Below are 443,551 nucleotides of genomic sequence, written 5' to 3'. Positions count from 1 at the left end.
ACTGGTGGGAGCAGGAAGTGGGGTTTATCTCTCAGTCGAAATCTATAAAGACATCCTAAGGGAATGCAGCTTCACTTAATGAAACAACCCAATTTCGCCAAGGTTAGCAAGGTGGTAAAGGAAGGCAGCTCTTTCTAGGAAATCTCATTGTTTTAGTGAATTTTTTCTTCTCCCTGTTGAAATTCCCATTTCAGCATTTTGCTGTCCTTTTCAGGCTGTGCTTCATGTACCCCAAATCCTTAGTTATAAGCATAGATGGCTGAGTCGGACATTTCCAAATATTTTATGAAATTTTTTTTTTTTTTTGGAGACACGGTCTTACTCTGTTGCCTTGACCTACCAAGCTCAGGTGATCCTCCCACCTCAGCCTCCCAAGTAGCTGGGACCACAGGCAGGTGCCACCACGCATGGATAATTTCCATACTCTTTGGAGAGGTGGCATTTCACCATGTTGCCCAGGCTGGTCTCCAACTCCTGGGCTCAAGCCATCCGCCTCTGTCGGCCTCTCAAAGTGCTGGGATTACAGACTTTATGAAATACTAATGAAGAAAAACAGGCGCGGTGATTCTCGTCTGTAATCCCAGCACTTTGGGAGGCCGAGGAGGGTGGATCACGAGGTCAGGAGATCGAGACCATCCTGGCTAACTATAAGGTGTGAAACCCCATCTCTACTAAAAATATAAAAGTTAGCTGGGCGTGATGGTCCAGCCTCCAGCTACTCGGGAGGCTGAGGCAGGAGAATGGCCTGAACCTGGGAGGCAGAGCTTGCAGTGAGCGGAGATCGCACCACTGCACTGCAGCCTAGGTGACAGAGCAAGACTCCATCTCAAAAAAAAAACCAAAAAAAAAAAAAAAGAAAAACAGGAATATAAGCACAGAGAACACAAAAAGCATTAACTAAGCCTGGCATTTCAAGGATAGGGTTTTCTTAATCTGTTGTAGCTTAATTTACAAAGCCCACTCTAGACTACCTGTTGTCTTTTGTTACGTTCACCGTACTTTAGAGGTACCTTCTTGCCTGAGTACCTTACCCTGGTTTTTAGTTCTGACCTGCTTTAACATGCAAGTACCATTCTTAAGGTCCATCCCTCTAGAAGCTGTTTCTTAAACTTTGCTCATTCTTGATCAACACTAATACGTTCTAATTTACAAGTCTCCTAAGCCCTCTTCTCCTGTTCTGATTTCAGGTCTAGGAAATAACATCTTCACCAAGTAAATGACCTCATCACTGAGCCCACTCTAACTGAAATACCTGCCTCCTGAGAGGACTTTGTGCCCATCTCTGTAGTAGTAGAGATAGCTGACATTTTCTTTAGTTTTTACTAAGAAGGTGCTGACATTATGCTGAGCACTTTAATAATTTGTTAACACTTTGGATTACTTACTGTGTGCTCGGTATTAAAAGTTTTCTTTTCTTTTTTTTTTTTTTTCTGAGATGGAGCTTCACTCTTTTTGTCCAGGCTGGAGTGCAGTGGTGCCATCTCAGCTCACTACAACCTCCGCCTCCCCAGTTCAAGTGATTCTCCTTCCTTAGCCTCCTGAGTAACCGGAATTACAGGCATGCACCACCACGTCCAGCTAATTTTTTGTATTTTTGTAGAGACGGGGTTTCACCATGTTGGTCAGGCTGGTCTCGAACTCCTGACCTCAGGTGATCCACCTGCCTTGGCCTCCCAAAGTGCTGAGATTACAGGGGTGAGCCACCGTGCCCAGCCAATATTGTAAGTTTTCTACATATATTGAGTCATAATTCTCAGAACAAGCCTATGAAGTAGGTGTGATTATTCCTATTTTGTAGATGAGAAAGAGACACAGAGCATAAGTAACTTATGTTCCACAGCTAGTGACAGGCTGCCTGACTCCAGACTGCTGTTCTGGTTCTATGCTGTAAAGTGTTCAAACTTTACAAATATTTTTTCATTTAATCCTGACCACAAAGCTGGAAGATAGGTTTTCTTTAGAGATCTTAAATAATGTATCTAAGGCCCCACAGCTGGTTAGTGGCAATGTTAAGTTTTGCTTTTTGGTTTTTTATGAGACTTGGTCTCAGTCTCACCCAGGCTGGAGTGCAGTGGTGTGATCATAGCTCATGCAACTTTGAACTCCTGAGTTCAAGTGATCCTCCTGCCTCAGCCTCTCAAGTAACTATTACTACAGGCATGTGCCACCGTGCCTGGCTAATTTTAAAAAAATTTTTGTAGAAATGGGATCTTGCCATGTTGCCCACACTGGTCTTGAACCGCTAGCCTCAAGCAGTCCTCTCAAAGTGCTGGGATTACAGGCATGAGCTACCGTGCGCAACCAGTGCTGTTTTTAACTAGATCTGCCCAACTCCAGAACCTGAGTTCTTTTAACCACTCTGTTATCCTAGACCTTCTCCAGGTGTTCTCACTGATGTTCTAGCAACTGAACTTTGGTGTGTGGCTACTCAAATGGTATAACAACATTTCTGTTCAATTTCAAAGATTGTTAATAGATTTTTCTCAGTTGTAAACATTTCTTACAGTTTATCTGTATCACTGACATCCAATATAGCAGTACTAACAAATGATGGAATGAGAAGGAACAGATGGTGTATATTACCAGAAAAACTCCAATAGCTGAGCTAGCCTATGGGTGTCACTTAACAAAAAAAAAAAGCATCTGTCTAATAATCTTTTTATGCCAATAAAATTGTAATAAAATTAAATACATCATTTCATAGTACCACGGAAAAGCAATAGGACTTTTTGGATCTAAGAAGTTTAGAAGCTACAGATGATAATATCTTAATGTATATGAGGTAAAACAAATATAATTAAAACCCCACAAATACAAGAATGCCTTCATTGTAGGGAAACTTGGGTGGGACCCTGAGTTTCTGGAGAGGAATCCTCCCACAGCCTGGAGGGGGAATTGAGGTAAAGTTGCCCCTTTTCTCTGCCCAGGCCTGGTTCTTCTGGAAGTGGGGAAGCTGGAGCCTGTGAAACCCAGGTGTGAGCAACAAGGCATTATCCTTCACAGGGCCAAGCCTATTGCAAATACCATAAATACAGGTTGACGGGGTCTACCTTTCACATAGTCCTCAGCTCAAGCAGTCTCACTTCATAGACCTGGACATGCTTGGTTAGGACTAGGGTCAGGAAAAGAACTATTTTCTTCATTAGTTCCAGGTACAGAGTAGATGGCTATTTTTTTTATTTTTGTGGGTACATAAATAGGTATATATATTTATGGGTTACTTGAGTTATTTTGATACAGGTATGGAATGCACAAATCACATCAGGGTAAGTGGGATATCCATCACCTCAAACATTTATCTGATTCTTAGGTTGAGAAATTACAAACCCCTGGAGTTTAACCTTCTGTTTCCCTCCTCCTGGTAATTTTCCATCAGGCAGGGTGTGACCATGACTCAGTTTGTGGTGAGGATGTGGCCATCCATTGGGGAGGAGCCTGCTCGATTCTGCCTTTCATTCTGGCTGGTGGGCAGAGGGGAGAAGAGTCTGGTGCTGAGTCATTACTGGGTTTCTTAACCGGCTTCTCACAGAATGGATTCTGAGATGGAGGTTTGAGGGATGCCACAACTTCTGGGACCAATTCAGGAGTAGTATAGAGGAAGCTCTGTGGGTCATGTAATTCCTCTTAGAGCCCTCCTCCCCCAGGAGAAGTGGGAATAAGGTAGGCTGCAGTTCATTTGAAGATTCATTGGCTCCTTTGAACACAGGACTTGCCACAAATGCATCAGACCTCTCCTCCTCTCACAGTGAGCCAGAGATGCCACTATAAGTTAAAAATTATTTTGCTGGCCAGGCACGGTGGCTCATGCCTGTAATCCCAGCACTTTGAGAGGCCAAGGTGGGTGGATCACGAGGTCAGGAGATCGAGACCATCCTGGCTAACACAGTGAAACCCTGTCTCTACTAAAAACACAAAAAAAATTTAGCCGGGTGTGGTGGTGGGTGCCTGTAGTCCCAGCTACTCGGGAAGCTGAGGTAGGAGAATGGCGTGAACCCGGGAGACAGAGCTTGCAGTGAGCCAACATGGCGCCACTGCACTCCAGCCTTGGCAACAGAGGGAGACTCCGTCTCAAAAAAAAAAAAAAAAAAAAAAAAAAATTATTTTGTTTAGGAGAAGACCCAAAGTTTTCTCAGTCCTAGCTGTCCTTCCTGGGATAAGTGGGTCAGATTAGCTGGCAGCCAATGAGCAAGGGCAGACACAGGTGAAGAGTGGAATTGTGTCAGGGAAAAAGCAGACTGGTGGAACTGAAGCCAGAGGACCCCTGGGGAGGGAGCCACTTGTTCAGGGCTTCACTGATGCCTTCTTATTCTAAGTGCCAGAGTACACCTAGGCAGATTACTTTTGGGGGATAGGGTCTGTTTATAGTGCCACTTGCATCTTTGGGGGCCTGAGCTCTGGCTACATTTACAGGGAAAAAAAAAGAGCACAGGGCCTCCAAGGGAGTTGCTTGGTGGATAGGATTAGATCACTCTAAGGAGGCTTTGTCCAGTGAACCCAGCATTTCTGGGCTGGAGAAAGATTGCTGGAGGTCACATTGGCTTCCAGGGTCACCTTGGCTAAGATTATACTTCCATCAGAGTGACCAAGGACTCCTTAAGCTTCAACCCTTCCATTCTAAGCACTGATGAGGTTGCAGGAGCCTGGGGAAACCTAGATACACAGTTGCATTCAGAAAACATTCAGTATTTGTTTACTGTCCCTCCCACAGCCTCCCCCCACAACATGGCCTTCCCATACCCATCTCTATTCTAATCAATTTTCCATGCTTAGCTTGAATGTCTCCTCCATGAAGCATGCCCTTTCCACACAGACAGCCTGTTCTCTCTTTATCCCTAACTCCGAAGGCTAACTTTATCTTCCAGGATTTGTCTGGGGAAACTGATATGCCACCCTCATAGGCCTGGAGAAATTGGAGGAGTTTGAGGGAAGAGGTAGAATAGAAGTTGAGGCCAGGCGCAGCGGTTCATGCTTGTAATCCCAGCACTTTGGGAGGCCGAGACAGATGGATCACCTGAGAACAGAAGTTCAAGACCAGCCTGACCAACATGGTGAAACCCCGTCTGTACCAAAAATAGAAAAATTAGCTGGGCATGGTGGTGGGTGCATGTAATCCCAGTTACTCAGGAGGCTGAGGCAGGAGAATCACTTGAACCCGGGGGGTGGAAGTTGCAGTGAGCTGAGATCACACCATTGCACTCCAGCTTGGGCAACAGAGCAAGACTCTGTCTAAAAAAAAAAAAAAAAAGTTCACCTGGGCTTGGTGCAGTGACCCACACCTGTAATCCCAGCACTTTGGGAGGCTGAGGCAAGCAGATCACTTGAGCCTAGGAGTTTGAGACCAGTCTGGGCAACAGTGAGACCCCATCTCTACATTTTATTTATTTAGAGACGGAGTCTCCCTCTTGTCGCCCTGCCTGGAGTGCAGTGGCACAATCTCAGCTCACTGCAACCTCCGCCTTCTGGGTTCAAGCGATTCTTCTGCCTTAGCCTCCTGAGTAGCTGGGATTACAGGTGGCCGCCACCACGCCTGGCTAATTTTTTCTATTTCTAGTAGAGACGGGGTTTCGCCATGTTGTCCAGGTTGGTCTCGAACTCCTGACCTCAGTTGATCTGCCCTCCTCGGCCTCCCAAAGTGCTGGGTTTACAGGCGTGAGCCACCAAGCCTGGCCCTGGCTAATTTTTAAATTTCACGTAGAGGCTGGGCGTGGTAGGCTGCCCTGGAAATTGAATTGTCCTGAGAGAACACTGCCATTTCAGAGAGAGGCTAAGATGTCACATAATTGATGTAAGGCTTGTAATCTCACCCTCTTCATCAGGGCCAAAGCTTGTCTTTAGGCTCCAGGATTAGGTTCATTATGGTTTGTTGACACACCTACCACCCCTTCTCCAGGGACTCCAAATGATTTTAGAGAGTTAAACCATTAAACTGTAGATTCTGTGGTCAAGAATCCAAACAGAAAACATACCAATTTCCACCTATACTCACACCAAAATCCAGTGAACCTAGCAGTTTCCCCTCCCATCCTGGTCAAGTCCAGGAACACAGTGGAAGAGCTGGCTCTAGGGGGAGAACCCTGTGTCCTCCTTCAGCAACCCCAGTTTCCTGTAGTCCTGACCTGTTACTGGGTCAAAGAAGTGATGGCCCAGAGAAGGGCAAGCTTATATTCAGGAAGACATTCTGGCTCTGGTCAGAAGGTGTTTGGAAAAAACCAACTCAGACTGTAGTTTTCCTCTGTTCTCATACCACCACTACAACAATCAACACAGACTTCTGTGACCAAATATGTGGGGGGTTTTCCCTCACACCAAGCAGGCAATCAGTTCTGCTGCAGGCATCATCTGGGTGTCCTCCAGTTCAATTCTGGCACTGTACCTGGCGATAATGTCAGATTCCACAGGTTGAGGTCCCAGTCCCCAAGACTGCCCCTGGTTTGGACATCAGTAGTTAGTATGGGTCTCCAGAACTTCTGTCTGACCAACTTCAATTTGGGATTCCCATGATCCCCTTTTTGGGTTCAATTAATTTGCCACAGAGGCTCACAGAACTCAGGGAAACACATTTACTGGTTTATTACAAGGGATATTATAATGAATACAGATGAAGAGATGCACAGGGCCAGGTATGGGGGAAGGGGCATGGAAGCTCCATGCCCTCCCTGGGAGTGATACCCTCCAGGAACCTCCTATCTGAAAGCCCTCCAAATCCTGTCCTCCTAGGCCTTTTATGGAGACTTCCCCTTTTATGGAGACTTCCTTGGATAGGCATGATTGATAATCATGTAGAAATGTGCTTGGACCAAAAGATATGATCTCATACTGATAGTCTAGACTGAGTGAGGGAACCCAGCAAGGCCTGTCGAGATTTGTCTTGGCCTCTGTGCAGCATTCCGTCCTCCAAGGTACAGGGCAGGACCCCTTCTGAAATGGGGGTCTTACAACCTACCATCAGAAAAGGTATGACAAATAACTTATTTATAGCCAGATCCAAGACACCAAGTTGGGGGAAGATTTCTGCCTTGGGGGAAAAGGAACAGGTCAAAGGAAGGCAGAAGAAGGTCAGAGAGGGAGAGAGAGAATTCTGTTCCCTGAGGCCTGCTTCTGAGCCTAAAGTGCCCCCAACATTATAAACAAAAGACTAACAAGAGCTGTGGGAGTTTAAGCAAGGAACTTTGGATGAAAACGTGTGTATGTGTGTGTGTATCACACAAGGACAGCCCCCAGGACTAGTCAATTCCCAAAGAAAGAGGATGCCTATTGGGCAGTGTTGGACTCATTCACATACATCATCAAACCCCACCATAAAAGTAAATTGTCCTCAATTTACTTTTGAGGAACTGGACTTCTACACATTAAAAATTACAATATTTGGTCATAGGGCTAGTGGGTGGAACTGGAACTAAGCTATGATGGAACCGAAGCTTGATTTTTTTTTTTTGAGACAGAGTCTTACTGTTAGCCAAGCTGGAGTGCAGTGGCGCAATCTTGGCTCACTGCAACCTCCGCCTCTTGGGTTCAAGCGATTCTCTTGCCTCAGCCTCCCGAGTAGCTGGGACTATAGGTGCGTGCCACCACGCCTGGCTAATTTTTTGTATTTTTAGTAGAGATGGGGTTTCACTGTGTTAGCCAGGATGGTCTCGATCTCCTGACCTTGTGATCCGCCCACCTCGGCCTCCCAAAGTGCTGGGATTACAGGTGTGAGCCATGGCACCTGGCCTCCAAGTTTGATCTTCTATACTTATCAGCAAAAGGAAAATTGCCTTAAATTCAGTGTGACAAATTTTTACTATGCACTTATTTATTTATTTTTTGAGATGGAGTCTCGCTCTGTTGCCAAGGCTGGAGTGCAGTGGCGCCATCTCAGCTCACTGCAACCTCTGCCTCCTGGGTTCAAGTGATTCTCCTGCCTCAGCCTCATGAGTAGCTGGGACTACAGGCGCCCGCTACCACGCCAGGCTAATTTTTGTATTTTTAGTAGAGACGGGGTTTCACCATGTTGGCCAGGATGGTCTCAATCTCCTGACCTCGTGATCTGCCCGCCTCGGCCTCCAAGTGCTGGGATTACAGGCGTGAGCCACCGCACCTGGCCTATTATGCATCTAATGTGAGCAAGGATTCGTTGGATTTGTCTCTGCCAGAGGCTTATGGACAGCATTTCTAGAACTGTCAGATCAAAATCTGCAACTGAGGAGTAACAGTTTGCCATCAATTCTACATGTGCATTTCAGTCTTGGGAACATATCTAGATTTAGAACTTTTTTGTTGTTTTTGAGACAGGGTCTGTCTCTGTCACCGAGGCTGGAGTGCAGTGGAGCGATCTCTGCTCACTGCAACCTCCACCTCTCGGATTCAAGCCATTCTGCCTCAGTTTCCCGAGTAGCTGGGATTACAGACGTGCACCACCACGCCCAGCTAGTTTTTGTATTTTTAGTAAAGATGGGATTTCGCCACGTTGGCCAGGATGGTCTCAACTCCTGGCCTCATGTGATTCGCCCGCCTCGGCTTCCCAAGGTGTTGGGATTACAGGCGTGAGCCACCGCACCCAATTTAGAACTTTAAAATACAACATGGTCCAGCATCGGCCAGATCCTTGCCATCCCAGTGCTGTCCATCACTGTTCTTAGTCCTCAGCTTAGGGGCCAAAGAGGGCCTTTTATGCCATCCCTCTTTCTCTGACAGGGAGCAATCTAACTCTCCCTAGGGGGGGTATGTCTTTTTTTCTTCTCAACAACTTCATGTTCTTTCACCACCTTAATAATCAAGCATTTCCTTCTCAACAACAGCTAAAGTGACCAGGAAAGGCTTACAGAAGAAAGTGAAAAATTTTTATCTCACTTCAAACAGAAATTTACTTTTAGGCTGTCACTGTCTCATCCCAGCTTATCTGAGCTAACAGGAAGCGAATGAAGGCTTGTGATTCAGCTGCAGGCAGCGGGTAAGCCTGAGCAGGTCACACTCATTTGGTCTCTTTTGCCAGGAAAAGAAAAAAAGAACCTGAGAGAACTGTCTTCACATTTTGAATGCGCAACATTGTATCTGTGAATGAAGGCAAGAGTTAACAGCTGTTTAATTGATAACTGCTCGCATCATTGGTTGCTGGCTAACAATTGGGAAATCGGAAAATGTCTTGTAGAAAAATGTAAGAAAAGTTCCAACAATATTGACTTAAATTCATGACAAGGTGAAAACAGAAATGCTGACTCCTGCATAGGTTATCGGCTCTAATGTTCTGACTTGATATTTCCAGATGCCCAGCTCTGCGCTAATATCAACGCCGTCTATTTGCTTTTTACTCTCAGGCATTCGCTCTGCAGGATTCCAGACCCTACTAAATTATTCACATGGCCCCAACCTGTCCTTCCTTGTTCCGCGGTTCTAAGACAACAAATGGTCCTAAGAGGAAAAGGGCCTCGCGCTCCCGCTCCAGGCCCACTTCGCAGTCCCTAGTTCTCCCTACTGCCGCTCCAGTGCCAGAGCCCCTCCGAAGGCGGTCGAGACCTCCAACCACGCACAAGTCTGCAGCTCTCCCCAACTTCCCGTTCAGCTCAGTCTCCGAGGGTGCGCCAGGGCAGACACCCGGAGGAGTGGGGAGTGGCAGGGCGGGGCCGGGAGAATGCTGCCCCGGAACCCATAAATCTGGGCCCTGCCCAGGTAGGCCGGGACAGTTGGGGTGGCCTGGGCCGAGAGCCAAGAAGAGACCTCATCTGGCAGCCCAACTTGGCGGCAACAGGTGGCCCGGCGCCCGGGGGTCTAGGAGGGAAGTCGCTCTAGGGGCGGGATCCGCTGCCCCGCCGCGTTCCCATTGGCCGTCAGGTTCTTTAAACTGTGGCTCTGAATCTGTGTCCTTCCGCCGCAGAATTTAGTCCCCCCGAAAGGGCAACCTGCCCGCGCTTTCTGCCGCCGCCACCGCGCTTCCTCCTGAAGGTGACTGCGCCCGCAAAGACGCAGGGGGCGGGGCCCGGGTCGCCGGGAGCCGAGATTGGACAGAGGGCGGGGCGGCGGAGGGATTGCGGCGGCCCGCAGCGGGATAACCTTGAGGCTGAGGTCCCTGCTACTCGCACAGCAGCTGCACGTCCCTGGGATCCACATCTCTTCCAATTTGCAGCGTAGCCCGAGTCGGTCAGCGCCAGAGGTGAGCGGTGCAAGAGGCTGCGCCATCTGTTCCCACCAAGGGCCTGTGCACCCGGCTAGTGCGGAATCCCGGCGCGCCGGCCGGCCCCGGGCACGCAGGCGGGGCAGCGCAGGATCCGGGGCATGTGGGACGCGGTGGAGCTCAGAGACTGGAGAACGGCTCCTCAGAAGTCCCCAGCGCCGTTCCTTCCAGATCAGGCGGGTCCGCCGGCTCCTTTCCCGTCCCAGCCCTACCCCCTCATTCTGGTCCCATCCTCCTGCCCCAATCCTCAATGCGCCTCCATCCTTGCCTGCCTTCTCTCGGTCCCTCGTGATTGATTCCACCCTTGCCTCCCCTTTCTCCGCGCCCTCTGTTCCGTGCTCGTTTGTTCCACTTCGTCCTCAAGTCCGGTCCTTCCACCCACTCCTCTTAAACCTGTGCTTGCCGCTTCGTTCTAATGGCTTCCGTGTAACTTACTGAAACTCGGTTCTGGTTGCCCTCCCGGGTCCATGCTCCATTCATGCGCGACCGCCCTTCCTGCGCCCCAGTTCCCTCTTGCCGCCCCTCCCCCTGCTCGCTGGTCACGTCCGCTCTCCCGCATCCCCCTCCTCGCCTGGCATGTCGCCTCCCTCCCTCTCTGCTCGGGTCGCGCCCGCCCACTTGCTCCGGTCTCCGAGCGCGGTCCCGCGCCCCTTTTCCATCACCGCCTCCCAGCTCCCAGCAGGCTCGGGCGGTGCTGGGGCCCCGTGTCCGGGGCGGGCGGGCGGAGGGCTGGGCTGGGTCGCCCGCGCGGCGGGCGGGATGCGGCGGCCCGGGAGCAGCTGGAGGCTTACGTAACGTTGGCCTGCCCCGCTGCCTGGAGGCAGGGCGGCTGCCCCTGCGGCGCGGTGCTGTCCCATGCGACCGGGATTAGATGGGTGGCCTGCGAGGGTCTGGGAATGGCTCGGGACCCGCGAGCTCTCCCGGCCCTTGCCGGGTGGCCACCAGGGACCACGCTCCATCTCGGCGCGGCCGGGCTGCACGTAGCGGCCGCGCCCAGGGTCCACGCCGCTTCACCGGGCGGTGGCCTTGGGCCGCGTAACGGGCCGTAGAAACGTCTGCAGGCTTCGCTGGGGCCTGCCGGCCCTCGCCCGCTCCGCGCCTCTCCTGCACGTTTTTTTTTTTTCTTTTCGTTTTTTCTTTTTTCTTTCTTTCTTTTTTTTTTTTTTTTATTATCCAGCAGGTTTTTTTAACACATGCGCCCTGATTGTGGAACGCGGAGGCCGCGGGGTGGGGTGGGGGTGGGCTCTGGTTACGGAGGGGGCAGGAAATCTGTGGCGTTCACTCAACGCAAACGGTGTGGGTCAAGGGCTCTTTGGGGGTCGGAGTTAGAGACCAGAATGACTGGACGAGTCATAGCCCACCGAGCTCACAATCTTAAAATGTATACCCGGTAATGCTGGGAGTGGGGCACGAGCTTCCTGCTGTGGGAGGGAGGGGGACAGGAAGCCTCGTAAGGTCTCACCAGGTGGCAAGCACACTGGATTAGAAGATGCAGGAAAGCACCTTCCAGTCTGAAGGTCATTTAAAGACTAGTCATGGAAAGGCATCCCTGGGCTTCTTAATCTGCATACTCCAGACCCAGGGCTTGGACCTTTGCTGGTACGGGTTAAAGTGAGGCCGACAGTGAAGGTCCACGTGGAGAGAGACATCGGGAAGTTGTCAGAAAGGCTTTTAGAATCAGGTTTGACTCATTAATTTCCTGAGACTGATTGAAGGAGTTCAGCCGCTACACCTCAGTTTCCCCTGGGAAAACTGGGAGTAACATTTTCCTCATGATGGTTGAAAGGATTCATGCCTACGTGGATGTTGCACACTCAGTTAAGTGTCTAATCTCTGGCGAAATACCCAGAAGAAAAGCCTGTGAATGAATATATTATTTTCGAGCACAATTACTTAGTCCAGAATTGAGCATAAGGGCCTTGATTCATTATCTTACTGTTGTCCGCAAACGCCTGCAGCTCATCGTGGGGAATCAGGCTCTCTAACCACGTGTCTCCTGGAAACCAGTCCCCCCAGGGATCTGGTTTAATATTGACAAAGTCACTGATAATGTAACTTTCCAACTCTCTGCTTGGAGCAGATGCTCTTTGATCATCTGAGATTGGGACCTCTAGACAAAGGCAGGCAAGGAGGGGCTGAGTTAAGCCTTCGGTGTTCCCCTGTAAGTGGAATACCTCTTAACAGGGGAACATTCCAGCCCTTGACTTGCTCTGCCTGCGGTGAGATTAGGATTGGAGCCAGGATCAGTAACCCCCAGTTGGCCATCTTGAGGGCGTGGCTACTCCCGAGGCCACAGAGGAGATAGAGGTCAGGACTCCCCGGCTGCAGCATTGTTAGCAAATAATTTGCCCTTTGGTGGCCTGAGGTGCTGTGGGGGCAGGAGTGGGCTGTCTTGTGGGGAAGGGAAATGTAACGCATCACCAAATCTGTGGGGGAGTGGGGCTCTGTGGGGAAGATGACTCAACCTGTCAATTATTCTGCTTTTGAGAGAATTATCTTCGCTGGGTGAGTGGGGAAACTACGTAGTGGTTCTTGCAGGCTTAAAAAGTCCCTTCTCTTTCAGTGAGTCAAATAATGAAGCATGCATTTCCCCTAATTAAAAATGCCTCAACTTCGGAGCTTGTGGTGAGCCGAGATCGCGCCACTGCACTCCAGCCTGGGCGACAGAGCTAGATTCCGTCTCAAAAAAAAAAAAAAAAAAAAAAAGTGCCTCAACTAAGTGAAAAATGATTGGTCCGGGTCACCTGGTTCTCTGTACTGCCTTAAGAACTTAGGTGCAGAGTGGCAGAGCCCGGTGCCCAGCTAATGCAGTCTGTGCAGCTTCATTCCTGGCCCTTTTGTAGCGGGCACAGCAGCCTCTCCTGGGACATGATTAATGATGACTTAAAGAAGGTTCTTGAACTCATTTCTCAGTTACTGACTTGAACCAAAATGTATGGATGTTGGTCTCCTGTCTAGCACAGCTGCTTTCATTGTAAGCATTGCGTTAGAAATAATGTATTCATATTTTAGCAAAGAGCATCATTAGCTCTTTAAGAACTGTACCCCCAGTGACTTAGCAAATTTGGTGGCTGTGACTCTAAACAGCTAGCACTTTATGGGAGTTGCTTCTGTGCCTTGAATGTTGTGACACTGATGTGGGGTCACAGGAAAAACCATTTTATTTCTTAAAGCTGTTTGTTTCTTAATATTGAAGCAATGGAAGAAATGAGGAAATGGCCATGGGCAGGAAGATAGAAAAAAATGCAGCAGTTACATTACAAACTCACTTTACTTGGGTTTTAGTTCATTTTAAAGCTTCAGGGTTTTTTTTTTTTTTTTTTTTTTTTTGAGACAGTTTTGCTCTTGTTGCTCAGTCTGGAGTGCAATGGTGCGATCTTGGCTCACTGCAACCTCCGCCTCCTGGGTTCAAGCGATTCTCCTGCCTCAGCCTCCTGAAGTAGCTGGAATTACAGGCACCTGCCACCACACCCAGCTAATATTTTTGTATTTTTAGTAGAGATGGGGTTTCACCATGTTAGCCAGGCTGGTCTTGAACTCCTGACTTAGGTGATCCACTGGCCTGAGCCTCCCAAAGTGCTGGGATTACGGGCATGAGCCACCACGCCTGGCCTGCTTCAGCTTTTATGAAGGCAAATCCGGATGTGTTATCTTGGCCAAGAGCTAAGACTGAGACCAGAGTACAGGAAAATGACTCATTTGACATTACTCTTCTTTCTGAATCACTCCAAAAGCCCACAGTCAAATCCCAATTTAACTGATATACCACAAGAATGCATTGCCCCTGTGAGCAGAGTTTTATTGCAACTTCGAGGGTCTTTGTGAGATTGGTTTATTTGGTATGAGGTCTTAAGGATTTTAAGTTGTCCCTTTAAGCATCAGTTCTGATACAGATGGGAATAGAGCTAGACAACCAGATATATGAAGACCATTTGTGATACCACCTTACTTTTGGGGAGCTTGCATTTTTTTACCAAGGGGCAGACTGAATAATTGAGTAATTTGAATACTTGGGGCATTGTTAAAGAAGCTGTTGGGGGAAGGTGAGCCTGGGTGAGTGGTGGAGGGTGGCGTGCAGCATCTGCTGGGCTTTCCGGCCTCTTGGTATGACTGCTCAGCTCAGGAGTTGGGGGCTTTAGGGCCCCCACCACCCAGTGAGGCGAAGCCCCGCCCCTGCAGTGGTTTGTGCTTGTCTGCACGTAGGAGGGAGCAAGCCGGCTGCAGTACCTTTGGTGGCCTCTGAGACTCACCTCCCCCACTTCTGTCCGTAGACAAAGCTCCTGGGGAGCTCTAAGCCTCTTTCCTCATGCCAGCAAGCAGTCTTGGAAGCAGGCTGGGGCTGCGGTGGGAGAGATGCCAAGACCAGTTATTCAAGGGCAGTGAGGTTGCCAGTCCTAGCATTTCAGACTGTGGACCAGCACAGCTGCCGGCTGAACACTGCAGTCAAGATTCTCTGAAGGGAGTCCTATCCCTTCCAAACATCTTCAGTTTACTTACAGATAATGTTTCTTCATATTTTATTTTATTTTTTTGAGATAGAGTCTTGCACTGTAACCCAGGGTAGAGTGCAGTGGCACGATCTCAGCTCACTGCAAGCTCCGCCTCCCAGGTTCACGCCATTCTCCTGCCTCAGCCTCCTGAGTAGCTGGGACTATAGGCGCCCACCACCACACCAGGCTAATTTTTTTGTATTTTTTAGTAGAGATGGGGTTTCACCATGTTAGCCAGGATGGTCTCGGTCTGCTGACCTCGTGATCCGCCTGTCTTGGCCTCCCAAAGTGCTGGGATTACAGGCATGAGCCACCGCGCCCAGCCATGTTTCTTCAGTTTTAAACAACTGATGTCTCCCTTGGCAATGAATAAAAAAGAACTACTCATCAATGGAATCAGTCAGGGCACATAAGACCCACTGTGTCCACCATGCCATTTCAGAGGAGATTCGATTAAGTTAAGCAGGGAAATAGAGATGTCGTAAACATTGAAACTATCTCGGTATCCCTCTTTGGTTATTAACATTAGATGAGCAGAAAAACAAATGTCACCCATCAGATGGGCAAACATTTAAAAAGTCTGGCAGTACCAAGGGAAAAAGGTGTGGAATGCAGCAACTCAACGTTGATTGATACAGCCACTTTGGAGAGCAAATCAGCCATATTTAGTAAAAATAGAAATAAACATACCCCATGACCTAAGACTTCAATTTCTGGATATATAGAAACTCATACAGTACAGGGAGACATGTACTACAAGAGTAAAGTATTGATTAATAGAGGAAAACTAGTTTAATGGGGAGGGGGAGTGGCCACCAGTAAGGGAGTCCATAAATAAAATTGTCTGTTGTACAGTGGACTAGTGTAACAGTTCAAATGAATTAGCTAGATCCATATACCCACTGGATGGATCTTGAATGTGCTGCTGAGTGAAAAACAAGTTACTCAGTGATATATACAGTGTACCACTTAGGGCACTAAGAAAACCACAATATTATAGGGTTTCAGTATAGATATAGATACACTGTACATAGACTTCAGTGAACTGGAAGGATACAGAGTTCATGACAGTGATTGGGTGTCAAAATGCATGATGTGGCTGGGTGCAGTGGCTCACGCCTGTAATCCCAGCACTTTGGGAGGCTGATGCAGGAGGATCACTTGAGGCCAGGAGATTGAGACCAGCCTGGGCAACATCACAAGATTCCCATCTCTATTTAAATAAATAAAATAGAAAAAAGTTCATGATGGAGGTGGAAAGGGTTGGAGGAGCTTGGGGATGGGGAAAAAATGAACTGTATAAAATTATAATTTTTTTTTTTTTTTTTTAGAAAGTAAAGAGGGCCAGGCGCAGTGGCTGACGCCTGTAATCCCAGCACTTTGGGAGGCTGAGGCGGGCGGATCACGAGGTCAGGAGATTGAGACCATCCTGGCTAACATGGTGAAACCCCGTCTGTGCTAAAAATACATACACACACACAAATTAGCCAGGCGTGGTGGCAGGCGCCTGTAGTTCCAGCTACTCGGGAGGCTGAGGCAGGAGAATGGCATGAACCTGGGAGGTGGAGCTTGCAGTGAGCTGAGGTCATGCCACTGCACTCCAGCCTGGGCAACAGAGTGAGACTCCATCTCAACAAAAAAAAAAAAAAAAAGAAGAAGAAGAAGAAAGTAAAGAAAATACAGCTCAGCCTTTATTTGTGTTTTGTTTTTTTTTCCTTTTTTTTCTGAGACAGAGTTTTTCACTCTGTTGCACAGGCTGGAGTGCGGTGGTGTGATCTCTGTTCACTGCAATCTGCACTTCTTGAATTCAAGCAACTCTGTGCCTCAGCCACCCAAGTAGCTGGGATTACAGGTGCGCGCCAGGCTAATTTTTGTATGTTTAGTAGTGACCGTGTTTCGCCATATTAGCCAGGCTGGTCTCGAACGCCTAGTCCCAAGTGATCTGCCCACCTCAGCCTTTCAAACTGTTGGGATTACAGGCGTGAGCCACCACAGCCGGCCATGGCTCAGTGTTAATGGTCAGTTCTGGGTGGTAGAGATGCAGATGTTAAAACTTTTTTTTTCTTTAATTCATAACAAAATAGAAGCAAACCTATAAAGGCTATTGTAGGAAGACCAGTCATACTAACTAGTTCAGTGCTCTTGGAGAGTTGGCACTGCCTTTCCTCCTTTATTGCCCCAACTAGAATGCAGGGCAGCCCTTCCATTAAATGCTGAGCCAGTGCCTCACTTTGCTGAGGCCATAACCCACCTTAGTTGCACTTAAGAGGACCCTAAATCAGGATTCCTGGTTCTAGAGTGTGGATATCATACCCAGAAACACCACCCTACTTTTAATCCTAGTAAGGAGGCACCATGTCCCAAGGCAGCTAATGCTTCCCCCAAACCACCTCCTTCAGGCTGAAACCAGTTGTCTGCACCGAGCAGCTGGGATAGAGCCAGGAAATACTCGGCATCTGAGGATACTGAGGGTTCTCTGACTTAGGACTTCTTCACCCGAAGTTGAGTGGTCTTTTGGGGAAGTAGGCCTGTTTAGCATCAGCTGCTCTTCCCTATTCCACATTGTAGCTGGAAATAGGACCTTAGGTTCCTGTTGACAAGTCATTTACTTTTAGCCCTGAAGAAATAAAAGAGCCAAGTGTTTTTTAATTTTTTTTTTATTTTTTCTTTAAAGCAAGGGAATTTTACTAGAACCTGTAAGTGGGCTCATTTTGTTCTGTGTAGCTTGGTAACACCATACTGCTTTCTGCTGTGGGGCCTGCTGGGGTTAAAGTGTGGGCTTCAGACCCAGGTCTCTTAGCTAGAAGATATCTCATCCTCTGTGTCCTGCACCCATATGCAAATACGCTATTGTCATTATCCTTAACTGTATATGAAGACGGACAGTGCCTACTCCAGACCTTACTAGGTTCTGCTGGCCCATCACCCATTTTGATCATGTTGCTGGCCTAGTTTGATTAGGGCAAATCTTAGAAATTCCATTTCCATTGTTGAGGAAGAGAGCTAGAGAGCAGGCTGACCCGAATGCCAGAATATCATGATGCAAATTTTCTAATGGATGTTGGTGTTCTGAAGAGTTGAGGGTTGAAAGGCCTTCATGATGGCTTGAAGATGTAGGTAGCAAACTGACGTCACAGCAAGGAACGCAATCTTGTGTACGTACTGGCAACGTTGGAGAGAGAAAGTGAGCATCAGGTGCCACCATTTTACAGTTGATCTGTGTGAGGTTGGTATCGGAGCATAATTGGTACAAAGTAAAAATGACTTAGGCAGATGCAGACTCACGGGCCAGGCTGGTTTATTAGGGCAGAATGATTTGGTCCTTTGTGAAAGAATTGGTGGAGTGAAGCGTGAATCTTTCCCAGCGCAACCCAACAACAGTCCTGGCCCTAAGAAGTGGAGCATGGGAGCTGGGTGTGGTTCGTGCCAGTAGTCCCAGCTACTTGGGGTGCTGAGGCTGGAGGATCGTTTTGAGGGTGCAGTGAGCTATAATATATAATGTAATATAATATAATCATACCACTGCACTCCAGCCTGAGTGACAGAGTGAAAGCCTGTCTCAAAAAAAAAAAGGTTGGAGTGGGGAGTGTTGGGTATTTTTTATGATTTTTGTCTCCTGGTTTCTGACGAATGGCCGAAAAATTGTGTCTGACACAAAGGAAACTAATACAAAGAGCCAGGAACTGTCTGAGATGAGAAAGGAAAGGGAGAATAGGGCACCTGGAGCTGAGCTGTGATTGTGCCTGTTCCAACCTGTAACTCCAGACTAAGGCCTCTTAGAGGAGGTGTCTCCTTTCTCACAGAGGAGACATGGCTCTGAGGAAGATCTTACTGCAGGGGCTCGGGCTCAAGAATAAGGCTCCTGGACCTGGGCACGGTGTGTGCTGCTATCAGTGGATACGCCAGGCTTCCACTGCTGGCTGGAGGTTGGCTCTGCATGTCTGTGCCTTCCTAGGAGGAGGATGCAGTAGTGAGTCAGACTGGCATGGGTGGGGCCACATGTCCTGGCAGGCACTGTCCGGGCAACTGGCATGAGGGAGAGGAGTCTTTCCCAGAAGCCTGCCCTGAGAAACCAAGACTGGGCTGCTTTCCTGGCGCCAAGGGAGAGTCCAGTGAGTGTTGTACATACAACTCTAGGTAGGTGGTTGGTGGTGTGGGCAGCTTGTGCTGGGAAGAGGATTTTGGAGAAAGCAGGAGAGCTCTGGCCCTCCCTGCAAGGGAGGCTTCCGGTCAGAGCCTGAGGAAAGACCTGAGCTTGAGGTATGGGGTCTCTGGCTCGAAGAGAGCATTAAGGATGCATGAGATCTGAAGTCTGGATGAACTTGCTGACAGGCAAGCTTTTTTTTTTGACTGCTAGTGTGTAAATCCACTATAGAAATTTTCATTTGTCATTCTTGTACTTATTGGCCAAAAATTAGAGCTTATAGGCATCAGATTTAATTTGAGATAGTTGAAATAGGGTTTGTGTTTGAGGCCAATATAATTTTATCTGCTAATGGCATCTTCTGGACTTGGAGGCAGCCCTTCTGTACCAGAACATTGTCACAAAGCTTTTACTGTAAAGCTTGAGAACAGACTAGTTTGCTGGATTTGGGCATGTAACTAACAGATTTGAGGCATGGGATTATCCTATGGACTTTTTTTTTTTTTGCTTTGAGGTTCTGACTATATTAAGGTTGACCACTTTAAGCCACTGAAACTCTCCTATAATACATTTGTGATGTAGGGCCTAAGACATGTTTGTTTGGTTTTTTTTTTTTTGAGACATGTATCTTTGCTGTCTTTTAAAAGCAGATTATTCTTGAAGTGCATAGAGCAGCAACCGATTAATGGAATTGGTATCTTCACATTTCATTTACTTCCTCCCAACAATTTTATAGGATGCATATAAATATTTCCAAAAAAGGTGTACATAATTTCTTACTATAAAAGTATTTTTATTTTATATCAGTAAATTTGTTAATAAAGAGGAATTTTTGTTGTTGTTGTTGTAATCCTACCACCCCAATGACATCCTATTAAAATATCAGTATATATCCTCCCAGGTCTTTTAGGTATGTTTAATTTGGTGTCCCTTCCCCACTCCCAAAAGGGGAGGGACCAGGTTCTTGTATAGAATAGTGGAATGTTAGTAAATCACGTGTTTAAAGAGACGTAACAGCTGAATCTGTAGAGCAGCTGCCACCTGGATACCTGGTTATTAAGGTAATTTTTCCATTACCCCAAAGAGCTTTAGTTACACTCAGCTTTTACCTTAATCCTTGTACAGCTCTCCAGGGCACACTTTATTCAGCTCTGAGCGGTCTTTGCAAGTGAGGCCAAGGAGCCAACCTGAGCCAAAAGGAGAGCATTATGTCACCGGAAGCCCAAGCCCAGAGAACCAAAGGTATGACCTGATATTCAGTGGCCCCAGCCAGGTCTTTACAATAAGACCCTGATATCTCAGGTCTAAGAAGAGCCAGCTGATGGTTTTTAAAAAGAGTGGAATTAGTTACTCTGACCCACTTATTCAGATCTTATTTTGTTCACAATGTAGTCCCCAGATTGTAGGCCCATTGGAGGCCACAGCAAGGCCTTTGTGTTCCAACTGGCCTGCTGTGCCATCTCTCAGTAATGTTCCCTTAACAGCCAGACTTCCCTAAGCCCAGCTGGGAGCTCTGAAGGTATGCCAGCCCCCCCTTAACCATGAGTGTAGGGAGAGGGACCAGGGCGCCCCAGGCTTTCCTGTCAGTAATGTAGAAGTTTCTCAGATTTAGGGACGGGGGAGCAGAGGCATAACTTTGATTCTGACAAAGAGGCATTCAGAGAGACTGAAAGGTCATTTAACAAACACTAGAATGCTTCCACTTACTAGGTGCTAGGAAATACAAAACCATATAGGTCCTGGAAGAGAGGATACATAGTAGATATTAGAGGCTTAGGAAATACAGTTGAAATGAAGAATGGATTTGCCACGTTGAATAGTTAGTTGGTATCTTATTTCCCCATTTTAAAAGTTTTAGAATCTGTGGTTGAGGACTTGTGGCCATCAGTTTTCCATAGCCGACAGACTGTTCACTATTGCCTTCAGACCTCTTTGGACCTTAATAGGCCTTCTTTGGAGATGGCAGAGATGGGTTTAGATGCATACTCTGCTGGAGCCACCCAGAGAGCCCACAAAGTCAGGGATGGAACAGGGTAAAGGAGTAAGGGTCATATGTGTGAGATGCCTTGATTTGGAACTTTGAGATTTAGGAAGAGATGGGGAAGGGCTAAAGAGGGACTTGTTTCTGAGCCTTGCTTGGCTGAAGCATTTAGGCTAAAGCGTTTTAGAAAGAGTAGCCCTTGGTGTGAGAACTCAAGGAAACAACTTTCTGATGAGAAATGTAGCAAGCTTCTGGTTCACATCCTTACCTGATAGTTCTTCAAACACTGCCTGGAAGCTTCTCCTGAGCCTTTGTCTCTAATCAGCTAACTAAGAGGCTGAGCGAGTTTAGTTGTAAGTCATTAATGAAGAAAGCAAAGGTCGGGGCCATTGTCAGGATTGTGACCTGGGCTAGTTAATTACCTGGAACTGATGGTCTGTGTTACAGAGTGGTGGTATACTTGTCAGGCTTAGAAAAGAAAACAGGATGTGTATCAAAAATCTTTTGGGGAAAAGATTTGACCAGCAACTTTAATTTCTCTATGTTGCAGCTATCCTGTTAATGTAGTTGTGATAATTTTAGAATTATACCAGTGCCCTTATGTTATCCTTGCTTTGCAAATTGCAAATTGCTTTACGTGTCCTAACGTCCTTCTGGCCAACAGTAGATGTGGTTTTAGGTTTAGCCTCCTAGGATGGAATCTTTTGCATTCAGCGGAATGACTTTGGGTTGGGTGAGGATTGTAAAGAGGCAATGTGGGTGCCCCACGACAAAGCAGCTATTTGTAGCTTTGTGACAACTTGACATACAGATATCTAGGCTTATCTAGGCACTAAGCTAGGAGTTAGTTGTTTGTATCACTGGAAGATTGGTTATAACTTCCTTCGTTGGAAGCTCCTTCATTGTATGTTAAATGATGTTATTTATAGATAGGGTGGTGGGAAAGCTGTCTAAGTAGATGTCAGCCTAGTGTAAGAGAGACCTGCTTACTGTGGGTGCTTGGGACTGTCAGCAGTAGGTGGGAGGTTTTAACTTGTTCAGTAAGGTCCATTTCCATTGTTCACCATCTTGTGAACCCTTTGTCTAACATGAGGAGCAACCACATAACCACAGCATGTCTGGCTTCCCTGTGGCTTGTGTACAAAGCGTGCTTATTGAGTTAATGTATAAGCAGGAGACACCCTCCTGTGATAAATGGTATATTAACCACTTCTCAGTCTTACCACTCTCTTTCAATTTGTCTGGACCCAGGACCTCAGCAGCCATGTCGAAGCCCCATAGTGAAGCCGGGACTGCCTTCATTCAGACCCAGCAGCTGCATGCAGCCATGGCTGACACATTCCTGGAGCACATGTGCCGCCTGGACATTGACTCACCACCCATCACAGCCCGGAACACTGGCATCATCTGTACCATTGGTGAGTGGGTGTGCCCCTTCCCCAAAAAAAGGGCTTCATGGAAAGTGACCCTTTCTCTCCTGAAAAGACTTAACTAAATGTCCTAACAAACCTAGGTGCTACATGGGATGCTACACAGATTCTTAAGGACTCAGGTCATAGGAAGTTGCAGTAACGAATTAGTATGTGCACAGGATGGCAAATACAGTTAATAAGAGAGTATTAGACATTTCAAAATTGCTAAGATGGCCAGGTATGGTGGCTCCCAGCACTTTGGGAGGCCAAGGTGGGAGGATTGTCTGAGGCTAGAAATTTGAGACCAGCCTGTGCAACTTAGACCCTATCTCTCCAAAAAGTAAAAACAAAAGAAAAAAAAAATTAGCTGGGCATGGTGGCATGCACCTGTAGTTCTGACTACATGGGAGGCTGAGAAAAAGATCACCTGAGTCCAGGAGATTGAAGTTGCAGTGAGTCATGATCACACCACTGCACTCCATTCTGGGAAACAGAGCGAGATCCTGTCTTAGGAAAAAAAAAATTGTCTGGGTGTGGTGGCACATGCCTGTAATCCCAGCACTTTGGGAGGCTGAGGTGGGCGGATCACCTGAGGTCAGGAGAACCAGCCTGGCCAACATAGTGAAATCCCATCTCTACTAAAAATAAAAAAAAATAGCCGGGCATGGTGGCAGGTGTCTATAATCCCAGCTACTTGGGAGGCTGAGGCAGGAGAATCGCTTGAACCTGGGAGGTAGAGGTTGCAGTGAACCGAGACCTGACCATTGCACTCCAGCCTTGGCAACAAGAATGAAACTCTGTCTCAAAAAAAAAAGAAAGAAAGAAAAAGAAAAAAACATTGCTAAGAGTAAATTTCTTTTTTTTTTTTTTTTTTTGAGACGGAGTCTCGCTCTGTCGCCGGGGCTGGAGCGCAGTGGCCGGATCTCAGCTCACTGCAAGCTCCGCCTCCCGGGTTTACGCCATTCTCCTGCCTCAGCCTCCCGAGTAGCTGGGACTACAGGCGCCCGCCACCTCGCCCGGCTAGTTTTTTGTATTTTTTTAGTAGAGACGGGGTTTCACCGTGTTCGCCAGGATGGTCTCGATCTCCTGACCTCGTGATCCGCCCGTCTCGGCCTCCCAAAGTGCTGGGATTACAGGCTTGAGCCACCGCGCCTGGCCACTAAGAGTAAATTTCAAATGTTCTCACCACAAAAATGTTAAGTACTTGAAGTCATGGATATGTTAACTAACCTGATTTAATTATTCCACATTGTATCCAAACTGTATGTATTGGATTACATAACTTTGTAACCCAAATTATAAATTACCAGTTTATAATAAAAAACAATTTGTTGCAAAAAGAATCCATATGCTTTAGGTTTTATGCTATAGGCAAAATTTAGAGGGTGTTTTCCTTAGCAGGTCTTTGTAGGAGCAACTTACAGACCTAGGAAAGATCTTTTTAATATGTTCTGTGCAACCAAGATTCTGTGGTTGGACATCTGGCTGGGTTTCAGTGAGGGCGGAGAAGGCTGGCCAAGTCTTAACCTAGGCTTTTCTGATACAGTGGGAGCCTGCAGAATTTGAAGGAAATGGTCGAAGTGTCCCAGTAAATCAAAAAAGTAAGCTGGCACGGTGGTAGCCTTCCATACACTTTTTAAAGACTTTTGAGCTATTTGGGAGAGGAAAAGTTTTCAGGGAAAAAAATTCTTTAAACTTAAGCAAACTTAAATGTTTTTCCTTCTTTGAATAATTAATACTTGTGGCTTTAAAACTTTTCCTAATAGGCCCAGCTTCCCGATCAGTGGAGACGTTGAAGGAGATGATTAAGTCTGGAATGAATGTGGCTCGTCTGAACTTCTCTCATGGAACTCATGAGGTGAGCTGTAGCTGGACCCTGTGGCCATTGTGATGGCCTGTAGGAAACAGGGAGGAGGGGGTGCAGTGTTCATTTAGCCACAACGGATTAGGCAGGGATGAGTCTGAGTTTCACAGCCAGTGTGAAGTTTGTCTTTACTAGCCCATCCCTACTCTCCTTCCCTCTTGTCCTGGCGAAGAAACTGGCTAAGTCTCTTTTAGCAAAGAAGACCCCTTTTGTCGCTGGCCATGTTTCTCTCACACACCTCTCCTACCGTTAGCTTTCACAAAGGAAGATATGGAAAGGTTCTCCTGGAAAACCCTCTAAGCCTTAGATGTCCTGGCCACAGCACTTGACTCTCCTGTCCCCAGGTTTCTGCTACAGCCTGTATTGCCATGGTAAACCATCTAGCAGATCGATTCTGGCCTATCTTAGAACCAAAATAACTGGGCAGGTCCATGAGAAGAGTTTCCATTATTCTAAGTTTTGAATGACTGAGCCTAATGCACAAGCACTCGCTGGCGTATAATACCCCTCTTCCTCAGCACTATATTCCCAGCCTGTACCTTCCCAGGAGTTCTGTACATTAAAATAACACCAGTTAGCACTCTTCCTCAGGAGCCTAGTAGGACTGTATTTGTGATGGGCTCTTTATTACCTGGCTTTACCTATGGACAGAGGCCTTGCCCAGGAGCCAGGTAGCAGCTGTCAGGATGGCTCCATTCCTGCTTCTGTTGCCAGATTTAGAATAAACCCATTCTGAGGAGTTTGGGGTTCCCTGAGGTACCATGACTTATTTATTTTTTTATTTTATAAGACAAAATTTTGCTCTGTCATCCAGGCTGGACTACAGTGGTATGATCATGGCTCACTGGATCCTTGATCTCCCAGGTTCATGTGATCCTCTTGCCTCAGCCTCCCAAGTAACTGGTAATACAGGCATCCACCACCGTACCTGGCTAATTTAAAAAAAAATTTTTGTGTAAATGAGGTCTCACTATATTGCCTAGGCTGGTCTCAAACTCCTGGGCTCAAGTGATTCTCTCAAATGTTGGAATTAGAGGAATGAGCTACTACCCCCAGCCTGGGATTGTGCCTTTTTAAAACCTTCAGACTTAACCATAGATTTCCCATAGATCATGGGATTTCGTAATGGCATTGATAAGAGGAATCACAGAAGAGGCAGACTTTGTCCCTGTCTTGGCTTCTGTATTTCCTGTTGAGAGTAAAGAAAATGCTACCCTGTAAGGCCAAGTGCCTTATAGAGGTTGCCCTCTGGCATTTGGAAGTTGGTATTAAGTTTGGACTAAAAATAAAGCCTCAGGAAATGCAGTCCAAGAGTGAATTCCTCCTTTTGGGAAACTTGAGACTCTTCATCATAGATTCCCTAACCTGTGTTCATAAACAGCCTATGGCCTGGCTAGTGGCTGGCCCCTAAATGTCATGGGGACCTGACCAAGTCCAGCAGACATACCACGCAGGTTAAGACATGTCCCTGTACCTTTTGGAAAATTCTGTAGTTTTCCAAAAGCAAGGGGTCCTTAGCAGGAGTCACCGAGAATTACTACAAGTGTTAGCTTAGCTTAAAGAGAGAGAGCTGAAGACAATGGTGGAGGTCTGTTCACTGTTGATCCCTGCTGCTGTAGTCTGCCGTGGGCTCCTGCGTTCAGGGAAAGGAGCAGAAATAGATTTTTAAGAAGTTGACCTTTAAGTAGGCTTTGTGGTTCCTTCATCCAGTAAAATAACACCACATAGCTCTTACATGGCAAGGGGGAGTGATATCTGCTGCACCTGCTGGATGAGAGCTGGCTCCGATTTTGGTTTTTTAAACTTTAAGAGGCTTTTTGGAGATTATCTCTGCTTTCACTCCTACTCCCAGATTATAATTAAGATTTTTTTTAAATTTTTTAATTTATTTTTTAAAGATGTCCCTCTTGTGGGTTTATTTTGAAGTTTTAGACCAAGATGAGGTTGTCTCTGGGCTCAATTTGGAAACTGATTTGAAGTTATTCTAATTTGTATAATGTAACATAAACAGTTTCAACCTTACCGTTTGTCAGGGCTGTTGTTTCATATGCACCTTTGACTAGGGGCTGGGATGTACTTTTCTAGTTCCTGACTATTTTAAAGGCTCTTCTGAGCAGAACATTGAGATTACTGTCTTCCCTCTCACTCTGACAGAGGAACATCAAATGTCTGCATCTGATCTTTTAACAGCTTTCTTTTTTTGAGACAGAGTCTTGCTCTGTTGCCCAGGCTGGAGTGCACTGGCACGATCTCGGCTCACCACAACCTCTGCCTCCCAGGTTCAAGCAATTCTCATGCTTCAGCCTCCTGCATAGCTGGGATTACAGACCTGTGCCACCATGCCCAGCTAATTTTTAAATATTTTTAGTAGAGACAGGGTTTCGCCATGTTGGCCAGGCTGGTCTTGAACTCGTGACCTCGGGTGATCCAACTGCCTCGGCCTCCCGAAGTGTTGGGATTACAGGCGTGAGCCACACGCCCAGCTCTCTTTGACAGCTTTGGCAGCTAGTCTTCAGCCCTCACTTTTGGCAGTTCACATGGGCAAGGTGCATTCTTGCTGAACATGTGGTTCCATATGCCGTGTTTTCCAGATTTATTTATTTATTTAGAGAGAGAGTCTTGCTGTGTCACCCAGGCTGGAGTGCAATGGCACGATCTTGGCTCATCTTGGCTCACTGCAACCTCCACCTCCTGGGTTCAAGAGATTCTTCTGTCTCAGCCTCCTAAGTAGCTGAGATTACAGGCATCTGCTACCATGCCCGGCTAATTTTTGTATTTTAGTAGAGATGGGGTTTCACCTTTTTGGCCAGGCTGATCTCGAATTCCTGACCTCAAGTGATATGTCTGCCTTGGCCTTCCAAAGTGCTGGGATTACAGGTGTGAGCCACTGTGCCTGGCCTAGAAAAAATGACTTTCAAACAACCTAAATGTAGAGCCTTCCACAGGACAGCATTGATGGATGAAACTCTTTACCATGTAACATCCCAACAAAGCCACAGCTATAGTAGAAGACTCAGTACACCTCCCAGAAATGCTCTAAGAGATTATAATATATAACATAGATTTGAATAATACACCTAATAATTGGTATGTTTATAATACATAGTTTTACATCCCCAAGACCAAAAATGCATGTTTGTGTGAAACACTCATGGTTACAAATACATATTAGGCCACCAAAAAAAACCCCAAGTTTCATAAAGTAGAAATTATACAGACACATTCTCTGCTAAACATTTTTTAATGGAAATTAAGAACAAAGTCAAGAAAACTGAAGTGTGCTTACTTTAGAAAGCAAAGATCTCAAGGTAGATGGAATAAATATTTAACTCAGAACACTAGGGGAGGAAAACCCTAAAAAGGGTGAAGAAAAATAATTTTGTAAGATTATAGCTCAATGAAATGAAAATAAATTTGACAAATTAAGCTAAGAGCTGATTATTTGTGGGTAAAAAATAGTAAAATAGAAAGTTCTGGGAAGCCAGGTGAAGAATGCAAGGATGTACAAATAAGAGTATGAATAGAAAAGGGAATATTTCCTACACATTGGAGATTTTAAAAGTCAAGAAAGACTTATAACTTAATTCCTATAGAGAGAGATGACACTGGCTATTTTCCAAGAAAAGATTAAATGCCAAAAAGATAGAAAATATGAATAGACCAGTGGCCATAAGAAGTTGAAAAAGTGGGCTGGGCTCAACCTGCAATCCCAGCACTTTGGGAAGCCAAGGAAGAGGGATCACTTGAGGTCAGGAGTTCGAGACCAGCCTGGCCAACATGGTGAAACCCTGTCTCTACTAAAAATACAAAACTGGCGGGGCATGGTGGCACATGCCTGCAGTCCCAGCTACTCAGGAGCCTGAGGCAGGAGAATTGCTAGAACCTGGGGAGGTGGAGGCTGCAGTGAACTGAGATTGCACCACTGCACTCCAGCCAAAAAGTTGAAAAAGTGGCTAAGATCTGGTTCATCTCAGAACATTTAAGTCCAAACGATTTTAGTGGCTGAATTGTCTCCCCTTCAAAATTCAGTTACATTGTTAAACTGTTCCAGAGCCTAGAGAAATACAGAAATCTTCCCACTGTGTTCTTTGAAACCAACATACTCTGATACTGAGATCAGACAAGGACAGTACCAAAACCAGGCAGGTACTAACAGCGTGCTAGACCAGTCTCACTTAGATGCAGAAAACAAATAAAATTTAATAATCCAAATCCAGTAGTGATTGAAAGGAATGTCTTGATCCATGACCAAGTAGATTTTATTCTAGGAGCACAAAATTCTACATTAAGATTAAGTAGAGTTAAGGTTGACTTTTTTTTTTTTTTTTTTTTTTTGAGACGGAGTCTTACTCTGTCACCCAGGCTGGAGTGCAGTGGCCGGATCTCAGCTCACTGCAAGCTCCGCCTCCCGGGTTTACGCCATTCTCCTGCCTCAGCCTCCCGAGTAGCTGGGACTACAGGCGCCCGCCACCTCGCCCGGCTATTTTTTTTGTATTTTTTAGTAGAGACGGGGTTTCACCGTGTTAGCCGGGATCGTCTCTCAATCTCCTGACCTCGTGATCCGCCCGTCTCGGCCTCCCAAAGTGCTGGGATTACAGGCTTGAGCCACCGCGCCCGGCCGACTTTTTTTTTTTTTTAAGACGGAGTCTCACTCTGTCAACCAGGCTGGAATGCAGTGGCACGATCTCGGCTCACTGCAAGCTGTGCCTCCCGGGTTCACACCATTCTCTGCCTCAGGCTCCCGAGTAGCTGGGACTACAGGCGCCTGCCACCAACGCCTAGCTAATTTTGTTTTTGTATTTTTAGTAGAGATTGGGTTTCACCGTGTTAGCCAGGATGGTCTCGATCTTCTGACCTTGTGATCCCCCCTACCTCGGCCTCCCAAAGTGCTGGGATTACAGGCGTGAGCCACTGCGCCCGGCCTGAGTTAAGGATGACTTTTAAACAACCTAAATGTAGCTAAATATAGAGCCTTCTGCAGGACAGCATTGATGGGTGGAACTCTTTACCACATGATAACATCCCAACAAAGCCACAGTTATGGTGGAACTCAGTCCACCTGAGTCTTACCATTATAAGATGATAATAATAGGTAACATTTGTTAAATAATTACCATGTACTTTGTCCTAATACTTAATGTATTCTTTTACTGCTCACATCAACTCTGAAGGAAAGGTACCACATCCCCTTAAAAGAAAACAACTATTTCTATTCTATTCTTTTATTTTTTTTAGAGACAGAATCTCACTCTGTCGCCCAGGCTGGAGTGCAGTGGCACGATCTCGGCTCACCGCAACTTCTGCCTCCTAGGTTCAAGTGGTTCTCTTGCCTCAGCCTCCCGAGTAGCTGGGTCTACAGGTGCGCGCCACCATTCCCAGCTAATTTTTGTATTTTAAGTCAAGATGGGGTTTCACCATATTGGCCTGGATGGTCTTGATCTCTTGATGTCATGATCCACCCGCCTTGGCCTCCCGAAGTGTTGGGATTACAGGCGTGAGCCACCGCACCCAGCCTCTATTCAATTCTATTTTGTTCTATTTCTATTACAAGCCAGTAAGCAAGAAAATATAATAATTTATAAGGAACCCTATAAAAAACGAACAAGCCAACGGTCCCTCATTAGGGAGTATGCCTGAATAAGAAGCTGAAGATTTTCAGATACAGGCTTCAGGCAACATTGTCTTTAGAGGCTAAGCTCTGGCTCCAGCTCCCTCCAGCATCCTGTGAATAACAGGCAGGCTTACTTGCAGGTGCCGCTTTCCTGGACAGTGGTGGTTAAAGGACAAGGCCCAGAAAGTGCTGAATTAGGTGCCCTTGTTATCAGCAATGTCATATTGATCACGCTGTCTTAGAGCTCTTTCGACATCTTGGCTCTGCAGCTTTTTTTTTTTTTTTTTTTTTTTTAAATCTTTTTTCTTGAGATAGGGTGTTGCTTTGGATAGTAGGGTATCCAGGCCAGAGTGCAGTGGTATGATCATGGCTCACTGTAGCCTTGACCTCCTAGACATAAGTGATCCTCCCACCTCAGCCTCACAAGTAGCTGGGACCCCATGCACCCACCATCATGCACAGTTAATTTTTGTGTTTTTTGTAGAGATGGGGTTTCGCCGTGTTGCCCAGGCTCATCTCAAACTCCTGGGCCCAAGCTGTCCTCCCACCTTAGCCTCCCAAAGTGTTTGGTTTACAGGCATGAGCCACTGTGCTTAGCCTGAGTCCCTCTTTTAAACAAACAAAATGGTAAATGGAAAGGAGGAAAGGCTTAAGAAAAAAGATTGAAGCACAGATTTGTTGCAAGCAAGGAATAATAAAGGGCAGTTCATTTAGAGAAAGGCATATGACCACCTTTCCCCGTCTCCAGTCAGAATCTAGAAAGTGATTGAGGCTGGGCGCAGTGGCTCACCCCTGTAATCCCAGCACTTTTGGGAGGCCAAGGTGGGCGGATCACAAGGTCAGGAGATCGAGACCATCCTGGATAACATGGTGAAACCCAGTCCCTACTAAAAATCCAAAAAATTAGCCAGGCCTGCTGGTGGGCGCCTGCAGTCCCAGACTGAGGCAGGAGAATGGTGTGAACCTGGGAGGCGGAGCTTGCAGTGAGCTGAGATTGTGCCATTGCACTCCAGCCTGGACGGCACAGTGAGACTGTATTCCCCCAAAAAAAAAGTGATTGAGAAAATCAGGTCTGTGTGACCTTAGCAATGAGTTGTTTAGCTTGGGCCACTGTTAGCTTAAGTCAATAACTTCAAGTTTGCGTTGTAGTTGGAATCAATAGAGGAAAAGCTCTCAGCATTACCACATATATCAGAATGTGACATTGATTGCCAGATCAGCCTTATCCAAACACAAGTTCTAGGCTTTTTGCCCTGTTTATCAGCTTTATTTGCTGAGGGTATTTGATGAGTCTTAGGGAAAAAAGAACAGCCCTGGGAACACAGCTGCTTTTATGATGAGACATGTTTGCACCCATACCTTAATGGGTTTTGGTGGCAATATTCTGAAATTTGCCACCAGCGTTTCAAAGATTTGCCCTTAGGGTGAATTACTGCTGTAGTAGAAGTGGGTGGAGGCTGAGGAGATTGGATTAAGCAGGTAGAGGAGTTCTCAGTGCATGGATCGTTCTGAGGATGGAGATAGAGCTCTAAGACATCCACAGGCCTTTCCTGAGTGATCAGCTTTGGCTCCTGGGCAGGGAAATTGAGCTGGATCCTAGTGTGGGAGCACGCTTGTCATCTTCCTTCTTTTTCCCCAGTACCACGCGGAGACCATCAAGAATGTGCGCACAGCCACGGAAAGCTTTGCTTCTGACCCCATCCTCTACCGGCCCGTTGCTGTGGCTCTGGACACTAAAGGACCTGAGATCCGAACTGGGCTCATCAAGGGCGTGAGTATTCTGTGGAGAGCGAGGGAAAGACTCAGTAGGCAATATGCCCCAGAGACATGTCCTCCAAAGCGTTGAGATGCCGTGTTTCATCCCAGCACTATGAAGGACTGTAGAGGAGTTGAGGTCTACAAATGAGGATTTATTCATCACTGTAAACAATGTTGATTTGATTTACTTTGCTAGGAAATGGTACCACAGAGGAACCCTTTTTTTACCCTAAAAACCTAAACTTTAGGCTTTCTAACTTGGGGAACCATCTCTTTGTATCTTTTTCCCCATCATTAAGTAGCATAACTGAAACATTATATTCTATTTTCTTAGATTATTTCTGTGAAGTGTACTGAGTTAGAGAATAAGAGCAAAAAACTGTATTATTTTTAGCGGTGACTTGAGCATTGTTCCCTGGAGGAAAGAGCTTTTCCATTGCTTCTGCGGTGATGCTGCTACTGGTGTCTCCAGTTTGGACTCTGGCTTACTCTCTTGCTTACTCCCTAGAGCGGCACTGCAGAGGTGGAGCTGAAGAAGGGAGCCACTCTCAAAATCACGCTGGATAACGCCTACATGGAAAAGTGTGACGAGAACATCCTATGGCTGGACTACAAGAACATCTGCAAGGTGGTGGAAGTGGGCAGCAAGATCTACGTGGATGATGGGCTTATTTCTCTCCAGGTGAAGCAGAAAGGTACGTATGGGAGCTGGAATCCAATTGTCTAAAACCCATCTTTTGTCTCTAAAGTTCCTTGACACAAGGAAGATGGGAAGGTTGGTTGCCTGGCAGTGACATTGAGTCTGTGTGTTCTCAGGAATCCCTTTTATAACTCATTTATCCTCAAAGACAGGCTTTAATCCAGCATAGTTACATTCTTCTGGTTCCGGAGAACATAGGAACATATATATATACACACATATATTTCTTTTTTGAGACAGAGTCTCGCTCTGTTGCCCAGGCTGGAGTGCAGTGGCACAATCTTGGCTCACTGCAACCTCTGCCCCCAGGGTTCTAGCGATTCTCCTACCTCAGCCTCCCGAGTAGCTGGGTTTACAGGCACCCGCCACCACGCCTGGCTAGTTTTTTTGTATTTTTAGTAGAGACGGGGTTTCACCATGTTGGCCAGGCTGGTCTCAAACTCCTGACCTCAAGTGATCTGCCTGCCTTGGCCTCCCAAAGTCAAAACAATCTTAATTCTCCTTTTTTATGGGTGTGGAAAGTGAGGTACAGAGAGGTTAAATGGCTTGCCTAGGATTACACAGTTAGTTGTAGTAGGGTTTCAACTCTGGTAAAACAGCTCCAGCACCCATAATGCACCACTTCCCAGCTCACTGTGCTTGGGGGAAAGGTGCCTGCTTCCTGTTGAGCTGTGCCCTCGGTACTCTGCCTCCCCTGCTTACCCCTTTTCAAAACACAGGTGCTGACTTCCTGGTGACGGAGGTGGAAAATGGTGGCTCCTTGGGCAGCAAGAAGGGTGTGAACCTTCCTGGGGCTGCTGTGGACTTGCCTGCTGTGTCGGAAAAGGACATCCAGGATCTGAAGTTTGGGGTCGAGCAGGATGTCGATATGGTGTTTGCGTCGTTCATCCGCAAGGCAGCTGATGTCCATGAAGTTAGGAAGGTCCTGGGAGAGAAGGGAAAGAACATCAAGATAATCAGCAAAATCGAGAATCATGAGGGGGTTCGGAGGCAAGTCCCCATTGTCCCTGCTCCAGTCCCAGCGCAGCTCTCTAAAGGGCATGGTGCATCCTGTGAATATCTGATTCCCATCAGAATGTAGACTCCCAAACCTGTTCCAAACCTGCTGAATCACAATATCTTAGTAGAGTAGAAGGCATTGTGTGTGTGTGGGTTTTGTTTTTTTGTTTTGTTTTGTTTTGTTTTTAAAAAGCTTCCTAGGTAATTGAGATGCTGGCAGCTTGACATTGTTCCCTGGGCCTGGGGACCAACATTTGAGAGAACAGGGTCACTGCTCATAGTACCAGGGGCCATGATGCTCTGTTCCTGATCAGAAACACTACCAGTGTTTGCTGGAATGTGGGGACCAGGGGGAAAGATGACAGCAGACACTTAAGAAGGGGCTCGTTTTGGCCCTTCCTGGGGAGCCATGTGGAATTTCAGGGGCTGGTGTCCATGCTAAAACATATGGCCTCCTGGTCTTCACTTAGAACGCAGCTGGCTCAGTGATCATGCTAACTCTGGTATGGTCCATTCCACTCTCAGAGTAAGATGTGTGGTTCTTCTCCGGGGTCAGATTGCCTCAACTTAGCTTACCCCCTCCACAGTGCTCATGAGGTAGAGCCCAGTGGGCATGGCCACCATTTTTGGCATCCTGCTAGGAATACAACTTAGCACTACTAAGATGCTAGACCTACGCTTGTGGATTAGGAGTGTGTTTGGGGAGGGTGGGGGAACAACCCTCTGCACACACTGTAGTGGCCTTACTGTCTTAGCTTTGTGTAGATATCCTCTGTACCAGGCAATTTGGGGCCCTCCCCTTTGCCATCCTGATAAGCTGAACTTGGCGCTAGGCCAGGCAAAGCCACATTCCCTCTTGCCTTCAGCAGGTTGGAGTGGGCCACCTCACAGGGCAGTCTTCAAGTGTCCTTGACTAGATAAGGCCATGGGGCTTTGTGGTGGAAGCAGTCAGCAGGCCTTGGGTTCCCTGTCTTGAAGTGCTGATTGGAGAATGGAGGCCCTAGAGAGACACCTAACATGCATGGGATTTGGAGAGGAGACCTTGGGAATGAGCCCATTTGGATTTGCCCTCTCCCCTTTCTTCTGTCAATGAAGCATCCATATTGGTGTTGAAGCCCAGCAGGCAGAATTGTTGGCCCGCTCTGGGGGACTAAGGTAGCTGGACTGCCTTGCCATCTGTGTGCATCCATGATGATGTCATGGATGTCTGTCCTGGTATGAGGACATCTAAGTTAGGGAATCCCAGGGAAACTTCTTGTCTACCGGCATACTTGTGGCCCCTGTCTGTATAACCTCTCTCCCCCCAACTTTGTCCATCAGGTTTGATGAAATCCTGGAGGCCAGTGATGGGATCATGGTGGCTCGTGGTGATCTAGGCATTGAGATTCCTGCGGAGAAGGTCTTCCTTGCTCAGAAGATGATGATTGGGCGGTGCAACCGAGCTGGGAAGCCTGTCATCTGTGCTACTCAGGCATGTGACCACCCCTCCCCACATTCTCCTGGGCACACTCACATGTGTGTATGGGAAAGCTCTGGAGGCTGTCTGATCTTTTCCCATGGAATTGTCCCATGTAACACACAGATAATCCCCTTCCCCCATGCACCTACACAAAGCCATGCTCTGTGCACCTACTCACTATCCAGAGGATCAGCGTGCTGTCATTTGTCTCTGAAAACAGCCCAAGCCACATCTCACTAATACTCTGTTCCTCCCAGATGCTGGAGAGCATGATCAAGAAGCCCCGCCCCACCCGGGCTGAAGGCAGTGATGTGGCCAATGCAGTTCTGGATGGAGCCGACTGCATCATGCTGTCTGGAGAAACAGCCAAAGGGGACTATCCTCTGGAGGCTGTGCGCATGCAGCACCTGGTGAGTTCTGGGGCCTGCCCCATCCCCTGGGCTGTGGACTGGGCCTGGGTTGGATGCAAGCTGTGGTGCAGAGCTTTTTAGGTTTCCATATCCTCTTAGGCACAGCCGTTCATTATCCTCCAAGTTACAGCAGCAAGAGGGTGGGGGTGGAGGTGGAGGTGGCTTTTTTTTTTTTTTTTTTTTTAATTCTGTTTTTCATTCCTGCCGACACCCCCACCCCTCCATTTCCTTCTGCTCTGGAGGCATCCTCCTTCACTGGACACCATACAGTTCATTTCACTTCTGACTTCAAGGTGGTGAATCCTTCCCATGGCTTAAGTCCTGGGATACTTCTGCAGTGAAGGGAGGTCTTGTACCTCTTCCTCAGAGTCAGAAGTTTTGAGTACCTTTGCCCTATTCTGAAAAGGGCTCGGGGCTCCTGCTCCCAACTGCCCTCTTCCTTTGGCTTCCAATTCAGTCCCCCGACCCCCACATCCTGCAGACAGGCGCTCCCCCAGGGAGCCCCTGTGGACCTGCACTGGAGTCTGTTGCCTGCACTGAGCTGCCTGTGCTGGCCTTGCATGGTGCCTATAGGAGGATTTGCTTTGCTGTGCCATTGGGGTACAGCTGCTGCTCTTACAACAGACCAAAAAGTCAGGTTGAGTGACTGGTGGCAGGGCCACAGATAGAGACAGCAGGGAGGGGGGCTGACCCTGGTGGCCCTGGACTGAGCGTCTGGAGGAGTCGTGGAGGCTCTTTCCCTTCTTTCTCCTCTGAGAGCTCATTCTTCAGGCTCTTCCAGCTTGTCATGTTGAGTGCCTGGCCACTGCTCAGGGTTGGAGACTCAGTCCCTTTGCCCTGTCTGTTCCAGCTCTGGAGCTAACTTGGGGATCCCTGATCAGGGTTACATAGGTTTGGTAAAATGAGTGCTGGAAATTAACTTTCTCCCAGTAGTCTTAGGTCAGGCTCAGTGAACTTCAACTTTATCCAGATATGGTTTTTCTTCAGCCATTCTATTCCCTTTCTAGCCAGTGAAAGACCCGCTGCCCTTTGACCTCAGCCCCTCCAAGCCCCCAAGTTTAAAACGCCACCCCCCGCCACCAAAAAAAAAAAACAACTAAAACACCCACCTCGTCTGGGCATCTTCCTTTCCTTTTTCACTATGTGTCCTGTTACTGGGCTTAAACAGCTTTCAGAGAAGAGATGTCATTTCTATTAAATGCTCTTTCAGTAGCGAACTGAGTTCAGACTTGACTAAGGATATTTTCTGGGCTGTCATCAGCATCCTTAGTGGGTTTCCCCATATTGGAATTGGTAGAGGCCGGGGACGGTGGCTCACACCTGTAATCTCAGTACTTTGGGGGGCCAAGGTAGGCGGATCGCTTGAGCTCAGAAGACCAGCCTAGGCAACATGGCAAAACCCTATCTCTACTAAAAATTCAAAAGTTAGCTAGCTGGGCGTGGTGATACACTTCTGTAGTCCCAGCTACTTGGAGAGGGGGTGGTGCTGGGGCAGCAGGATCACTGAACCCAGGAGGTTGAGGTTACAGTGAGCCAAGATGGTACCAGCCTAGGTGACAAAGTGACACCCTCTCTCAAAAAAGAAACCAAACAATCATAAAAAAAGGAAACACAAAAAAATCAGTAGAGAGTGATTTCTCTCCCAGGCCCACTTAACGTAGCCTGGGCCTGGCTGACACTTCACCGTTTGTGCGATGTGATTGCTGTTCTGATGCTGAGATGCTCTTGGCGCAGTCTCACAATTGCCCCATGGTAGGAAGGTGTCCCAGAGACAGTGCACCTTCAACCAGTCACCACTAAAGTGACTGCCTTTCTGGGTCTCTCCACACGTCCCCTCTCTCTAATTCCCTTACTTAATTGTGTAACTTCATGGCCTCAAAGGTGGGACAGAGGCTGATCTTGACTTAGATTTACTGAACCATGAAATCACTGCATAGAATGTGGAGACTTGAATGTGTCTTTTGGCAAGTCATTTAACTTCTCAAGACCTTATCTGTAAAATGGATTAGATATGTTTAATTATAGCCTTAGCATTAAATATTCATTGCTCTTATTATTAAGTGTCTGATAAGTCTCTGTGTATATGGATGTAATCTTCCTAACTCCCATTACCTCCATTTATAGCCGAGGGTTATATGGCCAATAAAGCCTGGGTTTGAATCTAGGTCTGCTGACTCCAAAGCCAGTCTTCTCTCCTGCAACATCATTCTGTTAGGTCTAGCAGGAGATGAGAACAGGTCTCCATTTGGAGCCTGTCAGTGGGGTCAGAGACTAAGAATCAGGCTCAGCTTCTAAATTTCATGTCCTTTCCTCCATACCCTAGTGTTTCCTATGAACAGACAGATACCTTAGAGCTGCAAGGCTTGGATTGCATGGCAGTGCTCAGAAGATAAGTTACAGGTCTGGGCCAGGCTGTAGCTGCCCCTCCAGGTGGCTAGACCTTTCCTTTCTGTGTCACCACTTAACACTGGCCAACAGTTCCTTCCCTTCACTGTTGATTGCTTTCTCTGTGTCTAACTGATGCAGTTAATGATGCATAACTAAGAGCAGTAGCAGGTATGGCTCTGTTTCGTGTTCCTGTTCCCTGTCCTCTGGGTTGCATGCATTCCATTCTGATAAAAAGAATACCTTTAACCTAGTACATCCTGCCACACATCTGCTTCTACTGTGAAATTCATAAGGGGCTATTACCGATTCCTCCCTCACCCATCATTTACTTAGATGCTGGTGATTGCATTATAATCCTCTAAAGCTTACATTGTCTTTCTGATTCTTGGTCTTATCTGAGCAAGTGATCTGTAAATAACTCAGTGGCTTTCTCATGACTGTTTTAATCATTAGATTTTAATCAAGTGTCTTATTAAACATATCTGCATGCTTCCACAGACATCTGTCTCTTCACATGGCTGTTCAGTGTGTCTCTCACAAGTTAGCCCAAGTTTTCTGTTCTCCTGCTTCAAACTCAGTTGAGCTGCCTTGCTTTGGCTTGGATCCCAGCTTTCCAGCGCTGCTCAATCTGTTTCCATGGCAGGCCATTGGAAAGGCTCAGTGCATCCCTGTGCCTGAAGCCAAGTGAGCGCTCACTGCGTGCATGCATGGAGGCTGGGCAGGAGTCTGCCTAACCAGACAGCCATGTGAGGAGGGAGGGCCTGTTCCTTTCTGTAAGCTATGTCGTGAGGCAGCGTGATCAAGTCCTCTGCCAGGGAGTGGTGTGGGCCCAGCCTGGGCATGTTTTCATGCCAGAGTGCTAGAGCCTACTGCCAGATTGTCTCCCTCCATCCCCAATCAAATCCTTCCAGAACGGAAGAGCCAATTTCCCCTGTGTTGGAGGGGAAGTGGCAGCACCTCCTGAAGCAGTTGGACTTTCATCACCCTACCTCCGCATCTGCCTGAAGGACAGATTTAGCCAATTAACCTAAGGTTACCTTCCTCTCTGATTAATTCCCCATTCTGTCTTCCCATGTGTTGTGTCTTGTTTTTTTCCTCCTCCTTCCCTCTTCCTTTTCCCCTCTTCCCCTAAACCTTACAGATAGCTCGTGAGGCTGAGGCAGCCATGTTCCACCGCAAGCTGTTTGAAGAACTTGTGCGAGCCTCAAGTCACTCCACAGACCTCATGGAAGCCATGGCCATGGGCAGCGTGGAGGCTTCTTATAAGTGTTTAGCAGCAGCTTTGATAGTTCTGACGGAGTCTGGCAGGTAGGGCCCTAAGGGCAGGTAACACTGCTAGGATAACCAGCCTCTTGCTTCAGCTGTTCCAGGAGAAGACAGCCAGGCCCAACCTGGCACCTGGGCACAGAGCCTCTTCTTGTCTATAGGAATACCGCCAGGGAGGTCATGGCAGGGCAGGACCAAAGGGTCCTGTGGCTCAGTAGGCACAGCAGATGTCACAGGCACTTGGTGAAGGACTGGTTTCTGTGGAGTCTTGAAATTGGCTCAGCTCAGCATCTCCAGTGACTGGGCTACTCTTGGCCTTTGTCCCTAGGAACATGTTCCTCACCAGCTGTCCGGGTGACTCTTCCCCTCCCTCTCCTTCTGTGACAAAGCTCTGACAAAGCTCTGTCCCCCTCTCGTCCCTCTGGACGGATGTTGCTCCCCTAGATTGCCCGTGAGGCAGAGGCCGCCATCTACCACTTGCAATTATTTGAGGAACTCCGCCGCCTGGCGCCCATTACCAGCGACCCCACAGAAGCCACCGCCGTGGGTGCCGTGGAGGCCTCCTTCAAGTGCTGCAGTGGGGCCATAATCGTCCTCACCAAGTCTGGCAGGTAGGAGGTGGCAGCGGCTCCCTGGGATGCCCCGCTCAGTGGCACCTCTCCTTGGGGGTCCTGGGAGCAGTGCATTGAACAATGCTCAGGTGGCACTGAGCCAAGGTAAGACCCCTCTGCCTGCCACCTTGGGCCTGCAGAGAAGGATTGAGCAGAGCCCCTTCCCTGGGCCCAGAGGACTCTAGGCAGCACACATAAGGAATGTCAGAACATTTGGATCAAAAGCAAGTTTATGCTGGAGATTTATTACATAATAGTGCACAGGCTGACTACAAATGGTTATTTGATATTGAAAATTTAGTAGCCAGGCGCTGTGGCTCACTCCTGTAGGCCGGGCGCGGTGACTTGTGCCTGTAATCCCAGCATTTTGGGAGGCCGAGGTGGGCGGATCACGAGGTCAGGAGATTGAGACCATCCTGGCTAACACGGTGAAACCCCGTCTCTACTAACAATACAAAAAATTAGCTGGGCGTGGCGGCGGGCGCCTGTAGTCCCAGCTACTCTGGAGGCTGAGGTAGGAGAATGGCGTGAACCCAGGAGGTGGAGCTTGCAGTGAGCCGAGATCGCACCACTGCACTCCAGCCTGGGCGACAGAGTGAGATTCCGTCTCAAAAAAAAAAAAAAAAAAATTTAGTCCTCTAAAATAGTAAAAGATAACCACTTTTGCTTATTCCAGTTACTATGTGCTCTTTAAAAATTTCAGTTGGGAAAATGAATTTATTTAAATGCTGTTTACTGTGCCTCCATTTGGCGCACTAGTCCCTGCTGTTTTCGAGCCCTAAAGACAAATTGGTTTCCAGCTCAGGAGAGGTTGCTGTGCTATCTTGGCTGACATTCTGTGGGGCCAGGCAGCCAGGCTGAGGACTGTGTGGCCTATGCTGAGCCTCCAACTTGGGATCCCTTCCTTAGCCCAGGACATTGAGTTAATGTCCTTCACTCTCCTAGTTAGGGATTATGCTCCTTGTCCCTGCCCACAGGGCAGCGAGGGTTTCCTGGAGAAGAGCAAACAGGCAGTGCCCATGCACTGAGGAGTAGCAGGTGGGCATGGGCAGCCCAGAGAACCAGGACACAAGCTCTGTGCAGATGCCCTCAGCAGAGGGCTGCAGCCTCCCACTCTTGGCTGAACAGCTTCAACCAGTAGGGTTGACCTTTCTTAAAAGGTCCAGTTCTTGCTGTTTGGCTATTTTAAGCTCTAGTCTTCTGGGGTTTCACTCAGCTGGTCCTAGCTTCAGCAGTTGCTTCCCTCTGATGGCCTTGCATATAGGCCAAGCGTGAAGTGCAGGGACTTCTCTGCTATGATATGGCTTAAGTTTCCCTGACACCTGTTGAGTGTCCTCATAACTTCCCTTCTGGTGCCCCTCCCCAGCTCCTGAGACACAGCTGCACCTACAAGTGTGCAGTGTCAGTGTTCAAGAAAGCGCCTGGCACAGGGGCTTCAGAAGGGTCCCCTGCCTTCCAAAGGAGCTTTGGCAGGCAGAGCTGCTCCTGCACCAACACTCCCATTTCCTGTTCTTGCCTGCTGAGTAGCACTTAGATTTCTAAGCCTCACCTAGATACTCAGATTTGACTCTGGGCCTTTATAGCTCAGTTGCTGGACTGTTTCAGGAGCCAGGGGCCATGTGGGACAGGGAAGAGGGCACAAAAGTAGAGAAGCCTGATGTTGATTCCCATGGGGCTGGTCAGCTCTGCTACTGCTCTACATGCTACTTGGCTTGTAGGTGTCACCGGCAGCGAGAGGAATGGGTGCTGGTGACACTGGGCCAGGGCTGCCTGTCTGTGTCAGAGTGTAGGAGGGGTTCTGCCAACCATGGGCTGTGTGAGATAAGTGGGTGAGGCTGACCTTGGGTCAAGATAATCCTGGGTCAGGATAATCCTGGGCCCTTGGCCTGTGGAGTGGGGGTAGAGGGCAGATGGTAGCCTAGCCTGCTATGGAGGATATAGGATGAGGGGCTGCCCTAGCCTTGGGAGGGGTCCTAGGGAGCAGATGTTGAAGAGGCCAGAGCCATCAGTGAGCTGGGTGAGAGGATGAGCTGTTTGAATACCCTGAGGTACTTCCTGGGGCCTTGTGTAATGGTCTCTTCTGTATGTCCCCCATCCCATCTCAGGTCTGCTCATCAGGTGGCCAGATACCGCCCACGTGCCCCCATCATTGCTGTGACCCGGAATCCCCAGACAGCTCGTCAGGCCCACCTGTACCGTGGCATCTTCCCTGTGCTGTGCAAGGACCCAGTCCAGGAGGCCTGGGCTGAGGACGTGGATCTCCGGGTGAACTTTGCCATGAATGTTGGTACGTGGCTGGAGCAGGGGCTAGAGCCTAGAGGGGTTTGGGGATGCTTGAGCATTGGCTTCTGTGGGACCCTGAAAGTTTGGGGAATAGAAAGGGAAACATAGAGGGGCAAAAGGCCCAGCTGACTGTTCTCTCCCTCATTGGGAATGTTCTTTCTGAATCTGTCATTCCTGGAAGTCCTAAGCTGAGCCCAGGAGAGAAAAGGGTCCTTTGAGTTGTAGGGTTGAGCAGTTCCTTTCCTCTTCTCTTCTAGTCTGGGACTCAAAGCAAAATTGTCCATTCTTTGGCATCTGCTCATTACTGAGGGTTTTGTTTTTGTTTTTGTTTTTTAAATAAAATTGGCTACAGCTCCTGTGCTGTGGGGTGGCATACACAGATTATGTACTGATGTGGCCATTGTCCCTGTATAAGGTAGGGTATCACCGGATGACAGGAAGCAGCTAGCTCTTGACCCTGGGCAAAGCTTTGCACCCTCTGGAGGATGAAGTGAAAGATGTCCAAAGGTCCCTGCCAACCCTGCCAACCCTGCCATCTGAGTGATAAGGACATTTCAGGGCCTCCCTCCTGTTTGCCTGGGCTGTAAGTTTGGTGCCACCTTGTGGTGTGAGGAAGTAGTGTAGTGGTCAGCCAGCCTAGTTCAGTGCTCAGGCTATGGGGCAGCTGCCCAGGTGCACACCTGCCTGGCTTGGCTTTTACTTACCAATCTCCCTTCTCTTCCCCCAGGCAAGGCCCGAGGCTTCTTCAAGAAGGGAGATGTGGTCATTGTGCTGACCGGATGGCGCCCTGGCTCCGGCTTCACCAACACCATGCGTGTTGTTCCTGTGCCGTGATGAACCTGAGAGCCCTTCCTCCAGCCCCTGTCCCACCCCCTTCCCCCAACCCATCCATTAGGCCAGCAACGCTTGTAGAACTCACTCTGGGCTGTAATGTGGCACTGGTGGGCTGGGACACCAGGGAAGAAGATTAGTGCCTCGCTGAAACATGGCTGTGTTTGCAGCCTGCTCTAGTGGGACAGCCCAGAGCCTGGCTGCCCATCATGCGGCCCCACCCAATCAAGGGAAGAAGGAGGAATGCTGGACTGGAGGCCCCTGGAGCCAGATGGCAAGAGGGTGACAGCTTTCTTTCCTGTGTATACTCCGTCCAGTTCCTTGAGAAAAAATGGATGCCCAGAGGACTCCCAACCCTGGCCTGGGGTCAGGAAACAGCTAGAGAGTTAGGGGCCTTAGGGCAAGGGGCTGTTGTTCCCTTGAAGCTGACTCTGGCCCTGGCCCTTACTTGCTTCCCCAGCCCCCTGGGCCTCCCCAGTTCGCACCTGTCCCCGCCCTCCACTCAGTTGTCCTGCAGCAAACACTCCACCCTCCACCCTCCACCTTCCATTTTCCCCCACTACTGCAGCGACTACTGCAGCGCCTCCAGGCCTGTTGCTATAGAGCCTACCTGTATGTCAATAAACAACAGCTGAAGCACCTGTTTCTTCTCTTTTCTGCTGGGGAGGGGGAGGTGGTTGAACCCTGGCCTCTGAGCAGGCTGGGAATGGCTGCAGCCTCATGCCCTGCAGTGGAGCTATGGTGGTGTCACCTGCCATCCTGCCCACCTCCTGGTGCAGAGGCGCTGGGAAAGCAGTAGCTGATTATCTTAGGGTTACAGGTTGCCCCCTTCAGTGCTGCGGGGAGACCTTAATGGCTTATGTGAACCAAAGATGGGAAAGAGCAGGGACAAGGCCGCCTCCCTCCCACCCTGGTAGGTAAATTTAAATAGCAAAGTGGCCCTGGCGGTGGTTCTTCCACTTTGGTCTCCCTGCAATAGCATATCCCTTATGGGGGCTGTAGGACAAGTCAGCTCTGGGTGCCTGAGACTGGGTTCTGCTCCCAGGTCCTCAGTTGTGGACCTAGGCTCCCCTTGTGACCCCTCCTGTTTGCTGGTGCTCTCCCACCGTGATGCCGTAGTGCCAAGGGGTTGGGGGAGAGAGTCGGAAATGGGACCAAATCTGGCCTGCGCCTTTTCCCTCTCCTGATCACACTCCCAAGGACCAAGTGACCTGGTGGGGATGGAAGAGGAAAGGGCCTGCAGGCCAGGCAAGTTGGGGAATAGGACCTGTGGGCCCATTATCACTGCTCAATTCAGCCCAGCTCATTGTCACACACTGAGCTGTGCCTCTGCTTCCCTGCCTTTGATTTGTGTCCACCTTCATCCCCTTCGCAGCCTCCTCCAAAAGTGCATTTCCTTAGAGACTGCAATGTTAACTCCAGCAAGAGTGCGTGGGAGCATCCTGGCTCCCGGGCTCGTGGTGGTGACTTGGCTGTCAGACCGTGGTGTTCAATATCCCCTTTGGTGTTCCCCACTCATGGTAAAATTGAAACTTACCCTGGAGCTCGATGTTGGGAAGGGTTAGGTTGGAGAGGGGCCGGAATCGGTTCCTGCAGAGGGACCCAAACTCCAAGACTAGGAGGACAGAAGCGTCCAGAGGGGACACAATACCCTCGACGTGAGGGACAGGAGGTACCGCGCCAGGCCCTGGCCTCCGGGACCTTCCAGTCCCGGACCTTCCAGTCTCGGGGACCGAGCGCTAGGATCTGCTCAGAGCTTGGGGCCCCACCTGAGGAAGGTGGGGAAGGAGGGAAGCTGGGGAAGCTGGGGAAGGAGAGGGAGGAACGACCAATGGGCTGGGCCCGGCCCGCGCGACCCGCCAATGGGCGGGCGGGGCGGGCTCTCGACGGGGCGGGCGGGGTCCGGCGGGCGCTGGGTCAGGGCGCGCGGTCAGGGCCGCTGGGTGCAGGCGTCGCGATGACTGCTCTGAGCCGGAGCGAGGCCGCCGAGGCGGGCAGGTAAGGGGTTGCGGCCCAGGGGCCGGTCTCGGGGTTCCGGGGGCCGGTCTCGGGGTTCTGGAGGCCGCCGCGAGGGGCTGCTGCCGCGCGGGGCAGGACGGCTCCTGGGGCTGCGGCAACTCGGCGCGTTCTGCCCACGGGGCAGGCACTTCCCGGCCGCCGGAATGCGGGCTCCGGGCCAGAGCTGCGCCGCGCGCCCAGGCACCTCCAGGGGCCCGCGAGGTGTTCGCGCCAGGACCGGGTGTCCTGCTGCGACCTGGGGGATAAGGGACGGTCCCGGCGGCATCCGGGCAGGGAAAGGCACCCTCCTCGCGACGCCCCGCATGGCCCTTCTCTGCCTCACCACTCTTCATCCTTTCATTTATTCATTCATCATTCGTTCCCCGCGATATCGACTTCCAGTCCTGATTGTCTCCGACCCAAAGGTTGACTTTCCCTGCGGCCCCTGGAGGGCCAGACTCTTTCCTCTCGCCGCCGAATCCGCACTTGTAGCGGCCCGCGGCTGCGGGGAGGCAGCTCGGAGCTGTCTCAGCACGACGCAGCCTCCCCCGGGCGCCAGGCCCATCCCGGTCGGGCGGGCTGGGGCCGGTCTCCTGGCCTCGAGACCTGGTCCAAAGTCGCCTTGGGAGGAAGGGATAAAGAGGCAGGGCAGACAGGAGATGGCGCTGCACACATAACATCCAGAATTGTGGTTTCTGCTCCTTGAGGTCTTGGGGTTCTAGGGGTGACACTATTTGGGGGAACCTGTTAGTTCCTGCCCCGGTCCAGGTTCCAAGCCGCACAGCCTGAGGTCAGGTAGAGCCTGGCATCCTCAGCCAGCTAGCACTGGAGCAGGTAGGGTGAATGTGTGAGCCTTGTGTCCAAATCAGCCCGAGACACACAGGGGTGTGGACCCCAGCGGGGGTCCCTCTGCCGTATCCTCAGAGGGACTGGTGGGGCTCCACCGCGCTGTCATTTGTGTCTCTGCTCTGCTTGCCGCCCCACTCACTAGGCTTGATTGTTTCAAGGTGCCCCTCCTTGCAGGGGGCCAGGCTCCTAGGGAACGAGAGAGGGTGCCCTGGCAACGTGATGTCTTCACCCCATGTCCACCTGTAGCCGGCTCTAAAGTCTGGCTCCTTTCAGAGCAAAGACTTATGGCCTTGCTGGGAGAGGTAGAATAAAGGGTGTCCATCCCATTCTTCAGTGAGGAGTCAGTGTGCCCCTCCTTCTTTTTTCTTTTTCTTTTCTTTTCTTTTTTTTTTTTTTTGAGACAGAGTCTCACTCTGTCACCCAGGCTGGAGTGCTGTGGTGCAATCTTGGCTCACTGCAACCTCTGCCTCCCAGGTTCAAGTGATCCTCCTGCCTCAGCCTCCCAAGTAGCTGGGATTACAGGCATCCACCACCATGCCCAGCTAATTTTTGTATTTTTAGTAGAGATGGGGTTTCACCATGTTGGCCAGGCTGGTCTTGAACTCCTGACCTCATGTGATCCACCCACCTCAGCCTCCCAAAGTGCTAGGATTATAGGGAATACGGTGTGAGCCACCGTGCCTGGCCCCCTCCATAGTCTTCTGATCAGGCTGGCTGGAGACCATGCTGCAGACACTTAGGTTTAAGTTTTAGTTTGGCAGGCATTGAGTGGGCACCTCTGGGGCAAATGGGCAGGTCCAGAGGGGAAAGCTGACAGAGGCCCCACCGAGCTTCCAGGAGAGTTTAGGCTGGGGCCAAATAGAAGTTCTCCTTCCCAACTTCCCCTTGGGAGAATTTTCTGAATAGCCTGGAGAGGGTAGCTCAAATTCCATCTGTGCCTTGATGTTGCTGGCTGCTTTCAAATTTCTTTCTTTTGTTTTGAGATGGAGTTTTGCTCTTGTTACCCAGGCTGGAGTGCAATGGCGTGATCTCGGCTCACTACAAACTCCGCCTCCCAGGTTCAAGTGATTCTCCTGCGTCAGCCTCCCGAGTAGCTGGGATTACAGGCATGCACCACCACCCCTGGCTAATTTTGTATTTTTTAGTAGAGACAGGGTTTTTCCATGTTGCTCAGGCTGGTCTCCAACCCTCGACCTCAGGTGATCTGCCTGCCTTGGCCTCTCAAAGTGCTGGGATTACAGGTGTGAGCCACCGCACCTGGCCTCAAATTTCTAAATTTAGCAAGTCCCCAAAGCTTCGGCACCGACCAGAGAGACTTGCATTGCTAATTCATCCACCTAGGGTGCTCCTGTGATCCCCTGAGGTTGAGGTCAGCAGTACCCAAGGTAGGTTGCTGCCAACTGGCCTCTTGGAAGCTCTCCCATGAGCTGCTGAGCTGTTAGTGCCTCCTGGGGGGCTCCACCCTGCCCCTAACCTGCTTAGGGTCGCTCTGGTCCTTGCCTGCCACGCACCATGTTTATCAGCTGGAGGGAAGAGCCTTACTCAGAATCAGAAGTGAGTTCTAAGCCTCAGGCTGTTCCTGTTTTGCTGCGACTTGGGACAAATCACTTCTGCTTTCTGGGCCTGCTTTATACCATAAGGTAAGGAGATTGGACTGTACGTTCCCTAAAGGTCTTCTGCATGCAGTCATCCAGTGATTATGCTAACTAGAGACTTCTAGCAACTTCCGGGGAAGTTTGTCTACACTCAGGCTACAGTATTTTCAGCAAACGTGATTGGACAAGTGGGCCTGTGCCTTATATTTTGGTGGAGTGAAAAAATTTGAGCCAGTGAAGCCAAATCCTTATAGCAAGCAGCATGCAGCATACCTGGCTCTTTGCTGATTGCAAATAGGCATTTAAAATATGAATTTGAGCCAGGCACATTGGCTCACACCTCTAATCCCAACGCTTTGGGAGGCCGAGGAGGGTGGATCATCTGAGGTTAGGAGTTCAAGACCAGCCTGAACATGGTGAAACCTCATCTCTACTAAAAATACAAAAATTAGCCAGCTGTGGTGGTGCATGCCTGTAATCCCAGCTACCTGGGAGGTTGACGCTGGAGAATCTCTGGAACCTGGGAGGCAGAGGCTGTAGTGAGCTGAGATCACACCACTGCATTCCAGCCTGGCTGGAAGACAGAGAAGACTCTGTCTCCAAAAAAAAAAAAAATATATATATATATATATATGATAAAGAAAAATAAAATATGAATTTGGAATCAGAAGTCCCCATTACTTCCAACTAAAGTGGCATCATAGGTATTTCCTAAGTTTTAAGTTCTGGATAAAAACTCCACCAGTGTCTATGATCTCCACCATGAACTCTGTTAAGGAACCTTCACTTTTGTGTATTCCCGCTCTTTTCTCTCCATTTCTCTGTCTTCTGCATAAGCATGCCCTCTTGCTAAGTAATTCAAGCATAAGGACTTGGAATACTAAAATCACAAGCTTAGGAGAAAGAATAAAATAAAACTGTTATTTTCCCAAAACAAAAATTTCCCTCCAACTTCCTTCCCAGTTTCGGAAGATGTTTCATTTCCTTTCATAATTTCTCCTTTGCTGTGGCTACCCATGGAAAGCCCTTGAAGTCAAGAACGGTATAGCGTTCCACTCTGATATCTGGTGTGAGCCTGAACACCAGAAAATAATTTTTCTCCCTTCCAGGAAAGTGAAAATCATTTCCCGCAATTCTGCAGCCATCTCTGATGCAAGTATGAGTTTCAAATGAGGTTGGCCTTGGCCACTGTGCTGCTATTCACCTGGACTTCAGGATATCAGTCTGTCACCACCTGTCATCACCAACCTTTGAAGCTTTAATTCCCCAGCTATTTGCTGATGTAGGAAAGGAAGGAGAAGGGGGAGGGCAGAAACCCCTGGGAATGGAGCTTCCTGTGTAATTAAGAAGTAACAAGCTCCCCAAGGTGCACCTGCCTGCTCCGGGACAGATTCCGAAAGGCAGGCATTGTCCTCAGGGATATAAGCCACTGTAGGAGAAAGTGATTCCTCACCCCTCCTTCCCATGACTATACATTTTTATTAGTTTAGAAATGCACAAGCCGGGCGTGGTGGCTCACGCTTGTAATCTCAGTACTTTGGGGGGCTGAGGCGAGTGGATCACCTGAGGTCAGGAGTTTGAGACCAGCCTGGCCAACATAGTGAAACCCCTCTCTACTAAAAATACAAAAAATTAGCTGGGCGTGGTGGCGGGTACCTGTAATTCCAGCTACTAGGGAGGCTGAGGCAGGAGAATCACTTGAACCCGGAGGCAGAGGTTGCAGTGAGCCAAGATCATGCCATTGCACTCCAGCCTGGGCAACAAGAGTGAAAAAAAAAAAAAAAGAAAAAGAAATGCTCCTTCATCGTTTAGGACTGGAGGCGTGTTTTAATAACCTGTGGCGACTGAACCAATCTTTAAAGCCTTGTCCTAAATTAGTGTTTCTTCAGTGATGTTTGAAATTACATTGTTAATTTTTTAAGCAGTTTTTGGCTGGCTGTATTTCTTTTTTTTTTTTTTTTTTTTTTTTTTGAGACGGAGTCTCGCTCTGTGGCCCAGGCTGGAGTGCAGTGGCGCGATCTCGGCTCACTGCAAGCTCCGCCTCCCGGGTTCACGCCATTCTCCTGCCTCAGCCTCCCGAGTAGCTGGGACTACAGGCGCCCACAACCGCGCCCGGCTAATTTTTTGTATTTTTAGTAGAGACGGGGTTTCACCGTGGTCTCGATCTCCTGACCTTGTGATCCGCCCGCCTCGGCCTCCCAAAGTGCTGGGATTACAGGCGTGAGCCACCGCGCCCGGCCTGTATTTCTTTTTAACCTGAAGTAAAGATCACATGAAGAATTAGTTTAAATCAAACATGAATCGCTTTTCCTCCTAACATCTATACATGGCACATCAATGGTATAGTAGTTAATTGTAGAGATCCTATTGGTATTTCATTTCATTGGCTCACCGAGCGCACAGCAGCCTGGGCGGTATGCCTGACCAAACAACTGTGATTGATTATTAGAACTTTTTTTTTCTCTCTTCTGTAGAAAAAAAGTTTAGATATTTCTAATTTGTGTTGGAATTAACCGGATTACTCAAAACCTGCCAGTAATCACTCGGGCCACACAAAATGCTATTTTAAAATAAATTTTGAATTTTTGAAGGATTACTTAGAAATTTTTTTTTAAAATAACCCAGTGACAATACTTAGAATTGGCATTCCTACTGCGCTTCCTTCATTATTAAACAAGTTGAAACATGTTTATATTCTGAATTGCTAACTTTTTATTGTGGAAAATTTCAAACATATACAAAAGGAGAGAGAATAGTGTAATAAGTGGCATGTACCCATCTCCCAGTTTTAGCAATAATTAAGTCATGGGTAAAGTTTGTTTCATATATATCTCCCTGTCTCCTGGATTATTCTGAAACAAATTGTAGCTATTATTTTATCCAAAAACATTTCGGTATATATCTATAAAAGAGCCTTTTTTTTTTTTTTTTTTTTTTTTTTTTTTTTGAGACGGAGTCTCGCTCTGTGGCCCAGGCTGGAGTGCAGTGGCGCGATCTCGGCTCACTGCAAGCTCCGCCTCCCGGGTTCACGCCATTCTCCTGCCTCAGCCTCCCGAGTAGCTGGGACTACAGGCGCCCACAACCGCGCCCGGCTAATTTTTTTTTGTATTTTTAGTAGAGACGGGGTTTCACCATGGTCTCGATCTCCTGACCTTGTGATCCGCCCGCCTCGGCCTCCCAAAGTGCTGGGATTACAGGCGTGAGCCACCGCGCCCGGCTAAAAGAGCCTTTAAAAAATATTTCTACAATATCATTATTACATCTAAAAGATGACAGTAACTCCTTAATCTGATAGCTGGTCAGCATTTACATTCCCTCCATTGTCTCATAAATGTCTTTGTACCATTTATTTTAATAAGGATTCAGATGAAGTTTATACTTTAAAGTCAAAGAGTTGACTTTTTTTTTTTTTTTTTTTTTTTTTTTGAGACGGAGTCTCTGTCACCCAGGCTGGAGTGCAGTGGCCAGATCTCAGCTCACTGCAAGCTCCGCCTCCCGGGTTCACGCCATTCTCCTGCCTCAGCCTCCCGAGTATCTGGGACTACAGGCACCCGCCACCTCGCCCGGCTAGTTTTTTGTAATTTTTAGTAGAGACGGGGTTTCACCGTGTTAGCCAGGATGGTCTTGATCTCCTGACCTCATGATCCGCCCGTCTCGGCCTCCCAAAGTGCTGGGATTACAGGCTTGAGCAACTGCGCCCGGCCAAGAGTTGACATTTTGAATCTATATATCTTTATCTCTGTAATCTCTTTACATCTGTGGTTTCCTCTTTTCTTCCCTTTCTTTTTCCCTTGCAAATTATTTGCTGAAAAAACCAGGCTATGTTTTCTATAACTTCTTCTGATTTGTTGATGTTGTTTAAACCATTCCTTTGATTTATGTATTTCCTATACATTGGGAGTTGAACCTAGAGTCTTGGTCAGATTCTGATGGTATTGTGTGCTTCAAGAAGCGTATAGTATCAGTTATTTCTCTTTGAAGAATGTCAGCAGCCATTGATGATTATTTCATTCTGACCCATTATTTCATTAGGGACTGGAAAATGGTTATTAGTCTAATCCTACCAGTTTTTCATCATTTATTAGGAGACTCTTTCTATAAAAAGATGTGGGCCGGGCGCGGTGGCTCAAGCCTGTAATCCCAGCACTTTGGGAGGCCGAGACGGGCGGATCACGAGGTCAGGAGATCGAGACTATCCTGGCTAACACGGTGAAACCCCGTCTCTACTAAAAAATACAAAAAACTAGCCGGGCGCAGTGGCGGGCGCCTGTAGTCCCAGGTACTCGGGAGGCTGAGGCAGGAGAATGGCGTGAACCCGGGAGGCGGAGCTTGCAGTGAGCCGAGATCGCGGCCACTGCACTCCAGCCTGGGCCACAGAGCGAGACTCCGTCTCAAAAAAAAAAAAAAAAAAAAAAAAGATGTGTTCCTGGCCAGGTGTAGTGGCTCCTGCTGTAATCCCAGAACATTGGGAGGCCGAGGTGGGCGGGTCACCTGAGGTTAGGAGTTCAAGACCAGCCTGGCCAACATGGCGAAACTCCGTCTCTACTAAAAAAAAAAATACAAAAATTAGCTGGGCGTGGTGGCGGGCACCTGTAATCCCAGCTGCTAGGGAGGCTGAGGCAGGAGAATGGCGTGAACCCGGGGGGCGGAGCTTGCAGTGAGCCGAGATCACGCCACTGCACTCCAGTCTGGGTGACAGAGCGATACTCCATCTGGAAAAAAAAAAAAGGTGTGTTCCCTTTTCAACTATTTGCTTATCCTGAGTTATAGCCAGTACTAGAAAGGCAGAACAAATACTTGACTCTTATTTCTTAGTTTTCAAAATTGTGGTATGGGCTCTAGTATCCACCAAGGTGGCCAGTGAGTCATTTCGGTGTTATTATAATCTCATGGATTTGAACATATTTGATGCGTTTTAATCCATTCTTATTGATGCTCAAATGGTCCCATCTTTAAGTTGGTTCCTGAGTTCTTGAGCCATGACTCCAGGCTTCGATGACTTCCTTAGTTTCTGGTATGATTAGACGTTTTAGGCTCCTTTTTGCATTTCCTCAGATCTGGAATCAGCCATTTCCCCAAGGAGCTGCCTAATTAGAGGAGTATCTGCTATCATTTGGGGGTCATAGGCTACACTGGGAATCTAATAAAAGCGAAATGCTCTCTTCCCAGAAACATACCCCTTTGCTCAGCCCCAGCAATTTTGCCCAAAGTTCTAGGAGTTCACAGATCCGCTCTCCAACTCTTGCCTGGACCTCAGAGGCATGTAATTTACATTAGATTGTCAATCTGCATCCATAATGATGGAAGACTTGGGAGAATGGGAAATAACCAATTGTCCCCGTGTGAAAACAGAAACTGGAAAAGTTAATGAATCTTGCAATACAAGACGATGCAAGAGAAGAGAGAGTTGTGGTGCAGACTTTGCCCTGGTCACACCAGCAGTGGAGATCCAGTTCTATCAAGGAAGGAACATGAGGACAAAGGTTTGTTCCTTGGTGAAGGATTATTAGCTAGAAGGAGGTCCATTCAGGTACTGGGAAGAACTTTAAAAAAAATTTTTTTTGAGACAGAGTCTCACTGTGTTGCCCAGGCTGGAGTGCAGTGGCGCGATCTCGGCTCACTGCAAGCTCCACCTCCCGGGTTCACGCCATTCTCCTGCCTCAGCCTCCCAAGTAGCTGGGACTACAGGCACCCGCCACCACGCCCAGCTAATTTTTTGTATTTTTTTAGTAGAGACGGGGTTTCACCGTGTTAGCCAGGATGATCTCGATCTCCTGACCTCGTGATCCACCCGCCTTGGCCTCCCAAAGTGCTGGGATTACAGGCATGAGCCACAGCGCCGAGCCAGGAAGAACTTTCTAATAGTCAGGGCTGCAGTGACAGATCTAATAGATGGTATTCATGTATAGGCACACATTTTGAAATTCCTGTTGCTTAGTTATAATGTGCCTTTTTTCCCCCACCCACTCGAATATTTATTTCTTTACATGGAGTTTCTTGATATGGAGAACACTGAATAAGGGTTTGGTTTGGTTTTTGTCTTTTAAGCCATTCCCAGCCCTGTAGTCAGTGTGATGTGATAGGGCAGCCTAAGCTTTCAGACAGACCTGGGTTCACACTCTTGCTCCACAAGTTACTGCTGAGTTACTACTGGCTCTGAGCCTCCCATTATCCGTCTATAAAACAGACTCACAGCTAACCTGCTTCAGAGGTACTCTGGCTGTGTAATGGCCTGGTACCCAGTAGGTGCTCACTAAAACGTACTTTCCTTTCAGTGCCTCTAACTTTGAGAACCTGAAATGGGGCTTCTTAGTGATAATTCAGCTACAACTCTAAGAAAAGCTACCTCTGTTTTACTTTTCCAGGCACAAAGTTCACTTTTTAAAATAAACTTTTTGTTTCGAGAGAATTGTAAATTCACGTTCAATATTATAAAGTACTACAGAGAGATCTCATGTATTCTTCACCCTGTTTCCCCCAATGGTAACATCCTGAATAGCAATAGAACAGTATCACAACCAGAAAATTGACACTGATATAATCCATCTACCTTAGTCAGAGTTCACTAGTTTTACATGCACTCGTTTGTGTCTGTGCATGTGTGTGGAACTATATTTAGTCTTGTGTAATTTTTATCACATGTCGATTTGGTAAAGTTCATTTTTATTTTTATTTATTTATTTATTTATTTATTTTGAGACGGAGTCTCGCTCTGTCGCCCAGGCTGGAGTGCAGTGGCCGGATCTCAGCTCACTGCAAGCTCCGCCTCCTGGGTTTACACCATTCTCCTGCCTCAGCCTCCCGAGTAGCTGGGACTACAGGCACCCGCCACCTCGCCCAGCTGGTTTTTTGTATTTTTTAGTAGAGACGGGGTTTCACCGTGTTAGCCAGGATAGTCTCGATCTCCTGACCTCGTGATCCGCCCGTCTCGGCCTCCCAAAGTGCTGGGATTACAGGCTTGAGCCACCGCGCCCGGCCCAAAGTTCATTTTTAAAACCAAGCTTTATTTTTCTGTTGGTTCTGAACGTTTCCATGTAGTGAAGAATGAGATTTTAGGAATTTTGAATTTCAGAGGTGTCTATTCATTAATAATATCGCAGTGCCTTTGGAACAATTCTTTTTCCTGCCTTCTCCTTCTCCTCCTTTTTAAAAATTCTTTTACTAAATGAAAATAGTTTGTTTATTCTAATTATAAAAATCAGGCAAAGTGGCCTGAATACTTTGTTTTGTTTGAACTTATTCTAACAGGTGTGTAATACTTTTAACATCAAAACCAATAAAGCACTTAAAGGCTGGGCATGGTGGCTCACACCTGTAATCCTAGCACTTCAGGAGGCCAAGGTGGGCAGATCACCTGAGGTCAGGAGTTCGAGACCAGCCTGGCCAACATGGCGAAACCCTGTCTCTACTAAAAATACAAAAATTTACCTCGCTGAGGTAGCAGGCACCTGTAATCCCAGCTACTGGGGAGGCTGAGGCAGGAGAATCGCTTGAACCTGGGGATCGGAGGTTGCAGTGAGCCAAGATCATGCCACTGCACTCCACCCTGGGCAACAGAGCAAGACTCCGTCTCAAAAAAAAATTTAGGCAAAGTATACCAAAAATACAGAAAAGTATAAAGACGAAAACAAAAAACATGTAAAATCCCAATTCGTGGAGGAAAATGTTGGAATTTTAGTGAGCATCTTTCTACATGTATTTTATTAGGCACACTGTTCTACAGAACGCTTTTCCAATGTTATATAATCCTATCTTTCATGTTCATATAAACTTTTTAATAAGTTTTAATAAATATGATAAATATTTTTAATGGTTACATAGCCTTCTAGTCTACAAATAAAACACAATTTGTGCCTTATTGATGGACATTTATAGTACCTCCTTTTTTCTCCTCTAACTACACTTTAATGAGCTTTTTTTTTTTTTTTTGAGATAGAGTCTAGCTCTGTTGCCCAGGCTGGGGTGCAGTGGGAGGATCTCAGCTCACTGCAGCCTCCGCCTCCTGGGTTCAAGTGATTCTCCTGCCTTAGCCTCCTGAGTAGCTGGGATTACAGGCACACACCACCATACCCAGCTAATTTTTGTATTTTTAGTAAAGACAGGGTTTCACCACATTGGTCAGTCTGGTCTGGAACTCCTGACCTCATGATCTGCCTGCCTCGGCCTCCCAAAGTGCTGGGATTACAGGCGTGAGCCACCATGCCTGGCCAGTGAACATTCTTACTATACATTGTAATTTGTGCTCAATTATTTCCTAGCAATAAATTGTTAGAAATGGAATTTATGGGTGTGACAGGTGTCTACATATAAAATTTATGTACCTTTTTCATACTGTCCTACCATACAGATATGTGAGATTGTTCATTCACCAATATGTTGATCAACATTAGATAGTATTAACTTTAAAGCTTTAAAATCTAAAAAGTTAAAAAAAACAAAAAAAAAGGCACAGTGCCTCACTCACACCCTGTAATCCCAGCACTTTCAGAGGCTAGCTGAGGCTGGCAGATCACTTGAGCCCAGGAGTTTGAGACTAGCCTGGCCAACATGGCGAGACCCTGTTTCTATAAAAAATACAAAAATTAGCCAGGCTTGATGGCACATGCCTGTAGTCCCAGCGACTTTGGAGGCTGAGGTGGGAGAATTGCTTGAGCCCAGCAAGCAGAGGTTGCAGTGAGTTTTTATTGCACCACTGCACTCAAGCCTGGGTAACAGAGTAAGACCCTGTCTTAAAATGTATATATCACTTATATCTTTACTTTACTTTTTTTTTTTTTTTTTTTAGTTTTTCTCTCCTTTTTTTCTCTTTTGAGACAGGGTCTTGCTCTGTTGCCCAGGCTGGAGTGCAGTGACATGATCGCAGCTCACTGCAGCCTCAACATTCCAGGCTCAAGTGATCCTCCCACCTCAGCCTCCCAAGTAGCAGATGGGACTACAGACACATGCTACCACACCTGGCTGATTTTCATTTTTTTTGTAGAGATGGGGTCTCACTGTGTTTCCCAGGTTGGTCTCAAACTCCTGGGCTCAAGCAATCCTCCTGCCTCAGCCTCCCAGTGTTGGAATTACAGGCATGAGCCACTATGCCCAGCCTTTAATTTACTTTAAGAGCTTTACTGGTTTTGATTTTAAAAGTATTACAAACCTGTTAGTATAAGTTCAAACAAAACAAAGTATATAAAGAGTGAACATCATTCCTTTATTCTCCTGGATGTAGTCATGATTGTTTGATGTATACCCTTCAGTATAGTTTTTTTATGTTATAGATTATATCATACTGATCTGTATCTACTTTTCTTTTCTTTTCTTTTCTTTTTTTTTTTTTTTGAGATGGAGTTTTGCTCTTGTTGCCCAGACTGGAGTATAGTGGCACCATCTCAGCTCACTCTACCTCTACCTCTGGGGTTCAAGCAATTTTCCTGCCTCAGCCTTCCGAGTAGCTGGGATTACAGGAGCCTACCACAGCCAGCTAGTTTTTTTTTTTTTTTGTATTTTTAGTAGAGAGGGGTTTCACTATGTTGGCCAGGCTGGTCTCGAACTCCTGAGCTCACGTGATCCATCTGCCTTGGCTTCTCAAAAGTTCTGGGATTACAGGCATGAGCCACTGCATTCACTCTGTACCTACTTATCACTTACAATACATGTTGGACTTTTTTTTTCCATCTTAGCACATATAGGAGCTCTAACTTACTCTTTTTTTTTTTTTTTTTGAGAAGGAGTCCTGCTCTGTCGCCCAGGCTGGAGTGCAGTGGCGCCCTCTCGGCTCACTGCAAGCTCCGCCTCCCGGGTTCAGGTCATTCTCCTGCCTCAGCCTCCCCAGTAGCTGGGACTAAAGGTGCCTGCCACCACGCCCAGCTAATTTTTTGTGTGTGTTTTTAGTAGAGACGGGGTTTCACCATGTTAGCCAGGATGGTCTCGATCTCCTGACCTCGTGATCCACCCTTCTTGGCCTCCCAAAGTGCTGGGATTACAGGCGTGAGCCACCGCGCCCGGCCTAACTTACTCTTTTTTATCAATTGCTTAGGAATCTATTATATTGATAAAATACCATTTTGGTATTTCTACATTTTTCCCCATAATTGTTAATCATATGAATATACATTTTTGTCCATTTATTTCCTTACATCAAGTGTCTTAAAAGGAATTGTTGGGTTAAACAATTTGTATTTCTTGGCTGGGCACGGTAGCTCACGCCTGTAATCCCAGCACTTTGGGAGGCTGAGGTGGGCAGATCATGAGGTCAGGAGATTGAGACCATCCTGGCTAACACAGTGAAACCCCGTTCTCTACTAAAAATACAATAATTAGCCGGGTGTGGTGGCATGCTTCTGTAGTCCCAGCCACTCAGAAGGCTGAGGCAGGACAATCGCTTGAACCCAGGAGGCGGAGGTTGCAGTGAGCAGAGATTGTGCCACTGCACTCCAGCCTGGGTGATAGAGCGAGACTGTCTCCAAAAAAAAAAGATTTTGTATTTCTTAAGGCATTTGATGTATATTAGAAAGGTTAACTCAGTCTTTAGTCTTATAATGGGGAATAATAAATGACTATTTTCACATCCTTGGTAACATTGAGCACTATAATTTTAGGATTTACCGATAAGATAGGTAAGATAGTTTTGTAAATTGCTTGTTCATATTCTTTGCTCACTTTTCTATTAGTTTGTTTACCTTTTTTTATTGACTTGGATGAGCTCCCTACATATGAAGAATACCCATCCTTTGTCCACTTAAATTTTGATATACAGAAATTTTAAATGTTTATGCAATTAAATCTTTTATGTGTTCTGGGTTTTATATCTTGCTTAGAAAAACTTTTCCTGATATTTAAAAATATTCTCTTTTATTCTAGCTATTTACAGATTTAGAAAATATTTAGGTGGGCCGGGCGCGGTGGCTCAAGCCTGTAATCCCAGCACTTTGGGAGGCCGAGATGGGCAGATCACGAGGTCAGGAGATCGAGAGACGATCCCGGCTAACACGGTGAAACCCCGTCTCTACTAAAAAATACAAAAAAATAGCCGGGCGAGGTGGCGGGCGCCTGTAGTCCCAGCTACTCGGGAGGCTGAGGCAGGAGAATGGCGTAAACCTGGGAGGCGGAGCTTGCAGTGAGCTGAGATCCGGCCACTGCACTCCAGCCTGGGTGACAGAGCAAGACTCCGTCTCAAAAAAAAAAAAAAAAAAAAAGAAAATATTTAGGTGTTTTATCTCCCTGGATTATCTTTTTGTGAATGGTGGGAGGTAGCCCCAATACCATTTATTGGACAACTCATTCTTTCCTTACTTGTATGAAACACGTTCTTCGTGATGTGCTAAATTCTCATATACTCATAGGTCATTTTCTGAACTGTCTTATGTTCCATTGATCTAGTAGTCTTTCCTAGGCCAGTTAATACCTCACTACTTAATTAATCTACCTTTGTAATTTGTTCTACATCTGGTAAGGCAAAGCCTTTGCATCATTTTCTTTTTCAAAATTTTCTTACTCTCTTTCACATGTGTGCACACGCACGTGCACCCTGTTGGAACATTTACAAATTAATTTGGGGTAAATTTGCTCCTTTAAAACTTTGACTCAGGCCAGGAGTAGTGGCTCACGCCCATAATCCCAGCACTTTGGGAGGCTGAGGCAGGTGGATCACCTGAGGTTGGGAGTTGAAGACCTGCCTGGCCAACATGGTGAAACCCCGTCTCTACTAAAAATACAAAAATTAGCCAGGTGTGGTGGCATGTGCCTGTAGTCCTAGCTACTCAGGAGGCTGAGGCAGGAGAATTGCTTGAACCTGGGAGGTGGAGGTTGCAGTAAGCCAAGATTGTGCTATTGCACTCTAGCCTGGGTGACAGAGCAAGACTCCGTCTCAAAAAAAAAACAAAAACAAAACCCGGAACAAAATATACTTTTTGTTGTCATATGAATATATATTATTTTCCCACATATACTTTATAACTGTATTGTAGGTCTACAGGAAAACGATTGATTTTGACAAGTTAAAGAATCAGTCATTTGGGAGGTAGCCAATTGCCCCAATACCATTTACTGGACAAGATCTATTGATCTTGTAACCGTTAAAGTAGTAATTAATTCCATGAGTTAATTATGTGTCTACCCCATCACAGTTCTGCCTACTTCAGTGCCCAAATATAAAAATATCTGCGCCACTTTTTTATGATTTGTCGGTTGATTACGTATTGTACAGGTAGTTTATCTGACCATCTTCAAACAATAATTGTCTCTTTTTAACATGTAAGTGAACCTTTTATTTATTTTTCTCGCCTGCGTGCGGTGGCTGGAAGCTCCAGGACAAGGCTGAATAACAGTGGCGAGAGAAGGCATTCCTAGGAGCGCTCCCGCAGTTAGACAATCTGGGGTTCTCCCTGGAGGAGGAGGTCCCAGGACCCAGCAAGCTCCTCAAGACGGGGTCATTGTTCAGGAATCTGGGCCCTTGGCCAGAGCCCAGCCTGGGGGAGCCGAGTTGGCAGGAGCCTGGGCAGGGCTCGCGGCCAGTCCCCGTGCGGGCATCCTCAGTCGGGCCAGTTACCATGCGTGGTGCAGGCACCGCACCAGGAAGGCGCTCGGAGGGGGCGCGCGCTCCTTTTCCCGGGGGCCCAGCAGGTGGGGGCACGGCTGCGGCATTCCCGACAGCTCCCCGGCCTGCGCAAGCTTTGGCTGTGACCACCAGCCTCCTGCAAATGGTCAGCTGGGGCCAGCCGGGCGGGATCAGTGCCGCCGCGGGCGCCGCTTTGGAGCCACTAAGTGTGGCGCTGGAATGCTGGGTGCGGCTGCCTTACCAGCTTCCCAGCCCTTTCCAAGGCAGGCGCAGAAAATACACTTGTGGTTCGTGCCTGTGCTAGCCGAGGGGTGGAGGTGCTGCGGGTGAAGGTGGCTTGGGGAACTGGGGAACCGGGCAGTGAGGCCGTGGCAAGGGCTGTCCCTCTCCCTCCCTGACGGCAAACAACCCCCTCAGGGAACCAGGAGAGAAAGATGCAATCCTATCTACCTGTTCCCAGTATCTCCGTGGTCTTTTCCTGCAAGGGAGGGCGGAGGGCAGTTTCCGAGGGGATGTGGACTGAGCTGGGCTGGGACCAGGTTTCCAGCTGTGCTCAGCAGCATCCTTGCTGGTGGACAGAGACCTGTGCTCACCGGACCATCCCTGGGATGCAGTCACCGGCCTAGGAGAAAAGGAGGAGGAGCAGACCCCACTACTACACCAAAGTTGTCCTGACCAAAGTTACTCATCTGCAGTGGTAAATTCAGGGGCTGCCTTTGCGTCCTGCTCTTACTTGGCCTCTCAGCAGACTTCAGCTCTGCGTTCCCCTCCATCTTTTGAAACACTCCTTTGGCTTCCATAACAGCCTTACACCTGGTTTTCTACTTTCTGTTATTTTGTATTTATTTATTTGTTTGTTTATTTTAATAGAGACAGGATTTCACCATGTTGGCCAGGCTGGTCTCAAACTGTCGATCTCAGGTGATCCCCAAACTGCTGGGATTACAGGCGTGAGCCAACACACCCGGGTTTTTTTTGTTTTTTTCTTAAATGGAGGCATGGTCTCGCTCTGTCACCTGGGCTGGAGTGCAGGGCACAATCATAGCTCACTGCAGCCTTGAACTCCCCTGACTCAGGTGATCCTCCCACCTCAGTCTCCTGAGTAGCTGGGACTACAGGTGTTCGCCACCACAGCCAGCTATTTATTTTTTTGTATTTTTTTGTAGAGACAAGGTCTTCCCCTGTTGCTCAGGCTGGTCTCAAACTCCTGGGTTCAAGAGATCCACCAGCCTAGGCCTCTCGAAGTGCTGAGGTTACAGGCATGAACCATTGCGCCCAGCCTCTCTTTCTTGGGCCACTCTCTCAGAATCTCTTTGGAGGACTTCCCCTCTTCCTTCTCCACACAATCTTTAAGATTGTAGTTCCACAGATCCCAGACTTCTCCCTTTCTTCTCTCCTTTTCCCTCTCCACCTCTTTGTCTTCATTGAAATATCATTCACACACCATAAAATTCACTTTTTTACATGTACAAATTAGTAGTGTTTAGTATATTCACAAAGTTGTGCAACCATCATCCCCAAAAGACACTCTGTCTATACCATTAGAAGTCACCCCTCATTTCCTCCTTCCACTAACCCTAGGCAACTACTAATCTACTTTCCGTCTGTATGGATTTCCTATTTTAGACATTTCCTATACATGGAATTGTACAATATGTGGTCTTTTGTGACTGGCTTCTTTCACTTAGCTTTTTTTTGGGGGGGGGGGGGGATGGTGTCTCACTCTGTCGCCCAGGCTGGAGTGCAGTGGCACGATCTCAGCTCATTACATGCTCCGCCTCCTGGGTTCATGCCATTCTCCTGCCTCAGCCTCCTTAGTAGCTGGGACTACAGGCGCATACCACCATGCCTGGCTAATTTTTGCATTTTTAGTAGAGATGGGATTTCACCCTATTGGCCAGGCTTGTCTCAATCTCCTGACCTTGTGATCTTCCCGCCTCGGCCTCCTAAAGTGCTGGGATTACAGGCGTGAGCCATCGCGCCTGGCCAAGAGTTCTTTTAGAACAATTTTAAATTGTAGTTAAGAAAAAGGAAAAAAAAACAACCTACCATCTGGGCATAGTGGCTCACACCTGTAATCCCAACACTTTGGGAGGCTGAGGCAGAAGGATCCCTTGAGGCCAGAAGTTTGAGACCAGCCTGGGCAACATAGAGAGACCCTGTCTCTACAAAAAATACAAAAAATAGCTGGGCGTGGTAGCATGTACTTGTAGTCCCAGCTACTCAGGAGGCTGAGGTGGGAGGATCACCTAAGCCCAGGGAGGTTGAGGCTGCAGTGAGCCATGCTTGCGCCACTGTACTCCAGCCTGAGCAACAGAGTGCACGTTTCAGTAGTGTTCAGTATATTCACATTGTTGTGCAATCTTCAGAACTTTTCTTCTTGCAAAACTGAAACTCTATACCCAAAGAACAACAACTCATTATCCCCTCTGCCCCCAGGCCCTGGCAACCACCATTCTACTTTGTTTCTATGAATTCAACTACTCTAGATACCTAATTTAAATGGATTCATATGTTTTTTTGTGACTGTCTTATTTCACTTAACATAATGTCCTCAAGGTTATAAGGGTTCTCTATATATTTGGGATACTAATCCCTTATCAGACAGATGATTTGCAAATATTCTTTCCCATTCTGTGGATTGTCTTTTCACTTTCTTGACGATATTAACAGCATAAACATTTCTATTTTTGATGCGATCTAATTTATCTGTTTTTTCCTTCTGTTTCTTGTGCTTTCGGTGTCATATCTAAGAGATCATTGCCTGATAGGTCATAAAGATTTACGCCTATGTTTTTTTTAAGAGTTTCCTAGTTTTAGCAGATTTTGGCTTTTTTTTTTTTTTTTTTTTTTTTTGAGACTGTCTCACTCTGTCACCCAGGCTGGAGTGCAGTGGCGTGATCTCAGCTCACTGCAACCTCCGCCTCCCAGGCTCAAACAATTCTCTTGCCTCAGCCTCCTGAGTAGCTGGGATTACAGACATGCTTCCCCACGCCTGGCGGATTTTTGTATTTTTTGTAGAGACAGGGTTTCACTGTGTTGGCCAGGCTGGTCTCAAACTCCTGACCTCAAGTGATCCACCCTCCCCGGCCTCCCAAAGTGCTGGGATTACAGGCATGAGCCACCGCGCCCAGCTGAATTTTGACTAATTTTTGTATACAGTGTGAGCTAAAGGTCATGTTATTCTTTTCCATGTGGATATTCAGTTGTCCCAGCATGATTTGTTGAAAAGACTTTTATTTCCCCCTAAGTCTTGGCATTCTTGTTGATAGCTTCTGTTCTTTGTGTACCCACTTTCTCTGGTGCAGTCTTACTAGCTCGTCTTCTCACTTATAGGCCAGTAACTCAGAAATTTATCCCTCCTGCATAACCCTTTCTTCTGAGCTTCTTAGTCATATATAGTTTGACATCTCCACTTCAATGTCTCTCACACATGTTCAAGGCTGAACTCGTGACTGTTTCTTCCAACTAGGCTTTTCTTCTAGTCCATTTTTACCTCGTTTAGTCTCAGCATAACAGCCCACTATCCTACTCACTTAAGCCAGAAATCTAGAGTCATACTTGACACCTTCTTCTTTTTACCTCTCATCCAATTCATCACCACGTCAGATCGATTCTACTTGGAAATACATATTCCGAGTCCATCCCTGCCCCTCCATCACTACTGCCACCCAGTCCAAGATATCATCTGTCTGCTGAGTTACAGCCTTTCACCTGATCTCTCTCCATAGAAAATTGTAAACACAACAAAGGACGAGAGAGATGTCCAGTGGATCCCCATGTATCCATCGCCCAGCTACAATAACCAACAACACGAGTCATTCCTGTTTCATCAATATTCACCCTCCACTCCCTTGCCCCACTTCCTTGGGATTACTTTGAAGCAATTAACACACAAAGTTGATAATATACTTTCCTGTTTAAATCTCCACATTGGTTTCTCATTGCTTTTAAGATAATGACCAAAACCATTATAGAGGCCCATGGGCCCTGCATAATCTGGCCCTGCCAACCCCTCCAGCCTTGTTGCTTACTACTTCACTGCTCACCTCTGCCCTCCAGACCCAAGGCTCTATTTAGCTTCCTCACACATGCTGTGCACTTCTGGCCTTGGGGCCTTTGTATATGGCAACCCCTGTACAGTGACCCTCTCCACCCAGCATCCCCCTTCTCCATTTTGCTAGCATCCCTTGGAGCTCCAATGCTGTGCATCTTCAGAAAAGTATTCCTTGCCCTCCAAGGTTGAGTCAGGACGCCCTGATGGAGGTCCCTCCTGGGATGGGGGTTCATCTGACCACAGAGGGCCAGTGGCCATCTGCAGTTTATACAGTTCCTGGCCTCTGCTTTTTTCCCTCAGACAACATTTGTTGTCCCTCCTGGGCTGTGACTTTCTCACCCCTTTGCAGAGGAGTCACTGAGGCCCAGAAAGGAAGAGTGGCTTACTCAAGGCCCCTCAGCAATGAGAAGCAGTTTCAGGCCTGCATCCCTGTCTTCCTGTCCCCAGCCCCAGGCTCTTTCAGGACCCCAAGACCCTTCACACTTGCCTATGGTCCTGAGAAGAGCCTGATGGATCCACAAAGCCACAGTGATTCTGAGGTGGGTGTCCCAGGGTGGTTGGGGTGGGCTATCTGTACAGTATCCACGTTGGACAGAACTGACTTGTCTCCAGAGTAGCCACAGCCCCTGGCAGCCCTGAGTGGGGGCGTCTGAGCGGCTCAGCCTGTCTGTGGCCCCCCCACTCAGCAGGCCTGGCCGGAGGGTGGCCAGCAAGAGCACAGGGGCACTCTGTTCCTTAATGAATGCAAGTCTGTTTTTAGACCTGAATGACCAGCTTTTTGTCTGGAAACGGCCAAGCCCCAAGTGGCCTGCCAAGAAAAAGTGGTCTATGAACAGACCCGGGGGTGCCAGCTCAAATAGATGCCGCTGCAGCAGCGGGCATGATGGGACGGAGCCAGCAGCCAGCAGGGCACTCTTTGCAGGGCTGGCTCTGTGATCTGGCTTGTGCTTTGTAGGAAATCCTGGATATCCCCAAGAGGAAAGCTTCCCGGTTTCAGCTGTTTGTCCCTGTCTGTCTCCCGTGGCGACTATCCTCACTGCACAGGCCTTTGAGCTCTGGGCAGGAGCGGGCAGTGATTGCTGGCCTCTAACCTCTGGTGGAGGGAGGAGAGGAAAGGGAGGGACCCTGAGCGTGGCTGGGCCAGAGTGCGATCAGGTCGTGCCCCCCAGCCCATGGCGGTGGGAGGCAGTCACTGGGTGTGGCCCAGGTGTAGAGAGGGCCTTGCCGCAGCTGGTGCCTTGGACTGTAGTCCCAGTGGAAAGATTCAGGCATGGAGGACACATATGGAGCTTTCTGGGTGCCTCTGAGGCCCAGTGGTACCCCCATCTTCACTTGCGTGGGTAGAGGCCCCTCTAGGTATCCTCCAAGGATGTGATGGGACAGAGGCTAACACAGCGCTCAGTGGCGCTAGTGGGGGATGTGCTGCTCAGTTGGCAGGGCTGTGAGTGTCCCCAGCCCCACCCCAGACTGAGTCAAGACCTCTTGCAGATCCTTACAGTAGCCCTGATGATCTGCAGGTCACAGAGGGGATTATTTTTTTCTCTGCGTGCCATTTTGTAGAGACACAAACACAGAAGGAGTTAATGGGCATCCTAGGGGAGCAGATCCTCTTCGTGCTTTCCTAGACTGGAGGCCTGGCCCGTGGCCCCCTGCTTCTCTTTCTCCGCCTCCTGCCCCCTCTTCCCTCACTCTAGAGCCAGTCTCCATGGCCACCCAGAGGTTCTGCTCTAGTGTAGCTGCAGCGTGCACCTGCCTGCTCTCTCTCGCCTGTTTCCTCCTGGCTGCACACCCCCACATCACGGATTTCCCAGTTAGGATTGCTTAGGAAGGGAATCTGACAGGCTGGCTCATCTTTTCACTCTAAAGAGGCTGCTGGTCAGCTTGCGATGGCTTTTCCTGGGCCTGGAGCACACCATGGTTCCACTGCCTGTGGCCAGAGTCACTTGGTAGGTCTTGGGAAGATAGGCCTTTGGCCCTCCACATCCTGCCTTCGTCTCAAAGCTGCTACAGGCAGTGATGGGAGAGCAAGCCTGTTCCTGTCCTGGGTGTTCTCAGAACCCTTCCTGGAAGAAGGGATCGTGACGAGGTTGAGTTCCTGCCCCTCTGGAGCGCGCTGCCAGGAGAGCTGAGTGGAACCCCAACTCACTAAGCCTCACCCCCTTACAGTCAGTATGAGACTCAATTATGGGATTTTTCTCCCCTCCTCCAGTCAGTGGAAAGGACAAAGCAGTCGTCCTAGATATGGAATGTCACCTGAGAAAACAAAAAGGGAGGTGCAGCTTCTATGAAAGTGCAAGACAGCAATAATAACATTATTTTTGCAAAAGAGGGAAATTACCTTTTATCTTCAAGTTTCAGCACGTTGACGATGAGCCTACCTCTCTCCACAGAATCCTAGTTTGCTATCAGGAAAGGTCTTGTCACCCAGTTTCTGACTGTGTGTGGGGACTGTGGCCCTGAGAGCACATAGGGAGTCTCTTGGGAAGGACACAGTGTGGTTCAGAGCTGGCCTCTGCCACCTGGAAAAGCTGGTCTTGTGACTTCCATGGTATAACCTAGGAAATGGGCCCTCAGGCCTTAAACAGATGAAGGGAATCTTATTGACAGAAGGGAATCTTATTGACAGTGGGGTCCCCTGCCTTGCCAAGGAAGTTCCTAAAACTCAAGAGGGCCAGGGTGAAGAAGGCTCAGGAGGGTCAGGACCCCAGTTTCAGAGCCCAGGCAGGCAGATTGGCCTCGGAGAGAAGCCACAAAGAAAGGAGGGGTGGGGGCAGGGTTCTTCCTGTGCTTTCTTAGTTGGCTGGGGGTTTACAATCACTTGGGAACCCTTAAAAGCTAAAGCCGGCCAGGTGCGGTGACTCACGCCTATAATCCCAGCACTTTGGGAGGCTGAGGCGGGTGGATCACCTGAGGTCAGGAGTTCGAGACCAGCCTGGCCAACATGGTGAAACCTCGTCTTTGCTAAAAATACAATAATTAGCTGGGCATGCTGGCACATGCCTGTAATCCCAGCTACTCACGGGGTTGAGACATGAGAATCTCTTGAACCTGGGAGGTTGAGGCTGCAGTGACCCAAGATTATGCCACTGCCCTCCAACCTGGGTGACAGAATGAGACTCTGTCTCAAAAAGAAAAAAAAGAAGCTGAACATACACCTGCCTTATGACCTAGCACTTCTAATCCTAAGTGTTTACCTACAGAAGTGAATATTTGCGTGCACAAGACTGGTAATAGAATTTTCATAGCACTTTCATAAGAGGCAAAAACTGGAAACTGCCCAAATGTCCATCAATAGTAAAATGAATAAATAAATTGTGGTATATCCATATTTCAAATGCATTGCTGAGTAAAAGCAGACAAGTATGTATGGTATGATTCCATTCATGTAAAGTCCCAAAATAAGCAAAAGCACTCTGGTGCTGGAAGTCAGGATGACGGTTATCCATGGCCAGGAGGGTGTGGCCAATGAAAGTAGAAGCAGCAGCGGGTGGTTCTGGGGGCCTTGTTCCCAGGTGTGTACTCATTTGTGAAATGCATTGAATTGTACATTTACTTAACATGTGCTTTTCTGTATGTAAATAATACTTCAACAACAATTTAATAAATCTATAATTATTTAAATGCGATTCCCAGATATTCTGATTTAACTGGTTTGAGACAGAGCTCAGACATCATTTTTTTTTTTTTAAAAAGGACTGCAGGCTGAGCACAGTGGCTCATGCCTGTAATCTCAGCACTTTGGAAGGCTGAGGTGGGAGAATTGCTTGAGGCCAGGAGTTCCAGACCAGCCTGGGCAACATAGCAACACCTTATCTCTATAAAAATAAAAAATAAAATAAAAATAGCTGGGCATGGTGGCATACACCTGTAGTTTCAGCTACTTTGGGAGGCTTAGGCAGGAGGATCACTTGAGCCCCAGGAAGTTGAGGCTGTGGTGAGCTATGATTGCACCACTGTGTTCCAGCCTGGGCAACAGAGCAAGACTCCATCTCTTTTTAAAAAAAAAAAAAAAAAAAAAGCACTGCAGGTGATTCTAATATGCACCCAGCCGGCTACACTTTAGAGCTAAAAGGAGAGTGTCCTTTCGCCCTAAAGTAGGAGGTGAGCTGAGTGAGAGGTGAGGGTGGCGTGAGGAGACCTTGTCGGGGAGATCTGGAGCAGCCAGTCGGGGGAAGAGTCCCAGGTCCAGCCTACTGAGCTCCAGTTTGCAAAGTTCTATCCAGGACAGATGTCCACAAAGCTTCCTGTCCTTGGATGGCTATTTCCCTGGTTTCTGGGTTTGTACTGTCGGGGCCTGTTGCCATGATGTGTTTTTGTTTGGAAGAGAACAGTGTTGTTTTCAGGTCTCTGCTTGGAGCTCGCTGGGGCCGAGCGTCCTGGCTGGCTGCACAAGAGGGTGGAGCTGTCTTTGGCCTGGCCTTGAGAAGAGTTGGCAGGACCCACAGGGTCCACAAGAAGTCAGCTTGGGAGAGTGCGGTTACCTCCTTGGAGGAGTAGATGCCCAAGGGGACCACCCCACCCCAGCTGTGGGGAAGGCCCTGCCTGTAACCACGTAGGCCCGGCTGAGGTTTGTGCTTCAGCATCAGCCACAGGCTTGGCCACTGCGAGAGGCTTGGATGAGTACTGGAGGGAGGTTTGCCCTGTGGTTAGGAAGGGCTGGGAAGTCTGGGGAAGTGTTGCCAGGGCATGGCCCGCCCAGGGGCGTGCAGCCCACTGGAGACAGGAGGGACCCAGCCTGTGCTTTCACCCAAATACCCCATCCTGCCCAGGCCCTTTATTCTTTCCTTGCGCCTCATACCTCCCACCTGAGTTCCTCTTTGATCAGTCAACCACCCAGGGCTGAGTGCCTTGAGGTACCGGACCAGAGCTCCTGGAGGGAAGGGCCCTGCTGTGGGGGACCCCGTCAGCTCCTGTCCAGCCTCTCCCCTCCTTTCCTGCTGGGTGTGTCATTCTCTGTGCTCCCTCAGTCTTACTGCCTTGCTTTTTCCTCTCCTTTTCCCTTTTGGGGTGTTCTCTCTCTTTCCCTGTCTCTCCTTCATTCAGCAAACACTGGGTGCTGGCTGTATGCTGGGGATACAGAGATGTACGGGACATGCCCTTGCTGGAGCTCAGAGTCAACTGGGGGACACAGATGTGTAAACAGACAGGCACACTCTGGTGTGGTAAGTGCTGGGGCAGCAGCCTGCAAGAAGCGACAGTGGACCACAGAAGAGGGAGTGAGCCCCTCTGCTGGGGCAAACCAGGGAAGGCTTCACAGAGGTGGTGACATTTCACCTGGGGCTTGAAAGATGACCGGGAACTCCCCAGGTATATAAGCATGAGAAGGGTAAGCAGGTAAGCAGGCAAAGCACATAGGTGTGAAGGGCTGCTGTGGCATGGAAGTGAAGGTGCTGGGCTGCACTGCAGGTGAGGGGATGACCGGGGTGAGGTTGGAAAGCAGGAAGGTCTGGGAGGCCAGCTGAAGAAGTGACGGGAAGTGAAGAAGGAGCATCAGCAGGAGAGTGGCAGGATCAGACCCGGGCCCTAGCTGGCCCTCTGGGCAGTGTGCATGTGGGAGAGAGGCAGGCAGTGTGTACCCGCACAGCTGGAGGCAGGTTCGGTCAGGGAGCTGTTGCCAGCATCTGGGAAAAGGATCGTGGACTGGCTTGCGTGGTGTAGCAGGAATGAGAAAAGAGATGGTTTCATGGGTTATCTCGGGGGTCGGTGGGGAGGACCCGAGGGCTTGATTGGCTGTGGAGGTGGGGAGAAGAATGAGTGGAGTATTCTGGCCTGGGTAACTGTAGGGAGGATAGAGCCTTTCACAGACATTGGATGCCAAGGAGGAAGCAGGCTTGGGGAGCTGCTGCTGAGCTTACATGCATGGATGCATCTAGATGGCAGGGTGTGAAGCTTGGGAGGGTGTGGGTGTCAAGGTTACAGAGTTAGACTTGGGAGTGACTGCCTGGTGTGGGTATTTGGAGCCCGGGGGAGGTGTGCAGAGCAGAGTGCCTGTATCAGGTGCACCACGAGGCCCCTAGACTCCTGTGTATCTGGGCTCCCACTCGTTGCCCTCTCCTCTCCTGCCCTGTCTCCCCATTCTTGACATCTCCCTGTGCTGGTGCCATTCTTGCCCTCTGGCAGGTTCTCAGGCTGAGGAGCTCCCTACCTGCCTCATGATGCGAAAAGGGAGTATTTTTGCTGCCTGGGGCTGGAGAGCACGCAGACACCTGCTGTGCCCCCTAGGGAGGGGCCTTCCTGCCTTCAGACCAGGCTTAGCTGGGGGAAGGGGCCTCATCAGAGGATTTCCAATCTTTTGTACCCCCTTTAATGTCAAAATACTGCTACTCCCCTGCTCCACACCTCTCCTGACAGAAATTAGAGTTTTTTGTGGCTTCTAGGACTCCTGACATGAACTCCACAGCTGGGGCGTGGGGACGGGACGGGACGGGACAGGATGGGACGGGATGGGACAGAGCGGGAGGAGATGTGGTTCACGACCCACAGGGCATGAACACCTAGCGTGAGAAAAAGTCTATGACTAGAGTCTACAGTGGCTGCCCGCAGGGTGGGCGACCAGGCTGAGCCCTGTGCTCTTAAAGCCTCCTCCTTTGCCCTCTGGGTTGGGGCCCAGCTGGTCACTGGCTGTCCCCTGCCTGACTGGTTCTGCTGGTGCGTGCTCAGTGACCACTCTGCCCTGTACTTCTTCAAGTGGCACTGCTCCCATTTCTTTTCTTTTCTTTTTTTTTTTTTTGAGGCGGAGTTTCACTCTTGTTGTCCAGGCTGGAGTGCAATGGCACGATCTCAGCTCACCGCAACCTCCGCCTCCCAGGTTCAAGCAATTGTCCTGCCTCAGCCTCCCTAGTAGCTGGGATTATAGGCATGTGCCACCAGGCCCAGCTAATTTTGTATTTTTAGTAAAGACGGGGTTTCTCCATGTTGGTCAGGCTGGTCTCGAACTCCCAACCTCAGGTGATCCACCCACCTCGGCCTCCCAAAGTGCTGGGATTACAGGCGTGAGCCACTGCGCCCGGCCTCTTTATTTTCATTTGTCAAAATAAACACTACAGAGGAGAAGATACAACTATTTAGTGGAAAGTGAATGAAGATTGTTTTGCGAGCACTGCAGGTTTCCTCATTTTGGCCATAGGAAGGGTCTCTGAGCCAAGAGCATTATCAGCAGAGAGACAGGAGGAACTGGCTTCAATGGATAAACGTAAAGGAGTGGCTTGTAACCATCCCCTTGATCACGTGTAAAGGAGTTGGCTTTTTTTTTTTTTTTTTAAAGACAGAATTTCACTCTGGTTGCCTAGGCTGGACTGGAGTGCAATGGTGCGATCTCGGCTCACTGCAAGCTCCGCCTCCTGGGTTCAAGTGATTTTCCTGCCTCAGCCCCTTGAGTAGCTGAGATTACAGGTGCCCGCCACCATGCCCAGCTAATCGTTGTATTTTTAGTAGAGATGGGTTTTCACCATGTTGGCCAGACTGGTCTTGAACTCCTGACCTCGGGTGATCCACCTGCCTCAGCCTCTCAAAGTGCTGGGAGCCTGCCTTCAGATCAGGCTCAGCCACCACGCCCAGCCAGGAGTTGGCTTTTAATTTAAAGAGACTTGAGAGTTGGCCGGGCTTGGTGGCTGAGCCTGGTCTGAAGGCAGGAAAGCCCCTCCCCAGAGTTGTTGTGAGCGCCTGCTGCATGCTCAGCACTGGACTCAGGGGATTCAGTGAAGGACTAGGCGGAGTCTGTGCACCTCCAGGGGCTCACAGACTCTGAAACAGTGTGACAGATGCTGAGAGGAGACTTCCCATCAGGGTGCTGTGAGTGTCTGAAGCAGAGACTCCTCACCTAGGCTGGGGGAGGGCTGAGGGAAAGCTTCTCTCCCTGAGGAAGTCACATTTGAACCTAAGGATGTGTTTGGTTTGGAATCCATGCAAAGACATGATTATCTATGCAAGATTAGATAATCCATACAAGATTATAATTATGCCAGTTTCTAAGGCTCAGCTTCCTTTTCTCTAGGAACCCCACTGTGAATATTTCAGATCTGTGCATCCTCTGAGCTCCTGCTGTCCTGAGAACTTGAGTCACACTCTCAAGCAACAGGCTCCCTGCCTCTGAAAGTACTGTCTAAGCTCCTTCCCATTGTCATCCCATTCTATCCCTCGTCCATCCTTTAGGCTAGAGTGCAGGTTCTTTAGAGCTGAGCCTACAGGATTTTTCCCTGGCGGCCCCATGGGTTGACTGCCAGGCTCACGCTGTAACGGCTCAGTGGTCTGATTTGTGTATGCTGCTCCTCCAAGGACTGTCCTGTGAGAGGACTTAGACCAAGCGAGAAACATACATGGAAATAGATGGAATCTACCACATAGTAATTACACACAGACACAGCAGAAATAGCACAGACAAAAGAGAAATGACAAATTGGGGGAAAATATCACAAAAATGATAAACTAAGGATTAACATTCTCAATAAAGAATTTACAGGTCGGACATGGTGGCTCATGCCTGTAATCCCAGCACTTTGGGAGGCCAAGGCAGGTGAATCACCTGAGATCAGGAGTTCAAGACCAGACTGCCCAACATGGTGAAACCCCATCTCTACTAAAAAAACAAAAACAAAAACAAAAAAAATATACACACACACACACACATATACATATATGTACACACACACACACACATATAAATTAGCCAGATGTGGTGGCAGGCTTCTGTAATCCCAGCTACTCAGGAGACTGAGGCATGAGAATCACTTGAACCTGGGAGGTGGAGGTTGCAGTGAGCTGAGATCACGCCATTGCACTCCAGCTTGGGTGTCAGAGTGAGACTCTGTCTCAAAAAAAAAAAAAAAGAAAGCTAGACATGGTGGCTCACACCTGTAATCCCAGCACTTTGGGAAGCTGAGGTGGGATGACCGAGCTTAGGAGTTTAGGACCAGCCTGGACAACACAGTGAGACCACCCCCTACAAAAAAATGAAAAACAGCCCGGCGTGGTGGCGGAGGCCTATAGTCCCAGCTACTTGGGACGCTGAGGTGGGAGGATCACTTGAGGTCTGGAGGTTGAGGCTGCAGTGAGCCAAGATTGTGCCACTGTACTCTAGCCTGGGCGACAGAGTGAAACCCTGTCTCAAAAAAAAAAAAAAAGGCTGGACACGGTGGCTCATGCCTGTAATCCCAGCACTTTGGGAGGCCAAGGCAGGGGGATTACAAGGTCAGGAGTTCAAGACTAGCCTGGTCAATATGGTGAAACCCTGTCTCTACTAAAAAATACAAAATTAGTCGGGTGCAGTGACACACGCCTGTAGTCCCAGCTACTTGGGAGGCTGAGGCAGGAGAATCACTGGAACCCAGGAGGCAGAGGTTGCAGTGAGCCGAGATCCCGACACTGGACTCCAGCCTAGGCAACAGCAAGACACCATCTCAAAAAAAAAAAAAAAAGGCCAGTAACAATTTATACAAATGAAGAAAGAACTTCAATACAAACGAAGAAAGAATTTCACCTGTGAATTGTCTATAAGACAATGAAATTCTAGTGGTTAATAATTATTTGGAAAAAAAGTGTTCAACCTACCAGTAAGCAGAAATACAAATGAAGACAACATATTTTCACCTATCAGATTTGCAAAGGTGAGTGAGAGACAATATCCAGAGAAGGGCCTGAATATCGGGAAACAGGCACGCTCATATCGTGCTGATGCCTGGGTTAACTGGAATAGTATCTGTTCATTCTTTTTTTTTTTTTTTTTTTTTTTTTGAGATGGAGTCTCGCTCTATAGCCCAGGCTGGAGTGCAGTAGTGCCATCTTGGCTCACTGCAACCTCCACCTCTTGGGTTCAAGCAGTTCTCTGTCTCAGCCTCCTGAGTAGCTGGGACCACAGACGTCTGCCACCACAACTGGCTACTTTTTTTGTATTTTTAGTAGAGACAGGGTTTCACTATCTTGGCCAGGCTGGTCTTGAACTCCTGACCTTGTGATCCGCCTGCCTCAGCTTCCCAAAGTGCTGGGATTACAGGCGTGAGCCACCGCGCCTGGCCTGCATCTGTTCATTCTCAATCCACTAATTTCACTTCTGAGAATCTATCCTAGGAATGGACAGTGAGTGACATGGGAAATTTCTCATGAAATCAGGTTAAGCCACAGAAGTAGGGTACACAAATTATAGATTATATAACCATTTGTATAGGTTATATATTTATCATACATTTTTTCTTTGGGTGATTTTTGGGGAATCTTTCTTATAGGTGATTTTGATCTTATATTTTTCATATTTTCTATAATGAGCTTTAAAAATCAAGGGGAAAAAAAACCTCTGTGAAATGTGACGTGATGGAACCAAATAAATCCAGAAATCAACTTTGAGAGTCAAGTCTCTAACAAAATCTGTCACTTCACAAGATTGTTGTAGGTATATGTTGATATGTGTGGCAAAATCCTCTCCAAGGTGGAGGACAGAGGTAACCAGGCCACATGGCCATGGCTGGACTGATTTTGTGGGTGAGGTCACTGGCTGTTCACTGTAGTACCGGACACAGCCTGTCCCTCGGCAGGACTCAGTTTCATAATCTGTACAATGGTATGGTGGGAGGGGGTGAGGCTAAATCAGTCTCTGAGGGTCCTGGCAGATCTTAGGCTGATGCAATAACTCTGTTCTTGAAGAAGAGAACTTTGGCTGGCCTCAGACACAGAGCGGAGTGTGACTGAGCACTGAGATTTGTAGGTTCCAGGCTCCAGCTCCTAATATGCTGTGGGACCACTGCACATGACCTTGTTACCTGTTCCTGACCACCATACTGCCCCAGTGTGGCCGTGTTTCTTGGCCATCCTCTCTCTCGGTCAGCCCCTGCGCCCACTCGGTTGGAGCTGGTTTGATGGCTCAGGCTTTATTGATGTGAAGCCTGGAGGAGCGTTTCTTTGGAGGAAGCCAGGGTAATGATTCTTTGGAGCATTTAGTGGAGGCAGGAACTCAAAGGCCATTGGAGAGCCCTACCTGCCCAGGGAGAAAGGATCTGTTCCCTCCCATGCTGTCCCTCAGGGACATTTTTGAGATGGTTTGGCTCTCATCACCAAGCTGTCCTGACTGTTGGAGGTGACTGAGGCCACTTCCTGGTATAAGACGGCTCCTCTCCTCCTGGCCACACTCACCTGCAGGCGGACAGGCGTCCACCTCCCACACCTTCAGCGCATTAGCTCCTGGGCTTCGTTTGATAAGGCCTCCTATGCTCAGCCTCCTTTCCTGGAACCTGATGGTTTACAGTCATGCTGCGCGGGTACTTTGGACACTTTTGTTCTCGGCATAAGCAAGTCTCAGGGTCCTCCCTCTCAGTGTGCCTCCTCAAGGGTGGGGCTAGAGGCCTCACTCAGCCTGGCCTACGAGCTGCCTGGCACTGGAGATGAGGTAGACAGGTTGATTTTCCTCCCAGCCCAGGCATAAGCAGAACTTCTGGCTTTTGGGAAACATGCTGTGTGAGACCCCCAATTCCATCAGCCATCCCAGAACCTCTGCCTGCGCCGCTGCCTCTGAACTGTGACATCTTCAGTGTCACCCTCAATACCAGGGCCAGTCTTGGGTGGGGGACAGAGGCAGCGGCCCTGGGCATGGTGGGGCTGGTGGGGAAAGGTGTCCTCATGAAGCCCCCTTACTGATGTGGGCCTGTTTTTCCCTAGCAACCAACAAATGCACGGAAAACCAGCTTCTCTGAAGAGTGCTGTGCCCTGCAAAGAGAAACCAGACAGAGTTGAGGAGCCCCCGGACTACAGGTGAGGACCCCTTTCCCAGTCGGAGATACACACAGACTTAGGGGTGGGAAGCCCTCAGGAGGTGACCTGTTTGTAAGAAGACCTCAAGGCTGAGCCGGGCCCCTTTGTAGGTCTGTGAGGTCAGGCACAGGCTGCCCCAGGCTTCTTCCTCCCGCCCCTCAGGCCTGTCCCAGTGCACTGGGACCTAGCAGAGTCCATGCTTCTCGGGTTTCCAGCCTCCTCCCTGCTTACCTGTGCCCTGGGCCAACCCAGACAAGGCAAAGGTTTACCTTTTTTCTCAGCGTCATCCCCCTTTCCCAATGTGGTAGCCTCAGTCAGGTCAGGTGAGTGTGTGCCAAGCTTCCCGCAGCAGAGCTCAGGCCACAGGGAGGAGGCGGCAGGGAGGGCAGTCCTGCTGGCATCATGGCCTGCGGCCAGGCCCCGGAGCTGTGAGTCTGACACCTTCACCTTACCCACACCCCAAACTGGTCCCTATTCCGGCACTGCCTGCTCCCCTGCTTACCCCTTGACCAGAGAAATGGGAAAGGGTCTTTGACAGCCAGGTGGGCAGCTCCTCAGCATCTCTGGGAGACTGGGCGCACCTCCTGGAGATGCTGCTCACTCGCATCGGGGAAGGTGGGCCCTTGGCGACCCCTCCCTGCCTCCCGCAGTGCCCTCCCCCAGGGATGAGCTGTATAGCTGTGTTCTTTCTGTACTTGTCATTTTGCTGTGTCCCCTAGAGAAGGGCCCTAGTCTCCGATCTCTGCCCCAAGCTTCTGGCTCAAGGCCAGGGCAGAATTGGCACTGAGTACGCATGGGCAGGACTGGGGTTCCTTGTCCCCAAAATGGAATGTCTCCTTTGCAGTCCGCACTGGCCAGAAGGCTTGAAGGGTGAAGAGATAAAGAAGTGTGGCCGAGAAGGGGTAAGTCTGGAGGCTGACTTCTCACTATTCACCCAGGAAGGGGTCCTGGGCTGCCAGAATTCAGTGACTTTTGGCGCCTTGGCCACCAGGCCGGTCATCAGGAAATCAGGAAGCCTCAATGGGTGTCCCTTCCTGGGTGGGAGTAGGGTGTCCCCTTCTGCTAATACAAGCTGCCTGTCAGGACCAGCAGCACCAGGAGACAAGCTGTGCTTGGCACACAGCCCTCCATACTCACTGGCTGCTTACTAGCTGCCTCATGCTAAGTCCCCAGCATGGGCCGGGGGGCTGTGGCATTTCCTGTTGGCTGGAGCAGGGCCCCTTTGGCGGTCTCACCTCCCAGGGCTTCTCAGACGCAGCCTGTGTGTTTGCAGATAACACTGAATAAATACAACCAGCAATACCACAAGCTGTTTAAGGATGTTCCCTTGGAGGAAGTGGTTCTCAAAGGTGAGCTGTCTCCCTGGTATAGCTGGTTAGGCACCCAGAGTGCCTGGGGCCAGGGACCTCTGCTCTGGAGCCTCCAAAGCATGACTTAGAAATGGGAACTGGCTGTCCTTTAGATGTGGACCACTCCCCCAGAATGTGAGAAGACAGGGCTGGTTTGGGACATAGCATTGCATTTTTGAAGGTTTTCTTGGGGAAACGTCAGGGCTTCGGAATCTTGTGTCTGTTCTGCTCTTACCGGTGACTTCTTCCCTGCTCTGGCCTCTCACTGAGCATGTGGGGGCATTTGCACAATCAAGGCCCTCAGGGCAGAGCAGAGCAGGGAAAGGTCAGGGATTCTGCCTGAGGTTGTGAGATTGCAGGCTCGGAGATCAGGGCAGGAACTTGCCTGGACCCTCTGGAGCATGGGTGGAGAAGGAAGAAACATCCAGCAGGCTGGTGGAGTGGAGGGGCAGTCAGGAGAAGGACCCTTCAATGCTGGGGAATGGACTGTTTGGGGTTTGGGGTCTGTGGTGGGGAAGGGGGAGTCTGAGGAAGATGGGTCCTGAGGCTGGACTCTGGACTCCAGAGTGTGAGGACCCACGTCCTGGGGCTTCCTGGGCTGACCTTGCTTATGGCCATTTTCTCTCCTGTGACATCCTAGTGTGCTCCTGTGCCCTCCAGAGGGACCTCCTTCTCCAGGGCCGGCTCTACATCTCCCCCAACTGGCTCTGCTTCCATGCCAGCCTCTTTGGCAGGGATATCAAGGTAGTAATGAGTGGTAAGGGCTGCCATGATCCTGTGAGGGGAGAGCCAGCCTCATGCCTCAAAGTCATGCCTATCTCTCTGCATGCTGGGCCCCGGGTGGAGCCCCTTGCTGGTTGGATGAGCAGCTTTGAGGCATCCCATCCAGTGTCCAGTAAAGTCCTGCCCCTTCTGAAACAGGGGCCCCAATGTGGACCCCACATCTGGCCTGAGCTGGCCTGAACAGTTCACAGCCAAATCATTCTGCCTCTGGGCATTTCAGAAATGCTTTGAGAATTAGAGCGGGATGTCACATTTAGGGGGAGCCATAGTTGTGGCCAAGAAGTAGCCTATGGAGCTCCATTACTAGGGTATGAGATTTGCCAGAGCCACCATCCTTGGCCTCCTGGATAACAGGGATCATACCTATGTGACAGCCAAGAGTGACACGTCCTGCCAAGGCTGGGGCAGGGTGGCAGGCACAACCGGAAGGGGAGCCTGGCTGAGAAGGTAGAAGGCTCAGACACTTCCCCACATGGGGCCAGGCTCCTCCATGTGGCCATGCTGGGCTCACAGCTGGGTCCCTATACAGGGAGCAAAGGGACCATGTCCTTGGGGGTTAGTCCTGAGAGAAGCATCCCTCTCCCTCTCAGGTGGTCATTCCTGTGGTGTCTGTGCAAATGATCAAAAAACACAAGATGGCACGGCTCCTTCCCAATGGACTGGCCATCACCACCAACACCAGCCAGAAGGTCAGTGCACTGGGCCGGCGCTTCCTTGTCAGTCTCCTGCTCCCAGCCCCAGCAGCCCATAGTCTGACTTGGGCACATTCCCAGGTCTTTATTTCACCCCACCCTGCAGCTCTCCAGTACGTATTTCAGGCCATACAACAAGTTGGAAGAGAAGCTCCTAGGCAGAGCTCCTATTGGCTCTCACGGCCTGATACTTCTGTGGGCCTGTGCCCAATCCAGGAGCGGGCTGGCTGGCACAGCAAGGGGTCTCATCTCACCCTATCGCTGTCTGTTTTCTTTCCATATCCCAGTATATCTTTGTGTCACTGCTCTCCCGGGACAGTGTATATGACCTGCTGAGGAGAGTCTGCACCCACCTACAGGTATGGAGCTTGGGAGCAGGAAGGCCAGGGAGGTCTCTCAGGCCTGGATGCAGGTGGACAAGGGTGTTGGGGGAGGTTGCCCATCTCTCCAGCATAGGGAACAGGGCAGGGAGAGGGGAGTTAAAGGCTCAGGCTCAATGTACAAGAGACAGTACTTGGATTGTATGTCTATGCTTGCAAGCATGTCTTTGAGGCCAGTGGGCCCCCGTGTGTCCCCATATACAGATGCTCCTTGTACATGGGCTTATGTCCCATAAACCCATCAAAAGTTGAAAATATCATAAGTCAAAAATGCACTTAATAGAGGTACACATTACCTACGGAACATCATAGCTTAGCCTCACCTCAAACATCTCAGAATGTTTTCATTAGCCTAGAGCTGGGCAAAATCATCTCAGACAAGGCCGGGCGCGGTGGCTCAAGCCTGTAATCCCAGCACTTTGGGAGGCCGAGACGGGCGGATCACGAGGTCAGGAGATCGAGACCATCCTGGATAACACGGTGAAACCCCGTCTCTACTAAAAAATACAAAAAAAACTAGCCAGGCGAGGTGGTGGGCGCCTGTAGTCCCAGCTACTCGGGAGGCTGAGGCAGGAGAATGGTGGAAACCCGGGAGGCGGAGCTTGCAGTGAGCTGAGATCCGGCCACTGCAATCCAGCCTAGGCGACAGAGCCAGACTCCATCTCAAAAAAAAAAAAAAAAAAAAAAAATCATCTCAGACAAAGCCTGTTTTATAATATAACTTATTGAATCCTGTACTGAATGTGAAAAACGGCTGTATGGTCCCAGCACTTTGGGAGGCCGAGGCAGGTGGATTACCTGAGGTCAAGAGTTCGAGACCAGCCTGGCCAACATAGTGAAACGCTGTCTTTACTAAAAATACAAAAATTAGCCGGGTGTGGTGGCAGGCACCTGTAATCCCAGCTACTTGGGAGGCTGAGGCAGGAGAATCACTCAAACCCGGGAGGAGGAGGTTGCAGTGAGCCGAGATTACGCCATTGCACTCCAGTCTGGGTGACAAGAGCAAGACTCCATCTCAAAAAAAAAAAAAAAAAAAAAAAACCAACCAGAATGGCTATATAGGTACTTGAAGTACGGTTTCTACAGAAAGCGTATCATTTTTGTACCATCATGAAGTTGAAAAATCCTAAGTGGAACCATCGTAAGTCAGGGACCATCTGTATGTCCAGGGCCTCACTTGTGCTTCCTTAATGCACAGATAGAAATGTGTAGCTGCTTCCCAACATGCCCTGTGACTCTCTCTGGCCTATGGTGAGGAAGAGGGGAGGGGTGGGGCAGCAGGTGGGAGAGTAAGTTGCCTGGGGTTTGCCTTCTGCTCCAGCATTAAATAGGGGGCCCCCTATAGCCCCTGGGAGCTCGGCTTCACCTGACACAAAGTGGCTTATCTGGAGGTAAAGCTCTCTTGGAGAGAGCTGATGCTTCCTCATGCCTGACCTTGCCTGTTCCAGATGGACAAGTGACTGCTTTCCCTTTCCTCCTCAGCCTTCCAGCAAGAAGAGTCTGAGTGTAAGAGAATTTCCAGGGAAACCTGAGACTCTGGTGAGAGCTGAAACTGGGAGCAAAGACTGCTGGACTGACAGTGCCTGGAGCTCTGAGGCTTCTGGGCCTCCCAGGGGGGGCCCACAATGCAAATGCAGAACTGGGGCACCAGGCTCAAGAGCCAGTGGCTATATTATGCCAGGGCATCTCCTAAACTTGCTGCACCATAATGCAGACCCACCAGGGCCTCAGCAGATAGGCTTTCTTTTTTCTTCCTTTTTTTTTTTTTTTTTTTTTTTTGCGACAGAGTCTTGCTATGTCACCCATGCTACAGTGCAGTGGCAACATCTCAGCTCACTGCAACCTTCACCTCCTGGGTTCAAGTGATTCTCCTGCCTCACCCTCCCAAGTAGCTGGGATTACAGGCACTTGCCATCACACCCAGCTAATTTTTATATTTTTAGTAGAGATAAGGTTTCACCATGTTGGCCAGGCTGATCTTGAACTCCTGGCCTCAAGTGATATACTGGCCTCCACCTCCCAAAGTGCTGGGATTATAGGCGTGAGTCACCGTGCCTGGCCGATAGGCTGATTTTCTGAGTAGAACAGAAGTTCAAGCCCCAAAACACTGGCCAGGTTGGGTTGCACACCTGTACAGATGCAGGGCCAGTGGCCCATCCTCTTTTCTTCAGCTGAGTCAAGATGGCCTTCAAGGGGATAAAGATGTCCCTGGGAGCTGGGTGCAGTGGCTCATGCCTGTAATCCTAGCAATCTGGGAGGCCAAAGCAGGAGGATGGCTTGAGCCCAGAAGTTTAAGACCAGCCTGGGCAGCATAGTAAGACTCTGTCTCAATAAAAATACAACAAATAGCAGAGCATGGTGGCACACACCTGTAGTCCCAGCTTCCCAGGAGGCTGAGATAGGAGGATCACTTGAGCATGGGAGGTTGAGGCTGCAGTGAGCCAAGATCACAACACTGTATTTCAGCCTGGGCAACAGAGAGAGACCCTGTCAAAAAAAATAAAAGATGTCCCTAGGGCAGAACTCCAAAGACTATCCTTATAGAACCCAGACAGACTTATTTTAGATTTGCCAAAGATCCAGAAGTTTCCTTTGGCAGCTGGGGCCCTGGGTAGGCAGAGCTGAGTTTCTAGGGCAGGGATGGGGTAGAAATGACCCTAGGGTGTTTGAAGACTCCTTCAGTAACTATTAGTGGTTAACCAAGCATGTGATATGCATAATACCATGTGCCGGATAGAAGGTGAAGTTCCCATTTTTGTGGATGGGGACCCTAAGTTCTTCCTGCTGAGGTTAGGGCTTGGGATAGAAGGAGCCAGAACTTATCCTACCTAAGACATGTTGTGCTGAGCTTTCTTGGCTCAGATCTGAGCATGTATCTGGGTTGCCTCACATCTAAGATCCCACTGTGGTTCTACACTAGCAGTGTTCAAGGACATCATTTCCTGGCAGAATAGCTAGTCACAGCAAGGGAGCAGAGAGGAGAGGCATATGGTTGCTGTAGCAACTGCCCTCCCCACTTGTACCTGCTTCCATCCCTGGCTAGACATCTATATTTGGTAATATCTGGAGAAAACTCTGATAAACCTGGTGTGGGCTCCTTAGGGCAAGTGAGTTCCCAAGGGCCATGGTAAGATAGCTTCTCCTGTCTTACTGCAGGAAGTCCTCATCCCTGAGATGAAGTGGAGAAAGGTATGCCCTTCCTCCAGGTCCCTGTCTCTACCAGACAACATCCCTTGTATCCCTCCAGCATCCGTGGACTCCACAGACAGTTTCTTCCCCTCCAGGAAGCCTTCAAGGTCTGGTAAGTTTGGGGGGCTTGTCCATGGCAACTACTTGCAAAGGCCAGACTTTCTGTCTTCCCAGTTCCATATAAAGGGCTCACCACAGCCAGCAGGGCTTCTGGGAGCTGATTTTTTTTTTCTCCAAATCCATATAGAAAAATCAAGAACCCAAGTAGCTTCAGAAAACGGTGGGAAGTGGGCATGGCCCATGCCGGGCTGGGGTCCTGCCTGCCCTAAGAAGATGCCAAACTGCTCTCCCACTGCAAAGAATGCTGTCTATGAGGAGGATGAGCTGGAGGAGGAGCCCAGGAGCACTGGGGAGCTGACACTGTGGGATTACCGGCTCCTCAAGGTCTTCTTTGTGCTGTAGGTGACTATACTGGGGAGGGGGACAGACCCACCTGCATGTCTAGGTGTTTGCAACAAGGGCCTTGGAGTGTGGGGAGTTCACTATTCAGAACCGGGAGGAAGGTTCTGAGTCAAATTCAAGTTCTTGGGTGGTATTTGAAGGCCATGTGGCATGCCCTTCTGTAGCAAGAGAAAGGATCTCCAGTTTTTATTCTTGAAACCTTGTAATTTAGGGTTAAGACTATTTGGTGGAGAGGGGCAGGATATGGACATGTTGAAAAGAGGAAAAGCTGCATAGGATTTGGGAGAAGGAGGGCCAGGAAAATTGGAGAGAGAGAGGAAAAGCATGGCCTCTCCACTGCCCACCACTAGGGTAGCTTCTGGAACCCCTGACTTGTCTCTACCTCTGTCTAAGGACCAGTAGAGCAGTGAGCATCGTGGGAAGTGACATGAACAGCCAGCCCCTGCTTTCCCTCACCTTAGCTCATCAGCCTCCTCTGGCTCTGCTAGCCGAGTTTTGACCATCAACATCAGCACCTGCTGGGGGGAATGGGCCCAACGCCTAGGGGGTCATCATCATGGCCTCCCAGAGGAGGCACAGGAAGGACCACGGTGGCTAGTGAGAGGGAGGGTAGGATGACTGTTCTGGCTGTCTGGCCAGAGCTCCCTCCGGGGCTCAGCTGAAGGGCCCAGAGCTCTAGCTGGGCTGTGAGGACGACACTTCCATGGGGAAGTCTCAAGACCCTTACATGGCCTCTGGGAGGAAAGATGCTGAGGCCTGAACTGGCTGCAGGACAAAGGGCTCTTTAATTCTTCCAGCTGCAGGGGTAGCTTGGTTCCCACTGTTTGTGGTGAACTTCCAGAAATGCTCTTTCTGTGGAAGAAATATTCAATTCCGTATTGTCCCTTTCTCCAGGATCTGCTTCCTGGTCATGTCCTCATCCTATCTGGCGTTCCGTATTTCTCGGCTAGAGCAGCAGTTATGCACCTTGAGTTGGAACGGCCCAGTCCCTGGGCACAGGTGAGGCCTTTTCTCTTCCTAATACTTCTGATATTGAGGGTTGAGGACAGGGGCCAAGAACCTCAGGCCAGGCTGCCTGGCTGGACTTGGTCCTGTTTTGAGCTGACTTCTGACCCTAAGCAAGGTTGGGCAGCATGCAGGGTACATCGGTCCCACCCAGGCCCACTCTTGGGGGAAATAAAGTTATCACTGGCCCTCTGCCCATGTCTGTCTGCCTTCTGGGCCCTTTCCTTGATGTGGACGTCTTTCCTGTGTGCAGGTAACAGCCACTTGGCCTTTGTCCCCATTCCTTCTTCAAGAAGAATGTTCTGGGTGCTAAGTCTCCACCAATGTGGTTTACAGTGCTGCTGCGCTAAGACTGCCTATGAAGGAAAACATTCCAGATCCCTCCTCCTCCCCGCAGCTCTTCTCCTCCCTCTATGAGAGATCTGAAGTACCTATTTACAAAGTAACTGGCTTCTACGATTTTTGGACTCAAACAAAAAGCCAGAGTTTTTGGAACCAACTGAGGAATTCTGTACACAAAGCTTCAGCAACCACTTAAATGAGAAAAAAAAAAAAACCCACAACAAACTGGGTCCTTGGAAACAGTTCTGGCACACAGGCAGCACACTGGAGGCCACCTCAAGGGACAGAGGCCATGCTTTCATATTTGGAATGTGGCTCTGCCACACAGCTCACCCCCATGGTGAGGTCAGAGGTCAGAACACAAATCACCCATGTGGGCTCTGCTCTCTCCCAACACTCATGTGTTCCCACAGGGCTTCTCTGCGGGCAGCCAGGCACCTGTCAGGCTTGGGCAGGGGCCTGCTGAGAAGCCGTGAATGCAGAGGGGAGGGCTCACGGCCAGGATTCCAGCCAGAGATGAATTTCCATGCTCTGGGCCAGGGCTCTGTGCCGGCCCCTCATGAGGTGGCTGGCTGCATTACGGGGAGATGTTGCCTATGGCAGGGATGGTGGCAGGGGCTGTGAAGAACAGAGGTACCCAAATGCTGTGTCCTCAGCTGTCACTTTCTGGTGAGACAGGTGGAGCAGGGCCTTTGATCACTGTGGTCACAAACCTGGTACTGGGTTTTGCCCTTGTGTGTTCAAACATGTCTAAGGTGTCCCAAGCCCTGGAAATAGGGAAGGGTAGGGTGGAGGCTTGCATCTGAGGTCTTGCTGTCTACTCCCTGCCTACCTGCCCAGATCTCAGGCATGGCCAACAGCAGCCCATTCGGGGGGCCTGTCTGGGCAGCTGCGTGTGATGGTGTTGAGCCATCACAGGGCAGAGGTCACTGTGTCACCCCTGTAGTCACTGGGTTGCAGGCCATGGAGGAGGGACCTCCAGTCCATGGGGCCTATTCTCCATTAAGGTGGAAGTATCCACTGTGGGCCTGGAACAGTGCAGGAACCAGGCCAGGGGGTCTATCTCATACCTCTGGGGACAGGAAAGGTAGAGGATGAGGAGCTTGGACATAGTGGCGGTTTTGCCTTGGATATTCCTCTTCCTCTATCAAGGCCTTCTCTTCTTCTCTGTGCCCCACAACTCTGGCCTCATCACCCTGGGACTCCCATCTGCTAAGATAGTGGCTTTGGAGGTTCTGGAAGGGCCTTAGTGAGGAGCCCAGAAGTATCAGGGAAAGTTGCTGGAGATGGGGTGGGCAGTGTCAGAAACAGCCACTGTTTTCCCCTCTTCAGACACTGAGAGATTAATCAGGGAATGAAATCCAGGTGGAAATTATTTATTGTGGAGCAGACGACTGTCTGTCCTGTTTATGACAAACCCAAATGAGGACCGGAGGGACTACCAGTAAGTGGTCTCTTCATGCTTTCTCCATCCCAGTTTATAGGATGAAACAGCCTGCCTTTTGTGTTGCTTGCACCAAATCTGTATGTCTCAGGTGAAACTCACTCTTCCATGAACGGCCATCCTTTTTTTTTTGTTTTTGGAAACAGCCCCTTTCACCCTTTCATCAGTCTTTTTTAGGAAAATAACCCTTCTTGCTTCAGCACTTCTCCCTGGTCCTTGCTGGAAGACAGAGATAAAAATCCATTCTCTGAGCCTTGCTAGGTTGTCAGAGGCCATGAGAGGTGCCAGTTATAGGTGGATATGCCAAGATGCTGGCGAACTTGGTCTTCAGGTATACTCAGGCTCAGAAAGGGCAAGAGCCATGCTGCAGGGCAGGTGACTTTGGAGGTGCACTTGGGGCCCAGGGCTTTGAGTGGTGTGGGTGTGCCTGTCCTTCCAGATGGTGCTGTTTCTCCCTGTTGTCCCCCTACCTGGTCCTCTGGGGCCACCGTGCCTTCTGCTGTGTGCATTTATAAACGATGTGTATTTTATATAGACCTGTTTGCGATGGCTGATGCTCCTCTAATTCCCTGAATTTGGTTCAACCACCCTTGGGTTGTTTTGCTATGGCCTTTGCCTTTGAAAATATTTTAAAATAAAAAACTTGATTTTTCTAGTGTACGATGGTATGGAAAGTTCATTTTTATCCTCTCACTACTCACTACAGGTACTCTTACTGACATACTCAGCCCTCAGGAGACTGATGGAGCCCAAGTCATTCCTATAGTCCCAAGTACTCTGCAAATCTCAAAGGACTTTAGCTGAGCTGACTTATACCTCAGGTGTATGGTGAAGAGTGAGGGTGGCCACAGCAAACCCCCACAGCCCTCTGCCTCTGTCGGGTGGACACTGGGAATAGTTACCCATTTTCTCTGAGCAACTCCAAAGCAATGTCCCTGGCTCAAACAGGACTATGCTTCTGATGCAGGAATTAACGTATGGAGTTCAGAGCCAGAAGGCTCGTGCGGCCTTTTCTATGACCCAGAGTCTAGGTAAGGAGGTAAAATTCCAATTTGGGCCATATCACCTGTCTTCTTTCTCCCTGTGATGCCCCCTCTAGTAGTGATTCATTCATTCAATAAATATTATTGAGCCAAGACTACATGCCAGGTACTAAGCTGGGCACTGGAGCCATGAACATGGCAGGCATGTCTGTGTCCCATGGAACTTAACTTACATTCCATGTACAGGTAGATTCCAAGTAAATATGTAAACAAACAAGATAATTGCAGATAGTGATTTTCAAGAAGAAACAGCGACATGATGAAGTGTGATGAACAGTGGTACAGAGGGAGATGGCTTTAGATGACATGGTTAAGAAAGTTCTCCAAAGTGATAAGCTGGTGCTTAAAGCATCAGCAGTCAGTCATGAGAGGAGCTGGGAACAACACATTCCTGGAAGAAGGATCAGCAACTGCAAAAGTTAGGAAAGGACATGTTTGTCTCTGAGGAGCAGAGAGACTATCTGCATGTTAGAATCCTAGGATACTAAGTGGGAGAGTGACATGAAAAGAGGTTACAGAGGTCAACGCAAGAAAAAACCCAATGGAAAAATGAGCACAAGGCTGGACCCAGTGGCTCATGCCTAATCCCAACACTTTGGGAGGCTGAGGCAGGTGGATCACTTTGAACCCAGAAGTTCGAGACCAAAGTAGAGATGGGGAAACCCCGTCTCTACTAAAAATACAAAAATCAGGCCAGGCGTGGTGGTCATGCCTGTAATCCCAGCAGTCTGGGAGGCCGAGGTGGGTTGATCACGAGGTCAGGAGTTCAAGACCAGCCTGACCAACATGGTGAAACCCCGTCTCTACTAAAAATATAAAAATTAGCCAGGTGTGGTGGCGGGCGCCTGTAATCCCAGCTACTCAGGAAGCTGAGGCAGGAGAATTGCTTGAACACGGGAGGCAGAGGTTGCAGTGAGCTGAGATTGCGCCACTGCACTCCAGCCTGGGTGACAGAGCAAGACTCCATCTCAAAAAAAAAAAAGTTAGCCAGGCATGGTGGTACGCACCTATAGTTCCAGCTACTCAAGGGTTGAGGTAGGAGGATAGCTTGAACCCAGGAGGTGGAGGTTGCAGTGAGCAGAGATCACGCCACTGCACTCCAACCTGGGTAACAGAGCAAGACCGTCTTAAAAAAAAAAAAAAAAAAAAAAGGCAAAGGATTTGAATAGATATTTCTCTAAAGAAGATACACAGATGGCCAATAACCAATGAAAAGATGTTCAACATCACTAATCGTTAGGGAAATGCCAGTCAAAACCACAATGAAGTACCACTTCACACTCATTAGAATGGCTACTCTCAAAGAACAGAAAAGAAACAGAAAATAACAACTGTTGGTGAAGATGTGGAGAATTAGTAACTCTGGGAATGACTTGGGCTAGGTTGGTGAAGATATGGAGAACTGTACTGTTGGTGAGAATGTAAAGTGGCTTAACTACTGTGTGAAACAGGACAGTGGCTACTCAAAAAATTAAAAATAGAATTACCATACGATCCAGCAATTCTACTTCTGAGTATATAGCCAAAAGAACTGGGAGAATAATCTTGAAGAAATTTTTCTTTTTCTTTAAAGACAGGGTCTCACTTTGTCACCCAGACTGAAGTACAGTGGTGTGATCACAGCTTACTGCAGCCTCGACCTCCAGGGCCCAACTTGAATAAATACTTGAACACACATGTTCATAGCAGCATTATATACAATAATCGAAAATTAGAAACAACTCAAGTGTCCATCCATGGATGAATAAACACACACATATATATATATTATCTATATATACACACAATGAAACATATATGGATATTCATCTATCCATGGATATGTAAATATATATATACAAAAATATTCAGCCTTGAGAAGGAAAAAAAGTCTGACACATGCTCTAACATTGATGAACCTTGTGGACATTAAGCTAAGTGAAATAAGTCAGTCCAAAAAAAAAAAAAAAAAAAAAGATTCTGGAATCCAGGCTTGTAAAAAGAAAAAAATAAAAACAAAACCCCTCACAAATACTGGGCAGGGTGCAGTGGCTGATGCCTGTAATTCCAGCTACACAGGAGGGAGGATCACCTGAGGCCAGGAGTTTGACACCAGCCTCAGCAACACAGCGAGACCCCATCTCTTAAAAAACAAAGACAAATACTGTATGGTTTAGCTTATAGGTGGTATGTGGAGTAGTCAAATTCATAGAGACAGAAAGTAGAATGGTGGCTGCCAGGGGCTGAGGGAAGGGGGAAATGGAGAACTGTTGTTTAATGGGTACAGAGTTGCAGTTTTGCAAGATGAAGAGTTCTGGAGATCGGTTGCACAATAGGGTAATGTACTTAACACTACTGAACTATATGCTAAACATGGTTAAGATGGTAAATTTTATGTCACTTTACCACAGTTTTTTTAAAAGTTAAAAGAGTTTGGTGGGGTAGGCAGAAGAGTTTGGATTTTATATATTCCCTGGGTATTAGCTCAGATCGGAAAGTTTGGCAGGGCAGATCAGTGGTTGTTGAAACCAAGTGCTTTCCTTTGCTAGAGGAAATAAACACCTAGATATAATACACAGAAAAATATGGCTAATAATCTATAGGCTTTTCAGGGACTTAGAGAAACCAATCCAATAAAATTCTTTAAAGTATGCCCACTCCTCACTATTCCCAGGGACTGATTCATAGCAGCAGCATCACAGAGAAGGCATATAATCATATATTTATCATGGCAAGGAGCTAACTGTATCAGGGAGAAATAACTGCCTTAAATTTGGGGAAACAGAAGGGAAATATACATTATGCCAGAGCCTCAGTTTTGCAACATGGGCCTTAACAGAAAGGAAGGGTCATGGGAGGGGCAGGATTATTAGCGAAAAAGGCATTCAGGAATGAGGGGGACTCAGGGACAACTTCATCCCACTGAGATGTCCTGGGAATAAGAAACTACCCCCAGTCCCTCTCTCAGGTGCCCAGCCAGCCAGCCATGGCCCCTCTACCTGACTGCCAGACTGAATGAGGCCTGGAAGCCCATGGTGCTCCTCTCTCCTAGCTGCTAGGCCACAGAACCAGGGAGTCCTAGAGCAGAGAAACTTCTCAGAGAAGGATCTCCAGGTTGCCTCAGGACTAGACTGAGAGGCCAGATCCTCAAACTCAATCCAGGGCTGGCTGTCTCTCTGAGAAGTGATGACAACTGAGCCACCAGGCGGCAGCAAAGTCCAGCAAAGAGACCCAGAGGTATTGGGGTAAGACTTCATTCTCCCCGCTCAGAGAAAGCTACCCCTGGCCCCTTGCTGCGGAAAACGGGCCCAGAGCCCTTCCTGTCCAGGTCACCTACCTATCCAACAGAAGAAGGGAATCTTCAGGAAGGCTTGTGTGGCCATTTCCCCCGAAAAGAATGGCTCTATCCGCTTCCGCTTTGGTCCTCCTCTCCCTCTTCTCTCATCACCTGGGGAAGGGCCAGCGCCGATTGTGAAAGGACGTTTCAAGGGCTCTCCAGGCTTCCCCCAGCTCTGGCCACTAGGAAGGCAGGCGTGGAGAACAAGTGTGTTTGTTTGTGTTTCTGGGCTGCAACGGTGGAGAGCGCAGCTTCTAGGGCATAGAAATCCCAGGCTCTTCTCCAACCTGCCCTTGTTTGGAGTAGCATTTTCTCTTAGACACAGAATTACCGAAATCTGGCTCCTGTGAAGTGTGATTTCATGATGGCAACAACACTCTTTCCGCTCCTGCCTTTATTTAGAGAGCATGGGCTGGACCCCAGAGCAGAGCGTTTTAATGTTTAACAGTTCCACATGCTCTGTCTGCTGACAGGGAGAGGGTGGGAGGCACTTAAGCCTCTCAAATGATATTCTAGAGAAACCTGAGTTCATCCCCCTGCATGCCTGACCTCCACAGAGCCAAGGAACACCTGGCACCCAGCAGGGCCCTGCTTTTGCTGCTGCCTTCGTGCTGGCAGGGCTCCTTGCCTTCCCGGAATGTGTTCCTTCTTGTTTGCCACTCAGTGCTTGGCCCAAAGCCAAACCTGGGCTGCTCGGAATGCCATGCCCCCACTCACTTTTCTCTCAGGATCTGAGACAAGGCTCTCTTCCGCCTGGGGAAAGGCCAGGCCCTCGCTGCAGCCTCATCCCACTGTGCAACTTCTCTAGGCACATCAGACTCTCCACCGACTGAAAGCAGAAGCACTTAGGGAGAGGACAGCAGGGTCTCTAGGAAAGCAGACAGTGTGGCATATTTATATCCTGTTGGTGGCCTTCTAAATTGAGCCAGAGTGGGCAAAGAGTTATTCACAAGCTGTTCATTAACTTGCTAAATGCAGAAAGGTTGGGTTGGGCACCACTCTGGGAAAACATGACACCCCTGCTCCTGGATTCAGTCTAGCATGAAGGCGTGTTAATTGGTGTAGGATTTCTATGGCAGTTTTTCTTTGCTGTTAGTTCCAAATACCAGACTAGTCTGTGTGGCATGCTCTCTCCAATATATAACTACATTTAAACAATTTATTAAGCACCTTCTATGGGGTCCCGAATTCATGCTTCTATAGATACTATGACACTATAATTTTCTGAGCACTTAATTGTGTACCAGGCACTATATAGGGTGCTTTTTATACTCATTATCTCATTGAAGAGAATCTCAATACACCAATACACTTTTCACACTTTACACTGTGTAAACTGAGATCAATAGGCCAGAAATACAATACGGACCCCTTCAGGGAGTAACTGAGGAGGCGAGGTAGACAGAATAGCAATGTAACAGTGTAAGACGGGTGAGCCCGTGTAACTACAAAAGGCAGTGGTACGGGCAGACTCAGTGGTACAGGGGCATGCAGCATGCGTGGGCCTCAAAGAATGAGTAAGATTTGGATCTGAGGAGAGAGGTGGGGTAATCTTCCCAAAATGTGTGTTTGCGGGGTAACATGAGTTAAAAGTATGGTAGTGCCGAGGGCGGTGCAGATAAAAACTTGAAAGAAGCAGAGTCTGAATATGTATGTGGGCAAAATCCCCAGATCTAAATGCCAGGATGACAAGGACAGACTTAGTCTCTCCGGGGGATGAGGAGCTACTGGAGTTTAGGAGTGAAGGAGAAAAGTGATGGTTTAGCGATACTGGTTTCTCAGTAGAGTACGAGGTGGATTAAAAGTTCAGTAGAAGAGTCTAAATCATGGTTTCTCAACCTCAGCACTACTGATATTTTGGACTGGCTAATTCTTTGTTACAGGGGGTTATCTTGTGTATTGAAAGATTCTGGGTCACATCTTTGGCCTCTGCTTACCTGATGCCAGTAGCACCCCCCTACTCCTGGTTACAACAACCGAGTGTCTCCAGAGCAAGCAAACTACCCCTAATTGAGTATTACTGCTTTAGATGGCAGGAAATTAGGGCCTGGACCTTATAATATTGGCAGTTATTTTAATAACTGTGTCAGTCTGTTGACTTTCAGAATAGCAGATAAAAGTAAAAAATGCCACAGGAAATTCATCGTCAGTGCCAAAGAACTTAATGGCATAGAGAAAAGAGGCTTCAGAAGTAGATCATTCTGCCTATTAGAAACCTCTAGAGGATACTCCAAAGCTACAGATAATGTGCTCAAGACTCATTAGCAAGACAGTGCCGGAGAGCAGGATTTCTCTCTCTACCTCACCCGTGCAAATCACAACTTACTCAAGGGCCACATTGAGTAAGGAATGCCCCCAATGTACATGCAGGCAGAGAAGCTAATGATCTATAATTTTGCTAGGTTTGCATTCACTCTTCTAGAATTTTGTTTTTGGCAATTGGGAGAGGGGATGAATAGAGACTGGCCTATCAATGAAGAGAGCTGATTTACCAAGATGTGTCTTTGTCTAAAGCAGGAATCAGCTAAGTACAGACTGCTGTACAGCCTGGCCGGCTTTTCGTAAATACACAGTTTTACTGGAACTCAGCCATGCCCCTTTGTTTATGTATTGTCTCTGGCTGCTCTAGAGCTCCAATGGCAGGGGTGAGTAGTTATGACAAATATCATCTGACCATATCTGGCCCTTTAAGGAAAAGTTTGCTGATTCCTGGCCTAAAGGAAAATGCTTTTAGACTCCTAGCGGTGATGGCTTTTTTTTTTTTTTTTTTTTTTTTTTTTAATGGAGTCTTGCTCTATCACCTAGGCTAGAGTGCAGTGGCGTGATCTCAGCTTACTGCAACCTCTGCCTCCCGGGTTCAAGTGATTCTCTTGCCTCAGCCTCCAAGTAGCTGGGATTACAGGCGCCCACCACCACACCCAGCTAATTTTTGTATTTCTTTCTTTCTTTTTTTTGAGATGGAGTCTCACTCTGTCGCCCAGGCTGGAGTGCAGTGGTGTGATCTCAGCTCACTGCAACCTCTGGCCCCTGGGTTCAAGCAATTCTCCTGCCTCAGCTTCCCGAGTAGCTGGGATTACAGGCACCTGCCACCGTGCCCAGCTAATTTTTGTATTTTTAGAAGCGATGGGGTTTCACCATCTTGGCCAGGCTAGTCTTGACTCCCGCCTCGGCCTCCCAAAGAGATGGGATTACAGGCGTGAGCTACCACACTCGGTCTAATTTTTGTATTTTTTTTAGTAGAGATGGGGTTTCACCATGTTGGCCAGGCTAGTCTCGAACTCCTGACCTCAAGTGATCCTCCCACCTTGGCCTCCCAAAGTGCTGGGATTACAGGTGTGAGCCACCACACCCGGCTTTTTTTTTTTTTTTTTTTGGATGGAGACTTGCTCTGTCGCCCAGGGTGGAGTGCAGTGGTGTGATTTCGGCTCACTGCAACCTCTGCCTCCTGGGTTCAAGTGATTCTCCTGTGTTAGCCTCCCGAGTAGCTGGGATTCCAGATGCTCACACCATGCCTAGCTAATTTTTGTATTTTTAGTAGAGATGGGGTTTTACCATGTTGGCCAGACTGGTTTCAGACTCCTGACCTCAAGTGATCCGACTATCTTGGCCTCCCAAAGTGCTGGGATTACAGGTGTGAGCTACTATGTCTGGCCCAGATTTTAATTTTTTTTTCATCAAAATAATTATCATTGGGTGCCTACAATGGGTTAGGCACTGTGGTCAGAGCTTGGGATATATTAGTGAACAAAGCAAATACAGGTCTTTGCCTTTGTGAAGTCTATATATTCTAGTGATGAGGGGAGACAGACAATAAGCAACTAAGATAATAAAATATAGGCCGGGAGTGGTGGTTCATGCCTATAATCCCAGCACTTTGGGAGGCCAAGGCGGGTGGATCACCTGAGGTCAGGAGTTCGAGACCAACCTGACCAACATGGTGAAACCCTGTCTCTATTAAAAATACAAAAATTAGCTGGGCGTGGTGGAGGGCACCTGTAATCCCAGCTACTTGGGAGGCTGAAGCAGAAGAATCGCTTGAACCCGGGTGGTGGAGGTTGCAGTGAGCTGAGATGGCACCACTGCACTACAGCCTAGGTGACAGAGCAAGACTCTGTCTCAAAATAAATAAACGACATAAATAAAATGATATAGTATGTTAGAAGGTGATAAATGATAAAGAAAAAAGAACAAATGTAGAACAAGAAAAGGGAGATTGGAAATGCTTATAGGGCATCACAATTAGATGATTATCAGGGAAGGTCCAATAGAGAAGTTGATATTTAAGTAGACTTATAAGAAATGAGACAGTAGGGCTGGGCATGGTGGCACATGTCTGTAATCCCAGCACTTTGGGAGGTCGAGGCGGGTGGATCGTTTGAAGTCAGGAGTTCCAGACCAGCCTGGCCAACATGGTGAAACCTCGTCTCCACTAAACATAAAAAAGTTAGCTGGGCGGTAGTGGCACACTCCTATAATCCCAGCTACTCAGGAGGCTGAGGCAGGAGAATTGCTTGAGCCTGGGAGGTGGAGGTTGCGGTGAGTGGAGACTGCACCACTGCACTCCAGTCTGGGTGACAGAGTGAGATCCTGTCTCAAAAAAAAAAAAAGAAAGAAAAAGAAAAAGAAAAAAGAAAAAAGAAAAAAAGAGAAATGGGAGAATAAGCTTTGTGGAACATGCAACAAGTCTAAAGTGGAAGGGAGGGTGCCTGGCTGGCTTGTTCAGGAACAGCAAAGATGCAGATGTAGCTGGAAGAGAGAGAACAAGAAGGCAGAAGTAGATGAAGTCAAAGGGGAAGGGCTGGGAGATCCTCTAAGACCATTATAAGAACTTTGGCTTTGACTCCCAATGAAATGAGGAGCAGATGAGTGAATAATAATCTTTTGTTATTCAGATTTCAAAAGGATCAAACTTGACTGCTAGGGAGGGAAAGGTGGAAGCAGGGAGATCAGTTAGGAGACAGCCTCCCTTACAAGTTAGGGAGAACGATGACTCTGACTAGGGCAGTAGTAGAGATGGTGGAAACATGCAGATTCTGGATCTATTCTGAATGTACAGATGACAGGACTTCCTGTTAAACTGGATATGGGGTATAATAGAAAAGGAGTCATAAGGATGACTTCATGTTTTTTGGCTTGAAAGAATGGAGGTAGAGAAAACCATGAGTAAAGCTTTTGGAAGGAGACTCAAATGCAGTACTGGACATATTCAGTCTGAGATGAATTTTGGACATCCAAGTGGTGGGGATGTCAAGTGGGTAATAGGCTATATGAGTCTGGGGATCAGTAGACAAGTCTGAAGTCTGGGAGATATAAATTTGGGAGCCGTTGGCCAGATGTGGTGGCTCACGCCTGTAATGCCAGCACTTTGGGAGGCCGAGGCAGGCAGATCACAAGGTCAGGAGATCAAGACAATCCTGGCTAACACAGCAAAACCCCGTTTCTACTAAAAATACAAAAAATTAGCTGGGCATAGTGGCATGCCTGTAGTCCCAGCTACTCGGGAGGCTGAGGCAGGAGAATTGCTTGAACCCGAGAGGCGGAGATTGCAGTGAACCGAGATCGCACTACTGCACTCCAGCCTGGGTGACAGAGCAAGACTCCGTCTCCAAAAAAAAAAAAAAAAAAAAAAAAAAAAAAAAAAAAAAAAAAATTTGGGAGCTGTTGGCCAGGCATGGTGGCTCACATCTGTAATCCCAGCACTTTGGGAGGCTGAAGCAGGCAGTTCACGAGGTCAAGAGATTGAGGCCATCCTGGCCAACACGGTGAAACCCCGTCTCTACGAAAAATACAAAAATTAGCTGGGTGTGGTTACATGCGCCTATAGTACCAGCTACTCAGGAGGCTGAGGCAGGAGAATCACTCAAACCCAGGAGGCAGTGGTTGCAGTGAGCTGAGATTGTGCCACTGCACTCCAGCCTGGTGACAGAGCAAGACTGTGTCTCAAAAATAAATAAGTAAATAAATAAATAAAAATAAAAAGAATTAAAAAAAATAAATTTGGGAGCTGTCAACATATGGATGGTATTTAAAAGCATCAAAGATCTTCAAGGGACTGAGTCTGTAGACAGAAGAAAGAGTGGACAAGTGAAGCCTGTCACACACTGTTAATAAAGATCAGGAAGAAAAGCAAGAACTAGGAAAAGGAAACTAAGGATGCCTGATGAGGAAGGAGGAAAACCAGAAGAGTTTGGTGTCCTGGAAGTTAATTATTTCTTTTCTTTTTTTTTTTTTTTTTTTGAGACGGAGTCTCACTCTGTCGCCTAGACTGGAGTGGCATGATCTTGGCTCACTGCAAGCTCCGCCTCCCGGGTTCACGTAATTCTCCTGCCTCAGCCTCCCCAGAAGCTGGAACTACAGGAGCCTGCCACCACGCCAGGCTAATTTTTTTTTTTTTGTATTTTTAGTAGAGATGGGGTTTCACCGTGTTAGCCAGGATGGTCTTGATCTCCTGACCTCGTGATCTGCCTGCCTCGGCCTCCCAAAGTGCTGGGATTACAGGCGTAAGCCACTGCGCCCAGCCAAAGCTAATTATTTCATACCCTACATCAAGGCAAAGGCTGTGACAAATGCTGCTCATACATCAAATTTATTTTGCTGTGGTTCAAGAAAAGCTCTTTCTCACTTCCGTGTAACCCAGACATTTCCAACTTGGACAACCCCAAATAATTTAGTGTTTAGGGTCATTCTTTCAATATGAAATGGCCTGAGACCCATTTCTAACCACTGTGAGAAGTCCTGAGACCTCAGTTTCTCCAAGAGTTTTTAAGTTTGCTTCTGGGTCTCCTGCAGATGTGATGCAGCCTGCTTGTCCCCTGTCCCCTGTTCCTTTGGCTATTTCCTTTTTGCCTTATGTGCCACTCCTCATCCTTCATTCCTCCAAATGATCCACCACCAACATGGTTGAGTGTATCCAAGTTGCATGAAAGGTTTAGTTAATGGGAAGGCTGTATCACAAAGCAGAAAACTTCAAATTCAGTACACAGATGATTGCTTAAAGAAATTTAGCAGCCATTCTCTACTACAGTAGGGAGCTTCTCCATGGCCATGTCTTCTAGTAGGCCCCTGTCTCCTGCAATGTTTCTGGAATGCTTCTCGTCTCAGTTCTCTTCATTAACCTTTCCCTACTTCTTTCTTTCCCAGGCCTCATTCTCTTTCGCTAGGGCATCCAATGAAAATCCAAATTTATTTGATTTTATTATTTGGAGTAACTGATCTCTCTTGTATTGTCCTGGCCTACACATGGTTAAACCCTGGGAGTTGACTTTTCTTAATCAAAAAGCTCCATCTGGATGTTTACCTCAATGAAACAAGCTCTCTAGCAATAAATTATACCACATTCCTGGAAATCAGAAAGGTTACAGATTTTATTAATAATTTTTCCTGTCTGTTAAGTAAAAGAGAAAAAACACTGCCATTAACAACCAGGAGAGACAGTACAGCACAGTAGCTAAGAATACAGGTTCTGGAAACAGTACATGTACATTTAAACTCCTCCAATTTACTTGGACAACTCTAAGCCTTAGTTTCCTCATCTCTAAAAGAGGCATACTAATAGTACTTACAAGTTTATGGTGATTTATTAAATGGGAAACTTCATGTCAAATCCTTAAACTTTCTGACACACAGAAATAGCTCAATAGATATTAGTTTTCTGTTAAGTTTCAAGAAATAAATGTAGCAAATGCAAAATCTAATGTTGGCCAGGTGTGGTGGCTCATGCCTGCAATCCCAGCACTCTGGGAAGCAGGAGGATCACTTGAGCCAGGAGCTCAAGACCAGCCTGGGCAACATGACAAGACCCTGTCTCTAAAAAAAAAAAATAAAAAAATAAAAAAAAATTAGCCGGGTGTGGTGGTGTGTCCCTGTAGTCCAAGCTACTTGGGAAGCCGAGGCAGGAGGACTGCTTAAGCCCAGGAGTTCGAGGCTGCAGTGAGCTATGATTGTACTACTATACTCCAGCCTGGGTGACAGAGCAAGACCCTGTCTCTAAAAAAACTAAACAACCCACCCTCAGTGTTGGTAGGGCTATACAGAACTAGAGATAGGTTTGTATTACAGAATTTTAATGGTACTATATATTGATTCTTTCTTTTTAGACAAATCTCTGGCTATGTATATGATAGGATATAAACTGTTCATATGCTTTGAAATCTTAATCCCACTTGGTATTCAAGGAGAAGATGTGAAATAAGTTACTTACGAAGAATGTTTGTAGCACTGCTATTCATAACAATCTCAAATCAGAACTAACCAAAAAGCCCGGCAGTGGGGAAATGGCTAAGAAAATCACCATCTGTAAATGTAATGTAACCCAATGTTACCTTTAAGCACAAGTAAACAGTGATTAGGGTGGGAATTTGTAAAAAGCAGAATTAAGATCGTGCTTAGACATGGCTTACAACTATGGAAAATGTGAAAACCTCTAAGAAGTCAGCAGATAAACTGAAGAGATGTCCACAGTTAGATGTACAAGTTTAGGGAGTTCCCTATTTTCTGCCAGGTTGCTTAAGTTCATCAACCTCTGAGCTTGGTCTTAAGCAAGCATGAACAGTTCTACTGATTAATGTTGCATTTTGACTTCTGCTGCTATGCCAGGGAGGATGATGGGCTGTTTTTTCTTTAATAAACAGCTTCTATGTTCTCATTTATCCATTCAACAAATAACAATGTTTATGTGCCAGGCACTATATGAAACTGCATGGATTCAATAGTGAACGAGTCAGACATGGTCCCTGGCCTCTATGGCTCTTGTGATTTAGTGAGAAGGAAGGACACAACACCAAAAATCATATGTGATTTGGGCACACTGAAAGGATTCATGATTCTGAGGAATTAACAAGGAAAGCAAACTAGTCAGGTGAACTTCCTCTTTGAGGAAGAGATGACATAGAAGATTCTCTGTTGAGGACTGTGGGAAAGAGCACAGGAGGGAACAGCAAATGGGAAGGCTGGAAAGGGAGAAAAGAATGTGTGTGTTTGAGGAACTAAAAGAAGGCCTGCAGGGCTGGAACACAGAAAGCTAAGGCAAGAGTGGTATAGACTGCAAAGAGGCAGGGAAAGTGGGAAGGGACCAGGTTATACAGAGCTTTCCTAAAGACACTGGCAGAATATAAAATGGAGTGGGGGTGAAGAGTATAAGTGAACTCTGAAGAGTCCTTTAGAAGCTAGTCTAGCAACCCAGATGAGAGGGCATGATTGTCTCAACTAGAGTGGTAGCATTGGCAATAGAAATACATGGATTTAAAGGATACTTAAGATGTAGAGCAACAGGACTAAGAGGCTGATAAATGTGAAGTGAGAGGAAAGTCAAGGATGACTCCTAGATTTCTGGCTGGAGCTGGGTTGCACAGTGGGGCCATTTTCCGAGGTGGGGAACACTGATGGAGCAAGTTTGATAAGGCAAGAGCAGTTTGGGGGTTTGTTGGGTTTGAGGAGCCTAAGAAGTATCTAAGTGAAGATGTCTAGCAGGCAGGTAAATGGATTACAAGTTGAAGTTCAGGAGAGAAGTGTACATGTGAAGTGCGTCAATCAGTCATTGACCTTGGTAGTGAATGGGAGAGCCTAGCAAGTATGTACAGGCTGAAGAGAAGAGGGCTTATGAGACAAAACCCTGAGAAGCTACAGCAAGTAAAGGAGAAACTGGCAAATAAGAGAGAGATCAAGCTGGGTGTGGTGGCATGTACCTACAGTCTCAGCTTCTCAGGAGGCTGAGGTGGGAGGATTGTTTACGCCTAGGAATTCAAGGCCGCAGTGAGCTATGATGGTGTCAGCCTGGGTGACAGATCCTGTCAAAAAAAAAAAAAAGTGATTTCAGAGAAAATTAGAAAGAGTGGTTTGAGAAGGAGGGTTTCATGTTGCTAAGAGGCCTAATAAAATAGAAACTACTAGTGATCTTAATGAGAATGTTTTGTGAAGTAGTTGGGGCAGAATCTAGATTAAATTGGGTAGAAAAGTAGGAGGGAAGTGAGGAACTGTGATTAACCACAGATACTTCAGAGCTGGCTGTGAAGCAAAAGGCCAATATCTAGAGGAAGACATGGGGTCATGTTTCTATTTATTTTTAAAGATGGGGGAGGCCAGGTGCCGTGGCTCACGTCTGTGATCCTAGCACTTTGGGTGGCCGAGGCAGGTGGATTGCCTGAGCTCAGGAGTTTGAGGTCAGCCTGGGCAGCATGGTGAAACCTTGCCTCTACTAAATACAAAAAATTAGCTGGGCATGGCGGTGTGCGCCTGTAGTCCCTGGTACTTGGGAGGCTGACGCAGGAGAATTGCTTGAACTTGGGAGGTGGAGATTGCAGTGAGTGGAAACTGCAGTGAGCCGAGATTGTGCCACTGCACTCCAGCCTGGGTGACACAGTGAGACTCCATTCCCTTCCACCAAAAAAAAAAAAAAAAAAAAAAAAATTGGCTGGGCATGGTGGCTCATGTCTGTAATCCCAGAGCTTTGGGAGGCTGAGTCAGGCAGATCACGTGAGGTCACGAGTTTGAGACCAGCCTGGTCAACATGGCAAAACTCCGCCTCTACTAAAAATACAAAAATTAGCTGGGTGTGGTGGCGCCTGCCTGTAATACCAGCTACTCGGGAGGCTGAGGTAGAAGAATCACTTGAACCTGGGAGGCAGAGGTTACAGTGAGCCGAGATAGTGCCATTGCACTCCCACCTGGGAGACAGAGCGAGACTCCATCTCAAAAAATAAAAATAAAATAAACTAAAATAAACTAAAATAAAATAAAATAAAATAAAAAACAGTAAAGGTGGGGGAGATTTTACACACTTAAATGCTGATGGAAAGGAGGCAGTAGAGAGAAGCTGACGGTGATGATGTGTGTAAAGAAATTGTTTGCAGGATATCCCTGTGCACAGATGGAGGGATTAGCCTTAGTCTGAGGTCCCTCTGTAACAGAAGAAGGCACCAAGATGGGCACAGATATAGGTAGGCTTGTAGACCTGGCGTCAGGGAAGTTGAAGGAGTTCATGTCTGACAGCTTCTATTTTCTCTCTAAAGTAGGAGTGAGGGTGGAGGTGAGCGTTGTCCAGGTTTGAGGAATGAAGACTGAGATAGCAGCTGTGGGGAGCTGGAGCAGGAGCTGGCTAGGGAAGCAAAACCTAGTATAGAAAACCTTGCCTGAGCCTGCATCATGGAGAAAGGGTTTTCTTCTAAATACAAGTTGCTTGGTTTTGGTACATGGAGGACAAAGATCCAGGAAACAGCCTTTGTCTTTTAATGCAAACTGCAGGTTCTAAGATTTTTTCCAGAGTAATGATAACTCTTCCCTATTACTGACACTGAAGATGACTATCACTTCGTTTGACACTCTGAGATGTTAATTTTTCCCTACATAAGAAAATTTAAGTGTATTCAGAACTTGATTTTTCCACCGAGCGTGGTGGTTCACACCTCTAATCCCAGCACTTTGGGAGGCCGAGGCGGGCAGATCACTTGAGGCCTGGAGTTCAAGACCAGCCTGGCCAACATGGAGAAACCCCACCTCTACTGAAAATACAAAAATTAGCTGGGCGTGGTGGCAGGCACCTGTAGTCCCAGCTACTTGGGAGGCTGAGGCAGGAGAATTGGTTGAGCCCTGGAGGTGGATGTTGCAGTGAGCTGAGATCACACCACTACACTCCAGCCTGGGTGATAGAGTGAGACTCCATCTCAAAGTGGAATTTCAGCCTCATAGTGGAACTTAGTGACCAATTTTCCCAGTATTGTGCAGAGCATCTTTGCTTAGTCCCATTTACTTGATGCAATTCCTTTAAGCCCTCTTTTTTGGAGATTCCCCAGGCTGCTGCTCTTGTTCAACTTCCCATCTTTCATATACATGGAATATGAAAGGTGATTTAACACAGGACGTACAATATAGGGTTTTTCTTTTTTTTTTTTTTTTTTTTGAGATGGAGTCTTGCTGCGTCGCCCAGGCTGGAGTGCAGTGGCAGGATCTCAGCTCACTGCAAGCTCCACCTCCCGGGTTCACGCCATTTTCCTGCCTCGGCCTCCTGAGTAGCTGGGACTAGAAGGCGCCCACCACCATGCCCGGCTAATTTCCTTTTGTATTTTTAGTAGAGACAGGGTTTCACCGTGTTAGCCAGGCTGGTCTCAATCTCCTGACCTCGTGATCTGCCCACTTCGCCTCCCAAAGTGCTGGGATTACAGGCGTGAGCCACCGTGCCCGGCCAATGTAGGGCTTTTAAGGTGCCCTACACCAGCAGAGCAGTATAAGGAGCTGATCCAAATATGACAATATATAAAACGAAGCCAGTTATTATATAGGTCCTGCTGCCTAGCAGTTAATTCAGATGACAATTTCTCACTATTAGTTTCTGTAACATACCAGCTGAATATATGAAGTTTAGAAACTGAGGCTAGACTACATTTAACATGTTCAAACGTGGAGTTCTTGCCATTTTCTAGGACAGGGAGAAAGGAATGGGTGGAAAAAGTGTGAGACGAGATGGAGGCCATGTGACTGAGCTTCTGAGTTTATTTATAAAATAACAGTACCTGTTGAAACATAAGAACATAATAATTAATGAGATTATATATTTCTATAGAACCTCAAAAATGTACAAGGTACTTTATATATATGGTGATATATATAATGATGCATATATAATATGCAAGGTACTTGCATAGTATGTGTGCATAAAGTACCCTGAACAGTATAGAGTGATAAAAAGGTTAGTTGTTGCTATTCACTGTCCTGGAATAAGTTTCTCTTTTGTATATAACAGTAATTATCAGCCATTTTTTACATAGCTGTTTAGCTGCATAGCAATATAGAACTAAGTTTTCAAATTTGTTGTTAGTCTTAAAATGGAACTGAGCAGGACAGAAGGAAGATAAGGTTTATTTTGCAGATGAGAGTACTGAATCTCACTGACAGAGCCTGGATTTGACATTCATGCTCTAACACCATAGCATGTACATTTTTGTAAATAATTTTTTTTTTTTTTTTGAGATAGAGTCTTGCTGTGTTGCCTAGGCTGGAGTGCAGTGGCGCAATCTCAACTCACTGCAACCTCTGCCTCCCACGTTCAAGCGATTCTCCTGCCTCAGTCTGCCAAGTAGCTGGGATTAGAGGTGCCCGCCACCATGCCCGGCTAATTTTTGTATTTTTAGTAGAGACGGGGTTTCGCCATGTTAGCCAGGCTGGTCTTGAACTCCTGACCTCAGGTGACCTGCCCACGTTGGCCTCCCAAAGTCCTGGGATTACAGGCATGAACCATTGCGCCCGGCCTGCCCCATGTAACTGAGAAATTCTACTTTGTCATTTCAATGGAGTGTGTTATTAAAACATATGGTCGATAGGGATATAGTAAAATTATAATATAGTCAAAATAATAAGGTACATATCAGAAACATAATCCACTTCATGTGATCTAGTTAGGACCAGTGCTTGTGAACTTCAACATATACCTGGCCAAATGGTTGAAATATTTGTGTTTTAAATACTATTACATAGGAAACCCACTGATACTTACATTTTCTACAACCATTTATAGCTGGGTTTACATATGGTAACCTTTCTTAATTCCATATTGATTCACGGGTTGGACAAGTGTGAGTAGACTTACCGGGCAATACAACAGGATATCTGAAAACAGGTTAGTTCAGTTTGATAATTGCTTAGCCCAGTTTTGAAAAACCTGCTTTCCTTTTGAATATTTTGACTAATTTTGCAGAATAGATCCTTTTGACTCTAAGAGAGAAGGGAATGCAATACCAGCAAAAGATTTTTTCCTATTTTGTGTCATGTAACATGAATGGTATGTGGTCAAGCAGGTGTGTAACCTACCGGGTACTATAGTATCCAGTGAAATACAAGTCAATTCTTAAATTCTCCTGTCATTTATAATGCTAACATTTACAAATGACATACTCAAAATTTCATGAGAAGACACTAATCTGTGGCACAGTCCAATCAGGCTAATGCATTTGGAAAAGGTAATTATACCTTTTTTATAATTATACATATATATATATACACATGTCTATACATGTGTGTATATATATTTTTCTATATATATTTAAAAGACAACCTTAGTTAAAAAAAATTACTTATAAGATGAATCTTAGGGAGTTAGGAAAGATTGTTCTCATATGCTTTAACTCTCAGACTGAAGATACTCTGATATTTAAATAAACATACTTTGCATTGTCAGAAAGATAACTTTTCCCAGAGAGGATTTGACTTCAATAGTCCAGATTAGCTGCCTAAGTCAACAGTCACTGTAATAACATTGTTTTCTTATCTTTATCTACACTTGTGGCCTATCAGCGACCTTTGTCACTTCTCTTGCTGTCCCTCCCTCTGTATTTGACCTCTATGGATGACTGCCAGTTCCTAATCTTTTTCCTAGCTCCATCTTCCATTAGGACTGGTTTTTATCCAAAATGTACTGACTTGAAATGGAAACTTTTTTTGATAGCTTTCTCTTTGACTTTTAGTTTCAACTCCTGCTCACTCAGGCCTGCTATGTAACCTGTACTTATTTACCCTTACTGTGTTTTCCCTTCTTGGCTAAAAGGAACCAAGTTACTTTCTCTGTGGTCACTGAGTGGTGAGGTTATTTTGGGCCATGCGGGCTGGGGGCAGGGTTAGGCTGGAGAGGTAGCTGAAATAAGTTTCATGGCTGAAGCTAATCTTTGGTTTTCAAGTCTTATATGCCTTGCAATCTAATTCTCATTAGGAATAGAATTAATGTGTGTACCCAACATGTCATCTGGTTGTTTACTATTTGAAACAACTGAAACACATCAGTATTTCTGGAGGCATAGCATTTTGTTTTACTCTTCGTTCCACATTTTAAAAATTACATTCCTTGCATTTTTAATTAAGTAAAAGGGCTGAGAAAGGTAACTTTTCTTCCTTTATGTTTAAAAAACAAACCAACTCTAAGTCTGTGAAGTTTCAGATACAAAATCATCCTGAAATTACCATGACATAACTAAAAACAATTCTGCCAGAATTAAGGATAGAGAGGAAAACCTGTAACTATCAGGAAGCACAACTATTTATCTGAAACAACAGGTAGCCTTGGGAAGGTATCAACTATGAATTTTAGAAGCAAATAACTTTGGATATAAGGAGGAAGTGTGTGCATGGCTAATAGAAAAGGCAGAGAAAAGCAGTTATTAATCGAGAGTAGCAAGTCTACCCAATCAGTGAGCAAACTGAGAGGTCCACCAGACATTAATTTTAATGAGGTTACTCGAGATTTCCCCTTTCTTCAAGCATTCCAGGAATCAGATGGAGGAAGATAGGGTAACATCATCTTTATCAAATATTTGCAAACGTTATGCAGATAGCTGGAAAAGCCCGTGCATGGTGAATGGAAGAGATATCACATAAAACCGAGTAACTGTCTCATAATATTTAGGTCTTAAATGAAGTTAGGCCTTGATCTGCTTCCAGCCAGTTGATCTCTTAATTATGTAGGCTGTGCAACAAGTTTTTGGTTCTGTTTTATAGTTTTCTTCCCTGCATTCCTCTAGATTTAATATATTCTTGATTTGTTTTACAGATCACTGCTTTTCCTCCAGAAAAAGCCAATGTGGATAAGGGAGACTAAAGGAAATTAATTATGTACCAATAAGAAAAGTCTTACTTGAACCTTGTGTGTAATAAATGTTCAAATAAGTTGGTTATAAGGTTTTGGTGTACAATTTCAAGGTATTTTCATAGAACATATTGCTCTCAAGTCAGGGTTAAAGTGAAACGTTCCATGGGGATAACACAGAGGATGATATTCTTTCAGGAAAAAGAGTATTAAGCTTTCCTCTACCAGGCATCTTCCCTCAGGCACTGAGATTGCAGCCATCCAACAAATGGGGAAGGGCAGAAAGAGGAGCCTTCAAAAGTCACAAATATACTTCAATAGTTACTTTTTAGCAAGTGTGGCAATGAGATCTTTCCATTCTCCCCTCTTCTTTGTGATGTATGTAGGGGTGAGTAGCTGTAGCAGTGATTCTGTCTGTTGCCTAAAGAAGTTCTGACACAAGGCCTCAGTGTTACATATCACGTACATCCCACAGTCATAGCTGTTTTGTTGGGCAGGGGCTTTCTCTTCCACAAAGGCCAGTTTGTCTCCTTTTCTGCCTAAGAAAGCTTCCAGTTTCTCTGCTACCTGCTTCGCGTGGACTGAGTTGCTCCTGCTATGGGAATCATAATGAAAAAAGCTATTTTTATCTCGGAGGTAGACCAATAAACTCCAGTGGGTTCCTCCGGCTGCCTGGTTGGAGTTATCATTGATGGCTAAAAATACAACTCTCTTGTGGGGGAGGTCCAGTGGTTCAAGGAACATGGAGATCTCTGCTGGGTTGCTAGTGCACTTGATGAACTGGGTGACTTCAGGGCTGATGAAACTGACATCATCAGAGCAGTCATGAAACTGACTGTTGGCAAAGTACTCAAAGGCAAACCCAATAATATGGTCATTGAGCCAGCTTGGCGGATCCAATAGTGAGACATCTGATTGCCGCAGCAGACTGTCCATGTAACTCAAGACTACGGGGTCCATCTTGTACTGACGAGGGCTGCTCAGAAATTCCAGAAGCTGAACAAGAGCCAGAAGACAATAATACTGTCAATAAATACCTGACTGTAAAATGGGGCTGGAAAATAGTAGTTACTTTTATAGGTTGTGGTAAAGAAATACACAGTTGACCCTTGGACAAGGTGGGTTTGATCTGTGCAGATCTACTTACACATGGATTTTCTTCCGCCTCTGCCACCCCTGAGACAGCAAGACAAATTGCTCCTCTTCCTCCTCCTCTTCAGCCTACTCAACATGAAGATGAGGAGGATGAAGACCTTTATGATGATCCATTTCCACTTAATGAATAGTAAATATATTTTCTTTTCTTCATGATTTTCTTAATATTTTCCCCTAGCTTACTTTATTGTAAGAATGCAGTATATAATACATTTACAAAACGTGTGTTAATTGGCTATGTTATTGATAAGGCTTCTGGTCAACAGTAGGCTACTAGTAGTTAGGTTTTTTTTTTTTTCTTTTTTGAGACAGAGTCTCACTCTATTGCCCAGGTTGGAGTGCAGTGGCACGGTCTCAGCTCCCTGCAACCTCTGCCTCCTGGGTTCAAGCAATTCTTCTGACTCAGCCTCCCGAATAGCTGGGATTACAGGCATGTGCCACCACGCCCGGCTAATTTTTTTTGTATTTTAAGTAGAGACAGGGTTTCATCATATCGGCCAGGCTGGTCTCGAACTCCTAACCTTATGGTCTGCCCGCCTCAGCCTCCCAAAGTGCTGGGATTACAGGTGTGAGCCACCACGCCCAGTGTATTTAAGTTTTTAGGGAGTCAAATCCTACACCTAGGCCGGGTGCAGTGGCTCATGCCTGAAATCCCAGCACTTTGGGAGGCCAAGGTGGGCAGATCACTTGAGGTCAGGAGTTTGAGACCAGCCTGGCCAGCACGGTGAAACCTCGTCTCTACTAAAAATACAAAAATTAGCCAGGTATGGTGGGACATGCCTGTAATCCCAGCTACTCGAGAGGCTGAGGTGGGAGAATTGCTTGAACCTGGAAGGCGGAGGTTGTAGTGAGCTGAGATCATGCCACTGCGCTCCAGCCTGGGCAACAGAGCAAGACTACATCTCAAAAAAAAAAAAAAAGTTATATCTAGAATTTTGACTGCATAGGGGGTTGGCACTCCTAGCCCCTGTGTTGTTCAAGGGTCAACTGTAACTATAAGAAATTCTAGCTTATGTGCTGCATGTAAACAATTAGAATGAAAACTGGAAAATTGCCATGTACACAGTAAGCATGAATTTTAAATATCCTCTTGAAGCACAGAAATTGGTTAAAATTATAGCTAATGTTTTACCAAACAACATACCATTAACTGTATTATTTGGCTCCTTAATGAATATGCATAATAACAAATTATATTAAAGATAAATTCAAAGAATCTAAAGAAAAAAGTTACTAATTATCAAGGGAAATAGTTTCCATTTCAACGTTAATTTTCTTCTCTCTCTTTTTTTTTTTTTTTTGAGAAGGAGTCTCGCACTGTCAACCAGACAGGAGTGCAGTGGCGCGATCCTGGCTCACTGCAAGCTCCACCTCCCGGGTTCACGCCATTCTCCTGCCTCAGTACCTCCCAAGCAGCTGGCACTACAGGGGCCCACCACAATGCCCAGCTAATTTTTTGTATTTTTAGTAGAGACAGGGTTTCACCATGTTAGCCAGGATGGTCTCGATCTCCTGACCTCGTGATCCACCCACTTCGGCCTCCCAGAGTGCTGGGATTACAGGCATGAGTCACTGTACCCGGCCTCAACATTAATTTTCAAAAGATAAGATAAAAATATTGCTTCTTCCTTCCATAATGGAACGTGACAGTGATTAGGACTGTAGTTAAAAGGAACTGTAACTTTAAAAACAGAAAATCATAAGACTAATATAAATGAAATTCATTCCCGATTCTGCCCTGCTATGAGCATGAGTGATATAACATGTGTTTGCCTGTTTCATAGCTTTAGCCTCAAGGGGTATGATAAAGATGACGTAATGTTTACAATATAAGTTAGAACTTCTTTTGACTTCTTTTAAAAGGTAGTATGGGATAAGATTCTGGAAACCTGGGTCTAGTCCTGGTTTTACCACTGATTTGCTGGTATCATCTTGAGCAGTCATTTAAATGACTTTGTCCTTGTTTTTCTAAAAAGGTATATGCCTTTTTTACAGATGGCATATAAAATCATTTAATCATTTTGTATGCCATCTGTAAAAAAGGCATATATCCACCTTACATACCCTAGAAAGTTGTAGAGAAGACCAAATAATTTTACCTGAAAGAAACTAAAAGAGTTTAAAAAGTTGTATAGTAGTATTTATCAATTAGATGACATTAGTAAGATAATCAGAAAATCTAGATAGAGCTCCAAACCAATCAAAGCAAATGAGGTTTGAAAACAAATATCCGTTAACATTACCTTGTTTAAATAAAAGAATGACTAACTTAGAGCAGAAGCAAGACAAGTTGTGTGATGAAATTAATATGCTTGTGACCCAAAGTGAGACAAGTCTGATGGGTGTGGGATATTTGAGCCTAACAGACTCAACAGAATTAACAGAGAGTTAGGTGTTATGCACTGACCTGGCAGCACAACAATATTTCTGAAAATCACACAGCAATAAACCGTCACATGCAGATTGAGAGTGCAAAACAAAGCCTATTATAAGAAAATAGTAATAATGCTGTAAAAGACAAGACTAGAATTATGACATCAATTTAATCAATTCTGACCATTAGACCAGTTATTTTACCACTTGACTACACTATTGAGCAATAATTTCATGATATAACCATTTTCGTGTAACAAAATGCTGCAAAAACCTGTATGAAAAATCAATACACCCCTCAAGAAAAAAACCCAAAGTAGATGAAGGGACATCCAACATGGTTGAATGTAGACGCAGTACATCATAATCTGACTACTTGAGAAACAACATAAGGCTGCTTATGAGAAAAAAGAAAAAATATATAATAAGATGGCATGAATTAGGATCTTCTTAAGAAAAAAAGACTAATGGAGAGACATAAACTGGAGCCAAGAATGAAGTTAATGAGCCACAGAGCACATTTGTTATGAGTGGGCCACAAATTTGGCTCTAAGCTTTTTGGCATCTAACCAGACAAAGTTAAACATTCACAAAGTCCATAAGATAAAAACAAAGCAATTGCTCAGGAGAGGTAAAATAATTCTTTGTATTATGGTCCGATAGTTTTTTCTCAAGAGATTTTCTTTTTTTTTTTTGAGACGGAGTCTTGCTCTGTCGCCCAGGCTGGAGTGCAGTGGCCGGATCTCAGCTCACTGCAAGCTCCGCCTCCCGGATTCATGCCATTCTCCTGCCTCAGCCTCCCAAGTAGCTGGGACTACAGGCGCCCGCCACCTCGCCCGGCTAGTTTTTTGTATTTTTTAGTAGAGACGGGGTTTCACTGTGTTAGCCAGGATGGTCTCGATCTCCTGACCTCGTGATCCACCCGTCTCAGCCTCCCAAAGTGCTGGGATTACAGGCTTGAGCCACCGCGCCCGGCCAAGAGATTTTCATAAAAGACATGGTGCATCATAACAAATAGTGCCTCACAATATCCTTACAACAGATGAAACAGTTAGATAGGATTGTTTCCTATAATAAGCTTTACTATCTAGCCTTATGGCAAATGGGCACAGATCAATCAAATGAAAGCAATTTGACAGAGGTTAGGTAATCAGCTTGTCGATGTGACTTGATGTAAGAGTTTATGAATATAAAGGCGGAATGACTGCTCCCTGGCTACAGCATCTGTCTCCCATGTCTTTAATAAACACTGCATAGTTGTGAGTGCCAGGTCATATAGCTTGGCAAAAACCCGGAGACTTACTCTCTACACTGCCTGCTGAAATCACACCCACTCTTCAACACCAACCCAACTAGGGAAAGGAGCCTACAAGAAGACTGCCTCAACAGTCAGTCATCTCTCACCTTGAAGGGAATGTCCACAGGCTGGGCTGAGATTTTCTTCAGAAATAGTTTTTGTGTTTTGTCTGTTTGATTTTTAAAATACCCAGCACATAGACAAAATGTTACTTAAGGCCCTAATTCTGTTCCATACAGCATGACAGCAACAGTTTAATTCCAAAAATTCTAATGCAAATATAACTCAACTAGCCTTTAGCCAAACCCATCCTTGGCCAAGAAAAATAACTCTAAACTTCATACTTGAAGACTTGAATTTTAGATTCAATTCTGTTACTCATTGGCTGTGTGATCATAAATAAATTAAATTTCCTTAACTCTCACTTTCCTTTTCTGTAAAGTGAAAATATTTTCTATTTTTATTTTTTATAGTCCATAGTTTTGTTTTGTTTTGTTTTGTTTTTAACACCTACTATGTCATGAATTCAGCAGCCCAGGCTTCTTTCTATTATTTCTCGCAAAGTGTGCTTCTCTGAGGCTGGGCACAGTGGGTCACGCCTGTAATCCCAGTACTTTGGGAGGCCGAGATGGATGGAGCACTTGAGGCCAGGAGTTCGAAACCAGCCTGACCAACATGGCGAAACCTCGTCTCTACTAAAAATACAAAAATTAGCCAGGCGTGGTGGTGGGTGCCTGTAATCCCAACTACTCGGGAGGCTGAGGCAGCAGAAATGCTTGAACGCGGGAGGGGGAGCTTGCAGTGAGTTGAGATCACGCCATTGCACTCCAGCCTGGGCAACAGAGCAAGACTCTTACTCAAAAACAAACAAAAAACAAAAAAGTGTGCTTCTCTGGGTGGAGCAGGCTAGTGCTTCAGGTGAACCCAGGCACCTTTCTCTTTGGCTTCCTTCTTTTTCCGATCATTTTCCTTCACGATTTCAGGAAGCTATCTCTGTTCTCAGAGTGCTTAATGCGCTCAATATGCACGTTAATTCTCTTGGCAAGAATCTTGCCCTTGTTTGTTTACAACAATGCCAACAGCATGCTGGGTATCACTGTAAGCTCTTCCAGTTTGCCATGGTAACACTTGTGGGGCATTCCTTTTTGAATAGTATCCATTCCCTTGATGTCTACAATATCATATTTCTTATAGATTCACATTATGTGGCCAAAGGAACAACTCCATGTTTCTTCCAAGGCCTAGAGAAGATATATTGGATGCCTCTCCTCTTTCCCTTTGTGTTAGTCATTTTGGCGAATTACTGGAAGATGGTGTTTTGGGCCAAAAGGCAGTATTTTTTATTTTTATATTAAAGACAGGGTTTCGCTCTGTTGCTCAGGCTGGAGCACAGTGGTGCAATCATAGCTCGGAGCAGGCTCAAACTCCTAGGTTCAAGCGAGTTTCCTGCTTCTGCCTCCAGAGTAGCTAGGACTGCAGGTGCGTACCACCATGCCTGGCTAATTTTTAAATTTTTGTAGATACAGAGTCTCACTTTGTTGCCCAGACTAGTTTCAAACTCCCGAGCTCAAGTGATCCTCCTGCCTGTGCCCCACAAAATGTTGGGAATACAGGTGTGAGCCACTGTGCCCAGCTTAAAGTGAGAATAAGAATACATGACCTTTATCACGTGGTATTTGTCAATATAAAATAAAGAAACATACATAACTAGGATTTTAAAATACAACATAAGGCCAAGGCAGGCAAATTGCCTGAGATTAGGAGTTCCAGAGCAGCCAGGGCAACATGGTGAAACCCCGTCTCTACTAAAATACAAAAAATAAGCCAGCATGGTGGTGGTGCCTGTAGTCCTAGCTACTAGGGAGACTAAGGCACAAGAACAGCTTGAACCCAGGAGGCAGAGGTTGTAGTGAGCCTAGACAGCGCCACTGCACTCCAGCCTGGGTGACCGAGTGAGACTCCATCCAAAAACAACAACAACACACAACAACAACAACAACAACAAAAAAACAGAAAAAAAACCCCAAGAACAAATAAACAAAAAAAAAAAAGACAAAAAGTGTTCCTAGGTATAAATTATGGCATCAGTAATTTATAACCTAATGACTGATAACTGTAATGTACTTCACTTAACAAATGTTTACTGAGTGTTCTCCTTTGTGCCAGGGGGTGGCAATACAGAATGAGAATGAAATAGTTTCTACCCTTACTGAGCTTAAACCTATTTTGTTATAATGAACATATACTGCATATGCAATTCTTTTAGTCAATAAATACCTACTGAGCACCTAATATTAGGTCCTATGGGAGATACAAAGATGTATGAGGTGGTTTGTAGTCAATGAGATAAGAAATCCATAAGAGGCACACACAGAATGTATCGGAATTCACAAAAAGAATAATCTGGCTAACAGGATGAAAAGGCATGAGTGCTCGGATCAGAAATGGCTTTGAGGAAAGGGGCATAAAAGTGGGCTCTTGAAGGGCAAGTGGAGTTGGATGCATGGGGAAGACAGAGAGGCAAAGAAAGTGCTTTCTTTTTTTTTTTTTTTTTTTTTTTGAGACGGAGTCTCACGCTGTTGCCCAGGCTGGAGTGCAGTGGCGCAATCTCGGCTCACTGCAAGCTCCGCCTCCCGGGTTCCCGCCATTCTCCTGCCTCAGCCTCCTGAGTAGCTGGGACTACAGGCGCCCGCCACCGCGCCCGGCTAATTTTTTGTATTTTTAGTAGAGACGGGGTTTCACTGTGGTCTCAATCTCCTGACCTTGTGATCCGCCCGCCTCGGCCTCCCAAAGTGCTGGGATTACAGGCTTGAGCCACCGCGCCCGGCCAAGAAAGTGCTTTCAAATGTGGAGAGAATCCTGAATAGTCTAGCATGGCTAGAATGAAGTGGGAGTAGTAGGGGTACAGGCAAATATTAGAGGATTCTTAGAAGCTAAGTGGTGACAGACTGAATTGCGGTGAAGGAGTTTGAAATTTATACTGGAGGAAATGGGAGCCATTAATGGCTGGGTCAATGCTTTGGGAAGGTAATAATTCAGCCATAATATATAGAACTAATTGGTAGGGGGAAAAATGGAAAGCAGAGCTCAATTAGATTTTTTCTTTTTTTTTTGAGGTGGAGTCTCACTCTGTCGCCCAGGCTGGAGTGCAGTGGCGCGATCTTGGCTCACTGCAACCTCTGCCTCCTGGGTTCAAGCGATTCTCCTGTCTCAACCTCCCGAGTAGCTGGGATTACAGGTGCCTGGCACCATGCCTGGCTAATTTTTGTATTTTTAGTAGAGATGGGGTTTCACCATGTTGGCCAGGCTGGTCTCGAATTCCTGACCTCAGATGATCCACCCGCCTCAGCCTCCCCAAGTGCTGGGATTACAGGCATGAGCCACTGTGCCCGGCCCAGTTAGATTTTTATTGCAAGTAAAGGTAGGAGGTAATGACCTAAAGCAGGAGAAATGATAGTAGGAATGTGGAGGAATAGATATTGTAGACAGAGCATCAATAAGACTCAATAAGTGATCAGAGGAGGGTAGATAAAAAAGAATTATGAGGCCAGGAGGCGGAGGTTGCAATGAGCCGAGACTGTGCCACTTGCTTCCAGCCTGGGGGATAGAGTGAGACTCCGTTTCCAAAAAAAAAAAAAAAAAAAAAAAAAAAAAGAATTACGAAATGGTCTGAAGGTTTCAGTTGGGGTGAGTGAGACGATGATAATAATATTATCAATGAGGTGGGAGAAAAGGAGACGGAAGGGGACCTTAGCAAAAAACCAGGAGCCATCTAGAATCATTTATGAATATTTCTTTTCTATGTAGTGAGTACTGTGCCTGGCATATCAGAAGTGCAATAAATGTTTGCCAGATGAATGAAATATTTTTAAAGGGAAGTCAGAAAATCTAGATTATGGGAAAAAAAGAAATAAGGCCACTTAAGATTTCTGTATTCTTTGTAATATCCTTATTCTCTGGTTTTGTGTTTTGCCTGTTATCCTTTATTGTTCTGTTGTTACTAGTAAATTTGTTCAGAGTTAAAAGATCTGTGTACTTGGTCTTGGTGGATGGTAAGCAAGACTAGGGGAAGGGCAAGAAAAGTGAGTGAACTGGGGAGCCAATGACCTCCTCATAGTTCTATTTGTAAAATCTTACCAAATATATTATAGCTCTATGTTTTGGGGCTAGGAAGTCTTGGGTCTAGGCTCTGACTTTGCCACTTACTATTTAAGTGATCGTGGGCAAGTTATTCATCCTCTTTCTGGGCCTCATTTTCCTCATCTGTAAGATTAGGTAGTAATAACATAATCACAGGTTGTTACACGAATTAAAAACATGAGTGAAAACACTCAGCACGTTGTCTGGTCTACAGTAGACTCTCAAAAAAAGTCAGTTTCCTTCCCTGTTCCCTATATTTGAGGTGGCAATAATGGACCCCAAAGATTTCTTGAAAATAAAGCACTTGTCTCTTTACATAAAGCCACAAAGTGATCAAAGATGAAACTAGCCATGGCATGACTCTGCTCTTGTGCTTTATCTTTGGCATAAGGAGAGCAAATGTGAAATCCAGGGAAAATTGTTCTCTCAATCTGAGTGAAGCAATGATGTTAATGTATTGTCAGTATACACAAATCCTGTGATTACAGGGGTTAGTTTATTGTATCTTCCGACTTCTTTTTTTTTTTTGTTTTTTTGTTTTTTGAGACGGAGTCTCGCTCTGTCGCCCAGGCTGGAGTGCAGTGGCGCGATCTCGGCTCACTGCAAGCTCCGCCTCCTGGGTTTACGCCATTCTCCTGCCTCAGCCTCCTGAGTAGCTGGGACTACAGGCGCCCGCCACATTTTTTGTATTTTTAGTAGAGACGGGGTTTCACCGTGGTCTCGATCTCCTGACCTTGTGATCCACCCGCCTCGGCCTCCCAAAGTGCTGGGATTACAGGCGTGAGCCACCGCGCCCGGCCGTATCTTCCGACTTCTGTAACTAAATGAAGCTAATATTGAATTCATTAACTTTTTTTTCTTTTGAGATGGAGTTTTGCTCTTTTTGCCTAGCCTGGAGTGCAGTGGCATGATCTCAGGTCACTGTAACCTCTGCCTCCCAGGTTCAAGCAATTCTCCTGCCTGAGCCTCCCGAGTAGCTGGGATTACAGGCGCCCACCACCATGCTTGGCTAATTTTTTATATATATTTTTTTAGTAGAGGCGGGGTTTCACCATGTTGGCCAGGCTGGTCTCGAACTCCTGATCTCGGGTGATCCACCACCTTGGCCTCCCAAAATGCTGGGGTTATAGGTGTGAGCTACGGCACCTGGCCAGATTAACTTTTAACTGGAGGTGTTACTGCTGTTTCAGTCTGGATTTTTTTTTTTTTTCTTTTTTTGAGACAGGGTCTCACACTCTGTCACCCAGGCTGGAGTGCAGTGGTGCAATCATGGTGCAGCCTCGACCTCCTGGGCTCAAGTGATCCTCCTGCCTTAGCCTCCTAAGTAGCGGGGACCACAGGTGCCTGTCACCACGCCTGGCTAATTAAAAAAAGGAAAAAATGTGGCCGGACGCAGAGGCTCATGCCTGTGATCCCAGCACTTTGGGAGGCCGAGGTGGGCAGATCACCTGAGGTCAGGAGGTCGACACCAGCCTGACCAACATGGAGAAAGCCGGTCTCTACTAAAGAAAAAAAAATACAAAATTAGCTGGGTGTGGTGGCGCATGCCTGTAATCCCAGCTACACTGGAGGCTGAGGCAGGAGAATTGTTTGAACCTGGAAGGCTGAGGCAGGAGAATCGCTTGAACCCGGGAGGTAGAGGCTGTGGTGAGCCGAGATCGCACCATTGCACTCCAGCCTGGGCATCAACAGCGAAACTGACTGAAAAAAAAAAAAAAAAAATTTGTAGAGATGAGGTCTCACTATGCTGCCCAGGCTGGTCTTGAACTCCTGGGCTCCAGTGATCCTCCTGTCTAGCCCTCCCAAAGTGCTGGGATGATAGGCGTGAGCTACCTCACCCGGACTCAATCTGGATTTTTAATGAATGGAAATGCTTAAAAATACTAATTTACAATGGCTATTAATGATAATTGTCTATTTTGTATAAGTATTTATTTTATGGGATTAAAATATATATTAGAGTCTTAAATTAACAAGCATTTTATATGGTATACAGCAATTCTCAAAACTTCAGGGAAAATAAGCCTGTTGGCTATTGAATTAAGTAGTGCTCCAGATAAATTTGTTTTACTGAAAACATACTTCTCCAGAATTGTGACCTTTACTCATTTTTTTCTAATTATTCAGTAAGCGTTCCTTAAAAAAAGAGAGAGAGAAACAGCCTCATTCAAGTATGTTTTTTAAAAACATTACAAAGTAAGTGCAGATTATAAAAGTCAGTTGTTTCTAAATGCAATTGCCTTCCTCACTCCCTTTGGCTACGATTTTAAGTTGTACCAAACTACAAATGCTCAGAGACGCATCTATGCTTCTCTAAATGGATACATGCCCATGTGCCAGCAGATAGCAACAAAGTCCAAGAAACAAACACAAGTTAATCACAGAGCATCTTCCTAGAGCTTTAATTTGACCAACTTTAGGGGAAAGAGCTAAACAACTTAATCATTGACTTAAAACATTTAAATCAGCAACTAAAAATATTTTAATTATTAACATAAACTTGGGCATAAAATGCAAAATCAGCATGAAATTTAAAAATAAAATATGAGAGTCTCATAGAACTTTTGCAACTGTGGCAGGCAATTTTTTCTGTTTCATTCAGTTTCCTCTGTTGGCTTGGATACTTCAGGGGAACAGTCTAATAACTACTTACAGCTGATGTGTTTGTGACATAAACCTCAAATTCTTAGGAACCAGATTCCCTAATAATAAAGGAATGAGCACAAGCTTATGCTTTAGCAGCTTAAATGTGTACAGGAGAGAAACATTTATTAAAGCAAATTTATTCATTTGGTTAAAATATATTTACTGATGTCTTATGTGTCCCAATTTTGCCTGCCATAATCAGACTGAAAACTGAACCTGGTTACTATATAATGGATTACAGACATCATTCAAGAGTTAGTTTTTTTCTTTCTCTCTCTCTCTCCTCTCTGTTTTTTCTTCCTACCTTCCCCTCCCCCTCTCCCCTCTCCCTCTTTCTTTCCTTCTTTGAAAACGTCTCACTCTGTTGCCCAGGATGGAGTGCAGTGGCACAGTCATAGCTCATTGCAGCCTTTAACTGATGGGCTCAAGTGATCCTCCCATCTTGACCTTCCAAGTAGCTATATGCACTATAGGTGCATACCACCATGTCTGGCTAAGTAAAAATTTTGTTTAAAATAGAGGCAGGGTCTCCCTGTGTTGTCCAGGCTCATCCCAGAGTTTTCTACTGTCTTCACACCTCACATCCAATTGACAACAAGTCCTGTTGATTCTATAGCCTAAATGTTCTAAATCTGTCCAGTGCTTTCCATCTTCACTATTATTACCTTAGTCAAATCTATCACCATTTCTTTCCTGACCTAGCCTAAGAGGTCTCCTATTTATACTACTGACCCTGCCAATAAATTTTCCATCAAAATAATTGCTTAAACATTTAAATTAGGTCAGGTCTGTTTCCTGCTTAGGACTCTCTAGTAGCTCACTATCATACTCGGAAAAAAATGAAAATTCCGTACCCTAGTTTACAAAACCCTACATGAAAATGTGGCTTCAGCTATTTCTCCAACCTTATCTCCTCCTATCTCCCTGCTTGTCCACTAAGCCCCAGCCACAAAGACTTTCTTTTTATTCCTCAAATACACCAAGCTTTTTCCCTCCTGAGGGTGGTACAAGTTGTGCCTGGACCTTCTAGGAGTTAGCTCCTTCTGTTGGACAGATCTTAGTTTAAATGCCACTAAGTCACAGAGGTCTCAGGGCAGCCAAAATAAAGAGGCCACCAGTTACTATCACTCTAATTTCAATTCCTTGAATAGCACTGATGACTATGTGATAGTTTTTAATTTATTTATCGGTTCATATTCTTTTTTCCTCCCCCTGCCTCTTCTCTTTCCCTTTCCAAAACAAGAATGTAAGCTCTATGAAAATAAGACGACAAGGGGCCCTGTCTGCCTTGTTTGCCATTTTAACCCCAGGGCCTAAAACAGTGCTTGTCAGGCAGGTACTCAATAAATAAATGTAGAGTAAATGAATACATGAGTATACAGCTCAACATAATATAAATCAAGTTCGGCAGAGAAATGTTTACATTTACAGAGTCTGGGAAGTGAAAGGGCCTTTACTATCACTTCTAATTTAATTTCCAACTCCATGCAAGAATTCATTTCTGCTCTCAGGGAGAAAGGTGCAGAACCTTGACTTAAAACTAGGGGTGTGGTATTGGAGCAGAAATAGATAAATCAATAGAATAAAAAAATTCATATGTAGATAAGAAATTTTAAATATGATGACGGAGTCTTTACAAATCAATGAGAGAGTCTGTTCTCGTAGTGTAGTAGAAATCATGTTTGCCTGACAAATCAACAGAGAAATTATGGATTATTCTAGCGTTTTCAGCGTGTTTGTGTGTTCCCCTGAACATTATGTTCCTATAGCAGTGCTGTCCAATAGGACTTCTTGTGACAGAAATTTTCTTTTTTTATTTTTTGAGATGGAGTCTCACTCTGTCGCTCAGGCTGGAGTGTAGTGGCGTGACCTTGGCTCACTGCAACCTCTGCCGCCCGGGTTCAAGTGATTCTCCTGCTTCAGCCTCCCGAGTAGCTGAGATTACAGGCGCCTGCCACTGCGCCTGGCTAATTTTTGTAGTTTTTTAGTAGACACAGGGTTTCACCAGCTTGAGCAGGCTGGTCTTGAATTCCTGACCTCGTGATCCACCTGCCTCGGCCTCTCAATGTGCTGGGATTATAGGCATGAGCCACGGTGCCTGGCCCAGAAATTTTCTTTGATCTGCAAAATGTTCAATACAGTAGCCACTAGCTCCTTGTGGCTATTGAGTTCTTGAAATATGGTCAGTGTGACTGAAGAATTGACTAATTTTAATTAACTAAAATTTAAATAGCCACACGTGGCTAGTGCTAGTATACTGGACAGCTCAGTTCCATAGGCTTTCATAGGTATTTGCTGAAATACCTATGAAGTGGGATTACATGGTTTAAAAAAATAGCTCACACCTATAATCCCAGCACTTTGGGAGGCCGAGGCAGGCAGATCACCTGAGGTCAGGAGCTCGAGACCAGTCTGGCCAATATGGCAAGACCCTGTCTCTACTGAAAAATACAAAAACAAATTGGGCATGATGGTGCGTGCTTGTAATTTCCGTTACTTGGGAGGTTGAGGCAGGAGAATTGCTTGAACCTGGGAGGCAGAGGTTGCAGTGAGCCGAGATCACCCCACTGCACTACAGCTTGGGTGACAGAGTGAGACTCCATCTCAAAATAAAGAAATAAAAAAGAAAAAAGATTACATGGTTAATTAAATTAGGGAATGCTAACTCCTAATGCACACACACACACACACTAGAAGCTAATGAGACTTTGACGATAAAAAATTTTAACTTTTTTTGGTATGATCTTTTCCCAAACTTATTTGACCATGAAATCCTCTTTCTTTTTTTGGAGGAATATCTAATAGTACTTTTATTATCTGTGTATTGAAGTATGGGATATGCTTGCTGGATTTTTTAATAAGTAGCGTTGGCACAACTTGTTAACTATTTGATTAAAAAAGTAAAGAGTTTTACCTCATACCTTATATCAAATTACATTTTAGATAGAATACAAATTTAAATATTAAAAAGTTAAAAAAATTGTTAGAAAATATTAGTTAATACACTTACATGGCTGGTCAATAAACACATGAAGAGACACTGGACTTCAGAGTAGTAATCAAATAAATGCAAGTTAAAATTTCATTTTTTTACCTGTCGAGTTAGCAAAGATGAAGAAAACTAATAAAAACTAGCATTGCTGAGAGATTATGGGAAATGAGTAAATGATGCCTCATTTTGATAGGAGTGTCATACATGCAAGCGTTTTCAAGGGTAATTTGCCATTATATTGGAATTCTTAAGAAATTTATATATGTAGGTATTATACTTTCATACATTTATCTTAAGGGAAACATTAACAATGTGTGCAAAAATTCAACAAGTCACATGGCAGTATTTATAACAGAAAAACTGGAAACAACCTGGAGTTCAAAAAAGGACTGGTAAATTAAATAACAGGGTTTCCACATGATGGAATAGTTTTCAGCCATTACATATAATATTATCAATACAAATTTATTAAGAGAAAAATGTTCATAATGTGCTTTGATATAAACATCTGTATATGATAAAAATACACACAAAAATAATCAAGAACGATATCCATCAAGTGTAAATATCATTTTAAGAAATAGGATTAATACTTTTTTGCCTTTTTCCTTCTACCTTTTGATACTGTGCTTTAATTTTTCCCCTTCTCTTAATAATGAACACATAATTAGTAAATACAGTGATTTCACTGAAGAGGAAGAAAAGATGTACCAGTTCCCACTCTTACAATGACATAAAGTATTTCCATTTTTTCAACTTCTGAGTCTTACTTCTGTCCTCTGGATAAAACAGGTCAATCTAATCTCTTTTCCATAAATGTTCAAACACAAATATTTAAAAATAATTTGATATTTACTAAAATTAGAAGATTATGTCCAACTTCTAATGTCTGATTCAACTTGCACTTTCACAAAAGGAATCACATCCAAGACCAAATATGCTTTTTATGGCAAAAATATTTTCAGGAAGGAAGTTCATGGCTTTTTTTTGGGGTTTCAATTTCCCCCCAATTAAACATTTCCTTTTAAAACTAAGCCTAAGTCATCTGGAGATCTGTATAACGTGGCATGTAAGAATGACCATCAAGATTTATTATATTACCCTCTTGAGTACACAGATTAGATTTTACTCATCCTTCTACCTTCAGTGCCTGACAAACTAGAGTTTTAATAAATAAATATTTTTCCTGAGGGAGCAAAATACGGAAGTGAAACGTATCTTGAAAAACTCAGGAAAACACAACACTGTTATAAATGTAAGAAATATTCTCAATTGTATAAATGAATTATGAATTTAAACAACATTCCTATAACATCAATATTTCACAGAGGAATTCAGCTCTCAAAGTACAAAATCCACTTGGTGTGACGATGATGCTTGGTAACTCTATTGCTATAAATTCCACTTTATTCCGCCTGGGGCCAAGGAGATAAAACAGGTGACTTTTTAGGATTTCATCTAACACTAAGGCTCTCCATTTATTGCTCTGGAACTAGGCACAGCGATCAATGGCTAAGATGTTATTGACCATGAAAATAATTTTATTCCTGGTCTACCATTTCTACCTCAAGAGTTCCATTTGTAGGCTGGGTGTGGTGGCTCATGCCTATAATCCCTGCACTTTGGGAGGCCAAGGTGGCTGGATCACCTGAGGTCGGGAGTTCTAGATCAGCCTGACCAACATGGAGAAACCCTGTCTCTACTAAAAATACAAAATTAGCCAAGCGTGGTAGTGCACAACTGTAAGCCTAGCTACTCGGGAGGCTGAGGCAGGAGAATCGCTTGAACCCGGGAGGTGGCGGTTGTGGTGAGCCGAGAGCACGCCATTGCACTCCAGCCTGGGGAAGAAGAGCAAAACTCTATTTCAAAAAAAAAAAAAAAAAAAGTTCCATTTGTAATTGTGTCACAGTTTTTGTCCTCAATATAAACCTGGTGGATACCAAGTTTTTCTTGTGGTGACTTAGTTTTGCTTCAAATTTTCTGAGAAATGACTTTACACAATTGCAAACTTTGAAATGACAGGAGTGAGGGCCAGGTGTGGAGAGGCCATTAGAATTAATAAGACATCTGTGTAAGATAATATTTTATAAAGGTGTAGATAGAACTTTATTTTAGTACATGTGGTAACAAAGTCTGATAAGGAGTGGTTAAGCTAAAGCCACGATTTACCTCATTTCACATATAATCACTGTGGTCAGCACATGGCAGCTCTATGCAAACACACTATTTGAAAGAACATAAAAAAATATGATCTTTTAATCTCATTTGTTCTGAGGATTTCAAATCCTGGCAAGTTACTTTTCTCATAGATAGTTAAAAGGTAAATTGTCATTACAAATTGCTCATTAGTGGGTTTCAAAAATGTGCCTGGCACATAGTAGAGGTTCAATAAATATCTAATGAATGAATGAGTAATGAATCACACCTCTTTGAGAGTTTTATTCACTGGCCGTCAGGGAAAGCAAGCCTAAGGTTTTCAAACAATAACACAGATGCTCAAAATGGTAACTACAGTTGGGACAAATTTTTTGGGATCAAGACAATGATCCAGTGCTTATATAAGTTGATTGTGGAGTAAGCCATTTAATTGGGAGCCAGAGAAAGGAACTCTCAGAAATTTTCTGTAAGTAATAAAAATCATTAAAAAGCCTCATAAAAGTATTATTTCTGATTTCAGATAGACCCACTCCTCCTCCTCCTGCAAAACGTATCAGATAGCTGAACCTCAAGTTCTGCATAAACTTGATTTTTCGTATCACCACCCAGATGGCCTCCAATTATTTGATGGACAGAAAGTCACTATAGGCTAGTCATGCTGAAGAAGGTGGTAATGGTGGCCTCTCTGAGAACCTAGTTCTGGAAATTAATTTTATAGGACTCATTTGGATCAGTAATACCTGAACCCCAAATTCAATTCTTTAGAATACGTTTAAAAAGTACATAATTTGGGTACTAGCTGGATTTGAGCAGTAAGTTTTTATAGTCTGGTATTGATCAGTTTCGAAGGAGATGGGCTGCCTGGGCCTTGAGGATTTTCCGTTCTTTGCTAATGTGTTTAAACTAAACTTCTTTCCCATCCAAGAAGTTTAAGGAATTGGCAGAGAGAGAGGAGTTCTGACTTTTAAAAGTCAGAAATGTAGGACTCACAGGTATAGATGGAATTTGACTGAGGAAGGCCTTGGCAAGATCTGTGAACTTATGGTAAGGCCATTGCTTTATTAGAAGTACTAACAATATCATTTATAATTCAAAAGACTGGGCTAGCCTCTTGACCACATAAAATGTTAACTGACTTCCACACTGGGGTATATATTCCTGTTGAAAGGTATGCAATTTATTCCAATGTATGTTACTCTAGCCTGGTCAGCACATTGTGGAAATAAAGGAATTTAGCAGACTCTCTAGAGATCACCTCAAGATTTTTTTTTTGAGACAGGCTCTTTCTCTGTCACTCAGGCTGGAGTGCAGTGGCATGAACACTTCAGCCTTGACCTCCTGGGCTCATGTAATCCTCCTGCTTCAGTCTCCCATGTAGATGGGACCACAGGCAGGCACCACTATGTCTGGCTAATTTTCTTCTTCTTTTTTATATATTTTTGGAGAGACAGGGTCTCACTTTGTTGCCCAGGCTGGTCGTGAACTCCTGGGCTCAAGTGATCCTCCTGCCTCAGCCTCCCCAAGTCCCGGGATTACAGGCCTGAGCCACTGCACCTGGCCCAAGATTCCGTTTTTTAAAAATTAACTTATTGGTCTAGTCTCTTCATTCCTATCTTCTCTTTAGATGATCTAACCTGCACATTATTCTAGATTTTCAAACAGAACTTTAATCACATTATTCTACTCCAAAAATTTTAACAACCCTCCATTGTCTACCAAATTAACTACAAATTATAGCCTGGCATTCAATGATTTCCACAAAAATAGCCCCAATCTACCTTTCCTGATTTATTTTCTGGTATTGCTCTCACAGATATATACATCCACAAGCTTAGTCCCTCTGCAGGCCCCGGTTATTAGGAAACAGTGGGATAGTACTGGTTGCTGCCCCAGAGGTAAAGGAGACACAGAAGAAAACAGCCAGCTTCTCATCCCAGCAGAGAGGCTGGGAAGTGAACACTGCTTCATCATTTTTCTGAAACATAGATTTGATGTCATGCTCTAGATTAAAACCATTACACTGAGATATTTTAAAACTTAGGATCCATAGACCAGGATGTGGCTAGAATATCAGGGTTCTGTGAACTTAGACTGGGAAAACAATTTGTTTTCAATAATCAGTAGCTGAAATTTAGCATTTCTTCAGTAAGTGTGGACCATAAACTACAGTATTAGCATTCTCTTTTTTTACCAATAGAAATCTGATATTTTCACATCACATTAAAGTTGCTGCAGGCATTTCAAAATATATAGTCATCATTACTTAGAAATTATATAATTAGACCTGCTGCCAGATTTTATTTGATGCATAAAGTGCATATATATCACATTTAATATTTTAAAAACTTAAAAAAATTAGTTTCTTTTATATTAGTATGTATTCTATTTTATACATTTAAGAACATTTTTCTGAGACTAAGTCTATAAGCTGGACTGCCAACGAGGTCCACTGGGTAAAAGAGGTTAAGAACCTTTTTTGTACTTATCAATTGTTTCTAGTATCATATATAATCTAAACTCTTCACCATGGAATTCAAGGCTCCTCATAATCTGTTCACACCCACTTTATCATCTTCATCTCTGTCCCACCTCTACTCTCCATGCTATGCTCTAGCTATACTAGACAACAATAACTCGTTCTTATCTGGGTCAGATAGACAGGTTTTTGGATTAACCCTAGTTAATACATAGCAGCCATACACTGTCTTGGTCTTTACCTCATACAGCTTCTCTGCCTGCTAATTCTTTGTTTAAAGGCCTAGTTGTCCCTAATACGGTAATTTTCGATCCTAATAGAGCTGTATTTTAAATATCTTTATATCTCATTACTAATTTAAATGATAAATAACAGAAAAAGATTCTAAATTGGCAAGGCACTGTATGTAGTAATCTCACGGGAGTGGATGTTGGTCTTTGCATCTCATAAATTGGCTTAGCTCTGATCATTTTTGGGGACAGATTTGGGGATGGCCTTTGAGCGGTAAGGCTGGAGACAACAGCTGACTAATTCTGGATGGAAGGGAAAGGGACAGCAAAGAGACGAGTAACTAAGTTGGACCTGATAAACACTGAGGAATGAACTGAAGGGAAAGGCAAGAGTGGCTCCTTCTCTCATTTCCCAGACCAGTTATTCAAAACATAACGCCACTCAAGTTTCTCATTCCATCTCCAAGCCTCTCCATAGTTAAATGACCTCCATCTTAATGTTACAGAGCCAACTCCCTCAACTTCTCTCTAGTTTAGTGGGTCTCAATCTTTAGCATTAGAGTCACCTGTGGAGCTTTAAAACAGTACTGACACCTGGCAAAACACAGAATTTAATTGGTCTAGAGTGGGGCAACAGTATTGGTTTTAACAGTTTCCCAGGTGATTCAAATGCACATACAAGGTTGTTTTCCACTAGTGCTCTCGATCTTGTAAATTAGCCTCCCTCACCCTCGAAGAGTCCACTTCTCGGTTTCGTGTACACTTTTGAGTCTTCTACCTAAACAGAAAACATTCCTGAGGGCCATATTCTCGTTCCTCATTTCCCTCACTTTATAATCATGCTTCTTTAAAGGGAAGTCTACAGTACGGTTTCCATCAGATTTTACTTTTCTTTTGACTCTTTCAAACCACCACTGTCACATGCTTTTGCACCCGTTATTCTCTCTTTTACCTCCTCTCTTATTTCTTTGACCAGGTACTGGATTACTAGTCTTTTAACACAGTCCTCTAAAAGTGACCCAAAAGTCACCTTGGAAAGGGCTTCCTCACGTTCTCCTCCTACACAACCTGGGACCCCTCTTCTGTGCGCAGACAGCATCCCGTGCATTTTTCTCAATTATCACTTTATTGTACTACTACTGCGGATTCTCTCACGGTCTCCTATATAAAAGCACTTCAAAAAGCTGAGACTATTTCATTCGCCTCTGACATTCTGGAACCCAAGACATGGAAACCACTCAGTGAAAAAGTCTGAGGAATGAATGGAAACGAAGACTTGGAAACGGAGGTCGGGGCGGGGACAATGAGGGTGGGTGGGAGGAGAGAGCGTGCGTGTTTGAAAGGGGGCGGGGGCTGTGACCGGCGGCGCTGAGAATCCAGGTCCAGAATCGGGAGGGAGCACGGATACGCCAGAATCTGAGTGAGTGGGGAAGCGATCCACTGCCGGGACAAACTGAGACAAACCAAAGTGGGGAGGAGGCTTCTTACCTGCCTCGGGCCTCACCACCCCAACCAGCCTTCAGACACCTCTGTATTGGCCGGAAATCGACAGCTACGGTCGCAAACCCAGAGGTTTCTTCCCCAACCTTGCGACATCCCTCTCCAGTACAGGGAGAATCTAAGGCAGAGTTCCCCACTCTGCCGTAAGGTGAGGAAGAAAAATTTGGGCGGGGCGGCCTGGGGCCTAGGAAATGGGGCGTGTCCGCGCAAGCGCACGCTGTACTCTCCGGTGGCGTCACGTGCGGGGGCGGGACCGGGCGGGACCGGGCGGGACCGGGCGGGGCCGACCCAGGCTGGCAGTAGGGGGCGTGGGAGGTAAGTGCGCGCGCGCCTGCTCGCCTGCAGCCGTGGAGTCGCGCGGGGCGGGGTTGCGTGCGCGGGGTCGGGGGCGCGCGGCCGAAGCGGACAAGGGACGCAGCGACGGTTGACTGTGGCTGTTGAGAGAGTACAGGACAGTCAGGACCGCGAGAGGCGGCGACGGAGGCAGTAGCTGCACCGGCAGAGGCGGCCGCTGGCAGCAGTTGAGGCGGCGGTCCAACGCGTGCTCTCTGGGCGGGGTGCAGCGGGGGATGTGCCTGCCCAGGCCGGGCGGAGTCTCTCTGACAGGGCGGGGGATGCGCAGCGGCCGCTCGCCCGGACCCTGAGGCTGCGGGGTCCACCCTCCCGGAACCGTCCGACCCTCGGTGGCCTCGGCCTCCTCTGCCATCTCCCGCCCGACCCTGGGGCGGAGGGTGGGAGGCAGCTTCCGCCGAAGAGGAGGGGGCTGCGGTGGCCACCGCGGCGGAGCCCGAGGTAAGACCCGCCCAAGCGCTCAGCGGCCCTGCAGCCCGTCCTGGCCCACGTCTCAGCCTTGCTATTTGGCTCCGGTCGGGCCGCCCCGCCCCGTCCCAGCGGAGACGCCCCGCGAGCGGGTCTGCGCCGAGCCTCCCAAACACCAGATCACGGCCCCGGATCCCCAGTAGACCCCACCCCCCGTATCTTCCATTGGCCGGACACCATTCCGGTCCTCCAGCCTCCCCGGAGATTCTGTCACGGTCCCCCCAATCCAGCAGACCCCATTAGAACCCCTCAGAGTCTCTCAGGACTCCTAATGGAGCTTCCAGACTCCGTTACATCCTCCCTTGGGCTGACCTCATTACAGTTCCTGAGACAAAGTCTCGACCGCCCCCTAACCCATTGCGTTCCCCAGCTGCCCCTCGCCCTACCCTTTTTAATAGACCCCCTCCCAGCTCGCTCATCACCAAGCCGACTAGCGCTAACCCTAGCCATCACGGCTTTGAGATAGCCGCTGTCATGGTGCTCTTACTCCCGGTAGATGTGGTGACAGCCGTCACAGACTTTGGCTTCTCTCCCACCACCGACTGTAGCCTCTCTCACAGACCTCTCCTCAAGCAAACCTTGTTATCTTTCTCCTCAGTCGCGATCCTTTCTTTGGTTGAAAGGGCTTTGCCATGAAATCCTGAGGGAATATTTGCTTAGCCTAGTGTATTCGCTCCATTGTGACTTAAGGGGACCGACCGAGACCCATGTTTGGAGGGGTTGGGCTGAAAAAAGCGGGAGGCAGAGTGAAGTTATGGAAGCATGGGGCCAGTTGTGTGTGTGCCATTATAAGGTCACAGAGCCTGCGCCTCATCTTGTCTGTTCTGTGTAGAACTGTGAGGTTGTTCATCTCTGGCGTTTTAGGGACCTCTGTAAGGATTAAATCATGTGGCACTAGTGGATATAACTATGTCGTCTTGTAGTATTACTTCACCTCCTTATCGATTGCTGCAGATACTAGAACTGTTTTTTATTTTTATTTTTAAAGGATGCCAGGGGACTTTTGGATTCACTGTTTTTGGATTTGCTAGAAAAATAAGACTTGTAGCTTTCCTTAATCCCTGAATACTTCGATGTCGGTTTAATAATAAACTTTTGCTGCCTGGTGCTGCTGTCTTGCTTCTCCAAGAAGCAAGTACAGAAATCATGCAGTGTTCACTGAGGTCATTACCAACAACAGCCTTCTCGATAGCAGTAAAATGTTGAATAAAATGTTTGTAGAAGTTGAGCTCCCGAGTTGTCAAGAAAGAAACGTAATGTTCCATCAAATGATCAGTACGTAATTTTAATATTGGTATAAAGATGAAATATAAAGAGGTCTTTGTAGTCATACACACACACAGTAAAAAATGTTAAAGTAACAGAAGGAGAAAATCACATTAAAATTATAGATAATAACAAGACGTAAAAGCCAAAAGTTTCAGAAGAGTAATGTAGTAAAAAGTTTCTGTTCCGCCTTCATTCTCCAGCCACCCATTTTTCCTCTTTAGAGGCAACCACTATTTCCAGCTTCGTGTGTATCCTTTCTGAGATATTTTCGATATATAAACCTATATACATTTATATTTTTAAGACACTATACACAAATGGTTGCCTACTTTACCCTCTATACATAGCCTGTTTTTTTCACTTAGTGCTACATCCTGGAGATCATTTATTAGCAATACATATGGAAGTGCCTCATTTACTGGCTGGATAGTATTCCATTTTTGTGGACTGGAGGTTATTTTTGGTTTTTTGCTTTTACCAACAATGCTACATGCTTTTCTTTTAAATGTATCTGCTGTTATATGTATATTTAAATAATTTTGTGATTTGAAAAAAATTCCTCATGATTCTTTTAGGTTGAACCTACAGAAAGGATGTAACTAAATGTCTCATTGAACCTCTGAGCTTCCACAGTGTGACTAGCTGTGGTAATTATATTTATTAAATTATTGAAGGATTTTAAAGCAGGGGACTGGAATGATCAGATTTGCATTAAAAAAAGTAATTCTGGCCGTAGTGAATTGAAGAGTAGAATAAGGCTAAAGGCAGGAATATTAGGGTTATCCAGGCAAATGGTGAGACTGGATCTGAACTTGGATATTGGGAGTTGAGTTGGTGATTTTATTGTATTTGGGGTTGCGGAGAAGTTGCATAGAGGATAAAATCTAGGATTCTGGCTTGTGCCTTTCACTGAGTTGGGGATTCCCATAAGGAGTGGGATTTTATTTTTATTTTGTCAAGGAAGAGGGATAGGGGGTTAATTTGTGACATGTTCAGTTTAGGTGACTATAGTTCTGTCAGATGTAGATGACCATTAAGCAGCTGGATTTGTGGCTGAAGCGCAGTGTCAGGTTCTGGGTTGATAGTAGTAGATTTTGGAGGCAAAATCATACAGAAGGAAGGAGAAAAGGTTTTAGGATGGAAACCCAACATTTAAATTACAGGTAGAGTTGAATATTTAAATTAGTAAATTACATGATTAAGTTCCTTAAAAAAATCTTATTCTAGTTTAAGCATTAACAGTGAGATTCACTATCTAATATATGAATTTTTAACAGTTATTTTCCCTTAGTTATTTTAGTACTATATAGTTCCTGAGGGAAATTGGGTAAACTTAGAGTTTTTTTTAAGAAAGTACCTCAATAGAAGTTAGCAATATAAACTCCATCTTTCCTAATCATTTGGATTATACTATGTGGAAGTTTGTTCAATCTTTAATAATTGCAGAGAAGTGTAGGAGGTTTGAAAATATGATTTCCCAAGAATATTAAGGTTTTTAGTTGGAGTGATTTTTGTTTATATTAACTCAGTTTGAAATAAATATTAGTCAAAGACTTTTCAGACATTTTAAAAACCACAGTATTGACTTAATGTATTGATTCCTAAGTCTAGAACTGCTGTCTACAGTGCTTGCCTTTGCTCTAGACCCCTGTAAAAGCACTGCCAAAGGACATCACCACTTTGATTCACATTTCACAAACACTTCAATCCAAACATTTAGGAAACAAAACTCTTCGTGCCTCTTTCCCCCCCAAAACGATGGGGAGAGATTCCTCATGAAACCTTCAGGAACCTGGGAATTGCCCTCGGCTTCACTCTGTAGTTCACTGCCAACATCCAGTTTGTTACTGTCTAGTACGTTTTCCCTCATGATATTTCAGGTCATTCCTTGTTACTTTTTGTTGCCTCTACCTTATTTTAACTAAAAATATCTGTTTATTTGGCTTCTGTAATGCTGAGTGGTCTTCTTACCTTCTGTCTTCTGCCTCTTGTTATGCCCTCCAGTTCATTCTCTTGACTGCTGTTGGATTAAGCGTTCTAAAATGCTCTTTTAGCCAAGCTCTTTCAATTGTGGGGAAGAGACTCAAGTTACCTTAAGTAATGAAGTGCTTATTGAAAGGAACCATACACAGGGGAACCCAGGAAAAGTTAAACAACTTGCTCTCAAGAACAAGAACCTAATAAAACTTACTCTCAAGAAGAATAAGAACCTAATAAAGCTGGAGACTTCACTCCAGTGCTGCATTGTTAACTTGTCCTAGATACCCTTTCTTTCTTCTCCAGTTTTTCCCACCATGTCATAGCTTCCATTTATTCCTAATTTCTGCTCCTTATAACTACTATGTGACCCCATGCCAGCATCTCACCTCTTGGCTGCAGTCATTTTAACTTCAGCTCCTGTTGCTAACCATTTCCTTTTCCCTAGGATTTTCTGATTTGAATTCCCAAGAAACAATTTCTTTGGCTCAGCTCTTTTTCTCATTGATTGCTAACAAGTGTGTGTACTTAGGTTATGTCACCATTCTTGGCCATTTATTGTTAGCTGTGTGCTTGTATGTATATATGGGTATGGGGAAGGATCTTAGTGGTAGAAGGTATGGGGCAGTGTGCAGGCTCATTTACCGCGAAATGGGGTTGTGAGCGTGGCCCACACCATAATTTTGACATGTATAGTAGAGATAAAAATCAAATCATGTTCTTCCCTATTGAAAAATCTTCAAAAAAGCTGTCTCATTGCTTTCAGGATAGAGTTTAAACTGTAGCATGGCATGTATATGAGATCATTTATAATCTAACTCTTAATTCTCTAGCCTTTCTTCACTTGCTGTCTTCCTTAAATTCTTTAATCCACTCTTACTGACTTTAGGCTTCCTCTAAGGTAATGTGCTTTCTGTCTTATCTTTTACATTTGATGTTCTATTTCCCTGATTTCTGCTTTCCCCTTCCTTTGCTTGGCTAATTTCTGTCTGACCTTTAGGATTCAGTTCAGATGTATATTCTTCAGGAAGCTTTCCTTTACCCCTTTCAGATTAAGTTAGGTACCATTTTTATGTGCTCCTGTAGCACATAGTAATTACTTCTATCATAGCTATCTAATGAAATTGCTTCGTTACTTATCTGTTTTCTTCACTAGGGTTTGACTACTTTGGTAAGAGGGATGATATCAGTGCTTTTTAGTAAGACAAGTTTTTAGATTGAGCATTTTAAAAAATATAAGTTAAAAAAATAAAAAAATAGGTCTCACTATGTTGCCCAGACTGGTCTTAAACTCCTGGACTAGAGCCATCCTCCCGCCTCAGCCTTTGAAAGTGATAGGATTACAGGCGTGAGCCACTGTGCCCAGCCTAAAAATATAAGACTTTATAAATTATAAAATATACAAAAGGTACATAGCTGGTGAATACATAGGTCAGTGAATTTTCACTAAGAACATACCAGTGTAACCAGCACCTACATCAAGATACAGAATATCACTAGAACTCTACAAGCTGCCTCATGCCTTCTAGTCACTAATCCAGCTCATAGAGGATTTAATTTACATGGGAAGTCCTTTAACATATAGGTTTCTGTACCTATTTTGTGTGTATCTTTAGATATACAAGGAATATAGGTATTGGAATTTTGATCCTGTAGAAAGAACATACATAATTTATGTTACAGAAACAATTATGTCATAGTTTCATACAATAGACAAGTTCAAAATAACATAATACTACTAAGGTTTATTTGTGAGATGTTATATTTAGGTAGGTGTTTTTGTTCATACATTTAATATGATTTTGGAGTGGCAGAAAATAATATGATAGAACAAAGTATATTTGCTGAAAATGGCCTGTGAATTATGAGTGGTAAATATGCTTGGGATAGGTATAGTAAACACGTAAAGCGCTTTCCAAGTAGTGTTAGGCCTCTGGGTTTTAATGTGAATTATGTTGCTGGCATATTTTGGCAGTGGGGTCATCCAGCGGGCAACTGAAGTGTAATTTTACATGTACAGTGAGGAACGGACTAGCTGTCCTGTTATAGACAGCTGGCTTGCTAAAAATTGTGGTTTTTTTTTTTTTTTAAACAATTAGCAATAATTTTAGAACATAGTAAACTCTAAGATTGTGTAGCTCTTTGAATATATAACTCTATTCTTTTAAATATTCTTTTTCCTTAGATAGGCTTTCATATCTGTGAATCTTAAATCCATTAAGTGGAGAGAATATGGATTTTCAAACCTAGATTTCTAACAGACCTAGATTCAAGTTCTAGCCTCATAACTTTTGAACTGTCATTTATGGGCAAACCATTTAACATTTGTGAGCTTGTCAGAATTTTCATCTCTCAAATGGGGATGATTGGGAGATGGAGGTGGAGGCAGGAGGATCACTTGAGCCTAGGAGTTTGAGACCAGCCTGGGCAACATAGGAGACCCTGTCTCTACAGAAATGACAAAATTATTATTAAATAGCTGAGTGTGGTGGCATTCACCTATGGTCCCAGCTACTTGGGAGGCTGAGGTGGGAGGATTGCTTGAGCCTGGGAGGTCGAGGCTGCAGTGATCTGTAATCATGCCATTGTCCTCCAGGCTGGGCAACAGAGTAAGACCCTGCCTCAAAAAAAAAAAAAAAAAAAAAAAAAAATGGGGATAATATTTGCCTCATAAGACTATCATTGGAGTTAAAAAAAAATTTTATGTGAAGCACCGAGCATATAGTAGGTACTCAATAAGTCTTCCTTTTCCCTCTTGAATACATCTATTTCTTGTTTTATTTATTTATTAATTTTTCTTCTTCTTCTTTTTTTTTTTTTTTATAAAGACAGTCTCGGCCTGGCGTGGTGGTTCACGCCTGTAATCCCAGCACTTTGGGAGGCCGAGGTGGGTGAATCATGAGGTCAGGAGATCGAGACCATCCTGGCTAACACAGTGAAACCCCGTCTCTACTAAAAATACAAAAAAATTAGCCAGGCCTGATGGCGGGTGCCCGTAGTCCCAACTACTCGGGAGGCTGAGGCAGGAGAATGGTGTGAACCCAGGAGGCGAAGCTTGCAGTGAGCTGAGATCGTGCCACTGCACTCCAGCCTGGGCAATAGAGCGAGACTCCGTCTCAAAAAATAAATAAATAAATAAAAATAAGACAGTCTCACTCTGTCACCCAGGCTGGAGTGCAGTGGTGCAATCTTGGCTCACTGCAACCTCTGCCTCCTGGGTTCAAGTGATTCTCGTGCCTCAGCCTCCCGAATAGGTGGGACTATAGGTACGTGCCACCATGCCTGGCTAATTTTTGTATTTTTAGTAGAGACAGGGTTTCACCATATTGACCAAGCTGCTCTTGAACTCCTGACCTCAAGTGAGCCTCCTGCCTTGGCCTCCCAAAGTGCTGAGATTATAGGTGTGAGCCATTGCGCCCAGCCTGTTTCTTGTTATGTTTAAATATGAAATCAGTAATTTTTTTTTTTTTTGAGACAGAGTCTCTCTCCGTTGCCCAGGCTGGAGTGCAGGGGCGCGATCTCTGCTCACTGCAAGCTCCGCCTCCTGGGTTCACGCCTTTTTCCTGCCTCAGCCTCCCGAGTAGCTGGGACTACGGGTGCCTGCCACCATGCCCGGCTAATTTTTTGTAGAGACGGGGTTTCACCGTGTTAGCCAGGATGGTCTCGATCTCCTGACCTTGTGATCCGCCCGCCTCAGCCTCCCAGAGTGCTGGGATTACCGGTGTGAGCCACCGTGCCCGGCCGAAATCAACAATTTTAAGAATTTCATTGTGTGACTTTTAGAAAAAATGGCTAATCAAAGTTTGTTGCTAAAAGAAGTAGATATTAGGACAGTCTGTCTGCTAGTTGTCTTTCAAGTGTGATATTTTTCAATTAAAATATTTCTTGTGGCATTGGGGCATTAAATTTTTTTGAAAAAATATTGCAAAGAAATGCTGCTCTTGATGTCTTAGCATATAGGATTAATGGATTTTAGATTGTATTTGATTCAGTGTGAGTTATCATAACAAAATGTGTTCTGTTTGTTAATGACAAACATTCCTTAAATAATTGACAGATTTTAGTACTATTGCTGTTTGTAGTGTGTAAGTATTTGTTTGAAATCTGTTTGCTTTTATTGATCAGATGATAGTGGACTGAGTAATCTCTGGAATTTTCTTTCTTTTTTTTTTTTTTTTTGAGATGGATTCTTGCTCTGTCTCCCAGGCTGGAGGGCAGTGGTGCAGTTTCGGCTCACTGCAACCTCTGGCTCGTGGGTTCAAGCGATTCTCCTGCCTCAGCCTCCCAGGTAGCTGGGATTACAGGTGCCTGCCACCATGCCCAGCTAATTTTTGTGTTTTTAGTGGAGACGGGGTTTTGCCATTTTGACCAGGCAGGTCTTGAACTGCTGACCTCAGGTAATCTACCTGCCTTGGCCTCCCAAAGTGCTGGGATTACAGGTGTGAGCCACCACATTCCGTCTGGAATTTCCTTTTTGTTTTTCTTCGTGAGACAGTGTCTCACTGTATTGCCCAGGCTGGACTCAAACTCCTGGGCTCAAGCAGTCCTCCCACTTCAACCTCCTGAGTAGCTGGTACTACAGCTGTGTGCCACTACGCTGCCTGGCTAGATTTTTTTTTTTTTTTGATGTAAGGGGAAAAGTTCTTAGGTGACTGTGTGGACATGTTTATAAATGATTTTTAGATTGTATTTTTTTGCCTTATTATTATTATTATTATTTTTGTGAGACAGAGTCTCTCTCTGTCGCCCAGGCTAGAGTGCAGTGGCGCGATTTTGGCTCACTGCAACCTCTGCTTTCTGGGTTCAAGTGATTCTTTTTTTTTTTTTTTTTTTTTTTTGAGACGGAGTCTCACGCTGTTGCCCAGGCTGGAGTGCAGTGGCGCGATCTTGGCTCACTGCAAGCTCCGCCTCCTGGGTTCCCGCCATTCTCCTGCCTCAGCCTCCTGAGTAGCTGGGACTACAGGCGCCCGCCACCGCGCCCGGCTAATTTTTTGTATTTTTAGTAGAGACGGGGTTTCACTGTGGTCTCGATCTCCTGACCTTGTGATCCGCCCGCCTCGGCCTCCCAAAGTGCTGGGATTACAGGCTTGAGCCACCGCACCCGGCCGTGATTCTTAATTCTTGTGCCTCAGCCTCCCAAGTAGCTGGGATTACAGGTGTGTGCCACCACACTCAGTTAATTTTTGTATTTTTAGTAGAGACAGGGTTTCACCATATTGGCCAGACTGATCGTGAACTCCTAACCTCAAGCGATCTGCCTGCCTTGGCCTCCCAAAATGCTGGGATTACAGGCGTGAGCCACTTCACCCGACCAATATTTTTGTCTTATTTTGCTTTTGCAACTCTATTTTCTTTTAGTTCTCTTTCTTTCCTCCGCCGTTTTATAAATAAGATCTTAAAGAAATAGAAAAGTTGGAAGGGAACACTAATATGTCTATCACTTGAACACTAATATGTCTAACTAGATTCAAAAGATAATGTTATGCCATCCTTATTTGCTTTATTGTTCCCTATGTGATTATGTGTGTGTGTGTGTGTGTGTATATATATGTGTGTGTATATATATATATATTTATTTATTTATTTTTAGACGGAGCCTCCCTCTGTCGCCCAGGCTGGAGTGCAATGGCATGATCTCGGCTTACTACAAGCTCCACCTCCTGGGTTCCTGTCATTCTCCTGCCTCAGCCTCCCGAGTAGCTGGGATTACAGGCGCCCGCCACCATGCCTGGCAAATTTTTTGTATTTTTAGTAGAGACGGGGTTTTCACTGTGTTAGCAAAGATGGTCTCAATCTCCTGACCTCGTGATCTGCCCGCTTCGGCCTTCCAAAATGCTGGGATTACAGGCGTGAGCAGTCACCGTGCCTGGTTGTGATTGTATATATTTTTGCAGAACCTTATGAAAGTAAGTTGTGCCTGCGTGCCGTGACTCACATCTGTAACGCCAGCACTTTGGGAAGCCGAGGCAGGTGGATCACCTGAGGTCAGGAGTTTGAGACCAGCCTGGCCAACATGGTGAAACCCCGTGTGTACTAAAAGTACAAAAAATGACTGGGCGTGGTGGTGGGCACCTGTAATCCCAGCTACTCAGGGAGGCTGAGGCAGGAGAATCACTTCAGCCTGGGAGGTGGGGGTTGCAGTGAGCCGAGATTGTGCCTTTGCACTCCAGCCTGGGTGACAAGAGCGAAACTCTGTCTCAAAAAAAAGTTACACGTATCGTAACAAGTTTACTGCAAAATACTTAGTATATATTTCCTAAGAAATACATATTTTTCATGTCACCAGTGTACTGTTACCCACACCTAAGAAAAATAATACCCTAATTTAATATTGAATTTATATTTGAATTTTCCCAACTGTCCTGAAAAATGTTTTTTTCAAAAGAGAGCTCAGTTAAATTTTTGCATTTCGTTTGATTATCTCTTTTTAGTCTCTCAATCTAGGAAGTTCCTTCCCACATTTCTCTTCCCTATGACATTGAAATGTCTTTGAAGAGACCAGTCATCTTGTAGAATGGCCTGTTTTCTGGAGTTTTCTGATTGTTTCTTGGATTGTTTAACTTGTTCTTCTGGTGCTTGTATATCCTGTAAACTGAAAGTTATATTGTAAAGGATTGAATAGATTCATGTTAAAAAGTTTTGGCAAGAACACTTCCTAGGTGATGTTGTATATCATGTCTTGTATTATGGGAGGCACATAATATCAGCTGTTCTACTATCAGTGACGTAAGTTTGAAAGGTTTAAGGTGGTGTTTGCTTATGTCTCCATTTTAAAAGTAAATTTTTTTTTTTTTTTTGAGACGGAGTCTCACGCTGTTGCCCAGGCTGGAGTGCAGTGGCGCGATCTCGGCTCACTGCAAGCTCCGCCTCCCGGGTTCCCGCCATTCTCCTGCCTCAGCCTCCTGAGTAGCTGGGACTACAGGCGCCCGCCACCGCGCCCGGCTAATTTTTTGTATTTTTAGTAGAGACGGGGTTTCACTGTGGTCTCGATCTCCTGACCTTGTGATCCGCCCGCCTCGGCCTCCCAAAGTGCTAGGATTACAGGCTTGAGCCACCGCGCCCGGCCAAAAGTAAATTTTTCCTCCTGTTATGTACAGTAATCTGTGGGACTGATACTTTGGTAATACACAAATATTCCATTTCTCAGTATTCTTTCTCTAATAATTTTAGCATCTTTTTTGATCCTTAGGTCTTTAAGGATTGCAAAATGGTGATTTTTCTAATTCTGTAATTCTTTTTCATTTAATAGTTATTCAGTTAATAAGAGCTTTGTAACCGTTATCAACTGGGAGTGAACAACAGTTCCTATTAAAAGAGAACAGTAAACGCTTAATTTTTTCCTTACTTTTTAGAGGGAGGATTTGTGCAGTAGTCATCTATGATCGTAGCAAATGAGGTTTTTAATGGTCTCATGACTTTTGTTGTATTATAGTCATTTGGAGACTTTTTTTTTTGATGCTCAAATTGTCTCAAATAAGGACAATGGGAGCTTCTTCAAACAGGTTCCTGAATTATTTTTTCCTGAACCCATTAGTCTTTGGATGATTCCTTACTTTTGGGTACATGATATCTTGGCTCACCATGGATTTTTCCTGCTTTAGACTTGGAATCAGCAATTTCTCCAAGAAGCTTGGTCTTCTTACAGTGGAGGATTTTATCTATTTATATATTTATTTAATTAAAATTTTTTTTTGCGGGGGAGGGGCAAAGTCTTGCTCTGTCACCCAGGCTGGAGTGCAGTGGCATGATCTTGGCTCACTGCAACCTCTGTCTCCAGGGTTCAAGCAATTTTCCTGCCTCAGCCTCTGGAGTAGCTGGGATTACAGGCACGCGCTACCATACTTCACTAATTTTTGTATTTTTAATAGAGACAGGGTTTCACTGTGTTGACCAGGCTGGTTTGGGACTCCTGACCTCAGGTGATCTGCCTGCCTCAGCCTCCCAAAGTGCTAGGATTACAGGCATGAGTCACTACACCCTGCCGAGATTGTATTTAGAAACCACTATTTAGATGCTAAGTATGCTCCTTGTTATTGGGCTGTCATTGAGACTCTGACAGGAGGGAGTAAAAAGCATGATATCGTCTTGATAATTCCGATTCCAATTTAACATTATAGGTTTCTTCCTTCTCTTCTCCCTACTCCTCTTCCTCCTCCTCCTTTTGGTTTGTTAAATTATTTTTGTTTTAATCTCCTTTTCGTTGAAAATCGTAGTTTTTATTAACATTGACTTATTTGTTTTTTGTAAGTGTTTATAAAATCGTTTCAAAAATAAACGAAAGTGCTCAGCGGGACTCAAAATTTCTTTGCATTTCTTTTTGTCCTTAGACTGTGTCCTGCTAAGAATGTACCTATTGTAAGTAGGACTATGTTTAAAAGTCACTTGAAATAATTATTTTCTCAGTTTGATTGTTACCAGTTTGATATGCAGTTAGGTCTACTTATTTCATTTTAGGATTTGCTTTTCCTGTTTTTAGACTTAATTTGGCTGTGTGCTATGGCGCACGCCTGTAATCCCAACACTTTGGGAGCCTAAGGTGGGAGGTTCGCTTGAGCCCAGGAGGTTGAGGCTGCAGTGACATGTGATTGTGCTGCTGCACTCCAACCTGGGTGACAGAGTGAAACAGTATTTCAAAAAAATAATTAAAAAAAACACCCTTGATTTTATTCTTTGAGTATGTAAAGCATTTACATAGTTCAGAAAGAGAAACCATTTAAAAGTTATACTTAGGAATCTCATTTTCTTTGTTTTTAGAGATGAGATCTTGCTCTGTCACCCAGGTTGGAGAGATAGAGCAAGTGCAGTGGCACAATCATTATATCACTACAGCCTTGAACTCTTGGGTTCAAGCCATCCTCTTGCCTTAGTCTTCTGAGTAGCTAATACTATAGGTGCGTGCCACTGTGCCTTGCTAATTATTTTTTTAAATTACGTTTTATTTTAGTAGGGATGGGGTCTTGCTCTGTTGCCCAGGCTAGTTTTGAACTCCAGACCTCAAACTGTCCTCCTGCCTCAGCCTCCCAAAGTGCTGAGATTACAGGCATGAGCCATTGTGCCTGGCCAGGAATCTCATTTTCATCCCCATCTTTTTCATCCTGTTTTCTCACTTCTCTATACGTAACCATTTTTTTAAGTCTTTGATTAATCATTCTAATATTTTTCTTTCAAAAATAAAATGTATGTATTCTCTTTTCATATACCAAAGGTAGTATACCATGTATTCTGTTCTGTACCTCTTCTTTTTTTCCACTTACTATATGCTGGAGAGGACTTCATATTGGTACATAAGATGTTTCTCATTCCTTTTTATGGAGACACAATATTCTATTATACGGATGTACCATAGTTTTATTCAGTGAGTTTGGTTCTGAAGGATATTTATGTTTAATCTTTTGAACTATGTATAAGTAATACATATTGAATAAATTGATTAAAAATTAAAGCTTTCCCAGCATTTCGGGAGGCTGAGGCAGTAAGATTGCTTGAGGCTAGAAGTTTGAAACCAGCTTGGGCAACATAATGAGACCCTGTCTTTACAAAAACAAACAAGAAAACTAGCCAAGCATTGTGGTGTGTGCCTGTGGTCCTATCTACTGAGAAGGCTGACATGGGAGGATCACTTGAGCCCAGGAGATCGAAGTTAAGGTGAGCCACGATGATCATGCCATGGTTGTAGTCCAGCAGCCTGGGCAATAGAGCAAGACCCTGTCTCTTAAAAGAGAAAAAAGGAAAAAGAAAAAAGTTTCTTTCCCAAGTAACTGAGAAGGAGCTGATTTTTTCCAGAAGTGTCTTGAAGCTTGCAGAGGTATCTTTGTTCTGTTTTGTTGTTGTTGAGATAATTTTCGGAAAAAAACAGTAGATATATTTTGGTATGGTGCCTAGGTCTGAAGGGACAGTAGATGATTTGCCTGCTTTGTTTCACTGTTTCCTGACTCCTTGAATCATTAGAACTAAAAAAAAGTCCATGTCTTGGATGTTTTCATGTAAGGATACATTCTGTCTTCACTGGTTTTTCCCCAAAATTCCCCTCTTATGTACATCTTACCTACCATTTCCCCTTAACTTTAACCTTTCTTCTGTCTCTTTTTTTGTCTTAAGTCTCAGATTATATATAGGATTCTAAGCATTTAATGTACAACTTCTTACAGTATAGTAGGGCAGAACAAATGTACCCTATGAATGAAAAGAGAAAGAGATCAGGAAAATGCTTAAGGCAGAGGGAAGAGTCTGTTGGGATATAAAGAATTCAATCTCTGGGCTTGTAGAATGAGAATTGGTTTAGGGAATCATTCAGATCTAAATTGTCTTTTACTCCATTTAATTAGAATGGAAGTTGTTTCATTTATTGATCAAAATATTTGAGCATCTACCGTGACCAACTTCCTGATGTGTAGGCACTGTGGAGGATACAAAACATTTTGTCATTATGGTAGCTTTTAAAAAATGCATGCTAGGTACCAGACTTATATAACCATATATTAAATTGCCATAGTAGTTATAGGCAGTTGTGATTTTTCCTTTTCATTCATATACTGATGCTCCCTGACTTACAATGGGGGTTACATCCTGATAAACTCATTATAAGTTGAAAATACTGTAAGTCGAAAATGCATTTATTATACCTAACCTACCGAATATAATAGCTTAGCTTAGCCTTCCTTAAATATGCTCAGAACACGTTAGCCTACAGTTGGACAGAATCATCTGGCAACACAGTATATACTCTTGAGGATCAGTTGTTTACCCTTGTGAGAGCTACTGCTTTCTGCTGCTGCCCAGCTTTATGAGAAAGTATCATACTGCATATTGCTAGCCTGGGAAAAGATAAAAATTCAAAATTTGAAGTATGATTTCTACTGAATGCATATTGATTTCGCACTGTGCTAAAGTTGAAAAATTATAAGTTAAACCATCATAAGTTGTGGACCATCTGTATGCAAGAGAAGGCATAAAATGTGCAGTTTAAGGGAAATAATAAAATGAATATTAGTGTTGTCATTGCCCAGGTCAACAAACCAGAAGTGCTTCCCTCCAGCCTCACCATCCTTGTCAACATATCCCCCTCAGTGGAGGTAGCTATTATCCTGACCTTTGTGACTGTTTTTTGCTTTGCTTCATAATTTTAAGTCCTAGCTATACATCCTTAAACAATATAGTTTTCCTTGTTTTTGAACTTCATGTGAATATAATAATACTATGTGTATATTATGTAATCTAAAAAATTAGTTCAGTATTTATGAAATTCTTCTGCTTCCACTGCTGCCGCTGCTGCTGCTTCTGTTTCTTATTCTGCTTCTTCTGTTTCTTCTGCTTCTTCTGTTTCTTCTTCTGCTTCCACTGCTTCTGCTTCTGCTGCTTCTGCTTGCTGTTTGCTGCTGCTTCTCCTTCTGCTTCTGCTGCTGCTTCTGCTCCTGCTTCTTCTTCTGCTGCTGCTGCTTTTTTTTTTTCTTGCAGTGCAGTGGCGCAATCTTGGCTCACTGCAACCTCCACCTGCCAGGCTCAAGTGATTGTCCTTCCTCAGCTGAGGAGAATCACTTGAACCTGGGAGGTGGAGGTTGCAGTGAACCGAGATCGCACCGATGCACTCCAGCCTGGGTGACAGAGTGAGATTCCATCCCCAAAAAAGCAACGAACAAACAAAAAATAATTTGAATTTATCTGTAGAGTTCTTGATTTTCTATATATACAATTATGTCATATGCAAATAATGACAACTTTGTCTCTTGTTTCTAATCCTTATACCTTTTATTTTTTTCCTGCTTTCCTTTACTGCCTGAGATCTCCAGCATAATGTTGATAGGATTTTATAGGGCCATCTTTGTTTCGTTCTTCCTCATCTCAAGGGAAAAATATTCAACCTTTCCTCATTAAGCATGGTGTAGGCTTTGTAGACACCTTTTATCAAATCAAGGAAGCTTCTGTTTTTCATTTGCCAAGACTCCATTAGAGACACGTATAACTACTGAATTGTCTTGGATTTTTTTGAGATGTGGTTGATTATATTGATTGGTTTTCTGATATATCTGTTATTTCTGGATTCAGAGTCTAGAGTGCTCACCATTACACCATGGAACAATCTAATCTGTTATTTCTGATGTTAGTTTTTATCCCTTTTTCCAATCCTGATCCTTTGCTTTTTTTTTTTTTTTTTTTTTTTTTTTGAGATGGAGTCTTGCTCTGTCTCCCAAGCTGGAGTGCAGTGGCTCAGTCTCAGCTCACTGCAGCCTCAGCCTCCTGGGTTCAAGCAATTCTCCTGTCTCAGCCTCCTGAGTAGCTGGGACTACAGGTGCCTGCCACCATGCCCGGCCAATTTTTATATTTTTAGTAGAGACAGGGTTCTACCATGTTGGTCAGGCTGGTCTCAAACTCCTGGCCTCAGGTGATCCACCCGCCTCGGCCTCCCAAAATTCTGGGATTACAGGCATGAGCCACCGTGCCCAGCCTTGTTTTTTTTCTTTTTTTGAGACGAGGTCTCGCTCTTGCCTAGGCTGGAGTGCAGTGGTGTGACCGCGGCTGGCTGCAGTCTTGATCTCCCAGGTTTGAGTGAGTCTACCACCTCAGGATCCTGAGTAGCTGGGTTTGTGTCACTAGACCTGGCTAATTTTTTTTTCTTTTTTTTTTTTTTTTGAGATAGGGTCTTGCTCTGTCGCCCAGCGTCTCAGCTTATTGCCAACCTCTGCCTCCCAGGTTCAAGCAATTCTCGTGACTCAGCCTCCGGAGTAGCTGAGACCACAGGTGTGCACCACCACACCCAGCTGACTTTTATATTTTTCAGTAGAGTTGAGGTTTCATCATGTTGGCCAGACCGATCTGGAACTTCCGGCCTCAATTGATCTGTCTGCCTCAGCCTCCCAAAGTGCTGGATTACAGGTGTGAGGTCCTGGCCCGGACCTGGCTACTTTTTGAAAGTTTTTGTAGAGATGAGGTTTTGGCTGTGTTGCCAGGGTTGATCTCAAACTTCAGGGCTCAAGTGATCTTTCTGCCTCGGCCTCCCGGTATTGGAATTACAGGTGTGAGCTACTGTGTCTGGTCTCTTTTTCTTTTTAATTTCTTAATTTTGCCGGAGGTTTGCCAATTTATAGTTTTTTTGTTTTAAAATACAACTTCTGGCTTTGATGGCCCTTACTATTTTGTTTTCTCTCTACTTATCACTTTCTCGTTTTTGTCATTTCTTTTCTAACCAGTATATGATCACAGCAGTTTGTTTTGTTTTGTTTTTGAGATAGGAGTCTCATTATATCGCCCAGGCTGGTCTCAAACTCCTGGGCTCAAGTAATCCTCCTGCCTCAGCCTCTTGGCTAGCTGGGCCTATAGGTGTGTGGCACCACACACACCTGATCACTTCTGTTATTTCCTTTCACTTTCTTCAGGTTTATTTTGCTATTCTTTTTTATCTTCTTGAATAGATAGCTCTCTAAGTTTTGGTTTTTTTTCCTATTATACTTATTTAGGGTTATGCATTTTCCCATGAAGTATTGCTTTAATTGCATCTCACAAGTTTTGAAATGTAGTTTTGTTATTTATTTCAAAATATTTTTCATTTACTGGTCACATATATTATTTAGGAGTATATTTTAAAATTTCCAAATACGTGACAATTTTTAATATGTTAGTTATCTATTGTTGCATAACCAGTTAAGCCCAAAACTTAGTGGCTTATTATCCTTTACAGTTTTTGTGGGTCAGGAGTGGTTACACTTGGCATTTCTGCCTTAGTTCCTTTCCATGTGGGTTTTTCCATGAAACTTTTTAACTGTTGTCAGGGCATGGTCAGTGGAATTCCTGAGAGAGAGAGCATACCAGATAGAAGCCATGTTGTCATTTATGACCTAGCCTTACTTCTGCATTCTGGTGATCCAGAGTTACAGAGCTCCATTCATGTTTGAGGAGGAGGAAGCATAGGGAAAAGTGTCAACTCACATTGTAAAATTATATATGGGATGGGATATACACTGGTGTGGCCATCTTTGAAAAATATATTTGTTATGCCCACTCATCTTTTTTATACTGATTTCTATTTAATTGTTTTCAGAGGAAATGATCTTATGGTTTCAGTGGTCTTTTTCTGTTTCTTCTTTTTTTAAAAAATATTTTTATTTTATTTATTTATTTTTGAGATGGAGTTTTGCTCCATCACCAGGCTGGAGTGCAGTGGCGTGATCTCGGCTCATGGCAACCTCCGTCTCCCTGGTTCAAGCGATTCTCCTGCCTCAGCCTCCTGAGTAGCTGGAATTACAGGCATGCGCCACCACGCCCAACTCATTTTTGTATTTTTAGCAGAGACACGGGGTTACACCATGTTGGCCAGGATGGTCTCGATCTCTTGACCTGATGATCCGCCTACCTAGGCCTCCCAGTTTTTAAATATTTTTGTTTCACCATCTTAGTCTTTCTTTTTCTGGATCTCCAGTTTATATACAGGCATACTTCTGATACCTTTAGGTTCAGTTTCAGACCACTGCAGTAAAGCAAATATTGTAATAAAGTGAATATTGCAATAGAGCAAGTTATATGAAACTTCTGTTTTCCCATTGCATATAAGACTTATGTTTATACTGTACTATAGTCTATTTAAAGTGTGTAATAGCACCATGTCTACAAAAATATACACACCGTGATTAAAAAATACTTTATTAAAAAATGCTAATGGTCACCCGAGCCTTCACTGAATTGTAATCTTTTTGCTGGTGGAGGTTCTTTACTTCATGGTGATGGCTGCTGACTAATCAGGATAGTGGATGCTGAAAGTTGGAGTGGCTGTGGCAATTTCTTGAAATAAGACAATGAAGTTTGCTGCATCAGTGGACTATTCCTATAATGAAAGATTTCTCTGTAGCATGCAGTGTTGTTTGATAGCATTTTACGCACAATAGAACTTTTTTCAAAATTGGAGTCAGTCCTCTCAAACCCTGCAGTTGCTTTATTAACTAAGTTTATGTAATATTATACATTCTTCGTTGTCATTTCAACAGTTTTCTCAGCATCTTTGCAAGGAGTAGATTCTATCTCAAGAAACCGCTTTCTTTGGTCATCAATAAGAAGCAACTCATCGTCTGTTCATGTTTTATCATGAGATTGCTGCAGTTCAGTCATATCTTTAGGCTCCATTTTAAATTCTAGTTATTTTTGTTTCTACCACACCTGCAATTCCTTCTTCCACTGAAGTCTTGAACCCCTCAAAGTCATCCATGAGGGTTGGGATCAGCCTCTCCCAAACTCCTGTTAATGTTATGTTGACCTCTTCCCATGAGTCATGAATGTTCTTAATGGCATCCAGAAAGGTGAATTCTTTACAGAAGGTTTTACGTTTACCTTGCGCAGATCCATCAGGGGAATCACTATCTATGGCAGCTAAAGCCTCATGAAATGTTTTAAATAATAAGACTTGAAAGTTGAAATTACTCCTTGATCCATGGGCTGCAGTGTGGATGTTGTGTTAGCAGGTGGGAAAACATTAATCGCCTTGTACATCTTCATCAGAGCCCTTGGGTAACTAGGTGCATTGTCAGTAAACAGTGGTATTTTGAAGGAATCTTATTTTTCTGAGCGGTAGGTCTCAACGGTGGGCTTAAAACATTCAGTAAACCTTACTGTCAACAGATGTGTTGTCATTTGGTCTTTGTTTTTCCATTCAGAGAGCACAGGCCAAGTAGATTTATTGTAATTTTTTTGTTGTTCCCTGAGACAGGGTCTCATGGTTGCATAGTCTGGAGTGCAGTGGTGTGATCTCAACTCACTGCAACCTCCGCCTCCCAGGTTCAGATGATTCTCCCACCTCAGCCTCCTGAGTATCTGGGACTACAGGCCTGCACCACCATGCCTAGCTAATTTTTTCTTTTTTTTTTTTTTGAGACAGAGTCTTGCTCTGTCACTCAGGCTGGAGAGTACAGTGGTGCAATCTCGGCTCACTGCAACCTCCGCCTCCTGGGTTCAAATGATTCTCCTGCCTCAGCCTCTCAAGTAGCTGGGATTACAGGTGCCCACCACCATGCCCAGCTAATTTTTGTATTTTTAGTAGAGACAGGATTTCTCCAAGTTGGCCAGGTTGGTCTCAAATGCTTGACCTCTGGTGTTCTACCCACCTTAATTTTTGTATTTTTTATAAAAACGGGATTTCACCATGTTGGCCAGGCTGGTCTTGTACTCCTGACCTCAGGTGATCGGCTTGTGAGAGACCTCAGCCTCCCACAGTGCTGGGATTACAGGCGTGAGCTACCATGTCTGGCCTCGATTTAGCGTTAATTCTCAAGAGCCCTAGGATTTTCAGAATGGTCAATGAGCTTTGGTTTCAGCTTAGTCGTTAGCTGCCTTAGTGCCTAACAGGAGAGGCAGCCTTTTCTTTGAGGCTTTGAAGCCAGGCATTCACTTCTTCTAATTATGAAAGTCCTAGATGGCATATTTTTCCAACACAAGGCCGTTTTGTCTACTTTAAAAATCTGTTGTTTAGTGTAGCCACCTTCATCAATTATCTTAGTTGGATCTTCTGCATAACTTGCTCCAGCTTCTGTGTCACCACATGCTGCTTTACCTTGCACTTTTATGTTATGGAGGTGGCTTCTTTCCTTAAACGTCATGAATCAACACTGCTAGTGTCCAACTTTTCTTCTATAACTTTCTCACCTCTCTCAGCTTTCATAGAAGTGAAGAGAGGCAGGGATTGCTCCATGTTAGCTTTGGCTTAAGGGAATGCTGTCGCTAATTTGATCTTCTTTCCAGACCACTAAAACTTTCTCCATATCAGCAATAAGGTGGTTTTGCTTTCTTATTTGTGTGTTCGCTGGAGTAGCACTTTTAATTTCCTTCAAGAAGTTTTCCTTTGCATTTACAACTTGGCAAACTTTTTGCACAAGAGGTCTAACTTTTGGCCTGTCTTGGTTTTCAGCATGCCTTTCTCACTAAGCCTGATCATTCTAGGTTTTGATTTAAAGTGAGAGACATTTGAGTCTTCCTTTCTTTTGAATACTTAGAGACCATTGTAGGGTTATTAATTGGCCTAATTTCAATATTGTGTGTTTCAGGCAATAGAGAGATGCCCCATGAGAAGAAAGAGTCAGGAACAGCTGGTCGATGGAGCAGTCAGAACACACATAACATTGATTGATTAAGTTCAGTGTCTTATATGGGCATAATTTTTGGTGCCTCAGAACAACTGAAGTAACATCAAAGATCACTGATCACAGATCACCATAACAGATATAATAATAATAAAGTTTGAAGCTAGGTGTGGTGGCTTAAACCTGTAATGCAGGTGCTTTAGAAGGCTGAGGCGAGAGGTTTGCTTTAAGGCCAGGAGTTTGAGACTAGACTCAGCAACATAACGAGACCTCCTCTGTACAAAAACTTAAAAAATAAGCTGGGCAGGGTGGCACACATTTGTAGTTCTAGCTACTCGGGAGGCTGAGACAGGAGGATTGCTTGAGCCCAGGAGTGTGAGGCTGCAGTGAGCTATGATGGTCATGTTACTGCACTCCAACCTGGGTGACAGAGCGAGATCCTGTCTCTAAAAATAAATTTAAAAAAAAGCTTGAAATATTGTAAGAATTACCAAAATTTGACACAGAGACAGGAAGTGAGCACGTGCTGTTAGGAGATGGCACCTGTTGACTTGCTTGACACAGTGTTGCCACAAACCTTTAATTTGTTAAAAAAAATTGCTATATCTGTGCAGTGCAAATAAAGCAAAGTGCAGTAAAATGAGGTATGTCTATATATATTAGATTTTCTTACTCTTACGTATTTTTTCTTTTATTCCTCCTCCTTCTCCTCCTCTTCTTCCTTCTTCCTCCTTCCTCTTTCTTCTTTTGACAGGCTCTTGCTCTATTTCCCAGCTGGAGTGCAGTGGTGTGATCATAGCTCACTGCAGCCTTGAATTCCTGGACTGAAGTGATCCTCCCACCTCAGCCTCCCAAGTTCCTGGGATTATAGCTACGAGCCACTGTGCCTGGCTTTCTTACATGTTTTCTTAACCTTTGTTTGTATTTTTGTATGTGTATTTTTCTTCTTTCACTGTGGATGATTTCTTCAGATATATGTTTTAAGTTCACTACTTTTGAATGATTTTATTTTATTTTTGTTTTAAATTTTTTTTTTTTTTTTTGAGATGGAGTCTCGCTCTGTTGCCCAGGCTAGAGTGCAGTGGCCGGATCTCGGCTCACTACAAGCTCTGCCTCCCGGGTTCAAGCCATTCTCCTGCCTCAGCCTCCCGAGTAGCTGGGACTACAGGCGCGCACCACCACTCCCGGCTAATTTTTTGTATTTTTAGTAGAGACGGGGTTTCACCATGTTAGCCAGGATGGTCTCGATCTCCTGACCTCGTGATCTGCCCACCTCTGCCTCCCAAAGTGCTGGGATTACAGGCATGAGCCACCGCGCTCGGCTGTTTTAATTTTTTTTTTTTTTTTTTATTATACTTTAAGTTCTAGGGTACATGTGCATAACGTGCAGGTTTGTTACATATGTATACTTGTGCCATGTAGGCATACTGCACCCATTAACTAATCATTTACATCAGGTATAACTCCCAATGCAATCCCTCCCCCCTACCCCCTCCCCATGATAGGCCCCGGTGTATGATGTTCCCCTTCCGGAGTCCAAGTGATCTCATTGTTCAGTTCCCACCTATGAGTGAGAACATGCGGTGTTTGGTTTTCTGTTCTTGTGATAGTTTGCTGAGAATGATGGTTTCCAGCTGCATCCATGTCCCTACAAAGGATACAAACTCATCCTTTTTTATGGCTGCATAGTATTCCATGGTGTATATGTGCCACATTTTCTTAATCCAGTCTTTTGAGATGGAGTCTCACTTTGTCATCCAGGCTGGAGTGCAGTGGCACGGTCTCAGCTCACTGCAACCTCCGCCTCCCTGGGTTCAAGTGGTTCTTGTGTCTTAGCGTCCCAAGTAGCTGGGATTAGAGGCGCCTGCCATCATTCCCGGCTAATTTTTTATTTTTAATAGAGACGGGGTTTCACCAAGTTGGCCAGGCTGGTCTTGAACCCCTGACCTCAAGTGATCCACCCACCTCAGCTTCCCAAAGTGTTGGGATTACAGGCGTGAGCCACTGCGCCTGGCCTGATTTGATTTTTAATTTCAATTCTTTGTGTTTTACAGTTTTAGAAATTATTTTTAGTTCTTTACATTTGCTAAGTCATTTTTTCTCTGTTGCCCGGGCTGGAGTGCAGTGGTGTGATCTCGGCCCACTGCAGGCTCTTTCCCTTGGGCTCAGGTGATCCTCTTGCCTCAGCCTCTTGAGTTGCTGGGACTATGGGTGCAAGCCAGCACACCCAGCTATTTTTTATTTTATTTTATTTTTTGTAGAGACAGGGTCTCACTGTGTTGCCCAGGCTGGTCTTGAACTCCTGGGCTCAAGTATCAGCCCACCTTGGCCTCCCAAAGTGCTGAAATTACAGACGTGAGCCACCACACCTAGCTTGCTAAGTCATTTTTTAATGATTCTTTCCCCCTCATGTATACGACCCTTTCAAGCTTGTTTGTTGCTTTAAACTTTAGAAAGCAGTTATTTTATATTCTCTATATGATCTTTTCTAATATCTGAAATTTTTGCATGTGTGTTTGTATGCTTGCTTGCTTTCATTTGTGGTGGTTTTTTTCTCGCTTGTTAATTTTTCTTGGGACATTATTTGTGGGTTTTGCACATGTATCTTCTAAATGTTTATGGCCTGATGTTTTTTGCTTCACCTAGGTGATAGGAATTAGAGCCTCAAATCTGTGAGCGTGCGTGTGTGTGTGTAAGTAAGGTGGTGGCTGAAGTGCTGTTGTGTGTTGTTGTTACAAGTAACTGGAAACTGTGGCTTGTGCCACCTAGTTTGTTGGGGCTGCAAGCTAGTAGTGTGTTTTTTTACATTTTTAAATGGTTGGAAAAAAAAATGTGATGTGAAAATCATATGAAATTCAAACTTAAGTGCCTATGAATCTTTATTGAATACATCCATGTTTCTTGGTTTATGTCTTGTTTGTGACTGTTTTCATGCTACAACAGCAGAGCTGATTGGTTGCAACAGAGATCATATTGCCTTCAAAGCCTTATTTATTTATTTATTTATTTATTTTTTGGAGACAGTCTCCCTCTGTTGCCCAGGATGGTGGGCAGTGGTCGTGCAGTGGTGAAATCATAGCTTACTGCAGTCTTAAACCCCTGGGCTCAAAGGATCCTCCTTCCTCAGCCTCCGGAGTAACTGGGACTACAGGCAGGCACCACACTCTGCTGAGGCCTAAAATATTTATACCTCTGGCCCTTTACAGAAAAAGTTTGCTGTTCCTTGTTAATAACTTGTCAGGAACTCTCCTTTCTCCCATCCTTCTTTTCTGCTCAGTGCCAAAGCAGCTTTCTTTGAAGTTCTTAGGGGATTAGGTTAGAATGGAACAGGTTTACTTTTGTTCATTTTACTGGTTCCAGCCAAATGATATAGGCGTCTCTTAACAGACTCACCACTAAGGCTGGGTCATGGGCTTGGCTTCTATCGTTATGAGACTATGAAAACCAAAGCCTGAGTTTGGCTTTGTCACTAGCTAACCTGGCTTCAGTGCTCTGCTTATCTCTCTGAATTCCTGCCCTATCTTATGTTTTGGGCTTATAGTTCTTTGACATTAGCTCTTTGCAAAGGCTTTTAAGAGTATATATTTTTGGCCGGGCATGGTGGCTAACGCCTGTAATCCCATCACTTTGGGAGGCTGAAGTGGGTGGATCATGAGGTCAGGAGATTGAGACCATCCTGGCTAACACAGTGAAACCCTGTCTCTACTAAAAAAATACAAAAAATTAGCCAGGTGTGGTGGTGGGCGCCTGTAGTCCCAGCTACTCTGGAGGCTGAGGCAGGGAGAATGGTGTGAACCTGGGAGGTGGAGCTTGCAGTGAGCTGAGATTGTGCCACTGCTCTCCATCCTGCCGACAGAGTGAAACTCCATCTCAAAAAAAAAAAAAAAAAAGAATATGTATTTTCTGATGTATTTAGTTTTAAAACTCTTAGTGGTAGTTGTGTTCTATGTAATTGGCCTTTTTTGAATGTGAAGAAATTAAGGTTCAGAGAGAGAGAGCAGTTCGGGTAAAGTTGTATTACTAGTAAATAGCAGACAAGAGTTTGACTTTCGGAAGCTTATTTATGATCTAGGAGTGTGAGGCTTGCATATTCTTTCCCATATATGACTGTAGTCTTAAGGATTTCTACTGTTTCAGCCATGTGGAAATGTCTCAGTTACGGAGGACAAGAAAAGAAAGAAAAGAAAAACAAGAAAAGAATAAAGTGTTTTAAAGCTGTTTGGTATAGAAAGCTAGCACCCCATATACTCAAAAAACAAAAATGAAAAAGAAATGGTGAATTTTGTTTGCAAAATTCAGTAAATTTGTCATGTTAACTATATGTATCAATGATTAAAATAGGTATGAAAGTTGCCTTTTTTTTTTTTTTGAGACAGATCTTACTCTGTTATGCAGGCTGTGGTGCAGTGGTGAAGTCATAGCTTACTGCAGCCTTGAACTCCTAGGGTCCAGTGATCCTCCTGCCTCAGCCTCCCAAGTAGCTAGGACTATAGGTACGAGCCACCACACGTGGGTAGATGTTTAGATTTTTTTTGTGGAGTTGAAGTGTTGCTTTTTTTTTTTTTTTTTTTTTTTTTTTTGCTGAAACTGTTCTTGAACTCATGGGCTCAAGTGATTTTCCCACCTCAGCCTCCCAAAGTGCTGGGATTATAGGGGTGAACCACTGTGCCCAGCACCCAATCATTGTTTATTTATATACAGTATCACACTTAATCTCACAGCAACAATGAGCTAAGTGATGGAGATTTTTTTGAAAAAGAATGTAAACATTTAGGGAAGGTCTTTCCAAGATTACACAGCTAGTAAGTATAATGGTAGGATCTGAACCCCTCACTGTGTGACTACAAAGCGCGTGTTTATTTTCAGATTACATTGCAAAAAACCCCAGAGTCTTTAAATGGTTAATGGAGATTATGAAAATATGTTTAACATTTCTATACTTATATGAGAGTCCCTCAGGCTTTTATTTAGGGGCTAGCTTTATTTCAGATAATTCAAGTAAGAATTTGGTTTCTAAGCTTACATAGTATAGAAGCAGTAAATGAGAACAGGGACATTTATAGGTTGTTAGGCTGATAGAATGAAACACTTGTCTGTAAAAGTAAAGCAATCGGGGAATATTGATAGGGACAGACAACCTTGTTTATATCAGTAGTTTCTAATAAATATTACTGTATCATATCAAAATTAACATTTGTTGTGCAATCTAAATTTTTAAGAAATGCATGGTATGTTTAATATACTCTGTTTAAAAAGATATAAAGTTAGTATGTTATAGAAATAATTAATCCAGAGTAAAACTTCTAAAGCTTAGTAGAGAAACTTAAAAAGAGCTGAAATTTCAGTTCATAGGAAAACTTGAATTTTTAGGATTTCTCTAAAACTTCAGAATAGCTGAAATTTTTACCAGTGGGCTAATTAGTAATTTGTGACTTGCTATCTATCTAATTCTAATGACCATGCAGTACATAATTATTAACTTGCACTTTTATTTTACATAAAAGTAATTTCAATTCATGTATACTTAGTCTTAATAAGTTATTAATATAGCATTGTTATCTCACAGCTTAACAAAATAGAGGTGAGACTGTTTAATATCTCACTTAAAGCCATTGGCACAATACAGTTTTTGATACAGAGTGAATATGACACCTCTTAAAAAGGACCAAAACCCAGGAAAACTTAAGTTTGAACTTTTTAGTAAGTGGTATGACAACATTGCTGTTGATAAGTTGGTGTTTTTTTGCTTTTGTGTTTGAGAGGGGTCTCACACTGTTGTCCAAGCTAGAGTGCAGTAGTGAGATCATGGCTCACTATAGCCTTTGCTTTTGGGGCTCAAGCTTTCCTCTCACCTCAGCCTCCTGAGTAGCTGGGACCATAGCAGTTATGTCACCACACCCAGCTAATTTTTAAAATTTTTTGTAGAGATGAAGTCTTACTATATTGCCCAGACTGGGCTTGTACTCCTGGCCTCAAGTGATCCTCCTCCCTTCCTTTCCCAGAGTGCTGGGATTACAAGTGTGAGCCACTGTGGCCCAGCTCATAAGGTTCTTGAAGGAATAAAAATGACCCATCATGCCAGGCACAGTGGCTCATGCCTGTAATCCTAGCACTTTGGGAGGCTGAGGTGGGAGGATCAGTTGAGCTCAGGAGTTCAAGACCAGCCTGGGCAACATAGTGAAACTCTGTCTCTACAAAAAATTTAAAAAATTAGCCAGGTGTGGTGCTGTGTGCCTGTAGTCTTAGCTACTAGGGTGGCTGAGGTGGAAGGATTGCTTGAGCCCAGGAGGTTGAGGCTGTGGTGAGCTGTGATCAAGACATTGCACTCTAGTCGTAACAGAGTGAGACCCTATGTCAAAACAAAAACCAAAACCATTATTTTTCTACATTTTTTTTAGTCTTGAGGTAATAAGACAACATTTGATGAGTATTTTGAAGTGTTAACTTAGTTGTCCAGTGTCCCATTCTAGTGAGAACAAGATTTCAGGATTTATTCTTGATTGAGTTCATAAGGGATACTCTGTTTTCTGATCATACTCTTGCCTTTGGAATGTTGTATTGTTGCAAAAGTGTACATCATTGACCAGAGAAGGGAGACTGGATGACTGTGGATAAATGAGCATAGACATACATGTAAGTAGAAAAATCAACCCTGGCATATATTTTGTTGATGGTGGGTTAGCTGGACTGTATTTAGATAGTATTTGAAGAGCAGTGTTTTTCAGTAGAGTAACATTTGAGTTTTCCAAACTCAGGGAACGTCTCCATTAGTTAGAACAAAATATTACTGGTAAGAGCAATAAGATAATCAGCAGAAACTAGCATTTTTTTTTTTTTTTTTTTTTTTTTTACTGACTATAGCACTCTTTTTGGTTGTTGGTTCTTAATGCCTAATGTCAATATTAGCAAGGCTGAGAAGTATACATGAAACAGCTGGTAAAGGAGTGAGTCGAGGGAGGTGAGGGTGCGTATGTCACAGTGGCAAGTGAGGGTGCGTATGTCACAGTGGCAAGATTATAAATTTGATAATGTGTTGGAAAGTAGACCTCTGACAACGGTAAGTACTAAGAGCAGAGATCAGAGATGATCACAGAGGAGGAGATGGAGATGGAAGAGAAAGAAACTCTAGTAGAATATTTGAAGCACTATTGGAAAAAGAAAGGCAAAATAGGCACAGAGGGCATTGACCTATGACAGTAGGCCTAGAGGCTATTGCACTTTTTGGGCAATGACAGAAAACCAGTTAGTATTCTATAGAGTTTATTATAAAACAGTGTCAAGTTGAACATATTAATAATCGTGTGCCAAAGATTTCTGTACCGTTGTATTAATTTGCTGGGGCTGCCATAACAAAATACCACAGATTGAGTGGCTTAAAAAACAGAAATTTATTTTCCTACACTTTTGGTGACTAGAAGTCCAACATGAAGGTGTTGTCAGGTTTGGTTTCTCCTGGAACCTCTTTTTTTTGGCTTGCAGGTAGCTGCTGTTTGCTGTATCCTTCCGTGACCTTTTTTTGTAGTGCACACATCCCTGGCATCTCTTGTTATAAGGACACCCATCCTATTGAAGTAGGACTTTTCCTTATGACCTCATTTAACTTCATTCCTTCTTTAAAGATCCTATCTCCAAATACACTCACATTGCAGATTAGGGCTTTAACATACAAATTTTGGGAGAAAGCACAGTTCAGTACATAACAACAATAGTGTAAACCCAAATAGCAGAAAAGAATAGAAGGTAAATTTTCTCTAGAGAAAGGCATAATGGAAAAAAATATAAGAAAGAAAGGAGGAAGGTGGGCAAGATGGCTGACTAGACACAGCCAGCTGGAATGGCTGCCACTGAGGGACTGGGACAACTGGCACACTCCTAACACATCTTCGGAGGGAAGGCACTGAGAGTAGACAGAGGGAAGACACAGATGTTGGGATGAAGTGGGAGGAACCTGGGAACCCTGCACAGGGCTACTATGCACCGGGACTTGTGACTCCAGGGAAACGGGTGAGTTGAACTGGCAAGGAACAATCTGCTCTTACCACAAACCTCGGAATCCTGGCAGGAGGAGATCCCTCAACCATCAGGGACACTTGAGTTGGCAGGGAGAGCTGCTTGATTCTCAAGCACACTTGAGAAGTGATAGAGGCAGCACTCCAGTCAGTGCAGAGCGCAGAGGGTTTGGTGCAGGAGTGTCTGTAGTGGAGCATGGCCAGGGATGCCCATCACCCTAGGCTCGACTTGCTCCCATAGGAGACTTTAGCCCTAGAGGAAGTCAGACCTGAACTCTGCAGGGCAGTCTTGTCCATCAACCTGAGCGTGCTTTGGTCCGCTGGCCTCTCCTGGGGACCCAGCCTGGTTGCGCCTGCTTGCTGTGAAGCCTTGGGTACCCTGAGGACCTGCATCATAGCTTCTGGGCTGGCTGACCTGACTACACTTTAATGCAGAGAGCTCCAGTAGAATAGCCCCTGTGGGCCGGGGCGGTGGCTCATGCCTGTAATCCCAACACTTTGGGAGGCCAAGGTGGGCGGATCACATGAGGTCGGGAGTTTGAGACCAACCTGGCAAACATGAAGAAACCCCGTCTCTACTAAAAATACAAAATTAGCCGGGCATGTGATGTATGCCTGTAACCCCAGCTACTTGGGAGGCTGAGGCATGAGTATCGCTTGAACCTGGGAGGCGGAGGTTGTGGTGAGCTGAGATTGCGCCATTGCACTCCAGCCTGGGCAACAAGTGCGAAACGCCATCTCAAAAAAAAAAAAAAAAAAAAGAATAGCCCCTGTGAATATGCACCAGCCTGCCTGCCCGCCCCCTTCTCCTATTGCAGCTTACCCCCCCACCCCTCCCTGACCACAGGCCCCCCACCACGCACATCACTTTGCTGGTGTGTGTGCACAGGCGGATCTTGCTTTCTCTTGCCTCACCAGCACATGTGCATGTGCACACTACCCTCTGCCACTGCTGCCAGTGTGAGTGCACTCTGCCTTGCTTCCCCTGGTTGTACTGTAATTGTAGTCAGTGTCTTGGTGGGCACAGGTCCTTTCAGCCCTGCGCTGCCAGTGCCCCACCCCCTTGCTCCTGGAGTGAAACTAGGCACAGAGAACAATGAACCCTTCCCTTGTGAGTGGCCACCCCTGCCTTTGTAAATGTGCACAGAGTGTGCACACAGACTTGCCCCTACGAGCACTACCCGTGCTAACACCACCACCACTGTGACCACATGCATAGTTGCCAGTGGGGCCTGCTTAAGCCATGCTGCCTCTACCACTGCTACAAACGCCCACACTGAGGCTGACACCCTGGCATCTGCTAGCACACTGCCACAGCTGACAAGTGTGCACCCCACTGTGCTGCCACTGGCACATGGAAACGAGGGCAGATCCCACTGCCACTGCCCTACAAAACTCTTTGGCACCACCCACCGGAGTCTAGTGACCAGTAGTCCAGGGGCACCTTGACACCCTTCTACCCCCAGTACAGTGGGTTCCTAACATTGAGAAGCCAGAGAACAAAATAGGATCCCAATACCAGTCCCCGAGATTTAGAGCATGTAATCCAGGAGTTAGGAGCTGAACCTTGGCCGCCTAAAATCTTCCAGAAACGAAGCCAGTTGACTGAACCCACCTTATATACCACAGTCAAACCCTCAAGATCATCAAATAGGATGAAAGAAAAAAAAAAAACCCATTCAAAGGACAGCATCTTCAAAGACTGAAGGAACATCTGCCCGCAAAGATGAGAAAGAACCAGCGTAAGAACCCTGATAACTTAAAAAGCCAGAGTGCCTTCTTTTCTCCAGACAACCACACTAGCTTTCCAGCAAGGGTTCTGAACTAGGCTGAGATGGGTGAAGTGACAGAAATAGAATTCAGATAATGGATAGGAACGAATATCTTAGAGATGCAGGAGTGCGTTGAAACCCAATCCAAGGAAGCTAAGAATCACAGCAAAATAATACAGGAGCTGACAGATGAAATAGCCGGTATAGAAAAGCATGTAACCAACCCGATTGAGCTGATAAACATGCTACAAGAATTTCATAATGCAGCTGCAGATTTTTATTTTTAATTTTTTATTTTATTTTATTTATTTATTTATTTATTTGAGACGGAGTCTCGCTCTGTCGCCCAGGCTGGAGTGCAGTGGCCGGATTTCAGCTCACTGCAAGCTCCGCCTCCCGGGTTTACGCTATTCTCCTGCCTCCGCCTCCCCAGTAGCTGGGACTACAGGCGCCCGCCACCTCGCCCGCCTAGTTTTTTGTATTTTTTAGTAGAGACGGGGTTTCACCGGGTTAGCCAGGATGGTCTCGATCTCCTGACCTAGTGATCCGCCCGTCTCGGTCTCGCAAGGTGCTGGGATTACAGGCTTGAGTCACCGCTCCCAGCCTATTTTTTAATTTTTTTAAAGATAGAATCTCACTCTGTCGCCAGGCTGGAGTGTAGTGGCTCAATCTTGGGTCACTGCAACATCCGCCTACTGGGTTGAAACGATTCTCCTGCCTCAGCCTCCTGAGAAGCTGGGGCTACAGGCCTGTGCCACCATGCCCAGCTAATGTTGGTATTTTTAGTAGAGACAGAGTTTTACCATGTTGGCCAGGCTGGTCTCGATCTCTTGACCTTATGATTCACCTGCCTTGGCCTCCCAAAGTGCTGGGATTACAGGCGTGAGCCACCGTGCCCGGCCAGCTGTAGGTATTAATAGCAGAATAGGTCAAGCTGAGGAAAGAATCTCAGAGCTTGAAGACTGGCTTTCTGAAATAAGACAGTCAGACAGGAATATGGAAAAAAGAATGAAAATGAACAAACAAAACCTCCAAGAAATACAGGATTATGTAGAGACCAAATCCGTGATACCTGACTCATTGGTGTCCCTGAAAGAGTTGGGGAGAATGGAAGCAACTTGGAAAACATTTTTCAGGATCTCATTCATGAGAACTACAAAGGGAAGCCCATCAGACTAACAGTGGACCTCTCAGCAGAAACCCTGCTAGCCGGAAGAGACTGGGAGTAAATATTCAAGATTCTTAAAGAAAAATTCCAACCAAGAATTTCTTATCCAGCCAAACTAAACTTCATAGCATAGGGGAAATAAAATCCTTTTCAAACATGCAGTTGCTGAGGGAATTTGATACCCTCAGACCTGTCTTACAAGAGCTCCTGAAGGAAGCACTAAATATGGAAAGACTGTTGTCAGTCACTACAAAAAAAAACAAAAACACACTTAAGTACTCAAACCAGTGACACTATAAAGCAGCCACACACGTCTGCATAACGACCAGGTAGGCCGGGCGCGGTGGCTCAAGCCTGTAATCCCAGCACTTTGGGAGGCCGAGACGGGCGAATCACGAGGTCAGGAGATCGAGACCATCCTGGTTAACACGGTGAAACCTCGTCTCTACTAAAAATACAAAAAACTAGCCGGGCGAGGTGGCGGGCGCCTGTAGTCCCAGCTACTCGGGAGACTGAGGCAGGAGAATGGCGTGAACCTGGGAGGCGGAGCTTGCAGTGAGCTGAGATCCGGCCACTGTACTCCAACCTGGGCGGCAGAGCGAGACTCCGTCTCAAAAAAAAAAAAAAAAAAAAACCAGGTAACATCATGATGTCAGTATCAAATCCACACTTACCAGTACTAACCTTAAACATAAACAGGCTAAATGCTCCAATTAATAGGCACAGAGGTGTGTAGTGCATCTCCTATGCAGTGACACCTATGGGCTCAAAATAGAGGGATGGAGAAAAATTACCAAGCAAATAAATGGAAAACAAAAAAGCAAGGGTTGCAATCCAAATTTCAAAAAAAACAATTTAAACCAACAAAGTTGAAGAAAGACAAAGAAGGGCATTACATGGTAGTAGAGGGTTCATTTCAACAAGAGAATTAACTATCCTAAATATATATGCACTCAACACGGGAGCACCCAGATTCATAAAGCAAGTTCTTAGAGACCTTCAAAGAGACGTAGACTCCTACACCATAATAGTGGGAGAGTTTAACACCCCACTGACAGTATTAGAAAGATCATCAAGGCAGAAAATTAACAGATATTCAGGACCTGAACTCAGCACTGGATCAGATGGACCTGATAGACATCTACAGAACTCTGCACCCCAAAACAACAGAATATACATTGTTCTCATCACCACATGGCACATACTCTAAAATTGACCACACAATTTGACATGTTTCTCTGCAAATGCAAAAGAACTGAAATCGTAGCAACCACTCTTTTGGGCCACAGCTCAATAAAATTAGAAATCACATCTAAGAAAATTGCTCAAAACCATACAATTACATGGAAATTAAACAACTTTCTTCTGACTTTTGGGTAAATCATGAAATTAAGGCAGAAACCAAGTTCTTTGAAACTAATGAGACCGAAGGTAGAATATACCAGAATCTCTGGAACACAGCTAATGCAGTGTAAAGAGGAAAATTTATAGCACTAAGTGTCCACATCAAAAAGTTAAAAAGATCTCAATTTAACAACTTAATATCACAACTAAAAGAACTAGAAAACCAAGAGCAAACCAACCCCCAAACTTGCAGAATACAAGAAATAACCAAAATCAAAGCTGAACAGAAGGAGACTGAGACACGAAAAACCATTCAAAACATCAGTGAATTTAGGATGTGGTTTTTTGAAAAAATTAATAAAATAGATTGCTTGCTAGACTAAAAAGAGAGAAGATCCAAATAAACACAATTAGAAACAACAGAGGGGCTATTACCACTGACCTCACAGAAATAGGAATAATCATCAGACTGTTATGAACACCTCTGCATACAGAAACTAGAAAATCTAGAAGAAATGTATAAATTCCTAGATATACCCTCCTAAGACTGAACCAGGAAGAAATTGGACCTCTGAACAGATCAATAATGAGTTCTGAAATTGAATCAGTAATAAATAGTCCTTCAAGCAAAAAAGCCCAAGACCAGATGGATTCAAAGCCGAATTCTACCAGATATACAAAGAAGAGCTGGTACTGTTCCTACTGAAACTATTCCTGAAAATTGAGGAGGAGGGACTCCTCCCTAACTCATTCTGTGAGGCCAGCATCATCCTGTTATCAAAACCTAGCAGAGAAACAACAACAAAAATTTCAGGCCAGCATGCTTGATGAATATCAGTGCAAAAATCCTTAACAGAATACTGGCAAACAAAATCCAGCAGCATGTCAAAAAACTTATCCACCATGATCAAGTAGGCTTTTATCCCTGGGATACAAGGTTGGTTCAACATATGCAAATCAGTAAATGTGATTCATCACATAAACAACTAAAAAACCACGTGATTATATCAATAGATGCAGAAAAGGCTTTTGATAAAATTCAACAGCCTTTCATGTTAAAAACTCTCAATAAACGAGGTATTGAAGGAATATACCTCAAAATAATAAGACAGACCCATAGCCAACATCATACTGAATAGGCCAAAACTGGAAGCATTTGTCTTAATCTGACACAAGACAAGGATGCCCTCCATCACCGCCTAATTCAACATAGTATTGGAAGTCCTGGCCGGAGGAATCAGGCAAGGGAAAGAAATAAAGGGCATTTAAAGAGGAAGAGAGGAAGTCAAAATATCCCTGTCCATGTGCCTGTCCGTGTCCTTGGCAGATGACATGACTATATTTAGAAAACCTCATAATCTTGGCCCAAAAGCTCCTTAAGCTGATAACATCAGCAAAGTCTCAGGATATAAAACCAACGTACAGAAATCACTAGCATTCCAATACACCAACAGTGAAGAAGCCAAGAACCAAATTAGGAACACAAATGCCATTCACAATCATCACAAAAGGAACAAAATACCTAGGAATACAGCTAACCAGGGAGGGGAAAGATACCTACAAGGAGAACTAGAAAACACTGCTCAAAGAAATCAGTGATGACACGAACTAATAGAAACATTCCACATTCATAGGAGAATCAGTTTTGTTAAAATGGCCCATACTACGCAAAGCAGTTTATAGATTCAGTGCTATTCCTATCGAACTACCAATGACATTCTTCATAGGTCTAGAAAAAAAAAATTTAAAAATTGATATGGAACCAAAAAAGAGCCCAAATAGTCAAGGCAATCCTAAGCAAAAACAAAGTTGGAGGCATCTACCAGACTTCAAACTATACTACAAGGGGCTACGGGAAACAAAACAGCATGGTACTGGGACAAAAACAGACACATAGACCAATGGAACAGAGGGCTCAGAAATAAGGCACACTCATAACCATCTGACCTTCAACAAAGCTGACAAAAACAAGCAATGGGCAAAGGATTCCCTACTCAATAAGTGGTGCTGGGATAACTGGCTAGCTGTATAAAGAAGATTGAAACTGGATACCTTCCTTTCACCGTGTACTAAAATTAACTCAAGATGGATTAAAGTCTCTAAAACCTGAAACTATAAAAACCATGGAAGACAACCTAGGCACTACCATTTTGGACTCAGGAATGGGCAAAGATTTTATGACGAAGACACCAAAAGCAATTGCAACAGAAGCAAAAATTGACAAATCAGAGAGCTTAGACAAATTGACTAAAAAGCTTCTGCACAGCAAAAGAAACTATTAAACAGTCTACAGAATGGAAGAAAAGTTTTGCAAGCTGTGCATCTGACAAAGATCAAATGTCTAGTACCTATAAAGAATTTAAATTTACAAGAGGAAGACTCACTAAAAAGTGGGTAAGGGACATGAACACATACTTTTCAAATGAAGACATACCTGTGGCCAACAAGCATATGGAAAAACACTCAACATCGCTGATAATTAGAGAAATGCAAATCAGACCACAATGAGATACCATCTCGCACCAGTCAGTATGACTACTATTAAAAAGTCAAAAATAACAGATGCTGACGGGGTTGCAGACAAAAAGGAACACATATACAGAATTGGTGGAAGTATAAATTAGTTCAACCATTGTAGAGAGCAGTGTGGTCATTCCTCAATGACCTAAAAAGAACTACCATTCAACCCAGCAATCTCATTACTGGGTGTATACCCAAAGGAATATAAATCATTCTATGCTAGTAAGACATGTAGCCGGGCGCGGTGGCTCACGCCTGTAATCCTAGCACTTTGGGAGGCCGAGGCGGGCGGATCACAAGGTCAGGAGATCGAGACCACGGTGAAACCCCGTCTCTACTAAAAATACAAAAAATTAGCCGGGCGTGGTAGTGGGCGCCTGTAGTCCCAGCTACTCAGGAGGCTGAGGCAGGAGAATGGCATGAACCCGGGGGGCGGAGCTTGCAGTGAGCCGAGATTGAGCCACTGCACTCCAGCCTGGAGAACACAGCGAGACTCCGTCTCAAAAAAAAAAAAAAAAAAAAAAAGACATGCACATGCGAGTGTGTTCATTGCAGCACTATTCATGATAACAAGGATGTGAAATCAACCTAAATGCCCATCAGTGGTAGCCTGGTAAAGAAAATGTGGTGTATATATACACCATGGAATACTGGTGTATGTATACACCATCCAAAAGAACAAGATCATTTTCTTTGCAGGAACATGGATGAAGCTGGAGGCCATTATTCATAGTAAACTAATGTGGGAGCAGAAAACCAAATACTGCATGTTCTTACTCATAAGTGGAAGCTAATTGATGAGGTGGAGGGTGGGAGCAGGGAGAGAATCAAGAAAAATAACTAATGGGTACTAGGCTTAATACCTGGGTGATGAAATAATCTGTACGACAGACCCCTGTGATGTGAGTTAACCTGTGTAAGAAACCTGCACATGTACCCTTGAACTTAAAAAAATAAAACCAAAAACCCCCCAAAGTATAATTTCACAATTTAGACCTCACTTTTTACATTTTTAAAGTAGCTTACTGGGGGGGATCTTCACATTTTTGGGGTGACTGGTATTAACGCTTTCTGGCCCTTATTGCCTCCTTGAGCTGTGGAGACAGTCTTCATAGGTTAGTGGACACTTCTCTCCTAGGCTAAGTGCTGCATAACTTCCCAGTCTCTGTAAGTGGCAGATTATGAAACCCCCAAAGAAACTTCTCATGGCCGTATTTGTCCTTATCAAGGAAAATTAAAATACCCACATTTACCAAAAAAAAAAAAAAAAGGAGAAGCATGGGTAGTTTATTGATTGGTATGTTGTTAGTTGATTTATATCATAATAGCACATCTCAGACCAGTTTTCTTCTATATTCTGATATAATGGATGCTGTTGGATTCTGTATTACAACTTCACTATTATATGAATTACATAATGTGAATTAAGGTGTCAGCATCTACACCAGGGAGTGTGTATGTGTTTTGGAGTGTAATCAGCTGAGTAATAAAAGGAGGGTGCAATGGAAATACAGTCTTTGTAGGGATGGCATTACAGACAAACTAAGAATCAGCAGATAATACTTGTTCCTTGCCTGATCAATCACTATTGAGTGATTTAAAATTCCTTACAGGTGCAGAAATACTTACAGGTAAAAATCTATCTCCAGTGTTAATTTATGCTGAGGCTGTTTACTCTTAAAGGTTTATAAAACATTTTGAAATTCCTCTTCAGATTCTGAAGCCTACATTTTAAATGTTGTATAAAACCTAATAATAGCCAACTAGAAACATTAATGTAGATCCTCTTAAGAGAGATCAAGACATATGGATTAGGACACATTCCACATCACCCATCTTTTCCTTTTGTACCCTTCACAGTAGTGTTGGTTTTCCATAGTGTTCGCTTCCTAGTGTATTCATCTTCAGATAGAAGGCCTAAGATAGACTGTTGAGTATTACATTTTAAAAAATTAAGTTTTAATTTACAATAAAATGTCAAAATTTTATAGTATACAGGTTGATGACTTTGTAAGCAACTAAAAATTTGTTTTAATTGATAGACTTTTTTTAAAATTTAAAATTTTTATTTTATTTTTAATAGTGCTTATTTTTAGAGTAGTTTTAGGTTTACAGTGAAATGCAGCAGAAAATAGCAGTTTGCAGATATCACCTTGCTCCTCCCCCTGCCCCCCCAGTTTCCCCTGTTGTTTAGCATCTTGGTTAAGTGAGATCCATTTGTTGCAGTTGATAAGCCTTATTAATCCATCATTATTATTTGAAGTCTGTAGTTTACATTAGGATTCATTCTTTGTGTCCTACATCCTGTGGGTTTTGACAGTTGTGTATGACATGTCTGTACCATTACAGTATCATAGAAAATAGTTTCACTGCCTTAAAAATCTCTCATACTTTACCTTTTCATCCCTTCACCTCCCACCACCCTTTTCAACCACTGTCTTTTTGCTGTTGCCATAGTTTTGCCTTTCCCAGAATGTCGCAGTTGGAATCATACAGTACACAGGCTTTTTGGATTTACTTAGCAATGTATATTTAAGATTCCTCTATCTTTTCGTGGTTTGATAGCTCTTTTGTCTTTATTGCTGAAATATATTCTGTTGTATGGATACTAGAGTTTGTTTATTCACCTTTTGAAGGATGTCTTGGTGGCTTTCAGTTTCTGACAATCAGAAATAAAGCTACCGTAAGCATCCATGTGCAGGTTTTTAAAGTTACTATTTTTTTAATTTTTAGCAACAGTTTCTCACTATGTTGCCCAGGCTGGCCCCAAACTCCTGGGCTCGAGCAATTCTCCCACCTCAACCTCCTGAATAGTGAGGACTGTTGCCATGTGTCACTGTGTCTGACTTCTGTCTGCAGGTTTTTGGGTGGATGTAATTTTTGTTTGTTTTGCCTTTTGAGACAGTATCCCACAGGCTGGGGTGCAGTGGTATGATCTGGGCTCACTATAGCCTCTATCTTTCTGACTCAAGGGATCCTTTCACTTCAGCCTCCTGAGTAGCTAGGACCACAGGCATGTACGACCATGCCTGGATAATTTTATTTTTTTGTAGAGAAGGAGGTCTTACCACATTGCCCAGGCTGGTCTCGAACTCCTGGGCTCAAGCGTTCCTCCCATCTCAGCCTTCCAAAGTGCTAGGATTACAGGCATGAGCCACCTTGCCAAACCCTGTATTGATGTGAATTTTCAGCTCATTTGGGTAAATACCAGGGAGCATCGTTGATAGATTATATGGCAAAAGTATGTTTAGTTTTGTAAGAACTGCCAAACTGTCTTGAAACGTGAGTGTACTATTTTGCATCCCCACCAGCAATGAATGAGAGTTCCTGTAATTCCACATTCTAACCAGCATTTGGTTTTGTGATTGTTTCAGAATTTTGCCATTCTAATAGATGTGTAGTGCTATCTCATCGTGGTTTTGATTTTCAATTCCCTAATGACATATGATTTTGAGTATCTTCATTTAGTTATTTGTTGTCTGTATATCTTCTTTGGTGGGATGTCTGTTTATATTTCCCACTTTGCCCATTTTAATTGGGTTATTCATTTCCTTATTACTGTGTTTTAGGAGTTATTGAAGGTGTGTGTGTGTGTGTGTGTGTGTGTGTGTGTGTGTATATGTGTATATATATAAAATTGTTTTTTTTTTCCCTTTGAGACAGAGTCTCACTCTGTCGCCCAGGCTGGAGTGCAATGGCATGATCTTGGCTCACTGCAACCTCTGTCTGCCCCTGCTCCCGCCACCCCAGTTCAAGTGATTCTCCTGCTTCAGCCTCCCAAATAGCTAGAATTACAGGCATGCACCACCACACCTGGCTAATTTTTGTATTTTTGGTAGAGATGGAGTTTCAGCATGTTGGCCAGGCTGGTCTTGAACTCCTGACCTCAAATGATCCACCCAATTCTGCCTCCCAAAGTGCTGGGATTACAGCTGTGAGCCATGGTGCCTGGCGTCTTTAAGGTATATTTTGAATACTAGTCCTTTATCACATATGTGTTTTGCAAAGATTTTCTGTGAGTCTGTGGCTTGTCTTTTCATTCTCTTAACAGTGCCTTTTGCAGAGCAGAAGTTTTTATTTTTAATGAAGTCCAGCTTATCAATTATTTCTCTTATGGTTTGTGCTTTTGGTGTTGTATCTAAAACGTCATTGCCAAGTCCAAGATTACCAAGATTTTCTCCTGTACTGTCATCACCAAGCCTAAGTTTACCAAGATTTTCCCCCGTGCTGTCTTATAGGAGCTTGATAGTTTTGTGTTGTACACTCAGATATGCGATCCATTTTGAGTTAATTTTCGGTGAAAAGTGTAAGATCTGTGTTTAGTTTTTTTTTTTTTTTTTCATGTAGCTGTCTAGTTTTTCCAGCACCATCTGTTGAAAAGACTACCCTTTTTCCATTGACTTGCTTTTGTTTCATTGTCAAAGATCAATTGACTGTATTTGTGTGGGTCTGTTTCTGGACTCTCTTTTCTGTTTCACTGATCTATTTGTGCATTGTTTTGCCAGTCTTGATATACTGTAGTTTTATGGTAAGCTTGAAAAATCTTGTAGTGTCTGACCTTGTTTTTCTCCTTCAATATTGTGTTGCCTATTCTTGGTCTTTTACTTTTCCATGTAAACGATGTAAGTTTGTCAGTATTCACCAAGTAACTTTGCTGGGATTTTGATTGGGATTGTGTTGAATCTATAGATGAGTTTTGGGAAATTCACATCTTAGTAATACTGAGTCTTCCTCTTCTTGAACATGGTATATCTACATTCATTGAGATTTTAATTTCTTTTAGCAAAGTTTCATAGTTTTCACATTAGAGATTTTTCACGTATTCTGGTTAATTTTATTGCTGAGTGTTTGTTTTTTGATTAAATTATAAATGGTATTATTTTTAAAATGTCATTTTCCATTCTTTCATGGAGTATTTAGAAATATACTTGATTTGTGTAGATTGAACTTATATCTTTTCAACTTGCCAAATTCAATGATTAGTTTTACTAGTTTGTCTATTCCTTTGGATCCTCTGTATATAAAGTCTCATTATCTGAGAATAAAAAATTTTTTTTTCTTTTTTTGTGACAGAGTCTCGCTCTGGCCCCCATGCTGGAGTGCAGTGTCATGATCTCAGCTCACTGCAACCTCTGCCTCCCAGGTTTAAGCGATTCTCCTGCCTCAGCCGCCCTAGTAGCTGATATTACAGACACATGGCACCATGCCTGGCTAATTTATGGCATTTTTAGTAGAGATGGGATTTTGCCGTGTTGGCCAGGCTGGTCTCAAACTCCTGACCTCAAGTGATCCGCCCACCTTAGCCTCCCAAAGTGCTGGGATTACAGACATAAGCCACCACTCCTGGCCCATAAAGATAGTTTTAATTCTTCCTCCAATCTTCATGCCTTCAGTTCTTTTTATTGCTTTATGGCACTTGCTGTTACCTCTGGTACAGTGTTGAATAGAAGTAGTAACAGTAGACATAGCTGTCATGTTCACAGTATTTTCTAGTACTCTTCATTCCTTCTTGCAGATCTAGACTTCTGAGATTATTTTCCTTCAGTCTGAAGAAATTACTTTAGTATTTCTTACTTTATTATTATTTTCATTATAAATTTTTTTTTGTAGGGACAGGGTCTTGCTATATTGCCCAGGCTGTTCTTGAACTCCTGGACTCAAGCAGTTGTCCTGTCTCGGCCTCCTGAAGTGCTGGGATTACAGGCGTGAATCACTGTGCCTGGCCTTCTTTGTTTTAATTTGGATAGTTTGTGTTGATCTCTCTGAATTCATGGATCTTATCTGTGTCTCATCTGTTATTAAATCTATTTAGTGAACTTTTCAAATATTATGTTTTTTAATTTGAGAATTTCCATTTGGCTCTTTTTTCCCCCAAATTTCTTCTTCTCTGACAAAATATATTTAATCAATATTTTTCTCTCTATAGGATTATACATAATAATATCTTATGTTTTTATAAGATTCATTTTAAAGTCTTTGCTCATTCCAATCTGCATCATCTGTGGGTTAGTTTTGACTTTTTTCTCTTTCCTGTAAGTCACATTTTCACGACTCTTTGACTATCCTGTAATTTTTATTATATATGAATATTAAATGTAAAAAGCAGTGAAGGCTGGGCGTGGTAGCTCATGCCTGTAATCTCAGCACTTCGGGAAGCCGAGGCAGGTGGATCACTTGAGGTCAGGAGTCTGAGACCAACCTGGCCAACATGGTGAAACCCTGTCTGTACTAAATACAAAATTAGCTGGGCGTGGTGGCACACGCCTGTAATCCCAGCTACTTGGTAGGCTGAGGGAGGAGAATTGCTTGAACCTGGGAGGCAGAGGTTGCAGTGAGCCAAGATCGCGTCATTGCACTCCAGCTTAGGCAACAAGAGCAAAACTCTGTCTCAAGAAAAAAAAAAAAAAGCAGTGAAAATGAAATTCCTAACTGCTTCTTCCTGAGAAAAGACATGCTAATTCCTCAGACAGATCAAAGGTTAGGGACTAAAATATTAATTCTGACATGGAATTGAGTTATGTATGGGCTGAGCTACAACTGTAGTTAATTTTGGTTTTAAGTGTTTTAAGGGAGAATTCGGTCTTCACTCTACAATAGATCTTGAAATTTAAGTATAGCTAATTTCCAGGGATCTCTCTGCTTTAGCACTGCACTTGACTTTCTACCCTGCAGATCATCTCACTTTGCCCTCCTAGTCTACCCCTAGATTAGTGCACATTGATGTATACTCTATTAAAGCTCCATGGGGAAGAATTTTTAGTTTGTTTTGATTAACTTTACTTGTGGGGTTTCTTTGGAATTTGATCAGTCTATAGGATTATTCATTCCTGTATCAGTCTATAGGATTATTCATTCCTGTGTTCACCGTGATCTCAGAGTTGAAAGTAGTCACTTGTCTGTTAGCCTAGAAAGGGCTTTTCCCTTTCTGGAATGGTTGTGGTTTTTTTTTTTTTTTTTTTTTTTTTCAGACTTCTTTGTATTCTCAGCTCTCTGAGTTTTAAAATTTGGATTTTATAGTTTAGCTTTTTCTTTTTAATACAGTGGAGTGATTCTCCCTTGTGACTTTTTACATTCTAACTGAAAGAACTTTCAGCATTTCATTTTATTAGTTTCTTGTTTAGTACAGATTGAAAAGGTGGTATTCTAGTAAGTTTTTAATAGCATGAACAAATTTGATGGAATCTGAGATGACTTAAGCCTTGGTTTTCTCATTTCCACTGAAAGCATGGTTAATTTATTATTATTATTATCACATAGTTGCCTAGTCAAATCTAAATTTCCATCAGTTAATTTTTTTCTAGACTTCAGTTTTTATGTGTAAAAGGCAGGCGATGTGAGGGTAAATTTTTGTTTATAGCTTCTTTAATTCTGCAAAAGAAGAGTTGAGTAGTTGGGACACAGACCATATGACCTGTAAAATCTAAAATACTTAGTCTGGCCCTTTGTAGAGAATAAGTTTGTGGACCCCAGAAGTAGACCATGATTAAATCCCAGTGAATAATATTTGAAGTTAAATAACTTGTCCCAGGTCACACAGCTACTTCTGTTTTTTCAGAAATTTGTGGAGAGTCTTTTAATTTTATTAGGCTGTGATACCTACCATATTTACATAATACTTATCATTGGTGGCCTTTCCTTTTGTTTCCTTTCTGTTAGTAGATACCTCAATTCTGTCTGTAAGAGTTGTCCAAATTACTGTATATCAAATTACTTTGTATCAGAAGATTACTGTGTATCAGTGCTAGGTTTCTGTTTTTATAACTCCCCAGGGACTTTTGCTATAAAATCATTGCCACGTTGAACTGTTGTTAAACAGCTAACCTCGGCTATAGGTATGTATTTGTTTGTTCAATCAAAGTGTGGCTTTTTTAAATCTAAATTTCTTTCAGTTTTTAGGAGGTCATCCATGGAATATATTTTAAGTTAGATTCCTTGAGATGTGAATAAGAGTTATATGTTGACTCTATGGAACAAAGAGCAGGGGTATGCCTGGATATAATGGCTGTCGCAAGATGGTATTATTTTGTTGTAATTGTTTGATGTTCCATGGACCCTGACAATTGTGGTGGTAGTTGGTTGAAATAATGACCTCTTCTGATCCATTTTTATTACAGGAGCCAAGTGAATGATTTTTAAGTATTTGGGGCAAATGTTACACAAGTTGCTGATCTGAGTCTTAATGATATTTAGAGGTGAATGTATTAATGTAGTAATGGACGGTCACACTTGAAAGGTGATAAGTAATGGCTAAGTTTCAGCTGTGGGAACAAATTGTTAACATCTCCAGACTGTCCTAAATTATGTTCATATTATTAGAGGATGATTCAGTAAGAATTGATTACTAACCATGACTGGTCTTAAAGGGAAATATGTCTACTTATAGGGAGGTAAGAGAATAATAATGTCCATGATGGACACTTAAGTTGAGACCATGACTTGTGAACAATGCTATTTGTGACTAGTGCTGTAATAAACATATGAGTGAAGGTGTCTTTTCTTTTTTTTTTTTAATTTTAGATTCAGGGTGTATATGTGCGGGTTCCTTATAAGGGTATATTGTGTAGTGCTGGAGTTTGGGTTTCTATTGAACCCATCACCCGAATAATGAACATAATACCCAACAGGTAGTTTTTCAGCCTTTCCCTCCTCCCCTTCCCTTCCCGCACTCCTTGGAGTCCCCAGTGTTTCATCCTTATGTCCATCTATACTCACTGTTTAGCTGGCACTTAAAAGTCAGAATATTTGGTATTTCATTTTGTTTCTGCATTGATTCACTTAGGATAATGGCCTCCAGCTGCATTCATATTGCTGCAAAGGACATGATTTCATTATTTTTTATGGTAGTGTAATATTCTATGGTGTATATGTATCACATTTTCTTTACTCAATCTGCCATTGATGGGCACTTAGATTGATGATTGATTCCGTAATTTTGCTATTTTGAATAGTGCTGTGATAAACATAAGAGTGTAGGTATCTTTTGGCTGGGCGCTGTGGCTCACGCCTGTAATCCCATCACTTTGGGAGGCCGAGGTGGGTAGATCACGAGGTCAGGAGATGGAGACCATCTTGGCTAACATGGTGAAACCCCATCTCTACTAAAAATACAAAAAATTAGCCAGGTGTGGTGGCGGGCGTCTGTAGTCCCAGCTACCCAGGAGGCTGGAGCAGGAGAATGGCATGAACCTGGGAGATGGAGCTTGCAGTGAGCCGAGATTATACTACTGCACTCCAGCCTGGGCAACAGAGCGAGACTGTTTCAAAAGAAGAAAAAAAAAGTGTAGGTATTTTTTTCTCTTTTATGTATGTTATATATACTTTTTTTTTTTTTTTTTTTTTTTTTTGACATGGGGTTTCACTCTGTCACCCCAGGCTGGAGTGCAGTGGCATGATTTTGGCTCCCTGCAGCCTCTCTACCTCCTGAGCTCAAGTGATCCTCCCACCCCAGCCTCCCGAATAGCTGGGACTACAGGCATATACCACCACACCTGGCTAAGCAGGAATCTTTTTGATAGAAAACTTTAGTTTCCTTTGGGTAGATAGTAGTGGGATTGCTGGGTCAAATGGTAGTTTAATTTTTAGTTCTTCGGGAAATATCCATACTGTTTACCATAAGGGTTGAACTAACTGACATTTCTTTTTTATTTTTGTTTTTTTTTTGAAATGGAGTCTTGCTCTGTCGCCCAGGCTGGAGTGTAGTGGTGGGATCATGGCTCACTGCAGCCTCTGCCTCCTGGGCTTAAGCGATTTTCCTGCCTCAGCCTCCTCTGTAACCTGCCTCTGTAACCTGGGATTATAGCCATGTGCTACTATGCCTGGCTAATTTTTGTATTTTTAGTAGAGACGGGGTTTCACCATGTTGACCAAGCTGATCTTGAACTCCTGATCTCAAGTGATCCACCTACCTTGGCCTCCCAAAGTGCTGGGATTACAGGCTTGAGCCACTGCTTCTGGCCCTAATTTATATTTCTACCAAATGTGTAAGTGTTCCCTTTTTTCCGCATCCTTGCCAACATCTGTTATTTTTTGACTTTTTAATAATAGCCATTCTGACTGGTTTGAGATGGTATCTCTGTGGTTTTCATTTGCATTTCCCTGATGATTAGTGATGCTGAGCCTTTTTTTTCATGTTTGTTGGCTGCTTGTATGTCACTTTTTGAGAAGTACCTGTTCATGTCCTTTGCCCACCTTTTAATTAGATAGTTTTGTTTTTTCTTGTTGATTTAAGTTCCTTATAGATTCCAGATGTTAGTCTTCTGTCAGATGCATAGTTTGCATATATTTTCTACCATTTTGTAGGTTGTCTGTTTACTCTGTGGATATTTTTATTTTGCTATGTAGAAGTTCTTTAGTTTAAGCCCTGATTGTAAATTTTTGGTTTTATTGCAGCTGTTTTTGAAGTCTTAGTCATAAATTCTTTGCCTAGGCCAATGTTCAGATGAGTTTTTTTCTAGTTTCCTCCTAGGACTTCTATAGTTTGAGGTCTTACATTTAAGTGTTTAATCCATCTTGAGTTAATTTTTGTGTATGGTGAGAGGTAGGGGTCCAGTTTTATTTTTTGCATATGGCTAGCCAGTATTTCCAGCAGCACTTATTGAATAGGGTGTCATCTCTCCAGTGTTTATTATTGTCAACTTTATTGAAGATCAGTTGATTGTAGGTATGTGGCTTTGTTTCTGGGTTCTCTATTCTGTTCCGTTGATCACTGTGTCTTTTTTTCATTTTTGAGATGGAATCTTACTTTATCGCCCAGCTGGAGTACAGTGGCGCGGTTTTGGTTCACTGCAGCTTCCACCTCCCGGGTTCAAGCAATTCTCCTGCCTAAGTCTCAGTATTTTGTTGTGTCATTGAGTATATCTGTCTTGTCAACAAGGCCTCCAAAATGTGCGGATATTTGTAGAGCTTATAAGTGGACTAACCCATAGATTGAGGCCTGCCCCTCATTCTTTTTTTTTTTTTTTTTTAAGACAGAGTGTCAATCTGTTGCCCAGACCAGAGTACAATGGCACAGTCTCTGCTCATTGCAACCTCTGCCTTCTGGTTCAAGTGATTCTCCTGCCTCAGCCTCCTGAGTAGCTGGGACTACAGGCATGTGCCACCATGTCTGGCTAATTTTTTTTTTTTTTTTTGTAGTTTTAGTAGGGATGGGGTTTCACCATGTTGGCCAGGCTGGTCTCGAACTCCTGGCCTTAGGTGATCCACCTGCCTCAGCCTCCCAAAGTGCCGGGATTACAGGCATGAGCCACCTCTCCAGGTCTACCTCCATTCTTTTTATTTTGAGACGTAGTGTTGCTCTGTTGCCCAGGCTGGAGTGCAGTGGCGATATCTCGGCTCACTGTAACCTCCACCTCCTGGGTTCAAGCAGTTCTCCTGCCTCAGCCTCCTGAGTAGCTGGGACTACGGGCACATGCCGCCATGCCCAGCTAATTTTTTTTTTTTTTTTTTTGTATTTTTAGTAGAGACAGGGTTTCACCGTGTTGCCTAGGCTGGTCGCGAACTCCTGAGCTCAGGCATTCCACCTGCCTTGGCCTCCCAAAGTGCTGGGATTACAGGCGTGAGCCACCACACCTGGCCCCCTCGCCCTTCCTAGATTCTAATTGAAAGTCAAAAGAGGTACTCAACTGAAGGGTATTCTGAAAGAAAATGAAGGGATAAAAATTCATGAGTATGCAAATTAAAGAAGAAAAAAGAGTCACCGTTTAACTTTACTTTGCTCCCATATTTACTGTTGGGCTTAAGTAATATATGTTTCTACCTTCTATCACTATCTTTCTCTATTCTCCTGTCTGCTTCCATAACGTGATAAGTGGTTTACCACAAATTACTTAATTGCTGTGAATCTCTTTTATCTAGAGATCGTGTATTGATTCTGTTGATAGTAGGGATTGTGAAGTATAACCCTCTGTAATAGAGTTTCACATGTTTATTCAACAAACATTTTTTTGAATTTTTATTAATTTTTGAATGTTGTGTAGCAGATGGAAAGACAAAGAAATATTCTACCCTTAACAAGCCTATATACTAGTAGGGGAGACTATCAAATATATACTAAACAATTACATATACAATTGTAGAGTTCAGTGGCAAGGTTAACCTCAAGAGTCACTACTAAAAAGAAGCTTTCCAGGACCTCGTGCACCTTCTAGTTTCTTTTTATTATTTACCGGCCCCTGTGGTGGCGAAAGTCTAATGCTGATTAGGTTAGAAGTCTTGGTCTTTGCTACCTAAGAACTTGTGAGTTCATAAAGGAGATGTGATATGTACCTTATCAGCTATGAGGCAGTATAAGGCAGTTTGTGAAAGGCAAAGTGGCATAGTGGTTTAAAGCCCAGATTCTAGGGCTGGACTGCTGATGTCCACATCCTGGCTCTACCATGTACTGGCCCGCAACCTTAGACAAGTGGCAAAGTCTATGTACTTCAGTTTCTTGCTGTGTAAAACAAGACATAATAGTGTGCCTTTCCTTAGGGTTGTTATGAGGATGGAATGATTAAAACATATAGTAAATGCTCTGAGAGTGTTTGATGCAGTTATTATTCATTATCATTAATTATTGTCATGGCTCTTATTTGTGCTAAGAGTAGCATATTGGTAAAGAAATTGGGATATGGCTGGGTATGGTGGCTCACACCTGTAATCCCGGCACTTTGTGGGGCCAAGGTGGGAGGATCACTTGATCCCAGGGCTTCAAGACTAGTCTGGGCAACATAGGGAGACCCTGTCTCTGCAAAAAACAAAAAGTAATAAAAATTAAAAAATTAACCGGGCGTGGTGGCTCTCACTTGTAGTCCCAGCTACCTGGGGGGCTGAGGAGGGGGGATGGCTTGAGCCAGGAAGATCGAGGCTGCAGTGAGCCGTGGGCAACAGAATGAGACCCTGTCCCAAAAAGGAAAAAAAAAAAAGAGAAATTGGGATCTAGTTTGTAATCATCAACGTAGTAGTTGTAGTATCTTGGGAACATCACATCTGGGGCTTTAGTTTTTTAAATCTAGAAATGGGTATAGTATCACATATTTCTTGTTAAATGAAGTAATACATATTAAGCACACAGCACAGTGTCCAACTATATATTCTCAATAAAGAGGAGCTTTTTTTTAAAAAAAATAGTAAAATAAATATTACAGAATTTCAGAGAAATACTACTGAGGTGTAGGACATTCTTTATCTCATAGGAGTCACTAGATGCTTGCTTACTTAATATCTTTATGTAGAGAATGGAAGCCTAGTGAGAAAGCTGTTTCTTTTTTTCTATAAGGACTATCGAAGGGTGATTTGATAGTCCTATAGGCAAATATGTTAAACTAGTAAAAGGAAATTTCAGAATAAATGACTTAGAAAAGAAAATCATTTATAATTGTAGTTTTAATGTCTTTTCACTAAGAATTCTAAGGTTTTTAGTTATTCTGTTAAACTGTGCTTTGTGTTGTACTTATGAGTAAACTTGAGGGGGTTTCTACAGAGTAGAAAATTTGCAGAGTAAAACAATATGAAGGTTTTTTTTATAGCCTTAAGAGATTTTTAATAGAATGAGTAAACATTTGAAGCTTCTGGAATTGTATTATTTAAATGCATAAAAGCACAGAAGCTTTCTAAGTTCTTTATATTACACTGTTTTATCAAAAAAATAAAATCTCATTTTGCAAACAATAGAAATATGTCTTGTGGAGGGAGGGATTTTAAGTTATTTAAAGTTCATGTTTTGGTTATAGTCTAGTCTCCATGTGGCGTCCCAGTAGAAGGGCAAAAGGTTAGTTTATTTTGAAACTGTTAAAATAGTGTGTAATATTTTAAAAATAAATATTGGGGGCTGGGTGTGGTGGCTTACGCCTGTAATCGCAGAGCTTTGGGAGGCCAAGGCGGGCGGATCATGAGGTCAGGAATTTGAGACCAGCTTGGTCAACATGGTGAAACCCCGTTTCTACTAAAAATACAGAAAATTAGCCAGGTGTTGGCAGGCGCCTGTAATCCCAGCTGCTCGGGAGGCTGAGGCGGGAGAATCACTTGAACCCGGGAGGTGGAGGTTACAGTGAGCTGATACCGTGCCACTGCACTCCAGCCTGGGCAACAGAGTGAGACTCTGTCTCAAAAATAAAATAAAATAAAATTAATTAATATTGGGAATAATTTTTAAACCAGATGCTAATATTTGTACTTTTCCCAGGTATTTAGTGATTATGGTAAAATGTAATTTTGAGACAATCTTAATTTATATAGTATTAATATCAATATATTTAATAAGTATATTAAATTAAATATAATATAAATTTATTTAATGAATATAGTTAATAGATTATATCATAAGATTATATTACATAATTATATAACATATAATTATCAATATTACTAATAATTACCTATATATGATATATTAATGTATGATTATATACTGTAATATATAATGTATATAATAATACATTTATTGTATGGAATACCAGTTTAACTTCAAATAACCAATCTCTTTTATTTCTATTTTTGCCCTCAAATTCCTTTTTACCACAAATAACTAATTTCTTTTTCTTTTTTTTGAGACGGAGTTTCGCTGTTTGTTGCCCAGGCTGGAGAGCAACGGCGCAATCCCAGCTCACTGCAACCTCTGCCTCCCGGGTTCAAGCAATTCTCATGTAACATAAAGTAAAGTGCATAAATCTTCAGTATTTACAGTTAAAAATTTCTTACATATGTATATACCGGTTATCCACCATCTAGATTAAGATACAGAATGTTTATAAAACTTTGTAAGGCCTTCCTTTTGTGCCCTGCCTATATAACTTCCTCTCCTCTAAGGAAACCATGCTTCTGGTGTCTATATGCATAGATTTATGTTGTCTGTGGACTTCATATAAATGGGATAATTTAGTATGTACTTTTTTATCTGGCTTTTTTCTTTCTTCTTCTTTTTTTGAGACCAATTCTCACTCTGTTGCCAGGCTGGAGTGCAGTGGTGTGATCTCAGCTCACTGCAGCCTCCGCCTCGTGGGTTCAAGCGATTTTCCTGCCTCAGCCTCCTGAGTGACTGGGACTAGAGGCACGCAGCACCACGCCCAACTAATTTTTGTAATTTAAGTAGAGGCAGGGTTTCACCATGTTGGCCAGGATGATCTCGATCTCTTGACCTTGTGATCCCCCCGCTTCGGCTTCCCAAAGTGCTGGGATTACAGGTGTGAGCCACCACACTTGGCCTATATTAGTCGACTATTACTGCTTAACCTGAAAATCTCCAGTGGTACACAAGTATTTGTTTCTTGGTTATGGATTTGTGGGTCAGCTGGGACAGCTCTGCTTTGTGTATCTCATCTTCTTATGTGCACCAGTAGGCCAGATGGGGCATATTCTTTTCTTGGTGGTAACACAAGTGCAAGAAGGCATATTCGGTTGTTCAAGCATATTTCAAGACCAGTTTATGTCATGTCTGCTGACCTACTCCTTAAACTCAGTTGTGGTGTAGCCCAAATTCATGGTTGCAGAAGTATATGTCTTCAGTGCACATAAGGATAAGTAAGAAGTGAATATTTTTGAACAATGATCTACCACAGATGTTGAGTTTATTTTTCATATCCATTTTGGCCTTTTATATATCCTCATCATAATCTGTTGAAGTCTTTTGCTCATTAAAAAGATTGGGCAGTTGTTTTCTTATTTTTAGCTGTTTTTACAAAAATCTGGATATAAGTCTTTGGTTTGATATGTGTATTGCAGGTATCTTTTGTGCCTTTTTACTCTCAATGGTTTTTATTGAATAGAAGTTCTTAATTTTAATAAAGTCAAATTTATTTTATGGTTAGTACGTAGTGTGTGTGTGTGTGTGTGTGTGTGTGTGTGTGTGTGTGTTTCTGTTCAAGATCCCACTCTAGGTTCATGTAAATATTCTTTTTTTTCTTTTTTTTTGAGACGGAGTTTCACTCTTGTTGCCCAGGGTGGAGTGCAGTGGCATGATCTCAGCTCACTACAACCTCCGCCTCCCGGGTTCAAGCCATTCTCCTGCCTCAGCCTCCTGAGTAGCTGGGATTACAGGCATGCACCACCATGCCCGGCTTATTTTGTAGTTTTAGTAGAGGCAGGGTTTCTCCATGTTGCTCAGGCTGGTGAATGCCCGACCTCAGGTGTTCCACCTGCCTTGGCCTCCCAAAGTGCTGGGATTACAGGTGTGAGCCACCGTGCCTGGCTCATGTAAATCTTCTTATTGGGTCTATTCTGGAAATGTTAATTTTATTACCTTTCATGGTCTATGATCCATCATAAAGTAATTTTTGTCCATGAATTAATTTTTCTAGACAATCCAGTTGGTTCAGCACCATTGACATAGAAGGCTTTCCTTTCCCCATACTGAATTGCAGTGGCATCTTTGTTTTAAGTTAGAACATCATTGTATAGGAGCCCGTTTCTGGATTCTCTTATGTCTCTCCTTGTACCAAGTACTATACTTTTTGTGGCCTCGTACTAAGTCTTGCTATTTGGTAGTATAAGTCCTCCAACTTTGTTATTCTTTAAGATTGTCTTGGCTATTCTAGGTCCATTAGATTTCAAATACACATTGAGAATCAGCTTGTTAATTTGTTCAGAACCTACTAGAATTTTGTTTGGAGTTGTACTGAATTTGTTGGAATTGTATATCATTTTGAAGGAGAGTTGGCTTCTTAATGATACTGAAGTCAATTTATTGGATATAGTGTATTTTTCCATGTATTTAGGTCTTCTTGCGACCTTACGTATATTTTGCTTTCTTAGATGTGTGGCGGTATCTTTTTAAAATTCATTTTAACTGAGAAACAATTAACATACAATAAAGTACACAGATCATAAGTGCTCAGTATGAGTTTTGAAAATGGTATACACTGGTATAATCACCACCAAAAATAAGCATAATATTTCCATCAACTCCAGAGAGTTCCCTCTTGTTTCAGTCAGTCCCTTCTTCTCTGCCCCATCTATGCTTTTTAAAACTTTTTAGTTTTTATGGGTACGTAGTAGTTGTATATATTTATGGGGTACTTGAGATATTTTGATACAAGCATACAGTGTATAATAATCACATTAGGGCAAATGGGGTATCTACCCCAAGCATTTATCATTTCTTTGTTATAAGCATTTCAATTATACTTCTTTTAGTTATTTTTAAATGTAAAATAAATTATTGTTGACTGTAGTCACCTTGTTGTGCTGTCAAATACTACGTTTTATTCATTCTAACTATATTTTTGTACCCATTAACCATCCCCACTCTCCTCCGCCCCTTTAATATTCTTCCCAGCCTCTGATAACCATCACTCTACTCTTTATTTTCATGAGTTAAAATTATTTTAATTTTTAGCTCCCACAAATGAATGAGATAATACAAAGTTTGTCTTTTTGTGCCTGGCTTATTTTGCTTAACATAATATCCTGCAGTTCCATCCATGTTGTTGCAAATGATGGGATCTCATTCTTTTTTTATGGCTGAATACCAACTTCATTGTGTTATATGCATCACATTTGCTTTATCCATTTGTCTGTTGATGGACAGTTAGGTTGATTCCAAATCTTGGTGATTGTGAATAGTGCTGCAATAAACACGGGAGTGCAGATTCCGCTTTGATATACTGATTTCCGTTCTTTTGAGTATATACGTACCAGTTAATTTGCTTGATCATGTAGTAGTTCTGTTTTTAGTTTTTTGAGGAACCTTCAAACTGTTCTTTATAGTGGCTGTATTAATTTACATTCTCACCAACAGTATACAGGTGTTCTCTTTTCTCTACATCCTTGCCAGCATTTGTTGTCTGCCTTTTGGATAAAAGCTATTTTAACTGTGGTAAGATAATATCTCATTGTAGTTTTGATTTGCATTTCTCTAATGTACAGTGATGTTGAGTACCTTTTCATATACCTGCTTGCCATTTTGTACGTCTTTTGAGAAATGTCTATTCCAGTCTTTTGCCCATTTTAAAATCAGATTTTTAGATTTTTTTCCTGTTGAGTTGTTTGAACTCCTTATATATTCTTGTTATTAATCGCTTGTCAAATAGACAGTTTGCAAATATTTTCTCCCATTCTGTGGGTTGTTTGTTCACTTTACTGATTGTTGCCTTTGCTATGCGGAAGCTTTTTGACTTGATGTAGTCTTATTTGTCCATTTTTGCTTTGGTTTCCTGAGCTTTTGGGGTATTACTCAACAAATCTTTGCCCAGACAAATGTCCTAGAGAGATCTCCAATGTTTTCTTTTAGTGGTTTGATAGTTTCAGGTCCTAGATTTAGATCTTTAATCCATTTTAATTTTGATTTTTGTATATGGTGAGAGAGAGGGATCTAGTTTCTCCCTTCTGCGTATGGATATCCAGTTTTCCAAGCACTATTTATTGAAAAGACTGTCTTTTCCCCAGTGTGTGTTCTCAGCACCTTTGTCAAAAATGAATTCACTATAGATGTATGGATTCATTTCTGGGTTCTCCATTCTGTTTCATTCGTCTGTTTTTATGCTGTTTTGGTTACTATAGCTCTATAGATGGGATCTCGCTCTGTCATCCAGGCTGGGCTGGAGTGCAGTGACATGATCATGGCTCGTTGCAGCCTTGACCTCTTGGGTTCAAGTGATCCTCCCATCTCAGCCTCCTTTGCTGGGACCACAAGCTTGTGCAACCACATCCAGTTAATTAAAAAATATTTATCTTGTAGAGATGGAATCTCTCTATGTTGCCTGGCTGTCTTGAACTCCTGGGCCCAAGTGATCCTTCCACCTTGGCCTCCCAAAGTGCTGGGATTGCAGGTGTGATCGAGCACCCAGCCTCAATAACTCTTAGATTTGCCCTTTTGAGGCTATTTTCTAGATCTTGTAGGCATGCTTTATTCTTATGTTATTCTTTTTTCTTTTGTCTTTCTCTGTGTATTTTCAAGTAACCTATCTTCAAGCTCATTAATTGTTTCTCCTGCTTGACTAATTCAGCTGTTGAGAGACTCTGATGCGTTCTTCAGATTGTCAGTTGAATTTTTTAGCTCCCAAATTTCTGCTTGATTTCTAAAAATCATTTTAGTCTTTGTTAAGTTTATCTGATAGGATTCTGAATTTCTTCTGTGTTATCTTGAGTCATGATCTGGAATTCTCTAAAAGGTCACCTATCTCTGTCTAGGTTTGCTCACTGCTGCCTTATTTAGTATGTTTGGTGAGTTCATGTTTTCCTGGGTGGTGTTGATGCTTGTGGATGTTCGTTGGTGTCTGGGCATTGAAGAGTTAGGTATTTGTTGTAATCTTTGCAGTCTGGGCTTTTTTTGTACCTGTCCTTCTTTAGAAGGTTTTCCAAGTATTCAAAGTGAATTGAGTATTATGATCTGTCTTTGGTTATTGTAGCTGTCTCTTCGTTAGGATACACCCCAAGCCCCAGTAACGCTGTGGCTTTTACAGACTCATAGAGGTACCGCCTTTGTGGTCTGGGTTAGTTCTGGTAGAATTATCTGGATTACCAGGCAGAGTCTCTTGTTCTCTTCCCTTACTTTTCCTCAAACTGGTGGAGTCTGTATCTCCTTGCTGAGCTGCCTGGAATTGGGGGAGGGATGACCCAAGCACTGCCATGACCACTGCCTCTTGGACTGCGCTGGATCAGACCTGAAGTCTGCACAATATGGGGTCTTGCCCAAGGCCTGTGGTGACTATTGGCTGGCTACTGTTGATGTTTACTGAGTGCCCTAGGGTGCTTTAGTCAGTGGGTAGTGAATCCAGACAGGCTCCTGTGCTTCTCTTCAGGGAGGAAGGTTCCCTTCTGGCCCAGGGTGAGTCTGGAAATGCTGGCTGGGAGCTAGGGCCTGGAGTTGGGAACTTTAGGAATCTCCTTGGTGCTTTATTTTTCTGTGGCTGAGCTGGTGCCTAAGTTGTAGGACAGAGTCCTTTTTACTCTTTCCTCTTCTTTCCTTAGGCAGAAGGAGTCTCTTCCTGTGGCTACCACCTCTGCAGGCCCGTGGTGAATACTGCCTGGTTACCACTGACGTTTTTTCAAGGCCTGAAGGCTCTTTAGCCAGCTTGTGGTGAATCCTGCCAGACTTGGGTCTCTCTTCAGAGCAGTGGGTTCCCTTCTGGCCCAGGGTGGGTCTGGAAATGCTGTCCATGAGCTAAGGCCGGAAATCAGGGACTTTCGGAGTCTGCTTGGTGCTTTATTTTACTGTAGCTGAGTTGATACCCAAGTTGCAAGACAAAATCCTTTTTGCTCTTCTGTCTCCCTGTCTCAGGCATAAGGAGTCTCTCAAGGTGGCCACCACAGCTGGGAATGCACTGGGTTACATCTGAAGCTAGTATGGTACTAGGTCTCGCCCAAGGCCCGTGGCAAGTACTGCCTGGCCACTGCTGGCTACTGAAGTTTATTCAAGGTCCAAGGACCTTTTAGGCAGCAGTTGATAAATCCTGCCAGGACTGGATCTTTCCTTTCATGGCAGCTGGTTCCTTTCTGGTTCAGGGTGTGTCTAGGAATGGCATCTGGGATGTAGAGCCTGGAATGGGGGCATCGGGACTCTGCTTGGTGCTTTACTGTGTTGTGGCTGAGCTGATATCCAAGTTGTAAGACAATGTGACTTTCCTCTCCTTAAGCAGAAGGAGGTTCTCCTGGAGCTGCAAGCTGTGCTGCCTGGTGCTGGGAGAGGGGTAATGCAAGCACTGTTTGGGCCGCCCTACCTGGTGTCTCACTGGGTCATGTGCACCTCAAGTCCACTGATTCCAAGTGCATGCAACACCAAGACTTGCCCAGCAATTGAAGTGCTAGTGGCGTAGACTGCCTTCTAAGTTTATTTATGACTCCAGAGTACTTTAGCTTGCCATGGTAGGACTAGCCAGAACTCAGGTTCCAACCACTGGGATGGACAATTCCCCTCTGATTAGCGCTGGTCTAAATGCTCCCTGCATAGGTACTGACTGAATTCTGCCCTGTGTTGCTTTCCACTGTGATGGGACAGCACTGAGTTTCAGTGCAAAGTCCCACAATCGCTGTGCTATCTCTCCCACAAGTACACAGATTCTCTCTGGACAACATGGCTGCCGCCAGAGGATAGGACAGGGATGGTGTTGGCAGTTCAAGACTGTCTTTCCTACCCTCACCAGTGGCTTTTTCCTTGATAAGATGTTAAAACCAGATTCTGTGATCACTTACCTGATTTTTGGTTCTTATGAAGGTGCTTTCTTGTGTGAATAGTTGTGCAGTTTGGTGTTCTGTTGGGAGTCGGGGGTGATTGCTGGAGGGTTCTATTTGGCCATCTTGCCTCTTCCCTCTTCCCTCCACTTACACATTTTAATTTCTGTCATTGTGGGTTAGTTTTGTCTGTTCATGGGGTAATCATACCTACGTACTTTTTGTTTCTGGCTTCTTTCGTTTAACATAGTGTTTTAGCTGTTGTGATATCAGTAGTTTATTCTTTTTTGTGGTTGAGTAATATTTTATTATGCGGATATTAATATGTGAATATAACTGCATATCCATTCTTCATGGTTTAATTTTTTTTTCATTTTCTTTTTTTGTTTGTTTGAGAGAGTTTTCCCTCTGTCGCCTAGGCTAGAGTGCAATGGTGTGACCTCAGCTCACTGCAGCCTCTGCCTCCCAGGTTCAAGCGATTCTTCTGCCTCAGCCTCCAGAGTAGCTGGGGTTACAGGCGCCCGTCACTACACCCACAAATTTTTGTATTTTTAGTGGAGACAGAGTTTCGCCATATTTGGCCAGGCTGGTCTTGAACTCCTGAACTCAGTTGATCCACCTGCCTCGGCCTCCAAAAGTGCTGGGATTACAGACGTGAGCCACTGTACCCAGCCTTATTTTCTTATTTCTTGCTCCATTACTAGGGTTATGGAAACTATCATTTAGCAGTATTCTTGAGGTTAAAGATAGCTGCACGAAATGGCCACTCTTCTTCCATCCATATTGGTAGGCATGCTTATTGAATCAGCATCATTGATTGATTACTTCCTTAGGAAAGGACTTTGATTACTTGCTCATTTTTCAAAGTTAGCCATTGTCAAATTAATGTTAAAAAGAGCTCTTAAAGGAAGTCAAATAAAGCAGTGTATATATATTATGCATGAAAATAGATGAGAAAGGAAAAAGGGGAAAAAGCTATGTAGTGAATTTTAATAAAATGACTAAGCAAGAAAAATGATTGCTGAAATAGATTAATGTGTATGTGAATTTATTTCTTCAACAAATAAATTTTTGAGCTGTGGATACCCGTGATGGGAAGGACGAAGTCACTTACATTTTAATGGAGAAATAAGACAGTAAACAAACAAAAAATAAAATATAATTTTAGGTAATACATCAAATTCTTTCATAAAAATAAATCAGGATAAGGGAATAGAATGATGGAAGATGGGGGATAGAGGATTATTTTAGATAGTATCCTAAGGAAAACCGTTGCTGAGGATTCGAAGTTTGAACAGAGACCTCAGTGATATGAAAGAAGGTTCAAGTAGAGGGACCAGGAAGGAAGTGGAAAGATTCTGAATTAGGAATAAACTTAAAAACAGAAAGAAAAAGACCACTGAGGCTTCAGTGGAGTGAGAGAAAGATGAAATTTGAGGGGGTGAAATAATGTGGGCCCTTTTAGACTACAGTAAGAGCTTTCAGTTTTATTTGTGTTGAGAGCCGTTGAAGTAGAGTGGCATGGTTTGATTTTCCTTTAAAAAGGGTGACTCTGCCTGCTGTGTGGAAAAATAGACTATAGTAGAGCAATGATAGAAGGGAGGATACCATGCTTTTTCACTAATTCAGGTGAGAGAATGATAGGGCTTGAAGCAGATGATAGAGATGGGAATGATGAGAAAATAGGTTCAGGATGTATTTTAAAGGCAGACCTATAGTGCTTATTGATGGATTGAATATAAGAGGAATTTCCTGACAGGATTCCTTATAGGAGAGGGTTTGGAAAATTTTTATAATAGTGCATTAGTCAGGGTAGCCCAACTACTATACCTAAACACCCTCCAAATATCAGCAGCTCTATACAAGTAAAGTTTATTTCTCATTTACATCACAGTCCAATTTAGGTGGATGGAGGTGGGGTGATGGTAGACACTCTTCTGTGTGTGGTCCTTTGGGACCAAGACTCCTTCCCGCTAGTGGCTCTGTGTCCCTTAGGGCCTTTGAGCTTTTCCTCAGGTTGTCTCCATTCTTATAGCAGACTAGGAAAGGCAGATGCTTTTAGAGGTTTTTTTTGGCTCAGCCTGGAGAGAATGTACATAATCTCTGCCCCACATACCATTTACCTAGGACTTGATCATATGTCCACATGTAACCCCAGGGAAGATTGGGAAATAAAGTCTAGTTTTGTGCCTAGGAAGAGGAGGAAATGGGTTTGTAAAAAGAGTATTTGGGGGCTTTTAAAAAGCAAATTTACTTCTAAATACATAGTTTGCAAAGTTTACATATCTAAATGTTTATGTATCAAAATAAGTTACGTATATGTTTATATATGTGATTAAACATTTGTATGGTAGTGACTATATTTATTTGTGGAACACTCTAATTGTAAGCACTAAAGAATGAAGAAATATTAGGTCATGAACACAAGTTCCCCATAGTTATTTATCTAAAATTCAAAATGTTTAATAACTCTCCCCAGTGATATTTATAGCCATATGCAAATCAGTAATGTTTTCTCAAATAGATCTTGCCTTTGATATTATAGTGTTTTCTGTATGTACTATGAGACCTTTGGTTTGAGTTATTTTTTCAACATTAAAGTTCAATTTTTTTTCCTTTTTTACTTTTTAAATGCATAATACATTTGCTTGATTCAGTTCTACTTTTCTTTTTTTTTTTTTTTGAGATGGAGTCTCGCTCTGTCGCCCAGGCTGGAGTGCAGTGGCACGATCTCCACTCACTGCAAGCTCCGCTGCCTCCCGGGTTCATGCCATTCTCCTTCCTCAGCCTCCCGAGAAGCTGGGACTACAGGCGCCCGCCACCATGCCCGGCTAATTTTTTTTTTGTATTTTTAGTAGAGACGGCGTTTCACCGTGTTTGCCAGGATGGTCTTGATCTCCTGACTTTGTGATCTGCCCACCTCGGCCTCCCAAAGTGCTGGAATTACAGGCGTGAGCCACCGTGCCCAGCCCAGTTCTACTTTTCTTGCTACTGGATGACAATGTATGATCTTTTCTTTTTTTTGGGACAGAATCTCAGTCTGTCACCCAGGGGGGAGTGCAGTGGCTCAGGCTTGGCTCACTGCAACCTCTGATTTCCAGGTTCAAGCGATTCTCCTGCCTCGGCCTCCTGAGTAGCTGGGATTACAGGCGTGTGCCACCATGCCCGGCTAATTTTTTGTTTTGTATTTTTAGTAGAGACCGAGTTTCACCATGTTGTCCAGCCTGGTCTCAAACTCCTGACCTTGTGAGATGCCTGCCTTGGCCTCCCAAAGTGTTGAGATTGCAGGCATGAGCCACCACGCCTGGCCTGTATTTTTTTTTTTTTTTTTTTTTAGTAGAGATGGGGTTTCACCATGTTGGCCAGGCTGGTCTTAAACTCCTGACCTCAAGCGATCCATCTGCCTTGACTTACCAAAGTGCTGGGATTACTGGCATGAGCCATCACGCCTGGCCAACAATGTATGATCTTTCTTACTAACATTTATCAGTAGAGACCTGTGATAAAGCACGCATAAAGAGAAAGGACACTTTTTTTTTTTTTTTTTTTTTTGAGACGGAGTCTCGCTCTGTCGCCCAGGCTGGAGTGCACTGGCCGGATCTCAGCTCACTGCAAGCTCCACCTCCCGGGTTTACGCCATTCTCCTGCCTCAGCCTCCCGAGTAGCTGGGACTACAGGCGCCCGCCACCTCGCCCGGCTAAGTTTTTGTATTTTTTTTAGTAGAGACGGGGTTTCACCGTGTCAGCCAGGATGGTCTCGATCTCCTGACCTCGTGATCCGCCCGTCTCGGCCTCCCAAAGTGCTGGGATTACAGGCTTGAGCCATCGCGCCCGGCCTTTTTTTTTTTTTTTAAATAAAGAAAATAGTCTTGGGGATTTGATAAAAAAGCAAAAACAACATTATGTTTTTTGAAAAGTAATTTATTAACACTGCAGAATACTGTACAGAACACTGCATTAAAAATCTTTAGGGACTTTTTTATTTCTTTAACTGAACTTCTAGTTTAAAGGAAAGTCTTTATTCTTTGTTTTCTTTCTTCACCACAGTTTTCCTCTATAATTAGTCCCTTCTAACTCAGTCCAATGAATAACATCATAAGCTGGTCTATTCTGAACTACACCCTGCTGAACCACAGCAACTTTCTTACGACGTTAGTGTATACTGTTAGCATATACTTTTGAAGTGTCTTCATTGAGATAGAGAATAAAAAGAATATTAAATAATTTTCTATATAAAAGGTACAGCATTGTCTGATTGCTATATAAATGCCAATAATGTGCTTAGTTCTTTACGTGTATTGTTTTATTCTTACGGTCAGCTGTCATTTATATGTATAAATGTTATATGTATAAAAGTTGTCAGAGTACTTACTGGTCAGGCTAAGCTGATACACATATACTAGTGTGTCATACAATAATTCACGTTTTGTTTTATTTTTCATTTTCATAGGTTTTTGGGGAACAAGTGATGCTTGGTTGCATAAGTAAGTTTTTTTTTATTTTTAATTTTTATTTTTGAGATGGAATCTCACTCTGTCATCAAGGCTGGAGTTCAGTGGTGTGATCTCTGCTCACTGCAACCTCCACCTCCCGGGTTCAAGTGATTCTGCCTCAGCCTCCCAAATAGCTGAGATTACAGGCATGTGCCACCACACCCAGCTAATTTTTTTTTTTTTTTTTTGTCCTGAGACAGAGTCTCGCTCTTGTCGCCCAGGCTGGAGTACAGAGGTACAATCTTGGCTCACTGCAACCTCCGCCTCTCAGGTTCAAGCGATTCTCCTGCCTCAGCCTCCTGAGTAGCTGGGATTACAAGCACCCACCATGCCCGGCTAATTTTTTATACTTTTAGTAAAGACAGGGTTTCGCCATGTTGGCCAGGCTAGTCTTGAACTCCTGACCTCAGGTGATCTGTCCACCTCAGCCTCCCAAAGTGCTGGGATTACAGGTGTGAGCCACTGTGCCCGGCCATTTTTGTATTTTTAGTAGAGACGGGGTTTTGCCGTGTTGACCAGGCTGGTCTTGAACTCCTGACCTCAAGTGATTGGCTTGCCTCGGCCTCCCAAAGTACTGGGATTAACAGGCGTGAGCCACTGCGCCTGGCTGAGTAAGTTCTTTAGTGGTGATTTCTGAGATTTTGGTGCACCTATCGCCTGAGGAGTATACACTATACCCCATTTGTTATCCCTTACCCACCTCCCACCCTTTCCCCCAAGTCCCCAAAGTTCATCGTGTCATTCTTAGGTCTTTGAATCCTCATAGCTTAGCTCCTGCTTATGAGTGAGAACATACGATGTTTGGTTTTCTGTTCCTGAGTTACTTCACTTAGAATAATGGTCTCCAGTTCCATCCAGGTCACTGTGAATGCCATTATTTTGTTTCTTTTTATGGCTGAGTAGTATTCCATGGTGTATATTGACCACAATTTCTTTATCCACTCATTGATTGATGGGCAGTTGGGCTGGTTCTATATTTTTGCAGTTGTGAATTGTGCTGCCATAAACATGCCTGTGGGAGTATCTTTTTTTGTATAAATGACTTCTTTTTCTCCGGGTAGATACTCAGTAGTGGCAACTGGGTGATACTCCGTTGCCTAGGCTGGAGTGCAGTGGCATGATTTGGGCTCACTGTAAACTTTGCCTCCTGGGTTCCAGTGATTCTCGTGCCTCAGTCTCCTGAGTAATTGGGGCTACAGGCACGTGCCACCATGCGCAGCTAATTTTTCATACTTTTAGTAGGGATGGGGTTTCGCCATGTTGGTCAGGCTAGTCTCAAACTCCTGACCTCAAGTGATCCACCCGCCTTGGCTTCCCAAAGTGCTGGGATTATAGGCGTGAGCCACTGCACCTGGCCTACTTTTAATTCTTTAAGGAATCTCCATGCTGTTTTTTTTATAGTAGTTGTACTATTTTACATTCCCACCAGCAGTGTAAAAGTGTATTCTCTTTTCACCACATCGCTGCCAACATCTATTATTTTTTTGATTTTTTTTTTTTTTTTGGCCATTCTTGCAGGAGTAGGGTGGTATCACATTGTTATTTTGTTTTGCATTTCCCTCATCATTAATGATGTTGAGCATTTTTTCATGTTTATTGACCTTTTGTATATCTTCTTTTGAGAATTGTCTATTCATGTCCTTAGCCTACTTTTGGATGAGATTGTTTGTTTTTCTTGCTAATTTGTTTGAGTTCTTTGTAGTTTCTGGATATTAGTCCTTTATTGGATATATACATTGTGAAGATTTTCTTCTACTCTCTGGGTTGTCTCTTTGCTGATTGTTTCTTTTTCTGTGCAGAGGCTTTTAAATAGTTTAATTAAGTCCCATCTATTCATCTTTGTTTTTGTTGGATTTGCTTTTGGGTTCTTGATCATAAAGTCTTTGCCTAAGCCAAAGCCTGGAAAGGTTTTTCTGACATTATCTTGTAGAATTTCTATTCAGGTCTTAGATTTAAGTCCTTGATTCATTTTGAGTTGATTTTTGTGTAAGGTGAGAGGTTTTCATTCTACATGTGGCCTGCCAACTATTAACATTTTGTTTATTTAGAGATGGTGTCTTAAATATTGCCCAGGCTGGTCGTGAACTCCTGTGCTCAAGCAATCCTCCCACCTCAGCCTTTCAAATAGCTATGACTATAGGCATGCACTACTGTGCCCAGCTTGATAATTTATTTCTTCCATTACATTTTCTTCAACTGAAATAGTACAAAATGTGTTTTCTGTCAGCACCCACTTTTGTTTTTACTTGACATTGATCTGCTATAGGTAAAACTTGGGTTTCTATATTCTATGTAGTAATGATTAGCTGATATGCACTCTTGTCACATCTTATCTCAAATTCTGTTTCTCTGCAATTTTTTTTTAATTCTTTCAGTAAAATAGTGTCCTTTTTTTTTTTTTCCTTTCTGAGAGACATCTGTCCACCTTTGACCTTAATCTCATTTAGTCTTGCTTACCAAGGAACTTTGGCTCACCAGTTAGACCTTCTTTCTCTTTTTCTTCAGTTTTTAGTTTCGGCTTCCTTGCTTGATCCTATTTATAGTCATAGAGTTGTGTTCCCAAGCCCCCTAACTAATAAACATTTCACTCACAATACTCCTGCTTTCTTTTTTTTTTTTTTTTTTTTTTGAGACAGAGTCTTGCTCTGTCTCCAGGCTGGAGTGCAGTGGCATGATCTCCACTCACCGCCTCCCGTATTCAAGCGATTCTCCTGCCTCAGCCTCCTGAGCAGCTGGGGCTACAGTCACGTGCTACCACGCCCGGCTAATTTTTGCATTTTTAGTAGAGATGGGGTTTCACCGTCTTGGCCAGGCTGTTCTTGAACTCCTGACCTTGTATTCTCCCGCCTCAGCCCCCCAAAGTGCTGGGATTACAGGCGTGAGCCACTGCGCCCAGCCCTACTCCTGCTTTCTTTGTAGCAGATTTGATCAACATCTGCTAACTACTTACTTGCCACTCTGTGGCTTCCTCCTTAACTTCCAAAATCTTTTTCTGTTTTGTACTTCTTTTCAAGAACACCAGTGATATCCAGAGACCTTTGTCTCAGGCCTAAGCCTAAAATAATAGTATGGAAGGGCTAAAAAAATCCCTTAAGAGATATTTAATTCCATTTTCTTTTCCTGTTTTGCTTGATGTTATTTTGATGTATTATACCAGCTTTTTTTTTTTTTTTTTTTTTTAATTATACCAGCTTTCTTTTGGCTAGTGTTTGTATGGTATTTCTTCTCCTTTAAAAAAAAAAAAAACTTTCTGATTCTGCATCCTCATGAAAATAGCAGATAGTTGAATTTTAAAAATTTGATCTGACCATCTTTGTTTTTTAACTGGAGCATTTACATGTAATATAATATAATTACTGTTGTATTTAGCTTAAAACTTTACTATTTGTTTTCTATTTGATCCGCCTATTCTGACTTTTTTCCCCTTCTCCTTTCTTGCTTTCTTTTGAACTCATTATTCTGTTTTTTCACTCTACTAGTTGGAAAGTTACACTTATTTATTTATAACTTTTAGTTTCAAGAGTACATGTACAGGTTGGTTCTTTAGATAAATTGTGAGTTGCAGGGGTTTGGTGTACAGATGATTTTGTTTCCCAGATAATAAGCACAGTACCCGATAGGTAGTTTTTTGATCCTCGCCTTCCTCCCACCCTTCACCCTCAAGTAGGCTCTGGTGTCTATTGGTCCCTTCTTTGTGTTCATGTGTACTCAGTTTTTAGCTCCCATTTAGAAGTGCAGAGTTAGGTTTTCTGTTCTTGCATTAGTTTACTTAGGATAATGGCCTCCAGCTCCATCCATGTCGCTATAAAGGAACGTTATCTCATTCTTTTTTATGACTGCATAGTATTCCGTGGTGTATCTGTGCCACATGGAAAGTTATACTTAAAAAATCTTTTTTTTTTTTTTTTTGAGATGGAGTTGCGCTCAGTTGCCCAGGCTAGAATGCAGTGGTGTGATTTTGGCTTACTGCAACCTGTGCCTCCTGAGTTCAAGCAATTCTCCTGCCTCAGCCTCCCGAATAGTTGGGATTACAGACACGCACCACCCTGCCTGGCTAATTTTTTTTGTACTTTTTAGTAGGGACTGGGTTTCACCATGTTGACCAGGCTGGCCTCAAACTCCTGACCTTAAGTGATCCGCCTGCCTCAGCCTCCCAAAGTGCTGGGATTACAGGCGTGAGCCACCAGGCCCAGCCTAAAAAAAATATTTTTTAGTGGCTACCCTAGAACAACCGTCAGCAAAATTTTCCTGTAAAGGAGCATATAGTAAAAATTTTTACACAAAAATTTTTGGCTTTGTGGACCAGCCTGGGCAGCATTCCATCTTGCTATAGGGTGATACTTCTTGGGATGATACTTTTCTGGCTGGAAACGTCTGTGGCCAGTGGTGCCTTTGCCTGAGTTTTTCTTGGGTCTGCTGGGCTTGTTCTGCTCACTCTGAATGGCAGGCTGTCTTTGGCTTGCACTACCAGCCTGGATCCCACACCTACCAAAGGTGAGCCAGGCATGGAGTGGCGAGGGTTGTGTGAGTGAGCGAGGAGTTTGGCCACTGTACAGAACCGAGCATGCTGGCTGCAGTGGGGCAGGCAGCTCCGGGTGCAGGCACAGGTGCTGGCCTCCTTGCAAGGCTGTGGCTGGACTAGGCGTTCCATAAGCAGCTTCCATTGCTGGCACTGGGGAATGCAGCGGTGTTCGGAAGCTTGGAGATGCCAGGAACCGCAGAGCCTCAAGGAAGGTGTCACAGCCTTGGCTCAGGGAGCCCCCAGGTCTGGGCTCCATGAAGGTCCTCAGCTCTTTTCTCCTTCTCTCTTCTCTCCTGTTGCCTACAATGCGATGAGCAAGGGGCGTATTTCAGCCCTGTTTGTGTTATGGTTCTTTTAGCCCTGCCATTCGGCAGGTCCTGAGTTCTTGTTCTGCACCCAGGAAGAATGAGGTATGCGGAGAAGTGGAAGGTGAGCAAGGCGAAGAGGAGCTTTATTGAGTGCTAGAACAGCTCAGAGGAGACTTGCAGTGGGTAGCTCCTCTCTGCAACCAGGGTATCCTGATGAGTGTTCAGCTCTCAGCAGAGTGGAGACCATGGAGTGGGTAGCTCCTCTCAGCAGTTGGTTGTTACATAACTCTTCAGCTCTCAGCAGAGGAGACCCTGGGGTGGGTAGCTTCTCCCTGCAGCTAGTTGTCCCGTCATCTCAGCTCTCGGCAGAGAGGAGACCCTCGGGTGGGCACCTTTTCTCTGCAACTGGCAGGTGGTTGTCTCCTCAAGTCTGGCTGAGTTTGGGTTTTTATAGGTCTCAGCAGGGAGGAAGTATGTACTCATTAGTTCATGGACAACCATGGGTGGGCCTGGAGAAAGCACCACAAGTTCCCACTCTGGTCATCAGGTGCCAATGGAAAGCCTTGTCCCCAGGCTTCAGGCCTTCCCTGGCTTGAAGGTGGGGCTTCACCAGGGACCTGCCTCCTTTTGCCCAGGAGCCTGTCTACCTCCTGCTGCTGTTCATGGTGCCCAGGCTGTTTGTGACAGGGGGCGCTTACAGGCCAGCACTGAACTGCCCTCAGTACCCCCTTGGCCTCCCTCTAGCGTTTGTAGGCGCCCAAAGTTTAGAGGGGGCCGAGGTGATAGGGGACTGGTGTATCAGTGCTATCTGGAGCGTGTGCACACTTGACCACACTGTGACAGTGCCCAGGCTCGGACCCAACCTTGCTCTGAGATTGGAGTGGGTGCTGGGAGTGAGGAGAGGCCAGGCAGTGGGAGCAAACACTTCTGAACCTGCAGTGGCTGGGCGGGGGGCCTTCCCAGGCCTCTGAGAGTGCAGAGATGCCTGGGTCTGCAGCTGCGGGTTGGGTGGCTGCAGCTGTGCCTGGGAGGGTGGGGCTCCTGCCTACTCCCATCCCCCAAGAGCACAGTGATGCCCAGGTCTGCAGCGCACCTGGATGGGTGGCCACAGCTGCACCCAGGGAGCGCGAAACTCCTGCCCTGTCAACTCAGAAGGTGGCGGGGCTCCCACCTGTTCCTGGCTTCTGCTGCCTCCGTGGAGCATGCAGTTCTGGCTGCACCTCCCCCACTGCAGCTGGTGTCATGGCAGTGGCCGCTGTTGATGGGCCGCTGCTGCCTTTGGTGGCACGCACTTATAGTCACAACTACTCGGGAGACTGAAGCAGGAGGATCACTTGAGCCCAGAAGGTTGAGGCTGCAGTGAGCCATGATTGTGCCACTGTACTCGAACCTGCATGACAGAGACAGACCCTGGCTCTATAAAACAAAAACAAATACAAAAACAAAACAACAACAAAGTAAAATGAGTTAATGGAAAAGGAGCTGTAGGAGTAAGAAAAAGAGGAAGACTACAAGAAAAATAACTATGTGAGGACACTTTCAAGAACTAGAAATCGTCTGCTTTAGTCATGCCATAGTGTGGTGTGTTAAAATGAAGAATGAGGAAAGACCTTTGGATTACCAACTCTGGAATTTCACGACTTTTCCAGAGCATTGTCAGGTAGCTTGCTATGTGGGAAGAGTGGTAAGGGAGTAGAAAGTGAGTTCCCAAACACTTGGGAATACAGTGATTTTCAAATACTATTTTCTGGATCAGCAATAACAGAATTACCTACGTTTCCTCAACTCATAACTATTGTTGAGCCTGGTAATGTACATTTAAAAAAATATTTATTTATTTTATTTATTTAGAGATGGAGTGTCACTCTTGTTGCCCAGGCTGGAGCGCAGTGGTGTGATCTTGGCTCACTGCAAGCTCCGCCTCCTGGGTTCATGCCGTTCTCCTGCCTCAGCCTCCCGAGTAGCTGGGGCTACAGGTGCCCGCCACCACACCTGGCTAATTTTTGTATTGTCCGTAGAGATGGGGTTTCACCATGTTAACCAGGATGGTTCTGATCTCCTGACCTCGTGATCCACCCGCCTGGGCCTCCCAAAGTGCTGGGATTACAGGCATGAGCCACCATGCCTGGCCGGTAATATATGTTTTGAAAAAGTTCCCCGGATGATTTTAATGAAAGCTCATGTCTCGCATTTGCAAATACAGATTTTCGAAGTATTTTAGCAAGGACTGGCTTGTGATCAAGATGGATTTCTGAGTGGTATTTTGAGACAAACCCTCCTTTTTGTACAACGAAAACCAAAAAACAAAGCAGTAATTGATAAAATAACAAAGATAAAACCAAACTGACAAAACTAGGGCTCAAAAAATGTAAACATTTCTGTGTTTCAGGAAGGAGCAGGTGAGGTTTTGGCTGCTTTGAAGTAATAGGGAAGTGTAATTAGAGTTGGGCTTATTGTTGGAAACAGTGGACCAAGATAGGACTCCTCTGTTAAAAAAGATGTTTCTAGGCCGGGCGCGGTGGCTCAAGCCTGTAATCCCAGCACTTTGGGAGGCCGAGGCGGGTGGATCACGAGGTCAGGAGATCGAGACCATCCTGGCTAACATGGTGAAACCTCGTCTCTACTAAAAATACAAAAAACTAGCCGGGCGTGGTGGCGGGCGCCTGTAGTCCCAGCTACTCGGAGGCTGAGGCAGGAGAATGGCGTGAACCTGGGAGGCGGAGCTTGCAGTAAGCCGAGATCGCGCCACTGCACTCCAGCCTGGGTGACACTGCGCGAGACTCCGTCTCAAAAAAAAAAAAAAAAAGATGTTTCTGAGTTTACTTCCAGGGCTGCCATATTATATAACTTTAGGGATTAGATTGTAGTTACTTAGTACAGTGATCTTTAACCTTTTTGGCACCAGGGACTGGTTTCATAGATGACAGTTTTTCCACAGATGGGGTAGTAGGGGATGGTTTCGGGATGAAACTAGTCTGCCTCAGATCATCAGGTATTAGGTCATCAGGCATTAGTTAGATTCTCATAAGGAGCATGCAATCTAGATCCTTTGCATGTGCAGGTCACAATAGTGCTTATGCTTCTATGACAATCTAATGCTGCTGACTATCTGACAGGAGGCAGAGCCCAGGCAGTAATGCTCACTCGCTTGCTGCTCATCTTCTGCTGTGCGGCCCAATTCCTGACAGGCCATGGACTGTCACTGGTCCATGGCCCAGTGGTTGGGGACCCCTTGACTTAGCACATCTTCTGGAGTGGTACAGGTCACAGCCTCTCTGGCTGTAAGAAGATTTGCTGCTGACTGCTGCCAGATGCCATAGCTTATATGAACCAAATACTTAGGGATTCAGGAAACTAAACATAGCTATACAACTAGGAACCTGGTAACTCAGAGTATATCCTCACTGTTATTGTAGAGCAGAATCTTCATCTAGACTATCTGTAAGAAAACTGTTTATGAGATAACTGAGGAAATTTGAATATCAATTGATCATTTAATACCAAAATTTTTTAGTTAAAAAATATATTTATGATACTGTGGTTCTCTTAAAAAAGTAGTAAACAGGTCCTCAGTAAGTGTTTGTATGAAAAACAAAAGAAGTTCCATCAAAAGTCCACTTGTAAAGCTGAATTCTCAAACATACAAAGTCATCTCATGCTAAGGAGGATATGAAATAAACAACCAGAAGAGCAGTTCAGTCTGGATGACGTTTCAATGTTAGTCTGAAAAATATTAAATTACATACTCAGGATTTTCAAAAAGAAAAGGAGTAATAGCCCTTAAGTATAAATAATTTCGGAATGTAAACTGGCAGAAAAAAGATCAGGTGGATTTGAAAATGACAAAAACTTTAGGAGTGAAAAATATAGTTGTAATTTTTAAAAGCCAACAGCATGGTGTTCATGAATGAGAAGAGTCAATAAGATGTCAGTTATGTCCAATATTAATCTGTAAAATCAATGCAGTATTAAAATCTGAAAAGATTTTTATTCATGATAGTAAACATGTGAACTTAAACATTTTTATGGTAGAGTAAATGGCCAACGTAAAATTTGTAAAGAACAACACATTAAGGTAATGTGCCCTTCAGATACCAAAATTTATTATAGGACTGTAGTAATTAACAGAGGTTCGGGGTGGAAAAATAGACCTATGGAATAGAATATAGAGCCCAGAACAGATTGATAGGTACAAATCCATAGATGGAATCTATTTTTAGTATGCTATGAGATAGGACTGTTAATTTTCTTCACTTCAACTCAGATTAGCAATTGAACCAGTACCACAGTGAAATGTTTATCCTTTCCTAACTAGTTTTTTTTTAATTTTTTTTTTTGAGACAGAGTCTCACTCTGTCACTCAAGCTGGAGTGCAGGGGTGCGACCTTAGCTCACTATAACCTCTGCCTCCCAGGATCAAGTGATTCTCCTGCCTCAGGCCTCTGGGTAACAGGGATTACAGGGACGTGCCACCTTGCCTGGCTAATTTTGTATTTTTAGTAGAGACAGGGTTTCACCATGTTGGCCAGGCTGATCTTGAACTGCTGACCTCAGGTGATCCTCCCGCCTTGGCCTCCCAAAGTGCTGAGATTACAGGTATGAGCCACCACCTGGCCTATATGTCTGGGTTTTTTTTGTATGTTCTGTATTAATCTCTGTGTTTGAAAGACCATCTTGGCAAAAGGGAAAAAATAGTTTCTTGATTAGAAGACTGACAAATATATAGTAGTATGAGAGGATAGAGAGTACCCTGGGCAACATGTTGAAACCCCGTCTCTACTAAAAATACAAAAATTTAGCCAGGCAAGGTGGCGTACACCTGTAGTCCCAGCCAGGTTGAGGTGAGAGAATCACCTGAGCCAGGGAGATGGAGGGTGCAGTGAGCCAAGATCACGTCGCTGTACTCTAGCCTGGGCGACAGAACAAGACCCTGTCTCAAAAAAACAAAACAAAACAAAAAACAAAAAAAGGGAAGTAACTGAAAGTATTTCTTATTTTTTTTTAATAGCACATCATCCTTCTATGTTAAAGGATGAAATAAATAAGGGAAATATTGATGACACATGAGAGTGGTTTTTTTGGGGGGCATATAACTAACTAATGAAGATGATAAGAAATAGGTTTTATCAGCCCTGGAAAGTGTGTGGGGCATATTTTCTCAGTAGAAGACAGGAATGGAATAAGATAGATGAGGTAAAGATAGGAATAAATTTTGAGTTGGAGAAGCCATTTGAAGGAAATCACTATTTTCTCAGTGAGGTATAAAAGTTGAAATCATTCTTCTAGAAGTGTGATATACTGTATATGAGGTTTGAGAAGATGGGAAGAAAATGCAGAATACTTGTAAGGAATGCAATAAATAAGGTTAGGTAAAAAGATATAGTGGTAGCATTGAAGGACAAAGGGAAGCTGAATAAAATTTGTAGTGGTGCCTAGTTGTATAATTTTGTTAAATTTACTCAGCAAGTCGGGGGAAGGATTCTTTTATTGCTCTTGCCATACTCCCTTCTTCCCACCTTGTGGGAGGGAGGGAGTCAGAACCTAGAATTCCTTGAAAATATATGTCTATCTCTTTAGTTGGTTTCTCTCACCATTTTCTTGGTTTTATGTAATTTCTCTGTTTATCCATCTTCTTACTGTTTTTAACAAATTTAACAAAATGTTTGCTCCATTGTTGGAAATCTTTCTTGTTTTTGCTTTATCCTTAAGAAATTTTGGGTACAGGGCAATTAGATTTGCATGATTATTCTGTCTTAATCCAGTCTTTGTTAAGTATAAGGAAAGAACTTGGTTCTAATCACAATTTCTTTAAAAACATTTGAGACAGCAGGGGAAACATTTTTCTTTCTACTCTTTGGATTTTTGTATAATAAAACATTGAAATATATGTTTTTTTGGCAAGTTACTATTTTTAGAAAGTGCCTAAATTTGGACAGTGAAACTTAATATTATGTGGTCTCGATGAAACTGTTGCTGTGCTAAGACACAAGTTAGTATTTTGTGTTTTAGAAGATGTAATCAACATGCTTGTTAAGCTTTTCTTTCTTGAACATCAGAAAGCAATGCATATTTACTTCTAAATATTTTGCATCTTTTATGTTACAGTTACTTTACCAAGAAAATGGTTTGCATGACTTTGAACATATACTATCCATGCTGATGGGACAGGATCCAATATGAATATAAATGATGGAGGAAGACGACGCTTTGAAGATAATGAACATACATTACGGATCTATCCTGGGACTATTTCGGAAGGGACAATCTACTGTCCTATTCCTGCCAGAAAAAACTCCACAGCTGCTGAGGTGATTGAGTCTCTTATAAACAAACTTCATCTTGACAAAACAAAATGTTATGTTCTAGCGGAGGTAAAGGAATTTGGTGGAGAAGAATGGATTCTCAATCCAACAGACTGTCCAGTTCAGCGAATGATGTTGTGGCCCCGAATGGCTCTGGAAAATCGCTTAAGTGGAGAGGACTACCGCTTTCTTCTGAGAGAGAAAAACCTTGATGGATCGATCCATTATGGTAGCCTGCAGTCATGGCTACGGGTAACAGAAGAACGTCGCAGGATGATGGAACGGGGTTTTCTTCCACAGCCTCAACAGAAAGACTTTGATGACTTATGTAGTTTACCTGATTTGAATGAGAAAACTCTCTTAGAAAACCTACGAAATCGCTTTAAGCATGAAAAAATTTATACCTATGTTGGCAGTATTCTAATAGTTATTAACCCATTCAAGTTTCTTCCTATTTATAACCCCAAATATGTCAAAATGTATGATAACCACCAACTGGGAAAACTTGAGCCCCACATTTATGCTGTGGCTGATGTAGCTTATCATGCCATGCTTCAGCGCAAAAAGAATCAGTGCATCGTGATTTCGGGAGAGAGTGGTTCTGGGAAGACTCAAAGCACAAACTTTCTTATTCACCACCTTACCGCTCTCAGTCAGAAAGGATTTGTCAGTGGAGTAGAACAGATTATTCTTGGAGCTGGACCAGTACTTGAGGTAAATATATAGAAATCTTGTTTTTGATTTTAATTTTAATTTTTATCCTTTGAGGTGGGGGGTGCACCATTCCTGGAGGTATTGCAATACCAGATCAATGTGTGGAGTAGATCAAGCAAGATCCTATTCCATCTCCCTGCTTCAAAAACTCATTTAGAGCTGGGCGCAGTGGCTCGTGCCTGTAATCCCAGCACTTTGGGAGGCTGAGGTAGGTGGATCGCCTGAGGTCAGGAGTTCCAGACCAGCCTGACCAACATGCAGAAACCCGTCTCTACTGAAAATACAAAAAAAAATTAGCCAGGCGTGGTGGTGCATGCCTGTAATCCTAGCTACTCGGGAGGCTGAGGCGGGAGAATTGTTTGAACCCGGGAGGCGGAGGTTGTGGTGAGTCGAGATCATGCCATTGCACTCTAGTCTGAGCAACAAGAGCGAAACTCCGTCTCAAAAACAAAACAAAACAAAACAAACAAAATTGTCTTTGGATAGAAGACATTCCAGATATTAAACTTATAAAAACAGAACTACACTTGATCTTAGCCAGAAGGCTGAGAAGCTATAGAAATACTGTTCTTGCTACTCTGGGCACACTGCCTGCAGGGTAGCCCTGCTCCACAAGGAGCAGCAATTTAAAAAAAAAGAAAGAAAAATACTGTTCTTATTCTTAAACATATCTTTAAAAAATATTTGATAGATGTGAGAAGATGGAGTAAAACTAAATAGAAGTGTAGACATTATTTTTAGTAACCAAGAGGAACTGGAGGATGGGAAAGCAAAAAAGGTGGTGTGGAAGATTGAGGAGTGTGACAGTGGTAATTTTTTTTTTAAGTGAGTGTCTTTGGGTCATTAATGATGCAAAGAAAGAGATGACTGTAGTCATTGTATATCCTCCTGTAAGGGGAGAAAGCAGAGGCAGGTCCTGTCCGTAACTGCATTGTGATGGTTGGTGAGAATATTTTTGCTGATGTATTTGTATTTCTGCAAGCTTAACAGCTGTGCCTAGCATTGAAACTTGTAATAATGTAGAGAATATGGAAAAAAATGTTTAGTTGTGGAATGTTTTACAAGTAATACCATCCAATGTCCAAAGGAAAGATAATACAGAAGGATAAGTACTCCACAATCTCACTTATATGTGGAATCTGAAAAGTTGAATGCATAGAAACAAAGAGCAAAGTGGTAGTTACTAAAGGCTGGGGGAATTGGAGAGATATTGGTCAAAGGACACAAATTTTTTAGTTATATAGGAAGAATAAGGTCAAGAGATCTGTTGTACATCATGATGACTATAGTAAGTAACAATACATTATATACTTGAAAATTTCAGGCCGGGCGCGGTGGCTCACGCCTGTAATCCCAGCACTCTGGGAGGCCGAGACGGGCGGATCATGAGGTCAGCAGATCGAGACCATCCTGCCTAACACGGTGAAATCCCGTCTCCACTAAAAAATAAAATACAAAAAACTAGCCAGGCTAGGTGGCGGGCACCTGTAGTCCCAGCTACTCGGGAGGCGGAGGTAGGAGAATGGCGTAAACCCGAGAGACGGAGCTTACAGTGAGCCGAGATCTGGCCACTGCACTCCAGCCTGGGTGACAGAGTGAGACTCCATCTCAAAAAAAAAAAAAATTTCTTTCTTTCTTTTTTTTCTTTTGAGACAGAATTTCGCTCTTGTTGCCAGGCTGGCGCGCGATGGTGCAATCTCGGCTCACTGCAACCTCAGCCTCCTGGGTTCAAGGGATTCTTCTGCCTCAGCCTCCCGAGTAGCTGGGATTACAGGCATGCGCCACCACACCTGGCTAATTTTGTATTTTTGGTAGAGACCAGATTTCTCCATGTTGGTCAGGCTGGTCTTGAACTCCCGGCCTCAGGTGATCCACCTGCCTTGGCCTCAAAGTGCTGGGATTATAGGCATGAGCCACTGCCCCCAGCCTATACTTGAGAATTTCTAAGAATAGATTTTAACTAGTCTCAGTACAAAAAAATGATAAGTATTGTGAGGTAATACATAAATTAAGTAGCTTGATTTTGCCATTCTACACTGCAGACATATGAAAACATCATGTTATATACCATAAATATATGTAATTTTTGCTTGTCAATTTATAAAAAAAAAAGGAAAGGGAATATAGTGTTGGTTTTAGACCTGAAAGGAAAAGGTAATATTACTTAGTTGTCTTTTTAAAAGGTATTTTGTAGGTATAATTGAAATACAGTAAACTGTGTATATTTAAAGTGTACAATGTGATAAACTTTGACATGTATATACCCATGAAACCACCACAGTCAGGATATTGAACATATCCATTATCCCCAAAGTTTCTTCATACCTCTTTGTAATCCCTCTTTCACACTCCTTCCCATATACACCCCACCCGTATATGGGAAACCAGTTAAGTTCTTTCTGTCACTGTAGATTAGTTTGCTTTTTCTACCATTTTATGTACATGGAACCACATAGTATGTACCCTTTTATATTTGGCTTCTCCCACTTGGTATAATTATTTTGAGATTTATCCATGTTGTTGCATGTGTCAATAATACATTCCTTTTTGTTGCTAAGGTAATAGTATTCCATTGGATATCACAATTTTTAAAATCTATTCACTTGTTGATGGATATATGGGTTGTTTTTAATTTTTGGCTATTACATTCAAGTTTATATAGACATACTTTTTTTCTCTTCAGTAATTATCTAGGAATGGAATGACTAGATCAGATGATAAGTATGTGTTTAACTTTTTATTAAGTTCTTTAATTTCTCTTGGCAGTATTTTATAGTTATTAGTGTACAGATCTTTTACATCTTTGGTAAGATTTATCTCTCAGTATTTTTGAGGATGTTATTATAAATGGTGTTCTACAATTTTCAATTGTTTGTTGCTAGTATATAGATATACAGTTGATAGTTACATGTTGATCTTCTGCAACCTGGCTAGACTTAAGTATTAGTGCCATTAACCTTTTTTTTTTTTTTTTTTTTGAGACGAGGTCACCCTCTATTGCCTAGGCTGGAGTGTAGCGATGTCATCATAGCTCACCGCAGCTGCAATCTCCAGGCTCGAGTGATCCTCCCTCCTTAGCCTTCTGAGTAGCTGGCCTTATTGGCCTGTGTCGCTATGCTGGGCTACTTTTTTTTTTTTTTTTTTTAAAGTAGCGATGAGGTCTCACTATGTTGCCTAGGCTGACTGGTCCTGAACTCCTGAGCTCAAGTGATCCTCCTGTCTTGGCCTCCTAAAGTGCTGGGATAACAGGAATGAGCCACCGCACCTGCCCACCCCCACACCAACTTTTTTATAGATTCCATTGGGTTTTTCATATAGTCAGTCATGTCTGTAAATAAAAAGTTTTTCTTCCTTTCTAGTTTGGATGTTTTTTTTTTTTTCTTGCTTGATTTCACTGGCTACTCCAGTATAATGTTGAATAGAGGTGGTTGAAAGCAACGTCTTTGTCTCGTTTCTAATCTTAGGGGAAAACATTTAGTTTTTAGCCATTAAGTTATAATGATAGCTGTTGGTTTTGTGTAAATTCTGTATCAAATTGAGCTTGATTCCTTCTATTCCTAGCTTGTTTAGATCTTTTTTCAGGAATGGATGTAAAAATTCATTCTGTCACGTGTTATTTCTGTGTCTTACTGAGATGATTTTTCTTTTTAACTTTGTTAATGTGAATTACATCATGAGGGACATTGTTTTCTTTCTCATTAAAAAAATTTTTTTGAGAGTGGATCCCACTGTGTTGCCCAGGCTGGTCTCAATCTCCTGGGCTTCAGTGATTCTCCTGCTTCAGCCTTCCAAGTAGTTGAGATTACAGGCATGCACCATCATGCCTAACACTGTTTTCTTTAATGTCTTTTTTTTTTTTTTTTTTTTTTGCATTCTATCTTTTGCATTGATAGAACTATCAAGTCTCATAGGATGAATTGGGAAGTCTTTTCTCCTCATATTTTTGGAAGAGTTGTGTAGAACTGATTTTTTTTTTTTTTTACTGTCAGTGTTGGAATTCATTAATGAAGCCATCTGGACCTGGTGTTTTTTGTGGGAGAATTTTAAACAAGGCTTCAATTTTTAAAGTAGATATAGAGTTATTCATATTACCTTTTTTTTTTTGTAAGCTTTGGTAGTTTGTATCTTTCAAGAAATTTGCTTAATCTAAGTTACCATATTTATTGTCATAAAGTTTTATATAATAGTCCCTTATTGGGAACTGCTGCAGCTGCCACCGCTGCTGCTGGCTCTGCAGCTGTAGGGGACCCGTGCTGGTATGCAGGTGAAAGGCACTCTTTGCCTGCTGAAAGTTCCCACGGAAAAACTACCATCTCCTCAGCTCACCATGGTGTACGAAACTGATTTAACTACGGGAGATGCTGGGGCTTCCAGCACTTACCCTATGCAGTGCTCGACCTTGCGCAAAAGTGGCTTCATGGTGTTCAAAGGACAACCATGCAAAATAGTGAAGATGTCAACTTCCAAAACTGGAAAACATGGTCGTGCCAAGGTTCACCTTGTTGGAATTGCTATTTTCATGGGCAAAAAAAAAAAAAAAAAAAAAGATATTTGTCCTTCTGTTCACAACATGGGTGTTCCAAATATTCAGACACATGATTATCAACTGATACGCATTCAAAATAGTTGCCTTCCCCTGCCGACAGAAACAGATGAAGTTCCTGAGGATCTTAAACTGCCAGAAGGTGAAGTAGGCAAATAAATACAAGGAAAATACAATGCAGGTGAAGATGTGTCTGTCATGTGTGCAATGAGTGAAGAATATGCTGTAGCCATAAAACCCTGCAAATAAATGGGAGCCTTGACCTCCCTGGCTTAAGCAATTCTCCCACCTCACCTTCCCAAGTAGGTGGTATTACAGGGATGTACCACCACGCCTGCCTTATTTTTGTATTTTTTGTAGAGACAGAGTTTTACCATGTTGCCCAGGCTGGTCTTGAGCTCGCAGGCTCAAGTGATCCACCTGCTTTGTGCTAGAATTACAGGCTTTTAAAGTGCTAGAATTACAGGCTTTTAAAGTTTTTAGTATGATCTCTGAGGTCATTAATTTTAGATCATTCTTCTTTTCTAATATATTTATTTAGTGCTGTAAATTCTTTCGTAGGTACTGCTTGTACTGCTATCCCACAAATTCTGATATATTGTGTTTTCATTTTTATTTAGTTTAAAACATTTGATAATTTCCCTTTTGATTTCTTTTTTTGTGACTTATTCTTTATTTTTTTGTTTCCTGCTGTAAAGCCATAATTATATAATCAGTATAGAAAGAAATGTATAAAATATTGTTGTAGAAAATACTGGGTTCTTCGGGAGGCAGAGATTGCAGTGAGCCAATATCATGCCATTGCACTCCAGCCTGGGCAACAGAGTAAGACTCCATACAGAGTAAGACTCCATCTCAAAAAAACGGAAAATACTGGGTTCTTGTCACATGACCAGGAAAGATTAGGCTCGCAGACACATAGAAGGGTGAGGAGTAAAATTATTGAATGAAAAAGAAAAACAACTCAGCAAAGTAAGATGAAGTCCTGCTAACAGACTGTCCACCTCACTGATTTGATCCCAGGTCTTCACACAGAAACAGGAGAGGCCAGGCTCCTCCCCGCTGCAAATGGCATAGACTTCACAAGTCTTCACCCTGTCTTCCTAGTGTGCGGGTTGGTTAGAGATTCTCCTGGAACCTTTTGTTAACTTGGCTGTCTTATTCTCCCCTCTAAAAACGTGCATCTAAGTGCCATTAGAATAAGGATAAGGATAAGGATGAAGACCGATTTTAACTGCCTCCTGCTGACAGGGGCCACTGTTTTGGAAAAACAGCAGTCAGATCTTCCTAGAGGCCTGTCTACAGGTTCCCAGCTAGTTCCCAGTGGCCATTGTCCAAGGCTCCTAGTTGGATGACCGTTTGGAGCTAGATGGCCCAGTCAGGGCTATGTTCTGACATACTAATGTGTCTGTGCAGGTGGATGAGGTTACGATTGGTGGTCCATAAGCCTAGGGTAATGGAGAGACCAGGTTGCTGCTGCAGGTTCAGGGTCATTTCCCAGCTTCCAGGATGTCCTGGTATCTTAGCTGTGCATCTCCCAGGACCTGTAGATCACAGGGCAATGGAGGCTGTGACAAAGTCACCAGGGACTCCCAAGGTGGAGGACGCAGAACAGCAGAGACAGATCCCCCTACCACCCCCCCTCCTTTTTTTTTTTTGAGACAGAATCTTGCTCTGTTGCCTGGGCTGGAGTGCAGTGGCACGATCTCAGCTCACTGCAACCTCCACTTGCCGGGATCAAGCGATTCTCCTGTCTTAGCCTCTTGAGTAGCTGGGACTATAGGTGTGTGCCACCAGGCCCAGCCAATTTTTGTGTCTTTAGTAGAGATGGGGTTTCTCCATGTTGGCCAGGCTGGTCTTGAACTCCTGACCTCAGATAATTCACCCACCTTGGCCTCCCAAAGTGCCAGGATTACAGGCATGAGCCACTGTGCCTGGTCTGATTTCTTCTTTGAACCATGGGTTGCTTAGATTTGTGTTTAGTTTGTAAATATTTAAATCCTATCTGTTTTTCTTTTGAAACCTAATTATTTTATTATAAATATATATAAACAAAAATTTTAAAGACACTGAAAAATGTACAAATATACAACTGTATTTAAATTTTTTTCCTTAAAGTTTGTTTACAGCTATAAAGCAAAACAGATGTTACCAAATTAAGTACAAACGAAACTTCAAATCAGTGAACTTTAGATTAAGAGTATTACTTGAAAAGTATGGATGGTATTGTTTTGTTGAAATTAATTTGCTGCTCATGAGTGAATATAATACTTTCTAAAACAATGACATACATGTGTCACTTTAGTTTCTTTCACATAACAAATTCTCAATAAAGATTTGTGAATTTAATTTTCAGGAAGGTGTAAATAATTTGAAATATTTTGATGTATCAGAAAACCAAAATCTGAAGTCTTTATCTTTGGCCCACTGCACGTTATATCTATCTAACCTCTGTATAGACTATATAGATAAATTTGGATTTCACTCTCCCTATATATAAATACATATCTCTACTTATATCTGTATTTTTACTTATAGGTAAATAAACATATATAGATTATGTATATATTTTAAGTTATTAAACTAATTATACATGCTATAAAACGCTCAATGCAGAAACGAATGAAGTAAGAAATGAAAGCCCTTTTGTACAAACATTAGGTTGCTGTAACAAAGGTCAAAACAATAAGGGATTAAAGAGGATAGACTCTTATTTCCCTCACATCATAATACACATGGTATCAATCTTGGGCCGATCTGGTTGATTGTGCAGTGATGGGCATGGGCCCCTTCTTTGTGACTCTGCCATTCTCAGTACATGGCTTCCATTTTAGTCTAAGATGGCTGTTTCCTTTTACCCCACTGATTTTTGGTTCTCATGAAGGTGCTTTTTTTGTGTGTGTAGTTGTTAAATTGGTGTACTTTTGTGTGTGGGGGAGCAGTCAGTGGATCTGTGGATCTGTTCCACATCTTGCTGTACCCCAATCCTGCCCTCTGAGATTCTGTCCCCTGTTCTTGATTTATAATTTAATTCTTTTGTGGTTAGATAACACTGTGTTGTATAACTTGAACTCTTTTAAAGTTATTGAGACTTGTGGCCCAGAACATGGTCTTTCATGATGGATATTTTTTGTGCATTTAAGAATTCTGTATTTTGGCCAGGTTAAATAACACTGTTGTATAGCTTGAACTCTTTTAAGTTTATTGAGACTTATGGCCCAGAACATGGTCTTTCTTGGTGGATATGTTTTGTGCATTTAACAATTCTGTATTTTGGCCAGGTGTGGTGGCTCATGCCTGTAATCCCAGCACTTTGGGAGGCCAAGGAGAGTGGATCACTTGAGCCCAGGAGTTCAGGACCAGTCTAGACAACATGAGTGAGACCCTGTCTCTACAAAAAAATGGGAAAAAAATTAGCTGGATGTGTTGGTGTGCACCTATAGTCCAAGCTACTGAGGAAGCTGAGTTGGGAGGCTGAGATCAGAGAATTGCTTGAGCACAGGAGGTTGAGGCTCCACTGAGCTGTGATGGTGCCTCTGCACTCCAGCCTGAGTGATAGAGTGAGACCCTGTCTCAGAAAAAAAGAAAAAAAAAAAAAAGCTGATAGCCTTTGCCTGGTAAGTCCAACATCTGGGCTTTATCAGGAACGGTTGCTGCTTATTGCTATTTTTCATTTTCCCATGCCCATACTTTTGTATTTTTTTGCATGTCTCTTAATTTTTTGGTGAAAACTAGACATTTTTAAATAATAATAATGTTGCATCTCAAAATGAGATTTTCCCAAGGTTTGTGGTTTTTATTTTACTGTTGTTTGCTTGTTTCATGACTTCTCTGAACTAATTTTGTAAAGTCTGTTATATTTTTGTGCATGAGATCATCAAAAACTGTACTCAGTTATAGTGGTTAGTTATGATTAGACTTGGATTTCTTTAAATGCCTTGAAGTTAAGGCTTCCAGTCTTTACTATGAGGTTCTATGTGCTTGTTGGTTCACCCCTTCAGTACTCAGCCAAGTGGTTATCAACTCTGCGTTACCTTTTACTTCCTGCTTACAAAGAACCTCAAGTTCAAAACACAGGTCTCCTGTGTTTTGTGCGCATGGACATATCATGGGCATGTGCAGTGATGTGCGTGCTCATGGCCTTCCATATGCCCATGAATATTTCAGGTGTTTTTGAAGTCCTCTTTGTACATATTATTCACCAGCTTTTCCTTTTAAGTTGTTTGGGTTTTTTTTTTTTTTGCCCCTTTCTGTTATTGCCACCTTAAGCAGTTACAGTGTTTAAACAATTGCTTCTGATTGTTTTTGACAAACACACATAGTGATGGTGGGTGGGTGCAGTGGGGAGTGTGAAGAGGCTGTTTTCAGCAAGTGATTTCCAAGTAAGGTCAAGAAAGTCTTTATGGCACCACTGCACTCCAGTCTGGGTTGACGGAGTGAGACGCTGTTGCAAAAAAAAGTAGGGTGGGGGCAGGCACCATGGCTCATCCCAGCACTTTGGGAGGCAGAGGTAAGTGGATGGCTTGAGCCCAGGAATTCAAAACCAGCCTGGACAACATGGGGAGACTCACCTCCGCCCGCCATCTCTACAGAAGAATACAAAAATTAGCTGGGTGTGGTGGTGCATGGCTGTGTGTAGTCCCAGCTACTCAGGAAGCTGAGGTGAGAGGATTGCTTAAGTCCTGGAGGGGAGGCTGTAGTGAGCCGTTATAGCACCACTGCACTCCAGGCGACAGAGTGAGATCTTGTCTCAAAAAAAAACAAAAAACAAAACAAAACAAAACATACACACTAAGAGATACACACAAAGAACTCTTTGTGAGTTTTTCCAGGGAAATGTCAGATAAGTCAAATTGTGATGATTTTCTTGGGGAACTGGAGTTTGGATGAGTTCCATCCCTGTTGAAGTGGCTTCTTGGGTGTCTTTAAAAAAAACCTCATCATTGTAGGATGTTGGTTTTTCTCTTCAGTGTGCAGCTAGAGAGAAAGGAGTAGTAATAGCACAAGTTAAAATGCCTGATTTTCCTAACCAAGACTCAGCTGTTTTTTCTTGATTAAATGCCACTGCCAAGGGTTCTTGCAATCCTTTGGTTAATTTCCAGAGTTCTTAAAAATTTGAGTTTGACAATTTTTGTCAGCATTCTTGTGCCTTTTATGAAGGAGAGGATGTTTAGAGGTCCTTACTCTGCCATTTTTGCTAATCTCACTCTCAATGATCTTTTCAAAAGATTTAAGTACTAAAAAATATTTTTTGTATTTACTTATGGGGCAACCATTTCTGCTGTTCTTCTTTCCTTATATAGATCCATGTTTTAATGAGATACCATTTTCCTTCTGCTCAAAGGACTTCTTTAATGTTTCTTTTAGTGCAGGTTAGCTTGTGATGAATATTTTCAACTTTGTATATCTGAAATTGTGTTTTTTATGCCTTCTATTTTGAATGACTGTTTTGAGGAGTTAAGTTTTTTTGAAATAAGTAATCTTATATTAAAATTCTGTGAATTTTAAAACATTAATTTTTATAACCATCTGTGTACAATTTTGATACAGAATAGTTTCATTACTCCGTAAAACTCTTCCGATACTCCTTATCTTCATACCCTCTGCCCTGCCATACTTTCCTGACTCATGGGAATCACTTGTCTGCTCTCCATTGCTGCTGTTTTTGTTTTTGAGAATGTCATATAAATAGAGTCCTATAGTATGTAAAGTTTTTTATTTTTTTGAGACCCGGGTTTCAGGCTGTCACCCTGGCTGGAGTGCAGTGGTACAGTCACAGCTCACTGCTGCCTCAACCTTCCAGGCTCAATCAAGTGATCTTCCCACCTCAGCCTCTAGATTAGCTGAGATTACAGGTGTGTGCCACCATGCTGGTCTAATTTTTAAAAACTTTTTGTAGAGATGAGTTCTCCCTATGTTGCCCAGGATAGTCTCAAACTCCTGACTTCAAGCATTTCTCCCCCCTTGGCCTCCCAAATTGCTGGGATTACACATGTGAACCACCACATGTAAAGTTTTGAGACTGATTTCTCTCATTCAGTGTTGTATCTTTGAAATTCATCCAAGTTGTTAAAATATGGCAGTTTATTTTAATTCTGAGTAATATTCCGTTATGTAGATGAATCACAGTTTGTTAAATCCTTCATTTGTTGATGGGCATTTGGTTGTTTTCAAGCTTTGACTGTCACAAAGCTGATGATAATGTTTGTGCTTTGATGTGTATGTATATATAAATTTGTATTTCTCAATAGTAAATAGCCAGGAGTGGTATTGCTGGGTCATATTGTTAAGAGTGTGTTTCTCTGTGAATGTTTTACTTTTTGTTAGATTGTCTTCCAGAGTTGCTCTACCATTTTGCATTTCCACCAGCACTGTATGAGTGTTCTAGTTCCTCTGCATCCTCAGCAGCAACTTGGCATTGTCAATTTTTGTTGATTATTTTAGCCATTCTAATAGGTGTGTAGTAGTATCTCATTGCGGTCTTGACTGAATTTCTGTAATAGCTGGTAATGTTGAACATGCTTTCTCATGCTTATTTGCCATCCATATAACTTATTTGGTGAAGTATCTGTTGCAAGCCTACCTCTCAAAATGGCCCTAAATGACTTTATGTAGTGATAAAAGTTGTGTTGCAATCACAGGTTAAGTACCAGGTAAAGCTTCTGATTGGCTGTTGACATTGTAGCCTTGGGCAGAATCAGAAGTGGCATATATGAAAATAGGAGTAGTACATCACACATTCATATTTCGTATCTCCAAGTCCATATTTCGTATCTTCATTCATTTAAATGTCAAATGCATTACATTTTGATAAAACTTATTTTTTAGGTTTTATCAAAATAATGCATTTGACATTTAAATGAATATTTCTTTGATGAAATTTATGTTTCTGTTTCTACATTTTATTAATCTGTGCTATGTGGTTTTTCTAAATTCCTTGTAAAAAATTTTCTATAGTGGAAAGGGAAAAAGCAGAATGAACAAACTATTCTAGGCATTCAGAACTCAGCAATGTCAAGTTTTTTTGTGTATATAGTTTGCAGATGGTTTGGTGATGGTTGAGAGCCTGGGGTCTTTTCCATGACTTACTAAGGTACAGTATAATCTAAACATAATTTTTATTTAAAATCTGGAGATTTTTATGACTCTTTGCATTTGCTGTTATCATTATAGAATAATTTCTTAAGACATAGTAAAATGTAATTTCACAGAAATTTAAATGCATGCATAGTAAGTAGAGCAGTGGTTGTCAGACTTTGGTTTACGTCTGAACCACTCGAAGGGGGTTTATAATAAGCACAGATTGCTGGACCTTATCCTCAGAGTTTCTCATTTAGTAGTTTTGTGAGGGACCCAAGAATTTGAATTTCTAACAAATTTTCAGGAGATGCTGATGTTTCTGGTCTCAGGACCATGATTTGATGACTACTTGAGTACAGATGTAGTTGCTGGGGCACGAGCTTCGTTGACCTCCTCACCGTGTCTTGTATGTGTGCGTGTGTCTATGTATATGTGCTCTGCACAGTTACAGTTTAGCACAAACAGCTTTGCATTTAGGGAGGTGTTCAGTAAATGGCTACTGTAGGATTTTGGAGTTAGAGGACATGCCGTTCCCATGAGATTATTATAGGAGAAGAAAAAAGCTCTGTAATGAATCATCTCTGTGTCTTTTCTAGTTTTGTTTCTTCAAGTATAATGTGAATGCTCAGGCTAGGGCAGTGGCTTCATTTTTTAAAAACATTTAAATGTTAAATTTCATTGAGCTATATTGAGCTATAACTTACAATATAATGTACACATTTAAAGTGTACAGCTCAGTGAATCTTGATAAATGTATATATCCATGTAACCTCCATCATAGAATTGAACTGTAGATTGTCTTTATCACCCATTATGCCCCTTTGTAGATATTTCTCAATTCCACCCGGATTCCCAGATAACCACTGATGTGCTTCCTGTTACTCTTGTTTTGCCTTTTCTAGAATTTCATATAAATAGATTATATGATATGTACTTTATGCCTGGTTTCTTGTGCTTAGCATAGTGTTTGTTGATATCATTAGTTTACTTTTATTCCTCGCCAGTATTCCATTCCTAGGTACATACTTTGGGTGACAATTTAGGAAGTTTATAGTTCTTATTCTTTTGTAATGAGTACTCTAGCTTTGTTTTAAATAGGCATAATAAAGTATAGTGCATTATGTACTGGAATTTCATTTCATTTATTCTATTCTAAAATTGTAACTATTTTGATGTAATTATTATTTTCCTAACTCCTTGTTACTTCAGTTTAGCAAATTTTTTAAAAAGTAAAAGTATAAATATATTAAGACTTTTTTTAGGGGGGCTTTGGGATGTGAAAGAGAAATCCAAACTGTAAAGAACATTAAGTTTTTAAAATTATGATTTATTTTGGCTGGGCACAGTGGCTCACACCTGTAATCCTAGCACTTTGGGAGGCTGAGGCGGGCAAATTGCCTGAGCTCAGGGGTTCCATACCAGCCAGGGCAACACATTGAAACCCCATCTCTACTAAAATACAAAAAATTAGCCAGGTGTGGCAGCGTAGGCCTGTAGTCCCAGCTACTCGGGAGGCTGAGGCAGGAGAATTGCTTGAACGCAGAAGGCAGAGGTTGCAGTGAGCTGAGATCACACCACTGCACTCCAGCCTAGGTGACAGCGAGACGGTGTCTCCAAAGTAAATAAATAACATAAAATACAATTATGGTTTATTTTACTGAATAGCAGAAAATAAAATCTACTTGGTCTTCTTTCAGTTAATTGCTTTTTTAAAAAATTTTACCTGAACCGTAAATGAGTCTGAACATAAAAGCAAATTGCCCTTTTACTATCTCTTCAGCATTTTGTCTCTGAGCTGACCTAAGCTGCTGACCTAATCCCCCCTCCAAAAAAAAAAGTTTTTTAAGTGAAACTAATGAGAATTATTTATTTTGACAGGCCTTTGGAAATGCAAAGACAGCTCATAATAACAATTCAAGTCGTTTTGGGAAGTTTATTCAAGTAAATTACCAGGAAACAGGCACTGTACTTGGGTAAGTACTGCTACTTAGCAGGCGTAGGCTTCGGAGAATGTTTTAATTTTTGTCTTTACCCTTTTATAAACTATGTATTGTTCATTCCCAGACATGGTGTCAACATTAAAATTCTTCCCTATCAACTTTTTTCTTTTGGAAAAGTTCAAACCTCAGAAAAATTTTAAGACTAATATAACAGTCACTCATACCCTTAACATAGATTTGTTAATTGTAGTCAATGTGTTGCATTTGCTTTCTGTATATTATGCATACATTTGCTCTTTTAAAAAATTGTTTTCAAGGCCGGGCACGGTGGCTCATGCCTGTAATCCTAGCACTTTGGGAGGCTGAGGTGGGTGGATCACCTGAGGTCAGGAGTTCAAGACCAGCCTGACCAACATGTAGTGAAACCCCATTTCCACTAAAAAATACAAAAATTAGCCAGGCATGGTAGTGCAAGCCTGTAGTCCCAGCTACTTAGGAAACTGAGACAGGAGAATCTCTTGAACCTGGAGGGGGGGGAGGTTGCAGTGAGCTGAGATTATGCCATTCTGCTCCTCCATTCTGGGTGACAGAGCGAGACTCTGTCTCTCAAAAAAAATAAATAAATAAAATATTGTTTTCAAGTTGGTATTTTCTAATCTACATTTTTCTATATAACCATATTATTATATTCAAGAAATATAATTTTGTTACAATATTGTTTCTTATTATATAGTCTATGTTCAGAGTCCTCTGGTTGTGTGAGCAATATTCTTTACAGTTTTTTTATTAAATAGACTTTATTTTTTAGAGCAGTGGTAGCTTCGTAGCAAAAATAAGAGGAAAAGTACAGCAAATTCTTACGTATCCCTTTAAACCCCTCCTACCACCACCCTTACCTGTGGTTTCACTTTATGCAGTTTCAGTTACCCAAAGATAATTGAGTATAGTACAGTAAGATGTTTTCAGACAGAGACCACATGCACATACATTTTATTACAGTGTATTGTTATAATTGTTCTATTATGTATTTATTTTGAGAAGGGTCTCAATCGCCCAGGCTGGAGTGCAGTGGTGCAATCTTGGCTCACTACAACCTCTTCCTCCCAGGTTCAAGTGATTCTCCTGCCTCAGCCTCTAGAGTAGCTGGGACTACAGGCGTGTACCACCATACCCGGTTAATTTTTGTATTTTTTGGAGTGACGGTGTTTCACTGTGTTGGCTGGGCTAATCTTGGACTTCAGGCATGAGCCACTGTGCCCAGCCCACTTGTTTTATTTTATTATTAGTTATTATTAATCTCTTACTGCAGTGGTCCTCAGCCTTTTTGGTGCCAGGGACTGGTTTCATCGAAGACAGTTTTTCCACAGACTGGGGGATGGAGGAATGGTTTCGGAATGATTCAAGCGTGTTACATATATCATTAAATTCTCATAAGGAGTGTGCAGCCTAGATCCCTCGCATGTGCAGTTCACAATAGATTTGACATTCCTATGAGAACCTAATGCCGCCACTGAGCTGACAGGAGGTGGAGCTCAGCTTTGCTCAGTTGCTGGCCGCTCACCTCCTGCTGTGTAGCCCGGTTCCTAACAGGCCAACTACTGTGAGTCCATGCCCTGGGGGTTGGTGACCCCTGTCTTCTGTGCCTAATCTATAAATTAAACTTTGTCGTAGGCATGTATGTATAGGAAAAAAAAACTCAGGCCAGGCACCCCTATAATTTCAGCATTTTGGGAGGCTGAGGCAAGCAAATTATTTGAGGTCAGGAGTTAAGAGACTCACCTGGCCAGTCTTGGCTCCCTGCAACCTCTGCTTCCCAGGTTCAAGTGATTCTCCTGCCTCAGCCTCCCGAGTAGCTGGGACTATAGGCGCCCGCCACCACGCCCAGCTAGTTTTTTGTATTTTTTTTTTTTTTTTGTTAGTAGAGACGGGGTTTCACCGTGTTAGCCAGGATGGTCTCGATCTCCTGACCTCGTGATCCGCCCGTCTCGGCCTCCCAAAGTGCTGGGATTACAGGCTTGAGCCACCGCGCCTGGCCGATAGTATTCTTTATACTTCTACACTGTCTCCAAATATTTGTCTACCTTATATTAAACTTTATTATTTATATCAACCAATTTTATTTTTCTTGTAGTGCCTATGTTGAAAAATATCTACTGGAGAAGTCCAGACTCGTTTATCAAGAGCATAATGAACGGTACGTATTTTTATTTGTGTAATTAGATGAAGTTAACATTTGTATCATGCAGATTGACTTTTAAGGTCTTTGTGTATTATGACCCTTAATTCAGTTTACGTCATGCATAGCTTTATGCATAATTGCTATTTCTGTCATGGGCAGAACTTTGCAGTTTTTCAGAGGCTGCTAGGAGATCTTTATTTGGTATATAGAACTATTGCAAACTGTCAGAACAAGTAAGTAGTTTCTCAGTTGTTCCTCATTCCTCTTGGTGAGCAATGTACCTCGGGACTTTTCTCCCATTTCCTTAGTGTTCTTTTTCTAACTTGAGAAAAAAATTTTCAATAAAGCTCTTAATTTGATTGTATTACTTGAGGTATACAGGTCTTTAGAGATGATGTATGTGGTATCCCTCAGATGGAGAAATAAGATAGAGAAGTAAATTAATTATTTGTTTCATCCTGCAGTGAGATTTGGTTAAGAGAGGGTTTGACCTACATTCAAATATTGGATATGCCTTGGGCGTCTCACTTAACTTCTCTGCTTCTTGTTTATTTATTCCCATTTTACAGATGGAGAACTATTAGTAACTTTTTCTAACACATTTTAATGATGATGAAATAAGGGGATATAACTCTTATTTCCTTGGTTTTGGAGAATGAATGAGAGGTGAAGATCCAGTTTTTACAAACCAATTCTCTAGAAGAGTTTGTGAAGGATTGGGTTAATTCTTTAAACGTTTGGTAGAATTCACCAGCAAAGCCATCTGGGTCTGACTTTTATTTGTGTGAAGTTTTGATTATTAATTCAAACACTTCAGTTATTATAGATCTGTTCAGACTTTTTGTTTCATCTGTAGTCAGATTTGGTAGTTTTTATCTTTGCAGGAATTTGTACATTTCATCTAGGTGGTCTAATTTGATGCCAAAAACTTGTTTTATAGTATCCCTTACAGTCTTTTTTGTTTATGTAAGATTGGTAGTAATGTTCCTCTTTCATTCATTCCTGAATTTGATTCTCTGTTTCTTTCTGTGTCTGTCTCATCAGTTTAAAGTTTAATTTTGAAGATCTTTTCAAATAACCAGTCTTTAGTTTCATTGATGTTCTCTCTTTCCTTTTCCTATTTCATTTATTTCTGCTCTGATGCTTATTATTTCCTTTATTCTGCTTGCTTTGGGTTTAGTTTGCCGTTTTTTTCTAGTTTCTTAAGGTGGATGGTTAGGTTATAGATTTGAGATCTTTTTTATACGGGTTTACAGTTATAAAGCCCCTCTAAGGACTGCTTCAGGTGTTTTCCAAGTATTGGGTAGTGTTTCGTTTTTGTGCATCTTGGAGTGTTTTATAATTTTGCTTGTGACTTCTTTAACCCACTGGTTACTTAGGAATGTGTTGTCAAATTTCCATGTATTTGTATTTTGGAAATGTGATTTCTTATTTCACTGCAAAGTGTTTGGAGTAGTTGTATGATTTCAGTCTCCTTAAATTATTGAGACTTGTTTTGTAGTAGACTACACATGGTCTACCCTGGAGGATACTCCATGTGGACTTGAAAAAACATATCCTCCTTATGTTGGCTGGAGTGTTCTATAAACATGTGTTAGGTCTAATTGGTATATAGTAATTTTGAAGTCCTCTTTTTCTTGTTCATCTTCTGTCTGATTACTTTCTTCAATATTGAAAGTGGAGTATTGCAGTCTCTCAGTATTATTGTTGAATTGTGTACTTCTTCTCTTAGTTATGTCAAGTTCTTTTTGTGACCAGGTGCACTGTCTTACTCCTGTAATCCCAGCACTTTGGGAAACCAAGGCAGGTGGATCATTTGAGATGAGGAGTTTTAGACCAGCCTGGCTAACATGGTGAAACTAAAAGTACAAAAACTAGCCAGGTGTGGTTGCATGCGCTTGTATTTCCAGCTACTTGGGAGGCTGAGTCAGGAGAATCACCTGAACCTGGAAGGTGGAGGTTGCAGTGAGCCGAGGTCTCACCACTGCACTCCAGTCTGGGTGGCAGTGCAACACTCCGTCTCAAAAAAAAAAAAAGTTCTTTTTGCTCAATGTTTTTTTGGGCTCTGTTCTTAGACACACATGTATATATTTTAAATTGTTATATCTTCTTGATGGATTGGCCCTTTTGTCATTATAAGATGGCCTTCTTTGTCCCTAGGAGCAAGTTTGGTCTTTATTTTACCTGGTATTAGTAATAATTAGTAATTATTGTTTATCTGGTATTCTCTAGCTTGCTTTTGGATATTGCTTGCATGATATCTTTTTTTTCTCATCTTTTTATTTTTAACCTATTTGTGTCTTTGAATCTAAAACTTGTCTCTTGTAAACAGTATGTAGTTGGACCATATATTTTGTTTTTATCCATTCTGCCGTTTATCTACCTTTAGAATAGAGCGTTTAATGTACTTAATGTAATTATTGATGAGGTAGGATTATTAATACCATTTTGCTGTTTGTTCTCCATATGTGTTAACGATTTTTTTTGTTCTTCTGTTTTTCTATGCCTGCCTTCTTTTGCATTAAGTAAATGTTTTCTAGTGTACCATTTTAATTTCATTGGCATTTCTTTTTATTATTTTTTATATTCTTATTGGTTACCCCGGGTATTGTAGTTAAAATCTTAACTTACAACAATGTTGTTTGGAATACTGACAACTTAATTTTGATAATATACAACAAACTTTGCTTGTATGTTGCTCTTTTCCTTTCTTGCTCCTTTGTCCTGTAACTGTTATGCAAATTACTTCTTTATGGTGGTACATCCATCAACACATTTATAATTACTGCTTTATGTAATTTTTCAAGTTTAATAGGAAAAAAGTGTTATAAATAAAAAATAGGCCAGGTGCAGTGGCTCCTGCCTGTAATCCCAGCACTTTGGGGAAGCCAAGGTGGGCAGATCACTTGAGGCCAGGAATTCGAGACCAGCCTAGACAACATGGCAAAACCTTATCTCTACAAAAATTAGCCAGGTGTGGTGGTGCACGCCGGAGTCCCAGCTACTTGGGAAGCCGAGGTAAGAGGATCACTTGAAACGAGATAGAGGTTGCAGTGAACTGAGATTGTGCCACTGCCCTCCAGCCTGGACAACAGAGTGAGATCCTGTCAGTCAATCAATCAATGAGTTAATTAATTTATACTGTCTTTTATATTTGCCATTGTTCTTTATTTCTTCATGTTTAATTGAATCTTGTCTAGTATCCTTTTATTTCAGTCAGAAAAATGAATTGCCTTTAGTATTTCTTGTAAGGCCCATCTGTAGCTGTGAAGTCCAAGTTTGTTTATCTAGCAGTGTTCTAATTTCTCCTTTATTTTTCCTGGATATATACTTCTTGATTGACATTTTTTTTTTCCTTTAAACATTTTGAATACGTTATCCGTCTGCCATGGTTCCTGATGCAAAATCAGCTGTTAATCTTATATTAGGATTCCTTGATGAGGAATTTCTCTCTTGGTGCTTTCAAAATTCTTTGTCTTTGCCTTTGAAGAATTTTGGTTTGTCAAAATGTGCATTTCTTTGAGTTTATACTTTCTAGAGTTCATTGAGTTTCTTGGATGTGCAGATTAATGTTTTCCATCAAATTTGGAGAGAGATTTTGGCAATTGGTTTTTCAAGTACTCTTTATGTCCCTTTCTTATTTCTCCTTTTAGAACTCCTAGTATGGGCCGGGCGCGGTGGCTCAAGCCTGTAATCCCAGCACTTTGGGAGGCCGAGGCGGGTGGATCACGAGGTCAGGAGATCGAGACTATCCTGGCTAACACGGTGAAACCCCGTCTCTACTAAAAATACAAAAAACTAGCCGGGCGTGGTGGCGGGCGCCTGTAGTCTCAGCTACTCGGGAGGCTGAGGCGGGAGAATGGCGTGAACCCGGGAGGCGGAGCTTGCAGTGAGCCGAGATCACGCCACTGCACTCCAGCCTGGGAGACACAGCGAGACTCCGTCTCAAAAAAAAAAAAAAAAAAAGAACTCCTAGTATGTATAGGAGTCTTTTTTTCTTTCTTTTCTTTTGGTTTTTTTTTTTTTTTTTTTTTTGAGACAGAGTTTCATTCTTGTTGCCCAGGCTGGAGTGCAATGGTGAGATCCCAGTTTACTGCAGCCTTTGCCTCCCGGGTTCAAGTGGTTCTCCTGCTTCAGCCTCCTGAGTAGCTGGGATTACAAGTGCCTGTCACCATGCCCAGCTTTTTTTTTTTTTGTAATTTTAGTAGATACGGGGTTTAACCATGTTGGCCAGGCTGGCCTCGAACTCCTCACCTCAGGTGATCCACCCACCTCTGCCTCCCAAAGTGCTGAGATTATAGGCATGAGCAGCCTTGAACTCTTGACCTCAGGTGATCCACTCACCTCTGCCTCCCAGAGTGCTAGGATTATAGACATGAGCGACTGTGCCCCCCATGGGAGTCTTTTTAATGGTGTCCCACAGGTCTCTGAAACCTTGTTTCTTATCCTCCGTTTTTTTTCTTGTGTTCTTTAGATGAGAGTCTGTTAACCTGTCTTCATGTTTTTTGATTCTTTCTTCAAGTTCACTGGTTCTTCTTCTACCTACTCATATTAGCTGTTAAGCTCCGTTAGATACTTTTTCATTTCAGTTATATTTTTCAACTCAAGAATTCTTTTTTGATTAATTTCTTATGAGTCCTGTATATTAGTCTCTATTTGGTGAGATAGTGTTCTTATATTTTTCTTTAGTTCATTAAATGTAACTTTCTTTAGTTCATTGAACACGTTTAAAATATCTGATTAAAATCTTGTAAGTCTAATGTCTGGGTTTTTTCAGGGACAGTTATTAATACTTTTTCTACTTTGTATCGGCTATACTGTCTTCTTTCTTTGCATGCCTTATAATTTTTGTTGTTGTTGTTGAAAACTGGATTTTTTTTGGCTGGGTGTGGTAACTTATGCCTGTAATCCCAGCACTTTGGGAGGCCAAGATGGGTAAATCACCTGAGCCCCCATGACTTCCGAGACCAGCCTGGGCAACATGGGGAAACTCTTGTCTACAAAAAATACAAAAATTAGCCAGGTTTGGTGGTGCATACCCGTGGTCCCAGCTAGTAGGGAGACTGAAGTGGGAGAATCACCTGGGCCTAGGAGGTCGAGGCTGCAGTGAGTCATGAGCATGCCACTACACTCCAACCTGGGTGACAGATATCCTGTCTCAAAACAAAAATTGGTTTTTGTTTTTGTTTTTGTTTTAAGACAGTCTCACTCTGTCGCCAGGCTGGAGTGCAGTGGTACGATCTCGGCTCACTGCAACCTCCGTCTCCTGGGTTCAAGTGATTCTCCTGCCTTAGCCTCCTGAGTTGCTGGGACTACAGGTGCATGTCACCATGCCCAGCTAATTTTTGTATTTTTAGTAGAGACGGGGTTTCACCATGTTGGCCAGGATGGTCTCCATCTCTTAACCTCGTGATCCGCCCACCTCAGCCTCCCAAAGTGCTGGGATTATAGGTGTGGCCACCACGCTCGGCCGAAAAATTGGATTTTTAAAATAATATAATGTGGCAACTCTAGAAATGAGTCCTCTCCTTACCAGGGTTTGATGGTTGTTTTTATTCCTACTGTTTGTTTTGTGACTTTTCTGAATTAATTTTATAAAGTCGATATTCTTTTTTGAGTGTGGCTATTGAAGTATCTGCTTATTTAACTTAGTTGTCAGGTAATAACTTGACAGAGATTTATTTAAATGCTTGGAAACAATAAGCAAGCCTCTCACTCCTTGCCACAGGGCTCTCTATGTATATTGTTCCATGCCTTCAACATTCAGCTAGGTATTTTACAAATCTACCTTAGCCTTTATTTTCTGCTTGTAGGGAGGTTCAGAGTTAACCAGAGGTGAGAGTTTATATTTAATCTGTTTTTTTCTGAGAGCACATACAACCCTGGGCATGCCCACAGGGTTCTGCACGCAAATGGCCTTCTAGATTCCTAGGAAATTTATTGGAGGTTTTCAAAGCCAGTATGAAGATCACATTCACCAGCTTTTCCTTTTAAGTTTCTTGATTAGCCTATTGTTTGCCCCAACTTTGATCCACTGCTTTAGGAAGTAGGCTGTTCAGCCTCAGTTTCTATGGATGCCTCTGGGGAAAAGATCTTTGCACCATGTGAAGTCTGAATGAGTCTCCTAGAGTCAGTCGTGAATATGGCTGCTTACAGGGACCCACCATACAGTTCAAATAATGGTATTTCTTAGGGAATGAGGCTTTGAACAAGCTCAGAACCTGTTCTGACCTTTCTGGTAGCTGCCAGGCTTCTGATCTCCAAGTTTTCAGGCTGTTGGTTTTCAAGGGAATGGAATAGGGCAAGTTAAAAACACTGCAAAGCCATTTTTTAATTGAGATTTGGCTCTTTTTATTGAGTAAACACTCTCTGGGTTGTTGCAAGCTTTTGATTAGTTTCCACAGTTCTGAAAAGGTTAATTATGACAGATTTGCCAGATTTCTCATTGGTTTTATAGAGAAGAAAATTTTCAGAGGTCCTAACTTTGTTAATTTTGCTGCCTTCATCCCTCTCTCTTGTATTCCACATCCAAAACATCATTCAATTTTTAGGAGTTCTTAAATGCTGAATTTATCACATTTATGTTAAAAAATGAAGCAAAGCTGATACATTTTACTAATTACTGTTTGCTTCCCTCCTCCCCCTGTTAAATGATAACCATAAATCACACATTATAAAACTGTACTTCTTTGTTTCCTACAGGAACTATCATGTATTCTATTACCTCTTGGCAGGAGCAAGTGAAGACGAGAGATCAGCATTCCATCTTAAGCAACCAGAGGAATATCATTATCTCAATCAGGTGAGAGTTCATAAAAAGCTTTTTGAAGTATAGGGCAGTATTAAATTTAATGCTTGAAAAGTGTCTTTTTTCTAGTACTTTCTTTCCCAAATCTACAAATGGATATTAGCTAGCACTTTCATACATGTACTCTACAAATTTATGTGATGCAGTTCTCAAATTTGAGGGTAATTACCATCCTCATATAAATGTTAAAAGCTCAGATAATGTATGTGCTTTTTGTTTTCTGTGAAATTCTGTGGGAAAAAAAAACAATAAGCTGTTTATTGATACTTCTACTCTATTAGAAAAATGCTTTACTTTTACTAAAGTGATTTGCCTTTTACAACCGCAGGATATTAAATGTTACTAGTGATTAATTCTTGTCCTTTGCTAAGGATTACTTGAAACCTAATTTGCATGTTTTGAAGTCTCATACATATACGTCTTTGCATGATACTGTGACATTGACTTAGAGTATGACTATTCAAAGGCAAATGACTTAGAGAATTTGGATCTTTCCTCAAAACTCAAAATTCATCCCTAAACTTCCACATTAAGGAGTAATTCTCACTTTTCATTATATTGACTTTACCAATTTTATTATTTCTCATAATAACAAAAATTTTACAACCAGCATTAATGGAATTAGTAAAACAAACAATAGATCATTTAAATAATAGATTGTCTCCCCTTATTTTTCCGTTGTTGGAGGCAAGATGTAATGTCTATGGAAAGAAATTCTTTTATGACAGTTAAAAAAATCCTTATGAAGGTTTTGTAAGCAAATTGACACTGGTGATGGTTCAAAGATAGCAGTATATATTTAGGGTTATGAAAGTTATATCTTTGGCTGAGTGCAGTGACTTACACCTGTAATCCCAGTACTTTGGGAGGCTGAGGCGGTTCAATCACCTGAGATCAGGAGTTCGAGACCAGCCTGGCCAACATCGTGAAACCTTGTCTCTGCTAAAAAATACAAAAAAATTAGCTCGGTGTGGTGGCGCACGCCTGTAATCTCAGCTACTTGGGAGGCTAAGGCATGAGATCACTTCAACTCAGGAGACAGAGGTTGCAGTGAGCCAAGATCATGCCACTGCACTCCAGCCTGGGTGACAGAGTGAGACTCTGTCTCACAAAAAAAAAAAAAAAAAAAAAGAAAGTTATACCTTTGGCTTTCCCCGAGATATACAGTGTGTTGCATTAACTGTTATTTCTTAATTTTGAAACTGCATATATTAATATAAACTAATGACTTTGTATTAATATATTGCAAATTCCAAGTTATTTAAAGTATCAATTTCTGATACAATATTATTAATTTTTATGCATAGAATTAAGTAGCTTTTCAAAAATATTTGCTAATTCAGCTTCTGAATTTTTTCCTCCCCAGTTTAAACTATTTGCAGTATATTTGGGTGATTAAAGATTTTCTTTTTTATAAAGTAACGATCTCATAAATGAGCTGATAGTTGTTAGTATTAGAGAACTCTGGAATTTTGCTGTTCTTTCAGATCTTTTTGTAATTAATGACCATAATATATTTCTGTCATAATGTCAGTATTCATAGGATATGGGACTCAGTTTATATAAATAACAGTCACTGGAGCCTATGGTATATATGAGTTGGGTAGTATAGTATACAGTCTCCCAGAATGTGAAAATTTACTTCATTATTTCTTGTTTTATGCTGCTACGCAAAATAACTTTTCAATGGATAGCAGCAGTACTACCTGCACACCACATCTAAGAGATCATTAGAAAATTATAATAACCATTACTTCTACCTAACTAATCTGCCTTACTTTCAGATAACAAAGAAACCCCTCAGACAGAGCTGGGATGATTATTGCTATGACTCTGAGCCGGTCAGTACAAGTACCTAAATATTCTGTGTTCCTGTCAAAGGGTCCTCACATTGCTCATTTGCATCCATCTGAAGATTTAGAATGCAAATCAGCTGAAATACAAATAATCCTAGGAAGGAAGATAAATCAATGTTTCATTTCTTTTGAATGATTGATTTATATCAGTATAGTTTGTTGATTTAAAACCAGTTAATTTACTTTTTTTTTGGATATTTTCTGGTCGTTAAGACTTAGTCCACATTCAGTATTTATTTTGACAAACATTAATTGATTATATTCCTGATTCTTCAGCATTGCTGTGGATTTGTATGAACTATAGTTTTTTTCCCCTTTTATTTTTTAGTAGTTTCATTACCCACATACTACGAGTAATAATTATTGTTTATTTCAAAAAATTGCATCCTTTATGTTTTATATGTCAACAATCTTTACACATAATGAATGCATGAATTTTTTTTTTGATTTTTTTTCCCAGTAGCAAGAGTCTGTAGCCTTAATAAAATTATCCAAAAATAAGTATTGAAATTCCTATAAATAAGGTTTTTTTATTTTTATTTTTATTTTTTGAGACAGAGTCTCGCACTATTACTGGAGTACAGTGACATGATCTTGGCTCCCTGCAACCTCCATCTCCTGGGTTCTAGCAATTCTCATGCCTCAGCCTCCCAAGTAGCTGGGATTACAGGCGTGTGCCACCAGGCCCGGTTAATTTTTCTATTTTTAGTAGAGATGGGGTTTCGCCATATTGGCCAGGCTGGTCTTGAGCTCATGGCCTCAAGTGATCTGCCCATCTTGGCCACTCAAAGTGCTGGGATTACAGGTATGAGCCACTATGCCTACCCTATTTTCTGTTTTAAATTGAGTGATTTAAGGGGATACATGATGTAATATAGAGTGAATAGGTAAATTTTGCTTTAATTTTTTAAAAATTGTATTATTGTATTTTAATAAGTATATATTTAAATTAGAGACAGAGTCTCACTATGTTGTCCAGGCTGGTCTTGAACCTCTGGCCTCAAGTGATTCTCTTGCCTTGGCCTGTCAAAGTGCTGGGATTATAGGCATGAGCCACCATGCCCAGCTAAATTTAGCTTTATTTGTTATATTTTATGACAAGTTTGTAACTATAAAAAGAACACAAAATTTTTAAAAAAATTTTCAATTAAGTTAGTTCTAAAAAGGCTGAAAACACACACTAATCTTCCTATATCTATTAATTAACTAATGAATTAATTTATTAAATATTCTTTCTGAAAACATTTCTTAGTCCTTGCTTTAAAGAACCACAACTTTGATTCGTGCTGCATGTTTATAAACTTTACTAATTGCCGAACTAGCCTATTTCACAGGTGAGAAGATTCAGTATACATGGATAATAATTTTTTTTTAGATAAATTTTGATTGTATTACTGTTATGTAACCAAGTAATTTTGGAGTTTAGATTTAACATTTTGGGGGAAAAAAACACTTGACATTTAAATTTATAGATTCTGATATATTTTAACAGAAAAAATTTAAGTTGTTTTGCCGTTCTTAAGAAGCTCCCCCTTTTCCTTTTTCACGTACTACACCAAGTGACCATGCCTCCTTAGAAAGCAGGTAGGGGACTGCAAACACATACTGCAAATAGAAGAGATCATCTGTTCTGAGCTTACAGTGAAGCTGTGAACTGATCTACTACTTTTCAGAGGTAGTCTAAGTAATACTTAAGAGTTTGGGGGCCGAGAGTAGTGGCTCATGCCTATAATTCAACACTTTTAGAAGCTGAGGTGGGAGAATTGCTTGAGACTAGGAGTTTGTGAGACTAGCCTGAGCAACAAGGCAACACCCTATCTCTCCAAAAAGTTAAGCCAGGTATAGTGATACATGCCTGTAGTTCCAGCTACTCAGGAGGCTGAGGCAGACAGATTGGTTGAGCCCAGGAGGTTGAGGCTACAGCAAGACAAGATCACACCGTTACGCTGCAGCCTGGGTGACACAGCAAGACTCTATTTCAAAAAAAAAAAAAAAAAAAAAGGATTTGTGCTCCGAAGCAGAATGACCTAACGTGAATATTGGCTGGTTTATTTTCCAGTATCATTTATTTTAGGGGTTAATAATGGTCTTTAAGTTTTGTGAGTCTTAAAGTTGTGCATGTAAAGAACTTGATAGAGTACATAATCCTTAGTAAGTGCATAGCGAATGCTGTTGCCACCATTTAAGTCATCATTACCCATCTTTCCCTTTAGAAGAACTTTGTATCCATAATCTGCTCTTCCCTTAATAATACTTTTGTCACCATTATCCATTTATTGTGTTTGAATATCTATTATAGTTTGAAATTTAATTTCTGATTGTTTTTCTTATGTTAATTAATAAAAGCAAACAGTCAGAGGATCTTTTATTCTTTCCTGTTAGCTCTTCCTCATAATATATTTGGGGACAAACTAAACTTTGTTTCCCTGTGAGTTATTAGAACTTATGTGACTAGCTTCATAGGTAGAGAGGATTGAGGACTGTTCTGTTGTACTACATTACTTACGTATTTCGTGGAATTGTATAAATGGTCCCAAGGAGACGTGTAGTTAGAAAATTGCTTTTTACAAGGGACCTGTTGTTGCCCTTGTATGGTGATTTAGTTCCATTTAAGGGTTATCCTATTAAATAAGCACAAACAGCAGTGTTGCATGGGAGAGAGCAGGGGATTTGGAACTACATAGATTTTGGTTTGGCCAGCCCTGTTATTTATAAGATTTTTTTTTTTAACCTTTGGAAAGTTATTTAACCTGTGAATCTCTTTTCTTGTCTGTAAATGTATATATAATTATCTCCTTGTGTTTTGAGGTTTCAGTAACTCTCATGGTGACTGACATGTAGAAGAATATTTAATAAGTGCTAATTTCCCCTCTTCAAGTGGTAATAATCTATTAAATGTCTTTTTATTTTTATTATTAATAACATCTCAACCTTTGTTTCTTCAATTATAAAATATGAAGAATGAATTAAATACTGGTAATATGTTGGCTGATGTCTGCCATTGTACCTTAAAGCTGATCTGAGGCTAGGCGCGGTGGCTCACGCCTGTAATCCCAGCATTTTGGGAGGCCGAGGTGGGCGGATCATGAAGTCAGGAGATTGAGACAATCCTGGCTAACACAGTGAAACCCTGTCTGTACTAAAAAGTACAAAAAATTAGCTGAGTGTGGTGGTGGGTGCCGGTGGTCCCAGCTACTAGGGAGGCCGAGGCAGGAGAATGGCGTGAACCCTGGAGGTGGAGCTTGAGGTGAGCTGAGATCATGCCACTGCACTCCAGCCTGGGCAACAGAGCAAGACTCCGTCTCGAGAAAAAGAAAAAAAACAAAGCTGATCTGAATAACTTCAATGTAAAGGGTCAGCCAGCCTCACCAAATTCTTTTATTTATCTGAGCCTTGAATTTTAGGGTCCAACTATTAGGTAGGGTTTTAGTGGTAATTGCCATAAGTGATAGTCTCAGGACACCTGTGTCCATCATGCTGCAGAGGGATTTGACCTGTATTATTCTGTGGAGACAAAGCTCCAACCTTGGTCACTACTACCTTTACAGGAATCCAAACGTCTATAAATACCTGGAAGCTCATTTCCTGTGTGGTAGACCTCCTATAATGCTTTCAGGGATCATGATGCAACTTGGGCAAGATACTCTGAAACCATGTTTTCATCTACTCTGTTTTAAGTATTTTTGCAGTGTAAAGATTCCTACTGCCAAAACCCATCTGTCAGTTTGTAAATTTGTGGTCACACACTTAAACATTGTCTTTCTGGCTTTATTCCTCACCCTCCTCTGCCAGTCTGGTATAAGGTCTCCGCATACTGCACAACTTTCTCTGCGTATATTTTTTCGTTTAAAAAGCACTTCACATCTGGCCAGATACGGTTGGTCACGCTTGTAATCCCAGCACTTTGGGAAGCCTAGGCGGGTGGATCACTTGAGGTCAGGAGTTTGAGACCAGCCTGGCCAACATGGTGAAACCTTGTCTCTACCAAAAAACAACAAAAAAAAAATTAGCAGGGCGTAGTGATACATGCCTGTAGTCCCAGCTACTCAGGACGCTGAGGTGAGAGAATCACTTGATCCCAGGAGGCATAGGTTGCATTTAGCCAAGATCGTACCACTATACTCCAGCCTGCGTGACAGAGTGAGACCCTGTCTCAAAAAAATTTAAAAGAAGCACTTAACATCTTTTTTTCTTTTCTTTTTTTTCTTCTTTCCCTCCTTCCTTCCCTCCTTCCTTCCCTCCCTCCCTCCTTCCTTCCTTCCTTCCTTCCTTCCTTCCTTCCTATTTTTTTTTTTTAATTTGTTTTTCGAGATGGAGTCTCACTTTGTCATTCAGGCTGGAGCACAGTGGCATGGTATCAGCTCACTTCAACCTCCACCTCCCAGGTTCAAGCGATTCTCCTGCCTCACCCTCCTGAGTAGCTGTGATTACAGGCGCCCGGCACCACACCCAGCTAATTTTTGTATTTTTAATAGAGATAGGTTTTTACTGTGTTGGCCAGGCTGATCTTGAACTCCTGACCTCAGGTGATCTGCTCGCCTCAGCCTCCCAAAGTTCTGGGATTATAGGCATGAGCCACTGCGCCCAGCCACTTGTCTCTATTTCTTAAAATGGTACTTAAGAAATCATACATTTTTATAACTACCAGTGTAGAGTGCAGGACATAAACTGGAACAATTGACTTTGAAGGTTAGTAAAGACGCTGGAGATCACTTAAGAATAAAGGAGATAAATAACAGGCTTGGTTGGAATCCCAGCTACACTATTAGCAAGCTTCACCACCATAGGAGCAGTTGGCTTAAATTCTGAGCCAATGCTGCTGCTTGTGTGAAAGGGAATCATAACTACCACCAGAGGTTTTATAAGGATCAAATATAATATGGAACTGGACAGTGTCTCATGCCTGTAATCCCAGCACTTTGCAAGGCTGAGCTAGGCAGATTGCTTGAGCCCGAGAGTTTAAGACCAGCCTGGGCAACATGGCAAAACACTGTCCCTCCAAAAAATATAAAAATCAGATGGATGCTGTGGTGTACACCTGTAGTCCCAGCTACTCCTCAGGAGGGTGAGGTGAACCACTTGAGCCCAGGAGGCGGAGGTTGCAGTGAGCTGGGATTGTGCCACTGCACTCCAACCTCGGCAACAGAGCGAGACTCCATCTCAAAGAAAAAAGAAAAAGAGACAAGATAGTATGATTTCTTAAGTACCATTTTAAGAAATAGAGACACAGTAGAAGAAAATATCTAATTTGACTCTTCTCTTTCTCTCCCTCACACCCACACTAATTGCCTACTGCATGCTAGGTTTATCCTAGGCATTTGTAAATGAGATAGTGTGTCACCTCATAGAAAGAGCAAGATCTGATAGCATGAAAGAGCATTTGGGTATGTTTGTTGGGGGAATGTAGTGGCATGTTATCAAGTACAAACAAGAACTTATACGGAGCTGACAGAAGGATTGCCTATGTTCTTTCAGTGGAAGGGGTTGTAACAGTTGTTTGTTAGTTCCCTGCCTTATCCTTGGAACGAACCTTACCATTTCCTTGAACTCTGGCTGACCAGTATTTGGATGCTGGGGCCTGAAGGCTTTGTGCAGAACCCTGGAAGGCCTTGGCATTTGTAGGGCCCTCTAGAAGTGACTTGGGAATTAACAGCTGCCTGCTCCCTCTCCAGAAGTCCTCAAACAGTGACTGATGAGAGATGAGATGGTATATAAATACAGTCACTCCCTCACCTTTCTAGGTTTTATATTGTTTCCCAGAGATAACCTTGGGATTAAACTCCATTATGCACTCACAAATGACTTGGGAATTAACAGCTGCCTGCCCCCTGTCCAGAAGTCCTCAAACAATGACTGATGAGAGATGAGATGGTATATAAATACAGTAGCTCTCTCACCTCTGTAGGTTTTAGATTGTTTCCCAGAGATAATCTTGGGATTAAACTCCATTTAACTACTTTCATAGTAGTTACCACAGACTGTTTAGTCTTTCTGCTCTTTTACTTTCTCACTTTCTCTGTGACTTGTATTTGACTCTTGGTCTGTCTCAAGATCTGCCTCCCAGGGAGCCGAGATTAAGATAAAATCATTTCTGTTCTGGGAGATTTAATTTATCCTTAGTTTTTCTTCTATAGTTGTCATCAGAGAAACAGAGAAGGGAATTAATACACATTTTTTTAAAACTATGATTTTGATATTCACTGAGACCACTTCGGGTTTCTAAGAACATTTGATTAAGGATAAGAGCAAATACAAATATATTTCAGTGTACTTTCCACTATTTTATATACATTAATTGTTCCATTCACTTTCAGGGCAGATTAGAACACTGTTAGTTAGAAGAATCATTATTGACACATGTGAAGCATAGATTCCCTCTGCCTTGCCACTTGTGATAGGAAAATATTTGTTAAATCATCAAGCGAATGAACTGTTTGTGTTTTGAAAGTAAGGGGAAGAGTAGTAAGAGAGCTTACTTACTATAGGTAAAAGAAGAATGCATTTAAAAATTTATCTTAGGGCCGGGTACGGTGGCTCACTCCTGTAATCCCAGCACTTTGGGAGGCTGAGGTGGGTGGATCACCTGAGGTCAGGAGTTTGAGACCAGCCTGGCCAATGTGGTAAAACCCTGTCTCTACTAAAAAAATATAAGAAAATTAGCCTGGCACGGTGGCACACACCTGTAATCCCAATTACTTAAGAAGCTGAGGCAGGGGAATTGCTTGAACCCGTGAGGCAGAGGTTGCACTGCACAGACATCGCGTCATTGCACTCCAGCTGGGCAACAAGTGCAAGACTCCATCTCAAAAAAAAAAAAAAATTATTTTAATGAGTAGGACATTGGCATGTCAGTAGAATTTCTTAAAACTGCTTATCAAAAACTTTATTGTCATAAAATTAAATGCATGGGTTCTCTGAAAGAACTTGTGAATTTAAATTTTTAAACTGTGCATGTGCAGCTTTCCATGTAGAGAATAAAAATACTGTTAACAGCATTTCAAACTTTATTTTAAACTTCAGATATTCGTTGACTAATGGTTATGGTGCCTAAAACAGATTTTTTTGTACATGGTAAATACTTGATAAATACTTTTTATAAAATAAATGAGCACTTTATTTCAGAAAAAGGAATGTTTCATTCAATTCAATATATGTTATTCAGTAATTCAATGACTATGTATTTACCTAAATAATGACTTGTTTTTGGCACTGACTTTGCACTGGGGATCTCCAGTTAATAAGACGATTAACTGTTCATATACTTCACTGAGTACTTGAAAGAATATTCCCTAGAAAGATAGGCATTAAAAATGTAAATGCAGATGTGAGGAGGTTTTTGAAAGTGCAAGGGACTGTGACAACATACAGTAAAGGGATTTATAACTCACTTATTGTTTTGAAGATTTAGAGTATGTCTACTACTGTTTGAGGAACTGAAATGCAAGGGTTATGCTTTAAAAGTAATGTTTTTAAATCTGGTATTCCACAGCATTTTTTTTTTTTTCTTGTGATGGTGTTATGCTGTGTTGCCCAGGCTGGTCTCAAACTCTTTAGCTCAAGCAATCCTCCTACCTCAAGCTTCCAAGTAGCTGGGATTACAGGCGTGTGTGACTATTCACAACTATTTTTACTGACTCATATGACGTGTTTTCTGAGGGTTTTTATACTTTCACATATACTTCTTTCCTTGTTTGATTACTGTGTTGTCTATTATTTCATTAGGAAATAATTACATATATGAAATATATAAATAATTATATATGTATATATCTAGTGTAGATGTAACAGGCTGGGCGCAGTGGCTCACGCATGTAATTCCAGCACTTTTGGAAGCCTAGGTGGGTGGATTGCTTGAGTCCGGGAGTTCCAGACTAGCCTGGGCAACGTGGTGAAACCCTGTCTGTATTAAAAATACAAAAAACTAGCTGGTCATGGTAGGACTAGCTGGGTAATTCCATTTGCTTGGGAGGCTGAGGTGGGAGAATCATCTGAGCCCGGGAGGTCGAAGCTGCAGTGAGCCAAGATCATGCCACTGTACTCCAACCTGAGCAACAGGAATAAGACCCTATCTCAAAAGAAAAAAAAAAAAAAATCTATATAGATTTATGTAGATCTATATAAATATAGATTAGATAGATGTAGCAAACTTCTTTATATTATATAAATCTAGGCTTCACTCTTCAACTAAATTATTGCCTCTTCTAAAATTTATTTTTGTGTCACTAATATCTAGTTCACTGCCTTACATAGAGTAGGCACTTGTTAAATGTTTGTTGAATAAATAATATTTGCTGGTGGAATTAAGCACTCTTAAATACTTTGAATTTCTGAAACTGTTTAGAACCACTTAAAATTAAACTTGGTATCAGCATACTTACTAAGTACAGCTAGCTCTTTATCTTAACTTTTGAGATCCTAATCTTGGTGATTGTGAAAGGGAGAACAAAAGTAAACTTATTGGCATTTTAGTAGGTATGTGTTTAGTTTGCATACCTATAGTAAGATAAGAGGTCTAATGAATTTGACTAGGCCTAACTATTCTGCCAGCTCTAATTTGCATTTATACATACAGGTACTTATCCTAAATTACCATATTTCTGAATGGCCCACGTTATTTTAAAATATATAATCTTGATTTTTAAACTTTTATTTTGAATAAGCAGGATTGCTTCATGGTGGAAGGAGAAGATTTGAGACATGATTTTGAGCGCCTACAACTTGCCATGGAAATGGTAGGATTTCTTCCCAAGACACGAAGACAGTGAGTTTACTTGTATTTTTATACCTCCAATAGAGAACACATGATATGTCTTCGAAAGGTTTCTCCTGTTGGTCTTTTAAAATAGTTTTCTAAGTGGTAATCCTCATCTAGTACTTCATCCATCTCGAGCATTATTTCTAATTCCTTTTTTTGTCATAAATTCTTTTGAGAATCTGATGAAACCTGACACTATTGTTGTTGTAAAATGTACATCTTTAACAATTTGCATATAAATGCAGGAATTTATGGTGCCCCTGAAGCCTATCCATAGATGTTACTCAAAACTTTTGCTTTGTAACACTATTTTTATAGCTCTTCATTTTTTGTATATCAGTGATCTCTAATCTTATTAAATTATGCATACTTATCAGAGGCATAGTATTTAATTACCAGTGTATTTCCTCTGTATAGTTTATATCTGTACCATTCTAATATGTTTTTAAATTGTAAATCTAAACAAATTAAAAATATAAAAAGGTTGAGATAAAGATGAGATAAATTATATTTGAAACAAATTATTTAAAATTAAAGACTCAACCTTGGCTCTCACCAGAAAAAAATAGTTACTTATAACTTTTTTGAGGGGGAGAGTTGTGTTGATGAGTATATCAGATCTGATTATATTGTTAAAAATTTTTTTTTTTTTTTTTTTTTGAGACAGGGTCTCACTCTGTCACCTAGGCTGGAGTGCTCACTGCAGCCTCAACCTCCCCAGGCTCAGATGATTTTCCCACCTCAACTTCCCAAGAAGTTGGGACTGCAGACTTATACCATCACACTTAGCTAATTTTGTATTTTTTGTGCCATGTTGCCTACGCTGATCTTGCATTCCTGGGCTCAAGTGATCTGCCTTTCTCAACCTCTCAAAGTGCTAGGATTACCAGCAGGAGCCACTGCACCTGACCTCTGTTGTTAATTTTTAACCTCATGATTGATGACCCTATACTGAGAGTAGGAGAAAATCACCTCTGCTGTTTTCTTGTTTGCTTGCGCTTACATCATTGGTATGACTCTTTAATTAGCAGGCTATTTGCTAGAATCTTTTTATGAGAAGTCAATTAAAATCAAATAATACAATATGTAAGTTGGCATACCAACTCAATTGGTGACATAAACTACAGTTCACTGAAAATTAGTGAATTTCTGTTAAAAATAATTTTTAAAAGAAGCTCATGAATTTGTTTTTGTCTTTTGACTTCCATTAGTTATGTTTTGGTTGATAGTTTATTCTTTAATCCAGAATAACATTATGCATTATTTTTTTAATAGACTTGTATTTACTGTGAGTCATGTGAATGATTCAAAGATTTTAAAACTTTAAATTATTTGAAAAATTAGATTTATAAGTTAGATGGTGATTCAGTACCTCTCAAATGTTGCTAAGGTAATATCTCAGGTTCCTAAAGCAATATCTTTGTTTTAGTTGGAATAGTTCGTAATTTTAGGAAAACATAGTGTTAAATTTTCGTAAGACAAATTTTGTAAGCCATATTTATTCTAAGAAAATAACTGCATGTGACACAAAGCTGTATGTATAAGGAGACTGAGGAGTTTTTCAGTGGAGTGTTTAGCTGTGTTAAATGCCTCTGAGATGTCAGATAAGTTAAGAACATAATATACTGTTCTTAGCTACATGGAGATGCTTGGTAACCTAAGGTTCCTGAATTAACAGGAGTTGATGGGATATATAGCATAAGAGGAGAGATTAGTTGTTGATTGGAGGGCACGTGCTCTTCTGACTCAGGAGGGAAATTTAGAACGGAGGGTCCATATGAAGTTGTTTCACAGTAGAGGTTAATATACCCCACATTGCTTCATACTTACACACACACACACACACACACATCCCCACAAAAAACCGTTTACCCCAAACACCGTAATGTGGTATAGGAAAGCATTTTAACAACATAACTAATAATAAAAAATCAGCTAGGATACTTGATTAAAAAAAATACAGATTCAAGGCCTTTCCTTTGGCAATTCTGATTCAGTGTATCTGAAACAGTATAGGAAAAAAGCATTCCAGGTAGGATAAATAGCATTTAGAAAGGCATGGCCTTTTAAAACACTGTGACAAATTCAGGCAATAGCAGAAGTCTCTTTGAAATAACTATATAAGAAGTGGTGTAATACTTAAGGCCATGAAAAGCATTTTAAACAGTATGTGATACATATAGTAAACCCTCAGTAAATTTTAGTAATTATTCCCATATTGCTTATTTTCCAAAGACTAGATACTTCATATTTGTACTGGTTGGTTTGCTTAACTAGAATTTTAGAATGAAACCATCTTTGGGAATGGATATAACTAAGCTATAATTTGTGTTTTGTTTTCCCAGGATTTTCTCTCTTCTCTCAGCCATACTACATTTGGGTAATATCTGTTATAAAAAGAAGACATACCGGGATGACTCCATTGATATCTGTAATCCTGAAGTTCTGCCTATTGTCTCAGAATTATTAGAAGTGAGTGATTACATTCTCAGTTGTCATTTCAAATACTTTGTAACTTTTTATTTTTTATTTTGTGTATTTTGTAGGTGTAAATGGGTTAATGCTTTCTATTAATAATGTTTTTATTAGGCACTATTTTAAAATAGCATTTCCAAAAGATGGAATTTTTCCTGATACCTGCCTCAGTTTGCTATTGAGTGAGGCAGAATCTTTAGAAAATTTGTGTTTTCTCCTTTGCCTCCACTTGCTCCAGACATCCATAGTCCCTAAATTTGCTGGATAGGATGAATATTTCCACGCTAGACTGTATAATGTTCTGGGGCTATGCTAATTTTTCTCTTTTCATATTTGAGATTTCTTCTCATACTAAGATTTTGGTTAGATTATTTTGTTTCAAGATGGGGGCATCTGGGTGGGTGGAGAAAAAAGGATACTACTTTTTTTTTTTCCTTATGGGTTGAATAGGACCTAAAGGTTCTCATCTCCTAGCATGCTTCTACTTACATCAAGGGCCTTTATTACCTGATTCTTTCTTTCTGGAGTGATGATTTATCATATATTCTTAACTTCTCTCTTGCCTACCTCCTTCTCATCTTGCCAGATTTATCCCATCAGATGGGGTGTCATTTCTTACAGGCCCTATTGTCTGGCATAGCAAGGAAATATATGTATGTATATACTAACCTGTGTATATACACATATCTATACATATTTTAATATGTAATCATCTGTATCTATATAAAGGTAAACATGAGTTCATGATGATGTCTCCAACTGTAATCCATCTACACATGGATCATTCTGGCCCTCTTCCCTTGCTTATCTGTGAACTCCTGCTTCAACAGTGAGAAAGCTGTCTTCTATCCTCTGCCATCCATTTACTTGTTTAATTCCAGTATACATGTGTAGTGGTATCAAAATTGTTAACCTGTACCCCCCTGGGAAATGACTTTTTCAACTAGAATACAGTGCTTATGCGCATTCCTTTTACCTTTAATCCTACAGACTTCACTCATTTCCAAAATTACTTAGAACAGCACCTTTTCCTTCCACCCCATTTGTTGAGGTTTCATATACTTGTCATGCATGCTGTTTTCTTGTCATAGTCTATATTCCTTCGTGGAATCCCCCAATCTCATAAATAATTTTTGATATTTGCATATGTTAAGTTCCACTCTTCATGCTATTTGGTTTTTGACAGATGCTGGAAGTCATGTGTCCACTATTATAGTATCATACAGAATAGTTTCACTGCCATAAAAATTCCTTGTGCTTTACCTGTTCAATCCCTCCCCGTAAACTGCTGGCAGCCACTGACCTTTTTTACTACATATATATATTTTTGCCCTTTCCAGGATGTAATATAATTGAATCATACAATATATAGATTTTTCAGACTGCTTTGTTTTACTTAGTAATACGCACTTAAGATTTATTTATGTCTGGCTGGGTGTGGTGGCTCATGCCTGCAATCCCAGCACATTGAGAGGCTGAGGCAGGTGAGTTGCTTGAACCCTAGGAGTTCAAGACCAGCCTGGGCAGCATAGGGAGACCCCATCTCTACTAAAAACAACAACAAGAAAACAAAAAAAGCACAAAAATTAGCTGGGCGTGGTGACATGTACCTGTATACCCAGCTGCTTGGTAGGCTGAGGTGGGAGGCTTGAACCCCAGAGGCGGAGGTTGCAGTGAGCTTAGATTGCACCACTACACTCCAGCCTGGGTAACAGAGCGAGACCCCGTCTCAAGAAACAAAAAAAAAAAAGATTCGTTCATGTCTTTCTGTGGCTTGATAGCTCATTTCTTTTTATCATGGGGTAATATTCCATTGTATAGATGTACTATAGTTTATTCATTTATCTGTTGAAGGACATTTTGGTTGTTTCCAGTTTTTGGCAGTTATGAATAGCTTGTTTTTTTAAAAAAAATTATTCATCTTCTAAATCTTGGTTCCTAGGCCGCTTCATGTGGTTTAACCTTAAGTGGTCTAAACTGACTCCCTAAATACAGAGCATTTGTTTCTGCTTAGCATAATTTAGTTTTATAGCATAAAGTTAATTGTTTATTAGTTCATGTCTAAGGTTGCAGTGCTCTTTGAGAGCAATAGATACCTCTTTCTTATTTGTCTAACCACCCAGTGTTTATTTTTTCTGTACATTGGGCATTGCTTATTAACTTCAGTGGAATGATAACCTAGCAGAGGAAGAGGCAGGAGAAGGGAGTACTGTGAATTGGAACTAGACCTACTGGAAAGAAATTCTACCAGGAGATGGAGTGTGGTATCTGAAGTTTGTAATTTTGAAGATCATAAAGGCCAGAGAACAGATGGCGTTTTAGTCAGGTATTTCAGGTGATACTTTAGTCAAGGGTTTGGTATTGTGACAGGGCATTGTGGCTACTTGTAAGTCTAGGCAGTTCAGCAGAAACCAGGGCTTCTGTTTCTAGTGCATCCTTTCTTTTTTGGTAAGAGACTGGTAAGAACAATTCAGGCAACTCAAAGAGGAACTCAGGTATGGGTTTAAAAAAAAAGAGAGAAATCTAATTCTGAGAATTGGGCTAACCAGTATCAAAGACAATGGCAAATGGCAAATGTGATTTGACAGAAAATCTCACTTTTGAACCCCAGCTTCTTAAATTTCTTCTTGTGTATAATTTGTATTGGTTCTAGGGCTGAGGTTTAGTATTAAGTAGAAAGAAAATAGCTTCAAAATTCAGAAGCTAAAGAAGACACCTATCTCATCTTTAGTTAGTACTTAGAAATTATTTTAGAAAATGATTGCCTCTAGTTTGTTAAGACTGATAATAATAATTGCAATCTTAAGGCTTTGGTTGAGATAGAGTACAAAGATAAGCACATTGACTGGTTTATTTAAACATCCAAACTCTTTAGTTGTGATTTAATTTCTCTTCTTCCCATGGTGATTTAATTCAATGGTAAATATAGAAGAACAAATGTTTTTAAAGTAGTGGTTTAATTTTATTTATTTACTTTTCAGTTTTTTTTTGTAGTTACCTGAGGCGATAATGAATGTCTTGAGTCTTTACTAATGCCTATTTGGCATGGATACTTGTGAAAATTATTGAAAGGTGAACAAGCTCCAATTGATAAATTGTAGGTAATTGTGGAAGATGTTTTTGTTGTGAGATATTAGAACTGTCATCATTACCAAAAACTGTTCAGTTTTTAGCAGGTTTATGTATTTTGAGTGTATTTTAACATCTGTTGAAACAATATAAAGAATAGGATTTTTTTGTTGTTGTTTTTTTGAGACGGAGTTTCATTGTTGTTGCCCAGGCTGGAGTGCAGTGGCGCAATCTCGGCTCACTGCAACCTCTGCCTCCCGGGTTCAAGCCATTCTCCTGCCTCAGCCTCCCAAGTAGCTGAGATTACAGGCATGCGCCACCATGCCCGGCTAATTTTGTATTTTTAGTAGAGATGGGGTTTCACCATGTTGGTCAGGCTGGTCTGCAACTCCTGACCTCAGGTGATCCACCCACCTTGGCCTCCCAAAGTGTTGGGATTACAGGTGTGAGCCACTGTGCCTGGCCAAGAATAGGTTTCTAATTAAATATCAGATTTTTAATTAGATAAATATGAGAAACTTTGTAGAATGGATATTAAACCCATTGCTACTTGTTCTGTATTAATAGTTTCTGAATATTCTAAAAGTATTATATTTAAGAATTTTTAGAAAATTATAGAGGAGCTGATTAAAAAATCATGAATTGGATAATATTTTCTTTAGGATCCTTACCAAATGTTATGCAAGATTAGTATGTTTTGGGGTTGTGTGGTTATGCGTAGATCTATGTACAATCTTTGTTAGGTTTTTGTGCTAGTTAAAGAGAACTCAGGAAATGAGTTGAGAGTTTTTGTACCCTTGCTCCTTTTTCTGCATTTAGAAGGATCATTAGCAGAGAATAATATGTTCCTCAAGGGTTTGAGAGAGGTCAACCTTATGAGCAACTGTATTTGATATCTTTTTATTTGTTCCATGTTAACTAATTTTTTAGGATTTTCAAATCTGGCTTGAGTTATTTGGATGATCTGTAGTTTTCTAAAAATGATGTATTGGATGATCTGTGATTTTCTAAAAATGATGTTTTGAATGTTTAGAATGTGTTGCTTTTGAGTTCTTTGTAAATAGTCTGTTAATTTCAGTCTTTAAAATTTTTTCTCTATGGTATTAGCTATTTGTGTTTCTTAGTTTTTTTCTTTTGCTTTGTGTGAGATTTGTCTTTTATGTTTTATTTTTCTTTCTTTCTTTTTTTTTTTTTTTGAGATGGAGTTTCGCTCTTGTTGCCCAGACTAGAGTGCAATGGTATGATCTCAGCTCACCGCAACCTGCGCCTCCCAGGTACAGGTGATTCTCCTGCCTCAGCCTACCAAGTAGCTGGGATTACAGGCATGCGCCGCCATGCCCAGCTAATTTTGTATTTTTAGTAGAGATGGGGTTTCTCCATATTGGTCATGCTGGTCTCGAACTCCTTACTTCAGGTGATGCGCCTGCCTTGGCCTCCCAACATGCTAGGATTACAGGCGTGAGCCACCGCACCTAGCCATCTTTCATGTTTTCAAAGAGTTGGCCTTTAGATTGATCAGTTCTAACATTTTACTTGTTACATATTAATTTGTTTTAGGATATTTTCTTCCTTTTTTCCCTGTTATGAAATGTTGCCAGCACGCAATATTATATAGAAAACAATGTAATCAACCCGTACTCACAGCCCCACTCAAGTAATAAAATATTGCATATAATTGAAGCCCACTGTGTACCTCTGTCTCCACCAGAGGTAACCACTATTATGAATTTGGTGTTCGTCATTCCTATTCTTGTTTCTGTATTTTCAGTATAGATAGATGTTTTTATAAAGAATATATAGTTTTGCCTGTTTTCAGTCTTTATATAAATGTTATACTGTATGTATTATTCTGAAACTTGGCTTTTTTTCATTCCATAGTATGTTTTTGAGATCTTTCAATTCTGATTTCTATGTTCTAGATTCTTCTTTTTTGTTGTTGTATAAGAGTCCATGGTATGAGGCTGGGCACGGTGGCCCACACTTGTAGTAATCTCAGCACTTTGGAAGGCCGAGGCAGGCGATTACTTGAGCTTAGGAGTTCAAGACCTGCCTGGGCAACATGATGAAACCCCGTCTCTAATCCCAGCTACTCGGGAGGCTGAGGCAGGAGAATTGCTTGAACCTGGGAGGCGGAGGTTGCAGTGTTCCGAGATTGTGCTATTGCACTCCAGCCTGCGTAACAAAAGCAAAACTCTGTCTCAAAAAAAAAAAAATAATAATAATAATTAGCTGGGCGTGGTGGCATGTGCCTGTAGTCCTGGGCTGGAATGCAGTGGCACGATCATGGCTCACTGTAGCTTTGATCTCCTGGGCTCAAACAATCTTCCCGCCTCAGTCTCCTGAGTATTTGGGAGTTCAGGCACGTGCCCCCATGCCTGGCTGATTTTACATTTTATTTCTAATAGAGAGGAGGTCTTGCTGTGTTGTTCAACCTGGTCTTTAACTCCTGAGCTCAAGCAGTCCTACTGCCTTGGGATTACAGGTGTGTTGGGATTATAGGTGTGAGCCACTGTACCCAGCCAATATTTACTTTTAATAATTGCAGAAATATACCTCACAATATAGCTTTGGATTTTATTACGTTTTTTTCTTAGCTTTGTTTTGTCATTTTTGTGTAATCTGGTACTATTTTTGTTTCTTAATGTATTTTGAATAAATCTAAAAGGTTGAGGCCTTTTATTTAAATTTGGTTGTTGATTTTTGGCTTTACTGCATTTTGTTATATGCCTCAAATTATTTCCAGTTTTTGGAATTTGAGAGTTGATCAGTGAATGCTCTGAAAGCTGTTGTATTTGCTAGGTAATATTTATCCATTCAATATGATTCAAAGTTGTTCTTTAAAAGATTATTGATCTATCATATGTTGTTGGTGGCAGGGTAATGCCTCTTTCTGTCATTTTATAACTCAATCTTCTCCTTATAATCTTTTTTTTTTTTTCTTTTTTTGAGATGGAGTCTGACTCTGTTACCTAGGCTGGAGTGCAGTGGTGTGGTCTTGGCTCACTGCAAACTCCGCCTCCTGGTTTCAAGCGATTCTCTTGCCTCAGCCACCCGAGTAGCTATGATTACAAGTGTGCACTACCACATCCGGCTAATTTTTGTATTTTTGGTGAAGACAGGGTTTCCTATGTTGGCCAGGCTGTTCTCGAACTCCTGACTTCAAGTGATCCGCCCACCTTGGCCTCCTAATGTGCTGGGATTACAGTCGTGAGCTACCATTCACAGCTATTATAATCTAATACTTTTTACCGATAAATTTTTATATTGCCTACATTTATGAATGTTATGTTTTTATTATGTATGGATACTTTTATAAAATGTCCTTGTTTTACCACTTCATGCCCATCATCATGACAAAATTCTGAGGTCTGGTAACATTAAGTATAGTCAAGGTTTGGAAGAAGTAGGAACTCTCAGTGCTACTGCTGAAAGAGCTTATTGGTAAAAATTATATATAAGAATTTGGTAGTATTCTGTAAAGCTGAAAATATGTATGCTCTAACCTTCTTCTACTTTTAGGTTTGTTCTTCACAGAAACTTTTGAACTCATATGCAACAATATTTATTGTGGTTTATTTTGTAATCACACACAATTGTAAATAGTGTAAATGCCTACAAAGAGGAGAATGGATTACACACTGTGGTATATTTATATGCTGCAATGCTGTATAACAGTTAAGATGAATAAGGTTGATCTAAATTATCAACATGGTATGTGCCTGTAGTCCCAGCTGCTCAGGAGGCTGAAGCGGGAGGATTGCTTGAGTCTGGGAGGTTGAGGCTGCAGTGAATCGAGATCACACCACTGCACTGCAGCCTGAATGGCAGAATGAAACTGTCTGAAAAAAATAATAATAATAAAAATTATCCACATAGTTAGATCTGAAAAACATATGGGCAATATGATACTTTATAGGTAAACATTAAATTCATTTGACAGTATAGTATAGTGTTTATGAATATATTTAATACATATAAAGTGTAGAAACATGAACTGAAATGATAACGTGAAATTCATGATAGTATTTGTCTCTGGGGAGAGAGTGAGAACAAAGGAAGTGTCAACTTTATCTTAAAAGTTTATCATTCATGAATAAGAAGAAACATCTGAAATGTAAGTATTTTTTGGAATATTCCTAGAATTCAAGATTCATGAAGAAGGAATATCTGAAACATAAATTAATATCCTTTGGAATATTTCTGGAATTCAAGAAGTGCTGTCACTTTTTAGTCCTTGCCTCCAGCTTGTGAGATTATGGTTGATCATCTTAAAATGTTTTTTGTTCTGTTCTATATTTTCTGTATTCTGCATAGTGAAACATGTTTCTCTGTTATGATCAGAAAGCAAGCTTTAACTTGAAAAAACCCAGTTGTCTTTTGAGTGGGACACTTAAATTCCATTTTGGCCAGTATTAAAATTGCCCAGTGTATTGACTCTTTTCTCTGCTATATAATTGCTAATCTCATTAAGCTTTTCCTCCTCTATTTGGCTTTTTCAAAAGATAATTCAACACATTGTCATAAATCTTACATATTGAGTTTACTTTTCTGTTTTATAGGTTAAAGAAGAGATGCTATTTGAAGCATTAGTTACAAGGAAGACGGTGACAGTGGGAGAAAAGCTTATTTTGCCATACAAGTTGGCAGAGGTATGATGAATTTTCTATGAAATGAAAGCATTCTGGACATTGTTAGAAGTTTAGGTTTGAAGTTTGGGTTTTCTCTTAACAGCAGGAAAATGACAAGGGCAAAAAGTTTTCATTGAAATATTTTCTAGGCCTTTAAATTTGATTGTGAATTTTCCATTGATTTGGAAACTTAAATTTGAATGTGATTGTGAGAAATAGGCTTGCATTTTTCTCCAAGGATCTTAACCTCTTCATCATTTCTAACTTTCATATTACTAATGTGGGGTAGATAGATGGTAGATTAGAATTATAAATGAGCAGTATTTGACCCAATTAATTATTATTCTTGAGACAGTTTCTTCTAGCACATCATACTTTTTTGGTTAACTTTTTCATTGTTGGCTACTTGTTTGCAGTTCTTTCTGCTTGTCTTGTCTTTTTTCTTCAACTCTAAAAGGTGGAGTACCCTAGGACACAGTCTTTGTTTCTTCTTCTCTATATTCTTCATTGAGGTTATCTTACCCAGTCCCATCACTTTAAATATCATCTGTATACTGAGGCTTCTAGGTGATATTTGTTGCTACTATTATACCACTCAGATCTGTAGGGGTAGGAAAATTATTGAAAAGCCACTACTTTATGGAGTAATTTTATGAAAGTGATGACAAATCAAATTATGATAATTATAAAAATTGGACAGGAATATGAAATTAGAATATTAGAAGACAGAGGTGAGGAAATTGTGATTGAATTCTAGAGAATGTTTTTTAAGCTTGACATTGATCCATTTGTCTCATCTTCTGTGTCTCCAAGTCCACATTTCTTCTTATGTCATATTATAGTCTTCCACTTTGAGAGCTTCTTTCTAAACAATAAGAAAGCCAAATCTTTAAGAGTTTTATATTTCTTTTATGTAAAATAAATATTCATTGCTTTTTACATTTTATTTCACTACCTTTTTCTTTTTTTAAAAATTTAACTTTAAGTTCCGGGGTACATGTGCAGGTTTGTTATATAGGTAAACTTGTGTCATGGGGGTTTGTTGCAGAGATTATTTCGTCACCCAGGTGTTAGGCCTAGTACCCATTAGTTATTTTTCCTGATCCTCTCCCTTCTCCCACTCTTTATCACCCCTTGTATGTCTCCGTGTGTTCTCATCATTTAGCTTCCACTTAGAAGAGAGAACATGCTGTGTTTGGTTTTCTGTTCCTGCGTTAGTTTGCAAGGGATTATGGCTTCCAGCTTCATCTATATTCCTGCAAAGGACATGGTTTTCTTCTTATTTATGGCTGCATTGTATTCCATGGTGTATAAGTACCACATTTCTTTATCCAGTGTGTCATTGATGAGCATTTAGGTTGATTCCATGTCTTTGCTCTTGTGAATAGTGCTGCAGTGAGCATATGCTTACATGTGTCTTTATGATAAAATGATTTCTATTCCTTTGGATATATGCCCAGTAATTGGATTGCTGGGTCGAATAGTAGTTTTGCTTTTAGGTCCTTGAGGAATTGCCACACCGTCTTCCCCGATGGTTGAACTAATTTACACTCCCTCCAACAATGTATAAATGTTCCTTTTTATCCGCATCCCCACTAACATCTGTTGTTTTTCGACTTTTTAACAATAGCCATTGTGACTCGTTTCATTGTGGTTTTGATTTGCATTTCTCTAATGACCACACCACCTTTTTCATTACAAAATTTTTTTAAATATTTATTTTTATTTTTAACTTTAAATGTAACCTTCTGAGATTGTTTTGTATTCCCAGCTTTGTTTTTGTTTATGTTTGTTTGGTGTATTTTTTTCTTTTTTTTTTGAGTTGGAGTCTCACACTGTCACCTGGGCTGGAGTGCAGTGATGTGATCTCGGCTCATTGCAACCTCTGCCTCCCAGGTTCAAGTGATTTTCCTGCTTCAGCCTCCCAAGTAGCTGGGATTACAGGTACCCGCCACCATGCCCAGCTAATTTTTTGTATTTTTAGTAGAGACAGGGTTTCACCATTTTGGTCAGACTGGTCTTGAACTCCTGACCGTGTGATCACCTGCCTCGGCCTCCCAAAGTGCTGGAATTACAGGTATGAGCCACCGCGCCCGGCCGTTATTTCTTTAATAAAAATTTCAGCCCCTTAATCTCAAGCACTGAAATTGAGATATCCATTGGGGTATAATGTGTCATCTGAGGCTTGAGGTTCTCTTCCAAGTTCACAGGTGGTTGACAGGATTCAGTTCCTTGTGATTCTAGGACTGAGGCATCTAGTTTTCTGTTGTTGTTGGATGTCAGTCAGGGGCCATTCTCAGCAATTAGAGGCTGATGTGATTTTTTGCCATGTGACCCTGCCTGTAACATGGCAGTTTGCTTCTTCAGGGTCAGCAGGAGAAGCTCTATTTACAGCAGAACTCAAATCCCTTTTGAAGAGCTTTTTCTGATTATGTCAGTCCTATCCAGGATGATCTCCCTTTGATTAAAAAGTCAATTGGTTTGGGTTTTTATATCTTTAAAATCCCTTCATTTTTATCATGTAACATCAGGTTCATATGGGAGTGGAATCCATTGTATTTACAGTTCTGCCTACACTTACGAGGAGGGAATTATACAGAACTTGTACTCCCCAGGGGATGGGAATCTTGTGGGCTATCTTGGGTTTTGGTCAAACACAGAAGTCAGGAGTGGATGTAGAGAGATGAGTTCAGAGGCTGCAATAGTGAGAATGATATTTGCTTTGTAGAATGGTGACATATTGACAGGGAGAAATGTATGGATTTAAAAGAAAAAAAATTGATGACTAAATCAACAGGACCTGGTAATGACTTGAATAATGGGAAGCAAGGCAAACAAAGGAGGTGTCAAGGATGAGTCCTACATTTCTGGTTTACACAACTGTAAGAATATTGGTACCCTTCAATGAGATAGGAAACACTAAATGAGGTCTTGTTTGGGTGGGAAAATATTACTTGGTATTTGGGTTTGCTGAGGTTAAGCTATGAAAGACAGACATGCGTTTCAGAGAAGAGGGCTGGAAGTACAAAATTTGGAGTACAAAGTAAATAAATAGGTATTGTATTGGCATATCTGGATTCTATAACTATGGTATGTTATAAAAAGGGTACATTATGTAAACCATAGTGTAGTTAGACTTTAGTTTTTATCTTTGTCTGAAGGTCTGTCTTTTAAATTCAACTCATTTATAAAATTTATTGTGATAATGTTTATATGCTTATTCTATGTCTTATATTTGTTGATTTAGTTTTCAAATATTGTACTTTCCCTGAATTTTATCAGATTATCTTCATTTTTCTTTTCTTTCTGGGGGAAAAATACAGTGGTATTCTATTATATTTTCATTCTACCATTGGTTTTCTTGATAGTTGGTTCACCTTACGCTCAGATTCCATATCCAAAGATTCAACCATTTGCAGATTAAAAATATTCTAAAACTGCACAACAATAAAAAATAATACAGGTTTCTGGTGTTGAAGATAGAGAATTTGATACCAATCTTCTCTCTGCTATGTAGGCAGTTATTTTTTGGTCTAGGAACTGGAAGCTTCTTTTTCCTTCAGTATTCAGAAAATAATTCATCACCTGTGTGGTAGGTTGTAGTATTACCTTCTTTTTACAGATGTATAAGCAGTAGCCTAAGAGGTTAAGTAACTTAGTCATGATTATGCAGCTAGAATAAGTAGAAAAACTAGAATTGGAAGATAGTCTAGTTCTTAATCATTACTCTCTATTTTCTTTATACTTCAAAACAGAGTTATAAATATATGCCTGAATATACAAGCTTCAAAATAAACCCCTAGATAATAAATATGTAAATTGCTAGGATTTATATTCTTCTAAGTGCCAAGACTCAATTCTGTAAGACATGTGCCCTACCCTACTCCTCCCCCCCCTTTTTTTTTTTGTAAATTTATGCTTTCTAAATGGTGAAATTCTTGTTTTTTTAAGAACAATTTCAGACTTACAGGAAAATAGAGCAGATAGTATAGAGAATTGTCATAAACTTGGAAAGCTTAGAGTGAGGAAAAAATAAATTTTGTAACTACATAATGAAGGAATTGTTTCTGTCCTCAAGGATGGAGTAATTCTAGGAGTTTCTATGGGTGACAAGCTGAAGACAACTATCAATGTAATTGTGGTTGTATTAGTGTATGTTTTAAGAGGGTGATTTGGATCCTGCAGAAATTAATGGCTGTTTGCTAACAGATTTGTTCCTCTGCCTAGAATACTCTTACCCACACTAACTGGCAAAGTCATTTGTTTGTAAACTTCCAATTATACCTTCTTTCCTAGGGGGAATATATATCCCAATTTTTAGTAAACATGTTTTGAGCTGGGTGACCTACATTTTGTTTCTCTCATCTTTAATGGCAGTTTTGGCCTAGATTCTCTGAGTGGGACTAATTGAATGAGTACATATGGAAAACTTCAATTGACTGGGTGCGGTGGCTCACGCCTGTAATCTCAGCACTTTGGGAGGCCGAGATGGGTGAATCACCTGAGGTCAGGAGTTCGAGACCAGCCTAACCAACATGGAGAAACCCTATTTCTACTAAAAATACAAAATTAGCCAGGCATGGTGGCATGTGCCTGTAATCCCAGCTACTTGGGAAGCTAAGGCAGGAGAATCACTTGAACCCAGGAGGCGGAGGCTATGGTGAGCCAAGATTGCGCCATTGCACTCTAGCCTGGGCAACAAGAGCCAAACTCTGTCTCAAAAACAAACAAACAAAAAACTTAAGTTATAGATTTTTTATTTTGAGAGAAAAATTAGTTTCTAATTCAGAATAGTAAGTTTCTTTCTTGAATGGGAGCAAAAAACTTTGTCATGGTATCTTAATCATATCATTGTCAATTCTACATGCACTTGTAATCCTTTTGTTTTTCAGGCTGTGACAGTGAGGAACTCCATGGCTAAGTCTCTATATAGTGCCCTGTTTGACTGGATAGTTTTTCGAATTAATCATGCACTTCTGAATAGTAAAGATTTAGAGCATAATACCAAGGTAATGATATATTAGATTATAATGTTTTTCCCTAAAAGCTATTTTAGTAAACTGGTTAATACATGAAATTTAAAAACACAGAATTATATAGAGTAATAAGTAAGAAATCACTTTTATTCATTATTTATTACCCTGTTCAGAAGAATTGTTCTGTGTGTCTTTCCAGACCTTTTTTATTATGTGTTTTTACCTCCCAAACGTGTATATTCAGAGTTGCTTTAAAAAATGTAAATAGAATCATGCTCTCTGTATTCTTTCAAACATATATATATATTTTTTTACCTAGAATCGCTTGAAATATTTTCTGTCTCATTATATATCTGGACCTGGTTATTTAAAAAAATGTTTTAATATAAATACATAATAAGATGTGTACCATAAATCCATCCATTAAAAATAGATTATTTTTGTTTTATTGTTATAGATAATGCTGTAACAAATATTCTTTTACTTACCTGTGTATTCATTTCTCTAGGATAAAATTATCAAAGTGGGATTGCTGTCTTTGTTTGTTTGTTTGAGATGGTATCTCGCTCTCACCCAGGCTGGAGTGCAGTGGCATGGTCTCGCTACAACCTCTGACTTCCAGGTTCAGGCGATTCTCCTGCCTCAGCCCCCTGAGTAGCTGGGATTATGGGTGCCCACTATCACATCCAGCTCATTTGTGTATTTTCAGTAGACACAGGGTCTCACTTTGTTGGCCAGGCTGGTCTTGAACTCTTGACCTCAGGCAATTCACATGCTTCGGTTTCCCAAAGTGCTGGGATTATAGGCATGAGCCACCATGCCCTGCTGATTGCTGAGTTTAAGGATAGATACATTTTAAAAATTGGACACTTTCCAAAAAAGACTATACATTTCCAGCAGCAGTGTGTGAAAGCACCTGATCCCCTACACCTTTACCCACATTGGATGTTATCAGTATTTAAATTCTCCTAATCTGATAAGGGAATGGTCATTTTATTGCATTATTTTTAATGATAGATAAAAGTTCAGCATCACCTTATGTTTTCTCTATTTTATTTATTCTCTATGTTTTAAAAATATCTTTGTGTTATTTTTGTTTTTTATTTTGTCTTTTTGATACTCCTTTTATTTTTAATTTAATTTTATTTTTGAGACAGTGTCTCACTCTTTTTGCCCAAGCTGGAGTACAATGGTATGATCTTGGCTCGTTGCAACCTCCGTCTCCTGGGTTCAGGTGATTCTCCTGCCTCAGCCTCCCAAGTACCTGGGATTACAGGTGCTCGCCACTAGTTTTTGTATTTTTAGTCAAGATGAGATTTCACCATGTTGGCCAGGCTGGTCTCAAACACCTGACCTCAAGTGACCTGCCCTTCTTGGCCTCCCAAAGTGCTGGGATTACAGGCGTGAGCCACCATGCCTGGCCTACTCCTTTTTAGAAGGCATTTATTGTGGATATTTGTGGAGGCCTATAGTTTGATATATATTGCAATTATTTTCTTAGTTATTTACTTTTTAGATTTATTTATAATATCTGTTTTTGTGATTTTATGTTGTAATTTTTTTGCAGTTAATTCTGTCATTTTTCTTGTTTTTAGTTTTGCATTTTGTATATGTATTTTACTTACAGAGGAAGGCCTCTTCTAGCCCAAGATTGTAAAATATTTATTCTTATATTTTTATAATTATAATTTTTTATGTTTAGACTTTTTCTAACTAGAATTTATTTTTAATATGGCAGATGATAGGTATTTAATTTCACATCTAGTTGTATTTTCTGGGCAGCCTTCATGGACTAGTCCACCTTGTCAGACTGATTAAAAATGTCATCTTTTTAATTTAATCATATTGCCTTAAATGTGAAATTGCTCTTATGTTAATTTTTCATGCTTCAGGTAAACTCACAGTCACAAAAATTAATTTAAATTGTAATCTAATTTGTCAAATTGATATATTTTCGAAGGGCATTATTTTAATTTTTTTAAGGGCCTAAACTTGGCAGAATTAAACAAAATAGTACAGGCTTTAAAAAAAAATCTTACTATTTATCATTCATGATATCAGTTTGCCCATTGTATCTCTTAGCACCAGTGGAGAAAAATTATTTTCATTTAACCAAAATTGTCATACAACTGTATTTCTAGAATGGGTTGGGGTCATGAGAAAAGTGTTTATATGCAGGTATTAGAGCCAAATCCACAGTAAGAAGTTAGCTTATTCCTAGAAGTATAAACATTTGTGTTCTGTATTCTACCAAACAGCTGAAAGATTTGAATGTGGTTGACTTTAGGGAGCAGACCTTGATGAGGCAGGGATTGCTGTCTTTCGTTATAATCCTTTTAGCAGTATTCAACATTTTAAACCTCATACTTTTTTTTTTTAAATAAATATTTTTAACTTTATGAAACCATATGTTCTGGCTGAGTGTGGTGGCTCACGCCTGTAATCCTAGCACTTTGGGAGGCCGAGGCGGGTGGATCACCTGTACTAAGGAGTTTAATACCAGACTGGCCAACATGGTGAAACTCGTCTCTACCAAAAATACAACAAATTAGCCAGGAGTGGTGGTGCATGCCTTGGTAAACCGAGCTGCTGGTGAGGCTGAGGCAGGAGAATCGCATGAACCCCGGTGCCAGAGGTTACGGTGAGCTGAGATCATGTCACAGTACTCCAGCCTGGGCAACAAATCGAGACTCCGTCTCAAAAAACAAACAAAAAAAAGAAACCATACGTTCTGACATCTAGTTTCACTCAGTCTTCATGAGGCTTATAAAATATACTAGTTTGGTTCTTAACGAAGAATTCTATTTATTGTAGTGTAGAAGTCAAAATAGGAAAAATTGCATCGTCTTCTTGATATAGCCAGGAGTAACCTGCCTCTCTTGATCCTTCATTTAAATAACCTTTTGATTTCCCCATACTCTGTTTTTTTCCATTCCCTTTTAGATCTTAGGGATTTCTGAGGTTTCTTAAGATAACAGGCCATTAACCTTGCTTCACACATTTCTGTAATCTATAGATTATATGTATTAACGGTTTGGATGTATTTTTTAATTAGGACAAAAGTAAGATAAAGAGAACTGGAATACTTTTAATTCATGATATATTTTGAATACTGACCAAACACAATCCCCTGTGTACTGCTTTAGAGGAATTGAGCATTTTGTTACTCGTGTTGTGGATATTTTTCATTAAATAAATTTAAACATTACTTTTAATCAAAACTTTCTCTTGTTTTACAGACATTGTCCATTGGTGTTCTTGATATTTTTGGGTTTGAAGATTATGAAAATAACAGCTTTGAACAGTTCTGTATTAATTTTGCTAATGAACGTTTACAGCACTACTTTAATCAGCATATCTTTAAATTGGAACAAGTGAGTACCTAAATATGTATACACTTGTCCCCCCATCACACGTATCTTTCAGTCATACTCATAATAATTCACTTTATTTTTTCAGACATTTTATTGATTTACATAGTATTTCTATTAAATATTGAAACGTGCCTTTACAAACAAGAATAACGATGTAAATTGGCTTGGGAAGAAATACCGTTGCCTCTTTGTATATGTAAACTCAATTGATGGGGTTAGAAATGTGTAAGATACAACAGAGTAGTCTGGTAGCTTCAATTGTTTATCATAATATCAGTTACAATATTTTATTAAAAGAATGGAAAGCACATAATAAGCATTTTAAATCTTGTCTTTCAATACAAATATTGTGGTCCACATGTCATTGTAAGCAGATGACAGAGGTTTTATAGTCCCCGAAATAGATTTGCTGGCTGGGCGCGGTGGCTCACAGCGATAATCCCAGCACTTTGGGAGGTCAAGGTGGGTGGATCTCTTGAGCCCAGGAGTTAGAGACCAGCCTGGGCAGCATGGCAAAACCCTGTTTCTACAAAAGATATAAAAATTAACCAGATGGGGTATTGCATGCCAGTAGTCCCAGCTACTCAGGAGACTCAGGTGGGGGGATCACCTGAGCCTGGGAGATGTAGGTTGCAGTGAGCTGTGTTCGAGCCACTGCGTGCCAGACTGGGCAACAGAATGAGACTGTCTCAAAAAAAAAAAAATTGCTTATATATGCTTATTTGATTGCACCTTTGTTGTTTTTGCAGGGGTGTATGTTTTTTAGAAATGGGTCTTCTTGCTCTGTCACCCAAGCTGAAGTACAGCGGCTTGATCTTGGCTCACTCTGTCGACCTCTGGGGCTCAAACAGTCCCCCCACTTCAGCCACTCAAGAGCTGGGACCACAGGTGCACGTCACCATGCCCAGCTAATTTTTGTTTTTATTTTTTATAGAGACAAGGTGTCACTATGTTGCTCAGAGTGGTCTCAAACTCTTAGGCTCAAGCGATCCTCCCCCCTTGACCTCCTAAAAGTGCTGGGATTTCAGGCACAAGCTACCACGCCTGGCCTTGAATGAACCTTTGAATAAAAAGATGTGTGTGTTTGTTTTGTTTTGCTTTTATTGCTGGCGTTGATTGTTTTTTTCTTTTCTTTTTTTTTCTTTCACACAGGAGTTTAGAAACAATGGTGTTGATTTTTAATTGCTACCTTGGGCTTGGTCACTGTGTGTAATGCTAAGTACAGTCAGTCAGTCCTCCTTATCTTTGGGTTTTACATCCAAGCATTCAACCCATGGCTGATACAAAGCTACTGATACAAACCTGCAAATACAGAGGGCTGACTGTACTAAGCCATTTTATATTAGAGATTTGAGCATCTGTGGATTTGGTATCCACAGGGGGTCCTGGAGCCAATCCCTCGAGGATATGGAGGGCCAACTGTATGCTTGTTTGATTGCTTTGGTCTCTTAGTTCTGGGATGGGATAGAGGAGCTTATTAACAGAATCTCAAGTCAATACAGAGTGTAGATACAAAGAAACTAGGTATGGAGAGACCAAGATGGGTAACTAGATATTTCTTATGAGAATCTCAAGATTGATTAAGTTAGTATAAAAAGAGTGTGCTTTCGGCTGGGAGCGGTGGCTCACACCTGTAATCCCAGCACTTTGGGAGGCCGAGGTGGATGGACGAGGTCAGCAGTTTGAGACCAGGCTGACCAGCATGGTGAAACCCCATCTCTACTAAAAATACAAAAATTAGCCGGGTGTGGTGGTAGGAGCCTGTAATCCCAGCTACTAAGGAGGCTGAGGCAGGAGAAACGCCTGAACCCGGGAGGCGGAGGTTGCAGTGAGCTGAGATCATGCCACTGTACTCTAGCCTGGGCGACAGAGTGAGACTCCGTCTCAAAGAAAAGAGTGGGCTTTCAGTTTCCATGAGAATTATTGGGGTAAAGGGAGGGTCAAACAAAATGTGGACTTTTTCTCCAAACTGAGGTTGAAATCAGTAATAGGTTTACATTGTACCCCAGAATTTGTGTGTGAGGACATAGGCAGACACAGGTTTCATCAAACTGAACTCAAGGGAAATGGTTAAGAATAGAGAATGAACAGAAAGACTACAGCAGCTAGCAGGTCTACAGAAAAGGGGGAGAAAAGATCTTTACATCATCAAGTCTCCCATCATTGGATCTTGTTGCTCTCTGTCTTAACTTTTTAAAAAAGTGCCTCTATTTTGCTTAAAGGACATAATGGCTGGTTAACAATAACATGACAATATTAGTCCTGGCCAACTTGATGAATGCTTAAAGTTTTAAACATACAACCTTTTAGCTAGATGCTACACTAGAGCTTTGGAAAGATAATATTGTTATAATATTAGCTAACACTTATGAGTTATGTAGTATTATTTATCAGTCAGTACTATTTTTATTCTAGTTTTTCAGATGATGTCTAAAGCCAGTATTCAAACCTTAACACTCTGGCTGTATAATATTTTCTTTTAACCAAAAGCTAAGCTGGGATTGCCATCCATGTCTGTTGATTCAGTCCAAGACTCTTACTTAAATCATACTAAATTAATATTCTTTATCTCTTGCAGATAAATATATGTGTTAAAAGGGTGAGGGAATGCATTTTGTTGTCTGGGTTCTATATTTTACAGAGCAGAACATCAATTGCTCTGTGGATCATTAAACAGAACATTGGTTAAGTTGCTTTTGAAAAAAGACAGGTATTCTTTATTGTAAATTGAAATTATTCTTTTCTAGAAGTCTAGATTAGACAGCCAACCAGAAGAAATGCCTTGGCTATAAATGTATTATATAAAAATAAAAAACCTTAGAGTTTATGGAAAATGTGTTCAAAACTACTTGGAAGATGGGTGATTCTCATTTACTTGCTACCCTGAATATCAATGTTTTGGGCAATGTGGTGCAATTATGGATCAGAATCTTGTCAAGTGTCTTATTTATATGTACCTCATTGGTAACTGGTATGAAATGGGTACTCAGTGACTCAGTGATTACTTGTTAAGTTCAGTTGAGTATAAAATCAGTTAAGGTTAAAATATTTAAAAAGAAGATATAGTATCATGGGTACGTTTATAGGAAAAATCTTCAATATGATGACTGTGGTTTGGTTCTAAATTTTGTCCAAAAGGAGTACATAGGCATGTAGGATGGGAAAGAGATATAATAATTGCCATGCAGGATGTAAATGCTGAAATCAGATATAAGGTAAAGTAGTTACACAAAGGATGAGGTTGATTGGAACTACCTGAAAGCTGCAGAAATTTTCCAGGGTTGATTCTGGTATATAGCTTCAAATAGTGAGCTGGAGCTCACTAGATTGTCAATGGGAAAATATATTTTAGGCAAAGGTAACATACACATTGTACTTAAAACTGTGGACTTACATGTCGTGCAGAGAAGATTAGAATTTTTCAGACAATGAGAAGCTATTTGAAGTATATTTAGCAGAGGACTTGAATTGGACTGAAGAGCAGTGAACTGGAAAGAAGGAGAAAAATCTATGAACTAGTTGAGGTACTGTCATGTGTCACTTAATGATGAGGATGTGTTCTGAGAAATGCATCACTGGGTGATTTTGCTGTTGCATGAACATCATCCTGTATTTACACAAACCTAGGTGGTATAGCCTACTACACACCTAGGCTATATGATATAGCCTGTTGCTCCTAGGCCACAAACCTATACAGCGTACTACACTGAATATTGTAGGCAGTTGTAACACAGTGGTAAGTATTTGTGTATCTAAATGTATCTAAACATAGAAAAGATACAGTAGAAATACAATATAAAAGATAAAAAATGGTACAGTTACATAGGGTACCTACCATGATTAGAGCTTGCAGGACTGGAAGTTACTCTGGGTGAGATGTTGGGTGAGTGGTGATAAAGGCCTAAGACATTACTGTACACACACTAGTTAGACTTTATAAACACTGTACACTTAAGTTACACTAAGTTTATTTATTTTTTTCTTTTTGTAATAATAAATTAACCTGAGCCCACTGTGATGTTTTTACTTTATAAACTTTTTTTGACTTTTTGACTTTTGTAGTAGCAATTTAAAACACAAACACATTGTATAACTGTGCAAAAATGTTTTCTCTTTATATAATTATAAGCCCTTTATTAAATTTTTTTAAAACTTTAAAAACATTTTTGTTAAAAGCAAAGACATGTACATACATATTAGCATGTATACATACATATTACCATATTAGCATGTATACATACATATTACCATAGCATATTAGTATAGGCCTACACAGGGTCAGGATCAAGATGTCGGTAGATAATACGAATTTTTCATGAGATTAGGGATCACTGTTGTATATGCAGTTGGTCCTTGACCGAAATGTTTTTGTGTGGCACATGACTGTAAAATGGGTGAGTGATTCTGAACTGAATCAAGGTAGTGGTAGAGCCTATAATGTAGACTAAGAGACAGACCCAAAGAGGTTTCTGATATTTAAAAGTACAGCTATCCCTGCATATCCACAGGGGATTGGTTTAGGGACCCCCTGCTGAAGAATACTAAAATCCACAGATGCTCAGGTCCCTTATGTAAAATAGCACAGTATTTGCACATAATCTATACACATTCTCCAGTATACTTTAGATCATCTCCCAGTTTCTTATCCTTAATACATTGTAAATGTTATGTAAATAGTTGCTATACTGTTTCATTTCTAAGTTTATATTTTTATTGTATTTTTTTTCTAAATATTTTTAATATGTGGTTCGTTGGATCTACAAATGTGGAATCTTTTGCAGATATGGAGGGCCAATTGTATGTTTTCTGTTATTTGTATTACTGCCCTCTTTTTTCTTTACTTGCTGAGAATTATTCTTCATTTTATTGATTCATGAGTAAATTGAACAACAGTTGTGTGCCAGGCAATGCGCTAAGCATAGAAGATAGAAAATTTACAGTGCAGGGATCTTATTTGAGGAGCTCATAATCTAGCAAGTTTTTGTTTCATCCATTTTACTTCTGTTTTGTCAGACTAGAAACTTTTGATGAACCTTACCTTGGAGAACAACCAAAAAACCTCAACAACATATATTTGAAGGCATTGGAGTACCTTCAAATAAGTTTTACAGGGCCTAGACTATAAGAAAAAAATCCAGGGAAGTGAGCTCCGCATTTGGGTGCTGCCTTGTTCCTAGAGATATTTTGTTATTTTTGTAGTGTTTCTGATTCTAAAAGGGTCAGGCTTGAGAGTATGAGGAATTGAGCAGAGTTTTCTCCTGACACAAAAGTAAGGAAGAGGCCCTTGGTAATTCCTATAGGCTTTAGATTGAGATCCCCAAAGGGTTATATGTCAGACAAAAGTAAACCAGAAGTAAACCTGGCATCATATGGACTGAAGCCTCATCTCAGTTCCCAATTAGGTTAAAATAATATAAAATTTGTGGTATTCTTAGCTACCTGCCAAGAGCAAATACAATCTCCACTAGAAGAAGACATCATCCAACTGCTAAAATTATCTTTATAATTTTTCATATACAGGATTTAACACACAGTCCAAAACAGAGAGAGAGAGAGAGACAGCAACAGAGACATAAATTAGCAGGGCCTGGTGGCAGGTGCCTGCAATCTCAGCTACTCAGGAGGCTGAGGCGGGAGAATCGCTTGCACCTGGGAGGGGTTCAGGGCGGTTCCAGTGAGCCGAGATCGTAATACTGCACTCCATCCTGGGTGACAGAGCGAGACTCCATCTCAAAAAAAAAAAGTAGAAAAATAAAAAGCAGAACTATTTAATGTTTAAATATAACTAAAATACATGACAGTAAGAGCATATAAGTTAGGAGTAAAGAGAATTTAAGATACTCTAAGATCTTTATATTAAATGCTAAGTTACAGAGATATTATTTCTGTTAAGTTAAGGATACATGTTTTCTAGAATTGCCAAAAATAGTAAAAGAATATAAAACTTAAAAAAAATAGAGGATAAGTAAAGTAAAAATACTTAATCCAGAAGAAAGCAAGAAATAAATAAAAGGAATGCCACAAAAGTCAAAGAACAAGTAGTAAGATGTTTGATTTAATCTCACAAATATTGGTGATTACATTAAATATAATTGATTAATTGCCCCAACTAGAAGCTAAAGATTGTCAGACCGGATATAATACAAAACTAAACTAAATTGATTGTTGCTTATGAGAGACATTTTAAATATAAGTATATAGAAAGATTAAAAGTATGAGCAAAGATTTAGCAAACCTTAAGAAAAAAAGCAGTTGTGGCTATATTAATATCATATTTAAAGCATTACTAGAGATAAAAAGGAGTATTTAATAATGCTACCCTTTAGCATTATTCACTTCCTTGGGAAGTAGTATACAGTCCAAAATTTAAAAGTACCTGATAGCATAACCTCAAAATATATAAAGCAATAATGAATAAAACTCGAAGAAGAAAAGTATATTTGCCATCATAGTGGAATGTTTTAACATACCATGCTGACTTGTTGATAGAATAAGTGTTGAAAAAGTTGGTAAGGATACAGAAGATTTAAAATATCTAGAAGATGAAATTAGTGCCTTTGTGGGCATCCATCACTGACTGTCCTTCAGAGCGGAATGTCAGTTTCCTGCCCTTAGGCCTGAAACCTAATCAATTAAGGATATAGAAGATTTAAACATCAAATATATAACTGATATGCATAGAACACTGCATCAACAGCTGCAGAATGCACTTTTTTTTTTCAAGTTTGCATGGAATATTTACAAAATTTGTTTATATCCTGAACCATAAAACGAAAGTCAGATTTCCAAAGATTGAAATGACACAGATTTTAATACCATAATAAAATTATACCTGAAATCAATAGTTAAAAAATAACTGAAAAATACCTATGTGATTAAAAATTAAGAAATATTCTAAATAGCCTAGAAGTTGAACAATTAGAAAATACATTGTACTTAATGACATGTTACATGTTACAACTGTGGGAAATGCCTAAAGCTATACTTAGAGGAACATTTCATAGCTCTTAGATTTTTATTTAAAATCAGTGATCCCTGTCAATTGGGAAGATCAGCAAACTAAACCAGAGGAAAGTAGATAAAATGAAATAAAAGAGGAAATTAATAAAAGTGTGAAAACAAATATACCATGGGAGAGGATCAACCAAACCAAAAGTAATACTTTGAAAGGGCTAATAATATTGATGAACCCCTCAAGGAATTCATCTGAGAGAGAGAGAGAGAGAGACAGACAGACGGACAGAGGGATATAAATAACCAAAATCCCAATGATAGAGGGTATTACTCTGGATCCTACACATATTAAAAAGATAGTCGGACACATTGAATAACTTTATGTCAATAGACTTACCAAATGATACGAACAAAAGAACTTTTCAAAACTGACATAGAAGAAATAGAAAATCTGTTTCTATAACTGTTAATGAAATTGATTTTGTAATTTAAAACCTTTCTCTGAAGAACATTGCAAGCCAAGGTGGCTCCACTGGTGAATTCTACCAACATGAAAAGAAGAAATAGTATCAGTCTGACATAAACTGTTAGGTGGAATGGAAACAAAACAATTCTCAATACATTTTAGGGGGCCAGGATAATAATGATACACACATCTGTTAAGGACATTAGAAGTGGAAATTATAGGTCAATTTCACTCATAAACACAGATACAAAAATTCTAAACAAATATTAACAAAATCCATCAATATGTACAAAAGGATAATACATTGTAACCAAAGGGAGATTTTTTTTTTCAACATGTGCTTTACATTTAACTGAAACAAGCAATTTAATCATCTGTTAATAAGGAGAAAACACAGTTATCTCTAGAGATACATAAAAAGCAGTTGATAAAACTGCGTAGCTATTCCTTTGTTTCTTTTAAAGTAGGAGTAGAAAATAATTTTCTGATAAGGGACATCTACAAAATACGTACAACTAATATCTTATTGAATGAAAAAGACTGAGTGCTTTTCCTCTGAGACTAAGAACAAGGCAATAATGTTTTATGAGAGTTTTGCTTGTTTGTTTGTTTTTAAGACAAGAGTCTCGCTCTGCAGCCCAGGGTGGAGTGCAGTGGTGCGATCATAGCTCACTGCAGACTTAATCTCCCAGGCTCAAGAGATCATCTTGCCTCAGCCTCCCAAGTAGCTGGGACTACAGGTGCATACCACCATGCTCAGCTAATTTTTTTCTTTATTTTTGTAGAGTCAGGGTCTCAATATGTTGTCCCGGTTAGTCTCAAACTCATGGCCTCAAGTGATCCTCCCAACTAGGCCTCCCAAAGCATTGGGATTACAGGTGTGAGACACTGTGCCCAGCCAAGTTTTTATCATGAACACAAGCACGTCATACAAGGGGAAATCCAAATGGGCAGTAAATATAGGGAAATGTTTTTTCTTTGTTATTTATTCATCAGGGAAATCAAAACTAAAATCACAATGAGATACCAGTAGGCATTCACCAAAATGACTAAAATAAAAAAGACAAGACAATACGAGTATTGGAGAGAGATGTCTATAGGGACATACACTGGGGTGGGTATGTAAATTGCCACAACCACTTCAGAATGCTGTTTGGTAGTATCTGCTGTGGTTAAACATGTAGTTTATAGTCCTGTGTTTTCACTGAAAAAGTAGGTATAAATGTACACCAAAAATTTTGTGCAGAAATGGTTGTAAGACATTATTTTTAATGACCAGATATTAGAATTAAGAGCAGTGTCTATCAGTAGTAGAGTGGGACTTGACTTGTGCCTATAATCCCGGTGTTGTGGGAGGATTGCTTGAAATTGCTTGAGGCCAGGAGTTCAAGACCAGCCTGGGCAACAAAGAGAGATCCTGTCTCTTAAAAAAAAAAAGAAAAAAGTAGAATGGGTGAACAAGTTATTGTATGCAGATACAATGGAATACTCTACAGCAGTGATTCTCAAAGTTTATTCCTTCTCTCTCCTCAATAGAACCTTTTTAGAAATGAAAATTCTAAGTACTCTATACCTACTTATGCAGAAATTCTGGGGATGGAGTCCCAATACTCTGTGTTTTAACAAGCTCTTCATGTGATTCCGTTGTACATTAAAGTTTTGGAACTAATGCTTTGTAGCAGAGTGTGGCACACTTTTTCTATAAGGGCCAGATCTTTTAAGATTTTTTGGGCCATATGTCTCAACTCAGCTGTTACATTGAGAAGGTAGCCATAGACAATATGTAGCTGAGTGATTGTGTTGTTTCACAATGCAATTAAAATGAATGAACTTTAGGTATATCCAACAAAATGGATGTGTCTCTGAAACATTAGTTGAGTGAAAAAAGAAAAGAGAGAGACAAAATGAATATGTGTTATGTGATTCCATTCAGATACTATTTATAAATAGGGGAATCTTATTAATTGTATTAGAAGCTAACTTTAGGTAGGAGGGTTTGGATAGTCCTTGGGAAGAGATGATGAGGAGGACTTTTGGACTTCTAGTAATGCCTATAAAAATCATTATGCTCATACTATCTAGTGTGTATATTTTTCATGCTGCAAAAAATTGGGGGAAATCCCTTTCTTACTACCATTTGAGAGTGACCTTTATATGACAATTTCTTACATGTGAAATTGTTAATTAAAATAAAAGAATTAAGTATTTACCTTTCCTAGTTAGAGTAACTATAGTTTATGTTAGGGTTCATTCTTCTTTACTGGATAATAATGAATACAGAAAGAATGATGAAATTTCAAAATCAAAAAGAGCAACAAAAAAGAAGTTCAAAATCACTATTTGCAGATTGGTAGTTGACTTGTACAAGTACTGTAAGTGAATGCTAAAAAATTAGGTACATGGGATATTTTAGTTGATGCCCAAATATCACTACAGTGCAGAGACATATCTTCTTTACATTCTCAGGTGCATTTTTCCTGAAAAAAACCATCTAAAAAGTAAAAGTATCACAGGGATGAATAAAAGAATATATCTCAGTACAGGAAAGAATAAGAAAAAATGGAGTGCTTTGTAAGATGATTTTAAGTAGTTACTCAAGACCTGAACCTCAAGTTTTTTAACCCTAGAATTCAAAACCTTTTCTTAAAAAAAAAAAAAATGTCCTAAGGATTTTATTTTGCGAAAGTTAAGTGTGTATGAATTCCATATAATTACTGGAGGGTGATGGGGTCCCACTTTTCCCAGAAATTGTTTCATAAAATTCATTGTTGATAATCTAGGAAATATAGTCCTTTTTGATGACTTGAAGTCATGTGGGAGATACTAGCCTTCTTTCTTCATTGTATGTATTTACTTAGTGGAGTCATCAGATAGTAAGACTAAAACAAATCTAGCCCTACATTTTGATTAGAATGAACTCAGAACTAGGATTCTAACAAATTTTGTGGCATGTCCTTTTAAGAGAAAACAAATACATTGTATTAAGATTTATACAACTGAAATTATACATTCTTTCATTGTGTGGATTGGTGCTTTTTAAAAAGCTTAGAATTTTAAGCAGGGTAAAAGCTTTTCAGTATATATTATATACCTGTTTTCTGCAAGATGAATAAATTGTTATTTTGTTTTTTGGTTTTTCTAGGAGGAATATAGAACTGAAGGTATCAGCTGGCACAACATAGATTACATTGATAATACCTGCTGTATAAATCTTATTAGCAAAAAACCAACAGGACTGCTTCATCTTTTGGATGAAGAAAGCAAGTGAGTGTGACTCTTTTCAATTTTGTTATTGGCTGTTTTGGCTTTTTATGTCCTTTTAAGTTTAAACTTTTTTCTTACATTACCAAATAAAGAGCCAATTTTGTGTGTGTGTGTGTGTGTGTACAATTTTTTTTATATCTGTGTGTTTCTAGGTAATTAGGATGGACTTCATTACTTGAATTCATTTTTTTCTTAATTTCTTCTATATTTGTTCTATACACATTGATGTCAGACTTGTTGAATTTGTTTTTTTGGTTACATGTTTCTTTCTTTGTAAATTGAGCTTCACGTATGAGATGTGTTTGCAGTTTTCATGTTCAGCGGAAAAGAATATCGTGATAGGCTGAACGTGGTGGCTTATGTCTGTAAACTCCTGACTTTGGGATGCCAAGGTGGGAGGATCACTTGAGGACAGAAGTTTGAGACCAGCCTGGCCAACATGGTGAAATCCTGTCTGTGCTGAAAATACAAAAATTAGCTGGGCATGGTAGTGCAGGCCTATAATCCCAGCTACTCAGGAGTCTGAGGCATGAGAATCGCTTGAACCCAGGAGATAGAAGTTGCAGTGAGCCAAGATGGTGCCACTGCACTATAGTCCAGCCTGGGCAACAGAGCAAGACTTTGTCTCCGAAAAAAACAGAAAAAAGAATATTATGGTAAATTAGTAATGTCTACCATGATCGTGCAGTGTAAGTGGCAACATCTGCCAGTTATTTACTATTCCTTGTCAGCACTGTTCAATGTAACTGAGTTAAATATATGCTTCAGAAATAATGCTTTATGTAGCATTCTTCAGAGTATTCTCAACAATCTATAAAATGTAGTTGATTATCCTAAGAGATGGCAAATCTAGATTTGGAGAAACTGAGATGAGGAGGTTGTGAAGTTTTTATGACTTTTTAGTAAAAAATTTAGAAATTGAATTTGTTTACCTGATTTCTAGTTTAATTTGATACTCATTATAACAGGATAGAAAGTATTAAAGATTTACTATTAGAGGTAAGATGATTGTGTAAGGTGGTAGAATAAAAAACTAACAGAAAGAAGACTGCTAACAGTTTAGTGTCACTCTGACCTACTCTATCACTAGTCAACTTCCATTAATCTAAAGAAATTAAAATGTTGTTAACACAAGTAAAAAGTACCTTAATTTTCTGTCCAGAGTTTTGTACAAGTTTCTTGCATTACTCTGTGTGCCCCAACATAATTATTATCTCATAAAATTGTAAGGTTTGTAATTCACTGTTTGTATACCTTACCTCTGGTATATGTTTATTTGAGAAGGCTTTATAGGTGATTTTGATATTCAGTGTTGAGAACCATTGTGGTTGATAATGCAATGATAAGCACTTTTTTTTGTTCGGGGAATTTTATAGTAACAAAAAAAACATTTAAGAAACAATCCAAGAGAAAAGATTATATAGGTAGGAAATGGGGGACCTGAGATTCAAACCTGTCAAGTATTTCTGACTAATAAACTTGTGCTTTGAAGTATTACATTGCTTCCCTGTAATATTTAGGTGTTAGAGTCAGAAGTCCAGGATTTGTATCCCATTTCTATTAACTACTGTTACAGAAAAACTCTCAAACCATGTTTTTCCTCTGCTCTCACACCACAGTAACAAACACAGAAGACTTCTGTGACCAAATATGTGGGTTTTTTTCCCCCACTAACAAGCAGTAGACACCAGCTGGGTATCCTCTATTCACATTTGACACTATCTACCTGGAGGTAGCATCAGATCCCACAGATCAAGGACTCAGTCCCCAAAACTGCACCCCACCCCGCCTTCAGATACCAGCCAATAACCCATGCTTCCAGAACTTCTGACCAACCAGCTTCTCCTTGAGTTCATTTAATTTGCCCGAGCAGCTTGCAAAACTCAGGGAAAACGAAACAGTGAGGAGATGCATAGGATGAGGGAAGGAGCACAGAGCCTCCATGTCCTCCCTGGGTGTACCACCCTCTAGGAACTCCCACATGTTCAGCTATTCAGAAGCTTTCCGAATGCTGTTTTTTGGGGTTTTTATGGAGGCTTCATTACATAGGCATTATTGACAACTGTGTAGAAATGTGATTGGAAAAAAAGTATGATCTCATACTAATAGACTGAGTGGGAAACCCAGTGAGGCCTGTTTGTCTAGATTCTTCTTGGCCTCTCTGTGCAGCATTCTTTTCTTTAGAGTATGGGGCGGGACCCTTTCTGGAATGAGGATCTTTTGCTGCACAATCAGATTCGAGACCTTCCTTGGGCAGGTAAAAGGAAGACAGGAGACAGAGAGAAAGATTCTGTTTCCTGCAGCTTGCTCTTGTGACCTGCTCCTGAGACCTAAAGCACCCCAACATTATAACAAAAGAGTACACCAAGGGCTATGGTAGTTAATAAGCCAGGAACCATGGATGAAAACCTACACACACACACACACACACACACACACACAAAAGATAAAATCATGTCACAGGCCACGCCCTGGCTTTCAAACATGGATCCTTTACATCATCAAAAGAATATACAACTCAAACATACTGCTGCATTACTAGACTCCCATTCAGTCATTAGTAATTAGTCCAGTTCATTATCATATTGTATGAATATGTGTCCCAGGGAGAGACCACTCAAGTTTGCAGACTTCCTTTCAATCTTGTCAGATTCTAGAAGCAGGAGCGGTCTCCGCAAACATACAACTTTTACCTTTCGAGCATCTCTTATAACTGAGCTAAAAGACAATGTCATCTCTTGCTCTGAGCTTCTTTAAATGTGTTAATGTAATGTTAGATTTCCCTCAATGTATAACCCATTTATTCATATCTTTACCCTCAGCTACTATTCCTCCTCTCCATTAGTTCCCAAACTTTTCCTCCTTTGGAAGGCACATTAAGAATTGCCACTGTGCTGGTGGTTAGAATGCAAACAGCAATTCTGGTCTAGCAAGTACCTCCTCCTCAGTACCACTCCCCTTTAGATAGGGTAAATTACATGGATGCAGAACTAGTGAGCTGTTTTTATGGCCAGGAAAAATAGTTGCTTTCACTCTTAGCCCCAATTTTGCTAGATAGAGTGAAAGTACAACCCATCACCATCATGCCCTTAGGAATTTTGACTTAAGGTTTAAAAATGTAGTTACAGCCGGGCGCGGTGGCTCAAGCCTGTAATCCCAGCACTTTGGGAGGCCGAGACGGGCGGATCACGAGGTCAGGAGATCGAGACCATCCTGGCTAACACGGTGAAACCCCGTCTCTACTAAAAATATAAAAACTTAGCCGGGCGAGGGGGCAGGCGCCTGTAGTCCCAGCTACTCGGGAGGCTGAGGCAGGAGAATGGCGTGAACCCGGGAGGCGGACCTTGCAGTGAGCTGAGATCTGGCCACTGTACTCCAGCCTGGGCTACAGAGCAAGACTCCGTCTCAAAAAAAAAAAAAAAAAAATGTAGTTACAGTTTCTTGCTTAGAAATCATCCCTGCTTCCAGCGCTTGCAGTTGCAGCCCTGGTCCTAGGACCACTGCATCTGGTAGGTGAGAGAAAAAAAGTTTTTTCTTTTTGAGGTCATCTGGGGAAGAAAAAAATTATAGTTGTTATTCCGGTGTACTCCTCCCTTGGCAAGAATTGGATAGTTATACCGGCATCCTCCCCAACCCCTCTTTCCCAGATGAACCAGGAAAATAAGAAAAATCTAAGGGGATGCTCCTTTAGTCCCACTAATGTTGAGTGTGAGCACACACTCATGAAAGTGTGCAAGCCAGCCCTTCATTCTTTTGTCTTCCCCTGTTTTAGACAACCAGTGTTTTAATTGCCCATTCTGCTTCTTCATCAAACTGTTACTCTGAGGAGGATTTTTTTTCCCTTTGTTGGACATCGTAGGCTATACAATGTGTTTCTCATTCTGAAAAGATGATGGTTGTCCAAATCCATGCAATATTTTCTGTTTTTTGTTTGTTTGTTTTTTGTTTTTTAAATGGCACTTTGAGCATTTGCATCTTCCACTGGGTAAGGAAAGCTCACTTCAGAGTCAATGACTATTCGTGTCAAGACCCATTTGTAGTCCCCCAGGGTTACCAGCATCGGTCTCACTTACCATCTACATTCAGGGTCTTCCCACCAGGGAAACTGCCACATAGCCATTGGAAGTCTCAGACTCTCTTGCTGACAAACAGAACAGTTCTTACTGGCATTTTGTGCTTGAGAGAAGGTGCAAGAGGACTGTCTAGATTTAGCCCTTCTCAGCACTGCTGTAGTACCCCCATATCTGCTCATTTAATGGACCTATGTAGAAGGGACCCCCTTAACTATAGCATTTACTGTAACCCCATAAATAGATAACAGACACATTCATTGGGCGAATATCCTTATCATCATAAAGCTAGTCTTACGTAGCTTGCATATGAAGCATATCAGCTGCTTCATCTGGGTGGTTCTGCTTGGCATTTCTCGGGAGAGTTGGGCAATCCTCCTTCCTAGAGTAAAAAGATCATACAGTGGCTTTTATCCAGTCCACTATGCTGGCTGTTCCCTTGGGAATAACCTCCTTTGTGTCTCAATCATGTATAGATGTCTGAGATTGCTTTAGTAGTGAGCTGTGTGTCCTACATCAACCCAAACATGTTTTCCACTGTAGCATTTAAAACCAGAGCTACTTCTCCTAATGTAGTTACTCTCATAATCCATTTTAGTAAAGATTCTTTAGGAAGCTAATGATATCAATCTACAAAATGGAACTATTCCTTCACACTATGCCCTCCAGTTTCTGTAGTTACTTCGTTTTGCCCTTCTTCCACATTGACTGCCTTCTTGGTAACCACATGTCTCAGAGGTACTTTGTTGTCCCTGCACAATTCTGTCCTTGGAGGGTGTCTTTGAGGCTAGCAGCCTGAGCTCAAACAGACTAAGATCTGAGCTTGATCCAGCTTCAAGGACCAACACAGTACTTTCTTTAAGTTTCATTTTAGCTATTATAAATAACAATAATTAAGGGATTATTTATTTATAATAGCTAGTTTTATGGCTGTTTATTTATAACAGCCAGTTCATTTTTTCTTATTAGTTTGCATTTCCTTATGCAGCCAGTGAACCAGTTCCCCAGGAGTTGGAACCATCTCTAAATTCCACTGATTACTTTTACCTTTAATAACTGAGCATAGCAACTATGGCTTCATACCTTGGGTGACCGTGTGGCCACACCAGAACAAAGGTTTCTCATCTTCTACCCTTTTATCCTTTTTCTTCCCAAACCACATGTTTCAGTGAGCCAGGGCCTTTTTAGCAAATCTCACTTCTCTGACACCAGTTATTTGGGAAAAACATTAAAACCATGTTTTCCTCTGCTCGCACACCATAACAGTCAACGTGAAGACATCTGTGACCAAATGTGTGTGGGGTTTTCCCCACCAGCAAGCAGTGGACACCAACTGGGTATCCTCTAATTCAGATTTGATACTATCTACCTGGAGCTAGCATCAAATCCCACAGATCGAGGACTCAGTCCCCAAAACTGCACCACACCCCACCTTCAGACACCAGTGAATAGTCTACTCTTCCAGAACTTCTGACCAACCAGCTTCTCCTTGAGTTCAATTAATTTGCTGGAGTGGCTTGCAGAACTCAGGGAAACACTTACTTAGATTTACCCCAGTGTATTATAAAGGATATTGCAAAGGATACAATGAAAAGATGTGTAGGGCAAGGTATGGGGGAAGGAGTAGAGAGTCTCCATGTCCTTCTTGGGTACTCTACCTTTGAGGAACACCCATATGTTCAGCTATCTGGAAGCTCTCCAAGTGCTGTCCTTTTGGGTTTTTATGGAGGCTTCATTACATAGGCATTATTGACAATGGTGTAGAAATGTGATTGGACAAAAGAACATGATCTTATACTGATAGACTGAGTGGGAAACCCAGCAAGGCCTGTCTGTCCAGATTCTTCTTGGCTTCTTGTGCAGCATTTTTTCCTTCAGAATATGGAGAGGAGGGACCCTTTCTGGAATGAGGGTCTTTTAATCTGCAGTCATATTTGAGGCCTCCCTTGGGCAGGTAAAAGGGGAACAGAAGAAGGTTAGAGAGAGAGATTCTGTTTCCCGAGGCCTGCTCCCGAGGCCTAATGCACCCCAACATTATAACAGAAGACTCCATCAAGGGCTGTGGGAGTTATGAGCCAGGAGCCATGGATGAAAACATATATGTATATAATTGTAGTATCACAACTGTATATATCAAAACTACCCTTGGCAGATCTCATAATATCCTTAGTCCTCAGTTTTCTTACATGCAAAAGGCAAATGACAGTGATAAATGTTGATGTTCTGTCCTATATATCTTAAGGTGTTTGTAAACAGCAACTGAGGTAGTAGAATTACTTTCCTTTTTTTTTTTTTTTTTTTTTTTTTTGAGACACGGTCTTGCTCTGTAGCTCAGGCTGGAATGCCGTGGTGCGGTTATGGCTCACTGAAGCCTTGAATTTATGGGCTTGAGTGATCTTCTCGCCTCGGCCTCCTGAGTAGCTGGGACTACAGGCACGTACCACCACATCTGGCTAATTTTAAAGTGTTTTTTTAGATACAAGGACTCAACTTTGTTGCCCAGGCTGGTCTCAAACTCCTGGACTCAAGCTGTCCTCCCACCTTAGCCTCCCAAAGTGCTGGGATTACATATGAGAATCACTGTGCCTGTCCTGTCATTCTTTAAACAAAATTTCATTGAATGCACATCTTATTATACAAAGACTATAATTTCCTGACCAGTTGCTACTTCACATAGATTTTAACCCAATAATGAGAATGTCACTTTTTTTTTTTTTTTTTTTTTTTTGAGACAGAGTCTTGCTCTGTCGTGCAGGCTGGAGTGCAGTGGTGCAATCTCGGTTCACTGCAAGCTCCGCTTCCTGGGTTCACGCCATTCTCCTGCCTCAGCCTCCCAAGCAGCTGGGACAGGTGCCCACCCCCACGCCCGGCTAATTTTTTTGTATTTTTTTAGTAGAGATGCAGTTTCACTGTGTTAGCCAGGATGGTCTCTGTCTCCTGACCTTGTGATCCACCCGCCTCGGCCTCCCAAAGTGCTGGGGATTACAGGCATGAGCCGCCAAGCCTGGCCGAGAATGTCACTTCTTTGCTATGACCTGAAAGCTACTGGGGTTAAGCCATGTGGCCATAAATTTCAGGGAGATAAATTCTGGCTCAATAAAATGAAGAACTTTATAATTATTAGAGCTGATTGGCAGCTGCTTTAACAATTAATATAATTTCCTATTATTATAATTACTTTGCATCATCTGTCAGCATATTGTTGTGGGTAGGATACTAGACTGAATAACCTTTTTATGAGTCAGTCCTGTAGTTATTACCTGTCCTGGTAAAGAATCTCTGTGCTTTAACATTCCAGAAGATGCAAAGGCATGAAATATTTTTTCTCTGCCATTTACGTGTAAAAAAACTAGATTGAAAATAAGTTAGTCACATGTGGGAAGAACTATTTTGGGACTTACCTTGAGTATTTTTTCTCTAAAAATATTTTTTATAGGGAATATATAATGTCAAATATATCCTTAACTGTGTTCTTCATGCAATGTGTTTGTAGTGCTCTAGGTGTATGGGTTTAGAATCAGAGGTCTTGGTTTAGCCTTTCTCTCCTACTTAATGGCTGTATGATATGGGGCAGGTTACTTAAGCGAGATTCTGTAGGATGTAGGGTGGCATTGAGGAAGGAGGAATATTGTGTCAGATTTACATATGAATAGGATGTTAGGAATATTATCAATCTTCCCATAGTATTGAAAGTGTCATCTTCTATCAGCAGCAGTGGACCACTTTGATTCTTGTTAGAAATGTAGAATCTCAAGCTTTCATTCCAGATCTGTTGAATCAGTCTACATTTTAACAGTGACTGAAGTTAGGATTAGAGCATTCATTTAGGGCAGCATTTTGTGAATCTTGTCTGCTTATAAGAATTACCTTGGGACTTTGTAAATACCACTGATGCTAGGTCATCCACCTAATCAAGTCAGAATTGCAGTAGGTGGGGTCCAGGCATTGGTAGTTTTCAAATCTCCAGAAGTTCTCCTGACACTACCCTGCCAGACAGTCTTTGGGGAACACTAGGTTAAGAGCTTTGATATGAGCAATAACGAATGATTTTCTTTTGTTCCTTTTTTTTTTTTTTTTTTTTGCCTGGTAATGTAATGGGTATCCATAAATGTCTGTTGAATACAGGAACTTTCCATTGTTTTTAGTTTCAAGTAAAGACTGTTTTCTTGTCTGTCTTCCTTCCTTTGAAAATTTCTATTATCCATTTAAGAGTAAGGGAAAATATATCGTAAGCTTTTCAATTACTCAGATGATTAGAAGGCAAATAAACCTTGACCTAGAGATGATGAAGTGAGCATCCTGCCTTAAGAGAGGCACACTGCTGTGAAGTAGTGAGACATAGGTTTGCAGAGGTTGAGTTGGCCTATGCTTAGGAGCTTGGAGTCAAGTCTTTTTGCTTTGGTGATCTGTGCATTTCGGAGCAGAAGGGAAACATGATTAAAGCAATATTATAGGAAAATTTATTTTGATAATATGCTTTGGTGACTTGAAAGAAGATTAGTGAGACTGTTAATAGGAGCTGTGCTGTTGTCTCTGTTTGAAATAGTAAGTTATATTCCATTGTAAAATGGCTTTAAAGTTTTGGAGTGAGCTAGACGGTGGAGATGTTTTGAGGAAGATATATTATTTGAATACAAAAGCAGGCCAAGGTGACCAGGAAAATATCAGTGTTGGCAACATAAAGTCGATAATGTTTGTTTAATCCCTAGAGGATGCCTGCTGTTGCTAGATGTTTTTACTAGTTTTATTTAATTCTACTGGCACTGTGATAACTGTTATCTCATTTTGTGGGTTATAAGACCTCTTCTCAAAGAAGGTTGCCTAGTTTGCCCCAGGTCACTGATAGAATGAGTAATCTAAACTATGATTATCTGATGCCAAAGGCCATTCTCTGTATGGTTTGCAGTGCATACTGTGTAATTAACTATGTTTGTTGTAATTTTGGAATGATTTTTGCACGTTAGATTTGTATTAAGCAACTTTACAACATCATGTCACATTATTTTTCATATTTCAGCTACCATTAAATGAAGCTATTTTCTGAAACTTTCTTTCTCCTTTTTTGTCAATGATATTTTCTCTATTTGAAACTCTTCCCAGCCTTTAACATCACAATCTTAACACCTCCTATGTCCTGTGTGAACCTTTTCATTATTTACACCATTAATAATTTTTTCCTCTTTTGAACTTTTGTATTTCCATATTTCCTATTATACAATTAAATAATAGATATTTTTTGTGTGATCCCTGGATATTAAGTGCTCAATTGATCAATACAGTCAATGAGTACAAATAATAATTGGTATAGTAAAAAAACGGCTACTTATTTATGCATGAAGGAATAGGAAGTCAAATAATTTTTATGGACTTTTAGGACCTATAAGAATCGAGATATTGTTCTCTTATTTGGAAGTTGTTGGCCCCAAAGAGTATATGATTTGGATTTTATTTTCCTTTGGGTTTTACAGTAGTTCAGAACAATGCAATCTAAGCTAAATATGTGATGAGTTAGTTTCTTGGTACTGCTACTTGCAAAGTATGAGTATAGGCAAATCATAATTTTTTATTCCTCATCTGTAAAATAGTAATACCAATATTTATTATTACTTTTTAGCTTGTTATGAGAATCAGATTAGATAATATAGGTGAAAACTTTTGTAAACTGCTTTATGTGTAAGATGACAATGTAATTATAATGTACTTTGAAAAGGACTGTACTAATTACCGTATCTTTCTCATCTTTCTGTAGTGTTATTTTTTCTTTTTTCTTTTTTTAAATTCAGCTTTCCACAGGCTACAAATCAAACATTGCTAGACAAGTTTAAGCATCAACATGAAGATAATTCTTACATCGAATTTCCAGCCGTGATGGAGCCTGCTTTCATTATAAAACATTATGCTGGAAAAGTAAAATATGGGGTAAAGGTCAGTAAATTTCTCACTGAATATGCTTACAGGGCAGAGATGAGTTCTTAACTATGAGACTGTCCCTAGCACATTGCCCTCTTTGTAGTTTGTGGAGGCTTTTGATCAGTAATAACTGGAGATACTTTATAAGGATACTATTAAAACTTAGATTCTGCTTTTCAGCACGTTACTGTCTTAGGTAAGGTAATATTTCTGTTGGTTTCTGCCTGAAGATAAACCTGATGTTGTCAGTCGATCCCGATAAACTTTTTAGATCTGAAAGAATAGATTGTATCTCTATGTCTCAAGCTCACTGGTTTATCCACATAACTTGTTGAATTTTTCCCTTCTCTGCACTCATAAGGTCTTCATGTCTCTATTCACCATTAGGGATTTGTGAGTTTGTACTTTTCATGAATATATTGAAACCCTTAACTTTTGTGGAGTGGAATCTTCATAATTTTGTCCATTTCTTGTGTAATTTGTGAGTCTGTGATTCTTCAACTACTTGATGTTTAAGCCTGCTATTTAAGGCATTTTAATTTCCCAGGTAAGGCAGCTGATGATATGGAGAATAGTGGAATTAAATGTTTTCTCCTGGGTCTTGAGTTGAGTGTCTTAAGATCATTTATTCATCCATTTTTTGATTTATTTAAGAAGTATTTGTTGAACACAGAACATGTGTCAGACTCTGTGCTTGGTGTTTGGAGTGGATCTAATGATAAACTAGACAGATGTATTCCTGATTCTCTATACACATATTCATACATATGTGCATACATACATATTGTGTGTGCATATATATGTGTATCTATTTATATGACATAGATAAATGGGCTATGTGTTATAAATAAGTGAATGGGTCCTATGAGAGAAAGTAGTAGTGGATTTTGAATTTGTGAATTCATGAACACCTCTCTAAGAAACTTAAATTTTGAGAGATGACCTGAAATAAATGTTACCTTGATGAGGAGTTTGGATGATGAATATTATAGGCCATGAGATAGGAAAGAGTTTGATTTGGTGAAATAATTGAAAACAGGTAAGTGCTATTGGATTATGATGAACTAAGGAGAGTAACATGAAATGAACTTAGAGAATAGACGGGGTTATTGTTCAGGGCTTGTAAGCCAAGTTGAGTTTGGCTTTTATAAAAATTAGTGGCACTGTGATACTATTTTAAGCAGAGGATATGACTTATGTTTTTAAAAGATTGCATTGATTACCTTGAGGAGAAGGGATAGCAGAGGGTACGAGTGGAATCTGGGAGATGAGTTAAGTCGCTTTTTTTTTAATTGAAGTGAAATGTTGAGGTAAACTGAAGCACTGGAGTGGCAGTAGAGGTTGTGGGGGATCCAGGTGATTATGAGATATATTTCTGGGGGTAAATCATCCACGAACTTTATTGATGGACTCTCAATGAGTAAGTGACCTCTGGCTAGAGCTGATGGGTACTTTGTAGGTACCATTTCCAAAGATGGAAGATACTGAGAGGAATGGATTTTAGAAGAGAAATTAAGACTATAGCTTAAAAAGTAAAACAAAAGAAAAGCTTGACCTATAGAAAAACTTGAGGATATTGTGCATAAAGTGCACAAATAAAGTGTTTAAATTTCTTTCGTACCCCTTCCCAATCAACTCCCCTCAGAGATTACCACTACCGTAATTTTTATCATTCTTAATTTTATTTTTAATTAAATTTCAGATAAATAGAATCATACACACACACACACACACACACACACACACACACACACACACACACGCCTGGGATATTCATCCACATTATCAGATAGGTTGAAAGTAAAAAGATGGAGAAAGGATAAAAGCTGGTGTATATTATTTCAGGCCAGGCCAGGCATGGTGGCTCACACCTGTAATCCCAGCACTTTGGGAGGCCAAGGTGGGTGGATCATTTGAGGTCAGAAGTCTGAGACTAGCCTGGCCAATGTGGTGAAACCACATCTCTACTAAAAATACAAAAATTAGCCAGGCATGGTGGTGCATGCCTGTAATCCCAGCTGCTGAGGAGGCTGAGGTAGGAGAAGTGCTTGAACCTGGGAGGAGCCGAGATAGTTGCCACTGCACTCCAGCCTGGGAAAGAGAGTGAGACTTGTCTCAAAAAAAAAAAAAAAAAAAAAAAAAAAAAAAGAAATCGTAGGACAAAATAGACTTTAAGACCAGAAATATTACTAGAGATACAATGGGACATATTATAATGATAAAAGGGGTCAGTTCAACAGGAAAACATAATCACTAAATGTTTTTTGTTTTTTGTTTTTTTTTTTTTGAGATGGAGTCTCATTTCGCTCTTTCGCCAGGCTGAAGTGAAGTGGTGTGATCTCGGCTCACTGCAACCTCCGCCCTCCAGGTTCAAGCGATTCTTCACCTCCTGAGTAGCTGGGATTAGAGGTGCACTCCACCACTCCCAGCTAATTTTTGTATTTTTAGTAGAGGCGAGGTTTCACTATGTTGGCCAGGCTGGTCTCGAACTTCTGACCTCAGTTGATCCACCCTCCTTGGCCTCCCAAAGTGCTAGGCTTACAGTCATGAGCCACTACGCCTGGCCAGTCACTTGATGTTATATGTAGTTAATGACTGATTCAAAATATGTAAAGGAAAAGGAAAGCAAAAGTAGACCTAGATAAGTCCACCATCATAATTGTAGATTTCTTTTTCTCAACATTTTTCTAAGGAAAAAGAAAAACACGTAAAAAAGAAGAAAAAATTGTGGATTTTAACACATCTCTCTTAGTAACTCACAGAACAAGCAACACGAAATCAAACAACATTGTTAAACAGCTGACCTAATTAGCATATCATAAAGATAACTTAGAAAATCATTGGATATTTAGAAATTAAACAAAACTCTTCTGAATAACCCATGATTCAAAAAAGAAATGACAATATAAATTACTTTCAATAAATTATTAAAATTATGATATTTTATACTGAACATTAATGAAATACAGCATATCAGAAACTTGTAGGATACAGTTAAAGCAATGAATGTAGGAAAATTTATAAATTTAAATGCATATGTTGCAAGAGTTGAAAAGTGGTTATCTAAACTTTTTTTTTTTTTTGAGACAAGAATCTTGTTCTGTCACCCAGGCTGGAGTGCAGTGGTGCGATCTTGGCTTACTGCAACCACTGCCACCCAGGTTCAAGCAATTCTCGTTCCTCAGCCTCCCGAGTAGCTGGGACTACAGGCTTGTGCCACCATGCCTGGCTAATTTTTGTTTTTTAGTTTTTTTTTGAGATAGAGTCTTACTCTTTCGCCAGGCTGGAATGCAGTGGCGTGATCTCGGCTCACTGCAACCTCCGCCTCCTGGGTTCAAGTGATTCTCCTGCCTCAGCCTTCTGAGTAGCTGGAATTACAGGCGCACGCCACCACGCCCAGCTAATTTTTTTTTTTTTTCTAGTAGAGATGGGGTCTCACCATGTTGGCCAGGATGGTCTCAATCTCTCCACCTCGTGATCCGCCCACCTTGGCCACCCAAAGTGCTGGGATTACAGACATGAGCCATCGCACCCGGCCAATTTTTGTATTTTTAGTAGAGATGGGTTTTTGCCGTGTTGGCTAGGCTGGTCACGAACTCCTGGCCCCAAGTGGTCTGCTCACCTCAGTCTCCCAGAGTGCTGGGATTACAGGTGTGAGCCACCATGCTTGATCGAAAAGTGGTTATCTAAGCTTCTATGTGAGAAACTAGGAAAAGAAGAGCAAATCAGACTCAAAGGAATTAGAGAAAGGGTGTAAAAATAAGACCAGAAATCAGTGCAATATAAAGCAGACATTGAACAAAGAAATCAACTAAGCCAAAAGTTAGTTCCTTGAAAAGATAACACAAAATAATATAAATTAAATGTAATAGGAAAATAACTGATAATATAAACAAATTTATAGATTACAGATACCAGGAATGAAAAAAGAGAACTTTACTACATACCTACAGATATTAGAAGGATATGAACATATTTTGTCAGGAAATTTGAAAACAAAAAATGGATAAATTCCATTAAAAAACATTTTACCAAAACTAACACCAGAATAAATAGAAAAACCTGAGCATTCTGTTGGCTAAATAATTTGAATCAGTAGTTCAGAACTTTTCCACAAAGGAAATCCCAGGCCCACATGATTTTACTAGTGAATGCTTCCAAACGTTTAAATATACTACTGGTCTTATACATTTTCTTTCAAATTAGACATACCCTTTAAAGATGTGTTAATGGATCTCAAGAAATAATACAAAAGATCTGATCTGGACATACACATTTGGGCTTCATCATAAAGATAGTGTTAATTTAGCGTCATAACTTCACGCCTGTAATCTCAGCACTTTGGGAGGCCGGGGCAGGCAGATGACCTGAGGTCGGGAGTTCGAGACCAGCCTGATCAACATGGAGAAACTCCATCTCTACTAAAAAAATACAGAATTAGCCAGGCGTAGTGGCATGTATGCCTGTAATCCCAGCTATTCGGGAGGCTGAGGCAGAATTGCTTGAACCTGGGAGGCAGAGGTTACAGTGAGCCAAGATCAAGCAATTGCACTCCAGCCTGAAAAACAAGAGCGAAACTCTGTCTCTAAATAAATAAATATATAAGATAAAATAAAGTCATAACTGGTTCTGATCACTTGATCTAAGAGGGTTGAGTGAAGAAATGAGTGCACAGCCCGGTGTGGCGGCTCACTCCTGTAATCCCAGCACTTTGGGAGGCTGAGGTGGGTGGATCTCTTAAGTCCCTGAGTTCAAGACCAGCCTGGGGAACATGTCAAGACCTAGTGTCTACACAGAATACCAAAGGTTAGCTGGGCATGGTGGTGTGTGCCTGTAGTCCCAGCTGCTTGGGAGACAGAGGGGTAGAATTCACTTGAGCCCGGGAGGCAGAGGTTGCAGTGAACTGAGATGGTACCACTGCACTCCAGCCTGGGCAACAGAACAAGACCCTATCTCCAAAAACAAACAAACCTAAAAAAGAGAAATGAGTGCACACTATTAAGCCAACCCTTGAATTTCCAATATGAACTACCAATGAGGACTTAGAAGGGCAGCATAGGAAGCAAATAGTAAACCACAAAGTATGTTCTTGTGGAAACTAGAAGAGAGATTTTGAAGAAGAATGATATGGTCAGTTGATATTGTACTTAGAAATCTAGAAATGTGAAGACAGACTGTTTCATTTTGAAAATGAAGGTCAATGGTCACTCTCAACACTTGACACTCAGCATTGAAAAGAATCCTAGATTTTTAGGTTGCATAGTGTAGTTATTAATAGGAGTAGGGCAGACTGGTGTTTCAGTTCCTACCACTGGTACTTACTGTCTCTTTGCCTTTTGGAAAGCTGCTTTACCTTTCTGTTTACTTATCAGTAAATTATGGCTTATGACTATGTCTGCTTTATTGAGTATTTATTAGAATTGGATAGCAATAAGTTATGTAAAACACATAAAGTTCACGCCTCACAGCTTGTCTGCTATCAGTAGTTATTAGCTGCTGATTATGGTGTCAGAGGTTATTTGGATTTGAGTACTCTTATTCAGTTTTTCTAATTTTCTTTTATAATACATATGTTTGCTCTAAGGGTATGTAGGGACAAGCCAAGGACCAAAATTCCGGGCTTGTTTCCTGTTTTTCCTTGTTCTCAGGAGAATAAAGAAGAATTAGGAAAGGAAAGCCCTGAAAGTAATAGGATGAGTGCAAGCTGACTTCTGTACATGAGGATAGATGATATAATACTAGGTGTATTTCTCATAGAATTCTGAGTTAGAGATATTCTATGAAGTTGTACCAACTTGGAGTGATTTACTTACCAAATTTTTACTCCTTGCATTTGGTAAGATTATAGTCAATGCCTATGCTGTAATATCAGTCTGGGCCCTTGTTCCCAGAGTGGAAGTTTACTCTCCCCATTTAATTATGGTGCATTTTAACCCATTTTCTTATGTTCTAGCTCCTCCAGCCGCTGTTCTTTGGTAGATGGTTGTTCCTGCCTATTTACAATCCTTCTTATTCAGCTTTAAAAATCTATATGCTGGCTGAGCACAATGGCTTAACACCTGTAATCCCAGCATTTTGGGAGGCTGAGGTGGGGGAATTACTTGAGGCCAGGAGTTCAAGACCAGCCTGGGCAACATAGCAAGACTCTTTCTCTACCAAAATAAAAAAATTAGCCAGACATGGTGGTGTACATCTGTACTCACAGGTACCCGGAAGGCTAAGGCAAAGGATTGCCTGAGTCCAGGAGTTACAAGCTGCAGGGAGCTATGATGGTGCCAACTGTACTCCAGCCTGACCTGAAGAGTGAGACCTTGTTAAAAAAATAAAAAATTAAATAAAAAAAAAATAAAAACTATATGCTGATAATAACCAAATATATTTTCTGAAATCTCCCTGGCACTCCAGACTCACAAATCCATTTGGTTATGAGTGTATGTTTTTGAGCCCTTGCTCTTCCACTTATTGTGTAATAGGAGCCAAGATATTTCACCTCTCTCTGATTCAGTTTTCTCATGTATAAAATAGGAGTAGTAATATCTATCTGAAAGGATTATTAGGAGTATTAAATGATATTACATGAGACAATACATGTAAAATGTTTAGAAGAGTACCAGATACATACTAACCTCTAAGTGTTACCTACTATTATTATCCTCACTGGCACAAACTTCTCTTGGACAAAACTGATCTCTTGATCTTCATTTCTTATCCTCATATCTTTTCTTTCTCTAGTCTTCTCCTTATCAGTATATGGCATCTCCATCCACTGAATACCCAACCCCAGAATATAAGTTTTAACCTGATTTCCTCATTTTCTCATCACACCCTAATTAATCAGCAGATTTTTTGCCTTTACATGTCCCAAATATAACTATTTTTCATTTCTGCTGTTACAGCTGACCAAATCCAAGTCACTAGCAGTTCTTATCTGGTTTACTTTAATATCGAGCCTTCTTTTTTCCATTCTTTCTTTGAATAATTCATTTCCTATGCAGCAACCATGTATAAAACACCAGTTAACTCATGTTGTTACCTTTCCAGGGCTTTCCTTTATACTTGAATAAAATTTGAACAAACAACTGAAGTTCAGAGTCTAAATAGCCTATTTATTTATCTAATCTTCCACTACTTTCTCCTTGTTCCCAATGCTCCAGCCTGTGGTTTTTATTGCTTTTCTCCTAACTTGTCCAGCTTATCATCATCTATAGGTTGTAGGTGTTACCCTTGCTTGCTCTTCCCAGTCTTCTCATCTCTGCCTCCTTCTTGTTATTCAGCTCTCCTATTGCTGTATGTGATACCTCTTTGGAGAGGCTGTCCCTGACCAGAGTTTAACAAGCTGCTATAAAATTGTAGAATATTTATTCTAATTTACATGTATTATAGAAATCAATAGTTTTAGGATTGAATGAGACATTATAGAAGATACCCAGTCCAGTTAGCTACCTGGAGCAGACATTTCTTCTATCTCATTGTTCAACCACTGTTCAAACATGTCACTTGGGTTAGTCCATTCTCATGTTGCTATAAAGAAACACCGAAGGCTGGGCAACTTATAAAGAAAAGAGGTTTAATTGGCTCACGATTCTTCAGGCTGTACAGGAAGCAGAGCACTGATATCTACCCGGCTTCTGGTGAAGCCTCAGAGAGGTTTTACTTGTGGTGGAAGGCGAAGTGGAAGCATGTATGTCATACGGCAAGAGAGAGAGAGAACAAGAGAGAGGGAAAAAGAGATGGAGAAGTAGGAGTGCCACACTTTTAAATAACCAGATTTTGGTGAATTTAGAGTAAAAACTCTCTCATTACTTTGAGGAGAGCCCCAGTCCATTCATGAGGGATCTACCTCCATGACCCAAACACCTCCCACCAGGCTTCACCTCCACCATGGGGGAATCACATTTCAACATGAGGTTTGGAGGGGCAAGCATCCAAAGTATGTTATCACTCATCATCTTGTTTTTAATAAATTTTTTTTTCCCATAAGTAACACTGGTACTTTTTTCATGTAGGATTTCCGGGAAAAAAATACAGATCATATGCGCCCAGACATTGTAGCTCTTCTGAGAAGCAGCAAGAATGCATTTATCTCTGGGATGATTGGAATTGATCCTGTAGCTGTTTTCCGATGGGCAATTCTCCGAGCTTTTTTCAGAGCCATGGTTGCTTTCAGGGAAGCTGGGAAAAGACACATTCACAGAAAAGCTGGTAAGTGGCAGTTATTAGTATTCTACCATACTTCATCTTTTTTTTACCTTTCTACTTCTCCACAAAAAGGAGCAGAATTCTTGCTACGAGATTCTCAAGGACAAAAATCCTGGTTCTGTAGTCAATCTAGTGTCATCTCTTAACCGATTTGTGACTAGCAACAGTTTTTCTTTTCTGTAGAAGAGAGTTATACTGCCTTTAAAATTATGAGGATAAAGTCAGAGCATATGTTCATGAAGTGTTCATTTTCTTTTCCTTTACTCTTAGTTCATGGATTTTTAAAAACTTTGAAATTTAGAAATAGATAAAGCAGGATACTTTTTCTGTATGCCTCCCGCTTCAATCATAAAATCTCTCATCTCACGTTCTGTGGGAGGACAACTTCATAAGCACTTTTGGCCTACTGGAAACCAAACTGTTGTTTGCTGTAGCTCTAAGGTAGGGCCGTTGCTGCATAGTGAAGATTTTGTGATACATATGCAGTTGAGATTTATGCCTTTCGGTAGAAATGTTATAGGGCTCACCTGTGCATTCAGGACTCCCAAAGCGACTTATGTGGCTTTTTGGGATGTGCACTAGTAGTAAAACTTTTAAGTTTAGCTTTTAAATGTTTGAGACAAATAAATATATTTGAGAGAGTGTATTTCTAAAAATATATATAAAATAATTGAACCTAGTTTCTGTTTTTTCAGATTGTAAAGTATTTGAACTGGTCTTTGTAGATATATAGGGAGAATTATAGTTTGAGAAATAAAAGGACTGTTTCAAACCTGGTTTGCCTTTTACAAAGTGATTTCTAAGAGATTATCTTTATAAAAAGTTTTAAGGAAATTTTTTTTTTCTTTAAGATGCTTTCTTGTTTATTATGACAAACTTTTAATCAAGAAAACCACTCAAAATTGATTAGTATCCTGCTAAGACATAATTAAGAGAAGAAACTTTTCTTGTATTCACTATCAAAGCCTATTTACCTTATTCACATTATCTGTATATTCCTTTGGCATTTAAAATCTATTATTTGTGAAAGCTAGTTGTTACATATCTGTTATTATCAATATGGGCAATGACATGCAGTGTTATTAATGATAAACCTGTATTTTCTCTACCTTGATAAAGTCTAGATTCCTTATTTTCTAATCTTGTTTTCCCTTCTGGCTAGTACAGAGCTTCCATATAATAATCTCTTTCTGAAAATTTATATTCAACATAACATGCGTATAGAAAAGTACACAAAGCAAAAATGTGTAGTTCAGTGAAGTATCACAAAGTAAACACAACCCTGGAACTACCACCTAGGTTAAGAAACACAACATCCCAGCTACCCAAAATTTCCTCTTGGAAAAAACTTTAAAAGTTCTACTTTTTATAAAGGAAAACGAAAACTCTGGTTTGTTTGCATTTTGAGGCCTGAGCAGATTCGTTTCTGAAAGTAATTGTTTATATTACAATATATCAGTGTCAATGCCAGCATTCACCCTAACATTTTATTTTCTCCACACCGCTTCCTACCTACTCTCTTTTGGTAGGTTTAGGATAAAAACATATTATAAACTTGGAACACTGTATCACTGTAAAAACTAACAGATTGTACAAATGGTTTAAACGGTAGATCCAGAATTTTTATAATGACCATAAATATTATGCAGTCATATTAAGATGAAATGGGAATTACAGATTAAGATGAAGTAGAAAATATGAAAGGCAGAAAAGGTGAGGTGACCAATTCTAGATGTTGGATGAGAATAAGAGGGCAAAGATAATACTTTCTAAAGAAGAAAGAAGATGTTAACCTGCAGAATTACAGTGTATTTTTATTTCCTTTGATGATATCTTAATTAAAAACTTCAGTGGACTCTTAGTTAATTGTCAAGAAACACCCTGATGGTAAACAGGTGTGTTCACCAACAATACCCTGGATTTCTTCAAGGAATTCCCTGACATTCTTTTCATCAAGCCAACTGAGCACAAATTATGATATCAAATTAAAATCTACTTTTTACTCTTATTATTGTGTTCTTTTTTTTTATAGACTTTCATATTAAAAGACACAATACCATTTAAGGCCTTTAAATCAAAAGTAATTCAACTATTTTTGAGAAAATGTTACTATAATTGCAGAATGTGTATTATGGTGATCAGGCTGTTGGAAACCATAAAATGTTCTTAGTGGAGTCACATCAATAGGCAGTCTCAGTGAAGCTGCATGTTGGCCCTGCTGAGAGGTAGAATGAGAAATGGCAATGATTTGTCTGGTCAGCAGTGAGACAGTAGAGAACAGATGATCCAGTTGTATCATCAACCTTGCCTGTGATTTCCTCCTCATAAATAAGGAAGAGCCCAGAGTAGAGAATACTATTTAAGGATCATGAAGAAGATATAGCAGAAATCATAACCTGACTGGGAATTATACAGTATGTAGAACTGAGTACAATGATGCTTTATTTGATTCTTTTGGAGTTATTAATAAATAAAAGTATAGCCAAATAGGAATTTAGTCTAAAAAGGCTAGGCAAAGATGGGTAATTCAGCTGTGCCATCAGGATGAGACATGAACAAGAGGGTCCAAAGTATTTTTCAGTTTCTTCATCTACAAGGAGAGAAGCTGAAACCCTTTATATAGTGTCTGCAGATAAGAGAGCTTTAAGGGTTTCCACAGAACCTGTTTTTCTTCTTCATCCCACTGAATAGACTATGTGACTCTGATGTACTCCTGTTTGTTTCTGTAAGTGGGAGAAGTGTTCTAGTGACCATCTATTTTCAAAATTGACCAGATACTAAAATTGATTTGGGTATCACCATAAGTCTAAAATCTCTATGCTGTACTTTGTACACAATTCTTCCTAGTACTTAATAGATTTAAATAAACTTTTGTTAAAAAAAAAAAAAGACTATTTTTTATAAATCACTTCTGTATTGGTCAGTATAGTAGGGCAATTAAGAATAAGGATTTTGGATAGACATCAGTGAAATGGTGGGGTAAGGACCTCTAAAAATTTTCTCATAATAGCAATGAGAAAATGGGCAAAAATTGTCAAAACAACTTTGTCAGAACCCTGGAAATTAATCAAAGGCTCACAGTAACCTGAGAAGTGTTTATGTAAGAAAAAAGGCTGAATATCGTAAAGCCAGTGTACTTTGTGGCATTTTAACATGTAATGTTCACATCCCTTCCTCTTCAGATCCATGGTAGCCTAGAAAACCGACAGCCTGGATCATGGTGGAAATCAGCAGTGTGGCAACCACTTGGAGGGAATAGAAGCAATTTGAGCTCCTTCAATGCCCCATTCCCAGAGAATTTTCATTATTCCACCTATGGGGTGATTTCCTGAATACCCTACTTACCACACTGTCTTTGTTTAACCTCACTTGGAGTTTGCCCACTGCGAACAGCCTTTAACCCCCAGGGGCATTGTGCATAGCAAACAGAATAGGTTGTTGAACATCACAGCTGCCTGTGGCAGTAGGCAACAGTTGAGACAACCAATATCTTAATCAAAATGCTTAAAAGGATGAGCTGGAGAATGAGATCTCCATATGACCTTGAAAAGTTCCAACATATTCCTGGGCATCTAGATGGCTGTGCGTATATATGGGGTTGTGTACATGCTCAGGACTATGTGCATTCTCAAGAAAGACCAACAATGTCCTGATTGCTTGCTGAATAACTTTAAGGCTCTGAGCAAGCAGGAAGTGAAGGCCAAGGCAGTTTATAAGCTCCCTAGCCAAGTGTCGAAGGTGTGCCTCAACTCACAGACATTGACCATTGAAAAAGCCTGGGAGACTTACTCGTTTTTAGGCAGGTGGTATGTCTCTCTTCAGTCATTGCCTGACCACTAAGCTAACTGAGCAGAGACTTGAATGGTCACATGTGACAAAGAGTACAAACCTTACAGAATTAGTTCAGGAAAATTGTTTTTAAAAACAACTACAAGGTTGTTGTAGCAGTGGCTCACACCTGTAATCCCAGCACTTTGGGAGGCCGAGGCAGGTGGATCACAAGGTCAGGAGTTCGAGACCAGCCTGGCCACCATAGTGAAACCCCTTCTGTACTAAAAATACAAAAATTAGCTGGGTGCGGTGGCAAGTATCTGTAATCCCAGCTACTCGGGAGGCTGAGGCAGGAGAATTGCTTGAACCCGGGAGGCGGAGGTTGCAGTGAGCCAAGATTGCACCACTGTACTCCAGCCTAGGTGACAGAGCCAGACTTCATATAAAAAAAAAAACAAAAACAAAAAACAACTACAAGAGACAGCAACAACAGCAAACCCTAGGGATGAGGGAAAATCTAATTTCCAGACTTACCACATTATATTATTTAAATAACACAAAATTATGAAACATAGAAAGTTTGAACTATACACAGGAAGGAAAGAATCAATAGAAACCATCCTCATGGAAAGCCAGACATTGAATTTAATGAAGACTTTAAGCTATTTCAAATATGTTCAAAGAGCTAAAGCTCGCAACAATGTCTGAGGAGTTAAAGGAAAATAGGGAATATTACTAAAAAGATAAAAGTTACATATGTGTAAATATTTATGTCAGTAAATAGTTAAATATGAAAGACAGTATAAATGTATTTTTTTACATTTCATAACTCTTATTTTCCCTCCAATATGATTTGGAAAAAAATATAATCACTGAAATGAAATATTGGCTAGAGGAGTTCAACAGCAGATTTGAACAGATAGAAGAATCAGTGAATTTGAAGACAGGTAATTGAGATTATCCAGCTAAAACAACAGAAAGAAAAAAGAATGAGGAAAAATGATCAGAGCCTCAGAGACCTGTTAGATATCATCAGGCATACCAATTTCTGAGAATCTAGAAGGTAAGAAGAGAAAGGAGTAGAAACAATATTTGAAGAGATAATGGCCATAAACTGTTCAAATGTGATGAAAGAATATTGCCTGTAACTCCAAAAAGCCCAGTAAATTATAAGGAGAATCGATTCAAAGAGATCCAAATTCAGATACATCATAGTAAAAGTGTCCGTGTCCAACGACAAAGAGAGAATATTTGAAAGCAGCAAAAGAAAAGCAACTCATCTTATACAAACTATCTTCAATAAGATTAACAGCTGATTTATTATCAGAAGCCATTGGGTTTCCTATTACAAACTTGATATGTAAATTTTTTTTTTTTTTTTGAGACGGAGTCTCGCTCTGTCGCCCAGGCTGGAGTGCAGTGGCCGGATCTCAGCTCACTGCAAGCTCCACCTCCCAGGTTCACGCCATTCTCCTGCCTCAGCCTCCCGAGTAGCTGGGACTACAGGCGCCCACCACCTCGCCCGGCTATTTTTTTCTATTTTTTTAGTAGAGACGGGGTTTCACCGTGTTAGCCAGGATGGTCTCGATCTCCTGACCTCGTGATCCACCCGTCTCGGCCTCCCAAAGTGCTGGGATTACAGGCTTGAGCCACCGCGCCCGGCCGATATGTAAATTTTTTTAAAAACAGAAACCACTGGGGCTAGATGGTAGCAGGATGGCATTTGAAGCTCTGAAAGAGAAAAAGACTGCCAATCAGGAATTCTGTATCCAGCAAAACTATCCTTCAAAATGATGATGAAATTAAGATATTTCCAGTTAAATCAATCCTGAGCAATTTATTACTAGCAAACCCACCCCACCAGAAGTACTAACGGGAGTTCTTATGGTTGAAATGAAAGTACACTAGACAGTAACTAATGCATATGAAGAAATAAAGACTGTCATTATTGCCAACTACAGGAAGACAGTATATAAATACATTTTTTATGCTCTTTTCTTCTAATCTAATTTTGAAAGATAACTTGCATAAAGCAATAATTATAATTCTTTCCTGATGGACATACAATTTTGAAGACATAATTTTTAGGACAATAACAGTATAAAGGAGTAGGGAGGGAATGGAGCTATGTGGGAGGAAAGTTTTTTTTATATACTATTGAAATTAACTTGTTTTAAATCCTGACTAGATTCTGTAAGTTCAGATATTAATTATAATTCCCTTGGCAACCATTAAGAAAAGAACTAAAAAGTGCTATAGTAACAGAAATAACAAGAAAATTAAAATAGTGTACTAGGAAACATCTTATTTATTTATTTATTTGTTTATTTAGAGATCGAGTCTCGCTCTGTTGCCCAGGCTGGAGTGCAGTGGTGCAATCTTGGCTCACCGCAACCTCCACCTCCCAGGTTCAAGCAATTCTTTTGCCTTAGCCTCCCAAGTAGCTGGGACTACAGGCACACACCACCACACCCAGCTAATTTTCGTATTTTTAGTAGTGATGGGGTTTCACCATGTTGGCCAGGCTGGACTTGAACACCTGACCTCAAGTGATCTGCCCACCTTGGCCTCCCGAAGTGCTGGGATTACAGGTGTGAGACACGATGCCTGACTGAAAACATCTATTTAATAGAAAGGAAAGCAGTAATGAGTAATTGAGAAACAAAAATGTCTTAATATGTGAAAATTAAACAGCATACTTCCAGATAACCAATGGGTTGAAGAAGAAATCACAAGATTAGAAAATACTTTGAGATGAGCGGAGGCAAAAACAATACACCAAAACTGACGGGATTCAGCTAAAGCAGTTCTAGGAGGGAAGTTTATATCTTTAAATACCTACATTTAAAAAAGAAGAAAGATCTCAAATCAATAAGCTAATACTCTACCTTAAGAATCTGGGAAAAAAAAAATAAACTCAAAGCACATGGAAGGAGGGATGTAACAAAGAGTAGATCTGAAATAAACGAAGTAGAGAAAACAGTACAGAAAACAAAACCGTGTTGGTTTTCTAAAAAGATAAATGAAATTGACAGACCTTCAGCTAGACTTGACCAAGAAATAGAGAAGACCTCAATTTACTAATTTCAGTAATGAAAGTCGGGGGGGCAATTTTATTGAATTTATGGAAGTGAAAAAGGATTCTAACAGTATGAATGGTTATATGGCAACAAGTTAGAACCTAGTTGAAATGGACAAATTCTTGAATACAAACAACCAATACTTACTCCAGAAGAAACAGAAAATTTGAATAGGCCTGTAACAAAGAAAGAGAATTTGTAATAACATCCTACAAAGAAAAGCCAAGGACAAGGGAATTCACTGATGAATTCTTCCAAATATTTAAAGAAGAATTAACACTAATCCTTTGTAAGCTCTTCCAAAAAACAGAATATGAGGGAATATTTTTCATACCATTTTGTGAGGCAGTATTACCTGGATAGCAGACATCACAAGAAAAGAATACCACAAACAGATATCCCGTATGTATATATATACACGCAAAAATCCTTAACAAAATTCTAACAAATGGAATCTAGCAACAGATAAAAAGTATTATACACCATGACTTGTTGGAGTTTACCCAGGAATGCAAGGTTGTTCAACTTATGAAAATGAATCAATGTAATAAAAACCACATTAATAGAATAAAAGATAAAAATCACGTCATCACCCTCAGAGACACAGAAAAAAGCATTTGACACAAGCCAACACATTCCTACAAAGACACTGAACAAATTGGAAATATAAGGGAAGTTTCTCAACCTGATAAGGGAATCTGTAAGACACCCAAAACTTACATCATACTTAACGGTGAAAGACTGAATGTTTTCCTTTTCCGCTAAGATCGAGAATAAGACAAGATACCCGTTTTCACCTCTTCTGGTTAACATTGTCCTGGAGGTTCTGACCAGGGCAGTTAGGCCAGAAAATGAAATAATTTGAAAGGAAGAAATTATTTAGGTTACAGGTGATGTGATACTGTGTATAGAATATCTAAGGAATCTATAAAAAACATAAAGCCAATAAGTGAGGTCAGCAAGGTTGTAAGGCACGAGATCAATATGCAAAAATAAGTTGTATTTCTATAGTGTAGCAATGAACAACCTGAAAACAAAATTAAATCGGTGCTCATTTACAGGAACACCAATAATAATAAAATAGTTATGATTAAATTTAACAAAAAGAGTTGCAAGACTTGTACAGTGAAGACCACAAAACACCTTTGAACAAACCTGAAGAATACCTGAATAAATGGAGGGATATCCTGTGTTCATGCATTTGAAGACTTAATATGGTTAAGATGGCACCATGGCCCAACAAATCTACTGATTTGATGCAGTTTGATGCAGTCCCTGTCGAAACCTCCGCTGCCTTTTTGTAGAAATTAACAACCTGATCATAAAATTGATACGGAAAGGGATCTGGAAATGCAAGAACAAATTTGGAGGACTTGAACTTCCCAATATGTATTAGGCAATGGATTCTTCCATGTAACAACAAAAAGACAAAGGACAAAAATGGATAAATTGTACTTCATCAAATTGTAAACTTTTGTGCTTCAAAGAACATTATCAAGAAAGTGAAATTACAGTCTGCAGAATAGAAGAAAATACTTGTAAATCATATATTTGATGAAGAACTGGCATCTAGAATATATAGAGAGCTCTTATTACCCAATAACAAAAAAGAAACCAATCTAATGTGGGCAATGGATCTGAAAAGACACATGCAAATGGCCAGTAAACACACTAAAAGATGCTCAGTATCGTTTGTCATCAGGAAAGTGCAAATGAAATCAATAATGAGATAGCCATCACAACTACTCGGATGGCTATAATAAAAGATAGGTAATATCAAATTTTAGTGAGGATATGGAAAAATTAGAAGTCTTGTATACTACTGATGGAAATGTAAAATGATGTAGCCACTTTGTAAAACGTTTTGGCAGTTCCTCAGGAAGTTAAATATAGAATTATATTTGACCCACCAATTCTGCTCCTAAGTATATACTTAGCAGAACAAATAGACAAAATGTGTAGACAGATATTCTTCACAACATCTTTCTAATAGCCAACAAGTAGAGACAACCCAAATGTTCCATCAACTGATGAATGGATGAACAAAATGTGGTATATGTATACATGGAATGTTATTTGTCCATAAAAGAAATGAAATACTGGTACATGCCACAATATGAATGAACCTTGAAAGCATTAAGATATATATATATATTTGTGTGTGTGTGTGTGTGTGTATATATATACAAGTGTATATGTATATATACATATGTGCTGCATATATGTATGTATATACTAATACATATGCTACACACATGCTACATGTATATGATACATACACATACACACACACACACACACGCACATATATATTTTTTGAGACGGAGTCTCACTCTGTCGCCCAGGCAGGAGTGCAGTGGTGCCATCTTGGCTCACTGCAACCTTCACCTCCCAGGTTCAAGCAATTCTCTTGCCTTAACCTCCCTAGTAGCTGGGATCTACAGTCACTCGCCACCATGCCTGGCTCTTTTTGTATTTTTAGTAGAGATGAGGTTTCACTGTGTTGGCCAGATTTTTTCTTAAGAGCCGGGTTTCGCTGTGTTGCATGTGTTGGAATGCAGTGGTGCTATCACAGTTCACTGTAGCCTCAAACTCCTGGGCTCAGGTACCTTCCTGCTTCAGCGTCTCAAGACTCTGGAACTACAGCACATGCCACCATGCCTGGCCTTTTCTTTTTTTAAGTTTGTTTTTAGACTTGGGGTCTTGCCGAATTACCCAGGGTGGTCTTGAACTCCTGGCCTTAAGTGATCCTCCTGCTCAGCCTCCCGAGTGCCTGGGATTACAGGTGCATGCCGCCATGCCTGGTTCTCATTATGATATATCAAAGAAGTACAGTTTCCATATTTGTAATATGGAGTCATATAATACTCTATATTACAAAATGGAATATTGTATGATTCCATTTATGTGAATTGTCCAGAATAAGCAAATCTGTAGAAACAGAACTTAGATTAGTGTTTGCCTAGGGCTAGAGGGTCAGGTATGGAGCTAAGAGACAGGGAGAGCGATAGAGAGTATGGGTGGCTTTTTGTATGATCAAAATGTTCTAAAATTGATTGTGGTAATGTTTATGTAGCTTCATGCATTATACTAAAAGCATTTAATTGTATACTTTAAATCAATGAATTGTTTAGTAGGTGAGTTGTATTTCAATAAAACTGTTACAAACATACAAAAAAGAATATTCTAAAGTGCTTTTATTCATAATAGCTTCCAAGTGTTCGTCAGTGGAAGAATGGATGACCAAATTGTGATATACTCCTACCATGTAACATTACTCAGCCATGAAAAGAAACAAACCACTGATAGAATTAATGAGTCACAAAAAATCCTGAGCAAAAAGCTACATATGAAAGAATATATGCTGTGTTATTTCTTTGGTTTAAGAACAGACAAAATGGCTGGGCCCAGTGGCTCATGCCTGTAATCCCAGCACTTTGGGAGGCCGAGGTGGGAGGATCACCTGAGGTCAGGAGTTCAAGACCAGCCTGACCAACATGGAGATACCCTGACTCTACTAAAAATACAAAAAATTAGCCAGGCTTGGTGGCACATGCCTGTAATTCCCAGCTACTTGGGAGGCTGAGGCAGGAGAATCACTTGAACCCAGGAGGTGGAGATTGTGGTGAGCCGAGATCGCACCGTTGCACTCCAGCCTGGGCAACAAGAGCGAAACTCCATCTCAAAAAAAAAGTAATAAATTGTGATAAATCAGAACTTGATTACTTCTGGTGGGATCAGGGGCAAGGGTAGTACTGATAGGAACGGAGATAAAATAACTTGGGGATTGTGATAGAAATGTTCTCTATCTTGATTCAGGATTTTGTGGACGTAAACGTTTGTTTAAATTCATCAAACTGAGTACTTAAGAAAAGTGTATTTTATGTTTGTGAAATAGAGCTTTTAAAAAAATGGCCTTAAGGCTTTGAGTTGACATTACAGAAACTTTTATAGGGCCAAAGATATTGTAAGGTCTGAATGATACTTTGGAGCTGGGATTGAGCCTCTGTTAAATAGTCCGAGTCCTTCAAACCTTCAAAGTTATGGAACTTTTCTGTCACTAAAAAAATTGTTGAAAAATGCTGGTCCTGCGTAAGAAAAAACGAGGAACCTTAGCAATCTGTGTTAGGCCTTAGATAAGGTTATAAAGAAGTTAGCTTTAAAAAAAAATCAATGCCCTACATCTGCACCATATGTGAGTATGGGTTCTGAATTTATGCTTTGTGTTTGGTGCATAATGTCAAACTAAGAAATTATCATCAAAACCAGTCCAGCAACTAGCATAAGCAAATACTAAATAAATCTCTTTTAAGAGTTGATGATCAGTAGGTCGGGAGCAGTGGCTCATCCCAGCACTTTGGGAGGTTGAGGCAGGCAGGTCACGAGGCCAGGAGATTGAGACCATCCTGGTCAACATGATAAAACCCCGTCTCCACTAAAAATACAAAAATTAGCTGGGCATGATGGCACACCCCTGTAGTCCCAGCTACTGTGGAAGCTGGGTCAGGAGAATTGCTTGAACCTGGGACATGGAGGTTGCAGTGAGCCGAGAGTATACCACTGCACTCCAGCTTGGTGACACAGTGAGACTCCGTCTCAAAAAAAAAAAAAATAGTTGATGAGACTCCTTAGAAAATAATCCCCACTGAAAATATAAACCATCCTAGGAAACCAAACTACCTTGGCAGGGGTTTGGTACATAAAACAAGGAATATCACTTTAAGATTTAGAAATTATATCATAAAACAAACAAGGAATATCACTTTAAGATTTAGAAATTATATCACAGTCTGGAAAACAATGTTCAAAATTATAAAAAGGTATAGAAAGCAGAATGAAAGAACAGGAGAGAGGTTAAAGAAACTAATCTAGGCATGGTGGTGAGACAAAGCAGTCACAGATACAAAAATACCCATATTTAAATGGCACTGCCACCATTTATTAGATGAAATAGAAAATAGAGTTTGGTGGTTGTAGTAATGTTGACTGATTTTTTAAAACTCTACATAATAATTTAGTGTATTTTAATATCTTGAGCTCTTATACAGAATACTTTAACACATAATATTCTTGAATTATTTTTGACTAGCAGATTATCAGATTAGCTGTTGAAAGGCGTGATTGTTTAGTGATAACTTCTTCAATTTACAATTTGAATGGAGTCTGACTAGAACTCACTGAGTGTTTTTTCCTCAACTGGTCCCCTTCAGCTGACTGCCAAACCAAGTGCTGTGGAGTCTGAGGCCTAAGCTTTCTTTCTCCAAGCAATCCATCAAGGGGGATTACTGGTAATAATGAGAATAGAGTATTTTTATCGAGGTATCTTTTGAGTAAGAAATGAAGTTAAGCTCGGTTATACTTCTCTTTTTAAAACATTCAACCTTTGTACCTATTGACTTTTTGTATTGTACAAATAATATAGTATTTTACTAGTTTAGTTACTTTTTATTATGAAAAATATTTCAAATTCACTTTATTTTTTAAAAGCCTGTTTCTGTGTATAGTATTATATGATTTATGGTATTAGATTCCCTCTGCATTGCTATATATGGCTGCCTATTCTCTGCATATATAAATTCAATTTAGAGAATTAGAACGAGACTAAAATATGCCCTACAAACCTCTTTGAATCAGTATGAGACTGTTTAACTTTTAAACTTATTCTACTATGAGATTTTTCCAAAGATTGTTCTCTTGTATCTCATTCCTAATTATACAGTAAAATGCAGTAATAGAACTTCAGTTCATTTTAATGTGTTACTTAATTTGCCTCTATGTTATTATGCACTTTGTCTTCTAAAAGCAAACTTACTTAAATTTGAACATTATACCCTAACTCCAGAGGTGATCTCTGAATAAATGATACACAACCACCACTCTAAAGCCTGAAAACTCTTTATTGCTAATATTTATGGCACTCATCTCCCATTCACTTTATTGCTTAAATACTCACCTTAAATAACACTGATCTGGGGCTTTGGTCTTTACTTGAATGTGCTCTCTTCTTTTTTTCACTGGTAGCTGATTTTTATCCTACTTTCCTAAGAATTGATAATGAGGTACAGATTCTTCAGCTTTGTTTTCAAATTTGTAATTACAGAAGTGCTGCTGGGCTTTCCTGCTCTATGGTGCTTTTCTTCATATTTTCATTATTGACACACTTGTTGGAATTCCTACAAGTGTGGTTAATTGCAGGATTTGTGAAAGAATTGTTTAACTTTCAGTAAATTATTTTGGGTATATTTCTCTTCGGGGTTCCATCAGTGTTGCCAACTATATGTTAATTATGTTTGAGACCTGATAAAAATGAGTCTATTTTTAAAAAATAAATCTTACAAATTGCTTTTGAATTTTTGCTTGTATTGAGAAATTTTTAATATGGTGTTAACTAACAATTTTTTGAGTACTGAAAAAGACACTTTGAATATCTGAAAAGACCTTTATTTTTTCCTATTATTTTTAAGCATTTTCCTCAAAATAATTGGACATTCACATATAACCTCTATTATTTGATACATTTTTATACACCCTTAAATAGTTGGCAGCATTGTCCTTGATTCTCTGTTGGTTTGGGCTTATATAATGTCTTTTTCTTTTCTCCATTTTTTTTTTTTTTTGCTTCCTAAGGACATGATGATACAGCGCCATGTGCAATTTTGAAAAGTATGGATAGTTTTAGCTTTCTCCAACACCCAGTCCACCAGAGGAGCTTAGAGATTCTGCAGAGATGCAAGGAAGAGAAGTACAGTAAGGCTACAAATCCTGATAAACTGTTATCACATATCCATTTGGAAATGGAAACCAGGAGCATCTTACACCAGGGTGGGATATAGATTTCACAGGCAACATGGCCTCCATAAACCTCTGAGCAGTCTTTGAATATTTCTGTTGAGTCTTCAGTAGTTTCTTTTGAAAATACTGATAAACTTTTTTTTAACTGTGGTGACTTTTCTGTTTGCCTGTGATCATTGGATTGTTAATTATACTTGGTTACAGTCACTGGATTGGTTTCTATTTGTCTTTCAAGTAGCCAAGTGATGGATAGGAATCAACAATGTTTTCTTTCCTGCTCATTAAAAAAAAAAAAAAAATTGAGGTCTAATTGAAGTAAAAAACTGAATGCAAAGAGAACAGTTTGGTAAGTTTTGACGTATGTAGGCACCCATGAAATTATCTCCAGAATCAAAATAATGAATATGTTCAGCATTCCCAAAAAGTTTTCTCATACCCCTTTCTAAATCTGGCTGATTTTTGTGTTTGCTTATGCTTGAATTTCAACATTAGCAAATGTTATTTTTGTGTATCATTGGTAAATCCACTTAGTTTGATTGCAGTGCTTCAACCAGCCTTTCCTATGTCTGGTTTAGAGCAAAGCCACCGCATTAATGTTTTGACTTGAGGAAGAATAACAGAATCATGGTGCATGTTCTTTTGTTTGCTTTTTTATAAAATTGGTGTAAAAAGATGCCCTTGGTCTCCATTTCCTTTCTTGCTCTTTACTTGTTGTACTCATTCTGCATGAAAATTGATTCTTTTGCCAGTTGTAAGATTAGTTACTATTATTGAGGCACTGCTATTGTGAGAATAAGTGGATCCTTCAAAATACTCAAAGACAACTCAGCAATTTGCATATAATGGACCTACATAATCTGTTCTGAGCTTTTAATAAATTACCACTGATATAGTTTGCTAATTTCACAGTTTTCTGGTTGAAATTCCATGAAATTTTACTATCCAGTTGTCAGTGAGAGGAGAATATAAGTAGAATTCCTAAGAGCAAATGTTGTGGATTCTTTTTCAATTCCTGTTACCGTCTTGGTTAAAAAAAAAGGGTGTGTAATGTATTTTGAAAAACAGTATTTAAAGTATTTTCTCATTTTAAGAAGAACAAAGGTAAGTGTTGCATTTTAAAAAGACATCCTTAATATTATTCTTAATTGTTGCTGGTGTTTCTGAGAGGAATGTAACAAATCCTCATTCCAGTTATTCATCTTCCTATTCTGTCTTTTAATCCATGGGACATTATTTAAAATAGTCTATAAATCATTTTGGGGAGCTTAAATTAATTTCTCTTAATTCTTTAAATAGTTGCAAATGGTTTATTTGCTTTGTTTTTTCATGACTCAGCCTACAACCCCAGACCTGATTGTATGCCAGCTACATATGGATCTTGACTAGGAAGGCACCAGTTTCAGCATAGGCTACATGAAGAAATTGTGCGTCTATGTGTGTTTACTTGCAAATTTCTACTTTTGTGAACGTTGGAGCTCTTCCATTATTTTATGTAATTTATTCCATTTTCCACTATAGTATTAGCAATATACTAATTATAAAAAGGTATCACATTATAAATTTTATTATATGTAAAATTGTAAATTCAAGTTTTGGAAATTGTTCTTAAGAAAACGGGACTACCAGCTTTAGGTAGTGGTGAATTGGTGAGGTGAATGAATCCTCCCACAAGTAACAGCGATAAAACCTGAAAAAAAAATTTTAAAATAACCGAGTATTTGAAAGTACGGGAAAAAGACCAAAAGTAGGCAGAAAGTAGGGAAAAGTTTATTCTTTAAAGGTAGTAAAGCAGTGGGTAAGAATTGTGAATTTGTCGCTTTTTATACAAGGGGTTTTCCTAACTTGCATGGTTTCAGAGATAGAAAACAACCACCACCACCATACTGGCTTATTATGTTGGAAGACTTTCAGAGCAGCTTGGAGTTTAGGAGGAAAATCCTGGAACTGAGAGAGCTGCTAAAGGGCTAAAACACAAATTAAAGTATGAACTCTGCACAAATCCCTGGCTGACTGCTGTGAGTATGCAGGGAAGACCCCAGGAACCGTATTAAAAAAAAAAAAAGTGGAAACCAAATAAAAGATAATCCTTGAAAGACATAACTATAATAGCTGAGATTTGCAACTTTGCTGCTTTTTAGAAAAACTGAGGAAATTTTCTGCCTGTGCTTAGCTTGTGTGGGAAAAACAAGTCTTTTTGCCTTAATTGGAGTCCCATAGGAAATGAGAGATAAAGGAGTCGGAAAATTATTTGAAGACAGTGGCAGAAAACATCCCTTATTTGGTTAAAAAAAAAAAAAAAACCCAACATAGTGAAACCCTGTCTCTACTGAAAATACAAAATTTAGCCAGGCATGGTAGTGCACACCTGTAATTCCAGCCTCCTCGTGTGGCTGAGGCACAAGAATTGCTTGAACCTGGGAGGTAGAGGTTGCAGTGAGCTGAGATCACACCCCTGCACTCCAGCCTAGGCAACAGAGCGAGACTCTGTCTCAAAACAAACAAATACTAGCTTACAGATCCAGGAAGATCAGTGACCACAAAGCCGGATAAATATGAAGGAAAACTACACCTAGGCACATTATAGATTAAAATGTTAAAGGTAAAGAGAAAATCTTGAAAGCAGCCTGGAAAATATGTACATATTAAATACAGGGGAATAATGAGATGATTAACACCTGACTTCTCAGTAAAAATAATGGAGGCCAAAAGGTGTCAAAAAATCATGTTTAATGTGTCATGTCCCCCACCTCCCCCAAAAAAATCTGAGCCAGAATTTCTATATTTGCAGTTTGGGTCCAGACAGGTTAACTGATAGAAGAAAAATTAACAATCTTCAGAAGAACCTAACAGTATCCACTGTTGCTGTGATGTGTTATCCACAATGTCCTGTTATCATGTAGCAAAAGTATCCTTCAAAAATGAAGGTGAAATATATTTTCAGACTAATGGAGTCTGAGAATTTGTCACCATATGCATTCTATGGGAAATGATAATAGAAATTCTTCATGCTCAAGGGAAATCATCCCAGGATCGTAACTTGGGTCTATAGTAGGGGTTGGCAAAATTTTTCTGCGAAGAGCAGACAGTGAATATTTTAGGCTTTGTAGGCCAGTATGGTTTCTGTTGCAGCTACTCAACTCTTCTGTGAAGGGAGCTATAGACAATACATAAATAAATGAGTATAGCTGTGTTCCAATAAAGCTTTATTATGGACATTGATACTTAAATTTCAAAAAATTTTCACATGGTACAAAAATGTTCTTTTTCTCCTCAGTTAAAAACTATATAAGCCATTCATAGGTCATACAAAAACAGGCAGTGGGTTTGGTTTAGGCCATGGACTCTAGTTTGCTGATACATGCATGAATTACTGGCAGGAATAAAGAAGGCACAACTAATAAATATGTATAAAAATATAAATGACTACACATATTTTCTTGCCTTCTCTTAATTAAAAAAAGACTGTTTAAAGTAAAAAATCTGACATTATTTTGACGGTTTAAAATATGTCCACAAATTGATACTCCCCCCTTCATAAGGCATGTGCTGTACTTAGTGACTTGCATCCAAGAAATGGAATGTGGCAGAAGTGACAGTGTGTGACCTTCAATATTAAGACATAAAGATATTGCGGCCTTTCCTCCTTCTCTTTGTTTCTGGTGCTCCCGCCTTCTCTCCAAAGTGGCTCTTCTCTGAAATTTCTCAGGGAGGAAATTAGAGGAGTGAGGAGAAATTGAAGTTTTGGGGAGCATGAGCTATACCCCACTTCCAGAAATGACAGGAGCCCTAGAAAGAAGGAATCAGATGGCAGAAGGAGAACGGGTAGAAAAGAAGAATCTGACTTTAATTTGCACCCATTCTTTTGGCCTTCAGTTCCGTTTTGGATGATTGAGAATATAATGTGCATCAGCAAGATGAAGGATCAGCAATTGCCAGGGAAGGGCTGAGGGCTTACTCCACCTCGTTACTCTCACCTTGCTGACAGTGCCTATTTTAATGTCCCTAACCTCAGGTATCAGTATGGTCATTCAGATGATTGAAAATTTAGTGGATTGTCTGATCAAAATGGAATTAAATGCAAATCAATAACAGATATATCTGAGAAACCTTCAAATATTTGAAAAATAAAATGTATATGTAACTAATGAGTTGAAAAAATTTCATAAGGGTAACTTGGAAGTTTTTTGATCTGAAAGATGATGGAAACACAACATATTACAACTTATGGACTACAAATGAAGAAGTACTTAGGAGAAAACTTACAGCTTTAAATTCTTAAATTAGAAAAGTAAGGTAAAATAATCAGTGATTTAGGCTTTCACTTTAAGCTAGGAAGAAAAGAGCATATTAGACTCCAAATAAATAGAAGGAAGTAAATAAAACTTTTTTTTTTTTTTTTTTTTTTCTGAGACAGAGTCTGGCTCTGTTGCTCAGGCTGGAGTGCAGTGGCACCACCTTGACCCACTACAACCTCTGCGTCCCAGGTTCAAGTGATTCTCATGCCTCAGCCTCCCAAGCACCTTGGGCTACAGGTGGATGCCACTGTTTTGCTTTGTTTTGTTTTGTATTTTAGAGATAGGAGCTCGTTTTGTCATGCAGGCTGGAGTGCAATGGCACAATCATGGCTTGTTGCAGCCTTGACCTCCTCGGCTCAAGTGATCTTCCCACCCCAGTCTCTCAAGTAGCTGGGTCTACAGGTGCATGCCACCATGCCCTGCTAATTTTTAAATTTTTATTTGTGGAAATGGAGTCTCACTGTGTTGTCCAGGTTGTTCTCAAACTCCTGGCTTCAAGCAATCCTCCTGCCTTGGCCTCCCAAAGTACTAGGATTACAGATGTGAGCCACTACATCTGGCCTAAAGCTGGTTTTTTGAAAAGAACAATGAAGCTGATAAATTTCTAGCCCAGCATGGTGCAGTAGAACTTTCTGCGATGTGGAAATGTTCTCCAGCTACACTGTCAGTACTGTAGCTGCTAGCCACATGTGGCTGTTAAGCACCGAACTGTGTCTGGTGTAGCTGAAACTGAAGTTCTCGTTTTGTTTAATGAGTTTATATAGCCACATATAGCTAGTGGCTACTGTATTGGACAGTGCAGTTATAGCTATTTTGATCTAGAAAAGTAAGAGAAGACACAAAGCTATTACCTAGAATGAAAGAGTGGCCACAATTGTAATTTCTACAGAAATCAGAAGTTTGACAAAGAGATTATGAACATTTATGGCAATCAGTTCAACTGACATGAAATGGAAAAATTCCTTGAATGTCAATGGTTATTAAAATCAACCCAAGAAAATACGGAAAATATGAATAGTGCGATATCTTTTTACAATATTGAATTCTTAACTAAAATTTTCCCCTCACACAAAGTTCAGGCCCAGATAGGCTGATTAGTAATTTTATTTAAGAAATGACTATTCTACCAGTTCTCTTCAACTCTTTCAAAAAACAGAGGAGAAGGGAACACTATCCAAATCATTTCATGAGGCCAGTGTTATTATTCTGTTACCAAAACAGCAGCCTTAAAAAACTACAGACCAATATAACTTCATGATGGTAGATATAAAAATAATAATAGCTGGCTGAATTCAGCAGTATATTAAAGATAATACATGAAGACCACATGGAATTTATTCCAGGGATGAGAAAGGTTGGTTTGACCGTGTTAACCATATAAAAAGAAAGCCACATATGATCGTCTCAGTAGATGGAGGAAAAGTTTGTCTTACCACCACACTCATTCTATTTTAAAACTTTAGTCGCCTAGGAATAGAGACCAGCTTCCTCTACTTTATGAAGAACATGCATGAAAATCCTACAGCAAACTTCATACTTAATAGTGAAAGATTGAATACTTTTTCCCTAACATTAAGAACAAAGCAAAGACATTTTTTGCCACTCAGATTTGACATTTACTAAAGGTCACAGGTGGTGCAATAGGCAACAAAAATAAATTGTACATAGATTGAAAACAAATAGTCAACAAATTCATTGGAAAAGTGCTCTTAAAACTAAAAAGTGAGTTTAACATTTTTACAGGATACCAAGTAATTATAGAAAATTGTAATACCCTAGCCATGAGCACTTAGAAAATGATTTACAAATTCCATTTACTATACATCTATGGCGGCCAGCCTCCTAGATGTCACAAGCTTTTATAGTCTTCTCCTGTATTTTACAAGAGTTGGTCTGTGTGACAGAAAGCACATGGCAAAAATGATGGTATGTCACTTTTAAGATTGCTGTAAAAGACTGCAATTTCCTTCTGGAGTACTGCTTCACTTGCTAGCCCTCTGTGAAATCGCTGTCTCTTGGAGAAACAAGATGCTATTTGTGAGTAGCCAAAACTCAGTATGAACTGAGGCTTGTCACCAACTATGTGAGTGACCTTAGAAGTGGATCCTTCATTTCAATGTTGAGATGACTGCAGCCTTGGCTGATAGCTTGAATACAACCTCTTGAGACACCTTGAGTCAGAACCACCCAGCTAAGCCACTCCTGAATTCTTGTTCCTCTAAAAACTATTTGAGATGATAACTTGTTTTAAAGTACTGGATTTTGGAGTAATTTAATATGCAGTGGATAATTAACAGAAACATGAAATACTTGGGGATAAATTTAACAAATATGTGTAAGAGTTGTACGTTACTAGGAGAAATTGAAGAATACAGTGAAGAGAGATACATATTTATGTTTGTATTTTTGAGATGCAGCTCTCTCTCAGATGGATCTATAGATTGAATGCAACCCAATAAGTATAATAGCAGATTTTTGGTAGAAATTAACAAGCTGAATCTAAACTTTATGGAGAAATGTAGAATACCCAAACTGTCCAAAACAATTTTTAAACAGAACAAAGCTGGATAATTTACATCATATGATTTTGAGACTAAAATATTCATGACATTGTTCTATTGTTGTTAAGGATCAATAGATTAATGAACCAAATACAAAATACAGAAGTAGATCTACACTTAAACAGTCAGTTGATTTTCTGTTAAGGCACCAAGATAATTTAGTGGGGGTAAGGGGTAGTCTTTTAAACAAATAGCACTAGAACAACTGGATATCCATAAGGTATAAGAGAACTTTGACCTTTATACATGTAAGTTAACTTTGAAATGTGTCATACAGCTCTTTGTAAGGACCAAAATTATTAATTTTTTATTAAAATAGAAAACCTGAGAAATTTTTGTAATCTTGCGACGGGCAAAAGTTTCTTAGATAAGACCTAAGACTATGAGTATAAAAGGCAAAATTTGACAAATTGGAGATAGCCAATTTGAAAACTACTTTTCTTAACTGCTGTTAAGAAAACAAAAAAAACATACCACCACCTGGGAAACAGTATTTGTTACAATTTGTAATATTCATACCTGATAATGGACTTGAAAACAAAATATAAAAACTACAATAATAAGATAAACGGGCCAGTTTTCAAATGGGCAAAAGATTTGAACATGCACTTCCACAAAAGAAGATTTGTCTGTGTTCTCATGAAAGATGTTCAACTTTGTTATTCATTATGGAAAGACAAATTGTAATCTGAGTAAGGTCACTAATACCCTCTATCGGGGCTAAAATATAAGAAGTTGAAATACTAACTGATAAGCATGTGGAGCAACTGGAGCTCTCATACTGTCTCTTGGCAGTGTCAAATGGTACCATTATTTCCGAAAACAGTTTGTCAGTTTTATAAAGATAAGCATATTTTTCCTATATGTTTCATGAATTCAAATCTCAGTTATTTACCTGAGAAATCAAAGTATATATTCACAAAAGACTTTTACAGATGAATCTCTAAAGTGTTATGCTAAGGGAAGGCCTATCCTCAAAGCATACTGTTTTATTCCATTTATACAAAGTTCTAGACAATACAAGCCAATCTGTGTGGAGAGCAAGTTAGTGATTGTCTTGACCCGTAAGTACGTGTGGGAGATTGTCCAAGAAGGGGCATGAGGCAACTTTGGTGATGATGGAAATGTTTTGTATCTTTCTTTGCTGGTTATTAGTGTGGTGAATGCGTTTAGCAAAACTTATTTAACTATGTACTTAACATATATATGTTTAACTGTTTGAAATTTTTAGTCCAATAAAAAATGGACATGTCATTAATTACATGTCATTAAGCCTGATACAAGTTACAAGTAAATACCTAGATTATTTTTCGTGAAACTAAGAATATCCAAAATAAAAAATTGTATATGATCAGAACTACTGGTTGCAGATGGTTTGCAGAGACAAATATAGAAGATACTGGCATGCATTTTGGTGAAAACTGAAGGGAAAGTGGGGAGCTCTACTGCTCTTGAATTAACATAATCTTTTCAAGTTTAGGAAATCAGTATAGGTAAATAAATTGAACATGTGCCTTAAGGACAACCACAGTAATAACAATTTTTATCTTTTAAGGTAGCATAAGAAACCTTATAAAGTGAAAACCAAGAAGGGAAAAAATGAAAGAGTGAAATAAATGAAAAACATGAAATAAAATGCCAGAAACAAGTATTATTTAACATTAATGTAAATGGTTTACACTCACCAGTTAAACTCTCAATGAATTTTTCAATAGTTTAAGTGATAGCTACATGATTTTTAATTAAAGTGGTGAAAATAAAAGGATGGACAGTGATGTACCAGGCAAATATGAATGATAGCAATTAATAAAGCTAGACAGTAATCTGAACAGATGTTCACCTATGTATATTTCTGAAATTTAGTTGAGAAAGACAGAAGCTGAACCCACTAGAAAGTTTTGATATTTAATAAAGAACTTGATAAATGTATATATAAATCTAAATAAGCAACAGTTTTATAAAACTTATACCTAATGTTCTTGATGAAGGAAAGGAAACAAGGTGAAAGTAAGTATTGGGTAGCAATAACATCCCTAATGAGAAGGGGATGACTTTAAAACATTTGAATGTTCTTGTACTCTTCAGGGAAAGAGAAGAGATTATTAGTTTAGAATTCATGAGTATGTTAAACATTTAAGGGCAAATAAAGCAGAGAGTGTATACAATTTGTGGAACAAAAGAAGTCAAAATACAAAGAAAACAATAGAAGCCTGAATAAAAGCATATAATAGTTAAGGTAAATAAAAAAATATAAACTAACATGTCAGAAAAAAATTCCAGATGTATCTATTATAGCAGTAAGTTAAAATGGAGTTAAAATGGACTGAGCTGAACAGTTTAAAAAACATTATGAATTAAGGAAGATGAGCAAAATTTAGCTGTAGAATGCTTACAAGGACAAACCTAAAGCATATGAACACAAAAAAATTAAGAATATTAGGAAAGACTTATATCAGAAAACTTATCCTTATTCTTTTGTACATTTTCCCACCTCCTTTAGGTAACCACAGATTGATTACTATAAGTCAGCTTTACATTTTCTAAAAATTTTACTCAAGTGGGATTACACAGTATGTATTTTGTGTTCTGATTGTGTTATGCAACATAGTTATGCATGTATTCATGCATATTTTTCCATGTATCAGTCATTTGTTGCTCAGGTGTGTTCCATTGTATATGTATATACACACATTGTATTTAATTTATGTGATATATGTATATAATTGTGCTTATTGATTTATTGATATAGTTAAGAGTTATATATATTGTTAGAGCTATTGTGAACAACAGTGCTATGAACATTCTTTTTTGAGTCATTTTGCAGACATATTTTTATTCCTCAGTAAATACTTATGAGTGAAGTTATTTCATGAAATAGGCATATGTTTAACATCATTACGAACTATCAAATTTTTGGCATTTTTAAGATGTGCCATGTTCTTAGGGCTTTATTTGTGATGGTTACTCAGATGTCATCCCATTGTTATTCCTTCATATGTCGTGTACCTTTTTTTCCTTTGACTTTATATTTGGCATTCAGCAATTTGATTCTCATGTCTCTAAATATGATTTATATTAATTTTCTTTGGGATTTGCTGTACCTTTTGGACTTTCATTGTTTTTCATCAAATTTAGACAATTTTTGGCCAATATTTTTCAAAAATTTTTTCTGCTGCAATTTCTTTTTTCCTTCTGAAACTCCAATTACGTGTTGTTACAATATTTGATACCATCTCAATATAGCTATTTTCAAATTCTTTTTTTCTAATTCGAACAAATAGGAGATCTTGGGATCTGATGGGTTTGTTGTTGTTGTTTTTGAGATGGAGTCTCGCTCTGTCCTCCAGGTTGGAGTGTAATGTCGCAATCTTGGCTCACTGCAACCTCTGCCTTCTGGGTTTGAGTGATTCTCCTGCCTCAGCTTCCTAAGTAGTTGAGATTACAAGTGCATGCCACCATGCTGGGCTAATTTTTGTATTTTTGTGGAGACAGGGTTTTCCCATGATAGCCAGGCTGGTCTTGAACTCCTGACCTCAGGTGATGCGCCCACCTCTGCCTCCCAAAGTGCTGGGATTACAGGTGGGAGCCACTGCACTTGGCCGGATGTGTTGATTTTTAAATGGGATCAGGGAGTGGGCTACACAGTGCTTCATTTTTTAATCTGAGTGATCCATCATAAGTGTTTAGTATATTATTATTTAGGCCACTTTTATGTTTAAAATACTTAATAATTGATGAAAAAATGGTAACCGTTGCCTAATGTATTGTCTAGAAATTTACTCCTCTTTCTTCTGTCTCCTCCTTCTTTCTTTTTCCTCCTTCTTTGAGATGGAGACTTCCTCAGCCATCCAGGCTGGGGGTGAGATGTTGCAATCATAACTCACTGTAGCCTCAAATTCTTGGACTCAAGCCATTCTCCTTGAAGATTGTTTGCAAGATTGTTTTCAAGATTGTTTCAGCTCTTCGGGATCCCTTGTATTTCCGTGTTAATTTTAGGATTAGCTCATTCATTTCTACAAAAATAATTATCTGGAATTTTAATAGAAAATGCATTGATCTGTAGGTCAGTTTGGGGAACATTGACATCTTAACAATGTTATGTTTTCCAATTCATGCACATAGGTAGCATTCCATTTAGTTGGGTCTTTATTTTCTTTTAATGATGTTTTATAGTTTTCAGTGTAGACATTTTATACTTTTAAAAATGTCATTTCAGAATATTTATTGCTATTTCCGCCCCTCCTCCCCCAGCCCCGTCCCCACTTCCCACTCCCCACTCCAAGGCAGGGTCTCAGTCTGTCGCCCAGGCTAGAGTGCAGTGGCACGACCTCAGCTCACTGCAACCTCGACCTCCGGGTCCCAAGCAATTCTCCCACATCAGCCTCTCAAGCTGCGGCTATAGGTGTCAGCCACCACACTCGGCTAATTTTTGTATTTTTTGTAGAGATGGGGTTTTACCATGTTGCCCAGGCTTGTCCTGAACTCTTGGGCTCAAGTAATCTGCCTGCCTTGGCCTCCCAAACTGTTGGCATTACTGGCATGGGCCACTGTGCCTGGCCCATTTGCATGATTTAAACAGAACAAAGAGTCTTCTGTGGATTTTCAGTTTCCCTCATTCATACAGAAAGATAACAATCACTTCATGTGGATATAGTGTTGACTATGTGCCAAGCACTCTTCTAAGCACTTTTATATACATTTTATTTTTAGTATAGATGAAGTCTGAGTTGGCCAGCTGGTCTTGAAATACAGAGCTCAAGTCATCTGCCTGCCCGGCCTCCCAAAGTGCTGGGATTACAGGTGTATGCGACCACGCCTGGCCACCACTGTATATTTATTTGTTTCCAGTAGTTTTGTAGAACTCGTTTATTAGTTCAAATGAGCTTTTTTTTTTTAATCTGCCTACAAGATTGTCATCTTGAATAGAGATACTTTTACTTCTTTTTTTGCCAGTGTATCTTTATCTATATTAAATGTTTGTGTGTGTGTTATAAAAATTGATAGCCTTATGTTTACAGAACTTACATGTTTATCATATGATTTGAAGAACATTACATTTTTAAAATATTGGTAATTCTTAAGCAATTTGTCTTTTATATTCATTGTATTTATCTGTAATGTTAATTCTCAATACATTGATACTCATTGTATTTATCTGAACGTGTCAGAAACATATTACTAAAAAATGATGCATCAAAATAAGAAATGAACTTGTGCAGTCGTAAAAAGAACAAGATCATGTCTTTTGTGGGAACATGGATGGAGCTGGAGGCTATTGTCCTTAGCAAACTAATGCAGGAACAGAAAACCAAATACTGCATATTCTCACTTATAAGTGGGAGCTAAATGATAAAAACTTGTGAACACAAAGAAGGAAAAAACAGACAGTGAGGTCTAGTTGAAGGTGGAGATTGGGAAGAGGGAGAGGAGCAGAAAAAATAACTATTGAGTACTGGACTTAATACCTGGGTGAAATAATTTGTACAACAAACCCCCATTACATGAGTTTACCTTTGTAACAAACCTTCATGTGTACCCCCCGAACCTAAAAATAAAAATGAACTTTTACACTTCTGGGCCTTCAGTCCGGTCACCCTTGTATTTCCTGAAGTTAATGATTCAATGAAAGAAGAAATAAAAGATTTCATTATTAAATTTTCTAATTGGGTTCACTGTTAACTAAGATCTGTGACAGTTTTGAGACTTGGGTCATATAATTATTTAGATATTTCTGAAATATTTAGCAAATACTCGTTATTAAATTTCATCTGTCTTTAGAAAAATTGTTTCACGTTTCATTTTTCTTCACACTGATTTGAAATGTTCTGTTTTTTAAATTTTACTAGGTATAACCCGGAAAAATCCCAGAACACCTCTTTCTGATCTCCAGGGCATGAATGCTCTAAATGAAAAAAACCAACAGTAAGTGTGTTTGGTTTATGTTTTCAAAGACATATAGAAGAAATAACTAGCATTCTTGTTGATATTTTTGTGACTTTAAAAGTACCAAGTAATTCAGGTGTTGTTTTATTTCTTAAATCCTTTATAAGTGATGTGATAACACATTAATAGGTTAAAGTTAACAAAATTTGTTTACAGTTGCTTCTGGTAAAATGGCTTTACAATTTTGAAAAAGTTTCTTCAGAATAATTTAAAATGAGCTCATATATTTTAATTGCTGAGACCCTTCGTGCATTTTATGTCTTTTACAAAATTTAAGGGTTATTCTGCTGCTTTCTGTGGAGAAATCTTATTGGGAAGTAATAATAGAATAGTTTGATTTACATCAAACCATCTAATACCTTTTTTGGGTGAGTGTGATTAACAAAGCTTACCTTTTACTATTTTCAATGATGAATTCCTGAGAACAATTTGACAGTAACAAATATAAATAATTTTATGAGTTCATAAAGTCTCTTTGTTTTTTATGTATACTATTTGATAAAGACTGTAATTTATATGAGGAGAAGAACATTGTTTCTAGAATGCATTCTCTGTGTTTTAAACATCATCAAAAAATTGAGCTTCCTAATACTCTGGTAATAAGGATGATCTGTCATTAAAATGAAGGTATAACTTCACTGATCATTTTTTCCAATTGAGTTACTATGTCTTTCTAATACATAATTGTCACTTGTCTGCTCAATAACTTTTTCATGACTCTTTATTGTCTATTAAAAGTCTAGGTTCAATAACTTCATGTGCAAGATCTGTCACAGCCCAAGTATCTAGCCACAAATATATTCACTTCGAATGCCACAAATTAAACTATTTGCTATCTTTATATTGTATGTCCTTTGTTTTCTTAACAGTAGTATTTGACTAATTATGATATCTACCACCATATTTTCATGTTAAATTTTACCCCAAAACAAATTAGATAGTTAACCTTGACCTGTGTACCTTCAGTTTCATCTGTTGGCAGTATTCTCACCATGGTCATCGGATGAGAACCCAATTTTCTTGATTATATAAAAAAGAAACCACGATATGCCTCATTTCACAAAGCAGTTAGTGGTTTTAAGTTTCCTAATTTCTAGTTCGTGTTTCTTTCTTTGTACTTTCCATTTTGGATACCTGAAGTGGTCTATGTGGGTTTCTGGTTCAGTTCCAGACCACCACAATAAAATGAATTCTCAGTAAAACAAATCACACAGATTTTTTGGTTTCCCAGTGCATATAAAAGTTACATTTACACTATACTGTAGTCTGTCAATTGTGCAATAGTATTATGTTTAAAAAATATATACCTTAATTAAAAAATACTTTGTTGCTAATAAAACTAACAATCATCTGAGCCTTCAGTGAGTCATAATCTTTTTGCTGGTAGAGGGTCTTTCCTTGATGTTGATGGCTGCTGACTGATTAAGGTGGTGGATGCTGAAAATTGGAGGGGCTATGGCAATTTCTTAAAATAACACAATGAAATTTATTACATCAATTGCCTCTTCCTTATAGGAAAAATTTCTCTGTAGCATCCAGTGCTGTTTGATAGCATTTTAACCACAGTGGAACTCCAGAATTGGAGTCAATCCTCTTAAGCCCTGCCACTGCTTTATCAACTCAACTTATATAATGCTTTGAATCCTCTGTTGCCTGTTTTTAAAAGAATTTTTTCCTCAGCAGTCCTTAACCACAGAATACGTTGTCATTTCAACAATTTTCACAGCATCTTCACCAGGAATGTATTTTTCTGCTGCATTTTTTCCTCCGTCTCCGTCCCTCCCTTCTTTCTTTCTTTCCTTCTTCCCTCACTTGCTTCCTTCCTTCCTCTCACTCTCTTCTCTCTTTCTCCTTTTGTTTCCTTTTTTTTTTCTCTAAAGCCAGAGTAGCACTCATTTTTTTAAATGAGAAAAATATAAGTGCACACACAAACCATCTTAAGTGCAATATGATTCTCCCGTTTGAGAAGACACATTATCTTAGGGATAATGATTCACTGACTTTTTTTAATGGTTTAGCACAAAATAATGAAAATACAAGCATTTCTAAAGAGTTTATTGATTACATGCCATTTATATATCTTGAATAAATGCTCTAAGCAAATGGAAGCTGAGATTTATAAATATGGACAAATGTGAAATTGTTGTAAGTAGCTATCTCCTGATATTTATTTTAAAAAAATTTTAGTTCACTCATAATAATTATACATATTATAGGGTACAGTGTGATGTTTTGATACCTGTATACATTGTATAATGATCAAATTAAGGTAATTACCATATTCATCTCAAATATTTATCATTTTTTTGTGGTGGGAACATTTCTCTTTCAAAATTTTCTTTTCTAGCTATTTTCAGGTATATAATACCTTATTGTTAACTATAATCACTCCATTGTTCAATAGAAGACCAGAATTTATTCCTCTTGTCTTACTGTAACTTCATACCCGTTGACCAACCTCTCCCCTTACTACACTGCTCCACCTCGTTACCTTTTCCAGTCTCTGATAATCACTGTTCTATTCAGTACTTCTGTGAGAGCAGCTTATTTAGATTCCACATATGAGTGGGGTCATGCAGTGTTTGTGTTTCTGTGTCTGGCTTATTTCAGTTAACATAATGTACTCTTATGTTTGTCCATGTTGTCCAAATGATAGGACTTTATTCTTTTTTTAATGACTGAATAGCATTCCATTGTGTGTATATACCACATTTTCTTTATCCATTCATTTGTTGTTGGATCCTACTAGTTTACCTGGAGAGCCCTCCATTAATTATTACGTACTTTACCTGGGGAGCCATTAATTATTACGTTATAATCACTGATAATTTTATGTTTTATTCATTGCTACATCTGCAGTGTCTAGAGTCTCATAGGACTTAGTAAGTTTAATGCGTGTGTGAGTAGTGAGTGTGTGTGTGTGAATAAGACCTTTCAGGAGGAAATTAGATACTCCATAGGATGGGATGGTCTATTAGGATTACAGATTCCTACAGTAGCATTTGAAAATTCTAAAATCTAACAAAGAGAGAAGATATTATAATCCATTATATTAGTTACTAGTTGAATGATAATATATTTAAAGATGTCAACTGCATGATGTGCTCATCTACATGCACATTTGTATGTGAATATGACGGAATTCATAGGAATTTGTTCTGAATGAGACAAAGGTTAGTCCCAACTGATTGGCAATCATTTGCATGAAATCATTTTTTTATTGGTTTAGCATTTTTTTTCTAAATTTTAACTTTAGTATTTAAAGTTTTATTTTATTTAAGCAATATAGTGTTAATTAGAGAGGTCTTGATTAACTAAAGCAAATTCTGTTTTTTACAGTGATACATTTGATATTGCCTGGAATGGCAGAACTGGGATTCGCCAGAGCAGACTATCAAGTAGCACCTCCTTGCTTGATAAAGATGGAATATTTGCTAATTCAACTAGCAGCAAACTCCTGGAGAGAGCCCATGGAATTCTCACGTCAGTACTGATCAGTAATGTGATTTTTTTTTTTTTTTTTCGGTCTGGTTTAAAATTTCTGGCAGGAAAAAATGAAGGAGGGAGATGGTGAAGTGTTATTTTCATGGGAAGAATTTTGACTGAAACAAGACTCAAAGGTGTTTAGGTAGCATTTACAGCCATGAATCTCATGTGTTGTAAAGCTTGTATTTTTGTTGATTTTTCTGCCCCATATTACCAGGAGAATCGTGACTGAATATATTTATTATAGAGATGATAATAAAGGTCTTATTGTTTAGACAGGCCCTACCTTCAGAGAAAGAAAAAACTATTAGCTCCTTTTAGGATTCCCAATTTTTACTACAGGTCTCCTTTAATTCTAGCAGTCTTAACAAATTAGGCAAGAAAATCTATAAATGGTGAATGGTTGAGTGATACATGACACTTATCCAAGCTTTCCATTTCTCATAAACTGATTATAGAGTTGAAGACATAGCCATAACCATGCTCTACCATGCTTCATAGAGACCCCATCTCTCCAAAAAAATAAGGAAAAGAAAAAAAATTAGCTAGGTGTGGTAGTGCATGCATGTAGTTCCAGCTATTCAGGAGACTGAGGTAGGAGGGTCATTTGAGCCAAGGAAGTTGAGGCTGCAGTGAGTCTTGATCTTGCCATTGCACTTCAGCCTGGGTGACCGATTAAGATCCTGTCTCTGAGAGAAAAAAAAAAAAAGGAAAAAAAGTTATTAATTATTAACATTAACATATTTTAGACATTTCCCAAGCATATCTTTTGACCACTAGCAAGAGGTGTGACTGAATTGGATTCCATAAGCCTTGTCTGAATCACTGCTTAATAATGTTAATAGGTTCTGTTTATGTAGGTCTTGCTCTAGCCCAGAGATACACGTTAACTCATTTAATCCTCACAATAACTTTTAAGTTATAGGTAGTATTGTCATCCCCATTTTACATTATTACATAATGAAAAGTTAAAAATGTTAAAATCATACCTTAACAGATGGTAGACCATAGATTGTTGTCCAGGTCTTTCTGACTTCCCAGCCCATATTCATAAGCGTTGGACTTTATTCCTTCTTTCTGTGGCCATAAAAAAAGCTAAAAATAAAATTAAAAAGACTTAAGTATGGTATTGAGGTTTGAATAAGGAAAAAAAAATGAGTGGAATAGAAGAATTTTTAATTACCAAAAATGGAAGATTACATTTTGGTGATAAGTACGTTTTTAAAAAAATTATGAAACAAACGTCTCACTTAGTCTTGAAATGATAGAAATAAGTCTTCTGTAGGTACAAGAAGCTACTAACAACTGAAGAAAATGAACCTGTAGCTTAGAATGTACAACACAGTGTTACTAATCATCAGGTGTAAATCTTACTAATCATCAGGTGTAAATCTGTTTATACTTATATAACAAGGCAGGTGTATTTTCCTTGTTTATTCTTCCTTCCCAAGGTGCCTGCTTGGCTGAATCAGATAGTGTTTTCATATAGAAGACCTACAGTCTTGGTAGTGGGTATATAATCTGTTGTTTGAGGAGAGACCTTGAAATCTTACTTCTCTATAGTAGCTTTTGTTTTTGTTTTTGTTTTTATGCAGTAGCTTTTTTTAATGAATGATTTATCTCTATAGGAGAAACAAAAATTTCAAACCCAAGCCTGCCCTTCCAAAGGTGAGTACTATGAAAACTCTTTTTGTATTGGTATTCTGCTACACAATTATTTTTTATTACACATACAATCTTCATACATCAAAAACAAGAAATAACCTTATTTGTATCCAAGATAGTGATTGTGCACTTAGTTGAATACATTTTAGAAATAACACTGTTATGAAATGGCTAAGCCTAATGGTTCAGGTAAATATTTATTTGTGGTATATACCATTTTCTAGTATTTTAATAGCTCCTGAATATAAATGTTGTTCAGTTATTGCCTCTTTATTTAAGGTCTTTTCATTTCTCCTTGAGCCAAGTTAAGGTCAAATTCTGAATTGTACCTGATTTTAAAATAATTTCTGTTTAGTGCTTACATAATCCAATTATCTATAATAAATGTTTGCCAGGTTTTTCTATAAAGGGACATTGTCTTTTCAGGCTTATGGTTTCTGATATAACTAGTTGGCTCTGCTGTTGTAGCAGAAATGTGGCTATAGTTTGCATTCCAATAAAACTTTATTAATGGATACTGAAAATTGAATTTTATATAATTTTTCACATGCCATAAAATATTATTATTTTAACCCATATAAACCATTTATAAATAATGGGAAGGGTTTGGTGAGCAGTACTTGCCCCTCTGTTAATATAGCTCTGGTTTTTTATTTTTTTGCGGGGATTGTTGTTTCATTTTGCTTTGTTTGTTTTATTAATGTTTGTAACAACTTTATTTGTAATAGCAAAAAACTGGAAGCAACTCAAACTTTCATCAACAGAAAAATGGATAAATACATTGTGGTATATCCATATAATTGAATATTTAACTCACCAATAAAAATTAATAAACTATTGATGCGTGTAACAACATGAATGAATCTCAAAATAATTGCATGCAATAGTGGATACTGTATATAAATCTCAGAAAATATGAATTGCAGTGACAGAGAACAAAGAGGTGGTTTTAAACACACAGACATTTCCAGGGACTACAGCCCCCTGGATCAATGCAGATAAGTAGTTAAAAAGCACACTCCCCAGTTAATTTCTGGAAGGGGTTTGTCTGTGTACTTTTGTAGCTGTTGTTTGAGGATTGGGCTCCTCTCTAGTCTGTATCTGGTAGCCACAGGCAAACAAACAGTAGACCCCTGGGATACTGACTGAGTTCCAGCGTTTCCTGAGTTTTTTCATCTGACTTGCTCCAGCAATAAAGCTAGAGCAGATTGTCTCTATAGATTATCCCTGGAAGGAGTTTATTCATGGATTGATCACAACTGCCACAGCTCCCTCCCAAGGGATGGCCTCCTTAACCATATAGTTCTGGGAATAGTTCTGGGAATTGATGGGACACTGAATTTCTGAGTCTCTAGACCAGTGAAAACAAATAAATGGGCCCACTTTCTTCCCCCAAGATGAGATAATGCAGTCTGATCTAAAATGTAGGCGTTTGCTAGAATTCCTCTCTCCAGCGTAGTGCAGAGAGAATCCTACTTTCAGCTTCACCCTGAGGGTAGAAGGAACTGGAACACACTTTTAGCACTTCAACCTTTTTAGCTGTGTCTAGAGGGAATGACTTCTCTCTTACATGTTTTGAGGTACTGACAGAACTTGGCACATCCTAATTTCCTGGAGGCAACAAAAAACAAAGGCAGCAGTTTGGACAAACACAAAGGTTTGAGAGTTACCTTAGAATTTCTGGCCAGACTGACTGGTTAGGTCCTTCTACATGAAACGGGACTGGGAGAAGCTATTAGGTTATCTAATGTGCAGAAAACACAGAGGGTAAAGGCAAATGAAGAAATGGGGAAGTGTGTTCCAAATAGAGAAACAAGATAAATTCAAAAAGTACCAGAAGGAGAAGAAAGAAAAAGTGAGATAAACAGTTTCAAAGATGTAAAGGCAGAAAGCTACTCAAGTCTGGGGAAATAGAACTCCATATCTAGAAAATTCAAAGGACACCAAATACTATCAATCCAAAGAGATCCATATTAAGGTACGTTATAATCAATTTGTCAAAAGTTAAAGACAGAGTATTTTTTAAAGAGCAACAATGAAAAAGCAACATGTTAAGTACAAGGGTCCCCCACAAGACTATCATCAGATTTTTCATGAGAAACCTTGCATGCCAGAGGTAGTGGGATTCAAAATCCTCTGAGAAAAAAGACCTGCCAACCATAGTACTATGCCCAGCAATTTTGTCTTTCAAAAATGAAAAGGAGAGATAACAACTTTCTCAGACAAACAATGGCTAAGGGAATTCAGCACTGCTAGACCTGACTTACAGGAAAGTAGAACTCTATTTTCTTGAACTTCTTTCTTGAGAGTTCTCTAAACAAAGTTCTTCAAGCTAAAGGACAGTGGTACCATGAGAATATGAAAGCAGAAAACTCACTGATAAAAGTAAGTACACTATCTAATTTAAACATTCTAATTATGTAATGCCAGTGTGTAAATCAATGATATCTCTAGTGTAAAGGTTGAAATACAAAACTGTTGAAACAATGGCAGCTACAAAAGTTTGTGAAGGGACACAAATTATAAAAAGATATAAAATGTAACATCAAAGAGATAAAACATGAAGGATGAGTAAAAGTGTAGGATTTATGCGTGCAATGAAAGTTTAGTTTTTATAAGCATAAAATAGCCAGTTGTAAGTATATGACTGGCTTTTATGTAAGCCTCAAGGTGACCACCTTTAATGGATACACAAAAGATAAAAGGATGGAAGTCGTACCACTATAGAAAACCATCAAACCACAAGGGAAGACAGCAGTAGTGGAAGAAAGGCTCTACAAAACGATAAAATAACAAACAAAGTGGCACTAGTAAATCTTTACCTATCAATAACTGGTTTGAATGTAAATGGATTAAATTCTCCAATTAAAAGACACAGAGTGCCTGAATGCCTTAAAAGAAGAGAGACTCATCTATATGCTACCTGCAAGAGACTCACTTTAGCTTTAACAGTGTACAGAGAATGAACATTAAGGGATGGGAAAAAATAGCCCATGCAAATAAAACCTGAAGAGACAGCAGCACTATCCTTATAACAGACAAAATAAAGTCAAAAACTGTAGATGAGATAAAGAAGGTCAATATATAATGATAAAAAGGGGTCTGGTCATCAAAAGGATGTAACAATTTTAAATATATATGCACCCAACATTGTAGCATCTAAATGTATAAAGCAAACATGGAGACTTCTGAAGAGAGAGATAAACTACAATACAGTAATCCTAGGGGATTTCAGTACCCCACTTTCAACAATGAACAGACCATCCACACCAAAAATCAATAAGGAAACAGTGGATTTGAAGAAAACATTGGACCAAATGCATTTAATAGACATATACAGAACATTTCAATCAACAGCAGCAGAATACAAATTCATCTGAAGCGCACATAGGACATTCTTCAGGAGATTACAGGCGTGAGCCACCATGCCTGGCCAGTAATAAAAATTCTTTCATAAAAGAATAGTCTAGGACCAGATAGTTTCACGATGCAACACTACCAAATATTTAAAGAAAAATGAGTACTAGTCTTTCTCAAACTCTTTCAAAAAATTGAACTGGAGAGAATACCTGAAACTCATTTTACAAGGCCAGCATTACCCTGATAGCAAAGCGATACGAAAATACTACAAGAAAATTAGTTCAGCTACTATGGAGAAGTTTGGAGATTTCGCAAAGAACTAAGAGTTGAACTCCCATTCAACCCAGCAGTCCCATGACTGGGTGCATGCCCAAAGGAAAATAAATTGTTCTACCAAAAAGACACATGCACCTGTACGTTCATTCACAGTAGCAAAGACTACTGTGAATAGTGCAGATATCCTCATCAAAATGCCATTACACCATATTCAATACAACATTTGAAAGGATCATTTACCATGATCAGTTGGGATTTATTCTTGGGATACAAGAATGGTTCAACATATGCAAATCAAGAAATGTGATTTACCATATTAACACAATGAATAGCAAAAACCATACTATCATCTCAACACATGCAGATAAAGAATTTGACAAAATTCAGCCTTTCATGATAAAAGCTCAACAAATTAGATGTAGAAGGACTGTTCCTCAATATAATTAGTCAATATGTGACAAGCCCACAGCTGCCATTATACTCATTGGTGAAAAGTTGAAAGCTTTTCTGTTAGGATCAGGAACAAGAAAAGGATGCCCACTGTCACTGCTTCTGTTACACTTCAATTCAGTGTATTACTGGAATTGTTAGCCACAGAAATTAGATAATAAAAAGAAATAAAAAGCATACAGATTTAAAAGGAAGAAGTGATATTGTGGTTGTCAACAGCATAACGTTGTATAGAAAATCCTCAAGACCCCACTAAAAAGCTGTTAGAACTGATACATAAATTCTGGAATGTGCTTCAGTAATGTTTCAGGATACAAAGTCAACATACAAAAATCAGCAGTGTTTCTTGCTTTTTTTTTTTTTTTTTTTTTAAATAGAGACAGGATATCACTCTGCCACTCAGGCTGAAGTGCAGGGGCATGATCGTAGCTCACTGTACCTTGAACTCATGCGTTCAAGCAATCCTTCCACCTCGGCCTCCTCAGTAGCTAGGACTGCAGGTGCACACTACCACATCTGGCTATTAAATTTTTTTTTTTTTTTTTTTTTTTTTTTTTTTGGTAGAGTCTTCTTTCTCTGTGTTGCCCAGGCTGGTCTTGAAGTCTTAGCCTCAGATGATTTTCCTGCTTTGGCCTCCTAAAGTACTAGAGTTATAGTCATGTGCCACTGCACCCAGCCTAAAAATCAGTAGCATTTTATAAACTAAAAATGAACTATCTGAAAAAGAAATTAAGGAAACCATCCCATTTACAATAGCATCAAAAAATATAAACTATTTTATAGTAAACTTAACCAAAGATGTTAAAAATTTGTATACAAAAAATCATAAAACATTGATGAAATCAATGACAACGCAAATAAACAAATGATGTCCTGTGTTAGTGGATTGGAAAAATTAATATTGTTAAAATCTCCATATTGCCCAAAGTGATTCACTGATTCAGTGCAATCCCTATCACATTCCATTTTCATTTTTCACAGAAATAAAAAAAAATCCTGAAATTCGTATGAATATACAAAAGACCCCAAATAGCCAAAGCAATCTTGAACAAAAAGAACAAAGCTACACTACCCGATTTAAAAATATATTAGAAAGATATTATTATCAAAACAGCATGGAGCTGGCAGAAGAAAATATACATTAACCAATGGAAAAGTATTAAAAGCTCAGAAGTAAACCCGTACATTTATGGTCCATTGACTTTAAACAAAGGTGCCAAGTATACACAATGAGTAAAGTACAGTCTCTTCAATAAATGATGCTGGGAAAACTGGATATTCACATGTAGAAGAATGGAATTGGAACCATATCTCACCCCATGTAAAAAATCCAACTCAAGTGGGTTAAAGACTTAAATATAAGACCTGAAACTGTTAAACTTGAATGCAGATTTGAACTGTGAGTTCCACTTACACATGGGTTTTAAAACATAAATACAGTCATACATATCAGTGGGATCTACATCTGCAACCAAATGTGGATCAAAAATATGGTATTTGTGAGATACAAGATCCACCCTTATGGAGGACCAACTTTTTGTAGCTATGGGTTCTGCAGGGCCGGCCATCGGACTTGAGTATGTACAGATTTTGTTTTCTCAGCGTGGTTCTGGAACCAATCCCCATGGATACTGAGGGACAACTGTAGAATAAAACATAGGGGGAAAACTCTATGACACTGTTTTGGACATTGATTTCTTGACTCTGACCCCCAAAACACAGATAACAAAAGCAGTAATAGACAAATGCATCAAACTCGAAAGCTTCTGCACAGCAAAGGAACTAATCAACAGAATGATAAGACAAACTGTAAATGGGAGAAAATATTTGCAGACTATGCATCTGTCAGTGGGTTCATGTCCAGAATATATAAGGAGTCCAAACAACTTAATAGCAAAAAAGCAAATAATTTGATTTAAAAATGGGCAAAAGACTTAAATAGACATTTTGCCAAAGAAAGGTCTTAGGGCCTGAGGATCAGCCTGCTCAGCAGCCCCACCCCTGACAATGCAGCTCCTGTGATAATCAGATTTGTGCCCTCCCTGAGGGCCTAAGAATGGGCCCACTTGGTTGCCCCACTCTTGCCAGCACCACCCCCATGACGAATGGATTTGTACTCTTACTACAGGTCCTGAGGACCAGCCCACCCAGCATCCCCACCCCTGATGACACTGTCCCTACAACTGGCTGAACTGGTGCTTTTTATGTGCGCCGTCCAGAGCCAATGGACTGGTGTGTATCCGATGATGCAACCTACAGAACCACCACGCTTTGTATGTGTACCCTGCAGGGTCTGAGGGCCAGGCTGTCTGGTAGTTCTGCTCTGCTCCTGGTGACACTGCCTTTTCATTTGCTTGAATAACCATGCTTCGTACATAAACCCTTGGCATCAAGATTGCTTGCGTGGTGGCTTTACCCACAGCCACACTGTCACCCAGGCTGGAGTACAGTGGTGCGATCTTAGCTCACTGCAGTGTCTACCTCCCAAGCTCAATCAGTTCTCCTGCCTTAGCCTCCCAAGTAGCTGGAAATACAGGCATGCACCACCATGCCCAGCTAATTTTTCTATTTTTGGTAGACAAGATCTCACTATGTTGCCTAGGCTTGTCTCGAACTTCTGACCTCAAGCAGTTTTTCTGCCTTGGCCTCCCAAAGTGCTGGGGTTAAAGGCATGAACCACTGTGTCTGGCCCTCTGCACTTTAAAACAAACAAACAAAAATATGCAGGGTCTCATTATGTTGCCCAGACTGGACTTGAACTCCTCGGTTCAAGTGATCCTCCAGCCTCAGCCTCCCAAATTGCTGGGATTACAGGCATATACCACGTGCATGGCTTGGAACTGTCACTCATGCCTTGTTCATGCCCCCCAGGACCAGAGGACTGGCTTGCTTCGTGGCACCAACATAGTACTGGAATAGCACACCAACTTTGTAAACACCCATAGCCTAAGTCACTGAGACAGTAACATCGGATGTTGACTACAGCTAAAGAAATTACACAGAGACTACACTGCTGCACCTACCTAGAACCAAAGCCAAAGCACCCTACCCAATTACCACCCTAGGATCCATCTACAGGAAAATGTCTTCTATGAAAGTTACCCGATAAAATTGGAAGAGGCAACTGTTTCACCAAATGGCACAGGTCAATACAGGGACCCAAGAAATATGATAAGATAACTACCAGATAAAAATATGCAAAAGAATAAAACTCACTGGTAGAAGTAAATTCAGAATCAAATTTAGAACCAGTAGAGGCAATTTCACTTTCAAACTCAGAATATATTATTAATGTAATGGTGGCATATAGTCTTTTAAATATCTAGTATGAAGGTTATAACTCAAAATGGTCAGTGATGTCTATAGCTCAATTAGATGTTGAGTAACACATTATTTTAAAAAGATGTAAATTAAGGCAGCAAGTTATAAATTGTGGAGGGATGGGGATAAAAGTCTAGCGTATTTGTATGCAAAGTTATTATCTGTTTAAAATAGTCCATTATAAATATAAGATTTTAAAATGTAAGCCCCATAGTAACCTGAAAGAACAAAACGACAGCAGATACATAAATAAGAAAGAGAAAAGAATTAAAGCTTAACACTCCAGAAAACCACCAAAGCAGATAGATAAATAGTAAGAGAGGAAGAAAGGTAAAAATATATATATACACAAAACAACTAGAATACAATTAACAAAATGGCAGGAGTAAGTCCTCACCTATCAATAATGACCTTGAATGTAAATGCATTAAATACTCCAATTGAAAGATACAGACTAGTGGAATGAATAAATAAACAAGACCCAACTATATGATGCATTCAAAAAAATCACTTTACCTGTAAAGACTCATAGAATGAAAGTGAAGAAATGGGAAATGATATTATACACAAAAGAAACCAAAAGAGAGCGTGAGTAGCTGTAGTTATGTCAGATAAAATAGACTTCAAATCAAAAACTGTAAAATGAGACAAGCAGGCCATTATATAATGATAAAGGGGTCAATTCAACAAGAGGCTATAACAATTGTAAATACATATGCAACCAACACCCAAGCACCCACAAATATGTGGAGGAAATATTATTAACCCTAAAGGGAGAGAGAGATAGCAATACTGTAATTATAGGGGACATCAACACTCCACTTTCAGCAATGGATAGAACAGCCAGACAGAAAATCAGTGAAGAATGATAGTTAAACTGCACTCTAGATAAATGAACCTAACAGACATTTATAAAACATTCTGCCCAGCAGTTGTAGAATACACATTTTTTTCGGAGACTGAGTTTCGCTCTTGTCACCCAGACTGGAGTGCAGTGACATGATCTTGGCTCCCTGCAATCTCCACCTCCCAAGTTCAAGCGATTCTCCTGCCTCAGCCTCCCAAGTAGCTGGGATTACAGGCATGTGTCACCACGCCTGGCTAATTTTTTGTATTTAGTAGAAACGGGGTTTCACCATGTTGGTCAGGCTGGTCACGAATTCCTGACCTCAGGTGATCCACCCACCTTGGCCTCCCAAAGTGCTGGGATTACAGGCATGAGTCACCATGCCTGGCCAACATTTTTTTCATTGGCACATGAAACTGTCTTCAAGATATATCATGTGTTGGGCCACAAAACAAGTCTCAGTAAGTTAAAAAATTTCAAATTGGGAGCCGGGCGCAGTGGCTCACACCTGTAATCCCAGCACTTTGGGAGGCTGAGGCGGGCAGATCACGAGGTCAGGAGATCGAGACCATCCTGGCTAACACGGTGAAACCCCGTCTCTACTAAAAATACAAAAAAATTAGCCAGACGTGGTGGCAGGCGCCTGTATTCCCAGCTACTCAGGAGACTGAGGCAGGAGAATGGCATGACCCGGGAGGTGGAGCTTGCAGTGAGCCGTGATCACACCACTGGGATCCAGCCTGGGTGACAGAGTGAGACTCTGTCTCAAAATAATAACAATAATAATAATAATAATAAAAGAAATTTCAAATTGGGGAGTATCTTTTGTGACCATAAGGGATTAAACTAGAAATCAGTAATAGAAGGTTTTTTAGAAACTGTATACAAATAGTTTTTGAACAACATGCTTCTGAACTACAAATGAGTCAAAGGAGATCCTAAAAAGGAAATTTTGAAAAATTTAAACAAATGAGAATGCAAATGCAATGTACCAAAACCTGTGGTCTACAACAAAAGCAGTTCTAATGGGGAAGTTTATAGCAATAATTGTCTACGTCAGTAAATGAGAAAGATCTCCAGTAAACCACTAATAACATTATTCCTCAAGGAACTAGGAAAAATGAGAACAAAATAAACCTTAAGTTAGTAGAAGAAAATAAATGATAAAGCTCATAGCAGAAATAAGTGAAATAGAGACTTAAAAAATATAAAACATTAATTACGAGTTAGTGTTTTGAAACGATAAAAATTGACAAATTTCTAGCTAGACAAAATTTAAAAGGGGAAGATTCAAATTGAGAGATGTGAAAAGGTGACATTATGACTGATATTACAGAAATATAAGGGATCATAAGAGCCTGTTACTAACAACTATAAGGCAACTATTTGGAAAACCTAGAAGAAATGGGTAAATTCCTAGTCACATACAATCTACCAAAATTGAATCATGAAGAAATAGAAAATCTGACGAAACTGGTAACGACTATGAGTTCAAATCAGTAATAAAGTTTCCCATCAAAGAAAAGTCTAGTACCTGACAGCTTCACTGCTCAGTTCTACCAAACATTTGAAGAAGAGTGAATCTCAGTCCTTTTAAAATTATTTCAGAAAAATGGAGAGGAGAGAATTCTTCCCAACTTATTTTCAAGCACTTGATAAGAAAACCAGACAAGAACACAACAAAAAAGGAAATTATAGGACAATGTCTCTGATTGAACATGGATGCATAAATCCTCATGGAATTAAGAAACCAAATTCAAAAGCACATTAAAAAGATAATTTATCATGACTAAATGGGATTCATCCCAGGGATGCAAGAATGGTTTAACATATGCAAATCAATTAATGTGATACATTACATTAACAGAATTAAGGGAAAAATTATACAGTTATTTCAATAGAAACAGATAAAGCATCTGACAATTCAACACTCATTCATGATAAAAACTCTCATGATATAGACAGAATGAATGTACCTCAACACAGTAAAGACCACACAACAGACTCACAGAGAACATAGTAAACAAGGAAAAATGGAAAGCTTTTCTTCTGTGATCCAGAATAAGACAAGGATTCCCACTTTCACCACTTTCTCTATTCAACATAATACTGGAAGTCCTAGCCAGAGCAAGTAAGCAAGAGAAAGAAATAAAGGGCATACAAATTGGAAAGGAGGAAGACACTAACTTAATTATCTAATGTTAAGTACATTAGTAATTATCAATTATATAGTGCTTGATATTTATACATATTTGTTCCCCAGAAATTAAAAACTGGCTACTTAATGAATGCTAATTAGAATTAAAATGTCATATTGTTTTTAAATAAAAAGTTTCTTTTAACCATAACAAGAACAAAAAGACAAACTCATAGCAGTATATAGTAGAGTTATGGTTCCCAAAGCTTTGGGGTGTAGAAGTGGGATGGGAAAGCAACAACACTGGTCAAAGGATAATGTTTCAGGTAGACAGGTTCTAGTGATCTTTTGCGTTGCAGGTTGAATATGGTTCATAATAATGTATTATATATTTCAAAGTTGCTGTACAAGTAAATTTCAGGTGATCTCACCACAAAGAAATAAGTATGTGAGATATTTTATTTAGCCTGATTTAATCACTACTCAATTTATGCATGTATCATAGTATCACATTGTGCCCCATAAATATATAAAATTATTATTTGTCATTTTAAAAAAGATGAAAAACCAAAAATATACAGTGACCTAAAGTAGATTAAAGATTGCCAGATGCCAGGTGCGGTGGTTGACGTCCGTAATATTGGGAGGACGTCAGCACTTTGGGAGGCCAAGGTGGGCGGATTTGCCTGAGCTCAGGAGTTCAAGACCAGCCTGGGCAACACGGTGAAACCCCGTCTCTACTAAAAATACAGAAAATTACCTGGGCATGGTGGTGAGTGCCTGTAGTCCCAACTACTCAGGAGGCTGAGTTGCTTGAACCCGGGAAACAGAGGTTGCAGTGACCAAGTTTGCGCCACTGCACTACAGCCTGGGCGACAGAGTAAGACTCCAATCTCAAAAAACAAAAAGATTTCCAGGAAGCAGCATGCAGTGTTTAGGGAAAAGAGAGGAGTTGCAAAGTGGGAGAAGGAACAAAGAAAGCATTAGGGGCTATAGATATGTTCATTATCTTGATTGTGGTGATGGCTCCATAGCTATATAAATATGTCATAATTTGTATACATTAAATACGTGCAGCTTATTTTGTTTCAGAAAAGCTATTGGAAAAAAGATCATTGAGGGAAAGGAATTTAGACTCATACTAACTTTTTGACCTTTTTACTTATTGAATATATATGTTTTAAACTTCTTACTACTTTTAATTCATTTTAACTTTTTATTTAAAATATCTTCTGTTTACACAGTCTATGCTAGATAAGATATATCCCTATCCTGAGGAATTTTTTGAGTATGTGGTAGGAGACCAAATATCCTCAACTCACTAATTTCATCCCAGACTAAGTTCTCTATTTAAGAAGTAGGGATGAGTTAGGTAGGGATGGAGTGTGGATGGGTGGAAGTAGTGGGTGGAAGGGATGACATCTAGGTTGGCTTTTGCAGGATAAGTGAAAACAATCTGAGATCCTTGTTATTACAGGGAGCCTTTCCATCAAACCTGTTGACAGGAGCCACAGTCAGCACTTAGTTTGTACAACTTTGTCTCTGAGATGACACACAGCTGTTCACTTTTGGATAACAAGTTAGCCTAGTTTGAATCAGACAAGCATCCACTTGAAATGCAGAAGCTGTTTTCATGAGCTCAAGTTCATCCTTCCACAAGATGATAGCTCTGTTTTGGTAGTACTTTCCCATTTTTCTTGTTAGAATTTATTCCCTCATAACTTGAAACTGTCACTTGTATTAGATCTACTTTTCTAACATCACCTATTTTTGTAATTACATTCTTTTAGTGACAGCTGCATAGCCCAGTTGTACATTTGTACTTTGATATCTTCCTTGTCTCAAAATTCATGCTCAAGGTAATTTTACTGTGTCGCTCCCCTAGTACATTTTTATAGTCACTTAGGCTCCAATCTTGAATTTATTATTTGTTTGAGACAAAGTCTCACTCTGTCACCTAGGCTGGAGTGGCACGATCTTGACTGACTGCCACCTCTGCCTCTTGGGTTGAAGCAGTTCTTGTGCCCCAGCCACCCAAGTAGCTGGGATTACAGGCATGCACCACCATGCCCGGCTATTTTTTTTTTTTTTTTTTTTAACTAGAAACAGAGTTTTGCCATATTGACCTCACTGGTCTCCAACTCCTGGCCTCAAGTGATCTGCTTGCCTTGGCCTTCCAAAGTGCTGGGATTACAGGTGCGAGCCACTGTGCCCAGCCTTGAAGTTAATTTTATTACCCATTTTAGTCCTTTTTAATAACATGAGAAATACCTTAGTTTGTTTGGGCTGCTATGATAAAATGTTTTAGATTGGTTAATTTATAAACGAAAGAAATATATTACAGCGCAAGAGGCAGGGAAGTTCAAAATCAAGTTTTCAGAGTTGATGTCTAGTGATGGTCCATTCCTCATGGAATGATACCTTCTATGTGTTTTAACATGGCAGCTCTTTTGGGCCTCTTCTATCAAGGTACTAATACCACTACCCAGCTACTTCCCAAGGGCCCCTCTCCTTTGCCTCCTAGTACTATCACACCAGGATTAGGTTTCAATATATGAATTTTGGGAGACTCAAGCATTTAGACTATAATCAAGCAACATCTTATTAATCTTGTTGTCTACAGCACCTTGCACAGCAAGTGTAGATAATTGTTGAAAAAAATAATAAACTGGTTAACTAAGCTTAATAAACTCAACCATAATGATGGAATTAAGAAAGGAAAGAAGTAGACAAGGAACTGAAGCCCTAAGAAAGGAAATAACTCTGTATCCCTTTACCTCTAGATTTATGGTCATATTTTATCTTTTTTCATAAACCTTATGCGCGATCGAATTATTTTTTAATGTCCCAATAGCCTGAACTTGAATGCAATGTATCCCTAGCACTTACAACAGAGCCTGACCTTTAGTAATGACTCTGAACATTTGTTGATTGACCAGGTTATTGTTAGGTATATAGGAAGAAGTCTTATCTCCACTTGATAGGGAAAGCATTGCTCAAAGTTCGTTAGTTGCTAGCTTTTTTTTTTTTTTTTTTGAGATGGATTTTCATTCTGTCGCCCTGGCTGGAGTGCAGTAGTGCGATCTCAGCTCCCTTCAACCTCTGCCTCCCAGGTTCAAGCGATTCTCCTGTCTCAGCCTCCCAAGTAGCTGGGATTACAGGCGCCTGTCACCATGCCTGGCTAATTTTTGTATTTTTAGTAGAGATGATGTTTCGCCATGTTGGCCAGGCTGGTCCCAAACTCCTGACCTCAGGTGATCCACTGTCCTCGGCCTCCTCACACCTGGGATTACAGGCGTGAGCCACCACACCTGGCCAGTTACTAGGTATTTAATTTATTCAAACTAATATTTATTGAATCCTACTCTGAACCAGACACTATTTTAGAAAGTGAGGGTACAGGGATGAACGGTACAGTCAGAATTCTCTGGGAGGTTATCTTTTATTTATTTTTTATTTTTTGAGACAGTGTCTCGCTCTGTCACCCAGGCTGGAGTGCAGTGGCGCAATCCCGGTTCACTGCAGCCTCTGGCCCTGAGCTCAAGCAATCCTCCCATATCTCCACCTCCCGAATAGCTAGGACCGCAGGCACTCGCCACCACCTGGCTAATTTTTGTACTTTAAGTAGGGAAGAGACCTTGCCATGTTGCCCAGGCTGGTCTGCAACTCCTGAGCTCAGGTGATCTGCCTGCCTTGACTGTGCTGGGATTACAGGCCTGAACCACAGTGCCTGGCACTCCAGGAGGTTATTTTTTAGAGAAGAAGAAGACAATATACAAATTAACAAATAAATGAAAAAATAATTTAGATGATATTATATGCAGTGTTGAAAATTAAGTGACATGTAATTGACATAGAAGTGGGCTATTTTTTTCAGTATTTAAGCAAGAACTTTCTGAGAAAGTTACATTTAAAGTACAAATTCAGTGCCAAGTAGAACCAAGTCTTGTGAAGGCCTGGCAATAGAGTATTCCAAGCAAATGAAAAAAATTGGAATGACTCTGAGGCAGAAATGAATGTCATGTTTGGTTTTACAAACTTTTACAATGTACCTGACAGCAAAGATTTTTTAGTAGTTATTTTATTTTACATAGTCCCTCTGGTGTTTTTTTCATAGTGAAAAACAATTTAAACTCAAACTTTATTTCCAAGGTCTTTTTCTCAATAATATCTTAAAAGTGGAAGTGGGGGAATTATTTTAGACTTCAATGCTAATTTGTTTTTACATAAGGGTAACCTATGAATTCTTCTAATTAATTCTTGACTAGTATGAAAAATTATTTTTCATGAGTATACATACAGTGAAGTTGTGATAATTCAAAAGTGCTAATAAAAGTAAAACAAAACTGTCTAATATTTAGCACAAATACCCTTTTTACATGTATGTTGTTTTACATGGCTTTTTTTTTTTTTGATCAATAGTGTTTGCAAATATTTTCCCATGTCAGGAAATATAGATTTACAGTAACTTTATGAGCTGCTGAGTATTCAGTTGTGTAAATGAAGCATACTTTACATAAATAATTCTATATAATTGTGTATCTCTATAATTTTTCACTATTTTTGAAGTATATTATTATAAAAAACATAGATCTTTTTTGATAACTCCTTAGAATAAATATCTAGATTTGAAATTTCTCATCAGGAAAGTTATAATAATTTACATTCCTAAGAACAGTGGGTATATAGTGTATGTTTCCCCACCACCTCATGAATACTGACTCTTGTCAGTCTTTCTTGTATTTGCCAAACTGATGCAGAAAACCTTTTTTAAAAGAAAAGACATTTTCCTTCAATACAGGTGAGATTGAACGGATTGTGATTTTGTTACTTGCCATTTGTACTTTGAGAATTGCCTCATCAGATCATCTGCCCTTTTTTTTATTGTGATATCTATTTAAGAATTTTTACAAGTTTTTTTTACATATAATAAACCTTTTCATTTGTAGGAAATAACATTTCCTTAATTCAGGTTGTTTACATGTGTGTTGTACTTCTTTCAGTTTGCATGGTTTTGTTTTTTTAATGTTTGTATTGTCAAAATAAATACCTTTAGACTTGAAAATTTGTCATGTTTTTAACACAATCTTGTGTTTCTCATACATTGACTTAATACTACTTTTTAAATAACATATAGTTTACATCTGTATAGATACATTCTTTCCATTTACAAACTCACTACGATAAATATTGTGTGGTTTAACTATCTTTACTTTGTATACTTTAGTTGCTTCATGTCTAACTCCTATTTTCCTAATTTATAGTATAGTACATCATGATGAGGCTTAATAGGGACTATGCTTTGTTTTTTTGTTTTGTTTTTTGTTTTTTTTGTTTTTTTGACGGAGTCTCTCATTGTCGCTCTGGCTGGTGTGCAGTAGTGTGATCTTGGTTCGCTGCCACCTCTGCCTCCCGGGTTCAAGCAGTTCTCCTACCTCAGCCTCCCGAGTAACTGGGACACACGCCACCATGCCTGCCTAATTTTTCTATTTTTAGTAGAGATGGGGTTTCACTATGTTAGGCTGGTCTCGAACTCCTGACCTCATGATCCGCCCACCTCAGTCTCCCAAAGTGCTGGGTTTGCAGGCATGAGCCACCGTGCCCAGCCTATGCTTTGTTTTTGTGTATGTCCCTGGCACACCGACTGTCGCCCTGGTATTTAGTTGTTGTCTCTGTGAGTCAGGATTCAGTTTGAGATAACAATAATTACAGTAGATATTTTTAAGTAGAAAGGGAATTAAGTAGACACTTACAAAATCATTAGAAGTCACAGGTTAAAATAACATTTGCAGGAATGTCGCTAGATGTAATTAGAAAGCTAGGAAATCAGGAAGCTGTCAGTGCAGCTGCTACTTGCAGGTATATACTGCCTGTGGTGTAATTTAGCCATCTGGCAGAAACAACTACAACTATTTGCTCCAGAGCTAAGCTGCATTTAGTATAGTTGTGATGACAACACAAATGTTCTGCACTCTGCCTCTGAGCATTCACAAAACTAGTGTCTGGAGGCTGGAACTACAGAAAAAAGGTACATAAAGTATGTGCATTTTTGCTAGCAGAAGCAGAACTAGTAGCCAGAGCTTCTTCCTCAGTTACACCTTCCCAGTTTCACATGTGGGCCTTTTACTGGTAAACTTAAACGATATCCAGAACTCTATGCAAGAGAGTTTGTGAAGTGTACTTTTCTTTTTAGAGAATAGAATGAATGTTGGATATCAGTCTTTCATATTCATCACAGTCATTTAAGATGGGAAATGATCATATAGATAGGAACTGATGAAAACTGGCTGAGAATTTTGGCTTATTGTTAGATTAATATATGTGAGCAATTTATTTTTTCTCTTCTTTCAGCACTTGCTAGAAGTAAATTCTTTAAAGCACCTGACAAGACTGACACTACAAGATCGCATTACCAAGTCTCTTCTTCATTTACACAAGAAGAAAAAACCTCCCAGCATCAGTGCCCAGTTTCAGGTTATTTCCTGTTTTGCTTAAAACAAATAAGAATCTGTATCTTTCAGATTGTCATTGAAAGGTTAAAGTGATCTGCAGGTTACTCGAATAGGATTTTAATTTATGTGACTAAAAAGCCATATATTACTGATCATTTTGGAAAGAAGAACCAAAGATGAAAAAAAAAAGTCAGATGCCTTTGTTTTTCATCCACATATGTCTGGATAATGGCTATCTCAATATTTGTTATTTTCATTGTGAGGAGAAAGCAGAAAATTGATGTTATAAACAAATCTGCCTTTAAACCCTGCTGCTTAGATAATGTCACTATTAGCCTAATGATGTATGTTTTTTTTTCCCTGCTTAAACCTCATGCTGCTACCATTGATAGTTAACTAAATGAGACTGAAGGGCTTTTTTCTGTGTATTTATTTTACTTTTGTCTACATAGAAATCCAGTTCTTTTTTGGGGGGCTTTTAGGAATAAATATGATCATAGTTAACCAAATTTCTTCCAGAATAATTGTTTTCAGATTCCTTTTTAAATTGCCTCTTGCATTCTTCTCAAATCATCTATCTCCTAAGATCTTTTCATTTGGTAGATATTTATGAAAATAAGCAAAATATCTGGTAGATAACAATGCTTTGCATAATTTTACTCTATTTCATGTTTATATCACAGAAGCAATGCTCACTGTTGAATAAAAATTTCCTTATTCGTGATAGATGTATCTGTATATGTTAACACTTTTTAAAATGCTTCTTTTACAGCTAGGATGTTTGAACATAAATTATCTACTAATGTATCATTGTGTGATTTATAGGCACAGTTCTTCAAATTGTGGGCTAGAAATGTCATTTTATTTTAGGTAATTCTCACCATAGGCCTAAAGGAAAATTTGAATCTGTGAAGGCTGTTTGGTCACATGCTTTCTCTTTAAAAAAAAAAAAAGAAAAGAAAAAAAGCAAAATCAAGGAGCCGTATAACTCATATGTGCAAATAAGCTTAAAGGAAAGGGAATTGAGTATAATGAAATCACTGCCATGAATTTTAAAAATCCTTCTTAATAATCATATGGGTTAATGGCATTTGGTTGGGAAGAATGAGAAGATAGTGCTTAGGGACGTCTGTCTTTACCTTGCTGCTGTCCTCACAATCCAGACTTTGTAGATTAGAAATGCAAAGATTAATGGGTTATAGAAAAAAAATCATGTTGAGTGATATGTTTATTAATATACAACATAAATATGAGTCATAAGCAGACTTAATACAATGGTTAGTTTATTAGCATATTTCTCCCTGATTAGCAAATCCACATGGGAAGCCAAATTCTGATCAAAAGGTAATTTGGTGAGCTCAATGTCTGAAAAGGGAACATTAATCTCACGATTATGAAAGGTAGAATTATTAAGCTGTTAAGTGTCCTTTGTTTTGTTACCTTGGATCTTTTACAGATGCCATGTATACCGAAATCATTCTTTAATTTGAAGAATACCATATAGCTAGTACAATAAAAACTTAGTTATAATCACAATCCTATTGTGTCTTTTAAAATCCTTCCAAATTTACATATTCTTAATTTATATTCATGAATTATATTTAATTTTTAGAAAAAGAGTCCTCTTTAATATTTCTAATAGACCATTAAGTTATTTAAAAAGTAATGAGTTAATTTTTGATTATTTGGAAAATATAGATGAGCAAAAACAAGTGAAAGTCGTCTACCATCCATAGATAATGACCAATGTATAGTATGTTTTCCAGGCCCTTTGCCAAAAATTTACACATACGCATTTTCTAATAGGTGTTGTCTAAGTTTTTCTCCAATTGTTCTAGGATAATTACTATTATATTTATTATAAAGATGAGGAAACCAAGTAGCAGATGAGGAAATTGCAGGTGATCAAAATGGATGGCACCCAGCCGTCTTTGACTCTGTGCCCTTCCTTGAATGCTTATTTTCATGAAAATGATATCATAGAACTCACAAAGGATTAACTGATACAGAAATTGCCCTTCTGCTATAAACAACCAGAAATTGGACAAAAGATATTATGAGTCAGATATTTTCAGATATTAGACAGTAAGCATTACGGGGTTCCAATCTGTGAGAATAGGGGAAATAAATGAGGAAAGCCCCAGATTAACACCTAAAGATAATTTGCTACAGCTCAGGAAGAAGAAACCCAAACAAATGCCAGTGGTCTTGCTAACTGAAGAGATGGAGATAGAAAGGTAGAGGCAACTAGAATTTGTGAGGCAGAGTAAAGAGGAGAAGGACATTGTATGAAGAGAAAGAGCTAGACTGCTGAGGGGTCTCCTTGAGTCTCTGTGACTGACTACCGATCTCTGCATATATGGGTTAAAATTCCATGAGATCGGGGAAAGAATGATTATTCTAATCACCTGAATCCTGTAGACCTAACAATTTCTGGTATTTATACAGGATTAGAGGAGTAGTTCTGTTCTCATCAGCCAGAGTGAAACGACCTTTTATTACATGAGGCATTAGGTAGAATCCTCAGAAAGACATTGTTTTAGCAATGGGACCAACATAGTCCTAATGTAAAGACTGCTCTGGCCCTGCTCTCACAAAACTAAAAATCAAGTTTTAAAAGAATCAGACTGATCCTAAGTAACTTAACTACATGTTAAGAAGAATGTTTGTCACTCTTTAAAGGAATACAACAAAATCCAACAATGTAAAACACAGTGTCTAACATCCAATGAGAAATTACAAGGCAGAGAAAGAGTCAGGAAAAAAATAACCCATAACAAGGGGGGGCGGGGAAGTCAGTATTTAGAGACAGACTTTAAAATGATGAAGACGATGTAAATAGTAAGTAAGAATGTCAAATTAGCTATAATGTATCTTTTAAATATGCCCAAAGATATAACAAAAAATATGAATATGATGAGAACAAAATAGATTCTTTATTTTGGAAGGTGATGACAGAGTCTCTGGATGCTTCCTCAGGAGATAGAGTTGTTCTGTCCTCTCCTTTCTTTCACTGCCTGTTGGAACCAATAAGGGCCATTTGTTTTATGAAAAAGAAAAAAATGAAGATATGAAAAAGACTAAAATAAAACTTTTAGAGATTAAATATGTAATATTTGACAATAAAAAAGAAACTAAATTGGATTAACATCTGTTAGTTCAGAAGTAGTAAATTTGAAGTCATAGTTTATTAAAGCCCAGAGAAAGCAACAAAGATGTAAAAAAATGAAAATAGCAATAACTTATGAAGCAATATGATGCAGTCTAACATAGGTGTAATTGGAATCTCAGGAGAGGAAAGGGAGGAGGGCACAGAAAAACATATTTGAAGAAATAATGACCAAAATATTTTCTGATTTGATGGGGAAAAAAAAAAAAAACTGCAGAGATCAAAGAATCTCAGTAAACCACAATCAGAGCAAACAAAAACACACCAAGGCACATTATATCAAATTGCTAAAACCAGTTAAAAAGAGAGCATCTTAAACTTAGCCAGAGGGAGAAAAGAGACATTTTGTGTAACAAAGTGAAGATCATCAGAAACTATCAAAGCCATGAGACAAGAAAGTGATATCTTTAAAAGACCAAAAAGAGAAGAAAAGTCACCCTAGAATTCTATGCATGGTGAAAGGTTAAGTAGAGACATTTTCAGACCAAAAAAGCTGAGATAATTTATTACCAGCAGATCTATAATATCAGAAATGTTAAATATGAAAGAAAAATGATGGGAAAACCACATGGAAATTTGAGTTTACACAAAACATGAATAGTGCCAGAATGATAGAAATGTAGGCTAATATTTTAAAAACACATTTTCTTGGACAGACGTGGTGGCTCAAACCTGTAATCCCAGCACTTTGGGAGGCTGAGGTGGGCGGATCACCCAAGGTCAGGAGTTCAAGACCAGCCTGGCCAACATGGCGAAACCCCGTCTGTACTAAAAATACAAAAATTAGCTGGGCTTGGTGGTGTGTGCCTGTAAGCCCAGCTACTCAGGAGACTGGGACATGAAAATCACTTGAACTCGGGAGGTGGAGGTTGCAGTGAGCTGAGATTGCACCACTGCACTCCAGTGTAGGCAACAGAGCAAGACTCTGTCTCAAGAAAGAAAGAAGGAAAAAAAAAATCCTTTTCTCTTTTTAAAATAATTGGCTATAGAAAACAAAAATAATAGTATATTGTGGGGTAGAAATAAAATGTATAATAAAAGTATCACAAAACACGTAAAGTGGTACTAAGTGGAAATATACTGTTGTTAAGCTTTTACACTATACAGAACATGGTATCGTGTTATTTGAAGGTAGACTGTGATAAAGGTGCAAATCCTAGAAAAATCCTTTAAAAAAGAGTTAACAGTTAGTAAGGTAGTAGCAGAACTAAAATGGAACCATAAAATATACTCGATAAAAAAAGGAAAAAGAAAATTCAGACTGATAAATAGAAATAAGTAACAATATGGTAGACTGTAATGTATATTTTCTGTATTATTTCAGCCTTTTGGTAAATTACCACCTTCACTATACTCTAAAACATTCACTCTTGAGAGTTTGTCTTCTGCAGGCTAATGTTAGATTTTAATGAGTCAGTCCCTTTGACCACCAAACTTTCAAAGTAGGTAAAGCCTTAAGTTATGACTGGGATGCTATAACTTGATCATAAAGCAAAGAACTGTGCAGTGTTTATACATGGACCTGTATGTCAAAGTCTGGTCACTTCATAGCACTATGTCTCTACTTAGTAGTTTTTTAAAAGAAGTTGTGTGGCTTTCTCCTAATATAATCGGTCATACACGTTGTTGCTTGTTATAGCTACTAAAACTTACTGATAAAGCTGCTGCTCCTCTCCATACTCAGCTGCCTAGGGATCCACAGGTTGCTAGGAAATATATCTGCCATTGTATCAACAGTCAACATACTCTTTGCTTCAAGTAGGGGAAACTAAATTTTTCTCTTCCTAGGAGTCTTTCTAACTGTGGGTATAAGGAAGATGTAGGATACATTAAGCTTGTTTTTTTGTAAAAGTGTGAATTCCCTTGGAAAAGGCTGATTGGTTTTGAAGAAATTAACCAGCTTTTAATTTATATCTCTAAGAATTTAGTCATTAGTCAAATTAAACCCAAGCTGATATTCTCTGGACATATATGTGTATATTAAGTTTTCTAGAATAGCTACATATTACTTTTATAATAAGAGGAAAAGCCATCTAAAAAAGATTATATTTTTTTAAAAGATAGTTTATAGCAGCAGGAAGCAGATTGGTAGTTCCCTGGGGCTGTGACTCAAGTGGTTATTGACTGCAGATGGGCAGAAAGGAGTTTTTTGGGGGTGATAGAGGAGTTCTGAAACTGGACTGTAGTGATAGTGGCATAACTGTGTAAATTTACTAAAACTCATTGATTTGTGAACTACAATGTATATATTTTAATAGTATGTAGATTTTATTTCAATAAAACTGTTTAAACCAAAAAAGTCACCATTAAAAGAAGAAAAAGAGCAAGACTAAAAAAGGACTCATATATGTAGTATATGAAGGAACTATTAAAAGGAAGAAAACCTAATAGACAAATGGACAAAAGTCTCAAATAGGCAATTTATAAAACATATCCAGAAGGCCAATACACCTATGTAAAACCTGTTCAATATTATGATTCATGAGGGAAATGCCAATTAATACCACAAAGCAATGCTGTTACATACTCGCCAACATGGCTGAAATAAACTGATTATACAACATGTTGGCAAGATTGGGGAGCGTTCAGAACTCCTATATGGTACTGTTAAAATGTAGATTGATACAAGCATATTGGAAAACAGTTAATGGCCGGGCGCGGTGGCTCACACCTGTAATCCCAGCACTTTGGGAGGCCGAGGCGGGCGGATCACGAGGTCAGGAAATCGAGACCATCCTGGCTTACACGGTGAAACCCCGTCTCTACTAAAAATGCAAAAAATTAGCCGGGCGTGGCGGCAGGCGCCTGTAGTCCCAGCTACTCGGGAGGCTGAGGCAGGAGAATGGCGTGAACCCGGGAGGCAGAGCTTGCAGTGAGCCAAGATCATGCCCCTGCACTCCAGCCTGGGCAACTGAGCGAGACTCCATCTCAAAAAAAAAAAAAAAAAAAAAAATTAAAAGACAAGTATGTTCATAGCAAAATTTTTCATAATAAACTGGAAACAACAAAATACTCATCTCTTAATGGATAGTTTAATGGTAGTAATGCCAAATAATGGATCACTAATATACAGCCCTGAAAATTTACAGAATATAATTGTATGCAACAAATACAAAATAGTACATGGTTTATTTTTCCATTCTATGAACTTTAATAGTAGGTTAAACTAACTTATCATCTTAAAAGTAAGAATAATAATTACCCTTGGTTGGGGTGTGGAAATATGAGTACATAGCTTATGTACAGTGACCTTGCTAAATTAAATGGGATGGGGCCCAAAGGGCTTCTGAGATTCTGATTTTATACATATACACACACACACACACACACACACACACACACACACACACACGTTTAATTTGGGCTCTAGTTACAAGAATATCTTCCTTTTGTAAAAAGTCATAATCTACACTTATGATTTTAATATTTTATGTGTATTATTATTGTCATTATTTTGAGACAGCGTCTCATAAAATGCCCAGGCTGTACTCCGACTTCTGGGCTTAAGCTATCCTCCCTCCTCAGCTTCACAAGTAGATGCTACAGGCATGTGACACGGTGCCAAGCCCTATGTGTATTACACTACAATAGCATTTGCAAGAATAATGAACACTGAAAAGTTTAAAAATTTGTATGTTGATGTAATAAATTTCACAACAGTAACAGAGGTCTATATATAGTTCTAAGACTTCTTTGTTTTACTTGAACTTGTGAAATGTCGACTCCTAAGTAGACTGTGACAAGTTAGGTTTGTATATTGTAATCCCTAGAGCAGCTACTAAAATGCAGTACAAAGATAGCTGAAAAGTAGATAAATTAATATGGAATATTGAGTATATTGAACAGAGGGGAGGGGCACCTCACTAAAGAAAGTACACAGATGGCAAATAAGCATATGAAAAGATGTTCCACATTATATGTTACTAGGGAATTGCAAATTAAAACAAAAATGAGATACCACAGCACAGCTATCGGAATGGCAAAAGTCCAAAGCAATGAGAACACCAAATGCTGGTGAGAATGTGGAGCAACAGGAACACTCATTCATTGCTGGTGGGAATGCCAAATGGTGCAGCCACTTTGGAAAACAGTTTGACAGTTTCTTATAAAACTGTATTTTTACCATATGATCCAGCGGTAACAACTTCTTGGTATTTACCTAAATGAACTGAAAACTTATGTCCACACAATAACCTGTACACGGATATTCATAGCAGCCTTATTCATAATTGGTAAAACTTGGAAACAGTCAAGACGTCCTGCAGTAGGTGAATGGATTAACAAACTATGGTACATTCAGACAATGGAGTATTATTCAACACTAAAAAGAAATGAGCTTTCAAGCCATGAAAAGGCTTAGAGGAACCTTAAATGCATATTACTGAGTAGAGGAAGCCAATATGGAAAGGTTACATACCATAAGATTCCAAATATATGACATTCTGGAAAAAGCAAAACTATGGAGACGGTAAAAAAGATCAGTAGTTGCCAGGATCTAGTTGGGGGAGGATGAGTAGGCAGAGCATAGAGGACTTTAGTCAGATTAATCTATATGATAATGCAATGGTGAATAAATGTCTATATATTTGTTTAAACCCATAGAATGTGCAACATAAAGAGTGAACCCTAATGCATATTATGGACTATAGTTAATAATCATGTGTCAGTATTGGTTCATCACATATAACACAGTAATGCAAGATGTTAATTATAGGGGAAATTGTGCATGTGAGGGTAAAGGGGCATGTGGGAATTCTCTGTATGTTCTGCTTATTTTTGCTGTGAACCTAAAACTGCTCCAAAAGTCTATTTTAAACAGGCAGGGAGTAAGAGGAGGAAGGGAGGAACAAATGAGAGAGGACAAACAGAAGGCCAGTAATAAAACTGGTAGCCCTAAATCCAGCCATACTAATTATTAACAATGTAAATGCTCTAAACAGTCCAATTAAGAAATGGATATTATCTGATTGGATAAAATAAGACCTAACTGTGTGTTATCTACAAGAAACCTGTTTAAATACAATGATACTAAAGGGTTAAAAAATGAAAAAAATAAACCATGCAAACAAAAACCAAAAGAAAGCTATAGTGACTATAGTAGAGTCAGACAAAGTAGACTTCAGAACAGAGAAAACTACCAAGGATAAAGGGAGATAATTTCATAATGATAAAAGGTGCAATTTACAAAGTCTTACATGTGTATTCATCTAATAACGGAGCTCCCAAATATCTGAACCAAAAACTGATAGAATTAAAAGAAAAATGGACAGATCTGCAATTATGCTTGGAAACTTCAGCATACCTCTTGGTAATTGATAGGGTAAGTAGACAATTAGGAAGGACATGGAAGACTTGAATAGAATGATAAACCTACTTGACCTAACTGAAATTTATAGAACAGCCTAGCCAAGAATTGCAGAATATACATTCATTTTAAGTGCCCATGAAATACTTGCCAAGGTAGATCATAAACTAGGCCATAAAACCTTAATAAATTTGAGTTAAAATCATACAAAATGTTGTATTTGTAATAGAATTAAACCAGAAATCAAAGAAAAATATCAATCCCCAAATATTTAGAATATATAAAACAGACTTCTAAATAATACATTTTTTAGAGGAAGGAAAATTTTTAAATATTTTAAATAAAATGAAATATCAAAATTTGTGCAATGCAGCTAAAGCAGTGCTCCAAGGTTAATTTATAGCACTAAATACTTTTATTGAAAAAGGAGAAGTGTCTCAATTCAATAATCTAAATTTCTACCTTATAGACTATAAAAAGAATGTATGAAACCCAGTGCAAGCAGAGAGAAGTAAATAATAAAGATAACAGCAGAATTCAATGAAATGAAAAACAGAAAAATAGACAAAAACAAAAAACAAAAAACAAAAAAACACTGACACCAAAAGCTGGTTCTTTAAGCAGATCAAAAAAAAAAATTTTTTTTTTTTGAGAGAGTCTTACTTTGTTGCCTAGGCTGGAGTGCAGTGGCACCATCTTGGCTTACTGCCCTTATTTACCCACACCCCCCAGGTTTAAGTAATTCTCGTGCCTCAGCCAGGCACCACCATGCCTGGCTAATTTTTGTATATCTTTTAGTAGAGACGGGGTTTCACCATGTTGGCCAGGCTGGTCTCAAACTCCTGACCTCAGGTGGTCCGCCCGCCTCGGCCTTCCAAAGTGCTGGGATTATAGGCGTGAGCCACCAAGCCTGGGCTGAGCAAATCAAAAAGTTGATAAACTTCTAGCCACTAATCAGGAAGAAAGAGAGAACGTACAAATTATCATTATCAGGAATTAAAAAAAGGGGTATCATTACATACTCTGTAGACAAAAAGCAAGGGAGTACTACCTTACTGGATACCCTCCTGAATCATTTTAAAAGTTGTAGGATACATGAGTTTGAATAAAATTATTTCATGAAATGTGAAGAAAAGTGAAAAAAAGTTCTACATTTGATTATTCTGAAATACATCTGCGATATTTACTATTTCCAGGCTATCTGCTTTAATACTAAACTACCATCCTTATCCTTAATTATCCATAATTTAACCAGTATAAGAATATACACAATGTGCTTTTCAAAAACAAACCTTTTGCTATGTGTGCCTCTCCTTTTTGAATGTTTTGCCAGCATATTGATTACATTTATATGTTACTTGTTAATAGTTTGGAATGGGAGAGTATGATAATTATATTGCTTTCTGTTGCAGACATCATTAAGCAAGCTAATGGAAACACTTGGTCAAGCAGAACCATATTTTGTAAAATGCATCCGCTCTAATGCTGAAAAGGTAAAAATGTCCTATAAATGAGAGCACATATCTCAGCTTACTTCAAACTGAGCTTTAAATACTTTTAAGCAGAATAAGTGGAGGGGAAGCACTAACTATAATATTTATAAGGAAAATAGTGTTTTATAAATACTTTCAATGGATTTTTCCATATTTACCTGCTTGTAAGGTGTTTATATGGATTTGATTTAGCATCACCCAGAATTTGAGAAGCAAATACATCTTGAAGTCCTGTCAGAAAAGAGTTTTCTTTTTTCTTTTTTTTTTTTGTTTTGAGACAGAGTCTCATTCTATCGCCCAGGCTGGAGTGCAATGGCATGATCTCACCTCACTGCAATCTCCACCTTGGGTTTCAAGCAATTCTCCTGTCTCAGCCTCCCAGGTAACTGGGACTACCGGTGTGCACTACCACACCCAGCTAATTTTTGTATTTTTAGTAGAGACAGGGATTTGCCACGTTGGCCAGGCTGGTCTTGAACTCCTGACCTCAAGTGACCTTGGCCTCCCAAAGTGCTGGGATTACAGGTGTGAGCCACCACACCCAGTTGTAGGTTATCTTGTTACAGATTTTGTAGTGATTGGACTATGTGGCCTCTGGGGGTGATTACATTCTTTTTGAGCTTTTAAGGTCCTCTCTCTTCACAACCAGAGAAGCCTGGAAGCTTGGTTTCTCTCTTTTCCCTAGGGTTGGGCAGTCAGAACTTCTCTGAAGCTACCAGCTGAGAGGTGAGCTTGCCTTACCTATCAGCTTAGTTGTTATATATCTTAACCAGACAACCTCCAATCAATCTCTAGATACTTAACACTTAGCCATGCTTATAAACAGATAATTTGGAGATCTACTGTTCTGGGTTAATCTTTTTTCCATTTGCTTTAGCTGCCCTTAAGGTTCAATGATGCCTTGGTACTTAGACAGCTTCGATACACTGGAATGCTGGAAACAGTTCGAATTCGCCAATCAGGATACAGCTCCAAATATTCTTTCCAGGTTCTGTTTTTATAGTGATATTTACATATTTAGACACATCAAGTAAATGATTCCCACATATCTTGCTTATTATTTCTTTAGGGCTTACTTATTTCTCTTAATTCTTCCTTTCCATTTCACGTTTTGTATACGGAATTGAAAAGGGATAGACAGTATTTACTTTGACTGAATGGCAGCAATCTCATTAAGATTATTGTAATAGAATCCGGTAGTTGGTTATTCTCATTTGATCAGAATGTTTGCTAATACTAAGTTTACTCCTGATATAACAATTCTTTGCACTGACCTCTCCAGTAACTGAAATATTTCAATGAGAACTATCTAGTGAAAAGATTCCATTTGGTTTTTCCTAAAGTTTTCTTAGCAGGATTTTCTTTCATAGTAAGCTGCCAAGAAGGCTCACAGCTACTCTTATCAGCAATTACTGCTGTGGGTATGGAAATTGTATTGAAGCTGTTCAGCAACTGAGCAAGTCTTTGCTGTTACTGGGACGGAAAGCCTCATTCTCAGTTATCCTGCCACGTTTGCTTTTTTTTTCCCTGATAGAAATTTTAGGTGCTTGTTAAATAACTTTTTCTTTGGTCTTTTATAAAGCTTCCTCAAAAGGGATAATTAGCCTCTGCCCTTTTTTTTTTTCCTCTCATTCCCTTTTGATGATATGATATGTAGAACCCAATATCTTTCTCCGCCTCCTAATGTTTTTCGAATTAACCTTTTATTATATCTTAAATTAACATGCACTTCTTGGTTTCACCCTGTTTAAAAGAAAGAGGAAAAGATTAATAAAATGATAATTAGTTTAAGGTCTTGTTTATATACATTACTTTCTGATTTTACAATTTTTTTTATTATTTTTCAGGATTTTGTGAGCCACTTCCATGTACTTCTTCCCCGAAATATTATTCCATCCAAATTTAACATTCAGGATTTCTTCAGGAAAATAAATCTTAATCCAGATAATTATCAAGTTGGAAAAACCATGGTAAATATAATCTGTATAGCTCTTGTCAAAATTGAGTGCATTTATTTAAAAAATAATAATTTTTGCCTATGAGATTGTTTATTAAAAAGATAGTGAATCAGATATCAAAAGACAATTGCTTAGACCCAGGTTTTTATTTAATTATATAGTCAGTATTAATCACAGAGCTCTGGCCAGTGCTGTAGTTCTAATTTTAACTGCCTAAAAATCATCTCTCCATAGATGTTCTACTGTAATCTCCAAGTCAGCTTGCCCAAGATGAATTTGAGATTCATCTGGTCTTAAATTTATCAAATACTTTCTTTCTCTGTCATCCCTTTTCCAGTTTCTCAGTCTAGAAACCATAATTGTCTTTAGCATACCATTCGCTTTAATCCTTTCACAAAGTTTTAGGGATTTTTTTTCCTTTTACAAAGAAATTCTCACATCACTTTCTGTTTCTCCATTACTACTGCTTCCATTTTATTTTTATTCCTTATCTCTTCTCATCTACATTGCTTATACAGTGAACAGCTTACTTATCTGATTCTAGTGTATTTGTCATTCCATTTAATTTATTCTACTCATAATTTTAAAATTGTTATCTTAATATACTTAGTTCTTTATGTCTGCCTCCTGCTTGATAATAACCCCCTCATAACCTCCTCATTAAATACAAACATCTTTCTCTTTTTGAGAACCTTCATATTGTGGCTTCACATTACTTAGTATCTTTTTTTATGGAGATTAATTGTCCCATTGTCTCCTGTGCATGCCTTTATTATTATTTTCAACTGTTTGTGTTACTCAGGTGGGATCTTTTGTCTCTGGCCCTTATTAGTTTACCATCTTCCTCTTTGGGTATATAATATCTACCTGCTCTCAAATGAGAGGTATAATTCCTGTTTCTAAAGGGATATGTCTCCTTCACCTTTGCAGCCTCCCAAGCCCTAAACATTAGTGGAATGAAGGAGTAAATAAAGTAAACTTATTAATAACTTTGGACAGTGAGAAGCTTAATGCACTCTGGATTTCAAAAAGACTGTTATCATTGGTTTATTCATGATATGATTCAAGCTTCAAGATCTGTGGTTTTCAACTTTTTTCCCCACCGTAACACCTTTGAAAAATATGATTTATTACCAGTAATACATTTACTTATAGCAGTGGTTTCCCCAATGGAGTAATGTAGCATAATCTCTGGTGCTGGAATTTTGATACTCTTGCTGACCTTGTCATTTCTCTCTCCCTTCCTCCCTTGCTTACCTTCCTTTTTTTCTGTCTTTTTTTTTTTTTTTTTTTTTTTTTTGAGACCGGATCTCTCTATTTTGCCATAGAACTTGAACTCCTGGGCTTAAGCAACATTCCTGTTTCAGCCTTCTGAGTAGCTAGGAGTATAGGCATGTAGTACCACACCCAGCTCACCTTCCTTATTCTACTGTCTCCATTTCAATTTGAGAATGACTACTTTGGATAGTATTTATCAGTACTTCATTTACATGCCTGCCACTGTGTTTGTTCTTCTCTAAAAGCTTATCACGGAAAGGATGATTCATGAAATAAATTTCTCATTTCTTCTTTCGCTGCATTCCTTATCTTCCTTTTGGTAGGTCTTTCTAAAGGAGCAGGAACGACAGCACTTACAAGATCTGCTTCACCAAGAGGTGCTCCGCAGAATCATATTGTTGCAGCGATGGTTCAGGGTCTTGCTGTGTAGGCAGCATTTCCTCCATCTGAGACAAGCATCTGTTATTATCCAGGTGAGAAGCAAAGGATTCTTTGCATGAGATTGACTAATTTATTTGGCCTTTGTTTAGTAACCAGAACCTTTTTACTGTAAAACATTTTCAATAATAATGTAAACTTTAGAAATGAGAATATGTTATACCCACTTTTGAAGTGCTCATAACACCCAACAGATTATCTGGCATATAATAGACTATTAATAAATATTGATTCCATTGAATTTAAATTAAATTGAATTTTTAGTTATAATGTCTTGTGAGGTCTGAGTAGGGGCTAAGGAGTTACCTAATATTTGTTGACATAGTTGTTTTTATTTAACAGTTTTGGAGTGATGTTTGAGAGTTTATATATACTGTTGGTTTTAGACACTCATTTTGGATGATAGGTACCTTTTTTTTACATTTATTTGTTTTATTAATACCCTCATTGATTTATATCATTTCCATAATATCTTTTCCATTTGTGCAAGAAAATCTTTAGTATCTTCATCTTTGGAATGTGTGTCAGGATTACCTTAAACCCATTAGTGTTATTTGGACAAATTGTAACAAAAGAATATAATATGTTAAAATTATTAATAATTTGAAGGACATGAATCATCCAAAAACTTTAAATTAAGTTCTGTAATTAACTCCATCAAGGTTATAGTATTTAAAATAGCTGTTTTAGCCAAACATATCTGGAAGAGAAAACTTTTTTCTATTTATCTTTTTCAGTTGCACTTTCTGCTTTTGTAGAAAACTAATTTTTTTATTTTTTATTTTTTTGAGAGAGAGACTCTCTCTGTCGCCCAGGCTGGAGTGGAGTGGCGTGAACTCGGCTCACTGCAAGCTCCACCTCCCAGGTTCATGCCATTCTCCTGCCTCAGCCTCTTCAGTAGCTGGGACTACAGGCGCCCACCACCACGCCCAGCTAATTTTTTTTTTTTTGTATTTTTAGTAGAGATGGTATTTTTAGTAGAGATGTATTTTAGTTTCACTGTTAGCCAGGATGGTTTCGATCTCCTGACCTCATGATCCGCCTGCCTTGGCCTCCAGAAGTGCTGGGATTACAGACGTGAGCCACCGCGCCTGGCCAGAAAACTTATTTTTAATCACCAAGAATTTAGCTGCATAGGCACTTAACCTGTAATTATGACATAAGAAATTTATTCTCTTTTTTTCTTGTGAAAATGCAATGTAAGATATGACAACCAGTTTCTGTTATTTTGTCTTCCCCACAGAGATTCTGGAGGAATTACCTAAATCGGAAGCAAGTCAGAGATGCAGCTGTGCAGAAGGATGCTTTTGTTATGGCTAGTGCAGCTGCTCTTCTCCAAGCTTCCTGGCGTGCTCACTTAGAGAGGCAGCGGTACTTGGAGCTACGGGCTGCAGCCATCGTTATCCAGCAGAAATGGAGAGATCACTATAGGCGCAGGCACATGGCTGCTATTTGCATACAAGCAAGATGGAAAGCCTACAGGGAAAGTAAAAGGTACCAAGAACAAAGGAAAAAAATTATCCTTTTGCAATCAACATGTAGAGGATTCAGAGCAAGACAAAGGTAATCTCTACACTATACTATAATACTTGCTTTTTTTCTTTCATCCCAAGTGCTTTGTTTATACCTCTGCGTTAACACTTATCTAATTTGTATTAGAATTGGTTGTATACAATTTCTTTTCCACTATACTGTGATACTTTTACTGATTTTAACCCACATTGTATTGTCTATAATGTAAGTTAAATAAGGTTTTATTGAATTAAATTGGATCGAAAATCTACATGGTCTGTGATCATAACTGCTAAGAATTAACTTTTACATTAGGCCGAATCTTACAAAATTGGCAATATTCAACTGTTTTTACTTTCAGAAACTGTAATTTCACACTTAAATTAAAATTTCACTTTAGTTTGAGGTTTACTTTAAAATAAAGCTAATATTAAAGTGAGAGCTTTATTTCTGAATTAGTTTACATTTTGACTGAAATGCCCAGGTAGAAGTTATACACTTAATGAAATATCATCTGACTCATGGAAATAGGAAAATTGTAAAATGTGCATTCAAGTTAATTTAAGAAGTACTTAGGTATTGTAAAAAGATTTTATAACTGCATTTTTTCTTAAATTCTCAGGAAGTATGTTCTCTTCAGTGGTAACTAAGATATTTCTGTAACCCATTTTGTCTGTTTTTATATAGATTTAAAGCTTTAAAAGAACAAAGGCTAAGAGAAACAAAACCAGAACTTGGATTGGTGAATATTAAAGGATATGGATCTCTGGAAATTCAGGGTTCAGACCCTTCAGAATGGGAGGATTGTTCTTTTGACAACAGAATAAAAGCCATAGAGGAATGTAAATCTGTAACAGAGAGTAATCGAATTAGCCATGAAAGTTCGGTGGACTGCTTGAAGAAGTCACCAAACAAGCAGCAGGAGAGAGCCCAAAGCCGGAGTGGTGTGGACTTGCAGGAAGATGTGCTTGTAAGAGAGAGACCCAGATCCTTGGAGGATCTCCATCAGAAAAAAGTAGGCCGGGCTAAAAGAGAAAGTAGGAGAATGAGAGAACTAGAGCAAGCTATATTTAGCTTAGAATTGCTGAAAGTTCGTTCTCTTGGTGGTGTTTCTCCTTCAGAGGATCGCAGATGGTCTACAGAATTGGTGCCTGAAGGCCTTCAGTCTCCACGGGGTACACCTGATAGTGAGAGCTCTCAAGGAAGCTTGGAACTTCTGAGCTCTGAGGAAAGCCAAAAGAGCAAACTAGAATCTGTAATTTCAGATGAAGGAGACTTGCTGTTTCCATCACCTAAGATATCCAGCAGTCCAAAATTTGATTCACGGGACAATGCCCTCAGTGCCTCAAATGAGACTAGCTATGCAGAGCATTTGAAGGATGGAACTATGAAGGAAAAGGTGGTCTGCAGTTCTGAGTCTATTACCTGTAAACCACAGCTGAAAGACTCCTTCATTTCAAATAGTCTGCCTACTTTTTTTTATATCCCCCAACAAGACCCACAGAAAACAAATTCCCAACTAGACACAAGTATCCAAAGAAACAAACTATTGGAAAATGAAGACACACCAGGGGAAGCTCTTACTTTGGATATCAACAGGGAAACTAGAAGGTATCACTGCTCAGGAGAAGATCAAATTGTTCCTCCTTTGAATACAGAGTCTTCTAATCCTATGCTTAAGAAGTTAGAAAAGCTAAACACTGAGAAGGAAGAAAGGCAAAAGCAGTTGCAGCAACAGAATGAAAAAGAGATGATGGAACAGATTCGCCAGCAAACCGATATTTTAGAGAAGGAGCGCAAAGCGTTCAAGACAATTGAAAAGCCAAGAATTGGAGAGTGTTTGGTGGCACCATCTTCCTATCAGTCAAAGCAGAGAGTAGAGAGGCCATCCTCTCTCCTCAGCTTAAATACCTCAAATAAGGGAGAACTTAACGTACTGGGGTCCCTATCAGTAAAAGATGCAGCTCTTGCCCAGAAAGACAGCTCCTCTGCTCGCTTACTCCCAAAGGATAGACCTGTCACCGTGTTCTTTGAAAGAAAAGGAAGTCCATGCCAATCTAGTACTGTTAAAGAATTATCCAAGACAGACAGAATGGGTGCCCAGCTGAATGTAGCCTGTAAACTCTCTAATAATCGCATTTCAAAAAGAGAACACTTTATGCCAACTCAGTCTTATAGCCACAATTCTGATGACCTTTCCAGAGAGGGAAATACTAGGCCCATTTTCTTCACTCCAAAGGACAATATGAATATTCCCCTGTAAGTGAAATGTTTATTTATGTTTATGTATAAATGGGAAACTTCTTGGAGTATTTTTATTAAGGTGCCTTGTTCTGCTCCAACTGTTTGTGTAAAGTGGCTGCTCAACTTGGCCATTTTCTCTTTGTAAAAATATTCCCTAATTGTTGACTCTACCATCACCTGAAGTTGGTTGTAGTTATACCCTAGGAATCCTTGACTAATCATGAATAGCAGAGTAAATACTGGGTTCCTCCCCATTAAGTGAGAAGCATTTGTGAAGGGCAGTACAGTGCCTGTAAACATAGTAGGCATTCACCGAATACTGGTTGCTTTACAGCTGTGAGGTTTAGTAGTCCAAGGTTGTTCATTTCAGGCTTTAAAGAAGTTAATTTGTTTTGTTACAGCTGTCGGCCTTTTTTTTTTTTTTTTTTTTGAGACGGAGTCTCGCTCTGTCGCCCAGGCTGGAGTGCAGTGGCCGGATCTCAGCTCACTGCAAGCTCCGCCTCCCAGGTTCACGCCATTCTCCTGCCTCAGCCTCCCAAGTAGCTGGGACTACAGGCGCCCGCCACCTCGCCCGGCTAGTGTTTTGTATTTTTTTTTTTTTTAGTAGAGATGGGGTTTCACCAGGTTAGCCAGGATGGTCTCGATCTCCTGACCTTGTGATCCGCCCATCTCGGCCTCCCAAAGTGCTGGGATTACAGGCTTGAGCCACTGCGCCCGGCCTGTCGGCCTATTTATGATCATCATTACGTTCATTTTACTTCTTTGTGTGTGATAAACACATAACATAAAGTTTCCCATCTTAACCATTTTACAGTAGTGTTAACTGTTTGTTTTGCAGAAGATCTCTAGAACTTTTTCTTCCTGTAAAATAAAACTCTGTACCCACTGAACAACTCTGCTTTTCCGTCTAGCCCCTGCCAACCATCATTCTACTTTCTGTTTCCAAGAGTTTACTTTTTATACCTCATATAAATAGAATTTCTTTTTTCTTTTTTCTTTTTTTAATAGATGGAGTCTCACTCTGTCACCCAGGCTGGAGTGCAATGGTGTGATCTCAGCTAACTGCAACCTCTGCCTCCTGGGTTCAAGCAGTTCTTCTGTCTCAGCTTCCTGAGTAGCTGGGACTACAGGTGCACGCCACCATGCCTGGCTAATTTTTGTATTTTTAGTGGAGACAGGGTTTCACCATATTGTCAGGCTGATTTCAAACTCCTGACCTCAGGTTATCCACCCGCCTCTGCCCCCCAAATTGCTGGGATTACAGGTGTGAGCCACCATGCCCAGCCCTGAGTAGAATTTCTTTATACTTTTTTAAACTAGTGGTAGTCATGAGAAAAGCATTTTTAAGTGGTACATAAAAACAAATTTAACAAAATTGAAGATACTTGTATTGTCTTTGTATTTGGTAGATTCTTTTGGTTCTTGTGGGAGAATGTCATCATTGAAATGAAAGGAGGGCTGTATCTTTGGGCTAAGAAAATAAATTTTACATTAACAATGAAAATAACCTTTTCTCTCCTTTTATGTATAACCCGAACATTTAAATGTTCCACCCTTTAAAATTTCATATGGATTTTAGAGAAATCCTTTGTAAATGTGGGCAAGAGATGATCAATAATTTATTTTTCCACCAAGAGTTTCTATAGTATTATAAAGTGCAGTTGAGCTTAGTGACAGCTTTAAGTATTATTCCCACCCATTAACCTACAGATTTCCCAGAAGTTCAAAGGCTCTGTGTAGCATATGCACCCATAAGAGAGTGTTAAAAACATATTCCCTGTCATTCTAAGTTTAGTGATACATGCTATTCCATGCATATCTGTGAGTGAGCTCTTTAATATTCTTCTTTAATGTCTGTTAATTATGACATTTATGTGTGTCATTGTATTATAGATGTATACACTTACAAAGTAGCTGTTGGGATCCATGAATTTGTTTTGTAGAAAACAATTGTAGATTCCAAAAAATATTAATCATCCTTGTGAATTATTTATCTTATTTTTCCAAGATATATAGTTGTAGGTCTATTTGAGCTGATTTCCTTTATTGCTTTATTAATGGTCTACTTATCTTTAAAATTATTGTATATTAGATTATATTAAACTCTACAGATAAAATTCATACTTTAAATCTCGTTCTATTATATAAGTAATACTAGAAACATGAACATTTTGTAGAATCATAAATGTTGGTGCTTCTGAATTATGTAGTCTAGTTCCCACATGTTATAGATAAGGCCACTGGGGTCCATAGAGGTGAAATGACTTATTCAAGATCATATATTTAGAGAAATGGCTGGGACTAGAACTTGCATTTTATCATTAAGGATCAGCATTGGGTTTTATGTTTAGAAAGTAATACTAGGTTAGTGTCCCTTTTGTACTGTAGTGGATCATGATGAGTACACAGTAGTTTTTAACTGTTTAATGAGAGAGGACAAAAAAAATCATGGTGAAGTCTAAAAATTGCTGTGAGTTAAAAGGTTAATTGCAGTGGTCAAGTACTATCAAGATTCTGTTAATCGTTGTTTCTCTTTGGAGGATAAATGAAGGTCCAATAGGCTCAACTGTGGCAAGAGAGATTTTGATAGCCAGAAGAGAATCCTTTAGGACAAGCTAGGATTGCTAGGCTTACATATATTACATACAAAAAAGGAGATCTCTATGAAGACTTTAGCTAGCAAAGATTGCATCTATTTGTATTTGTTTCAGGCTTATTGCATAGAGGCAAAGGGCAAGATAATTTCTTACGTCTCCTAGACTTTCTTTTATAAAAATTAAATGAAAGATTTTCAATGGAAGAACAATTAATCTACCAACTAGTATCATAAGTTAGTGTCTAATTTTAGCCAGCACTATGCTTGGAAGTAAGATATGATTCTCAAGGAGCTTACAGTTCTACTCAGGAGAGATTATCAATATGTTGTTGAGACTTATGGTACTGAGTTAATATAGGTAATTGGGGCCATGAAGGTGCAGGTTATATATACTTTTTCATCAGATTCTGACATCTATTTCTGCCCAGAATTTAATGATAAAATAGTCCCATCATACAGTTATTCAGGTCTGGAGCATACTTTAAGTTTGATAACAACTTCTTATCCTGCCAGTGTTGATTTTATTCTATTCAACATGAAGCCTTTTGTTTGTTTTTTGGGTTTTTTCAGACAGAGTTTCACTCTTGTCACCCAGGCTAGAGTATGCAGTGGCACGATCTTGGCTCACTGCAACCTCTGCCTCCTGGGTTCAAGTGATTCTCCTGCCTCAGCCTCCCAAGTACCTGGATTACAGGCACCTGCCACCACACCCAGCTAATTTTTGTATTTTTAGTAGAGACGGAGTTTTGCCATGTTGACCAAGGTGGTCTCAAACTCCTGACCTCGTGTGGTCCGCCTGCCTCGGCCTCCCAAACTGCTGGGATTACAGGCATGAGCCACTGCGCCCGGCCTCAACGTCAAGTTTTAAAACTCAGACAATGGACGAAAGCTACAAAGAGAGATTTCAGAAGGAGTTTTCTAACCAATAGGAACTATCTCAGTATAAAATGTAATGAGATCCTCATCACTGGATGGCTATTTTTCAGATATTTTATAATGATTAGATGGAAAGGCCCCTTGTAAGACTAGTATTCTAAAGATTCAGGGATTTGGTATTTTCCTTTCCTCATCATCAGATCTATTTTATTTCTTGAGTTTTATTTTGCAACTAGTATTCTTAAACATGTCATATTCATAGTGGAATATACCCACTGATCATCAGGACAAGGCCTCTAGTAATTCAGTCATATGTGTAGGTTCAGGATTATTATTACTAATTAGCTAAGCAGAAAAAATATGACTTAGTGTCTTGGGAATTGACTAAGAGTTGAAAATATTTATGGAATTTGCTGGAAGTCTTTAACCTGGCTGCCATGGGATATCTGCTAAGAACTGAAACATAATTTCATTGTTTTATTTAAAGTGTCAGCAAAGAAGCCTTAAACAGTAAAAATCCTCAACTCCGTAAAGAAGATGAACCAGCATGGAAACCTGTGAAGTTAGCTGGGCCAGGCCAAAGAGAGGTAAGTATTGGGTCTTGTTTATCTATCTTCTATGCAAAAGAGATGTACATTATTTTGGAAATTGTTATTCTTGTAGGTAGAGCACCTCATCTACCCATTTACTCCCAAGTGTTTTTAGAGAAAGAAGCCATGAGCTGAGATTGTTATAATTATGGAGGTGTACTCCAGGCAGGGAATGGTGCCTGAGAACCCAGTTGCTAAGAAAAAGAAGGCAATTTGTGCAAGTGACGTTGTTGACTTATTATGGCAGTGAAAGATGACTTCTTTGGCTATGTAGAACAGTGTAGATTTAGCTTTCATTCTCGTCCTTCGTCCAGAGTAATGTATCAAATTCCTTTTGGTCATCCCTGTCACTTCTCCTAGTGGAAAGGGCATGGTGGGGTGGAGGGATATTTCAAGAAATTCATGAGCCCTCTGATGTCTTTCATTGGCATCATCTCACAAAGAAAAAAAAACCCAAACATTGTTGTGTTATTTGTTTTATCATTTGGTCAAGCAGGTTGCCAGACCGGCCCATAAAAAGAAAGCTCGAATGGCGCGGACGCGCTCCGATTTCTTGACTAGAGGTACTTTTGCCGATGGGGAGGGGGATACAGAGGAAGACGATTACGATGACATTATTGAGCCCCTTCTCTCCCTTGACCAAGCTTCTCACTGTGAGCTAGGGCCTACACCCAGCCTGGATCAGGCCTCTCACAGTGACTCCGAAATGGTAATTTTACAGCAATATAAGAAAAATAGCAAGCAAATCTGATGGAAATAGTCTTTGCTAATCTAAAGCTAACCTTCACAGCTTCTTCCCATGTAACGGTTTGTACATGGGAAACCTCAGTGAACACAGCAACTAAGCTAAACCTTAATTTAATAGAACTCAAATAAATGGCACTTTAAAAAGGTATAAATTAGGCAAAATTAAGATTATTTGACTTAGCACTAATGTAGAAATTTTCCATGTTGTATCTTAAAAGGTCTAGAGCAGTGGTCCTTACATTTTTTCTGTAAAAGGTCAGATAATAAATATTTTAGACTTTGTGGGGCATGTAGGCTCTATTGCAACTACCTAACTTAACAACTTAACTTAGCCACTATAGTGTGAAAGCAGCCGTAGACACTAAGTAAACAAATGGGCATGACTGTCTTGTAATAAAACTGCAAAAACAGACAGTAGGTTGTATTTGACCTGTTGTCCATCGTTTACTGATCCTTGGTTTAGTTTACTGATCCTTGGTCTGAAATAATCCAGTAGCTTTTAGCTACAATGCACTTGTACATTTTTTGCCTGTAAACTTGCTTCCTCCACCTCACTTTTCACTGATAAGAAATAAACATGAATTTTTAAACATACAGTGAGCAAAAAGTGTCTTCCTGGACCAACCCAGCCAAATAGAAGGCTATATATAATGTGAATTTGCATTAATCACACAATATAACATTGGTGTTGCGTTTGAATAAAGCTGCACTATTTTAAGCTAAGAATATAACTATATCACCTTTTCAGCCGAAATCAGGTGTATATGTGGTTTGACAAGTATTAGTGTATTGATGGGTATATTAAGGCAAAGAGTTTCATTTTGGAATTGTCCTAGAAATATATAATGTAAGGACCATATGTCTAATATGAACCAAAACATCACTGATGAAGTGGAGTGAAATAACGTTTTATTTCCATGCATATCTGTAACTGAGCTCTCTAATATTCTTTAGTGTCTGTCAATTATTGGAGAAAAATTTTAGAATGATCTTTATTTGACTCATTAAATATTCTATCTTTGAACTGTTTTAAGCTGTTTGAATTGTCCAAGATTTAGTTAATTGAAATTTCTCCTATTGTCCAGAATAATCTCGTTGCCTTTTTCTTTTGTTGGAGGTATACCCAGTTTTTAAGTGACAAAACTGATGTTTTATGAAGGCAAAAACAACAAAAAGAGAAGAATGCAGGACAAGTCCCCTGATTAGATAAATGAGTCATTAACCTGAGCCGAACTGTAGGATTACAGAAACTGGAAACATTCTGTGTATCTGTTAATATATATAATTAGAGCCAAAATCTTCAGTGTAGAATAAAATAACAGCATTTTAGAGGTGCCCTGTATTTGAGTTATAAATAAGGAAATATACTGTGTTATCTGATTAACAGTTAAATACGAAATTATGTAATGGAATAAACTAATTTTAATGAGAAGTCCTGCTTTGTCTAGTATACATAGATTTATTGTTTGCAGAAAAACTTTGGCATTTATGACTGCTGTTTTGTTCCTGAGAGTTTCCTTTGTAACAACCCTTAGTCCTTTTGGTGATAGACTTTTTTTACACTGGGAACTTTTACTGAGATGAACCAGGAAGTTGGGCTTTCTGCTTGGAGCATTCAGCTCCTTTCAGTGTTCTAGCCTCTGTTCACCTGCTTGACGGTCACTGCATGCCAGTAGTTGTAGAGCACTTCCCTGCACAGTGTGTTAGTCATGTCTCCAGCTTTCTCCTTTCCTTCTCTTTCATCACGAGCTATTTTAGGAACAGGTGATGGTGCTTGTTTCTTGTGGACACTGCATGAAGCAGCTTTGCTTTGTAGAATATGCGGATAGATACTTACTGGGGTTGGGGATGGGGTGGGTAGGAACAATTTTTAAATATGTTTCTCTTTTTATTTATCTTGAGAATATTCCATGTTCTAACATTATCTGATATTGTGAAGATGAAGATGTATTATGTCTAAATAAAATCTACTGCTATCTCACAATCCAGATATTTTCTGGATTTTAAATGGATTTGATTTTCTAGGTACATGGAGTTTTAAAAACTGGATTTTTTTTTCTGAACAAACTGATTTTATTACTCTGAAGTGTGTCATTAAATCTTGGAAGAAATTGCTGTATGACCTTTCTAATTGTGAAGTAACTCAATCTAATGGGATAAAGACTTTCACAAATGAATTGAAGGAGATTTCATAAGCATTACCTGTTGAGTTTTTAAATTATTAATCAGTTGTTACCTGCTCTGGGAGGGGAAACAAGTGTAGTAGTTTCCCTCCTTAGTGACTTTGGTGTTTTTTAACCTCTTACTTCAAACTCTGCCGTTTGAATAACTGTTTAGTTTCTGTATGCTGCTCTCACTCCATTTTTATACACACCATGTTGGCATTTATTCAAGAAGAATGGCATGTTCTGCTAAACTTTTTTTTTTTAAGGTAACTTTTATATATTTTTTTAGTTTCTCCGTTTTCTGGATGGTAAGCGGGTTAGTAGAATCATTTCTATTCCTTATTTATAGGATTAGTATTAGAAACATTATACTTTTCTCTATACAGTTTTCTTTTATCATCCCCTAAATTTAAAGCAATCATCTCTATGGATATGACTCCTGAATAGCTCTCCAGAATTTCAATCTTTATTACTTCCAGCATAGTAAAATTAAATTTCTCATTATTCCCCCCAAACTGCTGTCACTTCTTATATTCCTGTTTCTGCTGTTCTCTGAGATACTCTCTAATCCTTATCTGTGTTGAATTTTCTTTCTCTCTGATGTCTATTCCAGGGACTGCCAGAAAAACCTGTTGATCAAACAAAGCTGTTTATTAGCTTATTACAGTAAGAAAAAACCCACTTTGACTGTATCTTAGTAATATCTCACAAGGGAGAAGTCAGGAGAGGATATTCATAAAGTTTTAGGACCTGGGCTAGGTGATTTTGAGGTCGGTCTTGCATGTAGAAAACTGGTTGTTATTGAACAAAGTTTATTACGTAAGAGTTTTGGATTGTCAGCCTTAAGACAGCAGCCACACTGTTGACTATACACTTAGTATTCATATGTGTATTTTATTCCTCTAAAAAAAGGACTAGTTTATAGCATTGAACTATCTGTTCTTTGAAGATTTGGCAGAATTTTCTATGAAACCACCTGGGAGTGATACTTTTTTGTGGTGTAGTTCCTTGATAAGTTTTTCTTTTTTTCTTCTAGGGAAATTTGTCTTTTTTAAACCTTTTATCTAACAGGGTCAATTTTGGTGAACACTTTTTTCTTATAAAATTATCAATTTCATCTAACTTTTCAATTTATTTGCATAGAGGTCTGGAAAATAAGAGCTGAGCACAGAGGCATGTGCCTGTAGTCCCAGCTACTCAGAAGGCCGAGGCAGGAGGATAACTGGAGCCCAGGAGTGCAAGGATGCAGTGAGCTGTGATCGTATCACTGCACTCCAGTCTGGGCAACAGAGCGAGACCCTGTCTCTTAAAAAAAAAAAATAGATTTGTTAGACCCAAACAGTACTCAGTCTAAGGCTAATTATTCTTGACTATTGAGGTGAGATCCTCTGTACACTTTGCCCAGTGCCCTGGGAATCATAAAGTTATGTCCTCTGGCTCTTGGGCATAGACACTATTACTGACCTTTTGTGAGTGATGGGCTCAATTACCTTTAATCCTTTGAAGTGATCTTTTTCCTGGTCTTGGGTTGTTTTCTCATACAAAGTGTTGATTAGTACTCAAGCTGAATATTCAATGTGGACCTTCGGTAGATCTCTAGAGTTCTGTCTTTGTGCTTCTCACTCCTCTCCAGTACTCTGTCTTTTGGTCTCTAGTCATCATGTTCACTTTCAGCTTCATGTGTTCCACTCAGAGTCTGTCAAGTTTCACCTGGTTTCCCTCTCTCTGCATCACGGCCTAGAAACTCTCAAGGCAGTAAGATGGGACAAGTGTAGGACATACTTCCTTTTTTCCCCATCTGTCAGGGATATCTGTCCATTGTTTTAAACATTGCGGTTTCATATTATTTTGTCTGGGTTTTTTGTTGGTTTCATGTAAGAGGGTAGACCAGATCCCTATTACTTCATCTTTGCCAACTTAGGGTATTTCCTCTTTCTGTTAATAAGGCCATAGTCACACAGTCCAAAAGACTAAAGAAAGAATATTATAACTACAGAAAAATGAAATATTAGGAAATGACTTGAACAGATAACAAGAAATTCTCTCCTCAGGACAGGATTGTCTTTAGAGGGACACATTTTAAACAAATGGAACAAGAACTGCCAATTAAAAATCAGGTCACAGTTTGATAGCCTTATAAGTTGTTTATAATTTAGACCATTAATGATGGTAATGAGCCTTTATTCTTTCGTCTTTTGGCTCTTTAAAAATCATTGTATATTCCATCTCTTTTAAATTATTGATTAGATACATGAAGAATTTATAATAGCAAATTAAGCCATAAAAGTAATAGCCACCTTTTGGGATAAATAAAAGGAGATTTGAAAAACAATAGTTAGCCCTCTAGATTTATTAGATCCTGCATCTTTTCTCTATATCTTTAAATGGTTTTTACTTTCTTGCCTCTCCAGTTGAGATTCCTTTTTAAATTGTCAGAAAATATGAACCGGTAGATCCTGTTTATTTCATTGACCAAGTCCTCTTTATTTCAGATTACTTTATATAAAGTTTTCAGTAGGCTCTATTATTTCAATGAATCTCTGAATAATATGAATGTTTTTGTGTGTTTTTAAATAGCTCAAGTAATTCTGTAACCTGAATTTTAATTACAGTGCTATCATATATTTACTTGGCATTAAATCTTTCACATATGTAATTATTACAGACATCACAGCGATTTTCATCAGTTGATGAACAAGCAAAGCTTCATAAGACTATGTCTCAAGGAGAGATTACCAAGTTGGCAGTGAGACAGAAGGCTTCAGATTCAGATATAAGGTATAAAGTATACATAGAGTTAATGGGGTAATATAATTTTATTTGATAATTGACTATAGTTAAGTACTGAGCTTTTTTAAAAAACTGGAATTGATAGGCCACTTTTGAAATTAAGCTTATTTACCAATTTTTCAAGAAATGGTAAGTACCTACTGTTTATAGGCACATAGTAGTTCAGATACGTATTGAAGAGAAGAGAAGAAAAATTTCCCTCAACCCTCAAAAGTTCATGGTTGGGACAGAATCCTGTAACAAAAGACAGATTAACAAGAGAAAAATACGCAAGTTAGTGCATATAGTACATGCACATCATACAGAGGAAAAGTAACTCAAAACAGTGGTTTAGGAATCTGACTTATATATTGTCTTCAACAATGAACAATAAATTTTAGAGAAGTGACAAGACAAAGATAAGCAGTTTCAGGCTTCCAAAGGTGACAAAACTGTGGGAAGGTAAATTTATGGGGAAACTAATGGAGTAAAGTTAGTAGATTCCTCTGATGTCATTTCTAGCTGATAAAGGTCTACACTGTCTCCAGTGATTAACTTCCGTCCTTGTTGGTAGAGAGGGAAGAAAGAACACCTTTACAAATTTATATCCTGCTTTTAGGGGAACAGTAGGGTAGAGAGCTTTTCTGCACCTACTTCTTAATTGCCTTTAGCTTAAAAATATTTATCTCAGAGAGGAATACTTTGGGGTGGCACATACTGGTTCCTTTCAATATAATGAGCTTTATCTCCCTCTATACTTAGCAGTATGATTTGGGGAAAGTCTCCAAATCGTTATATGACTTATGGTATTTTGTTGTAAAAGAGGCTGAGACTAAATAAGATTTAGTGTTACTTAGATGAGACTAAATAGATGCAAGCTTTGGACTTGGATTCTGTTCTGAGGTAAGTATTTTAGAAATGGAACTGAAAAGAACTTTCAGGAGATAATTCTTTTCTCTTTAAGAGAGCTTATGGAATTTTTATTTTTCAAATAAATATCTTTGTCCCTCATTATGTTGTATAAGCATTTGGGCCTCACTGAAAACTTACAAGATTATGTTGAAATTTTTCTGGTTCATAACCATATTAAAGACCACTTTTTCACTGACTGTAGAGGTATAATTTAAGGTAACCCAAATCCAGAGCAAATAATACTAGAAATCAAATATTGAGAAATAAGATATAACACAGTAGAAGAACATACATCTGGAAATAATAGATTATGTATATTTAATTTCCACATCCTCCCCTACAATTACTAAAATGACAAAATCTACAAAGGACTGTTCTCCCCTTCAAAAAAACTCAGAAGTGAAGACAACTGCAGTAAAACTATGGAATCCAAAAAATAAATGGACTTTAAATTTTAAATATGTTAATACATACGAGAAAGCCAAATCCTAATCCAGCTGAGTAAAGCTGAGAAAGATACATCTAACTGGTTGACCTTCCCTAATTATAGCAGAACAAGAAATTTATTATCTGGAAAGTATAAAACAGAGTATCTCTGGATCTGGAGTTTACTAGGTAAAATTGAGGGCTGGGGCACATATTTGGAACATAGGGATTTAATGACTGTTTACATACAGAATGTTAAGATTTCCCAGCCTTCTTCATTTCCCATACCCTCTGAGCAAATGGTTCAAAGAGTTTACTATCAGGAGCTCTCCCTGCAAAGTCAACCAACCAGATAACCCTATAAGGAAGACCATATTTTAGCAGCCCCACCAAGGCACATTAGAGCTTCCAAGCAGCTTTTTTTTTTTTTTTTTTTTAACCCTACTTTAAATATTAATCACATACCACTGATCACCATACATTTGAGGAAATACCTTATATTGAAACCAAAACTAACAGATAAAATACAACTTGGAAGAAATCAACTATGCAGGGAATAGAACACTTCAAGATAGACAACTATAACTATCAACAGACCTTCTGCACAACAGATACAATTGTATTCATGAAACCAAATGGTGCGTGAAAGAGAAACATCCATAATAAAAAGGGCTTTTGAAAATTAAAAATATGATAATGTAAAGGAGCAACTCAAGAATCAGAAGGAAAGTTGAGGACATGTCTCAGAACGTTGAGCAAAAAATGAAGAAATGGAAGAGATGGGAATATTAGAAGCTCCATTCAGGAGATCCAGTGACCCAATGGTAGGAACTTTGGAAAGATAGAACCAAGAAAATGGAGGATAAATTATTAATAAAATAATTCAGCCAAATTTTACGGAACTGAAGGACATGATTTTCCAGATTCGAAGATGCCACTGAGTGCCCAACGTAATGAATGAAAACAGACCCATACCAAAAGACATGTTATGAAACAAAAGAGACAAAAGGAATCTCTGTTATGATGAAAGTAGCTTTTCAAATAACAACTGCACAGCAAGCAATGAGGGAAACCACTCCAAATTGGAGCAAGTTAGAAGGCTCTGGGAGAGATTTTTTTCCATAAGATGAAACTGAGAAAGTACCTAATATATTTGAATGTATTGAGAGTTGATAGAAATGGGGAAACACGTGGAGGTGAATTGTATATAGAAAATGAGCAAATGAAAAATCAGTTTTCATGAGCAAATTTTAAAAATCCTCTAGAATAAAGTAGATCGTTTAGGGAATTACATCCCTCAACTGTGAATATTATTTACATAATAAAAATAAATACTGAATATTATTAAAAGTAAATACTGAATATTGATCTAACTAAAATTACAGTATAATTCTTTCGGGAGCACATGTTTGTGGTGGGGTTAGGACTGGAATGGTGGAACATGCCTAATCCTTATCTGTGGCCATGAGTATGATAGTTACAGAAGCACGTTAAATATCAGAAGAATTAGTTAAAGCAATTCAAAAGTGTTGCCTCTAGGGAGCAGCAAATGGGGTGAGCATGGCGGAGAGATACTGTTGTTTTTAGTAAGTCATGTAGAACAATTTCTCTTTTTAATGTATAAATGTATGAGTTTAGTAATAAGCTTTTTTTAAAAAAATTAAAAAAGGAAAAGAAGAAGGAAGAAAGAAAGAGCATGGGCTTCAAAACCAGATAGACTTGATTTTAACTTCCATCTCCATCGGACCTCTAAGCCTTAGTTTGCTCATGTGTAAAGTAAGGATAATAATACCTGTTTATCACAGTAGTTGTGAAAATTAGAAATATCATATGTAAGGCATAGTGCTTGTCACCTAGTACATACTCAAAAATTTTTAATTGAATGAACAGACAAATAAACAGATAAATTAATATACAAATAAACCTACAACTATGAGGTCAGTAACTACATGCCATTGTTATTGCAAGGTACTTCTTTGATGTATATTATGAAAGAGTATATAAGCACTAAGAAGAGGCAATACAATATAATAGATGTGGTTCTGAATTTTTCACTCACTGTGAAACTTTCGGAAAGTTACCTAATATTTAAGTCTCCAGTTTTTCATCTGTATCATATTTATACTAGTTTGTTAAAAGCAAAGTTGTTACTATCACCTGGTCTTTAAGGAAAAAGAAAAAAGAAAAATTGATATTATAATTAAATTTTGTAAGCACTGTGCCTGGAGCATGATACAAGTTCAAATAAGTGACTGTTATTAATAATACTAATAACTCATGAATATAAAATAGTGACATTAAAGCTTTTATTATGTACTGGTGAGTGGAAAGATTTAAAATTCTGTGTGCATCATAACAGTGATGTAAAACTAATGTTTTTTAGAGTGGTAGGATTATTAGTGATTTCTTTAAAAAGTATTTTCTTTGTTGTTAAATTGTGTATATACTGAATCCAAGCTGGATGGGGGACAAGAATGAAAAGAAACCAGTTTGGGAATTAGAAAACTTGAGTTAGAATTCTAGCTCCACTGCTTTGTGGCTGTTTTATTTTAGAAAAATTATTTAACTTCTCTGGGTTTTGTTATTTCTATATTCAAGATGTTTCCTCATCTGAATATAGAAATAACAAAACCCAGAGAAGTTAAATAATTTTTCATCTTCCAGGTGAAGTTTAAATGCAAAAATAAAGATAAATATACTTAATTTAAATGTGAAGCTTAAATGAGCTAATATACATAGAAGGTTTGTAAAGCTTAAAGTGATATATACAAATACTACCACTGAGATATTCTAATTTCCATTTTTACCTTTATTTCTTTAAACAGACCTCAAAGAGCTAAGATGAGATTCTGGGCCAAAGGGAAACAAGGGGAGAAGAAGACGACTAGAGTGAAGCCTACTACTCAGTCAGAGGTTTCGCCAGTCTTCACAGGCGCAGATGTGATTCCAGCTCATCAGTTTCCAGATGGTAAAAGTGACGAAAGAGTGGAGCTTATGTTCTTAATTTCTGTTCACTCTTTCCGAAAGTTTGCTGTTCCTGTAGTATTTATAATGTCAATTCTGTTGGCTGGATGTTCTAATGAGATAGGACCAGCATTGTTAAATCCTTCCTTAACTAAAAAATAAAGTTACATTTTTCCTACAATAGAAGTTCCCAAAAAATGTGTCACAAAACAATGAAGCAGCAACCACCTCAAAAATGACTGTGTATCATAGGTTAGTCTTAGTTTTCTAAACTGTAAAAATGTAGCCATTATTCATTCATTTAACCTATGTATTACTGGTTATAGCTAATAGCAGCTAATATTTGAGTGCTTACTGCATGCAACGCACTGTAGTAAGCATGTTATGGTTATTAAGTCAGTTGCTCCTGACAACAGTTTTTTGAGAGTTGGTATACTTATTATTCCCAATTTATGGATGAGAAAACTCAGGCACAGGAAGTTTTTTTATTAGGCCAGGCACAATGGTTCACACCTGTAATCCCAGCACTTTGGGAGACTGAGGTGGGCAGATCACATGAGTCCAGGAATTCAACACCAGCCTGAGCACATAGTGAAACCCCATCTCTACAAAAAATATAAAATTTAGCCAGGCATGGAGGCGTGTGCCTGTAGTCCCAGCTACTTGGGAGGCTGAGGTAGGAGGATCACTTGAGTCTGGGAAGTTGAGGCTACAGTGAGCTGTGACCACACCACTGCACTTCAGCCTGGGAGACAGAGTGAGACCCTGTCTCAAATAAATAAATAAAAAAGAAAAGTTATTTATGTATGTACATATGGTAACTGGAAGAGCTAAGAGTTGAATCCAGGCAGTCCTGCTCCAGAGTCCACAGTCTTAACCACTGTGTTGTATATTAAGTACTTGCTATATTTCAGTATCTAGCAGATGCCTGGCACTTTATAATAGCTCTTATTTTTCAATTTTAGAGACAAGGTCTCACTGTGTTGCTTAGGCTGGAGTGGTGTGATCATAGCTCACTGTAATCTCTAACTTCTGGGCTCAATCTGTCCTCCCACCTCAGCCTCTCAGAGTGCTGGGATTACAGCCATCATCCACCATGCCCAGTCCCATAGCTCTTATTTTAACTTTCTGGGCATGCAGCATAACACATTTGAGAAGTACTCAACAGTTAGTTCATCTTTCAGAAAACTGACCTTTCTAAATGGGAAAATTACTTATTCTCCATGTTATCCTAATGTTAGAAGATTACCCCTTCTTCTCAAGCCCTTTTCTCAGGTATGCCTGAGAGTTGTTAGCTACTATGTAAAGATACCAACTATCTTCAACAGGGATATACATCCAAGGTGGGTATATGGTAATGTGGGTGAAATACTAGCATTGACTAAAATAGAAAGAGGTCCTCGGAAGAAAGTCTAAGGCAGGATAGAACAGACCCAGTTAAAATAAGAAACCAAAATCTTCCCATATCTGGGATAAAATAGAGAAACAAGGAGGAAAAATCATCAAGCTTCCCAGAGGGATGGATGGGCTTGAGCTCTCTATGCCAGAGGAAAAAATGGTGGAAAGGTAGTTAGACCCCTGTTTTTGTATCTTACGGCTTTGCTTCTACCAGTTGACAAATGGATGTGGATAAAACCAATAACAAGTTAAATGAATACTACAGGTTTGGGAAACAGAATTCCCTGCTATTGAGTGACTAAGGTGATCAATTTCATCTGGTTGACAGTCATCATTCGAAGTTTTTTATTTCCCACAATTATATATTCTTTGCTGCTCATTCTTGAGAAAGAAGTATAAACTCTAATTGAAAATTCATATTATAAGCAAACTTTGTTGTGTGTTTGCTTCATAATGACACATGTATAAAAGTTAGGATTATAGCTTTTTATTTGTATTTGGAAAAAATGTATTAAGGTAGCCCTTGTTTTTAATGCTAATATGGGATTATGGATAATTTCTTTAATAAATGTTTATTTTATTAATAAAGATCCTGACTTTGCTAAATAAAATAATTAGATACTTAATATATCTAAGCTGTATAACAGAATTAAAATCAGTTGATATATGTTTGAATATAGTTGTATCCTATATCTTTATATTCTTTACTCTCATGTCATAGTTGAGATTGGGTTTGTCTCAATTCCTGCCTGAGGTGGTATTTAGCATGTAGGAGGCTACTTTTTTCCTTTATTGTCAAAGTTAGTTTAGATGGAATCAGGATATACCATTGGACAGAAGGTAAAGAGCATACACGTTGGGAAGACAAGCATGTGAAATGAGAGGAGGCCAACATTCTCATCAAGCTCCAGATAGGACTTTGGCAAATCTGGTCTAGTTCTAAATTGTAATGGGCTACATGGAATCTAATTTCTCCGTTGTAAACATTTGCAGAGAAAAATTGTAGAGAAAATAAATTGACAGTTATGTGGGGGATGTTTAAGAAAATCCTAAATGCTGAAGACACCCAAGCAGAAGTAAGCCAGTTGAGTTACTTGACTCCCTAACAGGTTGCCAGCAATCACCAAATGTTTTCACAGAAGTATTCAGGACTTTAGACTGTAGTAAAGAAATAATAATAATTATCAAACTCCACTAGTTTGTTGGACTTGTATATAGCTACACATGTTGTTTCAAACGTGTAGCAAAGCTATGACTTTGTTAACAGTGAGTATTTAATATGCTAGTATGGTTGTATATTCTCTTCTTTTCTTTGGGACTGAGGTCTTTGGGATCTAACTTGGTGTCCTGCAAAGCATTTCTATCCAGGTTTTTAATATCAGACCTCAGCTTCTTGGGAGATAGGATATCATTTCCCTTCGAAAAATGGTAATTTTTAGGCCGGGCGCGGTGGCTCAAGCCTGTAATCCCAGCACTTTGGGAGGCTGAGACGGGCGGATCACGAGGTCAGGAGATCGAGACCATCCTGACTAACACGGTGAAACCCCATCTCTACTAAAAAATACAAAAAACTAGCCGGGCGTGGTGGCGGGCGCCTGTAGTCCCAGCTACTCGGGAGGCTGAGGCAGGAGAATGGCGTCAACCCGGGAGGCGGAGCTTGCAGTGAGCTGAGATCCGGCCACTGCACTCCAGCCTGAACGGCAGAGCGAGACTCCGTCTCAAAAAAAAAAAAAAGAAAAATGGTAATTTTTAAATACATTTTCTGTACAAATGTGTCATCTGGATTTATTGCGTAGCTGCCTGACTTCACACATTAATGTTACTTTGCTTTTCATATATTTGCATGTTTCCTTCAGTGACTTACTAAAGGAACCTTAAAAAGAAGGATGTGAAGATTATCAATATATTTACTAAATGTGTCCTTTCGGGTCTTCCATCTTGAATTGTAGAATTAGCTCAATATCACCCAACACCTCCTTTGAGCCCAGAACTGCCTGGCAGTTGCCGGAAGGAGTTCAAAGAGAACAAAGAACCTTCTCCAAAGGCTAAGCGCAAGCGAAGTGTGAAGATTAGCAACGTGGCTTTGGATTCTATGCATTGGCAAAATGACTCTGTCCAGATCATAGCAAGTGTCAGTGATTTAAAAAGCATGGATGAATTTCTTCTGAAAAAGGTACACTTTATTTGCCAAGTTAGGCCCCTTAGCAGCTCTGTCTATGGAATACTTGTGTATATCAGGATATATCCTCTAGATATCAAAATTGCATAGGCTTCCATGCTTTAGATGGTCTGTTCTTTACCAGAAAGGTGCAAATAATAGGATATGCATTAGTCAGACAGGGTAGACAGGATTTAAGGTTGTAGGCTTTAGTAGTGACTTTAATTTTACTAAAATTGTCCCATTTCATATGGGAAGGTGCAACTTGTTGCACGTGAGAGTTTTCTTGTAACAGAACTATAGAATCATACAATGTTAGAAGGGACCTTAGAAATCATGGAGTAGTAATTATAGTTTGACTATCTAGTCATACTTTTACCTGAGTCCTATAATAGCCTGTGACTTGCACTTTGAGGACAGTCATTGTGGAAGAGACAATACATGGCTACTGTTGTATTTACTTCTTTTCAATTAGTTGATTGTATACCAAAACTGGTTTTGTGGTTCCCAGATGAATGACCTAGATAATGAAGACAGCAAGAAGGATACACTAGTGGATGTTGTATTTAAAAAAGCCCTGAAGGAATTTCGGCAGAATATCTTCAGCTTTTATTCATCTGCATTGGCGGTGAGTTGGACTATGTTAGGAGATATTTAGTAGTTCAGCATATGAAAAATTTGACAGTGCTGTAGAAGATAATACAAAAGCCATGATTCACAAGAGATTTCTCCAGTTCCTTGTTTTTGTTTTAGGGATAGACAAGGAAAAACATACTGAATGGTTTCAGATTAAAAGCTTACTTGAATTTCCTTGAGTAGCTTTTTCCCACCTTACAGCTGTTTTTTTTCGTCTTTTAAGGTACTGACTTCAGATGTCCTGGGTATGATTCTGTTTTCCCTGTGACTTTTCATAATCCTTTTAGCTGTATTGCTAGGCTATAATGTCTAATTTTCCTGTGTGAGGAATGCATTATATGTTTTCTTTTAATGGAATTAGGGCAGTTAGTTTATGGTCACTGATTTCTACTTATCAGTTTATATCACTTTGAAATTTACCTTATACTTTCACATGATATTGGTCATGTTTTAGAACATTTATTTTTGGTGTGTGCAATTAATGCTTTGGTCTAGAGAAGCATTCGTGTTTATGAATTATCATATTCTGTAAAATAATTCATATTTTATTGGCTTTTCATTGTTCAGTATATTAATTCACTGTGAAGAGAAAAATCAGGAAAACTTCTAAATTTATACTCTACTTGGCTGGGCACAGTGGCTCAAGCCTGTAATCCCAGCACTTTGGGTGGCTGAGGCGGGTGGATCATGAGGTCAGGAGTTCGAGACCAGCCTGGGCAATATGGTGAAACTCCGTCTCTACTGAAAATACAAAAATTAGCTGGGTATGGTGGTGTACACCTGTAATCCCAGCTACTGGGGAGGCTGAGGCAGGAGAATGGATTGAATCTATTCAGTGGCTTGAGGTGGAGGTTACAGTGAGCCAAGATCATGCCACTGGACTCCAACCTGGGTGACAGAGCAAGACTCTGTCTCAAAAAAAAAAAAAAAAATTCCGGATCTTATTTAAATAAAAGAAATTCTATTTCAGTTTCTTGCAAATAATATGATGTTACTCTGGGCATGTCACTCTTCTTTGGAAAAATAAATTGGTCACTTAATATATCCTTAGGCAACAATTCAAGTATTCATTCTTTCAATTTTAGAGTAGAACCATCTAAACAAGGTTCATTTCTGGGGAGGTAAGTAATTAAGAGGGATGCAAATAACCTTTATAGCTACATAAAATTAAAAAGTCACATTTAGAAGAGAAATTCTCGAGACTTCCTCAAATTATTACAGTTCGGTTTTTTACTAAAATTTAGCATGTTTTATTCTGCATTCATCCCATACTAGAATGGGAGTTTACAAATGCCACAGGATCTCATGGGCATGCTCATTAGAAATTGTATCAGGATCCTCATCTTTATTCTAAATACTACCCCATTACAAGTGTAACCGTTCCTCTATATTGAAAGAGTTTCTTTATAAAACCATACGTTTCTTTTCTTATTGCTTATAGATGGATGATGGGAAAAGCATACGGTATAAAGACCTCTATGCACTATTTGAACAGATTCTGGAAAAGACAATGAGGCTGGAGCAGCGGGATTCACTGGGTGAATCTCCAGTGAGAGTTTGGGTCAACACTTTTAAAGTGTTTTTAGATGAATATATGAATGAATTCAAGACTTCAGATTACACAGCTACAAAGGTAAATGTGATATATTTTGATCACTAAAAGGATTTAATTATGAATTCTTTTTAAGAGCATTTGAGACATCTTGTATTTGAGAAAAACATTACAGGGAACATGTCAGCTTAGCGCCACTTTAGATCCTCCAAACTTAATTCTGTCTTACAATTTATCAGACCATATTTTCTAAACCATCTGCAATCAATACATTGTTCACTGAGTTAAAATATAGTGTTCTGCCCTCAAGATTATACTCTTAGCTTTAATAGGGATCGGGGTGGGGCGCTGGCTCGTGCCTGTAATCCTAGCACTTTGGGAGGCCTTGGTGGGCAGATAACTTGAAATTAGGAGCTCGAGACCAGCCTGGCCAACATGGCAAAAACCCGTCTCTAGTAAATACACAAAAGTTAGCTGGGCATGATGGCAGGCACCTGTAATTTCAGCTACTCAGGAGGCTGAAGCAGGAGAATCACTTGAACCCAGGAGGCAGAGGTTGTAGTTAGCCAAGGTTACGCCACTGCACTCCACCCTGGGTGGCAAAGCGAGACTCTGTCTCAAAAAAAAAAAAAAAAAAAAAAAAAAAAAAAAAAAAAAAGATCAGTATCTGAATTTACTTTTGAAAAATTATAGTTAAAGATGTAATTCATTGTATTACCCAGTGGCCTCTTTATAAAAACCTACAAATTATATTTATTCTTGAATTAAGTTTTAGGAAAATATGTGTTTTGGGAAGTCTATATAATAATAATAACCTTTTTATTTTGAGTGCCTATTATAGCCTGAGAATTGTACTCGGTGTTGTATATTTTATTTAATTCTTGCTTCAGCCTTATTAAATAATTTTTATAAAATCCATATTACAGAAGAGACATCAGGCTTAGACAAAGTTATCAATGTGTTTCTTTTCAGTACCCCAGATGAAATAATTAGATACCTATTCTCATCAAGAATACCATCAATATTTTGTATTATATTCCATTTTATTTTTAGTTATTCTACCTTATATGTATTTAGATTTCCAAAACCTCTTCAATCCCATTTTTGAAGTCAGATATAAAAAAGTTCTGGAAAGTTCTTCAGTTCCAGATCTAGGTTGAGGTATTTATTTTATACTGAAGAAGAGTCTTACTAGGCTTGTACTGCCTTTGTTTTTAAGTTAAAAGGTTGGGTTTAGATTGTTCTGTACTGGCTGGGCGCAGTGGCTCACGCCTGTAATCCCAGCACTTTGGGAGGCCTAGACGGGTGGATCACGAGGTCGGGAGTTCAAGATCAGCCTGGCCAACATGGTAAAACCCCGTCTCCACTGAAAACTACAAAAATTAGCCAAGCGTGGTGGCAGACACCTGTGGTTCCGGCTACTCGGGAGGCTGAGGCAGAAGAGTCGCTTGAACCCGGGAGGTGGAGGTTGCAGTGAGCCACGATCGTGTCACTGGACTTCAGCCTGGGTGACAAGGCGAGATTCTGTCTCAGAAAAAAAAAAAAAAAAAAAAAAAGATTGTTCTGTACTATGGTTATCAGGAAATGTCATATGTAAAAGAGTTTTTCCATGTCCCAAATGTTACCTTTTTGTATATATATTTAGCTCCATGGTAGTTTTCTAGAGCTAAAATATGGGAAGTAAAATCTTTAAAACAATCGGCTGAGCACAGTGGCTCACGCCTGTAATCCCAGCATTTTGGGAGGCTGAGGCGGGGGGATCACAAGGTCAGGAGTTCAAGATCAGACTGGCCAACATAGTGAAACCCTGTCCCTACTAAAAATACAAAAATTAGCCAGGTGTGGTGGTGCACACCTGTAGTCCCAGCTACTCGGGAGACTGAGGCAAGAGAATTGCTTGAACTCGGGAGGCAGAGGTTGTGGTGAGCCAAGATTGCACCACTGCCCTCCAGCCTGGGCAACAGAGCGAGACTCCGTCTCAAAAAAAAAAAACGAAAAGAAAAAAATCAGCTGGGCATGGTGGCTCAAGCTTGTAATCCCAGCACTTTGGGAGGCCAAGCAGGTGGATCATGAGGTCAGGGGTTTGAGACCAGCCGGGCCAACATGGTGAAAACTCATCTCTACAAAAAATATAAAAATAGCCAGGTGTGGTAGTGTGTGCCTGTAATCCCAGCTACTCGGGAGGCTGAGGCAGGAGAATCACCTGAATCTGGGAAGCAGAGAGCCTATACTGCACCATTGCACTCCAACCTGGGTGACAGAGCAAGACTCCGTCTCAAAAAAAAAAATCAATTAATGATCAATTAATTAATGATTAAATAATAAAATAATTTATTTATAAAATAATCATTTAAATTAATATGGTGGTGGCTTCTGGGCAGAACTGAGGTTTAAAAAAGAATAATCTCTAAAGTGTCCTTCCGTTCTGTTGCTGTTATTGGCAATTATGTTTTATCAGATTTTAAATTTTTTCTCACATTTGCTTATTAGCACTGCACAGTACCTCTTGAAGAATAAAGAAATAACTGTTGTGTTACCTGTTGAGCAAGTACCTCAACATTTGCAATGAAGTAAGAAAGTATGTTAGTCTTTGTTATCACAATTTCTGTATTTCTCCTGTCCCCCTGTCAGGTGCCAAAAACAGAAAGAAAGAAAAGAAGGAAAAAAGAAACGGATTTGGTAAGTTATAATCTGTTTTTTAAATTAAAAAAGTAATTTTCAGATCAGTTGTCTGAGGTATATCATACAATATTTATGTGGATATATTTATGAAATAAGTTTATCAGGTACCTAGGCAATAATCATATTTATACCTTTACAAAAATTTAGAATGATTAGATGTGACTGGACTTCTTATCAGTGATAGCTGGCCAGGCGCGGTAGCTCAAGCTTGTAATCCCAGCACTTTGGGAGGCTGAGGCAGGTGAATCACCTGAGGTCAGGAGTTCGAGACCAGCCTGGCCAACATGGTGAAACCCCATCTCTACTAAAAATACAAAAAAAAAAATTAGCCAGGTGTGGTTGTGGGTGCCTGTAATCCCAGCTACTCGGGAGGCTGAGACAGGAGAATCACTTGAACCCAGGAGGCAGAGGTTGCAGTGAGCCAAGATTGTGCCACTGCACTCCAGCCTGGGTGACAGAGTGAGACTCTGTCTCAAAAAAAGAAAGAGAAAAAAAAGTACAAGAGCTAAACACTGTATAGAAAGCTACTATTTGCATATGTTTTTAAAAATTTTAGTATCTGCAGTCACACACAGACATATACACACATATAAAATATCTGGGAGTATACTGATAGCAGTGATTATTTCTATGAAGAGGAACTAGACAGGTTGGATACAGAGATAGGAAAAATACTTATTTTGCTTTGTGTTCCTTTTGGTCAGGGGTTTATATTATATCCATTCAGAATGAAGTAATTTTTAAATTGACATATTTTACATATTTTAGGGGTACATATGAGTATTTGTTACATGAATAAAATGTATAATGATCAAGTCAGGGTATTTGGGGGAACATATCACCTTGAGCATCATTTCTGTGTGTTGGGAACATTTCAAGTCCTCTCTTCTGCCTACAGAATAATTTTTAATGAAAATTTTAATGAAAACAACTTTAATGTTAGAGTTTAGTAGAGGAAAATAATGTTTGTGTGATTTATAATTAGAGGAGTGTCTGTGAGAGAAGATGTTATTATCTGGGAATATTTGAGATAACATAGAATAAGGCCATATTATGAAACTAGGATGGACAAACCGTGAGTTGAGGTATTTTTTTTCCTTCCCCCCTTGGTTTTTTTTAAGTTAGTTGATTATTTACTTAATTTCTTAAGAAAAAAAATGACTGCCAATCTTCTTGTGCCAGTATGGTTTGATACAGGCGATGGTGTCAATCAGGATTAATGACATTCTTGGTCTAGTTCTGTTTTATCAGCATAATTTTTTAAAATTTTGAACTAAAGTTTTTTCAATTGAGAAAGTCACATAAACATAATTTAAAATTATATACATTATAAAGTAGACCTCTTCCCTAGCCCTTCTTCCCAGAGATACTGTTACCAGTTTTTTGGTGGTATTCCAGAAATACAGTGTCCCTATAAAATCATTTATATATAAATGATTATATATATTTTATACACATACATATTACACATATATTCCTCCTCTGTTTTCAGGATATTCTGAGTGGAATTATGTTGTTACTTTGTTTATAGTAGATTTATTTATTACTCATTTTAATTTCTTTAAATTTTTTATGCTACTGGGGTTTTTTGTCCTTAGATAAATTATTTACATAATTTTTTTTTTTTTTTTTTTTTTTTTTTTTTTACTTTTTTCCATACCTTTCTTGTTTCTTTCTTCTTTTTGAGACAGGATCTCACTCTTGTTACCTAAGCCGGAGTGCAGTGGTACGATGACGGCTCACTGCTGCCTCACAACCTAGCCAGGCTCAAGTGACCCTCCCACATCAGTGTCCCGAGTAGTGCACCACCATGCCTAGCTAACTTTATTGTATTTTTTTGTAGAGATGGGGTTTCACCATGGTGCCCAGGCTGTTCTCAAACTCCTGGGCTCAAGCAGTCCACCTACCTCAACCTCCCAAAGTACTGGGTGGTGTGAGCCACCATACCTGTCAATTTATACCTTTTTTCCAGTACATTTTCTTTCTTTCTTTCTTTTTTTAAGACTAGGTCTCGCTCTGTTGCCCAACCTGAAGTGCAGCAGCGTGATGACATCTCACTGCAACCTCAACCTCTTGGGCTCAAGCAGTCCTCCCATCTTAGCCTCCTGGGTGGCTGGGACCACACACACATCTGTCATGCCTAGCTAAATGTTTTTTCATTTTTTGTAGAGATAGGGTCTCACCATGTTGCCCAGTCTGGTCTCAAATTCCTGGGCTCACGTGATTCTCGTGCGCCAGCCTCCCATAGTGCTGGGATTACAGGCATGAGCCACCACACCTGGCCTAGTATGTTTATTATTTCATTTTTTTCCTACAAAAATATTTAATCATTCTTGAATTTATTTTAGTCTCAAGATTGAGTTATGGACCAAGGCACCAAGGGATCATGCTTTTTTTCTTTAATAGTATAATAGTATATCAGTTGTCTGCCCACTGTTTAATGATATATTTCTTTTTCACTGGTTTGAAATACCATTTTTATAGTACAGTTGGTCCAGCACATCCATGGGTTCAACCAACAATGAATCCAAAATACTTAGAAAAAGAAATTCCACAAAGTTCCAAAAAGCAAACTTGAATTTGCTGTCCATTGAGTGAATCCACAGAAATGAAATGATATATAGGCATTGTATTAGGCATTGTAAGTAATCTAGATATAAAGTATATGGAAGGATGTGCAGATATGTCTAAATAATATGCAAATACTGTGCCATTTTATATAAGGGACTTCAGCATCTGCAGTTTGCTATCTGCAGGGGGTTGCTGGAACTAATTCCCCACAGCTTCTGAGAGACAACTGTATACTCACATCTTAATGTATTTGGATTTAATTTTTTAGTCTCTCTTTTTATTCATTAATGTGTTTATTCTTATATCAGTACCAAATCTCTTAAATTACTTTTATTTTATCAAATATATATGTACATGTATGCCCCTATATACACATAACCCTAAAAAGTCTTAAAAGCTATTTTTGCATATTTTCCAGCTTAAATATTTTGCATATTCCAGCTTAAATAGAAATAATTACTATTCCCTAAATATATCATTTTTTTAAAATGTGTTTGCTCAGTTCTTTGTGTTCATCTCAAGCATTCCCTCCTCTATGAAACCTTTTTTCCTATGGAACCATTTAATTGCTCCTTTCTTTGTGCTTCCACTGTGCTTTGGAACTTTTACCACCTTTTTTTTTTTTTTTTTTTTTTTACCACTTTTACCGTGAAAGTAATACATACTTTCAAAATCACTGCTCCAGGTCTCAATTTCTTGATAACCATCTTAGCTTGCAGGACAGTAAAAAGGACAAGAGAGCCCATAATGTTAGGCATCACTTGAAAGTGTCACTCATCGCCTATGTTCACATTTCATTATTCAGAGCTACTTATGCAGCCATTTATAGATGCAAAAGAAGCTGAGAAGTAAAGTTTAGATAGATTATCACGTGCCCAGATAGGGCTTGGGAAATCTGTATTTAAGGAAGGAAGAAAGAATGGATGTTAGTAGGCAGTTAGCATTCTTTTCCACAACAACTGGTTCATGCCAGTTCCTGACACATAGTAAGCATTTATAAATGTTTAGTTGAATGAGTGAATGTTGAATGACTTGAAAGGCTTTCATGGTCCCCGCTACACTGCTGTCCAGCCTTATTTTTCACTACTCTCTACCAACTTGTTCTAGCAGCCATAATCGTCTCACTGTCCTGGATCAGTTCTTTTTGTTTCATTTTGGTTTTACCTTCCTTCCCTTCCCTCCTCTCCCCTTCTTTTTGTTTGACAAAATATAATTGCAGCGTTACAGAAAAGTTGCAAGAGAAGTACAAATAAACTGTATCCCTTAACCCAGATTTATTTAGATTCCACCATTTGCCCCAGTATCATTCCTTTATAACAAGAAATTTGTTACACTTGTTATGCCTTTTTAATCTCTTTTAATCAAGAATAGTTCCTTAGCCTTTTTAGTTTCCATGACATTGGCATTGTTAAAGAACATAGGTCAGTTATTTTATAACATGTTTTTCCATTTGAGTTTGTCTTATATTTCCTCATGATTAGATTCAGGTTACACATTTTTGGCATGAAACACCACAGAAGAAATGCCATGATTTTTCATTATGTGATATCAGGAGATATATGATGTCTCTTTGTCCTATTGTGGTTGATATCTGCAAGGATATTTCACAAAACTCAGCAAAGTTACTATTTTCCCTTATAATTATTACCTTCTGGGGATATACTTCAGACCATGTAAATAAATATCCTTTTATTCCTCAAACTCTTACTAGTGTTGTTATTCCTTGATGATTCTTGACCGAATCAATTGCTGTGATAGTTGCTCAATAGTGATTTTTTAAAATTCCATCATTCATTTTACATTTATTAGTTGAATTTTTGCTCTAAAGACAAGCATTCCCTTTTTATTTATTTAGCTCAAAGGAAGTCCCACTGGACAAATTTGTGATAGAGCATCAAACTAAATGAGAGTAAAACTATTAAATAAAAGAAGAATTCCTTAGCCTGCACTGATATAATTTATTTTTAGTGTTTTTTCTAATAGATATATTTTTACCATTCAAACTTTTTTAAAATTATATATACTGAGAAGTCTAACTCCAACCCACAACCTTTGTCTTCTAGTGGTAAATTTTTGTTATTTAACTTTCTAGCATTTCTTTCTCCAGTATAAACTTTCTCACATAAAACATAGCATGTTATATAATAACAGCATAGTATTCTTTTGTGCCTTGCTTTTATCATTGAACAATGTATTCAGAAGACCCTTCTTTATCTATGGTAGACAGAATTCTAAAGATGTTCCCTCCAAGGTTCTTGTCACCTGGTTATTCATTCACACATAATCTGGGTACTGCTGCGAAGGGACTTCGCAAATAGAATTGAGATTGCTAATTAACTCACTTTAACATAACAGTTTATTTTGGATTATGCAGATGAGCCCAATGTAACCACATAGGCCCTTAAAAGCTGAAGAAGAAGGCAGAAGAGTCAGTCAGAGAGATGAGGTAGAAGACGATGTGGGAGACATAGGTAGAAGAAGTCAGAGAAATACGAGCATGAGAAGGACTCAATCCTCTTTTGCTGTCTATGAAGATGGAGAAAGGAGGGTGTTGAGCAAGGGAATGTGAGCGGCCTCTAGACGCTGAGAAAAACTACCAGCTAATAGCAAGGAAATAGGACCTCAGTCCAACAACCACATGGAACTGAATTCTACCAACAACCTGAATGAGATTGGAAGCAGATTGTTCCGCAGAGCATCCAGAAGGGCACACACCCTTGTCGATATCTGATTTTAGCTTGGTGAGACTAAAAGTCTCTGACTCTGAGAAGTGTCAGACTTCTAGCTTACTGAACTGTGAGATAACAAATGATAGGTGTTATTTTAAGCCACTGAATTTATGGTAATTTGTGGCAGCAGCAATAGAAAACTAATACAATAGCTATACACAGAAATCTATTTCACAACTGGCTACCATTCCTTACTGTACTATTAGGCTGCTTCTAGTCTTCTGCCATTACAAAGAGTGACACAATGAATAACCATGTGTGTATGTGTTTGTGATGGACTCCTAGAATTGAAATTACTGGGTCATAGGGTGAATGCATTTATTTTCATAAATATTGCTTCATTTCTCTGTAATAGAGGTAGTCTCATTTTGTAGTTTGTATCTCTACACAGTTTTTATTTGCTTTTCTCATACTATCAGTGAGATTGAGTTATCTTTTCTTATGCTTAGGTACCATTTACTTTTTTTTTTTTTTTTAACTGCAGTCTGTATGTTTTTGTTCATTACCCATTTTTCTTTTGGTTTTGGTCTTTTCCATCTCAATTTGTAGCAGCTCTGTGCATTAGAGAGATTACCCTTCGTAATGTAAGTTCAAAGTATGTTTTCCTGGTTTGTCAGTCTTTTCACTTGGCTTATTATATTTTTTTGCCATGTGGAAGATTTTTAAGAAATTAAACTTATGAATCTTTTTTTTTCATAGCTTCTGAATTTTGAGTCATAGTTAAGACTTTCGTCACTACAGGGTTATAAAGGAATTCTCAGTGTTTTCTTTTAGTGGTCACATTTTTTACTTTTAAATTCCAGTCTTTATGGAATTGTCCTGGGGTACAGTGTAAGATATGAATCTAATTTTGCCTCTTATCAGTGGCTACCAACATCATTTATTTTATTTTATTTTATTTTATTTTTTTTTTTTGAGATGGAGTCTCGCTGTCGCCCAGGCTGGAGTGCAGTGGCCGGATCTCAGCTCACTGCAAGCTCCGCCTCCCGGATTTACGCCATTCTCCTGCCTCAGCCTCCCCAGTAGCTGGGACTACAGGTGCCCGCCACCTCACCGGCTAGTTTTTTAGTATTTTTTTGTAGAGACGGGGTTTCACCGTGTTAGCCAGGATGGTCTCGATCGCCTGACCTCGTGATCCGCCCGTCTCAGCCTCCCAAAGTGCTTGAGCCACCGCACACGGCAACATCATTTATTTTAAAGTTCATCTTTACTCATCAACTTTGAGATGTCACCTTTTTTATATTCTAAATTTCCCATTATGCTTGGAATTTTTTTTTTTTTTTTTTTTGATACAGAATCTTGCTCTGTCACCAAGGCTGGAGTGCAGTGGTGCGATCTCAGCTCACCACGACTTCCGCCTCCCGGGTTCAAGCGATTCTCCTGCCTCAGCCTCCTGAGTAGCTGGGACCACAGGTGTGTGCCACCACGCCCGGCTAATTTTTGTATTTTTAGTAGAGACGGAGTTTCACCATGTTGGTCAGGCTGGTCTCAAATTCCTGACCTTGTGATCCACCCACCTCGACCTCCCAAGTGAGCCACTGCGCCCGGCCTGCTTGGATCTTTTTTATCCTGTTTCGTTAGTTGATCCAAATAGTCGTGAGCCATTCCAACTATTTGATTGTATAGTTTGAGCAGAAAAAAGATCTATTAGTACTTCTATTTCTATTACCTTATATTTATAAATTAATGTAGAGAGAACTGACATCTTCATTATTTTGAATATTTTCCTCTGATTAAGTCTATTTTTGTGTCCTTCAAGAGGGTTTTAAAGTGTTTCATATATAGGTTTAAAAAAAAATCTTCATGTTACATACGTACATTTATTTATTTAAGAGATGGGGTCTCACTGTGTTGCCCAGACCAACCTCAAACTCCTGAGCTCAAGTGATCCTCCCACCTTACCCTCCCTAGTAGCTCAGACTACAGGCACACACCACCACGCCCAGTCATGTTACACTTACTATTGAATGTTTTATCTCAGCTCGGATAATCACTATAGTTAACAGTATCATGTATATCCTTTTGTACTAGACCATTAATAAACATATATCGTCTATATAAACTCGAGACTATGTCTAGTTTATATATGATCCAGTGTTTCAAAGTGCGGTCTACAGTAGTTTCTGGTAGACTTTTAGGGATTTTATGGTATCACAACTGTTTTCATAATAATAAAACATCATTTTCCTTTTTCATTGAGTTGACACAAAAGCAAACATGAGTAAAACTGCCGTCAACATGAATCAAGGCAGCGCCTGCAAACTTTGTTAATGGGCGTTATAATTTTTTACAGTCACACACTCATAGTTTAAGAAAAATAGAGAAGCTTTACTTAAGAAGGTGAAATAATAAAAATGTTAATTGCATCAAATTTTGATTCTTGAATTCACATCTCTTTAATATTCTGTGTAATGAAATGGGAAAGATGCAAAACCACAATATGATGGTTGTCTCAAGAAATTACTTGTACAATTAGATTGCAGGCTGATCTAGTAGCATTTTTTAAAATTGAGATAAATTCATATAAGAAAATTTAACCATTTAGCCATTTTGACTATGTAAAGTGTACAATTTAGTGGGTTTTAGTATATTCACTATGTTAAGCAATCATTACCACTTTATAGTTTGAGAACATTATCCCAAAAAGAAACTGTACTTTCTGAACACTCACTCAATCCCTCTTCTCTCTTCCTCCTAGCCCCTCACAACCACCAGCTACTTTCTGTCCCTATGGATTTGCCTATTCTGAACATTTCATATTGACTTAAAAAATCATATATATGGCCTTTTGTATCTGCCTTCTCTCACTTAGCATAATGTTTTCAAGGTTCATCCGTGTTGTAACATGTGTCAGTACATCATTCCTTTGTAAGGCTAAACATTCTGTTGTATGCATATATAACATTTTATATATCTGTTTATTAATTGAAGGATATTTCAGTTGTTTCTGCTTTTTGTTTGAATAATGCTTCCATGAGAATTCATGAACAAGTTTTTGTGGCAACATGTTTCTAGCCACTTTTTTCATAGAACATTATTTTTACTTAAACTATTCATTAAGATTTTGGCATGAGCAGTTATCTTGTCACTTCAAGGAAAACAGCTGACGATACTTATTACCAGTGATGAAACTTGTGAATTCAAGCAAAAATTCAAATTTTGGAAAACTTGTGTCTGCCAAGTTTTCTAATGAGGTCAGTGATAAAGTTAAGGACTATGACTTTCTACTAGTGTATAATGAAATGTGTCAACATTTGGAAGTTTAATTTAGTGAATCAGTATATTCCAAATGATCAACACGTACCACTATAAAATCATGTATAGGTAAAATGTCCAAATACAAAATAGACCAGTTGGTATTGTAAACCAGCTTTCTTGAGGTAAATTTACTTAACACAGATTTATCCCTTTTTGTGTGTACAGTTCAGTGATTTCAGTAAATTCACAGTTTTCCCGTCATCTCAATCCAATTTTAGAAAAATCCCAAAAGGATTTTCATGCCAGTTTACAATCACTGCTCTTTACTAGCCTCAGGCACTACTTACTCTCTGTTTCTATAGTCTTGCCTTTTCTGGATATTTCATGTAAATAGAATCATACACTGTGGTTTTTGCATGTGGCTTTTTAGCATAATGTTTTTGAAGTTCATCTGTATCATTGTGTTTATCGTAGTTAAGTCTTCTTTAATGCTAAATAGAATTCCATTGCATGGATATGTCACGTTTTATTTATCTTTTTTATCAGTTGGTAGACATTTGAGTTGCTTTGTATTTTTGGCTACCATGAGTAATGCCACTATGAACAGTTGCGTACAGGTTTTTTTGTGGACGTACATTTTCAGTTATCTTGTGTATAAACCTGAGAGTGGAATTTCTGGGTCAAATGGCAACTCTATGCTTCCAGTTTTCAGAAACTTCCATGCTGTTTTCCAAGTGACTGAACCACTTTACAATCCCACCTGCAGTACCTGAGGGTTGTAGTCTGTCTACATTCTTACCAACATTTGCTATTATCTACCTTTTTTGTTATAGCCATTCTGGTAGGTATGAAGTAGCATCTCATTGTGGTTTTAGTTTGCATTTCTTTGATAACTAATGATGTTGAACATCTTTTCATGTGCCCATTGGCCATTTGAACTGCTTCTTTGATGAATCATCTATTCAGTATTTTGCCCATTTTTGAGTTAGATTGCCTTATTATTGGGTTGTAACATTTCTTTATATATTCTGAGTAGAAGTCATTTATCAGATATATGATTTGCAAATGTTTTGTCTGAGTCTGTGGTTTATCTTTTTTTCTTAATGATGTCTTTGAAGGTTGAAGTTTTAAATTTTAATTAAGTCCAAAACAATAGATTTTACTGTCATAGGACATGAAGGGTTCATTGGTTATGGTTTTTTACTTAACTTTTTAGTTACCATTTGTAAAGTTTTGGTGCCGTATTACTATCTGAAAGGACTGTTAAAATATTACTCCACTGACTCAGAAGAGTGAGGGGGGTTGGGAAGGGGATGGCTGATGAGAGATTACTTAATGGGTACAATACACGTTATTTGAGTGGTTGATACCCTAAAAGCCTGACTTCACCACTATGCAATCTATGCATGTAACAAAATTACATTTGTACCACATACATTTATACAGATAAAAAAATTTTAATTAAAAATATATTCCTTCATTTTCCACTTTCATATCTGTATTAAGCTAGATTTTCTTCGTATATTTCAAACTGAACTGCATATTGCAAACTGAATTGCATATTGCAACAGATTGAGTGCAGAAGTAGATGTGAGAATCCAGGTGTCTTTTATTAATTCAGACATTAAAGAAATTTACAGAAATGTAAAACAATACCCCTTTTGCCACTGATTTTTTTTTAACTTTAAAGATATAGTTGTTTTTAATTAAAATGCTATGTTCATGTGTAATACCTTTATTGTTAATTTAAAATAAATTAATGTATATATACTTTAAATTTTTTTCAGCTTTAATTGCTAGCATAGTAAATATCAACAGATGTAACTCATGTAAACAAAAGCTCTCTGAGGTCATCAGTAATTTTCAACTGTAAAAATTTCCTGAGATTACAAAAAATATATATATTTTAGCTGGGAGCAGTGGTTCACGCCGATAATCCCAGCACTTTGGGAGTCTGAGGCAGTCGGATAACTTGAGATCAGGAGTTCAAGACCAGCCTGGCCAACATGGTGAAACACTGTCACTAATAAAAAAATCCAGTGTTTATATAAACTATCCAGACACAGTGGCAGGTGCCTATAATCCCAGCTATTTGGGAGGCAAAAGCAGGAGAATTGCCTGAACCCGGGAGGCGGAGGCTGCAGTGAGCTGATAGCGCCACTGCACTCCAGCCTGGGCAACATAGCAAGACTAAGTCTCAAAAAAAAAAATGAAAAAACAAAAAAGTCAAAAAAAGAAAACATACTTTGAGAACTGCTGCTTTTAATGTAACATTAGAGTCATACAAGATAGCTGTTATATGTCTGTTGTGTTGCTTTCTGTTTTTCATATAATTTGGTCATGTTTATCTAGATTGTTAGCTTTTGGAAAGCAGGAAAAATATATTTTATTTTTATGTTATTTCTCAAAAGATCATACTTGTCCCTCTAGAATTAGTGCCTAGTGAAGACTTAACAAGAGATTGAAGGATTTCCCACCATGTTAGGGCAGCATTTACTGTTTTGGCTTTAATATAAGTAGCTAAATTTTCTCATTCAGGTGGAAGAACACAATGGTCACATCTTTAAAGCCACCCAATATAGCATCCCTACATACTGTGAATACTGTTCTTCTTTGATATGGATAATGGACCGAGCCTCTGTTTGCAAATGTAAGTATGAGTGATCTTTGAGGAATATTTTTAACCACTGACATTTCTATTTCCTTGAGTTGTCTTATTCTCCTTTAGCATAAAGGAGTTATTTACACTACCTAAATTTTTAGCCTCATCTCTTGCTATACTCTCTTCACCTATTCTTTGTATCTAAACCAGACATTTTGATGTTATTTGGTCACTGAGAGCCTTGTACATGTAATTCACTCTGTCTAAAATGGTCTTCTCCCAGATTTTAGCATGACTTCATATTTCAATTACTTCATGCCTACACTCAAATCTCACCTTCTCAGAGAGCTCTCTTTTCTACCCCCAGTTTAAATGCTACCCTGTCCCCAAATTCTCTATTCTTTTTTTTTGAGATGATGTTGCTCCATCGCCCAGGCTGGAGTGCAGTGGCGTAATCTCAGCTCACTGCAACCTCTGCTTCCCGGGTTCAAGCGATTCTCCCTGCCTCAGCCTCCCAAGTAGCTGGGATTACAGGCACATACCACCAAGCCTAACTAATTTTTGTGTTTTTAGTAGAGACAGGGTTTTGCCATGTTGGCCAGGCTGGTCTCGAACTCCTGACCTCAGGTGATCCACCCACCTTGTCCTCCTAAAGTGCTGGGATTACAGGTGTGAGCCACTGCATCCGCTCCCCACCCCCCAAAATTCTCTATTCTTTTACTCAGACTTAATAGTCTTCATAGAACTCATTACCACCCAAAATTACATTAAGTATTTGTTTTCTTGTTTTTCAGTCTATGCCTCTAAAATATATGCTCTATAGGTCAGGAAACTTATTTGTCTTTTTTTAAAAATATATATCATCAGTACCTAAAACAATGATGGCACATAGTAAGTTTCAATAAATATTTGTTGGTTAGATAGACCTATAGATGGATGGATGGATGGATAAATGAATAAATTCTTAGATTATAGTCAGAAAGGTACTTTTCCTACTGTAATCCTTTTAGCAGATTACAATAGAAAAATATAAATATATAAAATATATAAACATATAATATATATTATTTCACGTATAAATATATATATAAATATATATACAAATATATAAATCCTAAAATGTGAGTAGAGATTCTTTGTAGATCAACTTGGTTCTGGCTCACAGTGGACCTTTAGCCTCCACTCATTTTATACATCTGCTCTGGTGCTATTATTAGTTCTGTGAAGCTTCGCTTTTACTAGTGGGCTAAAATTGAATGAAGCAAATACCAGGAAAGGACCAGATCCGGTATGACAGCAGTTTGCCACAGAAAAATTGCCACTATTACTATATATTTACTTATTCCATGGTTCAACAGCAGTTTTGCTTTGGTTTTATTATCAGTAGTCTAAAAAATCATAATGAGTCTGAAAATAGGAAGTAGTTTGAAATGTATTTGACTCTTTAGTGTAACTATGATTCTTGTAGGTTTAGTTTCTTCTGTAACTTAAAGCTAAAAATTTAAATGATTTTCTTTTTTATGACTGTTGGGTTGGTTTGATTTTTTTTTTTTTTTTTTTTTTGAGATGGAGTCTAACTTTGTTGGCCAGGCTAGAGTGCAGTGGCACAATCTCAGCTCACTGCAACCTTCGCCTCCCAGGTTTAAGTGCTTGTCCTGCCTCAGCCTCCCGAGTAGCTGGGATTACAGGCACCCACCACCATGCCCAGCTAATTTTTGTATTTTTAGTAGAGACAGGGTTTTACCATGTTGGTCAGGCTGGTCTGGAACTCCTGACCTCAAGTGATCCACCCGCCTCGACCTCCCAAAGTGCTGGGATTATAGGCATGAACCACTGTGCCTGTCCTGATTTGATTTTTTAATAGATTTAGCTAACTTTCTTTGTTGTTATCCTGATGATTTCACCAGTACAGTGACATGGCCTTCCTTACTTGATCTTGGCCTTCAGAAGCCTACAAGTTATATTTTACAAGCTCAAGAAAGGATATTCAGGTATTGGTACACAGAAGCCAGAGCTGGTATAGCAAAATGAATAAGCAGCGGTGTTCTCAGTACCTTCCTCTTAATATGCCTCTTCCTGTTCACCAGCTGCCAAGCCACCCTGGGTTATCACCACTTCTGTAAATTATTTTAGCTCTGAACCTTTTCTTTTTCCCATCTTCCCAATCACAACTGAATATTCTTCATGTTCTGGTTCTTCAGAGCTCTGTTCTGAACCTTTAGAGATGATAAATAAGACCTTTCTTATATCTTATTGTGCTACCCAATTTGTTTTCATTTCAGGAAGGGTCTTTGACATTAATGCCTTTCTTATCTATAGGAATGATTCTTACTAGGCATTTCTGAGATTTTAGTATGTTGTAGAGCATATATGTGGTGGAACATGAACACTAATTTGTGAATCAAACCACAAATATAAGTATCCTGCTGGAATTTATTGGGGAGTGGTACTGTGTAGCATAGGAGCAGGATGAGCAATTTTGAAAGAACAAAAAGCTTTTTCATTGACTGTGGCTAGAAATTTTGATCATGTTTTCAATGTCATTATACCAAATAGAATGGGCTAAAATTCTTTTTAATTATACCATTGTACAAAGTATGTATGTCATATTACTTACAGCAGTCTGACATTTAAAGAAAAATAGTAAGTCTAAAATAAAGTATACTTGATAAGTTCTTATCATTGATGTGCCGATTTCTAAAACTGTTGCATTCCTCACCTATTTTTCAGTATGCAAGTATGCTTGCCATAAGAAATGCTGTCTGAAAACCACAGCCAAGTGCTCTAAAAAGGTAAGAAATTATCTTCTTATCAGTAATAGATAACAGACCTGTTGGTCTTTTGTGCCTTATGGAAATAAATTAAGGCCTTTTTGGTAGTTTTACAGAAAAGTGGTTTTTAAACTTTTTGACCACAAATCACAGTAAGAAATATGTTTTATGCCATGATCCAGTTCACATGTTTGGTGATATATGTACAAAACTAAATTGATTTTCATAGAATTACTTTACTATTACTATATGTGAGTTACTAAATTAATTTCATAAGCCACAATTTGAAGAACACTGCATTGAGGTTTCATACTTCCTTAAACACTCATAAATCTTCCTAGGAATTATCCTCAATGCAGTAAGCTACAATTAAAGATCAACAAATTTAAACATGAATAGCAAAATTCACCAGCATGGATGGTTGTTGTTTTTACATATATCTCTTGGGTACACAGAGATCTAAAATATACTGTACACATACTGTTTGATACCTTATGTTTCAAGGAAGTAATCTTTTAAAAAAAATTCAGCCTTTTATTGATGTATGATCACAACATTTTCTTGTTCATTAATCACATACTGACAGTTGTTACAATAGCATGTAAATCTGAAATATAAATGTGTGTCCATGTTGTTTGCAGTAGACCAGTCATGGTAAAGTACAGAGAGAAATTTGATTCAGGAATTAAAATGCAAAGAATATGAGTGAGACATTTGCTTCCAGCTAAGATGAAGTAGCTTGTGTCAGACCACTACTAAAAATGTTTGTTGGCAAGCATCAGGGAACTGCCCAGGGAAATTGTACCTTAGGAGACTAGATTTTAGAGAGAAGAGAATGCAGAGTAGTGAATCTAGATCTGTGAGATCTTTTTCTTCTAGTGGAAATTGTTCAATTTTTGCTGTAGGACAAGAAACCAATATTCTGGGCAGAAGGCCACATTTAAGATTCAGAGAAGCCAGCAGAGCATTTAGCAATCTCATAGGACTTTAGAGACAAAAGTTGAAATCTGGGACTGACAGGACTTGAGGGACCATGATCCAGTCATCTGCAGAAGGCAACCTGAAACTCAGAGATTTTCCACTCAAGGCATTTTCTTTTTTCAATTCTTAAAGTCTAAGACGTTAATCAGAAAAGAAGACTGAAGTTTTCTGCAGTCTCTCAATGCTAAGGAGAGAAAAATTAGGGTTATAGTATCCCCTTTTGAAGAGAGGGGCCCTAGGCAATACTGTAGACTCTCAATGAGACCTCTGAAGAAGTGCACTCTAGGAATGGGGGTAAACTACTGATAAACTGAGCTTAACAAAAACTACAAACTAACTTTGAGCCACTCCTTGAGTGTATTAAGGTGATCTGCTCCTTTTTCTAATAAGCCACCCATCAGAAAGAATAGGGTGAAGCCTCTCTAGAAAGATAACATCATCCAGAGCCTTTGTAACTTTTTTCCATATAATCTCAGACATAAAGAAATAAGACTAGGGCCGGGCGCGGTGGCTGAAGCCTGTAATCCCAGCACTTTGGGAGGCCGAGACAGGCGGATCACGAGGTCAGGAGATCGAGACCATCCTGGCTAACACGGTGAAACCCCGTGTCTACTAAAAATAATACAAAAAACTAGCCGGACGAGGTGGCGGCGCCTGTAGTCCCAGCTACTCGGGAGGCTGAGGCAGGAGAATGGCGTAAACCCAGGAAGCGGAGCTTGCAGTGAGCTGAGATCCGGCCACTGCACTCCAGCCTGGGTGACAGAGCGAGACTCCGTCTCAAAAAAAAAAAAAAGAAATAAGACTAAGAGAAAAACTAGTGGGCAATATCAACAGACTTACAGATAACCCAGTTAGTGAATTACCAGATACATATGTTAAGGGATTTTTAATTAATATGTTTAAATAATAGATACAAAGATGGAGAAGTTAGCCAAAGAACTGAAATACAGTTGGCCCTCTGTATCCATGGGTTCCATATCTGTGAATTTAACCAACTACAAGTCAAAAGTAATTGGGGGCTGGACACGGTGGCTCATGCCTGTAATCCCAGCACTTTGGAAGGTTGAGGTGGACAGATCACCTGAGATCAGGAGTTCAAGACCAGCCTGGCCAACAGAGAAACCCCCTCTCTACAAAAAATACAAAAATTAGCCGAGTGTAGTTGTGGACAGCTATAATCCCAGCTACTCAGGAGGCTGAGTCAGGAGAATCGCTTGAACCTAGGAGGTGGTTGCAGTGAGCTGAGATCCTGCCACTGCACTCCAGCCTGGGTGACAGAGCAAGACTCCATCTCAAAAAAAAAAAAAAACAGTAATTGGGAAAAAACATTGCACACAGTTCCAAAAAGTAAAACTTCAATTTTCTGTGTATTAAATACTACGTTGAATCCACAGAATAAAATAATGTGAGGCATTATATTAGGTATTATAAGTAATCTAGGGCTGACTTGAAGTATACAGGAGGAAGTATATCTGTTATATGCAGATACAGCACCATTTTATATGAAGGACTTGAGTATCCATGGATTTTGGTATCCGTGGGGGGCAGGGAGGGTGTCCTGGAACCATTCTCCAAGGGATAACTGTATATATTTAAATATATATTTTTAAAGAATCAAATGGAAATTCCGGAAATGCAAAATGGAGTTAAAATTATACACTGAAAATATAGGTTTAATCGTCATAGCAGAAGAGAACTTTGGGCCAGGCGTGGTGGCTTATGCCTGTAATCTCAGCCCTTTGGGAGGCCAACTTGGGTGGATCACCTGAGCCCAGGAGTTTAAGACCAGCTTGGGCAACACGACGAAACCCCGTCTCTACTAAAAATACAAAAATCAGTTGGGCATGTTGGCACATTCCTGTAGTCTTAGCTACTAGGGAGACCACGGCAGGAGGAACACTTGAACCTGGGAGGTTGAGGCTTCAGTGAGCTGTGAGCATGCCACTATACTTCATCCTGGTAACAGAGTGAAATCCTGTCTCAAGAAAAAAAGAGGAGAAATTTGGTGAACCGAAAGATAGGTTGGTAGATATATCCAGGCATGGAGAGCAAAGAGAATGGAGAAATACAGAAATAGATGTGAGAGACATAGGGGAAAGAATGAAGGTTCTTAAATGTATATAATTGGAGTCCAGGAAAAAAGTAGAGAGAACAAGGCAGAAGCAACATTTTAAGAGATAATGGCCAACACAGCAAGTCACAGGTTCATAAAAACCTTTTAACCTAAAGTGGGACAAATATAGAGAAAACTACACCTAGATGTGTACAGTGCTCCAAACAAACAAACAAAAAAATTTCTTAAAAGCATTCAGAAGGAAATAAGCATTACCTAAAGGAGCAATGAAATTGCTTGACGATTGACAACTGAATTCTGGACAGAAGTGATGGAAGCCAAGAAAACAGTGACTTGTTATCTTTTAGTGTAAAAATAAAGACAACCCAGATATCTGTACCCAGTGAAAATACCCTTCAAAAGTGAAAGTGTTGTGAAGACATTTTCAAACAGAAACTCAGCAGCAGACCTGCACCAGAATTTGTCACCAGCAGATCTACACTAGAAGAAATACTAAAGGAGGTTCTCCAAAAAGAAGGAAAATGGTCTCAGATGGAAACAGAAATAAGGAAGGAATGAAGAGCAGTAGAAAGAGTAAATAATATGCATAAATATAAATGTATAGTGGCTGAAAACAGTCATAATGTCTTGTGGGGCTTAAAGTGTATACAGAATTAAAATGCATGACAACAACACAAAAGCAGTTGGTTAAGTGAAGTCAAAATATTCTAAGGTCTCTGTGTCATGTGGAAACTGGTAAGCATGCTAGAAATATATTAGACTTAAATATTTTGTGAATATTTGCTAAAGTAACCACCAAGTAAAAGAATATGTAACTTAAAAACTAATAAAGACAATAAAGTGGAAAAACAAAAGTAGTTTATTAATGTATTATAAAAGAAAGTAAGAAATTAGAGAAAAACACAAAACAGGTTGACAAAGAAAAAATAAATAGCAGATTGACAGATATAGATTGAAATATATTGGTGATCACGTTACATGTTAAAAGGGTAAATGCTCCAAATAGAAGACTAAAGTTAAAATCAACTGAAAAATCTCAGTGATATGATATTCATAAGAGACATACTTAAATATAAAACTATAGAAAGATTGAAAGCAACAGGATAGAAATAGATGGCATGCAAAGAATAACCAATAGAAAGATGTTATAAAGTGTACTTTAAGGCAAGAAGCATCACTTCAAATAAAGGTGTATCATAATGAAGGGTCAAACCATCAGGGAAATATAAAAATTCTAACATTATAAGCCTCTAATATTTAGTTTCAGTATCTGGAAGACAAATTAGGAAGGATACAAGTGATAAGAAAAATTTGATGTAATTGGCATATATTAAACTCTATGTCCTACAGCTGCTAAATGCACATTCTTTTCCAGTGCATGTGAAACATTTGATAAAATTAATCATGTGCTGAACCATGGAGCTAGTCCCTGTAAATTTCAATGGATTGAAAATATCAGTAGTATGTTCTTTGACCACAGTGGAATTGAGCTGTAAATGAACAAAAAGATAAGTGGACAATTCTCAAATGTTTAGAAATTAAGCAGCATATTTCTAAATTACAATAAAAGTGGAAAAACATTTTGAACTAAATGGTAATGGGTATGATATAACAAAATACATGGAGTACAGTTAAAATTATCCTAAGAGAAAAACTTACAGCTTTTAAGTGCATACATTAGAAAGTGAGCAGGTTTGAAAATGATCTTAACTTTCATCTCAAGAAGGTAGGAAAAACCTCCAAAAACCCATCTAATTAAACCTCAAGACAGTGGAAGGAAGACAATAATAAAGAAATAAATGAAATCGAGATCATTTGTACAGTAGAGGAAAATCTACAATGCCAAATTTTGGCTCCTGGAAAAGAATTTAAAAAATAAGTAAACAAGAAAGAATAATCAAGAAAAAAATTTTTTTCAAAAGCAGCAATTGTCAATATCAAGAATAAAAATGTGGATATCACTGCAGATACTGCACAGATTAAAAGGATACCCCGAGGCGGGTGGATCACAGGGTCAGGAGATCGAGACCATCCTGGCTAACCACAGTGAAACCCCATCTCTACTAAAACACAAAAAATTAGCCAGACATGGTGGCATGCGCCTGTACTCCCAGCTACTAGGGAGGCTGAGGCAGGAGAACCGCTTGAACCTGGGAGGCAGAGGTTGCAATGAGCCGAGATTGCGCCATTGCACTCCAGCCTGGGCGAAAGAGCAGGACTCCTCCTTAAAAAAAAAAAAAAAAAAAAAAAAAGGCTGTTATGGATAAATTGATACCAATAAATTTGATAATTAAGATCAATTGGACAAACTCCTTTGAAAATACAACTCAGTTAAACTAACTCAAAAAGTAGGAAATCTGATTAAAATCTATTAAAATAGAATTTGTAGTTTAAAATCTCACAAAGATATCTCCAGGCCCAGATTTCACCTTTGAATACTTCCACATATTTAAGGAAGAAATAACACAAATCTTTTTATAAACTCTGTCAGAGAAATGGTAAAAGAATGTGTCATAGGCCGGGTGCGGTGGCTCAAGCCTGTAATCCCAGCACTTTGGGAGGCCGAGACGGGCGGATCACAAGGTCAGCAGATCGAGACCATCCTGGCTAACACGGTGAAACCCCGTCTCTACTAAAAAAAAAATACAAAAAACTAGCCGGGCGAGGTGGCAGGCGCCTGTAGTCCCAGCTACTCAGGAGGCTGAGGCAGGAGAATGGCGTAAACCTGGGAGACGGAGCTTTCAGTGAGCTGAGATCCAGCCACTGCACTCCAGCCTGGGCGACAGAGCAAGACTCCATCTCAAAAAAAAAAAAAAAAAAAAAAAAGAATGTATCATAACTTTTTTTCCCAACTTGGCTTATGAGAACAGAGAAACCTTCAAGTCAAATATAAAGGATACTGTAATAACAGAAAATTACAAGTCATATCTCATAAGCATAGATGTAAAAGTCTTAATCAAAATATTAGTACATTGAATCTAGTGATCTATAAAAATGATAATACCTCATTCCATAAATGCAGGGTTGATTTACCATTCAAAAATTAATGAATGATTTACTACACAGTACAAATAAAAGAATAATCATCTCAATAAATACAGGAAAAGTATTGGGTAAAATTCAAAACTCATTCATTATTCAAAAAATCACAGAAGATATATATATATATATGGATGGATGGGTATGTATATAGAGAGAGAGCTTGGATCTAAAATACATAAAAAGCATCCACAGATCAGTAGCAAAGACAATTTTCATCTCTGTAAAAAACTGAGCAAATGTACTTCACAAAAGTGGATTTCTCTTTTCTTTTCTTTTCCTTTTTTTTTTTTTTTTTTTTTTTTGAGACAAGTTGTCCAGGCTGGAGTGTAGTGGTATAATCTTGGCTCAAGCCAGGCGCGGTGGCTCAAGCCTGTAATCCCAGCACTTTGGGAGGCCGAGACGGGCAGATCACGAGGTCACGAGATCGAGACCATCCTGGCTAACCCAGTGAAACCCTGTCTCTACTAAAAAATACAAAAAACTAGCCAGGCGAGGTGGCGGGCGCCTGTAGTCCCAGCTACTCGGGAGGCTGAGGCAGGAGAATGGCATAAACCCAGGAGGCAGAGCTTGCAGTGAGCTGAGATCCAGCCACTGCACTCCAGCCTGGGAGACAGAGCGAGACTCCGTCTCAAAAAATAATAATAATAATAATCTTGGCTCACTGCAGCCTTGACTCAAGTGATCCTCCCACCTCAGCCTCCTCAGTTGCTGGGACTACATGTGTGCACCACCATGCCTGGCTAATTTTTTTGTATTCTTAGTAGAAGCAGAGTTTTACCATGTTGCTCAGGCTAGACTTGAACTTCTGGGCTCAAGCAATCTGTCTCCCTAGGCCTCCCAAAGTGTTGGGATTACTAAAGTCATGAGCCACTATGCCTGGCCAAAACTGGATTTCTACCTAACCAAAAACATACAAAAAGGTCTCCAGCGTCACTAATCATCAGGAACATGCAAATTAAAACACAGTGAGATATATCATATACTCATTTGAATGACTAAAATGGAAAACAAAACTTTTAATACATTGCTGGTAGGAGTGTAGGTTGGCCAATACACTCTTTAAATTATTTCGTAGTGGCCGGGCGCGGTGGCTCAAGCCTATAATCCCAGCACTTTGGGAGGCCGAGATGGGCGGATCACGAGGTCAGGAGATCAAGACCATCCTGGCTAACACGGTGAAACCCCGTCTCTACTAAAAAATACGAAAAACTAGCTGGGCGAGGTGGCAGGTGCCTGTAGTCCCAGCTACTCGGGAGGCTGAGGCAGGAGAATGGCGTAAACCCGGGAGGCGGAGCTTGCAGTGAGCCGAGATCACGCCACTGCACTCCAGCCTGGGCGACAGAGCCAGACTCCGTCTCAAAAAAAAAAAAATTATTTCGTAGTATCTATCAAACCTTTTAAGCATAAGCATTTCTCATGACTCAGCAATACCCCTGCAAGACATACACCCAACAGATATACATATGTGTTTGTGCCAAAGCACAATATGAACATTATGTGAAACATACCAAAACTTAGAAGAAACGTGTCTATTAGCAGTAGAATGAATAAATAAAATATACTGTCTTTATATAATGGAATAAAGTCTAGTAATGAGATTAAACTATTGATACTCATGCAATGGGTGATTTCTGCATTTCCAACTGATGTACCTGGTTCCTCTCATTGGGACTGGCTGGACAGTGGGTGCAGCCCACGGAGGGCGAGCCGAAGCAGGGCAGGGCATCGCCTCACCCAGGAAGCACAAGGGGTCAGGGGATTTCCCTTTCCTAGCCAAGGGAAGCCATGACAGACTGTACCTGGAAAAACAGGACACTTCCGCCCAAATACTGTGTTTTTTCGCACAGTCTTAGCAACCGGCAGACCAGGAGATTCTCTCCCGTGCCTGGCTTGGCAGGTCCCATGCCCACAGAGCCTTGTTCACTGCTAGCACAGCAGTCCGAGATAGACCTACGAGGCTGCAGCCTGGCAGGGGGAGGGGCGTCTGCCATTGCTGAGGCTTGAGTAGGTAAACAAAGTGGCCAGGAAGCTTGAACTGGGTGGAGCCCTCCACAGCTCAGCAAGGCCTACTGCCTCTAGACTCCACCTCTGTGGGCAGGGCATAGCTAAACAGATGGCAGCAGAAACTTCTGCAGACTTAAACGTTCCTGTCTGACTGCTCTGAAGAGAGCAGTGGTTCTCCCAGCATGGTGTTTGAGCTCTGAGAACGGACAGACTGCCTCCTCAAGTGGGTCCCTGACTCCTGTGTAGCCTAACTGGGACACACCTCCCAGTAGGGGCCGACAGACACTTCATACAGGCGGGTGCCTCTCTGGGACGAAGCTTCCAGAGGAAGGATTAGGCAGCAATATTTGCTGTTCTGCAATATTTGCTGTTCTGCAGCCTCTGCTGGTGATACCCAGGCAGACAGGGTCTGGAGTGGACCTCCAGCAAACTCCAATAGACCTGTAGCTGAGGGACCTGACTGTCAGAAGGAAAACTAACAAATGGAAAGGAATATCATCAACATTAACAAAAACGAAATCCACACCAAAACCCCATCAGTAGATGACCAACATCAAAGACCAAAGGCAGATAAAACCACAAAGATGAGGAGAAACCAGAGCAGAAAAGTCGAAAATTCTAAAAACCAGAGTGCCTCTTCTCTTCCAAAGGATTGCAGCTCCTTGCCAGCAACAGAACAAAGCTAGATGGAGAATGACTTTCACAAGTTGACAGAAGTAGACTTCAGAAGGTCAGTAATAACAAAATTCTCCGAGCTAAAGGAGCGTGTTCTGACCCATCACAAGGAAGCTAAAAACCTTGAAAAAAGGTTAGACGAATGGCTAACTAGAATAAACAGTGTAGAGAAGACCTTAAATGACCTGATGGAGCTGAAAACCATGGCACAAGAACTTTGTGACACATGCACAAGCTTCAATAACTGATTCAATCAAGTAGAAGAAAGGATATCAGTGATTGCAGATCAAATTAATGAAATAAAGCGAGAAGACAAGATTAGAGAAAACAGAATGAAAAGAAAGGAACAAAGCCTCCAAAAAATATGGGACTATGTGAAAAGACCAAATCTACGTTTGGTGTACTGAAAGCAACGGGGAGAATGGAACCAAGTTGGAAAACACTCTTCAGAATGTTTTCCAGGAGAACTTCCCCATCCTAGCAAGGCAGGCCAACATTCAAATTCAGGAAATACGGAGAATACCACAAAGATACTCCTCAAGAAGAGCAACCCCAAAACACATAATTGTCAGATTCACCAAGGTTGAAATGAAGGAAAGAGTATTAAGGGCAGCCAGAGAGAAAGGTTGAGTTACCCACAAAGGGAAGCCCATCAGACTAACAGCAGATCTCTCTGCATAAACCCTACAAGCCAGAAAGAAGAGAGTGGGGGCCCATATTCAACATTCTTAAAGAAAAGAATTTTCAACCCAGAATTTCATATCCAGCCAAACTAAGATTCAAAAGTGAAGGAGAAATAAAATCCTTTACAGACAAGCAAATGCTGAGGGATTTTGTCACCACCAGGCCTGCCTTAGAAGAGCTCCTAAAGGAAGCACTAAACATGGAAAGGAATAAGTGATACCAGCCACTGTAAAAACATGCCAAACCGTAAAGACCATCAATGCTATGAAGAAACTGCATCAATTAACAGACAAAATAACCAACTAACATCATAATGACAGGATCAAATTCACACATAACAATATTAACCTTAAATGTAAACGGGCTAAATGCTCCAATTAAAAGGCACAGACTGGCAAATTGGATAGAGTCAAGATCCATCAGTGTGCTGTATTCAGGAGACCCATCTCAGGTGCAGAGACACATATAGGCTCAAAATAAAGGGATGGAGGAAGATCTGCCAAGCAAATGGAAAGCAAAAAAAAAAAAAAAAAAAAAAAAGGCAGGGGTTGCAATCCTAGTCTCTGATAAAACAGACTTTAAGCCAACAAAGATCAAAAGAGACAAAGAAGGCCATTACATAATGGTAAAGGGATCAATTCAACAAGGAGAGCTAACTATCCTAAATATATATGCACCCAATACAAGAGCACCCAGATTCATAAAGCAAGTCCTAAGAGACCTACAAAGAGACTTAGACTCCCACACAATAATAATTGGAGACTTTAACACCGCACTGTCAATATTAGATCAACGAGACAGAAGGTTAACAAAGAATATCCAGGACTTGAACTCAGCTCTGCACCAAGTGGACCTAATAGACATCTACAGAACTCTCCACCCCAAATCAACAGAATATACATTCTTCTCAGCACCACATTGCACTTATTCTAAAATTGACCACATAGTTGGAAGTCAGACACTCCTCAGCAAATGTAAAAGAACAGAAATCACAACAAACTGTCAATCAAATTAGAACTCAGGATTAAGAAACTCACTCAAAACCACACAACTACATAGAAACGGAACAACCTACTCCTGAATGACTACTGGGTAAATAACGAAATGAAGGAAGAAATAAAAGTGTTGTTTGAAACCAATGAGAACAAAGACACAATGTACCAGAATCTCTGAGACACATTTAAAGCAGTATGTAGAGGGAAATTTATAGCACTAAATGCCCACAAGAGAAAGCAGGAATATTCTAAAATTGACACCCTAATATCACAATTAAAAGAACTAGAGAAGCAAGAGCAAACAAATTCAAAAGCTAACAGAAGGCAAAAAATAACTGATATCAGAGCAGAACTGAAGGAGATAGAGACACAAAAAACCCTTGAAAAAATCAGTGAATCCAGGAGCTGATTTTTTGAAAAGATCAACAAAATTGATAGATCGCTAGCAAGACTAATAAGAGAGAAGAATCAAATAGACGCAATAAAAAATGATAAAGGGGTATCACCACCGACCCCACAGAAGTTCAGACTACCGTCAGAGAATACTATAAACACCTCTATGCAAACAAACTAGAAAATCTAGAAGAAATGGGCAAATTCCTGGATACATGCACCCTCCCAAGACTAAACGAGGAGAAAGTTGAATCTCTGAATAGACCAATAACAGGCTCTGAAATTGAGGCAATCATCAATAGCCTACCAACCAAAAAAAGTCCCAGACCAGACAGATTCACAGCCAAATTCGACCAGAGGTACAAAGAGGGGCTGGTACCATTCCTTCTGAAACTGTTCCAATCAACAGAAAAAGAGGGAATCCTCCCTAACTCATTTTATGAGACCAGCATCATCCTGATACCAAAGCCTGGCAGAGACACAAGAAGAAAAAGAATTTTAGACCAGTATCCCTGATGAACATTGATGCAGAAATCCTCAATAAAATACTGGTAAGCTGAATCCAGCAGCACATCAAAAAGCTTACTCACCATGATCAAGTTGGCTTCATCTCTGGGATGCAAGGCTGGTTCAGTATATGCAAATCAATAAACGTAATTCATCACATAAACAGAATCAAAGACAAAAACCACATGATTATCTCAATAAATGCAGAAAAGGCCTTTGACAAAATTCAAGAGCCCTTCATGCTAAAAACTCTCAATAAACTAGGTATTGATGGAACATATCTCAAAATAATAAGAGCTATTTATGACAAAGCCAGTATCATACTGAATGGGCAAAAGCTGGAAGCATTCCCTTTGAAAACCAGCACAAGACAGGGATGCCCTCTCTCACCACTCCTTTTTGACGTAGTGTTGGAAGTTTTGGCCAGGGCAATCAGGCAAGAGAAAGAAATAAAGGGTATTCAATTAGGAAAAGAGGAAGTCAAATTGTCCCTATTTGCAGATGACATGATTGTATATTTAGAGAACTCCATCATCTCAGCCCCAAATCTTAAGCTAATAAGCAGCTTCAGCAATGTCTCAGGATACAAGAATCAATGTGCAAAAATCACAAGCTTTCCTATACACCAATAACAGACAAACAGAGAGCCAAATCATGAGTGAACTCCCATTCACAATTGCTACAAAGAGAATAAAATACCTAGGAAACCAGCTTACAAGGGATGTGAAGGACCTCTTCAAGGAGAACTACAAACCACTGCTCAAGGAAATAAAACAGGACACAAACAAATAGAAGAACATTCCATGCTCATGGATAGGAAGAATCAATATTGTGAAAATGGCCATACTGCCCAAGATAATTTATAGATTCAGTGCTATCCCCATCAGGCTACCAACGACTTTCTTCACAGAATTGGAAAAAACGACTTTAAAGTTCATATGGAACCAAAAAGGAGCCCACATAGCCAAGACAATCCTAAGCCAAAAGAACAAAGCTGGAGGCATCACACTACCTGACTTCAAACTATACTACAAGGCTACAGTAACCAAAACAGCATGGTACTGGTATCAAAACACATATATAGACCAATGGAACAGAACAGAGGCCACTGAAATAACACCACACATCTACAACCATCTGATCTTTGACAAACCTGACAAAAACAAGAAATGAGGAAAGGATTCCCTATTTAATAAATGGTGCTGGGAAAACTGGCTAGCCACATGTAGAAAGCTGAAACTGGATCCCTTCCTTACACCTTAAACAAAAATTAATTCAAGATGGATTAAAGACTTAAATGTAAGACCTAAAACCATAAAAACCCTAGAAGAAAACCTAGGCAATACCATTCAGGACATAGGCATGGGCAACGACTTCATGACTAAAACACCAAAAGCAATGGCAACAAAAGCCAAAATAGACAAATGGGGTCTAATTAAACTAAAGAGCTTCTGCAGAGCAAAAGAAATTACCATCAGAGTGAACAGGCAGCCTACAGAATGGGAGAAAATTTTTACAATCTACCCATCTGACAAAGGGCTTATACCCAGAATCTACAAAGAACTTAAACAAATTTACAAGAAAAAAACCCCATCAAAAGTAGGCAAAGGATATGCACAGACAGTTCTCAAAAGAAGCCATTTATGCAGCCAACAGACACATGAAAAAATGCTCATCATCACTGGTCATCAGAGAAATGCAAATCAAAACCACAATGAGATACTATCTCACACCAGTTAGAATGGCGATCATTAAAAAGTCAGGAAACAAAAGATGCTGGAGAGGAGGTGGAGAAATAGGAATGCTTTTACACTGTTGATGAGCATGTAAATTAGTTCAACCATTGTGGAAAACAGTGTGGCAGTTCCTCAAGGATCTAGAACTAGACATTCCATTTGACCCAGTGACCCCTTTACTGGGTATATACCTAGAGGATTATAAATTATGCTACTATAAAGACACATGCATACATACGTTTGTTGTGGCACTACTCATAATAGCAAAGACTTGGAACCAACCCAAATGTCCATCAGTGATAGACTGGATTAAGAAAATGTGGCACATATACATCATGGAATACTATGCAGCCATAAAGAAAGGATGAATTCATGTCCTTTGCAGGGACGTGGATGAAGCTGGAAACCATCATTCTCAGCAAACTATCACAAGGACAGAAAACCAAACACTGCATGTTCTCACTCACAGGTGGGAATTGAACAATGAGAACACTTGGACACAGGGTTGGGAAAATCACACACCGGGGCCTGTTGGAGGGTGAGGGTCTGGGGGAGGGATAGCATTAGGAGAAATACCTAATGTAAATGATGAGTTGATGGGTGCAGCAAACCAACATGGCACATGTATACCTATGTAATAAACATGCACGTTCTGCATATGTACCCTAGAACTTATAATAAAAAAAGAAACATCTATTAAACAATTTTCATTAAAGCCTTAAAATCAAATCTTGACCATAGGTATTCAAAAGAAAGTCAGAAGTTAAATCAATTAAAAATTGTCAGTTGTATGTCATAGAGCAAATTAGAACAGGTGCAAAATTAATATCTTTGTATTATTAATTACCTAGGTATTCTAGCTTGCTTTGCATTGTTTTCATACTGTTATTTTTCCATGTACTTTCATGTACTTTTACATATCAATAATATTCATTAATGTAAAAAGTGCAAAAGAAAAAAAAATTTATTGATGCAAACAATGTTGACTGAAAGCTAGAGACAAAAGAGTACATTTAAACAGAGTTCAAAAATAGATTAAACTAACTCTAGGTGCACATACTGTGTTTTTCCATTTACATAACATCCAAATGCAGGTAAAACTAATTTTTAGTGACAGAAGTACAGATACTGGTTATTTGTGAAGGGTAAAGGGCATGGTGGCTGGAAGAGACCTAGGGTAATTTTAAACTGTTGGTAATATTTTGTTTCTTAATTTGGGTCTTTGTGAAAATCCTTTAAGCTGTAACTTGCAATGTGTGTATGTCATAGCTCCATAAAGATTTTATTTAAAATACTCATGAAGTTAGTTTAAATGAAAAATAACTATGAAACAAAAACTATTAAAATATATTTTTAGAAAAGTACTCAGAATTAAATTTTTTTCCATTTAAAATAGTAAAATTAATTTGTTTCTTCATTTCAAGAAATAGAATATTCTAGCATGTTTGCTTTAGATTATTCTAGCATGTTTGCTTTAGATTACTTAGTTTCAAATCAAATATTTTAAAAGTTTTTGTTTAATACCTAAAAATTATTTGTTATTTTGCTTTCACAAGTTATAACATTTCTAATACCATAGGGATTTAAATAAACAGAATATGTATTTGCACATCTGTGTCCCAGCATTAGGAAAACATTTGGCTAAAATTTAATCATTACAGCAAGCCTTATTCTATTCTATTTCTATAATAATTTTTTCTGTATTTGACATATACCAGGTTGTCATGCTGTGTATGTTCAACTTAATGTTTACAACAACCTCTGAAGTAGAAAGGAGATATTTCTGCTGCAAACGTGAAATAACCTAGCCAAGTTCACATAGTGACAAGGCAAAACTTTTAATATGCATCCTCTAAATATTCCAAGATTGTGTCCATTCTGCCTCAGACTTGGAAATGCTTTTCAGAGATGTTGTCTCTGAAATTTAACATATGTCAAAATAGACATGAAATTAATGCTCTAGGCCGGGCGCGGTGGCTCAAGCCTGTAATCCCAGCACTTTGGGAGGCCGAGATGGGCAGATCACGAGGTCAGGAGATCTAGACCATCCTGGCTAACCCGGTGAAACCTCATCTCTACTAAAAAAATACAAAAAACTAGCCAGGCGAGATGGCGGGCGCCTGTAGTCCCAGCTACTCGGGAGGCTGAGGCAGGAGAATGGCGTAAACCCGGGAGGCGGAGCTTGCAGTGAGCTGAGATCCGGCTACTGCACTCCAGCCTGGGCCACAGAGCCAGACTCCGTCTCAAAAAAAAAAAAAAAAGAAAAGAAATTAATGCTCTAAGAATTGAGTGCTGGAATGCAGAGTATGTAGATACATTAATGATGCAAAATAATCCTGATAATACTGATACAAACTAATAAACTGATTATGCCATCCCTTATTTAAAATTATCTGGTGGCTTCCTTTCCGTAGCTACTTTGCTCTGCCCAACTTTGTAGTTTTGTATGTCCTGTGCCTAAAAGATCCTGCTTTCTTTACTTACCTATTACTTGCTTTCCAACACTAAGGTTTAACATCAGGTCTTTTCAAGATTACTAGTTGTTTGTTATCCAGCCCAGTCTTTCCTGATCTAGCTATCTCTCTTCCGTGGTTCCATAATACTTAATAAATCTATTTATAATTTTACTTATCTTCACACACTAACTCTTTTTCTTTTGAGACAGTTTTGCTCTTGTCACCCAGGCTGGAGTACAGTGGCGCAATCTTGGCTCACTGCAATCTCTGCTTCCTGTGTTCAAGTGATTCTCCTGCCTCAGCCTCCTGAGTAGCTGGGATTACAGGCACCCGCCACCATGCCTGGCTAATTTTTATATTTTTAGTAGAGATGGGGTTTCACCATATGGGCCAGGCTGGTCTTGAACTCCTGACCTTAGGTGATCCACCTGTGTCGGCCTCCCAAAATGCTGGGATTACAGGTGTGAGCCATTGCTCTGGGCCTAACACTACTAGTCTGAAGCAGAAGGCCTTGATTTTATTTTCTTGGTACCTAACACGTAAATGACAAATTTATGAATGTAAGGCTGGAAAGTAGAAATTAGAATCAGTTCAAGTAAATTCTTGAGTATGAGACTCAAGAATGTTTGCACTTTAGTTTGCTATATACTAATTAGCCACTAAAGGTTTTTGAGGATAATAAAACATTATATATACTATAGAATATTTTAAAAGGGGAAATATGAATATGGGGAAAACTGGCCAAGAAACTGTTGAAATAGTCTAATTGGTTAGTGATACAGTTTTGAGCTGAGGTGATGACACTTACAAAGGAAAAAATAGAGATGATGAACTAATTGACTTGGCAACTGGTTGGGTGCAGGTTAAAGAAGAAAATGGAATATACAGTTAGGGAAGGCCAATGGTACAGGAGAAGGAAAGACAGATTTGCAAAACAATTTTCAGTCTCAGAGATAATACCTGCCATTTTTGTTTTCAGTGAATTACTTCAAATAATCTTGGGTAAGCTGTTCTGTTGCAGTCACATAGGATATAAAGTAACCTATAGGTTAATAAAGTATGATATTGGCCGGACGCAGTGGCTCACACCTGTAATCCCAGCACTTTGGGAGGCCAAGGCGGGCAGATCACTTGAGGACAGGATTTTGAGACCAGCCTGGCCAACATGATGAAACCCCGTCTGTACTAAAACTACAAATACCAGCTGGGCGTGGTGGCACGCACCTGTAGTCCCAGCTACTCGGGAGGCTGATGCATGAGAATCGCTGGAACCTGGGAAGCGGAGGTTGCAGTGAGTTGAGATCACATCATTGCACTCCAGCCTGGGTGACAGAGTGAGACTCTGTCTCAAATAAATAAATAAATAAATAAAGTATGATATTAGATACACTCTTCAAGTCAATACAGAAGAGCTATAACAGTAGTCATGGGCTAATCTGTGTGTTCCTCTACCTTTAATTATGAAATCATTTTTCAGTTAAACTTCCATAAAGTTTATATAAACATCAAAGCATTCTTATGCTTAAGAACTTGCTGACAACTCTAATTCTTATCAAATCAGTAGATTTTCTAGTGGTATCTGGTAGGTGGTCAAGCTGTTTGCATATAAAATCCAACCCTTTCCCCCACGCCCAAATCCCAGCTTTGCTTTTGAAGCAAATTTTTGACAGGAGAAGCTGTAGCCCTTTGCCACTGCCTTCATTCTTCACTCCATTATTTTGTTTTGGAGATTCTGGTGGAAAAGGATTGAAACTAATCTCACTTATTTATACTTAGTTAAACATAATTCCCTTTCTCCCAACTCTTCTAACTATGCTCATAAAACTTCAGAGAAATAAAAAGTAGCTCCTGGTAAAGAATTGGTTAAACACGTTTCAAGGTGTTAGAATGCATTTGGAAACTAAAAATTATCTTTTATTTAGTATGATCCAGAGCTATCATCTCGACAATTTGGGGTTGAACTGTCCCGTTTGACCAGCGAAGACCGAACTGTTCCTTTAGTGGTGGAAAAGCTCATAAACTACATTGAAATGCATGGACTGTATACAGAAGGTATTTATCGAAAGTCTGGTTCGACCAATAAAATCAAGGAGCTTCGACAGGGTCTAGATACAGGTAAGATAGTGCCCTCTAAATCATAATGAAATACTTTATTTAAATAGGTCATTTCATGCTCTTCAAGTTTTCATTACATGTCGATCCTTTCCTTAGCAGCCGGAAGAATGCGTTCTTTTCTGTGGCGCTTTGTTATCATTTTTTGGTTTTCTAAAGAGTCTTTGGTTTCATTTGGTCAATTCAGCAGACATATATTGAGCATATAATTTGTACTTCGGGCAGATGTCATTTAATTTTTGTAATAATTCAGTAAGATTGTGATACCTCTGACAAAGAAGAAAACTAAGGTACAGGGAAATTAAATAATGAGCTGCTGATGATGATGCAAGGTGCTGTACTAATGTTTTTATAATATTCACAACAATCCTATGAATTAGGGATATTATTATCCCCATTTACAGAAAAAAGGAACTGAGGCTTACAGAGGATCTTGCCCAAAGACTCATCACCAATAAGTGACCAAATTGGAGTTAACCCCAGATCTTCTGAATTCGTAATGTTTCCCCTTTCTCTTTATGATTCTGACTCCAAGGGGTACTCTTTCTTTTTTTTTTTTTTTTTTTTTTTTGAGACGGAGTCTCGCTCTGTCACCCAGGCTGGAGTGCAGTGGCCGGATCTCAGCTCACTGCAAGCTCCGCCTCCCGGGTTCACGCCATTCTCCTGCCTCAGCCTCCCGAGTAGCTGGGACTACAGGCGCCTGCCACCTCGCCCGGCTAAGTTTTTGTATTTTTAGTAGAGACGGGGTTTCACTGTGTTACCCAGGATGGTCTCGATCTCCTGACCTCGTGATCCGCCCGTCTCGGCCTCCCAAAGTGCTGGGATTACAGGCTTGAGCCACCTCGCCCGGCCGAATACTCTTTCCTGTGTATCATCTTGCCTGCCTACGTTGATGACAGTTACTCAAACTGATAGTGAGTTGAGCATGTATCTTTGTAGAGCTGTAGTTTTAGTACTGGAATTCATGCTGGGGATTGACTTTAGTTTCATTCTCAATTTCTACACTTTATCACTGTTGGGAAGGAATAGATCTTTTTGAACCAAACAGAGTACAAAGTGTGTCCTTGTGTGGCCAAGAACCTGTGTACAGTGCTGTTTCTTATGAACAAATCAATGAGAAATGAGTATGAAAATAGTAACAATGTCTGGTAAGACTCCGTCTTACCAGTTCCGTCTACAAGAAGGTTCCGTCTACAAGAGACTTGGTCTACTTTAGTTTACAGGCAGTTACTGACTTTGTCTCTGATACCTTGAAATAGCACAAGTGAAAATCAGTCATCCCAAATCTTCGCAGTCATCTAATCTGTATAACCTTAGGGAGTTTATAAGTGAAATGGGTAAACGTGTTTTCTTTACATTTTCTAAGCTCAATTATCACTGTCCTTTTATCTCTAAGAATTACTTAAAATCAGCCTTACTTTCAGAAAATGTCCTGTATGTGTTTTTTCATTTGTCATGTAAAACATTGCTACTCAAAGTGTGGTCTGAGGACAAAGCCATAGTAAGAGAAATACAGAAATTGAGAGCAAGCATGTAGAGACGTTTATAGCAGTTTAACAATACTTCAGCATCAAAATATTTTATTTATTTATTTATTTATTTAGAGACAGTTGCTCTGTTGCCCAGGCTGTAGTACAATGGTGCAACCTTGGCTCACTGCAACCTCTGTCTCCCGGGTTCAGGCAATTCTGCCTCAGCCTCCCAAGTAGCTGGGATTACAGGCGTGTGCCACCACACCCAGCTAATTTTTATATTTTTAGTAGAGACAGCTTTCACCATGTTGGCCAGGCTGCTTTCTGTCTCCTGACCTCAAGTGATCTGCCCATCTCAGCCTCCCAAAGTGCTGGGATTACAGGCATGAGCCACCGTGCCTGGCCATGATCTTTTATTTTACGCACTTCACTCCACAACAGATTTAGAAAACAAATCAACAAGACGTATTCTTTCACAACAGTTAGAAGCACAGTTCCAAAGCATGGAATTACATTGTGGAAAACAGGTTAGTCAGTTTGATTAAGAAACATGAAGCCGGCCAGGCATGGTGGCTCACTCCTGTAATCCCTCCACTTTGGGAGGCCGAGGCAGGTGGATCACATGAGGTTGGGAGTTTGAGACCAGCCTGACCAACATGGAGAAACCCCAGCTCTACTAAAAATACAAAATTAGCCAGGCGTGGCAGCACATGCCTGTAATCCCAACTACTTGGGAGGCTGAGGCAGGAGAATCACTTGAACTTGGGAGGCAGAGGTGGTGAGCCAAGATCACAACATTGCACTCCAGCCTGGACAACAAGAGCGAAACTCCATCTCAAAAAAAAAAGAAACATGAAGCCTTCCTTTAATGATGATAGTTTGTAAAGTGAATTATTTTAATCTCTTTGCATGTTTTGGCTTTGTTAATCTAACTCTTGTCTCTAAATAGATGCTGAGAATGTAAATCTAGATGACTATAACATACACGTCATTGCAAGTGTATTCAAACAATGGCTTCGAGATTTGCCCAATCCTCTCATGACCTTTGAACTCTATGAGGAATTTCTTCGAGCTATGGGTAAGCATAGGCTTCCTGGGTTAGAGAGAAGGCCTGTAGTTGGGAAAGAAATGCCACCTTCAAGCCGTCCTTTAGTGGTTTAATTATTATAGATCTAAAGGTAAACTTTTGACAGTGAATACAAAACTGCCAGTATACTGTCACCTATTCACATGTTGACTTTTTAGAGACTCATCAAAATGTTAGTGTCCTAAAAATGTTCTGAGTGAGCCACTTGGTTGCTTCTTACAAAGAAATTGAAAGACTGGGGTTATAAAACAGATTAAAATATTAAAAATAAGAGTTTTAAGATTAGGCTTATGTTCATTTAAATTGGAAATCTAGGCAAGAACTATGTGTAAAGCTGGCTGTTTTATGCCAAGCCTAACAGGTTTCAGAGTGTAGTTTCTCAGTGCTATAGGTGCATAGGATATTCATAAAGGCCTTTCTAGAGGCATTTAGGCCCTGAGGATTCATAAATTATGTTGAATTTAATGAGAAATCAATCTGCTACACAATGACTGAAAAACTAGAACATCTCTTTCCCCTTGCTGTTATTAAGGATTACTGTGATACAGGTTCAAACTAAGGAGACTGTTTATGAATACAGAACTCAAGCTAAAGGAGTTAAATAGTTAGTTTGAGTTGCTCTTCTCCAGCCTTACAGGTACAACTACTCCTGAAACTCTATAGCCAGCCTCCTTTGCTTCATAGTGTCTGGGAGGAAGATACACTGTATAAGAGGGGATATTTAGTCTTAGTTTCTGCTCTTAATGTTTTTAGGCCTTCAGGAGAGGAAGGAGACAATCCGTGGTGTATACTCTGTGATTGATCAACTCTCCCGAACTCATCTCAATACACTGGAACGCCTCATCTTTCATCTAGTCAGGTAACTTTAAGAAGCAAGGAAACGATTTTTGATAGTTTCTCTTGGATTATTTTACATAGATAAGGAATTTCTCCTTTGGAAAACTGACAGGTATTTATATTTTTTCTTCTATTTATAAAGTCAGTGTCTCAAACAGGTGGTTAGGATACCTTGGAGCAGAAATCTTCAGCTGAGCTGGAATGCATGGCAGTTGCTTTTCTGCCCTTGTTTGAACCATGTAGCAGCTTCAGCCTCATGGTGGCACTGTGTAGTTTAGCCTGTTTTCTAACAGCTGAACTAGAAAGGATATATAATCTACTGAAATGACCTAATTCATATGAGGGGTTCAGATCATTCTCAGAAATTAACTGACCAAAGAGGTGTCAGGAGTAGTGTCTCTTCCCCTGTATGTAAATATCAGCAGTAGTTGAGAAGAAAGCCATCTTTATTTGTGGTTAAAGCTTCTACTCTGCATTCTTTTTTGTTGTTGTTGTTGTTGTGGAGACACAGTTTCACTCTGTCACCCAGGCAGGCTGGAGTGCAGTCTCAGCTCACTGCAACCTCCGCCTCCCCAATTCAAGTGATTCTCCTGCCTCAGCCCCCTACATAGCTGGGATTACAGGCGTGCGCCACCACACCTGGCTAATTTTTGTATTGTTAATGGAGACAAGGTTTTGCCATGTTGGCCAAGCTTGTCTCAAACTCCTGACCTCAAGTAATCTGCCCACATCGGCCTCCCAAAATGCTGGATTACAAGTGTGGGCCACCATGCCTGGCTGATTCTGCATTCTTTGGACTTCAGTTCATCTAGTGATCTTGGCCTGGAGCAGGTAGGTCCCAGATTTCCCTTGGGAAGCTATCGGCTGACCTAGACTGCTTCAAGGAAAGAACAAGTGAAAATACATTTTCCAGAGACAAAGGAACAACTTGGGAAAAGTCTGCAGACACTGAAACTTACTAGAAGTACTTATATCCTTCTAGTACTATGCAGTTCATGTCATACTGTCTTCTTTTGCTCATCTCTTCTGCCTTTTCCCTATGGTGCTCCCTTTTTATCCCTTAGTCACTTGTTTTTTGTTTTGTTTTATTTCTTAGGATTGCTCTACAGGAAGACACTAATCGAATGTCTGCTAATGCTTTGGCCATTGTGTTTGCGCCCTGCATTCTCCGCTGCCCTGACACCACTGACCCACTACAAAGCATACAGGACATCAGTAAGACTACCACGTAAGGCCAGTTACCATAACCTCTACAAGACCTCAGGGACTTCTGACTACGTAGTCACTGTATCCAGATATCAGACATAGTGAATGGGTTCATAAATTCAGGTGTTTTTAAGAAGATTGTTGGACACTGCTGGGTTTTCTTATGCTGAGGATGCAAACTCCTGGATTCAACTGAGCATCATTTGTCTTAAAGCGTCTTATTTTTTAAATCTGGCTTTTCTTTAGGACTGCTTATAGTTTCTAAATAGGTTTTAGATTTCCATTTTACCAAATTATGAACACTTAGTATCTTCCTGTAATCTAGCCTAACTGTGGTCTTATGGCTCTGAATCCTTTGGTCTTAATACTTCAGTATTCTTGTATTTCACCTTGGTCTTTTTTCTTGGGGGCTCTGCTTTCCTTCTAATGTGGTTTTCTTTTGCTCTCCTTAATCTTGACTGCAAAAGGAACTTTAAAAAAATATGTCACTGTTTGGATCCCATCCCCATAGAGTCTGATTTAATTGGTTTAGGGTATAGCCTGGGCATTGGGATTTGTAACTGCTCTTTATTTTTTATTATTTTTTATTTTTTTATTTTTTTTGAGATGGAGTTTTGCTCTTGTCGCCTAAGCTGGAGTGCAATGGCACGATCTTGGCTCACTGCAACCTCCACCTCCCAGGTTCAAGTGATTCTCCTGCCTCAGCCTCCCAAGTAGCTGGGATTATAGGCATGCAACACCACGCCTGGCTAATTTAGTATTTTTAGTAGAGACAGAATTTCACCATGTTGGCCAGGTTGGTCTCAAACTCCTGACCTCAGGTGATCCACCTGCCTCTGCCCCGCAAAGTGCTGGGATTACAGGCGTGAACCACTGTGCCCGGCCGTAACTGCTCTTTAGGTGGCTTCTAAAGTGCAGCCAAAGTTGTGAACCACCATTCTAAACCTTGTCTCTGAGTTTGTGAAGCAAGGGATGTTAATTTTTTCCTTCATCTTTCAACTGTCTAAAACAAAAACAGTCTGTGAGTGCTATACTTTATTTATTTACATTCTTAACAGTTTTTTCTCTTTCCTCCTGTTTCAGTTGTGTGGAGCTAATCGTTGTGGAACAAATGAATAAATACAAGGCTCGTCTCAAAGATATCAGTAGCTTGGAATTTGCTGAGAATAAGGCAAAGACCAGGTTGTCACTGATTCGTAGATCAATGGTAAGATGCAAGACATGAAATAATGGAAAAATGGGAGTTGTCTTGGGAATTTAATTGTGCATTTGTGGTGTATACAAGGATTATTATCAGAATCTTTTTTATAAAACAACAAGTAAAAAGTCACCAAATCTCGGGGTGCTATGGCTTCCTCATGTTTAATCTGCTCTTTAGTTACATTATAGAATCTATGTCAATAAGTGTGTAGTATTTTTCAAATCAAGTATTTAGATAAAATGCTGGTGCCTTAATAATCTGCCCTGCTTTCTTTTCATGTCCTTTCTATGAAAACGTAGTCCTTTTCTAACTTTTTTCCCTACTTCCTTCCACTGTCTGTTCCCAGCTTTAATCGTGTCACTTTTGGTAGTCCTGCCAAGACTCCTGGGATGTAGAGAATTTAATCATTTGTAACTGAATTTAAATGGAATCATTTGATTCTTAAGTAAATGGAATTCCATCTGTGAGTCTACTGTAATGAAAAAGTATTTCTTTGAGTTTAAGGTTAGGTTTTGAGACAGTCCTTGTAAAACTGATAATTTATTTCCTTGGTTTGCCCACTTTTTAATATCTTCCTTTGCAACCAGTAACATATAACTCCAGTTCTCAGTGATCACTAATCAATAGCATCAGCCCTATTGATTAGTGCTTATTGAGAACTGGAGTTATCCATATATATTACTCTGAAGTCAGTTTTCAGGATAACTGGAAAACTGCTGCATTAAGGTTTAGTTATTGCCCATTTGCTACCCTTCCTCTCAGTTGTGAAATAAAATTGTGACAATGAGCACGCATTTCAGATTCCCGGTAAATCTCTAAAGAGAAGGAGGCTTCATCATGCCCTCATTCTTTCAGGGGTCCAGCAGTACTTCCTCCCATATCTTCACAGTTTGCATTTAGATTAGCACTAAAATAATTCTTTTTTCTTCCTTTACTATTTAATCTGCCTGGCACTGAATAAGTGCTTAACAAAGGTCTGTTGATTAAGGTATTGAAGGGTCTTCTGTAAAAACAAACATAAGCATGGACTTTTTGCAGGCAGTAAAGATATTAAATAAAACTCATCATAGGATACTATCTAAATCTTTTCCCCAGAAATTAAAAACAGAAATCCCACTTAAAAGTGAAACATTTCTGTAGTATGAATTTTCAGGAGCTCAGTTCTGAGAGGCCCAATGTAGTGGTGGCTATCCAGGCAGGAAGGGAAGAGCCTTTTGCTATAAACCTACTTTTCAAAGCAGATAGATAAGCTGTGCTTTTTTCCTGTGTTGCAGAAGATGGATATTCAGTCCATTGCAAGATTAAACCTTCTCTTTTAATGGGGCAATGACATGTACATTCTAACCTTCTGCTTTCCTTTTCATGTCCTTCCTAATCCAGAAACCTGTACTAATTGCAGTTAGATTCATGAACATTACCCGCAATTCAGTCTCGGTATGTATTAATAATGCAATGTGTCACAGCCACTCTACATTATTGTCTTTCATTCATCCAGGAATTGTTCCGCTCTGTCTATCATTCATGCCTGTCCACCCTCCATGTTTGGCCCCAAGTCAGGTTCTACTTTTTGATGAGCTTTCACTTACTTTTCTCTTAATCTCTTTTTTTAGATCCTTCATTTTCCTTCCTCTGTATTGTGTAGTTGAACAGCATCCATTTAAAATATATTGGTTTCTCCTCTTTGTCAGATGAGCCTCCTTTTGGGTTTCTTCTTTGGTTGAATCATTAAAAGGTGAAAGTTAAAAGCATTGAGATATCAAATTAATAGAAATTAATTTGAGCTGTGTTCCCAGCAATCTTCTCTACTTTATTATTTGAAATACTTATTACTTTCAGCATCTCCTATCATTAGTAATGCTTATTTGTCCATTCATATCTGTCTAACTCTGATGGTGTCCTCCCAGATGTAGAAATATGGTTCTTATCCACTTAGCATTTATCAAACAGAGCTACAAATAGGAGTGAACTAATCCAAATTGGTGGACTAGTTCTAGACTTAAATATTATGGTATGCTAGAACTCATACCAGGATCTCATTACTGGTATCCCTCTTCAGTTCCATTGATTATACAAAAAAGGAATGGGATAGAAGGCTGAGAACACCAATCTGTGTGGAAAACTGTCCACCTGTGTGTAACCATTTTATTGAGGAGGCTTAACTTGTTGAGGTACTAATATAAATCAGTTTTTCTTTTTGTCTATAACTGTCTCTCAACTCCAGCCTGTCCAACTTCCCTTTCCCACTGGATGTCAATTACCTTAACAGCATCTTGAAACCAATTCTATAATTTTCAAAAATTCATTTCATTCTAGTATTTAAGAGTCAGTTCTCTTAATATTAAAACTTCAGTCAGTTTTAAATCCAGTGCTCGTCTCACTTCCTCCCAGGGCAGACTAGACCTTTACCTGGAACTTAAAACTTTGGGGGTAGGTGGGTAATTTCTGTTTGTCAGACTCTTCTGCCCTTCGTCTTTCTTGACCCTTTCTCCCCTGATGTTGAGACTAGGAGGAGTGATAGGGGAGGCAGAATTCTGTATGATATCCCGGTATTGAGATGGCAGTCCACTTTCTTTGTTGTTCAACACTGCTGTTCTGGCTCATTGTCAGTAGGCTAAGTAAAGATAAGTAGTAGCTCCAGTTTACCCCTGTTGAGTCAAGATGAACTCAGATCTATCCCATTTCTGTAGGCACTGATAGTCCCTTGCAAGATTTGGTTACATCTTCTGGCTAAACCCTGGGTGTTGGCATTCACACCATATGGGAAGCTGTCAAAATCACAGGGCAGTTACAAGTTTTCCAAAATTCTAATATTTATTTGAAAGCTCGAAATTTACTCACTGACAACAAATGTCGCCATTTGTTTCACTTGCAGTAACAGATTCCCTTCATACAATTTCAAAGAAAATGTGTACCACTTAAGAAGAATAATCAAACTTTGTCAATTATTATAAATACTGTTTCATTAATAAAGCAGCTAATTTTGCTTGCAATTCAAAGAATTGCACAAATACTCTTTGTTGAGGTAACCATCAGTATGTGACAGAATGGCTGTATGTGTAATTTCCAGTTAATCATACAGAAAATTGAAAATAGGTAATTTAGCAGTTAAGAAGTAATAAAATTAATTTATACGTCTTGGTCAATGACATGAAATGAAACTGATTTTTTAAAAACTAAATGTGTGGTAGCAAAAGAACATGAAGACTGCTAGAACCGTTTGGTATCATTACCTTGATTCATGTAAAGGTGACAGCAGTTGAACCCACAATTGCTTTTATGTAATTAGCACAGATGTCAACAAGTTAAAATGGCAAATAGCCTCTTAGTATAATTATGAAAATAATTTTAACATTGTAGACCCTTTGAAATGGTTTTGAGGACATCATTACACCCCAGCATCTTTGCTGGGGTTCTGTGGGGCTACACTCTGAGAACCACTGCACTGTATTACATATAATACTACCGGCTCACTGCACTTCACAGAAATATTTGTTGAGAATAATTCCTTTTCATATGCAAGATATAAATACATACAAACAGATACTAGCTGTGTTTAAAGTGCTTACTAACCCTGATTATCTGGTGAACCGTAACTACAGGCAGTGGGATATGATTTTTGAACAAGCTTGGATACCTAATTATAACACCACACAAAACAACCAGTCTTTTCCAAAAAAGCCTTGGATAAAGGATCTCTCCTTACCAGGAAAGCAAATTCCTCAGGAAGTAGTCTGATAATTCATTTCCTTCCTATTTTTGTGACTTAACAAGACACTCAACAGGGATCGTCCATCTTGCCCTGAAGTGCTATTTTTAAGTAAAATTTCATTAGGGTTCTGAGATTTGTGTTTTAGCTAGCTATATATTTTTCTGTCTAGATGATGCACAGTTCCTCCTCCTCACACATTTAACCCATAGACAAACCCTAGTAACATGTACTTTCTTTGGGTCTTAAAGTATCGTGACTTTCTGCATGAGGGTAATATATGTCTTTTTCTAAACAGTCATCAGGTTTATTAAAGGCAATGCAATTCATTCTTTCATTATCACCATGAGTCTCTTTTACTGTTTAGGCTTACTTCGATTTATAGTATTTAATTTCTTTGTGCCCATCAGTCATGCCTTGCCATTCCTTCTTGCATTCTTTTGCTATCATGAGCCTTACAGAATTTTCAGAAGAAATCAAAACTCTCCTCATAGGCCTTATTCATCCTAACACTATGGCATATCTTCTATTTGTCTCCATGGTTATCTTCTTAAGTCTTAGGAGAAAATGAAAAAGTGAGTTTCAACTGATTCCCTCAAATAGGGATCCTGTTTCCCTCAAATAGGTATCACTGAGATCCCCCACATTAGAGCATTTGACTCTCAATATTTGTGTTACAGTCTAAGAAGCCCATAATGGACTGGTCTCACAGAATTCTAACCCAAATTAAATAATTAAGACTGTCTGTTTCAGAATATCATTCTTAGAAAAAATAGACAATAGAATTATATACAGACTTCCTTAGACAGAGCATGGCAAATCTATATGATTAGGCGGTTGAATCTGTGGGTATTAGAAAGCATGTCCCAAAAGGAAGGAGGGAGAGATGGATCAGACGGTACTGTGTGCCAAATATGGTGAAAATACCAAGGAAGAAGTACTTAATTCTGCCTGGTGGCACAGGGTAAGGCTGTAGAAGGGAAGCTAGCTCTTAAGGTATGAGTTTAAATTAATCAGATGGAGAAAGACCTACCAGTTAGTATAAGTCAACAAGGTTTAATTCTGTAAAAGGCTATGTAGCTTGCATATAAACTTGTATATGTAATTGTGCAGAAGGGAAACCTTAAGTTAAAACCAAAATAGGCTTTGTTTTGAAGCAAACTCTAAAACATTAGTACTATGGGGCATTGAAGAGTGAGCCAGGACTCACAAGGTCTCAGAGTTTAGTACTTAATGTAAATTTTGGTGCTTTATATCTTATATTTATGATAGGGAATGGGAACTAATGTTAGCTACTATTTTTTAGCCATAAAAACAATTTCCTCCTGGGTCATCTTCAAAGTTCTCAGTAAGAACGGCTGAAAAGGGGCCGGGAGTGATAGCTCCCAGAACTTTGGGAGACTGAGGCTAGTGGATCACTTGAGTTCAAGACCAGCCTGGGCAACACGGTGAAACCCCATATCTACCAAAAATACAAAAAAAATTAGCCAGATGTAGTGGTGCATGCCTATGGTCCCAGATACTTGGAAGGCTGCGGTGGGAGGATCGCTTGAGCGCAAGAAGCAGAGGTTGCAGTGAGCCAACATAGCACCACTGCACGCCAGCCTGAGTGACAGAGCGAGACCCTGTCTTAAAAAACAAAAACAGACGAAATAGCTGAAAAGAATCCTAAGACTATTTTATTTTGTTTTATTTTTATTTTTTATTTTATTTTTTATTTTATTTCAGAGTGTTGCTGTTGTCAGCCTGGGCTGGAGTGCAATGGCACAATCTCGGCTCACTGCAACCTCTGCCTCCCCAGTTCTAGCAGTTGTCCTGCCTCAGCTTCCCAAATAGCTGAGATTATAGGTGTCCCCCACCACGCCCTAATTTTTGTATTTTTAGTAGAGACGGGGTTTCACCATGTTGACCAGGCTGGTCTCAAACTCCTGACCTCAGGTGATCACCCACCTCGGCCTCCCAAAGTGCTGGGATTACAGGCATGAGCCACCACACCCGGCCAAACAGACTAATTTAAAAAGAAGAAGAGATAGCAGAGTTGTCTAAGAACTTCCTCTCATAAAAACACCAGATATAAATAGTTTCACAAAGAAAAGGTACCAACTCTTTAAATACATAATTACATAATTAAATACATAATTATAAATATATAATTTAAGCTGCCTCAGAGTAGAGAGGGGAAAAGGTCTTTTTTAACTAAAAGAGTCTAACACTGATCCTCACCACCCCGCCCTCACACACACGCATACACAAAGAAAAAACCAATAAAAATTGCATATAGAAATATTAAAAGCAGCAGAGCACAGCATGGACTCTGGACTAGACTTTTGGGTGTAAATCCTAGCTCTAATTTACTAGTAGTTGTGACATGGCAAATTATTTAATCTCCATGCCTCAGTGTTCTTATCTATAAATTGGTTAATAGTACCAAACTTAGGATTAAATGAGTTGATTTTTTGTTTGTGTTTTAATTGAGACAGAGTCTCACTCTGTCACCCACGCTGGAGGGCAGTGGCACAATCTTGGCTCACTGCAACCTCTGCTTCCTGGGTTCAAGCGATTCTCATGCCTCAGCCTCCCGAGTAGCTGGGACTACAGATATGCACTACCACACCTGGCTAATTTTTGTATTTATTTTTAGTAGAATCGGGGTTTTGCCATGTTGGCCAGGCTGGTCTCGAACTCCTGACCTCAGGTGATCTGCCCTCCTCGGCCTCCCAAAGTGGTGGGATTACAGGTGTGAACCACCATGCCCAGTCTAAATTAATATTTTAAAACCATTAAGAACTATGCTTGTTATGGAACTCTCTCTATAAAGAGAATTCTTATACACACACCCCCATACACACAGAGATAGCACCTGATATATACATATAGGACTGCCTCATCTATGAATATTAATTCAAAAATCCTAGGTTAAAATATCACCGACACCTTGGGAGACCAAGGCGTGTGGATCCTTGAGCCCAAGAGTTTGAGACCAGCCTGGGCAACATGGTGAAACCCCATCTCTACAAAAAAAAAAAAAATTAGGCCTGGTGGCAAGCACCTGTAGTCCCAGCTACTAGGGAGGCTGAGATGAGAGAATCACCTGAGCCTAGGAAGTCAAGGCTGCAGTGAGCCATGATAACACCACTGCACTCCAGCCTGGGTGACAGAGGGAGACCCTATCTCAAAAAAAAAAAAAAAAAAAAGAATTAAAAAATAAAATAAAAATGAATCAGCAAGCAGAATTCAGTAGCCTATAAATATAAAAATATGAACCTTGACCAAGGAGGATTTAACCTAGGAATGCAAGGATGACTCTATATTAGGATAGCTATTAATGTCATTCACCATGTTTATTGATCTGTGGAGAAAAATTGTATTATCCTCATAGATATTTTAAAGGCATTTGATATATCAGCATTCTTTTAAAAAACATTTTTATTAAAACAGGGATATCTTATATTCTTAGCATGATAAAAACATATCTGAACCCAAAATCCAACATCTTGCTTAATGGAAGAACACTGGAAGCATTCTGATTAAAATCAAAAAAGGCAAGGATATCCATTATCCCCACTGTCATTTAACATTGATCTGAAGGTACTAGCTAAAGCAATTAAGAAAAAAGAATTGGAGATATAAAATTTTAAAGAAGTAAAATTATTACTATTTCCATTATGATTACATACATGTGAAACTCAGGAAAATCAACTAAAGAACTTAAAGATGATAAGAGAATTCTGATGTCTGAGTACAATTAATAAATTTTACTTATACAAGCAACCACTTGGATGATATGATGGAAGAAAAATGCCCGTTTATATATTGTACACACACACTTTAAACATCAACATCAAATATCAAAGAATACACTTAACAAGAAATATAGAAGATTTGTACAAAGAAAGCCTTAAGGCCGGGCGCAGTGGCTCACGCCTGTAATTCCAGCACTTTGGGAGGCTAAGACGGGCGGATCACAAGGTCAGGAGATTGAGACCATCCTGGCTAACATGGTGAAACCCCGTCTCTACTAAAAAATACAAAAACAATCAGTCGGGCGTGGTGGCGGGCGCCTGTAGTCCCAGCTACTCGGGAGGCTGAGGCCGGAGAATAGCGTGAACTTGGGAGGCGGAACTTGCAGTGAGCCAAGATTGCACCACTGCACTCCAGCCTGGGCAACGGAGCAAGACTCTGTCTCAAAAAAAAAAAAAAAAAAAAAGCCTTAAAACCTCAAATATTACAGAAGAAGACTTAAACAAATACATTTGGAAAGAAAGGCTAAATTTTGTAATGGTGTCAGTTCTTCTAAAGTAGTCTATTCATATATTGTTTCAATACCCAGTAGGAGGGAAAGAGGATATTTTCTTAGGCTCAACTTTCAGACTCATATGACTACCATGGGCTTCACTTGGCATCAGAATCACTTAGGATATGGGACTGGAAGTACAGCATGCTTGCAGAGAGCATAAGATCATGCTCGTGTGGGAGCCCTTGAAGCAGTCCACACAACCATCAATGAGTTATCTTTGGCCTCTAAGTCACAACTCAGGTGCAAGGAAAAAGGACTTCACATCCAATGGATGTAGAACTATTCTGCCTTGGAAGTTTTATGCCTATACAGGAATTAACCTCTTGTAAAATTCCATAGACATTGTTTCCAGCGTCCCCACAAGGGGTATGTCCAGTTACAACTGACTCAACTTTCATTGAATTCCAAATATATGGCTTCCTATGGGATATTTACAATTTATCTTTACTTATTCTCCAGATGCAGTTTATCAATCAGATTAATTTTTGTCAGAGGTGATGTTGCTTAATAACATCATTTGCAGCCTGCCTTTATCAAGTTTCCAGGGGTCCTGAGCTAGAACATTGACCAAAGATCAGTTCTTACACAGACAAGGAAAGAGTTTTATAACTCTTTACTTACAAATGTGGTCTCAACAAAAATAGCAAAAGAATACTTTGGGGACCTTTACAAGTTGATGCTAAAATTCATAAGAAAATAAAGAAGCAGAATAACTGGGAAAATTGTAAAAGAGAAAAATAAAGGATTATAATGTGAGTGGCATTTCAAAGGTCTGGTATTCACTAAATGATGTGGGGAAAATGAATATCCATATAGGGAAGAAAAGAAACAAACAAACAAAAAAGCTGAGTCAGGCCAGGCACAGTAGTTCATGCCTATAATCCCAGCACTTTGGAAGGCCAAGGCAGGAGGATTGCTTGAAGCCAGGAGTTTCAGATCAGCCTTGGCAACAATGCGAGATCTCATCTCTACAAAAAATTTAAAAAGTTAGCCGGGCATGGTGGCACATGCCTGTAGTCCCACATATTGGGGATACTGAGGTAGAAGGATCCCTTGAGCCCAGGAGTTGAAGGCTGCAGTGAGCTGTGATTGTGCCACTGCACTCTAACCTGAGCAAGAGTGAGACCCTGTATCTTTAAAAAAAAAAAAAAAAAAAAAGATTCACATCAAAGACTAAAGCATAAAAGTAGCTCTGGCACTATCCTGGCAGAGGTCCTCACTGCCCTGCATCCTGTAGACACTCAAGTACCCTACCTCTCTACCTTAATACTGCCAAAATACCCTAGTTTAACTCAGCTCAAAGGGCAATTGGGAAAGAGCTCAAGGGGAAATCAGAAAAGTTATCACCTAAACCTTTTCATGCAAAAGTTGAAACCAAGCCATAAAAGGTGGCTGAAGGGGATACATCTTTAGGGTGAAAAAAGTACAAATAGAAAAGGAAAATGGGAGCAAATGGAAAAAGATTAACCAGGAAACATTTATCTTCATAGAACAGAAACTGAAAACAAGCAAGAAAGAAGCTAAGTGTGATTAAAGATCTCTTATCAAGTCAGGGGTCCCAATATCTCACTGTACAATTCAGAAGAATTTTTAAGTTATTTTATAAGTGTACCTTTTTAGAGCTCTGAAAACACAGCTTTTAAGAAGAGAACTCCACTTCCTCCCATTTGAAAGGAATGAATTAAGTGCTAGTTTATTTTTCTGTACAAACTGAGAATAATTAGCTCTCTATAAGCCTAATAATGTCTTAAACTGCTTCCTGATCTTGGCTGTCTGTCAAAAGTATATTATCTGTGATGTCTTTGGTAGTGGTAGTCCAGTCCAGATTTTTCTGATAATCCTGTTAATGTGCTGTAAAGGATTGGAAATCTGGGTATTGTGTATAATATTAAATTGTATTTAGTACGACTTGAGACCTCCTACTTATTAACAGTTGAAGATAATTGTATTTTGATATTCTCATTTTAGGAACAGTTTGCCTGCAACGTTTAAGCCAGGAAGTCACTGGAATAGTTACTGAGAAAAAGGATGACAATATGGCTTTATATTTTTTCCAGTACTTGCATTAAGAGTTGGGTACAAATTATTCATGTAGTCTGTGATCAGTCAAAACCAATACAATCCCTATTATGATAGAAAAATATAATCTTGGACAGGGCTTTGCTATTATATAAGACTATTAAAGAAAAAATTTGAAAGGTTCAGCAACGAAAAACAAGTATTATTGTGTGACAAAAATGACCATAAAAAAAGTAAAAGGGAAGTGATGTACCATAAGAAAATATTTTCAATTCCCATTTCAAAGTCTAATTTTCCTTAATAAAGAGAAGCTCCTTATAAGTAAATAGAAAGATTAGCTACCCAGTGAAAAATGAACAAAGGATACTATAAACCACTTCTCAGTGTTATCTACAGATACTTTTCAGGGAAGTCTACAATTATTTTTATGATACTGTCAAGAAAATATTTGCCTTTTTCACTCTGTGACACACTGATGGGAGAAAAACAATTATGGAAAAAAACACTACAAGAGAATATACAGTGAGCAGGGATCCAGAAGAAAAAATTCCAGTTTGAAAAAAGTAAATTCATGCTTATTATAGGAAAGTGGGGAAGTGAAGGAAGGATATTATTCCAGTCAGGAAACTACTGTTAATAATTTAGTGTATTTGTAAATTTTGTATTACTCATTTTTAAAACCAATGGTATACAACCTTATGTACTGTTTTTAACACAGTATTAGTATTTTCCCATGTTTCTAAAAGCTCCATGTAATCAACTTTTTAAAAATTACTTTAGTCTTTGTAAGATAATTCTAGGCTGTAGGAGTTTCCATTTTTCTTTGTTTTGTTTAATGCTTCTTAAAATAGATCAGATCTGTTGAGCTTGTTTGATTTTCTTCAGCTATATTAAGTGATTTGCAGCTAACTCATGGTGAAATACTCCGGTGGCCAGCTAATGGTATGAACATTGAAAAAAGGCAGCTCTTTTATTGAATACTGGAATGTGGACACTAGGAATAAACTCAGATTTTCAAGCTTCTTGAGGCTTTTAAATCATATTATTTATTCATTTGGCTATAAATAGTCAACGTCAAATGGAACTGGATGATGTCCTGGAATTTATAGCATAAAGAATACTTTGTCATTTTTTGTTCAATTTGCAGACTGATCTTCTGTTTTGAGCTTGTTTTTCTTAACATGTTTTTTCCTTGTTGATTTTAGAACGAAAAGTGGAATAGCAATATTGTAATCCTCCTGATTTTATCCCATTATGTGTTTTAGTTTTAGAGGAGTTAGCCTGAATGCCCTTAGAACTACCCTCCAGCCTTTACCTTATCACCTGCACTAGATCATGGGTTTCTGTTTTTAAAACAGCACTTTTCCTTTCTTTCTTGCCAAAACCAACTCAGAAATTTGTCAAAGTGACATAATTTTCAATGGATATTCGTGTATTTCCATAAATAGCTAACTTTGAAAAGGAACTCTTAAATATCTTTTTTATTGCAAAATATAAAACATACTGAAAAACACAGAAACATAAATATTCAGTTTAATGAATTATTATAAATGAACATCCACATACCACCCCAGCTCAAGAAATAGGACGTTGCCAGCATCCCCAGAAACTCTCCTCTTTCCCTTTCTAGTCATAATCCTCTTTCTCCTCCAGAGGTAAGCAGTAACCTGATTTTTACATTAATGACTTCTTTTGTTTTATTTTTTGTTTGCTACTAAAATATGTGTCCCTGAGCACCATAGTTTCGCTTTACCTAATTTTGAGCTTTATATAAATGGCATCGTATAAGATGTATTATTGGCCGGGCGCGGTGGCTCAAGCCTGTAATCCCAGCACTTTGGGAGGCCGAGACGGGCGGATCACGAGATTAGGAGATCGAGATCATCCTGGCTAACACGGTGAAACCCCGTCTCTACTAAAAAATACAAAAAACTAGCCGGGCGAGGTGGCGGACGCCTGTAGTCCCAGCTACTCGGGAGGCTGAGGCAGGAGAATGGCGTAAACCTGGGAGGCGGAGCTTGCAGTGAGCTGAGATCCGGCCACTGCACTCCAGCCTGGGTGACAGAGTGAGACTCTGTCTCAAAAAAAAAAAAAAAAAGATGTATTATTTTGTCTCTGATTCATTTCAGTCAACCTTATGTGTGTAAGACTTATTCATATTTTGTTTAGTTGTAGCTCATTTTCATAACTGTATAGTTTATCAGTGTATGCATATACCACAATTTAGTCTACTGTTGATGGATATTTGGGTTGTGTTTTGGGGAATTATGATTTTAAGAGACACATACATGTATTTTTTGTTGGCGAAATATACAGGAGTGGATTGCAGGGTCACAGGATATATTTATCTTCAACTTTAGTAGATAATGCCAAACTTTCTTCCAAAATGGTTGTTAATATGTTAGCAGTGTGTAGGAATTCCCAATTGCTCCACCTGCCCCCAGCACTTTTATTACCAGATTCCTTAATTTTAGCTATTCTGATGGGTGTGTTATTTTTAAAAATTATATTTTTTATTGTGACTCTAACATGTATAATGTGTATGTGTATATACATGTTGGCTATTTCTATATCCTCTTTTGTGAGGAGCCTGTTCAGAGCTCTTGCCTGTTTTTCTAAATGGGTTGTCTTTTTCTGATGTTCTGTAGGGATTCTTTATGAATTCCAGATACAAATCCTTTATTGTTACTTTTGTTGCAAATTTTCTTCCATTCTATGGTTTGCTTTTTTCCTTTCTTTTTTGATGAACAGAGGTTCTGGATTTTAATGTTGTTAATCAGTCTTTCCCTTTGGGATGAATACCTTTTAGGGTCATGTTTAAGAAAATTTTTCCTTTCCACAATGCCCTGCAGTTCCCCTTTTGTTGTAAATTGGGAGCCTTTTTATGTGTGGGTCTGTTTCTAGGGGCTTTGGTTTGACTACCTTTGTACCAACACCACCACTATTTTATTTACCATAGCTTTCTAAAAATATCCGGTAGAATAAGTCATCCTACCTTCTTCATTGGTGTTTTGACTATTCTTGGCTGTTTATATTGCCATGTAAATTATGGAATCAGCTTCAAAAAATTATCTTGGGATTTTTATTAGGATTGCATTGGATCTATAGATTGCCTTCTGGAGAATTGACATTTTTACGATACTGATTTTTCCCATCTGTGAACATGATATCTCTCTTCATTCATGTAGCGCATTAGCTACTTTCAAAAGTGTTTTATAGTTTTCTGTGTTGAGATTTTACACATCTTTAGTTTGAATTACTGCTAGGTATTTAATATTTAAATGCAATCATAGGTATTATTTTAAAATTTTTATTTTCTGTTGTATAAAAATACAATTGATTTTGGTATTTTTCATCTTGTATTCAGTGACTTTGCTGAATTCACTTATTCTAATAAGTTTTCTGTGGATTTCTTTGGATTTTCTACCTGTACAGTCATACCATTCATGAATAATGATAGTTTCATTTGCTCTTTTATAATCCTTATACCTTTTCTTTCTTTTTCTTGTGTTAGAACCTGCAGTATAGTGTTGAATGGAAGTAGTAATAGTGATCATTACTGGCATGCTCCCAGCCCTAAAGGAAAAGCTTTCAACCTTTTACCACCAAGTGTGATGTTTGCTATAGAATTTGTGTAGGTACTTTATGAGATTAAGTATGTGCCCTTCTATTCCAGGTTTTCTAAGAGTTGTTATTGTGATAGAATGTTGAATTTTATGAAATGCCTTTACTGCATGTATTGAGGTTTTATCAGACTTTTTTATTGCATTGATTTGACACATTACACAGAGTCCATTTCTAATGTTAAACCATCATTATACTACTACAACAAATACAACTTTTCATATATTTAATATTTTTATATTACATTTTCTATATTACTTGATTCTGTTATAGTTAGGATATTGTTTAGGATTTTTGCATGTGTTTATGAGTAAAGTTAAGCCATAATAATCCTTTTTTGTTTTTGTTTTTGTTTGTTTGTTTTGAGACAGGCTCTCACTGTTATCACCCAGGCTACAGTGCACTGGCATGATCTTGGCTCACTGCAGCCTCAACCTCCTGGGCTCCTGCCTCAGTCTTCCATGTAGCTGAGGCTACAGGCACGTGCCACCACGCCTGGCTAATTTTTGTATTTTTTTGTAGAGAAGGGGTTTTGCCATGTTGCCAAGGCTGGTCTTGAACTCCTGAGCTCAAGCGATCCACCTGCCTCAGCCTCCCAAAGTTCTGGGATTGTGAGCATGTGCTACTGCACCTGGCAGTAATCCTTCTTTTTAATGTATTTGTTTTGTTTTGTTATCAAAGTTACGCCTGACTCTAAAGACAAGTTAGGGAATAATTTTTAATTCTGTGGAAGAATTTGTTATTTCTTCTTGTCTGCCACTGAAATCTAGGCCTAGAGTTTTTGTTTTTGGAAAGATTTTTATTCTGGATTCAATTTCTTTAATATTATTCACATTTCTAATTTCTTCATTGATGGTATTAATTAGATTTTTGTAGAAATTTCTCCACTTTGTCTAAAATTTTATACTTATTGACATGAAGTTGTTTTTAGTAGTCTCTTACCCTCTGGGTCTACAAGATTTGTAGTGACGTCCCGTTTTTCATTCCCACCTTTGGTTATTTGTGACTTCTCTCTTTCAGTCTTGCTAGAGTTTTAAAATTTTTATTCGCCTCTTCAAAGAGCTACATTTGACTTTGATTGTCTTCATTCTAATGTTTGTTTGCACTTTTCTTTATTGCTTTTGTTGCAGGAGGAATTTATTATGTTGTTCTTTATCTAGTTTCCTGAAATAGATTCTTACATCCTTAATTATGAATCTTTCCTTCTTTTCTAATGTATGTATTTAAGGCTATAACTTTAAAGTAGACAGAGCTTACATGGGTTTTTATATTGTTTCATTCAAAATATTTTCTAATTTCCATTGTGATTTCCTCTTTGACCATGGTTTGTTTTAAAGTCTATTTCTTAATTTCTGAGTGTACAAGAATTTTTAATTTTCTCTTTGTAACTGCATTATTAGAAAACTTGTTTTAAATTACTTTAATGGTCAGATAAATTATTTCAACCCTTGGAATTTTGTTGTTTTGCTATGTGTGCTTTAAAGTGAGTATTCTGTAGTTAGATACTGAAGTCTATATATGTCTGTTAGATTGCTTACATCAAGTTCAGTTTTACATCATTTCTGATTGCATGTGCACACTTGTTCTGTCAGTACTGATTATAGTCTATTTTTCTTTAAGTATTTCTGTCAATATTTTACTTTAAATTTTTTTGAAGCAATTTTTTAAGTACATACATATTTGGAAATGTTTTATCTTCATAATATGAACCTTTGTCATTGTGAGGTATCCCTCTTTATCACAGGTAACACTTCGTAAAGTTTACTTTGTTTGTGGTTAACATAGCTGTACTAGCCTTATTTTGGTTAGTATTTGCATGGTATGTCTTTTTTTTTTTCCCATTTCTTTACTCTCAGCCTTTCTGAATTCACATGTCTTTTATAAACATCACATAGTTAGGTTTTCTCTTTTTTTATATGGCCTGACAATCTTCAAATTTTAATAGGAGCATTTCATCTATTTACATTTAATATAATCACCAATATATTTGGGTTTAAAATCTGCTTTTTATGTGCTTTTTATTTGTCCTACCTGATATATGTTCCTTTTTCTTTTCTTCCTTGCCTTTTTTGCTCTTTCTTGCATTTTTTGACTACTTTTTTATTCCATTTTTTTTGTTTGTTTGGAAGTTTTACACTTTTACTATTATTTTAGTATTAACCAAATGGTGAAAACAGATCTGTGATCTATCAGTGTCTGTTAACTAGTAGTTTTATCTTTTTCCTAGATAATACAGGTGCTTTAGTATGCCTTACTATGATATGATTTTGTTGCTCTTATTGTTGTTTATCTTAATTATCTGTATGTTTTAAATCCAACACATCGTTATTGTGTTTTATGCAGTCACTGTTTAGACATACTCACTTTTCATTGCCTTTCATTATTTCTCACACCTCTGACTTTTCTTCTTGAGACATTTTCAATCTTCCCTTCAATATTTCCTTTAGTGCAGGTCTGCTGGTGTCAGATTCTCCCCATAGTCTGTCTGAAATGTCTTTGTTTCACCTTCATTCCTGAAAATTATTTTCTATATATAACAGTTAAGCTTGGCAGTTCCTTTTTCCTTTCATACCATGAAAATATTCCATTGTTTTCTGCATTCCATTATTTCTGTTGAGAAACAGACTTTGAATCTAATAGTTGTTCCTTTTTTGCAAGTAATTTGCTTTTTGTAACTGCTTTTAAGTCTTTCTTTTACCTTAGGCCTTTAGTTTTTAACAGTAGTTTGTCTAGGTATAGACTTCTTTTCATTTCTCTTTCTTAGGGGTTGTAGGCTTTCTTAAATTCCTAGGTTAATATCTTTAACTGCTTTTAAAAAATGCTCTGCCATGATCTCTTCAATATTTCTTCTGTAGGATCTCTCTTGTCCTGATATTTGCCCAGGCTGGAGTGCAGTGACGTAAACTTGGCTCACTGCAACCTCTGCCTCTCGAGTTTAAGCAATTCCCTTAACTCAGCATCCTGAGTACTGGGACTACAGGCGCATGCCACCATGCCAAGCTAATTTTTGTATTTTCAGTGGAAATGGGGTTTCTTCACATTGGCTAGGCTGGTCTTGAACTCCTGACCTCAGGTGATCCGCCCGCCTCAGCCTCCCAAAGTGCTGGGATTACAGGTGTGAGCCACTGCGCCCAGCCATTCTTTTACTTTCTTTTGTGAATTTTTCCATTCTTTCGTTTCTTCCTGCTTGGTTCAGGATTTTTCTTTTGACCTAATTTCCAGTCCACTACTTCAACTATGTCTTCCTATCTCCTTCAGCATGGTTATTTTAAATCCCATAGCCACCATATCTGGAGTCTTTTAGGGTTTCTGTTTTCTGTCATTTTTACTAGTTTTTGTTTACGTTGTCTTGTCTCCTTTTGTGCCTGTTACCTTTGATTATTTGTCAGAGTATTTGAAACATTATTTTTAAAATATTTTGAGGCCTAGGATAATGTTACTTTCCTCCACAGAATGTTTTCATTTTTTTCTGCCTGGTCCTGAAGTATTAGCAATCTGAGATTACTTTAATTCATTTTTAGGGATTAGAATTTTCTGGACCATCCAGATGACTTGAAGCTAGACTACAGTATCTGCGAGGACTTTTGTAATTTCAGTTTACTCTTAGTCTAAGAAACAAACCTTAGGGATCCCAGTGTCAGGCACGGAGGTTTTGCCAGGCAGCAACTCACACCGTTGAGTGGGTCTGGCTCCAACTTTTATTCTCTACCCCAAGATGATGGCAAACTTTTTCTGTAAAGGACTAGAGAATATATTTTAGGCTTTGTAGGCCAGTCTCCGTCTCAGCAATCAACTCTGCCATTGTTCTGAAAAAGCAGCAATAAACAATAAGTAAATTAATGAGGATGAACGTATTCCAATGAAGCTGTATTTACAAAATATGTGCAAGGCTAGATTTGCCACACAGGCCATAGTTTGCCATCCTCTGCTGTAGCACGTCAAAAGCTCTGTTTAGAGTCACAGCCACCTCTGACATTTAGATTAGCGCTAAATGCTGGACTAACCTCTCCTTAAATCTATCTGGTTAGCTCTTCAATGCCTTCAAGCATATGTTGAGTTTTTATGTTTCTTAGCAGAAGATTAACTTGGAAAGTTCAGTTTGCCACTACCAGAAGCTAAAGTCACATATAAAGTAACCAATGTTTGAAAAAAAAAAAAAAAGGGAGAAGCAGCAATGAGATTTTCACACTCTAATCTCAAGAATAGAAGTTTCTAAGAAAATATATCTCGCTAGCACCCTGTGTTATATAAATGACTACATTTTGTTTTTGTTTTTCAAAACTGAGTTTTAGAACATACTTCTATGGTCTTCCTAGAGAGATTGTACATTCCAAGGCTAAAGTTATAGAGCACTGTTATCCATCAGAACTTACTATGATGATAGGAAATGTATATGTGTACCAGTCGGTGTAGGGGTCACGAGCTACTTGTGGCTATTGAGCACTTGAAATGTGGCTAGTGTGACTGCAGAACTGAAATGTTACTTCAATTTTAATTAATTAAAAAAATATGCAGATGTGGCTATTTTGTTTGGAATGGATGCAGCTTATATTAAAAGAAGAATCTCATCTCAGTACACAATGGTTTCTTACACTCCCACCTACCGAAGTATCCATTTTCCAGCACTCTTGCAAGAAATATTTTAACTTAAATGTATTGGATGAATGATGTCTCACTAAATATCCTAGGCCTTGCAGAATGTTTCCATTTGTTCTTACCATTCACCTGGTGTGATGGAAGTACACTTGTTATCCTAAAAGATCTGCATGAAACTGATGCAGTCACTCAATTTACTTTCTAATGTGAATTTTTCTCTGCAGGGAAAGGGGCGTATTCGTCGAGGAAACTATCCAGGTCCATCGTCTCCTGTTGTAGTTCGGTTGCCTTCTGTGTCTGATGTCTCAGAGGAGACCTTGACTAGTGAGGCAGCCATGGAGACTGACATCACAGAACAGCAGCAAGCAGCTATGCAGCAGGAGGAGAGAGTACTGACTGAGCAGATTGAGAACCTACAGAAGGAGAAGTGAGTATCCAGGAGGAAGGGGAGAGACAGTCATTGTCTGTTTTCATTTCCTTCCTTCTATCGTTTCTTTATTTTTTCTTATTTATTATCTCCTGTGTGTTAAACACTGTGTCAGGTGATACAGGAGATGTTGAAATGACAAAGACATGTTGCCTGTACTCAGGTAACAGTGTGAAAGTTGTTCCCTCTGGGAAGCCAGTTTCATGAGCTGGAAAACCTGAGGCTGCTACAGTGATGGTCTGGAGAGGCTGACTGGGAGGAGGACACAGTATCCACAGGGCATGTCAGTCTTAGTCACGATTCATCTAGCAGTAACAGTGGGGAGCCAAGATGAGGCACTGGAGTCCTAACAGGTCAGAGACCAGCCTTCACGAACAGATTTATTTTGCAAAGAAGAGTAATAATTCTTAGGCTAAGCCAAAGTCCCTTTCAAGAATGGGCATCATTCACAAATCCATGAAGGAAGGTTATTAGCCAAAGATCCATATGGCCATGGGAACAGCAACTAGATGGTCATAGTAATGCTATAGCCCTAGAGAGTGCTAGGATACTGGATAGGGAAATTGATTGCAATTTAGGAGAGAGACAAATAAGAAGCTCTTTTACCTCCATTCATCACTGTTGCAGGGATTGGGTGACATTATGCCTTGGGGATAATATGAACATGCCATGGTTCTCCCTAAAGGTGCTGTGTAATAGTTCTGGTCGACATTGATGACTCTTAGAAAGTCTTAATGGGATCTTTATTCCTGAGTTCCAGGATCACAGGTCTTGAGTTTGACTTATAAGGGGATATGAGACTGTTAAAGTACTTTTTTGGTCTCTCATGATTGATTCTGGAATATATATAGGCCAGCTAAAAAAGCAGCTGGGGCTCAGCTGTAAAAAACATGATAAGGCAAAGATGATGTACATTGACCAGGGGCTATTTGCTAGAAGAGTGATCTGAAAAGAAGACCCAATTCGGCTTTGATGCAGATGATGTTAGCGGTCTTGAAGGATTCATAGGAATTTTCAAGTAAGGGGAGAGTCCCTAGAAAAAGAAAGAAGAACGAGCACAGTCTCAGAATGCACATGACCTCAGACAATTGTAATACTGGTGATACTATTCTTGAAATGATTGTTCATGGATCTCAAGCTAGGTAAAGTGGAAGTAAAGGTAAGGGGCTCTGTTAGGGAAGAGACTTGATTAGAAGGTGAGTAAGAATTGGAAGGATAAGAAGGTTGTGAACAGGGCAGAATATTGGATTCACAGTTGGTGTATTCAGGTAATGACAAGCTCCAGCATCTGCCCATTGGAGAAAGTAGCTTAGCAAAAGTGGAGGAAAATATTGTTAGAAGTTGCAGACATAAAAGAACTTCAGTGTTAGGATATTGAGATGAATTTTTACAAAGATATTAATTGAATAGATCAGGTGATGTCAAGCATTAGTGAGAAAGCAAGGTTAGGAGCTGAGTACCAAAGACATCACGGAATGTGGGGCATTACTGAGAGGCAGCTGGGTGACTGATGAAGAAGGAAGACTAGAGAATGCGATAACTAAAGATGGCATAAGCTTCAAAGGACAGAAAAGATCAATCAGTGTTTTTCTTCATCTAGAGGTCTCTGTGGTGAAGGTAGAGGATATAGTCCACAGCCAGTTAGTAAGCTTCATGGAAAATAGTTTAGGAGCTGGAAGGAATCTTAGAGGTTATCTAATTTAATCTCTTTGTTTTGTGGTAGGAAGCTGAGGTCCAGAGAGAGAAAGGTACTTTCCTGATGCATTATGGATATTATGAACAAGGTTAGAGCCCTGATCTCCTGATTATCAGTCCAGAGTTCATTTTACTGAAAGATCTCACCACGACAGCATCTTCACCCTACTCTTACCCCTGTTATTGGTCCTAGATTGACTATGATTTTATCCTTTAGTCCATATAGTTTTAGCGTTCACCATATTTGGCATCACCACCTGGATGGGGACAGTAAAAATGGACTCTCTTTGCTTCTTAGATTCCTGACTTTCATGGAGGATCTTTTTTTCTGTTATCTTCCTTCCACTTCCTATCAAATATGCTAATGGTTTCTTGATTGTATCTTACAGGGAGGAGCTGACATTTGAGATGCTTGTACTGGAACCCCGTGCCTCTGATGATGAAACTCTTGAGTCTGAGGCCTCCATTGGGACTGCTGATAGCTCAGAAAATTTGAATATGGAGTCTGAATGTGCTATCTCTGAGAAATCAGGTAAGTGAACATGGTAGACCAAAGACGCCAGATTTGTTTTGCAAAGGAGGAATAAAGATTCCGAAACCAAGACAAAGTCTTTCAAGAATGCACTGACCATACATCAGCAGTAACAAAGTCCTGAGGAATTTTGTCCTTTTTTTTTTTTTTTTTTTTTTTTGAGACGGAGTCTCACTCTGTCCCCCTTGCTGGAGTGCAGTGGCCGGATCTCAGCTCACTGCAAGCTCCGCCTCCCGGGTTCAGGCCATTCTCCTGCCTCAGCCTCCAGAGTAGCTGGGACTACAGGCGCCCGCCACCTCGCCCGGCTAGTTTTTTGTATTTTTTAGTAGAGACGGGGTTTCACTGTGTTAGCCAGGATGGTCTTGATCTCCTGACCTCGTGATCCACCCATCTCGGCCTCCCAAAGTGCTGGGATTACAGGCTTGAGCCACCGCGCCCGGCCAATTTTGTCCTTTTATCCATATAGTTTTAGCCTTCATCGTTTGGCATACAGGTCCTTATCACTATCTGGATGGGGATAAGAAATGTAATTGTCTTTGCTACTTAGATTCCTGACTTCCATGGAAGGTCTTTTTTTTCCTGTTGTCTTTGTAAAGCTTCCATATACATTGTTTATCAAACCAACTCTTCAGTGTGATTGAGTTTTGTTTGTTTGTTTTGTTTTGTTTTGTTTTGTTTGGTAATTTAATGTTTTATCCTGTACTTACCACAGAGAAAAGCCAATAATCACAATATATGTTGTCTTACTGACCCATGACCCATTTTCTGAGCGTGGCAGGAATTGTGCCCCACTGTGAGGTGGGACTATATACATATACAAAGGAGGTGTTTAACTGGGTGGCATGTCTCAGGGAGATGTAGAACTTATCTACATATCCCGGCAGTTTTTAATATGATAGTGACTGTTCTAGGCCTCCACTGGTGGCATAGTCAAACACCAGATTTCCTTGAGGATGATTCTGAACTGCTATATAGAGAAATGGATGGTGAGCTCTCTTTGACTATGACTGTGCCCATAGTAAGTCAGCCTGGAACCTCCAAATCTTATCCCACCCAATTTCATGTGTGAACAGTGACACCTATTCATTACATGATGATTTGCTTTAGAGGGCACTGTCATTTACATCTTTGGTCTCTTTTTTGCCTCAGAGAGAAGCTTAGCCCTTAGCTCCCTGAAGACAGCTGGCAAGTCTGAACCTTCCAGCAAGTTGCGAAAGCAGCTTAAAAAGCAGCAAGACTCTTTAGATGTAGTGGACTCTTCAGTCTCCTCTTTATGTCTGTCTAACACGGCATCGTCTCATGGGACCAGAAAACTATTTCAGATTTATTCCAAATCTCCATTCTACCGAGCTGCCTCAGCTAATGAGGCCCTGGGAATGGAAGGACCATTGGGCCAGACCAAATCCCTGGAAGACAGGCCTCAGTTCATCAGCAGAGGAACCTTCAACCCAGAAAAGGGCAAACAAAAATTAAAGAATGTGAAAAACTCACCTCAGAAAACCAAAGAGACCCCAGAGGGAACAGTCATGTCTGGCCGCAGAAAAACTGTGGACCCAGACTGCACCTCCAACCAACAGCTAGCACTCTTTGGAAATAATGAATTTATGGTCTGAACCGGCAGATGTGTGTCCCTCCGTGGCTACAGAGTGGTAAACACATCTCACCTTTGGGGCTGCGTTTCATCACCTCGTCCACAATAGTCCATCCTAATTGTGGTCCTGCCTCTTTTCTAAGCATATGGCTAAGACTGTATGTGCTGAATTCCTGGGCCTCCTGCAGAAGCAGAAAGCCTGCTGGGGATGGTGCCAGCTGTGCCTTGGCTGCTGTATTTGAATTGAGATTTTACTAAACAAAGCCACCTAGGGCCTGGGGATTTGGGTCAGTTATAGTTGCCTCTCCCCCACCCTCTTTTCCCTTCCCAAAGGTGGGTGTTGAACTAGGGGGGATATTGCTGACCTGAGGGACCCTCTCATTTCTGACATTTGAAGAAAACGTATAAATCTTTCTTAACTATGAAAGCAAAAGCCTTTGGGTTTATTTTGGGATAGTTAGGAGCTGGGGTAGAATATAATTTTTTTCCAAAAACTTATAAACAAAAAGCCTAATCCCTCTATTTTAAGATTTCTGAAAAAACACTCCATGTTATATTCTGGGGAAAGCAAAAAAAGTGATTGTTTCCATTAAGCCATCAGAGCGTGTCTCAGATATCTTGTTATATGGTGAAGAAGAGAATACCTATTTTGTTTTTGATGATGTTTGATGTTATAATAATCAGTGCTGGTTTGACTCCTGTTTAGTTCCTGCCAAATACATTGCATGGGCTGAAGTGTCAGTAGCCATACTGTTCTCATATTTCCTGGTCCTAGGATCAGATTCTTATACTTTAATTTTTAGTTTCCCAGAGACATGGTGATCCCTAAACTTATGAAGGTTCCATCCTAAGCCATTCAGGCTTTTCTCTTTGTATAGATTAAACCGAAAACCACATATGAGCCTGTTCATCTGCTGGTGGATTCCCACCACAGACTCAAATAATGTGACCATTTAGTTAGTTCTCCAAAAATATTCACATACAATATTGCATGAATAAGTGTTACAGAAAGCTGCCAAAAAATAAAAAGGTTTTTAATATGACCTATCTAACTTTTATCTTCCTTTTCTCAGACCATCAGTATTAAATAGATGGAAAAAAATCAAGGACTACTTGAAGCTATTTTTGTTAATATTCTGGTTACTGAAGTTTATTGTAAATATGTATGTATAGTAGGCATATTTCTTTTTAACCTTGTGCTTCCCTCCTTCCCATGGAATTTCTTCCCACAGATTAGGGGCCACTGGACAAGGGGATGAGAGCCATTCATCCCTGGGTTGAGGGAATAGTAAGACATCATTTTCACCACTGGGTGGTCTTCATACACATGAGTTGTAATAACATTTTAAGTATCTTAGCATTTGTGGGAATAGAAATCTGTTTTTGCTATTTATAATATATGAAAAATGAAACATGATAGCCTTTCTCGAGATAAGTATGTGAAATGTTTATTTTTAAAGTTACTAAATGCATCTTGTCTTGCTACTACATGCACTGCTCTGAAAAAGAGCCTTTACCATCTATAACCTGTATTTTGGTTATTCTTCCTTTTCATACTTCTTTGAAGTTGTGGAAATATTAAGTCTTTTGTTAAGGCAGAGTCTCTCCTGTTACACAACACTGAACCTCATGCCACTGCCTCAGTGGTTATTGGCCAGCCCCAGAGGTTAGACTTGGAGCATAATTCTGAGTGGCAGCTAAAGGTAGCAGGAGTTTTACCTCTCCCTGCTTTGGGTTCAGAATTGAGCCAGAGAAAGGAAGCTTTTAAAATCTCCAGAATAATGATGGTTAATGAGCAAATGTTATACTTTATATCCCACAGACATCTGCCACCTTGTTTGTCTTGTCCTGGGGAGTACTAAATGTTAAGCTTTTAAAAATCTGAATTTCAGAGAATCTCCTAGAGGACAGAGGAAAACCCCTCAGCATGGTGTGTCATAGTGGGATTGCTGGTTCCTTAGCCCCATGCCAGGTTGCACAGTCTGTGTTTCAGTGTTCTTGGGGGAGTAGTGTGCTGCTGGGCATTAATTGTTACTCTGCACTTACTCCAGAATGTTGGTTAAATCCTGTATTTAAAAAAAAAAAGAGATTGCCCTTATCAGATAATTTCCTGTGGCCCAGAGGAATGGCCAGGAGAAGACATGTTGGCACATGTTCTTCCTTCTAAATCTTTGTGAGATTTTTTTGGTAAAATAAGTTTTTTGGCAGTTAAAAAATGACTGATGTAAGTCACTTTATAGGAACTAGCTGATGGATGTTAAGAGACTTTATAATTTTTCTCAGGGACCTGAAACTCCAATTTGGGTAAAATTCAATTAAAAAAAGAAAAAAAGAAAAAACTTGTTTTTTTCAGTTGCTAGATTTATGTGGATTTCTAGTCATTTAATCTGCCAGGATTGGGGTGGGTGGGTGAGGAGGAGAGATCCACAAAATTGTAAGAGTGGAGAGCAGTGTGGGGCCCTCCCTTTGAGGGAAAGCCGTTGTTTACATAGGGTAATAGGCCTTGTTGGCCTGATCAAGAGATGAAGCCATAACTCCTAAAAACCTTCAGAACCAAATGCTGTGTCTGCATCCATCTGTTCTCACTGGCCCTCTGCATGGTAAAGTTATGTCACCACAAAGTGATGCCGCGTTACAGTCACTTATGAAACTGTTAGCCCTTCGTATGCATCACACTTGTGGTTCCATAGTGCTTCTCCTTTGCTTGTTTGCTTTGATCTGCATGGCAGCAGTGGGGCAGCTCCACATTTGGAGCCCATACTCCAAAATGCAGAGCACTCTACTTCTAGCACACATTCCCAGCCCCAAACAAAACCTGAATTTTCAACTCTGCCCATTAAAGTGAATGTATTCCTGTAATTTAGTATGTACTTATTATGGAAAATGTAACAAAAGCAGAGAAGTGTGATTTCATTCTGTATCACAAATTGAAGCAAATTAACAGCAAATCCAGCAGGATTCAGGGAGGCTTAGTTTACAACGTATTTTGTACCTCCTGCCATTTAAATTATTTTGCCACTCTGGGCTTCTGAAAACACAAAGGGAGATACAGCCCTCCAACTATGAGCCTTGCAGAGAGAGACAAAAGGGCCAGAGGTCCTGGGATGGAATACTAGAGCCCCCATCTTCTCTTGCTTTGGAAACCTGCCAGAGCACTTATCCTGCTGGAAGATTAATGCAGACTCCGTTCTGTGTTTCATAACGGTAGAGTTGTTTTCACCATCCAAAACAGAGGGTCACAAAAACAGAGGGTCAGAAGTGTGCTGAAAAGATGTGGTCCAGCAGGGTTCTATAGTCCCACCTCAGTGCCTGTGGTCTGTGTTTTTAACTGTAACAAGCACTTTGGTAAACTAGAAAGAAGAAAGGATTCTCAGGATGTATTCAAAGCTAAGAGAGTTTTCATTTTAAAAAGAAACATACTCTATGGCTTTCCTCATCCTCCTCTCTTTTTTCTTCTTGGTGGGAAGCTGGATGCGGGACATGCATCATTCTGTATGGACAAATGTGTTACGTCCACCCATACTCTTGTGACAACTCCCCAGCACTGTCCCCCAATACCATGCTGGACTTGGTAGTAAAACTCCGTGGTATCTGTGGGAGTCCTCTCTTTTTGTGCCCTAGACTACTTTTAACAAACACTTTTCTCTGGAATGACTCCCACATTTAATTGGGTATTGAAAGGGTAACAGCAAAATGATGATTGTGGAGATGGATCTGTTAGGTCTCATATTGGTCCCCTGGTTGAAACTTTTTTCAAAAAAGCCCCCACAATGGGCCTGTCACCTTGCTAGTCATCCATTCTTAATGCCTATTTATCAGCCCTCTGAGGTCATATAAAAGTTGCACCTTTTGAACCACAAGTATTTGTATTTACTATGGGAAAGGTGTGGACTACAGATTAGTATTATATTTAATGGATTTTAAGTAATTTATAAGTATGCTGAGTGTAAATTTTTAAAGAACTGTATTATAAAAGGACATATCCTGTGAAATATAACATTTTACTGTTTAATAGAATAATTCTATAAGAAGAATGATTTGTCTCACCCACGGAACTGATTACATTCCGGATGCAATCAACAGGCACTTTGTAATTTCCTTTTTGTTTTTTTTCTTTGCGGGGGGTTGAGGGGTAACAAGACATCATCTGTATAAAGTGCAGTTTGTGTCACTCAAAATATGCACTGTATGGCTACACAAAAGCAGCTTGATGAACAAATCACCCTATGGCTCATTAAAGAACAAAGCTTCCAGAAGCAGCAATATGTGTGGTTTGTTTTCCAACCATCCTGGCTCCCACTCCAACTATTCCAACCCAACTCCAAGAAACAGCAGTGACTTCTTAGTTACACTGATGTGTTTTCAGGAAAGGACTCAACCCACAGTTGACAAAACACAGAGGTGGTAGTCACTGGAACTCAACTGAATTCAAGTAAAGGTGTGATTCAAGGTGTTTTTTCTGTAGTGGATGCAGGAAAAGCAGTAAATCTGCATTTAGGATCCTCCCCTAAATTGGCCACTTGAAGAAGTAGCAAGGTTGCTAATACAGGGCTCAAGGATTCTCACTGAAAAGCAAAGCAACACATGCAATAGAAACAGAAATTTTAACTCAGTTTGTCATTTTTGTTCTGCCACCAACTTTTACTGCATGACTGGGAAAGGCATTTGCTCTCTCTGAATGTTAGTTTTCTTATCTGGAGGTCAGTTCTCTTTCCCAAACTCCCATATTTGGAGAACTCCTACTGACCCACAGGTTTTAATGTAAAAGGCAGTTGTCCTGGGAAGTTTGCTCTGACCCCGTGAATTGGGTTAGAGGTCTGTGTTCTCAACAGCTGTCAGTATTCATGGTGTCAAACACTTGCCTGTCTTGCTGACTCTTAGATCCCAGCACCTAACAACAGGTGCTGGGCAGATATTGGATGAGAGGATTGATTAGGATCAGTGGTTCCAAAATGCCAAATCAGGTCTAAGGTTACATGGGGAAAAAAACATGTAGTGATTTTTTTCCCCTAATGCCAAATGTATTCAATTTTTAAAATTCTGGGGTCATCCTTCTCACTTGTTTTTACATTAAATTTACATTTACATTTTTGCATTAAATTTACATTGAAATATGAATAGTGAGTGTTGTTTAAAATTCCCTTAGTTGCCCATAATAAAACCTGCAAATACCATTTTTATTTATTTTTATTTTTTTGAGATGGAGTCTCACTCTGTCACCCAGGCTGGAATGCAGTGGCACAATCTTGGCTCACCGCAACTCCCACCTCCCAGGTTCAAGTGATTCTCCTGCCTCAGCCTCCCAAGTAGCTGTGACTACAGGTGCCTGCCACCATGCCTGGCTAATTTTTGTATTTTTAGTGGAGACGGGGTTTCACCATGTTGGCCAGGCTAGTCTCGGACTCCCGACCTCAGGTGATCTGCCTGCCTTGGCCTCCCAAAGTGCTGGGATTGCAGGTGTGAGCCACCACGCCCAGGCGAAATACCATTCTTAAAACTTGCCCCTGAGATTACGGAGTCGACAACTATTGTGATGACAAAGACCTGCGAACAGAAAGGTACATAAGGAGAGGCAAGTTATACAGTGACCAGAGCTTTGGTTTGTTTTTTAAAATTGCTTTTGCCCCTAGAATCGGTGGCAGTACGGTGTCTTAGAGCCAGAGATAGAACCGTGAAAGTAGATAAGGTACATGTAATATCTGACTGTTGAATCTTGTAGGTATGTCAGACTCACAGTCAAGGAGTGTATCGCCCACAGGCATTGTCCTAGGTGCTTAGGGTACATTAGTGAACAAAGATCTCTGCCCTGTGGAGCCTGCATTCTAGTGGGGAACACCAGTGATGTCCACCAGATGGAGACTAGTCATCTGCAATACCTGGGTTGACTATCGGGTTGCACTTCTTGGCATCTTTAAGTCTTCCCCTGCCCTTCCTACCTTGAAATATCCCCTTGTGGGTAGAGAAGTGTCTTGTGAATCTAAAAACTAGCTTCGTTTGAAAAGGCCCAGATAGTCCCACAGGGACTACCTCTGTGGTGCTTCATAGCCAAAGACATTGGCATTAAGGGAAGAAAAAAAAGCTTTTGAATTCTCTCTTCTAATAAGGACGCTAAATGCAATGAAAAAGCCATTACTCATCAGAATTTCAGTAGAGCCAATCTGCAACAAAAAGTTGAATAATGGCTGTCATCCTAGGTGGTTTACAGACAGGAATTTGTATTCCTGTCTGTAAGACATGCTGAGAGCTGCACCAGATTAGGAAAACAGACGCCACTTTGTATTCCAGGTGAGATGGACTTAGTACAGAAATTAGGATCTGACAAAGGTCAGAGATACTCCCACAGGTCAAGAAAGCCAATACAAATCTCACCTAAAAGTCCCAGAGTTCTCAAGAGCTTGCCTGGAAGCTAGTGCAATTCTAGCCAGGAGGCTGCTGTGAAATCTATTTTCCCACGACGTGGCTGCAGTGTCTCCAAAGAAAAATGGCTTCTGTTTTTCCTAATGCCAAATTTAATCAGTTTGGCATTAGGGGGAAAAAAATGTCCTGTGAGTGCCTTTCATTAGCAAGTCCTAGGAGAAAGGGTTTCTGGGACATGTAGTTCTTTCCTGGCATCTCTGCAATGAAGAAAAGCCCTTAGAAGTGGGGAAGGGGGTGGTATTGATGCCAGATTGACAGCAGACAATCCAGCTTATGTACTTCCTCTAATTCTCCAAGACTTCTTCTTGGAGAGCCCTCAAATCTCCTTCCCAATGTAGATGTGCTGTGCTCACACATCCCAGATGCTAGCCTGTGAACTTCAGCAGGCTACCTTTGCAGTCTTACCATGTCCCCCAAAGCCAAACTGTAAGATAAATATGCAGGACTGGTCATGTCATATTTCAACCATGTGTCTTACTAAGGTGGCTTTGCTCAGGCCTTAGCTCATATGGATAAAATCTTTGATAGGGAATTGGACTGTATAATGGCATTATAGGCATTAGATGACTGGATTAACTGAGGCCACTCTGATACTTTCAAAAGTTGGAGAGAATCTGAAGTAGTCTGGGGGCTGAAGTAAGAAGCGCTTCAGCTGGGTAGCATTTCCCATACTCTTTCCTTTCTGGCAACAGCCCTAGCTGTTCTCAGTTCCTGAGTAGACAGGGCATTTCTGTCAGCTAAGGGAGTTCAAACACAAGCCAAAGGACAGGGAACCCCTAGGATTGCTCAGACTTCTCACATGACCCTTTCTGTCTTGATTTCAAGCGCTTATCCTTTGAAGGCAGAAAATGCGACAGAATTGTTCAGTCTTTCATTCCAAAAGTGAAGGTGGAGTGGGAAAGAGGCAGTGCCAGACTTAAGCAGCATTAGGTAGAGTCACACCAAGGTTTGAGTCCTCTCTAAACAGTTTTTTCATTTATAAATGGAGAAAATTAGCCCTTCCCTCAGAGTTAATCTGAGGATTAAATAGCAATTTTAAAAGTGCCCAGCTCACTGCCTGCTATTAATATATGCATTGCCTGATCTATGTTAATGTGTTAAAATATTATTTTCACAGTCATCTGGGTCTATCTTCGAAAAGGATTAAGTTTGGCCAGGGTGCAGTGGCTCACACGTGTAATCCCAACACTTTGGGAGGCCAAGGTGGGTGGCTCACCTGAAGTCGGGAGCTCTAGACCAGCCTGGCCAACATGGAGAAACCCCGTCTCTACTGAAAATACAAAATTAGCTGGGTATGGTGGTGCATACCTGCAATCCCAGCTACTCAGGAGGCTGAGGCAGGAGAATCACTTATACCTGGGAGGCGGAGGTTGTGGTGAGTCAAAATTGCGCCATTGCACTCCAGCCTGTGCAACAAGAGTGAAACTCCATCTCAAAAAAAAAAAAAGAAAAAAGAAAAAGAAAATGATGAGGGTTGTCTGAGCTGTATCTTTCCATAAGGACCTAAGAAGTGATGAAGAGTCCCTTTCACAAAAAGTACCTGTAGCTGCCTTATGTTGAGTTGCAGGGTGTTGACCTTTACTTAGGAAGGAGATGAGGGAGATAGGAGATAAAGGTTGAGACATACTGCGGGTGATGGGATGCCATCTGGAGAGAAGCTGGGTGGTTGAATTCTATGGGAGATCCACTGGGCTTGAATTCATTGCACCTGGTCTCTGACTTGGAGTGGAACCCAGAGGGAACTCAAAGACCTTGCACTCATTCCTTCAGTGTCCTCAAAGGGAGAGCCTTGACAACACTCATTTTTCTTTTTTTTTTTTTTTTTTTATTGAGGTCTAACAAAATACAGTAAAGTGCACAGCTCGATGAATTTTTACCTATGAATACATTTGTGAAACCACTGCCCAGATCAAAATCAACATTTCTAGTATACCGGAGGGCTCCCATGGGCCCTCTCTGAATCAATCCCCTGCCACCCAGAAGTAACCACTATTCCAACTTCTATTACTGTCAATTAGTCTTGCCTGTTCCTGAACTCTGCATAAATGGAACTTCTGCCTGGTTTCTTTCATTCAACTTTTATGTCTGTGAAGTTTACCTGTGTTGCCACATGTATCCATAATTCATTCTTTTTAAGTTATTTTTCATTATATGAATATACCACAATTTGTTAATTCATCCTACCATCAATGTACAATTTGGGGCTATTATGAATAAAGCTGCTATGAATATTCTTACAATATCTTTCAGTGGGCATCTCTGCTGGGTAGACACAGCTACGAGGAATTTCTGGGGCAAAGAGTAGGCAAATGTTTCATTTCAGTAGATTGTTCTCCAGAGTGCTTGGAAACATTTCACCTCCACCCCCACTAGTTTTTGAACATATCACAAAGGAGCTTCTCCATCGGAGTATTCCCTATGGTCTTGCGGAAAAAGAGGAGCTCGATGCGTTCCGCAGTGATAAACCTCAAAGACGGGAGGAGCAGGAGCAATTTCCCAAACCTGAACAGGAGAGAGGACGCCATCAGTTTTACGACCAGCTTCTGAGCACTAGTCCTTGGAGCAGTGCCCTCCCAGGAAAGGCAAGGGAGGAAGCAGAGGAGAGATGAGGTCCCCAGAGCAGGTCAGGAGGAATTTCGACGAAAAGCCGCATTCAGGCCGGGCGCGGTGGCTCACGCCTGTAATCCCAGCACTTTGGGAGGCCAAGGCCAGCGGATCACAAGGTCAGGAGATCGAGACCATCCTGGCTAACACGGTGAAACCCCATCTCTACTAAAAATACAAAAAGTTAGCCGGGCGCGGTGGCGGGCGCCTGTAGTCCCAGCTACTCAGGAGGCTGAGGCAGGAGGATGGCATGAACCCAGGAGGCGGAGCTTGCAGTGAGCCGAGATCGCGCCACTACACTCTAGCCTGGGCCACACAGCGAGACTCCGTCTCAAAAGAAAAAAAAAAAAAAAAGAAAAGAACTATTTGCTAAGACAGGAGTCCACAACACAAAAGACAGATGGTGAAGCCCCAAGAGACAGATGGGGGAACCAAACCTTCCCTGGGTAGGTCTGATGGCCAGGGTCAATGCCCAGCATCAAGGAGGCTACTCCACACTGGGCAGCCCCAAGCTCCCCTCACCGGGAGTTTCCGGGAAACCTTCCCCACCACTCAGTGATCTGCTGGACTTGCTCTGCCAACCTAAGGCCTTCCTTTCTCTTGCTAGTGCCAAGTGAGCAGCACTGAGCAAGTAATATACCCCTCCCATCTGCCTTCCCTGCTTCTGTTTTTCTGATCTAAAGAGTGGGAGGAAGAAGACATAACTATAAAGTCAGTTAGAGAATGTTTTTTCCAAACTGCAGGTATTGCCCCACTTAGTGGGTCTGAAATTAAATTCAGTGGGTCACAATCAGCCTTTTCTAAACAAATAAAAGAGAAATATCAGGTAAATTGTACAAGGTAAGGGTAGGAATTACTTCATGGAAGTTCACTTTGGTGTCTGTGTGCATATCAGGGGGCGATGGTAATTGTGTTTCTTCCTGGGCGTTGCAGTTTTTAAAAACTGAAATAATATGCTGGATTAGAGAACCCCAAACCACTATCTTCACACTCAATTCTGCTTGTAATAGGCAATGAACCACTATGGAAGGGGCATAGGAAATCTTAACCAGCATTATGAAATTTGACACATAACCAATATGCCAGGACATCTCTGGGGGCTGGTTCCAACAGAAACTTGGCAGAGAAAGGCTGCTGGTTTCTGAATGTCTCTGATGCCCACTCTTCTTCAGATGCTAAGTCAAGTCTTAGTAGTAGCAGCGTTCTCCCTATGCTCATAAGCAGCACAAATCTTCCTGTGCCGTGTGGCATAGACTTCGTATACTGTGACTTTTCTTAAAAGGAAATTACCTCTTCTCCTTGTAATCATTTCTTGGACTAGAGATGATGCAAGGATGCCCATATTAGCTCACTTCTTCAGAAAGAAACTGCTGGGAGCCCCAAAGAATGCAGATAACATGGTCTAAAATAGCCAGTAGATGCCTGAAGGCCAAGTGTTCCAAACTTGCTGAGGCTCCATGACAACTGCCCATGCTGGGCCAAACAGCATAGTCCCAGAGCACTGGCTCCTGCCCTACCCTCACCCAGCGACACTCAGCCTGCAGCAACTCTCAACTCCAAACCTAGCCAGGGCCATCCATGTGCTTGGCATCTCTACAGGATGCTCAGTGCACCTCCAAAACACCTTATCATCTTCCCTCAAAACCGTCTTTCCTCCTGGCTTTCCTTTTTATTGTTTTAATAACGTCTTCTCCCAAAGAGCTCCTCTTCCCTCATTCCTTACCTTCACCCAAACACTGGGTCTGACCTATTCCAACTCCTAGAGTCTCCCTTCCACTCCCCCGGCCATGCCCAAAGATCAGAACTTCATGGAACCACCTGGAAGGTGGCAGTAGCTGCCACCCCCTTCCCAGTAGTATCCTCTGTACCCATGGCCATGCCCATCTGCGTGAGGTCCAGCCCTGTGTATGACACACTCCTGCTCGGAAACCTGCAGTAGCTGCTCTCTGCCTCCCAAGTCAGACGTGGCCTTTGGCTGGCATTCAAAGTCCTGAATGGACTGGTCCTGGCGTACTTTTCTGGCTTATTCTCCCCATTTCTCACTGGCACCTGTTATACCTTCAAGGTGGGCTCCTGTCCTAACAACATACCATGCTTGCCCCTCTCTCCCTTTGCAAATGATGTTTTCTTTTAGATTTCTTCCTTTCAAGTCCAGCCCTGTCTCCCCAAAGTCCCTCCCAATTCTGCTTTACGCTTCCCATGCCAAAGGGTCTCTGTCTCCTGCAGATTCATGCAACCCTCAGTACCTGACTAGGGCAGTTTGCATCTTCAGTGCGGTCACTGCTGGTTGTCTCTGGAAGGCAGTAGCTTTGTCTTATGTACATCTTGGTCCCCACCCCGGGACCTGGTACTGTGCCTGGGACACAGTAGATGTTTGCTGTGTGCCGCTGAACTGAGACCCTTGTGCTGTCTAATCAGTGAGCCCTGGGAGGGTGTGGGAGAGGCGGGGAAAGGGTAGAGAGGGCAGGGACAGATGAGTGGGTGGGCGCATGCTCAGGTCACCTCACGGGCTGGCTGGGGTGGTGGGCCTTGCTGTGCTGGCTCAGCATCACTTGGGACTGGTCCTGCAAGGCCTCTACGTGCTCAGGATCCTTCAGTCCCCGCGTCTCTGGGGAGAAGCAGCACCAGTGAGCTTAGCACAGGTTTACAGCTGTTATAAGGCTGGCCATGAAGTGGTGGCCCAGGGCTCTGGCTGCAGACATGGGCGTGGGGTCCTGTGGGGTGGGCTTTGCCAGGGCCAGGGGAGCCACGAGGGGCTCTGGTGGGGGCTCAGGGTCTCCCAGGGGCTCCCAGCCTGCCCTGTCCCCTCACAGTCAACCAGGAGTGGCCCCAAGGAGAAGGGAGTCCAGCCTCACCCCTTTCCTCCCGTCCCCCGGATAGAGGCCTACACACATCTGCACACATGTGGGTGGTGCAGGGAGAGTGAGAGGCACAGGGAAGTCACCAGAATTCCCATTCAAGGCTTAGACAGAGACTCAGCTACCTGGCTTGAAGAGGACCAGGGCCTTCATGCAGGCGAACTCCGTGGGGTCCACCGCCAACGCCCGGAACCGAGAGATAGTTTCCCGCAGGACACGCGTCTCCATGCTGGCCAGTGTGAGCCGGCCCTGGGCACCACCGGCAGCAGAGGCCTCAGGCGGTGCCAGCAGAGGACAGCTGTCCAGAGGCAGAGACCACTGGATGGCCCCGAGGAGGAAAAGTTCACTCCACGCCTCTTCCAGCAGGATCACCTGTGCTCAGAAAGGGATGCCTGTTATGGCAGACACACAGCTTCTCTGGCTCAGTCTGGAGGCTCTGCCACCATCTCAGGCACCCAAGGAATAGAAGTGCTGTCCTGGGACTCAAGAATGCTCTCCTGACATCAGCCAGGGGCCCAGAGCTCTGGGATTTGGCACCATCTGGCTCAGCTGCCTACCATCCGAGACACTGGGTTCCATCCAGCGCTGCAGCTGGGACATTTAGGAACGCCCAGAGCCATTTGAAGTTGGGCAGCCTCAGAGACTTGCCTCATGAGTGTCCTAAGTTGAGTGTATTCAAGAGGCGTGGCCTGACTCTTCTGAGCTGCTCCACCCCAGCACACAGACTGGCTGAGGGCCTCAGACCCTCCTCGTGCCTCTCCTCCTGGCTTTCCCGAAAGATCTGCTTGCCCTTTAGAAGCTGAGAGGGATGGCCCAGAGCCAGAGAGACTGGACTAAAATGCAAGCCCTGAAGTCACAGGCACCTGTGCTCCAAGGGGGCCTAGAGTCAGCCACTCAGGCTGTTCAGGGTGTGTAGGTCACTTGTCACCCACAGAATGTCTGCAGGGCCTGAGGGTCTTCCAGAACTTAAGAAGACCCTGGGCCCTGTGGGTCCCTGGCCACCATCATCTCCTAGGGGTGCACCCCGACCATCATCCCTGCGCCGGAGATGCATGCACCCCCACTGTCACCATCCCTGAGATGCACCCCAGCCACTGCTGGCTCAGAGGTGTGTGTCCCCAGCCATCACCATCCAAGCTGTGTGCACCTCCATTCATACTGGCATGGGGATGTGTGTGCCCTGTCTGGGTGACTCGAGTGGGCCGCCTGACCCTAGCCCAGGCTAGCTCCCCAGCAGGCAGGCCGGTCGGTACCTGATCCCGGAAGGGCAGGCTGGAGAACACAGGTAGGTTCTTGGCCCACTTGACGGCCATGAAGAGCAGGCGAGCTGAGGTTTCATGGATGCTGTCCAGGCCGCAGGGGGAGGAAGAGGAGTATGGAGAGGAGGGGAACTCGGGGTCATTGCTGGTGACATCAATATTCTCATCAGCTGTTGGAGGAGGAGGTTGTGATCTTAGCATCTGCTTCTCAGGAGGTGGCAGGGAGTGCTTGGGGCCCGGGGAAGTGAGGATCAAGGCGAGGCGCTGCAGCCCCACTGTGACCCGGGTAGCCAAGCCTGCTGTGCTCTCAGCCGCTCTCCCACTTACCATCCTCTGGCTCCAGCTTAGCACAGGTTTCGGCTGTTATAAGGCTGGCCATGAAGTGGTGGCCCAGGGCTCTGGCTGCAGACATGGGCGTGGGGCCCCGTGGGCTGGGCCCTGCCGGGGTCGGGGGAGCCACCAGGGGCTCCGGCGGGGGCTCAGTGCTGGACTCCATGCTGTCCAGGCGGACCTGGGCTGTGCTTCGGGGCTGGCGCTCGTTCTGCACGGCTGGGGAGGCAGGAAGGGTCAGAACGACACGCCAGCCAGTCCCGCTGCCCATCTCTTGTCACGTCCCCCGGGGCCAGCGCCCTGCCTCACCGTCCTGGTTCATGCCCGCCTGCAGGCACTTCTTCAGCCGGCAGGCCTGGCACTGGTTGCGATGCGCCTTGTCCACAGGGCACATCCCTGCCCCCACCTGGCACCTGCAGGCGAAGACGAGACCCCGGGGGTCAGTGTCCCTCCCAGGTCCTGAACCATGGCTTTGGACATTTTTGCCCAAGCCCCTCCTCCCCTGAACGCCCCCTCACCCCTCCAGAACCCCTCAGGGGCAGGAGCCCAGCAGGGCCCACCGCCCTCACCTGTAGATGAGCCTCCGCCGCACGCTCCTCTTGAAGAAGCCACTGCAGCCGTTGCAGGCATAGATGCCGTAGTGCTTCCCGCTGCTGCTGTCTCCGCACACGCGGCACTGGAGCGAGGGGCTCACGCCTGAGGGGCAGGGGGCAGGGGGCAGGGGGCAGGGCTGGGCGGGGGCAGGGCCGTACGCTCCCCTCCGTCCCTCAGGTCCTTTTCCCAGTCCTCGGGCCCCGTCCACCCGCATTTGAACGAACCCACGCGTGACTCTTCCATCCGGAGAAGTGTCTCCCTCATTGTGCATCCACACCCCAGCCCCCAGCCCCATTCCCTGCCCTTTCTCCTCCCTGAGTGGAATTTTCAGCAAGAGTCCAAGCCCTGGCTCCACTTCCCCAGCTCCCATCCCTTCTCTGTGGGTGGCTTCAGGCTGCGTCCTCCCACAGAAACATTCTTGTCAACACCACTAGGGACCTCTGGGCTGTTAAGCCCTAAGGGCGCTTCTCTGTTCTTTCCTTCCCCATCGGCTGGGCTGTCCTGTCCTGGCTCTGCAGCCTGCCCGCCCCCAACCCCCCTCCCCACCCCACTGTGTTTCTAGGAATCTGGGTTTGCCCGCAGGCTACCCCACCCTTGCCCACAGCCGGTGGGGCTGGGTCTGAGTTGCTCTGGCTCCTTCCATGGTTCCTGGGAACCTCTGGCCCTTACCCTGCTCCCCAAGGGCCCAGACCTGACCCTACCTCCAGGAGAAGCCATACCTGTTGGATCCTCCCCCAGGCCCCACCTGCCTGGAGACTCCTTCCTGGAGGCAGCCCCAGCTGCAGGCGCAGCTGCAGCCACGGTGGAGCTCATCAGAGCTGTTGGTCTGGTGTTGGTGGGTTCCAGGGCAGCCTCTGCCTGCCTGTGGGAGGCCTGGGTTGCTGAGCCGGGCCCAGCCTCTACCTCAGTCCATGAACCTCTGTCTCTCTGCGCCCGTCTCTCTTCTCTCTCTGCTCCTACCTCTCCGTGGCAGCCCCCTCTGCCTTTGCCTCTCTCCCTGTCTCTGTGTCTCTCTATGGGTCTCCGCCTCTCTGTCTTCCTGCCTGAACTCTGTCTGAACTCAGGAGCTGCCCCAAGGTTCCGAAGCCCCTCGCAGCAGAGGCTCTGGCTTGAGGAGATTTCTCCCGGGGCAGCCGCTGGATGCAGTTTATGATCCTCTTAATCTTTACTGTCTCCATAGGGGATCAGTCGGCCACACCTGCAGCATTACCAAGGTGCCCTGGGAGCCGGTCAGTCCTGCTACCCCATGCTGGTTCCTGGGCTGCCCAAGGTCCCCCGGGGCCCTCCTGCCCTATGTGCTCAGATGTTCACCATTCCATGCCACATCTTGAAGAGATGTATGGACTCCACTTCTCCCAAGGACTTTAAATCTTTTTTTTTTTTTTTATACAGAGTCTCGCTGTGCCACCCAGGCTGGAGTGCAGTAGCGTGGTCTCAGCTCACTGCCAACTCTGCCTCCCGGGTTCAAGCGATTCTTCTGCCTCAGCCTCCCGAGTAGATGGGATTACAGGCGCCTGCCACCACGTTTGGCTAAGTTTTTTGTATTTTTAGTAGAGATGGGGTTTTGCCATGTTGGCCAGGCTGGTCTCGAACTCATGACCTCAAGTGATCTGCCTGCCTTAGCCTCCCAAAGTGCTGGGATTACAGGCGTGAGCTACCGTGCCTGGCTGGACTTTAAATTCTTTTGAGCTGCTTGGCACACGTCCGAAGGCAAGTGTGTGGCCAGTGTGTGTGCCTGTGCCTGTGCGGGTCCTGCCTGAGACACTCCCCTTGGGTCCTAGGTAGCTCTGGCTCTGCCCCCC

At 40.7% G+C, this 443,551-nt stretch overlaps 5 protein-coding genes and 2 pseudogenes across 57 annotated transcripts; 4 read left to right on the top strand and 3 right to left on the bottom strand.

The window, feature by feature from the left end:
- The first annotated feature begins 10,032 nt into the window (after window positions 1-10,032).
- Window positions 10,033-42,996, top strand: PKM (pyruvate kinase M1/2). 16 transcript variants are annotated; one of them, XM_065547391.2, is made up of 12 exons: window positions 10,033-10,326; window positions 19,910-20,026; window positions 22,017-22,183; window positions 23,944-24,035; window positions 31,292-31,423; window positions 31,919-32,105; window positions 32,830-33,100; window positions 34,430-34,580; window positions 34,826-34,978; window positions 39,077-39,243; window positions 41,349-41,530; window positions 42,254-42,996. In XM_065547391.2, exons 3-12 carry the CDS (start codon window positions 22,030-22,032, stop codon window positions 42,358-42,360), a joined length of 1,596 nt encoding a protein of 531 aa, XP_065403463.1. In that variant the 5' UTR covers window positions 10,033-10,326; window positions 19,910-20,026; window positions 22,017-22,029; the 3' UTR covers window positions 42,361-42,996. The 16 variants fall into 16 exon arrangements, 14 of the variants coding, with proteins under 14 accessions (XP_065403463.1, XP_073852298.1, XP_045253308.1 ...); XM_073996197.1 differs by lacking the exon at window positions 39,077-39,243 and adding an exon at window positions 38,508-38,674; XM_045397373.3 differs by having other exon boundaries at window positions 10,033-10,330.
- A 1,282-nt stretch (window positions 42,997-44,278) lies between these two features.
- On the top strand, window positions 44,279-85,439 carry GRAMD2A (GRAM domain containing 2A). Of its 6 annotated transcripts, XM_005559954.4 has the most exons (12): window positions 44,279-44,355; window positions 75,041-75,133; window positions 75,978-76,035; window positions 76,407-76,482; window positions 77,123-77,226; window positions 77,856-77,954; window positions 78,245-78,316; window positions 79,820-79,876; window positions 81,494-81,638; window positions 81,774-81,984; window positions 82,883-82,987; window positions 83,247-85,439. In XM_005559954.4, the coding sequence occupies exons 1-12, from the start codon at window positions 44,315-44,317 to the stop codon at window positions 83,248-83,250; spliced, it is 1,065 nt and encodes a 354-aa protein (XP_005560011.3). In that variant the 5' UTR covers window positions 44,279-44,314; the 3' UTR covers window positions 83,251-85,439. The 6 variants fall into 6 exon arrangements, with proteins under 6 accessions (XP_005560011.3, XP_073852318.1, XP_015308515.3 ...); XM_073996217.1 differs by lacking the exon at window positions 76,407-76,482; XM_015453029.3 differs by lacking the exon at window positions 77,856-77,954.
- An 18,883-nt stretch (window positions 85,440-104,322) lies between these two features.
- Window positions 104,323-125,716, bottom strand: SENP8 (SUMO peptidase family member, NEDD8 specific). Of its 2 annotated transcripts, none has more exons than XM_005559955.4 (2): window positions 125,655-125,716; window positions 104,323-105,696 (listed from the first exon to the last, which is right to left on the bottom strand). In XM_005559955.4, exon 2 carries the CDS (start codon window positions 105,658-105,660, stop codon window positions 105,022-105,024), a length of 639 nt encoding a protein of 212 aa, XP_005560012.2. In that variant the 5' UTR covers window positions 105,661-105,696; window positions 125,655-125,716; the 3' UTR covers window positions 104,323-105,021. The 2 variants fall into 2 exon arrangements, with proteins under 2 accessions (XP_005560012.2, XP_065403494.1); XM_065547422.2 differs by lacking the exon at window positions 125,655-125,716 and adding an exon at window positions 105,848-105,916.
- Window positions 125,505-431,950, top strand: MYO9A (myosin IXA). Of its 30 annotated transcripts, none has more exons than XM_073996161.1 (45): window positions 126,037-126,458; window positions 176,127-176,229; window positions 198,107-199,017; window positions 212,519-212,613; window positions 214,712-214,774; window positions 221,462-221,561; window positions 223,352-223,408; window positions 232,087-232,184; window positions 234,524-234,650; window positions 242,282-242,371; window positions 247,243-247,359; window positions 250,566-250,700; window positions 261,263-261,384; window positions 271,238-271,379; window positions 279,371-279,566; window positions 293,042-293,161; window positions 305,909-305,984; window positions 309,345-309,488; window positions 311,120-311,159; window positions 327,899-328,021; window positions 337,886-337,966; window positions 338,844-338,954; window positions 339,814-339,936; window positions 341,526-341,675; window positions 342,884-343,203; window positions 343,840-345,411; window positions 349,356-349,455; window positions 349,955-350,167; window positions 355,036-355,148; window positions 359,303-359,445; window positions 362,789-363,012; window positions 363,509-363,625; window positions 365,075-365,266; window positions 367,817-367,864; window positions 378,904-379,015; window positions 381,698-381,759; window positions 399,208-399,400; window positions 401,819-401,947; window positions 402,710-402,815; window positions 403,890-404,021; window positions 405,083-405,206; window positions 406,581-406,634; window positions 423,667-423,869; window positions 425,954-426,096; window positions 427,246-431,950. In XM_073996161.1, exons 3-45 carry the CDS (start codon window positions 198,178-198,180, stop codon window positions 427,707-427,709), a joined length of 7,914 nt encoding a protein of 2,637 aa, XP_073852262.1. In that variant the 5' UTR covers window positions 126,037-126,458; window positions 176,127-176,229; window positions 198,107-198,177; the 3' UTR covers window positions 427,710-431,950. The 30 variants fall into 30 exon arrangements, with proteins under 30 accessions (XP_015308505.3, XP_073852267.1, XP_073852264.1 ...); XM_065547356.2 differs by having other exon boundaries at window positions 349,952-350,167; XM_015453019.4 differs by lacking the exons at window positions 126,037-126,458; window positions 176,127-176,229 and adding an exon at window positions 125,505-125,814 and having other exon boundaries at window positions 349,952-350,167.
- Window positions 199,397-199,574, bottom strand: LOC123574939 (U2 spliceosomal RNA; annotated as a pseudogene).
- LOC141407213 (eukaryotic translation initiation factor 5A-2 pseudogene) lies at window positions 200,962-203,920 on the top strand (annotated as a pseudogene).
- Window positions 431,951-435,906: 3,956 nt separating the features above from the next.
- Window positions 435,907-442,871, bottom strand: NR2E3 (nuclear receptor subfamily 2 group E member 3). 3 transcript variants are annotated; one of them, XM_045397370.2, is made up of 8 exons: window positions 442,469-442,871; window positions 441,725-441,851; window positions 441,465-441,568; window positions 441,153-441,374; window positions 440,820-440,995; window positions 439,692-439,938; window positions 439,211-439,316; window positions 435,907-436,606 (listed from the first exon to the last, which is right to left on the bottom strand). In XM_045397370.2, exons 1-8 carry the CDS (start codon window positions 442,560-442,562, stop codon window positions 436,474-436,476), a joined length of 1,209 nt encoding a protein of 402 aa, XP_045253305.2. In that variant the 5' UTR covers window positions 442,563-442,871; the 3' UTR covers window positions 435,907-436,473. The 3 variants fall into 3 exon arrangements, with proteins under 3 accessions (XP_045253305.2, XP_073852316.1, XP_073852317.1); XM_073996215.1 differs by lacking the exon at window positions 442,469-442,871 and having other exon boundaries at window positions 441,725-442,191; XM_073996216.1 differs by lacking the exons at window positions 439,211-439,316; window positions 442,469-442,871 and having other exon boundaries at window positions 436,349-436,606; window positions 441,725-442,191.
- Between the last annotated feature and the right edge of the window lie 680 nt (window positions 442,872-443,551).

Source organism: Macaca fascicularis, chromosome 7 (assembly GCF_037993035.2).
Source record: "Macaca fascicularis isolate 582-1 chromosome 7, T2T-MFA8v1.1".
NCBI classification, from domain to species: domain Eukaryota; kingdom Metazoa; phylum Chordata; class Mammalia; order Primates; family Cercopithecidae; genus Macaca; species Macaca fascicularis.
Note: the sequence above shows the minus strand (reverse complement) of the source record. Positions and strands in the feature narration are given on the sequence as shown.

Coding starts and splice junctions, on each gene's coding strand:
- PKM (XM_073996195.1), top strand. CDS start 18,451: ATGGCTCTGAGGAAGATCTTACTGCAGGGGCTCGGGCTCAAGAATAAG. Junction 22,184..23,943: donor TGGCATCATCTGTACCATTG/GTGAGTGGGTGT, acceptor TTTTCCTAATAG/GCCCAGCTTCCCGATCAGTG. Junction 31,424..31,918: donor GAACTGGGCTCATCAAGGGC/GTGAGTATTCTG, acceptor CTTACTCCCTAG/AGCGGCACTGCAGAGGTGGA.
- GRAMD2A (XM_005559954.4), top strand. CDS start 44,315: ATGACTGCTCTGAGCCGGAGCGAGGCCGCCGAGGCGGGCAG. Junction 75,134..75,977: donor GAGGAGCCCCCGGACTACAG/GTGAGGACCCCT, acceptor TCTCCTTTGCAG/TCCGCACTGGCCAGAAGGCT. Junction 79,877..81,493: donor CAGGGAAACCTGAGACTCTG/GTGAGAGCTGAA, acceptor GTCTTACTGCAG/GAAGTCCTCATCCCTGAGAT.
- SENP8 (XM_005559955.4), bottom strand. CDS start 105,660: ATGGACCCCGTAGTCTTGAGTTACATGGACAGTCTGCTGCGGCAATCA.
- MYO9A (XM_015453019.4), top strand. CDS start 198,178: ATGAATATAAATGATGGAGGAAGACGACGCTTTGAAGATAATGAACAT. Junction 250,701..261,262: donor ATATCTTTAAATTGGAACAA/GTGAGTACCTAA, acceptor TGGTTTTTCTAG/GAGGAATATAGAACTGAAGG. Junction 401,948..402,709: donor GGAATTTCTTCGAGCTATGG/GTAAGCATAGGC, acceptor TAATGTTTTTAG/GCCTTCAGGAGAGGAAGGAG.
- NR2E3 (XM_073996215.1), bottom strand. CDS start 442,119: ATGGGAGCTGGGGAAGTGGAGCCAGGGCTTGGACTCTTGCTGAAAATT. Junction 439,939..440,819: donor GCCTGCCCTTCCGGGATCAG/GTACCGACCGGC, acceptor TTCTGAGCACAG/GTGATCCTGCTGGAAGAGGC. Junction 439,317..439,691: donor CCTGGTCCTCTTCAAGCCAG/GTAGCTGAGTCT, acceptor GCTTCTCCCCAG/AGACGCGGGGACTGAAGGAT.